A 571,373-nucleotide genomic window follows, 5' to 3' on the forward strand; every position below is an offset into this window, starting at 1 on the left:
AAAGGAAAGGAAAGGAAAGGAAAGGAAAGGAAAGGAAAGGAAAGGAAAGGAAAGGAAAGGAAAGGAAAGGAAAGGAAAGGAAAGGAAAGGAAAGGAAAGGAAAGGAAAGGAAAGGAAAGGAAAGGAAAGGAAAGGAAAGTGAAAAAGAAGTATGGACAGAATCCCCAGTTTGATGAGTGAGGACTGCTCATCTAAGTAATGATTTCCAGAGTCAGCCCAATCAGAACTCAGTTTTATCCCTAACTTCTTCAAATTCACATGGATCACCTAAACTTCCTAGACCTGAAAACCCTCACATGCATGTAGCTATGGTATTGGAATCTTAACTGTCACTCTCTTGTTTTTTTGACATGATATCAAATAATTAATTGAACAACTGCAGCAATGAAAATACTGTCTTTCTTGAGAATATGTATTTAGTGCCACAAGGAATACCAGGATTTTAATATCTCATACAAACAGTATATTTTTGGGACAGTTCTTTTTCTTTTTTTTTTTTTCCATTTTTTTTTCTTCGGACCTTGTGTTTACTTGGCTTTTTCTTTCAACTAGTTTTAAAGGCTTTTGATTCAAATAGGCTGCCTCAATAGATAGGCTTCCAGAATATTTCTTTACTATTGTTTCTGAAAAACATTTTTCCTCATGCATCATGTATTGTTATAACTCTGTGTACTTCTGTTGGCCTGCAAGCGCCTGAAAGCCCTAATAAAAAAAAAGGCCCCACATTGCACCAAGTGCTGTACAAATATGAAACAAATTATGGACTTTGCCTAGCACATTTTACGCATTAAGTAACAAGGAGACTCGTACATACCACTTTCCTTCCATGGAAACTGAAGCACCTCACAGAAAATAAAAAAAATGTTATCTCTATTTTGAAGGGAATGAAACCAATGTAGAAATTCAGTGATTCAGAGCAATTTCATACAGCAAGTCAGTGGTGAAACTGCGATTAGGAGCCAGAGCAAGCTAACATTGTATGCAGTTTCCCATTCATTTTAGCTCATAAAATGTGTCAGATCTGAGGGCTAAGCTTTTTGGGTTTTGTATGGCAGTATTTCCCACTCCCTTAGCTTCTTTTCTTTTATACCTACATCAGTGACCTGCATCCTTCCGTTATATTGGGAAGAAAACATTGAAGGACTGCTTTTCTTCCTGTTTTGAAATATGCTATCAGAATTAGAGAAACTCTTTGCTATTGTATACTGAACCTAAGTAATTGTCCATGGTCATATTTAAAAGCATTCCCTAAGACTGGGTAGCACTGGCAAGGAAGGGAAGGGTCCCTAGATATGGTCAGAGGCAGGCTTCTTACTTCAGGGCCTTGCGCTGCTGCCTCCACCTAGGCCAGCCTAGAGGGCAGAACTCAGGTGCAGGTTGGGATAGGGGATGTAGTGATACCGTCCTGTTTTTTTCTTCCCATTCAGTTATGGAGGGATATGGAAAGGGATGGAGGTTTGATTTTGTTTGTTTGTTTGTTTGTTGTTTTTTAGAGGGGTTTTGTTCTCCAGGTTTGGTTTCCAAAGGGAGTAAGTTGGTAATGCCCTGAGCCTCCCTGGGGCCTATGGCCCATCCTTTGCAACCCACTGTAAATCAGGCTGGAAGACACATAAATAGGAGTTCAAAGTTTATTTCCTTGGGGTAAACCCTGCAGTGCAAATCTCACCTGGGGTAAAATGTGTCTCAGGAGGGCATAGCCACGTGCTGGGGAGCGAGGGTCCAGCAGGGAGGTGAGAGTACAGCCATTCACGTTGGGTTCCTTCCTGTCCTTGGGTGAGGCTTTTGGGCTACCTCTGAAGCCTACAGGTTGTCAGGCCATGGTCTAACCAACCCGTGCTGCAGCATTGCTCCACTTCCTCAGACTTCTTTAAGGGCACAGGACAGTTACATTTTTAACACTAGTCCTATGCCAACCTGCATTCTCTGGATGGGATCTTAATGCTTGCCTTTTGCTGTCAGGGTGGCATAAGGGGCCTTTATGCAACTTCAGGAATCAGTATTTTGCCAATTTAAATAAAAACATCTCTCTGGCACATTCCATCCATCTGGTGAAGCTGCTTATTGCACAACTTTGATGGATGCTTCACTATATGAAAGGAGGAACAAATCCCTGACCTCAAGAAGGGTAGAGCCCTGACCTAAAGCATGATAAATGAGACAGGGATTGGAGATGTCTGAGCAAGTTGTGCATCTGCCTCCTTGAGTACCTTCACAGTTGCTTCATACTTCTTTTGAGAGGAGTTTTGCTGTGAAGCCTGTGTACTTGCAGATTCATGCACACACCTCTGCTCTTGAGTTTACTTCCTTCTTTTCCCAAACCCTCCCAAGCCCTCTGCTGTGTGATCTGGGGGAACAGACCTTCTGTACCATACACCACAATATGATCAGGAGTTTCCACAGCATGGTTGACACTAGGGAGTTTTATATTTGCCTTTGCATTTTCTTTCTTCCTGTAAACATACTTATTTTACTTTCTTGCATCCCTCTATTTGTATTCTCCACCAATTCTTCTTCCAGAAGGAAATGTGTTTAGAATATGAGCTGTCAGATGTCATTAAATATTATCAGGAAACGATGTTGCTATGTTTTAAGAAAATGCATATTTCAGGGCACACTGATCCATAATGTTTGCATATTTAATACATATTTGCATATATGAATCTCCATGCCATTTGGAGCATTGCCAGTCAGGGAACTGCCTGAGGAGAGAAAGTAGGCAGCAGAAAGGGAAATGATTCAGTGCCTGATCACCTATCCTGTTCAGTACAATAAAGCTCATTGTTAGCTGGCTTTTCTAAAATGGTGATATTAATGCAAGCAAAAGCAGAGCTGATCTGCCATTGTGTTTAAAATACTTTATGTTCTCTGCGTGTCAAGTGGTGTTTAGTTGAATTAAACAACAAAATAATAATAATAAGCACAGTGCCTTGATACAATGATATTAAGTTAACACCTATTGATTTTTGGTAAACCAAAATTATTTGAATTTCACATTAAATAAAAAAGCATCACAAAGTAAATTTACAATTAAGCAGTGTAAATTATGGAATGGGTCTTTATCGTTACTCCAAAGTGTAAAAAACAGTTAACAGTTTTGCTAAGAATTAAGTCTGACTATGTATGAAGCTATATAACATTATTTTGTGTTCAGTCTGCTTTTTAAATTCTCTATTGCTCCTGTAATTTAGCAGAGTTATAAATTAATTATTTTGGTTTTGAAAACAAAAAGTCATTTTTTTTTGCTGTTATATACGTTTCTTGTGAATCACAGATGTATCTGTATATATGTATGCACTAAACATGAAAGAAAGGTGTGTATACAAAAGAAGGTAGCCCTGTAGTTAAGATACATGACTTCAGAGGTACAATATTTCTCTTTCTATCCTACTTTAGGTATTTTCTGTTTGACCTTAGGGTTAAAAGGTCATGTGGTTAATTTTTTTTAATTATTTTTTTTATCCAAAAAATAGTGATCTAAGTTTATGCCTGTCTTGCAGAAACATTGTTTAAAGCAAGTTGCTTCCTCTGGCAGTAAACTGCAGTGTCACATACTGATTGATAGTTATTTCACGTATTATCCCTTTGAGAACACTATCAATGTGAAATCCAGTCAGTTAAGAGCATTCTTTCACAACAGGGATTAAATGACCTTGTTTTACACTGTGTGTGATGCCTCTGAAAGGGGTAGTATCACTCCTATCAGGGCTTACACTGCTGGTTGCATGGTCAGCCAGATCCAAAAACTGAAAATCTGACTGAAAACTAAACTGGCTAAAGTCAAAAACAGAAAAAATAAAATAAAAGAAAATAAAAAATGTCTTGAGCTACATGAGCCCAGCATTTCTTTAATGCTGGCAGAAGAGGGTGGCAAAAGGGAAGGCAAGAATACTAATTATTTACAATAGCATGTGTTTTTAGGTTTTCTTAAGTTGACCACAAAACTTTAGACAAGGAAACCTTAAGACAAGCGTGTTACAGTATTTTATATACTGCAAATACCTACCTATCTGTTAAAGACACCCTGGTCAGTTTTCATGAGCTTGCAGTCACACTGCTTATTTTGTGCTGTCTCTTTTTACTCTCTCTGTTGCTATATAAAAGACTCATGCAGGCACCACTGGTGTAAATGAGTGCACAGAAGGTATGCTACAGAAATCATTTCTGAGTGGGACAATCTGCAGTGGAGTCAATTGTGTTCTGAAGCGTAAAATGCATATTGCATTTCAGGTTGGCTACGATCGAGTGGGGAGGAAAAAAAAAAGACCATTTTGCATTTCATGTCAACTTTAAATATGATGGTGACCATTTAAATGCAACATTAAATCATGATCTGCATCTGGATTAAGAAAGCATATGTTAGATTATTTAAGAAAAAAAGATATTGCAGTAGCATGTCTGGCATATAAGAAACATGTTCATTTTGGTATTTATGTTGTAGTCTTACAGAGCTGGGGTCCTGTGGAATATTTAATGAATATTCCAAAAGAGTTTACAGGCTCCTAAGTGTGTAGCAAAGCAGTCCAGACCTGGTGAAAATGTGTGCAAGACAGCAAGGACAGTTTGGTGTGCATAACTCCTATCCAGTCAACAACAGTGGAAAAAACACGTGCATGCAATCAGTGCCTGCTTTCCAACGGCACAGTGATTCAGCTTTGGTCACATCTGGAGAATTTCACAGGGCATATCAGCACCAGGTGGCCAGTGTGGAGGTTTTGATGGAGTTCAGCATGGCACCATGCCTGGGAGGACTGTCTCATGTGGCATCAAGGGCTGAGGCACTCAGCCTCATCTTACACAAATCCCCCCTGTGCTTTGGAATCACTCCTAAGATGCAGGTGAAAGAAGGTGGGAAGCTGCCGACATCTGCGTGTTCTGGTATTTATTTTTTTCTAAGATCTTCAGGATTCTATGTTTCTTGCTTGTTTAATTTGTATTTAAACATTAGGTAATACTGCAATAAAATATATGAGAAGGTCCAGGAAGGCACCGTGTTTTTCATACCCTAATGTGTCTTTCCAACTTGCATGAAATATCCCTCCTGAGCCATGGAAGTTGCTATTCCCAGGACAGGATCAAAACTGAGCTGAAAAAATGGTGCTCATGTTATTCCTAGCCCAAGCTCTGTGAGCCTTCTCCTGCTGATCTTTGTGGTATTGCTGTTTTCAAAGGCTGAACCCCAACAATTTCAAGAAATTGTTCCACACTGCTGAGAAGGTTGCTATGGAAATGAACATCACCAAGAACCCTGCTAAAGAGCACTATGTGAGGGGATGGGGGAATTTAAGAAAGTACAGAGTGTAGGAGATTAACATTTTTTTTTAATTTGTGCACAGTTCCTGTGGGCTTCAGAATTTGGTCCACTGGGTAGAGACTGGTTTTGGTTTGGGTTGTGTTTTTGTTGTTGATGTTGGTTTTTATTTATATATTTATTTCGGATTGGGTTTTTTTATGAGTCCAGTCTACAGAAATTTAATGCAAATTGAATTAAACAAGATGCAAGCAAATGATTTTGAAATTGTTCTCCAGGAGTAAGCTTGAATAGATATAAACATCTATATTGAATTATTTTTTGTTAATAATGTCTGGCAGAAAGAAGTGATTATAATGGAACTGAAGAGGTTATTGAAGCATAACGCTTTACATGGTTTTTTGGGATAGTTACAGTTTGCCCAAAACCTGAAGCAACTGTGGTGTTCAGAACATTTGGATGGAAAAATATTGCTATGGCAACAAATTACTTTTATATTCACATAAAGCAAAAATAGATCTCTCTCTCCCTTTGTGGGAAGCACATATTTTAAAGTGCATGAAAGATTAAAGGTGATAGGCAGAAACAGCTGCATGAATATATTTTCATTTTTCTTCATTTGGTTTATACATATTTCTGTATAAATCTGAAATGCAGAAATAATTTACAGCTAGAAGCATTTTGCAGCTAGAAAATAGAAACAGCTTAGGAAAGGGGAAAATGTATAATATAGTCAGAACTTATTTTGATTATAGTGTAGCAACATCAGACTTCAATTGATTAAAACAAAATATCCTCAGTGTCATTCAAAAAGGAGAGAGAGAGACTCCTTTTCTTCTATGTGTATCTGGAAAGACTAAAATCATTTTGTGTCCATAATTTAAGAAAAAGACAATGTTTTTCATTTTTGGTCAGTCAGACACTTTGTCAAGCTCAAGAAATAACCTTAGTGACCTTTATTGATTTCTTCATTTTATTCATGTAGGTTTATTTTTATTTTTATTTAGAAGGCATGCAGCTTTTACTTTTGCAGGGTAAAGAGCTTCTGGTTCATCTATATGCTGAGGCGTGTGCCATCTGCAAAGGAGTTATAATATGTCTACATTGATATGTAAGGTCTATCCTGAAGTTCCCTCTCAATTACTCTGAACCACGTGAGCTGTCTTACACCATCTGTATCTCTCTTCATAAAGCGCAGCAGAGCAGCCCACATTTTTTGCTTCTTAGCTGCAAAATAGAGGCCTCCTTGGGAGTGGAGTGTGGATGTCGTGGCTCTTTTTCCAGCTGGTCTCTTCATGTGGACAGCAAAGAGAGGTGCTAAAGAACTGGGGGATAGAAGTAAGGAATATAAAGGCATTTGTGGGACAGCCACTTATTGACTTCCCATTCTCACACCTTCAGCCTAAACTGAACCACCTGAAGAAAGAGGCAGTCAAGGGGGTGAGCTTGGGTGAGCTGGAAGTGTAGTAGTTTTGGATCGGACTGCTTTGGGGCAAATGTAGAGGTTTATAGCATAGATAGTCTGCAGACCTAGATTTGAGGGCAACTTGAAAATTGATGTAAAGACAGTTCAAGGGGCATCGCTTCCCTTTTTAAAATGTCCAGTGCACGAGAGGGCCTGTAAAGGATTTCAAGGTGCCACTAAACTGAACTTAATATTGTCCGTGCTATGAAAGTGGTTACAGAGAGGAAATTTTATGGTAGGGAAGGGAAGGCTCTGAATGTAACGGATGTAGAAAGGGGAATGGAATGATCATTAGGTTATTATGCATCTCTGCAAAACCTCATAAGCTGTTTCGGTACTGCTTAATAGGAGAGTGCTCCAGAGCAATACCTGAACACAAGTTTTGTGGGTTTTTTGTGGGTTTTTTTTTTGTGTGTGTGTGTGTGCGTGTGTGTGTTTTTTGGGGCAAACTGGCTCACATCCCAATTACTCAGGGTGAGGTCTTCATTGAGCTGGCTGACTTCATCCAAGCTATATGGTACCTGCCTATAGGTTCCGCTGGGCCTCTAGTGGTGCTTTATAAATGATTATTTTGCAGATCTTTTCAGGTTGAGTTGTCTGAAATATTGTGATGCCTGCTGCTGAAGCTCTCTGCATTCGTGCTTGTGCAATGTGAAGTAAGTTTTGTGTCATGCCCTGAGATGTGGCAGGAGTGTACATGGAAGAGTTTTTGAGGGTCCTAAGACAGAATTGTTGTAAGCCACCCCCAGGTGCAATTATAACTCTACAGAATGCTGCAGACAGCCTCTGGAGTTCCCTAGATGTCCCTGGAGGTCTTGGAGGGACTCAGTCAGAGAAGCTCACAACATGCTCTAAGAGTTAAGCAGTATGTGAGCAGAGGTCGAGTCCTTCAGCTTGGTCTCTGGTTTGCTTCAACATTGTGCTGGCATAATTTTGACCATGCTTGTACTCATAAACAAACTCTGGCCCCGAGTCAGGAGTAGGCATGGGCCAGGAACTCTCACAAGGCAGTACAGGTGCAGCCAGCCTGTACGGAGGGGTAAGAGTTTTTGATGTGTCTGTTCTGTCTCAGTTGGCTCTGGTATCCCAGTTGACCTCATGCCAGCACAGTCCCAAACATATTTAAATTACTGCTGTTGGCTGCATTATTAATACCAGTAGATGTGGTGTCACACTGTTATGATCAGAATAACCCAAATAAAGAGTTGCATCTTGTTTATTTAAATCTCTGCGGCTAGTTTATCCTGGGTTTGGAAAGAAAATTAAGTTGAATGGTCTCTACAGTGGGACTCAGTCTGGATAAAATTTCAGTAGTTTATATTTTCTGGCATCATTGTCAGAAAACATGTGTTGGACTCCATCCACTGCTACAGTACTTTGAGTACATGAACTGGATATTTAAAACTTGGGTATAGCCACACAGTCCAGAATTATGCTTTTGAATGCTATGTTGACATAACCTCAATTACACTGATGCAAACACGATTGCATCAAAGGAACAGAAATGGGCTAGAGATATTTTTATACATGCAACCCAGAAAGGGAAGGGAGAGACAAGTCATGTGAACCTTCCTTAATGCAGTCCTCAGAACCACAAGACTCTTGGCTTCTGCAAATCCTCCCCCAATTTCTGTGTATATATCTGCATTTTTGTCCCTTGTGTCATCAGTTTGGTTGTACTCACAGGTGTCAAATACAAATTTAGCCATGTTACCAGTTTAGAACAAATGGTAAAGACCTTGCATACCTTGCTGTGTCCTGTGTACTTTTTTTTTTAGAGGAAAGTGGGGTAGCACACATTTCTTTTCATTTTTTGTGTCTTTTTTTCTTTCTAAGAAGAAAAAAGATCAAGGAAAGCATGCAGCGCGACAGAGTGCACACATATAACTTAAAACATGTCTGAAGTAATTCATCTCATTTCATAAAGAGAAGTGGGGCAGAATGAAGTACAAATCTCTCCCAATCTAATTTTAGTTACTTGGTCCTGTCCTCTCACTCTCCACCCTTGCTATATGTTTTGTTGTTGTTGTTGTTGTTGTTGTTGTTTTTGGAGTCTTTCAGGTTCTGTTTGGCACTGTTTTCACTTTTTATTTATTTTTTAATTACTTAAGAATGAGAGAGTTTGACGTGGCTATTTTAACTCTTCTCTCCAAGTGCATTCCAAACGACACTAGATTCACCAGTGGTATATCCACCAATGAGAAGTCAAACACAGAAGGTATTCACAGGTAGTGATTTTTCATATTTTGTCAACCAAAATCTAGTGGTTATTTTATTATTGCAGACATTGCTGTAGATTACCTCTGACATAATGTTATTAATACACCTGTGCATGGTAAGTCTTGTTCCAACATAAATCAGTACCATGGAAAACAAGGAATCTTGGAGAGAGACTGCAGTAGACTTTGACTAGTGTATTCGTTTATTCCTCTGTTGTTGTAGTCTAACAGAATTGCTGCACAAGTTTGGGTTTTTGTTGTTGTTTTGTTTGTTTAAACAAGTTCTCGCAGAACAATGAACAAAGGGATTCAGGGATTTATATTTTCCATTATAAATACAGTGCCATTTCCATGACCCTGTTTAGAAGAGTAAAGCTTCTATTTGTCTCATGCTGATTCTGTCAACATTCACACAGTAAGTTCAGTAGAAATCCCTCAGGTATTCCAGTGTCAGACCACAAAGTCATTTCTGCCTTTTAAAGAAAATACAGCGTTTCAAGGAACAGAGACTTTGGGGAATATTCTTGTGAAGTGGAGACCTGATGCAGCAATGCAGACATAAAGAACTGAAAGGCTGGGCACAGAACTGAGAAGCAAGCAAAATAAAAAGACAAAATGTATATTTATATACTTTCTGAGTTTAGTTACCTTGGTGAAAATATGCAGCAACTCCACAACATCTACAGAATTTCCTGGAATAGCTCAGATTAAAATAAGTGCCTGCCTGAAGATAAAATAAACTGCAATAAAAAAAAGAATGGAGAAACACTAACCTATACTGGCAGAAGATATTTGAAGATGAAAAAGTAAATGGGATCATGAGTTTTTCCTTTCTTCTTTCCACAAAAATTAGTCTTTCAGATTAATTCAGACCCACTTAGACAATGTCAATTATTACAGAATCCAATTACTTATTTCATTTCTTGGTTTCCAAAGGATGCACAACTCGCAACCATGCTGTTCTGTGTGCTACTCACTTCTTCCCCCAGTAATGTTGGCTGATTTTAACCAAAATGACAGACAGGTGACAGGCTCAAATGTAACGCGTTACCTGTACAGGAAACTTGGTGTGTGGTTAGAGGAAAGAAATACAAACCCACCAAGGGACACGTAGTTATAGGTTATCCTTGCACCATTTTGAAAGGCAGTGGCAACTGGCTGTCCCATGTGTCTTTGCTCTCCCCAGGCCCATGGACCTAGATGAGTGTGATACAGTGGGACAAGTGGAGCACAAAAATGGTGAGGTCCTTACAAAATACAGAGGGAAAAGATGGCTGCTACACACAGAGGTAATAGCTAAAGCATAAAAGAGGGCACACAAGAACAAATAACAGAGGAGAGTTGAAAGAGGTGGTAGAGCAGTGGGATGAGTGACATAAGTGTGGCAGAATACCACCGTGTCTGATACAGGTCAGGCAGAGCTTGCTGCCAGTTTAACTGATCTCAGAGCTTTGTAGGCATAATGGCGCGGAGTACTGGTAAAAAGGGTCTGAAGGATGGAAATTGTGCCTTCTTAAAACATGGAGCTGAATTTTATTGTTCAGCATAGAATCAGTGCTGAATTGCTGAAGCTACACGGGAGAGGATGATGATGGAATAAGTTGCATATCCCTGATGCATGGCACTAATAATTTTGCAGTATATTACAGCCTGAAGACTGCCCTGTGGCTCTAAAGAGAAGTTCTCTCAGGCTGGGGTTGGCAAAACACAGCACATACCAGATGTGTTCTTTCCACACTTTCATAGATGCCAGTTTTCCACTATAAGGGCTTATGATATTTGTAAAGCATCAGTAAAGATAATCTGCAACAAGCTGAACTATTTCTCAAATCAGGGTTTACATTTGGATTTGGTTGTGTAGGATAAATGATAATCATTGCTTAATGAGGACAGGGTTGGTATAGATTCTGTATAATTTTCATATTAGCTGTACAACTTGAAGTACCAGCTCTAAGAGCCTTAGATTTTCAGTGGTGTAACTGTGAAGACAGGAACTTTCTCTTTCAAAATATATTTTTTTAAGATTTTCCAACCTTCAATCTTCCAAAAAATGTATATGTACTGAATATTTTTTTCTCTAATTGGTTTAACATTTGGGAGCCGATATTAATTGAAATTTCACACTCTTTAGCAATTCCTTTTGTGGCTTTGCAAAGGGGCCTCACACTTTTAAAGCTCCATGTGAAGAAGCCAATGATACCGTATCATCTGGAGGCGCAGACATTCAAAGTCCAGATTTCAAATCCCGTCGCAGCAGAATATTTACTTGTCAGATCTTGTTTGTTGTCAGTGTTGAAATGCATGTAATTTCCTGCAAGGGAGGGTTTTGGATTGTGAGGCCACAGCAGTAATGAAGGGAAATTGTACGGTGGTTGAACTGATAGTGTGAGTGTGAGAACTCTGCATTGTAAAGTCAACACAATGCCGGCATTAGCATTCAGATGAAATTTAGGCTTCCGTGAAGAGGCTGCCATCCAGTCAATTTGTCAAGATAAAACCTCACGGTGTTCATACACCCTGCAAGTGGCTCTGTGGTGTTTCAGAGGTAAAGTACAAGCACTTTCTGGCACACCGGTGTGGCTCATCCTTGTTGTGGGGTCCCCTCTTTTCAAAAGGAGAGCATTTGGTTGCTGGTCCCTGTCTACACAGACTCCTGCATATACTCCACATACTCCTCCCTGTATACTCCACAGATAACCAAGCATTGTTTTATGTCTTTTTCATGGAGTCATATGACTTTAGGTTTTTTAATCCTGTTAAAAAAAAGAATGAGAAATACCTTGTACAAAATCAGAGCTTAAAATGGGCAGTCCTCAGCCTGCCAACAGTAGTAGTTGCAGCATGGTTACAGCAGCAGTGTCAGGGTGCTTAGGGTCATGGACTGGGGCCCTGTTGTGCAAGGCACTGATAAGCCACGAACAAAAGAGCTTGCAATTAACCACTGTAGGCTTTTGCTTGTGGATGTGAGTGGTCAAGCACCAGGGCCTGGGTTTTCCCTAGCATGGCGCAGTGCCCAGTAAGGTATAATTGTACCAGGCCGGCTAATGTGGTTATTCCATTCCCAGTACAATTGTCCTACCGTTGTATAACTGCATATGAAAGAATATTTTATAACCAACTTGAGCAAAGAGCAGTGTACTCATGTCTACCATAAAGGTGGCCTGGACTAGGATTCAGGAGATAAAATAGGGTTGCTGGCAGGAAAGGGAATGAAGACAAGGGGAAGACAATTCTGAGCCAGAAACCATCTTGCTACAGTAACCTAAGACTTGTCTAGTACTTTGTGGTGTCCAGATTGGTTCTGTACTCATCTCCCTGCTTTCACTTGGCATACCGTATGCCAGGGAGACGGGGACAAGGCTGGGGTGTCACTTGACACTCCTCGCAATCACCTGCTGACTGCTTTCAATTCAACGCCTTTGTACTTCAGCCTGCCTTGGCAGACAGGCACAAGGCAGGCTTGGAAAGGAGTAAGAGGTGGAAAAAGCTGGGATTACTGCTTCTCTGAGATAATTTTTTCATAGCAATGGCCACAGGGTTTCTTAAGCATTGTGCTATGGCAGGAAAGCGGGGCAGCTTGCCTCCAGACAAAAGAGAACGCAGGGTTGTAATGATTTTACTCAGGTTTCTCAGCTGGAGCCCGAGAGACTTCTCATTTTGCCTCCACTGTGTAGAGATATTCTTCTAAATGGGGGGAGGCAGTGAAAAGTAACAGTCTCTGGTCAATCGGTAAGTTCGCCATGATGTACACCCTCAGGTCCTCCAATACATTGCCCAGCTGGAACCCACAGCACATGCTGTCAGCACGGGCAAACCAAAGCTTGCAAAGTCTTTGCTGAAATTGGAGGGAAACATGAAAACTGGAACACAGCAGCTACTAAAAATTGTGTTTCTCTATTACGTTAGTGTTCTTTGAAAGTGTCTTCAGGCTAGTGCATAAAGAAGAGTGAATGGGCATACATTTGTCCTTTTGGAAAGGTTTGATGGAAGTTTTTCACAGGATTAGTTAGTAAACTTAGAAACCATGGAGTGATAGATGAAGTCTTGTCAGGAATTAAAAATGGGCTATTACATAGAACAAAATATGGGTGCACTAATAAACCACCCATTCTAGACAGAGAGATACGTTCTTGGTACGTTGTTGTGGGGTTCATCCAGTGGGCTGGAAAAATGGTAAAGGTATCGATAGATTATATAGGCAGCAGGCAAAATATGCTAGTGACATAGATATAGAAGCAAATCCAACTTATCAGATATGTAATTGGGTAACAAAGTAGATTAAGCATTTCCATTACAATTTTAGCCTAATTTTTAAATGCAGAACTGTCTCTTCTTCAGGTCATATTTGCACATAAACCAAAACCTCAAAAAGCAAGACTTTCACAGTCAAAGGATCTGGTGAGTATTTTTTTGCTGCTGCAACTCAGTCTGTTTGTGCCTGCTTTTCCAATAAACCGTCGGAACAATATGGTTTGTCTGGTTAATTTGTTTTGTAAGGGTCTGGATCTGACCACACACAAGCAAACTGTTTTAACCTTCTTCAGAATCACACACGTGTTTGTAATGGGAAATGGCAAACTGCGGGAGTACAGGACAGCAGATTGGAAGTGAGGAAAAAATATGTACCTGGAAAAGGGTTAGACTTCTTTTTGTATTAATATTCCAAATTTAACAGCTGAACAATAACTTTCTCTTTGTAGTCAAGACAAGGCTATTGCCTGGCCAACATTGATTAATTTAGAGGACAATTTTTTCCCATTGGCATCAATGAGATCAGACTAGAGCCCCAGATACCTCTGCGTAGGATTGGTGTCACAGCAGATTTAATAAAGCTGGCATTTATATTCCAGGGAAGAATAGAACAGCAAGATATAGAGAATGCAACACCATCAAAAGTCACACGGAACAGCTAGAAACAAGATAAAAACAGAAAGTATTTCATAAAAAAGAAGTGAAGTGGCCCACTTTTGTAGAAAGGTGGCAAATATTTTTGAAATAGAAGAACCATGTAGTGTGAAAAACACTGTAAAAAGCTCATTTAAAATTAGTAACATTATTTTTAAACAACTAAAACTTTTTCTTTTTAATTTGAAAGCAAATATAATACATATATACTAATACATTACATGTGTCAGTAAGCATATCATTTGACATTTAACATGTGGATGCCTTTTGTAGTTGTTAGTATTTTCATTCAGACAGGGAGGGGAGGGAGAGAAAAACAGTACCAAATTTATTCTGATGATAGAGATGATCACTCCCAGGAATTCTGGAGGAAGAAGAAGCTTTTCCTCTTCCTCCCATGGGGCACACAGCTGTCACAGTGTCACATACAGCAAGGTTTCTGGCATACACTGCAATCAGAGCCAGACCTCCAGGCAGGAAGCACCTTTGGGCTCTGCCAATGCAGTACTTGCTTTGTTTCTGGGATTAAACCTGGCTCTGCAGAAATGTTTATGAGCCATTACTGACATAATGTGATCTAAATTAATCTTGTTTTATCTACTCCAGTTAATGATACTTTAAAAACTGGTATTCAGTAGAGAATAACTATACCTATAAGAATTTTCAATTTTCCAAATGCATAACTTAGAATTTGTAATTAAAAGAAAGGCACCTTTACTTTCTATGAAATAATTTTTTGGCCTCCCAAGATATGAATTATACAGAGAGATTGAATGTCTTATAATTAAATCTAATTTGTACGCATGCTAGTGCTCTGTACTGGTGGAATCAGATCCATTCATCCTTGTGTTTCATAATCTTTACTGCTAAGAGATAATTGAAGTTTTTGTATAATATAGATAGAAGGGAGGGGTGAAAAAGCTAATTCTGCTCTATTTTTTGACTTACAATCCTGCAGATTGGTTAGTCTCTGTCATCAATTAATTGGCTTTACAGCTGCTTTACTCAGTGTTGACTGTGGCCCCACATACAACCATGGCCCCCAATGTCATTCTTGCCATGGGAGATCACTTATGCAGTGAGACATAAAGACTTAGGTATGTTGCATTTGCCCAAGCCATGAGGGAAGTACCATACTGTTTACAGGAGCCCCTTATACAAAAAGGCCAAGCTCTGTTCTCCATAGAGTCCTTTAAACAAACACAAGAACCCTTCGGATGACTTACAAGTCTGAAATGTCTATTGTTGAAAAAAATAAAATAAAAAATCATGTTTTGCTGTAGTTCACCAGGAGTTTCATCTCCTCAGTGGACTCTGAAAGTTTTATTGACTTATCAAGCTCTTATAGGTCATGATATCAAACATATCCATCTTTTATAGACATTTTCAATTGTCCTGATTTCATCTAAGAGCTGCTGTAGGAGACAATTCTTCTGAAAAGCATGAATGACTGTTCTAATAGGGGACATATATTTCAGATTCCAGGAAGTTTTAATATCTGTCTAAGCAGCAAAGGTTTTCCCTTCCCTGAAAAGCTTGCATTGATGTCATCCTGCATGGAGCAGATGCTTTGACATTGAACTTCTCTGATAATTTTGACATATGAGGAGCTATGGGCCACTTTATTCACCAGCTGGTCATTATTCTATTGTCTTTTCTTACTCCAGTGAAGAGAAAAATGTGGAAAAGAATGATGAGAGAGATTCTTTTGCCAAGTTTTCCTCTACTTTCAACATATAATGTTACTGAATTTTTGGCACCGTGTGTTCCTACCCTACATCTCACTCCTTAGGACAAGGACACCGAATAGGACAGATCGAATAGACAGGAGAATTACTATTCTCTGTCATCAGTTATAGTCCTGTTGGGGACACTGAAATTTTCCTTTGTCTTAAGAAGAACCTTCTTTATTTTGACTTTTAAAACCATATTTATTCCAGAATGTACTTCCAGCAGAACACTGAATAGTTTTGGATCTCTCTATATTGTTTTATATAAAGCAACGGAGCAATTGTTAGCAAGTTCACTCATAAGAAATAAATTACTCATAACTCCTACAATTTTTTTCTCTTTTCTGTTGTGAAGCTTGTTGTGTTTATTGATTTGTATATTGAAACTCTTTTAGAACTTTCATTTGTCTTTCAAACTTTATGTTCAGGATGCTGTGCTGCAGTATGACTTGTAACTTCATCTTCATGCATCTACTTGCTTCAAATTTCTGCCAACATGGATGAGACATATTGGTCCTTTTTTGTAACAGTCTTTCACTAATAAGAAGGAGTTAGCACACAGACACGAAGGTATCTTTATGTATCAGTGCACACACACATGATCACATGCAAAAACTGAATCTTCTGGAAGAGAAATGCTGTGCCATAATCTTCTGGGAGAGGGTATCAGTTGTCCTACCCTGTTCCATTTCTCTTTCTCCTGAAGTTGCTTGGGACAGTGGAGATAAGTCATCCAGAGATGGCAGGCGTCAGATGAAAAAATATGGTGTTAGAAGGAAAGTAGAATGTGAAATTAGATTACAGCATTATCTACATAGAAAGGGAGGAGGTGAATAGGTGAAAGACAGTGAGAATGGTGCAGCTGCCATCCACGTGAGGTCAACTTAGGAAAAGGCCATGGCTGGCTGAACTGGGAAGAGAGTGAAGAATTAACAAATGATGACACAGAACTTTCCCTTTTGAACTTTTTTTTTTTTGGGGGGGGGGGGAGGGAAGTGAGGAGATTGAATGAGATGAAGACACTGAGCATTCTTCACACAATAGCTGAAGTCTCTGACTGTCTGTGTTGCCTAGAGATATTGTAAACCAACATACTACTGGGGAGGCCATGTCTTTTATGCAGCTTTAAAAAATGCAAACAATGGATTTGTTTCTTCCAGATGTGATGCAGATAATAGAGCTCTAACTTCCCACAATTTCCTCTCCTGTTTTTATCCTGACTTTTGCCCTTCTTAATATCTTATGTCACTTCCATTCTCTACTACTCCACAACAAGTCAGGGCCATGGCTACTTTACTGCTGAGAAAAAATCTCTAAATTTTGTATATCTTCCATATCTCTCACACACCAAGGCTTTCATAGACTTTAATTCAGTCAGCTTCTTGGCATGACAGCACAGGACCCTCACGTTTATTAAAAGGGAGGGAAACACTGAGTCAGCCCAGGCTTCTGCTGCACAAAATGCTGAAAAATCCCATAAGCTTACTGAGCAAAACATGGTCTTTACCTTAGGATAGCCCCAGTCACATGTGAGAGGACAGGATTCTGCTTGGACATTTGCAGTCCTAAGTCTGTGTCTACCTTGCAGTTCAACAGTTTTGCCAACTATTATTATGTTAGGTTTTATGACTTTGGGAAAGAGATGAGAACACTCTACAGGTCCGTCTTATCCTAAATAATATATACAATACAAGAAGGTCAGATGCACATCACATGTCAGTCAGTAATTGGTACAAATTCACGTCAGTTTAAGATTTGGCCCATAGCTATTTGGCTAATATCTTTTACTATATCCATATCCTGGAAATAACTACAGCTCACTGAACACTTTTAATACAACTGTAAAACAGGAATGTAGCAAATAACTACAGCTCACTGAACACTTTTAAAACAACTGTAAAACAGGAATGTAGCAACTGCACTGATGGCTTCAATAAAAATATGTTCAGTGCCAGATTATGAATTCATTAATGCTGGTATAAAACCAGAGTAATTCTGCTGATATCATTGGCGTTGCTTTGGCATTACATTATCATGACACAGATGAAACCTTAGCTCACAAGTGGTTCCATAGTGCTTTGAAATTTTTAAGAAAATAACGTAGGATTTATCCACAGCCCTTCCAGCCCTTCCTTTCTTTTTTTTTTTTTTTTCCTAAACTCAGTTGTAGAGGATTTTGCTTTGTTCTGAAGGCAAAGAAATAGCAAACAAACTGAAACTCTTTGTACTTTATAAGCCAGCAGACAAGAGCTGTTATTCTTTGGATTCCTGAAAGGTTTTTAAAGTTTTGTCTTTTTTATGCCGAAAGGTGTTGCAAAATGATCATCCGCTTTGTCTGTTCTCATCTCAGCAAGAAGAACCTTGGAGCTGTGCACACCACTATTTGTAGACAGGTTAAATTCTGGAGGCCTGCAGGACTGGAGTCTTGCAAGTCTTGTAGATGTCAAAAGTAATTCTGGCCAGAGACATTGTGGCTTTGCATTCAGCATAATTAAAGCAACCACTTGGAATTGTTTTTATATAAGGAACAAAACAATAGGCATTGAGACTTCATTATTGGAAGCAGCTGCAGCAGAGGAAGTCCTGCAGCCAGGGGCAGGTTGGTAAGTTCTGCTTGGGACATCTTAGTACTGCTATTCAGATTCTCATGATGTTTTCTGTGAGGCTGGAAGATATTGCACTTTCTTCTTTTCTGCCCCATTTTTCCCTCAAGTATAAGTTGTATTAACCTTGTGAAATGAAACTTAGAAATGTTGGAGGACCTACTGTGATCCCACAGCTACTTATGAGAATAAAACTGGTTGCACATACCACCCTGCAAAACTGTTGAGATAAGCACTGTAAAACCAGCTTGGGGAGGCTATAGCTGGAATTCATTATGAAAACTCTTGTCAATTTTGGCAGAGTTGGATTTACCTCTTTCAGTGGCCTTTAGTTGTTTAGGATGAAATCCTTCCTACTTAGCTGGGACACAGCTACACAAACCACATTGCTTGCTTTGAGGTAAGGGAGAGCAAGGAAGGAGGAGGAATGGGTCAGTATCCAACAGAACTGCAAATTTCTTACAGTATCAATGGAGAAAAGTTAATTCCCTTAGAGGCATTCATATTGACATACACGTTATTTATTTTCAATGCTTCCATGTTTCCACTAGTTGTACAGAGTATGTGAACTCTCATTAATTAATATGCATCTCCAATCACCAGCTCCAAGGGTGCTCCATTCTGCTTAAACATGGTGCTTGACTGGGTTGAAAGGATGGGAAGTCAAAGGAAATATGAGGCGTCCTTGGCCACCTGCTGTGGCTGACCCTGCTCTGAGCAATGGGATGGACTAGATGATCTGCAGAGTTGCCTTCCAATCTCAGCTATGCTGTGATTCTGTGACTGTTAATGAGAGTGTCCATCATCACCTCAGGAGAGATATTTCTAGGCATCCAACAATAACTGAGGTTCAGAATTTGGGGTACTTTCCAGCTGAACAGGGATTCTTCTCATGTATGTTCAAAGCATTAAGCAGGACAGGAAAGTAGGCAGGGTTCTGATTTTGGGGGACTTAGGTGGCTTTTACCTACCATAGCCCAGTTCAGATGGGTCCTCTCGGTAATGTTAGGCCAGATTATATATACCACTACACTTTGTGCTTAGTTGTATGTGGGATATTTTTAGATTAGAGTACTAATATGAATTTGAGTAAAGATGGCAGAGCTATATAAAGATGGGAGAGCTGCACAGCCTTCATTGTCACACTTGTATCTTCTTCAGGATTTCTACAGCATCAGAAATTTAGCACCGATTTTTTAGGGGGACATAGTCTGTTGGACAACTGTCTCTTCTATGTCCTTACACAGATTAGATTACCCATTTCTCTCCAAGCTTTATCTGTGGATATTGGTTCTGTATTTATGCATGCATTTTTCTTTTCTCTCACTTTCTCACATGCTGCTGGGTAGTCATTATACCATTTTTGGCTTCCTTTTCTGAACTAAATTCTCCATAGGTATTGTGTAAGGAGTGCCACAGTGCAGAAGAAGCTGGGATAGGGTCAGATGGTTCTGGCATTTTCAAATGGCTTTTCTAAGCTGGGCCACTGGGCCATTTCTAAATGGATAGGGTGTTTTAATGACAGTCCAAAGTAATGTAAAATCAGGTTATTGACTTCTCTTTCAGAACCTGATGATGCTTGCAGATCTGCTTTGATGTTTCATTTTCCCTGAGTTTTCTGCTCTGCAGTTTAAAGAAGGTAGAAATAGAGGTGGGGAAAGGGGAAGCTTGTTAAAATGATCTTGAATCAAGAGCAAAGAAATTAACTATTATAATGCCACAACTGCAGCAGTCAGTAAACAAAAACACCATTCCATTTGGCTACGGCTGTGCAACTTAATCCATTTTATTATGCATGTCCCTTGTTTACAACAATGAAGTTTTAATGAAGAGAAATCTATTTTACTCCCATCTCTTCTGCTCTTTTGTCCTCACGAGAGAACAGGAGGCAAGGAGCTCCCATTTCCCCTCTGTGGCAAATGTCCCACCAGCCAAGCTAGACCAAACTGGGGAGTTACGAAGCAGAGAGCTCCTCATCCACAGCTTAGATGGCAGGACTCTACATAACCATCTAAGTATGAACCAGACTGGGTTTCTCTCCACTTATGCAAATCCTCAGTATTTAAGTCCATGGTCCTTCACTGTTGAATTACTGCCAGTGGTTTCCAAATATTAATTCCTTATTAAACAAACAGAATCAGATGACATGTTAGAGTGCAGGTGACCAGTGCTACTACAGATTGCGTCTACCTGAAAAACACACATTTGTAAGGGGATGCTGGATGCAGGCAAGAAAGGATTACGAGGCACAGATGGCAGTGCTCATTTATAGCAGTAGAACAAGAATGTAATAGTATTAATGAAAGAACACTTATTTTGCACATGAGGAAAGCAAAACCCCTCACGTGGAGAATGCAGGAGAGAAAGTCAATGATATGAGAAAGTGCCTCATACATTGGCACTTACATTAATGAAGATGCTTGAGCTATTCCCATGGGAACCGGCATTTTAACCCCAGTCTTTTAATGCTGCCTTGACCCCAAGTTGTACAGGAGAAAGAGGAATAAAGAGAGCATAACATCATGTCAGTGGAAAATCTTCCAAGTGCAGCTGCATTGTCCGCACTATACCATCATCCTGTGTACCATCAACAAAGTTTTTTCTTTGCTGCCTGTACCACTCATCCAGAGCACTGTTTCCTTTGCTACTAAGTAACAGGCAAAAGTACCAGACGTTAAACTTCAGCGATTCTGTGAATAATAATAATAATAATTAATAATAATAATAATAATAATAATAATAATAATAAATCCCTTGGAAGATGTACCCATTTTGGATTCTCTATTAGAAAAGAAAGAGAGAAAGAGAGAAAGAGAGAGAGAGAGAGAAAAAGAAAGAAAGAAAGAAAGAAAGAAAGAAAGAGAAGCTGATTTATACCCTCTTCATATACTTCCCTAAAATCCATCTTAGGGTCCTTACTGTATAAGATCTGTGAAGATGGAAAAGGAGAGTGACAGTTTTCCATGTGTGCTAATCAAAATTGCAAAGTATGGCGGTTACGGTAGTACAGATACAAACATTTCTAAGCACACAAATGGCTTCTTTGAACAGACTAACATACTTTTCAGACGTACTGCATGTAAGCAAATGATATGGACTTGCTTGTCTCGAGATGTCATGACAGGCACTCTGCTACAGAAAAATACCTGGTGCTTGGTTAATTCCAGTGCAAGTGTTAATGGCTGTATGTTCAGGTGGTTTCATCTCTTTTGTTTGTTTGCTACAAATCATAAAACCTGGTACTCGTTTAAATTCAGGGAATTCTCAGGGTTTTTGCAAAAAGATGTGTAGCAGCCATATTTTTCTCTGAAGATGCCATAGACTGAAAATCTTTAAGAAATTCTCATTGCAACAGCCAGCTAAATGAGCAGTGATCAATGTATGTGTTCTTTTGACTATATGATTATTTGCCTTTGTTCATAATTTGGTTTTGATTTTTGTTTTTTGTTATTTTTTTTTTCTTTTACACAGAAAGTTATATATTGAAAATTATCTCGCATGAGGTCTCTGTTCCCATCAGCCCTTGAACTGTAAAATGGTGCCATGTACTCTTTTGTTCAACTGACTAACTGCATCTACATCTATAAAATGATTCAGCCTTCAGTGGCCAGAGGCTCATCTTATTATTTTCTTCCACTTAAATAACTCTTTAAATAAAACACTGAATATGCAGTTCATTGGTTATTGGCTTTTTTCTTTTTCTTTTTTAATAAACTGTTATCTTTCTGAGTGTAGTTCATTTCTTCAAGGATGAAATTCTGTATGTAAATATTAGCACAGTTAATGGAAATCACATACATAAAACGCAACGCTGGAAATCTTTCTGTTCACAGGTACAGTCCAAGTCAGGCTTGGGGAAGGGAGAAGGGGAAAGATTTCGCTGTAACACAGCTTACATAAATATATAATTTTTGAAGGTCTCTGGAGCAGGGAGAGGGAAGCACTAAATTTACAAGAACTTCAGTTTAATACTTTTGATTTTATATTTTTCATTTGTATAATCATGTCAATTTTATGATTGCATAAAGTAGCACTGAAACATTCAAACCAACATAATCCAATTACTATTTCCTTCTCTCAGACATTCTTACATAGGAAAAAAATCACCACGTGTCATTATTTTATAGATTTGTACATACACTTGGTACTGTAGGTAAATTATGTCGTGATATTTTGCCTATGCTTTCTCACGTAGCTGTTACGAAGAGGCTGTCTCGGTGCTGTGGAAAGAGATGATTGTTCTAAAAGGTTATTTCATAAACTATGAAAGGAGTGCACTTGTTACAAGCACATTTGTCAATGTCTCAAACAGCTGGAGCTTGACTTATTAGGGAGTGATGTACCAGCATGCAGAGTTTAATTTAGGCTCAAGGGGGTTTGTATGATGAAGAATCTGATTCTTATCAGTGGTTTCACAAAGCACTGACAGCCAAGCTCCCAGCTGCTTCTGATGGAAGTGCATTTCGGGAACTGATTCAGCTGGACAGTGGTGTCTCACAGACTGTGCATTTGCTGCCTTTCTTCGATGCTTAAACATTGTCTGCCATGCTGTTATTAGGTAACATCAGAAACCAGTAAAATCTGTCAGAGCACGCATGTTGGTGCTCATTTCCTTTCTGTTAGTATATACCTACAGCAGCCTGGACTAGAGCACCAAAGAGTGGCACCATGTGTAAGACATGTCCCTACCCTGCCCCACATGGAGGATACATTGAATAGGCATTGACCTTCATTTACAAGGTAGTTCTTCAGTGGGGCAATTTTCTTCTGCCCCCACTTACCGTGGTAACCCCTGAGCAGCACCGGTGTTCTCAGTGATGCAGAGATGTGACTCCATGGGATGTTTCACTGCTTACATCCCCCTTCCAGTGAGAGCTCTGTGTCAGAAAGAGCAAGATTTGATGTTGCAAGCTTGATTTATTCCTTGTAGCTGTTGCCAACCTGTGTTTGTAAAAATTCTCTTTGGATGTCAGATGAATTGGGCAGGACAGGAAAATTTTGTCACAGCTGCAGCTGAGGAGAGTCAAGCATAATAGGCACAGCAACACAACTTCTGGAGGTGATGTCTCCACCCTCACCCTTAGTATTCTTGAATATATTGAAGTTTATTTTCCTTCCACATTAGGATTGGAGGAAAAGACTCTTGTTTTTAATCTAATTTATCAAAATGTCTCTATTTCCTTCTTTGTTTGTGAGACAGCTGTTGTTCCTAGGAAAAGATGTGTTGTAGTGCTATACCTCCGAAAAGGATGAGTTCATCAGACCACATAATTGCAATCCAAGCTAGCAAGCAGGAATAGATCTTTCTGTCCATCTGTGAAGGTAATAAACATAAGTAGAGAAGAATCTTATGACCAGTTATTGCTGAGTAGGTCAGTGTAACCCAACAACCATGGAAACAAAAAATAAGTCCAAGAACATAGCACCAATAGTTGGAATCACAGAATAACAGAATGGTCTGGGTTGGAAAGGACCTTAAAGCCCACCCAGTTCCAACTCCCTGCCATGGGCAAGGACACCTTCCACCAGACCAGGTTGCCCAAAGCCCCATCCAGCCTGGCCTTGAGCACCTCCAGGGATGGGGCACCCACAGCTTCTCTGGGCAGCTTGTGCCAGGGCCTCACCACCCTCAGAGTAAAGAATTTCATCCTTATACCTAATCTAAATCTACCCTCTTTTAGTTTAAAGCCATTAATCCTTGTTCTATCACTACACTCCCTAATAAAGTGTTCCTCTCCACTTCAGACAAAGTGGGTCGATAGTTATTTAACACTCAGGTATCCAGAGTCCCAACTTCCCTAAAACAAGTTTTGCCTCTATCATGGAAATACAGGCAATACTGTTTTTTTATATCAAGACCAAAGTTCAAATCTTGAAAGATGTGGAGGGCCTCAGTGGGTAGCTCAGATGTGCAACGTTCAGCTCCTTCTCTAGTCTAAGGGGACACAGAGGTTTCCAGTTGCATCAGACCCTGTATGCTGGGACTTTGGATCTGTTCCCACACTCCAGCTTCCTGCAAGGATATACCATCATCTCTTCAAAATACGCAGGCTCCTCTCCCTACCTAGTTATTGGGAATTAATGATGCTACACTTCAGGGTTAATTTCCTGGACTAGATGAGCCTGTCTCTACGTCTGGTTTTCCAAAAGCTCTGGCTTTTTCTGAGTGAGCACTGCCTTGGTCTCACAGATCCCATCCTTCTCTTCTAGGTTTTCCCTCTTTCTCCTGTTTTGCATATAGCCACCTCCCCAGCAAAGTAAATGCAGAAAGGCACGTACAGACCTAATGCTGCAGCTGCCCGTGGTTTGAGGAAGGTGGAAGAGATGCACCTCCACTACAAGAGGATGAGGACTGGGCCAGTGGGATGTGCTGCAGGAACTGAGAGTCTGCACGAAGGTTTCACTGTGCTATGGTAATGTTAATACAGCATTGCAATGAGTCCCCAAATGGCTGATTAACTGTCAAATTGTGATGCTGTGCCAGTGCATGATGGTATCTGGGAAAAATGAAGCAAGGCAAACTAATTAAATTACTAACCTGGAGTTTCTCTACATGTCTTTGTTTTTTATGCCCTCTTTTTCTCATTTTTTTTCTCCTCCTTTTCATTTCCTTCCTCGCCCTTCATTTTACTTCCTTATTATTTATAAAATTCCCTTTTATCATTTTCTTCCCATATAACTTCTTTTATTTCTCCTTTTTTCCCAGCCCCTCTGTGCCCCATGTTGCATTTCCCTTTCTGTTAATCAGTCCTTCCCCAGATCCTGACATCTCAAGGGACCTGTCATTCAGAGGCTTTAAGGCCACTTGCACAGTTTTTCCTCTCTAGTACTTTTTTTATCTGCTTCTTGGGTGTAGGGACTGTTAATTTGACTGGCAGAATGCTCCTCTTGTGCGTGGTGCTGGTGGAGGAAGAAAATACTTGCTGAAGCCCCTTTTAGGAATGTGCTGGCTGGAAACAGGAAGACAGGACCCTGGTGTTTTTCTTCTCAAATCACAACTATCCCCTAAGAACATTACACAGATCATTTTTTGTAACGTTAGCGTATAAGGTGGGAAGTATGGTTGTGCCGGTGACACAGACAGGGAGAAGAATTAAGCAGGCTTTCAGAAAGTATCATCATGAAAACATTCAATTAACCAAGGGGAGGAAATGTACTATTAGAAATAGTTTGTTCCTGGCGTTGTTGGTTTGGATTTTCAGCTATTACAGACCAGCTTTTTTGTCATTTGCCGACACTAATTACTGCCATGCTTGTTTCTGAAGAAGTCCAGTTCAGCCTAACAGCTCCGTTTTTCTCTCTCCAGCTGGCAGCAGGAAGGACTGGTGCTGGGGCCTGTTACTGAGCCAGCTCCGTTTCTCCTTGTGCTCCCACGAGCTCTTCCATCATGTGGCCCACGTGCACTGGGAAGACTGCATGGCTGGAGGAGCTGAAGGTGCTGCACAGCCCTCAACAGAGCTTTTCTGGCCTCACTAGGTCAAGCTTGCCCAAGAGCTGTTGCACAGACCCTGGTGACACGGTCCTGTGACTGCCTGCACAGCTACCAGCACTCAGTTGTGGTTCGTACAGCCTTCAAGTGGCCCTGCAGTGATGACTTCCTTCTGGAAGACTTTCGCAGAGTCACAGAAGGGTTGAGGCTGGCAGGGCCCCCTGGAGGCCCCTGGTGCCACCCCTGCCCAAGCAGGGACACCCAGAGCAGGCTGCCCAGGACCACGTCCAGGCGGCTTCTGGAGATCCCCAAGGAGGAGACCCCACAGCCTCTCTGGGCAGCCTGTGCCAGGGCTCCGTCACCCGCCCAGCACAGAAGTGCTGCCTGGTGCTCAGAGGGAGCCTCCTGGGTGCCCGGCTGTGCCCACGGCCTCCTGTCCTGGCACTGGGCACCGCTGAGCAGAGCCTGGCTCCGTCCTCTCTTCACCCTCCCTTCAGGGATTTAGGAACACGGATGAGATCCCCCTGAGCCTCCTCTTCTCCAGGCTGAGCAGCCCCAGCCCTCCCAGCCTCTGCTCACAGCAGAGATGCTCCAGTGCCTTCACAATCTTGGTGGCCTTGCTTTGGACTCTCTCCAGTGTGCCCAGGCCTCTCCTGTACTGGAGGGCCCAGGACAGGACCCGGCATTCCAGGTGCGGCCTCACCAGTGCTGAGTAAAGGGGAAAGATCACCTCCCTCAACCTGCTGGCAATACTTTGCCTAAAGCAGCCCAGGATACCATGAGCCTTCTTTGCCCTCCAGGCACATTGCTACCTCATGTACTTCTGACTTTCCCTGTCAAAAATAAGCTTATTATCAATTAAGTTTATTCTGTCCTAGTAGGTTAAACTACAGAACAGCTGAGTTATATCTTTGGATATGGCCAAAAACATGGGATTATTTAAGATTTTTTTCCCCTCACAAACATTTTTTTTTAAATTCACAGATAAGTTATAGTAATTAGTAACACAGCAGAAGCCACCACACCAGGGGGGTGACATTGTGCTCTGGATGTACAAGCCAGAGCAGCCTCCACCAATTCTTACTGCTCTGTGCTTTTCTGCTTTGCTTTCCTGCCAGCTCCTGATGAATAGATTTATTTTTTTTTTTTTTTTGCATAAAGGTAGGGGTGAGTGTGCTCAGAAGAAAATACCTACATTCCCAATTGCCTTTGTCAAGCAAGTAAGCAAACAATGCCAGTGTAAAATGCCACTGTGTGACATTTGCAGCACAGAGTACCCAATTCTGTGTTGGGCAGAAAATGTTTTTTCTTCCTGATGCACAGCTGAACTTCTGCATTCTTTTTTGGCTTTCTCTGTGACTACAGAAAGGTTGCTGGGGATGATAGAGAAGCTGGAAAGTCTCTGAGGTGCAGACAAGCATGCATAAATCATATCTTTGAACCTAAATCAATCCCTAAGAAACGATTTTCCCCCAGGCCGGATTGGTAAGCATCCCTGTTTGCTTTTTGATTTTGTTTGCTTCTTGCTTCTGTAATGTGGGTTATAACCAGCTTCCTAGGATTGTCTGCATGTTTTTACTTAGCAAACTTAGTAAGCTGTGCTCTCAAACATCGCCCTGCTCTTCTCCTCTGGTGCACTGTATTTTATATTTTTCAGTCTATTGTGCTACAAGTATTAAATGCAGTGTTGACAAGTATTTTGTGTTTTGGGGCTTGGTAAGCATAGAAGATGGAGATCCACTGGACTTGTTTAAGCAGAAATGTCCATTGCATGACTGCTTGTGGTTACTGGGCGTCAGCCTGACTGTTCTCTTTCTCCAGCCTCCACCTAACAGGGTTACTTTCTTCTAAGACCATCATAGAAATCTCATTTTAAGAGTGCATAGCTGGATTTTTAAATTTCAGAGAGTCCAGACCATTGCCCCCACTCTTGAAGCTACCATTTTAAAATAAAGGATGCTATGTCTTTCTTTTCTTCCTTTTAGGTGAGATTTAATCTCAGTCTCATAGCCTTTATTACATTATCTCTTGCTCCTATTCCAGAGGAGAGACCATTTAGACCATTTTTACACAAAATGCCTTTTTTTTTTTTAACATTTAAATATTTTTTGCTGTTCTTTTAAAGGGAGTCTTACTTTGTGCTCTTTTTTCTTTTCCTGGTTATTAAGTGTCTAAAGCACACCGCAATTTCCAGGCTATCCCTCTGCCTAAGTGAACTATGCTGAGTGCAAGTTCTGTTCTCCCTGTTCTTGTGATCTTATAACAGTACACTAGTTATTATTTCCTCTTGTCAAATGAAGCAATACCAAAGCTTTGAAATGATGTTGCAGCTTTTCCAAAGAACAATTTCTCTCTCTTCTCTCGCTTCCTTCTGTGTTTCCCTGTATACTTGATAGCACATCAGCTTCTTCTTGAAATGATCCCCAGTAGAGCACTTCAGCTATTTCAACCAGGGTTTTCTTGAAAGTATTTTTTGAAAACTAGCTGCTACAGCAGAGTTTGGTTTTAATGAAAAACAATAAAAAAATCCTTCTGCCTTGGAGAGCCAGTTTTGTATGAACTAATGCGTGTTGTAAACTCTGTGCCTGGGATATCCCCACAGAATTCACGTTCAGTGGCGCTGTTTGCACACACAAAGTTAAGCACCTGTGTAAGTGCTTGCAATGGCTTTAAATCTCACCAGAAGCTAACGATATTTGTAGTGCAGCACAGGAAAGACTGAACAAAAACAACTCAGAATCATCTTTTTTTTTTTTCTTTTTTTTACCTGTGTTTCTAAAGTGGCTGTTACCCAGTAGCACACATATTGAACTGAACAGCAATGATCTTCCAAAGAATTTCCTCACCCCACTCCAATATTTGTCAGCAGTTTGATATAGGCAGCGTATTCAGGAAACTTGCAGTCTGTGCCATTTCACAACTGTACTGAGCAAGTGTCTCATATGACAAAAGAAATCAAAGGCCACTGGTTTTAATCCTAGAACAGCTTTTCAGATCTGTAAATTACATAACCAGAATGCCTCTAGCGTCAGTTTCTCACTGTTACTTACCGCAGGATTGAATTTGGGCTTAGTCTGCTCCAGTGTTTTTCTTTGATGTAATTGCCAAGGAAATCCACAAATTATTTTATTTTTTATTTTTTATTTTGAGTCAAAAGGATTTTAACTTCTTATGAATTTGAAAATAAGGACCAGACAAGGACTGTATCAGCAGTCAGAGTAATGGCCAACCTGGAGTGCAGACACCTTGGGTGATACTTCTGGCTCAGAAGTTATTCTTCAAAGTTCTTTGCAGTGTGTGAGTGGAGGATGAGCAGCCTGTCTTGGTGGCCCAGATCCTCACATAACTCAATGGAAATTCTGGAATGAACAACATAAGTTAAATGAAGTTCACAGTTTCTACAGCTATATCAATTGCACTGGAATCCTTTTGCTGTACACAACTTCATGGTGAACTGAGCAATGACTTAGCATACAATAGGCTATTCACAATATCAAGGGGTTTCCCCACGGGCATTGCCAATACCAGTGCAGCATGGCAATCCAGAACAGCTGCAAAAAAAAAAAAAAAAAAAAGATTCTTTGAAAACTTGAAAGATTTTTTTGTCAACAGTAACACATGGTGTCAATGAGTTGTTCAATGGGAAGTCCATAAGCATGGACCTTGTAGTGCGTTGAATGAAGCAGAGGAGACATCACACCTCTTGGAGCTTTTGTTTCAGACTCTGAGCAGCCTTTGGTATTCATCATCATTTTCATTTGCTCTTTTTTAAGATGTGTCTGTAAATAAGGGACCTAGAAATCTTGTTTTTCAAGGGCAGATTGAAAAGGGGCAGAAGACTTCATGAAGCAAAAGTTAAGAGCTTCCAAAATACAACAATATAAGCAAGTTAATAAACACTGAGTAGTAGGTCGTAAAATCCCATTTAGATTTATATCACGCAGAAAAAAAAATACATTGTATAAAATCATAAAATAGATTACTTTTCTTCCTTTAAAAGCCTCAGCAATTTCTCTTCAATGACAGCATAGTATTTGGATATACTATTTCCTAAATAAACAATGTCATACTGCTTAAGTTATGGAAACTTCTTTTGGCAACAAGTTTCAGGGCTTGTATTTCTCCCATCCCTTTCTCTAGGAGAGCTGCACTGACTTCAGTGAGTTAGCCCAGACATTTTGACGATAGAGAAGGAGGAAAACCAAATCAAGAGGGACTGTGTTCTTAAAGTATATGAAAAAAATGCTTCTTACTTCAATGATGCATGCTACAAGGCATGGCCAAAGCTGTAGCAGTGCATTCACAACAGCAATGAGGCAGCCTGATTGTTGTAATTGTTGAGTGGGGCTGTCTGTCATATTGCTAATGGCAGTCTAAGAATGTCTTCACTTTCTATCAAACAATTCTTGTGGCAGAAGAATTTGGACCCTGTGAATTAAATGAATAAATCAAAATGTCCAGACAGACTATCAAATTTGTCTCCTGCTTTGCTCCACAATTCATAGCTATATGAAGACAGTTTGACTTTTCCCAGTTCCCAGTAGGTGAACTAAACTAAATCACAGTTGCAGCTAAACTTATTAAGATATCATTAGTGGATGCAAATGTCTGTGTATTTTAATGATAATTCTGGAATTTAATATCTTGTTTAGCATTTACAGCATGTATTGTGTATAGCCAGTTTGAAGAGAGTATCATGACACTGTCCTGAGTGCTTTGGGGAAAAACGTGCTCCATGAAAACTGAAATTCCCCAAAAGTTTAAGATTGCCAACTTTATAAGAGAGAAGTCTGTGTACCAGCTTCAGCAGCTGCACCACACATGGATCCATGCTGGTTGCCCAGCTGAGATCTGGGCTTTAACTCATCATTTCTACATGTTTAGGCTGAGCTTCTAAATAACTTTTTTTTTTACATCTTTTTGGACCTGTAATCTTTTCCAGCAACACGTGTGTAGTCTTCCTTTTAATTTTTTATCCTTCAGTTTAGCATAGGAATGTTCATGAAAGAGAAAAATGAAGGCTGGGCTAGTCGACAAAAATGTCTACGTAGAATGACATTTTGGGTGTCGTTCAAACTTTACCATATACTTTTCCCAGTTTATCAGTCAAAATGTTGTGCACTGCATTCCTGCCAAATCTGGGCAGATTTTGCAGTGTTTTCAACTTGAACAAATAAATGCATACAATGAACCAACACATTTAATCTTTACTGATGTCATAGACTTTGGGTTCTGTTAACACTGTAATTTAATCTCAGGCTGGACTTTTGGGCTTTGACCTACGGGGACTGTGGGTACACTGTTGCTGTGTCCATGGTCAGAGACAGCTTATGCGTGAAACACAACTGCCAAGAGCGGTGCCACCCCACTGGAGAGGAGCCTACCTGCAGGGCTCTCCCCTGCCCTTCCATCCCTGTGAAGCAGGCGGTGGTGTCAGTTCAGAGGGAATGGGTTTTGTACCTGCTGCCTGGTTCATACTGGAGCCTTTCCCTCCAGAAGTGGAAAGCAGAAAAAGACCTGGAGATCTCTTCCAGTGAGTGCTGCAGGGTGGTCCCATTTCATCTCGTTCTCCCTGGAAAATTGTCTAATCTTAGCCAACTTCTGGCACTGTTTCACAGCACCTTTTCTCAGCTGGTACTGCAGGCATTGAAAGGACTGAGAGATCTCTAACAATTTTCTGAATATTGGTGCTGGGAGATGGGATCAGCAGTTAATATTAGACAAGCATTTTGGAGCAAACTTCTATCTGCACACCAGCAATTACTCATCTCCCTTTCAAAGAGCGTAACAGATCGATGGGGCTGGGAGCCTACTTATGGGATGTAGGGACCCACACAGGGTTTCAGAAGAGATGTCATGGGATGGCTGTAACCTAAATATAGGGATTTAAACAGCTGGAAGTCTCCAAAATAACTATATATTTAAAAAAAAAAATGAATTAGAGGTAAAATCTGGGCTCTGACCCAAGCTTAATGTCTGATGCAAGCATAGCCATAAACAGGATGTAAACTGTGAAGGTGCAGGGTATTATGTTAGTCTGATGTATTTACCTCCCTGATCTTAATCTGAACTACAATTTTTATGATGCTAGTGAAATAGCAAGGTTTTAAAACTGATATTATACTTTAAAATGCACTGACTTTATGTAGAAAAGTCCAGATAATTCTGCAAACAAATTATCAAAATTTCCAATAAGATCCATTTTACTGCTGATATTAAAATAGCTCTTATCTAAACATGTCTGCCTTTATTTCAGCACAAGAAGTATTTCAGTTTGGGAAGATGTAAATTTCTGTGTCGCAGGCTCCATTATGAAAAGGAAATTGTGTGGAGATACCAGAAAAAGAAACTTCCCTGTTGTCATGGTGACAGCAATTAGCGGCAGTTAAAACAGCAAACAATGGATTTAATGGTTTGGTCTAATAGTGACTTAATTACTTAGTGTCCTGGCTTGTCTATCAGTATTTCAATACACAGGAATAATTCAGTGCTGTGCTCCCACTACATGATGCTTTCACTTAGCATTTTGAGTGTATTACAAGCAGAATTGCAGTAACACCATTACCATAAATATTTTTGTTTCTGTATGTGGTGGGAAGGCCAAGGTAAATGCTCTCTAGCAATCCCACTTGAACACCTCCTGTAACACAGCACAGAGCCTGCTAGACAGAAAGGAGCAGTCTCTGCTCATTGCACTGTAATAGTAAAAAATAATAATAATAATAAATAAAAAAAGTCATCTGAATTCCACTGCAATTGTATCTTTTCTAAAATGGGTGGAGAATTTCAAATTACTGAGGCCAGTCAAGGGCTTAATACATCATACCTTATGTCAGGAGTACATTTTCTTTTGCACAGACACCAAACGTCCACCTTCCTTTCTCCTCCTAATTATTTTTTCAGGCTATGGAAAATGCAAATTCTTTCATATCAGTTCTCAAGCCTGCAAGCTGGGTTGTGACTGTTTCCCGCTGGTGGAATCAGCATGAGATGAAGGCCATGAAGTGATGGTAAACCGTAGTTTGTGTCTGCCATATCAAAGCAAGTGCTTTCCTGTCCATCTCTCTGGTAAGTTCTGCATACTGTCAGTATCTATAATTCAGACATTTTAAAGGCTTTTAGGATGGTTTCTCAGTCTTTTCTAGGTTGTTTCCTTTTTTTTTTTTTCCCCCAGTGACCAATGTTTTGGGTTGTGTAGACCAGAGAAACTCATATTAGCACAAGAAATTTATGCTATTGTAAACACCGTGAAAAACTGCAAAATGGGTAAGATGGGTAAGTCACACAGATACGAGCTGAGCTTTATTCTTATGAAAGTAAAACTAAACTGCAATGTGCAAAACAGGAAGGGAAAACCTTATTTGTGCATTATCACATAGCAGATATGTTAAATGTTGTTTCTGTCAGTAGAAGAATACAATAAAATTTTCTTAAGTACACTCAGGAAATTTCTGGAGCACATCCCAAGTGCAGTATTAAATCCTTCTGCACCTTTCAAAACAGAGGATTTTATTCCCATCGTCCACGGTCTGTCCACCAACACAATCATTTGTTTGCTTATGAGGAGGGATGACCATGACACTGATCAGGCTGGAAAGTAACCCAGCAAAAAGTAAGGTTGCTTTTAGCCAAACTGCTTCCCCTTTGCTTCACTGCTGAAAGACCTGATTCAGCAAAAGCCGGAGATAATGCAGAAAAAGAACAAGGAAACAACAAAGCAAGAATAAGTGCTTATTTCAGAGGCTTAAAATGTTCATCAAACAATGTCAGATTTTATTTCTTGTAAGATTTTTCCTTTTTGTTTAGTTGCCCCTTTCAACCTCACTGAATGATGGAGTAACTACTTGTCTTTGCCACTTTTGAAGAAGACACTGAATGGTAGCTTTAGCCTTTGCTATTTTTCTCTTTTATGTTTTGAGGTTTCTTTCTTGTTGGGAGTCTTGAAATTACTCAACCACTTTTCACAAGTTAGGTGTTAAGCTTATGCTGATTAAAAGTAGGACAACACTGTATGTAAAACAAATTACAGTGCTCAGCTGACTTGATTTTCCTTTTCTCAGCTAAGAAGTGTGAAGGTCTCTAAGCCTTCTTAAATCAAAGTGAAATGTTAATATCTCACATCTCTTGAAGCTAGTCAGTAGCATTACACAGCCTCTTCTCCATGTCTTGGGTGACCTTTCTTTAAGCCCTGGAGGACTTTACTTTTCAAGTCTAGGTTTATGTCGTATAATTTGACATTTGATGGAATTTTGAGATTTCGTTGTTGTCACTGGTACATCACTCCACAGGGCTGTGAACCACACTCAGCTACACTGTCTGAAAATCTTCCAGTCATGAATTAAGAAACATGACCAATAGCTAATAGTCCTTAGGTTTTCATATCTTTTGCCCAGATGGAGTAATAAACAGCATGTGCCCAAGTGATATTTGACATTCCCTGGAAATCCTGGGTAAGGAAGTGAAGGACAAGCCTTCTCTGTTGAAAAGGGTACATAACAGTGTTCAAAAGCTGGCTGACTCAAATGACTGCTTCTGAACAGGCTCAAGAAGAGCAGAGTAGCTGGGCTGAGTTTGCCATTCGATGTGTGGATGAACCACAGATCTCCCCATCCACAGCAAGCTGAAAGCCCTGTTTGCATGGCTGCTGTGCAAGGTAAGGAAGCCAGAAAGACATTTAGACTACAGGTGGAAATACATGGTTGTGGAGTGTAGCCCTTTCATTAAAATTGACTATGATATAGCTTCAAATTACAAAGTTATTTCTGCTACTCACAGCCTCCGCCATCACAGACCATGCATGAACCATGATTCCTTATTGATCATGCATGATCAAGATTCCTCATTATTGCTGAAAAATAAGACTCAGTGCATTATAAATCTTCAAAAAAAATTTGATTTATTATATCTATCAGTATAGATATACGTTTTATATATAACAGTGCATATATAAATATATGTATATATAGTTTGGTTAAGCATGTGTTTCCTTAATCTTCAGGAGATTGTCCAGGGAGGCAAGAAATTTCTGTAGGGTTTCCAAAGTCAGGTCTGTGGTAGGAAATATTGGCAGAACAGCAGTGTCAAACCTAGCTTAATGATTTTTCCTTGTACTCAACACCTATTGCATATGGATATATAAAGAAGCAATTTTGCCAGTTCCACAAATGGAATAGCTTATTTTGACAAGAAACAAATCAAGACATGATGAATCAGCAAAATTTTAGAATGGCCTGCTTTAAAATGCTTTACTTCTTTCTCAAGGAGACAAATTTGCTCTGTGAGTATGCAATTCTTTCTGCAATGTTTTCGCTGCCTTAAGAAATAAATCATATTCATTTTCTCAGTGTATTCATAGCATAATCTTATTCGAGATTTAATATCACCAAACAACAGAAATTGGCCACTTTGCCATTTACTGCTGGCTTTGTTAGTGTTAGCACAATGAAGCCATTCCTGTATTAATGAAATAAGTAGGATTTCTGCCACTTAGAATAGCAGAAAGAGGACTGGCTCTCATGTTTTGCCTTTGGCTAGGGAACTGCTCCAAATCATAATGCAGTACTGATTTTTTAGCATAATTTTATCTTTGTCAAGGCAGCTTTCTCCTTTACGTGAAAAGCTCATGTTCTGTGTTAATAAAATATTGTATATATATATTATATATGCTGAGTTTTGGGACACTGGTATGGACAAGGGATAAGAAGATTTTTTTTTCTGTTAATTTAGGTAAGCAATTTCTTTCTTCCAAAAGCAAAGGTGTAGATATCACGTTTTCATCTCTGACTAAGATTCAGATACTCAAGTCAGTAAAGTTATTTTATATCACTGAAAAATCTGATAATACTCTTCATCCCAGTGGGCAAAAAAAAAGGTTTCCAGAGTGCAGAGCATCAAATGGCTTTCCTTGGTGTTAATACCAACATGTGAAAATTAACTTCACTTTAATCTGTGATCTTTTAGTCATGTAGTAATTTAAGAGAGAAAGCAACAGGAACCTAAGGGAGATAAACCTGTCTAGTCCTCTAATTTACACTGTCTGAGAATGTGGCCTGTGTAATTACAAAGAGTATAGTTCTAAAAATTTACAAGGTGGAAGAGTCTCTTGGGGAAAAAAAGTCCAAATAAAAGAATCAGGAATGTTTCCTTACTATTTAAGTTCTGTCTTTGTGGAAAAAATCAATGAGACACTGAGCAAGAGGAAATCAAGTGTTACTATGAGAAGCAGGATCATATTAGTGTAGTTATATTGCACTCTGGGGCCAATTAATATGAGTACAGCACTGCAATGCCATGACTGCATTGTTTCCTGTGAAGAAACCCCATATATCTGCATAATATTGGTTGTTTATGCATAGTATTGAGTTCTGTTATATAGGCATGTCATTGGTACCTGCCAGCTCTCCAAAACTCTGTGGGTTTTTTTGTTTTTTTTTTTTTTTGTTTGTTTGTTTTTTTTTCCCTGAGGAACAATTGGGAATACATTTGAACAGTGGTTTTAACATTTTCCAACCAAGAGGCAATGTGAGCAGAAAGTGGTATTCCTTAATAAAAGCGATACTAAAGGCACGACAAACAGTTTATCCCAGTGCAAAGGAGACTATAATGAGGTGTGCCATGACAGCATCAGGAACTCTTTAATGCCAGTGAAATTTGGAAAAAAAAATACAAAAAATATTACTATCAATAATTGATTTGGATGATGCAAAGAACAAAAGAAAGGATGACTATAGCATAATACGAATTACAACTAAGAAAAGGTTTTATAAATGCATACAAAGCAAGAGGAGAACAAAAAGGGAAAACATGCAAATAACATATGACAGAAGAGGCTGGTGATGCCAGTGCATTTTTCTTTGTTTTTTACAAAAAGTTATTTGTGGTCATCCACTATTTAGCAGAGTTTTAATCAGGGGACAGGAATTTTGATTGTAAAAAGAAATACCCGCTAAAAAAATATTTAAATAAATGAGGTTACACAAATTGTGCGGAGATCATGACTTTTATCTTAAGCTACTCAGAATGGCAGATTATCTTTAATATCTGCAGCAAGTGAGGAAAGGCAAACATAATACTTGTTTCCAAAAGAGAGAGTCAGGACATCAAGAAAAAACCAATTTAATTTAGATTTATGCAGGGATACTAGAATAAATAATTTAAATAATCTAATTTAAATAGAATAAATAATTTAAACCTACAGAATGATAATATAATGGGAAACAGCCAACATGCATTTGTCAGGAACAAGCCGATCTGTTTTCCGCCCTTAACAGGGTAATCATCTCAATAGGCAGGGTGACAGGAGGAGGCATGATTTATCTTGACTCTCATGGTGTTGTAAATAAAATAAGGAAATAGAGTTCAGAATTTGGGAGCACATAAGACTGAAAAAATAATTTTCAAAATAGATCTGGTTTTCACTGCCCGATCAGAACACATTTCAGATGGGTTCCTCTTAGGATCCATCCCACCTGTTTCTACGCAAAATTTTGATTAATAATTTTGATAGCAGGCTAGATAGCATACTGAAGAATTTGTGAGTTGTTCCTTTGTAGGGGCAGTTAGAACTGCCTTGGGAGGTGGGATTTTACATGCAAATGATGTTGTCTGAAAGAGAAGTTGTCTGAAATCAACAAGAAGAGATACAGAAACCATCAAGAGGGACGTAGCATGCATGGGAAGGAAACAAACGTACAAAGTGAAAAACAATGGTCAGGCCAGATGGGTCACAGACCAAATAGATGTGGGTGGTGTTGTGCTTTTATAGAAACAGGCAAATACCATTCTGAGGCTTTATGGAAGACAGAAGAATGAGCTACCTTCCTGCACTTGGTATTTTTGAGATCCAAGGTGGAATATGGTATCTACTTTTGGGGACCGTGCTTTAAAAAGTTTGCAGTTAATATGGAGACATTTTCAATAACTGAAATTTAGGAATTCTGAATTATTAGAGGAAGCTAAAGGAATTGAATTTGCTTAGTCAAGAAAAGAAGAAGAAACAAATAAATAGTCTGCAATTGCATTAGTGATTTTTACTGAAATATATATATATATTTATTTTCTTTTTCTTTGTATAGGAAGCAAAAGAAATAATAATCTTAACCTGCAGCAAAGGTTGTTTACTTCAGATATTAGAAAGCTTATAAGGGCAGCTTAGCCTACTTTGGGTCATATTTGGGTCAAGTATTTAATTATGGCTTGGAGCCAGGAGATGAACTACCTCTATTTTTCTATATCTTCTTGAATGTAAAGGCCACCTGGCCTTTTAGAGAAAAATCCATTGCCTCTCCTATATCCTGTTCCCGCCTAATGTTGAGGCAGCTCCTCTCCCAGTGGCTAACTCTCCTCCCTTCTGAAAGTCAGAGGTGCCAAACACTAATGAAGCCTGAATAACAGAAGAGGGCTCAGAGGCAGAGCAGAAATGCCACCCATAGTGGGATTTTCTGGTTTTGATGAGGCGACCCACAGAGCACCTTTCCTCCTTTTGAGACGTCTGCCAGCCCTGATTTCAGCTTTGGTCTCGTCACCGTTAGTGTTTCATTTAATGTGAATAGTACAGGTATTTCTAAGCCCGTAATGGCAATTCCTTACAGATGCAGAAAAGTGCCATAGAGCCTGTGGCTGATATTTGTGGGCTTATCTGTAGTTCATGCAGCTTCTCTCACCGGGCTTGTCAGCTGACAGCATTGTGCAGGACTGCAATTCTCACCAACAGCAAGGAGCTTGATTTTTATCTCACTTAATTAAATCAGAAGTTTTGTGTCCCTGCCACTGAAATTTTCGAGCAAGTTATAATTGATTTATCAAATATATCCCAAGCTTACTTCCAGTGGATGATATATAGTAATGTCAGGATGGGGTCAGGTCAGAAAACTTGACCCTTTTATTTTTTCTTAGAAAAATGCACATTGCAACTAAACGAATTCTGCCTCTTATGGTTCACTCGATTTCTCCAAGTTACTGCAGCACAGAACTGGTGCGAACTCCAAATCTAGCCTTATATTTTGTTTAATTTTCACAGGAGTAGCCAGCAGCCTGCTCAGCATTTTTAAATGTAGTCATTTTTTTAGACCACCATAAACTATCCATGGTCTTATTACCATGGTCATGTTAACAGTATCTCTGTTTTCAATCTCAGCTACATGTTTTTAACAATGTGTACCTGGTTACAAGGACATGGTTTTGGAAGGAAGGATAGCTCTCTGGGCTGAGCAGCTTCCATGGGATTGATTTTGAAGGTCTTTCTGTGCCCAACCACAGGCTGCTGAGCACAGGATTTTCTCTGTATAACACCAAAAGATTGTTTTCTTGATGAGACATGAAGATCCAGAATGGATGTGGAACAGTGCTCAGGCACCTGAGCCAGGTGCACTTGCATGGTGCCAAGGCGTCTGTAGGGGTTGCTATCCAACAGAGCATTACTTAGCAAGTATTTTTTTCAGGGGTACCCAAATGAGATTTTTTTTTTCTTTTTTTTCAGTGCAGTCTAGTCCCAGAGCATTCCCTGAGAAAGCGAGACAGCTCAGTTCTTTTTCTTCCTTAGCTAGAGGGGTGCAAACCCCATATTTCCTATACTCAGGTATGTGCCCCAGACCTTAAACACCCAGCTGTGTTGGGTGGAGAAAACCTCCACCATCCCATGCAACCTTCAGCCAAAAGCCCAAAGGAGGGGGAAGAGGAGCCGGATCCTGCAGCCCCATGTACAGGAGCACACACAGGAGGGATGAAAAGGCAGTGTTATTTCCTCTCTTTAGAGGTTTATAAACCTCTCTTGCTGTTTTTAGCTACAGGTGTCCCCACTTCTTTGTTGCTGTGACAAGCATTTCGGCTTCCCAGAATTATCTTTAATACACACACAGACCTAATCCCACTGAAACCGGCGGAGCTACTCAGATGCTTAAAATTAAGCATATAATTATATTCTTGAATCAAGGCTTTAATAAGTTAATTACATTTCATAATTATCATGATTTTTATAAAGGCAGCATCCTCACTTGCTAATGTTAACCATTAAATTAAAGAAGAAACAAGTTTTGCAATCTAAGTAATTAATGAGTTATGTTTTTAATAGGAGAAAAAAAAGTTTTTAGTGGGAAAACTGTTTGAAGTTTACTCAGCAATTCTTTTTAATAATTCTTTCTTATATAGCATTTTTCCTCCCTTTTTTGTTTTTGATACCACCATAATCAGGAGAACGAAGTCAAATATAACTGAGAACCATGCCTTCTATATATGTTCCAATTGTTCCTATTACTAGCACTGACAAGAGATGAAGTGACATCTGAAGAGCACACACAGTATATACAAAAGAGCCTCTGAGATAAAGATTCTGTGATCCTTAAATACTTTCCAAATGTCTCTAAAGGGATTTAACTTTAGTGAAGAAATTTGACTGAGAAAAGCAATTTCTGATTACACAGATTTCTTTGCCATTTAACAGGGTTTGAATGGAATAACTGACCTAAAATATTAATTTTGAAAATGGCTTCTTAAAAAAAAAAAATCAGACAAAGTTGTTGATGCTTTCATTTTTGTTCTCTGAAGACAGATGAATGACATAAAAATGTATCTTACATTGTCTACTTGTTCTAAATAATCCCTTTTAGTAGGATTAGTCACAGTATTAAATTAAGAGAAGGAGCAATTAATTATATTCTTATGAAATCAAGAAGAGAAGAATCTTTGAAATGTTCTCCCTCCCTCCTCACCCCCTCCATTTGAAATCAAAATTGCATTATATATTTTTCAGTTGTGGAAAATCTTCCAGTTTTCAATTTAAACAGAATTGGTAGGAATGAGGAATACACAGCACAACATTAACTTGGATTGCCTTTCAAGAACACTGGGGGAACGTATGGCCAAAAAGAAAAGGAAGGCTTAATTTGTAACAACTGCTGATCCACAGAGCCTTGCTGCTGCAAAGAGCTGTCTTGGGGGTTTGGACAAGCACCCGGCTGAGGTCTAACACACACATCCATGGCCAAGCTGGTCAGCAGGTCCCGCTGGAACAGTTCTGCAGGTGGAAAGCCACACTGACAAGAGCCTCGAAGCACACCGCTGAGAAGCTGAACGTCACTGTACCGGTTGTCCCACAATGTATGTTTTCTGTAAATCTCTCCCTATAGAAGTGACATTTCTTATTACTTTCCATCCTCCTTTTTTTTTTTTTCCCGTAGACACTTAATTCACCTGAAAACAAATCTTTTTGTGCTTAGATTTTTTTCTTGTGACTTGTTCAGATGTTTAAAAGGTTGAATGTGGTCCTACTCATCCCCATCATCCATGGCGTGATGTTGGTTAGTATGACCATGACATAATGTCCATGAAACCTTTTTTTGGTAGTGAATTTAATCTTATTTTTCCTATCTTTACTGATAAGAGTATACAAGGGTTGTACAGGAGCTAAAAGATCTGAACAGTCTTCTTTGGAAAAGAGCAGGATAAACTTCTAGAAGAAACAATTGTGGGTAGGCAGCAAAGAAGAGAGCAGTGCAATAATAAGGGTGTATTTTTATTTGTCTTTGACAAACTTGGTGAAAGTGGCCACAGAATATTTAAGAGAGTTTGCAAGGGCTCTGAGGGCAGAAAACACAATATTGGGAAACTGCAGTTATCCATATGTAGGCTGGGTAAATGACACACATGGGCATGAAGCCTCTTGGAAAGATTAATCTGAGCGCCCACAAAAGGGAAACAACTCTTATTAGTCTGAAACAGTCCATCAGGCCCACATCAATAAGTAATTGTACAAGAACCACATTCTCTCACTGACTGCAATGTGGCCATAATCAAGCCTCATGCGAGGAACAAAAATGTTTCAGAAAATCCACTGTGTAAGTCTTTACTACCAAAAAAGGAAGAAACTGTTAAAGAAAATGGAGAAGGAAAGCCAACAGGGTAAAATGCTAACAGACGAGTGTGGAAAGTGCTGAAAGACTCAGTGTCAAATGCTTAATATGTGTATGGCACCTCTTAAAAGGATGCTCTTTAATGCTGTTCAAAGTCCTGTGTCATTTGTGACTACAAACAAAATGGATAGGCTAGTAATAAATTTGCTAGTGGCATAGAGTTATGAAGGATTACTAACTGCAAAGAGGCACAGAAAAGTCTCATGTGAAACTATGACAAAACTGCAGAAAAGTACTTGATAAATGCTAAGTAACGTCCACAGAAAAAAATAACTAAGTATACAGCCACAATGGTACCCTCTATTGCTGGTCAGGAAAGAGATATTGAAGTTATTTTCAGTTATCTGAAAATATTAGCTCCGTGTTCAAACCTAGTCAAAATGAGTATTCAAGTACTAAGAACAAAAATGAAAACATTGCCAAAGAGGAATGACAGAAGATAAATATCTGGTGCATCCATATCTTTAATACTGCTTGAAATTCGGGTTTTCTCTGTGTCTGGAAGGATATAAATGAACTGGTAAAGGTCGTTATAAATATCAGAGGTGCAAACTGTTTATGTGTGAGGATAGGTTAATGGGCTAGTGCTCTTCACCTAAGAAAAAAGAGTATCATCACAAATTATCATAACAGAAGTTACATGCATTATACTGCTCCTGAGGGAGAGAAGATAGTGTCCTGGAACCCACAAATGATATGAAATTAGTGAATAGAGAGTAAATTTCTGTGGTTTCTTACAACAGGAAAAGATGTGTGGGATCATTTTTTTTTTCTGATTTTTCATTTTTAATCGTTAAATTGCAGATTCCTTTGACGTGTGAATTTGTGTAATCAGATGTACAAGTGAATACAAGAAAGTGTACATGGAGGATGGATACATCACTGGCTATTAGATAAAAGGTCCGGCCTGTGGAAGCTCTTAAGCTACTGACTGCATGAAGACAGGAGAGAAGATCACTATTTTTCCCTTGTTTCTTTCCCAAATAAAAGTTGCTAACTGCTGCCGCAGCCCCGCACTAGAGGGACGTTTAATCTGACTAAAGATGAGTTTCTTTTGCCCTAGTATCATTTCCACCACCTGCAAGCTTCTTTATTTATTGCGATTTAGAACAGAACTAATTTCATTTAAAGTACCATCCATTTTGACAAATAGTACTTCAAGCATACGGACCTTTGTTTTATAATGCTTGGATGGTGGGAAACCACCTTAAAATATGTTGAACAGCTGGTGAAAGATTGTTCTAGGGGTGCAGTGCTGAAGTATCAGCCCCGGTGCCATCTGTTAGTGCAAGCTGCAGGACAAGCAGATTTGAACCATTTCAAGTAGGGGAAGGGATGAAGGCTCCTGGGCTGAAATCAGGTCCTCAGGGAGTGTTTGTGCCTCCCTGGCAGCTCCATCTCTGAAACAGCACCTTTACTGCACATTAGAGATGATTCGGTTTAAATGTAGTTTCAACATACAAGAAATTTAATGTAAAGGAAAAAAAAATTAAATGTTTTTTTATAAGCCGCCTGCTTTAGTTGAATGCGTCTGCGTGGTGATCAGGGAGCCTGCCAGGTTCGAAGTCACATGAAGTAGTTCGTGTGATGATCTGTGATTTCTGTATAGCGCGATGCTGCCCCATGTAGATATTCTGTTTCTGTGGGTTGTGCATTTTAAATGTAATACATGATCCACAGCTTTTAAAATGATCTGACAAACTTACCTTGACAACACCAAAATTTTGCTCAGCGTGAGATTTTATTAATAAACTGTAATTTCTTAAATGACACTTGATGCCTTTTTAATTAAAAAGGCCATGATGTTTCAATGTCAAAGTCTTGACTACTGCTACAAGACCTGAGCTTTTGGAATTGATTTCTGCTCATCTCATCTCAAACAAGTGAAACCTCCAGGCAGAGCAGTTGAATAACTAAATGTTAAAAAGCCCTATTCCTTTCGAGCTTGCCTTTTGATCCCCACATTGCTGCCGAGGCTCTGAATGCATCATTCATTGCAGGCAGAGTGTTTTCCTATCTCAGCTGGATTTCACGCTGTTATTCTTTTAATTGTAAAGAGTCTCTTTTTCTGAGGCAAAATGGATCTGATGGTGAAAGGCCGCCCTGACAGGCACAGATAGGCTGCATGTACAGAGCTTCTGCTGGCATTTTCTATACTTATCTTTCTAGAAAAGAGTTGAAAGCTTGTACCTTTTTTCCCCCCTTGAAAGAATGGTAATTTTTCTGTGGAAGCCAACACTTCTACAGTTGAACAAAAAAAGCTAGTTTATTATCATAACCTGAAGTGGTAGGAATACCTGCCCAAACTGGTACAGGCATTTTCACTGAGGAAAATAAATGTTTGGATAAGTATAACTAATTCTATTGCTTTTCATTCTCAGCATCTTTAACCTTTACCCTTTCCTTTCCAGGACTATTCCCGGATTGTTTCATATTCTTTTTTCTCAAGTAATATCATTCATCTGACATAGCTGAGACTTTGCTGAAATCCCTATCGTGCACCAAGACCTGCTTAACCTCAGCATCTGTTGTGAGCTGCTCCCCAACTACGTAGTTTGAGAACAGGGAGCAACCTGCAGAGCTGCCCTTCAGCAAATTCCTGACAAATCCTAAGACCAACTGCCTTTTTAGGAACAAAATATTTTATCAAAATTAGACTCTAAACTCAGTTCTTGTTCCAACAAACTTGTGCTGCTTGAGTTTCACTGCTGTAACTACTGTACAATTTCCATGTCATTCACATCCTGTGTGCAGTTATCCAGCAAGAGTGGGGTTACCTAATTATTTGTTTGTATGAAAAATGCTTGATAATGTCAGAAACACACAACTGTTAATTGGCCAAGAGTCTTTCATTTGTATGTTCATGATTTAAATACTTCCAAGACTGGTAGTGACCATTCATTTTTCCTGCTGTGCTTTTGATGACTGTCAATAAAGGAGGAGCAGTGGGCAGGCAGTTTTAACTAAGTCCTTCTTTAAAGGGTATTGTCAGCAGGATCACTCGCATTGCTGTTGCAGAAGCCATACATGGCCTCAGTACATGGCATCCTGTTCTGAAGTGCTTCTTTCAGTCCACATATGAGTATTAAGCAAGGGTAAGAAAGGACTAGGTTGCTTTGCTACTGAGGGGGTAGTGAATTTTATTGAGAAAATGTGGCTGTTGCCTTCTTTATTGCTGATCTGAAGGATGTTGCTTGTTTCAATGTGTTGAAATGAGTTTCTAAATTCTACCATGTTTTTAAAATACGTCAGTGTGCTATGAACTCTTGTCACTGATTAGAGATGGTACAATAGAAAATAAATGATGTACTCCCGTAGTGCAAACCACCAGCTGCCAGTGTGCTAGAGCCAGCCCCTGGCCTTATTCTCTGTATTCATTAATGTCCTGAGGGATACTTATTCACCTTATATTTTCTGTTCTAGTGATTCTCCATTTTTCAACACAAGAGAACCGCACACAAGCAATAAAGGAGATGGCTCGCATCTTGAGAATAGAGGCCAGATAATGATGTATGTGTGGGCAGTGGAGCAAAAGCAGAGATTTGAAAAGCAAGACGTCTTTGTTCTTTGGAGTCCTTCACCTCCTTCCTGCTCCTGAGGTGATCCTTGTGCAAAAGGAATACAAAAATCAGTTCTTCAGGAGTTCTTCAGAAAGCTGGCTTTGAACCAGCCCTGCCTTAAGTTGGATGGGACTTTAGAATTACACAGGAAAGGAAGAAGGAGAGGAGAAAAAAAAAAATGCCATGCACAGCGTTGGAAAAATCTCTGAGATGGTCTTGGTTCTCAGGATGACTTGACTCAGTATGGTTGATCAGTGGCACCAAAAAGAGATCATTAGATACTGCAATTATATGTTTCAGTTGAGTTTACCAAACAGGAATGAGAAAGTTGAAAAAAGCTTTGTGTGGCTTTCTGAAACACATTCCCAACTTTTTTTTCTACATTGCAAACAAAGTTCTGAAAATACAGCATCTTTTGAAATGGCTGTTAAACCCGTGCTGCCCACATCGTGTTGCTTCAAGGCTTTCAGAATTTGTTATTCAGAATTAGGGCAAGCAACTATACACCTCCCTGTGGCTGCAGATACTATTCATGATTGCAGCACAGGGGTGACCTGATTTCATATCAGAAAGAATTACCTGACCTGATTTCACACCAGGAAGTATTAGCTGTCAGACAACAACTTAAAATAGATCATCACCCAAAACAAGGAGCTTACTGCAAACCTCAGGACAAAAGCAGGGTAGGCTGCTCACCGTTCACAAAGGTCAATGAAGGCACCCTGGCCACACAGAGCAGGCAGCAGCAGCGTCCTAATGGGGCCTGGCTAAGGTATTACCACATTTTTAAAGATGGGAATTTGGTTGAGCTGATAGAACATCACGATCCCGAGCTACATATTATTCATTCATACTTTGACCATGCAAATCTGTGTGTGATTGCAGAAAAGGATGAAGTGTGGAGGATCTGGGGAAATATCGCTATTGAAATGCACAATGAACACTTCGGGGCTTTCTTCCTTTTGAAAGCTCAGCGCCTTTGAAAATCCTTCCTAAAGCTTTTTATAGCCTTGGGTTTGTTTTGGGGGAGAGGGGAAAGTATGAGGAGCAGACTGCTTTGAAACTCTCGGGTTCTGTAACTTTCTCTTCTTTGATTTTGTTCTTAAAATACATTTCTATTGAAATATTTTTTCTAGTGTTATTACTTCAGACTGAGCACATTTTAGCACTCAGGTACCTTCTAATAAACAGCTGCCAGCTGTGTTTTGCTGATTTAAAACAGGTAAAATACAGTTGGAAGTGGGTTGTTGGATTATTTTTATGTGTGCATTAAAAGCCTTTGTTACTCATTTATAACTATGTCATCATTCATGTCAACTTGTTCTTTTAAAATTTATTGTACTCTGCCACTTGATGTAACATAGCATGGAAAGCAATTGAAAGATGCACTGTTTTATTGCAGCTAGCTTTGTCACCCTGTATGAAACTTCTGGTTATACTAGACAGACAGTTTTTTATAGGAATTACTGGGTGTACAGGGCCCTCATGGCAGGGACAGTAATTCTCAACACTGCCATAGTCTAGAGGTCTTTTTCATTGCCTTGTGACAGTCACAGACAACAAAGGGGACAGGCATTTGCTTCCACATATGCCGTACATGAAACCCCAAAAAAACAGTTTTAAAAGTGAGCTCAACATGAATGTTTGAACCTGAATTGCTTTCTCCCTGCCAGCAAAAATAAGAAGAGTCAGAAGGTCTTAGTAACTCATTCAAATGAATGAGCATAGCACAAAAAAACTGTCCCAATGACCATTAGTCTACTGAGAAAACATTTATTAACATCAGCATACAATAATAATGCTTTTATTTATAGATCTGCCTTTTGCAAAGAAGATTCAATTTATTATCCATTTTTTATAGGTAAAGAAACTGAGGTAATTAACTTTGCTGAAGGTCACAATGTGGAGCAGATATCTGAAAGAAAAAAAAAAAATCCAAGCAACATTGCTGCTTTGCTGATGATTATTTATTTTAGGGAGATGTGTCCATAATTTTGCTTCCTGCCTTTGTTCCTGTGGGTTTGTGAATTAGCGAGTCAGAGATCAAACTTGCTTTCTGAGAAGTATGCCCTTTCATACTCTTTATGTGCCTGTCAGTAGCAGATGCACGTCATATTTCAAAAGTAGCATGGAACCACATAGTAATCTGAGGTTTTTTAATGCAGCTTTAATTCAATTTGGATATAATATCTGTAATCACATTTCCTTTACTTCCTCACATGGAGTTCACATCGGCGGTATCATACATCTTGCATTTTCAGGTGGAGAGGCTGGAGGAGCTAATCAGCACCCTCCACCTGTAATGACTGCCTCTGCAGTGTTCCATTTTTCCTCTAAATGTTAGTATCATTGTGCAAATGAAGAAAATACTTTTTCAGTCACAAAATGTTGCTGCCATTCTGATCTGATCTTCAGTTCATACAGTTGTTCCATGGCTAGGAAGACTCAATAGCATTTCCATATTTTTTTGCAGGTCTGAGCTTCTGCATCACATCTTTCCCTACTGTTCAACAGGTTCCTGACCCACAGAAGTTATGCATTTGATTGTTTCTGCCAATCCCTGCTATCAAGTACACCTGATGTTTAGTTTTCCTGGAAACCAACACAGCTATTTCAACTGAGCCTGACTATCTATTCCTCTTCGAACGGTTTAGCTTGCTCCAGCATTCACTGAAAAAGTAATGCCCATCATCTCCAGTCCGTGACACTACTAGATTTCTCCTAATTCTGATACCCCTGGTCCACTTGCTACAGATCAGGTGCTCCTAAAAAACAGCCACGTGACAGAGGCAGTAGTAGCCTAACTAGAATCAAACAATTTCTGAACAACTGTCAGTGGTTCTAAAAGCAACCATCCCCTTCAATAAGGAATTAATGTTTGGTTAGAAGGATAATATATTAATACTTCCTCACATTTATGAGCGTTCACAAGTGTTATAAAGCCAGAAGGTCTACCTGAAATTCCCATTTTAATTAGCATGCCAATAGCAAAACCAGGACTGAGTTCATTTGTTCATTTTTACACGATGGCCTGCATTTGAAGTCCTCAGGACAGGTGCTATCTTGAGCTAAAGGATACATCAGGGAAATGTTGACCTTTGGCTTAATGGAAACTCCTCCTGGCCTGCTCTCCTGAGTAGTGTTTAGTCATCATTTGTTTTCCTCTTGTGCTCTCTGCTTTTCTGAGACAGATTTTAGAAGAGACAGGTACAATTTTTCTGGCCACATTTAGGCCTGTAGAATGTAGATGTGTTAGTCTTGCTCTGTGCTTTGTATTCCCTGGATAGTTAATAGCAAGAGGTAGCCCCTTTAGAGCATGAATCCTAGAATTCACCCTGAGCAAGTGTTGGGATTCGAGAGCTCATGTTCTGCACCTTATCTTCTCTGTCCATTGCTTGCGGAAGGACCTTGGAGAGGAGCTCAGCCTCAGACACTGGTCCTTGGGTATTTCATTTAGGAAAAATGGATCCTAAGTAGGAGTTAAGATCTAAGAATGGAAAAGAGGAACATGAACAACAGTAAAGACAGACAAATTCTTCCTCCAGCACCTTTTGGCCAAGCAATGCTGTCTACATATCCCTATTCTGTAGAAAATATCATGTTAAACTGGAAAGAGAGACAAGAAACAGCAGCCTAGCTGTCTTGGTTTCATCTGGGATAGAGTTAATTTTCTTCCTAGTGGCTGGTATGGTGCTGTGTTTTGGATTTAGGATGAGAATAATGCTGATAACACACTGATGTTTTTGTTGCTGAGAAGTGCTTACACTAAGTCAAGGACTTTCAGCTCCTCGTGCTGCCCTGCCAGTGAGGAGGCTGGGGGTGCACAAGGAGCTGGGAGGGGACAGAACCAGGACAGCTGGCCCAGACTGGCCAGAGGGACGTTCCATAACACATGGCATCGTGCTGAATACAATAATACCGGGGGAGTTGGGCAGGGGGCTGCTGCTGCTTGGGGACGGGGTAGGCATTGGTTGGTTGGTGGTGAGCAATTGCACAGTGCATCACTTGCTTGGTTTACCTCATTGTTTTCTTTCTTTTTTTTTCTTTCTTATTAAACAAACCTTGTCTCAGCCCGTGAGTTCTTGCATTTTTCTTAATTCTCTCCCCCATCCCACTGGGGAGGGGGGATTGAGCAAACAGCTGTGTGGTGTGCAGCTGCCTGCCTGGTTAAACCACAACACTAGCTCGGCTCTTCTTCACAGTACTTGCCACTACTTATGCTTATGGTCATTCAAGGCCTCATCTGTGCAAAGGACACTTTCAAAAAAGCTTCCAGTGTCTAACACTATTTCTGATCTACCACTGATTACCACCTGTACAAATATCAATATTTATAAAGCCAAAGCCTTCTTGCTTTTTCTGATTTGCATGTCGCTCTAAATTCCCCAGTGTGGGAGACTTCTTCATTTTCTCCACATACAGTCCATCTGCTGTTGCTAACTTCTGTCATGGACCCATTGAAAATCACCCACAACCACCTCAGGATCCATGCATGAGCATAGATTGGGGTCGCCTGTTCTGTGCTTGCACGTTGAATCTCACACAGACGTCACGAAGTTGGCACAGTGGCTGCAGCCCATAATGCTCACATCCCTAGAGCTAAGAGACTGTGAACAAACACTGTTTATCTTCCTCTGGCATAAACAGGTTTGATGAGGACGAGTCTATCGTAAAAGACTTTTGCCCACTGGGTAAATGTCTTTCTTCTAATTGTCTGCTAATTGGCAAAGAGCTAATCCCACTTATCATAGAAATTCTTTCTCTGGAGAAAACTGAGCTGAGAGTTTCATAAATCCTTTCCCCTCATCCTTTTCAATTTTAAAAATTATTCTAGTGTCATTTGGTAGCTATCACCTAAGGAGGTGTTCTGTTTGAGTTAATCAGCTCCTGCAAGGTTATCTGTGATCTATCCAAAACTGCCGAAGCCAGCATCTTGACTTCTGTCTTAATTAGTAATTACTGGCCTAAAATTGTCATTTACCATAGGCATTTGTACTGACCTCTCAAATTAAGATCATTCATGAAATTAAAAGTGGAAGAATTGGGTTGCATATTCTATCCACCAAAGCATATTATTCATGGTGTGTGGCAGGGAACCCAAGTGTAAGCTATGATTAAGAACACTGCAGTTAGCTTGTCTTTGAAATGTAAATACAATTAATGAGTATACCTGTCCTCCCCCAGGATCTGTCCTTGTCTGCTTCATCCTTCTGACTTCTTTGTTTCTTCTTTTTGATTGGGCTCTTGATTTTCTTGCCTTCCTTCCTACTCAAGACTGAAAACATTTTACAGAAAAATTCCCAGCGGCAAAAAGCACAGAAAAATATGCCATAGATTTCTCGAAATGTCTGCTTTATTTTGGCATACCTTTAACGTCTCATTGTGACCAGGACTGTGCTAAGTGTCCCTTTCATAATTTAGCACAACAAATCATTTCACATGAACATAGCGTTGCAAGTTTAAAAGAAGAGCACTGGCTTGCCTGCAGTGAAAGCCCGTATTGGCAACATTTAGCTATGGTAAAGCCGTGTCCATTCACTGTCTGTCACAGACTTACAAACAAGAGCAGCACATTGAATATAGCAAAGTAAAGAGTCTTATTCAAAAAGAAGAAAATGTTCTTGAGGAAACACTGGGGCAGCCAGAAGAGGGAGGTGACAATAGGTCTCCATCTCTGTGTTGTCAGTTGCCCTTGATCCACACTCTCCTAACTGTATAGTGTCATGAGAAGAGGCTAAAAACACCCAAGAAAGGTATTTTAAGAGTAAATCATGACAGAATTGCCATATAGCCCTTTTGGGAACGTGAACAGGAAACACACCTTCTACAATTTTTACTAGCTCAAGGAATGCTGAAACAGAGTGCACAAGTTCTTCCAGAAGTTCAGTACCCATGCCACACACAAATGTAGAAGAAAATCTGTTATAGGGATGTTTAATGGCTAATAGGCTTATTTTTCAGGCGAGCAAAGCATCCAATGTTTAAAAAAATAATAATAAATGACTAGGCAGGCCTGGTTGTCTCAACTAATTTGGACAGAATATAATTTCAGTTTTGATGACAGAAAAATCTGAGTCCTTTTCTCAACATATTGAAGTTAATAGCAAACTCTTTAATCTACACCATGTTGCAACGTGCAGCTAATGCCTGACATGCAACTTGGATGACATACTATTGATTAGTCTGCAGGGCACATTCAACCGTAGAGTTGATTTCTTTTGATTTCTTTTGCATGCTTACATATTTGCTTTCCTTCCCTGCATATGAAAAATAACGATCAAGAGAAGTATTTAGACTTTCAAGAACTAGAAGCACATTTCACTGTCATTTTAAGACAACTTTTATTTAGCAGGCTACAACTCTGGGTTTTGTTTCGGGTCATTGATTGAAATCCAATGCAATAAATCCATACAGCACTAATTGTTAGTGCAGGCACAAGACATTAAGCAAGAAGGATTAAAGACTGCTCAAGCATACTGGAGCTCTTTCCAACAAGACAAATTACAGCTATTATTTTATATCAATGAACTATAATAATCTTGAATTCCCTGCACTGGAAGGAAAATTTGCGTTAATGAACTCTTCTCTTATCTACCTTACCTTCTAACCTGTAATAATCAGGCTACTTCTTCCATAAAGAAGGGGATGTTCCTCGTGTCAGCTTTGCTAATGTGAATTTATTTAATCAAATAAATTTTTAAAATCTGTCTTCCAAACATGACATTTTTATTATGATTAATGCTCAAGTAGTGTTGTTTACCACGGAAGCCTAAAAAATATATAATTTTAAAAATATTTCTTACAGGAGTTAATACTTTGAGTTTAGAAACAGGGAGTAAAGAAGCCTGAATGCACCACTCACCCTTTGCACAGCTGATTTTTGCAGAGCAGAGAGCATTTTGACTAATGTAGTTGCTGTCTGGTTTCTTGATTTTTTAGGTTTTTTTTTAAATCAGTTTCACCCCTAGTTTTCTATGCTACTGTGAAGCTGACTCCCGTGCAACCTCTCAGACTTGTTCAGCGTTTAAGTCCCACCTGGGTGGGAGCAGCTTGAAGTTCTCATTTTGAACTAGCAGGAGGTGATGCTGGATGAAAGCAGGGGTAATCCTCTCAGCATGCAATTCAGAAGCATTTCTAAGCAGGTCTCAAAAGATGAAATCAGCTGAAGAAACAGACCGTCTAGAGGTTGATCCTGTGCTATTCCGTGTTTAAAAGACTATCTGACTGCCTCTCCCACTTGATCTGTCAGGCAGGTGCGGTGTGCGGTGCTCAGCATACGTCTGGCATGCCACTATTACTCAGTTGCACAAAATAAAGGCTGTGAAGGCAGCCAGGCCCACCCCAACACCCTTGCTTACCAGGCTAAGGTTCTGCTTTTGTGGTAAAAGGCATATATAGTGCTGTTACATGGTAAGCTCATAAGGGGAAAAATAGCCAAAGTCTCCTTTTTGTTTAATAGCCACCTGGTCCTGCAGTCCCATCAGCCCCATTTGCCGATGGGCATCATGAGGAGGAATTGGGGGGTATTTGCCCCCTGCTTCCTCCAGCACAGCCCAGAAGCCCAGTTCTACACCACACAGCTTCTTTGTAAATGCTACAGCTACCCAAAAGAGGCTTAGTCTCTGAGGAGGTACTCCAAAAAGTACACTTCTTACTGATCATAGATACTGAAGCACTTCTTCCCTTAAAAGTTAGTTACTGTAGGAAGAGGGAACATGTACAGAGGCTTATGAGACAGTGCGCTTGTTTATTAAGTTTGCATGTTCTAGGCTATGGAATATGAAAAGACAAGAGCAGGATCAACAGGAGAAAGTACAGGCTTTCCAGAACAGTGATGACCACTGTATCTGATCATTACCCTATTTTTCCATCCTCGACTACTTGTTTCACCTGAGATAAGAGCATAAAAATGAAACCATTCAAAAAGTGGCAGCAAGAACAGCCACACCATTATGCTGGGGTTTTTATGTTGGGGTTTCAGTCTCCTGGACGAAGCAGCTGAGGTCTTTTCAAGCAGCAGTCCACTCCTCTATCTCCAGCTGACACAAGTACTATCCAGCTCCTGCCTCTTCACCCTCCACATGGATTGTATTACACAATATTTCACAAATCCCTACAACCATTCTTCTTCTCCTACATTGGTTCTTAACGGTACAGTGACATGGACCAAGCCTGCTTTACCAACTTCTGAACTCAGATGCTTCATTTATGAGAATGGTTCACAGAACAAGATGCTAAATCAGACAAGAAAATAAAATACCAAGATAGCTAACTTCTGCTTACCTGTCCAGAAAGCTGCTTTAACTCCTAGGAAGCAGGATGGGGCCATGGAGGCAGTTGTCATGAAGCTTCAGGATGCCCTTCATACCCTTTCTGTAGCACCCTTTCCAGGGACAGCTGATTAAAAGAGGCAGTGGGCACTTTTAAATGGTGTCACTTACCATTGTCATCACATCCTGGAGTTAGAGTAGGCAAAAGGTAAATTTTATTTGGCTTTTGAAAATAGGTACAGACTAGTCTGCTGAAACAGCAAGCAATCAGTACATGCAGTAATTATGCCCCCCTCTCCCATTCTTGCGCTCCGTCTTGTAAGATATTTAAGCATTCATTTCCACAATTATTGACTCTGCTAATGTAATTTATTTCAGAATTAACAAAATAATGATTTTCCAGGATCTCCATCAGTCAATCAAGACTCTCACCATCTTGACAAACTACCACTGCTGTAGCTTTGCGTGACAAGAGCAGATGGAAGAGAGAGCCCATCTTTTAGATTTCCTTAATTTCAAGACCAGTTGGGCACAAAGCAGGCCAGCACTGTCTCGTGAGAATGAAACGGAAGGTAAGCTGTGTGTTAACGACATACACAGGGATGGTCAAGTTCCCAGAGAACAGCAGTGACACTTGCCCTTTGACAAGAAAACTAGGGAGATTCTTTATCAATTACTGCAGAGAGGCCCTTAATTAAAAAAAAAAAAGCCATTACATATAACTAGTTCTGACTCAAGAAGTCCTCAAAATCTACATGCTTTCTGGCTTAATTAAGGGGACTAGGAAACAGTATTTAATACATTTATGTGTATTTAAAAGTATCTAGTAATAGTCTAAATCAGCAAAATGAAAGCTACGAATGTCATCAATTTAGTCATTTTTTAGGGTACCACAGGACATAGAAATAACGTGTGAAAGACTTGCAGCATAAATTGGTGTAACTTCTTTTATTTCGGTGTCTCCCTGATGATGCATGTCTCACCTTTCTGAAAGATATTCTACATCAAATTAAAGTCATAAAGCCGGAATGTACATTCATTTAAGGTTATCACATATGCTAATTCAACATTTAATTTGTTGTTCATATTCTCTTACAATTTATTCTACTATTTAAAAGAAAGCATTACATATTCTTTCACATCTTAAAGTGACGTTTTTGTTAAAATTTGAAAACTGACCATCGGTTAAACCAGAATCAAAAGAATAATCTTTATCTGAAGTTGTGTAGTTGTGTGTGTTAAAACAAATATGCAAGTGTCAGCCAGCAAGTGGCCCTACTTTATATGGATATATTCTTTCTAAACAAAAAAGTTCAATGTTGTCAAACTGATATACAAGCAATGAAGAAGCATTATTCACCCAATTTCAATACAACGGCTTACAAACGGAGTCAAAAAACATTCAGTATCAACATGCCACAGATAAAAAACACTGTGGTTAAAAAACAAAAAAGCCAAACAAACAAGACCTGTAAGTGACTAGGCAGAAAATATATACATTCCTCAAACTGGAGTTTACCACAACATGGATATGTATGTATAAAATCTTTTGCTTACAGCCCTGGCCTTGAACAATCAAGAAGCCAACATGCAGCATCTCTTCTTCACGTAAGCTTACAAATACTGCAGGCAGACTATGATCTTATACAGCTTCCAAGGCAACCTGTTATCTTTTGGAAAGGACAAAAGTATTTTGTATGAATTTACCAATAGATTTGATGCTGTTAACAATCCATCTGGTTTCTAAAACTGAACTCTCTTCTCCAGTTCGTTGTAGTTTATATGAATGACAAAATAACTTTGAACAATATCCATGTGCCATCAAGCATGGACAAGTAGACCATGTTATTTATTGGCTATGTTACTGCCATCATGATACAAAGACTCTGTATGCAGCTCCAGGCATCACGGTTAGAACATCATGTCATCTAGTCCATCCTCCATAAACTTCTTGTAAATTGCCATAAACTTTGCTACAAATGCTTCAAGATGATAAATGACTTTGCTGCCCAGTTGCAAGCGGTGTTCATAGAAGGCTGCCATTTGTGCAACTTCTCCTTTCAGTTGTCCATCACAGTTATTCAAAAGCTCTGTCAGAAGACCCTAAAAGCAAGACAGCATTCAAAAAAATTACACTCTTTCTGTTAAAGAGGATAACCTCAATTTTCTGGAAATAGCTAAGTAAATGACCATCAGCTCAGTCAGGAATCTAACAGAAAAGATGTTTAAGAATCATTACACCACCTCTCTGACAGGACTAGACTGATGGAACTGTGTCTCTTCAGAATATTCTTCCGGGATAAATAATTCATGTCAAAACAGAAGTTAACTGTTATATTCTTAGACAAGAAAAATCATATAAGGGAACTGCTCATGCCTTAATGATGAAAATAAACTAGCTTCATCTCCAAATGCTATAAACTCTACTTGCATGCAGGCACACCACTATAAGGAGAATTTTACAAAGACACAGGTTTGTTAAGATCACTTATTTCCTATCTTGACATCACTGATCGAAAAGAGTAATAAGCTGTTGTTAACAACAAGGAAATGGCTTAAAGGCTATATATACAGAGTTGTGTACGTATATAGACACACAAGATACTTTACAATTACTTCCATCACGGCAAAAAAAAAAAAACACTATTTCTGGTCTGAGACAAAAAAAATCACTGCAAGTCTATCTCTATTAAAACCTGGGATTAAGTGAGAAGTATCTCAAGCACATTTCAGGTTTATGAAGTAGGCAGAGGACACCTTTGGCTTGAAGACAAGAGTCCTCAAACAGGGCAATGCAGGAACTACTAACTCACCATTAGCAAGAAAAGTTAAAGATAAGTCACTACTGCAACTGTCACAAAGCAGAAGTCAATGCGACAAAAAGATTTTGTCTATGGCAATATCCACCCAGGGTAAATTGCAAACCTTATCTTTAACCTTCGTCCTTTGTTCTGGTCTGGGTTTTCTTTTTTTTGTTTGTTTTTCCCCCTCTCCTTCTAGCATCTTTTCACCCTGCCTAAAATAAAAACACATGTCCTATTCTTTTGTTTGTTTGTTTTTAATAGTATAACAAGATTTCTGAAGAAACCTGCTGCTCTACTTTCCTTCATGAACCTCTCCAACAGGACATAGCAAATACTGAATATATAACAGAACTTTCACAAAAGAGAATAAACTGAATCAAAACTAGCCCATAAAAATACACCTATGCTTCAGTACAGAAAATGACAAATGACCTGGTAAATCTTCAGGGGGACAAAGCATGTCCTCCTTCGGTTTTACTCAGCTATAATGTTGCTGTCAATGATCACAAAGTAAAGTCCAGTAAACCCATTCAACAGAGGTCTGAACAGGGAATGCTGTGATAAAAATACACTAGTTACAGAACAGAATCTTCCTGCCCTCAAGATGTACACTACTCATATCCATGTTCCAAAATATATTTAGGCATGAACAGAACAGTCCAGTAGATACACTCAGGATCCTGTGAACTGAATGCTATGGAACAATGTTTGCAGGAACAAGGTCTTTAGCTACTGATTTAAAAGTGATGACCTGGACTGTTCTGGTTACTTAATAGGAAGAAGCATCTTGAAGTCACTCACATCTGTTTGGAAAGAACACAACTTTCATTCTATATTTGGATATTTTTGATTTTTTTTTCCATTTAAAAACAGATTTTCAGTGTTTATATCTCTACCACATTAAGAGCTAGATAGCTGAAGTACCTTCATTATAATTTCAGGAGGAATACAATGTGTTAGGAGTTCATAAAGCCGTCCACGAACCTCTAAAAGCCTGTTGGAAAGACAACAAAATATCAGATATATACCCACAAAGCATACAATTTTTTACTATTTTTTACTGTAGTCATTTTGTCAAGTGTGGGCAAGATGATCAGGTTGTAGAAAATGATCCAATTATCAATTCTCAACTTCTGATACTGAGAGGCTACCGACATTTGAATTCTATACAAGATTTTCAATGACATCAAGTAACATATGGAGCAGCCTAAAAGAAGCAGGCTGCATGTATGAGACACAAAGTGAAATAATAAAGAGGGCACTTCCCACTGTGCTTGAAAAATAAAACGCTTCATCCTAAGCTCTTTCACAAAGTCACATTACGCTAAAGATGGTGAAACAAAAGCTTTAAGTATGAAAGTAAAAAGGACAGCATAGTACTCAGCTAAACTTATGATCACTTTTGGTAACAAGTCTGCAACACACTGTACAGAAAAGGCAGAGAAATTGATCATTCACCATTAGAATGAAGACCAGAAACCACCTACAGATTTAACCAAAAAACTGAACATAAAAGAGTTGAGTTGAAAGAGACCTAGAAAGGCCACAAACACTCAAGACACTCCATTATTCCTGAAACACATACGTCTAATTAAAAGTTTACTGCAACTTAACCTCATTATTTCCAAGCCTTCCCACCATGAACATCATGAAAAACGTTACTTTCTCCTCCTCAAGTCTTTCCACACCTCCCCACTCTGTTCTCTCGAAGTCTCACTGCTTCCATATATGCCACGTTCTCTATCTGTTCTCTATTTCTACCTATTCAATGATCTCTCTGATCATTTCTGGTCATCTTCTCCAGACTCGAGAATTTGCCTAAAACCTTTCAGTGTGGTGCTTAGAAATGGATAGACCATTTCAAAACAAGCCTCGCTACTGCTACGTAAACAGCAGAGACCTACTCCAGTGTCACACAGGCTATATTTCCAACCTTGTAATCCACTAAGCTACAAACTCCAGTAAAACGTCAGAAAATTACAGATAACTAAAGATGGCATGTTTTTAACTACGGCATTTCTTACGTTCAAGAAAAAAAAACATACATACATAATTTATAAATGTAAGCATGTTTATTCATCTACCTTTGTGGTGTCTGTTGACTGACAATAGCATTTGCAGTTTCTCTCAAATAAACTTCCCAGTCCATTTCAGGAATGTCTTGATCAGCAGTGAAAGGATACCTGCATAATGATGATAATAAAGCAAACTGTCACCTACTCAAACAACGATACAGAAGTTGATTGCTATGTCTAAAGGCATAGTTTACATTAATATTCAGCAGTCACTTACTGTTGTACTCTGCAAGACTCGCACATCAGCAGTGCTTTCCGAAGATTCCTGCCAGACTTCTCTGCAAGCCTTTGAGCCAGTTCCTGAGGAAGAGTCAGGCCTTCCTTCTTACACACACTGGACAATACATTGCAGATCTAGATGGGAAACAGCACAGAGCACAACATTTAGCGAACAGTTTAGCACCAACAGGTTCTCCTACATGAAAAATTTCTGAACCAGAGATGGACCACTCTTTCAAGTGACGTGCCTGACAAGTCACCCACCACTAAGAAAAACTAGGTCGCTTGGTGAAAATAAAACATTTCAGAAGCCCACAACAAGAACTCATCTGGCAAGAAGTTTTAAAGGATTTATTACTGCTTCTGTTTCAACGTACATCTTCGATGCTGGGAGCAGGCACTCGGATGGCCAGGCATCTGCTTTGAATAGGTGCTATAATTTTTGAGATGGAGTTGCAGCACAGGATCAGCCTGCAGGTTGCCATGTACTTCTCCATTGTTCTTCTCAAAGCATGCTGGGCATCTTTAGTCAGTTTGTCGACTTCTGTTAACAGCACCACTGAAAAAGGGTAAAAAGAAGTGCACTTTTTTTTCATATCAGATCGCTTTAATAAAAGGAGTACTTTGACATATAAGTGATAATATTAAAATGAATTAAGGAAGCAGCACAGTTCCACGGGCAGGAAAATAAGGCAAGATTAAGACAACAAGCACGCCTTGCGTAGTCTGCCACTCCCTCATACTCTATACTTATGTACTGTAATGTCCATTTCTTTAGAGTAGGGCCTGCAACACTTCAGTGCTGAGTAATTCAGGTAGACGTGGAAGCTTTCAACCTGATAACAAGTGCAGTAACTTCTTACAGTAATTCTAAGTAAGAAATGCAAAAAGAATTTATGGCATAAGGTTATATAAAAACCCCACACATTTCTTGAAGACTCCCCTCAACGTATTTTATATTAAGAAGCTAAAATCTTATCTTAGCAAAGGAGGGGCAGAAAGCTGCCTTGTTATGGCAGATGCAGGGCCTTTCCATGGAACTACAAAGAAAAAGAAAAGATATATTTCAATAATGCTTTGGAACAATCAAGAGACACTCAATACAAAACAACTAACTTTTTTAGTTACTTTCTGCAGATTCAGTCACCTGAAATCTCAGGGAAAAAAAAGTTTCAAAAATACTTCGACTGGTTTTGCACTGTTTTTACTCACCTTTGAAGTCACGTTGAGTACTTGTCTCAAGCTGTTGGGATTGTGCTACTGTCTTCAAGAGTTCCTGAATTACTACACGGTCATTATTTCCAGCATCACTGCATCAAGAGATTGAACAGAACTTGTTTTAAAACAACAGCTTTACACTGCATATAAAATACATCCTCCTAAGCAGCCTTTTGGTCAACTGACTATCCAAGAATGACAGAAGAATTCAGAAGCTATTGAGGTTAGAATTAACCTCAACACACACATTTGGTTACAAGTTACCTTCCCAAGTAATAAAAAAAACTCGAACTTTGTGAAGGCATGGCTGGATTAGTCACACTGTATTTGGAAGTAGCAAAACTGTTGTCAAATGTTTTTATCAACTTACTAAAACAAAACACATTTTTCTGGCATGAGAAATCAAACCTTTTGTCACCTTCAACTTGGACACAAACACTTACTGTGACCATTTTTGCCCACCATTGTGGAAAGAAAAAGTGAGTAACCACATAGTAGGATGCCTGACTCAAAGGACTGATGTAAACACTTTATTTTTCCCTTAGAACTAGATGTCATGCTATGAACAAACCACATGCTTAATGCAAATTTGAATGGCAGACACAGTGAAGTTATAAAAAGTTACTAATAAAAGATTAATACTGAGATACCATTAGAGCACAGCTGGCAGGCTTGTTTTTCTTAGAAGGCAGGAAAACAAGAGGAAATACATGCTGATCTCCTTCCTGACTCTTCTCTGTACTATACCCTCACTGGCAACTGCACAGCTTTCTTAGCTCCTAAGTCAGTAGCTCAGCACGCTTGACTCAGATTTGACAGCCACTGGGGTGACTGACTTGTCAGCTCTATTACTGAAGCAGCACAGAAAAGAGGAGGAAAAAAACAGTCCTTAGCCTCTTCAGACTGTCGTCTTCACAGAGGGAGCAGCTCTGCAATGTTTCACTGGCAAGCAAATAAAAAGGACACTCATCTGCCCTGCCTGAGTCACCACTCCACCCGACCTTCCCCTTCTTTGCCAAGGAGAAGGCAGCAGGATGGACAGAAGCATCACGTTAACTCAACATTCACAATCTGCTGAACAGGCTATGCTGACTTAGACTGAAGCGCCTACTCGGTCCAAGAGATTTGTCCTTCAGCAAGGGAACAGGACTATGATTACAGAAAAAAAAAAATCTAGTTCTACTCACATCAACTTTTGGAAATGGAAAACAGTTTCCTAATATTTAAAATAAAGTATTTTTTGCAGTAACAGAGAATCCAGGGTCATAATTTCATGGTGATAGATTACCCTTGATACTATGCAACCACAGCAAACGTTCCAGGAAAACAATGAGCAAAGGCAGAATTACCACAAAAATGTACTTTTTACCCCTCCATATTCTTTCACTACTCACTTACTCAGGGTACCCCATTTTAGAATATCTACTTGAGCTATTCAAGTGACCAGGAGACAATGCTTTGGAATTCAGATGATAGAACCATTCTTTCTCCTCCAAAAGGAGGCAATCTAATAAAGTTCCATAATAAATTCGACACCTGTAGAGTCCTACCCCTTCCCAGGAGTTAACTTCCTTTCCCCGATAGCCATTTATCACATTCCACGTTACCAAGGATGAAATACATTATTTCACAATACTATTATTCAATCAAAATTCACAAACCACACTGATAAACATTAACCAGCACATGCAGGTTCACTGTCTGGTCAGAAATAAACATGACAATGACAATTATTCCACCACTTAAAGCTTGTGAACCTACATATTAGCAATAAAATACTTGCACGTGTAAAATTGCTGCAAATTTAAAATAAAACACCTTTTTAAAAAAATGTTTCAAACTGAAGCACTCTAGAGAGTAACAGAAGCATTAGTTGCATTAGGCTGTCAGAGCAGAAGACTGAATGTCAGACTTTTTATATCACCAAGATGATATATTCACTATTACTGTTTATTCTTAATTATATAGTTTATTAGTAAAAATCTCAGCTTTGTTTGATGCCACACCAGGATACCAGCAGATAGTCACTGATCAATATACAGAGACTAACAATAAAACAAGCTTTTAAAGCCACGCTGTATGACAGAAACACAGAGCAACACAAGAAAAGATTTAGTGATAAGCACAAAGTTACAAGTTACTTCAGGATACTCAATGTCTTACAATTTCAACTCGGACAACAAAGCCACCATAACCAAAACCTACCACTGCACAAAGACATTTACTGTCTTGTGATTTAAAGTAACATTAAAGGGCTTCAGGTAAATACAAGTATTTACTCTGGGTCAGTGAACTATCATCAGCAATTTCACAACTGTCACAGGAGACATACAACACGCCCTTACAGCTTCTGCCATTTAAATCAACATCTGACTTCCCTCATAACAGGACTCCCAGGATTTAGTGGGTGCTTTTTGTTGTTGTTGCTTTGTTTTTAAAACTCTGTGCTTTACTCTAATTTAAAAGAGTTATAAGGTAAACCTTGCTTGCTTTCAAGTTACTTTATTTTTGTATTCATAAGAGAAGTAATAATTTTGGGTTGTTGGTTCCAACAAAAGTTTTCATTTGCAACCCAAATGGCTAAACTTATGAATCCAGAATTGTTCCTCGGTACCCAGTCCTCTACATCTGCACGCTGATCCAGCTGGTTAAGCAGAACATTACTGTTTTAATTATACAGCAATCCAAATGTTTGTTCATTTAGAGCTGTTCAATTAAAAATCCTCTCCCTGCCCTCACGTGCTGCCCAAACCTACAAGCCAATATCTAATTTGCTCAGGCAATAAATTGGGTGATCAGGCCCTTATATAGCTCAAAACCACTTAAATACGGCTAGTGACTTATATTTAAAGTGCAACTTTTTTTTTTTTTTTTTAACTGTACACTTACCTTGGGTTAACTTCAAGGTGATAATTGCTTGCAATTGTGCTAATTTCAATCTTCTTTTTAGAAGGTGCCTATGTAGAAAGTAACCATATTACATTTCAGAAAGAGTTCTAAAGTCAGAAGGAAATATCGATCTTACAGATTATAACTAGTTAGGTTGTTGGAAAACTGTTAAGTCCCGCAGACCAAACAACCACTCAAATACTAGCCTTATGCATCTCCTACGCCTCACAACCCACCCTCAAAGGAGAAAAGGAGTTCTGATGCATCAACTACCCTATAAAACAGAAACCAGGGCAGGTGGGTTGGAATTATACAATCTTTAAAGCCTCTTTCAACCCAAGCCATTCTATGATTCAAACACTAATGGTGATTATAGTGTAATGGTGATTATTAATGCATACTCCATTTACTGAGTTTTGTATCAACGAATCTCATTACTGGAATCAGCCATTTAAAATATATGATATTTTGTCCACAGAGAGAAACGCTTTGGAGAAAAAGCTTTGGACAAGCCAGAAAAGGCTGCATAAATGTAACAGTATTTATATAACCCCTAAACTTGGGTCTGAACAGTTTCATACACCCTATATTTATATCACCCAGTCCAAGTATTACATTCATTCCACTACTGAGGATTAAAAAGCGAGCATTAATGACCTACTTATAAATAAAGTTTGATAATTCCTTGATTACTAAGCCTTCCATAACAATGATTGTGAATAAATAACTTTTTAATAATAACTAATTAAGTGCCTGAAACCAGGGCAAGTAGAGCTTAAGCTGACTTTTTCCTAATGAGGAAGCTGCTACTATTGGGATCAAAACACAAGTTTCAATTTTCAAGTATAACTTTGCATATGTAAGAAAAGCTGTGTTAATGATTAAAGAAAACCTGCTTTTACAGACAAATGAAACTATATATTTAACTGAGAGCTAGTCTACTACACATGACGCTGTTTTACTTGTACTAGTTTGACAAACAAACCAAAAAAAAACCACCAACAACCCAGGAACACCTAAAGGAACAAGAATACTTGGCAAAAGTATTTGTTGAAGTAACCAAACTAATTTCGTTAATTGTATAAATAAGCTAAAAGATACTAAATGCACAACACAGACACACATTTTTAAGTTCAAATAAAGGCCTTATAAGAGAAAGATGTCAGTATACAAGTATCCACAGTGCTTTGCAGGGGAAGTGAACTTTTTTTTTACCGTTATACTCTGATGCTCAATCCTCAGCTTTTCCACACCCGGACCGTATAACTCCCTTAACAGACACATTATTCTCGTCTTCTTCCCAGCTCCTGACGGTCCATACACCAAGAGATGGGGGAAGTCACCACACTGAACCTGAACACAAAGCAGCAAGATTTGTTGGCCACAATAGTTACTTTCCGTATGTTAAAAGAGATTATTTATATAACCATTCTCACTGAAGTTTACATGAAATGACTTCTCCAGGTACTGCTCAGTCCCAACATACTAGTTAAATTATGAACTGATGAAGTGAACTCCTTTCCTTCAATACTATTTCCTTTGGAACATATTTGCCCCTCAAAACAATACGTAACCCCATTTCACTGGAAACACCCCCCCAAAAATATGCATTTGCTTCCAGGGTGACAACTTAGGGCTGAAGTATATACATATATACATACACACATAAACACTTCTGGTGTGCATGTACACGTATATACGTTCCTCCTTATACACTGTACGCTCTAAAACCTTTATATATGACCATATTAATTAGGTGTTTAATCGCCGCCTGAGCGAACCGGCGGGCCCGGTCTCGAACCCGTGCCGGAGGGTCCGCGCCCCCCGGCCGCCCGCCGCCCCGCGGCGCCCCCTCACCAGGCAGCGGAGCTGCGCGGCCTGCTGCCGGTGGAAGTCCAGGCGGCCGAGGCTGCCGGGCCGGTACTTGTCCACCCACAGGCTCATGGCGGCCGAAAAGACCCGCGCAGACCCGGCTCCCAACCGCCCTCTACGGCGGCTGCCCGGGGACAAAAGGCAGCGGATGCAAACTCGGCGAGGAGGAAGAGCGCTGCTGCCCCTCCCCCGACGAGCACCCCCACCCGCGTTTTGGGGGCTCTTTCACCCCCGTGAATGATAATTTTTGCCATCGCGCCCTGCTGGGTTTTGCGTGTAAAGACACAAAGGCTGTGCTCCTGCTCGCTGTAACTGTAGTCATTAGTCATACAGAATCATAGGATGGGGTCGGTAGGCACCGTAAATGCGACCCAACTCCAAGGGACCCGCTCAGGGCAGACCCTGTGGCAGGCTCGTTTTGTTCACAAATCATACGCAAACACTTGGTTTGGGGGGTGCTGGCCCCCCGCAGCAGGCCCAGCAGAAAGCATGTCTGAGGGGAGAGCTGTGGTCTGCAGCCAGCGGCGGGAGGCAAGGCGAGCTGGCGGGCAAGGAAGCAGCAAGGAGCAGGCAGGAAGCAGCCCAAAAAGCTTTCTCGGCCTGCCCTCCCTGCCCCTGATCCGGAGCAGGCATAAAAGAGCCCAAACGGCTTCCTTCGCCTGCCCTGCCTGCCCCTGCCCTGATCCATCAGTGTACATCTGGCCTCTGGACCTCTGCAGATGGCGGGCAACAAGAGGCCGGTGTCCTGCGTCGGGGGAACATACGCTCCTCCGCTGCTTTGTCTCGCTCTGTGTCGTCCCAGGCTTGCAGACTCATTACGGATCAGCGGGTTGCCCGTAATCGGTGTGCCACACTGCGAATTTACAAACCAAGCGTGTGGCTTTATTAACAGAATGCCCGTGTACAAGGGGAGGTCTTACTTTGACTCTTTATGTGGTAGCCCTGATAAATGATCGTGCACAAACGATTTGAAAACAGAAAAATTACTTAAAGTCATAAAGCATCGCTATACTATACATAGACTAAAATGTGTCAGCCTAATTTTTGTACTTAAATAACTTTTGGGAAAAAAAAAAAAGATACATTAGGAGTTCATGTGACTTCCTATTTATCCGCTCCATGTTTACATTTATTCACATAGTCAGAAAGCCAGAATGCATGTAATAGCTTTGTTATCCTAAATATTCAAGTTACTCCTAAAGGCCACATAAACCCCGTGGGAGCAAAATAAGAGAGCACATCAACTAGTAAAGTTAGGTGTTTCTGAAACATTGTGTACTCTCCTAGACGCTCATGAATCAGTTTTATTTGCAGATTGAATTATAAAAATTAACTTTATACTGCTTTGTCAGCACCGTCCTTACGCATGACTGAGCTTGTGAAAGCTGCAGCTGCAATATCTGGCCTGTGTGTACATTTGAGTCCCTTTCTTCTGCCCAGCACCACAGAGTGACCAGTTCCCTTGCCCTTTTCTAAGTTTGCATTTTGTGCGTCTACAGTGTTTCTCATGTGGCTGTCCTCTCCCCTCTCTTTTTCATGACTGCTTAATTTCCCTTGTTGTTCCCTTTGGTTAGTTATATTTATGACTAGCCTTTACAAGCTTTTTCAGATCCTTTGTTCATTTACCTCAATTTTTAATAATTTCTGAGTGATGTGTTACTCTTGTGTCTATCAGTGTCATGCCAGACTTAATTGCAATTTCTGTGATAACTCCTTATAACCTACTGTTTTTCCAGCCCCTAGAGATACTGTATTTACAGATGCATGTCACCGTCTAGCAAGTGCTTTGACAGATTCTCCAGGGTTTTGAAAGTACCAGTGAAACAAAATCCTTTTTGGATGAGGTTATACTTAAACAGGTAGGACTCAGTCCAGCAGGCTTTTAGATACTTCCAGCTCCCAATGAGATCACAGGCTGAAGACGCCTAGCAGCTTTGAAATGACCCTAAACTCTTTTTATTATTAGGTCATTAAATTTCCTTAGGATTTCTTATTTTCCTGAGCAGAAAATGTTGGGAATTGCGCCCTACCTCAGCAATGCATTTAAGTATGTGCTTACGTTCATGCTCTCAGTTAAGCTGTTCCCTGCCTTAAAAAGTAATTAAAGAGATGAACAGGATTATTTTCTTAAGTAAATATCTTACAATTTTAAAATCTGGGCCTGCATGAAGCATTGCAGTTGTGGTACTTTTTATCTGATTAAAATGCTCTAGAATGCTTTGATTTTCTACTTCATTAACTTTTTACCTTCACTGTAAATCTAAACAAAAAGAAGTAAGTGTCTAAAATGGAATGGTTTGGCCAAGTGCATTGCAAATAAATTAACATGAATAATACAGAAGATTGAGGCAATTTCAGTTGCAGCCACAATTCACTCAAATATAAGGACTGTTAAAATACATCTTCACTCATATTTCTTCAGTCCAGCAGAAAGTTCAAAACGTAAAATGACTTCTCTGCATGAATAAACTAGAAAATGTATCAGAAAATAGGGATTTTAATTACAAATGGTATTCTGAGCCGCTTACTCCTGTTACACATTATTAAAAAGTGACATGATGTCAGGCACTATAAAAGAAGCTCCCTCCTGTACCCAAATTGAAGTAAAATTATAAGACCTGGATCCAGTGTTTAAATATATATATGTAATTTTTAATCAATTTTAAACTGACTATTAATACAGTGTTAGAAAAAGTTAGAGCATTGTTACACTGACCTCCTCAGTCATTACAGCATGATTGCTGATAGCAATCCAAGCAGCTATTAACAACTCCAAGTACCATTTTGCTGTTCAACAACTTATGTTTTTCAGACAAGACTGTTTGGCATCCTTTGATCCTTCAGGCTGCTTAGCTGAGCGAGATAAATTTTCTTTTCAGTTTCAAATATTTTAGTAGATTATTGCCACTCTGTTGGCTGTCACTCTAGGTTATATCACCCTGTCCCCATCAGAGTGCCTGTATTGCTGCAAGTAAATTGTAGCATATCAAGAAAGAGCAGATCACTAATTACAATGAGGAAAAAAAAAAAAAGAAAAGAGAAAGACTGCAATAAAGTGACATCTGTTCTATTGGTGACATGCTGATGTCATGCAGATTGAATGTGACAGTGGAAAGAAAAGCACTAATGATGATAGCCAAAAAAATATCTAAAATAACAACAAATATTCCATATAGATTAGCAGCACTGAAGAAGCTGCTTCCCTTTAAGAGATATAAAACCAAGAAATCCTAGTTCTTCAGCAGTCTTAATGGGTTATCTTACAATCCTGAATTTACTCTGGAAGAGTAAAGTAACAAAAACAACACAGAAGCTTCCCATGAAAGGATGAGGCAAACTAAAAACGTACATGAAGATACCATTTTCACAGCTAGTGAAGAAGCATTGTGGAAAAGGCTACAGAGATAACATTTAATTGGAGGATACATCTTGTCCACCAGTCATTACTGCCAAGACTTTTGCACATCTGTCCACCTGGAAAAGATTAAGCAAAACCTGTTGCTAAAGAAGTGGAAGGGTAAAAAGAAATAGGTGAATAGGTGTATAAAAAATAATAATTAAAAAAAAATAAAGCAAAAGCTTTGCATTTTCATGCACTCAAGACGTGGTGGTACCATAAAATGTTCTGATTTAATCAGTCCTCCTTTGTGTTCCAACTCATGTCGCTGAGGGACAGACACTGCTCAGCTTCCTCGGTCTCTAATGTGCCTGAAGAATTAAAAGAAAAGGAGATGAGATATGTTTTGCTGTTCTTGTCCCTCTGTGGCCGCAATCACATGTGGCTGTGCAGACTTGAGACACTTCTTTTCTACCATCAGGAGTTGTCAAACTACAGCAAACTACAGCAGCACAGTTAATCATGGTAGAAAAACATAAGGTGACAGCTGAAATTTTTTAAATGTTCTAAACATAAATTCAAACATACCTTTGGGGACATGTAGAGTTACAGATCCATTCTTCAGATGAACTACAGCTATGTCGAATACCTGGTCATTTTCTACTGACGTTTTTGATAAAAAACATAAGCTATTTTCATTTGTAGTTTAGGTCTTTCCCCCTGAGACTTACCAGGTCACTGACCAAAAGATGTAGCCTTGTTCAGTTCCCGTCAGCCTGCATTTTGCAATACAAGAACAAAGGAAGCAAAGGAAGCAAGGGAAACTCTGTCCATTTAAGACTGTAGATACAGATTTACAGGTTTTCTTATTCTAAATAAGACACACAAGATCTGTATGGAAGCTAATCACAAAGCTCTTTAAAGAATAACATGCTGTCAGATATTTAAACATAGGAACAAATATTGATTGCTGACCTTAATTAGGAAAAAATTTTGCAAAGATGTTGACATTTGACATTTTTTCTCTCTTTCTTGGCAAGGATGTGATTTGCTGACAAAGACTGTGGATTATTTTGGGATGTGGAAGTATTATTTGTTTTCATTCTCACAAGTACTTGAACTTTTTTTTTTTTAATTGACTTCAGTTGCATTTTCATGAAAAAAATCACCAAAAATAATGCATTTTTGTAAAAAGTCAGATGAATCTACAGGAAAGAAGTTACATCAAAAAAAAAAAACTAGCTTTGTTTTATGTGTAGTATTTTAACTAATGTATCTCACATAGCAGGTGTTTTCTAGATTTCTAACATCTGATAACTTTTTTTTTTTTTTTAACTTTCCTCCAGATGATAAGAGACACAGCCCCTCTGAATTCAGAGGATGAAATCCAGACACCTCCAAACACATATTAGGGTATTTCCAGTGATGGTAATAATTGTGGGACACCACAATGAGACTCCTGTTGCATTTCTATGAAGTAAATTGCTATAATCTGCCATGTTCCAAACACGTATCTATGCTGAGCAATTGGTAGAACACGTTGGTTGTCCCTAGTTGTGGTTTTCATAAGTTTACTGAAACCCAAAGGTTTTATAGCGCATACTATGTTTTATGAACCAACTAATATTTCAGAGCTTGACTACAGTAATTTCATCTCCTATAAAATTTTACTGTTCCTAGTAGCTATCCAATTATCTTTGTAGGATTTTTTTTTATTTTATTTTATTTTGGGGCCACAGCAGTCTTTCTCATGTCTCCTAATTTGTCTTTTCCCCTAGAGAGTAATTACATTTTTGTTGGATCAACAGACATACAGCAGCTTTTGAATTTCCTGGTTTTCTCCTGGGACTCTTGATTTTCAGAAGAGCTTTCATCTCTAAGTTCAGTGTCAGTTTCAGTAAAGTTTGCTGATCTCTTAAGTTTTGACAGTTTTCTCAGTGTACCAGCTAATCTGAGGCCAGCCCTGTTTATATGTAACAAGGTGGAATTTGCTTACTGACGTGGGAACAGGTCTCTGTAATCCAACTGAAAAGTAAGGAGAGCATATGACCAACAAGAGTTTATGCTCATGCTTTCCCGAAAAGCTGAAATAGACTTGTCCTAAAGCTTTTCATAATCTGAAAAGTTAAAAAACAGCATATTCTCATAATATCAATGAAAACGTTTCACTTATAAATGTATATGTTATAAGAAAACATGCTACATCATGCTACACTTTCTGGTTTTTGTTTCTTTTTATATTAAAATATCCAATACACAATGACAATAGAGATCTGAAATAGCAATGTAGTTTGGAAAATGTTTACCACAGACATACTGCCTTTAGTAATAGCAGATTTACACACGTAACACTACCACGTAACTGTGGACTTGGAAAATTACCACAGAGCAATATATATACTATGAGCAGCTATTAGAATTGATGTGCCTTCAGACAGCTGTATTGCTATTGATGTGAGTTGGAACAAACCACAGTCCCAGAGCTCTTCATGATGAAAAGCTATACTGACTGAGATTAGATGACTGAGTTCCTGTTCTCTGATATTTACAACTCTATAGTGACAGAACTGCTGATTTTCGTAGTGTCTGACAAAAAGAAAACTGTCATATGGTCTTGTGATCATTCCCCTCATTCTTGTCTTTGGCAAGCTCACTTTAAACTTAGTGTGTTTTCTTAAAGTACTCAATGCATAACCAAGCACTGATGCACCTCGAGAAAAAGATTGCTATGCTGTTGAAGTTAGGAAAAAAAAATCTAGAATAACTTCTGTCATTAGACGTAGTAGATTAAGTAAATATTTCACATTTGTTCTTGTCATCATTTTTTGTACTTTCCCTTCTCCAAGTATCTGTCTGAATTTACAGTTCCTTACAGTGAAGTAAAGAACTGTATGAAGAGCCTCTTTTTAGCTATAGTGCAGGTACAACTGAGCTCATATGATTAACTTGCTGTATTCATGGCAAAGCTGTTCTCTTGTTTTATTTTGCCTCAGGTGTCTTTCATCAGGAAGAATCAGGTTAAACCATCAGGATATGCTGGCCTTGAAGAGCCATTAAGTTCATCCTTCAGATATGGAGCTGTTAAAATCTATGGATTATTTTTTAGCTGCATGAACGTGAAACAATGCTGTGGTTTGTGATAGAGAAAAAAGAAAAGGTGCACAGGTTATCACTCTATAACATTTTAAAATTATTTAGATTGTGGCTGCCATGCTTCTTTCTCTCTACTTCCTGTGCCCTCAACTTTCTACCCTTTACCCTTTGCTGTTATTGTGCTTATCAAGCCCCATGAAAAGCTGGTTTAGTGAGCTAAATGGGTAATAAAACTAATCATTGCTTACCAGTTTAGATCTCTGGAATTCATGCTGTAGAGTCTGCTCAGTTGTAAGGGTTTTGCAAGATCATGCTTGTGCTCATTTCATTCAGTTTAAAATCTGGGGTTGCTTAGTCTGGAGGAGGCTCAGGGTAGACCTTATTGCTCTCTACAGCTAGCTGAAAGGAAGGTGTGGGGATCTGGGGGTCGGCCTCTTCTCACAGGTAACTAGTGATAGGACTAGAGGGAATGGCCTCAAGTTGCACCATGGAGGTTCAGGTTGGAAATGAGGAGACATTTCTTCTCAGAAAGAGCAGTCAGGCATTGGGACGGGTTGCCCAAGGAGGTGGTGGTCAGTATCCCTGGGGGTGTTCAAAGAAAGGTTGGATGTGGTGCTGAGGGACATGGTTTAGTGAGTAACATTAGTGGTAGGGTAATGGTTGGAACAGATGATCTTGGAGGTCTTTTCCACCCTTGATGATTCTATGATTCTTGTGGAGAAGAATGTCAGAATTGTCAGAATTGTCAGAATAATGTGCTAGGGCTATTTTTGCTGTTCTGTCCTTAACTTTATTTCATTTTCATATATAGACCTAATACCACTCTTGATGTTTTGTAATTGGCTTTTATTTCATAGTTCCTTGTCTGGGTAATACGGAACCTCCTTGTTTCTAAACAGTTCCTCACTAAGGCAACTGTTTGTAGATATCCTTCAGCTTTGAGTAGCATTCAAACTACATGTGTGCAGTGTCACTTTTGCTGCTTTCTACAAAATTTTCCTTTCTGGAACCTGTACAGATACTACATTCTCTACACTTATGCATCTTTCATTTAGCAATTTGTAATATCCTTGGGTGGATTCTTAGAAGTCTGTATCAGAAATCAGAACTGAGATGAGTTCTTTGTAGTAAAAACATAAGCTAAGAAGCTTTATAGGAAAGAGCTAAAGAGGAAGAGAGCAAGATCATCATATCTTACCTCTTTGGATGCCAGCACATCTTCTTGGACCTGGCAGATGGGTTCCACAAATGCTCGAGACGTGCTACATTGCAGATAGTGTCTGGAAGGCTACATAAACTTGTACAGTTCTATTTGCACAAGTGTTTCCTTACTTACTAATCACAACCGACATCTATACTGGTAAATAAAAACAGTGGCCAATGTTAATGAGATCAGCTGTCACCAAATGGTATGAAGTAGGACACCACAATCTTTATTCCGATCCATTGGGCCTACTGAGAATAGCACCTGAACTTTGCTACTCCCCAAGCTACACCCAGGCTTCTCTTTGATTTAGTTTTCATTAATCCAAGCCAGGGGTCATGTAAACAGTTTAATGATGTGGGCCCTGGCCTTTTGTGATCTATCGATGTAGATGTAAACTAATGCTGTGTCCATACGGCCTAGTCAAACTAGGCTTAGGGACCATTCTCTGGTCCTGAAGCTAAGTGATCCAGACTTTGGCTATGCCTAGCCTAGAGACTACCTAACACTTGGCCATCAATCTCCTCTGGTCCTCATGCGGGCTGTCTAAGACATAAAATCATTTTTATGTGTGTTTGTCAGTCTTGAGAGCCTGATATAACGTGAGGGCTAAGCTGCATCCCACCAGAGTGAAGTTTTCATAGCATGACTCTGAAGGTATGTGTTACATATCTGGGGGTACGGCAGGAGGGCCTATGGAATGTACTGGAGGATGAAGGGCCTGCTGCAATAGCGCTGGAGGGCTGGGTAAGGTGAAGGAAGGCAGACGTGCTAGTAGTAATCCCAAGCCCATGCTGTTCTCCAGAGCATGTCTTGGCACTGGCTTAGAAACTGTTAGTTACAGTGGGCCAAAATTGTGCCAAGGAACATGCTCAGTCATGGGTAGTATGGACGATCAGTGGTACACTGCGGACACACATTCCTTGCCATTCTCACTTGCCAATACAAATAAGCATGAGAGTTGTATGACTTCCTGGTCACAGCATTAGTGCTCACCAACCAGTCTTGCTGACTGTCTCCTAGAAAATCCTGAACGGCATGGAGAAGAGGCACAGGGGACTGATTTCTTGCGCTGCTTAAGGAAACCCAAGGGCATGAACTAAAATAAACACTTAACGGGTTCAAAACAAGGAAAAGAAAGTGGTTCTTCACTCAGGGCACAGTCACACTGCAAAAGTCCTTGCCACAAGATACTGTAGAGGCTAAAAGCTCTTGAGTTCAATGAGCAGTCCACACAAACTCACAGAAGAAAAATCTGTAATGTTTACTGGATTCATGGAAGCTACTTCTGGCTCAGATAGCCCCTAGAAAACAATCGGTGCAGGCTGGGAGAATGTCCAGGGAAATTATCACTCTGTATTTGCCCAGCTTTTCTGCTCTGCCTTGTGCATCTTCCTTGGTTGCTGTGAGAGAGCTGTCTGCTCCTGCTGCCGTGTCCTCCCATGTTTATCTTCAGTCTTATCTCCATGACTGTGCATGTGTCTAGCGAATGCAGATATATGGTGTCTGTCTGCAGCTTGGACTGCTCATTTTTTTCCATTACTTTATGTGGGGATTTAGTCCAGACAGGATCAAGTTGTATGCATTTATTCAGGGCCTGCAGACCTAGGACCTTTAGTCATAGTAAGCTTCTTGCTTCGCTTAGTAAGCTCTTAATTAGCTTCTATATCTTTTCTGTCATTCTCCGACTAAGCCACAGCAGACTGTTTCTTCTAGGAAGCAGAAATTCAGCTTTTTAAGACGTTAGTGCCTCTGCTGGGAAATTATTTTGTCCCAGAAAGGAATACTGTGATTCTTTAACACTGCCAGGCAATAAACCTTTCCATGCTCTTGTACCTTTGCCTGTCAGCATCTTATCTTTTCCAGAAACTCTGCCTCTCTGCTGCTTTGCTGGCAACCAGCGGAAGAAGTTCTGTGTCCATTTGCATTCTGCAGCGGTGTGCAGTGTCTGTGCAGCAGCACGATGTGTCTGCGTTTACTATGTCAGATCTGTCATGCCTTTTCAATTTCAGTTCTGTTACCACTTTTTACCTGCATGTCCTTCAGTTGGCCCATATTCTAGAAAATCAAGCGGTAATTTACTATGGCATGACTTCCCCTATTAAAAATGAGTACATCTGTTCACTCAGCTAACAGCTTCCTCAGCACCCTCCAGTAGGAGCATAATTAGAGTTCTGATTGCAACCTGCTAATGATTCCTTCTCCAAATATCTCCCAATCTAATTTCAAATGCGACATAACAAATGGAGCTAATAAACAGCAAGAAGAGAACATGATAAGGGTAAATGAGTTATAGCAATACCAGATATGAAAATTTATTTAAGCATCAATACAAGTGTAAACTCACGAGCTTCTGTAGGAATTGCACAACTGTCTTAGAACAAGATTTCTAAAAGATGAAGGAAGGGTTTTCTTTGATTTTTAAGTTTGTGTAAGATGACAAAGGCAGATGTGGGGGTAGATTCAGGATCACATCACTGATGCTAGCTTGCATATTGGAGTCTTACGTAAACTTACTGATACTAAAGGCATAAACAACAACAACAACAAAATCTTTTATTTATAACAAGCCTTAATTCTGTTCTGGAAAGTACACTATTCTTTCAGAAGAGTGGTGGTTATCAAAGTAATGATTATTAAAATAATTCAGAGACCATCCTCTGATTTCAGAAGATATCTGATCAGCTTTACTGTATAGCTACTTGGATATAGGAATGGGGTAAAATTTTATCATAGTGAAGGAAATGGTTATTTTGCTGTTGATTTCCATAGGTTCAGGATTTTGTCTAAAATGCACAAACTTGATTTAAAGTCTTACTAACTTTACAATATATTTAACAGGATAGAGGAATACTCATTCTTTGCCATTCAGCTGTTCTCTTAATTGTTACAGAAGCACTCCCAGACCAGATCGAATCATTGCTTTCTTTTTTTCTTTTTTTATTTTTTTTTCAACTTTAGTTTATCATTGACCACCATATGGTGCACATCCTGGACATCATTCATCAATATAATATAATGTTTTCTGTTCCCATTGTGCATGCTGGTGTCAATCATCCTGTGTTTTCAGAATAAAGAAATTGTCCAAAGTTTGTTTCTTTCCACCAATCTAATAACATGGTTGAATTTTTTATGTAAATCTAATTAACTTCTATTGAAAATATAAGGCTATTTATATTTTATGCGTCAAAGAGTAAGCAGATTGCCTGTAAATATCAAAAAAAAAGTCTTTGTTCACATGCAGTAAAAAATAAATAGGTGGATGGTTACGAACAGAGCTTTTTCTTCAGCCTGTAATATCAGAGATTGATCGGAGTCTGAAACAGGAATTGATATATTGATCTGCTGTCTTTCTAATATAGAATCCCGTCTTTCTTAAAGCTTTGAATTATTTTGTAGGTAACTAAGAAATTTACAGGCATCATGGAATAAGTTATTCTGCAATTTATTTAGTTATCTCTGTGCTAGATTACCAAGCAGCAGGTCAGCTGCAATGATTAGCAGAATTTACACTAGCAGAATTTACACTAGCATTGTAAAAATTACTTACAAGGTTACATCAAAACGTTTTGAAGCTACTGAGCAGGGGATAATTGTTAAAGAAGTAGTAAGGGTTATTTTTCCTTTTTAAAAGTAATTTAAAGCAGCTCCTGGGCTTTTTTTCTTTTTTTTTCCCTTTTCAAAACGGGTTTGTTTTAAATTATACTATATTTTATATAGCTGAATGTCATCTTTGACTTTTACATGTTATATAAGAAAATTTTGAATTTTAAAATCTCTCCATTAACCCAGTAACAATGTACAGCCTTGGAAACCTTGTTGCTGTTGTCAAATAATATCAGAAAAGGCTTCGCCATATCATTTCTCAGTGAAATATCAGCCTGTAGAAGCTCTCAATATCGCTCTGTAAAACTTTTTGAAAATTACATAGAAGACAAGAGTGCCTCAGAAAAATGACTTGAAGAAAATCAACACTAGCTTTATTGAGCTTTCATGTTTCTATTGCATGAAGGGCCTTTCTCCAGATCCTGCTTGGAATCACTGTTATTAACTTGTATTATACCGTGGTTCATCTGGGGTATGATTTTTCAATATATTTGATAAACTATCAAATACAGTAGAAGAGGGATTCTGTTTTATTAAAGGCGAATGTGAAGGTGTAAACTGGTGCAAATGAACGTTAATTGGAAATTTCCATTAATTTGAATGGATGTCATTTCCAACCGTCTGTGTGTCATTGGAAGTAAAACTCCCTCTGATATGACAGGGAACAGGAGATGGCTTTGAAAAACTTGACTTAGGCAAGATGGCAAAGACAAAAAGAGATGCAGGCTGGAGATTTTTTTGACCCTTGCTTCCACCAGTTTCCATCCCAGTTCTCTTCCCTCCTGTCCCAGGATATAAGTCCTGTAGGCTGACTCTGTTTCTTGCTGCTTCCTCTGAGAGGCAGTGGTGCTACCTCTGCTACCCGCGGAGGATGGTCCTTACCCCCTGCTGCTTCCTGGCCAGACAAGGCTCCATAATTACCAATCTGAGCGATTCTTGAATCCTGAAATCCCAAGCCCTTTGCCCACGAGTTTGGGAACCACACTGATTTCAGTGCATGGGAAACCTTTGTACAAAGAGAAAAGAAGCTGGATTTTAGGCTGAATGAACTATCACTTTATAATGTAATTTTGAAAAAGTGCTGATATGTACAGTCTCAGGACAAATTAAAACCTCAGCAGGAGTAATATCATGCTGTGTGAATAGATTGCAATTGATGCTTCTATTTTTTACTGTAATTGTCTGAGGGCCTCAGGAGAATCTACATCAGGCTCTGAGGGAAAGTGCATTCGTAAGCCCTATGAGCTGTGCCATAAACTGGGGGTTTGAACAGCGCAGGGATGCAAAAGAGAAAAATGACACCGCATGGGGCTCTGGATGAGAAAAACAAATTAGCTCCTTCTGCTATAGTTGTTGCTACTCGCGTGCTCAAAGGTTTGGTTTTGTTTAAAAATAATCTACAATGCTTTCTAGTTTTAAAATTAAATTATTGCTGGTAAAATACTCAGGAGGTGGATGTTCCCTAATCAAGGCCAACACGAGAACAATATGCAGCATGAGCAGCTTCCTACTGCGGCAGAATTTAAATGGTAACAGAAAATGAAGCGCTAGTATAAAGGACAAATCAGCAGGGGATTTTATCATACCGCCCTGAATCGTCAGGTCATTCCCCCACAGGTAAATGATGCAAATCTAGCTGTGACTGTGTGTGTTCCTCTAGTCTCTGCCTTCGACCCAAGCTGAGCAACCCTCCCAATGACACAAGAAGGCACCGTGTTGTGTGCCCTTTGAGTTCCTTTCCTACAGAGCTCTGCTGTCCTCTCTGTGGACCAAGGTGTGGGATTAGTGTGATTCGGGGTGGGTTTTGTGATGTGGATTCTTGTCAACAACCATGGGAAGGGGTCCATCAAATTCCTTTTAAAACCACCAGAGAAGTACTGAATTTCGGTAATTTTCAGCTAGATTGTTCCTAATTCTAATCATCCTGAAAAGATTAAAACAATCTGCTTTACTGTGCTTCTGCTACCACAGTTGAAATAATCTCATTATGATATGACCATTATGATAATCTTGTTGAATACAGCTCACATTTTGAAGGATCCGGTGACACATCAGCTTTTCTAGAACAGACAGTCCTTCTTAAGTGAGAAAAGTAGGAGTCACACAACAGCTGATAATGCAGAGGGAGAACTAAACATTGCAGGCTGTTTACATACATCTGGTGAGCTATCAGGGTCAGATTATTTCCCTGGCTTAAATCTCAGTGACTACATATACATTAATACACAACCATGTGTGGTGCTTATTAAAAATATCATTGGTAGTACTGTGTATGACAAATACAAATACAAATGGTCCTGAGGAAGAAAAGATCTCAAGCATCCTTCAGAAATACTTCTTTTTCTTCATCACATGGAAGCAAATTATAAGTGTTTGTCTGCTGGTGCTACAGGAGTTCTTTAACTTTCTGCTTCATCACTTCAGAGACTCCCATTCTTGTTGCCTCTGGTTAACGGTAAATAATAGATCTGCATCCCTCATCCAGGCTACTTGATTTTTTTTTTTCTCCTCCAAGCCATCTCATCAATCTGATACTATTAAAGGAACATTATAAAAGTGAAACCATCATCTAAACTCCCCACATCTTACAGTAAAATGTGGGATTACCTCAGGAACATGCATGGCTATTTTATTTTAAAAACAACACTGCTTATTGAAAAAAAAATAGTAGAATTTTAGTAGAGTTTCCAATTTTATATTATCATAGAAGAATGGCTAGTTTCATATTATCATAGAAGAATGGCTAGTTTCTAGCCCCTATGAAGGAAATAAGATAGTAGCATATGTTTCATCAATAAATAAATCAGAATCACATCTTCTTATCTACCTATCTACTGTTGCTCTTTAACTATTGTTAAACTGTTTAACTATTGTATGTGCCTTCAATATGAAAGCGACTATGATAACAAAGTCACCTAAAATCTCTGATGCTAATCTCAATGATAAAATCTCTTAGTATATTTAATTTATCATCTTAAATATTTTATCAAATATAAAAAGCATTGTTCCTAGCATATTGTTTATAATCTATTGAAATGCTCATTTATTTTTTCCTTATTTTTTAACTCTGTCACAGTGACTTTGAGCAGTTCATGTAGGCTTGCCTATGTGCTTTGTCCCTGGAGAAACAAAACTGAACCATATCTTTTGGACCCATTTCATTTAGCTCTTTTTTTTTTTTCATTAGGAATTCATCAACTGCTAGAAATTCAGAGCCTTATCATATAACGAAGAGTTACAAGTCTTGAATGCACCCAATGTTTTACATTCTCAACTTACTTTGGAAAGGAGACCTAAGGGATCAAAGCTGTACAGATGAGAATATATATATAATGAGAATTCTCATGTATAATGAAAATTTTCTTCCAGCTCACTTTTTCTTAGTTTTATTACAGAGAAATAACAAAGGAACCATTTCCTTTAAGAGCTGAGCGTGTTTATTTAGACAAAAAATAACTCCGTAAGACAAAAATGTATCCCTGCAAATGTGGAATTTTCACAGACATGCTCCTCTTTCTTACTTATGGCTTTTGGGTTCAAATGCTTAGCAGAAATGTAAAAATCTTTTTTGTTTCTTGTCTGATAGATAACATGCAAACCATTGTTAGGCGACATGGCTAACACAGCCTACATGTGAGGGGGACAGCTCTATGTATGTCACAAGATGACCTTGCTGCTTGAGTGTCTGCCGTGCTACAGCACCGAGACTTTCTCCACTGCAAGCCTTGGTAATTTATCTGGGTGATGGATCGCGTATTTGTACCTAATCAAGTTCAGGAAGTCAAAGGCGTGAGATAACGCTGGAACCACTGCAGAACAAGGGGTCACCCACACTTCTCAAGCAGTCCTGCCCAGCTTGGTGCTGTTAAGCAGGGAGTTCACAGAAATCTGAAAAGTAAAAAGCTGTCAACGCATCTTGAATAATGAGCTGTTGAATAATGAGCATGCTAAAATTGGGGGCAAGTGAAACTATTTGCTGATTTTGCCTTATTTTCTTAGTGGTTTTATTCCTTCCTGAAATCATAAGAAAAGCCAAAGTGGGCCAATGTTTCTAAAAAGGAAACATTTGCTAAATAACATTTTCAGCTTGAAATCACCAAGCTTGTGTTTTTAACTACTTAAGGAAAAAAAAAATATATATATATATATTCCTTTTCAGTCAAAGAAATTTGTAGGCTGATCCAAACCATTTTTCCAGCTTTTTACTTGACAAGGAAAAAAAAAATCGATTTGGCTTGCTTCTTTCTAACTGGATTCATGTTTCTGTTCAGGTCAGCTAATTGAAAAATCAGTGATCTGCATAGTTCTGTGAACTTCTGTTAAAAATGACAAACAGCTAAAAGGAAGCATATCTGGGTAAGGGAGCATTGCATCCAGCGTCTTCTAGGAAAGAGAAAGCTGCTATCTGGAAAAAAAAAAAAAAAAAAAAAAAAGCTAGAAAAACGCCTCGCTACCCTGATGACGTTATTTCCCTGAGAGCGAGAGCTGAATTTTCAGAATTACGATCCCAACCAATCGCTCTGAACAAAGTCCTGGCTGGTTTTGCTGGGGATGTTCCCATCCCATCCCATCCATCCCATCCCATCCATCTCCGTGCTGCCGACCGCCAGCGCCGGGCTCTGCCCTGCAAGGGGGCAGCAGCCCACCAGGTGGCAGAGCTCGCCTTGGAGAGCCGCTCTGGGTGACAAAACCGCTTTTTTTTTTTTTTTTTTTTCCCAGCGAAGCACCCTCCCGCCTCCCCTCCCCTCTTTTTCCACTTATTAATTACAAGCTAGCTTCCTTTTTGCACACAAATCGCAATTTCCTTAGAGGAAAAATATTCAGCCAAATGTAGGCATGGATGTGAGGTTTTATGTTGTTCTTGATTCAAAGGCACTTCTTTCAACAAAATAGGATTATTTTGTCTAATGTTGTTTACCTCAACAGTTTCAAGTTAGTTGAACGAGTTGTAATTTTTTTTTTTAATCTGCATTTATAGCTTAACTCAATTTCAGTGTTAATCTGAAAATATCAAAATAGCAAAACTTTAAAACACCAAAAAGATAATTAAAAAATAAAATAAAATAAAAAAGGAAAATTTGTTCAACCCTTCGCTTTTGGAAGAGGACATCCAAAATATCTGGGATGCTTTGAACACCACTCTGACAAGAAGTATCTGTCATGGTTTAGAAATGATGAGCTTTTCATTCGCTGATCACAGAGAAGCCACCTATACATCCTACCCTATATAACTAGACCAATAAGGAAAGCTCCTGAGTGTGACTCCATTGGATTTTGTTCCTTCTCGTTTTTCAAATCCCAGGCATTAAGGGAGAGCTGATATAATTAACACAATTCTAAATCAGAGTCAGCAAATGTTATTGTAGGAGTTAGTAGGAGTGCAATATTCATACCAAGTGTGCCAATCCCTATAAGAAAGCTGAACAGGAGAGTTATTTAAAGAGATTAAATGATGCAGAATAAAGCTTCCAAAAGCTGTAATTGGAAGTGACAGAAACATTAGCTTTGAAACAAGTAACATTTAATCACACAGATTATACAGAAACATAATTTTTGTATGTTGTTTTCTTCAATAGAATTTAATTTTAATCTGTTGAGACAGCTCATCACTTTCAGCTGCCTACTGCCAGAAGCCTGTCAGGGTATGTAAATGTAGCTGCTACGACGAGGAAAGGGACCTGCTCCCTCCAACACTGGCCGTAACTTCTGCATGCCTAAAATTTCAATTGCTCGTACCTGCACCTGTGCGCTGCAGGTGTAAGCAGTTGCACCACTTCTTACTTTTGTGTGCACCATTTGAATGGTTGGACCTACAAGTCTGGGAAGCACTGGCCCTGGAAAAAAAGCACAATGTTTGTGCAGTCATAAGTAGAAAGTTACGAAAGAGCAAAGGCAAGAAGAAGAAGGGAAAAAAAAAAGGCAAGAAAGAAAAAAAAATGTGAATAATAGTTTGAATAAATTCAAACCTTTCTCTAATAACATCTGATTTCATTCTCTTACATGCACACAGGAAATCTAAATGGGCTATATCGTTTTAAAATCACAGTGACTGAACACAGCAAAAGAATTTGTAACTGAACTGATTAGTTAGGACATAGAGAGAATATATCTCAATAGAGTCAAAGAATAATAAGATATTTATTTTAACCGTTCCTCTGGTGTTGCACAATGTGTGCATTTCCCATTGCCCCTGTCCTGACCCACATGAAAGTGAGCTCTGTATTTGTAGAACATGGGAGCAGGAGCAGATGTGACCTTCAGGAAGGCCAGTGCAAAGCGCCTTCACCTCCTGGGCACTCTCAAGGGCAACAGGCAGGGGAAGCTCACGTTGACACTCACCTGCTCTTTGTAGCAGCCAAGAAGTACACGTGAAAGCATGTCAAAAACTCCAAGCATTTTGGATGGTTACCATCAAATAGTTTGAGTTTATTTGCTCATGTTCTAAAACTTGTTTGAAAATGGAGCCAGCTATCTCAAAAATGTTTTGAACTACAATGTTATAGGGAGGTTTATTTTATTTTTTGTCTGCTAAAGTATTTCTCTGCTAATATGGAAGATTAAAATATGTTTCACCTGCAGTTCACTCTGAACTCCTTGCAAAGTCTGAGTTATATAAAGGTGCCTTATATTTTTGGGAAGGACACGTCAACAGGTCAGCATGGCCCTGAGTTTCAGAAAGCAAAAATATTTTGTAAGCAGAGGAATTAATTCCAGCTTACGGTGAGAACATTTAAACAGAAGTGGTTTCAACACACAGGGCAACTGGGGAAAGATCCTGAGCTCCTGAATTTGGTAGAGGCCAAGGTGTCATTGGTTAGTCCCAAGCACTTAGGACACTGCAATTTCATTTCTGTGATCAGCTTACAGCTTTCCTCGGAGCTTTGCAGGTCTATTCAATGCCATATCAGACCAAAACCGTACCCAAGGGTGGCCTTTGGATGAGAAAATCAATGCATGGTGCAAGGCTGAGGCAGCAGCAATGACCCCTCCTGCTCCCATGCCAAGGGTCTGGCATTCCTGACTGCACACCAGTGGGAGCAAAGAGCACAGAGGGAGATCAGAAACCATTAATTTGTCTGGACTCAGCACAGATGATGCTCTCTTCACAGCGTTTGTTTGTAAATGTCTGAGCCGTTTGCCCTTTGTCAGTAATAAGTGCTTTCTTGTAGCAAGGAAGGAAATGGGCTTCAGAAAAGACCTCCAACCTAAAAAGAGCCAGCGAGATGAAACCTGCAGACTTAGCTGTAATGGTGATCCTGTCACTAGGAGAGACACAAGCTCTTACCAAAGCAGATTTATTGTAATGTTCTGTTTACTGCAGTGTCAGTACAGGACATGTAGTCAACCCAACGCAGAGCAACACGTGCTGTGTTGTACTCTGAATGAGTAATGCACTTCATGTGAGTAATTAACGTATCAGATCTTTCCAAAACTGTATCTGGGCAGGCAAGAGGGTCACCAGGACACTGCCTCCGTTGTACTACTTCGATGGCATGGAGCTCCTAGGAGGTTTTCCTGGCTGGCTGCATAGTGATGCTGATTGTGTAGGGACAAAGCCACCAGTGGACAAAAGCCCAGCATGGCTTGGGGCTGCTTTGAAGTGCCACAGAGGTCCAAGCAACAGACTCATAGAATCATTTAGATTGGAAAAGACCTTTAAGATCAAGTGCAACTGTCAGCCTGACCTAAATGAGCTCCATTGTCTCCAAATGAAGAATCTGAAGGGATTTTGAAAAGCTGCAGTGGCCCCTCTGGCATCACATCTTTTCTTGTGGATTTGTGGCCGTAGTTGTGATCTAAAGGTCTTAATTTCTGATCTCCCCACAGCTTTTCGACCACACCAATCAAAGGATTTGGCTGGATTATGTAGTACTCCTCTCATTATAATAAAGGAGTAAAATTATTCCTAAATGGTGCGCTATGCTTCACTTATTGATATAACCCAGGTGATGGCTGTGTTTCTCTCTGGACATGACTGGGTTTTACATTCTTACTCCTCTGGCTCATATTCTTACTCCTTCAGATCAGACATCTGAAGCCATGGTGCGTGCGGATGACAGGGAGCGGGAGTGTAATGGCATCTGAGAGCAGCATGGCTGGTGGGCTGATGAGCCTCAGGTCTGGGCCTTCCCCATCTCTGCTGGTGGCACCCTTATGAAAAAAATCAGCAAACGTGGAGTCTACCTGAATGTCAGTTTGATTGCCACTTCATTCATTTCAGCCTCAAGTATGTGCTGTTGGCATCTGGAGGGAAGCGGTGAAGAAAATCTGTTGGTTTATTGGTGGTGCCTCTTACAAGGCCTCTCGTTACTAAAGCACAGAATTTCAGTGTTGCAAAGGCCTATACTGCTCATGCAAGGTGAGATGGTAACTCTGGTCAACAATATGCATCTTCCAAAGTTACCTTTAGAGCTTGATGCAAAGCCTAGAAGTATCTGCAGGTTCTGAGGAATGGAAGGGAATTTGGGGGATAAAGTAAACTGATGGTAGTTTATCTACCTGTCCATGTGCAGTGAACAACAGGTGTGTCCAACTTTGGATAAACATCAACAAAAGCTTCTGAACAACATGCTAGTCAAACTGGAGCTTTTATAAAAACCAGAGTGTATTTCTATAAATGGCCTTATTTATCTGAGGTGATAAAAGAAAAGCTGAGTAGAAAAGCTTAATGTTCTACTATATCCGATTTATAGCAGAGTAGCTGCCCATAAATTCAATGGAATTTCACTAGCATTAAACTAAACAAGAACGATGGAAAAATATTTATTCTGAATTCAAAGAGAAAAAAAGATCAAGGGTTAATTTGCTTGTTTTGGGTAGTAAAGTAAGTAATGTAGGAACATGGAAACCTATTAAATGATTAGGTCAGAAAAATCAGAAAGACTTTACGCACAAATATTGATTATAAGCTCAATAAATGTTTTTTGAAGACTAAGGGTGATAATTTCTACTGTTAGCACTTCACATTAACAATCACTGTGGTATAGAATCTGTTATAAATATTCTCCATAAGAAAAAAAGAAGAGGCGGTTGCTTGTGAAAGGAATCCTTTGCTTTTGTGAAGTGGCATACTCCTACTACCTCATATCTGCCTTTTAGTTTTTTAATCCTATTTGTTATCTGTTTTAAAATATTGACAAGCTTTACTTTCCACATAAACATCTAAACTTCCTTAGAAAAATAAATAAATAAATAACCTAGACATAAGAAATAAGGTTCAGTTTTTTTTTCCTTTAAAATCACTTTGTAAACTCTTTCAGAAGCTGCCAATCTAGCAATTTCCCCAGATGTCTTGTTATATCTTAGTAATTAAATTGTAGTCTCTGAGCTGTCTTTTTCATAACTAAGTTTACAGGAAATGCATCTTCATCCTTGTCTAGCACAATATAAAGATGTTCTGCTGGGAATACAGTTGTATTTATTGATTCTTCAGAATTTGTAATTCCTTTCAAAAGAAATTTAGTTAGTTCTTCTGAGCTTTCATGAACTGATGAAGGCAGAAAACAATAATAATTTGAAGAAGTACTTCTAGGGAGTTTTACAACTATATAAGATTTGGTACAGGATCTGCAGTAGAAATGTGTTCTCCTTGGTACCTGTTTCTTCTTTGCAATACTCATTTACAAATAACAGCACTCTTAAATTCTTTAATTTTATAAAGCGTATCTGATTACAAGACCTCTAAACTTACATGCTCCATTTAAAAGAATGTGTATTACACAGTTGCTAATGTGAAGTATGAAGATTTTCCTCACTAAATATTTGCCATCCCACATCAAAAAGCCAGAGCAGTAGAGAAGATAATCATCAGAACTGATCTCTTGGGGAAGTAAAACAGCTAATCCCAGTGATCTGACGGGAGATTGTGCCTCTAGCCTTTACATGTTTATGTTTAAGGGACTTTTAGTGGTAGTTTCCTGGCTGACTTTGGATGTCCGGGCAGCAGGCAGAGCAAGGCATCCTTCAGCTTGTCCATCCTTGGCACCCTTGACAATAAGAGAAGCCTTGAGCTACTAGTGGCTTTTTGTTTCCCGTTGGATTGCCCTTACCAAGTACAGTCCAAGTACAATTTTCTGGCAAATCCATGCCATCAGGAGCATACAGCAAGCCCAGCACCATATGCCTGTGCCCCCGTGGCCATACCTGCCAAGGGGATCAGTATGAGGTTTCATCCATAACTGAGCCCCAAAACCTCCATCAATGCTGGGCATGGCACTGAAAGGGGCAGCATGGCCCAGGGACCACCTGGGAACCACCACCATTCTCCTGGTCATCCAAGAAACCAGTCTTTTGGGATGGGAACTGCTCATATGACCTCAGTCAGGCTGAATTTGACCAAAGGTTTCAGGGCTCATTTTCCAGGACCTTGGCTTGTCGATCATGTTGGGTATGGGGGCCAGGTTCAGTCTTCTCATACCCTGGATTCGTGTCCCAGTCAACCAGGTGTGGCAAGAGGGAAGGAGAAAGGATTCTCCCCCTCGTGTTGGCATCATTTCACTCAGAAATATTGCTGAGAGCCCAGGGCAAGAGATTTCTAGGAGGACACCCAACCCATTGTGCTAGAGACACATCCTGACATGCACCCTCTGATTTTCTTTTTCTGTTTGGATGTCATACAAAATCAACCAAGTTCCACAAGAAAATCTAAGGTAGTTCCCACCTAACAATAGCTAGGGGCTTGTAGTTAAGTTATACTGCTGACAAATGAAAAACTTTGATATAATTTTGGACAACTCATTCGTTCAAGTGGATTTGTCCTGGGATCTTCTAACAGAAGTAGTATATTGTAGACTCCTATGGGCATGCACTAGTCCTTCCTGTTGAGCTGCTCCACATTCGCAGCCAGAGCCACAATTCCTCTTATCATACTTTTTTTACAGAATGTATAATGGCTTCCTGCACAAATAAAAACAAGTTTCTGCGGCAGTGACCTCGTGAGTCATTTGACTGAATGGTGCTGTCATGGATGTGTGTCCATCACAAAATGTAAATTGTGAATAAATTCCGTGTCTGAGTTACACTGAAAAACTGCATACACAGAAGACATTAAGCTGCTATAAATTCAGTGCATTGTTCTATAATGCAGTGATTACAGCATTTTTTTCTGTTTTTGCAAGTGCAAACAGGAGATCAAAATTTCTATTAGTATTGACTGATACTTGGTCTCATCCATCTATACGTTTTTCAATATATGTGTTGCTCATATTTAAAGATAGATGTTTCTCTGGCATTACTGAGTGTCTAACATGGATTACAGCAAAATTTTCAAAATTAAGCCCATTTACTGCTTTTTCTGCCATTGCTGCATACCATTTTAAATGATTTTGTGATTATTCAGAATATCAGAGCTTCCAAAATTTGATTTTCCCTTAAAACGTTGCAGTTTTGTTCCATTCTTCTTGTTTTCCACTTAATAATTTAAAAACTTGGAATGAATGATTTAAATATGAGTCATGTGCATGATGAACTATTCAGTGTATTAGGAACACAGATGTTTACTGACATAAATTATTGACATCATTTTGGGATGAACTTTGTTATAACCTTGAAGTGAGCAAGCTGATGGAGAATATGAATTAATGTATTTTCTGTAGCTCTGGAACATCCTCCTCTAAGGAAAGCTGCAAAAGCATTTTAAAAACAAAACTTTAAGCTCAAAACTATCTAAATAAATCAGAAAACATTCCCTGTCTATGATAAAAACTAAAATGGGTTCATCTGTATTTCAAAGAGAGAGAAAAAGAGAAAGAAATCCAAATGGTTTTTTGTTTTAGTGTGTTTATCAGAAAAGAAAGGTTGGTCTGAATAGGCTATTGTTAGTAACAAGCTTTGCTTCAAGTCAATAAATAGCTGAGTTGTTATATCATGTAGTTTCAGTTCATGAATTGTGCATCTGTTTAAGTCCTGACAGACTGAGAGTGCGTGTTTGGATGCTGCAAATGTTTCTTAGCTCACAATTTCACTTTTTGAAAAAGAAATGAAATATAGCTTCAATTGCTAAAGGAGAGAAATCAACATGAGTGTTAGGATAATTAGGGATATTTAGCAGTGTAGTTTATCTCAAAACTGTGAATGACGATGAATCTTGCAAGTGAAACTTCCCAGACTCTCTCAGTTTTATTCAATATAATATCTAACTCCTACCAGTGTATTAGATTGAAAGGTACAACCAAGAAGATTTCAGGTGATTATCAGCACCTTTGATCTCTTCATGCATCTCTGCAAAACCATTTGATGTTTGGTGGAGATCCAGCAAGAACCAAAGGCAGCCTATTTTCTAAACAGCAGAGACTGATCTGGAAAAGGTCAAGCAGAGAAAATGGATAAATACAGAAGCAAGTATCACATTAAAAATCACATTTTCCTCTAACTGGCTAAATGAACATTTCTGAAGCTATTTTCTCTGTTTCACAATGCCTTAATGAAAGTGAAATATAATGTGCAAAGAATCGTGGGTGTAGCTTTTTACTTCCTGGCTTTGACATTTCTGGCAGTTCATTACTGCTAAATATTTGTGAGCGTTAATGGCAGTCAGAGCTCCAGAAACTGCCACCCGGAGGTAGATAGACCCAGAGTTACGAGTAGCACAGCATTCAGAGCAGCACTGGAAGGTATTTTAGTGCCAAGTGCCACGGATGAAGTTAGCTGGAACTTCACATTTGATCTCTGTCTCCGGGCTTGTTGAAGTAACTTCCCAGGAGGATGGGGCAGTGTACCAGCACCCGGTACCGTCGGGAAGGTTGGTCAGGGTGGTGGCGTTGGAAGGAGCGTGGAGGAGGAGGAGGATGCTGGACACCCGCCACTGGGATGGGTTTGAGTTTCCGTACGCAAGCCCGTAGTGGGGAAACATCCCAAAACAAACAGTGGAAACAATGTGAAAAGGGAACAGCACCACACACACTCAGATCCGTAGCGGTCATGGACTGAACAAAATGGGACAAGGCAGTCACAGACACCAGACTGAACAAAATGAGACAAGGCAGATCCATAGGTTGTGGGAAGCACAGATATTTTCAAAGATGCTGCAGCTGGCCTGCAATCATATAGTTCCTTGCTTAAATGCCAAGCCCCATATACATCTTCTCCAGCTAATTCCGGCCACATTTGACAACGAAGGATCTCAATGGTAAATAAGTTCCCACCAGTTTCATTAAAATCAGTGTAGAAACAGAAAAAAAGAAGAAAGAAGAAGAAGAAAAGTAACTCTTCCCCTTACTTCCTTCATTGAGAGAATGCTGTGGGGTTTGCTCTGCAGGTGCCTGGGGTGCGTGTCCTGGCAAGTGCAGAGCCCTGAGAAGTCCCTGCGGGCCAGGAGTCAGTAGCAGGGCAGGGATGGGGAAACTGGGAGGATCCTGAGTATGTGTCAGCTCTAGGGAGCCTGTGGGAATACGGCCTTGTGTTGGGCCTGTCTAGGATGGAGTCACCTATCCCTGCAGCAGCCCACACAGTGCTGTGCTCTGCACTCGTAGCTGGAACAGCACTGGTATCATTCCAGTGTTGTGTCTATTGCCGCATAGTGCTGGCACCGCATCAGGACTCCCTCCAAGCCCCCAAGAGCCAGCAGGCTGGGGGTGGGCAAGTGATGGGGAGGGGACATCGCCAGGGCAGCTGACCTAAACCAACCAAAGGGATATTCCATAACACCTGATGTCACACTCAGCAATAAAAAGGGGGGCTCTCGTGGGGGAGGGGGCTGCCCTCCTGAACAACCGCTACGCGTTTTGAGGCCCTGCTTCCCAGGATGTGGCCAAACGTTGCTCATTGATGGGAAGTAGAGAATAACTTTTTTTTTCTTTCTCTCTGTGCTTCCGCACGGCCTTATTGTTTCTTTTGTTTCTTTTTCTCCCCATTCCCTTTCCCTTTAATTACATCATTCTCATCTCAAACCTCGAGCTCTTTGTGTTGTATTTTCTCCCCCTTCCTCTTTGAGGAGGGGAGTGAGAGAGCGGCTGTGGTGGAGCTCGGCTGCCCACCCGAGTAAAACCACCACAGGCCTTACAAAGACTATTGCTATGAAATTAACGTTTTGCTCATTCTGTTGATCTTGAAGAAATGCTGCCTTCATTCAGCAATGGTAAATCCTAAGCACAGAGGAAAAACAAGTATCCTCCAGGTGCCTGAGTGTTTGTAGCAGACACCTTCAGAAATAATGACCTTCATTTCGTCGTGTCTCTCATTTTGCCCTCCACAGATGAACTTTCTGTAGGCTGCGTTTTGGAGCACAATCCTATATATGCTATTTCACGTTGTGAAAACATTTGGCCAACAGACATGAGCATATTTATTTACATAGCTATATATTGGCTTAAAATGTCTGTTAAGGATATGCTATATTTAATCACATTTCTGAATATGCTGTTCCAACAGCTGCTGTCTTAATTCTAAAAGGGAAGAAAATATCAGTCCTAAGGTGGTCAGATGACACGTGTAAAATGCACTTCATTTCCTCTGTTAGCTGCATATACCATGGGTCTGCAGAATGGCAAATCCACTTGGTCCTTCCTAGTCATATGTCAAGATATGGACATACAGAGGTGCTCCACAATGTTTGGCTCTCACTGTAGCCCTAATTCCTGTACTGCACCTGCTGGGTGCAGTTTTGACCTATATTTAGATTATTTCACATTTACAGAAAATATTGCCATGCTGGCAATATTCACTGAAAACTAAAAACAATGAATTTACACTCAATAAGGACATTGCACTTACAATAAGGACATTTTCAGTATAGCAGCAGGAATACTAGGCAAGATTGGTATGATCTAGAGTTCTTTATTTATAATTTTAGAGTTCTTTATTTATAATATTTTATTCTTAGAAGGCATGTGCTTCAAAAGTTGTTCTTTAAGAAAATGATAGTAATAATAATCAGATTTTCAGATTAGTTATTTGATCACAAATTCAGTCCTTCCTTAGCAGTTCTGGAACAATGTATGCCAGAATCTGGGTTTACAGTAACATATGTTAGGAAGGAAAAAAAAATAGCTCAGATACAGAGGGACCCAGGTTTGATGATATCCGACCTGACTTTCTGGTGCCCAGCTGGGAGACAGAAATTTGCAGTCCTGAGTTATTCACCTAAATATCCTGTATAGCTAAGGGATGGAGTCAGGCACCTGGCTGTGGGATTTACAAGAGCCAAGTGCCAAGAAGAAGGATGCACAAAAAATGCTGAAATAAGGGATGTGTCTGAAGTTGCTTATCTCCTCTCCCTCTCAGATTTGTGTGCCTGTGAAAGAGAAGGACTTCCCTCTTAGTCACTTCAGTTGCTGCTTGGGCATGAATGGCTCGTTTACTCTTTTAAAAGAAAATGCCTACCAGTAGTCATGTAGCTCCTCACCTTTTATGTAGTGCAAGTGATGGGTGTCACCCAACAGGGATGTTCATTCAAAAGATTTTGGGTTAACTGCAAGCCTTTGAACTCTGCTTTGTGCTGAGATCATTGTTGTTGGTACAGGATAGCAGCGTGTAACTATCCCTGATCTACAAAGGATTTTAAGCATCCAGAAAACTAGTCGGAGAATGCCTAAACACAGGTGAAGTAAAATATCTGCTGAGACACTCACCTCATCCAAGATAAGAAGGCCTCTGGGAATATGCATTAGATGTACTTTAGGTGCCTAAATAACTTTACTGATGACAGCTTAGGTGCCTTTCAAGTATGCATGCCACAGGCAGAATTTTTGTGACTCACTCACTTGAATTCAGGCATCTCCATTCTGCCTGAGCTATGCCATAGGCACCTAAAGGCTTTTGGAATCTTCTCCTAAGTTATTTGAATTTATAAAAATGTCTTGTCTCAAAAGTATGGCAAGGATTCAAACTGCTTCTTGTTTTGCTATGTGAATGAGTAGGAGGTGATGTTTTAAATTTTTCTGTATTGCTTCATAGTCTTTACATAATTACCAGAATAGAATTTAAATTCATCCAAAACTTTCAGTCTCTTCCAAAGCATGCATTGATTTGACCACAGGTGTATGCTGTACAACTTAAAACAATTAAGACAATATCTTAGGACTTCTACACGTTTTCTTTGCCAACCTCTTTATTTTGCAAATGTGATTGTGAGGCCAGATTTTTGTTATCCCAGAATACTGTTTCAGATAGCATCTAGACACTGTTCTGCATGTTATACCTGACATTTATACCTTATTTGCCAGACAATCACCCTCATCTGCTGCAACCCTTTTTAAAATTCCCCCCAGCAATGGGAACTTTGCCATAGTGTGAAAGGCGGCTCAGAGTGAATGTGCCGGTTTACAAAAATTGGAAAGTAGCTCTCTCTTTTGTCTCATGAAAAGTGTTTTTTTCACTACGACTGGGCGCTGCAACTTGGGAGTTGCAGTTTTAATGGTGCACTGACAACAAAAGCTTATCAGCTATGCAGAGCAAGACTGTGCAGTCTAACCAGGCTCATGCTAGAAAGCCTGGAAAAATAAACCCATTGCACTAGCCTAAGATTTTACCTGTTTTACAGCGGTCCCATTTAATAAATCCTCTCTGTTGTTGTCCTGTATGGGCATTTGTCTGGTGGCTGTAGCTATATCAAGGTGATTTATTACTGCTAGTGCCACATCCTGTTGGATTAATGTCTAACATTACCTGCACTGGAAGTCAGACACACACCAGAAAATATGAGCTGTACTACATCTACTCCCAACTCACATATGAGTGGTACGTCATTCCACATTCATCGCGGCGGTCTTATTCCTAAGGCAGTAAGCAATGAACGAAGAGGGAGAGCATTGAGGTGTGCATGATGCTGACTGTCAGGGAGGCAGAGGACTGGGGGCGGGCAGGAGGCTGCTCCCCCCTGCGCCTCTCCTGCAGTGGGCACGCTGTGGTTGAGGTATCACAAGGTGGTGCTCTTGTACTTACGGCAAACTATCCAGTAGCCAAGGCTTGAGGTGCCAGAGACTCTCATTCAGTCTTGTCCTACCCATAACAAGTTGGACTAAGCAGCACCATTGGTGGTTAAAGGTCAGCAGAGACGCCTGGTGAGCACAGACATGGCTATCTTGTGCATCTCCGAGGAAGGAAAAAATAAATGCTGTATCTCACAGCCGTAGTGTGTGTTATGACACTGCATTCTCTTCCTGGTGCCTCATCAAAAGACTTTCTCTTGATCAGCCATTATAAAAACTGAGCTTAATGCTTCTTTGGCTTTTATAATTCTCCAGTGGGAAGAGAATTAGTCACAAAAGATCTGCTGTGGAGACTATGTATCCACCTATCTCTTTCCATCCTCTTTTAAAGCTGAGTCCACCACTCTCCAGAAACAAAATATTTTGCCATATTGGTGTGTGATACATCCCATTTATATCAGAGTACTCATCTTTTTTTTTTAGCCAAGCTGGACTCCATTTGTATTTCACTTTCTACATTTCTCGCTTATCCATTGTCTTTTCTCCAAGCTTCTTGCCTGCCAGGAAGACACATTAAAGAATTTGTAATATCTCTGTTATTGCATGTACAGATCTAATACCATGACTCTAGAAATCCTGAAAGGATGATCTCAGAGAAAAATAGAAGGATTGTGCATGTCCCAGCAGCTCTGGGACTATGCTTAAAGACGTTCTCCCTCTACTCCACTCTGGTGAGACCCCACATGGAGCCCTGCATTCAACTCTAGGGCCCCCAGCACAAGAAGGACAGGAACCTGATAAAGCGAGTCCAGAGGAGGGCCACAAAGATGATCAGAGGGCTGGAGCACCTCTCCTATGGAGACAGGCTGAGGGAGTTGGGGTTGTTCAGCCTGGAGAAGAGAAGGCCCCAGGGAGACCTCACTGCGGCCTTACAGTACCTAAAGGGGCCTGCAGGAAAGCTGGGGAGGGACTCTTTGTCAGGGAGTGGAGTGACAGGACAAGGGGGAATGGCTTTAAACTAAAAGGGGGTAGATTTAGATTAGACATCAGGAAGAAATTCTTCCCTCAGAGAGTGGTGAGGCCCTGGCACAGGTTGCCCAGAGAAGCTGTGGATGCCCCATCCCTGGAGGTGTTCAGGGCCAGGCTGGATGGGGCTTTGGGCAACCTGGTGTGGTGGGAGGTGTCCCTGCCCATGGCAGGGGGGTGGAACTGGGTGGGCTTTAAGGTCCTTTCCAACCCAAACCATCTTGTTTGATCACCATAACTCTCTATGATCACCATAACTCTCTGAGATTTCTAATGAATTCTGCATGCCGAAATTTTAGCTACTTCTTAAATATTTCCGTATCACTCCAGTGAAGTCAGGCATTCAGTGGAATGCTGCTGTCCTCCACACTGCACAGACCAGTAATTCAGATGCATGCAAATAAAAACAATACTAACTTGTACAAGCTAGGTACAAAGTCTCATATTCTAACAAATGACTGTAGTAGCCATTGTTGACAACATTGCTTCAAAGAAATACAGAGAAAGTTTGAGCTTGCTGTGGCATTCTGGCAAATAAAAGGAAATATGTTAAGAACAAAGCAGCTTTTCTCTCTCACTCAATAGCATTGCTTATTCTTATGACTGTCCCAGTCTGGTTTTAACACCAGTGTGACAGCATGTGCTGTCTTCTCTTGAAAAGCTTTCTCTAGAGGAAGGAAAAAATTGCTTGTATTTTCTGTGATCTTATCCTCTGAGGACACTGGAAAGAGCTGCGCACAACATGTTCCCCACTTGATAGGAAAGACAATGTTAATGGTGGTGCCACTTCTATTTTGCCATCTACTGTATTCCATAAATGTGGCTGTATTGACAAAAGCACCCTGCAGCAATAGTGTTCAAAATAAAGCTGAGGAGAAAAAAAAAAAAAAGTATATTAGTATATGAGAGTATTAGTGTAATAGAGTATATTAGTAACAAAGTTTTCCAATATAATTATAAAGCTCAAATAATATATCACGGATCTTAGGGCATCTGCCACACACTTTTGCATTCCAGGTTAAGGTTAGAATTCATAAAAAAGACTACAGCATTCAAGTATGTATGAGTGTACAAGTAGTATCGTTCAAATGACCTTGGCTGTCCCTGAATGTGTAGTATTGAGGAATTCCACCTCAGGGTCCCTCATTAGCTTCTCTTTGCAATTTCTTCTTATTCCTCTTCTTGAATGCCAGTCCTTCCAATTCACCAAGGACCCCTACAATCAAGCCTTTCTCTTCCGTTTCCACATCACAAATCAGACCTTCAGCCACCCTCACAAAACATCTGAATTTCCATATTATGTTCTCATCATTAATGTTCAGATTCCTACATGCGTGTCACTGAGGATGTGATCTGAAGGTAATGACATTGCACAGATGTAAAGGTACAGAAGTCTCTGCACGTGCCTCTTCTGCAATGCTACAAGGACTGAAAGCTAAAGCATAGTGTTCACTCTTCTGGGAAATAGTTATCTCCCGTCTAATTTTATATTTATATATATATATATGTATATAATTTTCATCTCAGTTTTGTTTGTATTGTTGGCAGTTTGGCGTAAGCATTGAATTTCAGAAGATTTTAAACTGTTCAAGTCATTAGACAGGTTATATCTTTTTTAACTTTTATTTGCTGCTCATTCATAAGATAAAATGGCTTGGTTTTGCAGCTTTTACAGAGATACTAAGCCTCCATAATTCTAATTAAAGTCAGTGGTTAGCACATGTTTAATACTGAGTATTGGCTCTGACATGACTGACACAAAACTTCATGATATGCAAATTGGAGGTGAAGTGAAAAGCTAATAATGAACTATTTGCAAATGTTTATGCAATGTAGTGCTAGAGCCAAATGAGGGTTCAAGTTAACTAAGGTACCAGCAGTAAAATAGTCACATCAGTGCCCTTGCCTCCTTCAGAGTCCCTGGGCCTAGTATACTGCTCTTCTAAAGTGCAGCCGTCCAGCTTTCGGGGAGCATTGTGTTAACACAGTTATATTGCCTCTATTGCCTTAACCACCTTGTTCAGAAAAATGGACAGCACCTGTCGTTGTGTCAGGTTATCATCTCTCTTGGTGGACAAGGGGAATGTGGTGGATGTGATATAGATTGACTTTAGTGAGGCTTTGGATGCCCACAGCATTCTCATTCAGACTGTCAGACTGGTTGGAGCTTGGCTACACCATTGGGCTCATCAAGGGGAATCAGTGGTGGCTTGGTGCTCAGCTGCAGTCTGGTAACACGGAGAGTACCTTAAGGGGTTGGTGGTGGGGTACATATTGTTCAATACGTTCCTAACTACCTCAGCCATGGTACGGAGTGAACACACCCTTAGCAAACTTGCAAAGCTGGGGGGACAGTTTTTGTTGACCAGTGTGGTTTAGTTTAGCATAACCTTGAGAAACTTGAGGACTGGGCCAAAAATGGTATGAACTCCCCACTTCTCCTTTAGCAAGAAGGGCAAAGTCCCACATGGGTGGCAGAATAATTCCTGCACTAGTACGGGCTGGAAACAACTGTCTGAGTAGCAGCCCGGTCCCACTGAAAAGGACCTGAGGCTCCAGGTGCCAAGTTGAATACATGCCAGCAGTGTACTCTCATCAGAGATGAGGCAGACTGCTTCCTCAGCTCCATTACAAGGAGCATGGCCAGCATAACAAGGGATATTATTATCCCCTCTGCTTGGCACCAGTGAGATGACATCTGGAATAACCTGTCCAGTTTTGGGCCAAAAGCACATTACCTGAAGGTGATGTCAAGGTACTTGAGATGAAGAGGAGACCAGGAGGTGATCAAATAGTAACCTACAACTATGCAAAGAGGTGACACAAAGGCTACAGAACCAAATGTTTCTTGGAAGTAGGAGATGCCCAGATGCAGAAGAGCAATGACCACAGCTTGTGTCTTGAGAGATTCAGGCTGGAGATTAGGAAACGGTTTGGGAAACTAATGATCACTGGAAGAGGTTGCCAAGAGTAGTGGTGGAATCTCCATCCTAGGAATTAATCTTGGACATTTAACTAGGAAAAGCCTGGCTGACCTGAACTAGTGCTGGCAATAGTCTTGCCCGAGAGGCAGGTTGAACCAAAGACCTCCAGAGGTCCGTCCCATCCAACCAGCATTTCTGTAAGCCTATGATCTCTCCCTAAGAGTGCTCTTCTGGCAAGAAAATGATTATTCTTCCTCCAGTAGTCACGGAGGATGATTGGGCAGTATGTTTTCCCTGTATATTGCAAGCAGACACATGCCTGAAATGTGCCATTGCCAAGAAGATGTTTCCACTTGCCAAAAAGAGAAGAGCATGACATGCTCAGTGCCAAAAAAAAAAAAAAGAGAGAGAGAGAGAAATCCATATGATCTTGGCAAGCAGAGTACAGGAACCTAGGGCTGGCATTCTTCTAAGGCAACCACTTCCCCTCCTTCCCTCCAGATCAAAGGCAGAGATAGTTCAGCTCTGCTTGGAGCATGGCTAGGACAAGCTTTGCCCACAATATGATGATGAGAGTGAGACTGATCTGTGCCCATTCAAAGTTTTTAAAATACTGGTGCTTGTAGAACAGGGAGATTTTAATTTTACAACCATGTTTGAGAATTTCAAATTTTGTTCAATTTTTTTGATAGGATTAGAAATACAGCTACAAGAATGAGGATCCTTTAACAGCACAGTCTCTGGCTCAAGGGAGCACATGAACAGCAACCTGGAGCTCAGTGACTAAACTCCAAAATGCAACTCGGTGTTTGCTTTGTGAGTGGGGCTCAAAGGAAGTTGAATGTGAAACTAAAACCCTGCCACTGGGAAGGCAGGGAGGTCGAAGGGTCAGTGCTACTCTGTTGTTTAGAAACCTGTATGTGAAAACATGACAGGGAACAATGGCTCATTTGCTCCGGGACAGAGATCAAGGAGGAGATGAATGGACACAGAACTTCCTAAAGCCAATTGATTCAAGTGAATTTTTTATGCAGTCGCTTTCCAGAGTGTTTCTGCTAGATACAGAAGCTGGTGCTATAAGAATCGAGACCGCTACATAAAATGGAATAATGTACAATAGTGCACCATAAAGTATAAAGAATAATAATATGCATTCTGCATTAGTGATGGAGAATGGGCCTCAGAAATATTTGGGACCTATGCTTTGTTCAACCCCATGAAGTCACGTTGTCTCACTTCTCCTGCCAGTACCACTATTTTGATTAGACTAGGTAAGAAACATGACATCTTTCCCTTGTGTATCCTGGCTCCCTTTCATTTCTAAGATCTTTATCCTGTACACAAATTATCTGAGAATGAAATGGTTGTCCTCTTTGTTCAAAGTTGCACGGTATGATCTCTTAGACATTATATTCATTCTTACTGTTGTAGCTACCAATCTCAAATAAGCCAGAATATATATTGTTGCTTTTGTGGATCAGAGAAAACACAACCATCAAGAGGTGCACAGAAAAGAAATTTTCAAGAATGCTGCTTCCTGGAGCTTTATAATTAAAGAAAGATCACCAGCAACAGAGCATCTGTCACTATGCAGGGAAGTTTCTTCAGTTTTATGTTTCTTTGCAGGTTTCATTCTGAATTTTCAGTATCTCAATACTTTTTAAAACTGGTTTTGGAAAACAGTGCCACTCTTGTGAAGCCTTTTAAGGCAGACGGGGCAACATCTCAAGGCCATCATTTCTGTTTTGGGGGTGCAGAAGGCTTTTAAACATGAGTCACTGAAATACCTTGTTTTGAGTCCAATCTTCAGCAATGGGACAGTGCTATAGCCGGCAGGGAGATAGGGTGAGGATGCAGTAAGAGTAACATTCAGCCCATAAAGTTTTCTGCTTGCTCTTAGAAGGCAACATTTGCTCTTTGAAGGTCACAGTTAACCTCTGAGCAGGACTGACATATATTCTCCTGTTTATGGAGTTCATAGCCCTTGTCTTAAGACAGGGAACCCTCTCTTAATGATTTTTCCAGCATTCACTTGAGAAAAGGAGATGCATCATTTGGCAGGATATTGATTTCTGCCTGCTTACCTCTCCCAGACCCACACCTCTCTCCCTTGGGCCCAGACACTATTAATGTATCTTCACCTCAAGCTCCCTGTGTGACATTTCAAACACTTTCAGTACCTCCAACACCTCCACTCTTCCTTCCCTCCTACTGTGGCCTCTGGAGGAGGCAGCTTCAGTGAAAGGGGGTAGATAATAACTGGATTTTATTTAAAAAAAATAAATAATAATAATCCTGATAAGTGTATTGGGTAACAGAGGAAAAATATGCTATGAGAAGTACATTTCATAAGACCAGTGAATACATCTTTTAGCCCTATAAACCCTTTCCCGATAATATGTCCTCACCTGTTGTATCAGGACAATAAACTGCATAGTATTTTGAGTTGAGTTGTATAGAAATTGAATTCCAACTGCGCTATGGTAGCCAATGCAGTGACAATGCCCAAAGCTTCCTCTCATTATATTGTGCATAATTTAACCTTGAGTGAGCTGCAGGATTTAAAAGGGGACTTGTGTGATTCCTTGTGCCAGAGAAGACGTGACCTAACCATAGCATCCAGCCTGAGGGACTCAATGACGGCGCAAGCTCGCATTTCTGTGAGGTGACCCGCTATCATCACAGAGTGGATGTGAAACAACATATTTCAGATCATCCCAGAAAACTTAGATAAAAACTTTGTTTGTATTTTGGGCGTGTCAGAGCACCTAATTTTAATATAACTTAGTCAGAAACCTAATGAAGAGATGTTTCTTTAAAAATCACAGAAAAAAAAAATCATGTTGGTATTTCCTTCTGTGAATACTGAAAATTTCAACTTCTATAGTACCGAGTTGTGATGAGAACAAATGGTGAAATGTCAAAGTATCCCACTGGATAAAAATGTTTTCTTTCTCAGCTGTGCTCTTTGGGAATTGAATGGAATGGCATGTCTCTATGCTCATTTTTCACAATATCTGTACGCCCTGAGACTGCTGGAGTAATTTTAAAACAGACCTTTCAATCCAAAAGTAAAATTGGCATGTAGCCTTTTGATTCCGTTAACAGATGGTGTATGGTATTTATGAGAACAGTTGTTAAATGCTTTATAGTGTGACTCACCAACTGATAGCTGCATATTAATGGAAAGTGGACGGCACTATCACATTTACAAGTGCTGGATTGTTGAGCGGAGCTGGGGGACCTGATTTACAGAACCAGTTACCCTCTTCAGTTCAGTGTAGATTATTTGGATTCCTTCTCTAAGTACTATTTTTATGGGGCTAGATCTGCTAACCTTACTGCAAAGATGAAGATCTTTTAAACCAGAACTTAGACCTTAGTTTCGAGAGTGTGAGGGGGGAAATGGAGCTCAGCTGTTAATTATGCTTGTTTTTTAGAATTAGTTTCTGAGCTGGGTGATTCTTCTAGTCACTAACTGAAAACATCTAGAAAAATGATAAAAAATATTTATGATGATAGTATCATTATATGATATATCAACTGTTCAACAGACTGGTCAGAAAGCATTCCTATCTTTTCTTGGTATGAGTTATTAAGAATTTTAGATAGAAATTCATTTTGCCCTTATTCACAGTCTAATGGAAATAGTTCTAGAGCAATGTGATCGAATTCAATTCAGGCATTCTTTAAAAATCCTTGCTATGAGGTTTTTAAATGAAGTACTTTTTCTATCAGTTATTTCAAGAGCGGGAAAAACCACTGAAAGCATGCCACACATTTCATCAAATTGCAAGGACCATAAAACAGGCCTAAACCACAAGACCCTACAAATTACTGGAAAGACAACTAGCTGTCATTGTTAAAGCACTTATATCATTGCCTTTATCTTGAGTTTGTTAAGGTTGCTTTAGTTTGCCTTTGAATGGTAAAACAGCCTTAATGGAAACGTTGCAGCAGAAGTGACATTGGTGGCACCATTACAGCATGCTGTAGTTCATGTGAATAAAATATAAAATATAAAAAAGCCCTAATATAAGCCCTAGGATAAGATTACAGGCCTTGTTCTCTCCATCCCGTGTTGCACTGACAGACTAGGGCCCGAAGGGAATAGCCTCTGACAGAGTGCCGTACAGAAGGTGCAAAGTTTGTCCTTTTTCCCAGGATCTGGTAGAAGCCAAATGCCACCGATCACTCAAAATACACCAGACTGTGGGCAGCTTCTAGCTGTCTCCTGATTCTTCGTCTATGCAGGAATTTCACTTATCTAAAGTTACGGTCTGGATTTAGGGGCATCGAAGCAAAGGGGGAGGTGGGGAAACAGTCTGGGGCAACGCCAGAGGCTCCCGACAAACCCAGGAGAGTTTTAACATTCTTCTGCTGCTCCCATGAATAATCAAACCTTATTTAAACCGTCTGGGGATTTTATTTTCCCCTCCTTCAGCTCCCACTAAGCCTTAGTAAGTATAGTGAGATTCCAGTGGGATCTTTAAGAGAGTAAAGTGCTATTTGTGCCATAGGCAACCACTCAGCGTCTGGTGGCAAAGGTTGGAGAGAACGCATGTAGTAATCATGGGATATTGCAACACACGTCTCTTTACTCAGGAGCCTGTTTGCACTTTGGCCACAGGGTAACGCTGGGAAGATACAGGCAGAGAGACGGCTCTCACGTACCAACCTTCTGACCACTGACCCAGCAGCTGGCTCCCGAATTGTCCCCTGGGACTGGTCAGGGCCGAAGCAGGGCCGAAACAGAGCCGAAGCCCCTCCTGGGCTTGCTATTTTGTCTGCAGACACTCCACCTCTCCGGCAATGGTGCAGCTTGGATTCCCAAGTACCACTGAAGGCCTGGTCCTGAGTCCGGACAACTGTTTGGACACACATTTACCTGCGTGTCTGGGTGGCCTGATGTGAGTCAGTGGGTTTGTCTCAGACTGTGGGATATTAGTGTGCTCGACAAAAGAGAATGCAAAAGTTTGAGATATTAGGGTTTCAGTACAACTCTAGTCACCCAAACAAATGTAACCAATAAAAAGAAAGCAGTATGAAGTTTAGAGCTGGACAGCTCAAATACAAATGTGCCTTGAACTCTCTTTAATATGCTTTTAATTTCAGTCAACCATTGCCCTTATTAAAAGAAAAAAAAAAAAAAGGAATAAACAATTAAACTACCCTCTGCTGTCTTTTAAAAAAAAGCAAAAACTGCAAACTCTACAGGAAAGAGCAGCAGAAATAGAGGGGCTGGAGGAACTGATGAGGGAGAAAATACATAGAGCTTGGCTAAGCAGTGGCTCACAGACGACGTGATAAGTCTACAAATATTTGCAGGCTGTAAATACCAAGGACAGGAATTCAGTACAACACAGCCAGGCATAATCAGGACTAAGAGGAAAGGAAAAAAAATATATATATATATAATGTGAGTTGGGGAAAAAGAGTTGCCAGTGAGATGCAGCAGGCCTGGGAGTTAACAGATGGCACACACATCCTGAGGGGAGCCACGCCATGCCTGTGAGGAAATAAGGAGAGGGAGGTGACAGGGCTGTACATCTCGAATTGCTGCAGCTTCGTGGCTGGTTAAATCCCAGCCATTAACATACACATGCGTAGCTCGCAGCAGCTGGCTGGGCTGGGTGTTTAACAGAGGCGTCCCCAGCTGGGAACGTGGAACAAGCCTGCTCCTTGTTGCAGATCTGGGAAAGGCCTTACCCACCCCAAAGACGTCGGACACGCTCCTCCCCGCCCGACCAGAGGCCGATAAAAGAAATTACTCTGCTAGGGTCCTCGGCTCTGGCTGACTGACTGAGGGCTGTTTCCTGCTCTGGGCCTGCTGGCCGCAGCATCTCGGAATGGGAAATGCCTCCCAGAGCCCGGCGGCGACGTGCTGGTGCTGACAGAAGTTCATTTCGGCAGGAATTTTTCCTCTGAGAAACTGGTGGGTTCTGGGGGTGGAAGAAGGCACTTCGTCGAAATTTTTAATCAGCGTTGTTATACCCGCCATGAGAAAAGCACTGTAAAATAATTCTTTGGTGAGTTACTAACCTGCTAAGCTAGAATTCAGAAACAAAATTAATGTCATTAAAACAGCAAGTTATTCACAGACGAGAGCTAACATTTCTCATTACAGCCAGCCCACTCTGTAAGCTGCATCATTTGTGAAAACAAGGCTATTTTATCAAATGAAGCCACTCGGGTGAATTAATACAAAGAGCACCGAGGTCAGCACGGGAGCAGAGGTGGCACGGCCTCCAGGCCTCGTACTGCAGGGGGAAGAGGCACAGCTTTAGCCCTGGTGTGTTGACTACTTTCCCTTCGGAGCACGTTGTGACTTGTAAATAAGCTTCCAGAAGTGAAACCAAATCTACAGGTGTTAGTTCATCCCATTCACGTATGTATGGTCTGATCTGTGACTTAGTGCGCTGCATTACTGCTACGCTTTCAAGGCGTATTAATGTACATGCATTCTTTTAAGCCCTTGTTAGGAGCGAGGGCTTAGCACTCAGCCAGCCAGAAGGCTGTGGGTGTGTGTCTCCAGGTAGGGTTTCTAAGTAGTTTTAATTTAAAAGTCATCAGGTTAAACAGATGAAAAAAAAAATGACCTCTCTCACTAACTAACAGGCATAAAGCAAAGCTGCGTGCGGCAAAGCGGGGAAGCTGCGTGTGGAGACAGAGAGGAGCAGGGAGCGCACAGGCAGCCAGCGGTGAGGCAGCGGAGAGCCCGAGCTTTCAGGGAAAAGGGAGGAAAAGGGAGGAAAAGCCCCAAAAGGCAGACCCTCAGACTGCAGGGGCACTGCTGGCCCTGGCATGTTAGGAGGAGAGGCTGCGCTGTGCCAAGGATTTTTCCACCTGCATGGTTTTTGAGGGTTGAGGCTTGGAATAAAAAGCCGTAAGTGGGATGAGGACAGTAACTAAGCAGAAAAAGTGAAGCAATTAATACGATGGCAAAAGAGGAGGGAAAAAGTGGAAACCACTTTTATTAAAACATCAACAAAGAAGGCTGATTGGAAAGGGACAAGTGATGTTGCAGGTGCAGCAGCACCGACGTGGTCTGGGAAAGGCTCTGCTTTTCCTCCGGCGAGGAAGGTCTCCCTCCTCCTCTCGGCCCTCCATTTCTCCTCCTGCTGTGGGCCCTGCGGGTCTGCGGAGCTGGGCAGCCCCCCGAGCGCTTTGTCTCACTGACACCAGCGTTAACGTGGCACCTCGGTCACACGGAGCATATGCTGCCTGTGACAGGCGCGCAGGGCAGCAGCTTTCCACATGTGCTCCCAAGGTCTCCCGATTGGTGTGCTCAGCAGAAGGGGCTGGTCCTTGAAGTCAGCTCCTGTGCCTATGACAGATTATATTTTTATGCAAGAAAACAAAACCAGGATATCTGATGGACTGCATTATCTTTCCAGACAGCTTGGAGCTACAACTGCAAAGTAAGAAGTTTTATGCTTAGACTTCAAAACTGTGAGTGGAATTTAAACATCAGTTTTAAACAACTACTTTTTTTTTTTCTTTCTTTTTGGTTTACAACTTTGCATGAAGTATATATATCTGCATAATAACTTTTCATTATCGAGTGAGCTGTTGCTAATTCTCCGAAGATGAAATAATTACTGTTTTGGAAAACTTCACCAAGTGCAAGCTGCATTTGCGGCTGGACTAATAAACGTGCACTGAGGAGGATGCTCTTTTCTGTGCATGCAATTAGTCTAGCTGGAAATGGTTTCAAATTATGTATGCTGCTGGAAAATGTGTTTGAGCAAGACTAGTTGTGCTGGTGGAGAATCTCCTGGGAGTTATCAGCAAATGTCAGGCTGGTCTGTGTCTCTTTGTCGTGAGCGTCATTCGGTGTTTGCTTGTGTATGGAGAGGGATTAGGTTAAAACCTGCTGTTACCATTGTGTGGCACTGTGCTTGCTAGATGGAAAAGCTGGTGGTGCCAGGTGTTAGCAAGCTGGCCAATTAATGATGATTGCAGGAAATTAGTTTAAGAGAATATTGTCCACTGGGATGCAGATTTATAGAAATAATTTCAACAAAAGGATAGATAGCACTTACTAGTGCACAGGAGGCTCATTCCTGTAGCTGAAACATTAATAACCTGCCCTTTTTCACGTGTTTAAATACAAATAGTGAAATAGTTTTCCTTGGGAGAGCTGTAAGGGCTGGCATCCAGTTCAAGAGTCCAAACCTGAGCAGGCAGTTTGTGACCCCAGATTTGTGATATTTTCAGTTTCCTGTGGGAACTGTCCAATACCCTCTGTGATCCCGTGCTGTTTATACACATTCTTGAGTGCAAAGAGCTGTATTTTGGAGCTTGTCTCGATTCACTTGGATGTTAGTAAAAGCTGAGATGTGTGCTTTTTAAAAAAGTAGTTTCAAATCCAGACAAGGTTGTTCCACAACTGTCTCTAGCTACCCAAAACAATCCAACACCCTTCCCTATATAAGCTATATTTTCCTTAAAAAGCAAGCAACCTCAGTATTTCTGTGCCTTGGCAAGTGCATTGCATCAGTTTATACTCTTATATTCTGGCAGATCCAGGTGAAATCCAAAGCTGATATGAAAAGAAAAATCAGTATCATGATATTGCTAAGGAGGTATGGCAGAAATTCCATCCCTGGTGCTTCCGCCACCATTAGTCTGCATCTGGGCGCCTCCAGACCATGCAGCAACACAAACAGCATCCAGATGAGGTGTGTGCATATGACTGCGTTTCTGCTGAATTAGTCAGAGCACATAACACGGGATATATACCAACTTCATACAGCTGGCAAGGAGGCAATTCAATCCATCGCCAAGTACAAAGTAAATGTCAGTATTTTTTTAACAAATGAACTGCTAGAGTAAATCTATACCATTGGGGTACTCTTACATCATTGGTTGCAGAGTTTTTGTTACAGCACTGGAATCTCTAAAGGCAGATTTATGCTATCATCGAGCCATGGCTGGAGTGAATTTGAACTTATTTGAAATACAGCAATGATAAATTTCATTTATTTTCATTCCTTTCCCCTACCTTTTGTTGGTCACTACAGCTGGAACATCCCAGATTTTTCCAGTAGAGAAAAACAGAATGTTTTTCCCAAGCTGAATTTGGTATTAACACAAAAATACACTCACACAGAAAACCTCGAGTCTCAAGTATTTCAGTCAGGGAGGCCTACTTCCTTGATGTAGAGGAAATCCTAAATGGAATAAGTCTTAACCCAAACAGCTCATAAATGTATAATGAATTAGTGTTCTCTGTTGATCAAACTGCAGTATTTTTATTTCAATCATGTTAAAATCAAACCTGTATCAATTTTGTTTCCATTTTCTCAAATAGCAAATTAGGGTTAAAAAAAAAATCTTTGCAGCAGAACACCTGCATAAATGCTTTCCAGTGGCCTGTCTTTAAAGTACTGATAAAGTCTTTAAACTGAAGGGCCTGTATAATCCTTATAATGTAAAATGTTTCCTCTTCGTGTGACATAGTCTGGTTCTTCTTGTTCCTTCAATTTGACAGTCTTTTCTCTATTAGATATTGCTACCTAGATAAAATGGGCCAGATTCTTAGCTGGAAAAGCGTGAATAAAGAATACCTTCGTTGTAGTGAATGACATGACCCTGGATTCATTCCAGTGTGACTGGAGTCGGAATGTGGCTCCACGTATGCAGCTGGCACCCGTGCCAGGCTAGGCGAAAAGGTAAACAACGAGATGCTGCAATTATGAATGTTGCTAGCAGGGCTGCTGCGGTGCTGCCAGCTTCCAGTTGTGCTTTCACCTGGAGCTTCTTCCAGAAGAAAAGATTAAACAGCATAATCTCAGTTCTGTTCCACCAGCATTGCTTGTTTTGTCTCCTCAAACACGGTTTTGCAGAAAGGTGCTAAATCCAGCTACTTGTTGTCATATGTTGTCTAAGCCTTTGACATATGCCTCAAGCTATAAATTGCATGTGTTACTCTATTTTCTCTCCTCTTGCTCAGAAAGATTTTCATTTTTTCTCAGTAATTTTAGGTTTATGCTGTTCTTTACTGGTGGTGTTGTTTTAGGAAGGTTTGTTTCTGGCTGTGAAAGTGCTCCTTTATGTGATATTCTGGGGTGTCCTAGAAGCTGCTTCCCAATTCCTAGAGAAAGCTCTGCTTCCTCCTCTGTTTTGTGATGATAACCACACTGTTCCCATGGCCACCAACACAGCAAAATAACTCCCAGCTCTTTGTCCTGGAGAGACTAATGAGAATATTTTGTACTATAGGTGGGGCTTCCTTATGATGGCTCTGATTTCCCTGTTCTGCATGCTAGGATATTGTGGAGTTGCTGCCCTAAAGAGAGGGGAGGTTTTGTCTGGCTATCTGTAGATTCTGTCCTATCTCATGAAATTCATCCCAAAGGAATAAATTGGCCTAGTTTCAGATGGGAAAGTCAGCTCATACTTCTATTGCTGGACAGAAATTGCTGTTTTTTACCTCCATGGCTGCAGCTAAAGAACTAAATTCTGTGATATGTGCACCAACGACAGTTCATCTCTGCCATCTGGAAATGCCAAAGCTACAAAAGGATCTCCAGAACCTGTTGTGTGGTTGCTTTACTGGTTACTCTGAATGAGAAACAAAGATGGTATGTTCAGATTTTAAGGAGTTCATTGCAAATGCTATCTGCTGTGTGGATTTCCAGGGACACTCAAGTCCCTGAACATTCAGCATCACCAAGAAAAAAACACCAACGAAGTCAGTGGGCAGCCCACTCTGTAAGCTGCATCTGCCTGTTCTTCTTTGCCACTTAACAAGTTCCTGGAATTAAGGGTATTCATATCTACCACCAAAGTGGGAATTATATGAAGCTAAGGCTCAGCTGAATTGTAGTTAAAGTAGTTTCTTTTGAAGTAGTTTTTATCATTACTCAGATATTTTTATGCTATGGGGACGTGTTCTCAACAACCACACTCCATTAGTCCAAAATAACTTAGTAAATTCTGTCTGTATGGGCACAGGGTTTACCTGTAACAGAAAATATTCACATGATGTGTGCAGCTCATCAGATCTTTCAAGTTTTAGAAAATCTCATATTTTATAAAGATTTATCATGCTGTTGCATCTGGTGCTGATGACAAGAATTTATCACAGGCTATTATTTCAGAATAAGCAGTTTCAGTAGGGAACTAGAAAAATCTACCTGATATTTTTAGCTTTAAAAAGAATATCCTGCTTCCACGTATACGTCTGTGAGATGGGGATATTTGTCATGCGGTTGAGTCAGTGAGGGTTATGAAAGGAATCAAGCAGAAGAAGAGAAGCAATGGCTTAGCACGTACAAGAGTCCTCAAATTTAAGACGGTTTGTGGACATAAGAGATAACTTGTTGGCTACAACATTGGTAATATCTCTGTTTTTCCAGGCCCGAGAAGTAACACACTACAATCTCATGAAATCTTTGTGAATTTGGGGCCTTTGTGTCACCTGAGAGAAGCGGTTCACAGGCTGTGTGTGAGAGGAAGGGAGTTACAAGGCAAGGGAAAGCACTGAAAAAACAGCTTTGCTAATACTACACAAATGCTTCTTGAAGCTGAAAATGAAAAAGTACAAAATCTGGCAAGGAAAAAGATGAGGGTATGAGTAAGAGTCATGTACTTCTGATGTTGTTTTTTACCCTTTGTGCTGTGTGTTTTGTGCCTTAGGCAGAATGAATAATACTCTGTTTTGAAGACAAATTAAGTTACTTTAATTAATGCATAATGCATTGTTTTGAAGACAAATTAAATTACCTTCATTAAACTGCTGTTTGTGGGCTCTCTGTAAAAAAGAAGGTGTATTCATGTACCAAAGGTCACACAGTTGTGAGAGGGATGTGCAGGGAAAGAGGGAGGTGCACTGCTGAGCAACCCACACCACGAGCTCTCCTGCTGTACCCATAGGGAGAAACCAGAAAAATTAGATGGATCCCTAACACAGTTGATCCTAAAACCTTTACGACTACAACTGGATCTTTCAACAACATTAAAAACCAGGCTGCTTAAATGCCACTTGATTATGTCCTGAAGTTACAGCACTGTGAATGGCACTTCTGGCCGTCGCAAAAGCCTACCTTTTTCAACATTTTACGTACCATATAGAGCCAGCAACTGATATGGTTTAAGGTATTCTTGTCCCACGATGAGCAAAGAGCCGTTTCCCTGACATATTATTGTTGTGACAAAAACAGAAGAATTAGGTTTATTATAAACAAGGGGCATTTAAAGATCCAAGCTGTGAGTAAACAAGTAAGACTGGCTCTAATATTTCAGAGTATGGCCAAAGAAAAAGGTCTGAAAAATGTTTTGCATATTGTCTGTCATCATTTAGCTGAAACTTTAAAAATTCCAATCTATATCTTTATACCTTGACACATATCTTTATACCTTTATATCATTGTATCTTTACACTTAACTTTACATCTTCATTCCTATTGTTAATAACTAGCAGAATTTAGATTTATTAATTAAAATGCTGATTTCTGAAAACAAGTGAGGATTTACCTTTTGTGCAAATTACATCTCTAGCTTGTACGTTAGCCAAGAATATGCATCTCGAAAGAAAATCCAGGCAACTAAAATTATAATAAAAGGAAACATAAACATCTGTGATTGTTAAGCACTCTCTGAAGCTTTTTAAGAGTAGCTAGAGCAAGGAGTCCAGTTTTGGGTTGAGCAGTGTTGCAAATCCACTAAACCTAACAGGAGCAGAGATAACTTATAATTAAGGTGCCCTCAAACTCTTTGTAAAGTCTTCTGAGAACTCCTTCCTGTGTAATTCCTGCTTCTGAAACACTCTGCACTGAGGCACAGCAACAGCAACTGCGCACAGCTCTGGCTTGGCAAGAAAGATAAGGATGCTCAGTCCCTTGTTGTTTCAAGAGAGTAATGCTGGGAGGGAAGTCTGTGACTATATTTGATGGAATTTGGCAGGGGGTTAGATTTAAAACATTACAAAGCGCCATGAGAACTGCGATGCCAATATATGATCGGGATATCAGCAGAGTCCGACATGCCCGAACACAGGCAGCAGTGTTCAGGATGCCTGTGCTGTTGGTATTTCATCATTTTAATTGCTAGAGGTTAAGCTCTGCTGTGCCAGCTGCACGCAGGCAGTGGCACTACACCTACACGGTACGTCTGTACTCCGCAGCACTTGTTCTGCTCACAAAACATACCCGTGACCTCGGAGTATAGGTGCTTTAAGCAAACCTGCCTTGCTGCAGGGCAGAGGCAGGTTTCCACCCTGCCCACTCTCCGTGCTAAATCTGAGACCTCACTTGATCAACATGTTTTCCAAAAGCCTTTCCACAATTGCCCTCGAGGGAAGAGAAAACCTCTCGGCTGGGAAGATGTTGAGCAGGCCGCAGGTAGCACAGCCACGGCTTCCTCCCCTGGTTTTAGCGAGAGGCCAGGAGGGCACAGCCCAGCTGCAAGCAGAGGGGTGCCCAGCCTCAGCCGGGACTCCCAGGGGATGCCCCGTCACTCCTTCATGAAGCAGCTTCTCAGGGACAGCAGCAGAGCTCCGCGTTGTCCCTCAGGCACTGCTGCACTCGGTTACTCCATTGCCCCTCCGAGCAACTCAGGTGCCAAACTTCAACACCTCAAATTACGCGGCTAGAATGAGGAGCTGCAGTGCCTCACGTGGTGGGTATCTAAGCCAGGCATGCTAATAATCACCCAGAATTTGTAATTAAGGAAGTAAAAATAACATTCCTCCACACGCGTTTTCGGCACTTGCTATGTCTACGTCCTAACGTGGATTAAACAAACAACTAGATGTTAGCAGAGGGCAGAGAATTGGATCCCAAATGGTAGTAGCATGTTTTATATAGTTTCTTTACATGCACAACTCACATACAGTGAGGAACAGGGATTTAAAACGCTGCCAGTTTGGCTGCCCAGTGCTGAAGCAGAGAGGAACGTGCTTCTTCCAGGTCCTCAAGGGAATTTTCTGCAATATTTAAGCTGGCAGTCTGTAACCGATATATTTACTCTTCCTCGCCACTCTTCATGCAGGTATGAAGACCTTGGGATGTACATGCTGTCCCTTTTTTTATTTTTTTAATTTAGAAGTTGAGCTGCAGTTACTTTTTCCCCAAAACCCTACATTGCCAAATGCTTCCAAGAAACATCTCCGTGGAATTGTGATGCTGCTCCATACCCTTTGCAAATGTAAATTAACTAATCTTCTTGGAGTAATTGACAGAAAAGTAATTTCCCTTTATCATGACAAACAGTATTGCAGTATGAGAGTAATGACTACAATTTAAGCTGCTATGAATTGTGCATTAGGGAGCTCTAGGCCTGAATATTGCTCACAATGAAATCTAAATTGCATTTTTTCTGCATCTAGCTGTTTATAAATAACACTGCAGTTACAACCACAATAGTCATTTTTGTCACCAATTTCTTATTGTCATTGACAGTAGAAACAAAAGATCCAGCTAGCTGATGGTCAGTGCCGTAAATAAAGGTTAAAATATCACACTCAGATTTCACTAGAAATGGAAACAAACCGAAACCCTAGGTCCAACTACAGGATAAAGTGTAAGCATCTTGAAAACCTAAGCAAACATTTAGCAGCTTGGAACTCTTCTGATAGTTGGTAATAAGGGAAAAAAATAATATATATACATTTGCTTGCACAGGTGTGCCATAGGCTCTGCAGCCTTCATTCATTTGTAACACACTTCGTGCTTGCATCCACTGTGCAAAACCCCGTCTTGCAGTGCAGCAATCCCACTTACATCCTGTATTTACAGACAGCTTGTGGGACTGATCTTCCTGTGAATAAGGCAGTCTTGATCATGGTTTTGGTATGACTATTTTTACATCCAAACAGCATGATACAGAGCGCCATCAATCCTCTCTTGGCCATGGTGTGAAAATGCAGTGCTACCCAAATGTATGAGAGAAATGCAGTAACGTGTTTTCTTTGTATATATTAAACATAGCTTTTATTGCTCTGTAATCGAGCCATTGCCCTCTTTTTTTTTCTTTTTTTTTTTTTTTTTCAATAGGAATGCAAAAGAAAGTCCTTAACAGAGGACTTAAAGAGGAAAAAGTGTGTTCAGGCAGGAGATGGGGTAAAGCAGACATACGAGATGGCATCAGAAAAACAGAACAAAGCAGGCATGGGCATTGCTGTATGATGTGTGTTGGCTCAGCTAAATGGAAATGAGCATCTATTACACTTCTATAAACTAGGCAAAAATAATTAAAGGTAGAAACAAACTAGCTTCAGTGTAAACACAGGCTCTGCTGCATGCTTGTCTGTGATAATGGGATAATTTAGCCATGCAAAGAATTTTTTTTGCTGCAGTCTGTGAATTAGCTAGCATAGCTGTGTATGCAAGTTATTAAAAAAAATTATCCTGGTTTTCTAATGGCCCTCACAGGGAAGGAGTAAAGGATCTAAAAGATCAGCAGAAAAAAAAAGACAGGCTGAAATAGCAACAGAGGAAAATGAATAATGTTGTGCATTCAGGACTCTTTTGCAGGTTTCTTGCAAGCGTCCCTAACCCTGTTTTCTGCTCCTTTCACCCTTTCTTACTGCTCTGCAACTTTAAGGAGTCATAGATACCACAACTGACTCATGCCTGTGAAGGAGCAAGGTGCAGTCTAAACAGCCTAAAGATGCAAGTCCCCATGCTGCCAAAAAAGCCGTAAGATCATGATTAATGGGAGAAATAGTTTCATGTGACAGCAGCCGAGAATTTACCTTGAAAAAAGGAATATTCAGTCTGAAAATGTATACCTTGAAACTGGTTGTAATTGAAAACCACTACAGTAGAGCAAATTGGAAACCTTTTAATAGTGGCTAAAATATTTTTCCTTTAAGTGAGACCAGCATAGTAGCTTCAGTCTGAGAATAAATATTTTGAGTCGAGAATTTCTTGATAGAAATCTATAATTACCTTTGCAATATTGCTGGTATCCATCTACTTAGCAAAGACTCTGACTTTATTAGCTATTTAATCATCTGAAGTACTCTATTACCAAATGCTCGGGGAGAACAATATCTCTGTCAGATTCTGCAGCTGTTGGGCTGTGTGTTTAATAACCTGTTATATTTCAGACCCTGTAGAAATTAGCCACCGAAAGTTTTCTTCTTTCAGTCAATCCCCAGATTACACATACAGCCAAATTAAATCTTTCTTTGAAGCTGGTTTCACAGCGTTTTGCTCCTCATCTGAGATTTAGATTACCTCAAAGTCTATGTCAGCAATCCGTGTTCCTCCAAAATGTTTAAAAAGTCGTGCATCTCAGGTCATGTCCTGCTGTGTGCAGCAGCTAATGGGAACTCTGCCCCGACCTCAACAGGAGCAAGGATGGGGGACTAACTCCGGGTGCCCTCCAAGTGCAGTGCAGAGCCAGACACCGTCACACGATCTGCCCAGCAGTCATATCTGGTGGTGAATGTCCAAACTGACCACAAAATGATGCAAATAAGGCCATGCCTGTCAGTGGTGGATGTAGCTCTGATGTAAATGAGAGTGCTTTACTCCCAGTCCCTCTCCCCCTTTCTCCACAAGGTTGCCTGCTGGATGGAGCCTAAGAAATGTGACTGTGAGCCAGGAAAACATTATTCCCCATGCTCTGGACAGCTCTGTGCCTTTCTCTTGGCATGTGCAGAGGACATGATGGGGACAGAACTGCAGCAGGAAAGTCCTCAGAGGTTTCGCAGGGCTTAGAAAGCATGCAAAAACGTTAAAAGGCCGCGTTTCCAATTCTCCTGGTAGAGCTGCACCCGTAAGTAAATCCCACATCTCTACCTTTCTGCATGTGAGGTATCTCTGGCCAAATTAGCCAAGGAGGCCAGCTCTTCTCAGCTGTGGTTTTGGCTAACAGCTCTAGGACTGAGTCAGTGGTAAGGGCTTGCAGAGCTGAAACAGCCAAGGAATGGCTTTGATGAGCCCAAGCCTTGAACCAGTGCAGTAAAGAAACAGAAACACTGGAATTCAGAACAGGGAAGGTAACCAATGGTCATCCTCATTTAAAATACCAAATTACACAGCTGAGGACTGAAATAACCTAGTATCTGGTTTGTTCCTCTGCCACTGCTGTTCTCTCCACAGCATTCCTTTGCCATGAGTTCAGCCTGTATCGTCTCCCACTATTGCTGATCCCAGATTAAGCTGGCCAAGAGGCTGAGAAGATAAGGGAAACTTCTGCTTTTCACAGACTGCAAACCAAGCGCATTTAGTGGGTTTCCCAAGCATTACGTCTCCAGGGACAAGAGGTTTCACTTACAGCATGTGGGGAAGGTTCCACAGCTGGCTGGAGGTGAGAAAACAAAATGATGTTTTTATTTTTGTGTTGTTAATGAGACATCAGGGTGGGTCTCCACAGTGGTAAAGGCAAAGGGCAAGTGAAGGTCAAGGCTATTACACAGATTTGGCAGATGTCTCCTAATCTTTCTGGAGATGATGGTAATGAGAGCAAGGAGTCTGTAACCTTACCCTTAGGGAAGACTTCCTATGTTAGGAGGACTTTTGCTTGCAGTACAGTGACTGCACTGGCATTCAGATAGCTTAAAAGCCTCTCTTTGCTCCAAACTTACCTGCACTGAGGGCTGGAGAGATGAGATGACAACATGTAGAAGAACTAGAAAGTAGAAGGAAAGTAGAAACAAAAGTCCACACTCAAAAACTAGTGTCAGAGCGTGAACAGTGCCTGGGGAGAGGATGGCCAGCTGACCTTCATAAACCAAGATGCAAAGAGCTTTGCTTTGTATCGATTTAAATGAGGTAGTTCAGAGGGTGTCTGAATACTGCAAAGAGGATGGGAGGCCAGGAGTGCTGGTGGTTTAACATTACCAGGATCTGGCCTTCGTAAAACAAGATATAAGTATAGGCAGTCTAGAGAATGGTCTCTTCTGCTGCTGCCTTGTGGGGTGCTGCACTATCACACCAACGTTAAAATGAAGGACAAAAAAATTTAAGCAATGTTTCAATGGCATTGCATCTACCTTTAAACATACCAGTAGTCAACCTACATCACGTTGATGGGCAGTCCAAATTATCTGAATTACTTCCTTTAGGAAGACTAACCAGCCGTTCACCTTCAAGGAATTGTCTGGCTTTCCCAGGTCTGGTTCCTGCACATTCTCAAAACTTCTAATTTCTGTCCTGCCTACCAGATGCTTGAACAATTTTTGTGCTTTTCATCCCCTGGATTTATTTCTATGCTGGCCTCTGTCTCCTTGTGCCGAACATATGTGTTATCATATCAACTATGGCATATCCTCTGAATTTAAATTCTTCTTTAAAGCACTTTACTGCCATGTATCTCTCCAGGGAAAACTGCCTCTTGCTCTGTTGCTTGTTTCATTTATCCCAAACCACATCCTCACCCAGGTTTGAGCATATCTGTTTCACATCTCCTTTATTTGATGTTACTTCTCAGCCCTTCCTGCTTTTCTCCCTCCTGCTCTCTTGTCTTATTCTCAGTGTTCATCTAATTTATGCTGTCAGCTCTAACAGTCAAAGATATTTGGCCCAATTCTCATCCCAGTTATAGAGATTTACTCCACAAAGTGGAAGAAAGAGAAGTTACTCTGTTATTACTGATATACCAGGGTCTGAATCTGGGACTGATTTCTTACTTTTAATTGCATTCATGATTTTGGCACTATAATAATAACCTGCTGTAATTTAGTGTTCAGTACCAAATTTAAATTTTTTAGAAGGAAGATGAATTCTGGAAAACATGCTTCTTATTTAATTGTCTGTCTAATAAACAAAGTCATCTGGAAATGGGAGAAGCTAAAGACTGTCAAGACAGTCATAAGTGGAAAAAAGATGGTATTCCCTGTTGTGTATGCTATCAAACCAAGCTGACAGACAGGCTAGCCTTAGATACCTGCAGCAGGGAAAACTTTAAAGACTGAGTTTCTTCTGAAACATTTCAAATATATTTTGAAACTTCTAATCTCAGGAAGGAGATTGGTCATTTTTAACTGGACAATGCAAAACTATTGGGGGGGAGGTATAGGGCAACACCTTCAGCTCACTGAGATCAAAATATTTTTCTAATAAATACAGGGGCACCCTAGCCTGAGCCTTCCCTAGTGCTTCTCTTTCATCTGGTATTCAGCTCACCAAAGCTAAATTTTCTCAAAGCATCACACTTTGGCTGAAAACACAGCATGGCTTCTTGCCAGATATAATGATTTAAAGATATTTGTATGCTTACTTGACTTGCTCTGAATGGACATAACTGCTGTGTTTTGTACTGTCAGCTCCTGACATTCCTGCAGCGAACTCTTTCCTGTTATGCTCCAGGTCTCCCAAACTCCTTGCCTCTACAGGTTAGGGGACACTGAAAAAATGAGTAACCCTAGAGTGTGATGACAGCTCTTGCAAAGCATGTCGTTGACTGGTGCTGATTTGAGCGACGATTGGTCTGTCAGGGAATTTAGCCTGGCCAGTGCTGCCTTGCATGCATGGGAGCTGAGTCACAGGCAGGGGGGAGAAAGTCTCCAGGGCTGCCGAAACGCCCTGCACGAGGTACCCACACAGCTTTCTTCCACGGGACAGTAGGGAAAAAATGATGAGATACAAATAAGGGTCTGTGGGCCTTTGTAAGTGATAAAAGGACAAAGAAATACTTCTGCTGAAGCTCCTGTTGCCACTGCAGGTATCTCCGGCATGGGTGTAATCCATTCAGCTTGCAGGTCAGTGCAGCACAAAAGCTGTGGATGGGAAGCACCGGCTGACCGTCCGTGCACATTTTCTTGCAGGCTGCACCCCGGTGACCACTGACACCTGCCGTGATATGTGGCTCAATTCCTTTCCTTGCCACATCACTGCTGTCAGGAGGTGACATCAATAAAGGGAATGAGCGGTGAACTGACACAGGTATAACAGTGACCGATATTAAAAACGTTTCAAAGACATTCAGCATCTCCTGTTTTCCGTGTGGATTTGCTTTTTCTGGCTCTTCATGGTCTCCCCGACCTTGCCATGTGTCTATAAGCTGCTGACACTCCAGCCATGAGTTATGACAGAAGTTATGGATCTGTGCCGTCCTGTTTTATGATGATGATTTATCATTTGTATTACAGTCATGCCTAGAGGCCTCGAGCAAGATCAGGGCCTCATCATGCTAGTCACTGTATAAACATGTAGTAAGAAACAGTCCTGCTCTGAAAAGATCACAAACAAACGGTGGGAGGAGGAACAGAAACCCAGAGACGTGAAATGCATTCCCTAAGGCAACCCAGTGATAGTACCATGGCCGGGCACGGCAGCACTCCTGTCCCTTGGCTCCCACCTACTTGTGTCCACACCAGCCTCCACCATCTCCTGCTCATCTATCCACGTCCTCCTCACCAGGGCTGTGCAGGGACGACACGTTCCTGCCTTGCCACGTCTCTGCCCATGGCCTGAAAAGCCCCTGAAGTCAGGCACAGAGTGACAGCGGGCACATTCCTGCCTCTGCATATATATATATATATGCACATATATATATATGCATACATATTTGTCATATATGAAAACAAGATATCTTTGGTGCTACAGCAAGACCAGAAATGTACTAAACTGAAAGCACAGAGACATACCATGGATTATCTGCATCCTAAACCCAGTTTTTGGACCTAGACGTCTTTTCAGGCTATGTCTAAACACCACCCTTGCTGCAATTAGGGCGATAATTTGAGGACAATGCTTTTCCTCCTTTTTAAATTGTCATTGAACTTAGTAGTGTGACCAGAACTCTTCTCTGAGTATAAATATACAGTTTTCAAAGCTTAGCCTAAAAGCTGGCTGTGTGGACTAGTATCAGTCCTGCGTTAACATGAATTAGACATTGAACATGGCATTGAAAATGTGGTGAACTAACTCTGCTAAAGTGCAAAACTACACAGGAAAGAAAAAATAAGATACAGACTTGGCCCAAAGGTTTTCAGAGAAGAAAAAGCCAGACTGCACTTATGAAACTTCTGCACTTTAGAAAAACGGGGAAATAAAAGGACTCAGAGAGCTGCTTATCTGGAGTGCCCATAAAACAGTCAAGAGCATGCAGATGCTCAGGGATGATACTAGGGTGACATGGAGGTAGTAAAGCGAGGCGTCCGAGTGAGATGTGACAGCTGACAGGAGCTTCTCCAGTGCTTGCTAGACCCCAGGGCCTGCTAAAAGAAGTAGAAGATGCTGCTCCTGAAGAACTTGAATGTGTGAACCACATCTAAGGAAAACAGAAATGTTAAGCACACCAGCTAGGGCACTCTCTGAGCTACACCAAGTTCCATCGCCCCTCAGCAAGCCTCTGTAGTGAGGAATTCACCAGAAAATGACACAACTTTTATCTCTAGGTGAATATTCAGGCTTTCTTTGCAATATCTGAGCTGTCTTTTAGTGGTTTTATGACAGAAAATTCTTACTCCAGATAAAGCCAATATATCCTCTCTTAGCTTAATATTAACACTGCAGATGTGGCAGGTGGGGCTGAGCAGACATTTTCTATCTCTTCAGTTAATCGTCAGAGTCACAAATACATGCAGGGATGTTTGCAAAACCTAGGAGTTCCTCATCTCCACTTGGAGTCAGGGTTCCCTGAAACTAGTTCATGAACTGCCATTTATTAGCAGCACAAGCCTTTTCTGATAACGAAAAACCACAGTCACTGAGTGTTTGCCATGTTATATTGTCTCGTTAACATCTCCATCCTCCTTCCCCTTCTCTGGCTCTTCACATTTTCATGATGTCGCTACAGCTCTCAGTTCCTTATAGTTCCTTAATAATTCTTATTGGAAGTGCTCAATGAAAAGGGAATTCCCAACACATCTCTGATGCTGATTTTACTGTCAATAGCATGTTTTAAGTCGCTTCATTTTGCATATTTGAGGACAACTAAAACACAACTTCAATTTTCGTCAAAGTGGCTGGCAATTTACTTCATCTTGGAACAGAGTCAGAGATTTTCTTGGGTACTTTTTTAATTCCTTTTATAAAAAGGAAGGAAGGAGTGGTGCTGCCTTTCTTCACTGTTGGCGAACCTTCAGCCCCATGCCTCAGTGCATATGTCACACGTTGCATCCTCAGGATGGTTTAACTTTCCCTTTCTTTGAGCCTTTGCTGCCACTCACAGTTTCTCACCATTCCCGAGTTACATTTCTGCTATCCATATAGCCAAGTCACCACATTTACCAATTCCGCAATATTTTTCTCATTGACTTCTCTCCTAGAAGAGGTTACACATGCTATTCAAAGAGCTATTATTGAGTGATCTGTAAGATACTTCTTACATTTCCAGGTATCATTTTAGATGCACTATGAAGTCGTAGCATGCATTTTTTTTTTTGCATTACCAAACTTCTGCCAAATATAAGCCTGATATCCTACGGCAGATGGAGTACACAATCATCAGCAATAACATGTTTCTCCTGCTTATAACTTTTTTTAATAACCCTTCAGCCAACGTTTAATAATTCAACAGCAAGGTAACGGTCTCAAAGACGTCTTAGGGCCTCTCGTGAAGTTAGGTGCTTGCATGTGTTTGGGCTGCCCGATGGCTGAGAACACTGCTGGAGGGAAAGGAAGCAGGGGCTTGGAGAGGAGAAGGGGAAATAATACAGATGAGAGCCTTGGAAGCAGAGAAGACTTGCAGGCACTGTGCTTCATATCAGAGATATGAAGGTGATCGGAGCTTCTTCAAGTCTGAGATGCAGGACAAGTAGGACACACAAAGTTATGCCACCAGGCTTTGCTCTTTCCTGCTCTCAGGGAGAACTGAACAGCTCTGATGTGGCATACCATCTGTAAAGCAGCTTCCCAAAAAGCCCCAGAGGGAAAGCTGGCAGAGCTGAGCTATCGGGGGGGCTCAACCTCCCTGCCTGAAATTTGTACCCCCAGCCCCCTGCCATGGGGCTTCCTTCGTGGTCCAAGGCAGGGCTGGTTCCTCCTTTGAAAATGTCAAATGGCTGGCTCCTCCTTTTAAAAAGTCAAGTTCAATGACTTTTGTGGAGACATACCCATAAACACCTTGGCTACTGCAGTTCTTGGAGGCTGTTGGCATTTACCAACCATCCCAATGTTCCAGCATAAGCCAGCAAACTCTTGCAGGCTGGCTTGCAGGAGTATTCAGTTGACAGCAGTGGCACCATACATAGGAGTAAATATTATGGAATTAAAGCCATAAAGAAAACATCATTGCCTGAGCTGCTAAGTGGACAAATTTAGTGCAGTGTCTATTACCGTTAAATGGCAAAATTGCAGTTGTAACAATATGGAAATGTAAATGTAATTGTGTATAAAACTGTGTAATCATTAAAATACATATAAATTTTGCGCACTCAAATTAAACACGAGCAACTACTGCTTGACACCTGAAACATCAGCATAATATTCATGCCATATGGTGGCATTTTCTGTTTCTTATATCTGTCACTCTTCATTCTTGTCAGCTGCTCACAAGAACCTGCCAGATAATATCTGCACCATTGCCAAAAATTTCTAACAGCTGGCGTGGTACTGGTTAAACATGCTGTAATGTTTCAAAGTTTAATGCTCCCATCTATGCGTTAGAAAGCTGGCTCTTGGAGCAGATGTTTAGCTTTGTTTTTAAATTAACTTCAGTATGCTTTTGCGTCCATTGTGTGTTTTTATGCTTCATCATTGCTGCTGCCTTCTGTGAGATAAATGAGCTCAATGGAGCCCTGGCTCCGAGAACATTAAAACACTTAATCCAGCATTGTAAACTCTGTGTTAGAAATGCACTCGGCTGTCTGCTTCAGTACCTGAGATGGGTTTGGGGTTACAGAGAACAGTTCAGACCATCTATTAGCTGCGGCTGCAAGATCTCAAAGTTTTCCTTATCCATATGTCCCTCCATGGAGCTCTGAGATGTGCATTGACTTGATGCTCTTGGAGCCAGTGGCCGCTGGATTCAGAAATCAGCACGGGGAGACCTCAACACCCAAGCGAGTCACCCGAGGGACCCAAACCATTGTGTGGGCTTAAGCAACAAGTACTGCGTGGGCACAGTTTAGGGCTTTGCCCCTTTCCAGCTGGGGAGAGGGCACAGGGCCAATTCTGGCACCTCGGTTTGCAGCTGGAGTGCAGCCGCAGCACCCCAAACCCATCTTCATCTTGCAGGGCCTGAGGCCACCGGTGGAGGATTGGGAGCAGGAGACGCATTTCTGACTGTAAATACCCCTTAAAACAGTGCTAATGACTGAACAGGGAATTCTTTAATGCCTTCTGTATGGAAATTCATGTGAACTCTGAACATGCTGAAAACTATATACTTGGGTGATTTACATATTAAGATTTATGATGAGCAAGGCACATGAACATCAGTGAATTAAACAAACATCCCATTTCATAAACAATCTGATTTTATGGATAGCATATGCAGTTCCCTTGGGCTGTGAGTTTAAAAGGCTGATTTACACCTTTGGAAAAGAGGACTCTGCTTTTCCATTTTGTTCTTTTCCTGGGGACAGGGAATTAGCTTAGTAAAATACTCCCACAGCTTCACTTCAGATGAAGTCACTGGCCAGCTACAACACTGACAGATGTATTTTGAGTCCTTAGGCACTGAGATGGAGGATATTTACTAAGAAGTTGCTAAAACATCCTTGTGTTTCCACATGAATTTGCAGGGACAAAACTGGGGAGAAAAGAGTGCTGGAGAGAGAAGACTTCTGCATCTCCAGAAGTGGCTGATTTGTTCCTGCTAGGCTGCTGGACTTCATGTAGACAATAACCTAATACGTTTTGATTTTTACACAGAGGCATTTTAATTCATGTTACCTTTTGGCATAGGACACCCTTTCTGAACCAGGACTCTGCAGTTTCGGCTACCATATAGGCACACAACGAAAAGGTGACTTCTGCCTGAATAAGTTTCCCATCTAAGATGAAGCAAGAAACAGAGGTATGGACAGGCTAAGACTGCAAGTAAATGCACAGGCTCATACAACAGGCAGTCGTCTTAGCACGCCATCACCAAGGGCAGGCTATCCATCAGCTTTCACCATGTGGTGTAGATAAACATACACATATTCAGTGCCTTGTGCCTCTCGTTTTCCTCTCTGCACATGCAGACCTACTCAGATGGAAGAAGTGCAGCAGAAGAGTTGTGGGCTGAATGTATCAGAAAATAGATTTTCAGGGCTTTTATTTTTTGCAGACATTCCCACCCCTGTACTGCATCCCTGGAAATTATCCATCTTGTATAATGGATGAAATTAGATTAGAAACAAGACAAGATGCAATTACTCACTGAGGAAGAATTGGATAAACTGGTAAAATGGGGCCTGCAGCTGGGCCTGTCAGCATCTGGTTTGTGTATGCACAGAGGAGTCACAGAGGATTTTACCCTTGGCATTAGCTGTAATAGGGTAAACATATTTTCTGTTTATTGTAATAGAGTCTTCTACCAACATTAAAAATCATTACTGAGCCAACACAATCTATCAAATAGCGGCTGGCATTACTTATTCTAGTAAGGTGCTATCCATGTGAAGTCCCTAAGCTGAAAAAACTGTGACTGAAACAAAAGTAATCCTTGTCCTTGATGAGGAGGAAACTACCTTAGGCCAGAGAACTGCACCAGGATGCTCATGATGCCTCTTCAGTGCTGTGGGATTCAGCAGAGGAACAAATATCAGCCCACACATTTCTCAGTTCAGACTCAGCCTTTTTCCTAAGGAAGTCCTTGAAGCTTTCCCTCACCACCAGGATTTTCAGGTTCCTTCCTGAGGCGTACAAGCAAAGGGGATGAGTTTTCATCTTGTATTAATACAGATTTTTTTCACATAACGCTTGTGATATAAAGATACGTTGACCTGCATTTTACATGGCAAGGAAAGGAGAAACAAAATAAGGAATACAAGAGGTATATTAGCACCGAGAACACAAATGCTGGGAGGTGTATTCCATTGCTTTTCCTGTCATGCATCGTTACCTGTGAATGTTCCCCTTCACATGGCTTGGTTTGGAATTCCACAGCTGAGGAGGGAAATGCGAAACTTCTGCTCATGGATGTTCAGACTTGATTATGATTTTTCTTGTCCATAGAATCCCTGAACTACTTTGATGTAAATATTTCATTTTACACAGTAATTGAGACTAAAGGTTCAGCAAAATGCCGCCCCCCTAAAACCTTAGATGTTGGTTATCAGACTATGATGTTCTGCTGCAAAAATAAGAATAAAAAGAATGACATAAAGTAGATGTTCCTGGAGGCAAAACATGTAGTACAGTGCAGCTCATTACTTAGTAATGTAGCACACATAGGTGTGATTGTCATCCATCATTTTTACCACCACCTTGAACAGGATTATAGCCAACTTGTAGGGTCATACAGGTACCTGTAATCCTAGGCATTAAGTTCCTTTCAGCTCAGGCCATTGCAAATCTGACATTTGTAGTGTTCCATTTATGTTCTTTAGTTTATGTATGTGAATTATTTGATGAAAATCATCGCAGTGCAAGGGTGGCCAGACAATGCATTGACTGAATGCCAGCCAGCAGGTCAGGAAATCAGTGTTGCTCTTGTTGATGAGCTTAGCTAAGGAATTTTTATTTATTTGTTTTCTCTTTTATGTCTCTGCATTGATATGAGATATATTAACATGAAGTTTCCCAACTCATGCCCAGTGTATTCTCTTTACATGTGCTGAAAGCATTTGAGTTGTCCCATTCACTTCATCAAGCTAATCAAGTACATAATGAATGTGTGCAATGGTTACAAGGTCAGGGCTTAATTCTCAATAAGACTACCAAGGAAAGGTGGTTGTGACATGAAGTTTTTAAGTGATTCCTCTTTGATGTGCTACTCAGGCCACTGAAGCAATGTGGCTAGACCTCACTGTCAGCGTGGGCCTGAGAGGCTGCCCCATAGGTCTCATGTAGGATGTTACACATACATAAAGTCAATGAACTTTCTTAAGGGGAGGACAAGGAAATAGAAAGAATAAAGAAGTCTCTGTTTCTTTCTGATTTTATTCCTTTCTCCCTTTGTTATGTTGCTGTAGCATTTCAGTGCTTTCTGCTGACATGGAAATTACTAGAAGTAGCCAAGTCCTTCATGCACTGTAGAGGGGTCATTGCACTTTGCTTTTTGGAATCAAATTTCTTGGGATTTTTTTCTAAGGTCAGATTTAGAAAGGCTGAAAGGCTGAAATAGTTGTCTATATTGAACATCATTTTCATAGTGGACTTTATCAAAGATTCTGTAGACTTCTAAATGCTTAATTTCTCAGAACTCCTCCTCAGGCTGGTATACTTCCCTCAGCTCCATAATGTCATTAGAAATGGCATGAAAGTAAATCAGTCAGAGCAATGAGGGTTACTCACTGTTCAAAATATATGCGGTTGTTTTGCCTGTACTTCTCTAAGAAGTATCTTGCTGCATTTCAGTGTAGAAAAATATTGTTGTCTATTTAAATTTCTTGAGTAACTTTTAAGGGTTTCACTTGGCTGACACTTCTTGGCCTTGCCTTAATCTTGGGATTGTTTCACAAGAGACCTAGGGAACACCCACTGATAACAATGTCAAACATTCAATGTATTTACTGAACGTTTCCACTTGCTTGATCATTAAGGCATGCCTTGGCTATGAGGTCACCATGTTGTGTAAGGGTAGAATTTATGGGGTGATTTGAACTATAGGGGAGTCCTGACATGTTTTTGGCAAATACCGTCAGATAGCATGGACTGGTGCCACTCAGAATTGTAGCTCTGGGATATAATCAGGTTCTAGCATGAATGTGTTGCATTAGAATTCAAATCCTCTGATTACAGAGAAGATGGGAAAAAGGTTATTTAAACAGACCTGGCGTACGGTGTGGGAGTCTTTTAATCAAACGCGTTTTCTTGTTTGTTAAAGCAGATGATTTAAACATAAAGCTAACAAACAAAAATTAGAATGTAGTTTTAGAAAATCAGAGGAGAAAGCGTTATATAAATATAGCATGCAATCAGCATGCTGTCCTCTCGAATCCTGCACTTAGGTTGGAAAGAGCATTAAAAGAACTGAGTAAAGACAGTGGAAATTAGACCAATTCACCAGCAGCATGGGTTGTAGCAGAGACAAGGCTTCTTAAGCTGTATTCCAGGATTTGCCATGGACTGGGTAGCCTCACAGAGTTTATTAGAGGCTGGTTTAAAACTCATTTAAATCACTGAATATCTTAAATTGAATTTTAGCACATTTTAGATGTAACAATAATTACTTTGGTTGCCATCATTTACTACTTCTCCGCTAGTACTGTTGTTTGAATAACCTAAGACTTGAAGTCCTTGAATTAAACCAAACAAGGTCAGGATTTGGATCTATGGCCTTTACCACACACCTGCCGCCTGGCTTTAATTTTCTGACTCTGTTTTTCCTCTAACCTCTTCTTTTGCATGCTTAAATTGCAAGCTCTTCCAGACGAGGTCCACTTCTCGCAGGAGATTTGTAGAGTCTGTCAGCTGCAGTCCTCTTGTAAGACAAACAACTGATGATGGCAGCTGCCTTGGCTTTATATCTCAGCAGTTCTCCCCCAGTTTATCTAAAACATGTAAATAAAGCCAGATCTGGTGCTGAAGGGTGACAAAAACAAAGTGCATATTTTAATACATTGCAAAGATAATAACCCCTTAACATCAATCCCAGTAATTGGTCTTTGTTTCATTACCTGAACTTTTTACTTTAACATTTAAAAAATCTCGCTGTTAGCTGGATGCTGAGTACAGGGAGGCATTGGTAAATGATTGGCATTTTAGTGTGAATTCTGGAAGGAAATACTCTACAGGCATTGATTTACACTATATTCCTTTATCCCACCTCTAATATAAAGAAAGGAGACAGAATAAAAAGCACACAAGTAAAATAAAGGCCAGAAGAAAAGAGTGATTATAGGAGTTTCAGTATATACTTGTCAGATGAAGCCTAAACAAGATCTGTGGACAGGGCCTTTTACAAAGGATGTATGATCAATACAGAAAATATTAGATTTAATGTACGTTTTAAAGGGATCACTAGCAGAATATGCACTGGGGGATTTTTAGATACAGTCCTGCTGCCTATATGTGTATTTAGAAATGTGCTGGCCCTAGAAGTCCACCTGCTACAGCACAGCCCCTCGAATGCCAAGCCTCAGAACATCCTGACCCACTCCCTGGAAGATTTTGAGTATTGCTCTTTTAAAATAACTTTGTTCTATAGACCCATTTATATGGGATAATAGGCAAATACTGTGATCTATTTTTCTATCCTTATTTTGTATTTAAAGTTTTCTTTCTATTGGGATTAGGACTATCCTACAACACAGAAAGGGCACCGCTGTTTTCTGTGAAAAACAAACTGCTTCTCAAGCAGATACCACTCTCCAGATATCCAAAAAAGTTAGGCATTAGAGAAACTGGTGTATTAGCATAGTGAAGCTGACATTATCAACATCACAAATGTCATTTATGAGCTGTCACACAGCTATTGTTAAGAGGCTATTCAGAAGAACACAGTACATCATAGTAACTGTCACTCTGCTTGCTGCAGTCACCGAACCACCAGGCAGTTAAACAGCACATTTCTTTTGCTTTCAGGACAAAAGACTCTTAGAGCTTGTTTATGTGATAAATTCTTTGCATTTTGGCATCCCACATAAATGTTTTGTACTAACTGCAGAGGTGCAGACCTTCAGTTCGATGACAGCCAGGTGGGATGGGATAGCAGTCTGGCCCCCACTGCTGGCCAAGCCTGCTGGGGAGTAGAGACGCCTGTCTGGGGGGAGAAGAGGTGGGGTTGCAGGTGCTCCAGCTCTGGTCCCTCTCTCCCAGTTCTGGAGGACACAGTCTAGCAGTGTAGGCAGCCTCCTGGCCCTGGCTCCAAGCAGAATGGGAATCAAGCACCCATGAGAGCTGCTCCTTCCTTCCTGCCTTCCCTGGGGCTCCAGGACGGGGACCACGTTCTGTCCTCCTTCACAGCAGTGTTGTATCAGGTATCTGCTCAGGTATCTCCCTCTGGCTGCACACCACCTACAGCAAATTGAAATTACTCCATGGGCTTCCCAGCCGCCATAGCTACTGACACCAGCTGAGGGTCTGAATCACTTAATATTAAAGTGCACAAAGATACATGAAAGCTAGCACGAGATTTAGGATTTGAATAGACGCTGCTTGAATCACTGCTAACCCCTTTAGGTCATACTGCATTCAAATTGTTAAGCCTCAATCTTCTCATCTTTCCATGGGTTGAACTTCTACTGACTTTAACCTGCCCAGCCATATCCTTGAAAGCCAACTTCCCCAATTACTGCACCACGTGCAGCCCTGCTGGACCTCTAAATCTTTCAAGAGGTTTGTAATTTGGTGCATTCCCTAAGGAAGAGTTGGAATGGGTCCAGGGAACAAGGCTAATTTAGTAGATGGGAGAATACATCTTCTGAAGAAATGGCTCCAAGACCTTAACATGTTGGGCCGTGAAAAAGGATCAGGTGAGATAGGATTTAATTATAGTGTACAAGTACCTAAGGGGACGAATGCAGAACTAGGTTTGAATCTATATGAAAAAGGTAAAATAGGAGGTCATGGGCTGAAAATGAAGTGCAATTCCCGCAGTAGTAGGCTATTTTGTATACATAATGTTCTGGCAAACAAGGTAGTTGAAACTGGTAGTAGATGTAGTAGATATTGTAACCTACTTATTACTGTTGTAATGTGATTAAGTTGCCCTGCTGATGGTTTTTCCAGTCACAATTTTTTCTTCTTCTGTGTCATTTACTATTTCAATCTGCTATGCTACTGTGGGACCGTTGGGGGCGTTCCTCAAAGCTGAGCTTCTGGGCATTAGAAATGGAGATAATATTGAAAGGCTAATAGTAAGAAATACGTAACTATTTTTTTCCATGAAATGCTTTGAAGGTTTGTATAAACAATACTGTAGGCCTCACAAAACAGCACGACTCCCTCTATGGTCTGCTATGGTTCAACATCATTCACCTTTTTCATGCTTAGATAGCTGGGGAGGAATTAAAGATCTAATTTAGAGGCTGATTACAGCATGTGAAAAATAAATTTAGGCTGTCTTTAAAAAAAATGGTTTCCTGCCACTAATTTGCAATGGTTTGGTTTTAAGTTTTTCAATAAATTTGTGCAGGGAGGGGGGCCAGTTTCAGCTGCTATTTCCAACTCCAAAAAATGTCAGGACACATGGAGGCAAATGGGACATTGGACTGCCCTTTTGCAGACTCTGTAGCTTTGTTTTCACCCATTTCCAGTCACTTGATCATCTACTAATGAAAAAGTTGCTCAGAGAAAAATTTAATGAAAGATTTATGTCGGATTTACAGGGCATCAATAAGTGGGTTATTTTAGACAACCTACATTCAGGCTGCATGTTCCCTAAACAGTGCTCAGAGTTGATTTATTTACTATACCAGAAGTGCAAGAAAATAATGAGTAAGGCAGAAATTCGTTCTGCCAATACTCCTGCACACATTCTGCACTTTTTTTTTTTTTTTTAATGGGAAACATCCTGTTAACAAGTTTGATTAGGCTAATTCCAAATCTCTAGCACCTATAGATTAATTGGGCTTGCTGAGAACTGCTGCTTCCCTCAAAGGTCCCTGCTAAAGCACCGAGACTTTGATTGCTTCCCATAGCACACCAGAGTGCTGCACTGGTTCCCTCTAGCAAAGGAGATGTTCCTAGCTGAAGCATACACACCCAGGAGGTCACTTTGGGTCTCTCCTGTTGGAACATACGGTTTTGGCCTGGATATGCCTGGTGATTCATCTCAGCAACACTGATAACCTATCTGTGGTGGTCATCCTGTGCTCCTTCTGCTGCCTCTGGAGAAAAACAGACTCCTCTACCACGCAGCTCGTTTTGAGGAAAACACTAAAAATGGGCCACATGGACTGTGCCTAACTTGCCCTGTTCCTAAACCCAGGTTGTAGAGTAGGTGTTGGGTGACTCATCTGGCTCCTGGGGTCCTTTCACATGTTACGTGTGCACTTCTAGGCAAGATTTGTCCCAGTTGCCACCACTGTAGGCCCCCCAGGCTCAAGTTTTGTCTTCCCCAGTGCTTTCCTTGCCATATCCCAAGGCCACTTCAGTAAGTAAAACTGATGCTGTCTGCGACTAGCTTCAACTTCTTCATCTGTATACCTTTAGACCAGTCTCTATGACAGACACAATGACCTTTAAAGTGAGGTAATAAAACATTCTTATCAAATTTGCCCAATTTATTTAAATTTTCTAGAGCAGAGACTATTTTCTCCAGGCTTTAGATTGCTGCATAGCAGTTTATATCTTGCAAGAAATTTTAATATTTTAAAATATATTTCTTAGAAGATTGTGATGGAAACAAGCTTGTTAATTTCCTCAAAACAGGGGTTTCTGATTCTACACTAAAAAACATTTTTTTAGTCTTTTGTTTTCTATTATTACAGAAAATGCATTTTACTAATGTTGGTAAAATGCTTCACTAAATTAATTCAAAAAACAAAAAGAAAAAGAGAACTGGAGTATTGGGCCCATTATAATGTCATACTACAACATGTCCGAGTAGTGGTACACAAAAATAAACTTTATTTTAACACTCCTAAGTTTTTCCTTCTTCAAAATTGTTTTTCCTGTTTTGCTCACAGTTTAATTAAAAGAACAGTTTTTCTAATAAAAGGTTGGGTATTTTTTGGTTTGTTTTTGTTTTGTTTTCTTTTAATAAAATGCCTTTGAGGAGCTTTAGTTCTCTTTCCATCCCATCTCCTTGCACCTTTCTTCAGCTGAGTCCTCTAGCTATAGTACAAAACCAAATACTTTCTATTTCGTTTTGTAGCTCAGATTGATTAATTCCCTGGGTGCAGCAGTCAACAAAATGAATAATGCAGCGATGGTATTTTTTAGAAAAAAAAATCAGAGTAGTGCTTTGGATTGCGTTATTAGATGATACATCTATGAGATCTAGTTATATTAATCAACTTTAACAAAACACAACTAGAAGGCACAGCCGTAAACATGCCAAGCCAAGGCTGTGGGATTCTGAGCAGAAGACACACCTCAGCAATCTGTTTTGTTCTGGTTCAGCTAGTCATAAAGGGTGAAGCATCTACTCCCTTTAATCCCTTGTTGGTGTTGGTGTTACTACTTGGTGTGCTATAATACGAAGAACTGTCTGAAATAACTACAGTAAAAATTAGCAGAGTCGGTAATGGGGGAGAACCCAGCCCCTCACCAAGAGATTTCTAATGAAAGAAATTCTAGGTTCAGCAAAGAGTTCCTTTTGCCTGTATGGATTATTTCACTCAGGAAATTGGTTAATGTTATGCTAGCAAAAGTAGCGTGTTGAGGACTGATTTTGCCAAAACAAGCTGCATCTCCCTGTAGAGTATGTTTCCAGGATTCTTCTATTTTACAAAGGTAAGCATGGTGATAGGCTGAGAATTACTTCATGAAACGCTCTGAGGGAAAAAAATCAATCCTCAGGTAATGTGTTTGTAGTACTAAGTACAAATTACTTAGGACAAAGCATAAAATGCACCAGCTTCTGTCTATAAATTTAACTCCAAAATTTAAGAAATTTAGCAAAATTTAACTCCAGAAGTTCTAAGGAGTAAATGTTCTAAACATTTATATGCAGATCTCCTCTTGCTTCCTGCATGGCCTTTCTCCACTAACGGTGAGGGAATATGTATTTTTTAGTACTCCGTGTTATCTTGGAAAAGAGGAACAAACATGGAAAATAGCCTTGAGTGGCTGGAATTATTGTCATTTGAATGAATGGTTTTTCATTAATTTCTGTCTGAGAACAAACGGTTCATTATTGTTCAAATCCAACTGAAAATCTACTTAGAAGAAAGAATGATACTTAAATGCTCGGCAGAAAAGTATGGGGTTGCATTAACCCTTCAACACTTTTAAAAATACTTAGTTTAGATGGCTAAAGTCATTTGGATGGGTAGGGTATTTCCAACCTGCCCTAAGTCAAACTTCTCTAGAGAAAGTGTAAGTCCAACCACTGGTTAAGTGGTCCTCCAGCAAGATCACTGAAAATATTTCAAATATAATATTTTATGATTCTAGTTATTCTCTGCTTTTTGATTCCACCCGAATTTAGGGTAGCAAAACCCCCCACAGCATCCTGATGTATTTTTAGTGCCATGGAACATCTCAGAAGGCCTTAATACTTTTTAAAAATGCCCCCGATGCAGCTGTGCAATTCACAGTCTGTGATGGATCAGTATTTCTACAGCCCTCAGCCAGGCTCCTGAGCCTCCAGGGGCTGGCTGACCAATATTTCTGTTTCTTTATGCTAATCATGATCTGACTTCTCTACAGTTGTTTGTGCTTTCCATAGTTATTTGCGTTGTGTGCGACTCAGAGGTATAGGCTACGAGTTCTCCAGCAGGGATTCATTCCTGCGAATCTACTGCACTTTTCACAGCAAGGAAGCGACACTTTATGTGGTGCCTTGGCCTTACCATTACATAAATAACATTTTGTTGTATTGGCACAACTCCTTTGACGTCAAAGGAGGAGTCACTGAAACAGGCAATGAAGAAGCAGAAATCTCATCGCTTTAACATCCTGAGGGTTGAAGCATGTCTTTCTGTGAGATGTTACCCAGAGAAGCAAGAATTACGTTTTGAGAATTCTAGTGATATTTTTAAATCCCAGCCAACATGGTATTAAAAGCACTCCGGATTTATTTTATTTTTTTTTATGTATTGACATAGTGGCCAAAAAAAAAAACAAAAAAAAGAGTAATCCTGCCCTAGGCTGCATTTTCTAAACCACAGATGCAACTGCAGATATGATGCTTTTAGTAAATTGACAGAGGGAGTTGTACAAGTGGTTTAGATGATTCATATTATTCCTCTGGGCAGCATCTCAATTCTTCTCTGAATGAGTTTTGGTGTTCCCTTATCAGGAAGCACAGCATTGTTAGAAAACAGCATTCTGAGGCTAAAGTTACCCTTCTGTTGTAACAGCCCTACAGCACTGACAAATTTTTAGTTCCCTTTAAAAGGGAAGCTCCCCGTGCATGCCAGAGAAATCCCAAGTGCTGCTTGTGAATCATCTTGTGCATCACATCACCTTCATTTCTGAATCTTTGCTTTAAGATGACTTTTTAGTTTTCCTTATGTCCCTATCCTCCCTTCTGACCCCCTGGCCTACCGCTGTTGCCTATCTGTTGGCTTCCATTCTGGTTTAAGTCTAAAAATGAACCTGCTGGACTGCCTGCTATGTAAACTCAGGCCTGGTTTGCAAAAAGTCTTGAATTTAAGCACAAGACCAAGAGGCAGCAGCAACCAGCACTCCAGCCCACTGACAGTCCTGTAAAAGTGTGGGAGTTGGGGTGTTGAGTTCCCCTCCATGCCCTCCTGTCCCCATATCTTGGCAAGACCTCAACATGACCTAGGCTTGGCATTCCAGGCTGAGAAGCAGGACCCTGTTTCATGGGAAACATTTCTGAACAAATTTTCTGCTTAAAGGCATGTATGGTAGATCTGTTAACCCAGAAGAGATGAAACTCTACTGGCAACAGAAGAGGCTTTCCATTGCTTGCCTTAACTACCTGCCCAGGAGCTGGAACATTTGCTTTCTCGACCATCAATCCGAAACACTGCCCCTGCTTTCCAGCGAAGTCCAGAAGCCACCAGGCTGCCACACAGTCTGGCACCAAATTCCCTGCTGAAAAAGATGAGATTTACAGGGCAAAAGCTGTCAAGATGATTTGGGTATTTAGCCTGGTAAGACAGGAACATCCCTGGGAAGGGAGAGTCTCAGGCCCTGCTGCTTGTTCCTTCTTATTTTTGCATTTTATTTATAAGAGCAGACCCACTGAGACTCAAAGTCTCTCTAAGGTGGGCTGGGTGAGGACTTCACATGTGAACACAGAGCATGAACTCAGCCATACTTTGCCAGTGCCACTTAGGAGCAGTGAGGTGTCAGTTCCCTCAAAGTAACGTACATGTCAGAAATATCAATGTTCGCCCTCATTGTAAAGCTTCTCTAGAAAAATGAGCCTCCATTTCTGTCCACGTGAGCCTTCCCCCAAACCCCTCTCCCACTGACCAGACAATTCTGCTCCTCGGGTTCTTTATTCTCACTTTATCCTCACTTTACATGCCAAGATACGGACAAAAGGCCTAATACCAGAGGTGTTGTTCACATATGATAAGCTTGCAAATGCATGCTCGGGGCACCGCCGGAGTCAGACAACTTGTCTTGCCAAAAGGCAGAGCTGCCTGGGCTTGCCAGAACGCAGAGCTGCCGCCTCGCTGCCTGCATGCTGCCCTGAAAGGGATGCTCCAGGAGCCCATGGGAGGTCATGGAGTGTGCAGGGGAGCAGCTCTCTCCTGCCCGCCTCGCCGAGGCCACGTGTGCCTGCTTGCAAGGTGTCAGCCACTGCAGAGCATCCGTCAAGAGGAGGGGAGCATCCAGAGCGCCAGCGTGTTTGCCATAGGTAGGAGAAATGGAGACACAGAGAATGAGAAGGGGAAAAAAAACTGGGAATGAGATGCTAAGGACTGGTGGAGGACAAGTTTAGGTAGATGGAGCTGAACAACTAGATTTTGTGGTGGAGTACTTTGGGAGGAGCCTGGAATTCCTTCTTTTTGTGTTTCAACTCCTCTCTGTTTACTCTGAACCCGTGATTTTTCATAGCCCTGTAGCAGGTGGTCATACGGTTACATCTCTTACTGATATAACTCTTTGTGCCATAATAGCTTCACCCTTCTTGTCCTTAGCCTTCCCTTGAGCACAGACCATTACTGCTAACTGCTAGGAAGAGGTGGAATGGGAAACTATGGCTTAACAATGGTAGTCATAAAGAAAAAAACTTTCTAGATGCTGCAAAAGATGGATAGAAAAGATACACAAAGGTACACAAATTCTACGGCTCAATGTCTTTTGTAGCTTATTAAACAGAAGATTTTGGGAAGTTGAAAGATGTGTTACTGAATAATGGCTGCATTTACTCACTTTCTTTTCAGTCCTTTTGAGAGTATCTCTTTTACTATCAAGATGTGAAGTTACTTTGATAGCAGGAAGACAGTTGCAATTCCCATTTCAGCTAGCTTTGTTAGGTGCTGAACTGCAATGCCTTCAGCCCAGTAATGTTTGTAGATCTCCATCCCTCCCAGTAGTTGGTACATGTCTAACTGTAACATCTACAGTGCTCTAGCTTTTAGAAAAACACCTTGGAAGAGAGGGAAAGCTAATGTTTAGCAAATACCAGAAGAAATGACATAAATTAAGCTCTAAAACTAGATGCACATTCCAATGTAGTAGGCTTTTTGAGTTTATTCTGCAAGATCAATATTTTTAGATTTGCTGAATTTCTAGAGGCAATGTTTTCAGTCTGAAAGGCTTTTAGCCTGGGAGAGCATGAGGAACATCAGGGAAGATGCACAGGATCCAAAATCGAGGTTTCCAAAACAGTACACTGGACCATCTCTCATTGTTTTAATGCTGAAGATCAATCAGCACAATCACACCTAACATACAATGCCTCATTTTTCACCTGTAATTCGGCTTCTGAAGGTGGTTGCCTCCTCTCTCTGCATCACCAGTGGTCAGTTTATCTCTGTTAGCCCAGACAATTCCCCGGGCAAGAGACACTTCTGTCTGTCAGGTGCTTCTTCAAGGGCTAAGCTCCTCTGAACTTTTACGAGGAATGATTTGTCATGTATCTTTTGGGAGAGGAAAAACATCAAATGCGTTTAATTCAGCCTTGGCCACTGATCATGGTTAAATGTAGAAGTACCCTGTGTTTAGAAAGTCCTCAGAGTCATACTAGGTTTTAGAGGGTACACTCTGTTTTTACACTCGCAGCACTGCTGAATTTGTATCAGGTGTGCAGATATGTGACTGCTTATCCTCAGTCATCTTATTCCAGTTTATCGAAGCTCCTGAAATACGCACTAATGGAACGCACGCTGCACAGAAGATGCTGCACAAAATAAACCTGTAAAATTTTCTGGAAGAGAATGGAAAAGGAGAATTTTGAAAATCTTGAAATTGGCATCACTTTCATCGGAGTAAATGGAAATCTTGCTGCACAACTGTTGATTTGAGGTAACATAGTGTGGACGTGTGAGGGATCTTTCCTGGTTGTCTTTTCAATACTAGTTACCCCTTAAAATACCACTTTCACAGTACGGTGGGCAGGCATTTCTGCAACAGCATTTAAACTCTCTGAAATATTGATTTCTTATCAATAGTAGTACGTAGGTAGTAGGCCAATGTTACATCTTGCTTGCATTGGTGGTGGTTCATAGCTGAAAGAGTTATTTTGGACATCCAGAATACTGACACTGTCTTCAGCCTTGAGGCTGGTTAGTGCAGGTCAATAGTAGACACTGCAGTTCTCCCACATTTCTCCTTTACATAGGGAAATGGAGTGAGGGATCAGTGAGGGAACTCTGTGGCCGTAAACATGTATGCTCACTGGCACTCCACATCTTTCTCTGAGAAAAGGAAACTCAGAAATATCTCAGGTGGAAGCTCGTAAAAACCTCCTAGTTGCCTGCACCATCACTGGTATGGTGTTTGTTTAAGATACTTTCAAATATCTTTGGAATTGTTTATGCAAGTTTACATTTCTTTCCTTAACTGAAAGATCTAAGACAAGAATTCACTACAAATCTAATGTTACCAGGTAGGTAGCATATTAATATCAAAGGAAATCTCAGCCTTGTGCACAATTATGCAAGTTGACATAAGTATCTCACTCAGAAGCACACACTAAGTTAACATGTCGTATTTTACCACTGCCTTTGCTATATTGACACCCTTTTCATCGCCTGTCGCATGTGCAGGATGAAGCAAGAACCCCCAGGCTACAAAACTGTAGGATCATGTAAGGAAAACTATATTATCATGGATGTTTTCAGTGGGAACAAGATGAAGGTGTGTAGGCAGCTCTCAGTCTGATACTTGTCAATCTCTGACTGCAGTGGCAAATCCTAGGAATCTAAAATCATTACAGCCCTCCCAATGAGTTAAAGGGATGATGAAAGTCATGCGTTGTAACAAGCACATGTAGGGTACATCCGAAAATCTCTAACAAGCAGAGTTCTTGTGTGAGTATTTGCATATGTTCCAATATACCATTGGTGTATGTGATTTTAGGTTTTTAGGACATAAAAATAATAGGTTAAAATGAGATAGAAAAATGGCTGATATGTGTTGTTCTGGATATAAGGAATTTAAGGAAAGTGTTATAATTTTTTGTGTATCTCTACACAATGTGGCTGTGAGTTAGATAATTTTCACCTGCTGGAGAAACAATCATTTTAAATACATACAAATGCTCATCTACCCATTTATTTGTTATTGTGCAGCATATCTCCTCAGCTCAGAGCACAGTTATTCCAGGGTTTGCTGGAGCCCTGAGGATGTATGTGTTTGAGAAATGGCATGGCTAATTTCCCACTCACTGCACTTCCTTTGCTTTGTTTTCTACACAGGGCTTTATCCTTCCCAAGAAAGCCCGAGAGCAACTTCTTTTCCTCTGCCATTTGGGCATCAGTTGGCCCAGATGGCCTTGACTAATGCAACGCGGCCTTGGGGCTAACAACACACCTTTGTGGTCACAGGCACTGCCCCACGTTCACACGGTTGTGGTGCTGAAAAGTTAACAAGACCAAATCCTTGTTCCCCGTCCACCAAAAACCCAACCAATGTTCGTCTGCTGCAGTTTAAAGAACGAGGGAGGTGGCAGCGAAAGACCTGTCAGCAGTGAGGGCCCACCAGCGAGAGGTGCTCATGTTGGTGGGTGAAGTTGGTGACATCCCTGTTTCTCGTCACTGCTGCTGTTCCCAGCTCAGGTTGTTTGCAATTTATGCCTTGCTGAGGTGTGCCAGGAAGTCCGTATTTCACAGAGCAGCTTCCCTCTGTCATCATTTTGGCTCAGGGAGCTAACATTGCATTAATTACAGCCTCTTGCAATTTTTAAGCTTCTCTTCGGAACAGTTGTGGACTAAAATGCTTTAAAAAACAGCCAAAATAGGGCTTCGTGTTTTGAAATCAAAATTTTTATCGTTACACAAATGACCCCTTCAGAGTCCCTTTGGAGACGCACGCTTTGGTAATAGTGATACTTTCCAAAACAAGAGGGCCTTAACTTTCAAATCAATCCCTCTTAAGACATTTTGCAATGAAAATACCACAAACTTGGGTCTTAAATTGCATGGAGCATTAGTAAGTGATAGGGAGAGGAGGGATTACAGACCCAGAGCATTTGTTCTACCACATGCTTGACCAGAAAGCTAATGAAATCATCAAATATACATAGTTACTTGTTTTTTCTGCTTTTTAGCTAAAAATTACCAATGTGGTGATTACTCATCATTGTTAAAAAAGATTCTATATCTAGCATGACAAATATATGCCAGCACTTCGCCTGGTATGACTTACTGTGGCTGGGTTTTATACCCATGAAAAATTGGTTTTCTGACAGACCTTTAGCATGCTGAACCATAATAGATTCTCTGTGTAAGTACGTGTAATATGCACAAATGAACACACAAGCGCTTTTAATGAATAAAGACAGAATGAATAAAGAAACTGAATTTCCAGCACTTCTGAAGCTCACTCAAGGCAACAAGTCCTTTTCATGTCTCAAGGGGAAAACCTTACTAATTTTGCTCCTCTCTGATTTCTGAATTAATGGCTGTCATCTGCAGTACTCCAAATGAACAAAAATCTCTCTCCCATTAACACAACACACTTTGTACTTGTAAAAGAGAGGATGAAAGAAACCATTTATCTCAGAGGTTAATATATTTCAAAGGGCTGCAGAGGCCATTGCCTACTGAGAAGCGGATGCTGACCATTTGACTGAATGCTTGTACACTGCATAGAACCTGGAAATAGCTATTCTGCCTAGGTAAAGGGCTCTGCAACAAAGTTTTTATCAATAGTATGCTTCCATGGGAATTGGATTGCCTGAATTGCATGTTCTGTACGAGCTTCATCCTGCCAGGCAGTGGGCAACCCCTCTTATTAAGATTTTTACATATCTTTTGTTTCTATTTATTGCAAGTTGTAAAGAAATGGCTTATGTAGGAAAGGAAAATGAGGAAAAAAAGTTAAGAAATTTCCTGCATTTTTGCTTCACATACCTTTTAGTCTGCATATAAAGTGAGATTTTCAGAGTTTCTTTTCTCTCCAAATTTCTTTGTGGAAAAAAAAAGAAAAAAAAAAAAGCTCATTCTTTATTTGTGGATTATGCCTCAGGCATAGTGAGCTCTTTAAAACTTCTAGTGGTGTCCTCCAGTGGTTTTCACATTTTTTCATGATGGGGTGGTTATTTGGTCATGACAGAGTCATGTGGAAGTATCCAAAGAAGTTTAATTCTGCATAGAGGAAAGCTGAAAAGAAAATAAGAGGGAGTCTCACAGGAGAAATATATGGCATTAAAAAAATAATAATTATGGGAAGTCTAGAGAAGAGCTTCAGAAATGGCCTCTGAACTTGGCATACATTTATTGCACGTGCCATGTAAAGATCTCTGGGTTAACTCTTTGGATACAACAAGCAAGGTGTATCACAGCCATACACTTCAGCTCCACTGCTTACTTTGAGGCCTAAGCTAAGAAACATAGAGCCAGTTTAGATATTTCTATACTACATTTACACCATTTGAAAAGTCTAGTTTGAGTTTTTCAAAAAAGTCTAAAAGGATCCCCCTCTATGGGAAAAAATCATCTGATACCATAAATCCCTTTAATTTTGCCAACAAAGTAAGAAATCTCAGTAAGTAGAAATCTGGAATTTAAGAACTGAAACTGGTAAACAGATTAGTAATAACTAATTACTGGAAGATCTCAAAAGGGAGGAGAAAAAATAACCAAAGGCCAGAAAGGCAAACAGGGAATTTATTCAAAATAACAATTCAGGCCTCAAATATGCACCTTGGCTTAAGATATGCTTCCTTCTGTACATAAATAAGATTTTGGACACCTCTAAAGCAGCTGTCACTAAAGTATCACTCGGTATTTTGACTTTGCCTGGTTTTTCTGGAAAAAAGGAAAAAAGCATAAACTTACCAAAAAAAAAAAATAATTCAAAAGAACTATGAGAACTGAATAATTAGTAAAGTAAAAAAAAAAAAAAAAGTGAGGAAGCAAGAAATATAGTGGTTGAAAATACTTAAATATTCATCTGAACACTTTGTATATTTCTTCTGAAGGCTCTGAAAAAATAAATAGATTACTCAAAAAAAGTAAAAAGTCCCCAACATAAATTAATTTCATTTTTTTCAGATTGAACAAAATGTATTGGTTCATCCGTCAAAAACATGTCGATTTTGAGGAAAGAGTTCTTTTACCAGAGAGGTATTGCTTAGCCAAAACTAAATGTATCCTCTGATTTTGGGGAGAGGGAACGCAAGATAAAGAGAGTTCTTCCTTTGCTGAGTGAAAAATGCAAACTCATGAGTGTCGTTCTCTTCTATAGAAATGGACTCTGCCGGATTCCTGTTGGTCATAATGCACATACGTATAGAGGTCACAAGAGGTTCCTCCAAAATAACTTTAGCTTCCCCTAAAATAACTTATCTTCATTGCAGCTGACACAGTCCTCCATCGCTGCCATTTATATCTCATGCACCAAGCAGATCTTCAGAGGAGGAGTCTGCCCTCCGGCACAGCCTTTGTAGTAATAGGCATTTATTGTAGGGTCACCATTTCTTTAGCATTCATTACAGACACTGATTAAAGAGGATGATAAAGACATTGCTGGAGTCTAAAGCCATTTTGGGGATGGAAAAAAAAAAAAAAAGCGTGTAAAGTAACATTTTAAATGGATGCATCTATTTACTGCTGATATTTTCATACAAATGGTTTCATGATATTGGATTCAGATGGTGTAGCAGGAGCTTTAATTTGCTACAGTTCTGGTCTAATAGGTATAGAGACACCAGAGGATTCTGCAATACTGAACTCGAAGGTGTTCTGACAAACCTTTGTACTCATAATAACAAGAGCTAGTGTGAGCTTATACAATTTAAAACTAATTGCCCAGCCAACATCCTCATTACCATATTGATGCAGTTCATAAATCAAAGCCTTGCCTATTCAAGCTGTTTACCAGCCTTGCATTAAGCACCGTATTTCAACTCAGAAATGTAGCCTGCTGCCAAAACTCTGCAGAAACTTTAGAAGACTGATAGTAGTACAAACCCGGGGAGCTGAAATGCCACAAACTGATTTAACACACATGGCACTAAAGCACTTGCTCGTGTTTGTTTTCAGTGTTCTGATTTAGCCTTAAAACTTTCCATAATAACATACTGTGGTACAGATACAGGTCCTTACAAAGCAGAGAGCTGCTGGCAGTTTTGATCAATTTGGCTTCCTGCAGGAGCTTCTTTTCTTCACCAGGAGCCTCATACACACATTAATTCTTTCTTTCTTTTTTTTTTTTCCCAATTGAGTACTTATACCAGCTGAATTTAGGTGTGTGCATTAAGAACAGTCTTCTTATAAAGGCAAAAAAAGGTAGCGGCTCTTATCTGAGCCTCCTGAATTTGTCACCGAAATTAGGTGCTTGAAGTTACATTTTTTGAATAGCCTACTAAGACTGCTGAAGGTACAATTCATTTGCTTGAGGAAGTGCCTACATCCAGGTGTCTGCCACTGCCCTTTGAGATACCCAGCTGGCCTACCACATCCACCCATGGAGGAGGACTTGGAGGTGTCTCACAGCCTTCGAGCTGGCAGTTGCCCAAAGCCCCATCCAGCCTGGCCTTGAACACCTCCAGGGATGGGGCACCCACAGCTTCTCTGGGCAATCTGTGCCAGGGCCTCACCACCCTCTGAGTAAATAATTTCTTCCTAATGTCTTATCTAAACCTCCCCTCTTTTAGTTTAAAGCCATTCCCCCTTGTCCTGTCACTCCACTCCCTGACAAAGAGTCCCTCCCCAGCTTTCCTGTAGGCCCCCTTTAGGTACTGGAAGGCCGCAATGAGGTCTCCCTGGGGCCTTCTCTTCTCCAGGCTGAACAACCCCAACTCCCTCAGCCTGTCTTTGTAGGAGACGTGCTCCAGCCCTCTGACCATCCTCATGGCCCTCCTCTGGACTCAATATATCCATGACTCATTCTAATACATCCAGGCTCGTTGGCTTACAGCTGGCTGGGAATTTCTGCAGAGGCCTGAGCCTAGTATTTTCCCAAACACCGTGTCTAATGAGTTATTTTTCTGTTTATACTTTGCTCAGAAAACAGCAAGTGGGATTTTTATTTGCTGTGGTTTCTCAGGAGCTGAGAGCACTAAACCTTGATGCTGGGGAGCCTCCCTCACCCCATGCTTGGCTGGGCCCTGCCAAGCTTTGCCAGTGCAGGGAGCTGAAGCAAGAGTCAAGGCATAGAAAGGACTAAAAATCAGGATCAGGACTTGAAATTTGACTTGCTGTTGTAAGGGAAGCTTGAAGCAAAAGCAGAGCACTGAAGAGTCATTGCAAGTTGTTGGAGCTATTGGGGGAAGCCAAAAGATTATGGGAAAATGAAGGGCTGTGGGGTTGGTTTGCTTAAGGTCATTGGCTCATCCCTATTAATGAGAAACCAGTGGGTAGGGGGAAAGGCGTGGATGTTTCCAATGAAATGCAACTCCTCCATAAATAGAATTAGTAAGAACAGTTCAGCTTATGAAAATAAGTGTTGACCTTCAGTTATGATGCCTGTTGAAGCCTCTGTCTCCTCGGTTCTTTGTGTAAATTCAATCATGACAATCAGTAAATCAAACAAAACAATTCTTATGGATGGAGGATGAAATGTGACTAAGATATGCCTTCATTGTCATAAAAAACTTTAATTCCTGTTTACATCTCTTCTGCCTGTGTGGTCACAGTAGACCCAAGCTTCACATTCCTTATACACAGATGGTGGATAATAATAAGTGAAATTAATACGAACTGATACATTCCCATGAAAGCACCAAAGGCAATGATATGTTTTCCTTCTTCAAAGAAGCAAATAATTTTAAGGAACTCTATTTCTTTCATTATTACAGAATTACGAACCGTACAATAAACACAGATCTATACCAGCCTCTGCCCCTATAAAAAAACAAAATAACTGCCATTTTCCAGTGTCTTTTGCTGCTGAAGAGTGTTACAGGTCCAGCAGAGATTTGTCAGATGGAAGAGGGCAATTCTGGAAGCCACCCAAAGTATATCCACTTGCAGACTGTTGTGAAGAACAATTTTGAATTTTGTGCTGATATATAGCTTTCAATAGACAAGAACTAAGTCCAAAAAAAAAAAAAAAAAAAGAAACAAGATACTTGCTTGTTTCTTTTGTAACCTGTAAGGTGAGGTGGTTGTCTTATGTTTTTTTCTCTTTCATCTGCTTAAAAAGATATTTAAAGGTGTGAATATTACCCTTAGGTTGTCCATCTTAATATAAATATCCTCCAGCATAAGAAAACCATTTCTTCCAGCTTCTTCCCTCTTGTGCAAAATGAAGATTCATTTCCAGCCAGTCTATTGAGCATCCCATGAACATATGTAATGGAATTCACTTTACAGGCTAAAGAAACAGAGCTGGTATTTAAACTGGAGGGAGACCTGTGTGTCTTTGCTTGCTGAAAGGCTGTTTCCTGACTTTGATCTGGATTGGCTACTTAGATGAAGAGCTAGGATTTTACTGATGCCAAGAACCTCAACCTGAAGGGAGACAATTTTTCTTTCTTTTTTTTTTTCTTCCCCTATGTGGTTTATCCAGTGTTATTTTTAAAGTATTTATTAGGTGTTGGTTCATTTTGGGGCCTCTGTTTATGAACAGTGTCTGCGTATGACTGGCTGCCTTTCCTGTTTCATGTGGATTGCACTGATCATATAAAAACAAAGCCAAAGTATTCAAGGACAGTGTATAATAAATTTCTAGTTTTATTTAATAACACAGATTACAGATAATGCATATGCATGCATGCGTACACAGCTTTCACCCCTTCTTCTCTGTGAGCATTAGGATTTTCAGCAACTCCACATCAGGCTTCATGTCTCAGGTAGTTCAGTTGTAATCTTAAATCACTTGAAATTGCCTTCTAAAAGCACATAGTCAAACAACCTCAGGCCAATATCTCATCAGAAGCTTGATTCTGCTTTTCATAGGTGCAAGACAAAATATTTAAGGCAGAATAGGGATTAGAGAAAAAAAATAATTGAATGCAATGCTAAAATAAGCCTAGTGGCAGAAGGAAGGATCTTACTCTTTACAGATACGTCATTCATGTGCAGAGAGACATAAACCCTCAGTTCACCATTCATACCTGACTCCTCTTCAGTACCTTCTTTTGCAAGGAAGCAATCAGGTGTGCAACAGTTATGAGACTTTTCCTGGGGCTTGCCTAGCCCTTCGCTCTGCTGGTGCTCAGTCATTGATTTTGCTCAGGATTGTAACCACTCAGGGCACAGTCTGCACACAGCAGAATAATTTGCAAAGCCGAGGCCCACGTTATGTAAACTGACTAGGACTCAGCATCCATCTACATTCTTAGAAACTCCCTGAGTTGTGTTACAGAAGGTAATTGATCACCTTTGTCACAATGAAGCCACTGTTCCACTTTGTGGTAAACTGACCGTGACAGTGGTGTTGATGATGCTGGTTGGGACCAAAACACAGATCAGTCAGGACAATGTCAGGATGTTAGTACCTTGACTGGATTAAATTCAGTCTTTCCCTCCTCTATGTTGGGAGAAGGTCCAGTCAATGTAGACACATCAGTGAAGATGGTGGCTGGAAAACAGCACGTCTGTAACTAATGCACCTGAGACAGCCGTGAATGTAGGCCCAGCTACAATAGCAGAATGTCTCTTAATCATTGTAGTTTATTGAATTTGAGAAGATATTTTTCTTTTGTTGACAATGCAAAATGAGCTTCTATTAGAGTGGAGGTGGGGACAGACACGGCAAAGCTAAAGGGAAGGCTTGGTGTTGCAGCTGTCCGGGGACCATAAACACTTCTAAGCTGAGACAAGCCTCACTGAACTGTCATATAAAGTAATTCCTGTAAGATGATTGCCTCGATATATGGCTTCATTTGCTGAGTGACTCATTCATAAATACGCCAGATCCTTTGCTGACTGAAATACTGCTTAACTTCAGTGAAGGCAATCAGGTGCACGAGGTGTAAGAGGAACCAACATCTAAGCGCTCACTCACTGAAATGAGTCAGGAGGGACGTAGATTTGGCAGCATCTGTGAAGTGCTTCTGGATATTTCAAGGTGAAAAATGTCACCTGCTGCTGTTGGCAGGCAGGAGCCATTACACGAGCAGAAGAGTGTTGCAGCTCCTGCATTTTTGCTGTTTGCTTTGATCAAAAGCAATATACAAAAAGACATCCAAAATTACACTATAACTCGGCAGTCCTCTAGCCCCATATTTCCAATGGCAATTCATCCTTTCCCTTTGCAGGCTAGATTTGTAAATAACTGGTTTGTAATCACACCTGGAAACTCGCATGTCCAGTGTGATTACACTGTAGCCTACACTATAGCTCCATTTTGCATTGCATGCAAAAGTCTGTCTGCAAACCATGATCCCACCAATATACATAAAAAGGAAGACTTGTGAAGCCTTGGTAGAAAATGTAGGTGTTGAAGAAGCATAGACAAACAATAATTAGAATTTGCAAAGTGACATGGAAAGCTAATTTTGGTATTCCTTTATATTGGAATTATTATATCAAAAGGCATTTCGTAGCCTCCCTTTTCAAAACCTGACAGTATGCAGAGTGTGTGCACTGGAAACCTGGCTCCAGGTGCTCCAGGTGATAAAGCAGAGCACAATGTTCAGGTCTGGCACAATGTGAGGAATGAGGTCACACTATTTTTAGAAGTGCCTGGTGATCCTGCGAAGCATGCTTATGATCTCTCTTTACTTTTTTTTTTCTCTCCTTTTTTTTCTGTCTTTTTCTGTGAATAATTTGGCCAGTGCTTGCAGAAGGCTGTTTTAGCCCCAGGGATTCTCACACATACTTCTGTTGACAGAGTTCTTGTGCAGCAAGCAAGCTGAAATGCCTTTTGTTAAGGATCTGCTCATTTCTTTTTCTGTTCTGCCCCAACGCTTGGAGGATCTTTTGGCTACTAACTGAGTTCCTGTTGTTACGCTTATGGAAATTAACTGAATTGAAAAATATGGGGTTACCTTGCAAAACAGGTAAAATTATCATCAGGAAAAGAAAATCCTAATCTCCTAATTTGCTGTTAGTTTGTGTGTTTCACATTCTCTTGGCTTGTTTGTTTAATTTTTCAGGGGAAGATTGTTTAAGTCAATGGGAAATACTAAACAACGTCATTGTGAAAGGGAAACAAATGCACTAGGGGCTGAGGGGTAGAAACTATTTTGGATGAGTGTTGTTCCATTCCAGCCAAGATCAGGACTTGATTTGGTGGTTAACTGTGTCAATTCACATTTAAACTGTTTTCTAAAAAGTATGAAAATTCCATACATTCACATGCTCTGCAATGCCAAAATGGAGAATGGATATTGAAATGCACTCATGCACTCATTTAATCAGTGTTTGCAAAGTTATTTTAGGTGACTTGCTGTCCTTGTATTGACTCAAGAAAATATACGCGAGTAAAATCCTCCTATTTAATGTTTAAGCCTAATATGTGCTTCTTTTTTGTGTGATCTTTATGTAAAACCTGGTGAGTTTCAATACAATTTTTGGTTGTCTGTGCAAAGGAGAATCAAGCCAATAGAGCATGATACACAAAAATTTATCTGTGAGTCTGCACAGATACCTCTGCTTGTACCAAACTGTAAGAAAACTTTCCCTCCATATCATTTCACAAGCTGTACCTCATACCTATATTAACCCATTGCTGATTTGTATGAGCTTTCCTTGGAAAATAAAATTTAGTTTGTAAGTTTTAAATTAATTTGTGTAAAACCTGAAGTTGATTGGATATTACACCCAGATATGGATTTCACGTTACCTTAAAAAAAAATATATAACCTGTGTTGCTTTTTTTGTGCTCTTCCTTAAGCTGTTTTGGAGTTGGTTTTAGTTGGACAGTTAACCGTGGTAGTCCCTACATCGTCCCTCTAGTCAGAAAAAACACATATATGCCCAAGTGATTTTTATTTTTCAACATCTTAACCCACACCAGTGACTACTGGCACAGCTAATGCTACAGTATATACTGAGAATCACATATGCATATAAAAGTAATTTCTCTTCTTATAAAGCCTTGAAGACCTTTTTCAAAGAGATTATTATTTTTCAGAGCTTATAAGTGCATACATTTATAACTGTGGTGATAATTATCTTATTTTGTAGCTCTGTATTAGAGGCCTTTTATGACATGTACAGATTTAGCTCTGAATGTTCAGACCTCTCTGAGCTACACATTTTGCTATGGGCAGGATTTCCAATCCATAGCTCTGCCAAAAATGTTCCATTTTTAGGAGCTTTGAATGTCTATGTGTAACTTTTTATAAAATATAGAATTTGGTATTTTGTATGAGTGTTGTTTTTTTTTTTCCAGTCACTACTAGATCGAGTAAAAAGATATGTTCCACAGGATGTGTGGGTAAACTCATGCTCTCTTCTTACCACTTCCTCTTCAGATATTTCTTGCATAAAAGCAGCCTGCTCCTGCATGCTTTCTTTGTCCTGGCTTCATCATAGGAAAAATAAACAAATAAGAAGAGTCCAATGGAGTAAGAAAACCTAATAAAAGGAAAGCTTTTTCATGCCTTTTTAAACTGCAGAAATTACAGCTTCGCACCACATCCTGTAAAGCTGAAAATCATATGAAACAAAGAACTAAGCAAAGTTTAAAAAGAAGATAGACATTTATTTTATATGCTAGAATATTCAGAGATAACAAATATACAATTTTTTGCAGTGATTATAATTCACATTTTGGAGTTTAAAGCATCACCTTAAAATACTAGCAATAAATAATACATAATTCACTTGCCCCATGTAGAATTTGCCCCATAGTGTAGAATTTTTGTAGCTTCTTCTGGACCATTTTAAGCTGTATTTTTGTTTTGTTACAGCAAAGATGTTCCTACAAACACAGAGGTGTATTCCTGCAGGTGTTATCACAGTACAGCCTGCAGAGCAGCGTTACCAGAACTAAGGAGGGTCCAGGGAACAGGCCAAGGATGGGCAAATTCTGCCAGAAGAGAAAGAATGGCATTAGAGAAGGGTGAGGACAGAAGAGAGAGTTTGGGTGGGAGCCCTGGAGACCTGAGGATTTCTAATCCTGCTGGAAGCTTCTGAGAAAATGAGGGCTTCAGATGCAGGTTTGTTACTTGTGTGTAGACACTGCAATCTACTATTGTGTAAAAAAAGACATGGGATGAGATTCTTCTTGCCTTTGTCCGTCTAAAAGTTGTGTGACTGGTGTAAACATTTTGTCTAGCCCACCTTCATAGTTTTGGATAAGGCGGTCATGCTAGGAGGGTGACTCATCTCATGCCAAAATAGGTATCCAAGATAAGTGAGAGCATTTACCTTCAGGAAGCATTTTTCTCCCTCCACTGACTCCAGCAGGAGGCCAGACAGCTTACAATAATGTCAGACTTTTACATAGCTAACTATAGCTGAGAGGAAGGCTATCTAAATTGTGCATACCTGCATGCTCACCCCCTCTGCAGCTGAAATTCAAATGAATAATGGTAATATCATGAATCTAAATTTTCTACCTATGTACAATACTCTTTCTGTTACCCAAGGTATGTCTATAAAACTAAAATATATACTCACCAGCAATAAAATACACCTCGCTGGTAGGCACTGCTTAGCTTATGGCACAAGCAGTGACAGGCACATCACATGCCAGCATCTTACTCTGCTTGCTTCCCACTTTGACAATCACAGCACTGCCTTCTGACAAGCCTCCCCCATCAGTGACAGGCCTGCCACGTACATCAAAGGCATAAGCTTCTCTTCTTATTTTGAAAAGCTTCTGTTCTGCTTTGCTGTCTCACAGATGGAGTACTGAAACAATCATTAAAATAAATACTATCAATATTCAACCTGTCACAAAAAGTAACTTACATCTAAGGGTGAATGTAAGCTACTCAGTGATGCAAGATCAGTTCCTCGCGGCTCCTGTCTTCCCGTGCGTTGGAGGTCCACAGACTAGATGCGAGCACAGAAGTTAAGGCTGATTTAAACCAGACACGGGCAACTCTGATGTAGAACTGAAGCTTTCTGTATTTCTAGCCTTCTCTTTTTGCTTTGCAAATGTATTGGAAATGGACAGGTGCTGCACTGCATTGGCAATTCAGAGGAGGCGAGTGACAGAAAACTCTACCTGTATTGAAATGTCCTTCCTTTTCTGTCAACTCCTTTGACTCCTCGCTCTTCCTCATGACATTTCAGTAGCTTTGCCAAAACACTGTAAAAGTTCTCAATAACTGAACAGACAATAAAAATACAGTGAATAAGAGGCACATTTTGGAAACAAGCATCTAACATCAGACTGAATGATTCTGATCCATTGTGTCAATAATCAATGTAAAGTCAGTATTTTAAAAACCATTTCTGCATTTGCCAGTTCTTTCCTGGTCTTTAAGGTAAAGAAGTCAGGGTTCTGATGTTTTAAGTTCATTTAGTCTGCATATATCAAATATTTCTGAAGAGAACTCTAAGTAAATTCGATATAGGAATGTCATATTTCAGGATTACTTCTACTGATGCACTCCAATGCAAGCCTATTACCATCAATAATTTTTTTTTCTTTTTTTTATTTTATTTTTCAGGAACAGAGAGGATTCAGAGGATTGGTCTAAGAAACCAGGCATTAATAATGATTGTGTGATAATGGTTTTGGAAAAATAAGGAGGTATTTCCTGGCTATGTATGTGAAGTGATGTATCTTAAGAAAATCAAGAATGAAGTCATTTTGATCTCTGATGGGTGAAGCTCGTTGGAATGGAAACCAACATCTATGCAGAAGGACAAGGCTCGCCACATCTTACCACCAAGTGCCTGGGGACTCCAAAGGGAGCAAAGTATGAAGCATTCCAAAGAAAGACAGAAGAACAGGAAAGTCCATCTGAATTTCAGGATGTTTTACTGGAACCTGAGTTGAGTTTGCTGTCTGTGGCTTCCTTATTAGACCACAGCGAGACATCCTTGCGACCTAGCAGGGCTGCAGGGGGTGTTAGTGCCAGCAATCAGTGTGAAGCAGAGCAGCTTCGTAAGGAATTACTGTGTTCTGCAAGGCACAAGCCAAAGGAGGACCCATTAAACCTTCCCTTGCACAGAGAATGGCCACTCCTTACAGGAAGAAATTCAGACAGAAAAACAGAAAGAAGTCTCGAGATCAGAGTCATAAAACACAAACCAAGTGCAATCACATTTTCTGATTTTGAATTTTTACCACATGAAGTTAATACCGAACTCCATATTTGTGAGGCAGGAGATGCAGGAGATTTTTCATCTGAAGAGGAAAAAGCAGATGGCAAAGACGATGACGATCTGTTTACAGAGCTGCCGCTGTATGAGGCTTTTTTCAATGGTCTTCACAGAAGGAATGTTTTCCCAAGAAAGCAAGCTAAACATGAACTTACTAAGGATCAACACATCTGTCATGCAGAAGACTGTGATGATCGTTCCAAAAAGGAATTGAAGGACCATGACAAGGAAGAAAAACACATGGAGCTGGAGGTAATAGAAGCTACTCTTTTGTTCCAAGTGTGTTTAAAATAAGTGGTGTCATTTAAGCTTGGTTACAGGAGAACTTACACAATTTTTTATACAGAGATAATGAATGTTAATTACATAATTAAGAATATAAACCTACAGTAAAACATACAAAATGTTAAAAATATAACGCTAGGCTTTTACATTAAACAAATCTATTTCTTCAGATTGGCCACATTTCCATTGGATTGAACCTCAAACAAGGATTGCTGTTTTCTTTTTAAATGGGAACATTGGCTTAGTTTCCCTTGCTCCTAGAAGATCATATATCATGCCACATGCGGCAGATATTCCTGGCTATTCCCTGAGTCTATTGACTGTCCCAAAGGGATACAGCTCTGGTTTCCTAGAAGAGTATCGTTATTTCTTTATGCTGAATAATGGCCTTTTTTAGAGTAGAGGCACCACAGCACTGCTCCTCCTAACCTACAGCACTACCAAGTAACAGTGATTTGTGTATTCTTATTTCAATAAAATAATACGGAGTACAGGTGACCATCTGGTCTATAATAAAATAAAAAAAGTTTTTATCTGTAATGTTGCATATCCTGATGCTCTACAGACCAATGTCCAAAGTGAAAAGACAAGAATATTTAGGATGAAATGAAATACATTCTGTAAGAAGAATCATCCATCTATAACTTTTCCCAAAAAAAAGGGGTTGAGTAAATTAGCTGTGGTTTTTTTGAACTGGAGGAACAGAAGCTTCCCAATAGAATACGCAAGGCTTTCCTCCTGCTCCCAGCTGGTGACAAACCAAATGCCTGGAGCTAAACATGTTTATCGTTGGAGTAGTTCAGCTCTAGTACAGAAATATGAAGTGATTCCAAACAGTGGAGAAAACAAACTCTTAAAATTCCAGCGTTCCTGAAATGGCAGCAAATCTGGAACTGCAGGTCAGTCATACCTTTCCTTCCTCTCTTTTCCATTACTCCTTCATTTTTAAGTTATTTTCAATATAAAAACAGTTTTGCCTTGAAATCCAGGGTGGAGCTTTCATCTTTTACCAAGAGTCTTCTATTTTTCATTATTTCTCTATTTTCTTTCTTTTACTTCTAGAACTTACAACACAGAGTTGCTTCATTGGTTTCTGATTAAATCAAAGAAAGGAAGTAGGGTCAGGACTCAAATGTCCAAGTTAACACCAGAATTATAGTATATAATTCTTAGTTACTTCTCTCCTTTAATACTGATCCATTTCCAGTTTTGGGTGACTAATTCTGACCTTAACTGAGTGGTAAATTTGTGGCTGCACTTGACACTGATCCCAGTGTAAGTAGGAAACACATCAGCTCACAGAGAAATATTACACATTTTCACAAAAACGTTTCTCAGCAGCTAATATTAGAAAACCAAGGTCCAGAGATGGTTCCAAAGCAGTGCACCTTTTGATGCAACACTGACCCTGAAAGATTCTTGGGGCACACATTTTATTAAATGATTGCATTGTTCCCCTGCCCTAAGCCATGGCTTGCTTCCTCATTTACTCAGACATGGTATTCCAGAGGTTCCCGTTAATATAAATATATAACAAAATGCACGCGCAACATCCCTTGGATTCTGTTTGCTGAAGGTCAATCCTGTAGATAAAAGGGAAAGGCTGGGTGCTGCTGTCATTTAGTTTACTTTATATCTATGCCATAAAATAAACTCAAGGATGCAGCCTGTAGTGCAAAATAATGGATTATAAATTGCCAGACAAGCATGTGAAATTACCTAGTAAATCTCTGAGAATGTGTCAAAACATTTCAAAAACTGTACAGATGCAATGATGCAGTCCTGGTTTTCATTTTTTTTCCATGTAAATAAGTATGTATCATCCCAGAAAAGCCTCCAAGAATTAAAAAGGGATTATCTTGTCTCTAAAATTTTAGCAGCAGTCATGCATTAGTACTCAGACCAAAAGCTCCCCCCGTGACTCTGTTTCAAGCCTATGCTAAGCAAATGTATGTCATTGTCACATTATTTATTTGTGTTATGTAGAAATGGGGCTGTGGAAGAAATGTCTTTCTGCTGGAAAGAAAACGAAATAAAGACAGCATGGGGTAAAAACGTTGTCAAAAGCAACCATTACTGCTAAGCCTCAGACTTAAAAGTAGTATAAAAACCAAATCCTCTCGACCACACAGATCCAGGCTATCAAAGGTAACGCCGTGGCCAATACCTGGCTGAATCCTTGCTAACAGAGTTCACAGTGAAATAGCAATTAAGATTGACCCTACAGGGTCATTCCTCGGTACACGAACTTGTTCCTGACTGCAGAGGGATGCACTGCAGCAAAACCCCTATTTTTGGTGGAGACAGTAGGAAAGGCTGGCACCTGCCCCACGCTGGAGAGCACAGCCCCTTGTGGGCAGCAGCAGTGAGCAAAGCTGGTGTCCGAATCTCCTCTTAAAACAGTTGTTACAGGCATCTGAATAGTAATCGTGGAACTCTCTGAGTGTGCTGAACAGTAAACAAGTACAGTGAAGACGGAAAAAATACAACTTGTGTATGCTGCTCATGCTGCTACAAGCGGAAGAAACGCTGCTGAAAGCAATTCATATAATGGTGCCCATGAAAAATGCTCTGTCTCTTTGTCCAAAGGCATACAGAATCTGCCTGTTCTGTGTCACACCAGATAAATGACACTTCTGTTCGATTTATGAATGCACTGTGGTCCCTGAGTCTCCACCCTTAAACCAGTCCCATATATATTTTCCTATGCTTTCCTTGTAAAAAAAAATTGGCAGCTGTTTTTCCTTTTCAGGAGCCTGTAATCAGTAGTATATTTAATGCCCAAGTAGACTTCTTAAAAGAAAAGTAACATTTATTTCCACTGAGGGAGCAAAACTTTGAAGATTTACAAGCATGTCTATATACATGTCTGAAATATTGTTCATGTTATTTCTCATTTTTTGAATGGTGATCTAGGTCAGATCATTGCTAGGACAGCACTGTAGAGATTCTGACTTCCTCTCTGTCTCGGATGGTAACTTTTTTACATCGTTCATATCCTTCTGATATTATCATCGGGTTTTGTTCTGTGCAGATGTTCTCTCAGTAACCCCGAAGAGGCGTCTTGAGACATTCTTCCTTGCTTGTTTTCCTTCAAGCCTTTAGAGTAAACGACATGCACTCTTTGTCCATGTAACCAACTCAGCACACAGTGGCAATAAATCTTGTGGAATAGCTTCTGAAACATAATATTTCTCTAGATTTCCATTTCTTCAGACTGTACTGAGCAGGGCCCAGCTGATAACCACATTTAAGCAGGAACTACCGTGCAACTTTACATCAGTGCTCTTACCCTATTCTTATATCACCTCAGAACAATGCACATTATTTCCAGGAGTAGCATTACACTCAAGAAAAAAAAAAAAAGATATTTGATAGATATTAGGAAAAAAAAAGGATTATGTGATCATACCCTTGATAAAGTGAATTATCATGGTCCTCCCTCTCCTCAGGGAGTGTATAGAAATCCTGCTGATGTTGGGGGGCTGCTGCAGAGATGTGAGCATCGTCTTACACATGGTAACAAGCTGGAAACCCTCTCTGGGACAGCTTCAAAGCATCTCTTGGGGGAGCCCATCTTAGCTGTTTTAACAGCCAAAACACAGCTTTCTGTCTCTCCTGACATTTTTTAGGGCACCTAAGTGAGTTGTCAGAGCTTCCTCTCAGAGAGAAAGGGGCACGCCAGGATGCCCACATGCTGGGAAGGAACAGCTTTGCGTCATGCATCTTCCCGTGCACTGAGGAAGATCTAAAGCCAACACGACTGTTGTTTTAAAGCCAGGCGCTGATGGTCTGATACCTGCATTGAGTGTTCCCTCACGCAGCGGGTTTAAACAAAGAGCAAGATACCACTCCCTAGGCACATGGGAGACAAGATGACCCAAAGAGATAATTTAGGTAATTAAGGCAGTATTCAGAATGCATATAATCGTCGGGGTTTGGCTTTCAGACCGTATACTCACAGATGTTTGCAGGAGGCTGCACAGTCCCGGGACGGGCCTGTACAGTATCAGTAGTCCCTGTGTACAATATTGAGTAGCACTGAAGGGGCAGCTGTGCCATCGCCTTCCTCCATGAGTAAATCTTAGCCTGTTTTAAATGAAACTGTGATCTTCTGAAGGAGACTTGTGAAAGCTCTGTCGCTTTTGACGCTTAAAGCTAAGCCAGCTGAATTCTGGCAGTGGTTACAGAAAACAGTCCTTTACTGGCAGGAAGATGGATGATTTGGCTTTCCACTTTCTCTTTCCTTGATGATTCACTTATTTTCATTAATTTGCTTCTTCCGTCCTTGTATTACAATTAGGTAAATTTTACCCTCATTATACAATCATTACTGAGTGACAAGTTTGACAATCGCTGTATAAGCTTAGACCACAAGTGTTCAGATTCAGGTTGGAATAATTTGCTGAGATATAATGGGGAAGTTTCCATGGTATCTGTCCTACATTTTGTCTGATTCTGGCCCATGTTTTCATTCTGTTTTTCACAGAAATTCACCAAAGCAGGAAAACAAGAAGACAAATAAATAAGGACATGTAGGAGGAGATAAATATTCAAATATTTATTCAAAGATGAAGTCTTTGAAGTTAATTGTAATTCCTTAAAAGACATGTATTCTTCTGTGTGGTTTGTAAATACTTTAATTGAATAATCATATCCAATGAAAAAGGAATCAGAAAATTTGAAGTTTGGGATGATGAATTTGCTTCATTCAAATCAGAATGAGATAATTCAATTTAAGTGATCAAATCAGAGCAGTAGCGAGGCCTACAATTGTGATCAGTAATTGCACCTGCCAAAGGACGCTTCTTACGCTTACATTTGAACGGCTTAAAGTCTGCTCAGTCCTTGTGCTTCGTGCATCCCTGCTCAGTGCCTGGCTTGGCCACTCCGAAGCACTTTTCCGAGAGGTACTTTCCTGTTTTCATTAATGAGGCTCTGGAGCTTAGGTGGAATTTAAGCTATCTGAAAATTGCCCTGCAATAGTCTCGTCTTCTCTGATTCAGTTGTACGAGAGCAAAAACTAGCAAAGAACATACTAGAGTGGAGCACAAATTCCTTCTGCCATTCCTCCCATACTTCAGAAGTTTGTTCTTCTCTTTACCCTATCAAACTGAAACTCCAAAACTAGAGGAGGAGAACGGCTGCAAGCTTGGGGTGGCTTCTTCACGAGACTTAATACAGTTATTATTATCTCCCTTTTGCTCATCTTCTGCAGACATGGGATGCCTACCCAGGTAGGAGAGCCAGGTGCTGAAATAACAATTGCCAGGAAAACAGAGCGGTAACTTTAGGGGAGGAAAATGGGAAATGACTTGTGTAAGACAGGACTGATGTCACTTTGTACATTCACGTTTCCTTGGTGTGTCTGTCAGACCTGGGCTTTCTGTGTTTCAGTTACACATTCTCTGAAGCCGATAGGTGGAAATGCCGTTAGTTGAACTTTGCAAAGTTTCTACCATTTATTCTTGTTTTCTGCCTGCCTGGGAAGGAAGTTGGGGAACTGCCGATTACTTTAGCAATGATGGATTATTATGAGTTAATAAATAAATACAATCAGTTCTTAACAATAATGTCAGACAAATGCTGGCTTAGAAACAGATTCTAATTACTAATTTAAAAGAAAGAGCCTTTTATTAATTTCAGGCATTTGAGGTACTAATGGTGAACATAGCATTTTTACAGAGTCCATTTTTCTCTAATCCCCCTTTTCTTAATAATGTGACAATTAGGATAGGACATTTCTTTTGTCCTACTTTTTGCTATGATCAGAGAGAGCTGTAAATGTAACCTCACATCTCACTAATGTGGAAATTAGCTGTACAGCTGTTTCTATTACAAAATTACAGGAACTTTGGAAAATAACTAGTCACAAACATTAAATCCAGGACATGCTGAAATATCATATCAAATTCAAAGAGAATTAGTGTATTGGAATCGTGTAGGAAAACATGTAGATAGTATCAAAATGACTGTCCTCTCTCCTCCATAGACTCACATGCTGCTTACATGTTTTAATAAACATGCATGATTCATTGGTCATTACTAGAGAATTCAAAATTAAAATGCATAGGCCCTGAGAAAAGGGGCATGTTGTTTACAGCAGCAGATAACCTGTCTTTGAAATCACAAGACTGTCTTCAGCAGGCATCTCTGGCTGCTGGGCTGAGATTGGAGAAAACATAATACACACTGGTTTTGTACAAAATAGCCTATAAAGTATTCTCAGCAATCCTAACTTGGGCTCTGCCAAAAGCCTCCTGAAGAAAAGCTGTGACATGAGGGGATACGATTCATCCTTTTTCAAAAGCAAAGCTGACAAGCAAACCTCCATTTGATGAATGGAATAGGACTCAAAAGATTCAAAGAACATTTTTGCAGTTGACCCTTCAGGTGTTTTGAAGTCATTTGTGCTGTACAGTAAGTAGCATCACTTTCCAAAAATTTGTAGTATATGTTACACATTACCTATAGAGTGAGATTCTCAGAAAAAAAATAAAATGCCTGGAGAAAAAAATACAGAAAACCAGATAATGTAGTCAAAAAAAAAAAAACAACTCACCTGGATTTTCAAACTCCTTCAGAAAATTTACCAAGTACCTTTCAGCTCGGTGCTGAAGTAAGTAATAGGAAATTACAGAAGGTGACATTATTGAGATACACTGCACAGTGGGAAACCCTCAGGCTGTTCAAGTTAATGTGTAAAACTTGGGCCCTTAAGTAGCTTTCAAAATATTATGGAAAGTCTTTAGGCTGGCAGTTTCCACAGTGCAGCTGTCTTGCCACCGGTGTCTGACAAAGGTTTTATGTTGCCTGTCCTGGTTGCAGCTATCCTATGGGGCAGAGGCTGTGCTGCCAATGAATTTTGTTGCACAGCCCCAGCACAGTCCCACAGCAAGAGAGTAAAAGAGGTGTATCAGGATTCTCCTTTACAAATATCTGAAAATATCTGGGATCTGTGCGACGTGAGACCAGTCGAGTGTCTCATCTACCTCTACAGAAGTCAACAGAAAATAAGCCCTAAGTCAAGGCTCTGGCGAATTCCTCTGCCAGAGCGTGGGGACAGGCACCCCGAGAATTACAGACTGGCTCTTAGGTGGGGAGAACCAAAAGCAACATGTAGGAATCTGTTCATCTACGTACCATTGAAAGGAAGATGTTCCTCCAAAGTGCAGATGGAGATTCTGGATAAACTGAGGGACGGGCAGCAGGCAGAACAACTTGTGAAATGGGAAACTTGTGCAAAAGGTGAGGGGATGGGTCAGGTTGCCTCTTTACGCTTTTTTGGCTGATAGGTGAGGATTTTGTATGTTTTCCCAGTCTAGAATAGAATCACACTATGACAAACCAAAGTAACAGTATTACCAAATTAACAACCTTGAAAAGCATTTTTCCTAATACAGGAAAGTTCTTGAGCTGGAAGAAGAAAAGTGAATTACAAGTTTCCTCACACACACAAAGCCCCACTAAAGTTTGTGGCACTTCCAAAGGTATCTAGCTGCTTTTGAATTTTTTTTCCTAGATAACATACACTTGGTTAATAATATTGGCAATATTCTACTGATACACCTTCTCTGTGTGAAATTCCAGTTCAATAACGTTAGCTTGGTGTTGCAATGGATGTATGTCCTTGGTGCTGCTATGGAACCACAGACTCTACCTAGGGACCTACCATTTTTGTAATGACACAGAATCAGCTATCACACAACCAGCTACCTGTGCAAACACTGAGGTCCACACTTGACACAGATTCAGAGAAAATTAAAAACATTTTAAAATGTTGTGGACTTCAAAGAAATTTCAGGAAAATAGTTAATTTCCATAGGGGAGCATGTGCTCACCTTCAAGATACTCCTTAACAATCACTCCAGCTATTGAATATTTCAATTTAACTTAAACAATTTATAATAAAAACGGAAATAGACTGCTCTTACCTATCCAAGTATCTTGGGCAATCAATGCCTCATGCATTGTCCAAACTAAAAGGCCTGCCTAGTTTTGAATTATTTCAGAACAAAGCCTTTTGTAACCCAGCTGAGGGAAACCTCCTCCGAATTAATTTGGAATTCTCCAGAAATAAAAAGGAGAGGACATTTAGGCAAATTCCTGCATTTGAATAATTCTTCTTCCAGATATTATCTTCACTAGAATCTCACCAGATTTTTGTATTACAGAACTCTCTTCATCCATGCCTTCTGCAGATTCTAAGAAATTCTTTGGCGTTTAGATTTTTAATCCAATGTTTCAAAAATTAGGTCTGGAATAAGTCATGTGCAGACGTGGCACTAAGAGACACGGTTTAGTGATAGGACTCGCTAGGTCAGGTTAATGATCTTGATTTGGTGACCTTGAAGGTCTCTTCCAACTTAGATGATTCTATGGTATTATCTTTCAGTGCAAAAGATTTAACAGCTTGTTTATGCTGTGTATTCAGAGAAAAGTTTTCTTGCCTTAGTCTAATCTTTATGATGATGTATTCGGCGATGGGCTATATAATCTATCGTAAGTTTTTTGCAGTTATTATTTATAGTTCCTATTGAAACAGTGTAATGGTGAAATTTCAGTAGCTATGTAACAAGGATTTTGCAAAAGCCTTTGCAGTTAGTCTAGGGACTGATTTACATGAAATAAAATGTCAGAAAAACTGCTAAACCTGCCAAGTAGCAATGGAATATAAAACTGCAACTTGTATTTCATTCCGTAACACATACATCACACATAAAAACCAAGAACAAATATGCAAAGCCAACAACTAGAAGAAAGAATACACAGACTAGCCCCGATAGCAGGATGAAGTTGGCAGTCAGCAGTAAGATGAATATGTTTTAATGAACAACGTGCCTGACCAGGATCGGTGCCTGTACTGACCTAGACTAAGCACCTACACTCCGGGAGTTCACCTCAAGCCGTACTTTTATCTGCTGTGTGATCACACTTCAGTAACATACTACAAATAACTGTAGCAACAGATAGGTGGGGGGGCAAAGAAATCATGTTTGGGAGATGCAAGATGATTAAACTAAAAAAGATCACCCCTGGAAGACAAAAACATTCTGCAGAACCCTGTGTTTTGTTTTTTTTTGAAATACTATGATGTAGCTCTTAAGCAATCAGCCTCTAAGCATGTGATTTCTACAGTATTTGTACTGTACAAATACCACAGTATTTGTACTTTGACACAAAATGGAGGGCTATCCAGATTTGTGTGAGCCCTGCAAGGGACTCAGCAGTGTTAGTCCTATCTTGGGGAACACACAGTCCCACCGAGGAAAAGAGAAAAATAGCATTAAAAGAACCAGATTTAAAAAGAGAGAAACAGATTCAAAAAGTCTCAGTGGGAAACCCCCATGCTAAGCAAGCAGGCATGGGCTCAGTTCTTTCTGAAGTAGTCAGATGTGCATTAAACAGGCTCAGAAAATGCTTTTAAAATCAACTTTTCCGACATGGTAAAGCTTGCATTTTGTGTGTGAATGGCAGACAGCAAGCACTAAAATTGACGCTTCAGGGTTCTCAGATGACTTTTTAAAATCATTTACTATGAATACAAACAAACAATAATATCAAACTCTATGATAGTAGGAATTGCTATGAGTTGGAAAGTATATATTTTTACAGTTTCCAGCTCAGCTTCTCTTCAATGAAGTGTTTCCATTTCTGTGTACAGTACTTAAGAAGATGAGTTTGAGTTGCATTAAATGGAATGCAGATGTCTAAGACCAAAAAAAATAAAATAAACTAGACCTTCAGGTGTTCCCCTTCGAGTACTGCTTTTCTTCTTTGGAAATTGTCTTCAACTGCTTGCAAATGCTAAGGAGTGGCCACATAAGCTGTTCAGGCCATTCAGAATTTAATTCCAATGCAAATTAAAATCACTCTCTGATAGCAGCAAGTATGAGGTTGAAAACAGGAAAAAATAAATAAGGAAAATTTAGTTTATGAATCAAAGAAAAAAAAATGGTAATATAGATCCAAAAGAATCTTCTAGGTTTAGCAGGGCAAGTAAAAACATTTAGTTTTGCAAGGGTAGTTATTTCTAAAATTGGGTTTACTCTAGTTCAGAAAAATCTCCCCAAAGACTCACAATTCTTCATGACAGCGAATGACTCCTCAGCCTGGGAGTGAGTGAGGTGTCAGGAGCCTCCAGCAGCTTGCTAGGTGGGCTACAAAGGAGCTCGTGCAGCTTCACTGGCAGGTAAAGGTATTTTCCCCAGAGGAATATTATAGAAATTAAACTGTCTTTGACAAGTAGTTCAACTCTGATGAATTGACAAATATCAATCAAAAAATTCTTTGTAAGAAAATAAATAAATAAATAAACACATTCCTAAAGGAACTGCTATCATTTCGGCATTTTAAATTTTACATTTAAACACATACTGGGTGTGCTGCAGCACGACTGGTTTCTACCTTTTTCTACCCAGCCTTACTACAGCAGAGCTGAACTACTTACTGATCAGTTTCTGCATGTATGTGTGCCCAATTCCCCTTGTGCTGTTTTTGTGTGGTTTTTTTTTTTTTTTCATAAGGTGGCAAATATCACACCAGGACTATACTGAGGTGAGCAGGATTAGTAGCAGGAGATGAGTAGTAGGAGAGCCTGACCCTTTTTGAACCTCCTCAAGTCCTACACTAAGATGCATCTTCAAATTCAAACTGTGATCCTTCCAACTTCTGTCCTGGAGCTTCTGGGTACAGCATGAGTGCTTACGCAGGACATAAAGTCTTCTCAGCAAGGAGGTATCTAGATATGCCTCTTTAAACCCCCAAACCTCTCAGTTCTACACTGCTTTTTGATAAGATTTCGCTTGTTATTGCTATTGGGAAGTCTGTCGCATTTCAAAATGCCCGAACTCTGTTTGAAGTACGTAAGTGGAGGAACTAGCTGAAATTCAAGCCACCTTGCATAAGGCTGGGACTTGTTTGTTTTCAGCTATTTGCCAGAGTTATGTCAGCAGACCTTTTATTTGGATTATTGTGGTTGATGGTTGTTTTTTTCTTGTGCTAAAATCTTTCATATCACATGAAGCTGAAGTATATGTGAATACAAATACTGCTGATGATAATCACTCCATGGCAGGCTTTTTTTCCTCTTTCTTACTAATTCTCTTTGTAATTTCAAACCATAGTATTGTCCTCTTCTTTTACATACTTTTCCAACTATAAAAACAGCTTATCAAATAACACAGACAGAATTTCTGAATGGTTTCAGTTCTGGCACTTCACAAAGAGCCAGGCGAGTGCAAATAACACAGAAGTTACTTAAAATATAATGTATATTAGGACTTGAAGTCAGCGATGGGCAGGCTAAACCCCTGCCTGATAATGAAAACCCTGGCACAGGTTCATGCGTACAGCTTCACCTGTCCCAGAACATCCTCAGTGCATTTGTGTCTCAAAGATTTTGCAAAACTCCTGTAGGTTTACAAAAGCAGCTGCCTCTGCTCCCTCCTCTCTCTCACCCCCCTCTCACACCAGCAGAAGACATCTGAAGCAAGGCACAGGGAACGTGCCTGAACCGTAATGTCCTGGTGATGAAAGCAGTTGCTGTTTAGTGACCCTCATGCTCTTTAAAAGAAGCCTGAAAGGCCTGTGACAGATTTTTTGAGCTCTAGGCCACATTCTCCAACCTTTCTGTTATATAAAAGCATTTATATGGTGTCAGCAATATGCTTGCATGCTCTGGGGATACAGATTTTTTTCCTCCAACAATGATGCCTGAGGCTACTCTATCAAAGCAGCTTTTCTTCGGAATTGAGATCTAACTGATTTTTTAGGAGAGTATGTTTTATGGATTTTACCTGCGTTATCTTTTTCCCCAGCTAAAAAGGACATGCTAAAATCTATAATCACTATTCTGTTTCTTAGTTTATGATTAAAAAGCAATGAGTCTCCATAAAACAGCATGTCCAAGGGGAGCACAATATGCAAGTCAGCATTTTGCAGTAACATTACAACATTGCCGCATATGTCCCTGTTGCCTTTCACTTTATTCTAGCAAGCCTGTTCACAAATATGAATAGTTATGTTTCTGAAAGTTATTTTGAACACTTAAACGGAATTTACATCTGTGTTTCTGAGATCTGAAAGAAGATGTGTAGTTGGGATTTTGAAAGCTTTAAGCAGATAGCTAGCATTAACAATTAAAATATAAAGCAAAACACATACTGCATAAATTAGTAAGGGATTCAGGAACACAGGCATGCAGAGACATCTGACTGTTCTTGTGCATTAGGTGATGATCTTAACTTCAGCATTTAAACTCCACCTAATTCCTTCAGCTTCTTCGTTTTTGCATATGGCAATAGGCATTCTTGTCATTTAAGGGAAAAAGAAAGAGCATAAAACTACAGCAGAGAGTTATAGTTGTACACCTGATATTGTGGATTTTCACATAGGCAGGTAGCAGGAATTTATCTCTCAGTTTAATAAAGGGCAGGGAAAAAAAAAAAAAAGAAACAGAGAGGTTACTTGCAAGAAGCATCACTGATACCATGAACCATGGCCAAAAGTTTATCTGTAAGGCAATGTCTGTGCAGATTGAAAGTTTTTGCTGGTTTTATCTAATTTAGTGACAGAGGAGTGTAATCTGCTGTTTAAAAATTCAGCATTTAATTTTCATCTAAAATTTAGATATTTCACTCTCCGTGGTCCCTGACCATCCACGGCGCTGGTAGGCTTGTTGCTCTCATAGCTTCGTTTCCTTCCCAGAGAAACTGGGATGTGGGAGGAAGAAGAGAGGGAGTGGGAGGGGAGATGCTGCACTTGTCTCTACCTGGAGTTAAGGCCCAGGTGGCATATTATCTGGATCTGGTTGGTGGGGAACGTATCCAGTTTTCACATCATAGGAGAAGCAATCTGCCATGTCAGGCACATAAAGTCCGTACACAGTCAGAGGAAAAGACATCGGCGTCTTTGAAGACCTGCAGAGGGAGGTCCCATCTGACTCAGTACAGCATTTAAGAGACCTAAATTATTGCCACATAAGATAGCTATTTTATTTTCTTTTAGGTTCTGCTCTTAACCTAATACTCTCCACCCTCGCCAACATTCAGAAGGGAACTAAGTACATTAGAGATGGGCTTGCGATGAAGTTCACCAACTTCACTGGGGCTCGGCAAGGACCAGCTGCGCAGAAAAAATGGGAGTTTTCCTTCTCAACAGATGTTGAGAGAACCCTTTCCTCCTTGTAAGAAAGAAAATGATGGCGTGTGGACTGAGTGGCACACCAAACAAGAACCCAACAGGCCAACACCCTCCTCACAATGCAGTATTTCTTCCTATTTCTTGATCAGGGATTAATTGCCCTCTATGAAAGAAAAAAATGTCATTTATAAAACCAAGTGTATTTTCTCCGACCACTCAGTTATGCTCATCAGCAGCTGCTCAGAAACACTCAGGGCTGGTATCTCCTCGGCTTTAGCTTGTTGTGGGCAGTCAGTCGACTCTCTCATGTCTGTCCAGACCCAAACTGTGATCAAACTTTGAAGTTTGATCTCTCTGATATCTCTCCCTATCTTTCAAACTGGCTTGAAGCTATCTAGGAATATATATATGGAACTGCATATCAATTTTTTTATTCAAAAGTAGGGGGTGAAATTCCACAGCAGCTGAACAAGCACCAAGTCTGAATAATATGACTTTGTTCTCTTAAGACACCAGGCCAAAAAAAAAAAAAGAGAAAACATAAAATAATTAAAATATAATTATTTTAAATAAAGGGTGAATAAAATATAATGGAAGAAACTCTGAGGAAATTTATTTAGCATTTTAATTAAAACTATAAATTCCGATAATGAACACTTCTTGGAAAATGTAAAGGAAAGGGCTATTACAAAAAGTAAATGAAACTAGACCAGTCTGCAGCAAATAAAAAAATAACGGATTTTTAAAAGCCATTTAAAACTATTTTGAAAGATCTGTTCCAATATGTTTGAGATTTATTTATCGTGGAAGATTAGAAATTGGAATTTTATTCATTATCATCTGTGCTGAACCAAATGACAAAGGACCACAATTAAAATTAAGATCCCCTGGCACTAGGAGTTGTACTGTAGCATAGTTTAGGCTTCAAGACCTTGATTCTCCTTGTGACCAACTTCTCCTGATTGCCTTTTGTGCCGTGATGTCAAGGTAGGAGGCCGAGCCTCCAAATATTCATCTTACGCTTTGCCAGACTTTACTCTTCTTAATTAAAGGAACGGTGATTATGGTCTGACTTCGGCTTCCAGCATCCAGGATTTCTGCTCTTCCTCCCTCCCTCCCTCCTCATGTCCTTCCCTTTCATGCTCCCAAATGTAATAGTCTTTGAAAAAAAACACTTATTCTTATCACAAGAAAGATCAAAAAAGAGACTCTCCAAAACTGCACAGTCTCATTTCAATACGCCAGACCAAATAGATAAATTTTAAATCCTCAGTACTCAAAAATACTCAATTTTAGTCGTTTATCTCTTGTCCTGGGCTGAAATATAGGAGTTTGAAAAATTTTCTCCCTCTTGAAGTCTCCTTTTGTATGGAAATACCAGAGGTGAGCTCTGCCTCACCACTAGCAAAAGCAATGAGCTGTACCAAGAGAAACTGCTGTAGGATCGAGTGGTTCAAACAAAATTATGATTTCAGCTGGAGCAGTGTACCTCTGATAGCCAGCGTTGCCTAGCTATTAGAATTTGGGTAATTTTCACATGTGAAAGTGTCTGAAATTATCCATTCAGATGCTGCTATTCATAAAAGACTACCAAAATCAAGGCAATTTAATCAAACATCAGGTTTGACAGAATTGTTTTTCTGAAGTTAAGTAGAATGGGTCATGCCTGCGCCAGCGCTATTTATCCTGGCTTCCTTTCATTTACAACAGAACATTGTCCACGTACAACTCAGAAACACGTGTGTAGATATTTTGTGCAGTTAGGTGTTTAAGCGTGGTGCTTATACAGCACGTGTAATTGCAGAAATACTTCTGAAAATCTGTGGTGAGATGATTTTGGATCTCAGGTAACTCTGCTTGGATGCTCATGAGGCAGTCTAACTCGTGTAACTGCAGAAATGCTCCTGAAAATGTGTGTCTAGATGATTTTAGACCTCGGGTAACTCTGCATGGACGTTTCCAGCTGGGGAAACTGAGGCACGGCCCTGAGGAGCCATTTTGTGAAGGAGCCCGGCGGCGGCAGCCCTCACGACACGACGCAGCGGGACGGAGCCTGCTGGGCACGGGGCGAGCCCGGAGCCCCCCTCACGGCCCGGGGCACCCCGGCGGCTCCCCGCAGCCTCCCTGGGCTCGTTCCCCTCACGGCCCTGAGGGAAAAGCGGGCGGGAGCGCGGCTCCGCGCTCAGCCTCGCCCTCTGCAGGCACGGCTCGCCTTTCTCCTCAGCGGGAGGGCGGCCAGCGGCTGCCGGCAGGGACGGGGAGAGGGCAGCGGTCCCCCCAACGCACGGCGCAGCGCGCTCCCGGCCCCCTCACGCAGCCCCCCCCCCCGTCCCCACGGCTCGGGAGCGCGCTTCCCCCCCCGCGCCGCCAGGGCGCGCTCCCGAGCCGCGGGCGCCGCCTCCCGCCGCCGCCCGCCAGGTGGCGCCGCCGCCCCGCGAGCTGACGGCCGCCGCCTCGCCCCGCCCCTCCGGGCACGTCCCCAGCAGGGCGGGGCGCGGGGCAGGCGGGAGGGCGCGGGCGGCGCTGCGCGCGCACCTCGGGGCGCTGGCCGGGGCGGGGCCACGCCCCCTCCTCCTCCCCCCCCCCCCCCCTTCTCCCGCCGTGAGCGCGCGAGCTTCTGGAAAGGGCGGGCTCGGGCGCGCGCTGGGGCCGTTGGGCGCGCGGGCGGCGGCCATTGTTGGCGGGAAGGAAGGGCGGGAAGCCGCCCCGCCCCCCCTCCCTCCTCGCACAGCCCCGCCGCCAGCATGGCGGCCCCTGGGGGGGGCGGCAATGGGCTCTGCCCTTGGCCTTAGAAATGTGAAGACAGCATTCCCTGCCCTGTGATTTCTGTTGAAATAAAGCTTGCCCGCGCAAAGGGTGGAAAGTCGTTTTATATTAAAGTTACTCTGCTAAATACTAAGAGTCTGGGTGCGGTCTGATGGCGTGAGGGTTATAACGGTAACAAATTGCTCTGTGGGCTGAAGCGTAGGAAGCATTTCTTTGTTCTTTCTCAGTTGTGTGATTTTTAGGGGAAAAAAGTCTTTGTGCCGCCCGTGAATGGGCGGGGGTCGAGTATTGTGTCCCCGAAATTCCAGGGAGGCTCTCTGGATGTGGAAGCTGCTGCTTCAGAATGAGGTTCATCACGAACCACCATGGTGTTACGAGTGCGTCTGTCATAAATGCACAGAATCTGTGCCTCAGGAGTTTCAAGACTGGTTAATACAGTCATGGATTAAAAATATATGTATAATATTAATATATACTTAACTCAGAGCAAATCCATAGGTAGCGTTTAATCTATGTTAAGATGTAGTAGTTAAACATGGATACTTGGGTGTCAAACTTTGGTGAAGATTTGGGATTGTGCCTAATTGCTTTTCTGGGCTTGGGACTAATGTCTTCTCCTTACTGTTAGCTGGATGAAAATCAGGATGTCGTTTAGAAGGGTTATTACAGTCTTCAGCTATTCTCTCGCTCTACCATAATTCACGTTCTGCCTTTTTCCATATCACCAGGTATTCAAAACCACCAAAGATTCTTCCCTTTTGCAGAGCTTTCCTTGAGTATTCTTTTAATACAGGAGTGTGCCTTTCATCAGTTATTTTCTCTATTAATTTCTAATTTCTGCTTAGAAAGGTATTGCTAGCCTGGTTATTTCTCTTCAACAGTAGATCATGAGAACTTTTGGGCAGGGGATAATACGAAATTTGAAAGAACCCCATAAATGCCTGTGAGTCTTGGAAAGTACCCTTTTTGTCCTGTACATTTTTTCTTTTATTTTGGTCTTTTGTCGTAAGTATAATGACAGTACAAGTGCTATTTTACCAGTTTCATATTTGTCAAGAGCGGCTTTATTAATTGTGTGTTATATATAGGCCCCATGGAAGTACCATATGATTCTTACTCTAAAAAAAAACAAAACAAACAAACAAACAAAAACAACAGTGAACAGCTGTGCCATAATACATGGGAGCATTTGTTATTACCAATTATTTTTTATTATGTTTTAAGTATTCTGGGACTTAGCATTTCACGATAGGCTCTTCATATACGTAGAGCAATTTGCCGGCTGTTGCTGCACCTCTGTCTTTATCCTTTACCATCTTAATCTCTAGAATCTGTTCTGGAGTTGTTCTAGGAGATGTTGACATTGGTATTTTCAGAAAAATGACGCGAGTGTAGTGTCAGACTGCCGGGGTGTCCCTGGCGCTGGCAGGCAGGGATCGATTCACCGCTCTCAGCACCTGTAATGCCCTTTGGCTGCACGCCGAGCACCAGCTTTCATCAGAGTGCGCTCTGACAGCTGACTGATTAGCGCCGGTTATCAAGGCAGTAGACAAATCCTCACTTAATTCAACTATTAACTAATAATATCGTCTTAATAATTTTAGTTACTCTTTTACTAGTACTAAACAAAGGCCTACTTTAGCTGTAGCAGTAATGAGGAAAGCACAGCATGCCACAGCGACCTGTTAACAGTTACCTGCTGCCCACAGCTGACAGCGGGGCAAGTGGGGTGCCCATGCTGGCTCGGGTTGCTCCAGGTAGATGAGTGCTCACCCGGCTCCAGTTTGGGGTATGCCACGCAGCTCACTTTGTTCAGGGGCCAGCAGCAAGAGGAAGGCACTGGCGCTTCCTCCAGTGTGTCTGTGCTGCAGTTAAGCCTGGTGGTGACTTTTCTTCTGGGGTCTTTGAAGGCTTTTCCCCAAAGTTTGCTTTACACTTGATGGGCTTTATGTCTGACGTCTCCTAAGTGTTACATGGGCTGTGAGATCATTTTTGATAATACCAGCACTGTCGCTTGTATCTACTGTTACTCTTCTTGATGTTATTTTTGCCTGTTAATCTCCAGGAATTTACATTTTCATGTTACTTTTGAATTACTGATCTCCAGGCAAACACTGTGCTTTCCACAAGTCTCACTTGTTTCCCTTTCTCATATTGACCAGAGTAAAGTTTATTCTGTACACATCAGTGTCCGACATGGTCATGGCACAGGGGAGTCCTCTGTGGGCTCCACATGGGAATTTGTCTACCCTGCGCTCTTCTAAATCATAATGACTTTCAGTATGGGAGAAACATGTTCTCATTTCCACACAGAACAGAAAAGAGCAAGGATCTGATGAGGACTCAGCATGTCTCCATAAAGGTTTCCTTATTTTAGTATAAGGAGGGATTTATGTAGCATGCAAGCACAGCGTTTGAGCTTTAAGGCTTGTTAGCATTTAAAATGCTACTGAGGTAGCAGCAATTCAGTCTTTGGAAAAGAAATGTGTGGGATTTTTTTAATCCCTACTCATGCACTGAGATGCAACATGCCCTGTTTTTCACTGGTATCTTGAAAGGCCTAGATCAGACTAGAGCATTTATTCACTACAATGGTCTGGTGTTTAGACTATGCCACTTATTAAGCAAAGACCTCAAACATCACCCCCAAAAAATCATTAATTCTTAAGTGTTGGACGTCCATCGAGCTGTGCTCACATTTAGTGTAAGATGGATGTTTCACAGTGGGCAGCGGACCTTGCAGCAGTTTGTAGTGTAAATGTCCAGGTGAAAGTGCCCAAATGGAGGAGCTCTGCTTGTCATGTTTTTGTTGGCTATGATCCAAGAGTACACCCAGAATTACACTGATTTGTTAGTATGTTTGGGTCAAAACCACAATAATCTGGGACACAGTCAGAATTTGTCTGCATGATGTAAAAGTCCTGTTCAGTTTGCTGTCCGTCCTTGTGATACAGATATAACTTGCAGGTTATGGTACTGAAAGCTGGCATAGCATCCCGTGTGTAATGCCAGTTGTTTTATTCCTCAGTTCTTACACCCTTTCTTCAGGCATCAGCTGCTGACCACTGTCTGAGACTGGCTATTAGGCTAGTTGGGCATTGATAAACTAGGGGGTTTTGTTATTTTCTGGGCTGTTTTCTCAGTTTAAGGTCTCCTGGTTGTTTTTTTTCCTGTGTATGCCAAAATGAAATAATTCAATCTAGGACTAAGAGCTTGTTGCTAACCTTAACTGGGAGGCTGATTAGTTGGGGCTGATTATTGAGTCACTTTGATGGACGTACAGCCTACATGTATATCCCAAGATGAACGTCGTCACAAAATGCGATGGTGGCTGCTGCTTTCTTTGTAAAGAAGGAAGTGCTGTATTTCCATTTTCCAGTTAAGTGGTTTGTCCTCCCCAGAAGAGAAGGGCGCGGATTTCTCAACTGTTAGAAAACATAGGCTAGTGTCTTTCAACCTTCTGGAAGAGTTTCTGGTAAGTTTTTATGTGCATAGGTTCTCCTCTTGTAGCTCTGCCTGTGCAAAAATAATTCAAGATTTGTTGGACAAATAAGAGATGTGTGTGATGGAAGTAACTCATCTGTTTAGCCTGGGGATGAAGTCCTGTTTGCTGTAGGACCGGGAAGACCAGTACACTAGTCTTAGCAAGTCTCATATGTTTCATGGAGCATAGTTTCTGGTGAAAACTCAACACTTCTGCTCTGTTGCCATCAAGGCAGGTGTCATAACAGATAAAGTGGATTATTGTTGTGCTTATTTCCTCTTCAGCAAGAAAGAGGAGGAACTTCCTGCACAGCCAGGTGTACCCAGTACCAAAATCCTACTATTCTTCTCCCTGCTGAGGGCTGATATAAAATACATTAGGCCAAAAATGAGGCTGAGCCCAGCTCTTCTGCATCCTGGCTAAGCACAATGATCTATACATTTTCTTTTAAGAGAACAGTCCAGTTGCAATCTGAAAAGTAGTTTATTGGTGCAACTAAACACACCTGGGAGAAGGCTCTGTAAGTTTCCTTTTAGAGTATGTAGCTTGAGTATGTAGCTTCTTACAGATCTAGTGGCATGAGACCCCTCAGCTTTGGTGAAACCCGGTCTGAAACACACGGTTAGTCAACAAACACTGTAGGGAGATACAAATAGGCATGTTACATATTCAAGTTGCATTTTCAAGGTAGTCATGGTATGAGTTAGTGTATTTTGAAGTTAGTAATTTCTGGTTAAGTAAAAGTTAAACGCGTCATTACCTGTGTGCGTGAACTATTTTGACATTGGCGATCCCTAATGGTGATGCTCAGATAAAACCACTGCTGCAGAAGGTGCCAAACTAAATGCAAAAGGACAGTTGGGAATTTGTTGCACAGAGCAGGAGTGTTTGGGATACAAGAAGTACAACTCACTTCCTCCACACCTTGCAGTGAAGGATGTGGTAGAATAGATAAACGGTGAGCTGGCGTCTGGTCTGAAGCAGCTGAAGATGGGATAACCCAAGAGGATAATTCATATGCTGAAACGGGAGCAGATGTCAATTCAGACAGCTTGTTTGGCCGTTCGGTGCCAGTCCTGTAGCATGTGTCGGCAGTGCAGGCTTGTCAGACAGCCTGTTTGTGAAATTTGGTGTTGCCTGACATCATAATTTGTTAGAAGGTGGAGAATTGTGCTGTAGGCGTTGTGAACTGGGAAAATAAAGAAGGGTTTTTTAATCATTTGAGCAAACCCAAATTAAAATTTTATGTTAAAAGCAACTGCATGCCATTTTACATTGTCATTTTGTAAATGAAAAGTCCAATATGAAACCAGTTGCTTTTGCTAACAAAACAAAAAAGCTCTGCAACGGGGTTTTCATACTAGGCTATCTGGAACAATGGGCTACTGCACTTCAAAACCCTGCAGTAGTGTACAGTTGTTTTTGAAAACGTTTTGCCCCACACCTTTCCTTCAACTAAATTCCTTTCTTTTTACCTTCCTATCCCTCTCTCTTGTCAGAGGTGAAGTGCTATGCTGGCACATCCCTTTCAGCCCCAGAAATTAGCTCAGGTTTCTTCATCTGGGCAATGTTTCTGTAATCTAGTATTTGGAAGCCTCCTTTGATACCAGTGTTTCAGTTCTGCCCAACTTAGAGCAGCAGCCCTTAAAAATTGATGTACGAACCCTTGAAAGAGGGGCACGACTTTAGGATTATATTCTTTTAGTTGATGGACATTACCACTATATGCCGTCCACGCGATGTGCTCTAGGTGATCCTGCTGGCAGGGGGTTGGACTGGGTGATCTTCAGAGGTCCCTTCCAACCGCAGCCATTCTGTGACTATGTGAAATCAAGGTGTTGATTGCAAATTAGAGGCTGTATTTACCAACTCACTGTTTGAGAAACAAAGACCTTTTATATATATATAAAAACCAACTCCTTATGTATATACACACACACACATATATATATTATATATTTTTTTATATATATGAGTATTTCTAAGATGATGTTAGTTTCCCTTGAAAAAGTCAAATACTAGAAATGAGGTAAGGGTTGTATTATGCTACTTTCACTTAGTACCTCCTCTTTGAGTTCTTTTTCATGCTCGTTTTGCAACTTTTAATCCTTGGGGTTGGGGTGGAGAGAGAGGAGTATATATCCTTACGGTTCTATGTCTTGAAGTTAGTATTTCCACACTGTTTTTCTATATTATACTGTATTTATCTTCAAAGACATAGTTAATGGTTTACTAGAACACAAACACATAGGTTATAGAAACCAACGGTTAAGCTTAGTGGAAGAAGACCAAGTCAGTGTTTCAGTCACAGCCGGGCACCCAGGAGGCTCCCTCTGAGCACCAGGCAGCACTTCTGTGCTGGGCGGGTGACGGAGCCCTGGCACAGGCTGCCCAGAGAGGCTGTGGGGTCTCCTCCTTGGGGATCTCCAAAAGCCGCCTGGACGTGGTCCTGGGCAGCCTGCTCTGGGTGTCCCTGTTTGGGCAGGGGTGGGAACAGGGGCCTCCAGGGGGCCCTGCCAGCCTCAGCCAGCCTGTGTGATTAAGTGATGTGACAGTACTATGAAGGAAATGGAAGCCAGAAACAACCACGAGTGTCTTTAAAGATCAGTTTAATTTGCTCTAGATCATCAAACCTTCAGAAAGTTTGGTCAGATTCACATGCGCATGGCTTGTATCACTACTGAAAACCTTCCTGAAGAGTTCTGTAGCTTGAGACAGGCAGAGAAGCACAAAGGAGAAAGCAACTGGGCAAGAAGGAAAATGCAGCGCCATGCGCAGTCGTATTTAGGAAGTGTAAACATCATTGGTCTGGGGGAAAAGGGTTGATCCTATGAAATGTACTTCCTTTAAAACAGATTAAATTAACACTATGTTCATATTAGTATTTATGCCTTTTTTCTTTGGGAAGACTGCTGAGATGCTAATAGCCCATCTTAGGTGAATGCTTCCACGTTTGTGGATAAGAAAGATCCAGAACTCTGAACTTCATGCAGTGTCCCTACAGATCTTTCCCAGCAACCTCACTGTACTTGTGGTTTTGCCTACTGACATGAGAAGTTAAAGAGACTTTCCTTGATCCGTTCTGATGGATAGCAGTATAACTGTTAGAAGTGGAAAGGCTGCTAGCTGCAGAGTTTGCTTTACCTGCTTCCAGGGAGGGAGGTGGCACGCAGTTGTCCATCTAAAGGCTCTGTAAATATTTAAGAAAAGCTATAGTGGGGTAGAAGGCAAAACTCCCTTTGAAATATTTTATCTTTAATATAGAAAGCATGCATAAATCTATTTTGAGAATAAGAGGCCTTTGTATTCTATATCCTTTTTTTTTTTTTTTTTAGAAGGATTATTTATATGGATCCAATCTGGCTTCCTTCCCCAGTCCCTGTAGGCAAAGCCACCAGTGGCTGAGAGACCTTTTATACAGAACTTCTTTTGAGAACAGAGGAGCCCCATCATTTCATTGCAGCAAGAGCAAAACATGGGTATTTGGTCTCTGAAATTCTTCCACAAAATCATTCTTTGTGGATCTCGCTTGTACATCAGAGAGAATTTTATCTAAACCAATTTACCATTAGGGAGGAGGATTAAATAGCACTGGCATTTTTATATTTGGAGGTTAGTAATTTATCACTAGAAGTTTTACAATACATTAATTAACAGAACAATTGGACCTATTGAATGTTTCTGAAGGGAAAGCCACATGTTATCAGATAAATTTAGAGTTGTGTAATTTTCTCATAACCCTTCCCTTGGAAGCCTTGCTGCTTCCAGTATAGGATGAGGTCTGGCAGCAAGGTTAACCCTGACCTCTGAGTGTTCTATATGGACTTGTTCATTTTTGCCACATTCTTTCAGTTTAAATTTAGATTTGCTGGCAGCTATTATGCCTATTGCAACAAGCTTCATGGGCAAAACACTGACACAAATATGCCTTTAATCACAGATGTTTTTGCTGAATAAGATTAGTGAAGAACACTTGAAAGCTGAGAAACAGGGTGCAGAAGCCTTTGGTCGAAAAGGCACAAATAGTTGAATGTCTGGAATGTATTTACTTCTCAATCTAAGGAATGAACAAGTAATTGTTTAGAAGATGGACCGTAATCTTGTACCCAGTTTTACCTCTGTAATTTGTTATTGGTAGCAATGAAATTCCAGCTATGTAAGTGAACACAGAGTCTGCTTGTGAAAGTACGTGTAACAAAACGTTAAGCTTGCTGTTCGAAAATAAGCTATGATTGCCATACGAAGTAGCAATCTATAACTAAATCTTATGTTTGGCTGATCACTAAATGTATTGTACTAAACATTACACAGTTGGGTTAGTTCTTCGTATACAATAACTGTCTGAAGTATACTAGCTGCATTAATAACTGCTTTAATTTTAAAGAAGTGCATCCCACTTAGCTTATAATTAGCACAGAGGACAATACTTCTGTATTTTAGATTTTTAATCTTTTTGTCTAAAAGAGTATATGTGACTTGAGGAATCTATGTGACAAAGCAGTTGACATTCAAGACCAATATGTCTTTTCTCTGCTTAATGTGTGGCATGATCTTCCCAAACGAAGTCGCTCCACCTCGAAAAAATTGTTTAACAGGATACTCTGGTCTTATTTTCTACTACTGTTCATCTGTCTAGGGTTGTCCAAGGTGGAACTAACAAAAAGCGTTCCTGTAATGCGCTTCTGTCTCTAAGCCTTTCAGGGTCTTCAAGAGATAATAGTATTCCTAGGCGCTGCTCGAGTGACTGGCTCCAACAAATAAAAAGGATACAGAAAGGAGTGTTCTCCCTGTACACCTTTTTTAGGGGGAAGAACAGTGAATAAAACAGCCTGTGGTTCTTAGATACGTTAGACTCAGGCTTTTTCCCTCCTGAAGGGCAAGATGCAAAAGCTTCCAGAGATGCTCCCACCCCACTGCCTCTGCGGTTGGTATGGGCAGGATACACTGCAACTGAAAAGCGCTCTTCTGAGCGCTTCCACAGCATCCAGCCTCGTTACTAGGGCAAAACACTGACAAACTGTGTTCCTTGCGAATGGATTAGGCAGAATTTATTCTCTTGTTAGAAGTCCTACTGTGCAAGCTGTATATTTCTGAATGTAAGTAGCATCATGTTTCAGCAGGAATTTCAGGCGACCTTTGAAATATGTAGCCAATCAGCACTTATTCCAAATGGCACTTTTGTGCTGAGTTTCCAATTAGTCAATGGCATTTGTTAAGTAGGCCCATTTAGCTTTATTTTGAAGGATAATGAAAACTCATCTTTTTCCTCATCCCCTTCATTCAGTAGACACACTACAGAGTCCTACTGAACTAGAAAAGACAGAACTTAATGGAGAAAAATGGAGTTATAGTGTGGGGAAACGTGAATTTCTAAGAAATGACTCTGGTCTGACTTCTGTTACTGTAAAACAAGAAACTTAGGAAAATAAATAAAAAATAAATTCAGGGGTTGGCCCATTCAGAAGCATCACAAAGTACTGATGAGTGCTAGAAATATTGATCCAGTAGGTAAGTATTAATCAAATGCAACAGCTAAATGTGCCTCTCAACACATGGAGCTGTATTGTTTATTGTAACACTATATCACACGTTTAGTATTACATGCATTTGAAATCTTCATCAGAAATATTTATAAGCCTTTCTTAATGTCTCCATGATTTTTCATCTTCCTATCTAAATTATTGAGACACTTGTGCAACCTCCAGAAATACAGAAATTAAATAATATTTTCTTTCATTTCCTTCACATTTCCTGCATCAGATCATCTTGCTCAGAAAGGATTCAACAAGAGGAGTGCCTTTAGATACTCACTTTCTGGGGAGCATCCTGTATTTTACTTTAGAATGTTTAGGAAGACAATGGGAAGTAATAAACTAATTGTTTAAATGAATTTAATAGCTACAGAGTTGAAATAGAGCTTAACACTTTGAACAGTATTTCAGAAAGAATATTCAGTTAGAGCTCATAAAAAATTGAAAATTGTAAAGATTTGGAATATTAAAGATATTTAAGTTTCTGTGTTTCTAAACAATGCCCGCTAAAAGAATACCAGCTTCTCCTTCTGTTGGTAATGTGGGACTGGGTGTCTGAAGATCTGCAGAGGCAGACTCAGTTGTGGTGGTGAAGATGTGCAATTCCATTAGAAATAAGATGTGTCAATGTGATACTGCAGTGAGCCTTCTGGATTCTATTTGTAATGTTTTTTTCTATGATAGTGAACAAATTACATTTTTTTTTTCTGTACTACTTGCTAAACCATCATAAGGAAATAAATCACCACAAAGTTTTGTCAAGTTAGAATAATAATAATATTTATCTAGCTCCCCTGCGTATTGTGGAATGTTGGTATGATACTCAGAGGATTTTGGCAGGCTGGCAATGTAATACTACTGTTTGTATGCACAGTCTCTTAAAACTGATTGCCATAAAATGATCCTCTGTGCAAAAATCTGTTGTTTCTGAAAATAAGGAATATTAAAGAACTGAAAGCAGCTTCAGGACAGAGACTAATGCATGGACCTGTAACTGCCCCATGGTGACAGGGAGGTCACTGTGACTGTATTTTTCTTGGGAATGTTTATAAGTGATTTGAATGAGAAAAATGAGGTTTAACACAGCAGCGTGCACAGGGATTGCTTTGGGAAGATACTCAATGGGAGTCCCTGAAAGGCACTTTGAGGAACAAAGGAACAAGAAAAGTATTTTTGGCAGTTGCGGTAGAGGATTAAAGTTTTCATTACACAGTGAAACAGTTTAGATAAATAGGGAAAATGCATCCATCAAAACAGAAAATGTTTGAGACCAAGGAAATATTCTGACTATCCAGGACGATTTTCCTGATGGATATACAGAAGAAAGTTACAAGACTTAATTAGGTCTGTATTTATAGTAAGGAGTAAAATACAGGTATGTGATGACCTTCATTTTTCTGATCCTTCTTGACAGTAAGCAATCAATGGAGATGCTAAAATGGAAGTCGGTTAAGGACGAGACATTGAAGTTATTTTGGTTTCAGCCTTGGTTATGTGTAGCTTGAGCTGGCAGTGGTTCACCCAAGATGAAGTGTTAGAAAGCACTTCAGACGCAGAGGTGGAGCACGATCATTTGGGTATGAAGAGCAACCATGAATATGTTTCATAAGGACTGGAGTGTAGTTGAAACGTTCTAAATGGAGAAAGTTACCCGTGGACAGAGAAAATGCTGGTCAGCATTCTTCTTGCAGACTAGCCAGAAAAATGAGTCTTCAAGTCACAAAAAGCTTGGATGCTTTAAGACTTAACGTATGTTTGATTTGTTTTAGACCCAACCAGAAAAAGGATCTGAATGGTCAGACTCTATGTCATGTCTTATGAAGAAACTGGAACAGCTGAATTTAGATATTGAAGAAGCTCTGAGTGCTGGCTCTTCTCCCTCCAGCACTCCCTCTACCAAAAGGCACAAGCAACTGGTAAGAACGTGTGTGGCATATATGTTTCTAACATTTAGCTATCAGATGCTCATCGAGTGATGGTTTTCAGATTTGGTTGTGCTTCTGGGTAGGTTGAGGAGCTCAGCTTCAGGGATGAAGTAACTTAAAGATTTGACTCAATAATAACAAAACCTCATGAGCTGCTTAGACACAGCTACAGGCCAAGTAAACAAATGTCATAGGATTGAACTTGTCAACGTGTCTTAAAACCATTAAACACCCTTTTCAGAGGGGAATTTGGATCTAGATGATTGCATTTGATGCAATTTTTCAGGATAGAAAATTGTGAATTAAAGTGTCACTGTTAGCCTATTTACACTTGTACTGTTTATTTAAAGACGTAACAGCAGAAAAGGGTTCAATTAATATTTGTGGGTATTATGTTTTATTTAGAAGTGCATTACTGTATTTAAGAATATTTTGTGATGGCAGGTGTCATCAGTTACCCAAGCTATTTGTAGGGCAAACAGGAATAAGAAGGAACAATATAATTTTAGCAACTTTAGAACAAGCATTTTTTTTTAAATAGAAGCAAGTAACTGGAAAGTGAACAGTGTGAGAAGTAGGAGTGTTTGTTCTCTGCTTTAGGCTATGATTAAAGTCAGTTCTTAAGATAGAGTTGTTTGGATTTGCAGCTCTGAATGTTAGTGCTGGCATGAAATTCCTGGAAGTTGAGCTTGTTTGAATGCTTTTCCCATCACTACTGCTTCATTTTGTCAAAATAAATTCTTTAAGTAAATGTCTGCAAAGATCACGGTGTAAATGTTTGCATCCTTCGAGTTGGGAAGCTCAGAATCATGCATCTCTCTTTGCAGTATGCATTTCCATATTCTGCAGTGACAGTGTTAGGAAGAGCGGCCAGGCCTGTCCATCATTTCTTTCTTATTGTACATGTCAACAAGTCACAACCAGCTCTGTCCAACTGAATTCATTTCAACATTCACTTGTCTTGACTCGCCGGTCTGTTAGTGGGCAGTGTTCTGTGTTCTTGTAGGAGACTGCTCAATGTCTTCTGTCAGAATGCAGTGGCAATGTAGTCTGCTTTTTAGCCTGAAAGAGAAATCGAAGCCATCAGAGTTCAAGCACTTCCCTTTGAGAGCCAGTCTGATTTTGCTAACTGGTGATCCAAACACCTGTGATTTTATGGCTGTGCCTGTTCTCCTGAGGCAAAAGCCATGGTTTGGTTAGGCAAAGGTATCAGTACTCAAACCATTTCTGAACAAGGGAATTGTCTGTCCTACTTTAAATGCCTAAGAATTAGTTGCCTCCAAATTGGTTGACCTCAACATATAGTCAAAGCAAAGTAATACATCCTCCTAAATCTCTCCATAAATTTACTGTGAAGAAGCTGATTTGGGAAGTCTCAGAATAACCGTCGCAGTGGGGAAGAAAAAGAACAAGCCAAGAGTTTTTGTACAAGTTATATGAGTAACTTATTTTTTATCAATTCATCCCATTTGGCATGGACCAAATAATATAGCTTAATATAGCTTGTAATTTGTTCCACATATTTACTCACAATGAAACTTGAATTGGAGGAAGGTCTATCTCACATATGTTTACTCGTAACTGTGTACATTTGGCTTCTACAAAATGATGAGCCACTCATGGGTTCTTCATATGTTTTTATCCTATTTACATTATATAAAGTGGGAATTGAAGCAAGAAATGATGACTAAAAAGAGATTTGGGGAGAAGTGCTCACAGATGCAAGGCCAACTTGTAGGTCTGAGGTTTCAAAAGTAGGTGACTACTGAATGAGTGGCAACATGTTTGCTGAAGCTGTTGCTCTGAAAATTGGTCTCTTGAGGGCATGGGCAGTTTTAAACAGATGAAAGAGCATTTATTTTGTATGGCAGATGCTGTGTCTGAGGAATATATTCATAATTTAATCACTGGGTTGAGCCAGTTCATTTTTCTACTGAATAATTTTTCATCTGCTCGTGGCAGTAACTCTTAATACTTTATTATTCTTTAAGTTTTCCTATCATGAAGGTATCTGTCAATAATACTCTGTTGAGCAAATATTGCAGGAAGATGTCTAAATAATTGCTAGTTAATGAGAATAGATTTGGTGAATAGATACTATAGGAGTTACAGAGTGACAGTAGGGGCGCCTAACAGTATTTTGGTGAATAAATTTAAGAAAATTTCTAAAACACATAATAACTTAGGAAAATGTTAAGAAGTTTCATTTCCCGTGGGCTGACTTTACATATGTGCAAAGTGCAAGTTACTGCTTAGGAAAGAGCATTGGGCAGTAGCACTGGCTGGATGACTCAGTATCTGATGCAGAAAAGAGATCAGAAAAAAATTCTGTCATCAAATTATTTTCTGAAACATTCTCTCACCAATGCTATAAATACGTGCTCTAAATACAAAAAGCTAGACTATTTGAATAGGCCAGCAGCAAAACTGCTAGCTGTGGAGAACTGCAACTAATAGTACACATCCTCTCAAACCTGTACCTTTCCTATAAGAAAAGTCTTTTTTAGCAGTTTAAAAGAAGGTATTTTGTAAATGAAACAGCAGAGAGAGAACAGCATCACAGTAAGCGATGTGTTTATTGCATCTACTTCATTTCTATTTGATGTCTAACACTCAGTTTCAGTACAGAAAAACAAAAATAAAAAACAGCAAAACAACCAGCAGATCTGAAATCTGAAGAATGAGAATCACATTTTTTAGTTTGTCATATATCATTCACGGATAGTAACACAGAAATTGCTTGATTATAATTACCCAATCTAATATTAGAGAGATGACTTTCATTGAACAAAACTTTATCTTACACATTCTCTGGGAACTGGGCAGTTGCCGTTACAGATCAGCAGCAAATTTGTCCTCTTGTGATGAAGAGCAGCCAGTAAATGGGCTGATTTGGACTGTAAATAACAGTTTGGGGTTGTTCTGCAGTGTATCCATGAGCCTGGTTCCCTGATTGCTCCAAACACAGATCCTCATAGAATCATAGAACAGCTTGGGATGGAACAGGCCTTAAAGATCATCTGGTTCCAACCCCCTGCCATGGGCAGAGACACTTCCCACCAGACTGGGTTGCCCAGGGCCTTGTCCAACCAGGCCTTGAGCACCTCCAGGGATGAGGCAGCCACAGCTTTTCAGAACAGCCTGTGCCAGGGCCTCACCACCCTCTGAGTGAAGAATTTCTTCCTAATGTCTAATCTAAATCTTCCCTCTTTCAGTTTAAAACCATTCCCCCTTGTCTTATCATTATCTGACTGAGCAAAAAGTCGCCATCATTTTTATAAGCCCCCTTTAGGTATAGAAAAGCTGCAGTGAGGTCTCCCCAAAGCTTTCTCTTCTCCTGGCTGAACATTGCCAGCTCTCTCAGCCTGTCCCCATAGGAGAGGTGCTGCAGCCCTCTGGTCATCTTCCTGGCTCTCCTGTGGACCCACTGTAACAGCTCTCCACATCCTTCTTGTGCTGGGGTCCCCAGACCTGGGTGCAGTGCTCCAGGTGGGGCCTCACAAGGGCAGAGCAGAGGGGGACAATCACATTCCCTCCACCAACAGAGGTCACCCGTGTGTTGATGCAGCCCAGGACACAGTTGGCCTTCTGGGCTGCAAGCTCATGTCGAGCCAGCACTTCTGGCTCATGTCGAGCTTTTCATCCACCAGAACCTCCAAGTCCTTCTCTGCAGGGCTGCTCTCAATTTCTCCACCCACTCCATATTCATGTCTTGGATTACTGCAACCCAGGTGCAGCACCTTGCACTTGGACTTGTTGAACCTCATTAGGTTCACATAAGCCCACTTTTCTAGCTTGTCCAGGTCCCTTTGGATGGCATCCCTTCCTTCTGTTGTATCAACTGCACCACTCAGCTTGGTGTCATCTGCAAACTTGCTGAGGGTGCACTCGACCCCATTGTCTATGTCATTGATAAAAGTATTATCAAAGTATTATATAAAAGTATCCCAAGACAGACCCCTAAGGGACACCGCTCGTCACCAGCCTCCACCTGGACATAGCTCATTGACCACAAGTCTCTGCGTTGTAGCCTTCAGGCCAATTCCTTATCCACTGAATGGCCCACCCATCAAATCCATCTCTCTCCGATTTAGAGATCAGGATGTCATGTGGGATCATGTCAAAGGCCTTACAGAAGTCCAGGTAGATGACATCAGTCAGTCTTCCCTTGCCAACTGATGCAGTTACTCCACCGTAGAAGGCCACCAGATCGGTCAGGCATGATTTGCCCTTGTTGAAGCAATGCTGGCTACCTTGGATAACCTCCTTGTTTTGCATGTGCCTTAACATTGCTTCCATGAGGATCTGTTCTTTGATCTTGCCAGGCACAGAGGTGAGGCTCACTGGTCTGTAGTTCCCAGGGTCTTCCTTTCTACCCTTTTTAAAAATGGGAGCGATGTTTCCCTTTTTCCAGTCACCAGGGACTTCACCTGACTGCCAGGACTTTTCAAACATGATGGAGAGGGGCTTGGCAACTCCATCAGCCACTTCCGTCAGGACCCTGGGATGCATGTCATCAGGCCCCATAGACGTGTACCTGTTCCATTTCATCAGGTGGTCTTGAACCTGCTCTTTGCTTACACTGGGAGGGACTTTCCACCCTCAGCCGTCACCTGCAGGTTCAGGAAAACAAGAGATGTGGGAAGCCTGACTGGCAGTGAAGACAGGCAAAGAAATTGTTGGGTATCTCAGCCTTTTCAAGGCTGAATTGCAGCTTGGCTTGCTTCTTGCTCACACACCTTGTTGTTCTTCTGAAACAAATCAGGATACATAGGGGAACATTGTGCAATTCAGTGTGGCCAGGTACCTGTTGGACAAAGAAAAGTGGATTTGGAAAGTTCAGGGTCTGTAATTTCAAAATGAGAGTTTGCTAGGTATCCATTTAAGTTATTTAAGTCATTCAGTTCCTTGATATTCAGGAAGATGTACAACTATTTACAAATTATCCAGTTGTATATACTAGCTATTAAGAAAACTGCTTTACACCAAAATTAAAAAATGTTGAAGCAGGTGTTTTTAGGAAAAAAGATTGAGGCCAAATGTTTACTTTACATCACAGGAAAAAAAAAAAGTTTTAAAAAGATAAAAATCGAGTGCTTTTTTCTTGCAGTTCACATTAAAAATATTTATGACTTGCCTTTATTTACAGGGATTTTTAAAATTCTCTTACAGTGCCCTGTTCCAGTGGAGAAGAGCTTTTATGGAGATTATCAAGGAAAGGGATCTTGGAAAAACAGAAGAGTAGACTACCAGGATCTAGATTGTTTACCTTACCCAGTCTCAACTGGTGCACGACCTAAAACTGATGTAAGTAGCTCCTTCACATTTAGAACATTTTCTGACTCTGAGGTTGAGTACCTTGAAAATTTGTTATTTATTGTTAAAATCATCCATGTGTGTCTTCTAAGTAATTTGTTCTGCAAGTATTGCACTGCATGGAGGAATTCAGTATACGAAATGGGTACAGATAAAAGTTAAGTCAGTCTTCAGTGAGCCTCCAAGGCTGTTGGATTAATTTAATCTGGTTTTAGACAACTCTAACGAAGACTTCTACATCTGAACTAGTCACTTAGACTGCCTTTACAGTAAATGGAAAGAAACAGGCACTTCTAAAAAGTAGTTCGTCTCATCTGGAGTTTAAGTGTGGTAGATTCCAGGCATCAATGCTACCATTGGATCTTCATTGCTAATTTGAGAATAAGTGTCTTGTGATTTTTGTCTGGGTGTTGATATCCTCCCCCAGTTCGTGATGGATTCTACCCTGAATTCTCTGAGTGGAAGTGTTCAGCTCTGGTGGTTTAGTTAAGCCTTATTTCTAATCAATGATAGTTGTTTTTTGTTGTGTTTTTTTTTTTTTTTAATTATTATTTCTTTACAAGCTGATGCTGTAGTCTTCAGTGAGAGTCTGTTTAATCCATTAGAGGTATTTCCCAAAACGTTTTGATTCATTTCCTCAATAGCTAAATGTTGTTTTATTTCTGCATGTAAAAGTAAGCTATTTTAGGATCAGTGTCATAGGTCCAAAATGCAAATATTTTTGTCTCTCAGTTGTGAATTACTTGGGTGCCAGCAGTGTCCAGTAACATCACAGGACATAAAAATGGCTGCTTTTCATTGAATCCAATCTACTTCTGTTCTAGTATCCTTTCTTTGACAGTGGTTAACACTGGATATTCAGGAAAGCAGTGTAAGATCAGAGTAAGCAGATAGCATGCCATCTCAGTTTCCTGTGAGGTGTTTGTTGTGTAGACATGTTGAAGCCAGACTCCATATTACAGTTTTGAAATTAATAGCCCCTGAGGGTGGATTTTTTTTTTTGCCATTAAGTTGTCTTTTATATTCATTTTCTCTTTTGATATACAAAACATCTTGTAGCCACGAGTTCCAAGTTTAACTGTGGAGTTTGTGGGGGGCAAAAAAACCCCACCTGTTTCGTGTTGTAAATTTGCTGCTGGACTATTAACTTGGCTGCAATTCTTGCACTGTGAAAAACTGAATTATGGCAATCATGTAAGAAGTAGAGAATAATACCTAGGTCCATTTTTTTCCAGTGTGTCTGACTGTATTTATTGATAGTGAATTTTTATCTGTCTGTTTATCTTATGCTCATTCAGCTTCACAAGATTCTTTTGCAGCAAGTGGCGGCCAGTTTTTGTTTTTATTAACATCTGTAATTTAATATCGTCGGAGAACTGTCCCTTTTTATTCCTCCATTTTCCAGATCGTTTATGTGTATATTGAACATATATTTGTGAGACTGTCAGGTAATATCTGTTAACTGTAGAAGAAAAGCAACCGTTTGTTCCTGTTTTTTTTTTTGGTTGGTTGGTTGGTTGGTTGCTGTTGTTGTTTTTTTTCCTCTGCCTTTTAGTTAGCAGTGAAAAGAAGCTTTGATTTCTTGGCATCTTTTTTGGTATTCCTCCTTAGCAGCGCGGTAGGAGTCTGTGATAGATAACTTCATCAGAAGATTTCTGAAATGGAAGCATATTGTGTCTGCATGATCACTCAAAGAACTTTTCTAGATTACTGAGATGTGACCTCCAAAAGCCATACTCACAGTTCCCTGTTAGCCTCTGTTACTAGGCGTGTGTTTATTCTGCTCTTAAACATATTTTCTGGCACTTTTCAGTCCTACTTGCATCTCTTCCACAAACAGCTTCAGAGGCATTTTCAAATATTGGCATGCATATGCCACCCTCCATTCCTCTGATCCCAAAGTCAATAGCATTTAACAGTAATTATACATCAAATTAATAGCTCAGCAGTTCTCTTTCTCTTGATGGGGTGTTTATTTCAAGTTATCTACTCACTTTCAACAAAAGCAAAATTTCTTATGATGGTTTTAAAGATGCCTTTAATACATTGTTCACTTACCCAAAAATGATAGGCACGCACCATACAAATTCTGTATTTTATGAAATGAGCCTACTCCTGTTCAATGAAGTGAAAATTCGAAGGTGTGCTCCACTTGCTTATTAATTGAAAACATTATTGTCTTCCCACTAGCCATTTCCTTTCCTCAGAAAATGGATTTGCTGTTTTCCATTTCTGCAAAAGCACAAACATCTGTTCTAGTTTGTTCTTTGTTCTAGCTGGAATAGATAGTAAAAAATTAGTAAAAAGAAAGATACTTGTCAGCTTTATTTGTTTTTTACCTCGGTCAAATGTTCAGGCATGTACAAGTAGCGTTGCTTAACTGCCTTCCCACTAATACTGTGTAAATATTTTTGAAGTGGTATTACAGTAATGCTGTTGTTTGGCTGGAAGTATGTGGAAGAGAAGGCAGAAACATATATATATATATATTTTTCTTTTCTAAAGTCTACATTTCACTTTTTGTTGAAATTCAGGAAGTATTAATGCAATAAATAGCAGTGAATAGCAGTTCCACAACTCTTTATAAGTACAGTCTATGTAGTGCTATAGTAACAGCAGTGTAATGCAGAAAGTACCACAGTTGCTTAGAGTACCATCAAGTCTAGAGACCTACTGGTGGCACACCATTTCTTTAGAAATTAGTGATCTATTTTTAGAATTGGCCAGTGTTTTAAATTAGAGATAAACATTGAAACTTGCTGTTTGGAGATTTTGTTCAGGATAATTTTTCTTCTTTCAAAGTGCTGCTTTTTGTGTACGTAGTATATTTCAAGCAAATACTAATAATACCATGTCTAGATCCAGATGTTCTTCCTGCATGTTTCTGTCATGTCTCTCTAATAACTGAACTTTCACCATGTTTTCCTTGAGATACAGACTTTTCCGTATTTACCAAAAAGAGCACGCCAAGATTACATTTATTACAATAAAAAGAATGGACAAAAGGCCTGTTTCCTTCTGTATCACACCACGATTGCATCCATTTAACTCCTGTGATCCAAGTGGTGTAACACATAACTTGGGAGTAACACAGATTAAATCAGACCAGTTGTATTTTGGTAAGCTGTTTTTCTTCTCTTCTAGTTTTTTTACGAGTCTGGAGCTCGAAAAGAGCTTATCTGTCTCATCTCCCCAGGAGCTCATATATCCAGGCATTTAGAAAACCAAATACTCTACAATTTATTGTGATTAGCAAATGTAGCTGAGGAGGCCAGTGTTAGAATTAGCAGGGATGCAGTAATTTAGGAATAATACGCACTGAATTATGCTGGACACAGTTCAATTCTCAATACAAGGCATTGATGTTAGCTGCACACTTTCATGGATTCCAACCATGCTGACAGCTTAAAAGACACAATGAAGATTCCTTTGGCAAACTTATGTCACAGTAGGTATTCTGTTTATATGCCATTAAACGATGACTCAAACTTGTTACATTTTGATAGAATAATGGTGAAAATCTTTTTTCTTAAGGACACTGTTTTAGGGCAGTGATGTGTCATGTCCTGTCTTCCTTCTTTCCTTCCCCCGCAAAAGAAGAAGTTGCTTCACTGTGAGAAACATTATTTGGGAGATACGTACCTAAGGTGGTAGGGAATTTAGGTGTCTGAGAGATGAACAGCAAATTTCATCTGACAAATGCTGACATTTATAAGTCCATGTCTACATTGTATAGACTCCATTAACGGAGAGAAATAGCACTTCTACAGCAAAATGTCTTAGCCTGAAGTAGTCATTAAATGTAGGTCACCCGGTTGCGGTGCTTTGTGCCCTGAAAGTGCTGATATTAGTCATTTGACTATTCGTTGAGTATTCAAAGAGCCTGCAGTGACTGGCAGAGGCCTAGGTGCTTAGCGCTGGGTGAACTAAATCCCACCTGTGGTGTGCAAGTTGTGATCCGGTGTTTGACGGGAAGTGCCTGCCTCTCCATGCACTGGGCAGAGGAAATTTCAAAACCCTGGTGTGTGACTTACCAGTCTGATACCAGGTGATGTGAAAATCCCATCAGCAAACACCCTCTTGCTTTTTTAGATAACACAATACCCTGTGTGCTCTGTGAATCATTAAGAAAATAAAACTTTCTATATCGGTAACAACTAAGTGGGCTTTTTTCTTTATCAGTGCTAAGACTACGTTTATGTCTTCTTTTTAAGTAGTTGATGAGCACAGTTTCAATTTCTCATGCTTTGGTTCCACAAATAGCTTGAGTACCTTAAACTGAGAGGGCTGAAAATGAACCGTTTTATAGTTTTTTGCCCTTTTTTTTAGGGGGGATTCTCGGTCTGGTTCACTGCTCAGCCACATAAATGTGTGTGCACGAGAGGGGAAGGGTGGCTGGAGGTGAGATGCAGTGAGTTGCTTCTTTCAGCATCAGTGCCAGGTTATGATAGCTTGAACTGTTTGTGGAATTATACTTTAACTGTGATAAGCCATTTGATTCAGAAAATGGGATGCAGAACAGTGTCTTGTAACCCACGTGACTGAAAAGTATTTGCGATTCTTTTAAGAAGATAAACTTTTTTTTTTTTTTTCTGAGAAATGCTAGTTGATGATATAAACAGTGTTTCAGCATTTAGGTCAGAGGTTCCAGAGATTTCTGATATCTTTTGACATTGCTTAGAAATATAAAACTAATAATACTGTAATCTATGACTATAGTAGTCATTATCTCTCTGTAGGCAATATGATGCCTGCCTGACCCTCTGACCTTGTCTGAAACCAGAAAAACTCAAAAGTAAAAACAACCAAAGGAAAATCAAAATCATTGTGTTTCGCATCCACTACTTGTTCAATATTGGTGCCCCTGGACCAGCGGGGATCAAAGATTATTCCATTAGTGAGTGTGTGTGACAAGCTTTTTATGAGGTAGCTGCCATGTCCAATGCAGAAGTGAAGTTACAGCGTGACAACTCATATCAGCTTGTATTTCTGCTAAACACTCCTTTGGAATTTTAGAATCTTAGCATATTTACAAACCTGACGCTGATTTTCCATTTCTCTGTGAAACATGTAAGCAGAGTCTTCATTTTACATCTGAGATGAGGAGATAAGTGTGTAACCTGGCTCTAAAAGAAGTTTCACGCTCAATCACTGCTGGACATGGTCATAAATATGGTTCATGGTACAATTTCCAGCAGCAGTTATGCCGATTATCTAGTAGGGTACGTTTCCCTAGGTGATCAGGCTTCACTGAGGTCAGGCTTTACTTTTCAGGTCATGCTTTACTCTGATCTTCCACCCATTGAAAAAGTTGATAGTAAAACCCTGAGTAGATTTCTGCAACCTCTGGGGACTCCTGAAGTTTTCTTACCCCAGAGAACATTGCCCATTCTGTTGTCACTCTTGTTGGGCCATTTTGTGTGACCTACAAAGTGCAAGAAGATGAAATAAGCCTGGCCTGAAGTGGGGAGACGGGGTTTGGTGTTTCATATTCTCAAAGAAATGGTGTGTTTGAAGACACAATTATTTGATTTTGCTGGAGCTGAAGATTGCTGTCTATACTTCAGTTAAGTGTCCTTGTACAAGTAGCATAGCTCATGTAGATAAGAGATGCAAAATTCCTCATAGAAATCAGATCCTCACTGACTCTGAAAGTCGTTCTGGTTGGTTGCAGCAAGGTCCCGAGCAGAATCTGTAAGCAATCCCAGGCCTGTGCTTTTACTACCAGGTCATCCTTCCTGATAAAGAACATTTGATCTAATTGTTCCCATTTTGGCAAAAACAGATTTCAAACTGTGTCTTTTATGTACCCCTACTACTGGTATTAATCACATCAGCAAATGAGCTATCCGGTAGAGAAGCAGGTAGCCTGAAGCATCACCTTTGCAGAATTTTTCTTCTTGCTTTTGGTACATAATACGACCTGTATCCCCTGTATATAATATGACAGAGGCGAGGTGAAATAGTCAGGTAAACAGACCCGCTTGGCTTCCAGCTGTACCCTGTTAGGGTGGACTTCCTCACGTCTGAACAGGATGGCTGTGTTTCCTTTCTTCCCCTGCTCTGCCCACACAGTGGGGAGATGGCAGCTATTGACCAGGAGCATGTTAGACCTGTAGACATTTCTGAGATCTAGTGCTCCTGAAATTGCTCCTTCCCTGCTTTAAGATGAACTACTTTCTTGGTAGTAGAGGAATTAATTATCCTGGCAAAAGCTTGTACTAGCTCCAGGAAAAAAAACAAGGAGACTAATAGGGAATGAAAGGTAAACAGCTTCCATCCTTCCCTTGTTTCCATTCTGATATTAATAAATAACGCTCCAGGCTTTCTCGTCCTCTTTGATTCCAATGCACCTGACAGCACTCTGGCCAAAGTGTGCTCCCAGCAAGGGGTGTTTGCAAAAGTAAGAGCAGAGCATAGCCCCATCTCTTTTCCCTTTTGTCTTTTTTCCCCCCTCTCATCGGTCATCAGCCTTCTGTCAGCTCCTGCCCACAGAGCTATCCGTGAACCAGACAACACCGCGCTTGCACGTTATGCTGAAGTCAGGATGCCACGGCGAGTGTTTCAGGACAGGGAAAGCACTGCATAAATTTTAGCTTTGCTTAATGTGAGTATTTTATAAGGGAATGGATAAACTTTTTAAAAATTCTGCAAGGAAAACTAGCAGATTGAAATCACATCTAAGGTATCTTCTAGACAGTCCCATATTCTGTGCCCAAATTCTCAGTCTACCCATCTCTGCAGAGCTGGGAAACCTCAATATGAACAGGATTGGGCTTTGTGAATCCAGAAGGTGTAAGCATACCAAACAAGCAAGCACTGCATCCATCTCACTGGACAGACAGAGCGTTTGAGCAGCGTTTGCAGGACTGATGCCAAAGACCATTTGTCTGTAGGGTCAGCTCTGAAGGTGGCAGAACCAGGCCCTGAACGAGAGGAGGTACGTGAATAGTGTAAATGGCTGTGCTTACAGGACTAGCTATTGTTTCATTACACATTTTCATTGTTTTCTATACCTAAAATTGCCATAATGAAAGAGGTCGCAGGGCCAGTTTGTAGGGCACTGCCTTCACGTTTTAGAAATGGTGTCCTGAGCTGTGAGTTCCCTTTAATAAAGCTTGTAAATTTTAAAATGGATCTTGGCATCGTAGTATTTGTGTATAATGGTAATAAATGCTGTCATTATTCTTAATAAGTGTCTTGTGAAGGAGGACAGGATTGTTACCTGTTAATTTTATTGCAGCTTCTTGGAATTTTGCTTCTGCATTCATCTGATTACAGTTAAAAGGGGGTTGTTTTGTGTGCAGTCTGCTCTTTCTTTTGTGTCCGAGCAGGCCTCTTTTCACTGCTACAAGAACAGATGAAAGAAACAGAAGTCTCCCCAAACACACACAGCCCAAAAAGTTTTTCCAAATGCACACAAATCAGGTCGTGTTCTTCATTCTGATTTACCCACCTACCTTTCAATTTTTGCTTGAAGTCTTTTAGCGAGGAGACTCCAACATCTTGCACCGCAGCTGTTTTGCATACAGATGGTTGGATAGCAAAGGGGTGGGTTTGGTTCTTGGTGGTGGTAACCCTGACCTCCAAAGGGACTGAAAAGACTGTGTCGTATTGATTGATGAGACTCTTGAAATGCTAGTGTCAGTTCCAAGTAAATGAAATCTCTTAGATCATTGTGATTCATTTAGGACTAAATCGTGGCGTGTTGCAGAACTGACTGGGAAGTATTTATCAACTAGTTTGTTTGGTGAATTTCGTAACATTCCTTAAAATACTTAAAATACACTGTTCCTTCATTATTTGCTCAATTCCATTTGTTTTCCTGACAAAAATGTTGAAGACAGCTCAAGATGGTAATCACAGTGTAGCTGTACAATAATATTGATAATACTAATAATACTTTGAACTGTTATAATTAAATTAATCTATGAAAATATTTGTTTTTAAATTACTTTAATGGTATCCATTTTACACAGTTTTTTTTTTTTACATCAGATTATTTATTTTCATTTAGTTTTCATAAGGATTATTTGGAGACAAGGGATGTGCTTTGTGTATTTTTTTTTAGAAGATCATTGCATTATCTGCATGAAAAATGAAAGAGCTTTTTCCTTATACATAACACAGCTTTGGGAAATAATAATTTCACGATAATTACTCTTAGATGGATATTGACATGGTAATTTATAGGCATTTTTTTACATGCAATGTAAGGTAAAATGGAAGTTTATATCTCATTTTGGATTAAGGTTCATTTGATACAGTTCCAAAAGTGTATGGTGTCCTGATAGGTACTGGGAGGAGACTAAAACTGCTTATTTTATTGCTCTGCATTACGTGGCTATTTATATATTTCAAACTGATATGTTTTAAGAAAAACTTTGAAAGCCTGAGTGATGGAAGGAGCAGTTGTGAAGTCGCGGTGAGCCACCTCTGCAAGGGCCACCAGCAGTTCCCTCGGGACTACAGGGGCAGCTGAGCGACTGAGCTTGGTGGTGAGTTGGCCAAAATTTCGCCCCGTGAGCAGCCGCTGCCAGTGCAAGGTGTGGAGAGGGCACTGCCTCAGCCAGCCCAGCCCAGCCCCTGCCTGGTAGTCCCTGTCCCAGGCTCGCTCAGTGCGATTTGCTATCTAGGTTCGTGCAGCCTTAGTGATGAAACAAGACCTCCATGAGTGCCATGGATTCATTACTACAGGCATCGCAAATGAAGCCTACTTGTCATACTTGGCTTTTTTAGATGTGGTTATCATATGCAAATTGAAAAAATATTCTAGAATGATGTTGTTACGTGAATTTTCAGATCTTCTAGCTGAATTCTTTGGGAAAACCAAGTGCAAGGTACTAGTACTCCTCAGTGCTACTTTTTGTGCTTTATTTCTGATAACACCGATTGTTCACAGGAACACAAACCCATTTCATAATAGTGCCATGTTATTAATCATAGCACTAAAATTGCTGAGTTATATTTCAGCATTAGTACACAGCCTCATAAACGCATTGCTTTTCATACTTAAATGCCCCGACTGTCTGTCAGTAGATGTGGGATGCAAGCTGTCAAAATAAGAATCTCTATAAATGCGTAAAAAAGAAGCGATCAGGAACCACACAAGTAAATTATACTATACATATGCAAATACAAAGAGAGATAACGTTATTTCCCTACAGTTAACTTCATAGTCAATGAAGTGCAAAAAGGAAACACTTTATCTCTTTTCCTCCCTTCTCATGTTTTATGCCAGCAGCTGGACTTGTGCTTTTAGGTGCAACACATTGTCTATTTAATTGTACAGCTTTCTAGCATGTTTTGCAGCAGCCACAGACAAGAACAGGCTATGAGGTACGCCGGCTCCCGTGGGTGAGATCGGCAGGCGTGTGCTGGATTGGACCCTAACAGACTATCTGCTCTATTTTTTGTTTGTGGGATTTGTTGAGCGCACACAGTTTTCTTCGGGGACGTGTGTACAGCCATACCTTATCTGTCTACATACTTGTCAGTTTTTCGCTTATTCTTTTTTGGCCCTGTAGTATATTTGTTGTAACACCATGAAAAAAAAAAATGAGTGAAATGTTCTATGTATGTAGTTTAATCATGGTTGTTTCTCTTTCAGTGTGGCTATTACTCATTTTCACCATCTTGGCCCCCGTTTTGGGACTTTTGTCATTCTTATTCAGGCAGGGTTCTCTCAGCTACTTAGCATGTTGATCGGACGGTGCACACAACTGAGCTGGATCCTTTGACTTTTACAATAATAGTTGTTCACAGCACGAGGAAAGAGGAGAGATTCTAAAATTACCGGCAATGTATAGTTAAAAACGTGTCCTGCCGGGACTGCAGCAGCGCTTGTGTGGTGCTTTGGAGCTTGGGTAGAGTCGGACCTCTAGTCCCACTTATGCAGTGGTGCAAAGGTCTCTCATAATACAAGCCTCCAGGCTCTTTGTACTCTTGAGAGCTCGTAGACTGCTCTCCCCCGTTTCCCACGCTAGGGAAGAAGGGACTTCCATCTATAACAGACCAGGGACAGAGGCCGGCACAATGCATAAGGAAAGCATTTTTAATGCAAATGAATACAGCAAATCATGCATCCCGTCTCTCTAGCAGAGATAATCCCTCTCAAGGTACAACTTTCTCTTGTGCTTCTTTTGGGAGGAGGCATCTTTGCTTAACTGCCACCCTGTTGTTCTGGGATGTACGGTACCACACAGTACTGAAATGGGATTATGCAGTCCTTTGTGTAAGTGATGTGTGCTAAAGCTACTACAGGCAGGAAGGCTCAGGATTCTGCTTGACTTTGAACAGTTTTATGCAGCAGCTCTGTGTTTTTTTGTTTTTTTTTTTTTTTTTTCAGGTGTACCCAATCATTTCCCAGGACTCTTCTTACAGGTTTCTGTAACTCCTCCTTCTTGTAAAAAAATAAAAATATATATATAAATAAATAAATAAATAAAAAGTAAGAAGAAAAAAATGCATATACATGTCTCCCTATACCTGTTTTGTTATGAACTGCAGTTTTTTAACAGTAATTCTCCGTACACAGGTAGTTTGCTGTATGGATGTAGCAGCCTGGGCATTGCTGGCACAGTGAACTGCATCTGAACAGCTTCTCCAGAAGCCTCTGCAGTGCTTCAGCAATTAGAGAGGAGTCGGTGCTACACAGGACTCTCTCTTACTCAGAGTAGATCCTACCAAGAAGAGGGTGCAGTTCTCTTCTACCCTCGCATGTTTCTTACGAGAATCAGGGAGTATGGGGCAGAAGTACTTGCCCAAGCCTTGTGTTGTCTCAGAGTCATGAAGCACATCCACCACCAGATGAGGGGCAGGGCTTCAAGGGCCCGTGCTGTAAATACAGTGTGAGGGCTCAGCTCCTCAGCAGCCTTTAGCACTGCCCTCCTGGAGCTCTGGTCTCAGCAGAGAGGTTGCCCCTTCCTCTCCCTGGAGTCTGGAGGCTTACCTACAGAAGAGAGAAATAGCATAAATGCACTGCTCCCAGAGGGGGAACATAGTAAATCCAAGCCTGGAACAAATGAATCTGTGAAAATACAGCAAGTTGAGGGTTGATGGTTGTTTTTTGTTTTGTCTAGTTTTTCAGAATGACTTTTGTGAAAGAAAAAAATAAGCAAAACAGAAAGCTATTTCCAACAAGAACGAGAAAGTAGGTTGATACTATCCAGTGTTTGAATTTTCCCATTCATTTTTACAGAAGCCAGTTTTTCCTGTTCTTAGCAGGAGAAGGTTCAGATGTGCAAGTCTTGTTGCTGTAATTGCCTGGTGTACTCATGGGGAAACAGACAAAAACTTCGGAGGCGAAGATCTCTCCTATAATTTCATGATGTATGGAAGGAAATACAACTTCAGAAAAATTATTTGCAGAAGGTTTCTATCTAGTTACAATTCAGCTGGCATTTTGGTAAATTCCCAGAACTAAACACAGAGTGATAAAGTCGTGATTTAGAGATGAACTGCTAGTTGTTAGATGAGGCCTGCTGATAATCCACATTATTTGAAGCAGTCACGTGTCAAAATTATGACCTTCTTTAAATTGGCATTACATGGCTTAAATATTACAATGACTAATCACCTGGTATAAAACCAAAGTGCTCAGAAAATAAAAACGTCTGAAGCTTCTGTATTGCAGAATGTCCTCATGCAAATTTTCAGACAAGCCATTAAAGTAGAGCTTGACAGTGTTGTGCATTAGCCAGCACACTGCAAACTGAACTGAAGATTTCCGGAGGTACTTGCATGTCTTACAACCTGAGCTAGCAAACTGGACTTTGCAACTAGGACTGTGAATCTGGACAACAGTAAAGTTAGCACAGCTGTGTTGAGGCACTGGAGTAACCTGTGGTCTGAGATACCTCAGAAAGACTTCCAGGCTATTTTCCCATGTAGGAAGTCAGAATCACCTATACCTATGTCATCCCAACAAAAGTTTGTCTAAATACTTTTTTTTAAAAAACCCTGTTGAGAAACTACAGAGTCTGTTCAGATTATACGTTTCAGTGCTGCAGTTATCATTAGAAAGTTTTACTACGGTTTCTTGCTGCAAAATGTCTTTTTGTATTCATCATTAATATACAAAATTGTTCTAATTCTTTCTTTTCTGCCTTCCTTCTTCATGTCAGTGTAGTATATCTAGCTTTTTATTGTAAGTCCTGTTTTCCAGACTTCTTGTTGCATCCTGACTTGCACACTAAATTTTAGTTTGAGCATGCCCAGAGATAGTTACATATCTCATACCTTTGCCTAAAAACATGAGTTTTACCATTTGAGGCCAGAGCAGAATCTGGGCTCTTTGTAACGTACATTGGCTAGCGAGTTACACAGGCACTGGAGTGGCTAGTAGTATACTGGCTCGATAAGCCAGCAATCACCTGTACTAAGAAAAGAAAAGATTTGGAACTCAGAGGAAAATTGTAGAGTGATGATGATGCTCCATCTCAGAATAACTGAAAGGGACTTGACGTGTAAGTAGACATGCAAAACTGACAGTTTGATGTCCACTTTGAGGAAAGATTATGGTGCTCTGAGGGTACAACAATCCAAGAAACGGTAAATGGTTAACTTTTTCTATTGAAAGAAGGCCACTTGTTTCTCAGCACAAAGCAAAGGCATCATGAAAATGATGAAATGAACAAGAGAATAAAGATAACCAAACTGACAAAAATTCAGAAAAAAACTGTTGTTTCTTACTGTTCTTGTGCATTGGGTATACTTTGATCTTCTTCATGAGCACAGTTACAAAAGTTACGTTTCCAATTACTGCCATTAATTCCTGTAGCCTGTGTTTCCTTAGTCCTAGAATGTCCAAAGAAATGTGTTGTAGCTTGTATTTTTAGACCCAGCTTGATCCATGGCTGTCCCTACTATACAAGAGATCTCAGTACAGATAAATACAAAATTGAGTATAACGCACCTGTTGTCAGAAAGCGATTCCCTTGAGATCTGCAACCTGATTCAGCTTTCCTGCTACCTTCCTACCAGTGTAAGTGGAAAAGGAATGCTATTTTCTTTTAATTTCCCGGGCTGAACGCCTCCTCGCTCTCTTCAGTAATTACAGCACATCAGGAAGCTTTTTTTGATGGCGGGCACATGGTATATGGGAGCACTCTGAAATACCCCACAGCCAGGGGACATTCAGGTGTGGTCAGCGTGCCAAGAGGGATGAAAGGGAAGGCAGAAGCTGCAGGAAGCGTAACAAGTGACTCAGTAGGTGGCACTCTTCCCTCTGCATCAGCGGCAAGGTGAAGCAAAAGCTCAGATCAGTACTCAGCATCAGTACTGCTGAAACACTAGTTCAGGATGCAGTGTGAAATCCAAAGCCTTGACCTCTTTTGATGCTGTTTTTTTTTATGGAGTCGGCCTTGATTCATGTATAAAAATAGTTTAGCAAAGGTTCTTGAAATTTCAGCTCAGATAATCTGCCTAATGAGATTTCTATCTATAGCTTTGGCTCTGTAAATTATTCTTCACTTCTTGTTCAGGCAATGCAATCCTAATACAACCGTGCTTTGATGTCAGGCATAACTGTCTTTCTAGACTAGTGGTGACTCTGGTCTGCACAGTCTGAGTGTTTTGAGATGCAAATCCTCATATTCTCACAGACTGTTTGCTGATTGTATTGCACCGGCTTTTCAACCAGTCATTCAGCCTCTTCTGGGAGTGAATTTAGTGAGATCTTAGACAACCATCTTAGACGTAAATAAGTATAACAATATGTGCATGCACCCCATCTTTTTTAATGAACCCTTTTTTACTCACCTTTGGGTGAGTAAGTATGTCTTGTCCACCCTGGTCCTAGTACTTTCGGTGACAGGAAGAAAACTAAAAAAAAGAAAAAACAAAAAAAAAAGAGTTCTAGAGCGTAATCCCTGTCCTCAGTAGGTTATTAACCACCTGTCCACCCTGTGTTCATGAAGATGTTCATTATATCAACTAAAAGCAGGATTCATCTACTGACCAGCCTTGCGACTCAGTCTCGTTTACTGATTGCAAAGTGTATGGTAACCAGGTACCATTTTCTTCTGACTTGGTGGGGGAGAACACCAGAGAACACAGCCTGTGTCAAATATATAATTTTTCAGTCAGATTCTACTAGTTTCATACATTTCTGTGGCAACATCTGAGAACTCAGCTGATTTGCTGACGCAGCAGATGACTACATGCACAACCAGGGCAACTGTGTTGGTTTTGCGTAGTTCATTTTTCTCATCTATCTTTTTTCTTCCCTCTGGCCCAGAGGGCACATAACCTGGTGATGTGGGCATCCTGAACAGCTGAACAGATAGCCGGAGTGTGGAAGCAGCTCTCTATCTGCAGGGTGTTATATCTAGACCTAGAAATTCTGTGGATGAGTGTACACTTGCCTAGAATTTAAGATAGACGTGTTGCTCTATCTCTGTGATGCCAGTGATGGTTTCAGATCTAATCTTCGCCAGTCAGGTCATTATCTAAGTACATAACCCCAGAGTGTTAACTTTTTATTAATCACCGTCAACTATTCGAATTTGCCTATTGTCCATCTGCAGAGCAAGTAAATCTGGTCTTCAAGGAGTGAAATTCCCATGCATTCAGTGGGTCACTGTCACTGGTAGCTATAGCCAGTAGTTCTTTCATGTCCAGAATTTTGCGTGTGACTTTTTCTTTGCCACCTGCTGCGTGTCTTTCAGTTTCTTTCCAGACTAACCCCACCCACGCCCACCTGATGGTCTGAGCCATCATGATGCTGTTGTTGAGGGTAAGCCTGTGCAGGCTGTAAATTTGCACGGTAGGGATGAATCCAGCAAATCTCATAACTTCCAGTCCTTTTTCTGCTGTCCTGCCGTAAGGCAGGGAACAGATGTCATTGATTTCTGAACGGTCCCCTCGGCAGATTTGCCACAGGACAGAAGCAAAGGGAATTTCTATATTAGTTTTGCTGTTTTTTTTCACAAATCTGATATTGCTCTAGGTCCAGCCTTGTTCCAATCCAGTCATCCCTTCTTAGTTTTAATATTTTTCCGACTGGAAACAGTCATCTTCGTTCTTGATACCCACTTCTAGATACTGACTGTGAAGGAGATGTGGGTGGCTTTGATGTAAAACAAGTAGTGCCAGGGTCTGCACTAGGCCAGCAATCTTATTCATGCTTTTGCAGGAGTCACTGGGCAGAACCAGGTCATTGCACGTAACAATCACCTGTGCTAAGATGGTGAGCTTCTTTTGCAAATGCAAAAGTATCAACTGCAGTAGATTCGGGTGTGGAGATCATTGGCTGATCCCAGCTTAAGAACAGTGGTGACACCAGATCTCTTTGTTTGATCCCACTTTAACATTGATCACTTCCGCTTATTCTTCTCTCAATTCCAGGTATGGGGTGACGTTTCTGTTGGAATCTGCATGGTCTTCAAGCTTTTTGAGCAGCCTTAGGCTGCAACAAACCTCTTCTGACTTTCATTAATAGGCACATCTTAGCCAGCCTTCCAGTAAATATGCACAAAAATAGCTGCTATACCATAGACGTGCATGTTATGGACCTGCTGTCTTTTAGGTTTTCTTTGCCCACTAGCTTGGGAATTACCATGGACCATGCCTGTGACAAACAGAGGCTGAACAGCTGAGCTAATGGCTTACGCTGTGGGCGTGTTTAGAGGGAATCTTTCAAGTTCAGTCAGTTTAAAGTGTTTGCCAAGTTATTGCACATCGCTTTCACGTGTTTATATACTTTCTTCGTGGAGATCAAGGTGTTGGGCATAGCTGCCGATGACAGTCCTCTGGAACCACTCCAGACCAGCAAATACATGCACGTATTTCCCCACCTGACCTGGTACCTTGCATAGCCCTTCTCTGGTGGGATCTCACAGTGCAGAGGTTCCGTGTTGTTGTGTTGGCAGTGAGCTTCTGTTTCAAAGAGGTGTCCTTTTCTTGCTGCCCACTTACTCTTCTGGTGCTTTCACTCCACTAACTTTTTCATATCTTTTCTGAAGTGTCTGCACAGAGGAAGTTTGAGTAACAATAAATAGTTATAATGAGTTTTAATCCCCAGCTGTACTTAAGCTTCAGGGACTTCTTGAATGCTTTTTGGGGGTTGTTGTGTTCTGAGGGCATATCTGTAGCTTCAACGAGGATTTGCCTTTGAATCTTTGTCTCACAGCCAGGATTCGACCCAAGGTTAGGACTGTCTGCTTCTGGGTTGATAGAATTTTGTGCAGTTATTGGCTTTGCTAAATTGAGAACCCTCCTTTTCTCATAACCTGCTTGGGAGTTTTGGACGGTATGTGGCTGTGAGTCAGTTGTCGATGTTTGTCTCCACAGGGAATTTTTTATCAAAGTCTGTCAGAAGTGCTACCTTCTCTGCTAACCACTAGTTTTTATATATAACTCTTCAGAGCACTCCTTAGGACATTTAGTTTGGACATACTTATTGTGCTCAGTTGAGTGGTCTATCCTTTTATTTTGAGAGAGACTAATCTTGGTGCTGAACTGTGCGTGCCTCCACCACGTGGAGTTCATCTGCTGTGAACTGACTGACATTTGGAAGAGCAGCTTGTGCCCCCTGGGAAATCAAAATGTTTTGGCACTCCTCATGGTCCTTGCTAGCCTACAGCATACCTGTGGCCCCCTTCCTCTTGGCTGGCATGTATTTCACACCTTTACTGTCCAGCAGCCTCCAGCGTCCAAGGAGTGTCCGTCCCTTGGTGGTCTGCTTTGGGTAAACTTCCCAGGAGTGGTCTCAGAGGGGATGCTTCTGGTTTGTTCACAGCAGATGTGAGGGTAATGTGATGATATCTGAGAAGTAAACATCCGTCATTTCCAGCAAATTTGAGATACAGCCCTCAACAGTTGAAGAGCAAGATGAATTTTTTTTTTTTCACCGTATCTGAGTTTCAGGAAGTTGGTGGTAGAAATGAATTATGTAGTTTATTATCTCAGACTAAACTAAAAGCCTGCAGAAAGAACTAAAGGAGCTAAAGCCTCCCCTGACAAGAAAATAGTCTAGGCTAGTCAGGGTGGGGAGGGACACAGCTAGGAAGTGCACGTGCATGGTAGTCATGCTTATATCAAACAAGTCCATAGGAATTGTATGGTGGATCATTCCCCTGGCTGCAATATCACAGGTAATTCATTTTCTTCCGGTAAGAATTAGCTTTATGTAAGTACACAGAAGAAGTGTTGCTGTGAGCTGGTTTCACCTAGTAATTCTAACTGGACAGTGAGTTTAGTCAATCGGTTGACATCAACTATGAGGGAGTTTTTCCCTAAGATATATATTACTCTAAGATATTAAAATTACGTTAAAAAGGTCCCTCTAGCTCTGAAATGAATTACTGGTACCAGAAATTCTCCAGCTCTGAATATCTCAAGGTCATTATGTGAGAATAAAAATTATGTACCATATGGCAAGTCTAAAATATTCAGTAATTTGAAGAGAGTGTTTGCTGAAAATAAATTTTGCAGCAAGCCAGGCTGTAAATTTTCTATAGCATTGAAAAATCACTATGGAGGAAATAAGAGGACAAAACACTGAAATGTTTCTCTCCCCTGCTTCTCGAATGTAGGTTTATCAGTGGATGATTTTATTCTTTTTGTTGTACAAAAGCGCTCATCAGACCTTTTCAACTCTAAACTCCTGATGATAATTAGCGTTTTAGTGTGGGGACCTGAAAGCATTCTGTAAACATGACTGAGTTCGCATACAGCACTTCCTGACGGGCATTTCTGTAATAATGGATTTCGTCTGCCTTTACAATTCTTGCATCCTCTGCTTTTTGTGTCAGGAAAAAAAAGGACGCATGCAAAGAGGTGGATGGCAGTATTTAGGTTTTCAGACCCAAGGACACTTCGTGTTTTTCCTAAGAATATGTCTCATCCATTATCTTCATTTTTGCAAATGGAAGTCAGAAGGGCAGAATGCAAATGACTGGCTAACATCCCTCGTGAGGTCTCTTTCAGTACTGAAAGTATGTTTTGATCTTCAGTCCTGCACCTTCAGTCACACGATCATCTTCCCTGCTGTGCAGAACTCTTGTATACTACCATCAACACTTGCTTCGCTCCTTCCTACCTAGCCCAGAATATATAAAATACCAAATTGCTTTCATTCTTTGTAATAACGTTTACTCCCTCAAACTTACTATAGTGAGTCAAGTCCTGAACCCTGCTGCCTGAGGCATTCATGGCACTGTTGACAGCTGTCCCACTAAAATCTGTGTAGCTGCATTTTTCAGTGAGTCAACATCCCACTAACACGGTTGGCATCTCGTAGCCTCCCAGTTTACACCCTCCTCTGCCTGCAAAGCCTTCATTTGCAAAGCAGGGACTCTGGCAACTAAGTGCTCTGGCTGCCTCGCTCAGCTGGGGGATATCACTGAGGCTCTTAAGCGTAACAATTCCCCTGGTTTGACTGAAAGGTACACATTCGTGGGAGGCATTTCAGTGGATCAGAAGCTGGGGCATCGTGATTTTCAGTGTGTGTCACCTGGCAGATCTCATTGAGTTGGAGCAGCAGTTAATCTGCTGGAATTGCCTGTTCTTTTTTTGTTATTTTCATTCTCTGGAGAACCTGAAGAATCTAAAAAAGGGAAAGTGCTAAGCCTAAATGAGGCTGCTGGGACGTGCACGTTTAGTTGCACAGATCAGCCATCTGCTTTGCATGCGATACCTTCGCTCCTTGTTATACGCTTATTGTGGGAATATTTATTCTGTCAATGACTAGCTGTTTGCTCTTAATATGCTTCCATCTGCATATAAATTTGCTAAACCACTCCCCTTAGGCATATGAGAGTTTGGCTTTCCCTTTAGGGTGGCTATAACTATGCAATTAGATTTACCATATCATGAGCAGGATGTTAAGCTCTCAGATCCATGAGTGTGTGGAAGATGGGCTGGGAGGAGCAGTTTCCACAACTCCACAGATGCAAGAAAGGCCGAGTTTCAGAGCGACAGCCTGTAAAGCTGGATTTTGGATGTCTCAGAGGTAACAATATGGTTAAAGTAGTTGGGGAAGAGCCACAGACACAGCTAGGTATAAGTAGGGGCAGTGGATTGCTAGCAATGACAAAGTGGCCCTACCACATGGTGTGTGCCACGTGCATGGCAGGATTGCCTTCACTGAAGCTCCCAGTGGGCTTTGAGGGGAGCTATGCAAGGAGAAGTCCCCTCATAGGGCTTCCTTCTGGAAGGATCCAGAAAAAGACGGAGTTGCAGTTGAGGATGGGAAAGACAGGTTCTGACTTCTGAATTATTCAGACTTTCCTGAGTTGAGCAGTTCATGCATAGTGAAATGAGAAATGGAAAGAACAAAAAAGAAAAGATGGTTTGGGATTTAGGGGGTTGTTTGTTTGATATCTTGTTGCTTAGTTTTGTTTTCCCCACAGAAAATGAGTCAGAATAATGTATTTTCTCTGCAGTTCTGCTCCTGTTGCATTCGAACAGAATCCTAAAAGACAGACCAGATCCCCTAACAAGTGTCCACCTGAGCATTCACACATGCTACCGCTTCTCTTGACTAGCTTGAACGTTCAGAAATCGTGTGCTTTTGAAAATTAATTGGATTCTCCTTCTCTTTGTAATCAATATTGGTAGCATTTGTCTACAAAAAAACTTTATCCCAGGAGCATGGATTTTTTTAAATACTTGCCAGAGATGTCAGCTCTCACTGGGGAAATGATGTGTTCAGCAATATCTCGCTTTAAATAATTTTTAAAGTAAACACTTTGCTTTGTCTCGCATATGAGTTATGACCCTAATGACTTCTGGTTCTCAGTTTCCTTTCTCAGCATTTCCTTTCCCCACAATTCTCCTGATGATAAAGCTGCTCAGTATGGGAATGAGCCCAAGCTGCCTTTTATTCCTATGTATTTACCTGATGTTTTGCCAGTGTACTATTATGCTGCTTTTTATATTGAACAATAACGCCCTGGATCTCACATTGTGACGATCAAAACCCACTATTCATCAAGGTATAGAGCAGACTGAAGTTTCAGTTGTGGAGGTGCAGATAGGCAGTGGGTGTGCAGATGTTTAGGGGATTGATAGGGAAGGCACTGTGTGCAGTGGCTTTCTGGAGGCAGGTCAGTCCCAGCGGGAGCATGGTGAACACACAATTGCAAAATCTTTGAAGAATGTAGTGATTCTACTGATAGATATGGTGAAGGCAGCTATTTTTTCTGTTTAGCCCACTTTCTGCAAGGAACTCCTAATGAAATTTGGCTATTAAATACCAAAAAGGTTTACCAGGGAATTTCAGGCACAGTGGCATTTATTATTAAGGATTGACTCCTTTTTTTCCACCCCCTCAAGAGGATGTTGATGAGGATGGTGGCTTGTTTGTTCTGTTAGATCCATGGCTACTGAGCAAGTATCTTGATGCTGTACAACATCCTATCATTAAATGCTTCTCTGAAGGCTCTCTGCAAGTGTTTGGTGAATCACTGTTACTTTGTAGGCTCGCTTTTGGGACCAATGAATTATGACATTTGCTCACAACTTGAAATTGCTTTGTCCATAATAGGTAAGCAGAAAAAAAATGTGGCTACTTGAATATTTAAAAACGGTGTGAAAAGAGTGCAAGAAGACACTGTGCAAAGGAAAATAGTCCTGCAGGTCAGGGGATAGTTTGTTCGCATGGAGGTGAGCTGGAGTCCTTCTACAGGAATTTACTCATGACCTGTGAGCACAATGCCTGGGGAAAAGTTCAGCAGCACAAGAAACATGTATAACTTTGGTTCCCGACTTTTAGATAATTGACTACTCGCTGGACAACATCGATAATATTTCATGTCCCGTTGGCACAGCTCCGCACAAAAATCTCTCTCAAGTCTTCTGGATTGCTTCTTTGTCACCTCTCTTGTTTTGTGATCACCATCACATCCATCCTACATCCTTCTCCATTACTAGCTTTGCTGCCACATCCAGGGCTGGGAGTGAGGTTACAAACCTGGTTTACTTTGGATGATGTTAAGCCAGATTCATGGGGTGTCTCTACACCATGTTCTGATGTGATTCTGGTGCAGAAATACATAACACAGACATCCAAGGTGGCTCTGCATGGATCTGACAAAGCTTGTTCATTCCCTGTCCATGTGTGGTGTGCTCATGTGTCACCAGTGAGATCCACCTCATATGTCCAAAAACTCTGAACGAGAGTCCTTAAAGTTTTAACTCCATTGCAAATGATTTAATAGACATGGAGTCAGTTTACTCGCAGTGAAAACTACACACTGATTTCTGTGTAGCTAATTTGCTATTTCAGAGGAAAAAAAAAAGTAATTGCCAGCAGGTGGAAAAAAAAGTTAATTTGTGTAAAAATCAACAGCAAAAATATTATTTAAGCTGCGTTTTCTTTGGATATGTGTACCTCAGCATAAGAATTTCATTTATAACACTTGATATAAATAGTGTGATAACACTTCACAGAGGCTCCACTTATCAGGGGAATTCCAACTTCTTACAGAGACTGAAGCATACTGGTTGTCATGCCATCCTTGTAAATATTTTATGTTGGCTTAAGACTCAAGGGCAGATGTCTATTTTTACTTTGTGTTTATGAAGAACTATGAACCTAAAAAGCTTTTGGTATAAAACATTTAGCAGTAGCAAAGCCAGTTCAAAGCTCTTTCCAGAAATAGAAATTGTGATGCAGCTTTTGTTTGTTTATTTGTTATATTTTGTATTGTATTCAATGTTTTCTATGCTTCTCTGGTAAACATATCTGTAATAAATAGTTGTTTCAAGCAATAACATCAATTTGGTAAAGTAGCTTGCAATCAGTATTAAGAATGTGCAGCCTACCTTTCCTGTTAAAGCAACTGCCTTGTATTGTTGTTGTTAGTAGTAACTTGCTTTCTTTTTCTTTTCAATTTTTTTTTTAAGCAGCTACAGCTTAGTATTGCCAGCCTGCCAAAATCATGAGACTTGCAGACTGGCAAAGACAGCTGGTTAATAATGTACATCCTATATTGTCTGGAGTCCCAACAAACTTTCCAGGATATCTACTTGTTTTTCAAAGAAATGACATGCAACTTCTATTTGGGGGCATAGTCTGAGGTTCTTAAAACCACAAAAAAAAAAAAAGTCATGTGCTCTTTATTATGGTCTGAATCTTTGAGAGGTAAAGACTTTTACTGTGAAGATAATAAATATGAACCTTGAGGCCTAAGCCACTTGACTTCTAAGCTGTGTATGTGCATCTTGCAACAGAACAATGAGATTCGGGCATTTACAACAAAATTAACCACCTTTAATAGTTATTTTAGAATTCAGATCCAATCATTTAATGCTTTTTCTGTGTTTCCCTGGCAAATTTCCAAAATTCAACCGCATTGCCAACTTGAGTGCCCATACCTACTTGTCGGCTTCTACCTACACCAGCCCAGCCCTTGGCTCTGTGCTGGTTTGAGATGACTCCATGTGACATCATTCGTAATTACGTTTGAACACAGAGCTATGTTTGAGAGCCAGAGGAAGTACAGGAAGGAAGCTGAGTGTCAGTGAGTCATGTCGTATGAATGCGTGGCAAGCAGTTATTGATAACATACAGCCAAACCACATTGTTGATTTTGGAAGATTTGGCATGGGAACTAAAAGCAGCATCCTGACCTCAGTTGTGATTTGTTTGTATTTGGATTTCCAATAATGCCATTTTTTTCTTTTTTTTTTTTTTTTAATAATTATTTCTTTTCAGATACTCTGTCTTATCTCACAGTTCTTGCTAGAATAAGGACCCAGATGGACTTTAATGTTTAATCTGTGTGAACAAGGCATCAGCATTTTTCTGAAGACTGTCTCCCATTTTCTGTGTGAAGGAAAAATGTCTCTTTAGTGGCAGGCACCCTGCCTTGTAATTTCCGTTGTGTGAGCTTGGACATCTGTGTGATTATCCTCTGGGAACAGTTGCAGCTTGACACACATGCATCTAGTCTAGCTATTTTTAATCACTGCTTTTCAAGTGTCTGTAGTGAGTTTGGTGACATGAATGGGAATAGTGTTTTCCAAATTTTAGTCCTTTGGTATTTGCTTTTTGTAGTCCCTCAACCCCACTAAAATCTCAAAATATCATAAAGGTTAATCACTTCCAACTGTACAGGAAACTTCATTATAAGGCTTGAAAATATTACAGGGCCCACAGAATTTGAATCTAGCCATACATATAGGAGTATACAGGGAACCAGATAGTCCTTAAGCTTTTTTAAAGTTATTTTGAAAGTAAAATATGATCTTCTATATATTTTGGCTTAATTTATAGGAAAGGTGCTAGTTCTGTACTAGCAACAGTAACTATGAGAGTGGTTCATCTTGCTGGGGACTTATGCTGGTACATTTTTCATTTCACTCCCCAGAACAAAACTGATCCCAGGTAGCAATCTTTTTCCAGGAACTTTTCCATTTCTGTCACAGTTCCAGGGATTGTACCTTTACTGCTCACCTTGCCGTAAGGAAGACTTCTGAGCCACATCTCTCTTTGTCAGTGTGAAGTGGTTGTAAAACAAGACATGAGGAGTGTGTGATCCATGTCAGGTCTCAGATCTCCGACTCCTATTCCAGTCAGTGTAAGACACTTGAAAAAGCACAGCACAGTACCTGGACTAATGAAACGGTATTTTAAGCAAGGTTGCAGTTGTAAGATTCAAGGATAGTGTAAATGTATCCTTTTATTTTTCAAGCCATGAAGAATACCTTATGTTAGAGGTTTATTTAAAGTTGGTTATTTGAAGGTTAACAGAATAAAAGTGAAAAAAATGGCTTTGAGTGACTCCCGTAAACTTGATACTTCATTTTTTGGCCACAGGGTAGGATCAACTAGATCTGTCACTTCTGAGAAACGTTTGTGCACTCTGTTCTTCAAGACTTCTGGTGATGAAGACCCCACAATCCCACTGTGCAAGCAGTACTTTACTATATTTCAGCATTAGAAAGTTTTAAAGCGTAATCTGAAGTTTTCTTGCACGTTAAATTCATTTCCTCTTCTCCTCTTCAGATGTGGAAAAAAGATTATGTTCTTTCTCTTTATGGCATATGTTTGAAAACTGCTCTCATGTTTCAACCTACTCTTTCTAAATTAACAATCCCATTTCCATAAAATTTTCCTTGCAACTCACATTTTCTAGATCCCTGGTCATTTTTGTCTCTCTCCTCTGGTTCATCTTCTTTTTGACATGTGTTACCCAACACTGGATGCTTCAGGTGTTTGCAGTTCAAAAGGAATCACACCAAAGTTCATGGAGCTCTGTCTGATGCTGCAGACTGATTACTTACAAAACCAATCCCTCTGGACGCAGCAGAGCCACCGACCTACATGCTTCTCAGCGTGAGAAAGGAGTGCAGCCTTGCCACTCGGATCTCCCAAATGTTACTGCAGGGATCGTTTTCCTCATCCATCACTTCAACCACATTTTTGCATTCCTCAAGCCATGCCTCCTTTGTCTACTTTATCAAATATAAGGTCTTTATTTTCACTTTCAACTTCTTTAACTGCCTATTCCTTTCTTATCACATTTTCTTCTTAGCACGCTCTGGCACCTTCCATCTCTCCATTCACAACTCCCTAATTCCTAGAATTAAGGAAGATCCTTTGTGATTACCCTTATGTGGGGCCTCGTGCTTTAGAAAAGATCTTTATAAACAGCCAGGGTTTGGTGACAATCTTCTTTTTAAAACCCTCTTAAAACTGATTCTGAAAAAAAAACTAGTGGGAGTTGGGCCACTTGCAAGCTGAGCACAGCAGTACTCCAACCCAGCACAATTTTGCCAATTCTTTGTACTCTACTATTTGCTGTTGTCTCATGCCTCTTTTGCATCTTTTGTGTTTCTTATAATAGGTACTTAGCACATTAGTTTTGCTTATACTTAATATGATGATACAAATAAAAGTACTGGCAAATGTGAATGAGGTGTTCAGGAAGGATGGACTTATGCAGAGCCCGCTGTCCATAGTGTGAAGAGCCAAATATTTCAGAGACAACTCTTATATCCTCATGTATTTTTTCCAGTCCATAGAATTATGCTTTAATAGTATTTCCACAGGAGAGCAAGGTGAGCCAAGGCCCGGTCATTACAGATGTTTTTCCATGTAATTGAGTGGTTCAAGAAAACGTTATGAAAGATTATCTTGGCAAAAGATGTAAATGTGAAGAGCAGCTGGAAATCCCATGAAGATCCTGCTCATCTATAAATTAATACACACCAGTGGGGATACTGACAATTTGTCTTGGAAGTGAAACGGTTGAGAAGAGATCTTGGCATTCAATCAGAAAGAGATAGAACATTCATAAAAGCAGAACTGTATTTATGACATAGTAGAGTGGTTAATTGGTTTGGGATATATTTTTATTAATATGAGAACAAGCATCTATATCTGATGTGTGTGTTTAAAAAAAAAAAAAGATTTCTCTCTCTCCATTCCAGCTGGAGAGAGAGAAATCTTCCTTTGCTAGCTTATCAGAAGATCATAGCTTTTACCATAAGAGCTCAATAAAACGTTTTTGCAATTTTGTGAGGTGCTTCGTTGTGCAAATGGTTTTCTCACAGCCCTCGTCCTCCTCCGCCACCTTGTTTTTACAGCCTAATGAAAACAAGATGCAGCAAACTGTAGCTGAGCAGGGATCAGAAAGAGCAGTTTTAGAGGGGTAAAAGCTGAGTACATAGCTTAGCAGTTACATAACTGGAAGGAAGACACAAATGTTTCTCATTTATACATGCATCCGTACGTATACACGTAGATATAAAGTAAGAAATGGTGTATACATGGCATTGATAACAAATGTGTGTGTAATCTGACAAGTAGAAAACTAATTGTGTTTATGTAGTTCAATTAAAAGTAGATTTGTTGGAAGCAGCTTACGTGAACTGAAAGTAAGCAGACCTGGAATGCACTGAGCAGAAAATCCCTTCAGATTCCGTCAGTGGTATCCCTTCCAAATTAATACCCATCTCTGTGTCCCTTCTCTTCTTCCTTTCCCCAGCCCCTCACCAGCTATCTGCTGCAGATCCCATCTCTGCAGGAGGGGATGCAGTAGGTCAGGAAACCTACTGTCAGCACCAAATTAGGGCTTAGTACTGTAATTCTTATTTTTGTATCACACTGCCAAAATCAAAGAGCTAGTCTGTCTGCTTTGTATTTCCTTTCTCACCTGTCCTTAGGTCTGGTCTTTTTCATTTATGTTACCTTTTTCTGGTGATGGTAGTCTGTTGATCTTAGATTTACGTTGTCTTCTTCTTCTTCTTTTTTTTTTTTTAAGACAAGCCATGATTTTGTTCACTGTTGCGTCTTTCCATGATGAGCTTTGTGCATTTAAGTTTTGCAATATTTTCGTGTGTTTGTACAAGCACTTTTTTTTCTGTAAAAGCACCTATTTTTCCGAGTGAGATAAGCAACCTTTCCAAGTTTTCAGGCTTGTACCTAGGAAAGGAGCACCAGAGGGAGCACTACAGTTTTCTCTTAAATAGATCCCTTTTTTCTACCTCAGATCCTAGGCTGTGACTCCAGATCCATACAGAACTGTGATCCGGATTGTGATTCTGAATCCTTCATCAAAGGCAAAAATGCATCTGATTCCAAACCTGCAGCCCAGCTCCCTTTCTGCAGCCTCAGGGAGACAGAAAAGGGCAGCCTAGATTTCACTCTTTCACTCCTCTGATATCTAGTGGCATTTCCAGCAGTCCATTTTGTACCTGAGAGGAATATCATCTATCCCTACATCTGCTGTTCTGTTTGAATAGCCTGGGGCCTTTCTAGAGTTACTGGAGTTGTTCTGTGAAAGCCCTCCTGAGGTCTTCTGGGACAGCATCCCAGGTCAGATTGATATTCTGCATCTGCCTGCTCTGACCTATACAGTGATGCTGATGGATAAGACTATTTCTGTTACTTCATTTGCTTTAGCAAGCTCTGGCTTAAGTGCAGCTTCTGCTGTGTGTAATGACAGATGCTGCCAAATGTGACTCACATTTTCTCTTCGTTCCCCTCTACAGCAGCCTCTCCAATTGCTGCTGCAACTTCTCAGCATGAGGAACGATCTTATTTTTTAATAAACAAACAAACAAATTGGCAAGAACTCCAGACATCTAGATGCTTGGGATAAAAGGCTATGCTCATTAGCATTTCTTCAACAGAGAATAGCAAATTCCCAAGCCGTGCTGTCTGGGACAGAATTCATACCCTATGAAACTGTATTGCTCTGGAGAGGATGGAAGAGATTACCTCTCCAAGAATAAAAAGCTCTTCCAGATTTGCCTTGCAGGCTGTCCTGGATGCATGCCACACTATAACACAATAGTTTAATGCTTTCCTTTCTTTTAAGGAAAGACTACAATCTTAGGACTGCTCTATGGGATTCAGTTTATCACAAGGTATGGACACTCTTGTCTTCTCGACAAGATTCTTTGAGAAGCTGAGAGAACAACCGTTGCCACAAACTGCCCACGTTTCTTTACCGCATGTACAGCCTCCAGTTCAGCCTCTTCGAAGGTCTGCTGGAAAGATCACGAACCTCATTCTTCCCTCTCCCCTTCTCCCAGAGGGGCCAGGCTGTCTGGTATGACACTACCTGAACGGAACAGGTATTGTGTAATTCCGGAATTATACAGTGGGGAGGACTAAGTCTCTGTTTCAGCTGCGAACAAAGAAGAGGGATGGAGGCCCTGCCCAGTCCTTCCTTTTCGTCCCAAGCCCTCACACATCCCTGGAGCTCAGAACCCACCACCACAGCCTGAGGGAAAGCTGCTTCTGGTCTGCTTGGGAGAAGTACGCATGTAGCTGTACATTAAAAGGCCCTCAAAGTACCTGCTGGTCTCTTCTTTACCACAAAGACGGTGCAAGTTACGCTAGCACAATTCCCTTAAGCTGTATCCAGCACCAGCTATTTAATTTGTCACCTCTCTCCTCTCAGGAAAGCTCTGGAAGTATAAGCAGGTGAGCTAAACTCTTTCAGACTGGCTAGCGACTGGTGGAAAAATCTAAGATGACGTCCTGAGTTTGCTTTGGATCCGTGAGAAATAACAGGAAATACCAGCTTTCCTGCTCCAGAGCCAGTCCGTTTCCAGGCTCCCGGTTCCTTCTGTCTTCGTCAGACCACCTTGCTTTGCTATCCTGTTTCTTGGCGACCTCAGAAAGCTAAAGCAAGGCAATATGAGTGTGATTAGGGTAGCCTGGCATGGTCCCATAAAATTCAGGTTGGCAGCTACACCCAAACCATTTCCCTCTGCATGTTATCTTCCGAGCAAGGGAAGTGGCTGTGAAGAGAATTCCATCGTGGCTGGGCCATGAGTTTTGAGAGGGGCCCATAAATCTAACAGCAGTGCTTTTCACAAATTTTTGTTTTATTTTTTTCGTCTTCCCTTTCCAGTTAAGTCTGCCTACATGATCACTTCTTTATCCTGTATTCCATGCTTGTTAAAGCTCCAATAGAAATTTTTACATTATACCCATCCCCCAAAAATAAAACAGGGGGGCAAGTTTGGGAAGAAAGCAGTAATTCAGGCTATCTCATGATTTTGGTCTCTAACTTGACTTCATTGCTCATCCCAGTGTCCTGAACTGATCGGACAGCAGTTGTGGGAACGTACTTGCACGTTGGTGTGTCATTAGGCCTTGAGATCTGATATCAAGTTGGCAGCTTTGCCCATTTCTGCAGTCAGGCTTGGCTCTATTTCCACCCCGAAGCAATTTTAAATATTCCATCTCAGAGGCTGGCGTTGCTGATAACTGAACAGAGCACTTTTTGTAGCACTTGATTTGATTTCTGTACTTAAGGTTGTTTTCTTTCCTCTCAAATGATTGTACTCAACTGCTGATAAAATTCCTTTTCCGCAATCTTTAATTAATGAGTAACGTGGGCTGTGCTGGGCTGTGAGGAGGTAATTCAAAGTATTATATTTTAGCATGAAGTGAAGTGAATCTATTTGCACAAAATTATGTGAAAGGAATACACTTCTAAGTAACCACGCTCTTGAAGTATGCTGTTCGGCTTCCATTAGTTTGATCTGCATCCTTACTAATTATGATTTCGTGTTGACTTAAGATGACCTGTTTCTCAACACACAGACGTGGGTCCTGTGTACGACACTGTCTGAATGCAAAGATCCATCCCTGCTGATGATCCGCCAGAGCACTATTACGGGTTTTCTCATAAGTGGCAGAAGCATGGTGTTATTTAGTTTGCTTTAAAGAGAAACCGCGTGTGAAGTAGAAGATAAAGAAATTGCATAGATGTTGCCAAAAAAAGAAGTTCATTAAAATGAACAAGAAAAGTAGGTCAAATTTGAGCCCAACTACGTTCAAGTTGTTCCTTTTAAATACAAAGAGAGCAGAGAAAACAGGCAGATGGGAGTACAGAAAAGGGAAATAAGCCAAAGTGATTAGCCTAGTGACCTTCCCTTGTTTCTGGTGGGTTTTGTGTGTATGTGCACTGTGCCATTGTTTTTCGTGAATAAAATTAACATATTCAATTTATATCCTAAAAGAATTCTAAATTCATTAATTTACTCACCACTGCAATTCCAATTTATGATGCAAGTCTTCACTTTTCAAGTTATTTGCTGTACTTATTTTCTGTATTTTGCATATTTATGTGTTCAGATTGAAGATACACAACATGGAGAATAATCGTTTTTAAAAATAGCATTAGGACTAATTAAGAAAAGAAAATAGCTGAGAACAATGTCATTCTCCTGGCTTTTTGTTCCTATGCCATTATTAAACAATTGAACATTGAGCCACTCAGTAACAGATTAGCTTATTCATCAGCTTTCTAAGAGCTAAATTTCAATGGATTTCTCTCTTTCTTATATTCTTTCAAATGATTTATATAAAGGAAGGTTTTCACTATGTTGGTAAGGGTTTCCCAAGAAGTTTCTAACTAATGCTTAGTTAAACAAATTGAGTAGAAATTTATACTGTAATTAGTTGAGTGGATTGAAATGAGTGGATTGTATTGCACAGCCCAGATTATCTGGAGTTTTCTACTAAGGAAAGCAAAGAAATGAAAGGTAATGAAGGTAAAAAAAAATAAGGAGCTTCACTCATGGCTATTATTATTTTAAAACATTATTATAATTAAAGACATGTTAATATATCTTCCAGAGTTACATTTAACTTCTCTTTTGATGTTTGCTAGCCATTTGGGGGGGCTAGATGTTTGAGGGGTTATAGAGCTTGCCATTTGGATGAGATCCACTGTGTCTTTTTTCAGAAAGTGGCTAGAAACAGAAATTTCAAGGAATGGCAATACTCTGATAGCCCAACTTACATGGAATAAGCTGCTATGAGTTTGGTTCTCATCCTCCACCTGAAGAACTTGGCTTCTCTGTGCAGATGTGGTTATTCAGATCATTTCCAAAATGCAGTGGTTGGAAAAATATTAAATCTGAATATTTCTAATATCCAAAAAGCTATCTAAGATCTTTGGCCTATTGCTAAGCTCTAGCTCTCAAAACCTCCTATAGGAATGTAGGCCATGATATAATTTCCTGTTTTGTGAAAAAGCTGTTTCCTATTACCATTCTTATTTTTTTTATGTCCTTGTTCTAGAGCTGTGAATTAAATGAGACAGAGTCCTTGATATGCTTTTTATTGCTTATATGCTTTTGAACATCTCCCATGCTGTTAATTTCCTTCCAGACCATCCCTTTCTTTTCAAGCTCTCTTCATAGTTTTTGACAAGACTCAGTGGTGCCTCTGTGACTCCCCTCCAAGGCCGTGGTTCTGCATCTGAGTGAGATAACCAGTGTCTCCACAATGCCATACGTGACACTGCACACTAATTCATAGAAAAATATTGTCGTATTACCACTGTCATTTTCCTTTCCACACTGTGTGTATCCCTTGGCTAGAGGCTACAGAGTGCCCACAAGAACCTTTGTGACAGCAAATCTTGGAGGACTGGAGGGGAGAAGTAGCGGTATGTGTCAGGAGGGTGGCATCTCAGGGGGGCAGTATCTGAGGAGCAGGGGTCACTTTGCATTTCTCAGCATTTTCTCTGTAACTCACCTGTTGAGAATTCAGTGAATATGTTTCTAGGGGTTAGTTCTGCTATATAAATCAAATGCTAAGTTTCAGCCTGTTGGAAATATAGGTGTTTTGAAAAACTCGCACAAACATCTACTGTGATCTTGGAGGCAGCTTTGATACCAAACATATGTCTTTAATTGAGATGTATTTACACTGAAGAAAGCAACTTGGCATCAGCAGCTTTGTCTATTAGCATCTATTTTCAAATAGTCTTCTAGCTCATTCACACCTCGTGAGGTTGTTAAATTTATTGGGTTTTTTCAAACTTTTCAGATTTACTAGGTACCTTCCATAAACCTTGGTCCTACAGAGAGGTCAGATAGTCAGTATCGCAGCAGACATTCACTGTCCTATTTTGGGTAGACAAGACAGATTTTGCACAACATAAGTTCTGTCTAAAATGCAGTTCTACAAAATGCATATGTTTATTTTTCTGACTTTTTACATGGTAGGGGAGATGCTCATCCCAGTCAAAGGCCAAAATAGGCATGTTTAGGGAGTGATCTATTGAGAAGTTTATTTTGTGAGATGACCAATACCCCATATAGAATGACTGGCTCAACTGTAAATGTCTGCGTTGCACACACCTATTACTCTACGAAATGAATCCCACCATGCAGCTTAGTGTCAAACTAACTGAAAGTTTGTTTTGTTCCACATACCAAAATGTAGCACCTTGATGACTGGTAATATCAAAGCATTTTTTTCAGTCAAATATAAAAATTAATCATATATTTCTAAGATCAGATTGTTGTTTTTTACATATACTATTTTTAGTTCTCCTTATTAATGACCAAAATGTTGAAATGGGGTTTCCGCTTTTTTCTCAACTCAGTTTCATTTACACTATTCTGTTCTTGAACTGAATCTCGTCCATGGAATTAGCCACTGCTGTGCTTTAGCCACTGTTGATGACACTCTCTTCTGCTCATACAAACCGCAGCAGACGTGCCACTGTTGATAAAAGAGTTCAGGATACCAGGAGATGTCCCTTCACAGTACAGTCTTTCAGGTGACCTGCCCTTTATGTTATGAGCTGCCTTTAAAATTTTATTTGTTTAGTTAACTGCTCATAAACAGTGTTACTTGTTACACCTGATATATCAGCTCCAAAATAAAAAATGCAAAACAGCATCTGCAGTTAGGAGTCTTAGCTTTTTTTTCCAGAATGAAACAAAGTAAATAAATTTTAGCAGTAAATAGCTCTAACAGCTTAGGCTGTTTTGTTAATTCCAATTATACTTCTTTCTCCTCTGGCATTAATAGCATCTTCCAAAGTGCTACTGCGTCAGTATTGTGTTTATAGAACTTCTCCGGCAGAGCTAATTGATTCTGAAATGCCCAATGTTACTGGTTTACTAATTGTTTCCCCTGCAAAACCGTTAAGGTGGCTGTGCTTTTTATTACAACCATGTCAGCATCTCAGAACAAATTGAGGAGACTCTCAGGAGTAAAATATTTAGTTGCATAATGTAGGCCGTTTGATAAAGACAGTGATGAGAATAGTGCAGTTAAATAGCTACTCTCTAATTAGGTTCTCTCTGCAAAATGAGAAGTACATGAAAATACGAAAATGATTACAGTTATTACAGGAAGGTAAAAGTTTAATGTTCATTGTTACTACTAATAAGTAAGCTTTCTGACAAAGCAAGATCCTTAGACTTGACCTTTCTCTTTGGCTGGCTAGAAGCAATTTAAGGACAAACAACAGATATGTCTTCTCAGGGAAAGAGTTTCTCTCTTTCTAAATATACCTTTAACTTCAAAATATATAAATTAGAACCACAGATTGTATCCATTGCGGTGACAATGCTTAGACACTGCACAGCATCTTTAATATAACCTGTTCTCCAAGTTAACATTACACTTACATTAGAATATCTCCAGAGTAATAATGCTAAAAATTAACTTTGCAAACATGTTTTTGGAAAAACCTTCTAACTTTGCTTATGTTTTAGAACAATGATGTTAAATTATATCTATTACCAACTTCATAAATCTTTCAAAATAAACACATGCACGTGTTACATGGATGACTGATCTTTATTATATTCTGCTGACAGTAACTATGTCACATCCCTTTTATTAAACTATCCCATGTTTGTTTCACTCTTATGCCCAAGATCTAAAAGTTATAATGTGTGGCATAGCAACTAAAACCACCTTTCAGGTAGGTAACTGAGAAGTGTAACTGATTTCTGTTGCATTATTGTAAAAAATCTTAAACTAGGCAACAACTAATGAAGTGAAATCAACGATAGTCACTCGTGGCACTGTTTAACATCTGCTGGCTTGTAGAGTCTTCCTATATTGACCTTTTCCTTTATGTTTCCTAGTTTTTACTTGCAATGCCAGAAGAACAAGGTCTGTGATTGTAATTAAATCAATCTGACAATGAGTCACACTCTGGCAGCTAAAGAGGAATCAGGAGAAAAATAATCTAATCTTAAACATGAATGGCATTCGCTGGAGCGAAGGGAGGAAGGGAGGGTGTATGTAATTTTTTTAAAGGGGAATTTAAAACTTGCCAGGAATTCATTACATTCTTTTGTTAATTTTTTTTTTTCATAATCTTTTGCTTTATGATCTAGAATGGCTGCTGAAACAGCGTATCTTGGGAAATTAGTGCCACATTGAAGTCACACATAAATACGTATTTCCCTGTGTATGCAAAATAGCAGGTTTCAGTTTTTAATTACAAGCATTGTTAAAGGCAGAAAAAAATGGCAGGACAAGACCACCTCTTGTTTGCGTCCATTATCCACTGGCACCAGTTCAGAAATTTCAAGGATCTGTAGCGGCACCTAAGCATCCTGTAGAGTTACTGGTGATAGCTACAGTTCTTGAGAGCCATCCGTATAGTCTCTAACCTGCCATAGGAATCTGTAGCTGACTAGTCTGAAATGCTGAGCACTGAGGGTTTCTGAGCTCCTATTCCTCTCTGGAGCTTGTGTGCCTACCTACACATTTTATTTCCCCATCCACTTGAGATCTTTTGAGAGCAGGCACCCAACTGAGCAATGCTGTTCCGTTCACAGTTGCATGTCAGATGTCATCTGTGCTGAAGCACCAAGAATGAAAGTCTCAATTAGGCTGTAAGGCCTCTGAGCCAGAGATCAGCTTTTCATCCTGTACATATGCATAATTTTTCACCTAGTTTTTCATATACTGTGAGTGCCCATACAAGAGTGATCTCATTCCTCATTGCTTCCCGAACATATGGTGTTTGTAAAGCAAGTAGTAAAAAAAGGTAACACTATGTTAGTGGTAAGATGCTTCATTCTCATGCTGATGTCTTAAATTTGTGCTTTAAGCTCATCTGAAAAAAGCTCTCAATAGGTATTCAAAAATACCATGACTTTCAAAAAGCTCATGGGTAATATACTGCAAAATCACAACACAGGATCAAAAACTTTAAAACCAGTAGAGATATGAGGGATGGATACATTCTGGTACCAGATGTGGAACAACTCCTGTGTACAAGGTAATTTGAGTCTCTTTTTCTTTCCTCCAGAACAGTTTAAGGTAACAGTCAGCCTAGAATTGTCATTTGCATGACTGTTGACTAAAACCAAAGTGTTCTTGCCAGAACACTATTTAGTCTTGAACGAACCTAATGTGCTTAAAATTAGATTTAAACTATATGAGATTTAATGTAGAGTGAAGGTGAATATTGCAATACATAGTAGAGAAAATGGAACAAGAAGTTAGACTGTTTCCTATAAAGAGTCTTAAGAATGTTTAGCACGAAGACTGGAGGAACTCCAGGTAGTGTATCATGATGGTATGTATGTCCAGTGCTTGGTCCCTGATTGGGCTTGCGTAGCTATGTATTCAGACTAAAGGGTTATAAAGATTTTGAAATGTAAAAGTCAGTGAAATAACGATAATTCCTTACGCTCACAGTCAAATTAATTCTTAGGTAAGGCCTTTCCTCCCTTCTTAAATCATCTGACCTGAATTACATCTTCTCATTCTTTTATGGTGTATATGATAAGGCAACTTGGCACAGTGCATGGTTGTTACACTTGATGAGCTAAAACATGCTGTTATGAAGTACATCCTTGTCTCTGATATTCTGTGGTTGTATTTGGTTTAGTGTAAACACTTAGCTATTTAAATTAATGTTTTAATTTAATGTCTCTTCTTTTCATCAACAGTAAAAAATTAATAGGTATTTCTAGTGACAGATGGGCTTTAAAGACAGCCTAGAAGTACTGGAGGGCCCTGCATGTGAAATTGCAACTGGCTGTTAAGATAACTATTGTCATAAGTAATGAAACATTTGAGCTTAAATAATAAGCCGATCAAAATTCTAGGCATTCTATAATTAATTCACAGCTGGTCTCTTGCAGCTCATTGTAAGGTTTTAATTATCTGATGGTCTCCTTCAAGCTCTCATGAGTGTGGAAGGTCCCAGATGAAGTCAAGTCCTAACCACCAGTCTTGAGGTACAGTTAGTCCAAGGAGAAGGACCTCAGATCTTTTTCTTCAGAAGTCAAGTGGCCAGTGGCAAAGGAGAATCTAGCCCGTGAAATTTAATTGCATGAAGCTCCATGCTTCAGTGGCTAAACAGCTACTAATAATTAGTTAAAGGTCCTGTCCTAATGCATCCGCAGTATGGACATATCCTCCGCTACGCGTCACTATGAATTGGAGCACAGAAAGCAAGATGACCATAACATGGCATCTCTCTTTTCTTGTCATGCCATTACCCCGTGAAGTACTATGTGATTGCTCCAACTTCTGAGATTTCTAGGAAATCTGCCTAGGACATACCACAGCTGAGAATCCAGTCCTCCAGAGCTGTCCTCCAGGCTTTTTCTTGGAAAGACATTTAAGTCCTGCCACAGAATAATTGGCTTTGTTACATTTTTTTTTCTTTCTTTTATTTGTTTCTTTTTATATTCTTTTTCTTTATTTTTTTTATTTTCTCTTTTTGCTCTTTATTCTTTGTAAAGCTTGGTAAAACTTCTTGGTAAAAAATCTTGGTAAAACTTCTACTTTCTTGGTTTAATTAAGTGACAAAGGGAAGCATGATTTGATGCCAGATGTTTTCCACCATCTACCATAAAAGCATACTAATGCTCAGGCAATTTAAGAACTTGCACACGTGGTGGTTTCACATGATTGCCTCTGTAACTTTGGTTATCTTGGTTATAACCAAACTGCTTCCCAGCAGGTCTCGTTATTCACGTTGAGTTTCTGGTGTGAAGTCCTGCAGCTTCTGCCCTGCCCATCTGTCCAGGTACCAATGACAATGATCGTTCTCTGTACAATATGGAAGTCCCCAAGGAGTGTTTGGGTCTAGTTATCTTACAGCCATGAAACTTTGGGAGAGCCATCATCACCCTCCCAAAAATATGAAAAATAACAATTACTAATCAAATGTAAGTCTCCATGCTGAAACAGAACTGAAGCTGTAAAGGAAGAGAGGCATCTCAGCATCCAGTGCTCTAGTTCTCCTATCACCAAAATTGTTGACCTGTGCATTTTTACAATATTTCAGAAACCCAACCAAAGGATGTAGGAAGCTGAGATTCCTTTCTTACATTAATTAGTAGTTTTTGCCCACTGAGAGGGCCTTTAAAAGTATTTCATGATTAACTAAATCATCCTGAAACATTAGAATACACTAATTGAAACATACTTTTTAAATCAGCAGTAACTAGTTCCCAAGTTCCGATGTTGTTTTGTGAGTTAGTATTTTTTTCAGTCATTATGGTTTAGTGAGTAAAATTATACAGAGGATAGATATGGAACTGTAGACATATCCTTTATTGTAGTTTTTTTTTCCATTTTTAGCATTGACGGCAATAATTTTCACTTTAAAAGTTAATTCTTGCTGGACTTGACTTTCAGTTCATATAAATCAGACCTAACTTGATTTAAGACCAGCTGAAGCAATGCTGGTTTTCGTCAAATCAGTACTTCTCAAAAGATGAATAGTGCCTTAAATCTACCTGTAAAAACAAATTTCAAGCCCTAGTCATTTACTTGAATTATAAAACAGGAAACAGAAGGATGATATTTGTCTTTTGGTGATTAAGGACAAGCAGATCTGCAAGGTGTTACAAAAATACTCATCAGTTCTGTGGGTGTTTAGTTGTAGTCCATGATACGCATGTGAGCAGTATAAGAGTTATGCAAGAAATACTGTCATATATGTCAGGTAATGCTATGAAATATTTCATCTTATTTTAATTGTCTTAAACTTGCCTAATGCCACTTCCTTGGAATTTAATAATCTTAAATTCAGTTCAGAGATCGTACTGAGCTAGCCAGAACAGTAATTGTGAGAAGATTGTGGAGCTTTCCACTAAAGGATCCTTGAAGGAAGACAAATGAAATGTATGTCTGCAATGCAGAGAAGCATAAAAGCAGTTCATCGTATGGGAGCAAAAAGTACAGAGATAGTTCTGTGAATATATTTGTTTTGGCTGTCTATGACAGCTGAGGAATAATACATGCCAATTTTGAAACCCCTCTGTGGGAGTATAATTATTTTATCCTATTTCAAGAAGTAAAGCATGTCCTTTTTGCTTTAAAATATCTCTAGTCAATAGTATATATATTCAAACGACTTTGAAGCTGCTTTAGCCTATGCAGGAATGTGCGTTTGTGTTTGTGTGAGCAAGAGAGAATTCAAGTCAGTCCCTAACAAATCTCTGCTGTTGGAATACAAGTATGCATGCAAGCAGCTGAGTATCTCATTATGATTTTTGTCCATATTTTTTAAAATGGTATGATGCAGAAAAGTCAAGTTGTTAGTGCTTCTGTGCAGACATTTTATGGTGTCTATATGACAAGAAAGGATAAACGATAAAACATGGTTATCACTGCAGATACCCTAACACCTTTTACTTTGGCTTTAAGCAAGACTTTGGACATGGATGTTTGTAGTGACACAGAAGTCAGAGACCAAAGAGATTAAGGGTTTGGTTTGGTCTGGACAGCACTTATCCAAGTGACGCTGTAGGAGCAGCGATGCTCGTGGCTAGCTGAAGAAGATCTGTTCTTTCATTCAGCCAGTGCTGCACTGACCTGCTGGAGGTGACGGAGGAAGCCAGCAGCCCCTTCAGTATATGGGCACACCAATCTCTGCTCTTTGAGAACCTGAGCAATTTTTGAAGGGAAAAAATTAGAAGAGTGGATGACTCGGTGGCACAGTCATACTATGAAGGTAGTTATTCGGAGGGGGTGATTATGGCTTATACCTCATGTGTGTGGCAGGGGGCTCCCAGGTCCGGTCTCGCTCCTACTGAGCTGAGTCAAACATGACCCGACACCACAGTTAGTGTATAAAAATAATTTATTTTTAGTGGATGTAAGTGATACCCTCAGCGTGAAAATACTCGGATCTGTACTTTGTGTTCAAGAATGGTCAACTCTGTCCGTAAATTCTGCACCAATTCCTGGATATGGACAAAGGTCGTGACTCAGTAATGGGTTTAAGCATATGTATTAAGCATGTCTAGTCTTAATCATTTCAAATCCTGCATGTACCTGGGTCCTTTGCTGCATTGCAGCCTTCGTGCTTGGTTCACATGTGCATAAGAGGTTCTTGACTCTTAATGCAGCATAAATTCACACAACCTTTCTCACCATAGGGATGCTGTCCTTCATAATCGTAGCAGGCAAAGCATGAGGCGAGGCACACAGAGCTCTGAAGTTGTTTAGATGTATACGTATAGGCTGAATTGCACTTGGGCATTTGCTGACAGCAGAGGAGACAGTGAAGTGAGGGGAATTTATACCTTTATATGAAAATATTAACATGAAGTTCAGTGTCTTTTGTCTGTAAGGGTTGAAGAGTTCATTTTGAAAATAAGCAGTGTAAGTTGGTATATATCACAGTTAAGTGTTCTTTTTCTTATGGACTACAGCTGAATTTGCAACGGAGTGGTCATTGCTGAAATCCTGTGAGTTTAGTGCCATGGTAGATGGCATCGCCTGATGCTGGTGATACTGAAAGACACAGTGATCTTTCTTAGAAAGGGAGAGCTATGAAGCCTCCCACAGGGAAAGGATGTCATTTCCATGGTAAAACAAGGCAAGGGAAAGATTTTTCTTTAAATCTAGCATAAATGCAAACTGATAAACAGAGAGAACCAGAGAGGCAATCAAAGAAAATTGATCAGACCTCGAAAGGGATTTACAGAGGTTTCCAAAACAGAGATGTCATATAAAATTTAAAATGGATAACGTAGCTACAAGACCACCAGTTACAAACAAATTGGCATCTCTGCTCCTCCCCAAGGCATCAGCCTTTGCTGTCACACTAGAAGAAGCAGAGATGCTACCTAACTTTTCCCCACGCATGTTCTCAGGAAGAGTGCTTCTGCTGTGCACAATTTCTGTAGTTTTCAGTAACTCTTTTCAAACTTTATTCTTTAATTTTCCCTGTTTATTCTTCTTCAGAAAACTATTAAATAAACCTTTTTCAGTTTCGTTTCTCCTCACAAAGCATAAAATGTTAGCCAATATTTTTACTGATTGCTAATATATCAGTTTACTAGAAAAAGAGCATTTTCGTTTGAGGTTATATTACAAGATAAATTTTATTGACTGTCAGGGAGAATACCTGATATCCAGTTAGAGCTCGCCCATCATCGACCATTTCTGTGGACACTTGACAGTGAAAACAAACAAGCTGTTGCTAATGGCAGTCTGAAGTTCATTCCCAGCTATGTTCTGCTCTGGACCAAGCTAAAATAACAACACAACTCTAGACAGAGCTGACAAGGCTTGGTTTTAATTTTCTACCATGGATTACTGCTAACTGCTGTTTGCTTTAAAAGTCATTCATTTCCCATAGCAGGATGGCAGAGTCCCCAGATTTCATTCCTCTCTTTGTTGTTTAGTGACCTCTTGTACCTTTTCCACTTCATTTTATCTTTAAAATAGATACAGCACTTCTTCCTACTTAAGAGGGTAAAAATGATAGCAATGCATGAGTCACTGTATTGTTCCAGGATTGTGAAAAAAAACAAAAACACAGAGACTGCTCTCACTTCTCACTTTTGTCCATCTCTGTTTGGCAGTCACTGCTCTCCTTTTTGTCTTTTTGCTCCCACCTCTGCCCCATCTCATTTCCACCTGCCCCCTACCCATATATTGTGACAACTGACGTGTTATCTCCAGTTTTTATTCATCTCTTTGTTTATACAGAAGCATGGCAGCACATCTTCACAGGGGACTGAGCATTAATTGATATTTGCACAGTTCTGAGCATGTTGACGTAAGCCCTGCTGCAGTGTCAAGAGCTCAGAATAGCCAAGAGCTCCTGGGACTTGCCAAATGTAAAAACGTCATAAATGGGATTTTTTTTTTACCTTTTTATCAGAAGCAAATTTGCTGAAACATGGTGGAACTGTATCCTGTAAGGAAGTGATCGCAGAGGGTGGGGAGTGGGAACTGGGGAGGAGGAGCTGAACATTCAGACCGAACTTTGGTACGTCTTCCCTAAAATGTTCCCTTGGCCAGAAGCTTGGGATCGCCTGCACCTGATTGGGTTTTAATTAGGGTTTCAAATATCAACTACTATAAAATCCTATTTAAAAGCTAAAAAAGTGGAAAGTGTTATGAGAGTTTGAGTAAGTGAAAGAGAGAGGGGTACATCACCGCATCCTGCTGGGTGGCACCAGATCAGTTTGCTGCTCTGTTCACCTTGAAGGGAAGAGCAGCATCTGTTTCTGCAGTGGGACATCTGTGTTCTTGTCTCTCAGGTCTCTTCTCTCTCCAGCTGGCCACAAAGTGCACGATAATGACCACAGAGAAGCTGCTGTCACAGCTTGCTTTGTTAACAAGTTGAACTTCCATGGGTATAATTTAGAATCCCTGAAAATTTAAGAAAATGAGCGTGGATATATTACAGTAAAGTAACTTTCTGAAATTTTAAGTATCCGCATTTCTGAAAAATATTTCACTTTTAACTAATCAGAGCCATTTTAAAAATTAATTCCAAGCCTTCAAAATCAAAAGTATCATAAAATCTTTGAGAAGAAGGTTTCTGACCTTATAAAACTTTGGGGTCCTTTTATTTTGGTTACAAGTGGAGATATTGGAAGAAACAGGTTTTTTTGTTCTGTGAAATGTTTTGTCAATTTGCAAATTTTCCTTATCTAGTTCAAGATCACAGGCCAAGACCAGGTGAAAATGGTTTGGTGAGTTTCTTATCTAATGTAGTTACGTAAATTTTAAAATAAATATCTTAAACACAAAAAGTCATTTTATTTATATTATCAAAATGAAATATTTCAATAATATCAGTAATATGTTTTGGTATTTCATAATTTAAGTTCTCTGTTAAAAATTTATGTCAATTGGGCTGGCATTTTGAAATGAAACTAAATGTGGGAAAACCCCTCAATAACTGCAGTCTCCAACTTACCTATTCTACTGATTCTGATCATTTACACTCATCCTTCTCTGGGGTTTGTTGCAAACCACAGCAACATTTTGTTTCTGCAGTGTGGATAGTGGGATCTGAACGTACCTGTACATGTTTTATGGCATTGTCAGCAGCAAAGAGAATCTATTATACAAAGAGGCTTTTCAGTATTCCTTATACAACAGAAAATACTTTATTTTCCAGTTCCAGCTAGTCATACTCGGGCTGAATGTAGAAGACCAGATAGTTCACTCTTCAGGTTTGCTTCTTCAGACTGCCTGTTTGCAAGGTCAATCATCTGCCCAGGTAGGGCAGAGCTGGAGCTGGGAAGGATGGTGGCTAAGGCCCACCTCCAAAGACCACTTCAGAATAGCAAAAAGTGCCGTGTTGACCTTTAGAGGAAATCACAAGAGAGGCAAAGGCAATGTAGAACGATGGCAGCAGGAAAATGATGTTACGGAGTATTAAACAACACGCTCACAGAGCAACGCATCAGGCCAAGGAAATGGTAGTTATAACAGAGGTTTCCTGAAGAAAGCAACAACTTAAACAGCAGAAGGTGTTTGCTTGTTTTGCTTTTTCCCTGAAGTTTATGTTCTGCTGCTTTCGTTTCCCAGCCACCAGATGAGTGCCAGTGCTGGCCAGCTGAGCCACACGGGAGAATGAGATCTTCTAATCTGGCGGCAAACTCAGCAACTAGGATGATTTAATAGGGCAAAAAAATACTGTAAAACCACACCCCAACACTTACTTCAGGCGACTGCGCCTATGTGTTGGAGCTGAATCCCCTACAATAAAAATCTATGTAATGTCTGTTATTATAATGCATTTTTAAAGTATGATAAGTTATAGTTAATACAACAAATGCTCTTTTACTCTCAGTCTTTTGTTGTTTTTGGTTTTGTTTTTGTTTTTATAGGCTTTAATACCCTGCTCAACTTACTGTAAACCTTTTTCTCTAACAAGATATTAAGAAGTTTTCACTCTAAAATACTTTTCAGCCATTTTTCTGTTCGATCAAAACTTTCAAAATTACCGCAACATGAAATGCCACTTTACTTCTCAGACCTTTATCAATTCTACATGCACAGAATAGGTACAGAATTGTAGCAAACAGATGAAAAAAATCAATAAATCTTTCTTTCTGTATCAGTGCTTCTCAGACCAACACTGATCTTTGTGTATAATTTGAAGGAAATAGTTAGAATAACATAAAATGCGTTTTAAAAGCAAGCCTTATTTTGCCAACTAAAACATTAAAGTAGGGAAAATAATGTTCAAATGTTCATTAAATGTTCTTTAAAGCTGTACACCGAGACTAATTTTGCTTTTATAGCTGCAGGAAACATTTGCAGTATTTCATTTTTTTAGAGTTCACCTCAACGTATTAAGTCTGGGGTTTTCAAAAGACATTTCAGTGTCCTCTGAGCTCTTTTGGGTGTTCAGTGCTTAAATCCCTTAGGCTCATTTTTAAAAATATCATCATAAAATATTTGAATTCTAGTTTCTTTGTACATGATTAAAAGGTTCTGTATGCTAGATCCTCAGAGAAAACGGGGAAAGGACAATTTATATAATTTTATCAGGTTAAGGCAAAGAAATAAATTAGAATTTCTAAATTAGACTATTTCCATATCAGCTACAGAGAGACCCAGTTTATTTTATTTACATTCTGTTCTTGACAGCCACTTGAAAATGTACACGTTCTCAGGGAAACAAGATGAACTGACAGAGTTTTAAAATGTATGTGAAAACACTGCAATTCTACAGAATTGGGCTCATTTATTAACAGTTACGCTGGTTTTTGATAACACGTTAGGGTGCAGGTTAGTTGTATTTAGATAGCAGCAAGCATCTCAGTGAGTTATGTTAGAAAAGGGAAAAAGCCTTAGAAATCCTTTCCAGCTGAATCAAGTTTTACAAACCTTTGCTGTTACAGCTGTAGATAACAGGCCAAATCTATGCTTTGCTGGGGTACACGCACCCATTAGTTTCAAGTAAGCAGGCTGATAACGTATTTGGACTACGTGCATTTTTGCAGTAACTGGAACAATTATTAATTGTATCTCCCATATTCTACAACTTCAAACATATATATATATATATATTATTTTTTTATAGCTCCCTTTTATTGGAGGCTACCTGAAGTAGCCACCTGTCACCATGACAGTTGTATAACCTAACATAAAGAAAATATTGTTCATGTTAGCAGTGTTTTTTGAGGTCAGTGTGTACAAGAGAGCATGCTAAGGGGCCCTGCAGAGCAGACTGAGAACGTCTGTACCATGCAGCTCCTGGCCCTGGGTCTCCACTGTCTTCTTTGTGGTCCCCTGTGGTCCTGTGACACGATGAGTATTTTGCAGATGTGATCTTTTGTACCTGCAGCAAAAGTGGCAAGAAACAGAGCAGCGTCTACCTCCATTCTGCCATTTGGGAGCGCTCCCAAATCTCTTGAATGATGCAGAGGTTTAATTTGTAGACAGTCAGCTGGAGCAGTTCAAAACAGTGAGGGGTGACCCAGCTGTTTTGCAGTGTGGATGATCAAGGGCTCGGTGTGCATAAATTCAGCCTCAGTCTTCGGCCCAGCAAGGCCCCCCTGTCCAGTCCCGTAACAAACAGCCCTGCTGACACTGACATTCGTGTGAGGAGCAAGATTGCCTTGATCAGTGCTGTGCATCTCCTTAATGTCTTACACTGTTTTAAAATACTGTGATAAAAACATCCTCAGAACACTGAATTCTTAGTAACATTTTCTTATTCTAAATTTTTAAGAGGGGACCTGGACCCAAGTTTTCCCACTTGTGAATGAATAAGTGGGCTTGTTCAACTGTACTGGGAAGCTGTTTACTTTTCTTTCCTTTTCCTTTTCCTTTTCCTTTTCCTTTTCCTTTTCCTTTTCCTTTTCCTTTTCCTTTTCCTTTTCCTTTTCCTTTTCCTTTTCCTTTTCCTTTTCCTTTTCCTTTTCCTTTTCCTTTTCCTTTTCCTTTTCCTTTTCCTTTTCCTTCTCCTTCTCCTTCTCCTTCTCCTTCTCCTTCTCCTTCTCCTTCTCCTTCTCCTTCTCCTTCTCCTTCTCCTTCTCCTTCTCCTTCTCCTTCTCCTTCTTTCTTTCTTTCTTTCTTTCTTTCTTTCTTTCTTTCTTTTTCTTTCTTTCTTTCTTTCTTTCTTTCACCTGTTCAGTCATGAATAGTTGCTGTGCAATAGTGCAGCTTTAATTAAAAAAATCAGTTGTGATACAGCAGCAGATGTCTTCCACATGATATTAAACATGATCTCTAGGAGCATCACCACAGTGACTGCATTTTTAAAGAACATTATGAGCCTGTTTGTCACCTGCTGAAGATAAAACATCAGCACACAAACCCAGCGGAGGTTTCAAGACTGTACCAGAGACGGTTCCAAATCTCCGAAGGGAAATCAGATTTCTGACGCAGCACTCTCAGCAGCATTTCCTATGGGATAACTTCAGCATTGCCATTATCCCCAGTGGGCTAATGTTGTCTAGGGAACGTATAAGCATAATTCAGGCTGCTGATTTCATTGCTGGGGCCAGGCAACTCCAAGTTACAGTTTGCAGTGAGGAGTGCCATGGTGTGACTGCCCCTTTTGGGCTGTAGAGTTTTATTTTAAAGTGGTAGCTGGGATTTTCTTTTATTCCACTGACATTTTTCTGGAAGGATCTAATAAAGCTGCTAATCAGATGATTGAGTTTTGCATGGAGATTTCTGGTTCAATTCTTTGCAACTGCCTATATGTAGCTTTAATGAAAGCCCAGCAGATTATTAAATTGGTAGCATTAAGAACGAGCAGGATTTCCAGTCTTCATTGTTTGCAGGACTTCTCCCAGCTCAAAGTGCTTTTCTTCTGTATCAGTTCATCAGTAAGAAGTCATATGGATTTATCATTTTTCTTCTCTGAAGGAAGTGCTGTGTCTCGGGGTTGTGCTGCCGTCTTTTCCCCGCAGCATATAAACCTGCAGAATTCAAGGTCTTTTTTGTGAATAGCAGATGTCAAGCAGTCTTGTCAAAATGCCAGCGTTTATTTGACAGCAGTGTATTTTTGATACCATGCCTGTGTTGAATAAATCTGGCTTTTTATTAAACATCCAGAAGAGTTATTTGCATGCTGAAGAGATACACTAATTACTTTTTTTTTTTCTTTTCTGGAGGGTGTGATTTGCTGAGAGTGAATAACTACGGTTTGACAGGTACTCTGAAATATCAGTGGCGGATTTAGGCATGTGTTGAAATGTTTATGTTTAGAGCAGAAAAGAGCTAATAACTAATAAGTGTTGATAGGGAAGAAAGAAGTAAAAGGCTTGCATATAAAACTGTCTTTTTTTTTATGCTATGTGAAGTTATGGGATTGGCTGGCACTGCAGAATAATAGTGCTGTTGCAAATTAAAATGGTTTTGAAGTTGTTAAAGTCAACCGTTCTGTATTCATCTTCTGTGTCAGGAAAAGGCTTTTATGTGACAATAAGCTTACAAGGACATTATTAAATCATTCAGCCCACTTGTTTGATGAATTCCATGCCCCGATCACTTACAACCATGAAAGATCATGTATACATCAGAGAGACAATTCTTTGATGAGTGTGTTTATTTGGCTTGTTGAGCTTATAATACTGGTGTTTTGCTTCTACCTTCACTTCCACTTAATGCAAAGACTTTTTTTTTTGATGAAAAGTACATTTAATAGCAGAGACTCTGAGGGCAACATCAGTGAGGCTGTGTGGCACTGGGTCATCCCTGAGGGCAGCTGTCCAAGAGCTGCCTTGCTCTGAGCAGGGCTGCTCCAAACAGTCCTGAATGAAGGCAGGGACTGAGATGCCTTCAGGCACAGGGATGTCATAGGGACAAACGCAGGTAGGGTGCTTTGGCCCCATCAACCTCCTCCTTATATTTAGCGGTGTAGATAAGCCCCCTGAGCTTCTCTTCACTGCAGGTTGTCCCTTCCGCTAGCTGCCCACCGCCAAGGATTGCCTGATTCACATGGCTGGCTCATCCTGCTCTCATCTTAGCACACAAGCAGGTCAGGTACCTCTGCTCGCATAGGTAAAGTTGGGGTGACCCCACTCAGACAGAACTGCTGAGGGGGGAGAACTGGACCCACTAGCTATCTAATATGTTTCTGCTTTCTGGTTGACATGCTTAATCAAACAAAACACGGTTGTATCAGCACAGTGTATTTGTCTTTGGCTTCTGTTTGACACTTCCACTTGCAAAATTGCTACAGCTGGAGTTGTAAGCAAATGATTTCTTTATTATTCATAGCAGCAGGTGCTGCAGCAGCCTTTTGGCTAGAGTTGTACTCACTTGGTCCATGGTTTCTATATATTTGATTAGATGGTGCCATGCTGCTCAGATGGGATGCTAGTACTTCAATAAATGTATTTTGTTACACAATCAGTTATATAGTGCATTATCATTATTATTTCCGTAAATCACTTTTAGTTGGCAGCTTTCTGTTGCCGCTTGGGATTGTTCCAGCAACAATTTGCATCTTTTTTTGTATGGCATCCTAAAAAGACTTGGAAGTTAATATAGCATGGGTTTGATTGTATAACCAGTGCCCTTGTGGTTACAGTAGAATACAGAAAACAGCTATCCAAGCAGGACTGACATATGTATTTTGATTCACACGCCGTTTATGTCTTCTTCAAGAAATGCTTATCCCAAAGTGACACCTTTAGAAGTGACCACCTCATGTGGTCTCTGCTGGCTGAAGGGCAGGCTGCTGCTGCTCCTGCAGACCTTCAACCTGAGTAAGAGGCTTTTCCACAATTAAATTGCCTTGCAGAGGGGAAAACAACTGCAGCCTGCTCCACCTAGTCTAGCTGTGCTTTTCCCATTACTGAGTGATGCTCCAGCAATTCTGTTCCATGCTCAGAGGAAGAATTTTCCAATATCTCAGTCAAATTCTTCACTAAAATAAAGGTAAATAAAAAACATGTTTTTATAGACGTTTCTATTAAGGCTGTGGAGGCAATATTTACTGTAGGGATACTGGAGCACTTAGTGCATCAGGCAGAAATGTGCAGATGGTTGTCCATATGGGCACAAGCCTATAGCAAGCACAGAGAGCATGTCGCTGCGAGATCGAGGAGTGGCTGCTGGTTCAGCTGGCTGCAGACCGGGCAGCTCACACCTGTATGTTCACTGGTATCAAGGAGAATCAGCTCAGCCTTCTGTTTATCTACAAAAATGAAAATAAAAAAGATTGGATGTGGTTTCTCACACTGTACTAGTTTCAGTTGCAGGCTGCTTTCCTGAGAGAGGTGTTAGATCTGTTGTATGCAAGGAGGGCAGGTGATACACATTTAATCACCAGCTTACAGAGTGAGAACAACCTGATTTGGGCACTGAAGGCTGTTACAGAGGAAATTAATGGACCAAGAGGTGCATCCAAGTATGACGTTAATGGGACCGCTTCCATTTACCACGGCAAACCTAGAGCAGGGCACTGAAAAATATGAAGAAAGCAACATTGAAAGTCAGTTTGGCCACGTCCCACAGACAGAGGGATTTTCTCCCAGTCACGGATGAATAAGCACCATGACTGCTTTGGAGCTGCCATCACCACAGCGTGCTCGTTTCCCACTGCTGTACAGCTGCCTCGCAGGCAGCCTGCACCACGACCTGCTTTGGTGTGCTGGGTCTCGCGTGTCCTTGCTCGTGCCGCGGGCGGCTCACTGCCTGCAAGACAGGGGAATGGATGCCAGGCTGTCCTTAGCAAGCAAAGCTAGATGTTGCCCATGATTTTTGTTGATGAGCTCTGGATCTGATAACCTTTGTAAGGCGGTGATGATGTGTAGGAACTGCATGTATTGTCCTGAAATGTGCAGCTTATTTGAAAAAAAAATAATCTATGATTATAAAACAAAAAATAATTTATTTCTTGCAGGTGCTGTTTCAGAAGCTGTCTAAGGAAAAAGCAGGTAAGACACTGCATTACTTCTTGAATGTTTCTCGATGGATTATGCAGATGTATGCATTGATGGAGGACCTGCAGGAATTGCTGATATTCTGAGTTATTTCGTGCAGTTGCTGTGATTACTTGCATGAGTTCATGAAGCTGTGCTGTAGGATTTGCTTGGTTCTTAAGAAAGCTGGTAATTCAGCAACTTTGGACTTAGACCTTGAGACGCCAACTCTGAAACAACAAGGACACCATGAAGTATTTGTTCTTAGTGTCGGAGAGGAACGAAAGGGCTTGCCACAGCATTGAAAGGTTTACGGTGCATCGAGGTGAGATGTGTGTAAGTGCATCCTCTGGCATACTGCTGGCACAGCAGCCCAACCTGGTGACAGGGTCTCACTTTGCAAAGTAATGTAAAACGTAAATGTAAATAAATGTAAACACCCCGCAGGCCTTGTCCCCAGGGGCAAAGTCACGATGCATCATTCATCAGCATGAGCTCACTCGCAGTTGGTGGAGCTGACAATGTTAACAGCATCGGAGCGTTTGGCTGTTACGGGGAAATGATTTATTTACAGCTGACGTTCTGTGAGGATCAGAGCAACCGGCAGAGTTGAAGAGATGGATGCACAGAACCCTACGTTTGTTATGATGCCAGGAGCTCGGGAAAGGTTTGGGTAGACAACGATGCACACAGAGGTCCTGATTCAGCAAGCTACTTAACACGCAATTAAGGCTGCAATTGACAAATCCAATTTATTGCGAGGGGGAGTAAGCAACTGCTTGAATGATTTGCTCAATTGAGGGTAAATGTCCTTATTAAATTGTAATGAAGCACAATTAGGAACTATAGCGAAAAGAAACTGCTTCCCAGAATGGGTGGTTACTGGAATTTAATAACAGCCCCACAGCTCTGCAAGAAGAAATGTCCCCAAAGTCTAAGGGAATCCTCGTTCCCACAAAAGCTTTTGCCAGCTTGCACCATTTAAATAAATCTTAAAACAGCTGACCTCTGGAGCTCCCTATTTCCTACTGCTCTTTCAGTCTCATTAGTCGATATGTATGCAGTGCGTGTCAATTAAAATGAAAGCAATTGGGCAACTTTGTTGTAATTATCCCTCTGTTCCCAGCTGACTTAACGTCTTTTATTTTTTTTTTGGCCCGAAGGACTAGCTTAAGCCATTTTGCTAGCTCAGTGGTTTCTCCTTGCTCAAAGCAGCGCCGTCTCTGCTCCAAGCTGCACCCTCAGTCCTTGCCAAGGGCCGCCGTATCCCCGTTGGGAGCAGGTGAACGGGTCCCTTTGCAGCCAGCGCCACCAACACAGGGGCTGTGCTGGCCAGCACGTGGAGCAGAGCACCAGGAGCCCTGGCTCCAAAAGCTGAGGTCTCAGTAGGCAGCGAAGCGCTCAGGCACCTTGCAGCAGGTCAGTGCCTGCGTGGAGGCTGCTGAGAGTGGCATAGCTACACATATTGCCATTCGAGTGCTGTGCACAGCAATTTTTTTTTGTCTGCATTACAAGATATCCAAGTATTTATTCCATGTTGGTATTTCCAATGGAAATTATGCTTGTGCTTTTCCGAAGCTAAGCAAATGCCATCGATTTTTAGATAGATTTAGCAATTTTTAATTGTTTTCGCTGCTTGCATCTGTGTAACGCTGAAGGCTTGCTTTGTAAAGAAAGGGAAAACACATCAACAGCACATACATCTTAAAGAAAACCTATTCTGTTAACAGTGCTCCTGGTTTTGACTGTGATAAATTTTTGAATTGTTTTACTTTTATGATAACATCAATTTGGTCTCCGAAGAAAGTTTAACGCCCATCTGGCAGTTAGAAGATGATAGCTGAGAATTTGATAACTGCCAGCATAAAAGAGGAATAACAGGTGATTCGGTTTGGTCACTGAGGTGGAACTTTGCTCATGGAAATCTAGTCTATGATGGAAATAGTAATAAATTTATCATTAAAATGCTTCTGGAAGAAAATGCCAATTCCTTCAAACTGAAGCATTTTGCAGGCAAAGGTTAGCATCCATTAATTTCTCAATCAAACCACTTCTGTAAAATAGGTGTGCAGTTCTTGAAACGAGATCTTCTAACAGCATTCAGTGTCACAAGTTATGGTTTTTATTTGGCTTTGAAACTTTGGGCTTTGAAATTTGAGTTACATTAAAGTAAATTATGATTATGGTTAATGCCAAAATATTGTTTAAATTACCATATTGGCCAAATCTATGTCTTGGACTGAGGGGGGGCTGTTCCTTGCAGCTTTGCAGTTCACAAACTTTTCTGAAATTTTCTCTGTCTTCTGGGTAAGAGTTTTGTTTTGTTTTGTTTTGTTTTGTTTTCCTCTTTTTGGAATTTCTTATGTGAGAAGAAAACCCTTCCTGTCCGTATCCGCCATGTGCAGAGCACAGCACTCTTCTCCTCGAGCTCATTTTTTGCACAACTTTTGGGCTGTCATTCTCTCTCTTGTTTTTTGTTTTTTTATTTCAAATAAATGCAATGTTTTGGGGCTTCCCTTTTCTGGATTTTCCGTGAGCGTCTCACAGTACTAATCACAGTACTAATTCTGTGGCTTTATCAAGATCTGTTAAAATGCCAGGTTCGTCCACTGAACCCAACTTTCCTCCTGAGTGAGCATGGCCCTGCTGATGGTAATTGTGGCTCTGACCATTGCCGCATCCTTGCTGTCATTAACCGATGATGCCATTAAGAGGACTGCCCCACCACTGTGTGACGTGTAATACCTGGCACGGGTAGGTCTTCACCACCTTTCCCTGTTCCGGACTTGTAACCCAGGTGGTTTAATGGCCTGCTGCGGTACTGCAGAGAGCACCTCGGTTAGAATCATAGAATTATAGTAATCACAGAAATATGATTAGCTGCTCCTCTTGCCATCAGCTGGCTGAAGAAAATGTTTTTTTAGCCCGTGGTAGTCACTATCAAAACCTGACTGACTGACACTATGCGTTCTTACTGTTTCCTGGTGTGTCTTTTAGCAAAAATTAATCAGCTTGAGTGTTCCAGCCACCTAATAAAAGTATTTTAAAGCTAACACCACCATCTTGAGCTGGAAAGCTCAAGATGACTAACGCAGAGCACACTTCATCACTGGTAGGGAAAATGAGCTTTTACTTTGCTGACAAAAATTTGAAGTCAGATTAAAAGCTGACACATCCTCTATTTTAGTGGTATGTATGAGGCACTAAATATAGCAGTGTGCCGGTGTATTTGCTGATGCATGGTAATGTAGTCTCTAGCAGAACAGCAATGGGCTGGCAAGGAAGACGGTGCACTGCAGTAATATGATTAAGTCCTCATGTAACCTTGGCCTTGTCAGAAGTGCTCCATGACTAATTGTCTACCTTTGACTGATATATTATGAAATACAGATAGGGGCAGATGTGGTCCCAGGGCTTTAACAGATAGCCTGATCCTGCATTATTTGTCCAGGCACAATGCTAATTCACTTCAAAGAGAGATATCCGTAGCTCAGGAAGCCAGAACCATCCTACGCAGCAGCTGTGCATGAACGACTGCCCACAAAATGCCTGATTCTGGGAAGTGAGAAGGAACTGCAACTCCGTCTGGCCCCTCCTAGACACTGCAGGTGCTGCATGCCTCTCAAGGTCAAACCCATACACCGTATTTCTCGTTGACTACATATTTTTGTGTTTCCTTAGTCATATAAAGGCTCATACTAATGTTTATATTTTACCTGTGCTGCAGTCCCTGGGCAAGAGTTATGGGTTGATCACACCGTGAACAGAAAAAGGGACGTGGTCACAGAACCATCATCTGTTCTGGGGTTTTCCTCGTGCTCATGGGGCGATGGAGAAGGTGGTCTCTATCTCAATGTCTGTTACTTGACGTGGAAGCCTGGCAAATGTGCTGGAGGTGGAGCTGAGGCTATGTCCATGAGCTCCATTGTCCCATCCTCTGCACAGCAGAGAAACTGCAGGGCTGGATGCTCTGCAGTCCCTTCTAGACCTAGGCAGTACTCATGGCTCACACTGCCATTATTCCAGCTACAAGAGTTTACCCGAGATGAGAATCTGAGCTTAAATTACGGGGGAAAATAAAACGTTCTCATCCAGTGCTCCTGTGCATTGGCTAGCAAGCAGAGTGGGGTCACTTTGACATGTCACCGACACAAAGGGGAGATGCTTACTTTGGCTTGAAAAAATGACTGGGCTCTTTACCTTGCAATGGTATAATGAAAATAAACAAGCGAATAAACCCACCTGTGTGGTGGCCTTGGCCTCTGTATTGCTCTGTGTAGAAGCAGGTAGGCTCGGTGCTTCTCCTGCAGCCAGTGCATGAGAGAGAGGGTCCTTTCACTGGCTCTTCCAACTTCTGTGCAGTGCCAGCTTGGCTCCTGATATTAGGCAGTGAGATTGTCTCTTCCTGCCTATATGTTCCTTTCATAATCAGAAATGACAGAACAAAGCCTTCTTTGTTCTTCTGAATAGGAAAATCTTTGCTTCCCAGCTCCTACTGATGTACTGGAGCAGCTGAGGGCAAACTGTGCTCGTCGGCTCTCAAGAGCAAGAGGAAAATGAGAACCCTTCCTATATATTCCAGGATATTACTGTTCTAAAAAAAATAGGTGTTGATTAAAAACATATATGTTTACTGTTTTAATACATGAGCTAAAGATGAAAGCTTGAACTATTAAGGAATACTCTGAATTTTATGTGAGAAACTTCACTAACAAAACAGTAATATATAAAAATGTTTTAGACACATATTGATACTCATTGTCCTTCTAAATATCTTCCTCCATTTCCCTGTTCAATAGTTCTTTCTGTAACTTAGATTTTTTCTCAACATTTTTAAAAAGAAAGAAAAATATTTGAAAGACTAGAGCTGGTAAATCTTAAAAATAATATGTATCCAATAATTCTAAAAAGTGTAGTGTAATACACTTCAATAAGTGTAAAGAATGGTTTCGGGATGAGGCTATTATAGATATTTTTCCTACTTTAACTCATTTTTGTTTACAGCTTGGACTGCTAAAGAGAGTTGAACACTAAACTGATAGATGGGCTCGGGCTTGTAACTTCTCTTGAGACCTCAAAAGACCTGACAGGAACCTTGCTGCAAATGGTGATCTAAAGCAAATTGATGAATTCCTCTGAAGTTTACCCTTTGTGGAATGGGAAGGTATTGCTTTCCAGCAGCTGGGGTCAGTCACTGGGCTGCAGGATTCTCCACTCGAACAGCCATATTCAGCTGCACTGCGTCTGAGCAGCCAACCTTCTTTAAACGCAGGTTTTCTGAGAGTCGTGGAAGAGGGCACATTTTGGCATTTGATGTTTATTCCAAATGTAACCAAAAAGGCCTGGAAAATTTTCACTGAATAATAAATTTCTGCTATATCTGTTTTCTATTTCAAGCAGACCTTCCCCTCAGACCTCTCCGATAACCACAGTGTAAGCTGTGCGCTCTTCTTTTATTTGCTGGGGAAGGTTCCACTTCAAAAATGCAAAGGTTAGACGATTTAAAGTATGCAAGCAACAAAATAAATCTTCACTGTTTTATAATGCTGACTAAGCCTTACAGCTCTGAGGGAGAGACACGCACGGAAGAACAGCTATCCAGGAGGAGCCTCCTGCTTTCACAGAAGCATTTCTACCAGGCAGCAGCGTTCACCACTAGACAACTTTACCATCATATAACTAGTCTCTAGGTTCATTTTTTTGGCATCTAACTATTAACATCAGTTCCTAAGGAGTAACTTGTGAGGTTTTGTGCTATGGGAGAGTGATGTGTAGCTCCTCTCTGGAAGGCTTAGAACAAAAGATAGATTCTGCCTTGTTTCTTTGTTCGCATGTCGGACAAGCAACGACAAATGAACGCTTCTGGCTGGAACACAAGCTTAATGCTAGCTACTCGGGGCAATAAAGCTATTGAATGAAGCAGCCAGATTCTGACCTTTGGCAGCGTGTCACCTTTGTGGGACCGCAGGCAGCCCATGCCACTGCTCCAGGCTATTGAGCACACTACCGCGGTGGAAGCTCTGCTCCGCAGAGATGACCGTGGCACAAAAAGACACAGCACCTGGCCATGTTGGCTGCTGTGGTCAGGGACACCGCTCTCCACGTTCGTGAACATAAGAGTAATGAAACCCATCACTGTCTCTGGTGTTGGGATTGGACCCATGATCTTCAGGCATGAGCCTCAACACCTTGCCCTTGAGTAAGAACCGCATTAACTCGAAGGAAGCGATGACTGCCTAAGCCTCTCCCTAAGTACGAGGGGACCACTAGAGGAGGACAAAGAACCATGTAGTGTTAACGTCAGCTGCAGGGGCACCTTCCTAAGAAACAGGAGAGTTGTTTTAGCAAGCCCTGTAACTGAAAATCATCCCATCTCTGCCCTTCCTGTCCTCCGTATTAGATTCCACCCAGACCAGCAAGTAGCTATGACAGAAAGGCACATACAGATGCTGGTATTTATTGAGCGCTCAGCACAAGGCAATAACAAATTACTAATTTGCACCACGCTGTCAAACCACAGCTGAAGTGCAGCAAGAGGAGGAGGCTGGAGCTGCATACAAACACAAAAGGCACGCGCGCCAAAGCCGTGCCATGCATCATTCCATTGACTCTAATGGCATTTATCACTTGTGAATTTGGCTCAGTATCTTCATGAAGGCAGGAAAATAAGAAAGGCAAGCTCAAGAAAACAGCTGTCAAAAAGGTTGTTCTATATGTGGGGATTACTAAATGACTCCGAAACCACAGTTCTCGTCTTAGTGCAGTGTTGGCTTTTGACATGGGGTCTGAGAAGGTAAATGGCTTTAGCCTTTTATCTGGAATTTGTTTATATTAGCTACAAACCCTCTCTCATTTCTTCTTTTATCTCAGTCCCCAAACATTCTGCTGTATAAGGCTAGTATGTATGTCAGGAAAATCTGTTTTAAAGCAAAAGAACAAATTTTCCCCTTGTGTAATTCCTGTGAAAATTAATGTTTTCACACCAGAGTTGACTCAAGTACCAATTCAGTGTGGGTTTAAAATCAAGCAATATGATTAAATAGTTGAAAAGTTGCCCAGCACACTCTGTGCAAGGAACAGGTCTGCCTGACTGCCGTGCAAGTTTTTAGTGTCAGCTGCAAATTTATGAATAAGAAAGACTTGCTAAGAAGCATGCAATGTTTGAAATTTAGCTTGGATGACTTCTGTGTGCAAATTTCAAAGGAAATGCTCAATTTATTCTTAAGCAAAGTTGATTAAATATTCATTTATTCCATGAACTACAATTGATAGTATTTTATTTAATTACTCGGGCTGTTATAGTTGTCATTGTATGTTGCTTAGCAGTAAATTCGTAGCTTACCAGGGCTGTAGGGATTTCTCTTTATTTAAATTCAATCCTTATTGCAATATATGATTGCATGTGATATGGAATTAACACTAAGATAACACTTGCTAATGAGAAAAGCTTGCTTTTAAAAGACAGAAAAATGCCCATCTGTAGGTCTCACTGAAGTTATTAGATTGCTTGAATGGTTTTCAAGTCCCTAACCACAGAACCATAGAATCGCAGAAGGGTTTGGGTTGGAAAAGACCTTAAGGATCATCCAGTTCCAACACCCTGGCGTATGCAGGAACACATTCTGTCTCCAATTGATAATTATCAATTTCTTTTTAAATTGCCTTAATTCTGAAGAGCAAACTGATTATAGCATAGAACCTTGCAGTTTTTTTCCTATAGCATATTAAGGACTCCACCTTTGTAGAACCTGATTCTGTGCCCATTGTGGTCACTGGCAACTTGGAAGGGGTAGGATTAGTCTCTTAATGATATATTTATAGCTGCATGGAAGAAAAATGTTTATCTGTAAAAATTTACATCTTACTCCTCTAAGTATCTGAGAAAATGCAGGACTCAGGAACGTTATATTTCATAAAATGTATGTAGTTTTTTTAGCAAAGTTTTAAAGCTACAACTTACTTGGATTGCTAATTAAGTCATTTACAATTGTTAAATTGTTTGCACAGACATAGTGGCAATGAAGCTCAGGCACAGAGTACTGTCCTTTTGAGCACCGTACAGGCATAATGGCAGCCCATCATTTGCAAACATTACAGCTTTACGTTATCACTGATGTTCTTCATATAAAAAGGTTATGGCTAAAGCATTTACATTTATTTCCAAGTCAATATTCAAACAATTTGTCGAGAGCTTATTTTCACACACTTTGGTTCCGAAGCCAAGTGTTGTCCAGGTTACAGTCCCCATTCTGCTGGGTGTTCTTTGCTGCTAGTTTTATTTCCAGGGTCTTTTCATAGGTAAAGCTGGCACAAGGCCTTAGGCGGTTTGACATCTCTAGCAGACTGCCAACGTTGGCATTTGTTTGTTTTATAAACATCTAGTGCAAAAAGTTAGCCCTGCTTTTTGCCCTTTTCCCCTTCTTGACTGCTCACCAACGCGTGTTGTCTAAATCTGATTTACAGCTCTTTGGACTCTCATTTGATACCAAAAATGTACAGTGAATTTCTAAAGTTAAACCAAAACTTCTGCTCCTGTGTATTTTCACCTGTTTATAAGACAGAACTGATACAGCGTGCTCAATGGCTGGATGATGTATTGGAGAACTCAAAATACTTGGTAATGTTTTAAAGTACACCTTTTTGTTTGTTGCTTCTGTTGCCATGCTCCTCTTCTTTGGCCTCACAGCCTTGGAATTTTTGAAGTGTAACAAGCAGGGATGATATCCAGAGTGTTGAGTTACACATAGGTAAGGAGCTGAGCGTACAATGAGACATGTGAGAGTGCCTCTACCTTGCTGTGCTGTGTATGTAGAACACTGATATAACGTACTGTTCTTCCTTAGATCTTGATAGACCGAGTCTTATGATCACTGGGGAGGAAATACCATTTATCTTCCAGTGTTCGTGTGCTGTGGCTATGCTTTATTCTCAGGTGATACAATTTGGATGGGCACAGAGAATTCCTTTCCAGCAGTTTTGTTCCCCTGCGTTTGATCCTTCTTTTACTGAAGCCCGTGGCACACCGTCATTGACAATGTCAACGGAGGCCAAGTGGAGCGATAAATTACTGGAGCTCTGTGGTGCAGGGCTGCTGGCTCGCTGAGTACACATAGCTGTCCTTTGGAGAGTGTGGCTCACCTCTGTCTGCAGGGGTAGTGTTTTGTGATTGTCTTTTTAGATAATACAGAAAAGCAGCGCCTGCTTTTTGGTGGAAAACACTCCCCTCACACACACTTTAGACTGTTTTCTTCTGTTTGCCTCCTCTCTCGACTCCAAAAGTGAGGGAAAACTTTGCCAAGAAAACACGTTTGTTTGTGCCATGGCCAGAGGCAGCTGGTATTCAGCTAGTGGTTTGGATTGCCTGGCTGGTAGGAGCAGGGGGAGCAGATAATGTCGAGATTTCCCCTGCATTCCAGCTCTGTTTTCCTCCTATGGTTAGCAGGCGGCGAGTGTGACTTTTCCCACTCAGCGTTTCCCACAGTCTGTAAGACTTATCTGACAGTGGAGTTCGTGTCAACTGTCCAAAACTAACTAGGAGATATCTTCCTTTCGGCACTCCTGTGCTGTTAGTGCTTATCAGCGACACTCTCCAACTCAAATGGCTGCTTAATTTACAGACGTACTGAGACAAATTCGCTTCTGTTGCAGCTCCATTGAGTTCAGTGGAGTTAAACTGGGAATGAGCTTGGCCGTAGGTGTCTGAAAAGCACAAGTGGGAAGAACGTGATATTAACAGAGTCAAGAGCCACGCCACAGTCAAAACAAAAAGGAAGCCCTGAGCTTTGGCAGGGCTCCCATTTCAGATTTCTGGAGTGTGATCCAACAAGGTGTTCATGTTTTACAGCTGCTGCTGCAAAAGCAAAGTTGTTATTTTACAGCAAAACAGTAAAATTTTCCAGCGTCTCCACATCAAAACGTAGCCTGTGTTAAAAAAAGAACAAAAGGCGAAATAAGTCATTGGACTGCAGAACACAAATTCTATTGAGAATTACAATGACTTTCAAATCTGTTGGAGACTTCCAAAAATACAGAGTGCAACTGAGATTTTCATACTGAAGCTGAGATTTTCAAATGAGCCTACAATGGCTAAATACTGAAATCCCATTAAAATTCGACAGAAACAGGAAACATGAGATGGAATTCATACCTCCAGCTTTACCCCAAGTCTAAGGGGGCTCCCTGAGCCCCTTTCCTATCAGTGGGGAGAAGGAAGCACTTTCTGAGTGTGACATCTCCGCCAGCTGGAGCACGCCCTCCTCCACAGGTCTCCTCTAGCACTTCTTCCAGGCAGCCGTTTTGGGGTGGAATGCTGTGGGACAGCCCCCTCCCTCCCATCTTCCCACCTCCCTCATTTCTCTTTCAACAATGGGTGCCTAAAAGTAAGGCACATGAATCTGATACCTATTACTTTTGAGAATTTCTTAGATTTTCAGATTCACAGATAGTTAGAATGAATGAAGTGTAAAAACAAGCATTTTAAAATTATGTTTAACTCATAATTCAGTTAACCCAGACTAGGACCACAAAGAGCCAACAATGCAGAGCCCTTTGTTCATTGCTCTGCACACTTCTCTACAATATGGATATTTTCTGCCTACTGTCTTTTTTAGTCTTCTGGACTCCTTTACCTGTCTTTGTTCTCTTCATATCCTTCTTTGAAAAGTCCAGTTTTAGTTTTCCCCCTTACCATTTCCTATTCTATTTCTATTCACTTTTCTATTCACATTTCTATTCTATTCACATTTCTATTTCTATTCACTTTCCTCTTAAATGCACTGTTGCTTCACGGTCTGCTTATTCTTCTGCTCATGATGCCCTACAGTGCTGTTCCTTCCTTATTTCTGCTTCTCCTGTTGCCCCCACTCCATAGCTCTTGTTCTCCAGAGCTCCTAAGTGCTCTCTGGTTCTCAGTGAAATGGGCAAAGGGCTTTGCAAGCTCTAAAGCCATACATAATACTCCTCCCCCAGTCTTGCTATCAAAACAATTTATCGCCTTTTCTTCTGCTGGTTAATGATCCTATCATGATCTATCATGACATCACCCATGGGTGATCTAAAATCATGATTTTTTTGTGCCTGGACAGAGTACTTCCAGACTGAATGCCTGGACACGAGCACATTCTGGAGTCCTCTTTGCGAATAAGAGATGAAGCACAGTCAGAAATTGAGATAAAAGTGGGTGTGCTGGAATACACCATTCTTAAAGAGGAAAAGAAGACATTGTGGGCAACAAAAATAATTTCAGCTTTGCATATGAATTATGTGTTTCTGAAAACAAATAAGCAAACAGGAATAAATAAAAATCAGAGCAAGAGCAAGCTATAATACACCCAGATGAGAATACAGATGTAGGATCCAGTGTGGCTCTGTAAAAATAATAATAAAAAAAAAAAAAGAGAGAGAGAGAAACATCTTTTTCATGGGAAAACAGGAAGAGATGCAACTTATCTGGGCTTTCCAAAATACTATTCCAGAGATCTTCGAAACAGATAGGAAACAACCTGAGAAATCAAAGTGTGGGAAGGAATTTTTAGTTCTAGAACATAAACTTTATAAAAGATCATAAACACCCAAATTAAACTTATCAATTTTCTGAGTGAAGAGAGGCTAATAACAGGTTGTCTGTAAGATCTTCGCTAGAACAAGTATCATTTAAAGCTTCATTATCTTGACAAGTGAGTGAACAGATGGCAAAATCTGTACAAACTCAAAATTTCCTAGAGTACCAAAGATTAGAAAGATTTCCGGGAATCAAATTCAGATCACCAAAGCGAGGTGATTTGACAGTCTCAAAGCAGATGGGATTTCAGTGTACCTAAGTGTGAGGTAATGCTTGGGAATGATTGAAGCATTGACTGATACTACATTATAAATGAAGTGCTACCAGCTCAGAAAAACACCTAGGTGACATTATGGACAGCTTAATTAAAACAGCCCAGTGAAAACAGCTGTTCAATTTGCAGCACTCGTCATGAAAGCAAATAAAATGCTAATTTATATGAACCATAGAGAACAGCGTTGATATTATTATAATGTCATCATATAAATTCAGGAACTATATCACGGTGACTTCCAGCACTGTCAACATTACAAAACTATCTACAAGAGAGAAGGCAGTAAAGAATGATATGCAGAGAAAATGCATTTCTTTTATTTAAAGAAGTAATAAAAAATGCTGCAGTAATAAATTTATATTCACCTATAAATGATGTGGATATCCAATGAACATAAGATACAGAAAAAGTAGCACTCCAATGTGCTGGAATCTGTTTCCCCATTAACGACGACCATCAAATCAGCAAGAAACTGGGGGCTTTGTGCTCGTATATTCTCAACAAGCACAATGGGAGCAAACAGGAAAAGGAAAGTGTACATGCTTGAAGGAAGTGAAGCACGTGGGAATTTTGAGAATTACTTCAGTAAGTCAAGAATTTCACCATTAATGTGAGGTTGTTACTAGTGCTCAGTGCATGGTCTAAATTCCGTGGCATTTTTTAATGAATGATAGAGCAGTTCTTGTAGGAAGGGAGCTTGTCCCTGGTGATGAAGGAGAAGACCTTGAGTTTCCCTGGATCTGCACTAAAAGGTAATTCCTACCTGTATCAAGTGGAGTAACGTACTACTGTAACTTTCTAGTAGCACATACAACCCACTTCACATTTATCCTGCCCAGCTATAAAAGATGAGCTATAGGACAGGAGAGAGGAGAATAAATCCAAATCTGTGTAAGTCCTAAAGGAGGATAATGTTTTCCAGATGAAATAGTATTCTTTATGACTTGACTGACAGCAATAAACTATTTTAGATCCCTGCAAAACCATTTAGCAACATTTGAGAATAGAAATGGGGAATAGCCTCCAATCTGAGGCCGTAAGAAGACTGGGTTTTGGTTTTCACATTTACACCCTAAGCTTTTTTCCCTTTAGCAGTGACATTCCCTAAAAAGTTTTTAAGGCCTGAACTCTGAAACTATGTACTTGATAATTTTAATCAAATTAACATCAAGGTTATACTTGGTATAAATATTCTCTGTCATTTAAACTAAGCCATCTTCTGTCTCAAAAACTAACACTAGGTAAGATCTTGCTGAGTTCTAATGCATTTAGCACCTACTCTCCAGGCAATTTACATGTTTTTTTCTAATGTTGGTGATTCAAAAAAAATTCACTGAAATGTAGATCTCAGGTAACTACTACAGAACCCATTCATGTCAGCACAAAATGACAAAAACTTACTGAAGTGTGTCTGCCTGACAGTGGTGAAAGTAAACCATATGAGCCACTTCTGCATCTGCAGCACCGTAAGGATGTCCTGACATCATCCATAGGAAACTGTTTCACTGGAAGCCACGGAAAATGAACTTTAGAACCAGTAATACATACCAGTAAAATACCAACTTTTTCTTACCTTGCTCCACAGGCCTGGGTGCCTATCTGCTTTGTTTACACGGCACTGAATTTAAGTCAGGAAGACTTTTGTACGTGGAGCCTCAAAAAAGTGAGTCTCCTTATACCAAGGCGGGGAGCTGGGCCAGCTGGAAGGCAGTGCTCCAAAGGAGTGCAAAAGGGAAATGAAGCCTGCTCTTTTCTTTCTGCCGTCAAATTTTCAAGTATTGTTAAATCAAAAAGATGCCCCTTTCTGGAAGCTGGCGGTATACAGCAGTGCTGTGACCTCTGGCATCATGCTGGTCACAGTGCCACGCACTGCAGCAGGTGATGGTAACGCTTCCTCAAGCTCTCTCTGCTTTTGGCATGCTGGGCTGGTGACAGAGCAATCCCTGCTGTCGCCTTTCTTGGGAATTAAGCTGCTTTGCAAAGCACTACTTTCCATCCCAAAATTGAAAAGGAAAATATCTTAGTATTTTCTAGGTTTCTCCCATTGTGTTTGATGCATCTATTGATGTAATGGTAATTTAACATCACTGTTAAAATTCTGTAAAAAGCAAAGGGGTACATAGCATAGATTTTTTGCCTCTTACATGGAGAAGTTGGAGTCTATCTGGAAGACCACAATATATGCTTTGAGTGGTAGACTATTGCATTCTTACAGTGAAATCCTTTCACAAAGACCATGATTATACAGCAGCACGTCAGTGCTCTTTTAAATTCTGCTGCCTGCTATGACAGTGACACATTATAGCCTGCTTACCTCTGTGCTCATATATGTGATATTGTCCATAGAAAAACACAGTACAGCTTTGTTTCCAATATACTGCATCTTGAGTGAGATTATGCCATTTTATGAACCTGCTCAACCTGCATGGAAAAGGTAGGAAGAAAAAAAGGTGAAGAAGCTCCAAACTTGGTGTCACGAATATTTTTTTAGACTTACAGTTCTCAGCTACTTATCTTTTGCCTACCTGATTCTATGAAGCCATTACTGACCCGGTATTGGACATCCTTTGATAACTTTCTTCCCCTCACACTCTTGAATAGTTCAAGGGCAGCACTACAGGCCTGTTCGTGTTTTAACCAAACAAAGCAAACCCCTCAGTGTCTCACAGTGAACCGTTCTCTGCTCAGCTCTAAAATCTGAAACTGCAGTTGTTGCTGCTGACTTGTTAATATAACACAGACATCGACATTTCCTGGTTACTGTAAACACTGAAATGCTTTTGGAGTTAATGGAGTACAGGTGCTGCCCGACGCTACCAAAATGTTCTCACAGAAACGGAGACATTTTTGGATAGAAAGAGCTGGAGGTCCACCTCGTCCAGCCCCTTCTTCACAGCATGAATATCCTGCTTCTCAGTGGGAATATCCAGAGATGTTAAATGTCATGAAATAAGCATTCTTCCTAAGCTTAAGCTCCTTTATACCAGCAGGAACAGCGGTACCGCTGAACCTGCTGGGGCACAGACTTCTGTAACGCCAGAGCTGAGTGATGGAGTGGGTTTAGACAGGCCCTGGGTCTGCTGGGAAACCTTCCCAACAGGTCTGTGGGAAATGATGCTTACCATTCAATAGCCACCAGTCTTTGCCTCGAATAAGGCCCAGAAAACACCGTGACCAACTGCCTGGCTGTTCTTCACTGTGGTAGCAAGAAGAAATTTAAAATCAGCTTTAATAAAATGATTAAAGATCCTGTAGAGGTGTTCAGGTTAATAGGGGTTAACTTGGGCCTCAGCCAAATTCTGATTCTGGTCATTATAATTTGCCTACCTGAAATCCTATCCCCTATTGCAACTGGACACGACATTCTTTATTTCCTGTCCAAAAATGTTAGCGGCATTGCTTTGCCATTACACAGCTGCCGTGCTCGGTTCCAGAAATGGCCGCATGTCAATTCTATTAAACATTTTTAAAAAATCTGTTGAATAAGTTAAAATAGTAGCTGTGCAATAAGTAGCAAAGGAAGTTCTAAAAATCCGTAGCTTGCATTATACTGTTATTGGCAGTATCCTCCCATCAGTCAGTAACCTGAAATCTGGGAAAGTGTGTGTGCACGAGCATTTGTGTAGCTGAAGAGAAAGTCCTTACCCTTTCTTAAAAGTAAACTGGTCTTGGCAACAGCTCTATTGAATTGTCATTAGAACCTGTTGTCAAAACTGGTCGTGTTTTCCTGTGTAATCCAGGAGAGTTAAAAAAAAAAAAAAAAGAAAAAAAAAAAAAAGAACAAGCTCCCAGGTCTCTGAACCAATATCCAGATACGGTGTGTGCTAAATCACCACTGACTGCTGCAAAGCTTTTTTTCTACAAATGTTTCAATTATTTCTACTGTGATGATAATAACAGTTGGAAGCCTGAAAAAAAAATTAAAAAATCTTAGTTTAGACAAGGTCCCAATACAATATTAAGGAAATGAGCACAAGAAAGGTGTAATTTAGAATAATATATTTTTGTCAAGCAACAAAAAGGTGGGGAAAAAATGCGACACCAGAAGATAGAATGAGAAGAGCAGGGGCAATATTCTGCGCTGAGACATTTCTTGTTTCAACATAACCGCTCACTTCTGCGGGTGCATTAATCACCTTCAAATGTCAAGCTCTGCTCCTGTAAAAAAATACTATATCTACACGCATAAAATGTATGCCGCATTCCCAGTTGCTTAATCATGGAAGAAATGGTTATTTCTCCAGTGACCACCAGCTTTGCCCAGCCCAGGCTTTCATGTCTGCAACATCCTATACTTTAAAGATGTCCACAGAGCATCCTACCAAAGACATTGAAAGTTTATTGCTGCTTGGTTTATTTTGGTCATTTTTCTCTGCTGAGAGATGGGCAAGGGCTTCTGTGTCTGCATTTTGGAGAAATTTTCAATTTGAGTATAAGCTTTGTTGTCTACTAGAGGTAGGCACTAGAGGTGCTCTTTTGACTTAGTGATCCATTCGCTGACCATCCGTGCCACAGATACCTCCCTACAACCTTTTTCACTTCTCTCACTGACTGCCGCATCCTCCCACCTATCATGTGGGCTTCCCCCGGGTTTCATTGTTCTTGTGCGACAACTTAGGCTGAGTTAAGAAGGCTTGAAAAGAGCAGGAGAGGGATTATTCAGAAAGAATCTGCAGGCGCTAGCTACGGCTAGGATATGATATATGGATAGAAGTCCAAGGTAAGGTTGGCCAGCTGGTGAAAATCCTGCTCCATGGTAAGAACAGGAATGTTGCAGTTGTTTTCTAGAAAACAAACTGAGAACCCTGAATTTTTCTCTAATTTTATTCTTTAAGAAATGAATTTTCTCTCCGGAGAAGTTTTTCAGGTGAAAAATCATGGTTGCTCTAGGAAGAACTTCTATCCCATGTTTGCCATCTCATTGTTATTCCCACTTACTCTGCCTTGATAGACATGGTCTGGTCTACTTGAGTGCATCCCAAATGCAAAACCGCTGGCAGTCCTCTGCTGTCACCATTCATTGCAGTTCGCTCTGCCTTTATGTTGCATCCAGCCGAGGCTGCTTGGCTGACGGCTGAAGGCCCTTCCGCTATCTATCATTCGCTCAATATTAAAAGCTTGATTCCCACAGTCTGTCTGCATGGGATGCCAGCTTTCATTGTCTACCCATTACATTTTCAAATATGCATTGGCACGCTTTCTCTAAAGCTGCCCCTCATGCTTGGGAGTCGGTCCTCTGAATATATTACGATATCGCATTAACCTCCTGTGAGACCCTCTTGCTAACTTGCTTCGTGTCAGTGCCTCCAAAAATGAATTCTGGCGTGCTAACACCAGCAGTTAGTACACTGGCCAGCATTGTTTTATCGTTCTCATGTACTCTTCCCTTCCTACCCTTCTCTCCACTGGTGTCTTGGTATATGTTTAGTTTGCAGTCGCCTGAGGGCAAAGATTGTATTTTTGTTCCATACAGTTTCTGGTTCTAGGTACTTTGGTATTAGTTTTTTATTAATAATATACAACCATTTGTCATGTGAACAGAAAAAAATCTTAATTCCCCCCTGCCCCCATCTCCTCCATGCCAGTTCCAGCAAGGGAGGTGGAGTGCAGTCAAACAGCAGATACTTTGTTACTGGAGTCTGTATCTGAGCATACTTTGAGCCTTTGCACATTGAATTCTGCAAGAAGTCCTGTTTATTTCAGCATTAATCACCGTGAACAAAAGTGAAAGAATTTGGCCCCAACCAATGCGAGACAGCAGTGCTCTGCTGCTGGCAAAACGTGGAGTGATTCTTTCCCAGGGCTTCAGGAAGCTGCAAGGGAGAAGGGCGAACAGATAGGTGCCAATCTCTCAATAAACTGGGCAAGAGTGAAACAGCTTTATAACTGATCCTTATTAAAGCTACCTTAAAATGATGATCATTTGCATATAGAAATAACCAGCAAGGAGAGCGTGCCAGGGAACAAGCTGGAACATTTTGTCCTCGTTCATAGTGATTCTTGTTTTTCTCTCTCCGAAATATTTGTTTGTTTACTTAGATGTAAAAGAGGACACCTACTCATATGTCCTTGGTACTTTTCACATAACTTCAACCACAGAATTAGTATGCAATTCACTGCAGTCTGCTGTTAGGAAAACAAGCAGTGGAAAACCTCAGATCTTTTCTTCCCTTCCAGAAGTAACTCAGACTTGCAACATCAGACTTGGGACATTCAGCCTGTGATAGAAAACAAATTCCAGAGCTGTAGGACCCCCAAAGAGATAAAGATCATTGCCAAGGATATAAATATTTCCTGGATGTATGTATATCCGGCTGTCTGAGCTGCTATTTGAAGTTACAGAAGTACAACAACATCATTTGGAGTATAATAAACTTCAAGAAGCTTCATTAATTTACAGTCGGTTCTTGAGGACTTATTGTAAAGGCGTATTGTAAAGTTTGGTATTGTGCTGATTAGCATCAGATTGCATCAGGGATCCTGTACTGCTAATTGATTTCGTCTTTGGTTCTGTTATTTCTTTTTAAGAGATACAAGTTGAGGAGGTTGTGTCCACCGAAGAGCATGCAGTAACCAAGGTTGTGCTCCTTTCTTGTTTTCCTCTGCAAGGCATTCCCGAGTTTGTTTTTCCACAAGCAGACCACTCTTCTGATGTGGTTAAACTAACACAAAATGCTGACTCTCAGTAACTAAGGTCTAGAGGAAAAAAAGGAAAGAAGTTACACTTTTACTGTAGGCTTTCAGTGGTTTACAAATGGCAAACCGATCGGTTGTCATCTCTGTCTTTCCTTAGGCCTGATTCTGTTCTTACCAAACGCACGGGAGTTTTTGCAGTGACGTTGTTAGGACTGGATCAGGCTGCATAATGGAAGCTGTAACAAATTAAAAACACACTGCTAATTAGAGGCCAGATTATTATGTAGCATCAATTAACTTGCCATTTAATTACCATGGTGATTGGGAGGAACTATAAATTGCTAAATATATAATTAGAACATCAGACTTCTGTGCCACAGTGGCATCAGAGCATGGGTGTAATTAGGTTAGATTTTTTCACAACGTTGTACATGGTTGCAAGATCTCCAGAGACAAACACCACTGTCATTCCTGCCAGTATTCTGTTATCAATGAGAAAAGGCAAATGTCATAGTTCAACTTCTTTTAGGGCAGCTGGGAATTTTCTCCTTTTCCCTTCATCATATACATTGTTTTTATTGCAATTATTCTGAACAGAACCATGTTGGCAAGACTAGCATGAAGCAGGAAAACTGCTCTTTCTGTGGAAAATGTTCTCACCCCCCCACATCCCACCCTCCCCAAAGGTTATCCATCTTGTTCGGGATATCAAAAACTTCCAAACTGCGGACAAGAGCTCTGATCAGTTGGTTACTTGGGCACTTACCCAGCCAATGAAAATGTGCGGAGGAGGTCCAGAACGTTACCTCTTAGTCACGCTTCCTAACATCCTATAAAGAAGTGAAACATCTTTGACCTGTGAGTGATCCCTAACACATACCTTTCTTCTCGCAGGTTGTGTAGCGCAGCTTTTGTTGTAACTGCTGCTATTAGGCGTAATACATCAGAAATACCTGCACTGGTAACTCGACTTCTGAACAGCTGACTGTGATTAAAGATGTATAATGGGAATGGGCCAGTTGTTGCATGAGATATTTTCTCATTACTCAATAGCACTGTTTTCTCTGGGGAAAAAAGTACAGTATCTGGTTTTGCTGCCGGATTTAGTTTTCCGCAGTAATGGCAAGTACCTGGAATTAGTAAGATTTTTGTCAGTGCCTGCCACAGAGATCAGTCTAGGCTTGCCAGTTCTGATCTGCTGCTGATTATGAAATACAGCCATATCACGGGCATTTATCTTGGTAACCTGCGGTGAGATAACAAGGTATTAGCAATTGCTACTATCTCATTGCTAATTGGCCATTTTCAGTAAAACTAGACATCTAGGAACATTTTTGATAAAGGAACATCTTCAAAGTGGTATAAAAGGGAAGAGAATATCTATTACTGTATCACCACTTTCTGGCCATTACAGAAAGGAACTGAAGAAATGAAGACATATTTTCCAGACAGATTGGACGTGGTGAGGGGGCACCTCCAAGTGTGGCTGCCAGAGGACCACTTTTGGAGGTTACAGTGCTGACTGACACGGACCGTAATCTGTGGGCAATGACACAGCAATATGGATAAAAACCTTTAAAACTGAAGTTGTGATTTCCTATCTAGACCGTGTCATAGCTGATCTTTATATGGCAGCTGAGCAGGGTATCAGAAATCAGTTGCTCATCTCTACCTGGTTCCTAGCAGACAGGAGCCCCTGGCAGAGAACAAGCACTGTGAGTGTTACATACCATTAATGGCTGTATTGGTAGGGAGCTAAATAAAGTGAGACAGAGGTCAGAAGCTGATTTACAGGGTGAAAAAGCTGATTGCAGGAACTGTAATCCTCTCTCCTCCCATTAACATCAGCAGGTGTTTGCTCTGGATCATGGGATGTGGAGGTATTTACGTAATTATGCTGTCCTCCTGCCAGATGTTGGGGGCATCTGGCCCTGGAAGAGTCTGTCCGGTCAGTCGGAGGATGCTGTAGGTTGAATTGCAGAAGGATGAGTGACATACAGTATCTTTACAAGTTCTGTAGAAGTACATCATCACCACCATATTACATAAAATGCAGTAGCTTAAGAAGAGTCTTAAGCATTTTAAGAACAGGGACAATGAAAAAAAAATCACATCAGAGGGTAGGCAAAAGACATCAGTAAAACTGAGTGGTAATATGGAACACAGCTGTGTGTTTGCTTGTAGTTTGTATGGGTATTGCTGACATTACAGCGACAATTTTAATTTAAACAAGATGGGGATATCTGTAATGTTTAACATGATTGCTTCACCAGGGTATTCAGCTGTTTCAGTGCATGGCACCCACTTTAAGAAACATCAGCCTCTTCATTGCACATCACAGACACTCTGCAAAAATAGTAAGTAATAAATAATGGTTTGCAACTGAATGAAATTAAGCCCCTATTGTCCTTTCCTGCTATCAGACTCTCTGCTGCCAGTAATGCTGGGAACCATCCGCTCCATGGGCGGCCAGAATAGGGAAAGGGCAATCATTACAACAATATTTCCCAGATCCCAGAGGAAGGAGAGGCCCCAACTTGGTTTCCTAAATGGGGTAAGGGCGCTGATGTTGCTCTCTGGCTCATCTAGGGATGGAGGAATCGGAATTCCTTTTTGTCTGCAAATGTGTGCAAGAAGTGACTGCCAGAGTTTAGTTATGAAACCTTTCAGGAGGGCAGGAGCTTGTTAGAGAGGAGATAATGAAGGGGGTATGGGAGGAATGAGGCAGGGGGAGGGAGGCAGAAGATAAGTGGGTGGAACGAAAAGAGGGAAAGAAATTGGAGAGACTGCGTTGCGAGGAGAGTGACTTTGGTGGAAAGCTGATAAAAAGAGACCTCAGAAAAACTATTTTATTCTGGCAAAAGTACCGCCGGGGGTGAAGTGGCTATTACTATTTCCTGAGAGACAGATAACACCCTGCGAGCCGGGTTTTCTGTCACCTCGTTGTGGCTGACCTCCCTCTGCCACCCCAAGAGCAGCAGGCCCGGCCATCGCTGGTGGGCACCAGTGGGTCCGGGCTGCCCTGAGGAGGGCACCCAGGGCTGCGAGCACCAGCCCAGGCTTGGGTGCAGGCTCACGGGGCGGCTGGGACCCAACAGATCCCAGCCGAAGGCTCCCCAAATCAAGCAGGGTCCCGACATTTAGGCGCAGGGCCACCTAACGTTGACGCTCGGGCCACCGAGGCTGGGTGGTGCTTGGGGACACAGCTGGCGCCTGAGGGGACCCGGGGTCGGCCATTTCGCACCGCCGTCCCCTCACGGACTGTGGCGGCGGGTGGTGGGGGGGGGGGGTGCGCGACCCCCGTCCCCTCAAAGCGGGGCCGCCCCCCGGCTCCGGGCCGGGCCCCGGGGCACCTTCCCCGCCCCGCGGGGGGGAGGCTGGCGGCCGAGCGGCGGCCCCGGGGCGGGGGCGGGCGGCGCTCAGGTGCAAGGGGCGGCGGTGAGGCGGGCTGCGGCGCGGCTGGGGCTGCCCCGCGGCCCCATGTGGCCGCCGGCGGCGGCGCTGAGCGGGGCCGCCCGGGGCGGCATGAGGAGGCACCGAGGATGAGCAGCCAGCGCCGCCCGGGCAAGGCGCAGCTCCGGCGGTCGCTGAGCGAGCAGCTGCGGGACTCCACCGCCAAAGCCTGGGACTTGCTGTGGAGGAATGTCAGGGAGCGGCGGCTCGCAGGTCGGTCCCGCCGCGCCGCGGATCCTTGCCGCACGGGGCTCGGCGAGCCCGGCCCGGGGAAGGGGGGCGCCTGCCCCGGTGTCACCGGGAGCAGGCTCGGGGTCGTGCCGGGCTCAGGGCTAGGGCACGGAAATCCAGGCGGGCGGCTGCCCCGCCGCGGGTCGGGCTCACCTGCGTGTGCCGTCGGGTTTCTGAGGCACCGGCAGGTTCAGGTGGGCTCCTCGGGGGGGTGGCGTGCGGGGAGGGCTCTGAGTCCCCCGGGAGAAACGGTCTGCTTCGTTACAGGCGCTGTCACGGCTCTAGGGCACCTCAGTGCTCCTGAGGCTCGGGCTCCTGTCCCCAGGTGGAAAGCAGAAGGACAGAGCAGGTGCTCCGGGAGGTCGAGGCACTCCTAGAGCGCTCCTACAGCAGCGGCACCTTCGCGTCGTGTGTGTGACTGATCAGTTTGGGCAAAACGCTTCATAAATGCAAAGATGCGGAGGGTGCACAGCGGGGCGAGGTAGAGTTACGGTACTGGGAAGCGATACATCAAGATTTATGAGCAGAATCGTGTATAGTGAAGGGTAATTTGTTAAGACGGATTCCTCTGCCACATCCCCCAGCACTGTTAGGAGTGTGGTGACCTTGCCCAGGGCACTGTGACATGCTGGTATTGTATAATGCGAGGGTAAACAGCGTGAGGTATGAGTGCCTACAGTTTGCCTACAGCACAGGACTTCATATATACGTACAGTTAACATAACGCACATAAATTGTGTAGTAATTTTTGGAAAACGAATCAGAAGTGGGTAGCTTCACTAATAAGTTACTAAACCAGCTAATTCTCCAGTGTTACGGTTACCCAAAATATTAATCTGTCTTTGCGTGTGATCTGCTTATTCCTATATTAAAAGCAAATGCCAGCAGACATTCAGCAATGACACTGGCTATTTTTTTTCTTTTTTGGTCAAAGACAACTATTGCTTGATTGAGCAAAGGACCTGGGCAGGCTGCCATGAAGCCGTAGCCAACTTCTTAAAGCCACTGTGTATTAAAATTGACGGTGTCAGACGTTTTGGTTAAGGTGGATAGAATACTAACGTCCTGGGTTTATGCGCTGCCGTAACTTAACTGCTGTTCATGATATATATGTCCTTTAATTAAGCGAATTATGTGACAGCATAACAAAATGTGTACAAATAACATCTGTTGATTCCAAGTATGTTCTGTAGTTCCAATGCTTTTATGTCTCAGGGATTTTTGTCCTTTCTATATTTATTTGTCACTCTGGCTGCTGTTGCTGCAACACATATTGGTATGCCTCCTTCCAACTTCCATTAATGGGAAGGGAGGGGAATTTAAATCTAAAAACATCTACATGTGTTGTCTGGCTTGCTGGTTGCCAGAGCAGCTTCTCCATCGCAATAGATCCAATCCAGCACAGGTAGGTAGTTGTACAAGTTCTCTCTTTTTCCCAAAGTTGACATCTGTGGTTCAGCCCTGACAGTCAGGGCAGCAGTGTAACCGGTGGCTGGTTTTTAAGAATAACAACCAAAACAAAACACAGTTTTAACCATCAGTGTGCTGTCCTGTACCAACCATCAAGACAAATAAAGGCTTGCAATTAAGTCACCATTGTGATAACAGCTTTGCCAGCACTTACATAATTACTCTTTTGGTCTACGTTACTTTTCTATTTATTTGTTAAGGTTGTGCCAGTTGCCCAACATATACCCACAAAGAAAGTATGTACAGGACAGCTACTGCTTCTTTCACAGAAATCCTGTCATGGGGGGCCGTGGAGGTTTCCAGTCCTCCTGGTGGGATCAGCACTCGCAGTGGGATTGGCACTGGGAGCAGGGCTGGTTGCTCAGGGCTTTCCCCAGTGTTCCTCATGAGGATCCTCTGCAGGATCCGCGTGCTGGAGCAGAGGGGTGCAGTATGCAGCTGGGCAGCAGCAGCAGCAAGGAGCTGAGCCTTGACTGGAGCAAGGAGAGAGCTGAACCTTGGCTCTGCTGCTCTCAGAGAGGCAGACAGCATGGCTGGGCTGCCGTGACAAGTAAGCGGTGCGTAAAAAGACCACTACAGTGTGCGTCCGCCCTTTCTCCAACCTCTCACCCTTTTACTGAGAGGAGCGAGCAGTCTGGTCCCTGCTGTGCTCCTGGCTTGGGACTGTCCCACACTGCCTCATGTTCAGGCAGGAGCTGTGGTGCCCAGCAGCTCCCAGTCACTCTTCCTGATTCGACAACCTGGGTTTGTTTCTTAAACAGTGGGTGTACCTGCTGCAGTGATGCAAAAGCCAGCCTTAGGTTTTCTGTGCTTACCACAGTTTTTGCAGAGGTGGTTCACATGCTGGTTATGTTCCTGCTATGCCTTACGTTTTGTGTTAGGATTCTCGAACTCGTTCCTTCCCTAATATGATCGCTTTTATGTCAGTTCAAGATTGGAAAAATGAATTAAGCTGATAAAAAGTATCTAATGCACTAATTCACGGTTTACCATAATTTTAAAGAAATCTGCCATGAAATAGGTTTTTGCGGCTTTTTTTGTTGCTAGCAGAACAGAGCAGCTTAGCTATGATGAAGCACATACTTTCTGGCTATTGATTGGGAAATGAACCAGGATTTAACTCCCTTGTTGGAGTGGGGCCCTATTGGTCTGAAAACTCGTATTAAATACCATGTTTTACTGTTAGGGTAATTCTGGACCACTATGCTATTACGGAAATTTGGAACTCGACTTACGCATTTAACAAACCCTTTAACAATAATGACCCCAAGGTGTTTCTGAGATCACTACTCAAATCTCGATCAGCTGTTACACAAAAACACAACAAGCCTTAGTTATTACATCCATAGTATGTGGCTGAAAAGTACTCTTTCAGTTGCTATACACTGAAAAAATCGGAACAAATATATTTAAGTTTTGAAGCTCAGGACTTCACAGTCAGGAGATGCCAGGGGTAAGGTTGCCTGTTGCTGCCTTGCTGTCCAGCCTCCTTACGGAGTAGGACTGTCTTTTAATGATGTCATTGCATCCCCTTTTTTTTGCACAGAACTTTCTCCGTCATTCATTGTACAGGGTACCAATCCCCACTGCTGTGGGTATCAACCTAAAGCCTGATGCAAATTAAATTTCCTCGCTGAGTGTTGCAAACTTCTTGCCATTAACGTTTTAGCTGTATTCCTAGAAGTTGTAAGATTATGTCCCATTCTACAGATGGGAGCCAGAGGCACGATGAGATTAAACTCACCAGTATCAAAAACTGAGTATTAGAACTTGAATTTTTAGTAATTTTATTTCGTTGTTATAAATACTTTAATGCTTACTTGCTTTCAGTGACTCCTATTGCACAATAATTATGCAGATCAGGTTTCCAGGATCTAATTGTGCTAAACTCACAGAGTAAGTCACATTTCCTGCCTGTCTGGACAAATTTTATATCAAGTGACTTGCTGCAAATCAGGCAGACGTGGGCAGACACTCAGGGGCACCATTTACTTGGCGTAGTCTTAGAAACCCCATTTTTTCCTGCTTGTTGTCTCCCACCCCTCCCTGCATGCCTTCCAGCATCAGCGAGAAATAGAGCAGGAGTCCTGCAGCAATTGGCTTAATTAGCTACAGGGCTCTGATCAAGGGCTGGATCGTTGTCCATCATCAGACAGGGAAATGTATGTGAAGACACTGCCTGGTGCGATCTTGGTCAAAGATCAAAAAACAACAAAGATCCAAAGATCTTGGACCCCACTCAGTTTGGGGCCCTGCCATTCCCCATGCAAATGGAATTTGGGGCAACTTCTCTGCGGGTCTTCAGTGGTTTGCTCAAAATGGCATTTCAAAGTTTGATAAATCGGCCAGGTTTGGACGGATTTTTCAGAGGATGGTACTAAAATGACTCCTTGAGCCTTCGCTGTGATGGATGAAGCACTGGTTAATCAAGTAGCAGGAAAATATGCAGTGGGTCAATGGACCTTGGCCTGAAATTATCTTGGAAGTGGATGACCTGCAGCATCAAAAATTGTGAGCATGAATCAGGTTTGTCACGAACCTGAGTAAAGCAAATTTTACTCTAAACAAGCCAAAATTAAGGTCTTTAAATGGAAAGGTTTAGAAAACCTACTCTTTGGGCATCCCTGATCAGTCAGGAAGATCTTACACACTGATACGCAGCTACAGGTATCGCTTCAAATGTGACTGAAATGTGTTTATGTCAGAGATGATGCCGAACGTTAGCTGAAGTAGGATAGGGGATAGGCAATGGAGGATAACTTGTCCAGCTGAAAACGTGGGAAGGCGTTGTGAGGCAGAAAATAATTACCACATCCAGAATTTGGCAGAGACATCAAGGCGATTCCCCCTCTCCTCCAAAGAGTAATTTGTGGTTGGTTTGTGGGCTATTGGGTTTTTATTGGGTGCAAACGATCAGGCGTGAGTTTGTGATTTTGGGATCTGTGCTCCCTGGCACGAGCAGAGCCGTGGGGACAGGGGAAGAGCAAAAAAATTAAAAAAAAAAAAAAAACCTGGTGGTCACAATCAAAGCTAAATGAATTGTAGCAAAGATTTTGTTATGCCAGTGTGGAGCCAAAACCTGCCATATTTCTGAAGCATATGAAAAACCTGGAGTTTGTTGGGGTCAGTTTGGTGTGCACGCTTTTATGTCCTGTTTTAAAATGATGCCCGTGTTTCCAGAAAGCAAAGCAGAGACGTTCCCTACCCGCGCGCTGGAGAGCACAAGATGCCGATTCTCGTGGATGTTGATAAGACGTGGAAGTGTAAGCTCCCCCCAGCCCTGCCCCATCAATGGGAAAAGACTGTCCTTTGTCAAGGAGAAAAGCTATGAAAGCTGTTCTTTATTTGGGATTGAGTGCTTCGGGGAAGAAAAAAAAAAAAATGACTTCTGAGCGATTCTTTTGGTTTGGCGTGCCAGGAAATTTTCTGTGGTTGTATCAGTCCTGCAAACAGAGTGATAGCCAAACAAGTAGTCGTTAATCTCATAAATTACATTAATCGCTCTGTACACGCAGTATTAACGTTGGGAGGGCTTTCTAGGTGAATTTCTGCGAAATAAGTAGATGCTTCTCTTTGCGTGCAGGCAGTGTCCGTGCTCTGTAATTTCCCTGTCCTCCCCGAGATGCTCCCCGAGGACCAGGGCCCGGGCTGCGAGCGGGGGCGGCGGGGGCAGAATACCACCATTGTGAGCGCTGCCGCCGCCTTCCCATGACCCGCGGGAGCCAGAAGTTAATTCCAGAAATACAATTACAAAAATACCAATAGGCTTGGCGTGCCAAGTGTTTCTCTATCAGCAGGAGGTTGTGGAGGGAGCCACAGGCTCCCCACAGCCTCGAAATTCAGAGAGAGATGTGATTTTTTTCATGCCCTCTCCCGTGGCTCCGCTGCCGTTCACCACGTGAGATCTGGAGTGACTCTGGAGGAGCTGCAGAGCTTCCGAGAGCAACAAGAAAACTAATCTTCTGGTTTTACATTTAATACACAACTTCTGTATGTGAACGAGTCCTGCTTCCATCAAAGAGAGCTATATCAGAGATTATTTTCCCAGGGGAAATGCAAATTCAAATTTGATTACTTAATTTCCTAACATGAAGCCCAAAGCTCTGCTGGTAAAATGACAAAGCACTGCTGACAAGAGGGATGGATACCATTTGGATCAGTCAGTTGTGACTTAGCTAAAGAGGAAAGATTCTTGATAAATCTCACTTAGTCTGGAGCTTGGGTGTTCACTGGTTTTAATCACACATTAATCTTTAACATATACCTATATATTTTTTCTAGGACGTTACGAGGTCAGTCCTGTTTCCACTACAACTTATTTATGTTTATTTTTATTTTTGCTATTGACTTTGTGTGGTTCCTGAAGCATCCACCAGGTTCTTTCAGTTCTCAGTAGGCAAATGTTTCTCCGTGTTTCTCCGCACCTACGCATGGCCGTGGTTTTTTCCACCGGGAGGTGTTTCCTGTGCGACCAGAAGCCTGCTGATGACAGTCAGTGTGCCGCACAGTGCTTTTCTGGAGGATTCCCCTTAGCCTGTAATTGTTGCTGATGTCTGCAGACCATGATACTTGAAACAAATCAAAGTACTGCTTTTCCAGAAGCAGAATGTGTAGTACATAGTTCCTGTACGTTTAGATGGATGTATTTATTGTTGGATTTGTGGGTTTTTGTGTTTTTTGGTGTTTTTTTTTAATACACAGGAGCTCATATAGACTGGTATAAATATTTAACTTATTTGTGTGACTTTAAACTGTAACAATGCTTCTCCATCCCAAGATTGCTTCTTAATACCAGTCATGGCATACTAAATTACACATCGTTTCAGTTATTTTCTACGTGTGCTCTATTTTTATTCATATGACCGTAATTCTAAAGGCCACTTTTCATATCCCCACTCAAGTGACTTTATTTACAGTAATAAGTATGCTAGGCCGTTCATACAGAACATTTATATCCACAACAAACTGTGAGCTGCTAAGTGAGCACCGTAGCAATTCGCATCCATACAGCCTCGTGGATGGCTGGCCAGCAGGATCCTGAACACGAGAAGTTCCCGGACTCGGGATGGCGCAGCAGGCTGGACTCTCACCCTGCTGCCTTCCAGTCACATCCCCAGCACGATGGGATTTTCAGTTTCAGGAACCAGCAAAGAGTCACTTCTGAAGTGAGTTTTGTGTCATCGCTTTCTGTTTGAGTGAAAAAAAACCTGCAAGAACCATTCCTTATTTTGATGTTTTTAAAAGTAGTCACTTATAAGGGTTCTGAGAATTTGGATGACTTCATGGTTCAATTTGTGTAATCCTTGCCGGCAGTACCAGAATGGCCGTATTGCAGAGCAGTGCTTTGACGTACGTTTGTCTTTCCTTGTTTTGTATCTCTCATTTATCTTGTGAGACAAACGTGCTGTCTTGCTCTTCCTATTTTCCTTTCACTTTTTCCTGTCATAGCACAGCCAATTCCTGCAATGTTACGTGTCGTGATTTCTTTAAAACGTTATCAGCTTGAGTCACAACTCATTGAGAAACCCGGCTTTCAAGTGAAAGTATATTTTACTTTCCATAAATGTGAAGTTTATTTAAGTCTCAAGTTTGAAAAGGAAAGCTTGAAATTCTGAACTTCAAAAAAAGACAGAAAACAAACAAAAAAATCCTGATGTATTTTGTAAAATGTCAGGGTTTTAAGCCAGCCTTGTGATTTTTAGAGAGGTGGTACCTGCCTTCTGAGTCTTAAAAATCAGTTTGGGGAATATAATTTTCACTTATTTTCAATTTGGCTGATGGTTTCTTTTGATTATTGCAGACTTAAAAGTAAGGCAGTGTAAGAGGCTTCTTGACTGGCATCAAGCATTCACAAGAGCACTGCGTTTCATTGGCTCCTCGGCATGTCCTGTTTACAGCTCAAAATGAAAATATTTTGACAATCACACCATCCTGGTGCAGCATATACTGCAAATAAGCAAAGATTAGATACATACAGAAATGAGCACAGTAAGTAACTGCACTTGGTACAAAGAGGGATCAAGAACATTTGCAATTAAGTGTAATTGGTTCCAAAAAAACCCAAACTCCAAAAAATAATTGAATTAATTTAGGTAATAATTTAAAATACTGCTAAATACTCTGCCAGTTGTTCCAGTAGAGGGCAGTAATTTACATACAGTGATTTCCAGCAGTATGGGTGCACAATATGCCTGGAAGAACACCAGACACAATAACCGGTTTTATTAAGGCAAGGCAATATTCAAGGCTTACTGAATGCCTCAAGTACAGTGTGCCATCCTGGAGTTTTACTTTCTGTGCTTTTGCAGCAGGACTTAATCACGTTTAATTACACCAGGATTTATGCAAGTCATACTCAGCTCACTTCAGTAAATCACCTCCACATGCCCCAGTGCTCCGTGCAGAGGTATGCAGCACATGCCCTCAATTTAATGCTACAAAACGCCAGGACTCAGGGACTGTGACACAGTTCTTGCATTGTTTTGGGCACTTGATAGAAGAAATCTTGCCAAAAAGCATGTGTTAGGATCCCAGGATAAACACTTGAGGTCAGAAACTATGGATGCAGCCCCGTCTTACCTGCAGGGTGTTCATCTACAGCAGTGTGGACAAAGCAACTCTGCATCTTTTGGCCTGGGGTCCTGAGATTACTTACAGACTGAATGTGTTTAGCAATGTCAAAATAGCCCCAAACTCATCAGAGTTTAAAAACAAACAAACAAACAAAAAACTAACAAAAAAAACAAGATGCTTCCAGCTAGAGCATCATCCAAACCTAAAACATACTCTGCTGTTCAAAGTTATCAGAGAGAATTGTATTGCAACATACAATTTAATCAAGATACCGACTCTCCCCTGTTGTTGTTGAACTGTAAGTACATAGAAGAGTTATGTCCAGAGATCATTTTTACAGCTTCAGCAGCATGCTGTAATACAGTGGAAGAGGAGGCACTGAAACTTAAAATTTTTGCATTTTTAAGCTGCAACAATTTGATTCCTAACCTATTTCAAAGCAAGTACCATTTAAAATTCCTGCTTAGCTGAGAATTATTTAAACTGTAAGTATTTCTCTGGCATTAATGCTCATGCTGTGACTTGAAAGGTAGAATTCAAACTCTCTAATTGCCTTAATATATTTCTTTGAGTACCTTTAGTATCACATTAAATCAGAAAACATGCTAAATTGGTGCAGAGAAAAACATTTTTCAAGGGCAGGATGCTCCTGAACTTCTGATATTTTGGCTGTCTGTACCTTAAGGCTTTAAGAATCAAAACATGGTGCTTTTCAGGGGTTGAAGGTGCTGCTGGTTGGGACCTACATGACTGCAAGAGGAAGACAGGACTCAGAGGCATCCTAAGATTTGCCTGTGAAAGTAAGCTTTGCTGAACATGCACAAAAATAGAGATTTGTGAATCCTACTCACTTAGAAGACTGCTGAAATGTGTACGGTGTGTCACCTACCTTAGTAAATACTTAAATAATTTGGCCCTGAAGATAAATTCACTGATTGAGAAACAGAGCTTTCTGAATTCCATCAACACTTTGCTAATTTTACTTGTTGAAGATCTGAGCTAATGCAGGGATAATCAGCGTCTTCTGTTGGTAGAGCTAAATGAATTGCATTGGTTGCCCCTTGGGAAGGCTGGTTTTGGGGCTGGAGGGACTCATGTCCCAGGCTGTGATGAGACAGAAGGCACTGCCCCTTCATAGGTCATTTAGTACGGTAGCATTTTAAAGGAAACAAAAACTGGAGTATTGGTTTTACTACAGAAAGAATTTGATGGGAAAATACCTTCAGCACGGGAACATAGTTCAAACATACCTTGTATATGTTTAAATCTGAGCTAACATCAGCTTAAAATGTCTTTGCTTGGTCTTCTTTCACAGCAGTCTTAGAAGAGATTCAGGGTAACTGCCAGCTCCGAGAAGGGGATAGCTTGAGGGAGTGTTGAAAGAGAGAGAGGTCAGAACAGTACTGTGGCAGGTGATGCCTCTCCGTCAGAATGCTGAAGAATTATACTTAGTGCTGGAAAAGAAGAGATCCTTAAGATTTGGGAATCACCTGCAGTTGGTTCATTGCTTGGAGTTCCCAAAAGTGTTTTGCATACATATGTAAAGTCTGGAGAAGTGGGACCTGAACATCTATCCCAACACACTGCTTTTAGGTTATTTTCAATGTGAGTCTCATTCCTCTGGTAAAGACACCTCCTTCTCCCCGCACCACCCCCACCCATCCTGCTCTGAATGTCATGCTATGTAATAGCTTATCCCAACTAATGCTGTAGTAAATTACTTGAGACTGTGAGTCCTTTATGTGTCATTTTACTGCTGAAAGAAGATGTGATTGGCATCTCATGGTTTTACTCATTTTAAGAGGTCTCTTTAACATAAGGACAGATTTTATCTAAATAAATCAATTTTACAGGGAGATTTCAGCCACTGGATTTGTAGTAAGAAAGAACTTTTTATTTATGACATTGGAGAGACCACAGCTGGGAATGCACCCTTTAATAGACTCAGACAGATGGATTCTGACAAGTCTGTGAACTATTCACGCTCTCTTCTAGCAAATATTTTGCAGCAATCCCGACTTGCAAATGCTACTTCAGAAACAAATATGGGACTATCTGTGTCAAAGTGCAAAACAAAAGAGTGACAAGTGACTTTAAAATACTGTGGATCGAATACCTACGTGATATTCTTATGAAATTTAGGAAGGAGTGCTTTTAATGGACAGTAGTTATGCCTCGATGGTAAATGAAAGTACTAGAAGGTTTGTATTTTTGTAGATGTAATGAAGTTAGGATTTTCAGCAAAGGCTGGCACCGCTTTTTTGGCGAAACAAAAATATTTTCCGTTTGTAGAATATTTGTCCATTTGTGTTTTCACTGTCTGAAATAGAGTAAATGCACATCTTCAGAATAGCTCCTGCAATAAAGCAACAGAAATAGAAGAAAATGATACAATATGAGCGAGTACTAAAGGGGGTGGTAGTTACAAGAAAACTGAAGGGAGGAGTATTGCTCTGCAGTGGTGTTGCTAGTCACTCAGATCACGTACCTTCGAGTAGAACCAGTGCATGGCATGCATTATTCCTCTTCGTTTTTTAAACTTTAATTTGTAGTTTTAAAATCTTACTGAACACCGCTGTATTTCTCACATCGTAGGAAGGTAAAAATGACAACTGATTCTTCTTTTCTACATAATTTATTACTTCATTCACCTTTACCATATCTTCTATTACTTTTCTCAATTGAGATTTTCAAAGCCTCGTAATAGCCTTGAGCCCATCAGCTGTCTTTGAACAGACTGGGAAACTGCATAGCCAAACAGACACAGTCAGCTTTCAAAATGTCAGTAATCTTCATTAACATACATAATTGAACATATGTAGCCTGAACCTCTGGACCTGCCACACGGTGAGGTGCCTGGGGCTTTGCCCAGCATCCTTCCTGGGAAGAACTCTTACAGCTTCCTTATCAGTTAAAGAGCTGAACCTTTTTTATTTTATTTATTTATTTATTTTGGCCAATTACACTAATGAAAATATACAGCAAGTTCTCCAAAAACTGCAGAAACACTCTGGAGTCTGTGGTAAGGATGGCTTCTGTCATCCTGGCTTGATTCATTCCATCACTGATGAAAATTAAGAAGCGTTAGTTCCTAGAAAGCCAGAAGCATAGAGTTTTGCGTCAGCGTGGCAAGTATGTATTTTGGTAATTACATTTGCTCCCTCTATATGTCCCTAAAAATTCCAAATGCTTTTATTTTGGAATGAATTTGATTCTGATAATTTGATTATGGCCTTAATTCAGCAGAACAGTTACCTGCTATATAAACTTAACCACAGAGTTAAGTGTGCACTTATCTGGACTCATCTGTTTTGTTACACTTAACCTCTAAACCAACAGCATATTCTCTTTAAAAACAGTACGTATGAGTTCAGTGTGGTAGGATGCGTTCACCAGAAACTGGAAGGTACCAGAACATCCGTATTTCTGATGTATCATAAAGTAGAGGCTACTGTAGCAAATCTGATTCAAATGGAGATCAAATAAATTCCAGAATCTAGGTTAGAAAAGACACCACCAAATAAATTTGACTCTGAAACATCTGCTTTGTTTTATACAAAACCATAAAATAAGTAATTACAAAACTGCCAGGGCTGTTTCTTTTGAAGGCATCCTAAACAACAAGGACATCAGGACAAGTGTTTATCAGGCCAAGGCAGATAGATTAATTGTGGCATGGCAGCCTTTTAAAGAAGCAGTTTCATAGGGATTATAAAACAGCTGGGACGAATTGTAGGTGGGAACACCAGGATCCGCAGAGCTGTTGTAAATCTCTGCATTCTAGGTCATGGCAGAGCTACAGCGCAGAGCACTCGCTCCTTCACCCCTTGTTGCTTTCTCTTAAGGCTCATGGCTTTTAGAGGGCTGCAGTGATTATCTCCTCTTTATGGAAAGGATCAGTTGGTGCAAATGCTGGGGATCCTGAAACCGGGAAGACGGTTTATTGCTGTGACAGATCAGGCAACATATGGAAGGAAACAAGACTTTCTCCAGAGACAGATTAAGTTTTTGCCAAGGCATTTTATTGAAATTTTGGAAAATAAACAGGTCATTAATTGGGTCCAGATTTAGCTACTGCAAATAGTGCAAAGATGTTGCAAACCAGATGCTTTCCCCTATTTGTTTTTACAGCGCTTTCTATTTGTGGATGCTCTTATTTAATGACTTGTTTCTTTAATAGAGGGCATTGTTTTACACCGGACGTCTCGTCTCTCAATTATTTTTGCCAGTAGATGCCTGAGTAAAATATGTGTGTCCACAGTGTTTCAGGGGGAAAAAACAGTCAGCAGTAAGCCAATAAGTAGGAAATAATTAGGAGGAAGCTGTGGAATACAGTGGTTTTTATAAAGTCAACATATTTTTTTCCTGGATTCCTCAGCATGTAGTAGTTTTGAGCTTTTGTCTGTGCAGACCGTGCTAGTGCAGTGGTGGAAACAAAGACGCCCGTCCCTTGGACAGCATCCTGAGACTTGGCTTGCCAACGACGGTGTGACTGCAGCCCACATCAGCATCTCAAGGGCTTTTCTGAAGCATGTGGCACAGGCACTGACGTACCTGTCAGCCCTGGTGCAGCGCAGTCTCCTAGCCGGATCTCCGGATCAAGGCTGGATCCCCAAACGGGAAAGCGGCAGCCACATCAGCTGAGCCGTACGGACTGGCAGACGTACTCTGAGAGAAGCAGTCGTGCTTCCTTTTCCACTTCGGTTTCATTTTGTCCCCGGAGTAGAGGCATTGCGTTGTGCTCAATCCACACAGCATGATTCATGTTATAAATAACAGAGGGTGAGATAGGTGACTGCCCTGGCTTGAAAGCAGCGAGTGTGGTGGGGATGCCTTCTGAAAGCACTGAGCTGGTCACACTGGGGGTCCTTTACAGTCAAGACAGAAGTAGACAGAAGACCTTTACTGGGTCCTTTACAGTCAAGACAGAGGTAGGGACCTCCCAGAGCAAGTCCTGTCATCCTGAAATGGGTGTCGGAGACAAGTGGGGTGAATTGCCCTCCGGGGGTGCTTGTTTCCCTCTACAGTCCCAGCCGAGTGACAGCACCAAAGACGCCTCCGCGGGAGTGAAAAGCCATCTCTTCACCTGCCACCTGAGGGCATTTGATATGGAAATTGGTGAGACGCTGGCATCGCAGAAGTTTAATTTTAGAGACTGTTGCACGCAGCATCTCTGGCTTCGTTTGGAGATACCTGCTCGAGTAAGCGAGGCAGCAGATCAGGTTGACAAGGCGCTTGGGACTTCGGTGGCACTTGAAGTTAGTAATGAGAGCTGCATGATTTTATTTTTATTCCTGACTGGTTTATCTAAGCAACAAGAGCAACAGCTATATGGAATTTTAGATTTCCTACTGCATGTTTTAAAGTGCATTTTGAAGCCCACTTTTCAAACTATTGTTTAGTTATCCGATGTGTGAATGTTTGTTGCACTTTGTACGGTGTACTCACAGCAGAAGTCTGTCAGCCTGAGGTAGGTGCCCTGTTCTTCACAGTAGGTGCTAGTAGGTACTTAGGAAAGGGTAGAAGGCCATGGCAAGTTTATGGTATGAGCTCCTAGCTTGCAGGGTTCAGTAAATAGTTCTTTGCTGCTGTTGTTAACGAGGCTGCCAATTAGGAACAAAGTAAGAGGGAGGTTTACAAAGTGACTGTGCACTTCCTAGCTGAGCTACACCTAAGCTGGTGAGACACAGAGTCTGTTTCCCGTTTGTAATCTTTTGGAAACGTGTAATCCTTCACATCACAATTACTACTTTAAAAAGTTATTTTCAAGTCATTCACAGGTGCCTCCCTGTCACGTGGACTTTCACTGGTCTGAGCAAAGGAGGAGCAAAGTTTATTTTAAAAGCAATATGGGTTTATTAGTGGTTTGGAAGCAAAACGTCCAGAATGCTATTCGGTTTTAATTTATGGTACAACCTATTAACACAGGTAACATATTATGAAACAGTGAGTGTATTATTTGTCATAAGTTCCATGGGACAGAAGAGGGGAAAAATAAAGACAGAAGTACCTGAATCGCTGGTTCATTCTTTTGCAATCCGAGTGTGCTGTACATAGAAAGAACATGAAAGCCAATTCTCTTCTACACCAGTGCAAGTCCTGAACAACTACGGGGTGATCGGTGGTTTTTGGTTTGGTGTGAAAGACCTCCACAGCAGAATGGTCCTTCAGGTTCCACTTCTAGCTTAATTTCATGTCCTTGTAGCATTTACCTGTCAAGAGAGAAAAAAAAAATCAGCAAACATAAACAGGACCAACCTTTTTCAGAGGTCAGGTGCAACTTCAGTTCTGCAATTTTTAGTTGCCCAATTTGAGATACTTCAAAGAGGTCTTATGCTCTGACGCCCAGAAAGTCAGAGCTTTGCGAGTGTCATGGAAAATCGACCCAAGATGAGTAGTTCCTTTTGAAGGTTTTGGCCAAGGAATTTTTCCAGTAAAACTACATTCCATAAACATGGAGCAACACCTTAAGTAGACAACAACAAATGAGGAACACTGCGGGTTTGATTTGAAAGAGAGCTGTATATTCAGAAAGTGGGTCGGGGAGGAAGCCTGGTAGAGAGTGACTTGAGAGGGTGCCAGCACAAACAGAGGGTAGACGGCAATATTTTCATCACACTGGAATCGAGATAGTAAAAGAGAAATTTGCTGCTGGGATGGAGCTTATCAACCAGCTCTCTTGGTCTACGTATTTTGAACAGAGAGGGAATCAACAGAGGAGAAGAAGTCTTGGTAAGTGGCTGCTGGAGGAGGGGGGAGGACGTGCAGGTAGGTGTAGGGTTAGAGAGGGGAGAGGTGGAAAAAGAAAATACGCTGCAGGGCAGTACAGCTGACACGGGACAGTGCGGGGGGAGAGTAATTCATGCAATTTGCATTGCTGCGGCATGTTGGGCTCTGGGCTCTCTCCGGTCCTTCCTACTCACTGAAGGCGTTTTCCAGAGGCAGGCTGTGGGGAAGGAGAGAAGCAGGCTACGTGCTCTTTCTCAGGAGAAGCAGCGTGGTGGCTGGCAGGGGAGCCATGTGAAGCCCTTTCCTCTGCATGGCTCCAGCTATTTGGCAGGCTTCCACTCCGTTAAAAAAAAACCACCTGCAGCTTGTTGGCCAGGATGACTTTATCCAGCTAGATAAATGAGCTCTACACTGTCCATATAGTGCATTGCAAACTGTGAGTGGGGAAAAAAAAAAAAAGAAATACAGGTTCAAGAAATGGAAAGTTTGAGTTGTGCACAGCATAGTTGGCTGCAGGGAGGCAGAAAATCCTGATGAGTTGACTTGCCCAATTCATGAATATCTGTTTACATTTTAAACCGTTCCACTGCTGATTTATGGTGGAAAGTCTGCCAGGGCTTATTTTTTCTTTTATAGCAAAAAAATACTTACAACTTTATGATACTCCTAAACCTCCTGATATTAAAAAATAATTATTATTTGGGATTAAAAGCCAAGGGGAGCATGATTTCTGTTTCAAACATACAGGGAAACTAATATACTCAAGAGAGCAATTGATGCAGATTATGCTAATTTCTAGCTCTGGGTGAGGGATAAGCGATACGTGCATGCCCCATATTTTCCCCAGCTCCTATATTTGTGAAGATGCCATTTAGGCACCGGGATGGCAAAAATTCTGCAGCCAGCTAAACGTCTGAGTGTGTCGTTTGCAGTTGCAGTGTCATGGTGGGGGACTAGAGACCAAATTCACTGCTTGCCCATATTATGTTCTGTGCAGGACCTTTCTTTGGTTCTGGGATGCTTAAATGGGTAATCAGGGGCAGGGAGGAGAACATCATGCACACCCTGGTCTTTGGGGCACGTGGCACATGGGCAGACCTCAGCTCTCTGCTGGATTCAGTGCCCTCACTCGCCCTTGTAGCAGCGGCACGGGACTGACACGCATCTGGCCAGGCATGGTGGCTGCCACGAGGCTGAAGTCAGCTTGGTTCACTAGGGAAATGGGAGAGGTGGAGGCAGAAACAGTCCCTTCTGCTTCTGCAGAGCACCTCCGTGTGTGCCCGGCTGCCATCCAGCAGCAGAGCCAAGACCCGACATTTTGGTTGGTGCGTTTGCTTTGTAGAGCTGCCTGTGCAAACACATCGTCTGCGTTACGCAGCGTTCGTAATACCCAATAGCATGCATTTAATAATATATTGGGAAATCTTTGTCGTTCTGCAAGCTTAGGCAATAAGCATCTCGTCTGAAGGAACCCACTGCAGGTGTAGGGCCATTTTGAAGGGTATTTACTTTCTCCTTAGCTGATTCTAGTGCCACGAGAATTTCACCTGCCTCCAGCGAACTGATGTTGCTCATAAGGAAGATGAAAGTGCCTACAAACCTATATATATATATGTATTATATATTATGTATTATTATTATTATTACATATAGATACCAAAGCAAGGCAAAGATTACTGTTATCAGTTAGGAAATTGGTGCGGATGTGGGTTATAGGACTTCCCCAGAGTCTTACAGCAGGTCATTGCCCGATCAGTCTGCCTCATTGGACCTGAGAGTGAAGTCATGTAATGAATATTGATAGTTTTGAAGAGCCTGGAGATTTTCTAGACAAAATAAACCTTCATGCTCCCATGCACCAGTCCCATAAGTTTGAAGTCGGGTTGCCAGGTGCTCTTCTGTGTTCTGGTTTTGTGTTTTTCTTGTTTGTTCACTTGTTTTTTTGTCAAAATCTAACTTTAGCATTCTCCCTCTAGCACAGACAGATTAAAAAAAATCCTCTCTCAAAACCAAATCAAAATGTGAAGCTGTTCTCTTTTTTCACTACCGTGGTCCCAGACTCCTGTTGAAAAGAAAATAAATAGGGAAGGCCTCACACGAAGCCTGCGCGGGCACGAGCCTTCAGCTGAGATAGGAATGTTTGCCCGTGGTTCAGTGACACCAGCAGTAGGTCTGGGTAGGGATTTACAACGTATTTGGATAGCATAAGAAACTAAGTTTATCTAAACACTTTCTTACCTTATCACTGTGTTATCCAAACACTTTGTTAGTGAGACGGGGAGATTAGGATGTGTGTTAGCCCACCACTACTTAAATACATTTACACAGTTCCTGTGGGTTTAGGTTTAGGAACTTGTCTATAGATTTAACAGATGGAGTTGCACGAAGGGTATGGAAACTGCTAGCTCTTTCCCCTGATAATGCTCTTTAAAAGCTTTGGAAAAGAAGGCTTATCACCTGAAATGTCTTCCTCTCTTCTGACCTCTATTTTGAACTCTCTTTATTATCCACCCTATTTTTTTTAATTTACTGTTGAGAAACACCATCTTTAGGGACTTCACATCACGGGATGGGGGCTAGTCTTGGCTAGATCCGGACATAAGGTAGGCACATAAATAGTTCAGCTAAGGCCAGCGGAGCCTATATTCATACACTGGCGTGGTTTGACTGAGAAAAAAAAATAATGTGATGTTTAAAAGTGAACAGGAATGAGACCATAGTGCCGAAATTAGCAGCCAGACACTGGACAAAACAACCGAGCAATTACATGACCCGACCCACCGGCCAGGGGCTCCTGGTGCCCTCCAGCCCCCTGGGAGAGCAGAGGGAACGGGAGGGCCACGTCCCCTGAGACCTCCTCCGTGGTCAGCAGGCCCCGACTGCACGGCACGGGCAGATGTGGCAAGAGGGCACGGAGAGGTGGTGGCCGAGGAAGCCTGGCTATTCCTCAGGCTGCAGCCACAGACCACAGCAGTGGTAATTTCAATGCATTTACGAACTGGTTAGTGGGCAGGCACAGCTATTTTGGGAGGTCTGTAAGGGCAGGGTAAGCACGGGGTTACAGTGCGTGCGTTGTATGTCCCAGCCGTCTCCGTGTGGCTCAGGGGCCTCCTGAGCCACCAGGCCGGGTTTCACGCGGAACAGGCCCTGCTGGCGTTTTCTTTCAGGAATTTACCTGATCTTCTTTTGAACGCTTCCAACTTCTGGCAGCCGCAGCATCCTGTAGCAGTGACTTCCAGAGTTCAGCTATGCGTAATACGAAGGGATATTGAAGAGTAATTCTTCAGTTCTTCAACAGAAAGGAGCTCTGCTCATCTCAGACCTGCCCATGATCAGTTCACTCAATGTTCCCAACTTCACTGTGAGGAAAGACCCCAGCCGTACCAGGGGAGGGCAGACCGTTATAAATAGCATAATGGTGTTTGTTGTTTTTCTCTCACTTACTTTTTCTACAAATTTTTAAATCCTCTTTGCTTTTTTGGTTCCTGCTGAACACTTGTATTGGATTTTCATAAACCTGTCCAAGATCTATTTCCTCGGTGATAAGAGCTCTGTTAAATCCCATCGTTGTGCACCGTGCGTCATGTACCTATAGGGTGGTTTTTCCCCAGTACATTTATCAACACTTAAAAGCTACAATTTTAATGCTTTCTCGATCAATATCATAAGAACCTTCAGTGTTTCCAGCCAATTTCTGTTTTCACTTCCAGGCTAATTCAGCATCATCTCTACATTTTGCATTTTGCCACCTCGCTACCCAGTCCCTTTAAGAAATAAATCCTGTGTGGATGGTGGAGAACGTAGTTTCCCCTACTTGTCTCAGGGGGAGTCTGCTGGCTCCCTTGCACCACCGTGACAGTGGAATATTTATGGCCAGCTTTGTTTCCTGTCCTTACGCTACAAGTGGCCTTTTCCTTCTGTACCTGATGGCTGAGCTCGTTTATGACCTCTTGGTGGTGGGTCTTGGTGGAGCCTTTTTGCAAAATCCAAAGCTGACGTAACAACCACACGATCCCTTTACAATTTCAACAGATTTCGGGCATGACTTACTGCTACAAAACATGCTGATTTTTCCCAGTATCTTCCAGCTCTCCCACCACAGACTACAGAATTTAGTTCCTTTAATTCCCCTGTGAAGCCCTTTTGGAAAATCGTATTGCTACTTTCCACGTCTCTGTTGAGAGGTGATCCTAAGCCGTGGGCTAGACCTCAAAGGTGACCGGGCAGTCATTTTATAACCGACCCTTCAGTTTATTGACCTGACATTCCAGAGCTCCTCTAAGGGAGTACTGATGTGAGGAACTGCCTCAGCTTTCTTGCTGTGACCCTCATCTCCTCATCTTTTTACGTGTGTCCTTATTGCTGTAAATAGCTTTGGTGGTGGATGGGGCAGTTGCCACTCTTTTCTCCTTGGCATCCCTTGCCCCCACGAACACATTCCTGTTGTGTGAAGCTTGCACATCATTTCTAATCCTCTGCTTGTATTGGAGCTGCCTTTGGTGGTTTGGCGAGGCCACGAATGCTTTTGTAATCAGGAGGTATGTTTTATAGTGGGACTATCCCCTAAACATGTGGGTCTTAAAATGCAAATGTGTAATCCTCTGGTGCTGCAACCGGGGCGCTAGAGCTTAGGAAGAGGATGTAATGTACTATTCAGAAGCCTCTTTTCCTGATTTGAAGTTTATCAAGGCTGTCTGTAAGCCTGCCTTTCATGCATAAGGAACAGGCTTGCTTAGTGTTCATTTTTTAAAACCCGCTATCAGGCAGTTCGCATAGCAGCTGCCTTGCCTCCAAAACACTTCGGTATCAGGCTTTCCAATTAAGCAGCTCTCTGTTGCAATGCTCTGCCGTTATGAGCTCTTTCCATCTTTCCATCCTTCTTCCCAGCAATGTTGAAATCTGGCCTGAACTATTTTCCTTTTGCCCCAGTCCAGTTGCTGGCAGCCCCCGTGTGCTGCAGAGCCCTGGGAAGGCGTCCGGAGCACTGCCGAGACCTCTGGCTGCAGGCTGGAGTAATCCCAGCACGCAAACAAACGCCTGTATTCAAACATAAAACATTTTTTTAAAACATTCAGGCAGTGAAGTTCGGCTTTTAAATGTCCCGGTCACAGAGACAGGGTTCAAAACGTGAGAGAAGAGAAACCCACGTCATAAACCCAGCTCTGGGCTCCCCACGTATGACTTTTTTCTCTTCCCAGGTTTGAGAAAGGAGGAATTGCCTGGTGTTAATGCCTTAGCTGCTGTGCAGGCATCTGTAAGTGCCGGCATAGGGAAGAATTTGTGTCGGTTATTTGAGTTTTAGCCAAAGCCCAGCAACTGAAATATTCTCCTACCTGAAGCATTGTAGAAGGGAATTCAGAAATCAACAAGTTAACAGCAAATACTTGATTTTTTTTTTCTCTGTGACATGAAAACCAGAGCGTGCGGCTTCCTATAACTGCGTGTCGTTAATGGGAATAACACCTGTGCCACTGCAGGGCTGGGAAGCGGTGTTGTTCTCATAGCACTCGTGCTTTCAAATGAGGAGAAGCCTTCACGCTGCCATTTAATTTTAGATGTGCTATAGCCAGATAAGTGTAACTAACAATAAGAGGGAAATGGGTCTCGGCAGCAAGATCAAGCGACTGATTACTGTGAGAACGGCAGGTTAAACCCAAGCCCGAGAAACTCCACGTGGTGTTGGACATCATGGACCTGTCTTGCAGTTCGTTAGGAGAGGTGCACTATAACGAGCGAGTAAGTGGTCCTGTCGTATGGTTGTGGGTACAAGGGGGAAAGTGACGTTCATCTCCATGAACCTCACTCCAGAGTCACCTCATGTCCACGTGAGCAGTAATCTAAGGCCAGGTTGGAAACTGATACAGAAACCTGCACTGTCATTTTGCTCAGAAAAGCTGGGTGTAAGTCAGTTGTTCATTACCAGATGTGATTTAGTGTTTATAGGGCAGGCTGCGCTCCGCTCCATCCTATAAAAGCACCTCGCTCCCAGTGGAAGCAGATCTCAAGGGCCGCCTGCAATACTTTGGTTTATACGAGTAGTCCTGGGGCAGGTTTTCCTGCAAATTGTTTCTACCCTTTTGCCATCACACCAAAGGCAATTTCAGTGAGAAAAAGAGAGAACCAAAAAAATCGATGAGCAGAAAGTCAAGTGTTGCAGTTCTGCCTATGAAAGCATACGCAGAAGAGTACACGTCCCCGAGCTGTGCCATTTCTACTTAAATACGGTGCAGATTTCCGTAATGCTGTGCTGTGTTCATAAGCCTTTAAGTAAAGCTTCCTGATCTTCCAGAACATCTCAGGATTCATCAAATTTGTGTTTATTCTGTTAGGCATCTAGCAGTACCACGCAGTTATTATACCATAGACCTAAAAGCAGACGTTCTGATTTAGCTAAGAACATTATTATTATTTTTTTTTCCTGAAGAAATCTCCATTCCCGTGGATCAGCCGTGACACAGGAACTCGGGGATCAGTTTCCATCCCAGGGGCCTCGCTGTTGTGGCCGGCAGCAATTTCATGCGTGTGCTCCAGGTCCCCTCCAGCCTTGGTAGAGCGTGCAAGGTTGCTTTTATCTCTAAATGCTTTTCGGAGAGGTGCATCAGCATGAAGTTTGGTGTGCTCTGCTAAGTATTCCAGCAGCAGTCTGTAAACGGAAACTGAAACATTAATTGGCTCTCTTATATAACCCTTAAGAGCTTATGCTTCTGTAGTCCTTTTCATCCCAAAGATTGGTGGCCAGAGGTGTTTTCTCACGTGAATGATGTACTTGTGCATTTTTGAAAATAAACAGTGAGTGACAGGCCAGTCACCGAACAAGGAGACGGTCATTTTAAATGAAACGAGGACTGCTTCTTTCCTCCGCCGTGCACAAACTGAAGCACGGGAGCTTTCAAATGGGCGCTGCGAGAGCAGCTAGCTCTTGTTGCTTCTTGTTTTATTTGACTACTATGCAAGTGCTGGACTGCAGCCAAAGAATTCAGCCCCAGAGGAGGCAGCGCGGTGCCTGCAGCAGCCCTGTAGCTTCGGCATCGGGGTTTTGACCCTCGTGTGTGGGAAGGAGGGGAAATTCGTCGCCCTGCTTCTAATTCTGCCCTTTGTGAGGGCTGAGAAGTGCTGCTCAGGGAGCCGGGAGGGCAGCTCGGAGGTGCCCCTTTACGTGGGAGTGGGGCACTAGGGCTGGTGCATTGCTCCCTAATACACCATGTAGCCGGGCTTGCTGAGGGCTCAGCCCTTGCTGCACTTGTTCCCCAGTCAGTACTGTACTTAGGCTCTTGCACTGGCTTTTTTCTTCCTTGGGTTTGCCTTTTGAAGCATTACATTTCTGTTAAACTGGTTGCGAGTCTCTAGGAGTACTGTAAGGAACAATGTGGAATCCCATTACCTGAAAAAAAACCAATGCATCTTCCAGGAGAAAAAAGAAATCCCTATGAAAATTTAAATAGTGCGCTATGAAATGTTAATAATCGCTTTTTCCACTAGCAATAGCATTTTATAAGTAGAATTAGATCAGAGGGCTGTAGATGAATCAAGTAAGAATTTCCCTGCATAGTGGCAAAGTCTCTTTGGATAAACACTGTGCATATCATTGACATTCGGGAGTCCCTGGGATATTTACTCTTCAAAAGACAGCAGAGGAGTGGCTGACAGGCTGACTTTCCCCGGGGTGCAGCGAGCTGGGTGGGAATGGTGAGCACCCTTCCCCTCGCCCCCCAGGCTCCCTCTGCTTGCCCCCGAGCAGCTCTCCTGCCTCTCTGCCCTGCACACGGCAGCGGGGACGAGATGGGCGATTCCCACTGCCAGCACGTGTCCTGTTTGGGATGCAGACCCACATCCCGATGTACAAGATGTTGTCTTGAGCTTGAAGTCATTCCCCCTGACTGCACAGCCACATCTGGAGCAGAAGACAGCAGATACAGGACTGGCAGGTGGCTGTGGATGGTAATAACAGGTCCTGGAGGCTTTCTGTCTAGGGCATTCATTTAAAATGTCTAGCACCCGCAATTATACTTCCCCATTTTACTGCACGGCAAAAGCCCCGTGTCAGTTAGGAACAAAATCCACAACGCGCAATGAGAGCAGATTGCATTGCAGCAAAACCCTGCCCTAAGGTTTTTTTTTTGCACAGAGCAACGTTTTAATGAATAATTGGGAATGAAACAACTGTCCTCCCCGCTTCCCAGTAGGGTGGGGGTGATGTTTGCCCTGGCAAGGTGCAGAGGGTGGCTCACGGGTTGCTCCAGCAGCTGCTGAGAACCGCCTGACTGCCTGCGGGCACGTCCCGGCCGTGCCACCCCAGGGCCCTGCCCTGTCTGGGCTGTACGAAGAAGGGATGCCGTGACTCCTTGTGGCCCTCACAGCAAGGCGTGGACAGTGTCATCGCGGGTAGATCTGTGAAGTCCATCCCCAGGGCTGCGAAATGGCTTCCCATATGCCGGCGGTGCTCATTTCAGACACCGTCTCCATCACACGGCACCCTGGCAAGATCCCTGCCCCGTTACAAATCAGCTCAGGGTAGGTGTGTACTGAGCCAAGACGCTGGTATTTTGAAATGTAATGGAAAATTAATCAACAGGCATACTAGTAGGGCATTTTCAGTGTTACTGTGTATATTTTTACGCAGATTGGCTCCCTGTATGTTGATAAAAATTGCAATGCTCTGCTTATATTTGATTAACTGAAGAAATGTCAGGTTTTGCAAACTCGGTGGTTGATATGTAAGACTGAATAAAAAACAGATGCCCCTCTGTCTGTTCAAAAACAAAAGATATTACACGGAGGAACCAGAAGAAGCGAGCCTCTCTCACTCTTTTTCCCTTCTTCCCCACTGTAGCTGGTTCTCAGTAACACTGATATTGCAAATTTTGGGTTTGTTTACTGACACTGAGTGCCTGCTGCTAAGGGTTTCCTGTTGTTTTGGTGAGTTTTGTTGGGTTTTTTTTGTTTGTTTTTTTTTTTTCATCGGAAGGGCTTCATTTGTTCCAGTGCTCGTTGTACTGTGTGGTTTTGGGGACTCAGACAGCCCAGCCCTAAACTGACTTTCCCTTGGCAAACACTGGTATGATTTTTAGAAAAGGAGCGAGGGCATCATCTCAGGAGATGACTCGACAGCTGCGTGGCGTGGAGGAGGAAAAGGTTTTCCCCAGCCCTGCACAACAAGGAGCTTTGCAGGCTAAAATAGGTATTCCCAGATGCCTGGAGTCTTTCTTAATTTGTTTTCCGAAGCTGCCCCGTGCAGCTCTCCCATGCTTCGTAAGAGCAGAAGCACGTCGTAGCCTGCGGGACGGCGCGGGGCTGCGAGCGCTGGGCTGACTTTCTGTCCCTCTCCAGCACGCCGCACTTCCACGGGCTGCTCTCGGAGCGATTGGCCCTTGCAGATCATGTGGGAGAAGCAGGAATCCTGAGTTGTAGCTTTTGGCACTCCTTTTTCTTTTAAAGCGCTTGCTCTTTTCAGCTCCCTAGGGCTTGTTGCCTCCCTCCTTTCATTACCCTGATTATAATCTGGAGTAGCCACACGGGAGACCGAAGGAGGGATTTTAAAGGAGCGGAGATGTTTAAGCAGGTGCCCAGGACATCAGGCACGGGCTGTTACTATCTCAACTCGGTGTCACCTGAGGGCCAGGAGATGTACTTGCGATTTGACCAGACGGCGAGGCGCCCTCCCTACAGGACGAGCAGGATTCTCGCACGTCACCAGCTCCTGACGAAGATTCAGCAAGGTGAGTGTCTGGCAGGAGCCCTCCCTAGCCGGCTGCCGTGGCAGGTCCCCGCTTTCGTAATCGAAGATGTTTTCATCCCTCAAATCCCAGCCCCTTTTCCTCCTTGTTCTGAACTAATCCGGCTCGGGTCGGAGTTTGGAACACTCATTCATAACTCACTCTTTCTGCACACTGCACCTATGCACATAGGCAGGGAGAACCGAGAGACAAATGCTAGTGCCTGTTTAGCTATTTAACTATATAATCTTTTAATCATAAACTATGCAGGAGTTTTAGTGCTGAAGTTCGTCTTTTCCGACCGGCACAGCAGTTACTGGCACCGGTACCTGTGCTCCGAGCGCTGCAGGTGAAAGCTGTCTGTAATGCACAGAGAACAAATAGGTGGTCAGCCAGGTAGAAACAAAGCACGAGCCCAGGGCGGCTGGAAGCAGGCAGCTGGGCTAACCCTCTCTGGAAACAAGCATGTGTAGCTGTCAGAGTGTTAGGAAACTTGTCACATGTCCCTAAGAATAATGGCTGACTTGGCTTTTTCTGATTGCCTATGCATTTGTCTAGGCAGTCACTGCAGACGTATTGATTTTCTCGGAGTGTCTACAGTGCTGAAGCTAAATGCAGATTGGCCTCAAGACAAATCCTTTGGCCTGTACATGCAATTGAAATTATCTTCAGAATGTTTAAAGCAAGTATAAAAAATAAAAGCCAACTGAGCTAGTTTTTTTCCAGATTAAAAAACAAATCAGTGCATAGTAGCATCCTGTTTGAAGAATGCCAGTTTCCCAGATAGAAGTGGTCCAGCATACAGAAAAGAACATGCCACCTATGTGCCATCAAAAAAATAAAATCCTGAAGATAATTTCTCAGTCACTTTCTTGTCAGTTTACCAAAAGGTCTTTGATTCTGGTAACTAGGGACAGTCACAGAGTTAACATCATTCACTGTCTGTACCTAGAAAATATTAAATAAATTGGTGTGGGCTTCTGAACAGCAGCAGTTAAGCAGAGTGGCTATTCCTGTGTGTTGCTTTCAAGTAATATTCTGTGTATCTGTGGCTGTCAAACTCTCACAGAAGTACAGGGACGTAGTGATGAAACCTTTATTGTGTTTATAAAGAAAACAATACTTAACTTCTTTGGCCAGCTTTTAGAAAAGATGAAGGAGATAGTTTCTGTGGCAATTAGGAAAACGCAGTTGTTTGCAGCGCGATCTCAGGAACTGGTCCTGTGTGAAGGATACTGGTCCTCACTGCAGCTCTGATTTCAGGAAGGATATTATGTCATGCTGTGTACCCAGTGTACAGCTGGGGCTGAATGGAAAGGAAGGGTAATTCATTTCTCCTCAGATTTATTTGGAAGTGTTTTAGGCACGGTGTTCACGGAGCCAACTTCATTTTCGAGCAGCAGCTACTGATTAAATTGTTCGACGCGCCTCCTTTGCCTGTCGTGTGCTGCACAGCTTTCCCTCCTGGACCTTGTACGTCGCGGGCTGCCCAGCAGTTGTTCCACCGTGCAGATCTTCCCAGAAGCTGTGACCGATGTGAAAGGCTGCAGCTGAGATGGCAGTTAAAGCATGACATACACATACTCTGAAAATCAGGTCATTTAAAGCAGTTTTGGTTACATCACGCCATGGCAGAGATACTGGAATCCTGCAGTTAGCATTGGAAATGAAGGCAATAAATACTGCCATGGCTTGAGAGGCTGGGACAGATAGGAATTTCTGCGTTGCAAGTTTTCTGTCTGCAGTTTGTTTTACGGGTCCTCGGTATGTGGTGAGCCTGCTGCTCTGCCACAGCTTTCCATTACATCCTGTACCAGGCTGTAGGCAATAATACTTGGATAGTGCCTTGATGATATGATATATGTTGCAGTTCAGCATGTACCAACATGACACAAAAGAAATTTACGTATTTTGGCTTGCTAAGAATACACTTCTTTTATTGATAGAAAGCTGGTGACAGAGTCCACTGTTGGTTATGTGTCAGTTCATTAGCAATAATGATACTGAATGTGCAAGTAGGTGCTGATGTGCGTGTTATGTGCCCATATGTAGGAACATACAGGCCTAGTAGAAAATCATAGGTGAGATATACATTTTCTGAAGTGCCCCAAGTAATGAATAACAAATTTAAAATAAATACCTGTGTTAGCAATACAAAAAAAAAAATAAATAAATAAAACAAACCTAAGTCTAGCTAGTATAACTCAACCCGAAACTTCCCGTTTGCACTCCGGATGAAATCCTAGATCCGCCCAAGGCACTGACACGACCTTCATGAGGCTTCCCTGGGCCAGCAGGTCAACCCTCTGTGGCTGCCGCCAGGCCAGGCCAGGCCAGGTGGGATTCATGTCGCATGCAGTGATGCAGTCATTCATAAGTAAATGGAAGTGCTGTGATGTAGGCAGAGAGAGGACTTCAACATGGACTGAGGTATCAGCCTGTCCCTTTGGAGACCAGTGAGTTTTGAGTGAGTTGGTAATGGAGTGCCACAGAGCAACTTACCAAGAATATATTGAAAACTAAATCAGGAGATGCAAAATGAAAAGCAAACCCAGCTTTGAGTGTCCCCATTCAGTAAAGTGTGTGTAAATCATTCTTCAGGCTCCCTGCTTTCATATAGCACTGGTCCACACACTTTTAAGGCAAGAAGAAGCCATGAAGAGAATGTATTTGAACCCCTTGTTCTTGCGTTAGCACCTCCCCAGTCTGGTCACTGCTTGAACTAGAGCATATGTTTAGAAAAACATCCAGTCTTCATTTTAACATCACTGGAATGATGAGTCTTGCATGGTTAATAGCTTTGCTGGAAGGAGAGCTGCCACATGTTTAAGTGCTAAGCTGCCTTGGGGCTTGTTTGAATACCTGCTCTCTGCTTCTTGTGCGGATATTTTTCGGTTACTAGATTTCAAACCGGAGGCAGCCACAATAGTAAACACTGAAGTTCTTACAACAGGGATAATTTTCCTTAGTGAAAGGAGTGATTTACCAAGCAATATATAGAGCACTCACAGTTTCCATCCCGGGATCCGAACCTGCTTCAGTAATGCAGAGTAATACCAAGTGTTGCATGCACTTCTAGCTTTTCTGTCAGAAGTGGCATATACTATCCTAAACGATGCTGAATTACTCCATCATATCGTGCAATATAGCTTTTCTCCCTCCTTTAAAAACACTTGTGCCGAAGAAGCTTTCCTTTGTATTTTCCTTTGGTGTTAGTTAAAAATAAACAAAATGAATCATGATAGGAATTATGTTATTTAATCATTTCTAAAAAGAAAACCACCATAAGGGAAATGAAATGAACTAGACTGTTATTTTAATCAGATCATACTTTGAAAGTCCTAAATATTTGGTTTGTGTTCACACCGACTCCTTGAGGCAGAATTATGTGGTGGCCTGTGAATGTAAGCAGCAATTATCTGTCTTAAATAGGTATTTTCAAAATGTGATCTTTTGATGATTCCCTTTCCCCCCCTAAGCCCGTTAGTTTCCATGCTGAAGGGGACACATGCCTCAGCGTAAAGGAACAGGGTGTAGCACGTTTGGTCTGAGGTATTTATTCAAACAGTGTAGGCAGTAACTGTATGAGAATTCATTAATGATTACTCATGTGCTCTTTAAATAAATAAGGTGGTGACTTTCAAGAATTTATATTACGTGAGTCACAAAGTTGTTATTTCTTTCAGAGTACATGGCTAAATACAGGATAGAACAGAAAAATATAAAAAGTACTTGTAGGTGAAAAGCAATGAAGAATTAGGGCCATACTCTGAAAATTTTAAATTGAAAGCAGTGGTTGTGCAGCCCAAGTAGAGCATAAGTCAAGGTGAATGGAGCCACATTCTTCCCCAGCACAGCTAGGCATCGCTGTTAAAGAAAGGTCCACATTTATCTACAGAAAAATTCAATTTTTAGACTGCACTTTCAGTAAGAAAATAATATGAAGAAAAAATGAGATGAATTCCTGTTCTTAGTGAGTAAATTCCTGACCACAGTGAGTAATGCTCTGTGATTTGCCTCAGTTCATGTCCACGGGCAAGAGCTGTTTAAGAGGATCTTTTGATGGAACAATCTCAAAGCGTGTTACAACTTTTCAAGGCAAACTCTCCATTCAACATTCAGCAGATGTTTTATCCTCTTGTATGTTGTAAGTTCAGTTTTGAACTTCTGTGAGTACTGTTATTGTACGTCACCTGCCGGGTTTGAGTGAGTGTTAGAGATACAAACAAATGCGTTTTTCTGTCTATATTCTTCACTCTGGAATTAGTTCATTGTGTTTAATTCTTGTCTTTTCTAAGCATGAGTAGCTTCCAGTTTGTGGAAGGTGTTACAGAGGGATGTGAGTGACGTGTGCTTTAGGTGACTTTAAATCTCATCTGTCAACATAAACCAAACCAAATAGCAGCAATAGACAGCTGTAATATACTGCCATACAGTGCTCAAAAGGAGAACCTGGAAATCATGCAAGTGAAAATGTTGCAGTCATAGTCTGCATTTAACAAAAGCTGGATCTCATTCTGGATATGTGTACAAGTAGAGAGAACGTGTCCATCACTGGAGGTTGGAAGCAGGATATGATTGTATAATTAAAGACTATGGTTTTGTTCAAAGACACAAAGAGGCCAAAATATAGTTGTTCAGGCAAACCGGACTATAGCTTTCCCCGCATTCTGGATGCTGGCCACTTTACCTATACATCTTTTAACCTAATTGTCTGAACCCAAGAAAGCAAAAGATTAGCCTACAAGACTCAACGTGATGATGATGACGATCTGTGATAGTGACCTCCAGCCTCTTGAGTTTGTGGGCTAACTAGCAGCAGTAGCTGTTTGTAGTTTTTCTCTGTGAACTGTTCATCAGAGGTGCAGCAAGACCCAGCAGAAGGCAGGAGGGGATGTTTCTGGGGCTGGTGTGACCTGAGCTACCAGGGAAGGGATCCTCAGCTGCAGAAACGCATTGCAGACCTCGGCTGGGGCATGGCCCGTCACTCTCTCCAGTCAGACAAGTGTGTGGGGTGGGCATGAGCTCACAGCACATGCAATATTTGGGTCAGTGGAACAACATCAAGTCTTGACGAAGTCTGTGAAAACTTTATTTTTTTCTTTTTTTTACAGTATGTGAAATTCCATTAAAAACGGAGGCCCTCCATTGCATGAAGCTTCTTCACCATTAAATTTCCTTCCTTACATGCTCTCTTTCCTCAAGTTCTCATCCCAAAATGTGAGGAAACTAGAGTTTTTCAATGAAGTTGTAGGATTTCTTTAAAAATATATATTTTTCTCTAAACTAGTACTCTGAAATGGTTGAAGTATTTGTGCTGCCACTTTCGCACAAAAATGTAAACTTCCTGAGGTGTATTTAGAAAGTCAAAGTACCCTGAGGTGTGTTTATAAAAATACATACATAAATAGTAGTGACGAAGATTGCAGTCCAGCTAATTGAAGTTTTGCAAGGTTTTACTTCATAGAAAACAGGACATTTGAAAAGGAAAGACAGCGAAACCTTCCCTGGAGCCACCACCTGGTGAATAGGTTCAAAATTGTCAAGTAATACCAAAGTTAGAACAGATTGAAAGCTCATGCACTTACTTGCTGAGGCAGAAACAATCAGCTTAATGCACCGATTACTGGCTAAAATCCTGTGGCCTGTGGGATACAGGCAAACAGACTAAGCTGTGATAATGGCTCCTTCTGGCCTTGCCCGGCTGGATAGCAGCTCTGCAAAAAAGGACCTGGGGTCCTAAGTTGAGCAGGAGCCAGCAGTGTGCTCTGGCCACAAAGAAGGCTAACACTGTCCTGGGCTGCATTAGGCAAAGTGTGCCAGCGGGCTGGGGGAGGTGATCCTTCCCCGCTGCTCAACTCTGGTGAGGCTGCACCTGGAGTGCTGGGTCCTGTCCTGGGCCCTGCAGTACCAGAGGGGCCTGGGCACACTGGAGAGAGTCCACAGGAGGGCCACCAAGATGGTGAAGGGACTGAAGCACCTCTCCTATGAGGAGGGACTGAGAGAGCTGGAGCTGCTCAGCCTGGAGAAGAGGAGGCTCAGGGGGATCCCATCCGTGTCCCTAAATCCCTGAAGGGAGGGTGCAGAGAGGACGGAGCCAGGCTCTGCTCAGCGGTGCCCAGTGCCAGGACAGGAGGCCGTGGGCACAGCCGGGCACCCAGGAGGCTCCCTCTGAGCACCAGGCAGCACTTCTGTGCTGGGCGGGTGACGGAGCCCTGGCACAGGCTGCCCAGAGAGGCTGTGGGGTCTCCTCCTTGGGGATCTCCAAAAGCCGCCTGGACGTGGTCCTGGGCAGCCTGCTCTGGGTGTCCCTGCTTGGGCAGCGGTGGCACCAGGGGCCTCCGGGGGGCCCTGCCAGCCTCAGCCAGCCTGTAGCTCTGTAGGATACAACACCACAGCCATGCAGTAGCCAGGCTAGCTGTGCTGACACAGGCAGTTTAAACAGAGAAGGAAGTCTTGGCTTGTCTTTTGAGTTGGGGGACTTTTGCTCTTGATTTCACTGAAAGCCAGATTTCAGCCAAGGTGAAATCTAACTTGAGACATTTTTGTTTTCAAAATTGCTGGTGGTGAAACGAGCAGCTGTAATTGTGCTGTCTGTCTCCTGTATGGATCACTGAGGAGATTTTTAATTTTCAAATTAACCCTGTTGTGTAATTAGAGGTATTAATGTTAAACGACATTTAATCCATTAAGTGCAAGATGTATGCTCAATAAATGAAACACCGGTGTACTAATAATTGGGGTATTTTGTTAGTTTAAATTTAGAATTGATAAGTCACTGGGGTATATAAAATGCTACATAACAGAAGTACAATACAAATTACTCGCAAAAATAGATTAATTCAAAGAACCTGAATGTAGCACTTTTGTTACTGGGATGCTCTTATGTCTGTATTTTTACATAAATCCCTGAAAATACAGAGCACTGTAAGTGTTAACTTAAAAAATCAGCATTTTTAAGTTCCAGACAGATAACTATTTTCCTCTCTAGGTAATAGATACTAATGGGCTTTTTTGTTTTCGTTTGGCTGAAATGCTAATACCATGAAGTCGTCGATAGTATCTTAGCCATAGTCATTGTTTTTATCTTGTATCATACAATATTCTCAGACTTTTAGTTGCACCTAAACAATTATATGAGCTGTTTCCTATAGGACATACTGTTTATTTAGATTAGAGCCTAAGCCACTAATTGGAGGGATTAAAAAACCATCTCCCTTGTAGTTCGGTTTTAAACGATTGTCCGTAGTTGGGTTTGTTCCACTTTGTAATAGCTGCTTTATTTATTTAAGGGCAGAATACTGAGTTATATGGCCTGTGGGCCCGATCCAGTGTATGCTAGTTGTGTCATTTCTTCTTTATTCTTATTAAACAGGTATTTGAATGTGGGCAAGTCAGTAAACCCTCATCTTCATGCCTCGTAAAATTCTCGTGTGTACGCTTTTGCTTAAAAACCTCTTTTGAGTCTCCCGTCTGGGATTCGGTTTACCAGGTCAGCTGAGCTTACCAGAGCAAACCGTCACACCGCTGACTGCACACCATCCCATACCAGTGGGACAGGAGGGCTGGAGCACCTTGAGCTGCAGTATTTAGAAACTAAGGGAGAGCAGCCGGCATGATTCAGAGAACTTGGGAGCCTTGTGGCTTAGCTGAAAAGCATGTGCATGACTCAGGCTGGAAACACGTTGTGGCTTTTCGCCTCTGATCTATAACTGGGCTGAGGAGGTTAATTCTACTGGGAGAAGAAAATCACTCTGTAACACGTCAGATTACGGGGGGGGGGGTTGACTAACATCCAACCACAGATGAACACAAGTTTTTGTCTTTGTGATAAGTTAGGTGAACTCAGAGACATAACTTAGTTTAAAATATGGGCTGTGCAGTATGTCTTAAGTAAATACCATCTGCCAAGCGTGCAAGCTGCCTTGCTGGAGCATACCAGGCATTTTGCTTTCCACTCAAAGTGCTTTGCCAAAGAAGGACTCAGCTCTGCAATGTACTCAGATGAATCTTTGTCTGCACTAAAGGAGCAAAATAATAAATCCTAATAATGTCAACCGGTATTGTTTTAATTAGCTAGATATTACAGGCCTTTGGCAATAATAGTGCTCTCTTTTAATAGGATTGTGGCTGGAGGAAGATCTGTTTGTATGAGCAAAGGTTGCAGGATTTGGAAGTAAAATCTGTATATATTTGTTGTATCTCTCATTCAGTCCTAACAGCCTAAAGGGTATCTGACTTTTTATCCTCAGTGTGTCACTGTTGTTTCTCATGGTTTGTTTGTTTTATCAGTTGTGCCGTGCTTATTTCTAAATCTCTGTCATTTGAGTGGTTGAGGAGTACAGGAAAAAAAGAATAAGTAAATGTGGGATCCCCGGATTTAATTCTTGCTCTTACTCTCTTTATTAACTACCCCAAACCAGCATTCCACTCCCAAATCTGCCATTTTGGGGGTGAGATTTCTCAGTTTCCTTCTTGAAATCACATTTGCAGGAAAATACTATACCCTCTCATAAAGGAAAGACATTTCTCTGAAGGCTACAGCACAGCTTTTACTGCCAAATATGTGTGAAAGGTAGGATGATAGCACAAGTTTTGCTCATCTACCACTTCTGTACAAGGGAGCTGCTGGTTCTGCAGCCTCCCAGCACATGTTGTGCCCTGTGCTTTTTTCTCCAGATCTGCTGTCCCCTTCCTTACTACCTGCATCCTTTCAGCCAATATTTCAGTGTGGTTTATCCATGTTGTCCACAAGCTTCTGGCCAGACTGCCTGGCTCTGTTTTGGCCACCTCCAGCTAGCTCAACATGAAGCATGCTTATTGGAGAGAGGACAGGTCTCAGATAGCATGGACATGAGCCGGGTGATGCTGCTTGACCAAAAAATCAGGAATTGGTCTGTCTCTCATTTAGTGGTATAAAGGTAACCACTCTTTCCACTGCTGCAGAAAATGCAAAAAGAGGAGAAACCTAGCTCCACAGGTCTAAAAAATCTGAACATTGAAGTTTAAACCAAGAATAGTAAATACTTTTTGCTCTAATATAATTTTTAATATTTGAAGTTTCTGAAGAAAGCTTGCAAAAGTAAATGTCTTATCATGAACCTTTCCATTCCTGCATAAATGCATAAGTAAATTCTGTTAAAAAGCCAGCTAATTGTCTTATTATTTCAGACCATGCAGCAGACAGTTCATATTAACTGACCACAACTCAGATCTTCTTCTTTTGAAATCAATATCCATAATTCATATAAAATCAGAACCTGATGAGCAAAGACCACTCCGAATAATGAGATCATACTGCTTGTCATCGTCTAGCATCCTTTCAAAGGATGTGAGATATGAGAAGGGACCAAAGACTTAGGAAGACTATAGATTTGAGATGGGAGAAGCGTCTCTGTGAATAGTCAGATCACACAAGTGTAGCATTCATGGAGCTTGTGTGAGAGGCACAGCCCTTTTGCATCCTTTTTATGTCAGGAAAGGGCAGGATGATTATTTTTTTCTAGTCTCAAACTGGTATGGGAGTAGGAATGTGGACAGGACAAGGCTCATATAGCCGCACAATGTGGCTTTTTCATAATATATTTGGCAAACCTGAATGTTCTCTGGGATGAATTTGAGTTTTGTTTTGTGCCTTTAATTGCATCTGATGGCAGCAGCTGAATATCTAATCATTTTGTAACTTCAAAGATAATGGCTTTCTCTTCCTGCAAATATTTATATGAGGGGGATAATGTAAAATCCAAAAGTTAATGCTTGGCACAGATGAGGAGACAGTAAGTCCTTGGCTTTTAACTTTCTCCTTTTTGTTTTAATTTTTACAGTTATATTTATATGTTTTTCTGAGCACTTTTTAAAACTGCCATTCTGTCAGCTTCACTTCATTAAGAGTGGCAGTGTGCCTAAGCTTTCTCCAAAGTTAAAAGGACTTTATTTTCCTTTAAATTCAGCAAGCATTCATTGGAGTATGTCTGGTTTAAAAGTCCCTTCAAAATTAACAGGCTGAGATATTCAGAATATGTAGTCCAAAACCACTTTATCACTCAAACTGCTGATTCTGCGTTAAAATCAGATACCCCTTGCCAAAACTGGAGCCACTGCAGCAAAAGCTGCATTTCGTACCACTGCCTGAGCAACGTTTCCTGGATCGAATAATGGTGGTGGCGATGCACAGCTTGCGGTGCAACCTTTCTTCATTCAGCGTCTCACCTTGAAAGCAAGAACTGGCCGTTGTGCTCAGCTGTTGTTGGACTTGAGGCTTTCATTCACCTATTTCAGGCCATTTCAGTTCAGAGTCCTGCCTTGGTCCATGCAGAGATCCACAGGAGGCAGCGGGGTGCCTTTGGGCGCGCACAGCACACGCGGGACACAGGGTTTCATCTGTTCAGACCAAGAATGGTCTATTCATGGGCAGCGCCAATTTTGAAGGAAGAGATTTCCTGTGACATTTTAAATCTCTTTTATGTTGAACTATTTTTTGACATTGCGGCTGCCAGTCGTGTCCAAAGCTTTGTGCCTTTGAGTTTCAGCTGAACTGCATAATAGGCATTTTAACTCACTGACACATAATGGCAGTGTTATTTGCTGAGTCTTATTATTTCAAATGGTCCCTTATGTTTTGATCAATTCATTAGTTCTTGTCATCTGAAGTTTTAGAGGAAACAACTTTAACAGCTGTAGTTGTTTTTTCTTTGTAATTCTTGTTTTCCCTAATATCAGGTCATTAAAGTCTGTTTTATTATGGAATCATAGGATGGTTTGGGTTGGGAGGGACCTTAAAGCCCACCCAGTTCCAACCCCCTGCCATGGGCAGGGACACCTCCCACCACACCAGGTTGCCCAAAGCCCCATCCAGCCTGGCCTTGAGCACCTCCAGGGATGGGGCATCCACAGCTTCTCTGGGCAGCCTGTGCCAGGGCCTCACCACCCTCTGAGGGAAGAATTTCTTCCTAATGTCTAATCTAAATCTACCCTCTTTTAATTTATAGCTGTTATCACTCCACTCCCTGACAGAGTCCCTCCCCAGCTTTGCTGTAGGCCCCCTTTAGGTAATGGCAGGCCGCTGTAAGGTCTCCTTGGGGCCTTCTCTTCTCCAGACTGAACAGCCCCAACTCCCTCATCCTGTCTTCACAGGAGAGGTGCTCTAGTCCTCTATAATTAATTTTGTAGCCCTTTTATTGCCTTGATCCATATTTCAATATGGATCCACATTTCAAACTGTCTTCTGGCTTCTGATATCCACTCATTTATCTGGGTGAGAACTGGACTACCGCTGAGGGAAGCTTAGTATCTTTTCTGTTATTTGGGTTATATTTTCAGTCTGACAGTGCAAACCTCTCTGCACTTCAGGCGCTCAGGGAAAGCCAGCAGCCCTCAGAGCTGCCTGGGATGGGCCAGGTATGATCCCGTTAGCTGAATTGCACACCAGTACCTCCCACAGCCACTACCTCAGGAGCTACTCCAGGCACGTGGGGTGACCTAGAGCCCAGTGCTTTACCACAACCCACCTGTGTCTGTCACTGCTGCCAGCCACGCTTGCTGGGTGATGGAGCTCATGTTCATGGACACGAAACGTGAACTACCAGCAGTGGGCAACACATGCCTCGTATGAGAGCGGGGTGAGGTCATGTAGGCTTGTTGGACTGTGGTGTAGAAGCTGAGCAGCCAGAGTTTGCCTGTTTTTATCTATTTACTTATCTATCTTTGAATAGATACTTGTATAGTTATTTATATAATTTTATAAGCCTGAAAATTAGATTTCTGAGAGCATTAGGCACTTCAAGGATTTCAATAGTTCACTCTTGCTGGAAGTTACTTACCCAGAGCTTTCTCCTCCACCCTGAGCACAGGGTATGCTGCTCCGTACCAGACCAAGTAACATTGTTAAGGATGTGAAACAAATACAATTCCGTAGTCATTTGGTTGATTTATATAGAAATTAGTATTTCAAAAAGTATGGAAATCATTAACTTGCTATGTGAATAAGTCTGTTCTACAACAGATTAAGCATAGCCAGAGATAACTCAGGAGTAGGGCTGAGACCAGTTCTCTGGCCAGCATGATGGGCACTGCATTTTGCCCCATGCAGCTATAATTTCAGACTTCTGCTCTGCTTTTTTCTGACAGTACTCGTTTCTGGCACTGGAGGTGCTGCCTCTAGAAAGCTGCCTTCATTAAGACTTACAGCCTCTGGTTAGGACCACTGGCCAGGGTTGCTCACGGCATGCTTGTCTGGATTGGCTCTACAAAAAGCAGCCTGCAAAATGGGAGATGTGGAAAAAAGAGTGTATAGTACTTTATCATAGCCCTGATAATAATTTGGGAATGTTTTCTGTATCCTTGGCAATAATGTATTTTGGACTAATTATGCCCTGACATCAGAGTCTTTTTATGCCCTGACATCAGAGTCTTTGTATTCAAACCAGTTATTTTTTTCATAACTAAGCACACATAGGTTATTTGAGAAACCATTCACTTACTCGACTTGAACCAAATAATTATGTGCTTATCAGAAATTACTCAGACATTTGAAAATGCATTGTTCTGGAACATCATGTTTTGGACCACTTCTGTACAACACTTCGGTTAAGAAAAATACTGCATTGCTCTTGGACTCTAATTAGGCAAAGGACCTACGGTTTGCCTGATGACATCAGGGAAGACAAGGTGGTCTTCACCAGTCACTGTTTATGAAGTTCCACAAGAACTGGGGGATAACCGTAGTCTAAAATCCTGGAAACATCCCATCTTAAGGCTTTAATGAGGACCAATGGAAAACTACTGACATAAAGAGAGACTGTAGCTTTTAAAATACAAGCTGAATACAGATTATACAGAATTTTAAGGGTAAGGATGCAAATAGTTCCATGTCTATGTTTTATTGTTCAGGCAAATGGTTGTTATTACAATGCTTTCCTCCTCCTGAACATCTGAAGCTGACACTTAACAGTTTTTTATCCAAGCTATTGCCATATAGATTGTTTTGCAGAAAATGCGTGAAAAAAATGAAAACATAGAATAATTCTCTTTATGTGAATGTTCAGTAGAGATGGTCACAATGCCTTTAAAGTGAATCAAAAATACACCACCCATTTTTAAGAGTACTCCTTGTTGACTGTGTAGCAGCTGGAAAACTATAGCAAGTTTTAATTATCTTCAGAAAACAAAAAGCTCTTGCCAGCACATGCTGGTTATTATCAGCAGCTGCTGTATGCTGACATACTCTTTCAGCTCATATGAGGCTCAGCTGTCTTAAACAGTCATTGTAAAATGTAAAATAGATTTATAGTGATGATCATTTCTTGTTAGATACATAACAACTGATGTCATTCATACTGAATTTAGGTTCACATCATTGTTTAAGCTGTAATAAAATCATACAAAATCATAATTAATGTTTCATGTAAGAGGTGCGAATGCCATGCAACAGGAATTGAAAATATTGAACTGTGGTGCTTTTTTAAAAGAAAAAAATCTTAAAAATAATCAAATTCCCTGTTGTAAGGATTTTAACATTTGTATAAACTTAAAATTTGACTTTCTAACTTTTAGCTATAATTACTGCAACTTCACTGCAATAAAAAGGATACACATTAATTTGATGATCTAAACAGGAATCTTTTATCTTTTACATGTGATTCTTCTATTAGCAGAAGTGGAGATCTATATTGCAATAGCTATTTTCAGATCAGATGTTGTGATTTTGTTTATTGAGTAATTTAGGAAAGTTTGTTTTTTCCATGACATTAACATAATCTTCAGAATCTGAGACACCAAGAAACATATACAACATTTATACTTCAGTTTCCTGTAGAAGGACACACAGGTATGGTAGATTATTAGTCAGTATATTTGCATCATCTCCAGACTGGAAGATTTGTGATGAACTTGGTTCTCCGTTGCTGCATGCTCACACCGATCTCTTTTGCTATGATGCAAAGCAAGTACAAAAGGTGTCAGGCAGTTTGTAAAATGTTTTGTTTAGTCATTGGCACCAAGGCAATGTTAGGCCCTTTCTCGTTGACATGAGTGATTGAGATGTGATGATTTCTATTCTGAAGCGTACACTGGAGGGAAGTGTTATATTCAGCAGACTGGACTCTTGGCGTATCAGGGAGTTACTCAATATGGATTTAAAATAAGCATCAGCCTCCATCGAAAAGGTCATTGTCTTTTGGACTTGGGTTTTCACCCAATCTGTTTTTTAATCAAATGGCAATCCATTGAAATACAGTTCAAATTTGAGTTTTAAGTAAGGCACAGGTGACACTGGCGCCTAGAAAACAGGTGGTATAAATACAATTACACCATGTCTTCACACCAGCTCAGTAATGGACATTATTCTTTATCCTGGAAACTGAGAGTTCAGGTCCCTACTGGTACAGCTCAGGGAGGCAAAGAAAAGCACTTTTGCTGAAAGAAAATAATAGCTGACAAATAACCTGTGCAGGGGCATTACAGTAGCATCACAAAGTGCAAGAAATACACCTGGTTGTAGTCTGATGTTCAGAAACCATTACTGCTGATTTGATAAAACAATTTACTTCAATAAACAAGAATCTCTGGGGCACTGAGACCAAAGACTTCACAGAAACACAGTATAATTTAGGTTGGAAGAGACCTTTGGAGGTCATCTAGTCCAGCTCCTGCTCAAAGCAGGTACAGCTGGATCAAGTTGCTCAGGGCCTTGTCATACTTAGTTCTGAGTATCTCCAAGGGCTCTGTGGGCATATTCCACAACTTCCACAAGTTCTCTGGGAAACTTGTGCCAGTTTTTGGCCACCTTTGTGGTGAATTTTCTTTTCCTTTGTATCGCACTGAATTAATGAAGCTGCAACTTGTTTCCACCTAGAGCTGTGCACCCCTAGAAAGAGTTAGGCTTCATTTTCTCAACACATTCCTATTAAGTAAATGAAGACAGCAATGAGCTCTCCTAGCTGTAGCTTTTTCTTCTTAAGGTTGAACAAAACCCCGTCAGTCTCTCCTCCAATGTCACATACTTCAGCCCTTTGACCATCTTGATGACTCTCTGCAGGGTTTGCTCTGGTGTGCCCCTGTCCAGTTAGTCCCAGCCTGTCCTGTTGCATGCGGTTATTCCATCCCAGGTGCAGGACTTTACACTTCCCTGTGTTGAACTCCTTGAGATTCCTGTCAGCCAATTTCTCCAGCCTCTCAAGGCCCCTTTGAATAGCAGCCCTGTCCTTCAATGTATCCACCATTTCTCTACAGTTTGGTGTCATCCACAAAATTGCTGGGAGTGTACGCCATCCCATCATCCAGGTTGTTTATAAAGACAGTAAGTTAACAGTACTGGTCTGGTTTCAATCCCTGAAGGATGCCACTAGTTACCAACGACCAGTTGGACTTCATACTGCTGATCACAAACTGTGAACCTAGTGGTCAAGTCAATTTTCCACCCAATTTATCATCCACTTACCTGGTTATGGGAGACCAAGTAAAAGATGATCCTGGTTGTTCTTTCTCCTCCAACAACCACCAGAGAACAGCCCTTTGGTTATGTTGTATTTAATAGCATCCTCATACTGAACTTTATTTTCCTTTATACCTAATTGGATTTACAATGCTGCAAATTGTTTCCATTGCCTCTCATCCTGTAGTTGTGCATCTATAAAAAGAGTCTGGCCTCCATTCATTCATAGACTTAACACCATCTTTATGAATGATCTGAGTTCAAGATCTTGTTTACATTCCTATGCTATTGCTCATGGCAGGGTAGACCTTTCTGATTGGTCACTCTTGTCATTTATAGTTTTATATAAATTAATAACTGTACATAAGCACAAAGAATTGAACCAGGACCTTGGACTTCACTAATCCATGCTGTGAGCGCTGTGCTGTGAAGTCTATCTCTGTACACCTTTCAGTTCTGCAAGGCACTCCACATTGTCTCCATAATTAATTGAATGAAACTAACCTGCAGTTCCTCAGCAGGCTTTAAACAGGAAAATATGGTGAAAGCAGAGGAAAATAAATTTACTTTGCAGCCTTGTTTGGGTGTGATTTGTCCTGGTAAGCTGTTGATGTATATTCAGCCTAGTCAATTCAGTCAAGTCCAAGGAGTTGATGCCATTTGAATTAAATTGTTTTATACCAGCCTGAGGAGGTGAAAAATACCCTAAGAAAATATAGGGCAAAGGAGAGATGCGAGGTGAGATAACAGGGGAGCGGCAGGTCTGTTCCACCCTTCACCATATCGGTACTTCCCCGTGTAAAGCATGAGGTGGGGCCATCCCAGCAGGGCAGATGAAGAAGCCACAACTGAGATCGAATATAAAACAAAGGAAGGAAAACTGAAATACGCAAAAGAGAGAACGAAATGAAAATGCATGAATTTGAGCAGGGAGCTGGGTGAGGGGTAAAGAGGCAACCAGGTGGGTCACTGCTGTCGCTACTGCAGTAGATAGAGGAGGCCACCAAAATATCCAGAACTGCTGAATTAGTTGGTTTTCACCCTGACTTTTCACCCTGAGTCTTATTCCTGCTAATGGTAATGGAAAGTTGTATTTAAACTGCCATTACCTATTCAGCATTATAAATGTAACTCAGGTAAATGAGGGCAAGTACATGCAGGTCTACTGTAGAGAGATGTACACATAAGAATATGAATCTGCTTGGTTTTCTGTTCCTATGAAAACAGAAGTTTGGAGCTAAAAATAGGCATCTAATTACTGTTATCTACCCTTTTTTATATTATCTGCCACAATTCCTATCAGTATAAGAAAAATAAAATTCCCAGATAACAAATGCATATAAAAAATGTTTATTTATTCTTTCTAGTAAACATTTAAAAGGCCGTCAGATTTCTTTTTTATGATCTGGGTAATTGGTCTGGAGGATTTAGCTTGGCCAGATAAATAGTTTTACTGGTTTTCACCATTGATGGCTTTAATGATAAGGTAAGTCACTCATTAAAAAAAAAAAAAGCTGCAGCAGCTCTGAAGTACTGGCTTGAAGGAGTTTCGGCCTAAAAGAGCCTGAAGGATTTTAGATTAGAAGGAGTCTACTGTGATTCTGCATCTAGGAAAGCTTCCTAAAGCCTCCTCTTAATTCGACTGTTTTGTACCACATCAAAACCTAGAAACAGTTCCCACTGGCTAGCAGAAATAATGAAGCAAAAGAAAAATTCAGCAGCACCAATGCTTACCTTTTATTATAAGCAGTGTTGTGTGTTTGATTTTAAAGCCGTGTTTTTTGGAAGTTCCTGACCCTCCTCCCCAAACCATTTAAAACCCTTGAGGTAAGCCACGGTGACAGGTGTTCAGCACCCTTTGAGAACGGGTCCATGCCGGTAGCAGCTCTGTAATGTGGGATCTGTGGCTGTTACTGCACTTTTAAAGACCAAAGGATGGACACAACAAAGCTCAGATATTTTGGTGGAGGATGAGAAGGTCACAGGGCAGTGAAGGCAGAATTAGAACCCCTGGTTCCCCAAAGCTGTGGTTGTACAGTATATCACACCACCTCTCTAGAACAAAATAACACACAAAAGGTATATTAGCACTAAAACAGTATCCCTTATTTCATGGGGCATTTCACCTTAAAATTTCCTACAGCTTTTCCAAAGGAATTAGCAAAGATACTGGTATGACAGAAGCAAGGTGGCAGATGTGACAGCCAGCAGGAGCTTAACATCTCCACGTGCCTGTAGAGCAGCACCAGAGGCAGGTAGACTGCCTGGAGTACCCTACAGGGAATCCTGACCTTTCCATAGAATCATAGAATCACTGAGGTTGGAAAAGACCTTCAAGATCATCTGGTCCAACCGCCCCCCTACCACCAATGTCACCCACTAACCCATGTCCCCAAGCATCACGTCCAACCTTTCCTTGAACACCCCCAGGACGGTGACTCCACCACCTCCCTGGGCAACCCGTCCCAATGCCTGACTGCTCTTTCTGAGAAGAAATGTCTCCTCATTTCCAACCTGAACCTCCCCTGGTGCAACTTGAGGCCATTCCCCCTAGTCCTGTCACTAGTTACCTGTGAGAAGAGGCCGACCCCCAGCTCCCCACACCTTCCTTTCAGGCAGTTGCAGAGAGCAATAAGGTCTCCCCTGAGCCTCCTCTTCTCCAGACTAAACAACCCCAGTTCCCTCAGCTGCTCCTCACAGGACTTGTGCTCCAGGCCCTTCACCAGCTTCGTAGCCCTTCTCTGGACATGCTCCAGGGCCTCGATGTCCTTGTACTGAGGGGCCCAAAGCTTTTGTGTTAAAAAATGCAGCTCATAGCATTTCTGTCTTGCTACTGAACTAAAAGTATAGCCGTCATTACCTTTGTTGAACACTGTAATGAACCTTCTTGTACTGACAAGCAATACTAGCAATGGTTTCAAGCCTCAGAGTGAGCAGTGTAAGGGCTGGGGCCGGTTCACCTTGCCTGTGACCTGGGTGCTGGTCTGGAGAAGTGACCGGCTTGCTGCTCAGACCCCTGTGCTGTGCTCTTTCACTGTACACATAATCCGGGCTGAAAGGCAAGTTCAGAAATGCAAAACCACCCCAAAAGGAGTGATGTTGTTTCTGGCCATGTCCTTCCCTTGGAGCAAATCTGGCAGAGGTGCAACCACAGGTTGGCTTGGATCAGGTTGTTTGTCCGTCAGAAAACAAATGCTTGTGGTTGCATGATGTTATTACAAGGGAGGTAGTTAAGAATATGTAATGAGGGGTGGGACTGCTCTTTTTAATATCAATCAGCAGTGTCAGTGAATTAAGACCAAAATAAGCCTACAGTTACACAATCAGTGCAGAGGCAAAAAAGTAACTCACTGTGTTGGATTTGTTTGCACATTTCTAATGTGTCTTCCTTTCATAAGTCAGCAGAATTATTTTAAATAGACATTTCAAAATATTTGAGTTGGAAAATTAATTAAAAACACAGCAAGGTTATCAGTGAAACAAATTTAAATTTTTTGTTCTACATTCACGTACAAGAATCCAATAAAAAATCCTGTTTCCATTGCTGAGCCATTTGCACGGACTGTATGGCCTTTATTATCTGTGATACACTGATGTTTGCAAGTCTCTTGATTACTATTGGAAAGCAGTGTTATTAAACAGGGTCTATCATTCTTAACAAAAGTTCCCTAGAAACTGGCAGGGCCGAAGGATTTAAAGGTCTCGTTCTGAAATGCAGATCATATCTTTTTATTAAGAATTTCTTCACGGATATTGGAAATGTAAAGTTGACATTTCAAGAGAGATCAGTGGAAGCAAAACACACAGTGCTTAGGCAGAGGAAAGCCAGATTCTCTTGGCATTAGTCATAAAGTAATATATTGGGAGCTCATGTGAATCAGCAGGTAGGAGGCTGTGATGTGCCAGTAATATCATAGTGCTCTTGAGCATGCTTGGGAAATGCAGAGATTCAGAACAGGTCTAAGCTCTTGATTTAATTGCTTATCTTTCTGCTACTCCGATTTTTCTCTGTTTGCTTTACTTTCTTGCCTTATCACTCTCTACCACAAGAAATAACAACACAGATTTTGGCCCTATATTTTGCATCTGTCTACAGAGATAACTTTCTGTAACTGCCATTTTCATTTTGGTATTTTCCCCTTCCTTATCACACGACACACACGCTACCTCTTTCAAATCTCCTTGCAAAGTATGCTAACAACGTGCTTTTGCATGTTTTACAGAACTCTAGTGTGCATAAGATCACAGATCAATAAAAAGAAGCTATTTAAACACAAGCTTCGTATTTACTTTTAGTTTATGTACATTTTATTTCACTGTTTATGCATATTTTAATTTGGTTGCACAGAGTTTGCTTGTATAGTTGCCCTATTCACCTTTTTATCTTCTCCTGCTGCCTCTTTAGTCTGTAAACAAAATGAAATGGAAATATGCCCTTAAAATAATCATTAAAAAAAAATAATCACAGATTTTGAATGTTTTCATTGTATTGCCACTGTAGCTAAAAATCTGCAGTTTTAGATTTAGGAGCCTACTGTGTAACACATTTACAAATCAGACAGGTGAACACTCATCTACAGACACACGCATGAGCAAAAGTAGCGTGTTCCCAAGTTGGATGTCACTGGGGAGGCTTTAGTACAAATTCCCCTGCAGCTGGGAATGCAGGACTGTCTGTGAGGCAGCATCGAGAGAGCTCTCCTGACAGAGGGAAACTCGAGGTAAACCTCTGGAAGTCCCTTTGTCTGGGTGGCTGTGCACCTGTCTGTGAAGCAGATCTCATGTTTCCCTATGGGGAAACTACCAGCCAGATAGCAGGAAAACTTCCTAGTTTCCTGACGTTACGGTGATTTACTTCATTCAAGGTGTTCTCAGTTCTTTTCGCTTTAGACAAGCGTGGTTTCAAGTCCACAGCTTGTTCATGTGCCCTTGCCCTGAAGCAGTACATGAAGAGACCATACCCTTAGGAGCGTCGCTGCTTGTGCAGCACATGCTGCTGTGTCTTACATTTGAGTGCTTCTTGCCTTGATGTTGCATATTCAGACGTCGTAATAATAAATGTGGAATTAAGCTCACGTAGGGTGGACTGAATTTAAAGTCAGTTCCAAGTCCCTGTTGCAAGAAGCCATGATTCAGCTATACAAACCCAGCACACAGGCCCCGAATAGCTCTTCCACACATCACACAGAAGATGAAACACATCTGTGAAAGGAACTCGCTGCTGTTGACTTTGTAGGTGAGAATTTTGGCAGCACTCCAGCACCAAGGCATCAGGCACCTGCTCCTGTTTCTCTTCTGCAAGGCCGATAGGGTTCCAGACCTGCCAGTTCCACCTGCGAATGGCCCAGCTGAAATCCACGCAGAGAGTCCTGCTCTGCCATGTAGACACCCAAAGACAGGCCTTCAGTGGTGTGTCCCACAGGTTTCTTAGCTCCTTGAACCCCCAATAAATCGCGTGGCAGTTTATTGTGGGCCATGGTGGCTGTTCCCACTCAGCTTTCGGGTTACGCGGGAAACGCAAGGCCTGTGTCTGCGTACACTCCTTGCTGACCATTGCAACCACGTCCAGGTGGTGCCCAGAGGTGAACAGTTCAGCAGCTGGTTGTGCCGTCACATTTCCATGGTGCAGACACAGCGTAGGAGAGGTTTGTGAGGTATTTCAAAATGGTTTGTGACCCGAGACAGGAGTGGTGAGGCCAGGAGTGCTGAATGCTGACACGACCAGGGGCAGACAGCTGTTGTGTTGCAATCCCTGTGGCACATCTGTACGCAGACAGGAATGTCTGGTGTGGGGTGAGCACTCCAGAGAGGGGATTACACGGTCATGGAGATAGATTAAGACGAGCAGGAATGCCTCGAGTAGTTTAGCAATAAGGCTCCTGAGGTTAGCTAGAGGCAGCCCTGTAAATGCAGGATTTGGACATCGTGCCAACCTAGAGGTTAGGTGCGACCGTGGAACAGTGGCTGCCTTGCTGCTAGAAGTCAATTAGCACTTTTCCGCTGGGATTTGGGAGAGGATGCAGGGATGGTGAACACGACCGGTATGTAAGGTAGTGTTTGCCTCAGGAAGAGTTAGTTTGGCTGGGCTGGGCTGCAGGTGGCATTATTTGTTCACCTCAAGGAGCACACCGATACAAAGGACTGCAGACATGAGGAGGCCGCAAAGGGAGAGATTAGAGGACCTGCTGGCAATGTGTGTGCTGCTGCCATGGCCAGGAGATCTGGCGTTTACCTGTTTGAGCAAAACAAATCTCCTTTTGTTCCAAAGAGAATAATTACCTTTTCAGTGTCGGTGCCTGTGGTTATCTGCTGCTGTTGTTTATGAGACCACATCCTGGGATGACAGCAACAAGAAGAAAATCGAATGACGGATTTGGTTGGTAAAGTGCACATTTGGCTGGCTGAAGGCTTGATGATGGTACCTGCAAAGCCCATTAGATGCCAGCGTGCTCAACGTCTGAATGCAACCAGAAAGTGCAGTTTTCATCACAGAGGCTGTGTTTGGGTTAGAAAGGGAAATAAGAGGTACTCTGTGTAGTTACCACAGTGGCACTGATGGTACCACTATAGTGGGGAGTGAGGTGCTGTGTCATGTTGTAGCCTCACCTCTTCCTTCCTTACTGCTGCCTTTATGTCACTGTATGAGACTGAAAAGTGACTAAAAGCTCATGGTACAGGTTTGTGCCTCTTTTTTTCTTAACTAAGCTCTCAGACGCTGACACAGTTCTGGGTTATAACATTTGATTAAAAATTAAGTAAGCATTAAAATCCAAACATTTCAAATGTTCTCCTAGCAATTAAGTGGTGTGGAATAGGCAAGAAAATTGGGAAGCGTGGTGTCCTTTGTGAGCCAAGGATCAAGCAGCGAGTGATAATGGAAGTGGGGTCTCCAGCAGGGACGCAGCCATCAGACAGTATGTGTGGAGCTGGGAGCTCCGAGTAAAAGCCTGGCATAATTTTTCTGATCTAAGATTCTCATCAGGTTCAAGTACGGACTTCTTCCACCCATGCTCTTTGTAGCACAATGTGTGTGTTGCGGGGGGAGTGCTCAAGGGCCTCTTCAGGTAGTGCTGAGCACTGTTTGTTTAGTACCATACTGCCTGATCAGGGTTGGGCATACTTGTCAAAGTCAGCTATCTTAATCTGAGCCCTAAACACTGCGATAATGCTTTTTTTCAGACGTAATGTCAAAGTTACACAGCATGTCAGTATGGCAAGCCTCGTGGCTTAGGGATCTGATCAATGAATATCATTGCATTGGGTATTAACTGCCTTAGCAGTGTCCTTTATAAAAATGTAACTGGCTATTTCTACAGTAAACATGATGGTGTTTGCTTAGCAATAGATAACAAGAACAGGTTCATCAACACCAGGCCCGACAAAGGCTCTCTGTGGTGAGTTTGCACAGCGAGGTTGAGCTTTGTGCGGATTTTCTTAGGCTTAATAAGGATTGAGTTTGTGCTGAAGCCTTTTCTTCAGTGGGCCACTAAGAGGCTCTCTTTCCATTACCCTGCTGCTGCTTATATTCAAAAAATTTATAAGAGTTTAATACCTTTGAGCCATCTGTCTCACAAATCAGCCAATTCGTTCAAAAGTTACTGGGGGAGAGGACGAGGAGGCTGACACAGACAGACAGACAGACTAGCACACAAAGCATGGTCGTGTGAGCGTCATTTCCTTAGGAAATCAGGCTAAAAATACATTGCACAAACAAATCCTTGGAAGAGGTCGTTGTGGACTCGATCCCTTTATTACGATTTTCTGCAAGTTTTAGATGAAAAGCAGCGATTGACTTACAGTAGTTGATAAAAAAGAATTTCAGTTTACAGATGGGACCTCCACTCCCATTTTTTTCAAAAGCAGCAGCAAGAGGGAAAGCCTAAAAATGACCTAAAACACGGCACTGGCATTCACTGAAGAAAAGCTGCTCAGTGTAGGGACCATGCAGCTGTGCTGGTGGGATCTGCTTAGAGACCTGCACCTGATGGACACGGATGTCTCACTTGCCAGTTCGTGGCCTTTCTTTGGCAATGCTGTTACTTACATTGCACGGCATCACATCTGCCCACCAGCTCTGACATTACTTGCAGAGTTCAAAGCTTCACAAAGTGACTAAGTCTCGTAATTCGGCCCATGCCAGCTCAGAGCACAGTGCTATTTGCATTGCAGAAGCAGCTGCAGCGCCATTGCTCCAGGCTTTTGACAGACGTTTGACAAAATATATTTACTGCCTCAGAAAGCTTACAGTGGTGGCTCTAAGCCTTATCTTTATATGCTGCGTGTAGTTCCACACAAACAAAGGATGTTATATTGAGCAACTGCATGAGTCATTTAGGGTTTAAGCTGAGTGTATGCTTGGGGACAACAGTTGGTTACAACAGACGGGAGGAGCACATGCAAAGAAAGATATGACTATCGGCAATTGAAAACAGCAAGGCCAGAGGCTTACGATATGCACATATGGCTTATGATATGTACATATACTGTTTCTTCTCCATTCAGTAATTAAAAAAAATAAAACATTGTCAGGTGGGAAATTTAGGTTTCTAATGTTAAAAAGGGGTATATAATTGTGTTAGATGTCAAAGTGAGACTACCATATAACATTTGTCCCCATAGTAGGGACAAAATATTCTTCGGTCATAAATACCAGTGGGCCTTAGTCATAATTGTAGTGTTGCATTATGTTACTGTAATGAAACAGGGTCATCTTAATGGCCTTATGAAAAGCCCACACCCAGTGCTGACTGGGAGTGTCTGGTGTGGGACTGATAATTCCTCACGCACAGGTCACCTGGTGGCACCATCTGCACTCTTGGACATCTAAAAACTGGCCTGTTCCTGAAAAAAAAAAATCAGAAGTTATGCCTTGTATGCTTTTCATATGGGACATGGCTACCATAGCAAATACACTTTATGTGGGACATCCGATGTCCCAGGTAGGAGAGGCTGAAGCAAGTTGGGGTTTCTTTCACACTGGGGTCCCACCTCAGGACCTGAGGGGCCTGTGCATTCATTAGGTGGCACCACACTGTGTTAAACTGTCTGAGCTGCTTACACATGTGTTACCCCTACATTTTCTGATTTATGAAGTAATGATATGATACAGCACAACAGATACAGTTTCAGCAATACGGGTTTTCAGCACGAAGTCCATTTTTTAGTGGTTATGCCTAGAAATTATTTTATAGATCTCTATAACTGCCAAGGCCAGATCAGGGTCAAAGTCCAGCCGTGTGAGGCCCTGCACATATTTACCCATGCATGGAGTCTCAGGCCAATGTAACTGACCATGTAAGATACGTGGGAAACCGTTTCACTACCCCGTCTTAATAGGATTGCAGGAGCTGTACACACCAGTCATCCCATCGCAGGGTAATTTCTAATGACCTGCTTCTCCGCAGTGTCTCGCTCATGTAGGAACCCGTCACACAGCTAGTCGGAGTGAATTTAGCCCCATTTGTACTCGTCTGTCAAGCGCCTGATCTCTCGCTGAGGTATCTCACTTATCATGGTGAGGAGGTACTAAAGGTTGCTGTTGTCCTGTCTTTTTTAATTACAGCAGGACACTATTTTAATAAATGATGACAGAAGTAAACAAGTATCAGAACAGTAAATGAAGGATGGTGTTAGACCAGAGGTGTTACTTAGCATCCCACAAATCAGTTGCTAGCTATAATCTGTTTTGCTGAGGAGCTGCATTTGCAATATCCTTGTTTCCAAGCTGGTGATATATGTATCCAGCCTTTCCTACCTTATTAATATTCACAGGATGAGAGAAATGTAACCATGAATAACTATCTAGCAATAGGCCATTTGGGAAAGACACAAAAGTATTGATTTCTATTTTACAGTGTTCAGCGATCATTAATTTCACCACACCAGTTGCCCTAATTAAGTTAAGACTCTCTCTCCTGAGTGTGAAAAAAATGATAGCATCCCACATACTCATCGTTTTGATGTGGAATGGATAAAAACAATTTTTTTCACCTCAGCTCCCACCTTTTAGAGAAAGTAAAGACTTTCCTTGAAGCTTTTAACTCTTCTCATATGTATCAAGACTGGATCTGCATTGTTGCAGACTCAGGTAATTAACGTTGTCTGTCTGACACCATACGGTGACCGAGCAGGATGGTGCCCGCATCCTTTTGTGTTAATACCCCCTTTACAGGGCTGAATACCCAATGAGCCAGATGCTGCTCAGGCCATCCTCAGGTGGTGGCAGTTGCAAGTACTCAGGAAATTTAATATCTTCGTGTCTCTGAAAGCACATTTTCTTCTAACTTGGTTTATTCCTTAGAGCTCAACGAGATCTCTTGAAATATTTTTCTAATACTGAGCAATTACGCAGCTTTTTGGATGCGGCTCCTAGGGAAAACCATCACATATGTGTGTCTGATTTGAGAACAGGTAAACTGTTTGAATTTACATTTACATGCATGAAAATCACCGCTGGGCTGAGATTAAGCACAGGAAGCGTCAGCCCCAAAGGCACTAGTTTGACAGAACTTCTAGGAAATGTAAATCGGGGTTAAGAAGTGAATTTGTTGTTGAGCAATTATCTTCAAAGCAACTAATACTAACTAATCTTCTGCACAAAATGTTGAAGTTCTGTTGCATGGGGGAGCCAGACTGCAAAATCCAGTAGCTGCATGTGATATATGCAGTCTTCAGAAGTGGAAAAAAGGGCTGGGAATAGGCGGAAGAAGAGTGTAAGACACTGTCTGGAGGCTCGGGCTGTGCAGAAGTCTTGCAGCCAGAATAACTGTGTGAAGCAATGTGTGGTAGGAAGGGCTGCTGGGACAGGCTGGAGGTGGCTCTTTTGCTTTTGGAGGAAGAGGATGTTGTTCTTCAGTACCTTTGCCCCTCCCAGGATGACTGAATTCAGGTATGAGCAAGTCGTATCTGTGCCCAAACTCATTTTCAGTCCCAAGTCCAAATCTTTCTCAACCAGCCTGCTGAACATATTTATGTAAAACCTTTATGTAAAACCATGTATGAAAACCCTGCGTGTAAAATGGCAGGGCGTGCTGGGCGCTAAGGCTGGGGTTTCTGTCTTGGTGCGTTATTAGAAAGGGAATGTTCTCTATGAGGAAGACAGAGGCTTTCTGCTTGTTCCACTCTTGCTGCTGATTTATTCCATCCAAATAAATGCTTTTTTTCTTCCTAAGCTTCAGCTTTAGAAAATTCCAGTTCTACATTTCCAAAGCCAATTTATTTCTTGTGGTGTGCAGCTAACAGAACAGCTAAATTAGGGACATCAGTCCGCAAGAAGTACTACTAATTTGAAAAACTCTGAATAAATCTTGCTGAAGTTTTCTTTGAGTGTCATCATAAAAACTTCTAAAGGTATATAAAAAGGCAAGAATCTGAAATGTAATGGTTATATGTAATTTAAGTGACAGTGGTTTGAGCCTACGTTAAAATGTGTTTGTTTTTAAAAGATAATATAGTCCTGCTTCTTGCAAATAAGCTAATAGAAATCCTATGATTCAGGTGCTACTGAAGACTAAAACAACTTTTCTTGTTACAATGAGAAAGAGAAAACTATTTTTTTTCTCTTGGTTTCACTTTACTGGGTCCTTCAGCAATTGGAAATTTGGGAAGAAGCAGGCACCCAGCTCTGTGCCCATCCTGGGAAGAGAGTTCAGCACTCAGTATATGATACTCCTACTGATCACCAGAGAAAGAAAATTGTATCAGTAAACCGTTTATTCCTGGAACCCAAATCACAGTCTGTTGCTTGATTTCCGTGTCTGTTGTTTTTGTCTCAGTGCTGCCCCCTTCCCTAGGCACGGGGCATTAAATGATTTGTATGTTTCAATTAAGTTGCTATAAAAAATGAGTAGCTGGAGGGCACCGGTTTATTACTGGTATCCAACTCTGTTTTCATTTACTAAATGGCATTCTGAAAGCCTCTATTCTGAACATAATCACCTTAGGGTATCCGCTGAGTACAGCCCTGAATGATTCAATTACTGCTGAATGCGGCTCTCTCCCCAGAACATAGGGCTTCGCACATTAGCAGCATGGTGAGTGTTTCGCAGTTGTTCTCTTTGCACTCGTCAGGGTGTTTCCAGGAACAGGCTGGAAGGATGCAGCTTGCAGCTTCTTCCTTAAAACACGTTACCTCTATGTGTCGTCTCACGGTAGCTGACTTCGCCAGATGTGTGTGTTAGAGTCGATGGACATAGTTTTAATTCTGTTTCTTTACAACTACCCTTTCTCCTCTCTATTTATTGAATCCATTGCATATTTTTCATAAAACTGAATTACAGGAATTTGCAGAACATGTCTTGTCCACATGGATTGTTAAACAACAGTGTGGTTTCCACGAAGGTATCTTGGGAGCTGGCACCAGAGAATCAAAATTACCCTCAGCGCTTTGCTGTTTCCACACACAAAAAGTAAACAAATAAACCAAAGTATTACTGGGCATACTGGTCTTTCAATCAAAGTTTCTCATTCTTTTATGGTGTCCTGCTAGGTTTGAAACATTTTGTAAAAACATGACAGATTTGACAAAATTCTGGTGACCCAAGGTTGCCTTCAATACCTCAGTCTGGTTTCCAGATTCCCTGTGCCCTGGTTATAGAACTGGAAATCATATTAAAGACATCCATACGGGCAGCTCAGGGCACGGAGGTCTTCTGAGTCCATGGGCTTGGGACAGGTCGCCTCAAAACACCTCAAAAACTGTCAAACCTGGAGGTCATGACAGGTGCTGCTTGCTCCCAGTGCTGCTGTCGTCTCTTGATTTCGTATCAAACAACGTGGCTCTGCATCCTTGTCACTGAGACGGGAAATCGAGAGGCGTTGGTAAAGGTCAGAGCCTTTTTCTTAGTATTTCTGAAAGGCATCTATGCTAGAATTTCAGCTTGGAATAAAACTTAGAAAAATCACTTTTGAGTCCAATGAAAATTAAACTGAATTTCTGCATCTCCTTCATGCAGCAGGTACTGCAGGCACATTGCTTCCCAGCTGCTCAACGACCCTAGAACAAACTGGAAATTAACAAAAAACATTATATAGAAAAAAATATTTTTTTCGAAATAATAGTATTCACGGGCATCTGAAGGAACAAAAGCTTGACAGAATATCAAACAGAGACATCCTCACTGAAGACCAGAAAAACTAACCTGAAAATAGTTTTTTACTTCTAAAAAGAATATGAATGGCACACTAATTCCTCAAGTACTGATGTTTTAATCCATTCATGCTTGGCAAACAACAAAAATGTATTAGCGCCTAACTTCTGTTGCTTCTGTAGTGCTCGTGCTGCTGTAAAAAAAATGGGATACAAGAGGAAGTCAAGGCTTAAAATATGAATCGAGGGTTTATGAAGGCACTGTTAAGCTCTTGCCATCTGTGAAGAGATGAGGTTTAATATTTCTCCCATTTGCAATTCAATGATCGTGCACCAATGCAAAACTGATTAAACAAAAGGGGCAGTCAGTTCCAATTATTTTTATTAATGACCACAGCTATAATCACTGTAAACACAGACTTTCTGACACTTAATAGAAAGGTCTGACCTCATAAAGCTTAAACCCATTAGTTCTTTGGGCCTGGCCTTCTGTCTGTCTCATGCCTTGTGATGAGAACACAGTTTGGTTGCTTAGCTTCAGCACCTTTCCCCAAAAAGCATCCTTTCTTGCCTTGGAGGAGAAGAAAAAAAAAAAAAGGCAGAATATACTATATTCCTTGATCTAGAATTAACTTCTCTTGCATGAAAAACATATAAAACACGTTTGCCTTTTAATTTGAATTTTTCTGTCCTTCCATTCCAGACACTGGTTCTCGTTAGGCTCTCTTCGTGGAAAGAAGAGATCGTCACTGTTAGGTACCACTACGCTGTGATAAAATTATTTCTCAGACTTCTTTTTTAGATGACTAGAACCACTGCTGCTCCCTGTATAATATCCAACACTTTATCCAACATTTCTGTGACTGCTTTTTGAAATCTCTCAAATTTTTTGAGATGGATGTCAAGGCTGTCCCCAAAATCTTCTCTAATTATTCTTTCCCTGTTGTATATCTCAGGATCACATTTCACAGTTATTTTTTCCACAGCATTACACAGCTATTTCTCCACTCAAACTTTTTTTTGGAATCATTGACTTCCAGGATGCATTTGCCCAGTCTGCATTCCTTTTTCCTATGGTCATATTTTTACATTAGTTAATACTAATGCACATACAAAGCACAGTAGACTAAATGGTGCAGATCCTGCTTTTAGCTACGCTGTTCGTAGCGTTTCTTACCAATCTACTGTTCTTTAACCCATTCCCACTCACTTTCAAATACTCTTGCAATACCTGAATTGCCTCGGGCATGTCTACAGTGAAATGAATCACAACATCTTTGTGAAAGACTCAGTCACTCACCTGGAAAAGGAATGAGTATTCCTGCTGAGGGTTGGGGTTATTTGGCTATATCTGTAGTGATGGAGGGCAGATGAGAAGGTGCAGGAAAGTTAGAGATTCTGGAGGAAAAAAAAATAATTTTGTTTCTAAGGAAAGCTTGCAAATCCCTTTGCAGTAGTCAAGGGGTAGGATGTTATATTCTGAGTTTGACAGTCGAGCAGTGCTTAAATGGAGAAGCAGAAAGCACAAGGACAGCTGAGTGGGAGGTGAGTAGCATGTGCCACCCATTTGCTGGGACAATAACGTCGGATTTATTGCTTGCAGTATGGATCCACAGTGATATTGCCCTGATACTGCTTCTCTCTTATTTTTAGTATATTTTTACTATCTTCCCTGGAAAATGGTACATTTTTAAGTTGAAATTCTCTTCTCACATACATTCCAGTCAGAGTTAGCCTCTTGAAAAGCCATTAAAGAGCAAATCACAGGCCTCTGCAAAAAGAGGCAGAAAAATCTTAAAAGCACTAAATTCAGCGATTTGGAATAAAGGAAGCTTAAAACAGACAACATCTGTTGTTTTCAATCCCATGGGATTTTCTGCCTTTTTCCAAATCCTGGCCCTTAATGAAGAGCAGTGTCAGATTTAGAAAGGACAAAAAAAAAAAAAAAAAAAGTTTATACAAAATTAGAAATGTGTCTGGAAATCTGAAATCCTTGAGTATGTAAGCCAGCGTCTGCTCCAGATCTTTCTTTTCTAATGGACAGAGGTCTGAGTACTGTGCAATCACAACAGTTTTCAAATGTCATTTTCCATTGGAATCTCACAATTATCATACCAGATGCCCAAATCACATTTTTTCTTCCCAATACTACTATTTTGCATGCTTGTTCACCAGTACTATTAATGCTTGAGCACTCCTCAAAGGAAGTGTTATCTACGTGCAATGAAGATGATAAAAAAATTAAAAATGGTAAAGCTATCAAGGCACATGTAAAAATTCTCTATTCAGGCAGCTGTTTCATTATCACATTTTGCCTCCACACTTTGTCTGTAGTGATACCTCAGATTGCCATTGCAGTTACTGTAAAGCTTTTTTTTTTTAACAACCTTCTAGAAAAATAAAACTTTTCAGAATGGCTTGGTGGACTCACAGGGATACTAGCTAAGCAGATTGGTGTAATTAGACTCTTCAAAAGGGAGTTTTACCCTTATATTACATTTTATTTGTAGGGCCTGAGTGATGAAGAGAGCTTATATTGCCAGCGTTTCATGAAGCATTCTTAGAGTTTTCTACAAGCTGCTACCATATATTTTAATCTGTCTACATCAAGATGAATATTGGCTGAATAAGAAGGATTTCAGTTTCATTATTAATGTCAAAAACCAACTGCAGAATTCAACCCACAGATTTTCAAAAAGTTGGGCTGTCTTACTTCTAAATGGAAGTATTATGGCATATACAGTAGCATAGGCTATTAAAAGCATTGTAGGATCACATAAATTTCAGGCAAATGCGAAATGTTTTCAGGATTAAGCAGTGTTACTAAGATATTGCTAGAAATATCATTTTATTTATTTTTTTTTAATACTTAGTTTCAATGTACAAGGTGGGTGGATGTGTAAATTGCAATCCATCAGAAAAGTTGTATAAACTTTGCTTTCTTAAGGATTTGGAAAACTTCAAAGCAAGTCATAGGTACTGAGTCGCTGTATCAATGTCTTACCATTATGTTGTTGCTGGAGCTGCAGAACATTTAAAGTGTCCTGTGATTTGGACGTTGAGTGTTAAAAAGGGAATTGTATCAGAAAGGATTCTGCAAATGGCTGTAACACTTCAACACTTCTTCAAAATGGCTGCAGCACCTGCAGAGTCCGTAACTGCAGGTACACGAATAGTCTTTTGGCAGGGTAAGCTTGCCACATCCATCAACTTATTTTTGTACATTGTGCCATGAAACCAGACCATGGAATTACAGAAATATATAGTGATCTGGAAACAAACTGGCCTGCTAGGCAAAGTTTTAGCTTAAGAAGTTGATTGTGCAATATAAACCTAAGGTTTTTTGTCGTAAGCATATCCCTGGAAATTTAAATTCTCTCCTGCTTGTAAGTGCAAGTTCATGTCCCCACAGGTGTGTGAGGGTGTTTTTTTTTTAGGGACAGTAAGGGAAAGAAGCTTTTTTTCCATTAAACTAAAACTAAAAAATAGTAGTGCAGGAACTTCTTTGCTTTCTCAAAGAAAAGTGGTCCTCATACAGTATTAAGATGATTCCATCCCATGGAGGGAAGGCAGCAAGAGAGCTCTTATGGGTCAATAGTCGATATGGAATAGTCACGATGGTCATAGAAACACTGGGTTAGGAACAGGGATGTGTAGGAAAGGAAGCAGGAGCCAGCACTGGCAGAGGTTTTCCTTAACTGCCTGTTTGACAATGCACGGTTGTTTGGTCCTCTGTCTGTTCATAACTTCACTCCTTGTCTGAACCACTGCAGTGCCTTAGTGCACTATGGCAGAGCTGGGTAGGTTAAAAGCCACAAAATGCACAGAGGCTAAATTAAGCAGCATTGTACAAATAAATAAGGTAGTTGTCATTAATATGAAGAAAAAGTATAGATTATCACAGATAAATATCGTAATTATTCAAGATGGAAATGAATGCATTGTCTACACCCAGGTAAATCTCAGGATTTTACAATGCAGAGATTCAAAGACCTCATGAGTTGGTTAGTTCTCTTGTGATAGGGACCAAAGCCAGATGAGTACAGTCAAACAGTCTAGTACAGGACCAACGGTGACAACGAAGACAGGGCATCCCAAACCAGGCAAAATCTTGAAGTATTTTGTCAGCCCTTGATCTGGAATGGAGGGATCTGTCAGAGCAAGTTGAACTGATCGCTAGTCCTGCCAAACCAACATCCCTTCCCCTGCTGAAAATACAATGGCCATCCATTTTTCCGTCAGATATTCCTCTTTCTGTCATTTGTGCTGTTGCAACCTTTTGTCTGGTCTTCAGAGCCCTCCTGCAGTCCAGGGTGCAGTTCCCTTCTTATTTAAAGTGTGGGCAAATCAGGTGTGTGCCGACTCTTGCTGTCAGCCCCCTTTGGTCTGCCACACAGAATCTGTTTACCCATTTGCAAAGACCTGTAAATTGGCAGTCAAATTAACCTTAATGATCATTTGCCATTCGAAGTCCAGATGTACTCAGCTGGAATTCTGAATCGTTTATGTCCCAGGGAAGGAGATTTTGGAGGATGACTGTGTGGCCCTCTCAGGGGGTGGTTGACCATTTGGAATTCAGTTCCTGAACACATGCAGAAGGAGCCACATAACGGAGCTCTTAGCTTAAGCTTCCCTTCTTCCCCCCAATAGCTACATTCCTGTTTGAATATGAAAATGAAGAGATGAAAGGCTGAAATGTAGACTGAAAGGCACATGGTCTTGTGTAAGGCCTTCCATTTGTATAGACATATTATTACCTATTGCTGTAATAGTTCTAATTTGCCTATGGACTGCATTTCAAGATACATACATCTATAAAGCTATTTTGTAGAATCTTTACAAGCAGCATGTGTATGGAAAGAATTCAAAAGCTCTGGAGTGCATCACAGATGAATTTGTTAAAGCAAAGTGTGTATGGCTATTTTTTGTTAACTGACTTTAGAGTAATGAAAAACTTGGGGATGTAACTTCAGGTCTCCATTTCCATTCTCACTAATGCTGCTACCACATCTCTGATGCAGCAGAATTGCAGTGGCACAAGGGAGGATTAGCTTAATTCCTAGCTTTATTAATGATGCTGATATGGTTATTTTATTAAGGACGTTATTTTAGCTTAGCTTTGGCTGCTCTGAGGGTTATATATGCCAGCAAAAAGAAGAAACTAGAACTGTAAAGCCAGTGACTCAGTTTAATATTGACAGCTTTATCTGGGTTTAAGCCACTTTAGATAGGATCCAAATCTGAGCCAACTTCTGTCTGTGACCATGTAGGATTTCTTTTTGTGAATTTGGTACTGTTTCATCATTTGCAGTGGTCCTGTATGTCTAGATGGTTTAAGGTTCATTCACGGTGCGGACTGACCATCTGCTCTCAATAACTGTGAATTGACTTAAGTATTAATAAACTGTTTCTGTGTTCCTGCATGTCTCTAAAATGCCTCAAGCAACTGCTCCTTCTTTATATGGAAAAGTCACGGCAGCTGTGGGATTCACAAGACTTTGGTGCTTGTCTCCTGCTGCACTTCTGGCAGCAAATCGCAAAGTGCAAATAACTTTTCTAACTGCCTAATAACTGCAGACCCATTAAGTGTGACTTCTGAGACACCAGACAAAAAAAAAAACACCTTGCTTTAAAAGAGTCCTAATTGGATTAAAGAGTATGTGAACACCTGTGGTTGCTCTCAGGGCTGCCTATTAACTGGAACATGTTAGAAGTCAGTATGAGATCAGAACTCAGCTTCTCCTTGAGCATCAGCCAGAGGAGGTGCGTGATGCCCAGCAGGGCTTGGGCTGAAAGCAGAGGTGAGGGGGCATCCTCCTGAAACACTCCCTCTTCTGCACTTGAGTGCACCAGCTACTGCTCAGGACCCTTGTAAAAGCGATATGCAGAATCCTGTTCCCCACTGAGCTGGTCAAGTTGTTCATTTGGGCGCAAACTGCCCGATCACTAGTTTCTTGCAAAACAGCTGTCAGAGGACAAAGCGGTCTCACTTTTGGCATAATACCTTAATATTTTGAGATATCTGCCCACAAACCAGAAGGGACTTAAACCCACAGTCCCCAGATCTTAATAGAATATATACTACATATATATTCTTAATAGAATATATGACCACAAGGTTGCCGAGTATGTGCAGGCTTCTTCCTCAAAGAAGAGGAATAAATATACATTTTCACTAAGGTTTTCATTGGGCTGCCCTGAAATTTCATTATAGGAATGGTGTGACATAGTCATTTTATTTAATGATCTACAGCAAAAGCATGGAAAACAAAGCAGAGTTTTCAGAAGACACAGAAGCATTCAGTTAAATGGCATAGGAGAAGATAAAGGGACTTAAATGGGACATAATTAAGCCAGGCATATGAATAGCACAATGGCAGATGAAACTCAACATTGCAAAAAGCAGGGCAGTCAATAACTGCAGTGAATAATCTGATCCACATTGACCCTTTGCAGGTTCCTAGGTAACCTGCAACAGATGACTATTCCGAGAAGACGTTTAACTGATTTTCAGCCCTGAGCTTTGTAGGGAAGACGTTCCTTCGCCTCCCATGTGGGAGTCAGGTTTGGATGTTCTCCCATTAGATCATGGCTCTTCTGCTGCTGCTCTGCACAGGCCTCATCTCCCATTTTTTGACACTTCTGCTGTGTCACTCACTAAGGGTACGATGTGTCCCCACAGTGTCATCACCTGCTCCCTTGGGCAGCGGGTGCTGGTCCGTTCTCCTGATTGCCTCTGGCCGCTGTTGGGGTGACAGCCCTTCCTCGCCCTGCCTCCACCTGAGCCTCCTGTCAGCTGTGCTGGTTCAGTCGGGTCTCTTCTCACATCACTGCGAACCAAGAAACATCCTCAGGTTCCTTCCCAGCACGTCAGGCCTTCGTGGTGGTGTTTCTGTCTATGCCTCTTTGTTGCTTTACTTATCCAGCGAACTCTGCTCGTTAAATCCCGCTCACACTTGACATCCTTTTTGTTGACAGCTGCAGCTTGCCAGGATCAGTCGCAGTGGTGAGTGATACTCAAAAAGAAGAATTGATTTTAAAAGTGGCCTATTATGTTTGACTACTCATTGTTTACACTGGGCTTGTCATGAAGGAGTAGCTTCCCTCCAGCCAGCTGCACCACGCACTCCTCCCCATCCGCCTCCTCCACCAAGGCCTCCTCAAGTCTCTCGTTCCACATGAGAACAGCTGGTTGCTGCTCCCACCGGCCTGGCGGAGATGGGAGAGATTTGAAGAGTATAATGCTCAGAGATGATAGTTTTCATTTTAGGTTTCAGTGAGTTTTCCGTTTCTAATTTCCTTTTTATTTGGTTCTGGCAATCTGGGTCAGGAAGACGTAAGTGCTTCACGGCCTCTAGCGGGCAACAGCCAGAGCTGCAGGAATTTCCAGCCTGTAAATAAATCTATGGAAAACTTTTTATTTTAACCAGTATATGATTGCCCTGGTTTCCTATGAAAGTGAGGCTTATGAAAACACTCTCTCTTTGTGCACTGTCTCTGCTTTCCACCCTCGATAGCTCTGGGGCCTGTTGGCTGATTTCATTTAAATTTGGCAAAGGTTACAGAGGTCTCAAATACAGGTCCTTTAGGTGTTGTGTCAATAGATGTGCCTGACATGAGGAGACACTTCTAATACTCTTTCTGACAGAAAGGTTGTTATTATTATGCAGCTTCACACAGTACAAGACACCAAAATATCAGCACAGGAAAGAGTTAACATATATGGAAAAAGCTGGTTGGAAATCCAGTGTGAATCAGGTTATTTGTTCATATGCTCCTAGAAGTCCTTACCCTTAATTTCATTCGATAATTTGGTTAATGTAGACTCAAAGAATATCACGTCTCTTCCCTGACACTGCCAGATAATCCTGCTGGGAATGGAGATGGAAGATGATTCAGGTTGCTGGAACTGCCCACACCACTACTGCTCACTTCATCATTTACAAGTCTAAAGGGGTGCTTGAAAGAAACCAAAATTTGTATATTTTCTTTCTGTTTTCAGCTTGCTCATTCAGACTTTTATAACAGTGATCATTAAAACACAGCAAATACAAATGAAATTCATAAGTAGACTCTTCCTCAGAGCTCAGACAAACTGTTGCCATATGTTAATAAGAACCCCAGTATAAATATTATTTTGGCTGTGGTGCTGTATGGGATAAATCCTTTAAATTTCTTAAAATGAAGAAAAGTTTCCTTTTCTTCTCCTTGTTTTTGCTTGGCTGTAGTAAAGAAAAGAGGGAAAAAAAAACCTGCAGGCTCACTTTGGGTTAATCCAACAGAACAGGCAGTCCTTCGAGTGAGTAAGAGTGAAGTCTAGTGACTCCTTCAGCATCTGTATCACTTCTTGTAGCATTTCATTTTCCTTTGAAGGGCTCTTTTTCAAGGCAGATTTTGGAAGCCTTGTTTTACTGAGAGCATCTGAAAATATTCTTTAAACAGTGTACAATGGTTTTAGGTTGAAGTTATAGTAAGGTCATCTCTAAGTGTCCCTGAAATGGTTTGGGTCTGACTTCTTATTTTAAAGGCTTATTTCTCATGTGTTGTAAACACTTGAAATGACAAAATTACTGGTAATGACTTTTCTGAGTTCATGCTACGAGTGCCAAGATTGAAAATGACTCACAGTCGCCCAACCATTCATTGGGTGCAGAATATCTTGTGGAGTTTTTTTTCTGCCCTTTTTCCTAGAAGTGATGTTTGAAAACAAAACCACAGTGTGGTCTTTTTTGCGCTCAGAAGTCTTTGTTGCCTTTCCCAAGAAAGGAGGACAAGGCCTCATCTGGCATCATAGGCTTTCGGTACACAAAAAATATGTCTAGTTGGGACCATTTTAGGAGCTAGTAGAATAATGTGAATGAAATCAGATCTCATTGTCTCTGACTCTTCAGAAAAATCCCTTCACTTTGTTGGGTTGTATTCTGCCTTTTCCTTTCTAAAACTAAGTAGTGTCTGTCTTGGCTGCATCAGCTTTCAGCGTCACATGTCCCAGTAGCTTCGCAGCAGTAATATGCATAAGCAGGATTCTTCAAGCAAGTCTTGCTTTGCAGGAAGCAACTTCAGGAGAATCCATCATTTTCTTTGCCCAAAGCTGCCTAATGTACTGCCAGATTTTGTTTTTCTTTGATTTGTCTTTTTCCCCTGTAAAGCACGCTGAAAGATCTGGAGGACCGTGCTGATGGAAATATGATTAGCAGAGCTTTTTGTGCACGTGTGTGCACTCATGCCTGTGATGAAAGAAAACAAATTTGTCAATAGCATAATTTACAAAAAAGCAAACTTCAGATCTTTGAGTTTCTGAAAGGTCAGGGAGACAGTGTTTCATACCTCATGCATGCTGCATTTTGCTCGATAAGTGTTTGCATATTTCTAAAAAGAAACATTATGCTGTGAAATAATCACAAACCAGATTTCTTTGCTCTCGCTTCAATCAGTGTGAATATGGGAGAATCACAAATTCATTGGCACGGCTAGCATTGAGAATTCATGTCCATTTTCATAAGTGCTTGTTCAGAATAAGCCTTTGATGTGTTGATTACAGCCTGTTAAGCTCCATAGCAGTTGCTCACATGAATTGTTGTCATGTAAGCATTTTTTTTTTCTGCTGATGTTTGTGAGGATTAAGGTAGGACTGTGCAGAAAAACTTTGTCTTTCCCTGTTGCTTAGATACAATCTTTATCTGTGATGAGTAACGCTGTTCTGAATTTCAACAAATTCCACCTTAAAATCTCTGGATAATGCAAGATATTCTGTAGGAGGTGAGGTAAGCCTTGGAGTCTTGTTTGGAGTTGGTTTTGGGGGGGGAAGGCTGGAGGTCTTAGGAATATGGCTGTGATGCGGAAACTTTGTCTTTTGGGTGGAAGTGAAAGAGGAGGTGCTGGGACAATTGTTTTCTTCAAAGCTGAAGAATGCGCTGGTATAACTAATAAGAAACTTGTAACAGGAGAGCTGCTTTGTGGAGAGTTCTGCTTGTCTGTTTTCATAAGTATGGTTATGAAATTTTGCATATAAATGCAAAAATTGAATTGCCGTAGGGTTTTTAAAGCCTGGCATACTTCACTCAATGCTCTTTCTACAAAGAGGCTTTCAGATGTTGGAAACATTCTAGCCATAATTAAAGCATTGCTGCATTTTGATGGTGCTTCTTATTTCTGCTCTGGAAATATATCTTGGTCAGACCTTAAGAAAATTAGTATCAGAAGCATGTAAAGCTTGAGATGCCATATATCCTACTACATTTACCTTGATATATTTTGTGCAGTCTCAGATCCTGGGTGCTCATAAACAGACTGTTGGGGAATACAGTAGTCTTGTCGGATAAATTACCTGAAATAGTCACAGATCTGGCATTGAGATATGATGGAGGAAAGTCTATACTTAGGGCTATGGCACAGCCAGTATGTTAATGACAGCTCCTGTGAGATACAGAAGAAATTTCACTTTGGGCAGCGATCATACCTGATTTCAGAGACTTAAGCATTCAGGCTAGAGCAGTGTTTGGAATGAGGCAGTACAGGATGTGTTCTTGATGATTTACTGCTCTCCAAGTCAACTGTAAGCTAGCTCTTGGCTGGGTATTTAGGGAACGCTCTGTTTCCATAGGTATTAGTGCTTGAAACCATTAAGTGTTCCACGGTTCTTTTACAAGAGCAGTAATTACATCCTGTCGGCAGAAATTACTCCTGCTGTTTCATTTGGAAACCATATTCTTTGCTTCCAGTCTTTTATTGTTGCACAGCACTGCTACAACCCTACAAATAGCTGCTCCATTTTCTGCCCATGGTGACGGCACTTCTGACACATTTGGGGGATGATAGGGATGGCGATGAAGGCTCTTGGGATGACATTTCAGGTGGTAGTTTATTTGTGACTCAGATCAATTTAAGCTGTTCTTGACTTCAGAAATCCAACTTTTCTTCGCAACAACAGAAATAACTTTTTTAGCTCTTGTTTCCCTGCAGGAGGGATCCTGAGCCAGCCCCGGAGTGTATTGGGTCTTGAAACAAATGCTGATGCTGAACTTTTCTCTCGTACTGTGTCCTTTTCAAGCCTTTTATGTACAGAAGGAAATTAGCACTCCAGATGATTATTGTCTGTTAGTGGTGTTTTTAATTACTTATTTTCAGGACACCCAATTAACTTTTTGCTGAAAACAAGATTTTTTTCCTCCCCTGAAGCAAACCAGTGATTCACAATTTAATATAAACTTTTTTAAAAAGTTTGACTCATGCAGCAATTCCAAGAATTTTTATTTCTGAGCTCTTTGAAACATTTGAATGAACTAATGAAATACTGTGCCTCTGCTGTGCTCGATGTGAACCTCATGTTAAAGTGGGCTCATGCCGTTTAAGTGCAGCAAGTGAAATTTTGAGGCCCCTGGGCTTTATCAGAGATGCGTTGTCCCATGGGGTCATGTTAGCAGGAGCAGACATCAGGGCATGGTACAGGGCAGAGGGTGGAAGAGTCACGGGGTGCAGAGGTGATGGCAGCTCTGCCACATCCCAAGCTGCAGGAGCAGGGAAACAAGGAGATGCTGCTGAACTGAGGACACTGTCAATGGTCCTTGGGAAGGGAAATGCCAGGGCACAGAGCTTGCTGGAGAGTGTTTTTAACAGCCAGTCCATGATCAGGGTGGGATTTATCACCCAGTTCGACCCAAACCGAGCTGCTTTTGACTCAGCTCTGGGAGCTGCTGAATTGCAGCGAGGTGTGCGGGTTGATTAGCAGTCGTCTGGTTGCGTGATGAGTAAAGCAGAGGGGTGCTGCCGGACTTCCATAAGCGAGACTCAAGCTGTAGAGTTTCAAGTTGAAAAACATTTATATTGGCTACTGAAGGGAACACGTGACACAGAGATATGCCATGCAAACTGCAGAGATTTTCCACTAGGAGAAAGACTCTGAAAAGCTACACAAGTACAACATGTAAATAAGTTTGCATGAAAAATTAGGTAATAGATATTTTGATCCTTCAAAGAATGTATTTTATATAAGAATGCAAAAACATACGGCTTTCTCTTCAGGTGTACATAGTACAACTGTCCTATTTTGCATAACTACTGCAACCATAAGTGAATGATAAACCGTTCAGGAACCCTTTGGGAAAATGGCAATCTTAGGTAAGAGCATTTAGTGCATGAAAACCGCCCAGGACAAAAATCCGCACCCAACATATTATTGCAATTTTCTGCTTTAAGTGGAAAGTTATCAAATTTTTAATTTACCTTGAAATATCTATTTTGATGCAGAGTTTCAAATATAATAGCCTCCATATTCTGTGATTCTGTAATGAGTATTTTTAATGTCACATAGAAAAATATTCCTGAGTTCAGAGATCTGTTTTAAATCTTAGACGTTTCGCAAGAGCCAGAGGCAGGAGATGACATTCCCTGATGCTGGGATTAAGCCTGGGGCAGAACGGAGAGAGCGTCCTGCACCGCTGGAAGCTGCAGCCTCTAAACAGGCTCTACCTCACCCCGGTGGCACAAAATAAAACCTTTGCCTCGAGTTTTCCTCCAGTATCCTCCAGGGTTAGCTCAGGAGGTGCAATAACAAAAAAGGGGATCAAAGGGAACCGGCAGACGGTGGGGCAGAGAGGGGCACTGGCGGCGTGTTCCCGTCTCTGAGGGCGGCCGGGTTGGCGGCCGCAGGGTGGTTATCAGCTGCGTGGCGGCGTGATTATGGGACAGCAGCAGGAAATACCTGCTGTAATCTGGGAGGCTGGCAGTTGGGAGTGAGGGAGGAGAACAAAGGCTAGCGTGTGTTTGCAGATTAGAGGAGAGCGGCAAGTCGCTCATGAAACACGGCCTAGCAAGGTGGCCCTGCCGCTGGAAGCACGCAGCGCCATGAGGCCCCATCTGCCACACGGCGCTCAGTTCCCCTTCCCTGTGACCCTGCCCTGTTCAGCTCTCATCAGCTCACTCAGAAAAGCTGTTAGAGGGGAAACAGCTAATTTTATCAAAGGGGACTGGAGCAGTGGCAGTGCTTTAGTCTCCTGTCCATGGGCAGGAGAGCAAGGCTGCTCTCCTTGCCTGCAGCTGTAGGGTGAACACCAACGATGGACACAAGCCTTTGAGCTGGAGGACAACGCTGGTATGAGAATGAGGTGTGTAGCCCAGCCTTGAAGACATCTCAGCTGGAAATGGATTGCTCGACCACCAGAGGAGCAAGGCAGGGAGGAGAGGTCTGTCAGGAGCCAGGAGAGCTGGCACAATGCGAGTGCTCTTCTCCTAGCAGGCTGGGCTTGGTCATCCTTCCAGGAGTGTCCTCATACCTCTTGTTTCTTCTCAAAGAGGCTCATAATTCTCTTACCACATTATAAGCAAATACACTGTGCAGTCAGAGTGCCTTGAAAGTATTAAAACCTTTCTGCCTGGCAGCCTCATGGCAGAACATTCAATAGATTAAATTTATTCAGCTTCCAAAAAGAGTCAAGGGACAAGCAGCCATAACCACCCTAGTTGCACTGGGAAGGCACAGCTTTTCTATTTACAAGTTGCCTGGGGGGAAAATGCCAAATAATTTATTCCTCCTCCTTCCCCCCAGTGCAGCTGTGGGGATCTGAAACAATTTGTGAACTTGGTGTTTCAGAAAGGCCAGAAGACCAAAGGGGTTGAACTTGAGATCTCCTAGGGTCCTTTTCCGACCTGAATTACCCCAGCACCCTGTGATTTTATGATTCAGCTTTTTAAGGACAAGGCAGGGCAGACTTTCACCAGAGCATGTGGAGCTCTGCAGTTGCTCTCTCTGCAGTACATAATTCACAGGGGCTGTAAGCACTGAAGGTCCTTGGATGGAGTTCTAGCTCCTTAGAAGGAGCTCTTCACGTAAAAGTGAAAGGTCTTTCTTTAATAGAAGTCTACACAACAAAAAGTAGGTTCATGTTTCTTCTGGTGATTTTCAAGTGCCATCAGAAGGAGAGACTGCAGTTAAGCAGGTCCAAATCTGTAAGGCACAGTAAGCTCTTCACCAACAGAGCTTTCTTGCCTGTCAGACTTCTGACCAAGGGGTCATGCTACCAAATGAATAAATCAGTAGGTCTCCAGTTCTTTCTCTTTGTATGACATCTTATAAGCTCTTTATAAATGATAATAAGACTAATTAGTAACACGTGGTGTCTTGTACCTGACCTGTAAGGCCACAGTTTAGGAAGCACTCTGATTTTTCATTGAAGTCTGATCTGCTGTGAGCTCTCAGCAGATCTCATGACTAGCTCAAGGTGAGAGGGAAGTGAGGCCTGCATTGTGCACGGCAACGGCAGGAGAAACTGTCCTACTGCCCTTCATTCTTGGGATGACGTCTCTACTACTAAACCAAGAAGGGTCAGGGATGCCATGGCCAGGGGACATAGGCTGACTCATGTCTGCACTGCTTAAGAGAAAGTTAGATGGAATGGTCCAAAGCAGAGAGAGAGACAGCGAATAGCTTGCAGATAAGCGTTGCAGATGATTTGTCTCCCAGGAACCTGAACTCATTCCCCAGCCATCCCATATTCAGCCGTACAGGGCTACTGCAGAGCTGTGCTCACAGTCAGCAAATAGGATGGCAAATAGGATAGGCCAAGATGTGCAGAGGGAAACAGTCTACATAAACCAACATCTATGCTACCATGTTTTGCTGTGGGGTTTTTTTGTTGTTTTTTTGGTGTTCCCCCGTCCCCCACCCCCCCCCCACCCCATTTACTCTAGTTTCAGTCTGTGAACTGAATACTTACTAGTGGTGGGAGCACATCTTCCAATTCATCCCTAAGGAGCACGGTGCACTGTCTGGAACCAAAGCACACAGAGGGTGATGTAAAGTAGGAGAGCAAATATATTCGTTTTCACATGCAGCATGCTTACTCAATCCGTAAGGCTTTCTTTTAGGCTTCCTGGCTAGTAAGCGTTTGGAAATTTGTCTGGCTTGGTTGTTCTCAAATTCTTGTGTGGTGGTTGTGGAGAGCTGTCAGATCGCAAGATTACAACCAACTATCCTCAGTTGCTGTCTGCAAAATTGTAATCAACGAAACTGAAAGCATTCTCCCATTTCCACAAATTGCAGTCACAGGCTGGGAGTGAGGTTTGAACTCGGATCCTGTAGTGTCAACTTCTACCATGGGAGCTAAAGGACTGTCTGCATCTCTTACTGGGAGCAGTAGTACACACAGGGATGGGCGGTAAGGCTGGTCAGCATGGGCACCGAGTAGATGAGATTGTTCAGCATGGAAAAAAGAGGATTAAACGGGATCTGGCAGAAGCCTGTGAAGTCATCTATCATGTGGAAAAACTGAACTTGTAAGAACTGTGGGGCATGTAATGAAATGGTTAGAGAGTAGGTGTAAGTAGGCAGAAGTGCTTTTTTTGTGTGTGTGCTTTTCCACTATATTTTTAGAACGCGCTATGAATGGGCGTAATTGACTTCAAAAAGGGACAGGATGCGTTCACAGAAGATGGGTCTGCTGCGGGTACTGAGAGCTGTAGTCCAGCTCCAGCATCTGGCTGGGGAAGTCCCCAGATCCCTGATTGCTGGAAGCAGAGGCACACCAGGGGAAAAGCCCCTCCTGGCACACGCTCTTCTGCACTCTTCCCTAAGCTGCCAGCAGAGGTGAGTCTAAAGGGCTCCGTGATGGAGCCTGTGACAGCAATCTCCAGCTGATCTAAGCCAGGGCAGTGGTCAGGAGCCTGCGTGCCGTGGGGACACGATCAGTTAGGGGAAGAGGAGACTTTTCATCATCAATCAGAGGGCAGAGAGCTCTTCAGACACTTTCAGCAATGGTGCAGCTCTCACTCTAGAAAAAGCTGAGAACCCCCGGGTTTTGCAGCCCATTCAAACTGCATCCAGCTCTGCCCCGTAATTTTTAATTTCCATAGCACAGTTTCTTAAGAAGATCTGGAGGGCGGAGGATTAAAACAATCTACAGTTTACAGAAACTCAGCTTTGTTTTGCTCGGCTCATGGGAACAAAGTTCGCAGCGCTATTTTTATGGTACCACCTTGCTTTTATACTCTACGCTTTGTTAAACATGATAATGAGTTCAGTGCTGTATAGAGCATTCAGTGCTGTGCAGAAAAATAAAAGTATTTCCTGCCCACACTTCAAAAGAGCTGGTGTGGTGGTAAAGGCTCTTTCAAGCTAAGGGCTGCTAGCCTAAACAGTGCGTATTCTGGCTTAGTCTGTCAAAAAGCTCTGTATTGTAAATGTAAATTTGTCTTTGTGAGAATGACAAGCTCCTGTTCAAAGCAAAACATTATATGAAGCAGTTCACTGAGGCAGTATGTTTTACTATATTCCCCCTCTGGAACAGAGAGGAGTTCTGTATTACATTAATCAGCTTCTAAGCCCTGAAGGTCACAATTATCTGGCCACTATTTTTCAGTATTAGTGATTTTAGTACACGATTAACTTTCATGTGTGCATCATTAAGATGAGGAATTGTTTTTGAAGTTTCAAATAGAGCAGCAGGTCTTAGCTGTAGTATTTGCCATACTTGCTCAGCCACTGTTAAAAGGGATGATTTATAGAAAATCCAGCTGTGAGTTTTCGTTTCTTCAAGAGCAGGAGGCGGGACTAGAAACCAACCTAAAACCAAGCAGAGCATTGATCAGAGTAGAAATGATGTAGAGCACAGCTCCACAGACAACAACTAAGCATCGTGGAAGTATTAGCTGGCAGAGATAAGGAGGCGGAAGCAGCGCTCAGTGACAGAGGAGCCATCTGTCAGAAACTGAGAATCAGATTGCAAGAAACCAGAAAATGAAGTACAGAAGAAAGTGATTTTGGTTCAAAGGTACAGTGAAGCCTAAGGATATCTATCTGTTGACAGTAAGTTTCTGTACTGTAGCACGGATGTTTGATACAGCAGCTAGCAGTGTTTGGAAGGGCTTTTCAGCTTTGAAAACAGACCGAAGTGTCTCCTTTATAAAATAGCTTTTACTTAAAGGTTTTATTTATTTTTAAGATGTAAATAAGCTTATATGTTTGAGGTGGCTTGTTTAAAAACTTGTAAACAAACTTTAAAACTGCTTTGTCCATCACTCGAGAGGCTGGTTTTATTTAATAAGGTCATCTCCTGCTGAGGATAAGATTTGTTCGTAACCTTTCTGAAAATTTTCTTAGGAGAAAAGACTGCTTTGGCCCCAGTTGTGAGGTGAAAAAGGGTAGGCAAGAATATTTTTTCTGGAAAGGGGAAAGGAGTTCCCACCCAAATAGATCTAAACTAACTGGAACTACAGCGTATAAACACCCCGGGGCTAAGTTCTACCCTCGCTTACACTGATGTAAGTCAGGTTTAAGTCTACTGCAGTTAATAAAATTACTCCTGATTTAATTAAGGATAGAATTTAGTTGCACATTTCTTAATAATGAAAAAGCCCCATGGTTCTTTCCAAAGTGCATTTTGTGTTAACAGATTATTAAGGACTCGCTTTATAATACTTATAAATGAATAGTGAACTCACGTTGTGATGCATCTTTTGTCATGTATCTGTATTATCCTTCACTGAAACGAGCACTAAGACAGCACGAGAGATTGTAAGCAATCCTATTATTTCTCGTTAGCAAGTTCCCCGATAAGGTTTCGTACTCCTTTCAGTTCAGTGGCTTGCATTTGGGGTGATATGCTTTAATCCCAAAAGGGTTGTGAGGCTCCAGTTGGCAGTGATAAGATGATATGAGCTATAGCAGATAAGTGTGAACGTCCCGTACGAGACCCCAGGCTGTGTTATTAGCACTGAGGCAGCCCTGTTGCAGATTGTACAGAAAAATGACTCCTGTGGCAGTGCTTTTCATGTACTAGTTGCTCCGTGCTAGAAGCAGAAGCATTGGCTGTTGACTGTAAAAAAAAAAAAAAAGGAAAAAAAAAAAAAAAAAAGCCCGCTCACTATTATGGCCCAATATGGATGACAAAACACTGTAGCATGTGTGGGAAAATGGCTGCAGTCCAATGTCTGGAACCGTTTATCTTCTGGTAGAGTCTGGAAGATGACTGTTTTATGTATTTTACAGAAATCCCTGCTGATTGATTTCATTTACTTAGGGGGAGGGGGCATGGTGACTGATGGTGGGGACAACTGGAAAAAAAAGAAAAAGAGGAAAAAAAAAAAAAAGTGGATTCTTTACATTATCCTGACATCCTGTTCTGGTTGGGGTTGTTGGCACCTTTAAAGGAGACCGGACCATCGTGGACAGCCCGATACATCGTGCTGCTGCTTTTCCTACTGCACGGTTAGGTTTTTGCTTCTCGTTTCTAGGTCTCAGTGAGCTGAAAGTTGCAGGCTCTGCTTACCACCCCCTCCACTGGCACTGCTCTCTTCCTGGCAGCGTCGGGTAAATCTTGGAAATTATTTGCAAAAGGGGAGCGGGCAGAAATTGATACAGGTCTCCGCAGGCTGTCAGAAGCCTGGCTGACAGGGGGCATTGTTATTGAAGAGGGAGGAAGGAATTTGTGACAAAAACCGAGATTTCCTGTCAGTGGGGAGAAGTCTGTTTTCAGCGCGCAGGGCGTGCTGAAATAGCTCATCCCACTTTGGCACGTGACTTGCGTACGCTAGGATGATGCTACAGCTTTCTTCTGACGTTTGCTGCTAAAATAGCCACTGTTTCTGTGTTTGTCTGTTTGGTTTGTTGTTTAATAAGGAACAAAACCGGGATACGCTGTACCTCTGTGTCTTTCCTCTACCCTACTGAAATTTTTGTGTGCTCTGCCTGCCAAGGTGTTTGCCTTCAAATCAGCTAATCTCACATCATGGCATGACAGTCACCGTGCCTGTTATACGCCAGGCATATCTGCAGTGATTTCCTTTCATGCTGCAGGGGATCGGTGCCAACGTTTTCATATGAAACAGGAACGAGAGGTTGACACTTGGTGGTCAATACGCTGCTACTGGGTTTGAGGCTTTCCAAAAATGGGGAGAAAATGGATTTTTCAATTGGCAATATTACCTCATATTACACCCAGCAATCTCTTCATGCGGCCTTTTACTCCTGGCTACGATGCCATGTCCAATGCAGGGTCACACAGCACAGTTGGAGAAAGGGAGAAATACTGTGTCCATCCCATCGCATCCAGTTTCCCATACATACCACTTGGTACGATCAAGACATTCTTCACTGACAGAGTGGGAAAGAAAGAAAGAAGAATTTCCTATTTCACTCCAGCAGCCAAGGAAGCTTCACATATTTATCAAATATTTGTTTCGGATCGACGGGAAACATTAAGGGCTGTGCATAAACAGTATCCCAGCAATAAACCCAGCATCACCTCCCACCTGAGCAGTGTCCTGTGCTGTTGTCCTGCAACATTTTTCAGCCTGCTGAGTTACTTTGGTTTCATTGGTCTTGATGTGTGCTGATTTTCTGTGTCTTTTTGTGGAGGATACGCTTATCTCAGACTTCTCTTCATTGCTCGTGTGCTGACCTGTGATGTGCACGTTTACAGGAACTTAGATTAATCCTAACCCTTTCAACTTCGTTAATTTGGTTTTCTTCTTACAGAACAACTTTTCATTAGGAGCCTCTCAGAGGGCTAACCATTTTTTGTCTCGATTAAATAAGTTTGAGTCCTTCCTGGTTTTGGTATATCTGATCAGGGGCAGTTGTTGAGTGGTTGATACCATAGTATTCAAGTGAAGCTACCAGTTCTTTTCCTTTCTGTATGCCACTGGGATGTCATACGGCACAGAGCAAATCTAGTGCTCCTGTGACTTCTTCAGATACGCCGTTATCGTGGGGTCCTTGCGAGGGACTACGTTCTTCACTGAGAGGTCTCTTCATGAGGTAGTGCTAGTAAACAGATCCGATGTAAGCGTGTGGTATGTTGTTATTAAAACTCCCTTAAATATTCCTTCTCTCCCTAAGCTCATTAACTAGAATGCTCCACTTTATCAGATTGTTTCCTGTTCTAGTGAAGCTGCATCTGACATGTACTTGTGTCTCACTTTCATCTCGCATTTGGCAGATGGGAAAGAAAGGGGTCTAAGCCTGTGCAAACTTGTTTTTTCATCCACTGGGACTGCATTCTCCAAGTAATTCGGAGCAGGTTTGGGACAGCCAGCCCTTGCGCCTTCTTCTTCTGCAAGGGTTTGTGGAGCTTTAAGTCACAACCTGTGCTCGAGCCTCGGCCACTTCTGCTGCTGCCCTACAGTCCCCACATGTCAATTAGCTTTTTAAGCCTCTTCCTTGCCTAAAAATCCCTCATGTGGCCACTGCAAACGTGCCTTCCTCAGTGGACTACTTAGAGGAGAAATATCGTGGAACGTATTTTTATAGACTTTGCATGTTACCCCATTTTTGGATAAATTTTGTCCTTTTTTGCATTGCAGTATAGTATATGACAAGCATAGGCCAGGTGGTAGAACTACAGCTGATTCTTGTTTTCTTATCAGACGAAGCCAAGATACTGTTAAAAACAGAAGATCAGATTGAAATAAAAGGGAGCTGTAGGCTGTGAAACATTACAATATCCCTCATCGAATGTCTTTGCAGGACATACGGCAACAGCAAAGCTCTTATGTGCTAAATGGGTTTGGAGTGGAGGCCAGCTGAACGCGATGCATAAATGATTTACTTATTCATTTATAACCCTAACCTAGAATCATGAATTTTTGCTGTCCCATAAAAAGGATGACTTTATGTGACCCTTTAAAGCCTTCAGCTTTAAGTGGCATTAAGTTGATGGCTACTTGTTTTGTACCTTCAGTGAAAAATTATGCATAAATCACGTAGGATTTGCTTGTAATGTACTCATAATCCTCACAAGCAAAACTCCCACCCAAATCTAGTGATCGAGCATGGTTTCTTGAACTCAGCAGAAAGGTCACCTCATAAAAACCATGTCGGCATAATAGTCAGGCCACCCAGACAATTTTTTTTGGCTAGGACATTACTTTAATTAAGTGATTGTAAAGTTAAAATAATAATAGGATTCTGATTTAATCAGATAAAAGCCAGGGGAGCTACATTAAACTCAGTTTCCATCCACTGAACACATCCAGACGAGCTAAGATCACTCGCTGTTTGAAGAACATTTTTGCACAGAGGGGCAGAGAGGGATGGGCCCATCCCGTCCTAAAATGTTCTGGGGTTTGTGTGTTTAAATCGAACCCTTAGAGTCGTTTTGTTCCTTAATTACCTCTGTTCTGTTGATTTATGGATGCTTTTGAGGCAAGTAGGCTCAGTAATACATGATCACACGTGTCACGTAAAAGCTTCTATTGAACCCGTGGACATTGTGCACAAAAGGAAAGGATTGACTGAGGGGACTTCTGTGGGGTGGTCTTCCTCTTAAAGGTAAAAACAGCAGTAGCTGCCATTTAAAGCTGGAATTAAGGTACTTAATCGCAAATGAAATTGAAGGCCGTGTGAAATCAATGGCTAGGGCTGCCTCCGTTCTCGAAATCTGCCCATGCAGCCAACAATTTGGGCAGAAGGTGTGTGGGAACCTGTGGTCCTGCGGCAGGGGTTGGAGGCTGGAACATCTTCAGAGAGCAGTGCTGGGAGGAGCGAGGGCTGAACGTACTGCTCGAACAGAAATGGCCCTTCCAGGGGCCACTTCCTTCACTTGGTTTTGAGGAGATTTTGGAGGTTCTACCTCAGCTTGCAGGTGGGGGGTGAACATCCCATGCCCTGCATGGCCACTTTCAGACCTTGCTAGAGCTTCTTGGGGTGCCTCAGTCCCCCTGGCAGACACCGTCCACATGGCACACCTCCAGCTGCCCTCTACCGCTGAGGACCCAACTCCAAAAACTACCTCTGCTTCTTTTCTTCAGCACAGCTAAGTGCTGTTCCTTCCCTCTGTGCCTCGTCTGTCTCTCCTGTGTCCCAGCAGGGACACACAGAGCAGGAAATGGGCCACCTCTTGTTGGAGACAAAGGTTATAGCAAATTTTCCGGGAGATGCTTGTTTGTAACAGAGGTACATCCTTTCACCAGTGGCTAATGACTTCTTTGGGCAGCTCTGTCATCCTGATTTAGTTTTTAGGAGTATGCACCCAGATGACCAGGAGCGAATGCGATATATACAAGCACAGCAATGTGTACCTCTCTTGTGCTTCTGAGGCACTGAATTCAAAATATAGATGTATGTTCATATTTAGTGCTTAGCGCATTAAATCTCTGTAGGCCTGTAGAAACATGTCTAATTTATACATCCAAATTAATAGAAGAGGTAATCACACATAATAGTCAGCCTTTTCATCACTTAACTCAATGAGGAATGAAGACACTGTTTTGTTTGGACTGTAATTGCTTATACATACCTGAAAATACCATCCCATATTCTCAGTTCTTTGTAAAAACACCACAAGTTTGTCGTTAGAAGAGCATTTCAGGCAACTGCATAATGAGTTAACTTCACTTTTCAACTAAACTGAAAATTAGGAGCCTGACCCAGATCTCACTGGGATATCTCTACTGGAGTTTTTCATTGAACTTAGATGCTGAACAAGCTAAACTAGTTCATTTAAAAATCTGTTTGAAAAATATCATTCAGAAAATGGAGTCTTGAAAGCTCAGTGCTGATAATGAGCATTCTGGCAGACCTTTAAGGCAGCAGTCAAATGCCCTCACGGTTTATATTATTTATTTATATTGCACATATATTGCCCACCTGAGCTTCCCGACTGAGTTCAGTAGACAGCTCTAGCTCTGTCTTAATTCCTCAGCCCTGGTTGCAATGGCATCCAAGTGAGGAAAATATCTGCCAGCTCCAGGTGGCTGAGTACACAGATGGGTGAAACATGAGCAGTGGTTTAGAGAGCCACAAGGTCGTATCCTAAGAGTAATGGGTATTGTCAATGGTTTTTGCAAAAAGGGACAAAGAGTTGCAAACCTTGCCGGGAAACCTGGACTTTATTTAGCTACAGTTGAAGAAGCAGCCTGTACCAGAGCCTACATTTGTACCATTTGTACTGAGAGGCTCTGGTAGGGAGGTTTTAAATAATTTCCTGAACAGTTCACATAAAATAGAAAATTAGAGATTAGAAGGGGCTGGATGGCATCACCTGTAGTCAGCCTCCATATCATCTTTCTCTGTGATTCAGTTCTACAGTGGGATTATAATAGCTGTTGAATAAGGCAGTAGAATTGAGCCTTCAGGTTAAACATAGGCTGAATAAGAATTACAAGTACTGTGTAAATAAATTCCCTCTTATTTACAGTCTTGGTACTAAGAATTTGTCCTTTGAGGTCTGCATAATAAAATACAAGTAGGATCTACAAATTCTAGCATTTTAGTATTAACTATGCTCAGGACTGCTATTCTAATGCATTGGTGGAGTTCCCCTTCCAGTTTTTACTGTTTTAAGTCACTTTAATAGAGAGAATTAATTTTCATTGAAAGCAATTTTTCCCAACATTTTCTTGTTTCCAGTAAGAAAAGAACAAGAACAAAGGCTACCAAACAAAATACAACTTGTCTAAAATCTCATAAAAGCTCTTACACAAGAATCTATCAAGCCTGGGAAAATATGTGTTCTTTTGTAAAAACATATTTTTCCTTGAAGTCACTGCTAGATTGCAAAAGTTCACATAACATATTGGTATGTGTATGTGTTTATGTAAGACGGACCTCTGTATTTCACTTTCTGATGTCAGTGTTGCCTTGGCAACTGTATTTTATTGATTAATAGAATATATATAATTTGTTTCTGAGCTGCATCATCTTATAAATTCATTTTTCTTTTGGAGAGGCGGTTTCATTTTCTTGTTCCCTGAGTAAAATTATTTTTCTGATATGAGAAATATTCTTTTGATCTTTCTGGAGGTGTTTCTGTGGCTGTACACAAAACCCAACAAAGTTTGAAAAATATATACTTATAAAGAATGTTGTTAAATTACATATTATACACTGACACGTGTATTTCTTAGTAAAGTGCTTTTGCCATATCTTTTAATCTAATATTTTATCTGTAGCTTCACTGGTGAAGCAATTGGAGACTCTGTCCATACAGTTCTGGTTATTAGATGCTATGTGGTGTTTTTCATCCAGAGATTTCAAATTCTAATTAGTAATACTTCACAGAATCTCTTTGAACTAAATATTATTCTGGAATTTATTTTACATCTAGATAAGCTGAGATATGGAAAGTTTAAAACTTAGCCTCAAATCAGAGTAAATTTGAAACGGTACTGAGAGTAACTCCTGAAACTCAAGAAACTTTTAATCCTGTAATCCATTTTAGGTTTGTCAGCTTTAATAGTTAGTTCCCGATTTATTTCTGTAGCATTTCAAGAACCCATTGTCCCATCACGAGTCCTACTGCCGTAATTGCTGGACATATTTACGAGAAGTTGTGGTTCTGACCTGCCGACCTTCCATCTTCGTGCAAATGGGGTCACGGGTGAATGCTACGAGCAGTAGGGGAGAGGGTAGGAAAGGAGGGATACCGCGTTCAAGTTCAGATGGTGCCACTGGCTGATCGCATGTACAGTTCGAGACATCCGCATGGTTAGATTTATCAAATATCCTCCTATGTTTGGTTTTATCTTTTTCCCCCCTTGTTTATTTGTTTCATGGGTTGTAAGTATTGCAGCAGCCAAGAGCAGCCAGAGTTTGCAGCTTCCCAGATCAGATCAAGCACGGGAGCAGTAAGAAGAAAACTGGAAAGGCTGAGAAAAAGGAGGAGGAGTACGAGTAATGGATGGGAAAGTAATGGAAGTTCAGCCAGATGTTGATGTAAAAGCTGTCTTTTATATAGAGCTGAAAGTGCAGCCATCCCTACAGCCCTAATATTAACAATTTACAAATTATAACAGTGACTGTATTTGTATGTCATACAGAGTGTAAATTATGGGAATGGGTTGTCAACACACATAGGAAAACAAGTCTGAAAATCTCTAGCACTTTCTTTAAATATAATAGTTCCTGACAATTAAATATCCCATTGGTTGCTATCTAAATATTTATCTTCAGTTAAATTACAAGAAGTCCGCAGTCAGAGAAAACCCACGCTCTTCTGTTCTCTGTCTTAAAGATTAAATTATGTTCTACCTTTGAAAAAACACTTGGTTTCTGGTTTTATTCTGCTTTATTTTTGTGGATAACTTGGAAAAAAAAAAGAAAGAGAAAAGAGTTTGCCATTGATGGCAAGCAGGGACAAAGGCACTGTTACTAGATTGTGGTTTTGAAGGCTGTTTACCATGCTAAGTCAGAGACCGTAATGTGAAATCATGTTTTTAATCTTTCAGATTAAAACATTCAACAACAGGCCTTCCTAGCAACAAGGCTCCACCTAACACAGAGCCTCATTTTCTTGCAAGCATCCTGCAGTTTTACATGGATTTTCTGGGCCAGTCTTTGGCAGCAGCAACACTAATTTATTCCAGATGAAAGTCAGGCCCACTATAATTAGCAATACCATGGTATTTGTCTGAAAAATCAAGAAACATTGGCATTTGCTAGAGATGCAACGTGTCTTGTGGAAAACCCTTTTAATTCAAGCTTCTAGGTACCTGGGTCTAAACAGATGATCCAGTCCATTTGGCATAGCTGCTTCGTTAGTCTGAGGAGAGAGGCGTTTGCTTGCAGAGAACTTGAAGACCCATTCCCCCTCTCCATCCATCCACCCACTGGAGGATGATTCAGTCTGCCTCGGTTAAGTAAATACCTCTTCCATTGGGAATATACAGGAACAATAGGAAATAAATGCTGGCACCTCCGTGCAGTTGGGATCCATTTACTCATTTGAAGATGGTTGTGACTTATCTTCCTCTTGCATAATAACCCGAGAATTGGAGCACTCACCACAGAGGGAGGAGATCCTGGGCTCTACTCTGAGTGGGGTGAGCTCGCATCTTCCTCTCTTAACTCAGAGGACCTAAACTCCTGCCTTCGTAGGATGACCATCCGTAAGTCTTCATGCTTTTGTTTCTTATCCTCTCCTTTTCTGTCTGTCTGTGAAGACTGTAAACTCTGTAAGGCACCAGCATGTTCGTCATTGAACACTGAGCAGCACCGACTTCTAGAAGGTTTAGAGTTCATCTGAGGTTTGTAATAAAGCAGTGATAGCAACAAGTGTGTGTATTTCTCCCTTCACACCACAAGCAAAAAAAAAAAAAAAATATAGAGTAAAAGCCTTGTTCTGGTAGCTGCATTTCTTGTTTTTGACTGGTATTGGTAGAAGATGTGCTTTATACAGCCTTTGGTTGTGACACAGTTTGTGGAACAGAGGGTGAGTCTCCAGTGATGCTGGTCTTGATGTGTTTTTAGGGAACATCTGGCTGCTTGTTAGTTTTCTATGGGCATGACTATGTGCTCATTTTTGTTTGTCTCCTCTAGAGTCGCTTGTGCCTTAGTTTAACAGACCTGTAGCACTGGAAATATTGTGATTCAGGGTCCTTTCTTATAACTGACTGTCTTAGGAACTTTCTTGGACCTAGGCAAGCACACAGCTCAGGGCAGAGGGAGACTGCGGAGCTCCTACTCGGTATAACAGCCCCTTGGCACCTTCTTCTCTTTGCATTTCTAAAGAAGGACAGGGTGGGAGGGATGGGGCAGTGAGGACAATGTGCTGCATTATGCAGTCACTCCTGCAGCACTGGCGAAGAATGCAGCAGTGATGTGTTCCCTGAGTGAGTCACTCTGGAGCTGCCAGAAGTTGTAGGAACCCATTGCCCAGTGATGAGTAGTGGTTGACCTTTATTCCCACCATAGAGAACATTGTAAAACTGAGCTAAATGAATTGCCTTCTGAGCATTGGCATCAATGCAGCCTGGTTTCCTATGGAACTGAATTCCTTCCCCCCAGCTCGCTGAATCCAGAGTCCTTGCTGTAATGCAAGCAGAAATTAAAAGCGTGATGTGGAAATTAGTAGGGGAAGCTATATGATTTGCGGCATGGAGACAGAAAAGGAACACATTTTTAGGTTTACCTTAAAATCTTTTAAGTTATTATAGTGAAAAATTGTTGAGAAAATCATCATAAGGAAAATACGGGGCCCACCCTGCCAATTCAACCCTAATGTGTTTCACCCCAGCAGATGGATAGCCAGTGACGAATTTGGTCTGAGCTTATCAGGCATAGTAAATTACTGTACAGCTTACAGGCAGCTAAAGTTATATTAGTACATTGTTCCTATAAAGTGATGGTTATTTTGATAATCTGCTTTGACATCTTTAAAGGTATTATTAACTCTAACTACCTTCTATTAAACGATATTTTAAAAAGAAATGAATTTCCATTTAACAACTCAAACTACACTAAAATGTATATACTGTCAAAGAGAGTTTTAGAAGTACACGAATGCTGTGTTGAGCTTTCCTTCTCCTTCTGCATCTCCCCATCCCCCGTGATAAAAATATCATGGCTCACATATGGGATATTCTTCACATCATTTAAAAAAAATATATTAACGCTGAATGAGAAAGAGTTTTTCCATTGGTTTGGAGTTGGTCTTCAACTATGCAGGAGCAATTCAGACACTGACAGTATAAGAAAGGCATCCAGAGATGCTGCTGGCCACTCTTGAAAACTAATTTTTTTCTTGAAAGTGAGATTGACACAGATTGTTCAGTGCAAGTCACAGAAATCATATATATTGGCGTGCCTAAAATGTTTAGCATATGGAACCCACCAAAGCATTTGTAATTTAGGATTTACCCTTTGCTTTCAGATCTCTGGCAACTTCTTCCTAAAGCTGTTTTAGTATTTTTTATCTGAGTCTGCATAACCATTTCTCTGTTTCATCCTGTGGTGATCCATCATAATACACTTTGATAGATTTTCAGAGTGTCCATTTGGCTTAGGATCTTCTTGTGCTGGCACCACTTCTGAAAACAGGAGCCAGGAGAGTAGCAGCTAAAGACCGGCTTCAACCTGGCGAGCTGTTTCCCCAGTTCCCCCAGTGCTCGGTGTACTTCAGGAAAAAAAATCTCTACTCGAAAAGGTTAACACAAGATCTCAGGGAGAGCGTACTCTGCTACTTGCACAGCAGGACGTGTAGTTCCTGCATGAAAACAGTAATAAAAATATACTCGTTATTTATCAAATAAGACTTTTACTGTGTTTTCATACCGTTGGATATCGCTGCAGAATCTGTCTGGGGTAGAAGGGCTGTCCTCCAAGAGAAAAGGCAAAGCAGTCTCAGGCTGTCTGTAGTAGCCTCATCTCGCAGGATGCCCTCAGGGAGCAGAGTGCTCCGAAAGACATCGTAACCTGAAGGCCGAGCATTAATCTGAAAGCCCTTCAGTGCTCCTGTCCTGTGCTGGCAGCAAAATAGCCCTTCTGAATAAAGGAGCAGAGAATTAGAAAAGCAATGCCAAGGGTATTCCTTAAGAAACTCGATAGAAGTTAAACTCTGCTTTTGAAAATGTAACCTCTCCAGGCATGGATAGGGATGTGAGAGGTGGCCAAGAGGTAGAACGGTCACCCGTAAAGAAATATGGGTGAGTGGGGACTTTAACAGCTAAAGCACTGTATGAAGACATGTCATGAGGACACAAAGTTAGGAGAAAGTCCCTTGTAACCTAAAGACAGAAGGTTTTTAAAGGGATGGCATGAACCAGAAAGTACCTCGAATCAAAGTGTCTTCAGATTAGGCGTATTCAGTATGAGTCCGGATTTGAATACTTCTGATGTCTCTTCCCCTTAGACCTCTTGTCTTTATAAAGGGCTAATCTAGAATTCTTTCAGAGCACCTTTTATATTTGATTGCAGGTGTACTTTTTCCTATTTGAATCAAAGTATCGTCTTTAGGCAGTGATTAAAGGGAGGAAGAACCTTTGTGGTCTCAAAGTGGCACATTCTAATTGCAGATGAATTATTTACTGTCCCTACTTAAGAATTGTAGTTCGAATGTCCAAAATGGAGAATGGATGATATAATTGTAATATTATTGTAGTGGGCCCCTGTAAGCTTTTCTGGTGTAGATGGTCAAATTCACTGTCTGAGAAAAGAGTGGCAGTGAGAGGAAGCAGCAGGGATATTAGAGAAGTAATTCTCAGAAGTAAGAAGTCTGGAGAATACTTTTTAGAAAGAGACTCTGTCTATGCTTAGTATATAGGATTTTAAGAAAAACATGAAGATTGTAACTAAAATTTCTTCTAAATGTTCCCTGCCATACTTTATATTAAAGAAATTGTCCATGAGGAGAAGTCCCTGTGAAAGCACGCACCTCTGATGTGCACAGCAGTGGCCTGCATATGTTGTAGTTTGGAGTCCAGATGCCCAGTACTGTGTACTTTTAATTATTGGCAGGCATTACAGGTATTTCCAGTAGAATATGATTTTTGTTGGGGATGGCAGCAGCCAAATTGTATATGGAAATATTGACGAAATAAATTCCTAGGTAAATCCAAGGTAAAAAAACAGTAACAACAACAACAAAACCAGTAAAGCTATGCATTATATTTCAGCTAAGGATAATCGTCCACCTAAACATTCCTCAGGATCTATTTGCGGTGCCATCCCTTCTCATTTTTTCATCACCTGAAAGCCAGATTTGCCTGATGAGATGGCACTACTGCTCTCACCGCTGACTGCTGTGCTTTCAGCAGCTCCTTTAGCATGCAGCTGTTGAAGACCACTTTGGAAGGGTCTTTGTGCTTACTACAGATATTAATGTACTGGTCTCTTCTAAAGTGATGGAGAAGAATATTTTGCCCTTTTCATTTCAAGGCATCATAAAGTCCTGGAGACTTCTGAGGCCAATTGCCAGATGTGATTAAAAATTAATGGAGCAGAGCAATTGTGCTTGATCCCCCGACAGACACGTGAATAACAGCTTTTCCTGAGACTACCTTTTTAAACAGTTCCTTGCGTCTGTTTTTCTCTCCTTGCTGACCGAAATGACAAATTCTTTATCATAAAAAATGGAAAACAGCGTTAGTGGACATTTGGGGATTTTTTTTAATGCAGTTTCCTGCAAAATCTAGTTGGATTCTGTTCATTGCACAAAGGGTGAACTAGTGAGCCAGACTGTAAACTAGAGCATGAAACTAAGTCAACAGGCATTAAGTGAGGAAGCAGATGCAACTCAGTTTAGCAGTACAGAAGTTGCCTTCAGTAACGTGCACACTCAACATGTGTGAAATGATGCCTGCTGTATTGCTTCAAAGCCTGTCTGCTTTGGAAAAGAGAAAAAAAATAAAGTTGTATTTTTGTCTGCTATTACCAAAGCCTTGAAATTCAGACTGGAGATATTTTAGAGGAAAGGAAATAGGAAAAAAAGGAGGAGGTGATGAGGCATGCGATCTCTGCACTGATGCTTTGGAAGATTGTGGGGAGTGCTACTGTTGAGGCTCTTAGGTTGAAGAAAAAAATTAATATGACAGCAAAGTAATACTAATTAATTCTTCTTTACAATTCTACATATGCTGAGACACCAGCTAACTGGTGAGAGACTGAGTTATACACAGAGAAGATTCAGTTCTTCAAATCTTGTCTATCTTTTTGAACAGCTAGATATAAGCAAGCGTACATTTAACTGAGCATTTCTCTGCAGAAGCAGGGAAGAACAGTTGCCATTACCCGTGAACTATTGATAAGACTTTGCACGCAAAAGTTTTTACGGCTAAATTCTGCTATTTTCACTCACACTAAATAGCTACTCACTCTTCGGGTTACTAGTAGTGAGAGTGTCTGGTGTCTGCAAAAAAAGCTCACTGTGAAATACTGGTTTTGAAGAGGTCTTTACCACTAATTTGGTGATTTTCCTTATTTGAAAGAATATATTCCTGACTCTTCAGACACACATTTTGTTCGTTGTGTCTGTACAGGATAACCAGGGGCTATTTAGAAGGGCAGGATTTGCTTGACACAAATATGGTTCATTTATTTTTTTAACAGTAGACTTTTACGATGATAATCACATCATCATGACATAAGTACTCGTAGCTACTCACAGTCACTGTAGCTACGCAGTTCTCCCAACAGGAAGCTGTTAAATAAACAATGGTATTTGAGAAATTGGCATTTTTCTCTCGTGTGTTTCACCACAAGTATATTCTTAGCTTTTCATTCACGGGTATTTTTCCCGTCCTCCAGTCGTCTCGTCTACCTTCAGAAACTCACAGGTGTGCAGACCTCTCATCCAAACATATTTGGGGTTGTTTGGAGAATACTGCTCTTCAGCATCCAGCAGAAGCAGGGGTTAACTAACCTGGAGGTTGCCAGCCAGCAACCCTCACCAACCGTGGAAAGCAGCAGTCTATAAAATGTCACCATTTCTCCAAACAGGGATGTAAATGATGTTAATGTGCCAGCTCGGGAGGAATATAAAGATAATGTTTGTAGAAAAAGAAATGAGAAGTTTACTGAGTTTCTGCTGAATAGCTACAGATGTGGCAATCCAGAGGTAGTTAAACACAAGGGGTGGAAAAGTAAGCAATGCATTCCAGCTGCAGCAGCCGAACACTGCTTATGTTAAAGTCTCCATCAGAGGACAGAGCTGGAACTGTGTCATGAAAACATCTACTTCGGCATAGAGTAGTAAATTTGCCACCTAGCCAGTCTGACACCAAAGCAACCTGTTTGGTCAGGTGTATCTGAGAATATATATTTTTTGGAGTCGTCCTGAATCCCACATTCCTCTAAGGAAGAGTAAATATTAGTCCTACAGGTTTCGGCAGAGTGGATTAGATGAACTTTCACTCTCCACTTTGGCCTCATTTTCTGTGGTTAATTTCAAGTTCTTGGATGAAGTCTTCTCAAGATAAAAACGAGTATGGTCATTCGGAGGAGGAGAAAAGTCAAACTTTTTTTTTTTTTTTTCAAACTGGTCATTTTACAGGATGTGGCTATCGTTATTATCAGTCCAAAGTACGTGAGTCAGACGGTGGTATTATCAAGTTATTCCTTACTGTGGGTTTGTGTAAGATCCACTGAAGGTAATGTGGCAGCTTTCACAGCCAGTGATGTACAACATTTTCCTAAACTCACTGATGAGAGCGAATGGAGAAATTAAATAAGACAGAGACTCACTGGAGTTTCCCCATCACTAACAGGCTAGGTGTGGGAACAAATACAATAAAATAACAGCTGGGGAGTCAGAAAGAGGAGGAGTACTTATGAAAATAAAAGAGGAGAAGAGCCCAGCGGTCCTTAAGGAATTGTTTATTGTATTGGAAATCCAGGAGAGATCAAGGATGTGCTTTTTTTCAATCTTTTTTCTTATAACAACAGTATAGCGCATGCCTTATGGCACAATCCAGCAAAGCAAGTTTGCAAGCAAGAAAATGAATGTTAGGCATGCTTAGGTACAGTGATTTCAATGCCACTTACAAATCTGTTGAAAATCCTGATTGGAAAAGCAATCTTACTTGAAACAGTACTAAAATTCACAGTTGCACCCTTTAGAGCAGAAATTGGAATTCATCTTTTCTTCCTCAGAAGAAAACTTTAGATGTATCTCTTGATTAGGATCTAGGCTACAGGAACAGACTGCTATAAAAATGTAGCATTAGTGGAATTTTCCAAGTCCAGAAATAATTTAGTGTCCAAATGCTTATTTTATCTGATTTATGGCTTCACAGCCTTATATAAGCCAGTAGTGCCAAATAAAATTTTCTTTACTGTGATATGTATGCAGTTTTTCCTCAGGTATTTGGAGTGATGTCTAACACACAAATTAAATGAAAGGTTTATTCTAGAAATATTCAGCAATATTTATATTTTTGTAGTATAACATTATTTTTTACAGTATCAGTGCCTAATCATATGCATCATATGCTTCACAAAATCAAGCACCCAAATACTTCCGAAAACTGTATAGTCATACATAATTGCTTTTTTCTTCCTTAATACCATTGTAAAAGTACTCTTCTCTATTCCAATAATTTAACAATTTCATTGAATGAGCATCTCTCAGGAAACCAGTCAAAAAGAAGAATAACAGGGAATTTGCCATCAGGTTCCTCATAGATGTGTGTGTTGCCAACACCTGTGTAGGGACGTATAATTGAAATAAGTTTGCATAAATTCCCTGTAGTAATAGTGCATTGGTTGCTGCCAGTGAATGTTAGGGCACTTAAATAAACCACAAATAGCATACGCATGTTTAAGCATTGATCATTTAATGCAGACATTGTCACAAGAATTAAATACATCATGATGTCCTTTTGTTCTTTCTTTTTACTTGGTATAATATACTGTTGCAGTCCAAATCTCTTCAGTCTCTTTAATAAGGAAAGATTTCTTCTCTTAATTTGGACAGCTGCATAATTGGGGTGCTAAATCATCCTCAAGGATGTAATCTAAATGATCCTGCTATGTAGCAATTTTCTGTTTTCCCTGATTACTTTAGAGCACAAGGAACAGTTTTAGGCAATTGCAGTCTGAGGTATTGCCTTAAAAATCAAGCACTGATCGTTACAATATCATAGTTTTGAAGCCAAAGATCTCCAGATCCCTTGTAAATAGACTAATTCAAAGTTCAAAATAGCTGTCATGGTAGGTAGGGCTATATCCCTTTTAATGTAGGAAAATCTGATGCACAGAGATAATTTAACTATTTGCCCAACTCACATCACAATCCAGCAGAAGAATCTGGAAAAAAAAAATGTCTGACTTCCACTCTAGACCATTAGTTGCGTAAAATGCCCTAAAATCCATGTACCGATGTGCGTAGAAAGGTAACAGAGGTGGCTGTAGAGCTGAGCCATCATTCACGAGGTGCCCAACACAGAGGAGGGGTCCAAGAGCAAGACCCAAGGCTGGGATCCCAGCACATACTGCCCTTCCCTGCCTGCTGAACAGCTGTGGCCACCAGTATACCCATCGATCGAATCAGATTTCCTATTTTTATTCTGAAAAGAAGCAATTAGCAGGGCAGGACTCCAACCTGAAAACATATGCTAAGGTATCTTTACTCAGCAGGAGGGACTTCAGCTAATGTTAGCCCGTGGGGTTACGCTGAGCTGCTAATGTACCTGCTCAGTGTCTGAGGAAGTTCCTGTAGGGACACGCTCGGCGAAAGAGCAACGTAGACTAAAAATGGTGCAAACAGTTCAATGGAAGTTCACTCGAGCAGGGTACCACACGGGCACTGCAGCATCCTCCTGGAAACGGCCTGCCTCTGCTTACTGAGAGCATTCCTTCCTGCAGACAGACTACATGCTAATTTCTCTATACACCCTCAATTTCCACTGTATAATAGCATTAATGACCTTGACAGAAAGCATTTCCTGGGGATTAATAACCATTTGAGGTTTAATGACCTGAGGCTATGCCTCAGGCCATCAACTGCTCCAAGCTGCTCATTAAATCCTTAGGATACACTGTCTGCTTCAATCATTCCAGCTTAAGTATTTGCTCAGTGTCACCTAATAACAATATTCTCCCTAAGGTATTTCCTCTTTAGAGGCCCTAGTTTTGGAAATGTGTTTGTCCTTAAGTCTTTTGGGACAAGAACTCATCAATTTTTTAAGTGACTCTGTATTACAAGCCAAAGCATTTACTCAGGTTGTCACTGAGTTTCTGCTGTGATGAGCACAGTAAAAATGACCGAGACAGTTAAATTTATAAATTGCACCTGGAAACATGAAATATTTGTTTTAGCTGCTGGCAATCTCATAATCTAAATCCAGAGCCAGTAGCTTCCCCCACCCAATCCCAGCATTAGTGGTTCAGCCAGAGGTAATTTATCTGAGAGGTGATACAGGACAGTCTACCATTTCCTAGCAAACAGTGCCAGGCTCTGAAGGATACCCCAAACTCAGGTCTGTGTGGAAGGAACACAGTGCATTTGCTTGTTGGAGAAGAAATGCCACCACTAGGCCAGTTTCTTACTGATGAAGTCATAAGTCAAAGGTGGTGCATTGTCCTCTGCTATGGTACATATTTGTGAAGGGCGAACTTGTTTTTCTGCAGAAGATTTGTCATTTAGAGGAACATTCTTCCCACATCCAGATGGCATCGAGTACAATTGGATCTCAGTTACACCTACTGCCGTGGCGTTACATCGTGTTCCTTGTTTGTTTGTGTAACACCGCAGCGCCGCATGCCAAAGAGGCATGGCACAAACCAGGCGCTATTAAACCTTTCTTCCAAAAGTTTCTAAACTGAAAAAGAAGAAAAGCTCAGGGAAGAATGCGATCAATAACAGCTGTAGGAAAGTACAATAAAAGGAGCAAGGTGCAGGGCTGTACGTCTACAAATCAGTTATATTGTCCTCATATCAACCACAAGAGTCTTCTGGCGAGGCTCTGCCCGCATCGTGTTTGCACACTAGTGTCCGTTGTCCTCTGAGCAACCAGTTGGCTTGGTAAGCCAAAGGAGAGCCAGGAACAGTGTTCTTACAGCCCTGGAAAGAGGAGATGCTACCTTTCTGAGAGGTCTGGGAAGCCCTGCCCTCAGCTTGGCATTAGCTTGGAGCTGTGCTGGCCCGGTGCTTTGAGCCAATGTCTTTGGCCAGAGACAGCGCACATTTTTAGGAAGAGAAAAAGATTCTTCTGGCATGTTCTGAACTTTAGAACTGCTTGGAGTTGTTTATAAGCTTAAAAATACTTAGAGAAAACCTGAACACCAGGAATGTGTAGTGTCAACTGTAGGGCAGATCTTGATAAGCGTTGCTTAATTCTGGTAAGTGAGGTATAGGTATATCCTATGTATACCCTATGGAAACCGGCAGGTGAATGGATGCATAAGATACAGATGGGGTGAACAACTCAAGTATTTACTTCCTTGCTTGTGTTTGAGATTAGTGGATTCTGAGGTCAATTAACTCTAATTCAATGACATGCTTTGTGTGGGAAAGACTTGCTATTTGTGGTAAACACTGAGCACCTACACAAGAATGTTCCTACATAAATCTCAAATCCCTTTACAAACACGGATACAGATCACTTACGCCATCACTGCAAATGGAGAAAATCAGGTGCAAATAGGAGAAATTGCTGACCTTAAGTCACATAGCATATTAGCAGCAGATGTCTCAAAGAATTTATTTCATCTCACTGGAAACGTGTCTAGTTTTATATGCCTGTTCCTCCCATATTCCCTGTATAGTCTCTAGAGAAGAAGGAGCATTTTCTAGGCACAAGGCAGTTTACCTCTTTTAGACATTAAGACAGAATGAATATTTTCATGGAAGCACGTCTTTCTCTCCATGGACTTTAGGATCATCTATGGTGAATAGTTCCAGTGCAGTTGCTTATAGGTGAGACCGTTCCTAGCCTTTATATCCAGAAATCCCTGTGTATGTAAATAATTGTTCTACATGATGACAAAATGGCTGCTGGGAAGACAGGCCAACTAGATATTCAAGCATATGCTTAAAGTTGAGCTTCTGATCCGTCCTACTGAATTGTGGTTTATAAAATCAGCCCCTGTGCTGAGACCCTTAACATCATGTGGAACAAGCAGGTCTGCTGCTGGCCCAGCCTTTGTGCTCGTTCTCCTGGCTGCTCTTGGCTTGAGACAAGCATCCGACATTGTTCTCACATAGATTTTAGGTGTAGGAATACACTTCTGGTTGGAATTTCCTTTCTAAAGTCTATTGAGAATTCAAATGAGAGCCAGATGAGTTTTTTCCTGTTCATTTAGAAGAAAAATGCAAAACATCATGAGAAACTTTAAAACTCCTCTAGCACTCCCTGAAAGTTCTCACCACATTTTCTGAAAAAGTTCTTTTCAAAGGAATTCAAACTTGCAGGTGATAAGCATTCGCTATGTTTTTCTACCCCTGTTTAGGAAGGGCCAGACTGGTAAACAACGAATGGAGAAAATGCTTTGAAATCAATGCATCTAGCTTTGTAGACTCAGTTCTGAGGCTACTTTTAGTAATTGCCTTTTGCTTGGAGTTGCAGAGAGATTAATGAAAACCCCGAAACTCTGTTCCCAAAAATAGAGTCAGCAAAGGAGCATCACAGCTAAAATTTTCACCTTTTGGCATCGTTGCCTTCCCTATACGTTCTCTAGTGCAGGTAAAGCAGTGGGGTCCAGGCAGCTCTGTTTGGGTTATTGTTTGGTTTTAAAGGTGAAGCCCTACCAGAAAATAAGGAACTGTAATTTTCAGTTCTCCAGTGTGATTACTTAATAGTAAGTGAGCTTTGAAAGCATTACGGAGTTGTCACAGGCTACCATGGGTGCAGGATTTCTAGCTGCCATTACATAGTAAAGTGATACTGGAAAATACAGCCCATCTCCTACATCAAAGTACCTTTGTCGTTTGTTCAGTTTTAACCAGTGGTTTCAGAGCAACAAGTGGGCTCTTAAGATGGTTATTAAAAATCGTTAACTTCCATTTTGCTGAGATTTCGTTGTCAGATTTGGGCTTCTCCTTTTGAAAACCAAGCCAGGTGTTTTTACAGTAAAATCTGTAGGAGACACCATCTTTTATAGGGGACTGCTTGCTTTCTGCTTCTGTTTCTGTCTGGAGAACAACTTATCTCATCATGCTTCTGGCATATCTGAGGCTAGACCCTGCCAAAATCTGAAAGTGAAATAAACCATCAAAAATGTCAGATTCTTGAAAGTGCAGACCAAGGTCAAGCCTAGAAAAAGGCTAGGCTTGGAAAATAAAATACTTATCCTTGAAAGTGTACACAACCCATTTTCTATCTTTGTTTTTTATCTGTATATCCCATTGCTGTAGCACTGGACAGGCAAAAATGCCTCGTGTCCTGGCCACATACACTCATTCTCCTGACCTGGAGGGGACATAAAGCTAGAGCGGCCGCAGGATCCTGCTCTTCATGGGGCGCACCCGGAGATGGGAAGGGCTCATCCCAAGCCGATCCCGGAGGCGGCGCAGCCACCGGCAGGGAGCTTCCAGCTGGCACAGCTCCGGGTGGCCCTGTGCCCCCGGGGACAGCTCCCCACCTTGCACTGGAGGTGACATCTGAAGCAGGGAGGTGTCCTCACACGGTCCCTCTGGGGAAGGACGGCCACCATTGTTCAAGAATTCGTTTTCCCAAAGACCAAATGGAAATTTTGCCGGACGAATTGCACCTCAGTCCCCAAGATTTTGAATAGCAGCCATCTCTCATCTCTTCTTTAAACACTCAAAGGCACGTTGCCTTCCATCTCCTTAATCCATTGTAAATTTACTTCTAACAGCTACTGCCAAAATACAGTATGGCACTTGCACAGCACATGCTTCTTCGGCGGTGAGCACAAAGCGGCTTCTGTTCAGGGGGAATATGTTGCAAGCCCGTGAGTGACACACTGTGAGTGCTGAAGATTATGAAACATATTCTGAAACTGAGCAAGCCATAAACACTTCATTTTTCAGAAATAGCCACGTTATTTCTGTCATTCTGCTTGGCAAATGTACGTGCACAGATCTTGCTGTATCCACGTAGCACACGTTGAACAAGAACCAAGTGTTAAAACGGCGATGTGCCAGCAACGCTGCAGTGTTCAGAGAAAATATTTCAACACTCTTCTGGGTTTTTATAAAATCCCATGATCTCTTTTTTGTTTATTTTTACTTCACTAGCCTCTCTCTTGGACTAAATTGACCTCAGACTATAGCATGCAGTTGTATCCATTGATCTCTTAGTGAGTGGTCTCTAAAAGATCAGGAGTCGGGTTGTGGCTCAGGATAACTAATATCTCCAAGCAGGAAATACCAGTTAGAAGGACAAGTTTCTTATGTCTGCCATGGCCAGATTCTGTTGTGAAATGACTAAGTTTAGAGATCAGCTGAAGGCTGGACCAAATCGTTAGTGACGCTAAAAAAGTTCCCATCTGATATCCGAGCCCCCAATCATTGAAGGCACACAGGAAAGACAACCAGCTCCTACAAGGTAGCTGTTGGTCCTCATGTACTTCGAGCACATTTTTGAGCACAGCACACACTTCAGCATATCGCATCTCACAATTTTCCTTCCTGAGGAAGGAAGAGCCTTTATTCCCATTTTGAGCTGAAGTGTAAGTGTTAAGTGATGCGAGCCGTTTCCCGCTGAAAGTCTGACTGAGCAAGGAATTAGTCATTACTTTCCAAACATCTAGCTGGTAGCACTGCGAGGTGACAAAACCCTCTTTGCCTACAGCAGGCATGTGGCGGTTCAGACCGGTGAGGACGTGCTCCCTAGCAGTGGGAGCAAAGGGACCCAGCCCGTGAGGTGGCAACTGAGACTGCCCAATGGATTTCCCGTCAACTATTAAAGGATTAAGAAATAGTTGAAATTCAGCCAGGAGGTTAAAAAGTGCCAGGGTCTGTATTCCACTGACGTTTGCACAGCCAACCCTTCCGTATTCCCTCTTATTATCCAGCTAGAGACATTACATGAACATATGATATAGTGGTTTTGTGCTTTGGTGTCTCCCACTGTCCACCCCATAGACCCAGTTTCTGGTAGGTCTCCAGCCTTCCTGTTGTCTTCCTCCAGGGTAACACACGCCACATAGCTGAAGGGCAGCCTCCAGCTTTATAGGGTGATAACTGCAAACATCTAACTCACCTAAGCTCTTTCATGCTATTTGATAAAAGAACAATTTATGTCTTTCCTGCTCGTAGCTAAAAATAACAGTAAAAAAAGTGTGGAGCGATGTAGACCTGGGTGGTGTGCTAATTAGTTCTTTGCTAATTCTGCTTTATTGCTGGCAATGATTACTGTCAAGTAATTACAGGGTTCCTATGAGTCTGGCTTCCATTTGCTCTGTGGTGTAACACGGGTAAGGAAATGAGAAATGTCAGTACTATGGATACCCAGTGTTATTTCTGCTATAGCTGAATTTCGTGTTATAGGCAACAGTTATTTCGTACAATTGTTTTAATAGCTGGAAACAGACCTAGGTGAGCTGCAGAGTGGAAAACCTGTATTTCCACTACATTAAAAGTCTGTTTTGTACTTGAAGGAGCACATAAAACCCCCATGGCCTTCTATAAAAAATATGCACGGAAAGGAAACTAGAGACTTCAGCCAAAATACTAAAAATAATAACTGTACCAACATAGCCAAGTTGTCTGTTCCTTCTCCCCTCCAGTATGAATGAATAAATGTTTATGTACAGCTATCATGTAGGAATTGCTTTAGCATGATTTTTGTATGTTGCTCTGTAGCTGCATGGATTTCATTACAAAGGGACTAAGCAAAAGAAAACTGTGATTTCTGTGAAGAAAAATCCTGAGGGTATTTTAGCTCAGGTATCAAGAACATTTCAGTTCATTGGTAAAAGCGTTTGCTCTGTGATCTTCCCGTCGTGTTTTCTAAGCGTGTTTAGGTGTGTATGTGCCCAAGTGCTGCAGTCCTAATCTTTCATTCCTGAAGCCATGTGGTGTCAGAAGGCAGGGTCAGATGAAGGAAAATCAAAGGTGTGTAGGTGCTTGAACGGGCATGTGAGAGTATTTAACTTTTAAAAATTTCTGAAGATCTTCCACTCTACCAGTTAGCAAGTTTAAATATTCTTAAAATTCTGCCCTTTGAGTTCCCCATGTTGATATTAAAAGTTATTTGCGTCTATTCAGTGAAATTAAACAAAATTTCCGTCATGTGATGGGTGATGAAAACTGTCTGTCCAGCTGTCTGAACAGTAGTTCTACTGCTACTGTTCAACAGGCGTTTTAGTTTGAGGACTTTCCCACATGTAGTACTGGTTTTGAGTTCAAGAGAAATGTTTGGATGACACTTTTGTAAAAATGGGTGCCTTTCTGAAGGCAGAGTGATGGAAGATTTTCCTTTTTTAGTAAGCGAGTAATTGTTTCCTTTAATTTCTTTGTTTTTCCCCTGATGCTATCAGGATCCGTGTATAGCCTTGTAATTAGGGGCTCTGGACAAGATCATGCTGAAGCACACACTAGTGTGACTCCGCTGTTTTTTACAACACTGCCAAGCAAAGGGTAAAATTTAGTTTACAATAACATCTTTACGTATTTCATCAATCCATCACATGAAATAACTTTAAAATTAGTAGAACTGTTGAACAAAGGAGCTTGTCTGGTCCAACCCTGCTCGTGGCGGAGCCAACTTACCACATCATGTCACGTCGTATACTGACAAAGGATCAGCCTAAGTCCAGAAAGGACGATGGGCCAAGCTCAGAATGAACAGTTAAAGAAAACAACGTTTGTGCTTATGATTAATTTACTGATTTTTCATTTCTTCGTACGGTGACAGGGAGACGGCCTGGAAGCTCTCATTAGTAATATTCTTGTAGTAAATAGCAGCTGAAAAAAGTGTTTAATAGGTATGCATGTTTGATGTTTAATGATCTCAGGATTAATAATAATAATAATAATAATAATAATAACAACAACAACAACAACAATGTAGATATCTACTAATTATGTTCACTTTCATTTTATAATTATTCTTAACTAACAGTCTTGAGGCACAAAGAAATGTTAATAATGTTGTTATACTTGAGTGATCATAATTACAGTATGGTTGTGAATCAGAGGACGTCATCTGGGTTTGTAGGTACAGCCCTTGTCTGTATTTTTAGGATAATGTCAGCCCTCCTGTTGCTGGGTTGTGTGTGGATGACAACTTCTTCAGATTGTGTGAACAACTGACATTCTGCTGTTAAGGGGTTTGGTTTTTTTTTTCAGAAGAAATGCACAGAATGTCTTTCTCAATAGGTCTTTTAATGGAAGGAGCTAATAAGGAAACAGTGGGATCTAAAGACAGAGCCGCTCATAGCGTTCATCAGCTGATAACAGCAGCTAATACTGATAACTCCAGGTGGGAGCTTGGCACTTCGCAGTACATTCTCTGTGCACAAGCCATGGATCTGGACCTCTGTCTCGAATATTTCAGCTCTTCCATTTGTGCTGTATCTTATCAATGTTTCCTGCAGTACAAATTACTCTTCTCACTCAGAACTCCAAAAGAAATTACTTTAATCTTAATTTACGATAAACAAGAACTGAGGAGTCTTTTTTATTAATACATCAAAGTATTATCTCCAAGGGGAGTTAGCTTCACAGTGATGTTCAGTGTTTAATATAAATTCACAGCATGAAGACCACCTCAGATGGGTAGAGGTTCTCTGATGTGTATCTGATTGCCTGCGTGTAATTTGAACATCTACAGCACATGAAGGGCATAATCAAACAATAATTAATATGGTGATAAGGAACTACGTTTTATACTACTTATTTGCATAATTCGGGGAGAAAGTCTACTGTGACAACATCTATCTTCTGGGGGAATGTTTACATTTTCACTCCTATTATAACATGAAGCATCCTCCTGCATTCCATAGCGCCTTTCATCTGAGGAGCTGCAATTACTGTTTGACCAATTAACTTCAGCACCGCACACATACAAACCACGTTGGGTATTGTGGCACGAGGTTTAAGTCTCAGACTTGACCTACAGCTTAGGACACTGAGTTTGAAAACCCTGGCTTCCAGAGACATTAAATCTCTGTCCGTGATTGGCGTTCTGATTCCCCATGGGAGCAGAAATAATGCTCAGACCCGCGCTGCTCCCTCATGGGAGCCCTCTGAATGTCAGGCCGCTCCAGAGACCTTGGGCATCTTGTGTGCTGCTTGAATTCAAGCTGTCTGCAAATCTCCCCTGGCCTTGCAAGAGATGACATTTACAGAAGCTTGCAGGGACAGGGGCTAGCTGAAAGCTGCGTGTAGTGGGGTCCATCTGTTGCATCCAAAGTCAAAACAAGTCTGAAGGGCAGAGTACCAGACCAAACACCTTGTACAATTTATGTGCACTGAAGAAACGTGCCTTGTGTATAGATGAAAGAATTTATTGCTAGTGTAATTAAAGTATTAGCAATCTAATCAAAGAGTCCACATATAAGGAAAATAATTCTGAATACTTATAATTTCAAGCTTTCAGATATGGCTACTTTCCCACAATGGTACAGTTAGAATTGATACATATATGCTTCCTATTTACTATGCTGCTCTTTTGTGTTGTGCTTACCCTTCCTGTGACTCTCTGGGTCTTAAAATCAATGGCGCTAATCTTCCTCAAGAAGAAAAGCAATACAGAATAGCTTACAGCAAGTGGGCACCACTGAGCAGGGCCTGGCTCCGTCCTCTCTGCACCCTCCCTTCAGGGATTTAGGGACATGGACGAGATCCCCCTGAGCCTCCTCTTCTCCAGGCTGAGCAGCCCCAGCTCTCGCAGCCTCTGCTCACAGCAGGGATGTTCCAGCGCCTTCTTCATCTTGGTGGCCCAGCTTTGGACTCTCTCCAGGTCTTCTTTATACTGGGGGGCCCAGATCTGGCCTCACCATTGCTGAATCTCTGCTGATCTGCTAGCAACATTTTGCCTAATGCAGCCCGGGATGCTGTTAGCATTTTTTGTGGCAAAGTCATCTTGCTGGCTCATGTTCAACTTGGTGTTCACCAGGATGCCCAGGTCCTTTCCCACAAAGCTGCGTTCCAGCCTTTCGGACGGTCACTTGCTCTTTCACTCTTCAAAAATAGTGGTTCATTAGAACATACATAACTTGAATATAACATGAATAGCTACATATGGGTACAATGCTGCAAGGACTACTTATTATTAATATCTATTAGCTATGGCGGTATCTCTGGTATGTTGTAAAAATTGCTTTACAGCATATGTGGGTGGCAATTGAGCATACACTTGAAGGTTTTCTAAACACCAGCTGGACTCAACATTTCTCTTTGAAATATGAGCTCAGAAGCTATTTTGGTGTTCAGGCCACTCTTTGCTCCATTCTACATAGAAGTTTAGATGCAGCCTAGATCTCTTCACTTGGAAACCCGAAGGCATAAGATGAAAGTCTGTTTTCAAAATCTGGCCTGTAGTGACTCTATGAGTCATCAGAAGTTTTGGAATAGATCCCAGAGGGTGAGATTGTTACCCCTTCTCTACCTATCTGATAATATTTCTTCCACATTAAAGATACAATATATTTTATGCTAGAGCCCTTAAATACTCACATTTTCCATAACTTCATCCAAACACATTTTTAGGTGGACACAGAGTGCTTATGCACCACTATCAAAGCCCTGTTAATTCTCAAGTCAGCGGTGCTAAACCCATCACTTTTTGAATGGCCTGCCAAATAGGTGGGAAGGGCAGCATGGTGCTGGAGAACAGGTGGGTAGTACTCTATCCTCAGAGCCTGTGCTAAGCAATACTCATGAGTGCTGTCAGAAGGCAGGAAAAGGAATATAAATCCTATTGAAGAGGGGGGTGGATGTGACGGGAACCAAGCTCTTAATCACTTCTGGCCATTAGCAATACCAGAGTATTTTTCCTAAGACGAAAGGGAGGAGAGCCTGGTGTCCTTGTCAGCTCCCAGTGTATATATATGTATATATATATATTATTTGAATTTTATCTAGCTCATAAATCCCGCTGGTAGTTTCAGCTGGATAAAGTATTCTTCTTGTTTCTTGTCATAAACTGCTGCAGCGTTCTTTTATGCAGCTGCCACATTTCATCCTAATGCAGCTGCATTTCACCCACGGATGTAGTGATCCCTATATATAACTTTCACATCAGTTTTTATAACCATTTAAAGTGCCTCAAGATGAGATGTGGGATGCAAGCTATTGTTTTATTAGTGTCATCACAAATTACTGCATTGTACAAATCAATTGTAAGCTGAGAAGAAAAGCAATTTCAAAGTGATATTTGAAGATAGGGAGAGATTTTGGGGGTTAGGAGGGATTTATAATCCTGATTTAGGAAATTTGAAAGGAATGTGGCAAAAAAAAAGGAAACACTAGCATGGAGTAAGGTTGCATAAAGTGGATGGATATGTGGAACAGTGGGTAGCAAAAATGTCAGAGTAACGGATGGCAGAAAGTTAGTTTTAAAGGAGTTTGGAGTAGAAGATACAGAAAAAATGAGGAGAAAGAGAAATCAGCAGTAAATAGAAGTGATCATGATGATAAACAGCAAAGACCTGGAGAGAATACTCAAGGAAGAGCTGGATCTCTTGGTTTGATCACATAGCTGAACCACATAACATTGACATGACTTTTCAACATCCTTCGGCTTGGTTAAACATCTTTGCTGTGTTTATAGTGTTATGAGACTTTCAAATATTAAGACCAGTTGGTGTCCATACCTCACTGCATTCTCATATGCAGGTGCCTTGCTGTGCCCAACATGCCGTCCCCTGTACCTCTAGAGTTACTTAGAAATCTACGTAAGGGAAAAACTCCCTGGGGAGCTGATTTGAGGCTAAAGACTCTTAGGGACACTGATGGCTGCCTGGAAGGGAGGCTAATGACTCTGAACCAGGAGTCCCTCAGATTACTTCTTGCTCCTGAGGTCTTTATGTGTCCCTATGCCTCTGCTGGCTTGTTCTGCTTGCTGCTTTATCAGCCCTTGCAAGTCACCTCTTCACTTACACTTGTGGAGTGGGGTACATTGTGCAAAGGTCTCTCTGCAAACTGTTTTCCCTGTTCTCATGTTGCCATTTGCATAGCTTCCTTCACGTTGTTAGCATGAGTGGAAGTGATGCACTATATGCCTAGCTCTTATGAGATCTAGATGTCAAAAATACTAATATAGACACAGTCTTGCCAGACCTGTGACTTTTCATACCTGGGGAACCTGCTGTAAATTTCAGGCCTACCAGTTTTAACCAGTATCGCGTTAATTCAGGAAAGGATGAGCATAGTCCTTTTCACCCGAAGAGGAGCTAAGTTCCTAATTCCTGGCCAGAACGACACACCTTTCCTCTTGAGAAATGTAGTCTTGCCGAAGATGAAAGGCTGATGAGAAGTGTCCCATCCCAGTGGCACTGTGCAGAATTTGGTCATAGTAGGTAACAACAGAATTGTCACAGTTGATCGAAGAAATAGTTCATATAGTCCCAGACTATGTCTGAGCAGAGTGGCTCAGAAGGAAAAGCTATACAAGGGGTCATCTAGCCAGGAAAAAATAATCTTATAATGCTGTCTTTAGTTTGGTTTCATTTATTCTATTCTGGAGAATCCTTTTCCAAATCTGAGGTGGTAGCAGTGGGTACTCAGATAAGACTCAGTTCAGTTTTGAGCCCACTCATCTCCTGATCCCAGTGTCCTTTGGCAATGAATTTCGTAGATTCCTTTTTAAAAAAATACTTTATCAGTTCAGATTGCCTTATTTCTTTTTCATTCCTCCCTTTTCATTAATCTTCCTGCCCTTGTGCTACAAGGCAGAGTGAATAGAAGCTCCCAATTTCCTATTTTTGTATTGCCCATGATTTTGTACCCTTTTATCATAACCCTTCCTTATTCATCTGCTCTCCAAGGTAAACAGTCCCAATCTTTTCATCTCTCGGCATATGAGATTTTTTTTTTCATGTCCATAAATAATCATGCTTCTCACTTTCAACCTTTCTAAGAAGTCAAAGCATGAATGGACATCATCTGACTATTATTCACCAAGTGTAAAGAACTACAGAGAAAGAAACAACTCATGAGCTTGAAAGGATCTTTTTTTCTATTGACATTTGAATTATTTTCAGCCACAGTAGTTTAAAAGGTCCATATTTTATTGTATTATTACTGGTACCACAATACTCTGCAAAAGCTTAATGTCTATTAAAATAACGCTTTGACAGCTTTATTTGTTCCTTGCTTGCAAAACATAACCTTGCCTCTAATAGTAATTATACAGCATGATATAAAATAATTCCAATGAAATTCCACTTTTGAAAACCTTATTACCAGGATTTATTGAAGAGTACACACCATAGTGTAGTAAAATAATACAAATTCATTGTATGGTTATGTTGTATTTTATTTTTGATAGATTTGTGCCATAAATGGTAACTTTATGGGTGCACGGTACAATTGCCTTTGCATTATTATTCGAATTCTTCTGGAAAAGTCCTGCAGAGTGGAAGGAAACAGGGCAAACCAGAAGAGCTCTACCTGAAAGTCTTTCCTCAAATGGAGTTCCTGGGAAATTATGCTAAAAGCCTAAATCATTTCAGAGACACCATTATACTTTGCACAAAAATTTATACCATCCTATAAATAAAACTTAAGACTTTTTCCATTTAAATTCTGGTGCATGAAAATGTTACAGAAAATGTTGTCAGTCTTTAGTAAATTGCACGGGGCTTTTTCTTTAGGGAACACGAGAAGCTTTATATCTTTCCATGATCTACAGCAACCTGCCTGCTGTAGATGTGACCTGTGTAGATGTTTTGCTGTGAATTTCCTGTGTGACCTTGGAAAGTCATCTGTTCTCATATTTGTAAATATTTTCCTGTTATTTACAACTCAGCACCTAAACCCTACCATGAGGCTGATTTCGTAGCTCCAAAGTGGCCTTGAAAATGCCATTCAGTGGAAACCTACCAGCCTTCAGTGTTATGTAGTAGCTGGGTGACGATGAAGTGATGCATTCAGGTATCAAAACTTCAGAAATTTGGCAATCTCCAGACCAGATTTCTAAGGGTATTAGTACCTGAGGAGTAACATAGCCATATTTGTATGGGCAGTTAGGGGAGTCATGCACCTAATTCCCACCAACCTCCTCTCTAACTTGCTTGTGTACTTTTGAAGTGCTTCAAATCCCCATCTGAAAAAACAAGAATAATAGTAGCATGGATCACTGTCTTGACGATGATGATATGTAGGGGCAGGAGAGCAGTGGGGGCCATTAAAGTATCCTGACCTGGGCAGCAAGAAGCTGAAACATGCTGGGCCTGTTCGCATCCGGCTTCAGCCTGAACTGAACCTTCCTTCAGGAAAGAAGCACTCTGCCCTCATGAGTGCTCTTCTGGGAAGTCGTCAGGCTGGTGGCACGGCTTATTTGTGACATGGTGGGTGTATGGGGCATCAAGGCCAGCTAGGCGAGGCTGAAGCTCCCCCACACGGTGTGTACAGCTGCCCCGAGCGTGCCTCAGGTGTAAGGCATGGTCAAAGTCTCGTCCCCAGCAGTAGTCTCTGGCTCACCTTTCACACGGGTCCACTGGGACTCTAAGAGTAAAGGGTGTTGCTATCTGGCCTCAAACAACAGTTGCAAAAGAGACCTCTCAAAAAGAGACCTGAGACCTTTTTCCACCTAACAGACCAAGCTTTTGGCTTCTAGTGAAGCTCCCTGATGTGGCTGCACCGTAAAACAGACTCTTTTCCAATGACTTGATCAATTGCTTTCACTAACACTCCCAGATATTTCAGCTTTAACCTAGTAAATTAGATTTAAGTGGTGAGTAATATAGGGGAAATAAAAAAGAGAGCATAAATAGTGATTTGTTACAGGCAGATGAATAATAAAGGTTATCACACATAAAGTTGACATAAACACAATAGATGAGGTAATTATGTACCTTATTTATTCTTGTTGCAATTTCTTTTGCTACATCGTGCAAAGGGATATCTGAATCTTAAATTAAAATTACAGGGGAAAAAAAAAAAGGAGAAACACCAAAAGAGAATACAGAGGAGACAGAGGGATAATAGCAGAAAGGCAGAAATAAGATGACAGTTGCTGATGTCTGGATGGGAAAAGTTAAATGACTGTACTAACTGATATTTATGGACAGTGATAAGGTCCCAAGCTGTAAAATGAATTTACTTACATGATTTTTGCTTGACTGAGCGATTTTAACCAAACAGATTTTTAGACAGTTCTGCTTTTCTTCATGTGAGGAAGGACTGTCCCCATGGTTAGGTTTTCTTCAGCTAGTTAAAATGCATCTAATGTGGACTAAATTATACCCTTGGAGGTTAGTTTTCTGCCAGCTTAGAGGGTTGAGCTAGGTCTCCAGTGGGTTGGCCAAGAGCTGATATGTCATGAAAGGAAGCAGAAGGAGTCAGTGGAGTGAGGGCAGGCACGGTAGGATGTCCCTGTCAGGGGCAGCTAACTCCTGGAGTTTCCTTCTGGTGTTGGGCACCATTCAAGCAGTTTGTGTAGAATTGTTAGTGGGAGAGAGAAAGACTGCAAGCAGCCATCTCCGTTTCAGCCCCAGAACAGCCAGAGCATTCACAGGGTGGGTGGGACACAAGCGCAAACCTGCTTAACACCAAGCATGGGATTGAAGCCACATCCCAGCTGTGCTCTCACCATCCGATAAGTTTCCTGGGTGAACCTCTCTGTCCCTATTTCACTCAACTTATGTCTTAAATAAATCCAGAAAATGGATAAAAGATTTGCACTTCAATCCCTGTTGTGCGATATCACCATCTCTGATAAGCGTTTAATTTAATATGCAGTGAGACAACTCCAGGAAGAAAGATTGAGAAACGATCCCAAAGGAATAAAAAAGCAAAACCCAATGGCTTGGCTGATCAAAGAGGACTGTGACAAAATATAAAGCTGATGATTTCATATGTGTACTGATAGATTTGGGTGAAGCATGGGGCGACTACTGGGGGGCCTCTGGGGTGAGACGTGAGGAAGCTCAGCAGTGACATTTGTGCACAGGGGACTCTGCACACACCTCCTGACAAAAGCTGGTAAATGAGGGGGACATGGAGGCCCCGAGGAGGTCATCAACCTCGTCGTTGTGGACATGGCACTTAGGGACGTGGTTTAGTTTTGGACTTGGTAGTGTTAGGTTGATGGTTGGACTTGATGATCTTAAGGGTCTTTTCCAATCTAAATGATTCTGTGATTCCTCCTCACATATGATATTCACGTATAATATATTCACATATAATATGATATATGATATAGATAAATGATTATATTATATATATATATATTATATATGATAGATAAATGATTCTGTGATCTCCTCACAAGTGGGGCTGGAGGACTTTTGAAGGTGTGAACATCAGTTATAACTTGTTACCAGTAGAAAAGAGTAATGGAAAGAGAAACTTGTTTCTTGTCAAGCTTTAACTAAAAGCTGAAAAAAAAAAAACAAACTGAGAACTCCAGTTCTGTGAGACATACTGATGCACGTCAGTATTTGTGACTGAGTTATTACCTAGTCTTACTAATGAACTATTGCCATTAGCTGCTGACCAAGCAAGTGGGAAGCAGTAGGAAAATTATCCATGACTTTCTTTTCAGTCAGCAGAGCAGTATGGAAGTGCATAAGCGGAAACTCACCATCATGTGCACTGTGGGCCATGCCACCCCACAATTTCACTTTCCCAAATTCCCTAAGCAGAATCTTGGAGATGTTGTGCCTGGGGCAGGTGCTGGGCTGGTGGGGGCTCACATGATTCCGGGAGAAGCTGCGGCTCCTGGTGAGCATTAAGCACAAATCTAGGGTCTCTTCTCAGCGTGACAACCCTTCTCTGTGTTGTTGACAACCTGTGAACACATGGCTTTCCAGGTGCTTGCAGGGTTGCACCAAGACAGCACAGCTACTGCAGGTTGCCTTTGACACCTGCATTAGCCTGGACATCGGAGCAGCACTAGACCAATGCTTTCAAAAGTATTTCTGCAACCCTTCATCGACATCTTCAATAAGGTCTTTTTGGTGCTGTACTCATCTCTTCAAGTCTTTGCTGATTGTTAACTAGCAAGTAGCAAAAAGCAAATATTAGAGTGTATGCACAGAAAGAGAATGTTAAATTGAGCATCTCAAATTGTATTTTATGCATTGCAATAGCCAGTAATGAAAAAAATCTGTATTGCATACGGAACTAAAACTTGGATTACATGCCCAGAGTGAGATAATAGAAATCACCTCTTGTCTCTGCTGAGGAGCAAATACTTGTTCGTGCCTTTTCACTCAAACTACATTACCAGCCAAGAGGGGAAGGGCTGGAACAGGTGCCGTTAACCAGAAGAAATTCACTGATGTGAACAGAGTCATCCTTTTGGCTGGGCCAATAGTGTATTGCACTGCTGTCCTCTGAATAAGACCAAAAATATCAGAGAGAAGGGAGGTAACTGGGCATTACCCATATACGTGTCTGAGACTCAGTGTGCTGGAAGCTGATTTAGCAAATCTTGTTCAAGGCTGAATCTGTTTTTTTTGAGGTGATCATTCAGAAATTTAGAATACTCCCAAGAGATGCCTTCATGGAGGAGATGGAGTCAAAGATTTGAAGGCAGAAGTTAATCCATCAATCATTTTGAGTTTGAGTGGGCTGCAGTGTGTTACAAACAGCCTCTAAAAACAATAGCCTCCAACAAAAACTGAAGGGGTAAGGTTTGCTTTCCTTGCTTATTCCCTATAATTATTCACCCACTGCAACCTGAGATTTTTTAGACCTCACTTGGTCTGCAGGAAGATTCCTCAGCAAGATCCTCTGAGCAGCCAACTGCAAAAAACACTGAAATATGATAAGCATATAAGAGCATTAAATGGTAGCATTCTCCATCACCCACAACCTCTGTTAGTTGTGCTTCCAGGCCAGATGAAGCTAGAATGTACGTACAGCTGTTATGAGTTGTAAAATACATTTTGAAATGGGATTGATTCATCTGTGTTTCATGAGATTGAATTAAGCAAAAGAAAAAGTATAAAGGCTTGTCTTTTTTCCAAGCATTTAATAAAAATATTCAGCCTCACTGGAACATAATAGAGATGTACTTTCGGCACACAGATGTGCAGTAGTGAGAGCCACGTTTTATGTAAGCTGCTCATTCTTTTGTGCGGTGTTAAGAACTGAATGTACTTTCATACTCCATTTTTTGGCCTTAACATGAGCTAATGTCAAAGCAAATGAAGACCTGGTGGTAAATCCTTTTCAGCACTGCTAATGATTGTTGCCATTGCAGGGCTGTTCCTGGCTGTCTCATCGTCTTTGGGAAATTGGGCTTTTGATAAGTAGGCCTTACACTCTGAATTTTTATTTCTGCAACAAAATTTGCTGGTGTGGTTCAGTGTTTAGAGGATCAGAAAAAGGTGTGTGGGTCACATACTGCGGAGTTTATTCAAAGCAGGTTTTATGGTGAGCTTCAGTGGGTAAAGTCATTAGGGGTACAATGAGTAATTTGAATGGGGTTGCACAGGGAAAAATTCATGCCAGCATCCCCTATCTATAAAAATGCATTTTAGTGCAAAACAGATTTATGACTGGCATTTTTTTGCATGCAAGGCAAAACATGAAGAAGAGCAACTGAGCCTGATTTTATTCTTCCAGTTCCGTTGCTTGTTTTATATTTAGGTTTTCATATTATGGCTGCCTGGATTTTATAACTGCAAATGTGCCCAAACCCTTGATTGATTCATTCAGGTCGAATAATAAGCAACATAAATGTCTCCTTTCTTCAACACCTGCACACTCCATTCCTTAGCCAACACACATCTAAATTTTGCAAGTATAAGAGATGCAGGCACGTGTTTTGACTTTGATTTTGTAAACCAGAACCAGCCAGGTGGTGGATTCTGGTCTAGATCTGAGCAGAAAGGAAATGTTGCCCAGGTTTTCTGTCAATCCACGTGTATCTGGGTGCTCCTCTATTTTCTGCTGTTCTTCCCATGGCTGTGGAAGCAGCCGCACATGCAGGGAGCGTGGGTGCCCACGTGGCAGGGCGGAGATAGATCCGGAGCAGTGCTCTCAGGTCTTGGTAAAATGATCTCGTGGACCTTGGCAAAAATCAAGTGACCCTAATATCAACATGCACAGGTCACCGCAGAGGTCGGGGAATGTAGTCACTGTCTCCAACATGGTTTTCTTTCATTCCCTTCTCCTCCCCTATCCCTGCTGTCACCCCCAGCTAAGGAGGTGCTGTTCTCTTGTCCAGCTGGTCATTCCAGCACCTCCTCCAGGAGGTCAGGATACATCATACCCAGCAAATGCCGCTTGAAAGTGGAAGCCTAGTCCAGCACAAGCTGCGTCTGTGCTTCTAAATAGTGGAGAACTGAGGAGAAGATGAGACAAATTGATTCATCTCCGCACTGCTTAGTACTGGCCTTCTCAAGAAAAGATTTGTCTTGAAGAAAGATAACTGAAACAGTCCCAAACAGGCTTGAAAGTGGATTAAAGTGAACAAAGAGCGAGTGGTCTGGGGTGCAGTGCTGGAAGCTCCTGCCAGTCAGTCTCTGTTTCCATCTAGCTGTATAGACATACCAGCAGCAGTTTATCCCTCCTCTATTAGCAGCCACAAGAGAAAGGCATTGTCAGTAAGTGATTTATCCCACCTATTTTAGACACTACTTTAAGGTGAAATGAATCACCCCTTGCAAGTAACTGTCTCTCTATTGACTGTGGAGGGACTCTACATAATTGAGTTCAGATGGCTAAAGGTAGGAAGGTGCATCCTACCTGGGCAATTTCCCTTCAGTAACACTAACCCTGTCTGGAGCATTCAGTGTCTTTCACGTGTGATTTTTCTCTGCAAAAAGTGTTGGAGCAAGAGAAAACCCACTGCACGTTCTCTGTCATCTCATATCCACCCTGCTTCACCTTCACCTCTCCCCAGCATCTTGTCCTTGGGGAAGAATAGGACACAGGACGACAAACCTGGCTGAGCAGCCCTCCTTCCTCGTGGAGGCGATTAAAACTTCGGTGTCTTCATCCCAGGCACCAAACAGCTATGCAAACCCCAGAGCCCTATGGAGTCAGGTGGATTTCTTTGATGGGCTCCATTTTATTTTCTGATGCCATGAAAAAATACTTCTGAGTGATGACAATGCTTTTAAAGACGGAGCAGCTATTACCAAGTCTCCGTGCTATTTTCTTGTAATCAAAGAGCTTCTAATGCAAAATAACAACGTGTAAATTATTCTCTTTTCTCTTTCTTCTCAGAAATCGAAGCAAAGGAAGCGTGTGACTGGTTACGTGCAGCTGGATTTCCCCAGTATGCTCAGTTCTACGAGGGTAAGTAGGTTTTTCTGCTCTTTGTGCAGTACTGAAAGTGCACTGGGTCCTTGCCAGGAGAGCCTGCAGTCGGCCAGCTCTGCATATGAGTGAGTTATCGCCGCGTCTGGCTGCTTCACAAAGCCTCAGCTGCTGGAGTCATATGAATGCCTAAAGAAGAGTGAGATTCTTGCCTTCATGGCTGCGGAAGAAAAGAGGGGGACACAGTTTGTGTAAACCTCAAAGGTTAACAAAAAGAAGTAAAAAAAAATGCATAGGTCTTTAAAAAAAATAAAGAAGAAACTTCCTGAACTGTCAAAAACAAGATTGAAAATATCAAAAGCTACTGAAAATTTCAGTCTTACTGAAAATGAAATTGAAAACTCTGCAAAGTTACCAAAAGTGAATTACTTGAGCTTTGTTTTACATTTGTCCTCCTCTCCCTGCAAAGCAAGAAAAGCGAATATTGCAGTGCTGGCTCAAAGCGAATGGTCATGTCCCCATCCTAGCTGCTTCTGGAGTGGGTGGATGATATACAGTTGTCCTCAGGGAAGTGGCATCCTGGAGGACAGGACGAGCATGTACACTGCTGGTGCCTTCAGGAGCAATTTGGGGACTGGGAGACATTTTTTTCCTGCTCCCTGTCGCTCAGTGCTGAGAGGGAAACTGCAGCTGATCCTCATTTTTTCCAAACTGCCTATTCCCCCTGCCAGAGACACAGAGCCAGCTCAGGACCGCTCGGGCTTATTAGCCAAAGCACAGCTCTGCCAAGCCCCACTGGACACCGGCCAGGGTCAGCTTGGGTCTGGAGGCAGCACAGCTCCACGCATGGAGCCAAGAAACCTCACAGGTCAGAGCCAGCTCCACGGAGCCAGGAGCAGTGGGAAGCATGGTGCCGAGGACACCTTCTGAGGGCCAGCTGAGGTCCTGCAAGGCTCCAGTGCTGGGTCCCAATGGGGCAGGGTGCCCGAGGAGCGCTGGGGAGAGCCAGGCAGAGATGCTCACATGGCTCTACAGGAGCCAGGCAGGCTCTGCTAAAGCTGCAAGGAACTAAGACTAATAAACCTGGGCTGATCAAAGCTGACATAGATGTCGCTATCACAGTCCCTGGGTACCCAGCAGTACCTTTTGTGTCTGCGTTATAATCAGGGTATCTCACATAAAGAAAGGAGAGTTCACTGCATGCCAGTCCCAAAGGGATGTGCCCTCCAAAATGCAACCCGTGCTGGGCTCCCACAGTTCCCATACAGCCAATATGCGCTCTAGACAGCCAGCGTCTCTGAAAACAAGGTCATTTTTACAGGCATCTATTATGTAAATGTTAAGTACTAGTGTCTGAAAATGCTGGCTGCAGTTCCCGTATCCCAGCTTCCCACTGCGGTACCTAAACATGGCAGAGCAGCCTGGAGTGCAGCCACCGCGCTGGAGCCCGTCCCGCTGTTACGGAGCCCACTAATGTGTTGCAGCCATGTCACTTTTCATTACAAATGTCAGCTTCCAACACACTAGTTTGGCTTTTTAGCAAGTTTTGGGGGTTATAATTCAGTTCGTTTTTTGCTTGTTACTTGAGTAACCCTTTGTCTGAAAACATTGTTGTTGGGAGTTGTATTAAAAGCAAAAAAGCTCAAAATGTTTTTAAAGTCTGTCTAGCAATTCATTAAAGTCACTCTGATGGGAATGGGAATGAGAACCTTATTGCTTATGTGGATAATGCATGTGTTGGTAATTCTCTGATCTCATTCGTTTGTGTTAGGCACTAGAAAGAGCAGCGAACAATTGAGTATCTTATTAAAGCCAAAGTGAAATAATGTCGCTGTCTCTTTGGTGCGCAGGATGCTCAATTAGACATTTAAGAGAAAAGAAATAATAAGGTGACTGAGAGGGTCGCCAATATAGCTAGAAGGAAACCAGAGCTGAGTGAAATCAGTAATGCTAGATTTAAGTAACCAAGTACATGCAAAGCATTTTTGATGTAGACAATGTATTTTCATTTGAATAGCAAGCAGTCATCTTAATATTGTGTCTCCTTTTTTAGACTCTCAGTTTCCCATTGACATTGCTGCAGTAAAGAAAGATCATGATTTTCTTGACAAGGACCTTGTAGAACCTCTTTGCAGGTAAATGACACCTCGAGTTTCTTTCCTGATAATGTAAAAACGTGAGCTGGTTTGTTATTGCTAGCACAGCAGCCCAGCAGAAGAGATGTTTGTTTATCCATGTGAATTAAGCAATGATATCTAAAATGATGCCATTCTGAATTCGTTTCTCTTATTGAAAAAAATGGAGTTTTTCCACTACGCTCATAGAAAACATCGCAAGATTAAGGATCCAAAACCAGTGGGTTTGAAACACCTTCATTTTAACAAAGAACCAGCAGCAACACAAGGAAATCCTGAATAAATGGAGTCGTATTTGAGTTGCACATGAACAGCTCTATGTCCAAGCACAGCAAAAAAGATAAAACTTCACTGGAGAGAATTCAGCAATTACTTTCTCTGGCAGCAAGCATGGCTCTCATGCTGCTGTAATTCCCTTGGTACTCTCCTTTTGGCATCACCAACAGCACTGGGACCAGAACCCCACAGTGCTACAGCTACTACAACTAGTCATTGGTCTACCCCTCCCAGAAGGCTTTTGCTGTTTATCTAGCTTTTTATACTCTGTCTGTGATGAATGTACTGCATTGCATTGCTCCAGTACTGTCCCCCAGGACTTAAGAAGCTACAGTTCTGCGGTAGTTCTGCAAAACCACATTGCAGAGGCATTGTTCCCCTTATTTCTCCTGCGCTCAGCTCAAGCTGGGTTCTGCTCCTCACCACTTCAGTAAGGACAAAGGAGCATCTGGCCCCTAACCAAACACGCCTTATTACATGTTATGGAAACTTTCACAACACCAGCGTCAAAATAATTGGACAAAACTCTATTTCCCCTTCTTCAACTGTGGCTAAAGTCGTCAGAGAGTATGTGCTGTTCCACTGCACATCACACTGTGCGTGCAGGGATAATGACCCTGTGATGGAAGACTGCAAAGAGGGTTTCCTAGAGTGACAGGAAGCAGGGCTGAAAGACAGTTAATGTGGTCCCTCTTTTCAGGCCAGGAGCTGCCCTCCTTCCTGGAGGATCCAGAAAATTTCTGGGCATAGCTGTCAGAATGCTTTCCCAAAACTCCCTTGTTTATTACAGATATGGGGAAAAGAATATCATCTTTCTCCATGTAGTAGCCTTTGTGTTTGAGAAGAAATCTGTGGTAAAAACAGTGATTGTTCTCAAAGATGCCACGGAGTGGAATAACTACAAGCTTGACCTACTGACCTGGTGGGAGGGATTTCCCATACCTAAGAAACCTTCTTCCCACACATACATACATACCACTGATTTAGTCTGGTACTACCTTGCTGTAGTCTAGGAAATTGGAAGTGGTAGAAGGTTGAAATCTCTTCCACCCACCCTTTTCCATAAAATTGAAGCACTATACAAAAATACCTTTATCCCTGTCCCTGTACCATTCTTGTAAAAGCAAACAGTGTGTGGCAGTCATTGCATAGCTCTAGAACTCTCCCCTGCCTTTCTTCTCTGAAATAATGAGCAATAGTAGTGGTGCAATTACAGTCAAAAGCATCCAGCATCTACTCAGCTAAATGACAGCACCTCTTGCTCTTCCAGACTTTCTGTAGACTCACAGATATACCTGCAATGGTTACACCAGGTCTGCATTAATGAGGATTTCTTTGTGAGATGAACAGCTAGAGATTCTTCAGCGTTTGTTTTTTGTTTTTTGTTTTTTTTTTCTCTCTCTTTTATTAAAATATGAGGTTTTGGAAAATAAACTAGCAGCTGGAGAGATGTACTGATATGACAATGCTTTATATTAGCCTAAATCAAATGATACTGCTGAGACCTACAGTACATAAGGCTAGACACAGATCTTGCCAAATTATTTTATTCAAGGGTAAAGGTTTTCATGACTGTCTAGTAACTTCTTCTGGAATTACTTTATTCTGAAGACAACATCCATTGGCTTTAATTTTTGTTGGGTGCTTTCAAAAAGCTTAGATCTAAGAAAGGAATGACACCTGTTATATGAGTCAGGTAGAAAGAGAAGCATTATACACAGATCATAGAGATGGAAGAGTCATGTTTTCAGATTGCAGACTTTTAATTTGTTGTAATTCAGGAGTTCCAAACTTTTAACTGAGAGTGACCCGTAAAAAGCAGTTGTGCCAAATGTCAAGTTTCAGGTTCATCAGAAACAGTAAACAGAGCCAGTCACTCCCTCCACTACAAACTGTGTTACTGTAACTACAAAATGAACTTTTTCCAAGTTTTGCAGTATACTGTAAATGCTCACAGCTCGGCCAACCACAGTGGCCAGTCTTCTAACCTTGCTTTGTGTTGGCATTACTATAAGGTGCATGCCAGTATGGCATAAAAGAGCTGTGGGCTGTGACACACTTTTCTGAAACAGAAAGCTAAGAAAAGGTCGGTTATTATTTCTGCAAGTACAGATTACCAGGTTGGGTGCCAAACTTCCATTCTTCATACACCCAAAACTCCCACTGCACTCAAAGCAACGCATGACCAAGCCTTCACATTCACTAACGGTGCATTGAGGCCATGGGAGTGAACAAAGTGGGGTTCTCCATTTTATTGGGAAGATAATTTTATAGTTCAGAGCTGGAGTGCTCTGAACTGTAGTAGTTCTAGCATAAACACTGAATTTCTCTGCGCTTGTGGATTGAAATCAGACTCTTAACCTCGTTTTATAATCAGTTTTCTGTGACATTGCAGTATACAAGAAAATATGAGCCACAAATGCAGAGGAACCTTTTCTTTTTTTTAAGGCAGCTGGTAGTACTTTAGTCAGGAAGCCTAAGACTCCCAGTTGTAAAAGATTTCTGTGACCTTTTTGAGATATTCTACCACTCCTGCTGTTGACAATATCATTTGAAAATTTGGCAGAGTAAAGACCAAATTGGAGGCCTTTGGGTTAGAGGCGTATCTTTTTTCCTATCAAGAGATTCCATTCAGATTTTATTGAGTAACGAACAATAGAAAATTGCCATGCAATCTGCAGGCAAGCGTTGTCAGCCTGCCAAAATAATAATTGGGCATGAAAATTTTATAGCTGGATCTCTGTGTCATTTCCAAAATAGCAGCAACAGACTCTGCTCTGGGAACTTTTTTGGCCGCTGTGATAAGAGGGTGAGGAGGAAAAGCCAAGCCATGTTGTACTTTTTTGTATTCATGTAAATACACTGACAATATATAAAGAATAAGTATGTAATACTACTATGATACTAGGGCCTTACACCAGGATCTTAAAACCTGAACTGTGCCAAACAGCCAGCAGCCTCTTTTTGCATAATCCATGTCTATTAGTTTGTTAATAATCCAAAAGTCGCAGTATATGAGATACTGTACTATTAGAGTTTGAAATGGTGATTGTATAGTCAACACAATCTGCTGAGTTATATTGCTGTGAATGCTGTTAGGAAACAAGCCCAGCTCCACGTGCAGCATGAAAAGCCCTGCCTTGAAGCCAGAGGAATGGCTCCCATTGATCTCAAGGAGAGTTGGTTCACCTTGTGTGAGTGTGTGGCCTTACTCAGTTGCAGCAATGATAAAAATGGTAGGACTGGAAAACAGCGTATCTTCTTCATGCACGAAATATGCAGAGCAGGGATGTGCCAATATGAGCTTTGCATACCAGCTCTGCCAGTGCTGGGAAGACCCTTATTCAGCATTCAGTCTTCAGCACAGCCCCACATGAAGAGCTGGATGGCCTCTTCCCAAATTCCATCACACCAGAAGAAGCCAGTGTATGCAGCACATAAACTTGGCTAGGAGTAATGATAAAACAAAGAAATAAGGTAGGATTTCCCTCAGAGAGGAATTTACAGAACCATAAAATGTGTTTGCTTGGTCCATGCCAGTCCACGCCAGCCCTCCCCACTAGACATGGTGCTTCCTCTTGCATGACCAGCCAGCTCCCTGTGCTGCATTCCCCACCAGATGCTGGAAGCAGCTGCTTGAACACGTCATGGGGAATTCATGGAGCTCCACGTTGCTTTAAAGTTGTCTTCCTGTTATCTGGATAGCTTTTCAGGCAGGACAACAGGTCACCCTTGAGGTTTTCCAGATAATCAGATTGTTCTTGGCTGCAAGATTGTATTTATTTGTGTGTGCTGCTTGCTGCTGTACAGGATACAAGATTCAGAGACTCGCTCTTTCTGATGAACTTCCACTAGAAGGGTAAATAAGCACAGCACCGGGGATGGGATTCAAAGTCCTAAATACCTGTATCTAATGCCACTTCAGATCTCCTCAGATAGCTCAGACTTCTCTATGGGCTGGCTGGACCAAGAGGACCTGCAGCAGCTGAAGGCCAGGCTCGACACTCTTGGGGATCTAAAATAGCACCAGACTCCTGTGTTTGGGCACCTAAATTACTCCTTTTATGTTTAAGTATTGTCTCAAGGGACACTTTTCAACACAGAGATGATGTTTCACCATAGTGTTTACCTGTGATGATCTGGAGAAAAAATACAATTAACAGGGAAGTTCTTACTGTAGTGAATATTTTCCAGGCTTCTCTTGAACACTGCAGAGCTCTCCAGACAAGCATTCAAATGCATCCTAGATGATTTGTTTTCTATGTAGCTACCTCTCTTGTGTTAATTTAATGTGTTTTTTCTGCCTTTTCTCAAGTCCAGATTTTGTGTTTTGTTAACATTAGAAACAGTCAGCCTTTTCCCATGTGCAGTGCTTCTCTCACTTTGACTGGGACATTAGTAACAGCCTTTTGTAGCCAGAGACTTTTATTTTTTGGGGTTTTTTTTGGAAAGATTTGTTGAGGACTTGGCTGTCAGTCATCTAATGACTTTAAGCAGATGAGAAAAGCTTTCTGCCATCGCTGGCACATCAACAGGGCATAAGAAGTCGAAACAGACTGGCTTTGATTGGAGTTGTTAGTACCAGGCAAGCTAACAAATCTGATCATTAGGTCTCTAATTTCACTGGCAAATCTTTCCACAGCATTGGAAAAGCCCCAAACAGCATGCCGTTGTTTTGTAGATGGGTAAATTTAAAACCTGAGGTTGAGCCCCTGGCTCCCATTAAGAAGTAGTTTTGTTTTTGATGGAGTGAGTTCCTCACAGAAAAGCCAGATTAGAAAGCAGCCAGCACCATGGTGAGGCTTTCTAAGCCTCCAGTTTAAGCAACGACATTTGCTTGGATAGAGCTGGCCTGTCAGTTCTCCGCTGAGAGTAATGCAGTTAGCAGGAAAGCAATTGCTTTGGATGGTTTTGTTTGTTCGACCGTGAGCTTTCTGCACCTTTCTGTGCTGAAGACGAAGCTCTCTTTTATAGAAATACCATGACACTTTCTTCAAAGTGTTAAGTCACTGGCTGTCACTTTCCTCTCATCCTGCTCCGAAAGTGCATCGCGTGCTCCTGTGGTTTTAGGTGGCAAGTGGCATCACACTGAGTGAAAGGAGCACTGACTCCTGCGTGTAAAATGTTTCCTTCTACATCTTCTTCACCTAAACAAGTGCAAATAGGCAGTAAGTGTAAGGCTATTTTATAAGCTCTTGAGGAAACAGTTGTAGAAATCACCTGCCAGGGGCTGCTGCGGAGACCAGAGGCCTACTCAGGGGAGTTTTTCCAGCCTGCTATCATGGAGATGAGGGAGATGGAGGCTGATTACTGAGGTGTGACAAGCAGCTTCAAAGGAGGTAGTGGTTTCTCAGGATTTCTGAGCCTTTGGGCATCAGTTTAGCTCACTCCTTGCTCCCATTCAACCTTGTGGGACACGTGTAGGTCAAGGGACCAGGGAGGACTTTCCAGTCCGTGGTCTGGATGCACCCCGGTTGGTGCTGTGGTCTGTTGGGGTCTAGCACGCTGTCCTTCAACCCTAGTCTGTCAGATAGGGGAAAGAAACCCAGGGAAAAGACCCAGGGGAAAGACTCAGGTGGGATGTCAGGACATTGCCAGGTCTCGCTCACACTAACGGAACACAAACTGAGGGCACTCCACAGCATTCAGGTGAAATAAAGTGCCACTGTAAAGACCTCCAGATATGCCAGTTGTTGCTCATTGTGCAGACTAGAATGGCGTATATAAAGCCACTGCAGCAGTGTCTTGACTCAGCTGTGCAGTGGCCAGGTTTGGTGGGAGGCAGCCCAGCAGTGTGCTGCACACAACAACACATCACTGTGGAAATGCAGCTACAAAATTGTCCCTCCAGCATAGGGCAGCTAACGCAGAGGTGCAGGGATTCATATCTGAGCTGCTTTCACCCCTCGGAGGAAGCTGTCTCCACAAATACAAAGTTGGGTTGGAGTCCTTTGAACTTGTGTCTGTGCCTGTACATATTTGGAATCGATATCAATATGCAAATTTAAACATTTTACATTCAAAAGAAGAGCAGAACATTACTCAGCTGGAGCCCCAAGAAAATGCAACTTTGCATTGCAAAATTCCATGTTTGGGCAAAAGATGAGTTTTGCAATGATAGATGTAATCCCTGAGGAGGAGGATCTGTGGGCAGAAGGCTGAAGATATCGTTACAGAGCCACAAAGCCTGCAATTTATTACAAGGCCGTTGCTAACACACATGTAGGCTGTGCTTGTGCATGCATTATACTCAGATTAATATGATGAGTGTAGGGCTTTTCTGATATGGCATACGGGTTTTATTGGCTTGAGTTTAGGAGAAGTATTTTATCTACAAATGAGCAGGTGGTACTTTGCGAAGGAAATTTTTTAAGGAATATCCACATTTGGTGAGCCTGTTCTTTATAAGTGGTGAAAATTTGAAATGGTTTCTAATATTAGAAGTCGCAGGGAGGAGTATGCTAATGCTGTAATGCTCTTGTGCCATATGAGAGATTATATCGTAGATGAGATACTTTTTTCACATGTCCTTGTAACTTCTCACACATATTTCAAACTTTATCAGTTCTGGAGATTTGCAGCCTCTTCCTGGGACGCAGAAGCAACAGGGGCAGCTCTTGTTGCAAAGACATCGTAGATAACAGGCAACCCACGAGAGTGTTGTGGGCACATGCCTCCCTCAATCTGCCTTTCTATATTTTTTGAAGTTCAGCCCTAAATCAGGAAGATGTTTACAGTTGAGCATATTTAACTCTGAGCCTCTGCTTTTAGAAGATGGGTAGTTTCATGAATCAGGATTTGTAAGTATAAATAAAAAGCAAGCATTTATGCTTAACATAGTAGGTCCACTATTGAAAGAGAATGTTTTCTTATGTTCTCTCTCTGCACATGGACACACACACGTTTTCACTTTCCATTTTTATCAGATTGTCATTTCAATCTATTATCTTCATGGAATAGCCTTGGATTTAAAGAGCAGAAGCCTTTCAGAGTTCCTGGTAACATCATTACAAACAATTCATGGTCAAAAATAATGACAAATAGTTATTTAAAGAAAATATTAAATCTGTTACATTTTGGGTGTGTTAACCTGTCTATAAGACCCACAGGTGTAGGCTGTAAAAAAAATGTTTAATTGCTAAAAGTTCTTACGTTAGCTTTTTAAAGGATGTATTAACTGCCTAAAGTGAGGAACTGAATCAAAAACTGACTTTTTCTTTTGTCTTTCACAAGTGCTTTGAAATCCCCTAACATTTGCATTTAATCTTTTTAGACCAACTATGCTACGTTCCTGCAGAAGACAACCTATGTCCTTATTCTCTTGTCATTTCTCCATATATCACAGGTGTTTTGTTTATACCAGTTTCCTTTGCTAAGTGTTTTAAGTGTCTGTGAATTAAAAAAGCAGTATAGAAAAACTAGCTATCAAGGAATGGGAGGTTAAGATGCCCTTTTAACACAGTAGTTTCATAGCCTGGAATAATATGAACAGTATCGTTTTCTGAAGCCTGTTGTATGCAGTTAGCACCCTACAGGCAGATAAGAGAAAAGCTTTTGAACTTATGAAAAGTCATGCCCTTTAATCAGAGGCAGCTAATCTTTTGAATTTACTTTACCCTGTAGACGACTGAACACACTGAACAAGTGCGCCTCAATGAAACTCGATGTGAACTTCCAAAGAAAAAAGGTAAGGAAACTTCATGAAATGTGCGGGCTTTACCTTGGATTTTGTGATTAGAGCTCCCCAATTTAGTTTTTAAGTCAGTAACGCTCTTAAAAGTAAGTTAAGTGTATTTGACTCCGAACGTGCGCGTCAGCATTATGTGGAAGGACAACAGTTTGCTGAATCTTGAAGATATAAAGAAAAAAGGAAAAACTGTGACGAATACAGCAGGAACAATACTACGTGTGTTAAAAGGGCACATGCAATACTTAAAGCTTTATGTATCTGCGATTCAAGTTAGTGGGCGAAAAGACAGTGCGTTTCCATTAGGCGGGCTTGTTTGCCAATGCCATGTGAGTACACAACGGAAAATCCGGCTAGGGAAAAATGGAAGCTCCTTGAACGGAAACAACAGGTTTTCTTTATTTCTTGTTCTGACTTATTCCCACTTAAGAATATGAAAATAAATCCCGTCATCCTTATAACTCCTGTGTAACACGGGAATTATTTGAGCTTAAAGGGTTTCGGCGAGGAATGCAGAAGCTGCCTATTGATTTTGAGAGTTTTGTAACATGCCCAGCGTTAACTGTTGAACGTTTGGTTTTCTAGTCACAAATTCCCCCAGGCGCACAACAGGGTAGTGGCTGATGCTGAGAAATCTTGGAGTATATTTGTCTTTCTTAGACTGTTTGTCTAATGCTTTTTAAAAACTTCCTCGAAGAAAAAAACTGGTGTTTTTTGTATTTTTGTAGAATTGGTCTGCTTATACTCTGTACACTGAGGGAACTTGGACAAAGAATGAGTTTAATGGCCAGATATTCTGCCTTCTACCCGTGCCCATTTGTTCTCCTGTGTACGTAGCCTACTTAGCGTGCGTTTTGTCCATTCACTGAAGCCAGGGGAATACCATCTCTTCTTCACTGCCTCGGTCCTAATGGATTTTTCTTGTCCTTGCTGAGTGCCAACACTTTCCACATCAAATACCCACCTCACACCTGACAGAAAGAACAGCAAAATCCCCTGGCTACAGGATCCCTTTATGATTGGGGCAGGTAGGCAGTACAGCGAGAGGCTGAGGTCGCTCAGCTAAGGCCAACTCAATCGATGGTGTCATTGACCTGCTTGGAGAGGTTTCTGGGTTGTGTACATGCACACGTGTACTTGTGTTCAAGCAGAGATATTTGAGCTGCACAAGGGACGGAATTGCAAAAAGCAACACATAGGTGAACGCTGATTATCCTTTGGAAATTCTGTTTAGATGTTAGTTCCTCTCCTGCTCTTTGACATGTTTTGGGTTTGGTGTGAGGTTTGTATGCTTGCTTGCTTCGTTAGGTGTCTGATTGTGTTGGTTAAAAAAGGAGTATTTTCTTGTTATCATATTTTTTATTAAATTTTGCTGCCACTCCTCCCTCTTCTGAATGGGTTGAAGCCCTCAGCTGCTCTACTTGTGGGTGACCATTATTTTGCTGTGGGAGTGCGGCTGCCCTGCCTGGTACCCATTCAAGGGACAGGAGCTATTTGGGTCTGTAAGTGCATGAGGCCAGGGAGAAGCAGAGCACAGATGAACGTGGAGAAAGGGGACAGAAGAGATTTGTGATGGCAGATACAGAGCAAGAGAAAATAGATGAGAACGTGGGGGGGAGAAGATGAGAGAAGAGGGACTGCTGACAAAAAAAAATGTAAATGCAAGTACAAAACCTGGAAATTGGGTCTGGAATTGAATTGGAATTGAATCAAGTAAACTTTTTTTTTTTTTAATGGTAGATACTGCCTTTCCTAATAGTCTCTATGGTGATCTGAACAATGAAATGCAAAATCAGCTTGCTTTGGAGGTTCAGCATAACAGATTCGCACAGGACGAGCGCAGCTGCTTGAGCAATTCATCCAAACACGGCCAAGCGAGCTGCCAGAGAAGGTTCCTGTGAAAGCCAACGAGGGGTGAGCGTTCCCCACCACCCACCCGCCTCGTGCTAGGAGGTGCATTCACACTGTGGGCTGCTCTCTTCCCGTTGGCTTCATCGAGACGCACACAGAAATCCTTGTGTATGTGTTGCAAATATGTCCGTAAGCGATTTGGACAGACAGAGATTAGCTTTTGGATTAACTGCCTTCTGCAGCTGTCGATTTATGAGAATTCCTGCACCCAGCTGGAGAAATGTGGCAAAATTCCACCGCAAATAAACCTACTTTTTGCCTTTTGTTAGCATCCCTCTGTATCTTAGGAAAGTATACCCTTGCTCAAAAAGCTGTACTATTTTAAATCAGCTGTGACAAATCGGTGAGTCAAAACCTCTTTCTCTTTGGCAAATGTTATCAGTCACTTCTCAAGAAACTTGCCCCTTCTCGTCTTCCCAAGAATACTGGTATTAAATGGGCGTTTGAACGTGCTCCAAAGCTGTGCACTTGATTTCAACCTAGGTCAGTAGAAGTACACACTCGCTGCTCCAAGATGTCTGCTCCCTCTGTGTGAAATGAATTGTGGCTTTGAGACCTACTCTCGGTCTGCTGTCCCCATAGCTGGTGACGCGTCGGTTGGTAAAGTGCTCTCTGCATTTTTTGGGGACTATCTCATTTGTCAGGGCACTCTGATAGCGAACAAGAACAGTGGGTCATTCAGGATGTTTGTGGCTTCCACAATTTCTACCGATTCCATCAAAAGAATAGCACATTATGTCACAGGACACACAGCGTAGCTGAATTTGGAGTGAGTCACCACAGCAGCATTTCAGTATCCAGATAATTTCGTCTGATTTTTCTTCTGATGAAACACAAGCATGTTTCATTACCAATTAAAAAACTAAACTAAATCTTTTTCTTTTTTTAATAGCAAAAGCCCTCTGCATTTTCTGACTGGTTCTTGGGCAGAACATAATCCTCTCTTTGCTGTGGTTAGTTGCAAAACTTGTTTACTACCAATTGCAATTTCTGTTCAACTCTACCTTCTTAAAAAAAAAACTCTAAAAATTAATTATAGTATATTCACCACTGAATTTATGTTTATTTCTGTCTACTCATACTCTGTGCTCTCCTCTTGTTGTTTTTCACAATGTCTCTGTCACTTTGGCTAGTTTAATCTATTCTAGCCTGTAGAAAATACAGGCTAAATCCTGACAGTTCATACAGTAATGTTAGTGCAGCAACAGGGATTTGTATTAGCAAGGAATCTTCTTTAAGGTCCCCTTTGTTTATTGGGATGTACAATAAATAAAAATATATTTTTTTATCCTATTGGTTGGTGCCATGAACACTTCAGCAGTGATATGCTTTGTAGATATAATTACCACTACTAAATATTTTAAAGTACATCCCTTGCAGTTTTTAAAATATCTAGTTTGTGGCACTACAAAGACCACAATATGGATTTTGAAGAGCCTGAATCTCTTCAGTGCAGTCGACCATTCCTTTAACACATACAGCAAACTGCCAAGCTGAAATGAAGGTAGAGCTGGCTGATACTCCATTTCTTCCCTGCAGACAAAATGGTCAAAGTAGTGTTAGCCTTTTCTAGCCCCTTTCCTAGTGCTTCACTAGCTGCTTAATTTTTCTCTCCAGCTAGCAGCAGAACTAAGATACCCATTCATTCCCATGAACTAACACCAGCTGCAGGAGCACTGCACACCTCGACATTAACAGATAAAACAGGAATGACTAACCCCAAAATTTCATAGCTGTATTTTATTTTATAGCTTGGACATGATCTAAAACATCTGGCTGACTTGAAGTGATAAACTGGGAAAAGCTTATGGCAAGAGGGAGGCCTGGCACACTGCTGATCCCCATCTCTATCTCCTGAGGTTTCACATTATTTAAGGTTTAGGGGTTCTGGTAAAATTTGTTTTACATTTTTCAATTAGACAGGCCAGTAGAGATCTAGTCAGAGATGGGAGATAACTTTACCATCAAAACCTCATAGAAAAATACTTCTAATAATAGACTTTTAAAATGAGAATTTTTCCAGTCCCAAAATAGTCTTTCTGGTTTAGCACCTCATTTTAGTCTGACAGCCTGTCATATTTTACTGCCTTCATACTGCTTCCAAGAATGTGAAGAGCTGTTTGGATGTCATGTAGGTGAAGTTAGTTTGTTCGGCTCTAAAACAAATGTACAAAAATAATGCAGTATAAACCCAGTTGAAAGTCAAGGAAAGGATACTCATTAGCAGCTGTGGGCTTCACATCCTCAGAGAACAGCGAGTTTGACACTATGTGCTTCATGCTGAAGATGTCTCTTTTTTGTCTGGGCAAACAGACGAGAAAAATGTCATGGGGAGAGCTTTTTTATCCATTTTTTTTCAAGGTACATGTTGTCTGAATTGAAGACTAGCTCCTGGAGCTGCCAAAGCATAAGCACAATTCTGCATGCCCAAGGCTGAGGGCTGGGGTCCAGATGAGACCAGGGAGAGCTGTGGGGCTGCTGCTGCCTTGGGAAAGGTGGGGGGAAACCAAAAAGCATGGGGTGGGGAGCGGGTCATCACTCATGGGATGCCTCTGGTGGCAAAGGCTGGCACTCTCAGAAGACTCACCTCAGTGGTGGGCACTGCCCCATCCAGGACTGAGCATTGGTGCTCTGCATCCCCACACCTGCCCTCAGACTCACCCTGAGCAATAATACTTCCAAGTATTATTTGTTACTGCTATTTTATTTTTAAGTGTTATTTTGAAGTATTTTATCTGACATGTTTTTGAAACATGAATCTTGTTGGATTCACCTATCTGTGAAGATTATTGCTGCTATTGCCAACGTTTACTTGGCTCTCGCTGCAAAACTAAGGTTAGTGTTGGATATTTGCTTGAATGGCTCATGTTGCTGTAGTACCCAGCCACTGCCCAGTCTGTACTGTATATATTTTAACACCATCCCTGCAAGTCAGGTTTTCTCTACATGGACCTTTCAAAATCTGTTTTGTTGTGTGTTTTTTTCTGGGCAGTCACTATGAGCATCAGTCCTATGCAGTTTAGGGCAAAGGCAAACCACCCCACAGAAGCCAAGAGGCACTGATAGGACTCATGACCTCCCTAACAATGAGCAGGCTTTTATTCCTTACTTGTTAAGATGCTCACTGCAGTCTTTGATCTTTCATAAGACTAAGTTCAAGGAGGCTTTGCCATTTCTTGCTCACATGGAGCAGCAGTCGCATTAATTCAAATAACAAAGGCACCTGCTTTTAATGTATGTCACTTGCTATTTTCCAGAGTGAAGATTCAGATGAAGAAGACCTCTGTGCTATCAGTAATAAATGGACTTTCCAGAGAACTAGCAGACGATGGTCTCGAGTGGACGATATTGATGTTTTGCTTCACCGATCAGACAGACATGGATCTTCTGGGGACATTAAAATGAAAAATACAACAAGCAGCGAGAGCGTCCTTACAGATCTGAGTGAACCTGAGGTCTCATCTATTCACAGTGAGAGCAGTGGGGGAAGTGACAACAGGAGTCAATCCGGCATCAGCAGTGCTGCCAGGGAGACCTGCAACTGCTCTGGCCAGCATGATGTAGAAAGCACACAGCTGTTGGACTCCACAGCAGTAAGCACTGTCCTGTTCCCCAAGGACAACCTGAAGAATGAGAAACCAACACGAACCAAAGCAAAAACCTTTCTAAAACGCATGGAGACACTAAAAGCGAAAGGTGTGCATGGAAAACTAAAAGGCTCTGGAAGAACAGGTCCTTTAGAAATAAGCGGACCGATTCTTCAGCATGAGCCAAAATCCCTGAAAGACATGCACTGTGTACAGATCGTCAATGGTGATCTCCAAAACTTAGGACAAGATTCAGGCAAAAGAGGACTTTCATTTTCTGCCAAATCCAGCAGTGAAAGCAGTCAGTCCGAAAACAGCAGCAGTGGGGTGAGCACACCGTGTTTGAAGGAACGCAAATGTCACGAAGCAAACAAGAGAGGTGGGATGTACCTGGAGGACATAGATGTTCTGTCAGGAGCAGCCTTACGACAAGTGGTGGACCAAAACCGCAAAAATGAATTTCATTCCCAAGAGAACTTGGTTGTGCATATTCCCAAGGACCACAAACCAGGGACCTTCCCAAAGGCACTTTCTATTGAAAGCCTCTCGCCTACTGACAACAGTAATGGCGTAAACTGGAGGACGGGCAGCATCTCCTTAGGAAAACAGAACTGCTCTACTCCAAAAGAATCCGGATTGATGGCCTGCTGTCCTAAAGAGAGCAGAATTAGTATTTATGACAATGTGCCAGGTTCCCACTTGTATGCTAGTACGGGGGACCTTCTGGACTTAGAGAAAGATGTCCTTTTTCCTCATTTAGATGACATTTTGCAACATGTCAATGGACTCCAGGAGGTAGTAGATGGTTGGTCAAAGAATGTGTTGCCAGGTCTGCCGGTTGATGATGATCGGGTCAGGGAATCTCCATCGTTGCCTTTCCAGTCACCCACACAGATCACACTTGATTTTGAAGGAAACTCTGTCTCTGATGGCCGGACCACGCCAAGTGACATGGACAGAGATGGAACATCCCTGAACGAATCAGAGGCCACTGGTGTTAGGGACAGGAGAGACTCTGGGGTGGGAGCATCTCTCACAAGGCCAAGCAGGTAGGTAGCAAGATGTGTATGCAAATCCATCTTTCCTCTTCCATTAACAATAGAACAGACTGTGAAGTGAAGCAGAAGCAGACTCAGTCTGGGAGTCACAAGGCTGACATCATTACAGTTGTACTCATCCTATATGGGAAAGGGGACTTCCCAGGGAAAGTGTGGGACTTCAGAAGAGACATCCTGCTTTGGAAATTCTTATGTGCAATCAGTGGAGAATTGATGTAATAGAACAAACTAAGGCATTTTTTCTCTTGATCCATAATATCCAATAGGACACTGCATATATTGTGGAATCTATTTTCAATTGGTTTTTGAAATTATTTACCCCACTGTGTATGTGTCAGTAGCCTCATGCACAATTTTTATGCCCTGGTCTGCTTTAAAAATGTGTCCTTCTATTCTCAAAGAGAATTTCTCTACCCTGCCCCAGTCCCCTACACATCTGGTTGATATGATAGTATACAATTAACCTGTTAATAAAAATAAAAAGCAGGATTTTGTTAATAGCTAGGAGACCGGTTACAAGTTAGAGGGATGAGTTCCTCTTGAGCCAGAGGAGCATGGCTATGAGTAAAGATCTTTGTGGATACATACAGCTGTTTGTAGGGTGGGTTTTTGTGTGCAGAAGCAGTGAGAAAATACTCGTTACTTTCTGATCTGCAGTCAGTCTTGAATCCTTACAGAGAATTCTTCTGTGCCATGATTTGCTGCTGCTCATGCTTGCTCACTTACCACCATCACAAGCAAGTGAACTCAGGCAAACTGCTAAGTAAATAAGCAGTGCCAAAGTTTGTAGGATTTGAGCCAGAACTCATGTTTAGCCAAACAAGAAACTGAAATGAGTTTTTTCCAATATATGCAGTATATAGAGAAAGTGTATTGGGATAAAGAGAAGATGTGAAGGTCTCAATAGCTTGGTGGTTGTGGGTCTCACCTAGGAGATACAGGGTTCAACCCCTTCTCTAAAAAATCTTTCAGTATTTACTAATAGAGCTATCTGGAGAACTTTATCTTCAGTTACCTTGATGGTCAGGCTGGTCTCCTGGGAGGTGAGGGACCAAGCATCAAATCCCATTTCTGAGTCAGGAGGAGAACATTTTAATCCAGATCTCACACATCCTGTTGGAAGTGTGTAGACTAATGGGCATAACAGGCCATGCTGCTTCCTTGAGTACAGGTGTTGGACCTACACCCACTTGGGAATCTAACATAAAAAAAATCAAAGCTTGATCATTTCCAAAATCAAGAGACTGAGCAAATTGAGCCTCCAAGCTATTTTCTTTTAGTCAACACACCATGAACCATAATGTGTATGTTTATGTATGTTTTGCATACTGCTGTATCTCACAGTATACCATCCTTTTCTGCCCAACTAAAGCAGTTGTTTCTTTTTCTATTGTCTTTTTTTTTTTTTTTTTGCTATAGGCGATTACGATGGCATAGTTTCCAAATCTCTCATCGTCTGAGCCACTCCATCGCATCGCTTCACATCAGTAATCAGTCAGCAGCCCAGCTGAATCTACTGCAGAAATTCTCTCTACTTCGTCTTACAGCCATCATGGAAAAGTACTCTATGTCAAACAAACATGGCTGGACCTGGTGAGTACCATCACTAATTGGAAAAGAGATATCTTTGGGAGGAAATAATTTTTTCCAATTCTATTATTTTGATAGAAGATTTAATTAATACAGTTCAGAGCAGCGATTGACTTTCACTAGAATTTGAAACTGTACCTTTTAGTCTGTTGCTGCCTTGTGACTCAGTGGCAGAAATAGATCCTGGAGATGTGATTTCGTTCCTGTGCTCGGACAGAGTCAACCCCAGCCTCTCTAATGACACTCGAGTTCCAGAAAAATAAACAGGAGTAGGCGAGAGTGATTCAAAGGAGGAAGTGTTTACACTAAGTCTTCCCCAAAATTCATTTTGTGATTCAAAAAGAAACAGCTGCTGATAATATTTCATATATTTGATATTGTTTTGTTTGTGATTTAAAAGAACAGTTAGAACAGTTACAGGAATTTTCTCTACAGATTGAAAGATGCAAGCTTTACCCTAGGTCTGGACTTGCATTAAAGGCAGCTTGCAGCTGTAAAAGCTGTAACGCCTACCTGGTCACTCAGACAGTGGGGTCAAGGGCAGCTGGACATGAATACCGGCAACGCAGCCCCTTTATATGCAAACAGCTACAGAAATCTGCATGTTTAATAGTGTACTAACCCTCATGGGCCACATAGACTGAGGTAGCCTGGAATGGAAACGGACATAGATAAAAAGATTATAAGTGTCTGAGAAATAACAAAAGGATAACAGAATTTTTCCCTAATACACAGATGTTGAGTACAAAAATAATATGACTGGACATTTACATTGTGACTTTCACAATCAAAGCACTTTACCAAAATTCACCTTCAGAAATGGAAAAATAGATACGAGGGAGTACTTGTGAGATCCACCTCACTAACATCAGGCATTCCAAAAAGTTACAAGTCTGATCTGAGCATGTCAGGTCTGCTGTCTTTATGGTCAGTGAAAGAAGACAGACAACTCCAAAGGCAACTTATCCTATGCAAGACTAGGGGTTTGGGTCACCCTTCAAAGGTGGGAGACCACACTCCACAGTGGGTATAGAAGCAGTCAGGACTGCTAAGTCTTTCTAAATCTCCTTCAGAGAGCTAAAATTCAGTAAGATGAGCCCCCAGCTTGCAGTTCTCTTTTGGTGCAGTTCCCTCTGGCTAGCTGTCAGCATGTCTGTGCTGAAATGAGTCTCACCTTAAGCAACTCCAAACAGTCAGATTAGAATACAGCAAAATCTAGATCCTGCTGTTTGTACAGAGGTTTTCCCTCCTGGCAAATATTTCTTCAGTTTGTATAATCAGTCTCTAAGGATTTATAAGCAGTGGGACTCTAAATAGCTGTAAATCTTTATGCTGTACTCCTTCAGTAGGTCATTTAATCCAAGTTTTAGCTCCTTCCCACACAGAAGAGAAAATCTTTGTCATATTCAGGTCATATTCATCCTCTTTTTTTTGAATTCCACTGTAGTCATGACTCCCACAGAGGGAATCCAGTTTCTTCCCATTTTCACCATCATTTACAGAAGAAAGCAAGCTTAACAGCTTCGCTTAAGTAACTTGACTAGAATCGACTGCATGACACCAGGGATGCATCTGGCACATAGGGATTTCTCACCATCATTTATTACTGTAAATTGTTAGGCAACAGAAATGCTAAACCACATAACTGATGGTATAAAAATCATACAACATGTTAGAGGACTGAACTTCCTTTTCTTTAAGATACCCTCTCCAGTAGTTTTTGCAGTGCAATTCCTTTGAATCCTTAATAAAGGAGTCCTTTGTTAATGAGTCCATAGTATAACCATGTTGTTTTCAGCTGAATGACACTGGCACAGTAAATGTCTTTTGTTAGAGCAGATTGTCATGATATATCTTAGAGACAGAGGCCATCTACCTGTAAAAGTTATCAAGAAATCCATCAATTATACAGATTGTAAAGTGTCTATGTATTGTCCATTAAACATTATTTGACCATCTTTATTAAATAGGAGATGGTCCCAGTTACCAGTTTCTACTCATGTTGTTACTCAGAAAGGTTCTGTAAATACTCTGATATTTTCATGCACTCTGTTTGTGTTAATTTTCAGGTCTGTGCCAAAGTTCATGAAGCGAATGAAAGTACCTGACTACAAGGACAAGAATGTCTTCGGCGTGCCTCTGATAGTTCATGTCCAGAGAACAGGACAGCCGCTTCCCCAGAGCATACAGCAAGCACTACGTTACTTACGGAGCAACTGTTTAGATCAGGTATGAACTTTACTCCAGGGACATGGTTGATTTTTCTGTAAAGACGCCCTAAACAAACAATGGTGGACCTTTTTGTACTTAGCACCAGAATTATTTGAAGGGTCTTTTATCTCATGTTGGGCCCAGATCTCCTCCAGTGACTTGATACCTGATGCCAATATTGATGGTTGTCATTTGTTTTTTTTTGTATTGAGCTAATGAGCTGAATTCTTATAGACATAACAGTCTTGCTGATTCATACACAATAGCCTACTTCAAGGAATGGTGTGGGATCTTCCTGTCTATTGAGTCAGTCCTGAGAAGAATTCAGGATTCCCAGCTTCTACCCATAAGCTTATGGTTAACTATTGCCACTAAGAGTTAAATGCAGTCACCATTTCACAAGATATGGTACAAAAAGTTTTATTTACTTAGCAAAGAAACAAAAGTCCAAGAACAGAGAGCAAACTCAGCAAAATATTCCAAGTATTCTGTTGACAAAGTCAGATGTATCCAGATAGAGTTGGGTCACCAGGGGTTCAATGCCAAAGCCATTACGGTACGTTTCCTTTTATAGTGTTCCTAGCTGCAACAAGCCAGTTGGGGAACCCGCGTGCTCCAAGCATTTCAGGTGTTTGCATTCCCTTTAATATTCCCTTTAATTACGAGCAGGGCCATCATATTTTTTACTGTTCTTCCCCTAAGGATGGTGAACGTAGGGCTGGAAGAAACCCCCGGCTCATTGAGTTCAGTTCCCTATTATTATTAACATCATAGCATATAACTGCTTCCATAACTGCTTTTAGATAGTTGTAAGTTCGAAAGGGGCAAGCAGCATTTTATTCTGCAGGCTTTGCTGCTTTCGCAGCTCTGAGCACACAGAAGGGGTGTAAGTGATCAGTTCTGAATCTTTCAATTTCTGATCCCTATTCTGGTTGCTATTCAGGCTATTGAAAGACCTTCAATATCATCAAGTCCAACCATCAACCTACTTACTTAGTCCCATCACTAAACCATGTTCCTTACTGCCACATCCACACATCTCTTAAATACCCCCGGGAACAGGGACTTCACCACTTCTCTGGGCAGACCATTCCAGTGCTTGACTACTCCCTCAATGAATAAACTCTTCCGATATCTATATCCAATCTAAACCTCCCTTCATGCAACTTGAGGCCATTTGCTCTCATCCTATCACTTGGCACTTGAGAAGTGATCAACACACTCCTCGCTGCAACTTCCCAGCAGGTAATTGTAGAGGGCGATGAAGTCTCCCCTCAGCGTCCTCTTCTGCAGACTAAACAACCCGAGTTCCCTCTGCTGCTCCTCATAACTCTTGTTTTCTAGTCCCTTCACCAGCTTCATTGCTCTTCCCAGCACAAGCAAGTCAATATCGTTCTTGTAGTGAGGGGCCCAAAACTGAACACAATATTCAAGGTGTGGTCTCACCAGTGCCTCATACAGGGGACAATTACTTCCCTAGTCCTGCTGGCCACACTAGTTCTGATGCAGGCCAGGATGACACTGTCCTTCTTGGCCACCTGGGCGGACTGCTGGCTTATGTTCAGATGGCTGTCGGCCAGCACTCCCAGGTCCTTTTCTGCCAGACAACTTCCCAGCCACTCTTCCCCAAGCCTACACTGCTGCGTGGGGTTGTTATGACCCAAGCACAGATCCTGGCACTTGGCCTTGTTGAACATCTTGCAACTGGGCTTGGCCCATCAGTCTAGCCTATCCAGATCTCTCTGCAGAGCCTTCCTACCCTCGAGCAGATCAACAGTCCCACCTCACTTGGTATTGTCTGCACCTACTAAGGGTGCGCTCAATTCCATATTCCAGATTGTTGATAAAACTGTTAAGCAAAACTGGTCTCAATACCAAGCCCTGAGGAATTCCACTAGTGACTGGCCACCAGCTGGATTGAACTCCATTTACTGTGACTGAGCCAGGCCTTCCAGCCAGTCCTTCCCCAGCAAACTGTACTCCTGTCCAAGCCATGAGCAGCCAATTTCTCCAGGAGAATACTGTGGGAAATGTCATCAAACGCTTTACTAAAATCAAGGGAAACAACATCCATGGCCTTCCCTCATCTACTAGGCAGATCATCTTGTCACAGAAGATCAGGTTAGTCAGGCAGGACCTGCCTTTTGTAAACAAATGCTGGCTGATTCTGATCGCTCGATTGTTCTGTATGTGCCATGTGATGTTGGGTGACAGTCTTGTTCCCCAAAATGGAGGTCAGAAAAATAAACGTCTAGCAGCTGTGAAGCACAGCTGTTTCCTTTTACAGCCAGGGGGAAGACATAGGCCCTTCTTATCATTTCTCCCTGTTGACTGTACAGAGACCTTGCAGCGGTCAGACCTTGACAGCTAATTCCCTGGATGTTGAAAGTGAGGTGAGATGAGTTGTACTAACTGTAATGTAGTGTGGAAATCAAGGGGTGGGAGGAATAACTTGTTGAAAATGTATTAATAGGGGTTGGAAGTGGAAGATGCATAGAGACAATTAGAAAAAAATATATTCTGTAGTTAACATTCCTGGTAATCGCTGGGGTAATCTGGGTGTGAGCTGGGAAACCCAGAGTAAGAAGAAAAGTTATGCTGCAAGCCTGGAATCACTGATGTGATGGAGCTGGAGGAGGAGAAAAATGCCTAAGTATGAGGAAAGTAGATGGGGAGGTAAAGATGGACTAGTCAGAAAAGTAGCAGAGCAATAGGAAGAAAGAGTAAAGAGAGGAGAAGTAAATGGGGAAGAAAGTAAAAGGGAGAGTAAAACCAAAGAGAAGGGAAAAAGCTCATACAAGATCTGGGACAGTCAAAAGGAGTGTCCGTGGGCAGTCTCAAGCAAGTATCTGTGCCAAGAAGGAGGGCTTAGTTGCTGGGAAGCATCAGAGGTACGTGAAGGGTCATTTCAGCTCAGCTTGAGTTTCACCTCAGGGTGGAATTGGGAAAATACTGAACAGAAAGTGAAGAAGGAAGAATACAGATCAGAATAATTTAAAATATCTTTCCACCAAAAACCTTTCTAGGCCAAAAAGCTCCAGGCAATTCACCTTCTCTGCTTTACAGTCACTCCCTTTGTTCCCATTTAATTCAAAGTCTCCTAATGCCTGGCCAGAGGTCTAAGCAGCATCTAGTCTTCCCACCATCTTGTATATGTGTGTCCTGCAGAAGGCAGTCTTGAGTCCTGAAGAGGCATCAGAGCTTCTGCACTAAGTAAAGTTGAGGTTGCTTTAAATCATTATAAAGTCTGGGTCCTGGCACTGAAATGTCTGAGATGTGAAGAGCTTCACCTTTATTTGTGGAATATATTATTCAGTTTCAGCTTCTGAAATAGAAACTGCTTTGCCTTTGTCAACCGCATCTTTATTTCTGTTATGCATCATATGGCTGCTTGCAGGGTAGATGATCCACAGCATGAGGATAATAAAGAGATGGGCCAAACTAATCTCTGAAAAATCACTGGATTTATAGTCCCATTTTATTTAGAGAATGAATCTGTAATATCAGAGAACAGAGCTAAAACATCTCTTTCTATCAAGCGAAAAACTAATTAATTGTGAATCTCCACCCCATACCAAAAAAAAAAAAAAGAGTTCAGATAAATATCATTAAACAAAACAGAGATTGAGAGTAGCAAAACGATGTGCAGCAGGAGAGCAGGAGATTGTGCTGGTGAGATCTGATGTCTGACCTCTCACATCAGACTTAGCTGGAAGTTTTTAAAAGATTCTTTATACCAGCAAGGACTCTTTCCATCAAAATCAGTGAACTGAGCTTTTGCTCTCACCATTTATCTACCACATACCAAAACTGCATTATTTGGATAGAATTAGCATGTGTCCTTCTGTGTCTTCAGCACACATTTCTAAGAGGAAAAAGAATTTAAAAGGAAGAAAGGAAAGGGATAAATGAAAAGAGACAGATGTTTTTGCTTGTATTTCTTGTATTCTTTTGTCAAAACTAAGGAGAGCTTCACCTGTAAAGAGAAATACAATATGCCAGCATGTACAAAGGGCAAACTCCACTTCTGTAATTCCTAAATATAAATTTAGATCACAAGCAACACTGCAGTCACAAATAAGAAGTCATAGAAGAGAAGCAGCTCACTGCCACTGCTTGCAGTTCGGCATAAGAGCTCATCTCTGTATAGACAAATACATTCCCTCATGGAGCTGCATAGTGTGTGATTCATGTCATCTCTGTTACTAATGTATGAGTTAACAGAAGTCCTAAATATCTTACAACCGTAATGTTCTAGAGAGGTAGCTCAGGATGAAGGGCATATTTCCTTGCCTTTACACTTTTTTCTTGGTGTGCAGAAGGCTGAAGAGCAAGACAGTGGACACGGAGGAGCTAAAGTCCAAATCAGAAATGTGCCTTTTTATAGATCTTTCTTAATAGTTCACCTTTTCCCCTGCAAAACTGTGGGCAAACAGTGCTAACGTTTCCCAAATGAAAGCCTGGAAACTCACTTGGGAATAAGTAATGTGGTTTAGGCTCAGGAATTCACCCCAGGGGAATTCCATTTGTGAGAACTTCTGTGGCAGGGCAGCAGTGCTGTGAAGGCACTCACAGGCCTCATTTTAAGAATTACCACTTCCTCTAGAATTGAAAGCAAACAAGATAAAAAAGTATCTTAGTGACACTGCACAAATAATCCCTCTGCGGCCTCTGCTTTCAAACTGGGGTTTACAGTGGAATCTGGGGGAAGCAGAGAGCAGGAAGGGGAAAAAATAGATTTGGTCTTGATTTGAAAGCTCTACCAGGACGTACTAATCTTTTGCCACAGCATTTATTACTTAGCCGAGCATAATATTTTCTTGTTAGTCTTCAAAATATATACCCAAATAAACATGAGGAACCAGATTCTCAGCTGGAGTAAATCAGCAGACAGTCACCGAAGCCAAGCAAGCCACACTGATTTATATCAACTAAGCATCTTGCTTATACTGTTCAAGCAGCAGCGTAGTAACCACATGCACTCTGAACTCTTTGTCTACCATCTGATGAAGAGTTGCAGCATGATTAACTCTTACTGTCCCACCATCAGTTGTATATAAGACTGTAGGCAAGTCACGACTGTGACATTTGCATGAGTTCCTCTTGCCCTTGCCTAGAAGTAAAATAAACAAACATAGCTTTGGTCATAATCAAAACCTCCTGTAAAATGTTTTTGTATTTATATATTTTAAGTAACATTGTATTTTTACCCAAATCCACGTGGCACCTTTCTAGGTGGGTCTGTTTCGAAAATCTGGAGTGAAATCCCGAATCCAGGCCCTGCGTCAGATGAATGAGAGCTCCCCAGAAAATGTCAGCTATGAAGACCAGTCAGCATATGATGTGGCAGACATGGTAAAGCAATTTTTCCGGGACTTGCCAGAACCTCTCCTCACAAGTAAACTGGGAGAGACTTTTCTACACATCTACCAATGTGAGTTGCAGTATTTTTATTACTACAAACAACTCAAAGTTATTATAAATTATATAATCATAAATTGTAAATAATTTTGATGTGTTAACACTGAGTGAGATCCTTTCTGCTCACCTCCAAGATGTATAAAAGAACATCTCTGTGCTCCACATCTTTAGCTGAGAGATTTTTAGAACTGCCTAAAGGCTTCAGCATCAAAATACTAGGAACTTTAATGCAAAGACAGCATTCAAATCTTAAGAAGCTTTGAAAATATCAACCTTACAATCAGAAAGATGCCAAAAGGACAGACAGGCCATGGATATAAAAAGTGTGAACAGACTCCCATTTTTGTCACGCTTCTTTAAATTGTGGGCCCATTTCATATAGACCTCTCAATACAAGTGAGTCTTTCCAGCAAGAAGTGGTACTTGACCATGAGAACATGCAGCTGTGCAGTTCTCTTCATTGCTGTGACTTGATTATTTGCCTTTTCATTATAGTCTATAAAATGTACATGGAAGCAACAAGCTACCTTCATTTACATCCTCAGCTTTTATGTAAAGATATCATAGAGAAATGAAAAAGCCAAGGATTTCTTCTTCTCATCTCAGCATAAGCAGTCTTCAGCAAAACCTGAGACTCAAATGCATCAGAATGGTGAGAATCCATGTAAATCAGGAAACGACTGTGTATCTCTTGTCCAAACTGAGAAGTAAACAATGAGGAAAACACTGAAAAGCCAAAGGAATTAGAGATTTCCTGAGAATGTCCATTATGAAGGCCTATCAGTCATTACTCTGGGAGATACACACAGGCGTACCCAGCCAACCTAAGCCAAATAATTTGAAGTGCTAAAGAGAAGTATGTCTACACATTTGCAGATGTTTCAGCTGGTGTAACAATAGAAAGACATTTTAAACACTGTATAGTCCCAAGCTAAAGTATCTAAGTAACTTCTGTGCTTCCCTTTACTGTCAGAGCTGTCTGTGGTGCGTAGTCACTAACGAATTTAACACCACGGTGTCTTCAAGCTGGTAGAGAAGTGCTGTGATCCTGCATGTGTGAGAGAGCACTGCAAATAAATTTAGTGGATTTTGTCATATGGAATGTCTTTGGGACACACGTGACCTGAAACAGTTGGTGCCCAGTCCTGGAGCATCATTTCGCCCTCTTCTTTCCTGCTCACAGGTTGCAGGACATGTCTGCCTGCACATACATCAGTGAGCTTTTTCAGAAAAGCAACAGAAAATGTTGGTGTTCACAAAATGGCAATCACAATTGCTTCCATCAGTGAAGTGGCCAAGGAGAAGATTATCGGCTAGAAGGACATGTTCTACACATCCTTGGAAACAAACAGCCTTTAAACTATTTTGTTATGCAAATTGGGGGTCCTATCTTGGCATAGGAGAGATGCAGAAATACGGCAGATCTCAGTGCCATCAGTGTTATTAGGTCTCTAGCCAGAAGGAATCCCCATTTCTGAGTCAGGAGCCTGCCATTAGGATTCACAACAGCCAAGAGGCTGAACAGTGCAACATTGCTACCAACAAAAAATGCTGTAAAAAGGCGCCTGGGCTGACTCTGTAACCCTACGTGGATTTGCAGTGGGAAGTCTGAAGAAGTCTTTTACACTTGGGGGAGTAAAAAGAAAGGCTAGGAAATATATTCTTGAACTGCACAAGTACTTAAAAGGAATTCAGAAATATTTGATCATGGGTCTGTTTAGAACAAGGTGGGAAAAGGAAAAAACGGGCTTTTGTAGACACTGGAGAACAATGTTTGGATTAAAAACAAGTAGCAGTGTTTGTTTCCACTTGGACAACAACAAATATGTTCTTCTGTTTTAGATGGTACTGACAGAAGAATGTTGAAAATTACTGGGATACCAATTGTATTTCATAATGTCTGCAATTAAATAAATCTGTAGCTGGGACTTTTTCTTCCCATTCATCCTGTTTAAGAAATTATTAATGTGAGGTTAGAAAGGATTTTTCCTCTCTTAGTTCGTTGGCAAGGGATTTCTGATTTTCTGGGAGTTACTGAACATCTTTTTCAGATATCCAGGACTTTTTTCATATACCCCAAATGGCTTGATTTCCCGTAAAACAGAGGAGTGGGGATGAGAAGATTAGTGTAATAGTCTATGTGGCTTAGCATTGATGAAACTTTCTCCATTTTCCTAAAACCCTCAGCTGCCTATTGTTTACAAACCTATGGCTTGAAAGGTTGGCCAGTCTTCTTCTCTATGTATGAGACCTGCCAGCACAGCAGGACAGATGGATGAGTACCAGGAGGGTATGTGGGGTGAAGACAAGTTCCTTAGATTTAGCAAAGGCCCCTCTGACTTCTCAGAAAGACCTGGCCTCGCCGCTTCTTGAAAATCACAAACATTGCACTGTGTTCAGTTCGTCACCCATGTCTAAAAGCTTTTAAAATGAAGTGCTTGTGCAAGGCTAACAGGCAGAGCTTAAAAGCTGGCTGTTCCCTGTACTGTAATTCTGCTTTTGTTGTTCTTCTCTTTGATTATATTGAGTATATGTAATACCCAGAGGAGGGCTCCAAATCCAAACTGAGAAAATGTATGGTAGTTTTAGACATGAATCTGTCTGAGATGCTATTTAAGCATATCCATTACTGCTTTCATGAAAGTGTCTTACAGCTTAGGACACAAGTGTAAGTATTTTTCTGAAGCTTCTGTAAGACTTTTGAACTGTCTTCCCAAGGGACAAAATAATCCTGAAAAATAACAATTAAAGATAGGAGTACTGGGTGCTCCTTTCACAAACTTTAAACGAAGTTCAGACTCTTTCTTGGGAAACACCTTTTCAGACGAACAGAGGAATGTCATCAGCTGGCTAGGCAAGCTGTGCGTGATGGAAGAGCAGACATCACAGCCTTCCAGCAACCAGCTGGTCGTAGCCCCTTCATCCCCTGTCGTCTGCCTCTTCAGAAAGCCATTCCCAAAGTGTGAATTCTTGTTAACAGGATAGAGTTAACACAGTTATCTCGGTGCTAGATAGAGTCAACGCAGTTAACCAGTTGTCTTCCGGGCTCCGTGTTTGATCTTACAATTAACCCCGCTGGACGTCACTTGCTTTCCCACAGACGTCCCCAAGGAGCAGAGGCTGCAGGCGGTGCAGGCGGCCATCATGCTGATGTCAGATGAGAACCGGGAGGTTTTGCAGACCCTGCTGTGCTTCCTGAGCGACGTCACCTCCGTGGAGGAGAATCAGATGACTCCTATGAACATAGCTGTTTGTCTGGCCCCTTCCCTCTTCCATCTCAACATAGTGAAGAAAGAAAGCTCTCCAAGGTAAGTTTCTTCTTAACACTATAAATAGGCATGTCCTTAACACAAGGGGATGCTTTCAGTGGTTCTAAAGGCACACAGGGTAACATTTTCCAAAGCGTCTGCTTTCCACGACACGTTACGCAGGGCACGGCTTCAGCAAGAGGGGAAAGCTGATACTGCAGAGCCAGCAGCACACTTGCATAGGCACAGAAGGTGTTTTCGCAAGCCCAGCAGGGTGTTTCTGTCTGTGCAGTGTGAATATGCAAGTGCCGGCTTTTCATGCAAAATTTCAATGACACACTAGTGAGTTTTGCATAAGTAATGTTGGCTTCTGAGAAGGAAAAGGGCCTGATTTTGCTCTGGTTGAAGTCAAGGACCGACCGTGTTTTACACGATTTTCACATGTCATTTTTCAGTGAATGGTACAAGGTGTAAAGCCGTGTCCTTGATAGAGCCAGTGGGTGTTTGCAGAAACGAAGCGCAATGCTTGTTAAGGGAACACCAGGCACAGGCAGGACAAGTGTGGGATTGTAGAACAGGAAATCCTGATCCCACTTGTATCACTGAGTTTATTTCAGGCCGTGTTAAGGTGATGTGTAACATGATGAGTGTAGCTTAAGCAGGGCATAGGCCCCGCTAAACATAAGCAGCCCCAGCTTGATGTCCCTTCTGAGATTTTTTCCAGCTTTTACCTTTGCTGCAGTAATATTTTAGATAAACATTTCTCTTTTAAAAAAGGCCCAATGGTCTGAACAATCTTTGTGATAAACACAAGTTAAAGATAGACTTTTCACTCTGGTGTTAAGAACATCCTGCAGCTATGTTTGCTTTCATATTAAAAAGATTCAGCTCTTTTTACCTAAGACACTGAATTCAATTACAGAGTAATACAGAAAAAATATGCAACAGGGAAGCCAGATCAGAAGGACCTCAGTGAAAACCTGGCAGCTACTCAGGGACTTGCTCACATGATAATGGAATGCAACAAACTTTTTGAGGTGAGTGAGAGACTCAAACGGCATTATTCATGGACACATAATGCAGCATCCTTTGAAGTATTTATGTTCATGCTTACATTTTCTCTCTGCTATTAGCACAGAGGTTGATGGTGCCTCACTTATTTGTAAACCTTCTCCATCTAAAATTTATTTATCTCATTTCTTTATGACTGTTCCCTACTAGCAGTTGAAGGTGCAACTATTAAAAATGCAGAGTAATTATCTGTGGCAGTTTTCAACCCAAATTACAGGATTAGGAAATTTTAGTTTAATTAAAATCAAAATCTGCTGTTTTAACATTTCATTTTATTATAAAGCTTTTAGTACCTCAATTAAAACTAATCCATCTCAAAAAGAATAGCTGATACATTTTTTGTGTGTTATGCAATAAAGTGAAAATCACACAGGGAGATGCAGTCTTTCCTTGAGCTACTTTCACTGCAGGTGTAGGAGAGGTAATGCTTATAACTCCCTTCCCCAAGAGCACAAAGTGACATTTCTAGGCGAGTGACGCAGTCGTATTGACATAGAGTTGATCAGTCTAATGTGGTTCTGCCTGAGTAGTGAGTGCTATTCTGCCCCATTGACTGTTCCATTATATTGCCTTGATTTCTCAGCTTGTGTAATAAGAAAAGGCAGAAATAGGTGACCATTTCACTGATTGTAGGCTCATTGCAATTGGATGCTAAGTGGTCCATCAGCCTAGAAAGCACTGCTTTAAGGAAAAGTTCTCAGCAGGAGGTTTTCTCCGTGTGCTTTCTCCCACTTCTGTGGTACAGGTCCCGCACGAGATGGTAACCCAGTCCCGAAACTCATACATTGATGCAGAAGTGCATTCTCCCACCCTGGACGAACTTGGGAAACAAGTGGATGAGGAAGGAGGGAGCTACCAGATGTACCTTGAAAGTCTCATGCAGAATCTCCAGAAAGAAGCAAAAGAGAAATTCAAGGGATGGGTCACATGTTCCAGTATGGAGAACACAGAACTCGCCTACAAAAAGGTAACTTGTGGAGACACGGAAGAGGCAGTAAACAAACAAAAGTGAAATACACCCAACCTGTGGGACCCACTGACTTGTCGCATGACCAAACCCTTCTGTCTGCTGACGCAGATGATTTTTTAAAAGGCCACTAAAACCTGTTAAAAATGTAATGTAATAGTGATCCAAATGGGAGATAAGAGGACAAGGCACACAAAACAATCTAAGGTCTCAGAAACAATGGGTGAAGTGATACAGCCAACAATGCAACCGGAGAGAGGGCTGAGAGTTAACACATAACATTTACTGGGGTAAGATTTTGACTGGAAGAGACAATTTCTGACTGTCACCTGTTTGCCAGCAGTTCAGGGCACACAGTCAGAAGAACGGTATTAAAAAACCTTTTCAGGCTGCATATCCTCTTGTCCTTGTTTCCAGTGCATTTTTGATAACTGCAACCTTTACTGAAATTTCTGAAGCTGCTCCAGTCTCGGTCACTCCTGCAGGGAAAGCCAGACGGCTGCAGACAGAAGGTGCTGCAGGGTCCCTGCAGGCAGTGGGACTCCAGGAGTGCTCAGCCTGGAGAAGAGGAGGCTCAGGGGGAGCTCATCCATGTCCCTAAATCCCTGAAGGGAGGGTGCAGAGAGGACGGAGCCAGGCTCTGCTCAGCGGTGCCCAGTGCCAGGACAGGAGGCCATGGGCACAGCCGGGCACCCAGGAGGCTCCCTCTGAGCACCAGGCAGCACTTCTGTGCTGGGCGGGTGCCGGAGCCCTGGCACAGGCTGCCCAGAGAGGCTGTGGGGTCTCCTCCTTGGGGATCTGCAAAAGCCGCCTGGACGTGGGCCTGGGCAGCCTGCTCTGGGTGTCCCTGCTTGGGCAGGGGTGGCACCAGGGGCCTCCGGGGGGCCCTGCCAGCCTCAGCCATCCTGTGGTTCTGTGAAAGGCACTGGAAGGGGTGTGGAATCGGGGTGGTGAGGGGACAGGAGGCATCATTTCCCCTGTTAAGTGCAATTCCTCTGTTAGGACAAAGAAATCACAATTCTGATTTATAGTCAGCTTCTGTGCATGACTCCTCCAGGGAGGTACTGCAGGAGTTTGAGGAAGCAGGGCTCAGGTGGGAGTAGGATGTGGGAGTGGGGAGGGAGTGAATGTGGCACAAGCATGGAGACAAGCACTGTACAGGGGACTGGGAGCAGCCTAGGACTGGGGCAAGAAGACTGGAGAACTGACAGCTATGGGGAGGAGTTATAACAACATAAAATAATTTAAAATAGGAGACGTGGCAGCTGGGTTTCTGGAGACACGATCCTGTGTCTGTGAGAGGTGCTGGGAGGTTCTGGAGCACTAGAATTCATAGGTGAAGATGCCAGGAAAGCAAGGCTTGCAAGGTCCAGATAACTTGTTTGCCACCTGAAAGACAACGACCCTAAAATTATGCAGAAATGTACGTGTGTATTCATCTCACACATAACCCAGCACTTTCCACTCCCCTTACTGCATGCTGTAGAGGTGTAACAGGAGCCATGAGCTAGTAAGATCTGGCAAAAAGTTTGTGTGTTCCTTCTTTGAAAGGTGCTTTCCCAATACTTCCCTTGCAGCTATTTTGAGGAAACATCTGTGTGTCTGACACAGAAGCGAATCAACATGTTTTCTTCTCCTTCAAGTTCCGTTCTTCCACTAATTAGCCAGGCAGGCTGGCCCTCAGTCCCAGCCACTGCCCAAGGTGGTAGCTTTGTTTCAGATCAGTGTTTCAGTCTGTCCTTTCATCTGTTTTCAGTTCTACATGCACGTATTCATTGCACTTCGGATGGTTGAGGTTGAAACAGCGTCTGTCACCCCACAGATAATGCAGCAGCTCTGCTAGCACAATGAGAACTGGTCCAGATATACATTGCTGTGAGAGCAGAAGTATTGTTATCACTTCAGTTTTCCATCCGGGACTAGTGTGCATATATTTTCACATGCAGAAGAGGAGCAGGAATAGCAATAATAGCGATGATTAGCAGGGTAATTTGCATGCTCTTAAGCTTCATCTTAAACTCAAGTTGGATACCCATATCAAGATTTTGTCCTGTTATTCTGTGCTGAATGTTTGCATATAAATCATGGGGTTTTTATGCTCTGTTGCTTTACTGCAGGTTGGGGATGGGAACCCCCTAAGGCTTTGGAAGGCGTCAGTGGAAGTGGAGGCCCCCCCGTCAGTTGTCCTGAACCGAGTGCTGAGAGAACGGCACCTCTGGGATGAGGACTTCTTGCAGTGGAAGGTGGTTGAGAGCCTCGACAAGCAGACAGAAGTTTACCAGTACGTTTTGAACAGCATGGCTCCTCATCCTGTCCGGGACTTTGTTGTTCTAAGGTAAGCTAAGGGCAGTTCTCCAGTATCTTTGCTTCCTGCACTGAGGACAAGGAAGATCTGTTCTTACCTCACCTCAGCCTTAGCATCTGTAAATTGTGCTTTGAGAACTCCACTTCTGGGCAGCAGCATTTATTTGAAATTAAAATTGTACACCTAGAGCATGCTGACCTTTTCTCTGATGTAATTTGAGCAGCACATACTCCTGAGGCCATAAATATCATTTATTCCTTAGAACAGATGCCTGATAATAGCTGCTGTTCTCTTAGCTTTGTTTGTTGTCAAAACAGTGCAAACAGAACCCAATTGTTTTTTACCCTGCTTCTGCTGTTCTCTGGAGAGTGTTTGATGTTTAAGAGCCAAAGGTTTAGTGAAGAAGATAGCGATGCTTTTAAGCGGAGGTTCTGATATGGTCCCTATGTAAGTTGTTATTTTAGATTTGAGGTTGAAGACTTTGTAGACCAAGAAATGCTAACCCATAAAAATCATAGTGTGGAAATGAACAGAAGGAGGTAGTAGATTTGTGTTCTGAGCCTTTTCCAGGGGATGAGATCTCTGAAAGAAATGTATTGCAATATATCAATATTCCAAATTCAGACCCAATTCTGCCTCTGTCTATGTGCGCATACTGAGCAGACCAAAAAAATTCCTCTTATGTACATCCTGCCTTTGAAATCCTGGCCCTTTGCTTGCTAGGGGCTATTGTGGAGCTGCTGACATATTTCACTTGCAGGGTCAGTCCTACAGTTACTTATTTCAGGATAATTTTGTGCGTTCCCATTCTTGGTCACTGCTTTCTTTGACTGAAATGATGTGCCAGACAAATACTAAGCAGTTTTGACAATGGAAATAGTCCAGCGAGTCAGAATTGCATTAGGGGGAACAAAGATTGAAGGAAAAAGATGAGCCCAATAAAATATAATTTTAATAGTACATCCCTTTTATGAACTTCAGTGTTCTCTTCAAGAATGATGACATGCAGATATTGTTGGAATAAGGGAAGAATTACTGGAACTCTTAGATGAAGATTTTGAAAAAAAATTCTATAAGTCTTTACAATGTGAAAACTAGTCTTTCCATTAATCTATCTCTTCTGCCTTCCTATAGAATATTGGGCTAAATTAATTTTATAATTAATTTTCTTAAATAATATTATCAATTTATACAAGTGATAAATTTGGCCCTCTGTGTAGCACCCAGAAGATTGTCTGGGAGCGGCAGGGAGGTTTTGATGACCATAATTCTATCCTCTTATTTGCCACTTAATTCACTATTAGGTCTCATGGTGTTTTATGTTCTTTAAAGACCTGCTGTGCAGTCATATCAGTTAAAGGAAAATCTTGCCATCAAGTCCTCATTCTGTTCACTAACCTAGGCAGAATGACCCCCAAGGACTGAAATATATATCACAAAACAGAATCCTGGTGGGTTTTTAAGGGCTGGAAACAGCCGTCAGGCAGATCTGAGAGTTTCTGTTGTTTATCTCTTTTGATTTGTATCATTATGTCTAGAACAAGGTTAGCCAGTGATATCGCGGTCAATTTGATACGTTACGATTGGTGGGAAGCGAACAGTGAAATTATAATTCACCTCTGGGGACATGAATACATATATTTTAAAAGACTGACATTTTCCCCCTTCCCAGTCAAACTGGTGGTTGTGAAAAGATAAAAATGTAGACCTTTGGGTTTTAATTCACCAGTCATAATGAGGGCATTGGGCTCCCTTGAGAAGACCATAAGGGTAAGAGTATAGGGCCAGTGTTTCATATGCCTGGGATCTGAAGCAGCTCTCAGCTGCCCTGCACATACATCACTTTTCATTAAAGATTCCTCAGGTGTTTAGTGTTAGTTAAGCATTACAGCACGTGTGTGTGAGGTGTACCCATTTTTATTACCATAAGGTATTTATAGAGAAGTACAGCAACCAGCCTAAAACCATATAACCAAGAGTAGGAAGTCTTCTGAAATCTCACATAGTTTTCTACTTCAGAAATGATGCAACTAAGTGTCATGTAGTTACCAAAATAATGCGGTCACAGCTAAGCACGGTGCAGGCAGTGGCTCAGCATCTCACTGGAGATGTCTCTCCATGTGCTGCATCTCCTAAGACAGCTCATCATTTTTATTAATGCACATACACATGCAAAACCTTCTGAAGTCAGTCTCTTCCTGCATTTTCTTGAATAACAGCTCAATTTCATATAAAAAATGAAGAATGGTAAAGCATCTGCTGAAGTCCAAACGTCATCAGTCTTTAAAAGCAGCTTACCTGCTTCCCAAGGTGCCATAATCCCTATCTCAGACAGTCTGTAGCAAGGTGATGCACATCATGCAGTACAGTGGAAATTTCTTATTTCTTCCCACAGCATGGGAAAAGAATATAAACTGTCTTGTGAGATCCCAGGCAGACAGGTAAGATGTGAGGCACCAGAAAACGTAGAGAATGCTAACAGAACAAGAAAAAATGTTAAGCATAAAGTCTAGATCTCCTGAACCTGTGAAAAACATCTGTACAGTCTGTCAGAGAGGCTAGAAACTTGGGAGAGGGAAAAAATGAAACAAGTGACACTGCTCAAAATAAAAATACATCTTAACAGGCCAGCCCAAAACCTGACTGCTTGAGGAAAGAAACACACTGGTAATCAGGAAACAACTACCTATAATTGGCTGACAAATGTGGTGACATGTTCATGAAATTTCACAGTAATAGTACTTTTTCCTGTGTAAAATTTCCTCAATAGTTGTGTAATGTTGGTGAAAGAAAATGTGGTTCTGTGCGCCAGAAAATGCCCCTTTCCTTCTATAATGGAAGAGAGCATACAGCACAGATCCTGGAAGAAGAGGTAGAAAAACACTATTTTTTCAGGGCCTGCAAAAGCATGTTGGTTCTTGCTGTGTGGCATTGGAAAGGAGAAGCTTTCCAACGAGATGTCTCTTTTTGGAGTAACAGTGAAGAGGAAGGAAGCAAATGGATGTTGCCTTTGTGGGTGCCTGGGTGATCCATCCCTCTATGGGGTAGTTGGCGAGGATTTTGGTTCAGATGTTTGCTTGATAGCAAACCAAAGCCTACCTAAGGAAAGGAAGCGTCAACTTCACTGTCATTCCTAAGCAAGTTAATATGAAATTTCAGCCTTTGGCTAGATCAAAAAATTAGCCATGTTAAGAATATTTTGCCGGTGCTGCTCAGAGTGTGTAGAGGCAAATGACAACCATGTAATTGTCACCAGCCACCTCGGGAGACTTTGCTCAGCTGCTGTGCATCAGTGGATGTTAGCAGCTGAACATCCTGCTAAAATGTGCTGCCTTTATACTTATCATCACCAAGAGTATTGCACGTTAGCATCATTGATTAAATAAATGCACGTCATTAAATTTAGATGCCTCGAAACATGTCCTAGGAGTTTCAGGAGACAGTGTTGGTAGCAGTGAGGATTTCTGCTGTGCTAAACTGAATTTGCTGCTCTGTAACAGTCTGCATGGGTGCAATGCAACATTTCAGCCCTTGCTGGATGGCTTGTGCTCACTTTACGGCCTTCCCAAAACTTAAGAAAATGGGCTATTTCCCACCCAAATGCCCATAACATCGCTGGAGCAGTGCTGTATCCCAGCCACTACTGCACTGCACGTCATATGAATTTCCAGTCCTGCAGTAATTAAATTTGTTTGGGATCAGAGTGGATTAACATTTAGCAGGTCGGATGTATGGGCAGAGCGATTGCCTGTCCGTCTGCAGAAGGCAAAAGGCTGTGTCATGCCCTCTAACACATGACGGTTACAAAATCCTGGTGAGGAGAAGCAAAATTTCTCCACCTGGAGCCAGCAGCAATGTCAGTGAGTGGCTGTTCCACATCAGGCTCGGATTCCCAGCTTGGTGGGGGGCAGCAGAATCAGGTGGACATCGCTTTTCAGGAAAATAATGTAAATAGCACTGATTGCACGATCTCTCCCTGAGTCATCTCAGCAGGTGGGCATTTGGGGGGTTGATTTGCCTACTCCTGTACCAAAGTATCCTAACCTCTGAGCATTTCTCATCAGAATTACGGTACCCACCATTAAAATCAATACATTTCCAGGAGGGAAATCTAACAACTGAGCTTGATAGATTTCTGTGGCCTGTCTTGAGCAACAGTCCTAACAAAATTGGTACACAAAACTCCTCCAGGGACACCTAGGACATCACAGGCCACATCTCCATAGGCAAAGTCAGTTAACGTGCCTCTGAGAACTGCTCAGTTTCCCACCCTCTCTGTTTCTCATGGAAATCTTGTGCAGGTTTTGTGGCTGCCTACCTCTGACAATTGCCCACCTCAGTCTTATCCAATCTACACCATGTTCTGGTGCCAGCACTGTATTTTCACTTAAATATGTCTCTTCTCCCACTCTTGTGTTTTTCCCTGCTTGTATTTGTAGGCAATAGTCTCTCATTGGCCTTCCGAGAGATGGTTCTTTGGCCTTACAAAGTTTTTCCATTTACAAGTGGAAAAACAAACTGTAACTTTAACTCTGGTTCTTGCTTCTGTGCCCAAAAGCCTACTTACTAAAGTACTTCCATCTCGAATGTGTTGCTGCAGGACATGGAGGACAGATTTGCCAAAGGGAATGTGCATGCTGGTTGCCATGTCCGTGGAGCACGAAGAGGCTCCTCCTATGGGAGCCGTACGAGCCATCGTGATGGACTCTCAGTACCTGATAGAGCCGTGTGGCTCAGGAAAAGCCAGGCTGACCCATATCTGCAGGATTGACCTGAAGTAAGTATCCTGCCTACAAAAAGCAAATGTCCATTCAACAGGGCAAAAACCACCAGCTCAGAGAGGGGAGGTGCTGGGAACAGAGGGCATGGTTAACATAGCTTTGCTGCTTTGGAGTCCTCTTGTGGTCTTCTGTGTCCACCAAGCTCATTTCTGTGTTCAGCATCTACTGTCATTATAATGTGATCATAGAAATAAAATCTGGTTGTTTGATTACTGCAAGGGAGCACTGCAGAGTACGCTTACAATGACAAGTATTCAAATTCCCCAGCAACACCACAGGCAGCGGGGAGTAGGGGGCATGGCAAGCCCATTCCTGTGGAGCATAGTTCTTGAGTATTTGAATTTCTCAATAACTGTGTCTTTCCATTTCTTCAGAGGACATTCCCCAGAGTGGTACAACAAAGGCTTTGGACATCTGTGTGCAGCAGAAGTTGCCAGGATCAGAAACTCATTTCAGCCTCTGATTGCTGAGGGACCAGAAACAAAAATCTGAGGAAGTGTTCCTGGAAATGTGGACGTGTAAATCAGGGTATGGCCAGAGAACAGGAAGACAGAAAGCAAAGACCTTATTTAAGTTACAGAAGTCTGACCAGACCTGGGTCTGTACAAAGGTGAAAAAGGAATTTTATAGGAAAGTTCTTTTATTCTGGAGACTTCACCTCCCACATCCCTTCTGTATTAATTTCAGTTATTGAAGTAGATCTTTCCTCAAAGAGCTTTTATCTTTATTACTTTGAAATCAGACTATTGCCATTACTTGTGTGTTACATAACTCTGGTATTTAAAGGCTTCTGAGAAGCATATTTTAATTGTAAATAAATTATGTACAGTATGTATATATTTATCTATATTATATCTATATATAAGTATATGTATAAATTAATTATTTTGTATATAACTCAGTGCTTTGTAGAGGAAATCACTTGCATCAGTTGGACCTTAAATGAATCCATCACTTGTTTCTTAGTGTGTCACTGCTACATAAGCTGTGTTTGCTATTATCACAGGGCTACCAGACATAATCCGTGTGATAACAGAAACGTCTTTTCTCGAATTTGTTTTGTGTTTGTGTGCTATGAGAAGGTACCTAGAAATAGATGTAGGAAGAATTAAAAGAGCTAAGGAGGAGAGAGGTTGTTGTATGTTTAAAAATAATGAGGAGAGGATCCGTTTCACCAAATAAAATACGTGGAAATGTAACTGAGATAGACATTTTGAAGGCTGTTTATATTCAGCTGCAGAAAGCTTGTGACTGTTAGTACAAGATATCATTGAAAACTTACCTATTGCCTTAATTAATGGTATATCTGCCATTAGAGAACCTCACTATTTGCAGTGTTCAAAGTAACTGCTTTTTCTTAAAAAGTACAAGATAACGCCATGTGTACTGAGGTGTCTGAAATCAGACTGCTAAGTTACTAAGCTGTAAATCTTTTGTTTAGCATTTTGTCTAGGCTCTGAGGAAGCATTTCTGTCTTGTTCTTTCCTTCTTCCATAGAGATGGCTAATTATTAAGAAGCTCCAAAGCAGATTTTCCACATCCAATGGACACAAAGATGTGCAGATGAATAAATACCATGCCTTTTAATGCTCATACTATAAAAATAACTGAACTTTTTAAAGCTTTTAAACACATCTCAGAGATTTAAAAGATTAAATGCAGGTTATGCTTGGGAAGATCGCTTTTATAGTAACAGCAAGCATTTTTGTATTATATTGCACTGATCTGCAAGATCCTGCCTCTGTATGCATCGGTCGGAGCAGGATCAGCCCTGACTATGAGGAATAGGAGCCATTTAAGCCTGTTATATCATTTCATTTTCAGGGACCTATTATTTTGCTAATGGAAGAATGCTTTAAAAGTAATAATAAGGATTTGTTAATGTTACCATTGAGGCAGGGCTCTCTTTTTTTTTAACTAACCTAAGACCAAAAGTGATATTACACCTACGATTCAATAAGAATGTACAAGCCTGTTGATACTGTTCTTCATTAATCGCATGTGTTCACTTTGACTTTATTTATTGCTGCATAAACCAGCCAAGTCATTCATAGCCAGTGTTTTAGCTCAGTCCTTCCAACAAAAGCCACTGAGAGTTAGTATGTGGCCAACTAAACATGGGAGACATTTCCTACATGAAGCTACAGTCTTGCGCCCTGATCCAGTAAATGGTGAAGTCTTCCTGTGCAGTGGCTCTGCCAGTGCTTTAAATCTGCCCCAAGAAGAGGGGCTGTGGGTAGACAATTGCTGCTAAAGCACGGCCCCACGCACCATCGTGCACATGCATAAGGGCTGTGCTGGTGGGGGGAGACCCCACCATCTGAGGAAGTGAGCCTGCAGGAGCTTGGGGTAGACAGGGGAAGGGTGACCCAGCACGGTGCCACCGTAGAGCAGCAAGACCCTGAAAAAGTCATCTTCCCCCCTGTGAGCTGCTCTTATCTTTCTCTCTCTCTCACCCATGTTTCATTGTGCGACTCATAGGATCGGGGAGGCAGGTTGGCTGTGAGCTCCTGCCTTGAGTTTATGGTCAACATTAGATGCAACATACAACCATCGGGGGGGTTTAAAGTATTAAGAGAGAGTGCTCTCACCCTACGTGCCCATAATGAGGTCCGGGTGCTCCCCAGGTGGCAGTCCACCACCACTGCCCATATCTCACCTTCCTGGGAGTGAACAGTGGCTCTCAAGGTGCCGGGGCAAGGCCAGTCCCCTGCTGCCATCAGAACCGCGATCCCAAGATGCGGCACCTCTTCCCAGTAATGCCTGTAGCCGTGGCAGCAGGCTTCATGACGGCTGTTTTCCAAAACAGGAGCAATTAGAGCACTGCTGCTACATTAGTTTGCATAAATGAATACAATAGTGCCTCAGTATTAATGGACACAGATTCTCTGGCATTGGGAATGGCAATTGTCTGACACTAAGCAATTCCGTAAGGAAATGAAGGGAAAACCCGGACAGTGGTTTTACCCTGTCTGAAAACTCAGCTGGAAGGGCCCCTCTGCCACCTGCTACCATTAGCAAGGTAGGTTTGTCCTCCTACCATTGCAAAAGCTCTGTCATGTGCTTCCAGCATCTCTAAGCCATGTATCAATGAAATACGTTTTCATTAAAATGCGCATTATGCCATGTCTACCATTCAGCTACCACAGTATTTTTTATTGTTATGTTGCCATTGAGAATACATTACGATGATTACATTTTTAAATGTTATATTCATATCAATACCTCATATTTTTACCTCATCTGTTGGTATCAGTCATTAGTTGTAAATAAATAATTGCAGAGTTGAATAAATTTGCATACACTAAAGAATCAAATTTCCTTTACGTGTTTATTTCATCCATTGGCTAAGGACGCAAGCACGGTACACTTAAGCTGTTCCTTTCTTTATTACAACCTGCTGTACACTAAGCTGATCTGATATGAGACTTCAATAACTGTTTCAGGCTCAAAATGATATTGTTATCTATTATGATTATCCTATCTTGTCCCTAAGTATACCAGAACTTCACGGCAAAGATATGTAAGGGGAAAGTATTTTCCAAATAAGCCATTGGGTTAGGATGGCTGCCCTGTGAAAGGCAAACTCAAGTCTGCAGTAGTACTTAGGCTCCTGACTCTCCTGAATTCAGCCATGTTTCTGCATCTAGATACTCGTCAATAATCTGTGTCTAGGTTTGTGAGAGTGACAGTGGAGCTGGGATGTTGAATGTTGGGTTCACATTTTCTGACATTAACCGTCTCAAATCCACCAAGCTGCTGCAAAAGAGAAAAAAGATGCAACAACAGAACAGTGATTCCTGTGGTTTGTCTTACATGTATCTACGGATGGAATTAATTTCCCTTCAGATGAGCCTGTATCTCTCCAACTCTCTATTGAATTATTGAAAGAAAAGGAGTCTCAGCAAACAGGATACAGAGGAGGAAGTCAGCTATGAGATCATCTAGGAGGGAATAAGTCTGTATGTACCACCATTCAGGGAAAGCTAATTATTATAATTTGGAATGAAAGAAAGCACTTCTTTCCAATTCTCTGCCATGATAGAGATAAGCAGCTGTGTAAGTCTGTTCTTTATTGCAAAAAAAAAAAAAAAAAGTATAGTATGTGATGTGCTCTCATTCACAGCTCTCCTTCCACCCACCTGTAGCAATGTCAGGGTAAATAAACCATCCTAACCCTAACTGCACTGATGTTCAGCTCCTGGTGTGTGCAGCCTTTACAACGTTGACTTCTCGGGCATCCATCATCCTTATAACCTCTTGCAGAAGTCATAAACAAGGCATACCTCTGTCTGATGCACTTGCTCTGCAGAATCAGTATCAGCCTTGGAAGATCTTGGCATGCCTAAGAAACGCTGCTCTTTGAAGCGGCAGGTAGTTGTTAGAGAAGAGCACGGACTGATCATACTGAAATGACTGTGAGATGAAAATGTTGAAAGAAATACACAAGAGACTGCAAATCAAGTAGGAGAGGATGAAAAATGATACTGTCACTTGAGTTCAGTAGTGACATGGGAGAACCAGGGACAGAATACAGATCTTGCCAGACAGAGAGCAGCACTTAAATGGCATGAACCACTCATTCTTTAGCAAGGATTTAGCATGGATCTAGCACGGGCGTGTCATGCTCTCCTTGCCAGATGTGGAACTGTTACAGCTACACCAGGGCTTCATTGGGATTGGTACTAGGCCAGGCAGATCCTGTTAAAACCTCATCGCAGTGTGCCAGGACTGAGATACGGGACATCAAACCCCAGATTCAGAACAAAGTGTGTGTTCAGACTTCGCTAAAATGTACAGATTTAAATTATGAGGCATTTAGTTCCCATACACTCAATATCATGGTCACCTAGCTACAGTATGTAGAAGCAAAGACTTTTGTCCAAAGATGATGCCGAGCAGATACACGCATAGCACTTTGCAACTGTAGACTGTCCTGCTTCATGGTGCAAGAAACTGAGCTCAGCAAACACACCAGTGCTTGGAAAGGAAGGGCTAACACCGAGCTGAACAATGTCTGGGTCAACGAGTAAACAAGAGGGATAACATAAGTACGCTGTAGATAACCATTTGCCTGTCTTTTCTAGGCTCCACACACTTCCCAGATACCTTCCCTAATCCACAAAACACCCCAGACACCAGAAACTTTATGCTTCTAATGAAGGCATTTCTAGCATTCTTTGGTCTTAAAACCTGGATTCTTACCTCCTTCCATCCCTTGATTCTGAAATGAAGGTGTCTAACCTGCTACTCTGCTACTGACCTCTCACCAATAGTTATTTTCCTCTGCTCCCTTCTGCTGTCTGTGCCCAGCTCTAGAGCCCCATATGCACCACAGCAGGCGAGACAAGGAGGCTAATGGTCTACACACCACGAACTGCTCTTTACCCTGAGTCGAGACTTGAACCACAGCGTGCGTTTGGTTGGCACCAATTTGCAAGGAGACAAGATGGGGTCCAGGTTGTGACTGCACTTTAACGAGAAAATGCCTTGATCTGTGGCAGCCTCTTCTGCACCAGCAGGAAACCGCCCTGCTTGGAGAGAGCAGCTGCACGGAGCTTCGCTGACGCGCCAGCGAGAGGCTCACAGCTTATTTCTTAATCAAAATGCTCGATTTTGCAAAAGGGCACTAGGGGAACTCAGGCTAAAACTGCACATTCTGCTCTTTCCTTCTCACCTGCTTGTAGCAGCTCTGAGACAGACATGTGGCTGAAATACAGAGCCAGCACTTGCTACAGGGAGGATTTGCTACAGCTTGCATTTTATGGGCAAAAATGATCCACATGGCCATCTGCTCCTCCCCACACCATGCCTGGCCCTCTCCGGAGCCCTGCTGGAAGAACTCCTTCTCCTTGAGAGGCCGCCTATCGAGTTACTATTTATTTATTTTTTTAATTAAATGAATGTGGGAACCGCAGGTGGCCAACCAGACAGCAGTAACCCTATCGGCAGCATCTGCTGGCCGGCAGCGCCCCGCGGCGTGTGGGACAGATGCGAGCTGGGTGCCTGCAGGCAGCCTGACCCCAAACACCCCAAACCCAAGCTGAGCGGCAGCCCAGGCCCGACCAGCTCTACCACCCCACTGCACCTCATCAGCTCCATCCGGGCTTGGTCTTCGTGGCAGTAGAAGCTTCATAGACCAGAAGCACCAGAGGTGGTTTAGCCTGACCATGTGCAGTGGCTATTTTTTCCTCAGTCTCCTTCAGTTTTGCAACGTGCCGTGGGGCCAGTTGAAAGCCAGGAGCTGATTTACCCACCCCCAGCACCTCTCTGCATGCAGCAGCATCCTCTGTCACCGATCAGCACGAGCCAGGAGCCGACCATTGCTGTGAGGGCAGGCCTCTGGCTTCATGGCTGCCCCAGCATCCTGCCCAGTGCCGGCTTGCTCCTCAGGGTTGGGCCTGTAAGGATGAATTGTGATATTTTAGTTCTTTAGCCTGGATTTCTGTTTCCCCAAAGAGTCATCTTCACCTCCCTTTCTTCCAGGCCTAGGGAGGAGTCTGTATTTGGGGCATGGAGGGATGAGATCTGCTGCTGAGGCTGTGTCACCACAGGTTGTTGGCCATGCCCATGCATGAGTCACACCAGCAGCTCCCTCCTGGGATGGCAAGAGTGCCATTGGGTGCCATTTCAGAGCCATTTCAGATCCAGCTCTTGGCTGTCCACCTTCTCTGCTTCCCCCAAGGCTGCTGAGATACAAACATCACCTTGAGTGGGGTTTACTCCCTGGCCATGCTGATGCCAAACTGTGGCTTTTTGTCTTCTTGATCGTCCCTTGTCTCATGGCATCCTCTTGGCACTTGGAAGAGGTGCTGGGACACTTGGAAATAACTGAGCAATGGCATCCGTCTCACTGCTGACATCACCAGGACAGTGATGGAAAAGTCTGGGCCTATTATCAATGCAAATAAAAACAATTGCTGCAAATAATGAAAAATTAAATGGGTGTCACTGGGCTAAGCCAAAATGTTACGCTGTGGCCTCCTTGGCCTCCCAGGGTTTCTTGCCTTGGGCAACCTTTTTCAGCAATCACTTGTATTTATCAGAAAAGAGATACAGTTATTGCACTTGGTTTTTTTGAATAATTGAGTAATTTAATCTTTTAAGTGCCTCTGAGATCACTTGTTGTAATTAAAGACAGAAGATGAATGGCTGAAGTATAAGAGCACTGGAGGACTTTAGAAATGAATGTGTCCTTGACTGTGTCTCCTGTGCGTTTATATAATGATTATCCTGCATTAATATGACCATATAGATAAAAAGAGAAAATAATAAGAGCTTGGTTGCATTATTTTTTCTTCCAGCCCTATAATAACATGTCACCAGCTGGAGCAACGTGTCAGCACCCTGTCAGGACCAAGCAGGAGCAACCATGTGCTGTGTAGTGCATGACCTCCCAGCCTCCCAGCCCAAGACACAAGGAAAGGCAATATCCGCTCACATGTCCTGCAGCAACGTAGCTGATAAATGAGTTACAAATGTGTATAAAATCCACAGATTTCCATTCGAGGTGGATTTGAAGGTTCAGCTAGCACTGAGAGAGGCAACTGCAACACTGACAGCTTACTTTATGAGCATTTATTTTTTCAGCTTTTGGGAATAAGAACCGTTTGATCCTTGTGGAGAGAGGGAAGGGGAAGGGTTGCTGCAAAGTAGTAATTATCCACAAAAAATCCATAAGGCCTGTAAACAGCATTTTATCTGCCAAATAAACTATATGCCCTGGTATACCTATGTCATACCTTGGTATTTAGCTACCCATTTGTCAGCCCAGAAATGAATAAACACTTGCCCAAGGAAGCAGCAGGAGCTGGCGGAGGAGCTGAAGCCAGCACTGCTGCATTCCCCATGTGGTGCCAAGCACAGGGATTGTGCCAGGCCCAGGCTGTGGTCCCTCCAGTGGGCTCTGATGGCCAATGCGGCTGCAGCAGCTGCAGCCCCCTCCTCGTCTCCCCTCCCTGCCCCAGCAGGACCCGCAATGCCCTCCAGCATGTGCTATTGCTTCTGCCAGTCTACAAAACTTTGTCACCTCGTAAAACTTTACGGCGCAGGTAGTTTTATACCATTGCACCTCTTGAACTAAACACTTGGCCAATTCGCGGCTCCCTCCAGAAGCAGATTTCTGTGGTCAGGTGTTTAGTTTGTGCAGCACTGCCAGCTTGCAGTGCTGCCCAAGGCCCCTTGTGGAGCCTGGAAGGCAGAATAAACCAAACCACACCAGCTCTTTGCTCAGGCCCTTCTCAGCCAGCATCATAGTAAGGCGTGTTTTCTGCTCTGGACGTGCTCAGCCCCAGGCTTGCACTGGGGCATTTGAGACTTCTCCAGCTCCTGCCAGCCCAGCAGTTGGGACCAAGAAGATTTTGCTGCATTCCTCTCCTTCCCAGCAAGGACCAATGCCATGAAAAATCAGTTGCAAGCACATTATACATCATGGGTTAGGGGGGAAAGGCTAAAACTCATTCCGCTCCCTGCCGAATAAGAAACCACCCAAAGTCTTTTGTGTTACTGACTCTCATCTTTTGTAAAGGAAGAAACTATTTCTACTAGTAGAGTTGGAAACTAACCCAACCTGAAGGGAATTTGCAGCGTTTAAGAAAACACCATCCCTACCATCACCACTGTGTTGCTCAGCATGCCGGTGACACCGACCACCGCTCCCACCCACCATTGCCCAGTTTCCCCAGGAGCACATTCGGGTGAGATCAGGAGAGCCGGGGCTGAATAATGGTGCTTCACCGTGCTGTGCTGTGAGCAGCTCTTGAAACAAGGAAAAGGCTTTTGACCTACAGTAAGATTCATCACATAGAAGGTAAATCTATTAAGGGACAAATGTGACAGAGGCAGCCATTTCTCAGGTTAAATCCTCTTTTTAAATTATATTGTTTGAGCAAAGAATACCCAAAGTCCCATGGCCCATCAGGGGCTACACAGACATTGTCCTCCCAGCTCTCAGGGCGAGGAACTCACACATTTTCTTGTGCCTTTGGCTTTTCTGTCTTGCTTTGTTAATATTTTCCCTGGCTTCTTTCGGCTTCTCTTGCCCTTTTGCCACTCCTTCCCAAACACACAAAGAGTGCAAATAATAGCCAGCAAAATGTCAGCACCCAGAAGCATCTTGACTGCAGGCTGCTGTTATTTCAACTTTCTGGTTTCTTAATGAATTTGATTTTCTCAGAACTGCGTGATAGAGAATGTTTTTGTTCCACTCGCTATACAAAACAAAAGCCTCTGATATGCCGGACTCTGCCACTTTGATCTCACCTTATTATTCCTTCTTTTTTCAGTCTCCTAAAAAGAGTGGGCTGAGCCGGCCAGCACCAGCCTTAGCCTTGTAGCAGTTGGCAAAGAGTGGTTTGGCAATCTGAGAGCAGCGCATGGCAGAGGGGAAGAGCTTTCCCCCTTTCCTTTCCTCACCCCTGCTTCACCGCTTTGCATGAGGGAGGGAGGAGCAAGACTGGTCTTTAGCTGAGGCTGAAATCTAGCACCCGAAAACTGACCTCTCTGCCCTTAACGAAGACTGAACAGAACGAGTCTCTAAATGACTCAGAAGTAAATGAATAGAGCAGAGTGCGAAAAGTGAACTGCAAAGTGTTTTGTTTTAACATTTTGACACTTGCATGGCCGCTGTCCCATTAATTAGCCTTTTCCCTTCCTGCTCCCACTTCCTCTAACCGTGGCATGTACTTTCCTTAGGATGCTCAGCACAGATGCCACAAACCGCCTGCTCAGTGCCGCGAATTCCTTCAAGGCTCTGAGTGACCCTGCTGGAACTGAAGAACCGTGAAGTTTATTGCAGCGTTACTAGGGAATAAACTATCGCAACAAAACACTTTTATATTACTATGGTTGCTTCCACAGGTTTTTTTACTAGTTAAAGTCACTGTAAAAAAAAATAAATAAATAAAAAGTCAAAGAACCAAAACCCCTCCAAGTCCCAGTGACTTGGCCCTGCTGGAAAAAACCTCTGTGTAGACACAGGCCCCAGCAGCCTCCTGCAACAGTTGCAGTTATTTATGTGGCACTGGAAAAACAAACAGCAACAGGAGCTCCATGCGGAGTTATCACAAAGGCCTCTCGTGAGGTACTCTGCAGGAAAACTGGACAGATTAAAAATTAAGAGCAGTCTGCAATTTGTTATGTACAGTATCTTTATTTCATTTCCAAGATTGTTATAAAAACAATATAAAATCCATTCTTGTGTTTAGCGAAGATCCCTCTGATGGTCACTGTACAGTCTTTGAGAAAGAAAAGAGAAGCTTTGCCTTCGTGTCACAAAAAATATTTTGAATAAAAATACATATATTTTTTATTTTACCACAGGTTTAATCTGGAGCATTGAGAAAAATGGCAACATTTCACTTTAGGAAATCCAAAAACTTAGCACATGTGGTACAGGGAACGTTACCATCCACCACTACATGCAGCCTCCTGCTACTCCGCGGCGAATGAAGCACGTTTCCCCTCCCAAGCTGCCTCTGCAGCCTGGGCACGGCGTCCCCTCTGTGGAAAGTCTCTGCTGCTGCCGGAGTTTTGCTTTAGATGCACAGATGGCCAGGGGAAGTGCCAGATCCTCGCTCACACATCGGTCATATCGACCGAAGGAAGTGCCCCAGGGCCGCAGCCGGATCATGGGAGGCGGTGGCTGGGCCTGTCTGCATGAGCACACCACAGCTCTCCTTGGCCAGGTGCCTGATCCTTGCCTCTTCCAGGCCTTTTTTCCTGTCAGTACTGGGTGTGCTTTTTAAGAAAATTTATAAGAAACACGCACACTGTCCCCCGATTACCTAAAATCAAGCAGATTCCTGAGGCCAACCCATCAGACCAGCCTGAATTTTCCCTGGCCCACCGCCGTACAGTTCACTCACCAAGTCACACACGGCCTTGCACGTGCCGTACCGCAGGCAGGCTGCTTAGGACAATGCTTCAGCAACTCCCGTGGCCAGGTCAAGCCAGTTACTGCTCTGCAGAGATATCTAAAACCTCTCCTGAAGGGAAGAGCACCAAAGGCTGTGTTATTTCTATGGGCCACGGCACCATTAGAGGATGTGATCACACAGCTTCGTAGCAGCAAATCCCAATTTACCTACAAATTTGATATCCAGCTGGTGCCATCTGCCTGTCGGTGGTTACATATCACCCAGCCTGCAGTGTCTCCTCCTTGCTAGGACTGCTGGTTTCACACGTTGTGCTGTGACCGGCCCATTAAACAGCACACCACCATGACTTGCTGGATGATAAATTGGCAGGAAAGAGTCCAGGCACTGCCTGAGCAGTGCACCAGGCACCAGCACAGCACCCATCTTGTCCTGGGCTTGCTCGGCCCAGGTCCACCGAACCCCCTGAAGCCCAGGGGAGACACAGATGCCCAGCTCCTCCAAAACAGCAGGCCTAGACTCGTTTTATTTTGCCAGCAACAAAATAATTAAAACATACATACACATATAACATGGAAGTTATGCATGACCTGGCTACAGCTTATATTAAATGAGTGTCCCTTCTTGTTATGGACTGTGAAGGCGTCTGACACAATGGAGTAAACATATTCGCGAGGTGATTCATTGTCGTTACATGGAGAAAGCCATTTGGCATTTCATACATTTCAGGAGAGCTATTTCATTGCAATCCACACTGCACCAGGCAGCAATGCATAAATATACAGCAGCTTAAAATTTCCTCTTCTTCTGGAAGTCCTATCAGTCTATATTTTTTTTTATGTATATTTTTAATACTTTATGACTTACTATAAATTTTTCACCTTAATCTTGGTATCAAAATATATATTAGTGTAAAGAGAGACAATTTTAAGGCTGGAACTAGAGGACAAATATATTAATCATAGTGATAACATACTAATTCTTTTCTATTTCTACAGATCGTTTAAGAAAAAATATAATCTTCAGTTACAAATGAAAATCGTATTTCATACATAAGTTTTAATTTACATCACAGAATCACAGAACCATAGAATATTCAGGTTGGAAGGAACCTAAGGAGGTCATTTAGTCATCTGCTAGTCATCTAGGAGATAAACATCACATTTAATGCTGTGTAATCAGCTTTGTAGATAAATAATTCTTAATTAACAGAGAGCACATTTCCTTTAAAATATTCTTTCCAGTGACTGACATTATTCACATCGCAATAAAAATACAATTACAGCTGAAGGCAATGCAGGCCTAGAGTTAGAGAGTGAAGAAAAATGACCACAGTGCTTTTACACTGTGGATACTCCTAATGCAGTGATTCACAAGGCAACCAAAATAACACAGGATCTTCTCCCATTGTCTATATCTATTTCTACTAATAAATGCTGTTACTAATAAATGATGTTGCTAATGTTTTGCTAACTTCAGTTCAGTAGTACTTTATTGCAATGAAATGTTGTCAGGGCCAGATCCTGTCGCTCAAAGTAAAACATTCAGCAAAACTAGAAGAGCCCCAAGGAATATGGAAGTGCATTTCAGAAGCAACAGCTCCATGACCTCAGACCCTGGCAAAAGCAGCAATAAAGTGCCAGATTATTACACTGAAATGTTGGGATTTAAAATCTTGTTCAGCACAACTTATGTGCAGAGAAAGGCCCTTTCACCCTTCGCACCTCTTCCCATCAGACGACACGATCCCTGCCATCCTAGGACACATCCCTGCTGCCTTCCCCACTGAAAGACACAGATCCTTGACGTAAGGGTCCCCAGCTGCATCTTCAGGTCCTACGCAGCCGTCAGGTCAGCACTGAGTTGTGCTCTGAAGAATGAAGCCAGGACAGCAAGGTTGTGTGGCAGCAGCAAAAACATGAAGTTGGGGAGTGTGAATCCCAGCAACGTGAGTCTCTGTGCAATTCTCCCCCGACTCTGCTCAGTCACGTGCCTTGCTCCAGTCAGATGTTGGCTCTGATCAGTTAACATCAGCATTAAACCCAAATTTGGAAACATATATCATTTTGTCTCTCCTCAACCTTTTCTCAGACAATTTGACATTTCAGGCTCTTCCAACATTCCATGTCTTCAAAATACACTTACAAAACTCAGTGAGGGAAAACCAAGGAAGGGAAAGCATCTGCTCAACCGAAGGTCCCAGGGAAAGCTGTGAGATAACTCCAACCACAGGAATTAAAGACAGGTCACAGACCAGATGTACTAAACCACAGAAAATGATTTCTGGAAGCCATACACTAACAATCTCTTCTCAGTGCCACTGTCCTGAAGCACCAGGCAGTGTACGTGCCTTCCTAGTGCTGTAGCAGCCACAACATTGTGCACGCTTATTTCAGATTTCCCAAGAAGATGCAAGAAAATGGGTACTGGGTAATGTATGCAAAGGTGCAGCTCTATTTATACCGTCTTTCTACCCTCTTGGAATAGTAAGTAATGAAAAATATAGTAACAATAAAAGCAACAAATATGAAAGAGATGAAGGCTAACAATGATTTTCTGGTTCGGAAAAAGTGGCATTCAGTACACAAGGCAATCTCTTCTGGGCACAGCACCTCAGGAGTGTCAGGACCAGGAAACCCGTTCTTGTCAATTATTTCTCTGTAATGTTCCATCGAAGGCTTTGGCTCATATTGATTTGCAACATAACCGTAGAGACCGTATTTAGGAGCAGTCCTGTCATTAAAAGAATAGACAAAATATCCTTGCAGGTTGACATTATCCAAGGCGTAAGCTGCAAGAGAAAACAAATAAATGAATAAATGTCACTTTGGCATTCAAGAGCAGTATCATATGCCAGTACATGCAGCAGAGGCAGGGAGATGTTAAAACTAGATCTGAACTTCTCTTCTTAAAAATAAGGTAATCTACATGTACATCCGTGCAGTCTTTGTCATAAAAAGAGTTCGTCAGCCACTGCCAGACAGTGTGATCTGTGAGTATCCTGTAATTTATTTCCTTATACTTGGTAAACACAGCTGTGAACGCATGACTGTGTTTAATGATCAGCACGGAGCCTACTGTGAAAATATGGGTCTTTTTTCTGTGTAACAGAACATGGGTTTTGGTTTCCCTGCACCTGGATTTCTGCAATCTGTTCCCCTGGCTGCTCGCTCTGCCTCGCAAAGCACCTCCTGAGGGGGAAATTCAAGGAAGTAGGACGTCAGGCTGCACTTCTCACTAGCAAAGGTCCAGAAACATCAGGAAAAGATGCACCAATGCTCAGGGCAAGTGGGAAAGTTATGCAGATCACAGTCCACTCTTGCTATTGAGTTTCTGGTCCAAGAGACCTGCATTAGCCTTCACTGAGAATGTGTCCAGGATCCATACTGCTAACTTGGCTACTGGAAGAGTTCTAGCAGCTGGAGCATTAACCTTCAGCCACCACTTCTGCCCGACAAAACCAATCAATCCACAGTAGGAAAAGTAAACTGTAATACCCTATCCCTCAAAATCACTATTTTTTACAAATTAAGGCAACATTTTCTCTCAAGCTAGCAACTGCTGAATTTTCAAATGCCTCTAAAAGCAGCTCTTTCTGTGGTCACATGCAAGACACTTAGCACCTCTAACCTTCTTTTCAGGTGCAAAATGAGATATTATTTACCTACCCTTTCACAGAGCTGCTATGCAGGATGATTAGTCTGTGTCTGTAAAACTGCATGCGGATTTAATGGTGTTACATAAATGGTTATTGCTGTTCTTCGTTTTCTATTGGCAAAGGTGAACTTACACACTGTACAAAAAAAGTATTTAAAAACACAGCCTCAGCCCAAAGGGTCCTCTACTGTGTTCTGGAAATGTTTATCCACATAAACCTGTTGGCTCCCCTGGAAGGAATCAGGTGAGCAACATCACACACACCAATGCAGAATAGGAAACTTAAGGTGAGACCACATGTGTACCAACCCTCCCCTCATTCCTCTGCAGCGTGACACTGAGATAGGGACACGAGATTTTTAATTCCCATCGGTTAGAGCAGAGCGCCTTGCAGAAAAAATGTAAGTTTTGCAGAAACCTGAGTCAGTCACAATGCCAAGGTTAAAAGCTTGTTACATGCCTAAGGACAAGATGGACAAAAGCACAATACCAGAGTGGGAGAAGAGAGTGAAAAAGCTGGTATTACTGACTGGCTGAAGTGCGTGATGTCAAAAGTGAAAAAGAGGGCTTTGGGGTAACTATTGTGACTGCTTAGCAGGGATATATTCACCTGTGACAAAGGAGGCGGAAAGACAGAATAGTATGGCTTGCACGTGATTGTTAAGTGGAAAAATATAGTAGCTATTTCCAGCCTGTACAGAAGAGGTGGGAAGTAATTGGGTGACCGTTCATTGGGTGTATGAATGACAAAGTTTTGTGAACAACAGGGGTATGTGCAGCTGTTCTGTCTAATGGGGACTGGGAGAAAAGCCCATATTCATACACACTTAGAAAAGAAGAAGTGCCAAGAAGTGGTACAGTCTGAAGTGTTAGGAAGAAGACAAAGCAATAAAAACAAACAAACAAACAAAAAAGCAATGGACTGAAACCACAAACCCAAACATATCCAAGATATGTTTTTAACTACACATGCAAAAAACATTCACCCAGTATTTCAAAATGCTGGCAAAGAAACTCTTGGGCACTTAATATTGATATTCACTAGCTCCTGAAAGAGGTGGAAATTACAGACAAGGAAGTTAAAGCCGGTACTTAACAGACCTAGGAAATGGTGGAACTGCCAGACATCTTTCACTGCCTAGCAAAATAGTGGAATAGATTACATAAGGCTTGATAAATAAGAATTGCGGAAGATATACATATGATTAATGCCAATCAGTTCATGAAAAATAAAACTTGCTAAACTAATTTGACATCTTGGCATCTTTTTTATGAGATTGATAAAAGTAGTGATTTTTGATGTAATATACCTAGGACTCCATAAGGCAACTGAGTTGGTATTATATGGCATTTGGTTTAAGAAAATAAAATGTTATGAGGTCAAGGTGAGCCCATAATAAACAGATTTCAACTGTTTTCAAATAGCACTGGTAAGCCTAAAAACGTAATTGCAGATAAGTAAGTGTCCCCGTAGGTGTATGCCCCATTAGGTGATCATGGAGAAATAGCTTTTAGCATTTAATCATCTTTCAGTGACCTGAAAGAAAACTATTTCCCAGAAAGTCTGCAAATAACACAAAGATTACGGACATAACTTAGCTAATACAGCAAGCTTTCCACAAGCAGGCTATGGGTATTTGAACATGACCAAATGCGAGGATGTCAAAGATGAAGCAGACCATATGTCAGTCCAGACAGTTCTGCCCCATGGGGCAGGAACCTGTAAGTGAGTTTAAAATCACAGTAGATGACCACAGACTGCACATGACCAACCTGCTGCCACAGCCAAAGAGCTAATAGGCTGCTTAGACATACAAAAGAGGAGTACAAGGGTAAGAGGTTACGTTAAATCCACTTCATCTATAGGTGTGGCTGCTGTAGAAACAGTGTGTCCAGGCCTGGGATTTACTTCTCTTAAGAAGAATGCTGGCAAACAGGAAAAAGTTTAATAATTGAAAGGTTCTAAATCATATTTTATCGTAAGGGACACAAAGAGCTTTGTTTGCATTATTTATCAGAGAGTTAAATGACAGTTGGCTTATTTTCTGCCTGTGAATACTTCACAGGCAATACATGGAAATGCATACCTAAATGGCTTAAAGCTGAAGACAAAGAAATTAACACTAGAAATAATATATATATATATTTGAAAGCTCTAGGTAATTTGCCACTGCAACAGCTTACATTGAGAAGTAGAAAATTCATTATCAGTAAAAATTATCTCATCCAAGTCTGGTGTTTTTCTAAAAAATATCTGCGTTGTGTGACAGGATGACTCAAAATGCCTTCATTTTACCTTATAATTTATGAAACTTTTGAGACAGAAAAAAAGACTGTTTTGAGTTCTGAATAGCAGGAAAGAGTCCAGGAAACAGCATAATGATGTAGACAGCTGAGTTATTATGAAGAGCCAAGATAACGGCTGGATTAGATACAGAGACAGCTGAGGAAGAGAGTTCATATCCAGCCCTGGAGCACATCAGTGAAGAGAGAAGCAACAAAGCAAAGCAACATTTGAGTTTCAATAAGAAGAAAATACAATTAAATATGTGTGGAGCTACTCACATGACATCTACATAAAGCTCTTGAATTCACTAAAAAGTTCTTCTGCTACGTAATGTAGAATACATGCAAGGTCAGTCTTCCTTATGCTTAGTAACACCAATCAGTTGCAAATGAAAGGAAAAACTATGCTGTAATAATATTTAATTTGTGGAGTATTCTTCATAAAACTTCATTTTTTGAAGTAAAGCATACTCTATCACACAGTATCTGTTAAAAAAAAATGGTGTTTGTGACATATAAACCGCCTATGGTTCCTTACCTTTTAAAGCTTCATTGATATAATTCTGTATGTAATACACTCTGAGCTTATCGTGCACCATATTCTGGTCATCATCAATTCCATTAGCCATAACGTAAATTGGGATCTCGCCATATTTTGATTTAACCCACTTGAGCAATTTACGCAGTCCCCAGGGCACTACTGCAGCCCTGTTGGGGGAGTGCAGCCATGTGATGTCATTGATCATCTGAACTTCGAGATAGTGGTCATATTTTAGTGCATCTTCTTTCTCCCAGCCCACAAGGGTGGTAGTGTAATGACTTAAAGCAAAAAAATCAAATGAGCCCTGGATTAACTTCTTTTCATCTTCTGAGAAAGAAGGCAAGTGGAAATTATAGAGGTCAACACTGTTTCTTCGGTGAAGCCATGCTCTCATCACACGTGGGTAGTCACCAGTCCCAAAGATGGGCTCTGCAAGCCAGCCAATGTCGAACTCCAAAATTCTGTCAGCAACTTCTTGGTCATTCCTGGAAAAGGGACAGGCTGGTTCCACCCAGTCAGCTTGCAGAGCTATAGATATTTTACCCTTCTGAGATCTTCTGAATTCTTTGTCGTAAAGATGCCAAGCTTTCGCATGAGCTTTCAACAGATTGTGCCCTGCAGTGTAGGTCAAGTTTTTCACAGACGGTTCATTCATTGTGATCCAAAATTTTACATAGTCCCCAAGACTTGTAAAGCAGAATTTGGCATATTCAACAAAAGCCTGAATGGTCTCTGGGTTTTCCCAAGCTCCGTATTTGGCAAGGGAAGCTGGAAGCTCTTGGTTCTCAGCCATAGGTTGCCATAAAGCAACAACAGGAGTTATGTTAACTCTGAGAAGTTCACTAGCAAAACACCGATAATAATGTACAAGTGTGTGGTTGATTAGAGAAAGATTACCTAAAGGAAGGATTAAAGACCACTTCAGTGAAAAATGGAAGTGGGTGACGTGCATTTCCTGTAGAAGAGAGACCTGGAGCCTGATAGCAGCAAAGTCAACACAGTGATGCTTGCGTTTGGAGGTGAAAACCCCATCCACTTTAATCAGTTTCTTCGTCTGGTGAACATCCCACACATAAACGTTAGGGTCAAGAAACTGAGTAGGTGTTGTGTCTACCTAGGTAGAATAAGAAATATACCAGATTCAAGCTGTTTGTTTTAGGTATGTAGGAACATCATATCCATTGGGCACAAGTTACTGAAAGAACTTCACAAGTCAAAACACTGCATTTAGCACTTCTCTCACATCTCTGATATGATAACATCTCTGGCTCATATGAATGAATTAATCTTCTGCTAACATGTGACATCAGAAAAGTACCAAATCTATATATCATTTTCAGCCATCCTAGCTTATGCTAATAGTCACCATATTTATATCTTCTCCAAACTGCTGCACTCCTTACAGGAAATGAGGGATTGCTCAGGGCTAAGGCATTAACCTGCAACAGATCTTCAGAAAAGCAGAGCTGCAGCAAAGACTACAGTCATTTTAAAAATGTTTTCCTTTCAAGATTAAGAAGCTATACCAATGGGCCTGTCTGTTGTAAATTACCCAGCAGCTTCTGTTTCAAGACCACTCCCTGAACACAGTAAAAGAAATAATGAATGCAACATCATTTCTGTGACCATTTTTTTCCTGACTATGATGCAAGATGAGTAATGCTGCGCACTTGATTTTTAGCACGAACTCAGTTGACAAGCAAAATTTTTCCTTCTTGTTAAAGAAGTCCTTTTTTTATTTAGCTCATACTGAACTCAGTTCCAAGTTATTTCAGCAAGGTGTTGATTTCTGTATGGTTTGGGCTTTATTTCAGACCTCTGAGTAAACCCACTATATGTCAACCCAACAATAAAACTTACAGTTTTTCTTTAAGTCTTTAGGGCATCAGATGTCAGAAATGCCTGTATGACATACCGCAGACAATAAAACATGAGCTTCCCAAGCTCCCACAGAATTATAATTTCACTTTTAAATGAGTATTGCAAACATAGTAAGGACTAGAAAATGGAAAAGCGATTTGCTTAAAATAATGGAAAAAGTAAAATCTCCTTCTCATTCATACTCTAGCATAGAAGAAAGATCCAAACTTCAAGATACTGGTCCTACATATGTGTATGGACCTTTCATATGTGTACATCTACTTATGTGTATTTGTCCCTTTCTCTCTCTCTCTCTTTTTTTTTTTTTCTCTTTCCATTTCTTTTTTTTCTTTTTGGTTTTTGGGTTTGAGTTTTTTGGTGCAAGGTTCCCCCGAGTTCAGATTTCCTTGGCCTGCCCTCTGTTTGAAAAGCAGGTGTCAGCCTACAACCAGTGTTCAACTTGTAGCTGAGGCTCTGCAGACTGTATAAAGAAGATGCTGAAAATCAGTTGCTATTTTCTCCGGAGAGGTCAGTACTGTGCTTATAGAAGAAAGTAATAAAAAACAGCATGTCTGAGGGAAATTGCTTTTCTGGTGAATTGTCCCTTGTAGATTACTAAAGCATGCATTTCCACTAATACTCCGGGAATGCTGTCAAAAGAGTTTTTCCACCGTGATGCATCTACAAATCACACTACCTAAGCTTTATAGCACAAAATGTTTGAACAGCCTTTTGAAATGAAAATATTCAGCTTTGAAGGTTTGGGGGATAGGAGAGATTTTTTAACTGTCTTAGGCTGACTGACTCCATAACTCTGCAGCTGTTATTGATCCCAAATTCAGCAATTTCATTTCCATTCCCTAACCTGTCTGGGAGCTAGGATAATGACTGCTGAATATTCTTGGAAATCAGTGTACCAGGTAAGGAGAGTGCAGTATTTTTCAAGAGAACAAAGTCAGATCTTAGTTTTGGAGTAAGAAAAAAACAAACAAGCCGCATATACTCTAGCCTTAAGAAAGATTCTGTCTTTGTGGAAAATCTAAATTAAAAATTCTGTTCTTGGATCCAGCCTCAGAGCTGAATTTAACTGCACATCGTTACTGTGGTTAGAGGAGCCCTGTAAGCCAAAACAACATCTGAGAATCACAGAGCCAAACTATGAAAGAGACCGTAACTAAGATACAATTTTTACACATGCTATGAAATCTTAAAATTTGAAAGGTACTCCTGAAATATCAGACTAACTTGAAATAAAAAGAGTGAGAGCTATGAACTGGATCCATGAACTAGCTAGGTGCTATCCAGGGGTACTGAAGCCTCAGTCAGACACAGCAGTACACAAAATGACAAGGAAGGAATACAGAAATTTCATCTAAATCTAATATTGTTTACTTTTCTTTAACACAGAAGTCCTCTAACAAAAGTGCCAGAATGTACATATATAAGATGTAGAAACATAGCACTGTAAACACTGAGAGTTTTCAGGAAGTTTTCTAAATGTGCACTACCACAGTGGGCAAATACATTGCCATTGACTTGAAAAAGCAGCAGTACTTCTCTTTTCATAAACAAGGACCTTTGGAAATATGCTTTAGCGGAGTAACTTTCATTTGAGCAGGACTGACTTCAGTAACCAATCACGTAACATGTCCAGGGATGATAAGCATCAGACCCCTTTCAATTGCTGTGTGTTTTTATAGACCGTTGCTTTCTCGACTGCACTTCACTCCAATTGGATCTGCTTGGTCACACACAGAAAGTCTAGTGAAGACTGAAAGGCGTGGTGTTTGCCACAAAAGCCTTGCACCCATCTCTTTCCAGCACTGTGGTAATAAATGTCAGCAAAGACACGTTATCTGGCAAATTTATCAATATGATCTTGAGCACTGGTCTGGCTGGAGAACCTACCAGCTTTACCATCAGACTTACCTGTATATAGTTGTCAACAATCCCCCAAGCAAACCCACAGGGAAAGACCCCTTCTATGGGCAGGTTTTCAGGCAAAGGTGGGAAGCCATTTTTTTCTATCAATTTTTGATAGAACAAGACAGAAGATTTTGGCATCAACTTTTTGTCGTGGCTCTGGAAGTCAACATAAAACAATCCACGTCGAATGCTGTATCCCCTGTGCCATTCAAAGCCGTCCAGGAGGGACCAGACTGTGTATCCAAACACATTAACTCCATCGTACCGGATAGCTGAGGAAAGAACAAAACCCAAACTCGTCACAGTGCTCATTCTTCCTGTGCTGGAACCAGCAATGTTTGTGGTATTCTCATGCAAGAACAATGCAATAATTCAGGTAAGTATCTCAGTGTCTGTTTCAAAGCCCATTCAGGGAATATATTTCAGCTGCACAGCATGCTCTGAGGCAGGCTCCCAGGGCATGGGTGCACTGTGGAAGGCAGTAGAGGTACCTGGTTTATCTTTAAACAAGTTAGATTTAGAAAAAGAAGTGGTGCAGTGGTGGTTCAAGCAGTGCTGCTGATTCAGTGTGCCAAACCTTAGCCTCGCACCAGGGCACAATACACCTGAACAGTTTGCAGCATCTGAGCCAGTAACTGCGCAGTGCTGCACTCTACTAAGCATTGCAGCTCACTCTTAAGTGTCATTAATGCAGCACTACTACATACACAAACCAAGTCAGACTCCTTTTTCACCTTCCTCTCCGCTACTAATCTATATTAAGAAAACCCTGAAAACACTTTTGGGGTTTTGATGCATTTTTATTAGCATGGATTGTAAATAGAAGTGTTAATGCTGGAAGACTGCATGTGAAGACTGACTTTTACAGTTCTGTCTCCTGATATCTTTTATGGCATACTGTTTTCCAGCTTAAATATTTATAGGTTTCTAAAAATATATATGCATTCTAGGTCAACTCTTTGGCTTTTATGAATCACCACACACTTTGCAGGTTAAAATCAGGGTCTGCTGTCATCTGTTAGTTAGTATTGCCAGCATTACAGTTTTATTTTGAGATTCCAAATGATACTCGTTTTTAGTTGTATTAAACACTGAGATTCAGCAAAATGTTCCTGGGCAAGGCTCAGCTTCAGGAAAACACGCAGGAAAGTGCTTATTTTAATTACATAATTAGACCCACCCTAATTCAGCAATGCATTTAAGCACATTGTTATAAGTTCTTTTGAACTTGAATTTGGCTCAGCAGACAGATGAGTTTATCTTTATTACTCACCATCTTCTGTAAACCCAAACTGGGTACTGACTGCACATAATATTTTCCACCCTAATAACACTAACAGTGTATTTCAGGCAACCAGAATATCAAGATCCTCATTTCCTCATTTTATTAATGTACTTCATTACAGTAAGTTATGAAGGACCACATGGATTCTTCATTGTAGCCCTGTTCAAATCAATTAAATTAACTCTGGTTATATAAGCTATGAATTTGGCACAGCTTCTATCACAGGTCGTGAGAAAATGTCTAAGGAAATGGAATACTTCTCCTCCTAAAGGCACCATTCTTTTATGTTTGGCACATGCTGATATTTTTCTAACCTCCGCACATACACATGATAACATCTGCCGTACCAGCAGAGTAAAAGCCGGTACAGGTCCACTTTGTTAGACAGAATTTCTCTTTGAACAGCACGTCACCCCTCCTGTAAGTCATCACACAGCACTCCTGCGTTTCCTGAGCACCTCAAAAGTTCCCCCCAAATCCTCCTTTCAAAATGTATTAGCTTTAAAGTGTCACCTATGAAAGAAGCAATGTGAAAAGATTTTGGAAGTTTAGAATTCTCAAACATAGCATCCCACAAGAATTTCATTTTACTGAAAAAAAAAATACAATGAAAATGACTGTTTTTTCTTTTTTGCATTGTCTACCTGTCCTCTTTTTAGTGTCTGTCACTGTGCAAGCCAGGCTGACTGAAAGCTAAACTCTCCCAGCTTCTGAAACTGAGTGGCCTTGTCCATACTACCTGCTGGAAATAATGCCTGAGTCCTCCTCAAAGTGTGCCTAGAAGTGTGCTACTGCACAGGCCAGAACTGGGCCGGAACCGGGTTAACGATTAAACAACATTGACTGTCTCCTACCACCACTTCAGCTCATGCTCTGTTCAGCTCACTAGTCTAGAAATAGCACAAGGAATCATAACAGACCCATAAATAACAAATAAAGATCCTTAAAGCCCTCTGCTCAGCTACTGTCCCACCTTGGAGGAGTGAGCGAAACCCAGAGCTCCTGTTTCCATGTGGAAGCTGCCCAAGGCTCTACGTTTTTCCTCCAGACATACCTAAGAATAGCTCGATCCTGACCTGTCAGAGGACTAGCTGTCCCTGTTCTCCTTAAGACTCTGGATTCAGACCTGCTAACTCCACGAATAATGACCTAACCACTTGGCTAGTCGACATGGCACAGAGGAGCTCTCAAGCCCTTCTGTTCTACACGCTCAACAACATATTTGTTGTATCAGAGAGAGAGCAGGGAAATGAATAAAATCCTAGATTAGGTGGTTAGATACCCACCCATGTGAGAAGACAACTCCAACCAACTAGCAACTCTAATTAATATTTAACTCCGTAATATTACATCTCTATTCACTCTATTCTATCCCCATTTTCCTCATTGTTATTTGATTAGCACTGGAGATCAATAGCAGTAAATGACAAAAAAAAAAATGGGGTTGTGAATCCCAAATAAAGAGTCCTTTTCCAAAATTTAAAAAAAAAAATAAAATAGACCATGTCTACAGTACCAAGTGTCTGAATGGATGTCATCATTTCAGCTGAAATCAGAAGCATGCTTTTGAAGCAAATCTCCTGACTGCCCCAACTTACCACACCTTGGTTCACATCACAGGATGGTCTCAGGATGTATGACCTGAGATCCTTTGGGGTACAATTAAACCACTGATGGGCTTCGGGAATGCACACAGTGTGGACACTTGGCCCTCAACACCAACTGTTTTTACTCAGTGGGTTACCTGGCCCTCGACACCAACTGGTTTTACTCAGTGGGTTTATTCCAATAGGGCTGTACTTACTTGGCAATGTCGACATTCAGGTATGCAGTTTTAATGGAACCAGTGCATGCACATAGTGTATCAGGCAGAGATACTGGCCAGATATAGGAAGCAGCAGAACCACATCTATGTGGCCTTGGGTCTAAATTAAGTATCCTTGCTTCTCAGTGCTATAACTCCAATGCCATTTGTTGCCCCATTACTGCTGGAGCGCATCAGGTAGGAACTAGTTCCTGAATCTCTACATGATAGTACTTTATTGCACAGGATAGACATGTCCTAAGTCTATGAGAGACACTGTATATGCCTTTGTCTTGGGTCTTTTCTGTTGTACAACTTAAGACTCTTTTATGGATCTTTCTTAACTAAATTCCCTCAAGTACTGCATAGGGAACTTTGATAGTCACATTGGATATTTCAGATTCTAACAGGCAGAAGAGTTAGGTGCAGTCATTTTAATCATAATGATGCCATTGTCCCTTCTGCAGATCTAGTCCTCTGTCTTTGTTTTTTCTTCCTGTAAAAAGTTTAGCCAAATGTTGGAATTCACAGGTTAATATAATGACAACACTACCACTGCTGTTGTTGTTGCTGTTATTTACAGTAATAGGAAAGAAAATCTATAAATTAAAATTGTTTCCAGCCAGCTGTTATTAAAAGGCAGATCCATGTATGTATGTTCAGGAATTTATAAACGGAAGAGAAATATGGGTAACAGTCATGGGGTTAAGAGCCTTTATAGATCTTCATCTGGCTTTACACAAACTAGTAATACCATATATGCAACAGTTAGTAACTGTTTCACGTTCCATTACTGCCATTTTGGATGCAATGCCTTGTGTGTTTATTCACCTTTTAATTTATTTGTAATAATTAGGCTTCTGGAATAACAGATGAAACAAATGTGGGACTCTTGCATCTTCATGAGTGCTGAGAATAAAACAAAAGCCATTTCTGCCTTTTGAATGCATGACAATGCCAAAGTAACACAATGGTGATGTAGTTTGAACAAATAGCTATAATAGCACTGTTTTTAAAACCAAAACAGCAAACTGTAGATGAGTAAATCAATTATTAAATTGTAGATTAATAAATTCAAGACAATTAAAGTGGAAATGGGAGCCCCAGCAACTTATTGATGACTACTAGGATTAAAAGAATTTATTTTGCCACAACGAAATGGGAAATTAGAAAATAACTCTCATATGATGTCATGTATTTCTTCGATTGTGAAAAAAATGATAGGATAACAACTTAAATAATTTAGATTATATAAACTCAAACACTCAGTTGTCCTTAAAGTGATGTAAATTCAGATCATTGTGATTGATATCCAGAATTGTATTAATGTAATATTTATGCAAGGGCAAAACCGAGATGCAACATGAAAAGGTTTCAATTGTCCATTTAAAAATGTATTCTTTTACCCTTATGTTTTTTTCAGAGGAACTCTTAATGGATAGCATATACCTTTCCACATACGTATTCTTAAGTTTTGTATATATGTATTCATACATCTAAGACATGGAAAGCAATTATTAATAAATAATATAGTACATTTCCCTAAATCCATTGACAGTATAGTTCACACAGGGTTTGCACTTCCTCCCACCGAAGACAGCAGAAATTTTCCTACTGACTTCAAAGACAGCAGCACCAAGCTCACCAAATGCTATCTGCAGATATTACTGGTCTTCAAGAGCTGAAAAGAACAAACCCAGGAAGAGATCTGGAGCGTCATTTCGCAAATGCCAACATGAATGTTAAAGACCCAAATTAGATTGCAGCCTGGTTCTTTAACAAGTCTCTTTAGGCTATTTTGCATAATGATTTTTTCAAACACATATTAATACAACCTTAATCCTACCTTTCAAAGTTTCCATAATGAACTTCTTGAGATAGTAAATATATTTGGCATCATCTCTCTTGGTGCTACCAGAAACAAACCAGCTGTTTTCCACAATGAATACTGGGGGGTTGTTATATTCACAGCTTATCCAGTAAAGGAGCTGCCTCAAGCTTATTGATTCCAACTGCTGGAATTTCATGTGAGAGTCCAAGAGCTGGAAACTCAGGGTAGCTCCAAAAGAAAGAGCAAAAAAGTCAGCTGTTCCCTTGATGTACTTCTTCTCATCTTCACTGAATTCAGGCAGCAGAGATGAGAGGTTACTCCTCATGCTCTCTGGATAGTCACCATCAATAAATATGGGCTTAGCAAACCAGCCGAGCACAAAGTCAAGGGATTTTTGACATTCTTTTATATTTTTTTCAGTCATACTTTGAGGTTTTATCCAGTGGGAGCTAAGGGCAATTGACACTTTTCCTCTTTGAGTTGGACGAAAATGGTCATTGTAGAGATGCCAGACTTTAGCATGGGCCTGTTGAAAAGAAAGACTGTAATTAATGCACCTGAAGTTCCATTTTAAGTATCATAATTGGTCCCAAGTACCATCCACTGTCATACAGTGACCACATAGACATTGCATTTGAGGGTCCAGCCTTATTCATTCATCAGCAGTTTAAAACTCCTAAGTTAACTTTTCATTAATACAATATTAGTGAAAGACAACAAATCTGTAGTTGTTTTGGTGAAATAGCATTGCAGTTTTCTATGAGATACAACTCCAGACTCCAAACACACTTTTGGTAGTTAGCTAGACATCATTACTAGCTTTTATTTTTAAGATTGGACATATTTCCAGCACTTACAAAAATGAAAACCCATTTAACTAAACATGTCTCAAAGGATGTTTTCATTATATGAATATCTCTTTATGTGTAGATACACAGATATATAAGGAAGGTCCATTCTTATAAGCTACTAAGATCTCTCAAACAATGTGAGACAAACAAAAACCCTGAACTTGTTTCTATTTGAAACAGAACACGCTGTATAGGAAAACTACCAACCTGGACTTAGAAAAGGCTGGTGAAAAACAAGTTATCACTGCTCTTGAAAAACTATTCTAATAATTCAGTTTAACTTGTTTTATTAAATTTTGTTGTTTATCTCTAGCATCAGATTTCACTTGATTTTTGGTATAACTTTATCTGTTACTGTGAGGAGATGTTTTCTACCAAATTTTTTTCCCGTGATCTTACAGAGTGGGTTGAAACATTCTCTTGATGTTCCCTTTGAAAACTAAATAGATTAAGTTCCTGGAGCCTTTCATTATCTTCAGGCGTAGTTTCAAGCCCTCTAACCATTCTCACTGCTCTCCTCTGAATCGCTTCCAATTTGTCATCATCCATCTTAAACTGCAGAAGCAGGATTGGATATAATATGCCAGTGGTAGTCTTGCCAGCAGTAAAACCAGAGATAATTTAATATACTGTTTCTGCTTATGTGACCATAGCATTACACTATGAGCATATGCTCATCTAAAGTACCATGATATCTCCAGAGCCCTTCACCATCTAAAACATATTTTTCTTTGTACCTGGCTTATCAAATTTTGACTGCTCTATGAATCAACATCCCATCTTTATGTCATCTTCACATTAGTAGAAATTGTAATCCTTTTTTCTAGGTCATTGGTAAAAAGGTAAAAAATGAGAGATTTTTCGTTAGAATAAAATCTACCTGATAACTATTCCCAGTTTACATTTGCATTCTGAGACTTATCAGTTAGTGTTTGTTCATATAATTCTGTGATGACATGAACCTCCATTCTTGCCATACAAATTCACAGGTGTGCTGAATATATGACAGATTATTAATCAAAATGTCACAGGCATTTTTTCAGTCCTCCCTGAAATAAAAGCCATATAGAAAGCCAATCTTCCAATCCATGCAGCTGGTATGTTAGCAAATTTTGTCAGTAATGTATTGATAGCTGTTGTTTACAGTTTCCTTTTCACACACTCTTACCATTCAAGCTTTCAGCTGCAATGATTTCCAGTTGCCAACCTTATTAAGAACATTAAACAATTAAGATTATTAATCATTTTTGACGTAGACACTGTCAATTACCCAGGAAAAATAATTAATTCTATCATTCTACTGTTCTTGCAGAATTTTAATTCTCACTGCTAGGAGAAAAGCAATTGGAAGTGAAGGACAACGAAAGGTAAGATCAATAATCAGGGCTCAGTTCAGTTGCCCCCCTACAAAAAACTTGCTGCTTTTGAGTCACCATAGGGTGTATAAAACATCTGTGCAAATTTGACATTGGCTGTAAAGGAAGCGGAACCTATGCCCTTTTAAAATGGTTACCAAAATGCAGATAATAACCTTGGAAACTCTAAATCACAGCACACACCTATGCACACATACCTGATTGAAGCTCTCAGGTGCAAACTTTAACATACATGCTCAGTTATAATGCACCAACAGCTCAAATAAACATGATGCAGTCCCACCATTTGTCTATATTAAAAGAATGAATTTTGATGCTAGTGAGAAACTAAATATAGCAACCACTTCAAAGTCTCATGACAAAAATGAGAGCTGACTGGCACAGACTTAATTTTATTTTACACTGAAGCGCCATTATGCTGATGACAGAACAAAAGACATTAGGCACCATGACCAAAACTCCATACAGCCAACACCTTAAATATGATTTTAAAAATACCATTGGGAACAAACGTGTCTCCACTCGCAACTCTAAGAGATGTCTGGAGAAATATTACTGATAGCAGAATTTCAAACCATTATCCTTGGAAACTAATCTGAACTTCTCACAATGTGCCTATGCATCCCTGCCTCTCCCTCTGGGTGTCATCGTCATAAACAAAGATGGGATGACAGGGGTAGCTTTTATGTTTTGGCTTTTTTTTTTTTTTGTCTAGTCATGGCATAATGCGCTGCAGTGCAAATTCAGTGGGAATCCTGAGTACAGAGTCCAAAATCTAGCTTGACCTCCAGTTTGTGCAGCCATGTTGAGGTTACTGTTGTTACCAAAGATACTTGGGATTAATGCTACAGTAGAAATGTCTATACCCATACTACAAGTATCAGCTGGCTTTACAGGTATATCCTAGACATACTGTAGTTCCTTTCAGATCACAGGCACTTTTTGCCTCAATAAATGCCATACATTCTTCCTCTGTTGGACCTGACATCTCCAGGCTTCCTGTCTCATACATTAAGATACCCCCATGCACACTCTCAGACCCAACATTTCATCAGCCATCTACACGTGCAAGTATGCTGCCCACTCATGTAGCACCTCAAGGATCACGAAGGACTTTCCCCATAACTCCTGGCTCTCCCCACTCCTATCCATGGAGAGAGATCTTCCAGCATTTTAGCATCCTCAATTCTACCATGAAGCAAGAAGGAAGGGAATCCCGTGGGTTAGCCCTTTCCACAGATAAGGAGGTCCCATTTACTATCTTGTAGCAATGAAAAAATATAAAGGGTAAAAATGTGAGATTATCTCATTAATATTTATTTTCTAAGATGCTATTTATCTATCTCTATAGAAAATGAGAAGACTGGTGTCTAAAATATTCCGGATGAGTCACTCTTTGGGAATCCATCTTTCTCCACTGATGACAGACAAAACCTACTATTTAGTTTAGACAGGACTTACAATCTACAGACAGCTGAAAGCAGCAGAAAAGCCCACTCAAATGTCTGCCTCCTGTAGTGTACATGAAGTTAAAGTGGAATTATACTAACTCCACAATAAACCAGCTAAGCATAGAATATAGTGTATTACAGTATCCAGGCTCGATGGACAACCATGAATGGAGTACTTCAAACATGCATAGATATAAACCTGGAATAAGTAAGTGACAGAACAGAGTCTCTATGGACGTTTGGGAAAGGATGAATTTTCCTAAAATTAGGTGTCTGATGCAGTTTTAGAGACTTCAGAATATTCCAGCCTTTAACTGCAGTTTCAGAAAACTGCGTCTCCCGTAAATCCTAAGTTGCAACTGCTAGACCCACAGAAATTCTTGGAATACTATAGGATGCACTGAATGATAATTTGCATATATGCCTATCTTCAGGCAAATGAATCACAGTGCTCGGGTGGATTCAGTTTGAGCTGAAGCCACCTTATGTTCTGCTGTCCACATGTAAGCTAGATGCCCAGGCTCCCAGTGTAGACAATGGAGATCTTGGGCTCCACTCAGTTGCCTGAACAAAGACATCTAATTGCCACTCCAGAATGATGGTGGTTCCATGTAGATGTCCTAAATAGCCTTGGAAATCTCACATGGCACTACCTATACTGAGCTAATCAAATCCACTCAAGCCAATCTACTTAGCAAAGTCAACCGAGTGGTTCACTGGTGCAGTACAGCAGCCACACCACGGCACCCAGCAGGATCACTGCCTAGCTCCCAGTAACTGTAGCGATTGGGGGTGGGATTTAAATAGGTGCCCGGACTCTTTTGAGATGTCTTACCTGAACTTGAAGACCTTGCTTTTCTGGAGCAGCAACTGGAGGCCTGGCAGAATACCCTAGAGCAGTTCAAATAACACTATATGCCTTTGCTGGGACAACTGAAACCTCCTAGATGTCTATTAACTGTATTCACAGTTTAGTGTCCCAGATCATATGCAGAGAAAAGAAGCAGAAAACAGCCTATTATCAATTCCTTTATATTTATCTGAAATCTTACCTCCTCATCTCAGTGACTTTCCTATGACACACTTTGAGTTCACAGCTGACTAGGATTAAGACCATGGCAATCCACACTTCAGTACTTTCACTGACACATAGCATGTTGACTCCTTGTCCTTGTTTTTGCAGGCTGCTCTTACATTGTTCCTTGTTAGCTCAGGCAGACGTGTGGTGCTGACAGATCACTTGGCTTGACTGGAAAACCTTACCAAAAAAGGCTGGTTGCAAACTGGCTCTAGGAAGAGCTGTGCAATCACCAATGTGTTTTGAGTAGAACCAACTGCTACAACTCGTGTCCTAGTTTCCAGGCTGCTGAATTTTGGTAGTCTTGTCATTATTACTTGCTTTCAGATAGTAGCACATATTGCTAGATATCAAACATTTGACTGACACCTTTCTGGGGGGTACTACCTTACATTCTTCCGAATCTTTTGAGACTTGAGACAAGCTGGTATTGGGAAAGTTGCCCATTAATACAGGGACTCTTTGTGCATACTACTGTATATTCTTCAGGAAAACACTGTCAGGTAAGCTTTTAAACACTTACTTTACCCTTAAAATGCTTACATCACTTAAAAAAATATTAAGTTATCCATCACCATGAAAATGGAAAAAAGTCTCAAGATGTAGATTGTACCTAGCTAAGCCCACCCATATTTCTGTATTTTGCTCACATTTCAGGGTCTGACATAGACTTCTTTTCAAGTTGATGCATTCTTCTTCCCACCACTCTTCTAGACAATATACCTATTTGAACCATGCTCTACCTATAGTCAACCTGTGAAACTCTGTTATTGGTCATGTTTTATCAGCCTTATAGTGATCCCAGTGTGAGTCGAAGTCAATAATGCCTGAGTCCAGCCTTGGTGAAGCATCAAACACATTTCCAAAGCAGAAAAGCCCCTTGCAATGTGTGGGCTAGTCTACATAGTCCAGTTTCCTGCAGTGATAATGGAAATAATTCAATATGGGCAAACAGTCTTCATAATCATCTGACATAGTCATATCCTGCTCTATTTCAGGACGGAGCTACACAGCCCAAGAATCACCAGACAAAGTCAGTTTAGTAATATACAGACAGCTTTGTTTGCCTGACTACTCTAAATTCCTGCCCAAGATCACTAAGACTTTCCTGAGGCTGGCACTGATACATAACATTCTACAAGTTATCAGCACTTACATCTATCATGATGCATAACCTTCACAACAGCAAATCAAGAAGTATAATTGGGAACATCATGATTCAATCATGATTCAAAAATTTGTGTTCATTCCTCTAGAATAAGTTGTCTCAATTTTTATTTGTGTCTTCTGAACCAATAATAATACCATTCATTTCACAAATAAACTGCACAAATAACGTGCTCTCCATGTTCAGATGAACTAGCTGTATTAATTCTCTATTTGCATGTTAATGAAGCTGAGTAGGAAAGTGTTACTGAAACTCATTTAGCAATACAAAGTGAAGAGTTATTTGGAAAAGATGTGCAAAGGATTTTTGATTACTAGAAACCACGGCGATGTATCTCCAACAAAAATGTCATTATTCAGTCTTACATCAAAAGCCCTTCTGAAATGAGTATAATTATTGGAATGGCATGGAAACTCTAGTGCATCATTAGTCAGAATGTGCCTAGTACCAAGAAAAAGAAAAATGCAATGACTTTTTTTCTCTGTATCATCAAAAGCAAGTATTTTAATCAAAAGCTACAACAAAGGACGTCATATTTCATGTCATGTTTCACCCTTAGATCCAAAGTCAAGTAGGCTTTATCCATATAGTCCTGGGCAAACATTCTTTTTCACAAGGAAGTGATAGTCTTAACACTGAGTAACAGATAAAGAAATTCAGAAATTGCTTAAGATTTTCCCCATATTCTGAAGGTGGCAAGACAAAATCATCATGTATAAAGCACAAGATTTTGCTATAGATAATATGCTAGTCATGTAATAACTTTTTTCACCTTAATTTTTCATAAGTACAAATTTTTCTATGTTTCTTTTTAGAATCTGTTAGCCAACAATGCCACACATGACTGATTCAACAAATTTGGTATTTATGACCAATCTCAACAACCTGAGACCAGAACATAAATATACATAGAATGCTGTGAACGTTTTTCAGTTTATAAATACTTAATGTACAGCTTGCAACAAATTTACCTTTAAGTGTTGATAACTGACATGAACTACATTCTTTTGTTCAGATTCCTTTCTTAGCGTTATTTAGTCACGTTATTCCCACTGTGCTGGTCGCCGTAACATGCTGGTGCCTCACAAGCACGAACGAATTTATGCCTGCCATACGTAAGGCAGGAAGCAATACTACTCCTGTTTTAAGAATAGGGAGCAGAGATATTATGACATGCGTAGACAAAGAAAAATTAAACCAGGTACCTTAACTTCTACAGCAGTGTATTCACTCCAGAACAATGCCTCTGTTTGATATGATACTCAACTCTACAGAAAAAAAAAAACACCAAAGATGGCATTAAATACTTGTCTGAGGACACAGCAGTTAAAACACCATTTCTTCCCGTCACAAACGAAACAGAGGAGCTTTGCTGGACTGATCAAACCTGCTCTGTAAATCCCGCTATCACCATCAGAGGCTGAGCAAGCTCAGCCATACACTTTTTGGGGGAAAATTCATCTCACCTAATTTTTGTCATCATCTGCATCCGCGCAATTCACACAAATGGTAAAGGGGAAAACTTCTAAGACACAATTCACCCAAGTAATTTTTAATCCCCATTTGAGAGTGAGATGAACAGCCCGCTTTTCCCTTCACTCATCACAGAGGTAGGCTGGCACCACCCACTGGAGCCGACACTGTCTGAATAAACTGAAGCACCCAGCGACGAGTGAGCTGGGAAAGCAGCTAGAAGTCCCATGAGACTTAACAGTCTCTGAAAATATAAAGGTCATCTGGAAAAGAATTAAGCAGCATCTGACTTTGAGAAGCAATGGGAGACAAGATAAAAATAGCTTTATTTCTGACAACAAATGCTTCTGAGACACTTGATGTGTTTAATCATTTTCCGGTACCTCTGACAGAAAAGATTAATTACGGAACTGCACAAAAATAGTTCAAGGAATGTTGTGACCCATGTGCATATTAAAGATATGAGAGTCTTAAGCAGAGTACAAAAAGAAGATAAAAGCACATAGCAGTTTGTGTGATTTAAAGCTAGGAGACAATCTTGCAGTACTGAAGGGAGCTAAATTAGTGCCTGATAAAAGACTTGACTCTGATTGGAATCTGGGACACAATACTCAGGCAGTATTTAGGGAAAGACCAAGATACAATCATTGCTATCAAAATTGTTTGGGGTGTCCTGAAGCTACGTAAACATGCAAAAGCTCCAGAAATGAGACTGACACGCAAAGCCATCTACCAGAGCGTGAACTTCTTGAGGACAAGGCCAGGTTCCAGTGCTGCTGACATACTCACGTACACAAAATACCACCAAAAAAAGATGTGAGGGAAAAAGACATGGAGAACTCAGCTGTAATCCACCAAGGCAAGCACACAAAACAGCACATGCTGCTGTCAACAACACAAACCAGGATAAAAATACCATTTTGCAACAGTTGATAATCTTTGGAAATATATGCAGAACACAAAGGATGTAAAAAGCACCATGAGTTTGGAGGGACCCTTAGCAGAAAAAAACAGAAAAGGTTGTGGAAACTGAATACATTATTACCTCAACAGCAAAAGGAACATTAAAGGATTTTAAGTCACATTCTGGTTGGAAAGAAAGTAATATGGTACTACTAGTAAGCACACAAGTTATGCATATAAAACTCAGATAAAATTGACATATGATATGTAAAAAATATGGATATAAAATACATAAAACTGACAACATAATGCCCAGTCAGAGCACTGAGATTAAGTGGATGCCAAAAAGCAAGTGGAAACAAGAGAATTGGTAATGGCACTGGCTAGGAGAAGGCATCATTCCAGGTTCAAACCTTTGGTCCCATCAAGGTTTGCACAAAGTAGCTGGAGAGGGAAACAAAGCAGCTGAGGAAGGAGTTGGAGTACCTCCTGCAGGAAACTCTCCGACTACAGAGCAGACTTCAGAAGCTGAAAGCTCCAGAACACAGAACTCTCCCCTGCGCTATGGCAGAAGCTAAAAAAGAAGACAGATAAACCTATTGCTCTGCAAGTCATACAGTGAGGGGGGCAACCACAGTCACATATACACTCTTAATGACATTAGTTAAAAAAAAAAAAAAGAAAGAAAAGAAACTACTTTTTGGTAATATGCAGACTTGAAGAACTAAAGGAATATATAAAAGGCAAAAATTTTCAATACCTCTATGGGGAGAAGTTCTGGAAGAGGTGACTAATACGCCCATCTGTGCATATTCACCCCCTCAAAATACCATTTGGAAATGCTCATTGTACACACTGCTGAATTATGTATTCCCAAATGTATTTCTGATGGTTCACTGGGTACACAGACAGTAGTCTGATCTAGGATAAAAATTGCAGAAGCGCATGAAGAGAATTGCTTTGGAGAGTCTCAGCGAAGTTGGCAAAAGATAAACAAACAAAAAGGGCAATTCTGTGTAATTAAAACTGTGTGTTAGGAAGAAAAAATACATTAACAAGACACAGAGGTAAAAACAAATAGGACTAAAGCCCATCATCAGTACATGTCCTAGACAGACAAGAAAATCGCAAAATGGTATTTCTGCTTGTTGGGCTTAATCTGTGTGAACCAACAACCCAGATTAGAAAAATGTTGAAGACAATCTATAATTTTGTGTGGAAATGATAGAAAAAAGAACCCAGATTACTCATTACCCTAAAGAACCCAGATTACTCATTACCCTTATCCCTGCATTTAAAGCACCCTGAGTAGAAGCACTGTGCTCTGGTGTGAATGATTAACTTAAAATCTTATCCTGGGCATGGCAGTGGATTGAAAATAAATTGCCCCTACCAAAGTATGTAACTGCTCCTGGAGATGCACTGAAACATTTTCTATGCAACTCAATGCTAAGAGTTTCCCAGGAAGACAGCAGGAAATCTTTGTCATGCCATTTTCACATGAGCATCAACTGATATTGGATTTGACAAATCAATGTTTGTAGAGTTGGGAAGGGCTGACAGAAAGGCAGGCAGAAATTATTCCTGAGGTACATTCACGTGCTGCCCTAAAAGCTCCAGACCTTCTTAAGCCACTTAGAGATGAATGGGTAGGTGATTTTCCCCAGCTTTGGTCCCAAAAGAAATTAGATTGCAGGAGTATTCATGCCAAAGTGGTTATGGATCCTGACCATCAGCCACAGAGGAAGTAAAAATATCCTCAAAACCACAGAGCCACAGAGAAAATCTTATTGGAGTGAGGAGTAATTTCACAAAGATTGTGCATTATTAAGGCTCCGATCTGGCCTACCAAAAAGCAGACAACAGAAATTACTGGTTTACTGTTTTTGAGCAAATTTTTTTTTTTGAGTGTAAACCACACCTGCTGTACCAAAAATGCTAGAAACTAGAATAGCAGATTTAGCACATACTGTCTTTGTGATCTTGCTATCAGGGGAAGGCTGGAGAGAATTTCCCCCTAACATTCACAGGGCACCAGCACTGCTTCACATGCATCTACTGTCCAAGGATTTCACCATGCTCCAGCTATATGCAATATTCATATCATCCAAACAAGGGAAAAATTACAAGAGGCTGATCAAATCCAGATAATTTCATGAACAGCTGATGCATTAACATGCAGCCAGAGGTGAAAGAGTTAACTAAACAAGCATAAGCCATAACCTTGGGAGCACAGTTCTAAATGGATTGATGAACAGGCCAAGGGGTACAAGACGAGTAAAATATTTAGGAGTAGACTCATCACCTTACCACCAGTGAGCAAAGTTAATAGGAAGCTTCATGCTCTACAGTTCTGCAGGAGCTCAGATCTCTTCTGGGTTTGTTTATTTTTTTCTCTAGGATTTTATACCCATGTTTGCAGACATGATTAAGCCTTTATCCAAGTTATTAAAGAAGCTGCAGCAATGGGAATGGAGATCAGAACAAAATATGACCTCTTCACCATTAAAAAAAAGACCAGCACAGGTAGTCACATTAGGAATACTGATCCAGCACGGCCACATTATCTGCACTTCATAGAATCATAGAATCATTAAGGTTGGAAAAGACCTCCAAGATCACCTGGTCCAACCATCCCCCTACCACCAATGTCACCCACTAAACCACGTCCCTAAGCACCACGTCCAACCTTTCCTTGAACACCCCCAGGGACGGACGGTGACTCCACCACCTCCCTGGGCAACCCGTTCCAATGCCTGACTGCTCTTTCCAAGAAGGAATGTCTCCTAATTTCCAACCTGAACCTCCCCTGGTACAAACTGAGGTCTTTCCTTCTTGTCCTATTGCTAGTTATCTGTGAGAAGACGCTGACTCTTCCAGCAAGGGCAGAGGCCTTGTCACCACAAAAACAAGGAGAGGCAGTCAGCTCACTCTGTGTGAAAAGGAGCATGAGACGCTCCTGGGAGACTTAGCATTAACATGATGGGATGATCCAGAAATCACTGAGTGGGTGAAAGGTGTAATTGCCAAACTCAGCATATTTAAGAATCCTTAGTGTGAGCTCAGCAGAAGAATGAGCTACAATATGTGGTCCCCATGGCATACCATGGGGATCTCATCCAATTTGTTCATAAGAAAAGTCACTTTGATGAGGCTAGAGCAACAGAAGGTAGTCTCCTCTGGGAGAAGACATGAAATAATGGATACAGAATTATTTAATGTGTACGATAGTAAATATTTCTACCATACAAGTTAGACCCCCTCCCTCTTCAGCACCCAAAGATAACAGCTCCATCGTTGCACACATAAATTGACAGCTACTTTATCAATCTCACAACCAAATAGTAACTGGGTACATCATAATGGGGTAATGACAATCAGAAGAAGGAGGCCACCACAGCAGTGGTAGTTTGATTGGATTCTACCCACCAAATGGCATCAGAAGGCATTTCTGGAGCCCAGGATGAATGTGTTGGGGATAGCTTTTCCCGTTGCAAGTTCCTCTGAGAGAAACAACAGCCCCTGGGCAGTACAGCAAAGAAGGAATTAGAAGACGTCTCCAGTGGGTAACAGGAAAGTGTTTGGCCCTATGCAGTTGGTACAGGATTTATAAATTTAGGCAATGTATGTACAACCGATGTCTTACAAGCTGTGGCAGATCATACACACCGCAGTAGCACTAAATGAACGAGGATCAAATAAATTAATGACAGTCACAAGGCAAGCAACATTGCTTAGTGACAGCAAAAACTTCAGGTTGTCAGACAGACAATGGCATGTAACACTGGTGTTTGCACACAGGGTAAACCTGAGAATCATTAAGCATGGTCAAAACAAAATTAGTGGATCAGAGCTCTGTGCTATAATACAAGCAAATTCAACCCAGAACGAAGGAGACTTACTTGAATTGTGATCTCTACAAAAATTCTTTTTTAAACTAAACATTTCGGTTGTTCATGTTCAAATCTAGCTTAGTCACTGATGACACGATAACCTGAGTTTACTCTGCTATAACCTTGGCGATTAGATTTAATCATTCTGAGATAAGAGCTGTGTATCAGTGACAATGGACTACAGAGTAGGACAGAAAGGTCCAACCAACCCTCTATATGGATGCACGAAGCAGGTCATCAGGATAAGCACTATATGTGTGATGGTAGCAGTTTTCAATCTTCAGACAACTGTTTACATTATAATTTGACCAGATGTGAATACAGAATTATTCCTTCTTTTTCTAATCAATCTGAAACTGTTTACGTGAGACCCAGCTGTGTTTGTATGCATGCCCAATACACAGCAATCAATATAAACTACCTCATTGTGTATAACCTGCCTGAAATGTTGTGGTTTGTGTGCATTTAACAGAACTGATTGAACGGTGTGATTTCAATTATACAGCACTTTTACAAGTTGCAAAAATCACTGAAACTGTACACAACATTAACTTTAATCCAGTAACTTTTGAAGTAGCTTTTGCGTGATTGTGCAGATAATAAAGCATTCTGTAACATCTGAAGTCCAGTCCATTGTAAAACAAGCCACAAAAGCAATGATTGCAGTGCACTGCAAAAACAAACAAGTTACTCACGTAACAACTGCAACAGAGAAGGCAGAGTGTCATTCTTGATGGGAATCCCTCTTGTGTGGCCTCCTTCAGCTGCAGGAATTTTGAACTTGGTTCTACAGCCTGTGGCTGTAATTCTACCTATGTTTTTTTATACTTCATAATTTGTAAAACATGGAAGAATAATATTAAGTGCTGAGCAAGTATACCCTGGAAGAAAGAACCGTGGACTACTCTCAGACCTACACAGGTTATCACATGTATACACACCAGGCAAAAAAGAGCTAACAGGTCCAAGAAGACTTCGTCCTGATCCATAGAAACCATAGGAGGATTCACAGCATCATCACTAGATTCAGGAATAATAGCTTACAGTTTGCAGACTAGTGAAAAAAAGGGATTACAGCCCAGTAACTACAGTATTGCTATTGCTACTACCAAGCTACAGAATCATGTAAATCAGCTCCAGATCCTGACACATAGCATTAGATGTCAGAAACCTCAACGTCCACTTGTGACCTAAGATTCAGTTCCTTACACAGAGGCACCTGGCACCACTTAGGAAGTTCTGGACTATCAAAGCATGAACAGATACACCACAAACCTGCAGTAACCTTGTGCTTTTTGGACTGGAGGCTGGGCAGAGGACAGCTGGAGGCTAGGCAGGATATGCTGGGTTTCTCAAATGGCACATGCTTGTCTATTTGTGCAACTTTATTGTCCCTAGCAGTTTCTAAAGAGATAGCCTTGTGATCATAGGAATTTATGACTGAGGACATATGCTGTGGAAGAGTATATGTCATAGGACCTAAGCTAGACTTTTTCACCCTGCAAGTCTTGATGCCTCAGTTGTTTGCCTGTCTTTGCAACAATACATAAGGCTAAATGAAAAGTTGTAATTAATACACTGACTACTACTAGCCGTAATTCTTCCTAATGTTATTGCTTCCACAATGTTTGGCTACAAAAGGAAGATCTGTGAAACTGGAAGAATTAAAACCGGTTACTCAGCAAAGGTACGCCTCATCAGCAGGGATACAGTGACTGGAGGAGGCAGACTTTGGTCAGGCACCTTCACTACATGAATCTGCACACTCCTCAGCAGCCACAGAGAAGATGAAGCACAGCTGTTCAAATCAGAACCCAGAAGAGGAGAGAAAAATTCCCGAGCAAGGAAAGACAGGAAAATTAGGCTCAGCTGGGGCAAGAGAAGCTCTTGGGGTATACCATTTTTAAAGACTCAAGCAACAGAATTATGACTTCAGTAAGAGATGGAGAAACAAAATGGGACATTTAATTGCAGGTGGCAAAGGGAGGGCAGAATTTGAATTTTTGAATTTCTTCAGGAGCGAGGATAATTTATGTGTATTTACCCAAGTTCTTCTACAAGCTTTCGGCTATACTGCAGTCACAGATTAAACTGGATTCAATTTATATCTCCTCTGATTTGGGAAACGCATTTAGAACCTCATCCAAAGCCTGCTGAAACCATGAAAATACACTTCTGAGATATGAATAAGTCTCTTTATGTCTGTTTCTAAATGCGTGTTTAATGGCAGATATAAAATTGCTCTGCTACAGAGATGAGTGTTAACTCAAAAGTGTACAAATGAAAGTTTTTCTGCTTTATTCTTGCAGTCTGCAAACATAATAAAAACACCATTTAAGCTAAAAGGTGGAATCTTATATGACAGAAAACTGCAACAAATAAGAAGCATTTAAAAGAGTATGTAATTCTTAAGTTATAAACATAATGTTCATATTGTTGATTATCTGCAGAAAGTAAGCCAGGTTTCACCTGTTTGTACATAAAGAGTTTAACAAGTTTGGCTGACATAATATTGAATGTTTTAGCATAATTGCTAGGAAGCTAAATGTTAGGAGAGGCGATGTAAAAATACCAGTTACAGTTGTTGTTTTTTTAAGTATGTCCTATATTTTTATATGATGCAATATAGAATGGGGGGGAGGGTTTTCACATCAATGTACTGCAATCTCAACCTTAGCGATCCACAACAGAAATCACAGTAAAAATTGACCTAAAGAGTTTTCATGCAATCATTACAGAAAAAAAAAAAAAAAAAGAAAAAGAAAGAAAGAAAGGCATAAAGCAAAAGAGGAGGAGGATTGTTGTCAGGGCAATTATTTGGTCTAAGTCATAAAGAAAAGGCCACGTGTTGGTTTAATACACATAGTTGCAAAAGCTAATTACTACAACTCTTTTTTTCAGCAGTCCTTATTTCATCTTCTGTGCTCTCACCACCACAGTACTAGACACTACCATTTAAATATCACCTGCCTTAAAGGAGGGCAATTCAAAGTAGAGTTTGGAGAGATGCCTCGTTTCTAAGTAATTAACCAAAGAGCTTTACAGGTATAGCAAACCTTTCAACAGATTTCCATGAAGACATCCATCAAAACACTCTCTGAGCCACACAGGTGTCTGTAAACTAGCTAAGTGTCTGTCACAGTCCCACTGGAGACAACAGACATCTCAGCCTTAACTAGTGGAGGGCAGGAACAGCAAGAAATCCAGTGACCAAATTGTTTTTAAACACTCTCTTTTGTTTTTTTTTTTGACCTGTACGAGCTCATGCAAGCAGCCAGATGTCTTACATATATTTCAGGCTTGTTAGATAGAAAAGGAGATTAAGTGTATCCCCGTGCCTAATATAATTATAATATGTAGATGGTTAATTTCCAGCCATAGCGCCTACATCTACTTTAGCAACAGAACACTAGAGCCAAATAATTGGTTCTGAGGACTCAGTTATCTACAACACCCCATGGACCAGAAGCTGATCAGCAGCTAGAGTACACTAAGTGTACCCCTGAAACACAGTTTCCAGATTATCTTCATCCAAAAACAACCCAGTACAAGAACCCCAAAACCACTTCAGGCTACAAAACGCATTACAGTAAATGGAGACAATCAGGAGATTCAAGTTGCACACACATTCCTGTATAGATGCACGCTTAAACAGCCTAACACAACAAAAGCATGAAACATTTTGTATTTTTCATCAAAATCCAACGCAAAAATAATCTTTCATTTTGAGAGACCTCAGCGTACAATGTAGTGACAGAGCTGTACAGCAATTTTTTTCCTAGAGAAAAAATTCATTAGCTACAGTTATGTCAATATGACCTTCAGTGAGCATGTCGTACAAAGGACAATGAAAAAGAAAATGGATTTAACAGAAGATACACTAAATCAGCATGATGCTTTAGACATTCAAAAATTCACAGATTGCACAGCTTACGTGAAACCTTGGTTCAATCAATGATGTTACACGAAGGAGAGCAGCTCACACGTCAGTAACTAATTATTGCCACCAATTGAAAGCAAACTGTTGGTCTGAATCTGGGTCTGAAGAGCTTGAAAAGCCAGGTGTTTTGTGGAGATGAAGGAAGGAAGGCAGGGAGGGAGGAAGAAAGGAAGGAAGGAAACAGAAGAGATTTCCTGTTCCCTGCATTAACTAAATTCTGCTTTTCACTGGAAGCTTTTTTGCACTTGAATGTATGCTTGTGTTGAAGAGCTAAGATACTCTGCAAGAGACATGCATACACATTTTTATTGTCTTACTGGGAGGAAAGAGCACCTTTGCAGAAATGAGCACTTTGAGGAAAAGTAAGGCTCCATCTCTGGCGATCAAAAACCACTTTGTTCATACCAGTGGATGCAAGAAAGCAGAGATGTTGGGAAGAAACACTGAAGAAAATGTAGGGATTTTAATTACATACTCTGAAGAATAAAATAATTGAAGGATATCAGGATATGATTTATAATCAAATGCACTAGATGCATTAGGAGCTTACTACAAATGAGCCACTGGTCACCTAGAACATAAAGACAATGGTTGGACTTTGATGATCTTAAAGGTCTTTTCCAACCTAAATGATTCAATGAACACAGGATGCTCTGCAGTCATACTACTCGCCCACCCAGGCCTGTACTCTTCTCCAACAGCAGCAGCAGGACACATGGTGCCATCTTAAGAGAGCAAGCGAACCCAGTCACCTTCTGAGATTTAGCCTCCTGCTTCCCAGGCATCCACACTGTCCTGGTTGGAATGTCACAAGGTACATTCCTGCCTGCTAAAGGAATTTGGTATCTGCTTATGGGCCCACGCTTCACCTATTTCCCTACCCCCTTTTTGAGTTTGCTTGTGTAACCTGTTCCCACAATACTTTCCACAAGTTCGTGACATGCTGCGTGAAAAGGACTGACCTGTTTGCTCCATGTTTCTTTTACTCTCCATGGAAAGAATCAGGAAATATCTGGATGCAATTTATCTTACTTTAATGTGCATGCTAAAATTGATCGGAAGTGCCATGCCCTAGAAGTATCTCCAAAGTATAAATGAGGCATAAGGTAACTAGCTCAGATGTAAATGTGTGCAATGCAACAGCTAAAGTAAAGTGAGACAAACCACACCCTGTAAGTCTTTAACTGGTCCTTTCCAATTTAAAGTATATAATTTAGCATACTTTAATTAAATATACTTAATACATATATAAAGTAGAAGTTTATTACTAGTCTGAGAGTGCTGCTTATATAATCCCTCCTGTCAGGATGACTGTTGCAGGAAAAAAATGGGAAAGAAAGCAGAGTCCTGATGCTGAAGCACAAGTCTGATTTACTGTAGACTAGGAGTTAGTCCTGGTAATTCTGCATCTCCCTAGGTTCCTGCATGATGATAGTTAATCAGTTGCTGCATGTTCACTGTGGACACAAAAAAGGATTTCACATAAAAGTATAAAACATTCTGAGCAAGGCACTGGAAAAGTTTTGTTAAATGATACAATGTTCCAGAAGAATGTGATGAGTCATTTTACTGTGAAAGAAGAATTCTGACCTCTGAGAATTTTCACAGAAACACAAAAAATGCTTTACTGAAAAATTATTACCACCTTTTTGATCCTGTGCCTACTATCTGCCAGGGTTTAGAAAACCAGGATTATAAAATTAAGAAGAACCTCAAGGGCACCTGGTTCACCCCTCCTGCTGCTATGGGCATAAATATGATACAAACCACCCACTCCTAACTCCATCCAGGTTCACTTTGACATCAGCTAGGTATTTTGTTCATACTATCCTCTCTGGAATACTGCTGCAGAGTCAGACTTCACAAATGGTTACCCTTTTTTTTTTTTCCAATTTTCATGTTAAATTTATTCTTGTTCAGTCTAAACACTTTGGTTCTTGCACCAAAACTGTCATTTGCCTTAGACAGTTATTTTCCTTCACTTGTTTCAACCACTGATCTATTTATAGAGAGCAAGTATATCCTCTCCCAGGGTTCTTGCTCAGGTAAATAAGCCATGTTCTGGTAAGATAATTCCTCATCTCTGCTGGAAACATCACCTGATACAGACTAGAAACAAATGTGTCTTTGTCACAGCTGGATTATATTGGCATCTTATGGTCATGCTGTGATCAGCAAGTTCTCTTCTTACAGAAAATTTCTTATGAGTCTTTCTGTTCATCTGTTTATTATCCTGGTGATCCTTTGCACTTGGCAGTGTTTCCTGAAGTTTAGCTCATGCTTTAATTAGTGCAATCCTCCTCTGTGCCAAAGCATGGGAGTTAAAAAACATTAAAAACTTCAGCTAGGAACTGCCCTTGAGCCTGATGCTTCTCCTTTCAGTGCCACCTATTGTGATATCCTCTTTAGCAATTTCTTAGTTATTGCTATAAATTCCCATCCTCCTGATCTCAACAGTAATTCCCCACATGGCACTATTTCGACTGTCTTACTGAAATACAGATTAGGTTTATCTTATTTTATTTCTCTAGATAATCAGGTATCGCAGAAAGCTATCAGATATGTCTGGCTTGACTTTGATACCATAAGTTCACAGTGTTTTGGGTCCATTGCACCTGTAGTTATTTCCATTCATCCAAGCCTCATCCTCATTAACCTTCCTGTCTATGAAACCCAGTGCTCAACATGATCTGACAGATTAGACAAAAAGCACTAATTGGTTTTGAAGTGGATTTTTTTTAATTCCCCTCTACCTGACGGCTGTATGTCTTTTCCTGTCCTACTTTTCCTTATGTGAAGAACCACAGGATAAGGCTACTCGACATCCATGAGATCTTGTGTGGAAAACCACAGCCATTTGCTTGTTCCAGCTATAGAAGACCAAGCAAGTGCTGCTGACTGCCCTTGCAGGGGGAATTGTATCGCCATCCATCAGATGCTTCCCTGTGTCAGAAGACTCAGCTGAGTGCTCAGAAAAAAACAGAGGAGAGCATGAGATACTGGATTTCCCCACAGATCTGCAGCAGACACCAGATGCCTGAAATATGTGAGGCTCAGGCAAAACGTGCATACAATCCAGATCATATGGCAGAGTTCACCATCGGAGAAGTCACAGGAGCACTAAGTACTTCTATCCAATTTTTGTACTGGCCCTCCAGTACTCCCCTCCTCTCTCATCCATCCCCCTTCCCCTCACCTTCATTAAACTAAGCGTAAAAGTCTGTCTACAAAAAAAAAATACATATATATATATATATATGTTTGAGTTTCTCACCATGGATTGTTTATACCCCATAGACAGAGATGGGAAAATTAATCTTTTTTTTTTATTATTATTATTCTTAGGATGAGATTCACCATGCTCACTTCTCTCCATCACCTGTAAAATAAAGTTAGAATGGTGAGCTCAAACATGGATGTCTCTGCTGAAAACCTCTAAAATTAGCTCAAATGCGATTGCTTTCCCCTGTGTCTGTTCCCCAGCCTGCGAGGGAGAGGTGTCTACCCAGCCATTGCCAGCCCCGACAGAGCACTGCTGTATGACTCTCAAGCTCTTGACCCACCACTTCACATAAAGCAGCTCTATGCCAAAGTTTTGCAGGGAACCAAGTGCAGCTTAGCCAGTGTCTTCACTCGCCGTGGTGCAGAGCCAAAGTACACACAGCTACACCCCTGGTCAGCTCAGTGGACAGCTGGCTCCGAGCTGGAGAACAAGTCCCACATGCTTTTCCCTCTGGGATCACTGGGAATGCTGCCAAGCCACTTAAAGGGGAATATCTTTACACTAGACCACATTTTACAACGGTTATTGAAAAGCCAAGTATTGAAAAGCCAGGCAGATGCCAAACTGTGTCTCAGGGCTGATGCAGACGCTGCTGGGAAGACAGCACTGGGATGCCAGCAAACTGTGGAATATAGGACCTATATTCCATGCTATGGCCTCACTCAAGCTAGCAAAATGCCCTGCTGCTGACACCTGTTGCTCAGGGTGGACATGAACCCAGGAAGTTTAACACCGTTTTATCAGATCTTGGATGAATATAATCTGCTATTGATAATCTTTGCAGGTTGAGGATTGTCCCAGTTGCACCCAGTGCCAATACCAACAAACCCTTCATGCTATACACAAAAGTGAACGTGGGGACTCTGCAGGCTCTAATCTCCATCCAACTCTTCTGTTAGCACCATGAAGTGGAGCTCAGGAGCTGGTGGCCAACCGACAGTGAAACTCCATTTCTGTACTGGCTGTGTCCACCCTCAATTAGGCATACTGTTCTTCTAAGGTCAGTAATTAATCTTACCAGAAACATAACACGGGGAGCAAGAAAGCAGTGTCTTGTCACTCCTTTAGAAGAATAACAGAATATAAGAACGACTGCAACTGGTCAAGCTGTCCAACCCATCTCATATCCTTTGACGTTCCAGAATAAGCTCCAGAAAAAAACATGAAAGCCTCTCAGATAAATGTGGTGTGTTCCACCCTTCAAGCATCATACTGATCTCTAAGTGGGAGACAATAATTTAAATTGTTATCTGTATTCATTACAAATCCTGTTTTTTAACTTTGCCTAATTATTGGTCTGAGTCACCTCTTTCAACGATGAGTTCCTGCACCTAATTGGCCATAAAAAACTACTTCCTTATGTTAGCTTTTAATGTTAGCCTTATGTTAGCCTTCCTTATGTTACCCTTCTCCATTCATTGATTGTTCCCACGAACACACGTAAGACTTGTGTCCCTCACCTGTTTCTAAGCAAACATGAATTATGAGCTGTACTCAGTTCCTTCCTAGCCCACAACTGGAACTTCTCTTGGGCTTTAAGCCACACATTTAGAGTCTTGGATTCTTCTTTTTGCTATCTCCTGAAAATATTTCTATAACTTTGTAAGTGACCCGATTTAAGCATATGTCTTATTTAAACTGCAAAGTGTCATATTAATCTATCCTATCCTCCTCCTCCCACTATGCCATAGAAAGAAGGCCATCATTCAGTGGCTTGTCACAAGAAACACAAAAGTCAAGTACAGAAGGTTGGCTACAGAGAAGCTGAAGGAGGAGGTGGGGTGAGAACGCAGAGAGAGTGCTGAGACTGGACACCTGAACAGGACACAGCACCCAGGGAACTTACTCCTGAGACTCCTCTGCTTGAAATCAAACTCATTCTTCACTTATGTACTTTTACATGGTCTCTGCCATAAAAAATAGTGGAACATGAGAAAAGCCTCTCAAAACACAACATATAACTTCCCATAGTTTAATGTTTCTTTTTTTTTCTCTGGCCCTCATATTCAGTATCCAAGCTTCTAACACATGGAAATTAATCTTTAAAAATACTACCTGTTTTCCTTTCCACCTGTTCTTAGATTCAGAAATCCAAGCTCTCAACCAAGCTGTCTGTCTTCACTACAAGATCATCCTTCTTTCCTTAACCAAGACCGCATAGGTGTTCAGCAGTAGGCATTTTAGGAAGAGCAGATTATTCTGAGAAACAATCTGAGGAGATGCTGAAAGATCTACAATCTTGCAAAATAAGGATGGGACATTCAGAAGTACTGAAGAGAAGATAACCCTCTGTGCTGGAAATGAGGAGACAAAAAATAGCCAATGATGAGGATAATGAAGCTGTCAAGGGGAATGGGATTGAGAAGAGGAAATTATCTATGTCAGATAGGACAGGATAATAAGCACAAGCAGTCAACTTTGCTGTAAGTGAGGAAATCCAACATGTGGACAGATGTTTGAAAAATGAAAGCTGCTATTGAGTAACAACACTTTGCCCAAGTCATTGCATTTGGCAAGAAGACAGAGTTCAGTTTTGATGTCTTTTGAGAACCAGTTTCTTTTGCATATTATTAGAGATAGGTAAGGATTGTCAGTACCATCCAAGGACAAATTCTAACAACTTGTATAAAACCCTGATGCAAAATCAGCCAAATAAAAATGCTTCATTACTCATGTTTCATGATAAAACAAGATGTGCTGTGTTTTACTGACTGAGTACAGGAAAACCACTAAAAGCCATCTAACTAGAAAAGTCTTTGGACCACAGAAAAAAGGAACACTGCAGAAAGTCTGATTTCAAATGAGCAAGACTGTCTCCTGCAACGTATCTTGGTCTATGAGTTTCTTCTGCAATACTCCCATAAGATTTCAACTGCTTGCACCAGCCACTTAGAAATACTAAGTTGTTTTATTACACAAACAGTGATGTATCAAAAAAAAAAAAAGAGTCTGCCTGGCAGCTTGTTGGGCAGCTGTCACTGCTGCTGCTTCTGTCTTATGTCCAATGTCAGCATTAGTGTCACAGGAAGCCTCTTTCACTGATAGTTAACTGTCTATTTTGGTTAATTACATTATAGATTTGACATACCTGTTGACTCCCTTGTCTCTGCATACCTCCCAGTATGCCTTGTCCCCCAGATGCTTGAATAGCTCAGGCATTTCTACATGGTCTTAGGTCTACTGTCTATGAATATGAAATGCTAGTGCCCTGCAAGTCTCTTTCCAGAATCTCCAGGTCCTTTCCCACATTGGGAACATGATGATCCAATGTATGTTTGACCCTTTCCCATTGCTCTCCCACTTTCACACTTCCATACTCACTTCATTCCTAAATATATTCCCCAAAAGCACTCCCACAAAATGAACAGTCCATTAGCAAAACATTGAAAGGAGATATGTCGATCGTCACATTTAGTTGCCTGCAATAGTATAACAAGATTTTAGCTCCAGACACTACACGACAGTATCCACTATTCAACACTTCTTTCCCAGGTTCATGGCACTGTGAGCCACAAAACAAATCCTGAAACCTTTTAATGCAAGAAAAGCCACCCAAATGCTCCAAACTTCACAATGGGCCATAGAAATAAAACAGGAGAGAACAAAGATACCATCAGAATCCTAAACCCTCGCAACAGAATGGAAATGATTTAAATAAAATGCCCTAACTAACTTGGGAACCTGGCTACCTTCCATGGCACAGACAGAGGGAAAAAAGGTGGCTGAACAAGACGCATCACTGTTCCTTGACTGTATAACTTGGGTGAAATTCCTCCCTGACCACCAGGCCAGAATGTCCAAAATCAGATTAACACAAGCCAGAACTAGTATCTCCTCCTCTACAATGCCAATTTCAAAGTGGTCTCTATATCATTACCCTAAGCTGTGCTATGGAAATATGCCATTTCTGAGCTGCTCTGTGCTGCAGTTTGCTAGTTTTAATACCCAGACTCTGAGGATGCTCGTGCCAATTTGTTGCTGCTTTTATTGGAATTCTCCCCTATTTTAAGCAACTGTCTCCTTCAAGCACCGCTTTTCTGTTTGCCAGAAACAGAGATGGGGAGTGGGACAAATGGCTGAGTAATTCCAGTTTCACACAAAAGTGGCATAAGCAGCAGCCCAGCTACTAATATGAGACACGGGGAAAGTGCTATGGTGCAAGACTTCCATCCTGACACCTCTGAGACTGTTTTATTTCTTTCATCAAAGAATAAAAGGCATCAATCTGCAGCTTCAAGAAGTCAGTCATATTGCAGCAGGTTATACAGCAATTTCACAAGGGTAAACTGACCCAATTTGAAGCAGTGGGCACTCATCCAATGAAAGAATACAGAAGGCAGCGTCTGAAATGACTGACTGACTCACTGTATCAAAATGAAATTTTTCAATAACACGGCAAAATGGGACAGCATGAATTTCCATGGTAAAGTAAAACTAAAATGGTAGGTTTTTCTTTCCCTTAGTTCTCTCTCTTTTTTTTTTTTTCCTTTGGAAAACTGAAGGATCTCTCTTAAATACTTTAACTTCCATGAATCAGCAAATTCCAACTGTATAGGTTTTAGATCCTTCTGATTTGCTCTAATTACATTACATTACTTTCTGAAAACAGGATTCGTTAGGAATCTGAGAAAAGGCTAGCTGGCGTGATGGGGGTTTGGGGGGCACTAATGGCAGGTAATGATGAGAAAGAATAAGAGGGATTTTTGATCGTACCAAGCATATTATTAGGAAGTAAAACTGCAGCTGGACCCTATTCCTGCAGCTCTGTTCCTTGCCCTTAATGGTTTACCCAAGTAGCCCCTTCGCGTTCAAAACAAGAGGAATTGTAATGGCTGGGAAAGGAACTGCTATAATAAAGCCAACTCAAGAGATCCTTCGGTGCATTTTCAAAGTCCTACACTTGGCATGGTAGACGTGCTACATGAATATGGGAATAAACATCTTTTTTCAAGGAATACATCTATTCAACTTCATAATTTACTTATGTGCTTGGAAGTGACAGGATTCTCAAAAAAAAAAAAAAGTTTATGGAAAATTCAATTCTCATTGATTTCCCTTAAGCTCCTTTGAAAAGCCCTGCCTTAACACAGCAACTCTCCTTCTTTTTTTTTGGATGTTCAGTGTCCGCCATCTCTCAGTGCTGATGGCAATGGGAGGACGGCAGAAGGAGCACCAAAAGCCAAAATTGGCTCTTGGAATTAGGCTCCATCACTGTGAAGCATGGTTTGTGATTTCATTAAATCACTAGCCAGCTTCCCACAGAAAAATTCATATGACATTTATAAATAAAAATGAACTAGAGAATGGCTCACCTCTGGGGGACTCCAGGCCAGCTCTTTTCACACCAAGTTTAATTTTAAATGCTAAATATGCACACAACAATGCAGTATTTTCTCATAAACCCATTCTCCTGCATTCCCACTCACCACGTCACCCCACATTTCCCCACCTCCTCATTCACTGTCCGTTTTCCTATTGCTCCTTTTTCCTATCACCCCGTGCTTCTGTTACGACTCTTTCTGGCCTGGGTTTTGCCTCCTCGTGGGATATGTAACTGATGATGGCCATGCTGTTTGGTGACCTTTCTCTCCTGTTAGTGACCTGAAAACTCTGTCTCCAAACACAGCCTGTACCCAAGTTAACGTTGTGCTACAACAGGAAAAGAATTGAAGAATGAAATAAGTGTATTACAACAAGCGTGTTATCACTGAACAATCACGAGCCAGCTGAACTTTCATTCCAAACCCGAGGTCAGAATTATTGGATTGACTTTTAAGTAAAATTTTATTACTTAGACAATGTAAAACAAAAAAAATCATTGTTCAGCCTGACAATGCAATATATTCCCAAACGAAATCTCAAAAGAAAATAAATGCTGCAGAATTCTATCATTTCCATACATACTTAAGGAAAGAAAATTAGAATAATTAATCAATAACTACGTTTGCTACATGCCTGCAGCAAAAACAGGATTATTCCTTAAAACGCTGAAAGTTAAATAAACAAATTGGGTAAACTTTGCCCTCAGCTCTGGAAAACAACTGATCCAGTGGAGCTATTGCATATTCAAAAGAACAAGAAAAAAGCTGACTGAGAAAAAGGCATTGGAAAATCCCAGTGAGCGTGTGACCAACTACAAGCCTGTGCCCTCTCCCCACCCAACTATTTGCTGTCTTTTCTAGAAGCGGGATCAAAACAAACAGATGCTGCTATCTTCCCAACTGTAAAGCAAAGAGCTTGTAAACTTGTCCAGCGAGATATAATCCCGGGGTGCCAACAATTCTTAGCCGTTAGTAAGGGCATTAAACTGATTAACCTACAAAAGCATTTCTGGGTTGACTTTTGGACTCACGAAATAACGAGGCATTTCCACAGTATAATCTCTCCTGGTCAATTTTAAACGATTCAGCTGTCCTTAGAGGTGTGCTAAGCTGACTAAAACAGAACTCAAAGCTCAGCCCTTATCGTGTCCCAAAGTGCAAGTATCAAAATTGCCACGTGCAGACCTGCTGGAAATGCACGTGGTCAGCCCCTTGCCCAACAGCAGGTCGCAGGGGGCCTCACAGCACCCCCGGGCTCCCAGGGCGGCCGGATCCTGCGACGTGCAGAAACCCCTGTGCTTCCCACCCCACAGCAATCGGCAGCCCTGCGACCGTCCGCAGTCCCAGCCCCTCGGTTCCTTCAGCAGCTGTTGTAAACAGCATCTGTAAAGGCTTTGGAAACTGAGAGAATTTGGAGCATCTTTTTGTTCAGAATCCAAACAAAACTAAACTTTAAACTTGTGCAGCTCTCCGTAACACAGAGCGCTATTTTCTTCCCAGACTAAACATACATAAAAACGAAGCAACACAAAAATATGCTTCAGTGTGGCCAAACCCAGAGATTCTTCAGTTGCTTTGTCCTACTTAACCTAGTGTGCATCCAGAAGAACCCTCCCTGCCAAATCTCCAGGCTGATATACCACAAAGTTAGTATAGAAGGCCAGGGTTTTTATGGTGTTTTGTGCTCTCAGAGCAGAGTTTAAGCTGTTACAGTAAGCCAGAAGTAAGTTGCTATCACCACTACCCTAAACAAACTACATTCACTGCTAATATATATCATATTTCAATTTTTCTTCCATTGAATTACATTTCCAGAGCTTAAATTATGCCATACATCATTCTGCCTCCAATCTGCCAGCAAGGAGGAAGAATATAAGTTTAGGAGTCCTGCCATCTCCACCACCACCAAATGCATCACGAGTGTCTTTTCTCAAATGGATCTCTCTGTCTTATAGAAAGATATTGTTCCTACCACTAACACTGAAAGGCCATTCCAGAAACTCAGTCCTCTAAGGGCTATCAATGTATTCCAATAGCCAATCTAATGTTATGGATATTGAATTTTTATCCTTTTTTGTGTGTGAGCATATTGTCCTTTAACTCTAAATTTTCTTCCTCTCGTTAATATTTATGCCCAGGAGTATTTATAGAGAGCACTGGTGAGCACTAATTCTTCTATATCCTTCTATATCCTTGTTACCATTTGTCTCCTACTCATCCCATTTTTTTCCAAAAACTCCAGTCCCTGGCTATGGCCAGCATGTCTTTCGTTCTCCTCTTGTGCTTAGTCAGTTACTACTCTTCCTTCTTGGCAAGCCACCTTCTGTTTCTGCTGGCATATTTTCTCTCCAGTGCAGAAAATCAGATCTATTTCTCTTCCAGAAGCCAGTCTTTTCTCTCATGTTTATATTCATGCTCATATTCCATGGGTCACCTTCTCCCTCAGATATCTGTCCAATCTTTATTTCAGTAATTTCCAAAACATCCAGAGATATTTTCTACAACTTTATTCTTCTGTTTCATATTCACAGACTTAATCTAAAATCAGCAGTCACAAGTTTACCTGAGACAGTCTTATGTGAGCTTTGGCAGGCAGATATTCAAACATGAAAAGTTTTTATTTAGTATTTAAAATAGGTAACATACATTCTCTAATTTCTACAACTTGTGTCATCATTGTATATGGAGGTCACATCCCCTACTTCTTCAGAAGCATTTCTCCATCATTTCCTCTTCTTTGTTTTTACCATCATGGAAAGGAAGAAGAGAATCTCCTTGTATAGATGTTTTTCACTTACAAGTCTCTGCAAGAATGTTCCTTTGATTGCTGACTTCTTGGTTTCTATAAAACTTTGCCAGGACCATCCCTGCACCTTCACATTAAGTTCAGCAGTTTAACCATTCATCAGCAACAACCAAACACACAAATCGCATGCTCAATTGCAAGGATTAGCAAACAGCCCTCCAACTCTGCCAACTACAAACTGTAAATCACAAGGCTCCACTAACTGGAGCAAAGCAAACTACAGAGTACCTACGTGTGTCTGTTTGTTCTTTCCTGCTCCTCCCAGTCTAAGAAGGCTATGTATATTAGTCGCTTAAAAACACTTAAAATACAACATCTCCAAATTTCCTTATCCCTAAGGAGACCTTCCACACTCTTCACTTCAGATCCCCCCAAAATGTAACAAATAGAGGACCTCTTCTAATTCAGGAAAGTTGAAAGTTGAAAGTTGAAGAGAGAGAACCAAGAATGTATCATATTTTATGGGCTCTTATTAGTGGGAAATAAAAGATTATCAAGGAGCAGACAGCTTTACACTCATGCATCCAATGAGACTTTGTAAGCTGTGATTTTTTTTTGCCTATCTAAATGCCCTTATCTATATTAAACTGCTGTTAATCAGTACTCATTATCTTTCTGACACCAAACAGAGCCCTGCCCAACATGTTAAATAAAAACTTTGATCTTAAATGAAAAGCATGGTATTTAGAAAGGAAGCATACTAGATTACCTTGGATAGGAACCAGAAATATCACCTAGGTACCTCCAGCAACTGCTATGTCAACAACTACAAATCAGGCACATGGCACTTAAAATGAGATGTGAAAACACAGATTTGGGGCTGTCTACAGAATCAAATACAAAGATTCCTGGTTATAAATGCCACAACTACTAAGCACTAAAATCCTCAAAATGGGAACAGGGACCCCCATAACAAATCCTCATCCTCAAAATAAACAACAAGGAGTTGAGATGGGACTTATCCCTATGGGCTCAACCTGGTGCTCTTCCACATAGAGAACACATGAATTCTGCTTCCATCCCATTTCAATAACTTGTATAGCATTTCTAGGTCCTGCCTGTTCAGTTTTAATAAGTCTTTCTACAATCTCTAAAAAGCTTTTAACGTTATAGAACCTGTACACTTGAGGGAGCCCACTCTACTTTTCCAAGACAAAACCTTATTCTCCAAGTAGTCGTGATATTTCTATAATTAAGGGTCAAAATACTCTTTACAGATATCGAAATGCTTTTTTATTACAGCAGAATATTTGAAAACAACATTTCTTCTGCAAATGTGTATGCAATCAGGTAGAAATGGCAAGGGGAAAGTTATTCATTCTATCTTTGGAACTAATTTTAATAAAATGAGTATCAGTGAAAGATCAAACTCCTCTGTTTACCACATTTTAAAATGAAGTTCAATTTATTTTTTTCTTTTGATGATTAAAGCTTCAGAAAGGTATGTCAACTTACAGCTGTTATAATTTGTGAACATAGCATAACCAATCCTAGCTACTGGAACAGAAAAGAGCAGCATCTGATTTGAATTTGCTTTATGGTTTGACTGTACGTGTTTGTCATCTCTGGTGTTTGAAAACTACTTAATTCAAATGATCGGTGATTAGCATAATCACTACTGCAGCAAATTCTTTGTGAATATATACTACCCCACTGAAAAAAAGACCAGATTCAGAACAGGAAACAGAACCAATTTGTTTTTTCTTCTTCGAATAAAGTCTTAAGAAAACAAGAACAGGAAAAAAATAAAAATAATGTTGCTTTGAATTTTTCCTTCTTTTTTGTAAAAATTATATACGTTGTTTGACAGCTATGATGATCTGTGTTACTTCCAGGAAAATCCAAAAGTATTCCGGTTGCACTGAGTGAAACTTTGATGGCTGTCTGAATGTTGAAAGAAACAGTACGCACCAAGAAAAGCCTGCTTTCCTATGCTGCAATTATTGAAACTTTATTAGGTTTAGCGCTGAAGGTCAACAAAAGAGTACTTACCTTTTGTTTTGGAAGGGAAAGGAAATCAGTACTCTGTTGCTACGTGACTGGTTTCCAAGCAGCAGTTCCACTCACTTCTTTGCGGAAACAAAGTGTTCTTCTGTTTCTGCAAATGCTGTTTATATTGAGTAAATCCAAGTATGTTCAATTCAGACAATATACTGTGAACCAGTAATGAAAAAAATGCATTTGCAAAAAACAGAATATATCACATTGAACGACCCCTCTCAACAAGAAATGCATCATACACATGAGATTGCTGGCATGACATTTTCTGGCTGTTGAATCAGGAGAATGCCAAGCTTTATGAACTGTACTTGATCTACCCAATTTGTTTTGTGAATAAATGAGCATGGCTTCCTCTGTTTCTCAGCAGGTTTGAAGGGCTTAGATATGTCAAAAGCAACTCAAGTGTCAGTGGAAATACTATAAAAGAGTGTAGTTTTCAGCCTATACTGATCAACATCCCTCAACAACCAACCAAGGATGCATCCACTGAATATTTTTTTATTCCTGTTTTTACATTATTACTATTTGGTCTTTATAAAAAGTGTCTCTTACTCTATCCATTTGGAGTCTGACATGACTCAGTTGTGGAAGTTCAGAAAAATGAGTAATTAAAAATGTAGTGCAATAGGATGAAATCCATTCAAACCAAATTTAAGCATCATTAATGAGATCAAACTTCATTGCCCTGTTTACACCAGCCCTCAACTGAACAACCTGAATTGAATCAAAGACTTATTTGATTATCTATTCAGATAATAAATAATTCATTCAAAAAGACAGAGCCCAAAATCCACATTCGTATCTGTTGAATTTTCAAGAATTTAAAGGAAATGATTTAGTCTCTTAACGTAATTGGCATCCAGTAAAATAAATTAGTAGACATCAGCTTTCACTAGCTATTAAGCTTTCCACTCCTGAGGGTCTTCGGTTGGAATAAATGCAGAAACAAGACATTTAAAACACTCTGCATATTGTAAATAAGGAAAAAAATGCCAGAAAGCAAGCATATTAAGAGTTAGTCTGCTCCTTTACTGAGAACCAAACAATTATGAGGATGGGTTTCACGTTTTAAAAAACAAACACATTCTGCAAGCTCATTTTCACTGGGAAGAAAAGAGACAAGAACACCACGGAGAAGGAAAGAGGATTAGGGGAAGCTCGGGACTGGATGTTTCGGGTAATGTAAGACATAAGCACCAAAATTTGGGCAGCTAAAAGTGTTGGTTTTTTTTTTTTTTTGGGGGGGGGGTAATAAAACCTCATCTTTATAGACGGGGCTGTGAGGAGTGTATCTCCTGGCAGCACTGGTGCTGTGCACATCCTCCAAATGATGTTATTAAGAGGTAGTGCAACAGCTGTACAGCTTCCTGATACAAATGAAGGCTGCATGAGTTCCTGAGAATAACTGACCCAAGTCAACTACAAAATTACTTGCACTTCCCCACACCCATTAAAAAACATTATTCAAGTTGTAAAGTCAATCACTCTAGAATTATGTAAGAGGAGAATTTAATTTGCACATGGAAATGTAATTCAACGCTTTTACCATATGTGGTATAATTTTGTCTTTCATTACATGATTACATACGCTTTCTCTATGGATGTCAGGCTGTGTAGTCAAAGAAGCAATACCCTGTAGCTTCCTACCTCATTGCTTGCACAAGTTGAAAGGTTTTATATGAATAAACTACGGAAACATAAGAAAAAGAAAAAAAGAAAAAAAAGGAGGATCGCAGTGCTAAAGGTGCTAACTTTCCTGTCCTTAAGGCTCTATCTCTGCCTCTGCTAAAGATTCCTACCTGGAGCCAGATTCACAGATGGGAGTTCTCCATGAACTCCACATCCCTTGATTTCTCTGTGAACAATCTGAGATTTTGAGATCAGACTTGTAGAAGAACTGAAAGTGTAACCAATGGGAAAAAAAAACCACATGCCAGGAAAAGGGCACTAACAGGCAGTGGACACTTTTGGTCTTAACCGTACCTGTGTTTCAGTTCCTCGTTCACAAAATGTGGAAAAAATGATGCCTTACACTGTTGCATAAAACGAAGTTTTTACTAATCGTGAACAAGCTGAATGAGGTCACGAGGGAAAAACTAATGCTGAGGTTCTATCGCTACAAGAAGTATTGGTAAACTTTCCTTATTTAATTATATTTTCCACAGTGCCTAGGCAAGCCTGTGCCTTGGCTTCTAATTTGTTAAATAGAAAAAGCACTTCCCTTCTTTGGAGGGCTTTTATGAAAACAAGCATATGCTACAGATTATGAGAGACTCAGATACTGTGGTGATGTGGGATATAAATACTCAAGACAGACAGCACTATGGAAAAGCCAAGGACAAAACGGGTGTTTATCTTTATTTGTCTGTTCTCAAAGCCCTGTATTAATTCCAGTCTGAAGCTAAAAACTGAACAAAGGGTGGAGTGGAGCACCATACAGAATATGAACTGCCTCATTAACTGCCCATTTTCCATGGCAAAGGAGGCACTTCAGAAAAAAAGAAAAAATAAAGTGACAGACAACATGTAAACTCCATCTCAGTAAACCTGCCATCCTTGGAGTTGAAGTAATGATTCCAAGGTACTCTTCATTTTGACAACCCGAGTGCTAGTGTTTGCAGCTCTAATGATTTCTGTTGTGTGTCCTCTGTATGAAGAGAGAAACAACGCTTCTGCTCCTGAGGTTCTGCACCCCAGGCTGACAGCCCTCACCCTATATGCAGTCCCAGTGCCTTCAGAATAACTATGAAAAGTTAGTGAAATAGCGAATAACTCACTGAAAGCTATTCAATGACTCTATGAAAAGCAGAACAGCGTTAGATGATAAAGCCTTGCAGCAAAATTTGGGACCTTTCCTGCAAATGCTGAAATTTATGAATAGCTTTACTCATTTACTTGCTTAGTTGAGTGAACTGTATAATCACAGCACTGAACTTGGCCAAGTGCACCCTGAGGGCTGCTGAAGGGTTTAAAAGTTATGGGACCAGGAATTTCAGTGCCTTCTGATACCTTGCCCACATCTTCCCCACCTGTATTTTGCCTTGAAATACTTGTAACACTAAACAATGCAAAGGTAATGCAGGAAAGCAGCAAAAAGTTGGGTAAGATGTCTTGGATGTTTTCTCAATGTTCTCATCTTTTATGAGACTCTATGACACACCTGCTGATGATAAGCATACACCGAGCACGACATTAGCAGAGTTTGTGAATGTGGATCAAGGTACAATAGATCATGCCTTAGTGGCCATACCATTACATCTGGACAGACTGAATCCTTTAGCCTGTTGGTGAAAAAAATTGTACACACTTTTGCTTAATCCTCCCTGAAAATCCACAAGTGCTTCTAGCACACTTTACAATTATAGCATATATAGATACGCTGCATAAAAATTATTTATAGCAAATTACTGATGCCACTTACTAGAATAGCTGAGGAACAGAGGGTCTTTTTTTCCTAAAAACTGCTCACGCTGTCAGAAAAGCCCATACTTTGTTAAGAACATCTTTCGATATGACATTTCAGCCAACTCTGCCATCTCCATTAACTCAGAGATATTTTTTTTTTAATCAAACTCTTGAATTCCTTCAATATCTGTGTTAAGTACTTCCACGGTAACTGTAAGCTGTCACTGAAATGGCACACTTTTGCAAACATTGGAGGGTAGAATTAAACATTTCTGTTGCATACAGAGAACGTTTTGACTCGGTGCGTTGACATTTACTTAAAACAACTACAAACACAAAGTTTGTGCCTCCAGTTGGCCAACCCAAGTTGGCTGCCCACCTGCCATCAGGGAGCTGGAGGCACGTTCAGCCCCAACCCTTGTTCCACGCCAATTTGGCTTCCATGCCAGCAGCAGACCGGTCAATGGGTCCACGCAAGAGGGTGGGCTGAGGGCACCCTTCCCTTTGACGTAACCCATGGGCCGAAGAGCCACCAGGGCCGGGAGGTGAAGGCCCCGCACCTTCCCGCTGCCCACCCACCATTTACCTGCAGCAGGTGATGCGCTGCCCGGTAGCCAAGGCGCGGGCCTCCCCGCACGCCCGGCGGCAGCCGCCCTGTGCCGTAGCCGTGCCAGGCCACCACGTAGGGGTTGTCCATGGTCAACCAGTAGCGCACCTGCCCTCCGAAATGCCGAAAGCAGAGCTCGGCATAGTCGCGGAAGAGCTCGGGTAGGACAGGGCTGGCCCAGCCACCAAAGGTGTCCTGCAGGTGCTGCGGCAGGTCCCAGTGGTACAAGGTGACGACGGGCTCCATGCCTAGCGCCCGCAGGCGGCCCAGCAGCCGGTCGTAGTGGGCCAACCCGGCAGGGTTGAGGGGCGCCGTGCCGTTGGGCAGCAGCCGGGCCCAGGCCAGCGAGAAGCGGTAGTGGGAGACCCCCAGACGCCGCAGCCCCTCGGCGTCGCGGAAGAGATTGTTGTAGCTGTCGCTGGCCACGTCGCCACCCGTCGGACCCATGAAGCCAGCACCGGGTGGCGTGGCGGGGCGGTGGGTGAAGGTGTCCCAGACCGAAGCCCCTTTGCCCTCCTGCCGCCAGCCGCCCTCCGTCTGGTAGGCAGCGCTGCCTACACCCCAGAGGAAGCCGTCGGGGAAGGTGTCGTGGAGGAAGAGCTGGTCCTGCGGGTAGGGCAGGCGGGCGAAGCGGGCCCAGGTGCCCGATCCCTGCCCCGGTGCCCCGAGCAGCGGCCGCCCGAGCAGCAGCACCAGCAGCAGCAGCAGCAGCAGCGGGGCCATGCTGCCGGCGGGGCTCCGCGACGGCGGCTCCCTCCTGCCGGCCCCCCGCCGCCCCCTTTTATCCTCACCTCTCCCCTTCCCGCCCCCCGTGCCGGTGGGCACGGCTATTAATAATTACCTCGGAGCTGCCGTCTGCATCCTGCCCGCCCGGCGAGGGGAGCGGAGCCGGCTCCCTCGGGGAAGAGAGAGGGCTGCCTCCGGGGGCGGGATCCGGGGTGAGACGGGGCGGGCGGGCGGGTAGGAGCGGCTTCGGGGGTCGCCCCTGGCATCCCTCGGGGTGGTGCCCGGCTGCCCGCGGCTTCCGAGGGTCCCTTCGCCGCTGCTCGGCTCGCCCCCTGCCCCTGAGGAGCCCCGAGGAGCCGTCGGGGGAGCCCCGGGGTCCCCGGGGCCGGAGGGGGGGGAGCGCCTCGCGTGAGGGAATGAAGGGGCAGTGTTGGGTTTTGCCGCTTTTCTGCCTTTTGTTTTTAAATCCTTCACGCAGTATTTTCGTCGTGGTATCGCATCGAGAGACGCCGCTGCTGTGATTGTTCGTGTAATAATAATTAGAGACTCGGTGGGCGAGGACCTCGTACACCGACACTTCCCTGTAACCCATGGGTCAGAGTTACAGCAGCTGTTCCGTTCTGGGGCTGGATGGTGGTGAACTGGGCTCTTCACCCAATGCAAAACAAGTGAAAATTAGAAAAACCTCACAGGTCTGTATGCAGAGGAAACAAATCAAGCCGTGCTTTTCAGTCTGATTATTTGGTTACACTTCTTAGCTACCTGTGTGGGCATGATGCACAGAAATCTTTCTAAAGGTCTCGGGCTGCTGTTGTCATCTCCTTCAGACAAGAAAACTTGGCCAAGAAGTGGCTTAACACATTGCAGAAGCTCGGTGTTCAGTTGTGTGAACTCTAACATGATCTGGGGCATCTAAGACTAAAACACCTCCTAGACAGGCTGCTAAGGACAGAGAGATGTTCCCAGGAGATAAAGTTATTGTTTAACTAAGGAGTGAAGGCACTGAGATAATTTCATTTTATTTTTAGAAAATAAACGCCCTCCAGGTAAAATTACAGGTAATCACTAATAATGAAGCTGATGGATTTAAATACCTATTCTGAGCTGCTGAAGATTTCCTCTAGTATGTAGGATGGGCTCTCATACCTCTCAGGCCCAGGCAGAGTCTGTCTTTTTTTTTTTTTTTTCCAGAACTTCCAACCTCCACCTTTTTCACACCAATTTAATTTGGTTTCACGTATTGTTTTGTAGTGTTTTTAAGGAAGAGGCAAAGGATGTAGAGTGCAGGGTTGTAGTTAGTCTTCCATTGATGTCGACCAATTTTTTTCCCACATTGGATGAAGCTCTGGACAGCCCAGGAGACCACCAACATCCCTTCCCTAAAGGGTTCCTCCTGTAGGTGGTGTGGGAGCAGGTGAGTGTCAGGCTGGTCATCGACTCCTACGAGTCTGCTATAGCCTGACAAGCTACTGAAGTTTGATTACAGCCTAAATAAAAGATAACTTGAGCTCCAACTGCAGCAACAGAAAGTTGTCAGCATCACATAGTGCTTGCAGAACCTGGAGATTCATTGTTAGCTGCACAGTGGCATTGCTGTGCTCCTTTGCAAAAGGTGAAGAGCCAGGCTCCTGTTCAGCTACTCACCCCATGTCAGTGGAAGTGTAATGCCTTTGCTGGAGCTCACTGCCTGAGTATTTTGAAAAATTGGATGTCTCAGAAATATCGTAGCCTAAAACCAGGCACTAGTGATGCCAAGTCCATTGCTGACATTTAAAGTCAACTTCAGTAAGTATCTGGTGTCACAAGGGATCTTAAGATATATCTTGATACATTCTCTTTTATTTGCTAATAATTAACTAAAATCCAGATCAATCTTATTTGTAGTTAGACGTGTAAGTGAAGCACGTTCATTAGGAGCTCGTTTATTCCAGAGTTTCTCTATGCTCAAAGCAAAGAAACAGCTTCAAGGTGTTGGTGTGAGTCAGCCTAGCCAGCATCTTAGTCAGCTTCTGGAGGTGGATGCCTTCCCCAGAAACTATACAGGCAGCCTGCAGTGGCTGTGCTTCTGAAGTAAGCAACCCACATCTGAGGGATGAAACCTGGCCATGAATTACTGGCACTAAGCTGTCGCTTCATCTGTATGTCTGTCACATGAAAGCTTCTTCTTCTTCCTTTTTTTTTTTTTTTTAATAGTATAAATGTCAGAAATTGTGCACTGTGGCCTCCAGTTGCTTGGTTTGTGTGTGTGTGGATGTTGTTGTTTTTTCTCTTACAGAGAAAGCTTGTTTTCATGTTTTAGAACAACACAGTCACCCACTGCTCTGGGCAAATATATATATTTTCTTCTGCTTTGACAAACTCTGTGCAATATTAACCATGCAGAAAGGTCAGCCAAACACTAGCAGACACCCCAGGCTCCCCTTCTGCTCCTTGAGTTCAAAGCATGGCTCCGTTGTGTCTGAGCTGCTGAGCAAGCATACTGCCAACTCTGCCCCAGATCGGTAGATTGGGATTTGTTACCTTTCAGCCTTCTTTGTATTGCTAATTAGTGAAGGTTCAACTTTTGATAATATACATAATGGGTACTTAAAGTGTCGATATAGTTTTCATTCAGGCTGTGTGCAGAAATTTTCTTTGCCAATTGTGCAGTCAGGACATACAATCAGACTCGACAGTGTTCTGACTGGGCATTGCTCTCTCTATCCCAAAGAGACTGAACCTTCGAGGATACTGACATTTTTTAGGTAAAAGAACTCTATTACTGCTTTCAATTCATTTTACAGCTTTCCCTGAAGTCACGTCATGCATTGTGTCAGTGCTGCAAACCCCTTCCTCATGTAAAAACCTCTGCAGAAGAACTAGCAGCCTTATACTGGTAGCATCTGTGCTCCTCTCTGTGGCAAAACAGCAGGTCTCAGTGCCTAACACAGCCATCTTCTGTTTTAATGCCCCTTCTCTGCTTACAGGCGTATTTCCAAAGATATACAACCATATATTCAGTTGACAATAGCCTTGTGTAATAGATTTACAACCTCAGCACTTCTTCTCAAGGCACAAAACTCACTATCGGTTGGGGACACTGCTTAGAAAAAATTACCCTCCGAATTAGACTTGAGCATTTTCTCTATTGCTTCTATCACTGCATAACAATACTAATTCCCTACTCTGTCTGTTAAATGCAAACTGCTAAGCCGTCAAATTTTACTTTCACTTGCTGATGAATAGTTGTTCCCAGTGGAAGGCTGTGTAATAGCGTTCTAGATTTACCTTCTTCATCACTGCCAGGGCATCGCAGCCTACCAGGCAAATAAGCTCTTCCTCAGTTCTCTCAGAGAGAGAGTTGCAAGTCCAATTTTCTTGAAAAAAAATGCATCCTCCCGTAGCTATTCCTTTTTTCTCTCTTGATCACACTAGCTACATGCATTCACTGTACATTCTGAATGACTTTAAAGACAGATAATAACTGACGGTAGTGAAATTAGAAACATAGTGTTGTCAGGTCCAAAATAACCTGGTTGGTGTAATGAACTAGCACAGCGCTGAAGAATGCTTGGGAAGATTCCCCTTACTGTAATGGCAAAAAGTAGCAAATCATTCCTCTCCACTTTTCTTGTAGTAGGGAAGGGTCATAAAGCACCTGAAATGCCTCCTTCTGAAATCTGAGGACTCTAGCCATCTCTTGTATACAGTATGACAAATCTTTTTTAAACCATAAAGGACTCTGAATTGTTCTTCTTTATTCTGTGGCAGGATCTTGTGCGAGAATGGGAAATTAGAAACCTACCAATTGTTTTCACTTCAGCTTTGTAAATGTGTCTCCAAGAAGTGGGCAAATCCAGAACATCCCCTTGTATGAGAAGTGCAATTCCAAATCCTTTGTCCCCTCTTACTTTGGAGGGTGACCAAAAGTAACTTCAAGTCAACCCTACAAACGCCTATTTTATTTGCACGTGGCAGGGATGACAACACCAAAGGACAGAAAAGAGCCAACTTGCCAACTCCAGCCATCCAGCTTGTAAGCCAGAGGCCTCATCTCTGTTTTAGGTAGGAACATAACCCTGGTGGCAGCAAAGAAGTATGCCTGTTCCCCAAAGCCTGCTGAGCCTGTGTGAACAAGTAAAGGGGGGTATCCAGGGAAGTTACAGACCAAATAAGGTGTTGCCTGATGGGTTTAGGCATTTTTAAGGTAGAAAGTCCTGGAAAACAGAGGGACTGGATCACTCACAGAGGTGAAACAGATTTTACAATTTGGATGGGATGTAGTAGACTGGATCTCAACCCTAAGAGGTGCACACCTGTGAAAATCCCAGTTTATCGTCTCTGATGTCATAAAAAGGAGCACAAACATCATTTCACTGTTCTCACTTCTATTTTAATTTCTATTTGTGATACACTGTTATCATTTGGAAACCAATTTCATTCAGTCTCCACTGGAGAGCTGGAAAGCTTGAATCCTGTGGCTCAGTCTAGAGCTGACAGCACTCTAGAGACATGTATGGTGACTTTTCTTATGCAGTCATCCTATCTCTTCAGTTCAGGCACAGCTGCATTTCCCTTCACTCTTTAAATTCCTATTATTTTAAAACCTCTGGCAAAATGCCACATCTTCTATGAAAAGAAAGATCCATGGGGGCTTAAATGAAGAAATAAAAAGCTATTTTATACTATTAAAAAATGAAAATGCAATGCTGAGTTTTATGTACATGGAAGTTGAATTTTTTATGCATTAAATTCAGTCAGGGAAGAATATCCTGCAGAATTGCCTCTATTATCATATCTTTAGATCACTTTTCAGAGGTAAATGGATAAGAGTTGCTCCTGCTAAAATCATACAGCAGGATAAATTAGTGTTTGCTAAATCTATACTTCAATAAGCAGTTGAATGACACCTTAGTTCAGATATTCATTTCTTCATTTCAGCTCTTGCCAATATTGGTCTGTTTTACTGTTTGGCAAAGACCAGTTCACCAAGAAACAGTAATGATTTTAAGAACTGCTGTGGTATGTTAATTCTCCTTAAGATTTTCTGCCTAAATGACTCTTCTGTAGTTAAGAGCTACAACATTTTAAACTGAACTGAGCTGAAACTTTATAAACTAGTTGTTTAAACTACATTGCACTATGCTGCTGTCTTATTAAATGTACAGATAACATTGTCTGCAAATACATAAACATTTTTCAGGGCTACAGGTATATGATGCTCTTTAATAAACATAACTATTGCATTATACAAAATCAATTTTGACTGAACGGCAAAAACTCAGTCTCTGTACTGTTTGAAGTGTGTAGCACTGAAATGTGATTTATAGTCAACTGAGAAACCATTTAGTCTTTTACTGCATGCTTCATACTCACATAAATGTACTTCAGAGCTATTCCCAGATAATCTAGCAGGGCTTTTCTCCTGTGTTCCTGAGATTGGCTCAGAACTATTGGGAAGTCAAGACATTTATTTCTGAAACGCTAAATATGCACAGAAACTTCTAAGTTTCTGTGCATATTCTAAGATTTTTCAGGACCTACCTCTTCAAATACAGTTGGAGACTTGAACCAGATTAGGCCAAGATATTGCAACTGCACACTCTTGAAAAGTAAACCTTTCTAATAAAAATAAATAAATAAATAAATAAATAAAAACACTTTGAGAATGACTGCAGTGAATTTCACCTCCGAGACATGAAAGCATAGATGCATGCCCAGTAGCCAAAATATTTCACATTAAGCATTTCTTCACAGCTGCTATCCAGAAGAATCAATGCACCACTTCAAAAACTGAAAGTCAAATAATTTCCACAGTAAGTTTTTTTTCTCTTCTCTTTTTTTTTTTCCTGTGCTTTTCCTGCCATTTTTGAACACTGCTTGAGGAAATAGCTTTCTACCTGTCACATTGCAGAGTGGCAGTCACCAGCCTGAAGGTTTCTAAAAGCAACAGCTATCCAAGTGCATGGATATGGCCAAATGGAAAGACGGGAGGAATATCAGTGGGTTGTTACTACTGTGGGTTGTTACTGTGGGTTGTAGGTAAGACAGCAGAAAGCCTAAAGCACTTCTATGAATGCTTAAAAATTATGAAATGTAAAGATTGTAGCTGGGCAACTAAATAATGAGAAGCTTGAGACTGTCTGATAGCGGTCAGATACTAGATTAACAAGTAGGATGTCTGTAGTCTATCAAAGAACTAAGAAGCCTACACAGGGTATGTGTCATGTAGGGAAGATGATTGCAGACCAGAAAATGTCCAGATACGGTATATAAAGATAAATTGCCTAATAAAAACACATGGTGCTGGTAATGACTAAAGCTTGCTTGGATGTTTACCTTACAGAAAAAATAATTAGCCAACTAGATAGTGCATAAGAGAGGGAGAGTAGAATATGGTGGCTTGACGTAACCTATGCGGGACTCATTGAATATGTGTAAAGAGGACTTGGATCCTATAGATGCAGCTTGCTGAAAAGTCAGGAATCCCTTAAAAAGCCAGAGATGCAAGAGTGAGAGTCAGACCTCTGCAACAATTATCTAGCTTGTAGCCTTCCACAATCAACAACACTAGTGAACAAAGGACTCAGCTTTGGACTAAGGTACTGGAATGTAGGCGTCTACTTACGGATTTCTGTATGTGAGCTGAGAAAGGAATTCCAGAGCCTAAACGTAGGCAGACCTCTAGCTCCCACTTCAGTAGATACTGGGCTTGTGTCCTGCCTGGCAATTCCATGTTTATGTCTCAGGGGCCCCAGGGCATCTCAGTAGATGCCTGTGGCTGGTTATCTAAATCAAGCCCATCACAGTTCAGGGAAATCTAACCAATGTAGTACATGCAGCTGACAGAATGAGTCAGCTCACCCTAAAGTATGGAGGGAGCGATTCACCTGCCCAAACGTGTATGTATGGCTCCATCTCCAGCAGCCCATGGTGACTGGCACACCTGCATGGGATTTGCTGATATTGGATAGAGGGCTCATTTCAGCTGCCCACATGGAGACATCTATTTCCATTTCACATAACATCTGGGTAGATAACTCACTTATCTTCCTCTTGATACTCTGAAACAGCAAAGGTCTCCTGTAGATCCTGTGGTATATCTATCATCCTTGTGTAGTACCGTGGTGTGTCCGATGGCACCTTCTGCCTTTCTGTGGGTAGCTGAATGTGGATCACCTATGTTTTTCTGTAATGACAGCTGGAAGTTAAACAGGATACCCTCACACATTCAGAATGGTACCCAATGCCTCTGTGTAGGGATGGGAGTCATGACCTGACTGGCTGTTCACCTCTTCAGTTACACAGTCTGCACTGGTCAGACCTCCATGGGTCCTGTTTCATCCAGTTCTTCTTGAAGATATTTAGGTGCCAAATCTTAAACTGAATCTCACCCTACTAGTGCTATGATGGATTTTTTATCATATTTATACACCATACATCTACTACCATGATTAATATGTCTTGTTTTACCCACATCCAAAATCACAAGAGCAATAAGACACCCATCTCTTCCTTAGGGTGAAATTAGAGACAGAATTATATTTAGGAAGTGTTTGGATCCTTCTTTCTGAGAAGGAGCCAGACTGTTAAATGTTTTAGCTTTATTGCCCTCTTTAACTGATGGGCTGACAACTTCTTCCTTGGACCAAAACAGCAGGGGTGAATCAGGAAGACATATGCACTACCACTGACTTCAGTTTTGTGACATTAAGTGTTTATGAGATTATTTTGAATTTTCTCAAGATCGGTGATTAGATTTCTGCCAGCCACTCTGAATTTCCCCTACACTGTCACATCTGTTGTAAATCAAAGAAGGATGAGCAATATAATAAGCAAGGAGGAGCTATGCAGCACTTGAAACACCAGTTGCTGAATGTAGGAGTAGCTCAAATGCCACAGTGATTAAGCAACATGTTGGCACATCAATGTTTTAGTTCCATTCATCCAGCAGGTAACTTCAGAGAACATTACTATCTCTGGGATTCTAAGAAAAATAGTGTTTGACATGTCTGCTCAAGGAGTGTGAGAAAAGTCCCAAATCTCATGTGAAGGAGATATTGATTAAGTTCTTACATATGCATATTTGAGCTGCATGTAAGAAAGATAAGCAGAGTAACTCTCTGAAATTGTCAAGCTTGTAGGAAAGTCATCTACAGTTTGGTACACGCATCTAAAGTAAGCATTTTCCAAATATAAACCTTTGATTTACAATGCTCTTTTATATGTACCCAGAACATAACCCATGAAGAAATTCAGCTTGAAAAAAATGCTTTGGAGTCTGCATAATTAAGTTTGATTGCATTCATTGCTGCAAGAATGTTCTCTCTTACCAGCATGGTAACGTATTCTTCATCTAAACCTAAATTCTTAAATTTGCAAAAAACTTCCTTTGTAGCAAAAATTCTTTCATATACCCACAGTGAGACAGTCCCACCCACAGAGAGAAAAGCAGACAACTGGCATTATGAAGCATGCTTCACAGGAGACAGCAGTGAGTGAGTTTTAAAACTATTAGATAATAAAAAATGTACTGGGATTAGGCATCATCAAGAAATTCCTTCTTTTGGCTGAAACAGGGAAAGGGCTCCTTGCAGGCAAAGTGAGGAAGAAACAATATGTACCTGAACAATTTCTCTGTTAGTTATCTATTGAGTGAGCACAATGTGATTTTGGGTCACACTGTCAGAGCAGGTGTTCACTGAGGCAATTTATGGTCGCAAAGGTTGGTATGGCACTTCTCTGCCTTGACTCTGTAGCATCATCAGATACCAAGAAAAGTTCATTTTGTCATTTTTTTTGTTATTAACTTAGCATTTAAATTCATGTAGGCCTGATTTTCAGGTGATAAACATAGGTTTATTGAAAGGAATGGATCTATGTTCATTTACCTTTATTCTGTCTTCAGTTCAAATCTACTTTTGAGTTAAAAAGTTGAAAATTTTGTGGAAGACAATTTACTAATACTTCTATTTATTTTTCATACTTTTATTTCATCACATCTCAAGACTCTCCTTTCTGTATACAATGGCTTTTCTGGACAATCCCTTGCAGTAGATATGCTGTAAGGACAGAGTATCAATGCCTGCAGTGTGTGAGACTTACCTTAACATGTTTGTTACTATTACTCCAGCAGGCCAGCAGCACTTCATAAAGGATCATAAATGAACACAGGAAAGTGGTGATTTTTCACAGTATGGCAGGTATCTGGAAAAAAAAAAAAAAAAGCCAAATTTTGTGCAGCAGTGAAAGAGTGCTTCCTGAAACTAAGGGCATCCTCCAGGATAGTCTCGCAGCTGACTGTGCAGACAGTGCTGTAAGACTGAAAGGTCAGTGAATGCAGACTCCAGAGGTTGCAGCATTGTTCTTGTCTCTTGAAAATGATGACAGCCTTGGCTTGGTGGCAAACAGTCCGCCTGGTTTACTGCCTACAAGCGGTAGTGTGCCCTACAAGCGTGCCCTTACACACTCGACCTATCCAGCGAGGCGTTGCGTGTTTGCCTGAAACAAGGTGTCGACACCACTCTTTGTAGGCCTCCCCTGGGCTAACATGAAATGCTTCCAGTTCTAACTCCTCTTTTACAGTGACCCAAACAAATCAGGTACCCCAGTTCACACACATCACTGCTTAGCTGCATCTGCCCTTCTCCCCCTCCTCACATAAGTCCTAGGCCGTACTGTATTCAACACAAACACTTCTTCCACTTATCTCACGAGAGAAATATACACCCCACAGCAGCATCTCACATATTTTTTCTTTATTGCTATAGTTTATGCAGAGGATTTCTGTTTTGTTCTCTTTCCACTCCCCATACTTACTTTGGTCACTGTTTTATCAGGCCCATTATGAACAGTACTGAATATGAATGGTATAGAGTAACCTCTCTAAATAATAAACCTCAGCTAAATACCTATGGGCAGGTGCCCATTCCTTAAAGAAAAGATAGCAAGGACTTTTACAGTGTAAAGTGTTTATGCAACCTGGAAGGAGTCTTTTGTCAGCTTACCTACATCATGATACAATAAAGCTGGGTAAAAGGGTGAAACCCTTTAGTAAAGCCTAGAATATCCTGAGTTGGAAGGGACCCACAAGGATCATCAAGTCCAACTCCAACGGCCTGTTTAACACACTATGGGACAGTAATATTGGTAAAAACTCTACTATGGGTATACATATAAAACTACGTATTTGTGGCTTAGCTTGTGCCCTTTCCAAAACAGGAATAATCTTCACCAACAGAAACAAGTTTATGCTCCTTAAACTGGAGCTTGCATCCGTTAGAAGGTCTCTGGATGGTAGCAGGTGCAGGCTGATCTGCAGCTTGGGGGGAAGGAAAATAAAAGTTACAATAAATGTGATTTACGCTCTCGTTAAAAGAGAGAATTCAGTAAGACTGAAAAAAAAAAATCAAAAATTTTTGCAAAGGATTTCAGAGTTTCTGTTCATATTTGGAACTGGGAAATGCTTTGGTCACCCACAGGACCATTGTTTGAAAAAAGGAATCCATCAGCCTTACAGGGAATGCAACAAGGATAACCCTGCCAGAGCCACACTGTCCTAAAATCACCTAGCAGTCAGCTGTAATGGTAAATAAAAGAGAGCTGCGGTGAGCTTGAGCACTCATCTCCTGATCCCTCCCCTGTTTAATTGCCATTCTCTGGCTCTGCTTTTGGACAACTCTCTGCAAGACAAATCTGCTATGAAGGGCAGCAGCCATAACCACTGTGCACCTGGCCCACGTGGTGCTACTTAGCCCAAAGCCCAGGAATCAGTCTCTTTTATTCTCTTCTCTTTTATTCAGCAGCATAGATGCAGCCAAAAGTACAATTAGCTCTTTCGGTTTGACACTGGTACTATTTCTTTGATCTACACATGCACCAATAGCCGGTGAACCCTCTCTGTAATTCACCTAGCCTTCCTGACTGGTGTTTCATAAAGTCTTCCTCCACCAGCTCCTACAATGCTCAAAATGCTGTGCATATCTCTGAAAACAGGTATAAACATCTATGCAAGTCCTTACAAATTTTCTTTCCAGCTTTTAACTTGCTGTTTTATTTCCCTGCACATAAAGCTACCTCCTTCGGGCACACACAGGCCTATCACAGTTACTGTTCTGGTGTGAACACCTTTCCTCCTCTGCTCCCCTCTGTCACAGTTTGTGTGATGATAACCTGCACACGGTGACTGAACTGCCCAAATCCTTCTTTCTCAGGATCCAAAATATCAAGGGTCGGCATTTCATCCAGGTGCTTTTTGACAGGAGGACTGGCAAAGACCCTTCACAGAGGACTTGTCCACATGAGGCCAAGGAAATTCAAGGTTCCTGGAGCTGTGAGGGAAGGAAGTGGAGGAAAAGGTCTTGTGAGGCCAGCTGGGCAACTGCACGTGGACAGTGTGGTAAAAATGTTTGGTAGTGGGCTCAGGAGCATAAATTAGAGATATTATCTAAACATGTTAAGAGAAGGGGGAAAAAAAGGTTATACCTATCAATGTACATTATAGACGTGGCCTAAAGGAACAGTATAGGATCCCCTACAGTTACTGTCTCAGACAAGTTTACAAACATTACTAATCCTCTCACTTCTGAGCAAGCTACATGATCATCAACAAGATATGGAAGAAATTCAGTGTATACATACATTCATGACATATTTCTAAACACTGGTGATAAGTGGTGACAACTTGAGACTACCATTGTAGAGCAGAGCAGTGCTTTTATCCTCCCATGCTCAGATTTGCAGTTTACCTACAAATTCTCCCAGACAAGTTGCTTGTTTTTAAGCCCAAACAACTTGACAGTAGTCTGCCATACTTATTAATATCATTAATATTCATAATATTTCATTTTTTCCCTAAATTTCTAAATCTATAACCTAGACTGAAAGCTTTTCTTGGTGCTATAGAGGTGTTGTGGTTTAACCCGGCTGGCAGCTAAACACCACACAGCCGTTCGCTCACCCTCCCCCCTCCCTCTCTGGGATGGGGGAGAGAAACGGGAAAGTGAAGCCGGTGAGTTGAGATAAAGACAGTTTATTAAGACAGGAATATAATAATAACAATAATAATAATAATAGTGATAATGATAATAGTATTAATAATAATAATGTGTAAGAAAACAAGTGATGCGCAATGCAATTGCTCACCACCCGCTGACCGATGCCCAGCCTATCCCCGAGCAGCCGGCCCCCCACCCCGGCCAGCCACCCCTATATATTGTTTAGCATGAGGTCAGATGGTATGGAATACCCCTTTGGCCAGTTTGGGTCAGCTGTCCTGGGTCTGTCCCCTCCCAGCTCCTGCTGCACCCCCAGCCTGCTCGCTGGCAGGACAGAGCGAGAAGCTGAAAAGTCCTTGGCCTGGTGTAAACACTGCTCTGCAACAATTAAAACATCAGCATGTTATCAGCGCTCTTCTCATCCTAATCCAAAACATAGCACCCTACCAGCTACTAGGAGGGAAAATTAACTCTGTCCTAACTGGAACCAGGACAAGAGGAAAAAGGGAAAGTGAAGTTATCATCTAGTGTTCAAATGTCAAGCTTTTAAAAGCGATTAAAGGCACCACAATAATATAAATTGCTATGGTGGTTATCAGAAGCTTCTAACAGAGGTTTTTTTCCAATGTTCAAGACCCTAATGACCCTACAGAAAGGATCTCATTAAATATTCAAGTTCAGAAGGTTACTTTAAAAACAAGTTTGGATAAATGAGGCACAAGTTTCTTTAAAAGACTGCTGAAAATTTTTTGAAACTATCTATCTTGCTGATAAATTTATATTAAATCCCAAACTGTTAATTGGATGATTTTATCTTAGTGAGCACGTAATCCAAAAGGTATTTTTTAGGATAGGTTGGGAATTTTGGGAATGTTCCAACAGAAAGTATTTTGGGTCAGAAAATGCATCCTTATCAAAGCCACAGCTTTTTTTTATTATTTTTTTTTTTAATGGAAGTGTACATATCAGCTTTGATACAGATGGAATTTTCTTACCAAAAAAATCAAAAATCTAGGGAAGTCTAAGTCATAACACCCTTCTGGCTTGACTCACTTATCTGGCTATAGAAAATGAGAGCTGAAATTTCTGCAAGTGCATAATTTTGCCTGGAGACTTGAAGACTTGTTTTCTACCTGCCAGGAAAGTACTTCTTTCATCCAAGTGTGCTGGGATGAGTTGTTTTTCATCCACAGACAAGATGCTTGCTCTGCAGCCCAATGGTCATGACTCACAGATGCAGTGGTGTTGCCAACAGAGATGTGACAAGACCACCAGCAAAAAGAGACCAAAACTCATGTCTCTGGTCAGAATATGGCAGAGACAATCCAAACACTGATCTGCCTTGTCCTATTTGACGGCAGACTGCATCTTGTGGCTTCAAACAGCCACAGGATAGATGGAAAAATCACTTGGCAGCAGACACCCTCAGAACACAAGGATATTAAGGGCTGTGAAGGGAGAAGATACTCAAAGAAGAGAAAGGTTTTCATCTTTCCAAGGGAGCGACTGACCGTGAAAACACAGACACTAGAGAAACACAGATGATGCCATGTGAACTGTAAAAATTTGAGGCATTTGCCTCCACGTATTCTGTTTCTTGACAGGAGTGTAGCCATTTCAGATTTTCTCCAGGTACTCAATATCGCTAAATAAGCATGCCATTGCAATAAAAGAACATATTGTAGCAAGACAAATGTGACTTGCTTAACAACTATGTTATCTCTTATGACCAGACGCAAGAGTAGATAGCGAAATCTAAGTATCAATGTGCCTAAGGCAAAGAATATGACAAGCTGTAAATCACACTCTTGGAATTAGCATATATCCTTTTGCAGTACAACCACCCCCTGGAAATATATATATCGCCAGTCAGAAATTAAATCTGAAATTTGTCATGGAAAGTTTATTAAAAAAAAAAAAAAGAGAGAGAGAGAGCCTCATACCTGCAGAAGGGTCACCCATTCTGTAAAAGTTCTGTAGAAGTGTCTTTTGTACTTGTACTGGGTATAAATTGCATTTGTTAAGTCTCTGCTTTGTTCCTCATCAGCAACTATCTTGACAGATGTGATTTTTGCACCCTGTATTTTAGGAACACCAGACCTTCACACTGTGTCTTCGTACTGATGCTAACAGAAAGCCCTTCCTTACTGCAATGATTATAATTCTTTTCGTCTGCTTGGTTTCTACCTGACTGAGATAGAAGGTCCAGGGTTCATTCTGGGGCAAAACAAAAACACTTTAAAAATATTTCCTATCCACCTTTCTTTTTTTATACATGAAATTTGTTCTCAGATATACTATATATTTTGTACCCAAAATAATCAGAGATAATGCTATTAACCTTTTTTTTGTCATATTTTATATTAAAAATCCAATTACAAATTACTTTAAATAGATTACAAATTATGACTTTAGAGTCAGTCAGTTACTATCAGTTACTATGGGGTCCAATAGGTTGCTTTGAAAACATTGTTTTCTGTATTTCAAAATACAATATGCTGATTTGCTGTTGCCATGTAGCATGTTTATAATATTCATTAACCATTATATAGCCTCTTGTAAATTTATTTTTATTCCTAATACTGAGTCTCTCAGAGCCTCCTTTTCTATTTTTTACCATCACTTTTCATCAACAAAACATCGTTTCTTTTGATTATTTTTTAATTGGTGTATCTTCTTTCTAAATTCTGAGTTCTGACCAAATAAATGCTCCCCTCCATCTAGGTAAACACAGACTATGAATTCTTCAATTCTCACTTATATCTTGTTGACAGGAAGAAGTTAAGTGATACACAAGTCTTGTCCTGACCTTTAGCCCAGGAATGCACTTCACCCCAGGGTCTGCATCACCAATGTAAACTCACCAAGTAATTGCAATGAGAAAGAGTGGCAGGAGATGATGTTAGATGAAGCCAGTTGTCTTTTAGCTATCAGGACGGGAGCATGGGGGGTTTCATGTCCAGTGTCAAATGAAACCAAACTTCTCAATCAACTCTCCTGCTGGTCCTGTATAGGTGGCCCACAATGTTGTGGTGTGTGTAATGGCGTAGGAGCCTGCTCTTCTCTGGCACAGAGAAGTGCTGAGGAGTGGATGCATCTATGAGACGAATACGTCAAGCAGCAGCTTCCTCTAAGATACTTCTGATCCTCTACTGAACAATAACTTCAACAGTACTGTAAGCGTATATGAACTGTTTTAATTATCTGAATGTGGCTATCACATTCATTTCTAATCATCAGTGATTAGTCCCCAGATGAAGTCCCCATTTTTGAAGGACAGTAAGATTTCTTTTACTTAGAGGACATATGAATACCATATAGCTTCTTTGCACTTTATACTCTGAAAGAGTTCAATTTCACTGACTGGGAAGAGCTGACCTTATGTATGATATCATTTTCATGCACGGCGTTCCTTACCTTGTACAAACATAGTCAACTTGCTTCTTTCCTTTCTTAACGAGTTTTACTTGCATGATATTAGAAAAGATGGCTCAAAAAAGATTGTGTGTTTTTTGTTTGTTTGTTTGTTTGTTTTGTTGTTGTTGTTTGGTTGGTTGTTTGGTTGTTGTTTTGTTTTTTTGTCTTCAATGTGGACATCCTGAGAAATATATTCCTAAAATTTCTCATCCTTCCAAAATTATCTTGTTTTGCTTTGTTTTGTGTTTGTTTGGTTGGTTGGTTGTTTGTTGTTTTTTTTTTTAATGTCAGCATGTCTAAAAGAATCATGTAACTACCACTGAATGGCACAGTCGGGGAAACTATATTCTCCAGATGCAGTAAAAGTTACTGTATTGTATTTCCTATTTTCTGTGGAGGAAATTACTTTTAAAAGCCTCTTATGATTTTGCAAGAAATAAAATAGGAAGATAAATTAGTTCCTGCAAATTGTACATTTCTACTGCATTCATTTTAATGAAAACGTGCAGGTTTCAAAAGGAGTGAAAGAGGGTTTTTTAATTGTAGTGTTCTCCTTTAATAAGATGTAATCAGATATTTTATAGCATACTGAATGTGCACATGTGGATGTGCAATAAAATTCCTATTACTGTCTTCTTTCATGAAGGTACATATAAACACAGAAACACATTATATTTCACCAAATCTATTATGATATTTTTAAAGCAAGGACAGATTCTAGTTCAGTTATGATAAAGAGCTCAGTTTGGGTCTATTTAACTATGTGGAAAATTTTGGTACTGTTCTAAGAATTTAGAGGAATCCTTAAATTTTTAACTTGATTACTCTACAACCCAAACTATTGATAGCTATGACAAAAAGATAAAAAAATAAAAAAAAAATAAAAGTTCTGTACTAGCCCTAGAGAGAGATATTGATTAAATAGCCCAAAATATGTTGGGAAAAAAAGTTTGAATTATTTGTTAAAATAATAAAAATAAATAAAACTGAGACTTTCTAGAAATATGCCTTATAAGCCATGGCTCTTGCCATTCTTTCTAAATTCTAGTAAACTGTGAAGATATTTCATCTGCACTGTTGACTAACCTCTTGCTTCTGGTAGTTGTTTGGGCCGTATGAAAAGAAAAGACTCTTTAGCTTGGATCCATGGTTATTCCTCAAAAGCTAGACTCTTTCTACATAGTGCATATCACCTTTATGAGAATCTGTAAAGTCTGTCTCTTACATTTCATGAACTGTAGAGACAAAGTCATTCTGTAATACAAATAGGTGTTATAACCCTTGAAAAGAGCTCTTTGAAAGCCTTGTCAAAGAAAACCCTCCCCCAATGCATTCATTTATTATACTTGTAAGGGGTAGATTTTCAAGATACTGCTTTCCATATGTATTTGAAGAAATAATCAACAGCTTTAGATGGATTCCATTTTCTTTGAATCATCAAGGAGAAAGTGTTTAAGGCCAGCTGTCAAATTCGTTTTGCTTTCTCTGGATAAAGCTGGATAAAGAGATCTCGTGATTTTCTTGCTGGCCTTAAACAAAAATGTATTTCTATATGAAAACACTGAGATTAGAAGAGTTAGATTGTTCTCTGCATACTATAAAATTCAAGTTCCATTTAAGTTGCTCACTTTTTGCCTTACCAATCTGTTGTTGAATCCTGTTGTATGAGTTCTTCTAAAGTTTTTTAGGTTAAAGCCCCAGAGGAAAATAACTTGATATCAGCATAAATCTATCTTTAACAGCACTAGAGAAGTGGTGAAGAAAAGATGACATATTTAACGCAATTTATTTTCAAGCTGCTATATTATGAATTTTCTTATTTAAAAGAAGATGGGTCCACAAAGGTCATGGCTATGCAGTCATTTTCATATTCTCCTCATTTCTTACCATCTTCTGGCCAGTGCAGAGATGCTGACATTGTCCTGTTCTCCCTTCAATAACCCAGATCTTTGGCCATTGTTTCCCAGAAACATGCCCTCAGTTCTCAGTATCACGTTATTTATCCAGTGCAAATCATAGAAAGGTAGAGCTGGGAAGGGTTTTGAGGGCGTGTGCACTTCCTGAAGTCCATCCTCTTGCTGAAAGGTTAGATCACCTTTTCTACGAGCTAGATTCCTAACATCAGTTTGTCTAACCTATTTTTAAAAGCATCTAGTAATGGAATTTCCACTACCTCCTTGCCAATGCTGCTTACCAGTGCTCACTACCCTTACCATAAGGACATGCACCAAGAGCTAATAGTTTGAACTCCTTTGAATCAGTTTAATTCAATTAATTTTGTGTTATCCTTTCAGTTTACTCTTTCCATTGTGTTTGTGGTTTTTTTTTTTGGTTGTTTGATTGTTTTGTGTTTTGTGTTTTTGTTTTGTTTTGTTTGTTAGTTTTCAAATAACAAAGTCAGAAGCTACTTTATGCCAGCCGAGTACTCCAAAGTGCCAAGTGGAACAGGGAGACTATTCTAACTGTCCTATTTTTAAGGCTGCTATTTATATGTCGCAGTATGATGTTTACCTTTTTTGCACAATGCTGATTCATGTTCTCTTCTCATCTGCTGTGACACTCAGATTGCTTTCTGCACAGTTGCTGCCTAATCAGTCATCTCCATTCCTGCGTTTGTTCCCAGTCAGATGTATGACTTGTGTCTGCCTCTGTTGAACTGAGCTGGCAGAGAAGGGAAAGGTCAGATGGTTTTCACACATTTGTCAAGGCTGCTCTGAAGCCTAAGCCAGTTCACTTGCAGTCCCTCCAAGCTTGATATCACCTGCAAAGTGAAAATTGTGTCTCTGCCCAATTAACAAACTGATTAGAGTGTCAGTTGCTGGGCACACCGACTGAGAGCAGCAGTCAATACCTCCTTCTTTGTTGGCAGGGAACAGCTGATAATGACTTTGTGAATAAAAGTTTCCAAACACTTCACAGAAGTTTCATCTAGACCATGTTTCCCTTCTTTGCTTGAAGGAACTTAAGGCTGAGTCAGATATTCATAAGGTGTATCACAGAATCACAGAATGGTTTGGGTTGGAAAGGACCTTAAAGATCATCTAGTTCCAACCCCCTGCCATGGGCAGGGACACCTACCACAAGACCAAGTGCTCAAAGACCCATCCTACCTGGTCTTGAACACGTCCAGGGATGGGGCATCCACTTGTGACAATCCATGCTTCTCCTCTGTCTGTAAAAGCTGTTTCACTACCTCCAACTGTGACTTGGTTTCTATTTTTCTTCTGGATTTGAACAGGCAGCATTTCACTGAGCTGGAAAATATAAATGAAGGTAAAAAGGGGAAATATTTGTTTTGATATGTATATTCCCTCTAACAACAAAATAAAGAGTAATTTCTTTAAGAGTCCTGTGCAAAGACTATGCTGACTATCCGCTACCATTATTCAAAGTCAAGCATTCATTCCAGCTTGCTTTCTATAGGAGATATTCAGGGAGACGTTGCATAAGCTCCTGGGGATTTGACGGTCACCAGTGGGCTTAGCTGGTGGGGTGACCTTGACAGAAAAAAATAACAACTTGAGCACCTGTGCCCAGCTAACAAGTGATAGTTGCTGCAGGTGATAATAACAGTTCATGTTATGGCATCATGAGACCTGAGAACACTTAAGAAGTCAAAAGTCCAGTGGGCACACAGTGTCCAGAAAACTTGCTGTATTTGGCATTGTGACAACTGCTCCTGAATATCCAGCTCAGCATTGGTGAGTGCAATCCAAGAAGAAAGCTGACTAATGCAAAAAGTTTCACAAAATGAAAATGGAAGAGAAGACAGAAAAATGAGTGAAAAAAAAAAAAATCAGGCATTTCTGTCTACAGGGTTGAATGAAATGAGTGGTTGGATCACAGTCTAAGTATCCGTATGGAGCACAGAAATGCAGCAGAGTTCATCTTGCAAAGAGAAGGTTTATTGATGATGGAAGCTGAATCTAGACAATTTCACTTAAATGATGGATTTTTTATCTACTTAAAACATGTTTGTGCTGGGTTCTCTGTCATTGGCAATTGTCAGATCTAGACCAGTTTTTTTTTTTTTTCTGCAAGCTGTGCTGTAGTTCAGAAGTCCCATGGTTCCTCTTACTTTGGTAAAATTACCAGGATCTTCCCTTTGGCCCAATCACCCATATGGTTTGTGGCCTGCCTTTAATTCTATCAATGTACAAAAAGATCAAATGTCTTTCCCGTCTCCATCTTTGTAGGAGGGATACATAATTGCTGTAGAGCTTTCCTCTAGCATTTAAGAGAACAGGCCAAATAGGAGAGCATATTTACAGAGGGATCCTGGCACCCCTGCTGAGCCATTGTGCCTCTAATTCCAACAGTTCAGCAGTGGCAGGACAGAGGCAACCCTAATTCCTCCGAAAAATGTATGTACAGGGCTGAACAGCCATACAGCTACCACCATGTTACATGACCTGGAGGGCATGCATCACAGCAGTTGTGACAGAAGCAACATGGCAAACCCTACCAACTCTACACTACACTGTAATTCTTACCATTGCAACGTCCCAAACTTCGCCTGGTCCTTCCATCCCCAAACTGCCAGGGTACAGAAGACTGAAAGAAGTGAAGGTAGAAGGTTGTACTGTCTTCGGTCTCAGGTCTGACAGTGGAGACAGAGAGAATTGGGCAAAGGCTTTGTAGGGAAGCATGGAATTATAGTTCTGTCTCTGCAGAGGAAAAAATCCTGCTATGGAAATCATATATTTATTGAGATTTCTTTTTCTAAGAATTTCTTAAACATATGACTTCACATCCTACAATTTGTGTACATGGGAAATTAGATTATTTTTAGTGAGTAAACAGTATTTTTCATCATCCCTAGCCTGTTCATTCATACATAGCATTCCTTGTATAATTTTCTTTGGGAGAAATTAGGTGATCTATCTTCAAAACAACCGCAAGAACCAGAACCTTCTTTTGTGACTACTTACAATATGGCAGCAGGATGTGGAAGATCTAAGTCTGAGTCATGTCTCCATCTGATGCAGCTTCAGTTCATCACTGATTTTGCAATGATTGCCCAGAAGACAATGATGCTGAATTTTCAGGGGAAAGGATGAGACTGGTATTGAGGTCTCTTACTCTGCTGAAGCCATTCCACTTTGATAAAATGAATTTCATTTGTCAAGCAGTAACTATAACATAAATGCTCCATCTTCCACGTGCAACCTAGCCATCATCTCTCCATGACCCAATAAATCTCTTCAACAGCAAGAGAGGCTGAGTCAGCTCCTGAATGTCTTGTAATTTTGCACAGGAAGCCTGTGTATACATTAGTGGGTGCACTATATAAATGGGTATATGTATGTCCTATAGCTTTGAATTTAAGACACATACTTTACAGGAAGGATGTGTTACTTCCAAATCCTGCTTCAGCAGCTATGAGTGCCTCCTATATCCAATGGGACATTGTCACTGAGGAGGACAGCGGCCCGCACAGGGTATGCTATAGCATGGTGTTTTTCTGGGAAGGAAAGAGTGAGGGAGATGTTTTTAAATGCTGGAGGGCCTTGAAGGTGGTTTTTTTTCTCGACATTGGACTCAGACACTGGTGCACTACAAATGTACACCTCCCCTCCACTGCTGTTGTGAAATGATGGCCTCATTCCTTGGCTTTTGTTACACACAATCCATTCCGTCCAGTGACAACAGAACAAAAAGTAGCATGTTGGATTTTTCTTTTCTTTCTGATTGATATAAACTAATGATTCATCTCACCTTTTTTAGATTTGAATCAGCAAATTGATTTTTGCAGTTCTACCATCACACCTCTCAAGGCTGCATGCCGCTGAGAACTGCTGGAGAGGTTTATGTAGAAGCTCATCTTTTCATCGCTCAATACCACAAAGCAGACCTCATATCAAGAAGCCCTAATGTTCAGGGGCCATCTTTACATTCTTTGTGAGACATGACTGGGACTTAAGTCCTTTTTTATTCCCACAGAATGAGGCAAAAGCATTAATCAAATATATTGTCTACAGAAAAGTGGCTTTTGCCATTTTCCAACTACTTAACGTCATTGTCACTGCTGTTACTCTGCCTCACCCCATTTTTGAAACTTTATGTTGCACTACATGTCGTGCAGGATGCATTTTAGAAACCACGAGCAAGTGTGTGAGCTGCACTGAGCAGAAGACTCAGAAAGAGATGCACCTTCCATCTTCTCCCAGATGATGGATGCAAAATCCCATCCCCTCCTTTCCCTACCTACCTTGCCTAAAAGGCAAGTGTGTGAAAATGAAGATTGTGTCATGATAACCAGAACTTGAAATGCAGATATGTGTTTCTTTTTTAGTGCACTGAAGAAAGGAGCCATACTGCATGGCTAAGAGGAGCTAGAAAGCCATAATGTGGGTCCTCAGCACTTGGCAAATTGCAGCAAGGGACAGGAAAGAGACAAGCCTGTGTTATATAGCTATCTTTCTGTAATATTAAAGATATCCATTTTATCTGGCAATGGCTGTGACATTTTCTTATCCCTTCAAAATATTGAGTGAATTCACAAATGACTTTCAATAACCCATTTGTATTCATTTTCTTTTTCTAAAATAAACTTGTCTAGGAGAACTAATGAATACCACATTCATTATAATGGAAGCCTTTTGCAAGAAATATTCTGCCTAGTACATTTCTTTACACCCAAAGAGTATGATAAGATAAATTCCATTTTCAAGCAGCTGAATGGTATTATAGTCCCATTAATTTCAATAGCTAAGCCACAGCAAGAGCATTTCCTGTAAATTCTTTTAGTTTTGTTTGGATATACAATAGGAAAGTTACTGAAGATTAAAATGGAATCTATGCATTTTTTAAGAGTTTTTCATTACTTTTTGCAGTTTTGCTTTTTTCCTTAATGCATCAGAGCATTAAAAAATACATGACTGTGACAAATAACAGCAAAGAAGTAGCATTTACAGAGAACTTTGATTCCAGTCTAATGCATTTGCCAGCATTTTGGCAAACTTCGCCCATCTGTTGTTGAGCAGTGGGAACCATAAATTCCCTTCCATGAGGAATAAAAGGTACTAAATACAGTTGCTATCAGCATGAAGCAAGTGATTAAGAGGAAAAAAATTGAGAAATAGCAAAAAATATCTCTGAAAAAAATCCGATTTGCAACTTTAACATCCTAACCCAGAGAAAACACGGATTCTTCTGTGTATAATGGGCATGAGGCACGCTATTAAAAGACTGACCTGGGAATAGTGTGAAGTCCATGGGTTCCAAAGAGACCTGGGGATGTAACATTATACTTCTCATTTGTCTATCTGCTGGGGGAAGAGAAACAGATAAGGTAGCAGTGGAGTCTTCTGTTAATAATTGTGGGCAGTCATAAGCTTCTACATCTCCTGTTGCAACAGCATGACTGTGCGGATCCACCTGAGAAAAAGTATGTCTGCTCCACGAGAGAGAATTACTAGAATTAATAACTTTGTAGAGGTATTCTCAACTTGCAACAGCATCAATGAAAACTATATTTGGCATTAAAAAGTTAATTTTCTACTCCCCAGAGCCATGGAGGAAAATAATGGCAGAACAATTTTGATAATCTAAACCAAAACAGTTGGCTTGAGAAGTGGTGGAATGCTTCTCGTGACTTCATTTTTTCACAAATCACTCCTACTTTCTGTTTCTTGCTCAACGTTCCAGAAAAATAGATTTCTGGGACTAATACAAAACAAGCTTGGTGGTCCTAAAGATATTCAGAGTGTTGTCCCTCAAAATTCTCCCCTTGTTGAACAGTACTTTCTTGACAACATTCATCACAGAATATCTACCAGGTGGAGAGCCAGATACTAATGTTGGAATCATACTCGGGAGATTTAGAGATTCAAAAAAAGAATTTCAAATCCAAGAGCATACCAAACCATCTGACATATTTGTGTTCTTGCCACCCTGATCTTGTGAAGGAGACACAAAAAGAGTGGATCCTTCCAGCTAGTATAAACACACATGTAAGAAGTATCTGTGAGTCATGGCATGGCCTCACTGCCAGAGGACCTCACCATACCTGACGTAAGGGGGACATTTCTCTTCACCCTTACTTTATTTCGCTGGAATTCTTGTGACTGGGGAAAAAAAATGGGAAACAGAATTCTCCAAACATAGAAAAACAAATAGTTTCCTGGTATGTTTAAGCCACAAATAGGAAAAAGATCCATCTGCAGCTGAGAGGTAGCTGAGAGGAATTTTGGGAGGGGCTGGCTTGCTCTATTTTCTGCACATTTAGAAGTTTATTTTATAGAAGGTAGTGCAGTCTGACTGGAACTAAGTTTGTGAGAGGAATCAAGGAACATGATAAGAATCACGTTCACTCTATAGTCCTTACTCAGTAAAAAGAAAAAACTGTTTTGACCATGATTCTTCTGTTGTTTTTTTTCTGCCATGCTTCAAACAACACAACCTTCTGCACAACATAATGCTGTATAAGTATCTTTTGACATGCCCTTTAGATTATAATAGAAGTATGCAATTATATGTATTTTAGTAGTTTCATACAATACTTATGTTGGAAGGGACCTTTGGGCCCACTGCTCAAGGCTTCAAAGTGGGAGTGGGTTGGACAGGGGCTTGTCTGGTTTTGTTTTGAATACTTCTAGGAATGAAGATTTCATTTGTTCTCTGAGCGATTTGCTCTCCTGTTCAAACAATAAATGAATTTTAAAAATACATGTATGACAGGAACCTAATTTTTCTGACATGTTTTCACAGTATCCAGCACAGTTAGGTTCCAGTGTATGGATGCTGCTGAACTACAAATAATGAAACAACCAAACAAACAAAAAAAACAGTAGATATGCTATTGTAAAATGCGTTTGATTGCATCTATTATTACCATGCATATTATTATTACTATGGAGGAACTCAAGGTTTAAATGGCAGCAATGGCAAATTCTGCCATGTATGTCCAAGAAGCATGTCTGTTGTGGTGTTATATCCACTGTCTGTTCTCAGCGTCCAACCACACAGCACTAAAAGATGTATTTTTTTTATATTGACTAATAAGTTTAGCACCTTGTGAGACAGGCTATATTTTAAGACAGTAACTTTCAAAGTGAGCTCTTCTGGGAAGGCCGCAAACCGCTGTGCTCAATTAGCACTTGTTAAGATCCAAAGAGTGAACATGACACATCTGCAACCAGGATTATCACATTATCAAAAATTGCTCATTCCTGGAAACTCCCATGAATAGCTTGACTCATCTCTGAAAAGACTTATGTCGCAAACATATCTCTGGAGCACAAGATCCCATTTTTACAGCTACTCGATGTTTCACTGAGGGATGCTGAGTACCTCCAGCTGATGGTGAGCCGATGGAAAATGAGTGTACTCAGTATCTGCCCAATCTCCCAAATGGTATTTTCTTAGGAACAGCCCAAGGTTCTCAGTTTCTAGAAGAAGTGTCCCTGTGTGTGTGTTGCAAGCAAAGTCTCTTATTGTTTCATCACAATCCTAATTTCCCATTTAAATTAATGGAATAGTAGCACCATTTACTTTAATGGTTCACATAATATGCGGTATCATTTCTTGCATAAATTGCTTCCCACAGCTAATCTGCTACTGCACAAAATAACACAAAAAATATTTTTCTAATGTTGTTTAATGAAAGAAATTTAGTTGTGTTCTGTACTTCTTGGAAACTCTGCCACTCTACTAGGCAGCAAAGGCACTGCCTTTATTGTTATAAATCTTTTATAGTAAAAGAAGAGGCTGGTTTTAAAGAATTTATGAGATTTTTTTTCTGCCTTTTTTTCTGTTACTCTACTGATGCCACATCTGATGCTCAGAAAGTTGCTACTTTTAAGGGAATATATTGTTTACATATATCTTGCTTGCACTAAGGTGCCAAGAATAGAGGTACTGCTAGTAATTTATAGCACAAAGTCCAAAATAGGACGAAGATCTTCCAACCTCAGGACAGACAGCTACAATCACTAGGTTGCTTTATTGCAACATCTAGTACTTATTGCTTCTCATTCTAAAAGATGCAAAACAAGCTTGGTGATCTCAGATACAACATGAGACCACAATAAACAGCCATTTCTAGAGTGGTTTCCTTAGCCAGAATACATATTGCATCAGCCATCACGTGGAAAAAGAGCTAGGAAACACTGAACAGAACCAAATGTATATGGTTCCACAAGACTTTCAATGTCATCTTGAAACCTGCTAATGTACACTTAAATTACTGTTATACCTGCAGGCTCTAGTCAAATGAAGGCACATTCCTGTCAGGTTCTACCATTCAAGAAATCAGTATTCTGCTTGAGAATACCATACATAATCCGGAGCCATTTGGCTGCAGGCTATTTGGCATGAAAGTGCTCTGATTCATATAAGAGGTCTGCTCCCCCTTGAGTTGGAGGCAGTAAACTGATGCCTGAGGACTTCATGAGAAAATGAACCACAGCCAAGAAACATATTTAATGAGGTTCATTCATTCTCTGATTTATTAATCTGGCACATTGAAAGAAGCAGGGATCCTACTGTGACCACTGAAAGCAATGTGCATTGTAACTTCACAGTCTCCCTCCATTCATAGTGTAATATTTGCTATGCAGTTAAATTAGCTATGAACACACACATGACACAGGCTGCCTTTCTTCTGAATATGACCTTCTTAGGGCATTCATTGTTAAATAGTTATTGTACATGCAGAAAGTGTGATGGACAACACCCCCTAATGTAGCCTACTCAGTTAGTGTTTGCAGAGGTGCAACATTATTGGGTTGGTTCTAATCTTCTCCCACATCCAACTTCTGGTTCCCAGCCATCCCAGCTCTAGAACTGCTCATAAAAATAATAACAATAATTAAAATAAAATAAAATAAAAATATTAGATTTATTTTTACCTTTTTTTTTTTTTTCTCATAGCAGAGTCAAATGAATCCTTGTCAGAGAGTCAGCTTTATAAGTCATTATCTCAGAGACTTGCAAATATGCAGGCTAAGGATCCTTAATGCCCTGTGGAGCTCTGCTACAGAACAAGGGACTAGGTAAGGTACTTCACACTCACAGCAGCCTATCTTATTTATACACTAGATATGCTCTCAAGTTTTAAGACGTACCTTCGAGCCATCTGCATGTTCCTGTGGATTAAGGAAACTGGATGCAGTAATAAATTCTCTGCTCATTTAGCACTGTCCATGTCAATGGACTTCAGCCAGCAGAAGTTGCTGCCTGTAGCTTTTAAGGTCAGGAAGACCCCAGTGTGCATCTGGTCTCTTACATTACACACACCGCAGTTTTCTGCAGAAGAGATTTTTCTTTGTGCTAAACAAGCTATGACTGTGAGTCTAAGCATCCTCATGCATTTCAGAAGGACGTGCAGCCTTGATTACAATTCCCATGCAGTTTTGAATTTGCCACCTCCCTAAGTGGATGGTTCTACTGATTAACAGCAGTGACTGTTAGAATGCTTCATTTTACTGCCAATCTTAATTTTAATAAGGACTTAATAAGTGGAGGCTCACCTTCTCAGACACAGGGCTGGAAGGAACCTGAAGTACTGCTCATGTACTGGTCACACTACTTAAACTCAGAGTTAAAATAACAAGCAGTTACAGCCTCAGCTTACATACAAAGACTTAATAGCTTTTACTTACAGAACGAAAATCCATAGCACTCACCAGTTTATTATATACAGGTCTTATGTGGACTCTGAATTCACCTCATTAGAAACAAGGAAGCCATGATAATATGAGATGGTAAAAAGTGGTTTTGTTACAAATAGATCATAAAATAATGCCTGCCGCCATAAAGTATAGTGATTACAAGTCTTGACATATGATTATTGTTTATTACATGAAAATGATGGTATTTACCTGACAGAGGAAATATGTACTATTATCATAAAAACAGGATGTTATTATATCTAACCATCAGTATTATTCCAACGCCTACAACTCACTTGTAAGTTTTTTATACAACGTTTTCAATAAAATTTCTGACATTTTCATATTTCTCAAAGTCTATGTAAGATATGTTCAATAACTTGGCAACAACTTGTATGATTTCCTATTTCTGTGGAAATATAATTTTAAATGGGTTTTCTAATTAGGTCAAACAGGCTTAAAAACCAAAAAGGCTGAAATCCTGCCTAAATGAGGACAGCTCCTCTTTGATGTGGTAATTAAGTTTTGGTAGAACTATAGCAATAATTCAGAAGCCTGAAGTGCAGATACAGAAAATATTTAAATGGTCAAATGTTTTATTAACGTACTGGGTAGAAATGAATAGGGAGAAAATGTAGTGGAAGAAAGAAGAAAGAGGGAACATGAAAATAAGGAGATGACAAAACACTGGGGAGGGAAGGAAAGGAGAAGGAAAACAAGATGAAGGAGCAAAAGACAGAAAAAAATGAAAATGTGTGAAAATGCAAAAAGGGAAGATGAGAAGATGAGATCTGGATGACAAAATGGAAAGGAAAATTCACTGGAAGCATATGATAAGAAAATGTGAAAAAACACATGTAGCTATATTAAAACAAAAGTAGGTGTGCAAACCAATCAAAGTGAAATTTTGGAAAGAAATTGAAAGCAAGAGTAGCTCAGGTGACAACCATCTACCAAAGCAAGGCTTTCAGTACCTTCTGCAGGACAACTAATAAATTGCCAAGATAACCTTCTACATATGTTCACAGCTTGACTGCAGGAACTTTTACCATCCTTTCTAGTTATAAAGTCTAACAGCATCTGCTTGAGGTAAGCATCATTTCTTGTCATTTCTCCAATGAACAGACAGTAATATGGGAATACAGTGGATTTTTGCCATTCACAATGTCATGCAAGAATTTTCTCTGTTGCCAAAATCAGAACAATAATTCCCAGGCTTCCAGATCATGTTCATGTTCTGAAAAGAACATTTAGAATCATCATAGGACAATAAGAAGATTGATAACAGACAATCTCATCCCCAATACTATCTAATATATACAATTTAAAGATTCTTTTCTATGGCACCAGCTACAGTAATTATCTAAGAATGGTGCTGTGTGAAAAATATATAGCAAATTAGCAGTATCAAAAGCTTAAAAAGATTGCCAGGCAACCATCGTTTTGTATCATTCAGGGATTGGTTTGTACAAATGCACTTTATTCTGACTTGGATGATTACAGCCTTTCTCCATGATCACCCATACACATTAGGAATTGGAAGTGGGGTTACCACCTGCCTGCTCCATTAGTGGCAAGACAATTCCTGCTTTTCATTCTCTGTTTTGCATACTCTGTGCTGGTGCGCAAGAGTGGGTGAAGAGAAAATTTAATAGTGAAGACTAATTGCCACTGGTTTGCCATTCAATATGGAAAAATGTTGCACGGAAAGCAGAAAAATGCTCAGTATCCCAGGTACAAGGATACTGAAGAACTACACATTTGAAACTTGTCTATGTGCACATCGTTCTTGCATTTCCTTTTAGATATTCTGACTAGAAAGATGTCTGAGATCAAAAATTAGATTGTCTTTCCCTATCAGGAATTACAGCATTGGTTAAAATAGCTTCTTGTAATCAATTTTGTTACCATTTTTGTGATACCTTTGGATTTCACTGAGTCCCAATATGTTGAGTGCCTCGGAAATTTAGCCTGTAAGTTTTGACAAAGCTGGACTTCATACATGTGCAACCATGGCTTATTACGATGATAATTCAAGCTTTTTTCTCCTGAAGCTTAAGATTATGGTAAAAAAAAATAGATTTATCATCATTGACAATAAGTTAAACCACATCTGGGCATTGTAGTATTAAAATATACTCTCTTGGGAGTGTAAGAGTCACAGCCAGTACTTACTAAAACAGCTGGTGAGCAGTCATCAGGACTGACAAAAACATTTCAAGGCCCTCAGGGAACTTTGACTTCCAGGGCAAATACCAGACACATTTAAGACCCCAGTTCTTCTCTGGTGTTTTGATCCTCATAGAATAACAGAATGGTTTGGGTCGGAAGGGACCTTAAAGCCCACCCAGTTCCACCCCCCTGCCATGGGCAGGGACACCTCCCACCACACCAGGTTGCCCAAAGCCCCATCCAGCCTGGCCTTGAACACCTCCAGGGATGGAACATCCACAGCTTCTCTGGGCAGCCTGTGCCAGGGCCTCACCACCCTCTGAGTGAAGAATCTCCTCCTTATATCTAATCTAAACTTCCCCTCTTTTAGTTTAAAGCCATTCCCCCTTGTCCTATCACTCCATTCCCTGACAAAGAGTCCTTCCCCAGCTTTCCTGTAGGCCCCCTTTAGGTACTGAAAGGCCAAGGTCTCCCCAGAGCCTTCTCTTCTCCAGGCCAAGCAACCCCAACTCCCTCAGTATTGTTTCCCAAAATACTATGTGAGCTCACTGAGGACTCCAGTCCCACATCCATACAAATCTGTGCAAACCTTGCAGTGACAGCACTGGGAACACTGTCCATTTGTGGCATCACTTTCAAAGTGATCTTAAAATGTATGGTCTCCAAAGCAAACTAGACAGTCCTTCACAGAGGTCTTCAACTATCCCAAAGGATTCCACTATACATCCTTTCACACCAACTATGCATCTTAGTACTTGGGGTACGTCAAAGAGAACACTATAAGCATATTTTTTTTTTTGGAGTAGACTGTAATGTATTTGCCTAAGTTAAAAGTTAATGGTATGACAGTGGTTCAGAGTCCCAGTAATCACTGAAGCTAAACACACTTTGTGCACAGGTCTTGGACTTTTTTCTCTCAGCCCTGTTCTGGTTCACTGACTACTATGCAAAAGGAATTTTAAAGATACCTAGCCTTCAAGTCAATATTTAGTAAGCCTGCTGTGTACTTTCCTAAGGTTTTACTTTGAAGAAATCACAGAAAATGATAAGTTATCTTCAAAATATTGAACTTCAGCTCATCCTCAGGAAATTAAGCCATAACTCTATGGCACATTACAGCAAAGACTATGTAATGTACCTCTAACATTTCCATTTCATTTTTTGTTGATGTATCTGTTATTCCGTGCTATTTCTTTTTCTTCTTAAGTACAGATGCTTTTTAAGCTCACCAACTTTAATAACTTTTCCATAATAGACAAAACCTGTCAATTGTGATAGAAGCTTTATAAGGACAGCTAAACAAAATGGTTCTAGCAAATAGCTTCAGTGTTTCCTACTTCATCACATCTAAAATTGGGAAAATGAAGTCTCAAAAAAGCAGAAAAATAAATATAATTCTTTTATATCCTCCTTTTTAAAATGAACAGAAAATGTCAGGCATACTTTATAAACACAAATTAAGCAACCATATTTCTTTTAAACTATGTGCACCAAATATAAAATGACATGTTCCATTTTTTCCCATGGTCTTCAATAAATCTGAATCTTTCTTTTATTATTGGGAGCTAGACATTTGTGAGCTAGATATTTATGAGAATTAACTGCCTTGCATTACCCAGTGCTTTCCTATGGATCACTGTGGAAAAATATAGCCAAACAACAGCAAACACAATTACTGACCTCTGTTGCCTTACAAGGATTTTCTTAATGTGAAAATACAATTATAGGAAGGTTAAATGGCTGGTTCACATTTATGCTGCAAGCTTAAGGCAGAACTGGAAAGAAAGCTAAGCACAGTGTGAGTCCAAACCTCATCCTCTGTCTCTAAAGTGTAATCATTCTCACCTTTATTTTTCTCGTTAACATCCCATATCCCTACATAGCTGGGATCAAATTGGGATAGTTCCCATAATTAAGAGCTACCAGATGCTTTAGATTAGCACCTTTGTATATGTGCCGGGATTTGTCTTCCAAGAAGATTTGTCCCACTCACCCAGATGGAGCCTTTGGTTTCAGAATAATAAAATAATGAGTTGATAATGACTGGGCTGAAAGCTACTGTAATATATATGGTATTGATAAGAGTGGGCAGGAGGCAGAAAAGTGAGGTGGGCTCCACAGGGCTGAGGTGCTGGGGGAGTACCAACTCTAATCCCATATCTGCCCCAAGAAAGCTCTGACCAAGTCACTTCACATCTCTACATTTCAAAGTCTTTAAAAGCAAACAGAGCAGATGACAAAATATGGTTTGTAAAGTGCTCCAAGATGTGCTGATAAAGCACTGTATGAGACCTCGGTGCTACAAATATCCATACCTGCATGAGTCAGGAAGGATAAGATCTGGTCTGTCTCTGGGGTTGCACAGTACCAACCCTGAACTTTATTGAAGATGTCTGTCAAGCCTAAATTGTATCATTTGATAGAATATTGGCAGATACCCAATTCAAAAAACTGAAGGGGAGAAAGTTGGTAAAGCAGGACTCCTTCCAAGATCATAATTAAGGGGCATTCTAGTATCATGGAAAGGTATCACATTTGTATTGATATAAGACCTAATTTATCATTAATTAACTGGAGAAATTGTCAACAGAAGTGATTAAGGAGAAAAAGAATTTATTAGATTTTGAACCATAAGATCAGAGGTGTGTTGAAGTAATGAGAATATCCACAACTGTGTTAGATAGATTTTTTTGGGGGGGGGGGGGGGGGGAAGCTATCATGCTCCAGAGCATAAGACAACCACAGAATTACTGAGACTAGAAAGAGACTCCGCCACTGTGTGTTTAGGTTAAAGACTTTACAGTTAATCTTGCGGGATTTATGCCTTCCTGTGTAGGTCACATTACAAAATGTACATCTTCCCTTGAATCCAGGTTTTGGTCACCGACAATTGGGATACTGGACCAAAAAGAGTATGGTCAAAGGTGTCTGGCCATTTGAAGTCAACGAAATTGCATCCAGCATGATTATTACTTATGATAGCACTATTTGGCAAGTGGGCCCAATACAAAGAAGGACAGTCCCTACTCTAAAGAATTTGTGATCCTTGTTTTATGACTGGAGAGAGGGCAACACAATAGGCAGGGATATTCTGGTCACAGTTATTATTGGGTATTATCTTACTCAATATATCAATATTATTTCATAGAATCACAGAATCACAGAATTGTAAGGGTTGGAAGGGACCTCGAAAGATCATCGGGTCCAACCCCCCTGCCAAAGCAGGTTCCTTAGAGCAGGCTGCCCAGGTAGGCGTCCAGACGGGCCTTGAATATCTCCAGAGAAGGAGACTCCACAACCTCCCTGGGCAGCCTGTCCCAGTGCTCCGTCACCCTCACCATGAAGAAGTTCTTTCGCATGTTGGTGCGGAACTTTCTGTGCTCCATCTTCTGGCCATTACCCCTTGTCCTGTCCCCACAAACCACTGAAAAGAGGTTGACCAAATCCCCCTGTCTCCCACACCTCAGGTATTTATACACATTGATGAGATCCCCTCTCAGTCTTCTTTTCTCCAGGCTGAACAGACCCAGGTCTCTCAGCCTTTCCTTATAGGGAAGATGCTCCAGTCCCCGTACCATCTTTGTGGCCCTCCGCTGGACTCTTTCCAGGAGTTCCCTGTCTTTTTTGTACCGGGGAGCCCAGAACTGGACACAGTACTCCAGGTGAGGCCTGACCAGGGCAGAGTAGAGGGGGAGGATCACCTCCCTTGACCTGCTGGCCACGCTCCTTTTAATGCACACCAGGATCCCATTGGCCCTCTTGGCCACCAGGGCACACTGCTGGCTCATGGTCAACCTGTCGTTTCCTAGATCAGATAACTATTCTTTGCTAAGAAGAAATCTCCAAGTTTTCATCTTGCAAATCACAGCATCCCAGATACATGTTCATAAGCAAAATAGGGACAAATCATAACTTCATGCAGCAATTCTCTACTGGAATGAAATTTCCCACCAGGCACAAATATGTTGCAGCCTCTTCTGCCAGACACCAGGCAGCTACATCAAGGTGAAGTAGGCAGGGAACCACTTCATTTCATCATCTTCTTCTAGTGGAGTTCTTTCACTGACGGAGCTTGGCTAAGCACAGGCTAGCTCACATCAACACAGGATCTGGCTGAAAAAAAAAAAAAAAGAAAGAAAGAAAAAAACAACAACAAACAAACAAACAAAAAACTAGCACTTCTGGTTCTATAATCCAACAGTAATTGTTTCATCCTCAGAGAAGCAGAAGTTCAGACTAAAAGGGACTGTGAGACTGTGTCCCCTGAGCTCATGTGTCAGCGTTAGCTCTGTACCTATGTTGCCGAACAAGAATGCTTGATTGATTGAATGTTTAATATATTTCTTTCCTAAAACAGTCAAGTTTTGAGCTGAGGATATAAGATATGGTGAATTGACTCCAAGAGGTAATCATTCCTCCTGTTAAGAATGTACTCCTTATTTCTAGTTTAACTAGGTTCAGCTTCCACATAACAGCTCTTTTGATATCTCTACCAGATAAAGCAGCATTTTAGGGTAGAATTTACTCCAGCAAAATTTAAACACTTCCAAGTAGGTATCCATATTTGAACCACATTTCTAGACCTATGACCTAGAGTCACACGAGAGCTGTGATTGGGAGGAACCCGAAAGGTCCCTTTCTCACCTCTTACTCAAGACAGGGTGACCTTTGAAGAGGCAGTAGGTTGCTCAGGGCTATGTTCAGATGAGCTTTGAATAACTCCAAAGTCAGGTATTCCACTGCCTCTCTGGGCAACCTTTACATGTCTTTGGTCACCACCACTATAAAAATAAATTAATTAATTAATTAATACATTCTCAGGACTAGCCAAAATATTCCTTGCTGAATCCTGTGAGTGCAGCCCATTGCCCTTCTCTTATGCTCTTTTCTGGAGCTTTCCTGTTTTGCAGGGGATGCAGTATTTTTAGAGGATCCCACTACGCTTATTAGTCTCAAAAATGCCACTTAAAAAAAAAACAAAACACCTCCTTATTCTTCTATTTCCCAACATATGTTCATTAATTGCATTAGCCTTCATCACTGTGTTGTACCTCAACAGATGTTTGATGATTTCCACAGTGTTATCACAGCTCATATTTCTACAGAGATAATGGTCTAAATTCGTAATTTATAGCTCTAAAACATTGCATTTGCCTATATGAAAGCAGGTTTTTGCATGACCCTTTCCTGAAGTCACCAAGTAATTTATATTGCTGAATGTGGCTGACTTGCTCTCATCAGTGCTTCACAAATCATCTAAAATTTTATTTGTGGTTTACTTCCAGAACCCTGATAAATTTTTTGGCTAGATGCATGGCTAGTATTTATTCCTAAGGAATTAGAAAAGGCATCATTCAATGGCTGATAACTGGTCCTTCTGATATTTTTTTAGATACTACAAAGTATTTATCTAAAGTACACACATTAGGGAGAAAAACAGCTTTGAGTCATCCAGGGCGTGACTTCAGCCTTGATTACAATTGGAGAGGTAGGCCTCTGTGTGACAGCAAAGATTTTGTTGTGGAAATATTTCCTGAACGAGATTTTATGACAGAAATCATTCCAGTTGGGAACTGATGCCTATCACTTTCTCTTATCCTAAGCAATGGCGAAAGAAAAGTAGGGAAAGACAGAAGTGCTTTAAGACAGATTTGGGCTGCCAGGATGAAGACCTACATTCCAGGTGAATGAGGACATCTGGTCATCTTCATGGCTTTTCAGAGCAGATCAGCTCCTATTTAGGTGTTTGAAACAGTTGGGTTTTCAACAGTGTTTAAACCCAACAGCTCCTGCTGGGAACCCTGTTGAAAGCTGCAGAGTTAAGCCCTCAGAATTTCACTCCAAACTGGATCCAAACCTTTTATGAGCTTAAAAAAAAAAAAAAAAAAAGACAAAGAAAAAGAATAAGAAGGCTAGTGACTTTTTAATGATTAAAAAATAAAAACTTTCATTTTTATTTCCACATCCAGATGTATTGTTGAGCTCTTTTGAAATACCCAGCCCAAATATGCATAACTTTTCCCAGACATGTTTTTCTGGTAAATTTCCCAACTGCTACGTGCTGAAGTTGTCCCTCTTTTTCCTGTCTTTCCCCTTTCATGGGACATAAACTATGCCTCTGCTGTTCTCAGACTTTACCAGTCCTCCTGAAACTTTCAGAAACACAATATCTTTGAGAAATTGTAGGCAGGCAAGTTGAGAGAAAGCTGGGACAATTTCATAAGCCTCACTTCTTTAGGAAACTACACTTAACATATGAAAATCCAACAGTGAAGAATAAAAAAAAATCAGAAAAGATTAGACAAACTGTGAGGATTCTCTCAAAAAAATCCTTCTTGCTCTGCTCAGATTTTGCTTCACTTTCTCTCCCTCCACATATATCAAGCTTATAAAAAGAACGTTCTTTCTTTGCGGCAAAAACATATCTGCTTTGGTGATCTACCAAGCTTAGTGGGGAGGGGACCCTGAAAATTAGGTAACTTTCATAATAAAAAATTATTTGCATCAAGATTAATAAATTATTTGCAGAAGATTATATGTCCCAGTGCACTAGCCCTCAACAGTACATATGAAAATCTTGTAGGTCTGAACCCACATTTGAAGAACTTAGATTCTCAGGAGGTAACATTTTCAATTAAAATTTTTCGTGTTATACTTCAGATGTTTCAATGATAATTTTCTGAAGCATGTAGAATATTTCACTCCTAAAGAAAAGAGAGAGAAATAATTAATGGGGCCAGTTTGATTCTCCAGTTTCCCAAAACTTATTTGTTTTGCTGCTTCCAGAAAATCTAACTAACAAATGAATTAGCAATAAGTCAGCAGATGCTCTGAAGTTTCCTTAGTTACATAAACAATTGTGTAAAGCAAAATAATTTTATTTTGTGCTGTTATACAGGCCAGTACAACCAATTCAGACAACTGATAGCAGGTTTTTCTTTTCCAGAATAGTCTTCGCAATCTTTCAGTGCAGAGAGCAAATGCATAATTACTGTAAATAACTCTTAAATATTTGTGGTACAGCAATGCCTCTGCATCCCAGCTGAGACTGCTAGTCCATTATGCAAGTCCTTGTACACATAAATAGCAAAGATGGTCCCAGCTCTGACAGCTTTGATTTCAATTGGCAAAATGGACAACAGCCAGAAGAAAAGCAATATTATTTTTCCTATTTTGCATCTGGGTCACTAAGCCCAGGAAATTTAAATAAATTATTTACCAATGGTACATTACATACATAATTATCTGTGGTTTTTCATGAAGTCCATGTGGTAAAGAGGAGAAAATTCAAAGCTCCTACACCAGAACGTTGTGCCTTTGCTGTGAGCCCATCTTTTCTCAGCAGTTTTGGAAGTTTACTGTTACTTTGTCAGTCTGTGGAAAGCAATTTGAGGTTGAGCACACACTTTACCATGGTGAAGTAGCTTCGAGTGTTTAGAGGACTCTTTGGAGAACACAGGTCTCCAAGCCACCCCCAGCATACTGCTGCACTGAGACTTCCAGACACACTTGTGGCCAAACTCAGGGAAAGCTGAAAAGGGAGACAAATCTTAAGGGAGTTATCAGTGAATACTCTGTATATCAAGATAGGTGCAGGAAATCAGTGAATATTTGCCCTCCCTGCACCTAACATAAAGCCCAACAGAAAATAACATCCCTTTCTTTAAAAGAAAGAAATCTGGATGCTTGCTGTGGAGGCTTGTTTTGGCTGTCAATACTGAATTGCTCATAAAGTAAGCAGTACGCTGAAATCTTGGGTTTCTGTGTTACTTTTTCTCTCTCTTTTTTTTTTTTTTAGCAGAAGATAAATTACAGCTTCTACTTGTGAAGAAATATCAAAATACCACATCAAGTATTACCTCTTTGATCACAAATGGATGTATAGGTTAGAGTTTTGCAAATTCATTTACTTACTTTTAAAGTCATACACCTGCGCTTGCAAAAACTTTTGAATATGCATTAAAAGATCTGAGAGGTCAAAGGTTCTTAATACACAATAGGCTCTTTCTCCTGCTACCCTCTAGGAATAAACAGCCTACACTTGGCATTGCCCTAGATACCAGGCGAGCTAAGAACAGACCGGTTCCATCTGACCATGAGGCCAAGGCAGAAAAGAATCATGGACCACACAGTTCCTGCTTCCACAAAGCAGCAGTGGGAATTCACAGCTCCCAGTACAATACTGCAAGTAGTATCTGACAAGATATGGGAGATACAAACTGCTGAAAAGACCTCCTTTCCCCATTTTTACATCAGAATTGCACCTGCTCGCATCTAACAGAATTAATTGTTCATGCAATAGAGTGAAAAATGGGCATTCAAATGTGAAAGAGAGCAAATCACTCCTATCACCAGAATTTCACAGTTTGGGAACAAAACCTACCTCACTCCTTGATACCAGATCAATTTCTTGTCAAACCCAGCAACTAAGGCTTCCTGAGTCCATCATCTGAGGAATGAATTACTGCCAGACCTTGACGGTTATCTTGAAACATGAGCTATGGTTGCAGGGCTAAACTGCCTTCTCCAGGTCTATGTTTGGGCTGATTCAGGTTTTTTTCCACTCATTTGCAAAAGGCATGAATTTAATTCCAGTCCCCACTCATTTTTCTGCTGTTAGTGGGGCACATACAGCAACGGGCCCTAGTGAGCGCCAGGTGTGCATCAAGGAGGGTGTCCATGGAGGTCTGCCAGTTCCAGGAGTTTTAGCTGACAAATCTCCTATTACTGCAGCTCTGGCTCTCTGCTAAGCAGTATTTGTCAGCTATTTTGTGGCATGGACAAATAGGGCCTGTGATGAAACCAAAGCAAGGTTTAAACTCAACCCTCCAGAGGCCTGTGGTTATTTACCCCTATAGCACTTCCACCACTCCCTGTCACTGAGCCTTTCCCAGTTTCTGCATTTAACCCTGGTCAGTATTTCTTTCCTTTATATATCTGTCTTTTATTACAGGGGTCTGTGGGATGTGTCTGTGGACAGTTTAAGTTTATTAGGGCTCTGAGTGCCAAGTAAGTACAGCTCAGCTTGAAAAGGCTGTCAAAATTATTGGCTCCACTTACATGGATGCCTGAGTTTCTTCAGAGATGAATTCTCATGATTCAAATCTGTGGACTTAGGCAGCCAAAATCAATGATGGCTTCTCTTAAAATACCAAACTGAGGGGCTCAGGAGCTGATTTCTGAGCAGTCAGACATCCATGAACTGGGAGTATGAAGGCACCTTGGAACAATAAACGTACCTCAGGCCAAGCTACCATCAGTGAAACCAATTTCATCCCTCTTCCTGTCACTGGCGTGCTGTGCAGGACTCCGGTTTTCAGTATAATATGTTCCAGCTAACTCCACAAACCAAAGACACAGATAAAAGAGATTAATGATTCTCGCTACTGATGCAGTTTAATTTCACCTGGACACTCACAAGACCGGTAGTTGAACAAGACTCAGTGGAGCATGGCTTCCTCCTCACCCCAACAAAATATAGAATCATAGAATCATAGAAAAATTAAGGTTAGAAAAGACCTTCAAGATCGTCTGGTCCAACCATCACCCTACCACCGATGTCACCCACTAAACCATGTCCCCAAGCACCACATCCAACCTTTCCTTGAACACCACCAGGGATGATAACTCCACCACTTCCCTGGGCAACCCGTCCCAATGCCTGACCACTCTTTCTGAGAAGAAATGTCTCCTAATAGTTTTAACTGTTAAAGAGTGGTGCTCTTTGCTCAATTCTTTGTTTTAATTGTTGAAGAGTAGGGGCATGACATTTCCATTTTTCCTCTTACCAGGGACATTGCCTGAATGCCAGGACTTTTCAGCTATGATGGACAGAGACTTGGCATCTCCATCAGCCAGCTCCCTCTGCACCCTGGGATTCATGTCATCAGGTCCCATAGACTTGTACCTGTTTAGATTCATCAGGTGGTCTCGAACCTGCTCTTCACTTACAGTGGGTGGGACTTTGATCCCCCAGCCTCCATCTACAGGTTCAGGAAAATGAAAGACTTGGGAAGCCCATCTACCAGGGCAGATGGAGGAAAAGAAGTTGCTGAGTACCTCAGCCTTCTCCATGTCTGTCGTTGCCAATTACTCAGATACAGAAACTCACTCCTAATATAAGAAATTAGCCACCTATAATCGCTTACACACTCCTGTTTTCACCCCTCAGTCTATTTTCACAAATGTTAAAGGTGCATGGTGGCCCTCGGGGACTCCTCCTGTCACCCCAGCGCAGCAGCCTGAAGGGAGCTGGGTCCTCTCTTGTGCTCTTCCTCGAGGCTCTGTGCGGAAGGGATGCCACCTCTCACACAAGGGCTGGGGGATAGGAAAGAAGCACTCACACAACCCCTGAGAATCAGCAACAGAGTTCTTTATTGCCGGGACTTCTTGCAGGTGAGCCCGTGGGATGTCCGTGGTGTTTGGCAGCTCCAAGCTAATGCTTGGGGGATGGAGCCTGAGCAGTGAACAAGTAGGGAGCTGGCCAGGCACTCCTGCAACGCTGTCAATGCTCTCGGATGGCAGAGAGCAATGACATGCTGCGATAGTCCCAGGTCTGTTCTGGCTGAGGTGGATCCACTTCCATTGCTTCCTCCACATATTCTGTTGGATTCAGCTCCATGGGCTCCACGGTATTTGGCACAAGGATAAGCCAGTCCTTACCCGGGACTGCCCAAACGGGATGCCTCCCATCCGGAATGTTTTTAGGCCAGGGTGCCAAACCAGGGGCTCATCCATTTCCACCCCTAGGTCCCATGCCACTGTCTGGTTGATTTTCACGCATGGGTCCAATGCTGCCATCTGTTTTACGGCTATGGCTGGGTCCCATACTGCATTCCAGACCATGGGCAAACCTCTGCTCCCCACGGCTGTCTGCCTGATGCTCCTGCTTTCCCCCAACGCCGCCATTGTGCCACTGGTTAGGCCCAGGCCCCCTGTCGCTGTATGGCTAAGGTGGCGGCCTGTTCCCCGTGTCGTTGCGGTGCCAGTGGTACCGCCTGTGTGTGTCTGTGGGCTTGGTGCCAGAGGGCCCCTGAGCACTGGTGTCAGTTGTGCTGCAGGCGCGATCCCTCTGCCCACGACACTTCTCGTTAGGTGCACTCCTGCTCGGTGCTTCCTTGGACTGCATTGCTGCCCTCACACCGAGGAGCCCTGCCGCTCGCCTTGCTGCTTCGGCTCTTCTTCCTGCCGCACAAGCCGGCTGTCAGAGTGCCTGGAAGCTCAGCGAGTGGTGGGCCAGCTGCAGGGGTCCTGTTTTATAGGGCCCGCAGCAAAGGCGGGGCAGTGGTGGCCACTGTGACCTCAGCAAGCCTCTGTGATGGAGTGGCCCACGCGTGGCCAGAGGCGGCTGTGTTGGGAGCGGCCTGGAAGATGCCCTCACGTGGAAGAAGGAGAAGAGTTGGGGGGGCTGAGGGTCCCTTTTCTGGGGCTGGCTCCCCCAGGGTCATTTGTCTCATCCTAACTGCAACTGTACAAATTGTTATCAGCTACTACCACCATCATTGCTCTAAAAGATCTCTGAATTCTTGGATGTTTAAATTGATTGTTTCTGTCTCATCCAATTAATCTCCATTAACTATTTGTTCTTCTCAGAAACTAAATGAAAATTTATTTCTTAGCAACTGAAAACAGTAAGGTGATACAGTTGAGAGACAATTTAGCATTCAAAAGAGTCTGAGCACAAGGAAGAGAGCCTTGGGACTTCAGTCTGACTCACAGAATTGCAGAACCACAGGCTGGCTGAGGCTGGCAGGGCCTCCTGGAGGCCCCTGTTCCCACCCCTGCCCAAGCAGGGACACCCAGAGCAGGCTGCCCAGGACCACGTCCAGGTGGCTTCTGGAGATCCCCAAGGAGGAGACCCCACAGCCTCTCTGGGCAGCCTGTGCCAGGGCTCCGTCACCCGCCCAGCACAGAAGTGCTGCCTGGTGCTCAGAGGGAGCCTCCTGGGTGCCCGGCTGTGCCCATGGCCTCCTGTCCTGGCACTGGGCACCACTGAGTACATCCTGTCTCCGTCCTCTCTGCACTCTCCCTTCAGGGGTTTAGGAACATGGTTGAGATCCCCCTGAGCATTCAGGACAAAGAACAATCACCATGAAATGCTTTTGACACCAAAGACATGAAAAGGTTTGGACACCATACTCACAAAAATAAGATGAGAAAGATTAAAATGACACATTTGTTCACAATCTCTGTGTGGCATTAACAGTGATATATCTCACATAAAACCCTTTGTAAATTAGCAATGCCAGAGGGAGCTGCTCTCACACCTGAACAAGAAGCACCCATAGAGTGCAAGTTGACCCTGGCCAAAACATTGGTAAGGACTGTGCTAAGCAGGATGGCTGATTACAGGTGTTGAAGTAATGTGGACATGGAGCCAATGTAGCCAGCAAGCCTGAGGAACCTTGGCTGCACCCACAATTTTCTTCTTGCTTCCCCAGTGGCATATTAGTGGGTCATGACCCACATGCAGATGTCATGCTGTCCTACAATAGCTTGTGCCATCCTGGATGCATCATCCTTCAGTCAGACATTTGTTCAACTGGATTACAGTTGATATAGATGCTTGTATATTCTTGTTCCTTTTCCAGAACAAGCCCTACTCTTTTTGGGTGTACAATCGATCCAATCCAACCCAATCCAATCCAATCCGATCCAATCCGATCCAATCCAATCCAAGCCTCTTAAAGCTATTACAGATGTAAAAGAGCAAAGTCTGGATTCCCTGCCCTACCCCTTCCACCCTCCTCAAGATGTATAAACTGAACTCTGGAGATAAATGTACAAGTCATTCCATGATGGAATAACTTGGAGCTTTCAACAGTATCACATGAGTTTGTATTTCCTTGAAGAGTTTCAATCAGTGGGCTAAAGTGAGAAGAGATAAGTATGCTATTAGGGGATTTGGGTAAATGGTGCCCAACAGGACCAGTCTAAGGTTCTGTTTTAAAAACTAGGTCTTAAAATGAGTCAGGATTTCACTCTTCATCTTTTGAAAAGAAGAGAGACTAGGGAAAATAGCATGGGAACATTATGGTAGACTGAGCGTTGTTGCTCTAGATTTCTCCTCTGGTCTGCAGAGAGACAGATACCTTCAGACTATGGTTGTGGGGAACTTCTTTTAGGTGCCCATCCATTTGCACTGACAGCAGAGACACCAGGGTGTCTGGTCACAAGATTCACATTCTCCTTTCTTATTTAGACAGGAAAGCCTTCCTTAAGCAGGGTTTACCTGTCTCAGGTACAATAATAAAAACTATTTTTGAGAATGCATAGGATTTCAATTTAAGCACATTCTTCACAGTATCACAGTATCACAGATTTCTAGGTTGGAAGAGACCTCAAGATCATCGAGTCCAACCTTCGACCTAACACTAAGTACTCCACTAAACCATATCGCTAAGCTCTACATCTAAACGTCTTTTAAAGACCTCCAGGGATGGTGACCCCACCACCTCCCTGGGCAGCCCGTTCCAATGCTTAATAACCCTTTCGGTAAAGAAGTACTTCCTAACATCCAACCTAAACCTCCCCTGTTGCAACTTTCGCCCATTCCCCCTCGTCCTGTCACCAGGCACGTAGGAGAACAGACCAACCCCCACCTCTCTACAGCCTCCTTTAAGGTAACTGTAGAGAGTGATAAGGTCGCCCCTGAGCCTCCTCTTCTCCAGGCTGAACAAGCCCAGCTCCCTCAGCCGCTCCTCGTAAGACCTGTTCTCCAGACCCCTCACCAGCTTCGTTGCCCTTCTCTGGACTCGCTCGAGCACGTCCATGTCCTTCCTGTAGCGAGGGGCCCAAAACTGAACACAGTACTCGAGGTGCGGCCTCACCAGAGCCAAGTACAGGGGCACAATCACTTCCCTAGACCTGCTGGCCACACTGCTTCTTATACAAGCCAGGATGCTGTTGGCCTTCTTGGCCACCCGGGCACACTGCTGGCTCATATTCAGCCGACTATCAACCAATACTCCCAGGTCCTTCTCGGCCAGGCAGCTTTCCAGCCACTCATCTCCCAGCCTGTAGCTCTGCTTGGGGTTGTTGCAGCCCAGGTGCAGGACCTGGCACTTGGCCTTGTTGAACTTCATGCAGTTGACCTCAGCCCATCGCTCCAGCCTATCCAGATCCTCCTGCAGAGCCTTCCTGCCCTCGAGCAGATCGACACACGCACTTAGCTTGGTGTCATCTGCAAACTTACTGAGGGTGCACTGGACGCCCTCATCCAGATCATCGATAAAGATATTAAAGAGGGCCGGCCCCAGTACCGAGCCCTTCTTGTTGTTTCCCATTTTGGTTCAGCACCCCCCTCCCCAATCTGGCCAGCTGGGCACCGTTGAAATGGAGAGGCCAAGTGCCAAATTCCTGGGGCAGGCACCAAAATCCTCTGTTCACAGGGGTAGGGTGGTTGATCTGCACCCCTCTTTCTGATGTTTTCATGACAAGCTTTGCAGTGCCAGAGAAAGGGAAATTAAGCAAGAGGGAGCCTGAGGGTATTTTTGTACACTCATAAGTGATTTTGCTAGCCTGTCTTAAGAAGTTATTGCTGGGCAGATAAGAGATGGTGCCTGGCTGTGAGCATGGCCTCAGCTTGTCCCAGCCACAAGCTAAAATGAATTATCACTCATCAACTTGCTACTGGCAACACAATGGCCAGAGGACATGGTGGGGAACCCTTGCATGCTGACCTGCACACACATAGCCTGTACACAGCACTGGGGCACACCACTCCCCACATGGTAAAAGACACAACTGGCAATCCTGTACTGACAGTGTTTGTGTGGGAAGGGAATGCATAAAAAGAGAAGGTATTTGCCTGTGCTGCACTGAGGAAGCAAACCCTAATAAACCATCCTGAAACATCTCTGGGGTGGATGGGGGGGACCGGGAGGAAAGTGCTGCCACTCCATGCTGTTAGACGCACTCACAGCACTGCTCCCCCGCAAAGTGTGACAACATCAACCATCCTGCAATTATTAACCTTTCCATACCAGGGTCAGTGAGGACAAGGGATGGGTCCTCACGGCCACACAGCACAAGTTATGCTCAGGACCGTCACCGTCCCTCGCCTTCGCAGCCTGTGCCACAGGACCCAGCCATGGGGAGGTGGTGGAGATGTGCTGAGGTCTCCTTCCCAAATCAGCCTCACACAGTGGCACACACACAGGAGTGCAAGGTAGGTAGTATAGACCTCAGCACTGAAATCATGTTGGCAGCTAATAATACACATACAAATATACCACCCGTCATCCATACCAACAGCACCGTTTGAGGGCACTGCTTATGGTTGCACCTTTGAAAGAAAGGTGAAATTTCCCTGTTTTCAAGAGCTTTTTTTTTTTTTCTTCTTCTTTTAAGCACAGCTGGTTCTACTTATTAAGCAGTTGGGAGTGAAACAGCCCTCCTATTTATGGTTCTGATTTAGGTGATATTTTTACTCCAATAATCTTCAGAAAGCCTGACCAGAAGACTGCACTGTACTGGAACTGCGCAAGCAAAGGCTGGGTTAGTGCCAACTTAGTTAATGGTTACTCCTGCCCTCCAAAACTTTTATTAATTTTTTTTTTTTTTTACTGGAAGGCAGCAGTTCTATTTTTAGCCACATACTTATTCTTTGCACAGTTCATTGGCATGCCACCTGGAATTAATATTTACCTTATTCTTAGCCTTAGTTAAGACGAGCGAGTGTCTTCTAGCCCAGTGACCCAAGCAGACTGCAAACATAAAACATTCACTTTCGTTTCTTGACTTTTCCCTGCCACACAATGCATAAAGCTAAGTAGGTTCCTGTAAAACCCGTAAGATCTCTGGTTGTGAAGAGCAGGTGGGTGTCCCCAGGCAGATCTGCCTCCGTTGCAGAGCAACACCACTTCTACTGCTCTGATCCTCGGGACAGCACAGGGGAAAGCAGAGGCAGACAACTGGACACTTCTGAGCAAGTTAAAGCTATATTAACTTTCCTACCAAATCTTTCAGATTGCAGAATCTCCATTTTCAAAAGGTTTCAAACCAATGGATGACTGTACATTGGAGTTATCCCTGTGAGTCACAAGATTTTTCTGCAGACAGTGTGGAGGATGCCTGAAGTCTGATTAGCATCTGAGTCAACCATTTGCCCCAACAAGTGCATGGTTTGTTGCTTATATGAAGAGGAAAATGCTCATCCCAGAACAATATCTTCCATTCTTTGAGAAGGGGTGGCTTGGAAGAAGGACCAAGTGAATCGTGGGAGTAGCATGTTGGGCTACTTGCATCCTCTACTGACCGGGGTCACTCGTTCCTTTTAGTCTGGGTCATTTGAAAGTACAGCTATTTTTACCTAATGAACCATGACTCAAGCTAAAAATATCTTTGCCATTTGATAAGTGAATTGACACAGTGAATGACTGTCACTGCTTAGCATTGATATGTAAGTGATGAGAGCTGGAAGGGCACAAAGTCTAACATGACAGAACTGACAGTATTTTTAATTTCACATAGCTGTAATTCACAGTTGAAACAACTGAGAATATTTGCCTTCTGGGATATTTGAGATGAGGACATTGATGACAAACTGGAGAAAGTCTAAATAACAATCACAGAATTAGTGAAAATAAAAGCATTAACTAGAATTTCACATTTAATTACTAGTAGTTGGAGGGAAAAACAAAAAACAAAAACAAACAAAATAAAACACTTGCACTTCTAAGAAACCAGTAAACATGTAAAAAAAAAAAGATTCATAGCGTTGTCAGATCACATCTTGTTGCTTAGTGACAACGTGACATGACCTGATGAATCACTAAGCAACATACTGCCATTCATCAAAATAAGATGTCCCCCATTTTCATGCATATATATCTCCCTCACACACAATTGTAAACATACATACATAAACATGACATCAACATTCTCATATCACAGGAAAAACAAAAGCTCTTTTTCCTTTCTCTTGTTTTAAATGAGAAGGAAAAACTATATTGACGTCAAGGTTGGTAGCAAGGTCTACTGTGTAAAATCTCACTGGTGAATCAGTACAAAGGCGTTAATGGCCACAGGGGCAGCAAAAATATAGCAAGCTGACATTTAAGAGAGAACTGTCTTTGTAATTAAACTGCTGATGTGCAAACCTATAACAAAAAAAAGTGATCACAGTAATCAGCCCTAAACAAAGACTGAGCATCAGAACAAACACGTCAATAGCTACAGGCAGGGAGTACATTAGAAATGATTGCCACCACAAGTAATCAGTGTTTGGAAATGCTGAAGTTGTCAAAAGGGCTCTGCTTTTGGTGACTGCACTTGCTTATCTATCTGTTCGGAGCACTCCTGTGTAACTCCTTTCCACACTCCAGATGTAGGCAGCAGTCCAGCGGAACAGACTTTAAAAAAGATAAATTAGTACGGGTGTCAGCTAAAATAGCTGAATACCAAAGAAGGAGTCTTAACTGCGTTTATAGGAGGGTCTGAGCTCTGCCCAAAGTCTTTGGGTCTCTGGGGAGATTGGGCAGAATATCCGCCTTGCTGGAAAGTACCCACTGTGCATGGCAGTGTGTGTTAAAGGGCATGGAGTTATTTATCCTACTTGCTTGAATCATGGTACTAAGGATGATATATGAATTCAAGGTCAAAGTGGTTTGCCCCTTGTCGCTGCTGCTAGACCCTTCCTTTTGCTCCTTTGCTAAAAACACTCTTCTCCATCAGCATGGAAGATGAGCTCTTTCAAAATAATATTTATTCATTTTAACTCTTGCTATGTCTAAATCCCTTCATAACTCTTAACTTCTCATTGGTCCTCTACAGAGATTCCTGGGAAAACAAGCAAGAAATAGCTTCGGCATTATAGCCTGGTACAAAAAGCAGGAGATAGTACATCTCTCTCACCCATCCTTGAAATGTGAAGAGTACATATGTGGGTAAAAACAGCTGTATTCCTCCTGTGCAACTCCTTCCAGAGCTCTCTCTGAGAAGACGCCTGCTAAGCTTAGTTAGAGTAAGGCTTTCAATGAATAATTGTGAAATCATCTTCTAAAAATTTACTCCAGAGGCCCTAGTTTTCACTTTGTCAGAAACATAAGGGAATATAGGGGGGTTTGGGTTTTAGGATTTTTCCCTCCCTTTCCAGAAAGGACTTTTAAACCCTTTATCCCAAAAAGAAGAAGGGGAAATGTCAGAATCGATCAACCTCTTCAACCAGTTGTAACACTACATAATAGAGGCGGCATCCTCACCAGCTTCATACTCTGCATGCTGGAACCTCATCATTAAAAGCAGTTTCTGGAAAGAAAGACCACACCCAGGCACTGTATCAAAGTATTCAGAAACAACAACAACAGCAATAATAAGAATAATAACAACAACAACAACAGTAATAAATACTTTCCAGTCTCTGCAAAGAAACAAATAAGAAAGCCTAAAAGAGCTACAAACACGCTTTCACTCTTCAGTTTGGCAAAGAGAGCTAGAGTCATCAAAAAAAAAATTTATGTGGGTCATTAAAGAGAGAAATTAAGGTAAAGTCTGCTGAAACACATAGAGATTAGAATCACCAATGTATTTAACCAGCTTTTCCTTTAATTTGAATCTTTTAAGATACTTAAAGAGAACAGAAAAATATCCAAAGGAGTATGATTTCAGGTAATGCAGCCATTTCATTTAGATTAAGCACTTAATGATAGTTTGTCTATAGTGTCATTGTGTCATTTTTTGCTTCTTACAACTGTTTAAAAAAAAAACAAAGAAACAGAAAGACCAATGAGTCACCCCCAAAAAGGATGGTGAAAACGGGGAGAGAGAAATAAAGCCCTTTGAAGCTCTCACACCACTAATAAACCCATCTCACCACTAAGAAAAAAGGACATACATAGAGTTGGTCTCAGAGAACAAGTCCGTGCACAAGCTTCACATGCTTTGAACATTGGAGATGGTGGTTATGGACTGAGGTCCACCATAGATCCACCCCTACTGGCTTTCCACCTGTTCTGCACTTACTTCTTGCCAGCTCCTTTGATGTTTGGCAAGACAGATCTTTAAGTCCTCTTTAGGATCTCTAGTAACCACATAATCCAAAACCTCCAGTCCTTACCACTAGTGAGCTCTGATGACTTTTAACAAGGAAGGCCTACACCACACAACGGGCAAGTGTAACAGAAAGCCTACACCACACCTTGCACTGCATCTCCAGAAGAAGTCCGGAGCCTTCAGGTCTGCTCTCAGCCAGCTCCAGGGAGGAATTTGCCCTGACATTCCTCATGGGAGACGAAGAGCTCGACCAGGAGATGCCATGTAGTTGACAGGAAAATAAGAGTTTTAAATTGAAGTGTCCTTCACTACAGCCTCTCCAGCTAATTTAGATCAGGTTGGCATGAATGACAGAGGAAACCTGCTATTATTTTTTCCCCTGACAGTGCAAGAGTTCTAAAAATTACATGCTTCTAATCCCTCATTAGCCGGTGTTTTAAATTCCCAGGCTGTGTAGCTTGTGCTGAAGGAGAAAGTGACAAGAGAAGAGTTATAATCCCTGTGGCAAGAGCTGTCAGTGAATACCTGCTGGGTGATAAATCCACTAGGCTCCTTCAACTAGCATTTTTTCATGCTTAAACTTCAGGGATGCTTCTCAAAATAAGGAAAAATAAGTGAAAATGACACACAATCTAAAATTTGCAGCGTGTACCATGACCTGTTTATACCAACTGCTATGTGATGTGTTCACTCTTTGAAAGACCCTTCATATCACAGACTAGAAAAGGCAGGGATTGGCAAGCTATATATTTTCCAAAATAATTGTTTTTCTCTTTTTCTCTCAGAAAATGCGGCACGCAGCACTGCAGTTTGCTCAGAAACTGATCTTCCCCTGTAATGGACACTAAGACAAAGCTTTCAATGAAGATGTCCACCACATTAAAAGAAAACTAATAAACCAGCCGTCATATTTAATAACACTCTCAAATCATATTAAGTCCAATATTCAGCAGAACTAACTCACTCTAACAACAGGCAGGCCAATTGCAAATGACAGAATTTTGCAAATGAACAAGCACAAATAAAATGCAATGATAACATCATCAAATACTTTTGAGGTTATTAAGCTGATAAGAACTGCTTCATATTACTTCACATCGCATTGCACTTGTCACACATTTAGTAAAATTTATGGTGCCATAAGCAATGTGACACTCACCCGCTGTGCATGCACTCACAAAGTGCATCCTAATAGTAGAATGATGCTACAAGAAACAGTTACTGGACTTTGAGTCAGATCCTGCTTTCAAGGAAATTCTCAGGGAATTCTCAGGAAATAACTAAATTCAAGGAAAAAACTGGTAGGGAGCTTGTGTGGTTTCCAGGTATAATGTGCACAATGTGTACAGGAGGACAAAACCCGCAGCATTCCCGACGCTGTGTTTATCTGGCATGCAGGCAGAGGTAAAGGGGTGACAGGTCAGCTTTCTCAGGGTGGGCCACCGTGTGCTCTTCACCTTGCTTGAGATCAGCCAGCCCTTGGAGAGCTGGAAGGTTAACCACCCTGGGGGCTGATGCTCTCCCTCACTGCTCAGCACCACGAGGAAGATGTCAGATTTCAGCGACTCCCCTCCCTTGATGAAATTATCTTATGATCAGGAGCTGAGCTGAGATCAGCACACGTTTCCACACGGACCACTATCCCACCCGCATATCCCCCAGTCTTCTTATCGTCAGCTTGGCTTTAAAAAATCAAAAAAAAAAAAAACAAAACAACCCGAAAGCTTAGGGTTTCTCAAGGTCAAGGAGGATTTTGCAGGCACTGTGCAAGAACTGGATAACAAGTAAATTCAAGCCTTTACACTTTACATACAACAGCTAGATATATTTTATAGTTAAAGTTTTGCCAACTGATGCACTGTCCCTCTAGAAATCAATGGCACTATCTTATATTTATTGAGTACCTTTTGCTGCAGCCTTTAAGCCCTCTGCAGAGTAAAACACATAAACATAATAACATTAGTCGTGCTTGGGAACAATTTCAGTCTATCCCATGGAGAGATTTTCTGTCTCCGATTAGTCAGTTATCCCCTTGAAAAGCCATTTTATTTTTTATACAGCTTTATGACTATTATAAATAGAGGCTTCATTTCTGTCTTTTCATGGGATCTCACATCTCTCAGTAGTGCAAGGCCTGGAAACAATATACAGAGGTCTGGAAATTTGCTGATACTGACTGCTGTGAATAGGGTAAGCGCAACCACCTTTGAAAAAAAGAAAACCAAGTTTCAAAGCATTACTCCTTGCAGCTTCTAGACTGCTGAGGGATTGATCACAAAAGGAAAACAAGAGTCTCTAGTGAACCATGCTGAGTGGAAGGCTTACTGCTGCTATGGCCAGTGAATAATGAGTGGAGGAGCATGGAAAAATTTGTACTGTCAGGGAGGCAGTGTCTGAGCATTGCCCAGCAGGGTTACTCCAACACAACTGCTATAGATGACAAGAGAAGCTGAATGTAGGAGAAGCTCTGAGGAACATATAGATAAAGACATTCTATCATTATTGTATTATTGCACTATTGTATGTTATATTGTATTATTCTGTATACATTAACACAGTTCTTGAACGTTTACATCACACTGGACCTGCTCATGAGGTAAGAGGCTATTGAGCGAGTAAGTTCCATTTGTAAGTGCAGAACATACACCAGGACAACAGAACAAAAGCGTGGAATGATAATATCAACAAAAGGAGTGCGCTGCACTAAAGCACCATCTTGCTTTTGCCAAATAACCATCAAAGAACCAAATATAACAGTGCTCATAAAGCAATTTCCTCTCCTTGTCTGAACATGCGTCTTTCTTCTGCTGAAAGAGCTTCTTGACTACTGACGGAATCCCCACTGAAGTCCACAGAAAGATCTTGGTGGTCTTTCCACTAAATAGATTATATTTTTCTGTGTTAAAAAAGAGTAACATTCACTGATTTCAAGCCTACTTTCATAGCGTTAGAAGAGGACAGTGGTTTCCCACAACAGATAGGTCATTGCATTTGTTTTGGTAACATAACCAGAAAGAGAGGCCTCTTCACAGGTCAGCGGAAAATGAAGCTCTTCATGAACCCTTTTCACCCCACTGAGTAAAATGGCCACCAAAAACATTGGCTGGGATTCATCTGAGCCACAACGGAGTCTGAGACAGTCACCCCATGCTCCCTTTTAAGTCGGTTCAGAGGGACAGGCACTTTCAGAGGATGATTCATCTGGTCTGATTTATGGGCCTGCCTCACGATGACATTTGTTGTCTCCAGCTGTCTGGGGATGCTTGCGTCTATCTTTGACTGTAAAATAACCGGCTAAGGTCTAATGCAAGACATGTGGGTTAGTAAATACCGTGGTCACTGGTGACTGTAGGTAGCATAGCTCGCAGTGTGTGGATAGTTACCATGTGGCACGTTGCAGATTCCCAAAGGACCTTAGCACTGTAAATAAAAGCACAGCTGGGCAGAACAGAAGCTGTCAGCCTCTCTCCGAGTGGGAAAAGGAAGTGTCTCCCAAATACCAGAGGTACTGGTCTCTGACAAACAATGCTAATTGATTGGCAGAAAGGTTAAATGGAACCTGCTATAACATGACAGTGGAGGACAGGGCTCAGAGTTTTCCCAACATACTAAAGATACAGTCAATATATATATATATATATATATACACATATATATGTTCCTCTCTAGAAGCATGTGCATGTTACTACACCCAATCAGGAATGATCACTAACAGGTAAAAGATTGGAAAATATTAGTTACACAGCTGCTGTGCCGAAGGGATCTCAGGAATAATGCAGAGCAAGAGATGAACTTGAATTGGCCATGTTGTTTCAGTTGAGAAAAAGACTATGCTTGCATATAAAAACAGAACTGTAGCTTGAAGATACACAAGGCCATGGGCACTGCAGCTCAGAAGGAGGTGAGCAGGCAGGGCAACAGGGATGATCAGGGGTCTACGAAGCATGTCATGTCAGGAAAGATTGAATAAAGTGGGATTTCTTACCCTGAGAGAAGGCTGAGAGGAATATCATAAAACTTTCAAGAAGGCAAAGAATCATGCATAAAGAAAGAGAGCAATCTTTTCTCCAAATCTGCATTGGGCTGGACAAAAACTGAAGAATCTGTTTTGCAGAATAGAAGATCCAGAGAACAGCTGAGGTAAAACTCTGTATCAGTAAGCGCAGTATGAGACCGAAATACAGGCAAGGCTCTACTACCAGAGCTCTTCATTGACAAGTCAGACCCAGACACAACTCAGGCATAGGAGAAGATACAATCAGAACTGAGTGAGAGTTTCCTCCTGAGTATTTACTGGAAGACAGCATGAAAAGGGATGTCTTCTCCCAGGTACAGTGCAAAGCCTGAGGTATAACCATGAACTTACTACGACGGTAAGGGGCAGTGCTATCAGCACTGCACAGTACTCCTTCTCCCCGTGTCCTCTGTGGAGAGCGTGCCACACACCTGACAAGGTTAGCTCAGGCCACTACTTATTTTGCATCTGGTGAGCCTTTTTCATTGGCTTTCGATTAGCACAGGAGGATTCAGACAAATTATCACCGCAGACACAAAGTATGTAGCGACAGATCCCACAGTTCTGAAATAATCAGTTCAGAAATAGCTTGGATTACCAAAAAAGCCCCACAAAAAGCAACATAAAAACAAACACAGTGCAAACAGATGGAAAAACACCTCTCTGCAGCGTTATTTGACACCTCTCCCTTAAAACATGAAAGTGCCTTTGAAGTACAATGTTAACGGCATACATTAGCACATAGTAAAGGAATGAATAAATAAATGTTGGGGCTTTTTAGAAAATCTGTGCTGGAGATGCATTTCTTGCTGAAAATATCATTAATCAGCATCTTCGCATCCTCAGCGTCCCCACAGATGGAGCTGCAGTTTAAGGCAGAGCAAGCCTTGGGAGCCATCTCCCTCTCTAGCCACAGCCCGAGAGATTGCCCTCACCCACCGCGAGCATCCCTGCCACAGCTGCAAAGACTCCTGGTAGGGGAAGAGGTGCCGGGAAAGTAATTTTTCTGGCAGTTCGGTTAATTCATATTATCACCTGGAAATAAACAGAGTGTTCAAGCACTTTATTATGAACCATGTCTTCATGGGCCATAAGATACAGGCTGAAAAAATGCTTTCTGTCCTGAACCAAACCCAATGCTGTAAAGAGCACGCCCTAACTCCGTTTCCTATTCCAGCGTGTCTGGACAAGTGATTCTACTAGGTGGAAAATTTCTTCTTCATTTCTTTGGCCCTGTCCTCACCATTAGAAATGTCTTTTTTCCCTTGCTAAGATAAAACAAATATTCACATTTATGTACAAGATGTTGTTTATCTGCCACAGAAAAGACAAAGGCACCACCAGCCAAAGGCAGCAACATTTCTCCACTTCACAATCCATAATACAAATCTTTTGTAGCAACAATGATTTTATCAATATTCAATTTTTCAAGGCATGTAAAGATACTATGGTATCCCAAAAAAAAAAGAAAAAAAAAAGGGATAAAGTCTAACTTTCAAGCAAGATGCCAGGAGGAAGAGGAAGGATGTAATTTTGGGTCTGATTTTAGTTTGATTTGTGATCAGTTAAACCACAAATTACACTAGTATTTAATAATCACTCTCCATTAGTGTCAGTGATTGTGCAAAGTATAAGAGCAGGAGAGCTGTGAGGTGCAGCATCTGATACTGACCCCTTCCCCTGGGCAGAGGTGAAATTACCCAGTACACAATTTTTTGACTGAAGAGACTTAGGACATCCCTATCCCTCCCCACCTCTGTGCCCAAATCACTTTTGTCTTAGTTGTGCCCGGGTGCCTGTGGGATCACACGGTAGAATGGAACCGTGAAAAGAAGGGGGTTAAAAACTAAAATCCCCCCTGGAGGAAGTTTTTTCAATTTTTTAATCCAGAACATTTCTACTGTGTGCTTGATGCACCCCCCAGAATACTAGAGCACTACCACGGGGCACCCAGCACAGTCCCTCCTGCAGGTCCCAACCCCAACGCAACCCCCACCACAGCCCCAGGAACCTCTGCAAGTGGAGCACAGATCCTGCCTGATGGGTGTAACCTGTGAGGAAAAGTCCATTCTGGAGCCTGCAGAGCCCTCTCCACCTCTCCCCCAGTCTCCGGCAGTCTCTTTTCTCTGTGCATTATATTCCATTGATCTCATCTCACCGGGCCTGTGTTCCCTGTGGTGTGGCAATGCAGACTGTGAAAGCTTTTTCACTTCCCAGAGAATTAAGCTAAACTCTAAAGCAGTGCTCTCCACGCATGGATAAAAACACCCCAGAGAGCGGACGGGGGGCCGAGTGAGACCTTTTCCACCCATCGGTGCCCGACGGCTGCACCTCAGCTGGCCCTGCCGCGCGGGGCTGCCCGCCTCTGGGCTGCCTCCTCACCCGAACACTGCCCGTTGTACGGCAGGGGAGGTGTCTGTGCCACTTCAAAACCTGATAATCACCGAGTTACGGAACTGAGACATGACAAACATTTGATAGCCTGCCTGTTTTATTTTTTTTGGTGAACGTAAACATGTAGCCCCACGGGTTAGTGGCATGCTGTGACATGAAATGGATCAGGTTATGGCTACGCCGCCCTGTTGGTCCAGGCCCGGTTTCCTATGTGTTGACTTGCCTGGACATCTATAGCCTGGACTGAGCCCAGGCAGCTCTCCAGGCTTCCCCTGAGTCCCCCTCAAGGGGCAATGAGGAAAAAAATGACTCAAAACACTTGGCTCCATTGAACTCAAGCCTCACCTCAACTCCAGCTACCAAAAGCAATATACATAGCAATACACTTTGGCCAGTTCTGGTCTCCATGAAGAGCAGATCTCTGTTGACTTACTGCCAGAAAATTTCCAGTTTTTCACACTAATTTGTGCAGAGCCACGGGGTTTCTTTTGTGTTGTGGTTTCATGGTGTGGGACCCAGGTAGGTGGTGTCTATGGCTCATCCTTGCAAAGTGCTTCATGTCCCGAATTCCCACCAAATTTAGTGAATACCAAATGACTCCTGCTGCTGGCAGGATGCAGCCTTTTATCATAGAATCATAGAATCATAGAATATCCTGAGTTGGAAGGGACCCTTAAGGATCATCAAGTCCAACTCTTGATACCGCACAGGTCTACCCAAAAGTTCAGACCATGTGACTAAGTGCACGGTCCAATCTCTTCTTAAATTCAGACAGGCTCGGTGCAGTGACCACTTCCCTGGGGAGCCTGTTCCAGTGTGCAACCACCCTCTCTGTGAAGAACCCCCTCCTGATGTCAAGCCTAAATTTCCCCTGCCTCAGCTTAACCCCGTTCCCGCGGGTCCTGTCACTGGTGTTAATGGAGAAAAGGTCTCCTGCCTCTCGACACCCCCTTACGAGGAAGTTGTAGACTGTGATGAGGTCTCCCCTCAGCCTCCTCTTCTCCAGGCTGAACAGGCCCAGTGACCTCAGCCGTTCCTCGTACGTCTTCCCCTCCAGGCCTTTCACCATCTTCGTAGCCCTCCTCTGTACACTCTCCAACAGTTTCATGTCCTTTTTATACTGTGGTGCCCAGAACTGCACACAGTACTCGAGGTGAGGCCGCACCAGCGCAGAGTAGAGCGGGACAATCACCTCCCTTGACCTACTAGCGATGCCGTGCTTGATGCACCCCAGGACACGGTTGGCCCTCCTGGCTGCCAGGGCACACTGCTGGCTCATATTCAACTTGCTGTCTACCACGACCCCCAGATCCCTCTCTTCTAGGCTGCTCTCCAGCGTCTCATCGCCCAGTCTGTACGTGCAGCCAGCGTTTCCCCGTCCCAGGTGCAGGACCCGGCACTTGCTCTTATTGAACTTCATGCGGTTGGTGATCGCCCAGCTCTCCAACCTATCCAGATCCCTCTGCAAGGCCTTTCCACCCTCATTCGAGTCCACAACTCCTCCAAGTTTGGTGTCATCAGCAAACTTGCTCAAAATACCTTCTATTCCTACATCCAGATCGTTTATAAAAATATTGAAAAGTACCGGCCCTAAAATGGAGCCTTGAGAGACCCCACTGGTGACCGCCCGCCAGCCTGACGCAGCCCCATTTACCATAACCCTTTGGGCCCTGCCCGTTAGCCAATTGCTCACCCATCGTATGATGTTTTTATTTAGCTGTATGGTGGACATTTTGTCCAGTAGGATCCTATGGGAAACCGTGTCAAAAGCCTTGCTGAAGTCCAAAAAAATCACATCAGCTGGTTTCCCTTGGTCCATCATACGGGTGATCTTTTATTGCAGGCTTTACACTCACGTGCTCTGAAGCTAAATAGGAGCTAAAAGACCAGGCAGATAAGTGGTAAGAAATATGCTCCTGTTTCAGATTCATTGCACTTCTTTAAAGGAAAAGGCACATAAAAGGCAATAATGACACTTTTGCAGTTTCTGGCTTTTAGATCAGCCTAATCTGCAAGGTGATGATGCCTCAATATTCAAAGATCTATTCCAATGGAGAACAGCTGCATAGATGTATTTCAATCATGTTTTCCAGCTCAGTGAAGGAAGGGGACTTCTGCATTTTGGTTAGTGGTAACGACACTTTGTGTGCTTCTGGAATAAAGAATACTCAGTTAAGTAAAAATACTACACAGTAATATCAGTACCACTAGTGCATTTCAATATGTTGATGTTTTAGACAACAACAAGTTTACAGGTGCTTTACCAAAACAAAAATAAGAAATAAAACTCCATTCCGATATAATTTTATTTTCACACATGGAGGAAGATCAACTGTCCCTACCATTGAAAGACATTGCAAAACAAAGTTTTCCTTAAAGCAAGCCTGAACTGAAATGCAGTGATACATTCCAGAAAGGCCACATTTTCATCAATATTCCCAGATGATGTTCCCCAACAGTCAGAGTGGTCCACTCCCCAGACCAGAAATGAACAGAAAATATTTGGACAAAGCGGCAGAACTAACGAACTAATTGCCAAAATTTGGACAGCCTTTAATAAAGTAGGAAGATGATTTACTACATACAGAAAAACAAATGAACATCCATGTTACTCATAAATTGGAGGAACACGCTTGAACCAGCTTTCCAGAATCAATCAGCTCGTATCATTTTGTCCTCATCCTTCTGCAAAGCATTTTGGAAGGATATTATCATGCATTTCTTATTATTTTTTTTCAAAAAAAAGCAAAGCATTAAAAATGAGTTCCCATAGCCTCTGCTGGAGAAGTTTTCACCATGCGCTTTCTGAATTTCTCCCAGATCTAAATTATAGAAACACAGGGTGGTTGGGTTGAAAGGGACTTTAAAGACCACCCAGTTCCACCCCCCTGCCATGGGCAGGGACACCTCCCACCAGACCAGGTTGCCCAAGGCCCCATCCAGCCTGGCCTTGAGCACCTCCAGGGATAGGGCATCCACAGCTTCTCTGGACAACCTGTGCCAGGGCCTCACCACCCTCATAGTAAAGAATTTCTTTCTAATCACTACTCTAAATTTACCTCCTTTTTGTTTAAAGCCATTACCCCTTGTCCCGTCACCACACCCCTGACAAAGAGACCCTCCCCAGCTTTTCTGTAGGCTCCTTTAGGTATTGGAAGGTTGTTATAAATTCTCCCCAGAATCTTCTCTTTTCCAGGTTAAACAACCCCAGCTCCCTCAGCCTGTCTTCATAGGAGAGGTGCTCCAGCCCTTTGATCATTCTTGTGTCCCTCCTCTGGACGCACTTTAATAGGCCCGTGTCCATCTGATATTGGGAGCCCCAAAGCTGAATGCAGAGCTCTGGGTGGGGTCTCACGAGAGCAGAGTAGAGCGGGACAATCATATCCCTCACCCTGCTGGCCATGCTGCTTTTGATGCAGCCCAGGACACAGGTGGCTTTATGGGCTGCAGGCGCGCATTGCTGGCTCATGTCAAGGTTCTCAACAACCAACATCCCCAGTCCCTTCTCCTCAGAGCTGCTCTTAATCCATTCTCTGCCCAGCCTGTATTTGTGCTTGGGATTGCCCTGATCCAAGTGCAGGACCTTGCACTTGGCCTTCCTGAACTTCATGAGGTTCACTCAGGCCCACCTTTCAAGCCTGTCCAGGCTTGGTGTCATTGGCAAATTTTCTGAGGGTGCACTCAATCTCACTATCCATGTTACCTAGTGCCAGTCCCAGTACTGACCCCCGAGGAACACCACTCGTCAATGATCTGCACCTGGACTTTGAGCCATTGACCACAACTCTTTGAGAGCGACCATCCAGCCAATTGCTTACCCACCGAGTGGTCCATCCATCAAATCCTTGTCTCTCAAATTAGAGATAAGGATATCATTGGGGACAGTGTCAAATGCTTTGCACAAGTCCAGGTAGGTGATGTTAGTAGCTCTTCCCCTATCCACCAATGCTGTAAACCCGTTATAGAAGGCCACCAGATTTGTCAGGCAAATATTAGTTTGCACATCACAGAACTGTAGGAGTATGGGGGGCTTTGAGAAGTCAGATTGTTTATCCTTTACCTTGTCTTCCCAGTCCAGTGGTTTCCATGTGTAATCCACACACTTGAATAGATCCACAAAAATGATTTGTCTATTGTTAGTCACTACAGAGATTCACAGTTCCTTCCCCCCAAAAAAATTAAACATAAATTAAAAAGTGATGAAATACATTGATTAACTAATGTCTGTAACACTGTGTGATAAAACATCTGCTACAATGTTTTCTTGGATATATTATGCACAATAATTATACTATATATAATTATATAATGCATTATACAATGCACATGTTATACATATACGTTATATAATGTGTGTAGATAATGCATATTATGTATTGCATAATGTGTGTGTGTTTATGTACATGCACACACCTGAAAAGTCCAAAGCAAGAAAACAAAAGTCTGCTTCTATGAATCTAATGAGGATTGCAGCAACTACAATACAGAATGTGGCTAAACAAAACACAAATGTCAGTAGAACAAGAAGTCCCTGCAATCCCAACATCTGCATAAGAAACTAAGTACCTACAAAGCTGATTTAAATCCATGAGAAAAAAAAAGCTGCTTCTCTTAAACATCACCACAGCTATCACTGACAGCAGTCACTGACAAGCTGCACAAGTCAAGGAAGGCAAAATCTAAATAGAGTTTAGTAAAAGATATTAAGAATACATACAAGAAAAAAAGATGTCAACAACTGCAGAATCCCCATTGGCCTATGAATTGGTTGCATCTACTACAGATATAGCTTACTTTTTTTACTTCAGTTATGACTTTTCTTCTTGATACATAATGATTCAGGCTTAGCTTCTTTATGGAAGTGTTGTATTTTGTTCTCCAAAAATAACATGGTGGCTTAGACCTTCACAGGTGCTTTAGGCAGACTCCTGTGGTGCCAATAACATGAAAGCTCAGAATATGTGGCCACAAATTCATGATAATTTGAAAAATGCTGTGTTTTTTTTTTTTAGATAAAGAATACCTGACATTATCACAAACTAGTGGCAAGACATTTGGAAGCCCTTCTATTTCTGCAGTTAAGGGGATTCCTAACTACACATCTGCGTAGTTTTCACTGCAAATGAAAGAGACATTTCTGAGTGGAAAGTATCCCATACTTGTCATGTGCAGTTTTCCAGTGCCTTGATCTGAGGCAAATGGTGCTAGATCACAGCATAGGTCTGGACCACACTGATTCTGGTTCCTGTCCAACCTGGCAGCTCTTGGCTCTCATCCTAACACTGTGTAACTGCTGCTTTCAGCTGTGCTGTGCAAGACAGAGTCTTTCTTCCTGAAAAATTAGCCAGCTCTTCATGTTGAATCTGTTGCACTGTCAGGACTCCCTCCAGCAGGGCAGGAAAATTATCTGAATGTAACAGTTAGTGATGCCACAAGATCAAGTGTTATAAAATATATTCCTATAAATACATTACTTTCAAATGCAGAACATCCACATAAATATTTTAAAAAATAAAGAAAATGAAGAGGAAGCACACCTTAATTTTCCTCCCTAATGTGAAATGCACGGTGCAGAGACTAGGATTTTTGCCCCAGTTGATGCTTCTCTCATGTCCTCTAAAGTCTTATGCCGCTGCCAGCCATGACAGCAGTCATTGGCAAAACTGCAAAGGCTTCCTTTCCTTTTATTCTTAAGAGGAACATTTTGATGTATATTTGTTTTGTTGAGTGCTTCAGATTTGCTAATAAAGCTGTTTAAGTTGGGGTTATCTCTGTTCACTTCTTAACTTTTCGTCTTTCAGTTTTTAGTATCACACTAAGTTGATTTACTGTAAAGAAATGAACACAGGCATGTACATGCTGATAACGAACAGACATCTAGCCTACTGTAAAAGCTATTCAGATGTTCTACCCACATGTATGCAACCAGAATGTTCTGAAGAAAAACATCTCCTGATGTACACACCCAAAATGCTGGTTGGATATGCAGAGGCCAGGATGATGGAAGGCTGCTTAAAAATGTGCCTTTTTTTGGCCAAAGCCACAGGTCAACTTAAACCTCTTTATGAAGGCTTCTTCTTCTGTATAATGTTTTTTCTGAACTGTTTAGATGGACTCTCTATGTTGCATTAAGCTAGAAAAGAAAAATGGTATTTATGTACAAAATTTTAATAGGTTAATATATAATAATCAATCTTTTTTCACTTATAGCAGTATATTAACTTGCTAACGTACAGATAAGCAGTTCAGCTTCCATCAATTTATGGAAAAGCAAGAACTACCACTGATACATGGTGGGTTTTTTTCAGCTTTATAGGATGCTCTTTCATAGAATCATAGAATATCCTGAGTTAGAAGGGACCCACAAGGATCATACAGTCTAGTTCCTGAGTCCACACAGAACCAGACAAAAAATCAGAGCATGTGTCCAAGAGCACAGTACAAGTGCTGCCTGAACTCCAGCAGCTCGGTGCTGTGACCACTGCCCTGGGGAGCCTGTCCCAGTGCCCGACCACCCTGTGGGTGCAGAACCTTTCCCTAACCCCCAGCCCGACCCTCCCCTGTCCCAGCTCCATGCCGTTCCCTCGGGTCCTGTCGCTGTCCCCAGAGAGCAGAGCTCAGCGCCTGCCCCTCCGCTCCCCTCGTGAGGGAGCTGCAGGCCGCCATGAGGCCTCCCCTCAGCCTGCTCTGCTCTGGGCTGAGCAAACCAAGGGGCCTCAGATGCTCCTCATACATCTTCCCCTCTAGACCCTTCACCATCTTTGTTGCCCTCCTTTGGAGACTGTCTAACAGTTTTATGCCCTTTTTATATTGTGGCACCCAGAACTGCACACAGTGCTGGAGGTGAGGCCGCACAGCGCAGAGCAGAGCAGGACAAGCCCTTCCCTCGCCCGGCTGGCAGTGCTGGGCCTGATGCACCCCAGGGTACGGTTGGCCCTCCTGGCTGCCAGGGCAGCCACTGGCTCATATGCAACTCCAGCCTCGCCTCCCCCAGCCTGTAAATACATACATACAGTCTTGCCCCATCCCAGGTCACAATGCAAAGGGTTCAGTAGGGCTAAACATCCTTTAAAATTGTGTTTAATATCAGTTTTCACGTTATTTATTTCATTATATTATTTTTCTTAAAACAGCTCAAAAAAGCTTTTCTTTATACAACTGAAATTTGGTTTAAATTGAAAATCAGCCTTAACAAAATCATTACGTACAAGATTTCTGCAATCTATGTGCTTCAGCTGCATATGACGAGCAAAAGTCTATAAGAAGGTCCACAAGTTTTTTTGGAGTCTTTTGATCTTGAGATGATTACTTTTCAAGGATCAAACATTGCACCTTTTTCTAAGACAAGTCCTGTGACACCGGCTCACACATTCCGTTCAGCCTCAACACACCTTATTCCACATACAAACATCTTTCTGTGCCTATTCTGATTTCCCAAGGAATTTACTTTTTTTTTTTTTTTTTCAAAAAAAAAGTGACCATACCATCCTACAAGTCTTTTGCTTCCTATTGTCAGTTCATCACAGTAATTTATTTGTCAACTAACAGAGTGGGTCATAAAGTTTGAGCTATACAGTATCTGTTGCTTCTCATTTTAAGAATGTAAACATTTTGAATACACCATGAAAGGAACTTAAATTGTGCTTAGATGATTATTTCTCTTCATCATTCTCTCTATTTACATTATTCTTTAAGAACTTTAAAACGTCAGCTAGGAAATCCTCACTTAACATACACTGATTATTTTTCATAGTCAAAAGCAATTTCAGATCTTTTCAATTACAGGGTATAGACGGGATACACCACAGCATTTCTATGCATTCATGTTAACAAACTAAAATACCTCCTGCTAATTGTAAAATTCCTTTAGTAGATAAGGAAAAGCAACTGAAGAATTTTGATGCAGTGCTTTCAAGGTCAAATGATGAGTTGCCCACAGGATGTTTTCATGATGGGAGACAAGCAATTGGGCGGAAATAAATATTCATTCTCTTTCTCCAGCTTCATTGTTGTCTTAAAAATAATCATACAATGGATGATTTCCCTTTCAACTATTTAGTAGAAAGCTATGAAAAGCATTTTGACATTTAATGGTTTGAAGAATCATTGACCACAAAAGGAAGTATGTATTTTTTCAGTGAACCCTTTAATTGCTTTCTCAGTTTAAAAAGAAAAAGAAAAAGAAAAAAAAATCTATTTTGGTAATAACTCCAATTTCTGTGCTACTTTAAACACAAATGAATCTTAGAAAATAATAACATTTAATTTCCTGTTATGCTCAAGTGATGGCTATATGAAGATATACAGATAGTCTAGATATTCTGGTAGTCTACAATCAACTTCTCTTGTTTCTGCACCAGCCATGATGGTGTTTTCAGCAGTTTAAGATTTTTTAGCAGAAAAAAAAAATTCAACAGTTTCATTCTTAGAAGTAAAATTATTTTTATAATCTGCCCTGTTTACAAGCTGTCTTTCACCTGACAGTCTTCCTGTCTTTACTGGTTAATGCAAAATTTCATTATCCCTTATAACATAAATTACAAAGCATCTTTTTAGAGGCAAGGGGATATCTTTCCTTATTGATGGGCTGTAACCATTGCAGTCACTACCACAATCACAATTCATGTAAGAATGTAATTCAAAGTACCAAACATACAGGAACAGTATTTGGGCACAAAGTTAAAGGGTGATCACCCTGGAAGCTCTGTAGCTCTGCAGCTCTGCATGCTGAGTGAATAACCCTCAAATGCTTTGTCCCACACAGCTTCTGTGCACTCCCTGATGATGTACATGGTGGATCTTCTTTAGACAATAAAAGTTGCAGTTCTCAGCTAATACTGGCTGTATTTCTTTTGGGTATACTTCAGCTTCTCTGGCAATTCATCATTTCATGTATCATTTTGTGTTTCACAGGCAGTACACCAGATATTCATATACAGTCAGAGAAATTTAGGATTCACTCTTTGTGCATACCCATAAATCAGGATGTTTGAAATTAAGTATGTACAACTTTATTTCAATCAAGATTGCTGGGAAGATGAAACAGCCTTCAGCAAAAGTAACTCAAAACTTCCACCAGAGGAATTGCTCAGACTACTTCTCTGTCATTCCCATATCTTTATCTTTTTCTGACCAGGTTATTCAGTCTTCATGCTGCAGACTTCCATCGAACTCTTACTGAGTTGCTCACATTAGGCTTATTTGAAGGGTTTTCCCCTCAGGTCTCCACTGCGATTCAGTCCTAGTCAATACAGTAAGCTCCGAGGGAAAGCTTTTGTCTGCATAGTTCTACCACAGGCCTCAAAAGCTTTCCCTCTGCTGTAGCTTTAGTGCTAGAAGTACTCCTTCTGCCAGTGCAGGAGAGCTCATAACAGCTCATCGTCCTTTTTCAAAGCTGGTAAGTTTGCATGAAAATTTCCACAGAGCAAAAAAGAAATTTGTCTTTAGCTTTTGTTACAGGCCTGGCTTTCTTCAAGTTGAATTCTACACTGAAAACAAGGCTTAATCAATGTATTGTTCATCGGGGCTCTTTAAAAGCTGGATTGAGTCAACCCACCTTTTACTCATGCAACAGTTGAAGTACTGACTCATAGAAAAAGGGGTAAGTAATTACCCTCAGGGACACTTTAAAAACTAAGCAACAGACTTAAACTAGGGAATGTTGTCATCTACCAGCTCTGCACATGTTCGGTGTAAGCTCTAACTAAAAGTCAGGCAGGATGAAAGCAACAGTCCCAAGAGAGGGATTCATAAAGAGTAGCTCTTCCTTGAGGAGGCTGGTGGCTCAGGACCACAGTCACCTGCCAGCGGTGAGAAATGCTCCATCATGGGAAGTTCACAAAGCCCAGAATTGGCTTCTGTTTCAGGACAGCAGTGTCTCTAAGGTAAGTGCTGTCCTTGTCTACTTAGTCCACCTTGTGTGCGTGGGGTACCTTCCAGTAACAGAGTGCATGTGGCCTGTCTTTGAAAATGGAGCCATCGTTTTCTGGAGTACCTGGATTTTGAAGATACTGCTTTGGTTTTAAATTTTAGTGAAGAGCTTAAGAGGCCTAGTCCAGATTTTACTGTACCAGAAACAGTCAAAATGATTAGCACACTGAACACTAGATGATCTCACTGTCCTTCCTGGAAAAAAAAATACTCATGAGGTTTTCAAGGCCTTTATTACTATTGTCTTTATTCCTGTCATGATTTATCCACTTCCTGAACTTTTTCACAGGGCAATACTGGTTGCGTTTTGATCTACTAAGGTGCAGAGGCTCAATGACTCAAGCTGGGACTAGGCACTGATCCTGAAAGCAGTCCTCAGTACCTGCATACAGGTATCCCCACTCCAGCCAAGTGACTTAAAACATGGGCTCAGGGCCTCATTAAGTACAAAAAACATTTTATATATATCTTCTATGGTTTTGTCTAAACTAATGAAAGACAGAACATTGTAATGAGGTCCTACAAGAGCACAGACATTAAGAAAACAGCAATAATAATTAGCTGGAACTAATGGAACTGCAAGTAGCGGTGACCTTTCTGCATTCAGATTGCTGTGTTCACTCTCAGATCTAAGAGGATGAATGCAGCGAGTCTGAGTGCCTAAACCTGCACAAAATCCCAGTGCACAGCCCCCTGCAGCTGCTAGCTGGAGAAGTCCCCTCCGCTGGGAGAAGGGAGGCAGATATTGCGGTGGGACCCAGAGAAGGGACTGCATGACATGGCACCTGCAGGAAAACACGGCAGCTTTCGGGAGCTCAAAGTGAGCCAAAGTCACCCCAACAGCTGTAAAACCCTTTAACATATCTATAACTCTCGCTGGGAAAGATTCTTCATTCCAGCAAAGGGCAGAAAAGTTGGCCTGAAACACGGTAAATTGGTATTAATTATCATAATGAGGCTGAGAGAGCTGCAAAATGTACAAAAGCATCCAGATGTTGGGTGAACACTGCGCTCTGTCACAATTTATTACTCTTGTTTAAATATTCAAAGCTGAAGTGAAATGACATGAATCAAATAGAAAAAAAAAAAAAAACTCATCTCCTAAGCAGTACACATATCATAATAAAAAATGCTGGTTTAACTGGGGGAGACTGGAAATGATTTGAAAAATAAAATCATGTAAATTTTGCAGGAAAGTCTACGAATACTACTGCATGGATTTTCTTATGTCATTAGGAGTGCTGAAACACACTCTGAGACATAAATCCACCTACATCACAGAGCGAGTTAATCTGCTCCGTGCTGTAAAATGGGGCTGGCCTTTTTCATAGGCAGAGATATCGAGGCAGAGATTTCACAATTTATTCTTCAAAGACTGCAAGACTACACAAAGCCTTGTGGTGCACAGCGGCTCTTTCAGAGAAGGCTGTGTCTGTGCTATGCCAAAGTCCAACTCTGAATGCAAGGATGGGTCTTTCTCAATGGGCAACAACCCATGCACCAGGATGCTAAGAGGCAATCCAGACACCTCAATTACAATTAGGGGGGGAAAAAAAAAAAGTAATTTTTTTTCCCTCTATCAAAATCAACCTGTCGTATTTTTTTAAATGTTTAAGTGGTATTTTTTTAATGTACACACACCCACAAGCCAGCTGCTTAGAGACATGCCCCGTGAAGGAGGATCTTGCCGCATACAGGCATGGAGCAGCTGCTATTCTGCCGGTTGCAACGGGAAAAATGCAGAACTGGGTCATTTTTACTGAAGTGCAAGCCTGCAAATTTCCCACTTCGGTTAGGCGGTGATCAAAACGTGGCCCTCAAAGTTTCAGACATGCTGAAGCCCACGCAAGACAAAAGGGCAATAATCCTTCCATTTTGATTGCTGTTTTTTTACACCTCAAAACCCGCCAACAGACTCTAATTAAAGCAACTATCCCTAGGCGATACAGGAAGAGCAATTCTTTTCGTGAAACTGTAAAGATCTCAGATAGAGAGTGCTTGGACTGCCACTCACACTCACTGCAAGACACTGATAGCAAGTCCTCCGGAGCCTCTGTTTTCACCCCTTCATTCCCTGCACGATGCCAAGGAGTTTCTATACTGGGAAGAAGTCACTGCCTCCAGCAGCGGTCCTGTCTTCAGAGCACCGTGCATAGCTTGTCCCAGATATGTTGTTGATCTATGCTGAACCATCAGGGGTATTCAACCACTCCCTAAACAAACAAGCAAAGGAAAAGTTGAAGAAGGGAGGGTGAGTGCCAGTATAACCAGTAACACGGATATTCGTGGCGCAGTCACCTCTTCTTTTATCCTTGGAGAGTCTGCCTGAATTTTACCGCCAGTCTGAGGACACCTCTTACAGGACAGCTGCATCTCATAAAGAAGTTTTTAAGAACCATACAAACACAAGGGCATTGGAGCTTGCTTTCAGGAGCAAATGGCCTTGAATTATGACAGCATGTTGCCTCCTGAACCAGCTGCAAACAGACCATGGGGCTGAGAGCTGGCAGGCAGAGGCTCAAAGACTCACAGAGTACTTTCAACAGCCTGCCCTCCGGTGATAACAACCAGGATCATGTTTATCTACACCTAGCCTGAAGAAAGAACCTGAAGGTTTTGAAATGCTGCTTGAGATTGCGTGGCAGGGGGGACAAGCGGGGATGGGAGGGATGGGAGCCTTGCTGGCTGTGCAGCCACAGGAATTCTGCTGAGTGCTTCGTGCTGATCAACCATGGGGGCAGTTCTGGGGAAACCATGGCACTCCCACTGCCTAATTTCAGGAATTTCTATTGCTGCTGACTTTCAGTGCAGCTTAGTGAAGGGTCTGTTTGAAAGCTCAAGCCTGCAAGCCGTGGCTGCCTCCTTTCCTACACATGGGTCCCATCGTGTATGCTAGAGGTAGTCTCTCAGCTGGCAAAACAAAGCTTGCCTATAAATAAGGATCTGACTGTATTATCCTTAAAACACCATCAAAACAGACAGGACAAAAGTACAAAATACAGAGTCTGAAACATTCGCAATTGCGCAAACAGAGCAAAGAGCACTCGACAGGAGCTGAAGGCTCTGACTGGACTTTCAGGTGACCTGAGGCCACAGAAGAAATCTTTGGTCTTTGAGGCGATAGGGATCTGGCATGTCACAGTCACAGCCCAGTAACTGGGTGCAAGGAAACTGAGTTGGACAGGGAGACATTTCCCCCCTCAGATGGCTCAAATCCTGGTGCTGGCCATCCTTCTGGTGCTGTCTGTGAAGGGGGGACGCTAGGAGGCCATGAGCAGCTTTGGAACAAGTCACCCAGCAGCCCAGGCTGCTTGGTCGTGCTGTCCATTGCACATCCCTGCCCATTCAACATCACCCGCCCTGCAGCAGCCAGATTCATGTTAGTCACCTTGGGACTGTACACGAGCCCATCAATCCTCACCAAAACTGGTGGATAAGAGAGCACATCCCTTAAAGCAATCATGATTCGACGTGCACCCTACTCAGTTCCGCCCTCCAAACCATTTTCCTTCTCTTATCTCAAGAACTCGCATTTTTAAGCCACCCTCCCATGCTTCAAGGAGGCCTCCACAACACTGGAAACAGTAAATTCTTCTCCGCCTTTCCTCCCATGCTCTCTGGTATGCAGGGGTGCTCAATCTCCTCGGCAGACAGAATTATCAGATTCACTGCATGCAGAGGAGAGTCTGGTGAAGGGTCACAGAACTGGTCACGGGACCAGAGCTCAGGATTTACAAGGAGAGGCTGAGAGAGACAGGTTTGTTCAGCCTAAAGAGGCTCAGCAGAGAAGACAAAGACAAACCCTTTGAGGAGGTCACAGATGGTGACTGGACAAGAGGCAACAGGCTCACAGGAAATCCCAGTTTTACATATATATATATATATGTATATAAAATCTTGTTAAGATCTGTTAAACACCAGCCAGCATGGGTTGCCCAGTGAGGTTGTGAAATCTCCTTCGTTGGAGGTATTGAAAACTTGGCAGGATAAAGCCCTGAGCAAACTGATCTAGCTGGACCTGCTTTGAGTGGAGACTGAGCTAGAGGATCCCCTTCTGATTTAAACTTCTCGGTGATTCTATGATTTCATTTACCTCTTGAAAAACTGTACATTGCCAGACTTCAGTGGGAAAGTCCCTAGTTAAGAGCAGGAACAGAACAGGGAATGGGACATGTAGATGAATTGTAATTGCACTTGCACTGCTGTTAGTCATATTCCTTAGTAAATAGGATAAAACAGCCAGATAAAATTCCATTTAAGAGGTCGTGAAGGATCATGGACCATATGAATGGATCCTACTCATCACTGTGCCTTTTGGTGTTTGACGTGAAGAGAGCATGAGCTCTTCCTCGAGGCAAGGAAAAGACATCCCTGTCCTGTGATGGTTGTGTCCCTGCTCAGACGTTTTCTGTCCATAATATTACATTTCACATTCTCTAGGGCTGTATTTAAGGTTCCCCACAACATTAATGGTGTTTTGAAGAATTTCACGTTTATAAGAGTGCAACAATTTTTGTAATTCATACTTTGCAATGCACCGCTTACTTGTAGTTTGGTTATTACCTTTGAATGGCTCATAATAAATTTAGAAACTGCATTGATAAGGTTTTTATGGCTAAAAAAAAAGCCTTCAGGAGTTGTGCTCATATTAAAAAGGACTTCATAAGATTAATATTGATGTAAAAAATATTTCTAGGATTTGTTGACATAAAAAGCCTCTGAAAGATTTTACTGAAAAACTCCACCATGAGATTTTAATAAACATAACATTAAAAGGCTCTGAACATAACAAACTGGCATCGATTTTCTGCATTAATAACCTCAGTTACCTAAACTGCAGGATGTTCTTTTTGAGAAAGCCATGCAGGGTTCAGTACACACCAAATACATTTTTAATCTGTCACAAGCAAGACCTTGGCAGGTGGAACAGGCTGGGATCCAGGTGGGAAGCAGGCGACAGTAGGACAGGCACTGTCAGCCCACCAGGGAACAAGGGCACCAAAAAGGCACCTGCACCTTGCTGGGAAGCAGACAGGGTCTGCAGGGAGCCATTCGCTCATACCTGCCTGGGGCGGCATCTACCTTGGGAACAAGCAGCTGCTGTTTGTGTATCTTTGGATGAAGTAATGCCACTCACAACAGACAGAAAAAGAAGCACGCTCACCCTTTCCTACAGAGGAAAGGTGCTGACAGCAGAAGGCTTGCAGGGACTGTGGTGTGAGTCCTCGAGGCTCTGGTTAACCTGTCTGGGCTCCAGCCCTGCTCGTGCAGGCAAAACGCTGGCTGCTGCACACATCTGTGGGAAGAGCTGTACATCCTGCGACCATTGGTGTCTCTTGCACAGTCACCTTCATCTAAGACAAAACAAGGATTTAGGCTGGCCAGCAACGCCTATTTATATTCTTCTTTCCGTAGAGTGACAGTAGAAGTACAGCCAGTGCTGCACCTCCTATTTTAACCCACCTGTAAAGCAATTTTCATGCATGGTGCTCTGCTTATCTCCTTTCTGAACCACTGGAAGCTGCTTCTTTTACTGTGCTTGATTTTTAGGGGAGGGAACAAAGAGCAAATGGCACTGAGTAGAGAAATACAGAACTTTTGACTGGCCTTGTTGAGAGAGGGGGGACTTGAGGAGAAGACACCTTAATTTTGCAGTGAATATTTTTAAAAAGGAGACAATAATGAAAATTAGCAACAGAAATGAATTCCACTTATTTCCTCATAATTTCATTAGGAACCAGTATTAAGACAAGCTAAATGCCTCGGGTAAATCCCCACACTTCCTGTAATTTGTTTGTATTACGTGTTTTATTGCTCCATATTTCTCATACACCAGCACAGAGCACTCAGAAAGCAACACAACTCAAAATAATGGCTTAGCTGCACGCTAATTTGTATACATACAAAAATAATCATTCCATCAGCTGTAAATTATCAAAAAGAGGTTAGTTAAGAGTTCAGTGGCTTAGTTAATGGCTAGTGCAATAGGAGTAAGGGAAAAACAGAAAAAATTCTTACGTCTGACTTTGTCCCAAACATTCCATCAAACAAGGTATTTTTCTTAATGATTAAAAAGCCAAATTAATGATCCATGTTATTGAGGCAATAAGCTTCTCAATGGAGACTATTAATAGTTTCCCTGAGTCACTGGGTCCCTGGCCTCACGCAGCACTTGCCAAGCACGAACTGCCACAGGTCCCCTGCTGCAAATTCATCACACCCTCTTGGAAGGGAAACGCTGACACTAGGTTGCACAGCCCTCAGCACAGTCCTGCTAATAATGTGGCACACGGAGGTGGCAGCTTGAGTATGCAGGAAGCCTGGGAGGCAGTTTTGGGGGGGGGGCGTGGGCTGCCCCACTCACCTCAATGGTGCCCTGCTGCACCCCAGTGCGTGCCAGCTCATCTCCAGCAGTGACCCCAGTAGGGCTGGAGCAGGGCACGCAGCCTCTAGCCCCTGGGAAAGCACTCGCTGTCCCCTCTCCTCGGTGCTACAGGCTCCTTCCCGCAGCTCCTGGTGAGAAAAGAAGCCATGTGCGCGACATCTGTGAGAAGCAGTGCTGTCTGGTGGCAGAAGGGAGAGTGGGACCTATTCGTGGCTCTGCTGATGGTTAATCATCCGCTTTTCTTTCCCTGGACTTTTATCACCTTCTAAATGGTGTTAATTTTGTGAAGCCCTTTGAGACCTCTTGACAAAAAGGGCTCTGTGAGAACTAGAGCGATTTCAATCCCATTTCAAAGGGAACAAACCGAGCCCCCCATCCGGATTCCTCATCTCATGTTGTGCCTTGAATACTGATGTGCAGCCTCTCACCCCGGTTTGCTCAATGGGTTGAATAAGTGAATAGGGACAGAACAAGGAACTACTTTACTCACGATAGCAAATAGGGTGACTAAGTGCCGTCATCGTGACAGCAGGAATGCGGTGGCCTTTGGATCTCACTGGCCTTCACTGCAAGGCTGTTGCTCTCTCTTACCTGCAGTCACTTGGCACAGTTGGAAAAAGCACTGCATGGAAGAAAAATACAAGGGATAAGGTTGCATCTATTCTCCTCAGTGAGCCATGAGGCATATGTACAGATTATGACCTTTTCCTAGCACTGTTCACTGTGACAAAAACAGATGGTGCAGGTTTTCATACTGACCCAGCAGCTTCACCCATCTTTTGGATGTGCTAGCAGAGAGAGGACTAAAACCTGCCTCTGAAACCAGTAGAAGTCTGAGGTGTTGCCACCTTCAGAAAATCATAAAAGGGAATTTGTGGCAGGATGCATCTTTCAGTGATGTGAGTACTTTCCGTGAGTACAGTCAACATGGGAACTTTTTGAAAGGACACTTTTTGAAAATGTTTTTTTTTTTCCCTTTTTTAAATTCCTACACATCAGAAGATAATTTTACCCTAACTGACTCCCTGTATAAACAAAACTAAAATGTGAGAAGCAGCTGAACAGATGAGCCTCTCATTGTACCCCACTGTACTTCTGCTGAAATCCTAAGGCTCCTTATGCACTTTAACATTTATTGTTCATTATATTTCTGAGTTCCATATTATACTTGGCAGTCCAAGATCTTTTTATACAATATAGACAGATTAAATGGCAAAAGATTTCTGAGCAAAATAGGAAGTACTCTTCAACAATTGCTAAACAATTGCTGTAATTTCAAGCTATAAAGATAAAAATGGATAAATACTCAAGGGAGTTATGAGAGAGATCTAAAATTGGAAGGAAAACATTTGCTTAAATTTTCAGGCATTAGCGCTTCCGCTCTCTCTACAATACAAAAAAGGCAGAGGAGCTTCCAGCAAGACAGTATTGAACCAACAAATTGTTGTTCTGCCATGCTCGAAATAAAGTCATACGAAGTCATATTTGTTGTTTTGCCTAATGGTTGGGATGGAAGTGATTGAGTTGTGAGCACAAATGTGGTATCAGTGAAGTGTCCTGCCTACAAAATGTAATTTTGTTGAATACATGAAGTCCTTTAGGTACAACTGCTGGGTGAACTGGCTTCATTTTGGGGTGACACATATGAGAACCTCTTCTGTTTCCCCAGCTGAATAAAATGCGAGGACAGACACTAACAAATCCTGAAGCATTCATGACCTTAAACTAAAAAATGGGATGCTATCACTACTTAGGCTTGAGAAACTCATTTCATAATTTCAAATAGAAATGTATCGCTGCCTCTGTATGGAAGCATTAAACAAGGAAGAAATTTAGTTTAGAATCAGCTCCATAACTCTGCTGACACTTTCAAGGCATGTTGCAAATGCAATTATCTACAATAGCAAGACTATTTAAGTCATGTAACTGCATAATTAGGGTCTCTTCTGGTTCATCATTACAAAGGATGAAATAAGATTAAAAAATGACTTGATGTCATCTAATTTTTCTATGTTGTCACCTGACTTTTCTTGGTAACTATTAATAGGGCAGATAATAAAAAGGAAACATTTTGTTCCCCTCTTCAGTAATAGCCATTGCTAATTTCCATTACAAGTGGTTTTCCTCGGGCTCTGGAAAAAAGGAATTGCATTGATAATAAGTTATGTATTTCTGTGAACAGTAAAGCTTTCACTTTACAGCTGATAATAAACAAGTAAATATTTTCCTTGAGCAAGGACAAATTGAATCGTGCCAAAATGACCTCAGAGTGGAACCTGACCATTACCACTGATGGAAAGTGGGGACTTTTTCCATAACAGTAGTAGCAAAGTCTCCAGACGTGGAAAAAATGTCAAAGTTGTTTACAGGCACCTGTGTACATGGCAAGCAAATAAAAAGCATAGTATCACTGGATGAGAAACCAAAACCAGAAAACTAAGGCAAGCATCTTGAGAGCATGTTGGTAGCAGCCAACTGGTGTCTGACATCATTGTGCCACTTGGAAGACAGGTGGGAAAAATAGAGCAATTAAAGCTCATTGCAATGTTAGCTTCATACAAGTACTGATACGTACATTTCAGGTATATACTCACCATTGAGGGTTATATTGCTCTAAGTATCTCATAGAGTGTTAGTATAGTGAAGGTCAAGGCACCGAAAAGTGAAGTAAATGGACAACAATCAGTGGCAACATATGCAAAAGAAGACACATATCCACATTACTAAGCTCGGGTTTCAACTACTCAGTCACTTCCTTCCTTTCCTGAAACAAAAAACACATTGCAGCAACTCTGCAGTTTGCTTCTAAAATGATGAAGTACATCAGAATAGAGATTATTCACTCTTAACTGGAGAAAGGATTGTTAAAAATGCTCAGTTTTCTGCATTTTATCTGGCAACTTCTGAAACTGTTCTCTGCACGTACGTATTTTCCCTTAATTTTAACATCTGGAAGTGAACAAGGAAAGATCTCTGCCTGTGGTGTCTTCTACAGCAAGATGACTTCCAAAACAAAATATTTATTAAAATAGATTCACTGCATCTTTTGCCTTTAATAATATCCTGTTGATATTTTATATATATATAAATAAATAAATAAACTTTCTGTTTGGACTCCTCTTCATTAATACATCCTATGAGCTACAAAGAGACACACATTCTAATTCTGGACCCTCTGAACATGCCTCAGTGATACATAGTCTTAACAAAGACTCCCTAAAACTTTTCTCTGTGTGTTTATTCCAGGCCTTGAGCCCCAGCGGGGCAGATACCTGCGTAGAGAAAGCATTGGAAAAATGAGAAAATTAACGTATAAATCTTCATATTTGAACTAACATCACTGGGGATACTACCTGAACACCAGAAGTCATTTCAGGGTAGTCAGGGCATTTATTTCCTGGTGCTGAGGGGATGTTAAGGCAAGTATCCTGGGGGGGGATCTGTACCACTTGGAAAGCAGAACAGCATTTATGCTGGGTTGATCCATAATCAGACGTCTTTTCCTCAACACCACCAGATAGTGGTAAGCCACTGCTCCCTGCTAGGCAGTACTGGTAGCACAGCTTGAGCTGAGACCCTCTACTCCCACCCCTTTTCTAGGGGCAGGCTAATTGAGCTCATGGAGGTTTAGACCAGACCCCATACTGTGATGGATGCTCTGGCTATAGATGGCACAAACTGCTGCTGGAGAGCAGAGATTGCCCATCTGCCTCGAAACTCCTGGCAAGAGCTTTAAACCTCTCTGCCTCATGTTTCTCATCCGCTGAGGGCAATGAGCCACAGAGATGTCCACTGTCCACCTTCCCATCCCCAGCCTCTCCTGGCCTTGCAAGCCACAGCACACATGGGTTACAAGCAATATTGGAAGACAAGAGACAGCTAAGAGTGCAGGAGGGAACAATTACATCCTATGTGATTTAGACTGCAATGGAATAGAATAGCTCATTTGGATGGGACCTACAGAGATCATCCAGTCCAACTGCCTGACCACTTCAGGGCTACCCAAAAGTTAAAGCATGTTAACAAGAGCATTGTCCAAATGCCTCTTGAACACTGACATGCACGGGGCACCAACCACCTCTCCAGGAAGCCTGTCCCAGTGTCTGACCACCCTCATGGTAAAGAAATTTTTTCTCATGTCCAGTTTGGCTCTCCCCTGGCACAGCCCTGTGCCATTCCTGTGAGCCCAGCCATCGGTGACCAGGGAGCAGTGACCGGCACCTCCCTCGGTGCTTTCCCTGCTCAGGGAGTTGCAGAGAGCAGGGAGATCGCCTCTCGGCCTCCTTTCCTCCAGACTAAAGAACCCAGGTGTCCTCAGCCTCTCCTCACAGGACATGCCTTCCATCTCTTTTACCAGATTTGGTGCCCTCCTCTGGATGCATTCAAGTACCTTAACATCCTTTTTATTTTGTGGGGCCCAGAACTGCACACAATATTCAAGGTGAGGCCAGACTAATGCTAATATAGTGGAAGAATTTTTGACTAGCTTTTTATAGCCCTTTTGACTAGCTGGCTATACTGTGTTTAACGTACCCCAAAAAGTGGTTTGACTTCTTGGCACACTGCTGGTTCACATTGAGCCTGCTTTCACCAGCACCCCCAGAACCCTTTCTGCTGAGCCGCTCTCCAGCCACTCGTCTGACACCATGGTAGCCAATGTCAGCTCAAGTTGAGCTTTGGCTTTTCTTGTTTTGTCCCTGCAAACACAAACTGCAGCTCTGTAATCTCCCCGTGAAGCCAGACCTTTTTTCCAGAGATCATATATTTCCAGATCATATATTTCCAGAGATCATATATTTTCTTTTTCTCCCCTAGTTCCAAGAGTTCCCTGCTCAGCCAAGTCTGTCTTCTGTCCCACTTGCCTGACTTGCAACACAATGGGATTGCCTGTTCCTGGGCTTTTAAATTTTTAAAAATCAACCAGCTCTCTTGGACCCTTAAACTCTCTAGAGGAGATTTCCAGGAGACACTGTTAACTAGCTCCTTGAGAAGCTTCAAGTCTGCTCTCTTAAAGTCCAGGATGGCAACTCTGCTGACCTTTTTCCTCATTGCGTCAAAAATTTTGAACTCAACTGTTACATGATCACTGTGGGCAAGACAGCCTCCTACCATCACCTCTCCAGCAAGGCCTTCCCTGTCCTCAAACATTTTCAGACCTAGGAGGACACCTTTCCTAGTTGGCTTACTAAGCACTTGTGACAGGAAATTACCTTCAACATGCTTTAGGAATTTCCCAGCCTTGCTTGACACGGCAGTGTGATATTCCCAGTGTATGTCTGGGAAGCTGAAATCTCCCATAAAGATGAGGGGAACTGATCCAGAGACTTCCCCTAATTGCCCATAGAATAGCTCATCCATACTCTATCATCCTGGGTGGGTGGCTGAGAGCAGACACCCACGATGACATCTGCTTTGCTAGCCATCCCCTTAATCCTCACCCAGAGCCTCTCTACTGCATCACTCCTGACTGCAAGAGCTGTACGGAGTTGCTTCAAAGTTAGTTTTCTTGCTCAGCTTTTCTTAATATTTGAAGGAGGGGGTGGCACTGTGTCTCATGTCACTTCCTGATGAGTATGACCTATTCTGTAGTGGGCGGCATGTGGGAAAAATAAAGAAGAAAAGCCCAGGTGACGTGCAGCTGGCACAGGAACACTGAGCTACGATGCCACACAAGAGGATACACAATATTCAGGAACGTAATGCAGGCTGCGGATGAGCTGTGCCCAGTTCCCCTGGAGAACCATTGTCTGCTCCATACACCACAGAATACATTATGCCAGGCAACAGAAGCAAGATAACCATCATCTTTATTGCTAGAATTGTAATATAGAAAAATGTCGTTAATATCTACAGGGTATGAGTTTCACCTGCCCATCCCTCCCTACTCTCTTTCTCTGACTCCTCCACTTCTATTAAAGTTCCCTGCACACACACGTGCTGGGCCAACAAGGGAAAAATAGCTCATTTTAAACAACCAGAAAAAGAGAAAAATATTATATATCAGAACCTTGAAATGCTACACATGAGAAATTTAAGAAACAGCATGACCTTATTTTTGCTAGTGACTTCACCACTAACTCTTTCCTACTCCCAGTCTACATGCTGCTTATGTCTGAGGTTTTGTAGTGATATCTGGTTTAAATACAAGGCTTTCTATCCCTAAAATTCCTGCTGGTATTGCTAGCACTCTTTTCAAATGGGGAGACTGAAATTACAAACTCATCTCCGCCTCAGTTATCTGCTCCATTCCTTTCCTGGATGTTCCCACCCTGCTGCATGGTTCAGCTGTTGCAGGATGGGCAGCAGAGTCCTGACCCACAGCTGCCTGGACACCTTCACAGCTTCTGAGCCAGTGCCTGGTATATGACATTTCATTTTGCAGCTTGGCAGCTTAAATCAGTGCCCATTGTCTCAATATCCTACCTGTGAACTGTGGCCATTAAGCAGCTGCTAGATGAGCAGAAGTAAGGAGAAATGGAAGGAAATAGGATGGGCTGCTGGGGGCAGAAACCACTGCAGACATCTCTGCTTAGGATCCCTATAAGCTGCTTCTGAGCAGCTATCAAGCAGGAGTCTTGAAGAGCAGAGGTCAATGGAGAGCAGCAAATTCCTAACTCTGGTGGAGATCACCAGGCACAGCAGAGCCTGCAGCAGCCTGGATCCAGCCATCAGTCCTTCCATCATGGCTATGACATTAAAGACAGACAGTGGGAGCAAAGTTACACAACGCTTTTGTAAAAAGCAGGGGTTCTAAATGTGGTCAGCACTGCTATGAATATTAGCAATAGTGTAAATATAGCAACTGTGCTATAATTGTGAAAAAAACACTGTCCTCTCTATTCAAGGATATCCCTCCGCATCATAAATAGCTTTACTTTACCAGAAAGCACAGCAGATCCTTGATGAAAACACAGCAGAGCTTGGACTGTGCAAATACAGCTGCTAAGCAACCTTACCAACATCCTGTCTGCTCCTGCATTATAGCTATGAATAATTACTCTTCCATGTAACCTTTGCCTTTCTGTCACTGCTCTTCCACAGCTGTATACCATCGAAACTGCAAATGGGCCTAACCAAAATCCCAGATCTGAAATTATTCTCGTATTTAAGGAAATCTGGAAAGAAATCTAAACAGGTGTCTTCCCTCCCTCGCTACAACTGGATGATGGGGAGCCCTGAATATAAACAACCCAGACTTTCAAGGCTGCACTTGGATTCAGATTCTATGGTTGAAGCCCATCCGTGCTCATTTGCTTGCTCTGATCTTTCCTGATAGAGGCAACTTCTAAAAATCAACCTGTAAACCAACCAATTTTCCCCGTACTTAAAAAATACTTTCAAAGCATTGGTGGCAATTAAACCATTTACTGCCTTTGCTAACTACTCTGGCCACTCTTTCTGAAACAGCTGTTGAGCCATTGCTGCTCCATAGGAGGAAAAGATTTTATTGTACAACTGAATGCAAGAAGCTTAAACCCAGTGTCTGGGGTACAAGAACGTATTGCTGCCCCCTTGGCACATCTCCCTGTTAACAGAAAAAATGAGCATTACCCAACTTCACCTCATCCTTTGTGAGGCTGCCCAGGGATTTACTTGCTAAGGGCCCTGGTCCATTCAAACCCTTCAAATTAGAATCAGAGAATCATTAAGGTTGGAAAAGACCTCCAAGATACCTGGTCCAACCATCCCCCTACCCCCAACATCACCACTAGGGACTGCACAAATTCTTAAAAGGAAAATATAATAGAAAAACTGAAGACTGCTGTCCATGCTTCATAAATTCATATAAAGCTGTTTGTTTAGGTAGGTAAATAAAATTTCTGCACTGTCGCACTAAGATCTAGTAGAGTGATATCACTAAGAGTGCAGAACTTAATCTGTCACTAGAATATTGCATTTCTAATCAATATGGGATTTAAATATGGGATTATATAACAAATCATCATTACTAAAAGACCATTAAATTACAAAGATTGAAATAGTTAATACAGAAACTGTCAATATTTATAAAAATAAGTGTCTGGAATTGCATCTTCTGTGGCATTAGGAGGTAAATTGGGGATACACTTTTACACAGCAGAGTTTTCCTCATAAAGCATTATTATTCCAGCTTTCATAAACTACGATTCAAGACAATGGTTTTCCATCTTCTCTAAATATAGGGGACACTGGAAATTTCCCAGAGGAATTGAGATCCCAGTATGGTGAAGTTCAGCCTAGTGACCATAACTTTGATTTTCTTCTACATTTGTCCACTGGTCCATTAGGAAGCATCAGCAGAATCCAGCAGTCTGAGCACGGACTAAAATCCACTTTTTCTACACTTCAGACGTCAAAGTCTTCTCAAAGGAAGGCAACTGCCTTTGGAAAACAAAAACAATCTTGAGGCTGAAGAGCAGGAACTTTCTGGGAATGAAACACTGCTTTCTGACTACAGGCAGGCCACTTAACTTCCACGTTGCTTTCTGTCTGTCTGTCTGTCTGGGGTCAGCAAGTGGCCAAAGCCAGCAGCTGGCAGTGCAAGAGGAGATTTACAGAGAAAAGGAAAAATAGTAGCATAGCATTTTCGCTTCAGCAACAACTCGTCTTTGTTTCTCTCTGTCCTCTAGCGAAGTTGAAAGGTTCATATGTAAAAGCACCAAAAGCAGATTCCCATAGACTCACGCACCCAGAGCGAAGAGGAGAAAAGCTCTGCACGCACCGTCAGGAAGTCTCTGCTTTCCCTCCAGACATCCCCACCTGCTCATGCTTTGACAGAGAATTTCTGTTAATTATAGATCACTAGCACTAGCACCAGCTAAATTACATTTATTTAAAAAATTGAGTGATAATTTTGACAACACCACAGTCTGTTCGGATGCTAAGAACCAGCTAACACCACACTGTCACTGCTTCGTGCTCAAACTGTACTAATCTAGGCACATTTTCTTGTTTATCTAGATTATAAAAACAACAAATCCATCCCTTTCCCTCTAAGAAGCTAAAAGGCTATATACTTATTGCATCTTGGGTCTTGCAGTAAATTGTTATGTTTTTAACTCTCGTCGCAAAAGGCACATAAATAATATATTTCTATTACACACGCTACTAAAGGTTTTCAATGTGGTTTACAAAAATCAATTCATGCACACACTACTGCTGCAGGACGGGAAACTACCTGCTCCATCTAGTCACTGACGTGATAAAAATCAGTATTAGCCAGGTGTTAACTAGTCTGTGTGCATCTGGGAGAGTTGTGCTACTCTAATGAAACTGATTTTAACAACGGTTTATTCACACCTCTGTAATTTCTCCATGCAGAAAAGGCATGTACCTTCCTGTACCTGTCTGTATGTACATGGCCATCCAGTAATGAGGGAATGAAATGCTTTTTCTGGTTTCATAAAGGGGCCCCAGTCCTGGATGGTGATGGAAAAATTGCAGAGAATTTACAGAATTATTCATTAACTATTGAAGGTGAGGAATACAGAAATTCCTCAGAAATGAAAATATAGGAATTCCATTGAAATGGATGAAAATCCAACTCTACACTGAACAGGACTCTCAGTTTTGGGGCTGCAAATGCTCCTCCCTAACCAGGTCCTTTGGGACCATGGAAGCTTTGTGGTGTGTGTGGGGCTGAAACACTCTCACCTGTCTGTCATCTCTTTAATTACTTGTGCACAAGCCACAGGGAAGCCCCCAGACATTCACGGCTGTATGTACATGCAACCTTGGGGTCCACCTGGACACACCGTGAGGTTGTTTTTCCAACAGTCTTGCTAGCTATTTCAGTGGCATCTCTGCAGTAAGGTTTTGGAAGTAATTAGCACGCACAGTAAGCGGGGTTGCTTTGCAATTTTGTATGGCATAAAGCTTTTGTTATGACCTTCATTTTGCGATAATCTTAGCATTCAATAAAAAAGAATGCTAATGGAAAACATGTTTATGAGGGATTAGCATGGCAAAAATATAAAACTGCTGCTGCGCTGTTTTTAAAAAATTGCTAAATACTTTTCTCATGACTCCCTTAGATATTCTAAATTATTTATACTGACCTTCTGAGCAAATCTAGCACTTTAAATTTAAGCTGCAATACCAAATGTAATAGAAACATTATTAACAGAGTGCTTGAAGTTGCATGGCTCATGTAACACACTGGCAATGCCCTTCGCCTCTGCTGTTCTACTGCGATGCTCATGTAGCACATGGAATTTGGGGCCCTTTGTACTAGAAGTATCAGGGCTTTTGGTCCCTTTCTCTCTCGCCATACTCTTTGTAGTTAATTCCCTGCCTGGAGAGTAGGCACAGAGAAGAAAATCAGCCCTTGGGGCAAGAGTCATTGACAGAGAAGCCCTTTCCCCTTTCCTCTGTGACAAGGTTCATCCTGCAGGATACCGACTGAGCCACTTTGTTGTGTATTAGAGAAGTGTTCTGTGGCTTGATGCATCCTGGAGGAGGGTGGGCTTTTAGGGCTTGTTTTAGGATTGTCATTAAGCCTGAGAACCCAGGAATCTGTGGTTGTGGAGCATAAAAGTTCTGAAGACTCATACGAACATTTTGGTTTTGTTATGTATAAATGTAAGCTTTACTTCTTATCCTTTAATAGTTATCATCCCATTAAAAAAAGTATCTATTTCAATCTCATTTGTGTTGAACCCTGTAAACACCAGTCTTCATGATTATCAAACCTTGGTATGGTCCAGGTTTGAACACTGGCTGATATTGTTCATATCTAAGTTAACTCATTTCTGCTTTTATGATCAGAGGTTAGCCCACATGTTGAAGTGGTAGGAAAAAATGACTTGAGGCATGGACACTATTTTATTTGAAAAGAGATTGACTGGCTTGGGATGTTTATCTTAGGAAAGGATAAACCAGACATGATAAACAGTTATGACCCAGTCAAGCATCTGCAGTGCTTCCTTCAGTGAAGTTCAGCAGTCCCAGCTGCTGTGTCAGGGACTTTTCTAAGCCTTTTCTAGCCTTTCTGGTTGGATGTTCAACAGCCCAGATAATTTGGTTACAACAGTACTTGTAAATACCGCTAAACTCTAGGCAAGCAATGGTGATTCCAACCCTTTTATTCCATCCCAAGAGTGCCAAACATAGGGAAGGAAATCAAAGAAAAAGACAGGAAAATAAAAGCTGCTCTTCACAGGGCAAGCATACTTAAAAACATACTGCCAGAGAACAAGTGGCATAGTAAGGCCAAACAGCCTAAGGGATATTAGTTACCACTGTCTATTCTGCAAACATATTCAAAGTCGAGTCCCTTGAGATAGGGAAGTATCATCTCTAATTCCTTCTAGCTTTGCACCACAAAACAACAGCCAGCTCCTTATTTCTGGCATCTTTTAATGGAAATTCAAAACCCTGCAGTTCTCCTGTTTAAATTACAAAGTTAATGATAAAATTCATACAGACTGAACATTAACTGAATGGTTTGCTATGATCATTTTATATGTACCATGCATTTTAATTAAATTATAATCTGCCTATACATTTCTGCTGCTTGCAGTTCCTCAGTTTATATCCCTAGAAATGTCTGCCCACCCTAGATCAGAAAAACACTGAAAACCAAACTTTTGTGACCATTTTAAGATTGCTAGCAGCAATTTTGCTTTCTTTAGGTTTGCTATGTAAACAACTGAAGTTAACCAATTATTCCAACAGGCTTTGCTGCCAGCTTGTGTGGATTTTCATAGAATGGTTTGGGTTGGAAAGGACCTTAAAGACCACCCCGTTCCAAAACCCTGTCATGAGCAGGGACACCTCTCAGCAGACCAGGTTGCCCAAAGCCCCATCCAGCCTGGTCTTGAACACTTCCAGGGATGGGGCATCCACAGCTTCTCTGTAGCTACTGTAACGTGACTTAGGGATTTTGCCAGTGGAATATGCTGGTTTATGATGCTCAAGAGGGCTGGCATTAGTCTTGCTGACAAAACCAAAATTGAGTGCAAACCTTCCAGAGGAGGTGCCAACGGAAAGCATGCAGGATAAAGGCCTTCATCCAAGATCATTGTCTCAAAATTCAAACACCAGTTTTATGATCAGTAAGCTGGTGGGCAATATTTCACTCTGAAATATTGTGGCATTCAGCAGAGAAGATTAGCTAATAATCCAAATACACAGACAGTTTTTCTTTCAGACTTTGACTTGAATATGCTTACAACAGTGACTGAAACCGTGTTTTCCAGCTGACCTGAAATATAACATCAGACTAAACTCTGATTTGCTCTGCCAGGTGTGTCAGGGTAACATATGGCTCTTCACTCTGCAGGCTTACCCAAGCGGAAACAGAAGGCAGACTAGAACATTAAAAAGCCAAGATCCTACTGCAAGTATTCCTTAAATCTACTTATTGGGCTTGAGACAGTGTGTAATTTTGTCCTTGAGTTAACTATTAAAAAGGTAGCCGTTTTAAGTACAGCCCTGAAATACAACATTATAAAATGTGAAACAGGTGAACCGGCCATCTGGAGGGATACAGCCACTTGCTACCTTTAAAATGACAGCACAATCCATAAGAGAAATTACCAGGCAAACAAAGTGGACAAATGCTCTTTTGATCACTACCTCGATTTTCCTTTACATGCACTGGTTGTTTGCCTACTATCAGGTAAGTGCACAGTGTGCAATGTGATGGTTGAAAGGCCAGAGGTATTTTTAACTGTGTACACATTGCGAGGTAGCAGTAATGTAGGACAATTCACACAGGCGAAGCACAGGCAGGTCTTGCCTGAAAGCATGCAGCACTCTAACTGCTGCTTGAAGAGAGAGGACTGCTGTCCCGGTCAAGAGCTGGTTTATAACACCTCCGCATCAACATCTAGTCTAAACATATACACCCTCAGACTTGAGCAGCCAAGGGTAATAAGATGTTTTCATCTGGGGACCTGGTTAAGCTGCCAAAGGGGTCACCTCGTGACCCTCACAAGCAGCCTCCCAGACTTTCTGAGCTGAAATTTTTAATTCTGACCAATGTGCTTTAAACCCATATTGGTTCTGGCTCCGGGTTCATGCAGAAAGCAGCGGGACTCCCAGAGGGCACAGAGCTGCACAGGCAGCCATGCACCCTCAGGCTCCCCATTGTACTCCTCGCTGTGTGCAGTTTGGGGATCCACAATATAAAAAGAGCATAAAACTATCAGAGAGTGTCCAAAGAAGGGCTACAAAGATAGTGAAGGGTCTAGAGGGGAAAACGTATGAGGAGCAGCTGAGGTCTCTTGGTTTGCTCAGCCCCGAGCAGAGCAGGCTGAGGGGAGGCCTCATGGCGGCCTGCAGCTCCCTCACGAGGGGAGCGGAGGGGCAGGCGCTGAGCTCTGCTCTCTGGGGACAGCGACAGGACCCGAGGGGACGGCATGGAGCTGGGACAGGGGAGGGTCAGGCTGGGGCTTAGGGAAAGGTTCTGCACCCAGAGGGTGGTCGGGCACTGGGACAGGCTCCGCCAGGGCAGTGGTCATGGCACTGAGCCTGACGGAGTTCAAGAGGTGTTTGGACAGCGCTCTCAGACACATGCTCTGATTTGTGGGTGGTCTGGTGTGGATTCAGGAGTTGGACTCCTTGATCCTTGTGGGTTCCTTCTAATTCAGGATATTCTATGATTCTGTGATGGTACCTATGGCTCTGGGGCCAGTACAAGGATATGAGGATGCACGTTGGCCAAGGGCAACTCAGCAGGGGTAGCAAAATGCTTTCAGATTCTTGACAATCACAGAGCATCTTTGCAACTCTTTCCCACGGGTGCCCACTAATGGGCACTGGTGCCATCCCGTAAGACCCATGTCTTTCTGACAGGTTTCTCAAGTATTAAGACACAGAGGTTGCTCTCTCAGCCTGAACTGCTGTGAAATTGCCCATCTACATGGAGTGGCACATAGGAGAGACAGCAGCAGTTTTTCTAGCTGCCTTGGGCAATGAAGAAGCTTTTGCTGCTGACAGGAGAGATGAAACACAGATGTGACTACAAGCTGGTCCTTGGAGGTGCCAGACAAGTTCAATGTCAGTGCAGAAGACTGCCTAGCCCAGAAGGAGGGTGGGCACAACAGGACAAAGAAAAGCAGCTGAGCCCTGCAGTGACTAGGCCACAGCAGATAGCACACCTCAAAGGCAAGAAGTGTTAGCTAGGGTAGGGTGAAGAATAATGAGATGCAACTGGAAAAAGGAAAATATTGTGAAGGCTGAATGGTAGGAAACATCTGAAATGATGAGGAAGCTGCACGTGATTTAAAATGAGAACACGAGAAAGAAAAATCTTTTGTGCCTGACCTGCCATTTTAGCATACTACAAATTCTCTTTTAACTGCAAAAAAAAAAAAACATGTCTGAGTTAAGCTGAATGGAGCTCCCGCAGAGTTATTAACAGAAAGGCTCTGGGTGAGAGAGGTGGTGGCTTAGCTACCTCTGAGTAACAGTCTACAGATTATTTAATGTCTGTAATGTGCTTTAAAGATGAAAAACACTGAGTGCTTAGTAAATTAGAACAACAACAACAACAAAATCCCCAACAGCGGCATCTATTAAATTACAAAATAACCTCTCCAGGGAAGTTTCAGAAGTATTGTCACTAAATACATTTAAAACAGCAGCTTGAAATGTATTTACTATAAGAAAGAGACCTGCATTTGCCCCAAGGAAAAGAAATGAAATGTCCTAAGGCTTCAACAGTCTTTCATCTCCATTTTTTTATCACTCTTTCCCAATGCACAGGAGAGAGAGACGATTATTTGAGCTGTTTTTTTCTCTCGAGGTATCTAGTGAAATGTGCTGACAGGTGTTATCCATCGACTGTGTATTTCAGGTAGTTCACAAGGCAAGCAAGTAAGGGGGCCCACATTCCTTGATGAAAAGCACACACATGCTGGAGGAGGATGCAGCTTCTCTTTGAGACCAAGACAAGCTGCCAGCATTTGCCATTTTCAAGGCAGAACAGAAAAAAAAAAAAAAAAACTTTACCCAGACACATTTCCAGACAGATGCACACAGCAAGCAGCAAGCAACAGCTCGGTCAATCGGAGGATGTCACAGGGTGCTCAGAACAAAAGGAAAAGGCAGCATTTTCTTTTTCCTTATGATAAGTACTGCATCTGGTCTGTGCAAAAAGAGCAGCTCTTTCCTCTTGCTCTCACTGACAAGAGCCAGGACTGGGGCTGTTTATATTGCCAATAGCAGAGGGAGGGGCAGGGGCAGGAGTAAGGTGAACAGGAGTCCAAAGAGCAAAGTCAGCTGGTGGAAGAAGGGATTCAAGCAGTGCGGACTTTTATACTGCAACAAGAGGCTCAGTTGTTTTGACTCTGATTTCCCATTAGCTCACAGCTACGCCCCTGTTTGGGGTGGTTATGCATTGCAGCCCCTGTGCTGTGAGCACCTCTCCGAGCAGCTGCAGCTGCCATAAAAATTATGCACCAGGCTAGAAGCTCCGGTGAGGTTTATAGCCTCCAGGTAAGGACTGAGAGGGGGTAGTCCACCGTCTGCAGAACAAGCCCCAGCACACCACGTACAAGTCAGCCATGCTTTAGGACATAAGCTTGTCTTCCACAGTGCAAAAACAGGCATTCAACATCATAGAGCAGCTCCTAAGACAGCTATGAAGGTAGGATGTCTCCTGTGAAGCCCTAGAGGCACCGTCAATTCTCAGGCATGATCCTCAAGTCACAGGACAGCTGTGAGTATGGCAAGTACCAATTACACTGGAGGAAGCTCCTTTAATTCTGTGCTACAAGGCTGAAGTGTGGGCAGACTTTTAAGGAGATGCAGCTCCTGCCCCACCAACTGAACCATTCTGCAGCTCAGCAAGAAAGAGATGTCCCATGGCAGCAGACAATGTCTGAGAGAGGTCTGTCCCACTGCAGAGGATGCCATCAAGAAGAGCAGGGAAGATAACAAAATGCAAATTAATTACTATTTTTTAACTGCTAGAAAGCTTCAATACTTTTATTAAATTACATTTTCTGTCATGACTTGATCATCCCTAGCTTTTTTTTTTTTTTCAGTAAGTGGGAAGGCCAGAAAAACAAAACAAAACAAAAAAACTCAAACAAACAAAAACAAAAAAATAAACAAACAAAGCAGAAATAATTTTATTACTGAGATGTGTCAAGCATATAAAAGTTCTTTTCAAGTGTACACAGAAGAATTATAGCAAGTTAATTTGCTATGGTGCTGCCATCACTGCTTAGTAGTTCTGGTCTTATATTTTCCTTTGCATTTAGCAAGGTGGCAGGTGTTGTAAGGATATCTTTCAGACACAGATATGTTTGCAGGCCATATAAACCTTACTGTTGGGGAGAAGGGGGGGAACAGAGAGAAATGAATATTGGAAATTCTCAAATGATGCTTTCATTTCCAGCTACAGACTACAGCCTAAGCTGGGAGCACACGGAAATCAGGTAAGAGCTGATAAACTCCATTTCCAGAGGGCATCAGACAAGTAGCACAGAGGCAGGGAGGAGGAAAACAGACCGATGCATTTCAAGTAAGATATTTTGATGAAACCTATCACTGCACATTCCTTACTGCAATTTGCTTATGCAGCTTCAGCAAAAGAGGATAGCTGGCCACTGTCTCACTTTGTATCTTTATGAGATCTTTGGCTAACTTGTTCAGTCCTGCAGTTTGCAAAGACATGGTATGTTGTTGGCAAATCCAAGTCTCCTCCCGTCACTGCTTGTCCTACTTTCTCTGGGCTGAAATCCCAGTGCTGCAGTACAAAGTGGCAAACCAGGTACCATAATTCAGGCAAGCAAATAGCTGCAGCTCAAAACCCAAGACGCTTGCATGAGAAAGTCAGATATGTCGGAGAAGGATCTGACATCTCACAGCACATCTCACATCACAAGATCTTTGCGAGATCTGATGCTAGGCATCAGAAATCAGTCCAGAACTTTACTTCTCAGAGTACCCGAGTGCTTAAAATGTGTGTTTCTCTGTGGTACAATTTCTCTGCTATATCTTAATGGGAAATTACTTGATAACCAACAGCTGCACTAATCAGAATTAGAACCAAAGTCTTAGTTATGGCGATCTCTCTATGCTGAATCAAATTTGTCACTAAAATTCATCAGATGAAAATTTCACTGTCAACAAATCTGACTGACATGCTAGAGGATTTTTCAAGAGGTATATTTAAGCTGAACTAGAAAATGAGGGCATATTCCAATAAATCTACCAGATTGCTGTAAATTACATATAAAACTGTTTTTTATTAAAAGCTTATTTTATGACAATGTATGTTAATATTCATACTTGTGCAGGGAAAATGCTGTCACAGTACACGTGCCAAACTTCATTATAAAGGCATTTGATTCAACATCATATTCTAAAAATAAAAATAAATCTTGTTTCATTGCAAGTTTCCTGTAGTATATCCATTATGATGCAAAGCAAAATACAATGCATTATATTTTTACTACAGGCTCATGAAATATACAGACGAAATATTTACTGTATGTAATGGATGAATAATTAAAAAAAAAAATCTTCTGAGTTTTTCTCTTAATAACCAGCAATCCATTCACTTTCCCTTCCCCAAAAAAATATGACATAAATAACCCTTTGCAAAGCTTATTGAAGTACTGATAACAAACATCCCGAGAAAAAGATATATGCTTGACTGCAACAGCTAAATCATAGGAATGCCTTTTCAGTATTTTATTACACTGTTTCACCTCCTACAGAACAAATAAGCAATTTATTCTCTTGTAAGTAAATGCCTAAGGAAAACGTGTAGTAGTGATTTTATGGAATTTCTGAGCTATTTCAGCTCTAAAGCCTTTTACTGAGTATTCTGAATGTGTGATGACAATCTTTTTTAGGAAGACACGTGGATGCACTACGAACGTAGTGTTATGGTCAAGAACCTTGATATGGACAAAATGAAATACACCTTACGAGCAAAGCCAAAAACATATTGTTAATATAATTACTTTATATTACTTTATAAAAACTTTGTATTACTTTATAAAAACTTTAACTGTCAGCCATTGAAGTCAATCATTGAATCATTAGTCCTGATGTAATTATTATAGAAAATGGGGGGGGGAGAGGGGGGAAAGAGAGAGAGAGAGAGGGAGAATGCTATTAAGTCTCAGTAATGATACAGGTAAAACTGTTGCTCCACACACTTCTTAGTTCCTACCCCTTCTTCACTGTTATACTCACTTTTCCACTGCTCCTCTGGACGCTAAGGTTGCTGGCTTCATACTAGACACGAGGTTTTACATATGCTGGATACTTGCTCTTTGTTCCCACTAAAACCAGTTTTAACCCCTTCCCAGGTCCACCTTTCTTCAGCTATTAGTAATTGATCACTGATGAGTTATTTATAGCTCTGGGGTCTCAACTCTCATCTCATGCCCTCTGTTGCCACCTTGTATCTGTACACCCCTCCTCTACAGTGCATTCTGTGGCTTTCCTCTTGAGGCTTTGCTGTGATACCACGTGCACAGCCCACTGCACTGCACCGTTTTGCTAGGGTCCTACATTTTTCATTCCATATAAAATAACTACTTGCTACTCTCAGCTAGGTAAAAATTACGGTTCTGTCACACAACTGTACAAAGCTAAGCAAAAGTAGAACAAATTGGGCAATCGTCACCTGGTGATTAGAAAACTGCTGCTAGAGCTTAACGAGCAAAATCAAAGCTGCAGGCAGGCGGTGACAAGCCCAGACAAAGCCTGACAGGTCCTGAAGCCTTACAGAGCTCGTGCAAAACCTCTGGCACCCTAAAAGTAATAGCTACGTGTGTTACCATGAATACAGTAAATACTGGGCTACACAAAGTTTGGATGCACGGCAGCCTACAAATGTAGTAGTCCATCCTCGAAAAGCTGCCTCACCCAGTCACAACACCTCACCAAAAGAGAGAGTGTGTTTCATTCAGACTCCTCTTTGCAGTCACTTCATTTTTATTTGGAAGCAATTAACTTCTCTTCCTTTCTAGTGACAGCTGGACCCACTCCTGACCCAAGTGTCCTAATTGGTGGCTTGATTTCCTTCCTACCTTGAAGAAAGTCAGCCTGGTCTAAAGGACAAAAATACAATAATAACGATAATAATAATAATAAAGTTTCTTTAGCTATTCACTGGCTTTTCTACACACTTCAGCCTAGGTAAGAGCATACAAGGAAATGTATCTTCCTGCTTGGAAGTGCAGGACCTGGTTTAATATTGAGCCATACGTAAGCAGAGCCCTAGACCTAGAGGCCAGCTTAGCTGGGTTCTCGTCCTGGTTCTTCAGTGGTTCCTTGCATGACCTTGAGTAAGTCACTAGCAATCTGCGACTGGGGCTGATCTTCCTCCTGCCAAATTGCATCTGTGTTGTCAGCTAAGCTCTTATGACAAAGCATTTCAATGGCTATAGAGAAAACATACAATTTAAATGCAAATACTATTTTATTATCCAGAAAAGTCACCTTCAGGCTGGTTTTGTTGTTTCTAACATGGTCTCTTTTAACTTGCATTGTCACACTGCATCAGCCCTGTTCCCAGTGAATAGGCACCTGGAGGAAGTGCTGTGGGTATGGCTGGATAAGCTGCACGAAGGATGCTGGCCTAACTTCCCTGCTCCCATTTTCTTCTGCAAGCCAATCGTACTCTGGAATTGAGCACTGGTATGTTGCTCTTTTCACAGCATCCTTCTGGGAAAAGCCTCGGACGAAAGAGGAAGGAGGGGAAAATCATAATACTTCATGCTGTGCCTCCTTTATTGTTCTTCCGTAGTCCTGACCTCAACAGCTTCAAACTGGCTCCTGCTGTGCAGCTCCCTACCACGCTCTTGCAGCAACTCCTGTGCCTGAGAAACACATCCTGCTAGTGCTCAACTCACCTCGTCTTCATTTTAGACCAGACTGATTAAAATCGTGAAGCCAACGAAAATGCCAAGCACCTGAAAATTCAGTTGTTTAAATGAATGTTCAAGGTCACAAACGTCCAATTTGGTTGACTTCCAGGTAGGGTTTCCTCAAATCCTTGGTTCCCCCCGTGCTGACTGGTCCCAGTGCAAAGTTCTGAGCATGGCCATATGCACAGGATTGCAACCTCCTCCTCTTTTCTGCAACGTACCCTTCTGCTTTATGCTGCTCCTGATGTATGCCCTTCTGCCCTGCACTGTTAAACGTTTGTGGACTTTCATAAATTATAAAAATCACAGCAGCTATACATTAATTACACTATGTTATACCTCAGACTCACACTGATCTTTGTAAATAGACAATATGCAAAAAATTCTTTGCTGTACCATGCAGAAGAAATTATGGCAATAAGCGATTCTTTCTATTAGTGATTACTCTAGAGGTAGAAATTACTGCAAAGTAATTTCTAAGCTGTTATATGGATGGTTTGAATTATAGCTGTATGCTGAGTCCACGTCAGAGCTTTCTTAGAGAAATTATTATCTGAATCTTCTATATACCTGATGCTATTAATTTTCTCTCTTCAGAATAACTCACGAACTTATCATCTCTTTTTAGGATATGTTTCATCTCCAGTTGCTCAAGTTTGCCAGCTCAACCTGCGTGCTCCCTAATGGGTCTGTTATCTCAGCATAAAGGCACTGCATGCGCAACAAGTCCAAACTGCACCTTTCTTTCATTCATTTTGTTCAAAAACCACACAATTCGTGAGGGTTCTTCTCAGACAAAAACATTGTGACGTGATTCAGACACTCCCATGTGTTTTTCTTTACCAGACTTTTCATAGCATTTCTATCCAGACCACTTACACTCCTTGGTGTATGCCGGTTAATGAAACCGCGTCTGCACGGAGAGAGAACTGACGTGGCATCCGAAAGGTCTCAGCCCACGATAGCCTGTTCTGCACTGCGCATTTCCAGCACTATCTCCAATTAATTTCTAAATACTACTGCGCAAAAGTCTTCTATAATTAGGCCCAAAACAATCAATTCCTAGAGCACCATTGTTTTCCCGTGGTTCAGAGCAGTCATTCAGGACTGTTAGTTACATACTCCGAGCTGACTGAGCATGGGAATTACTTTATCTCCAGGGGAGATGATGATCAGTATTTCCCACCCAGTTCCTGAGCTGTCTTTACTAATTTATCTTAATAACATCTTTGTGCTTTTACTAAGAAGGAAAGAGATCAAAGCAGAGAACTAGGCAGGCATACTCTCCAGATTCAAATTGGCCAGAGGCAATCAGCAGAGCAAGTAAACAGCTCTTCAGCAGTCTGAAGAACAGCCTGGTCTAATGGGAGTATTTTTGTGCTCCTGCAAGCTCTCTCCCCGTTAGCCTGGGAGGTCACAGATGCTGCTCATGCTATTTCTTGCCATCATCCCATCCCTATTGCTCTTTTTCACCCTTGAACTTGGTAAAACAGTAACGTTACAACAACGTCCCGTTTTCTCTTTAATAAAACAGCACAGAGCTGTATTCCTCAGGGGAACAAGGGCTGGGCTTGCAAGTACACCAGGCAGCTCCAGACCAGACTTGAACCCTGGACCCCAGCATGCAGAGGAGTAATGCATGCGGTGTCGTGCTCAGTCTCCCCTGTGTAAAGTCTAGGGCTTAAAGGGTCAGCATATTTCAGTGTTTCAACACTATCCCATTTCACTTCAGCCTGAGCAGAGGACACAGCACTCCAGAGGTGGGGGAGCCCGGGTTTCATTTGATGCTTGGTATGTCTCACTTGGTACCTTGCCTTTTTGGATGGTCTTCTCTGTTCGGACCTTCTCACCTCTGAGAAATTAGATTATCTCACTGTAAGTTAGCTCCACATCACATTTGGGAGGTTGCACCCCTTGTCCTTCTGCATAGGAGCCAAACATTTCACATGCTTATTTTCATGGCTTTTTTTTTTTTTTTTGAAAAGACAGACTTCATACAAAGGAGCACTTCAGACTGTCCATTCTGTTTGTTTCCACTGGAGTTTGATTTTTAAAGCAAATTTTGCTCCAAGGGAGCTCAGGAGCCACTGCAATCTAGTTTAAAACTGATTTTTATTTTTATTTTTTTCTCAATCAATGAATGTTAGGTCCATCCCATGCTCTCATCTTGCTCAAAGTCAGAGGTTGACAGAAGAAGCTCAATTTTGACTGAAAGTCGATGCATATAAATACAAGGTCATGTGCCTGGGGAACAACAGAGACATTCCTCCCATGAAACAGGGAGAAAGATTCTGGCAAGCAGCAGCTCTGGAGAGGGCAGAGGAGGTCAGAGTGGAAAAGCAGGTGTCAGTACCACAGTGCTATAACCAAAGAAACACTGCTACTACCTATGTAGCAGCACACTGAATACAGAAGCTGTTCACTCTGTATTTGGCGGTGATGAGACTGCCGCTGACACACCGGAGCCCAGACCTGGGCTTTGAAGCTTTGGAGATGCAGGAAAGGCATTCGCAGTTTGTGTGTGCTGTCAGTTTTGCAGGTCCTCTCATCTTTCTTCTCTTCCCAAAGGTTTGTGTACACTGCAGACATCTTTGCTGACAGTCAAGCTGTGATGGAGCCCTACACTAGAGGACAGAAAACTCCAGGAAGCTTTTGAAAAATAAGACTGAGCAGGTGCTGGTGTTCTTGCACTAAACATTCACTTGAGATGCAGAGACCAGTTCAGCTTCTCTCTCTACACATGCTTCTAAGAAAGGAAAAAGAAGGAAAGTTGGCACTAGCCCAAATGAGGAGAGCAATCCTGTCTCTGCAAGACTTCCTGATGTATGCTGCTCTCCGGAGTTCTGCTGTGGCCCATATCCTGTAGAGAGACAAGCTGAGCTTAACCTGAGGGATGAGTCACAGCCTGAGAGGAGACCAGAACTTGAGGGGTCCTTCAGGAAAAGCCAGACACAGTGCTGGAAGCCAGCTCCCAGAGCACAGGTGACGAAGTAATGATGAATGGAGCCCAACAGCCTGCTTTGGAAAACCTAACTTCCATCCCTACTAATTTCATTGCTCCCCTACTTCCTGCTTCCTTAGATTCATTGGCAAAAATAGGCTAGAAAAGCAGAAACAATTTAATTGTTTTGCCTCTTTTGCTTCTGACAGCTGAGGAATATGCAAGAACCAATATCCACCTATGGCTTATTCACCAGCTAAAAGGCCTGTCAGATTTATCATGGTATCCAGCATTCTGCCATGCATGCCAAATCAAACATCCACTGGGCTCTGCAGAACTAGGTGGTCAGCCCTAATTATGATTTTCTATAGTAGCTTTAATCCCCATGCAAAGCATGTGTCAGCCCTGTTTAATCAGGGAGGAAATTGGGCAGAGACGAAGTAGTCAGGGTAATTAGCTCTTCTCTCTCCACTTGATATCCCCTCTACAGGCGAGTGTTTAGAGAATACAAAAAGCATCAGCCAGTTTCTCAAGTCCAGAGAGCGACACCAGAGAGGTCAGCTATGCCCACTGACACAAATGGAAAAATTGCTCCCTGCTCATTGCCCTGGTAGGGCTGATTTCACTCTTTCATGTGGAAATGTGGACTGTGTCTCGCTTCCTACAAGGCTGTCCACACTCAGCCTGGGGAAGGCAGGAAACCTGCCCTTCTGTTCCCTCTTTGGTTGCCTCGCTGTGTGGAGAACTGGGATTTAAAGGATGAACTCATACAAATGACTTCTAGATATTACATCATCTTTTGGCTTCATAACCAAAATTGGAAAAAAAAATCATAATAAGGTAGCTTTTAATATGTGTATTTGTACACCCTTCATCATTTCAAAGAGCTATGTAAGTTTTGCTCTTTGAGCATTGTATCAGGTTTCTCTTCTAGCTGTTGGACCATTTTTATGGCACTTCATTGATATCTCAGTAACTTATGCCATTAAACATGAACACCAACACCAAACAACAGGTTCTGCTTACTGATCTGACGAGAGTCTATACAATGGGAAGGTCACTTCCCTCCTAAAATCAAATTGTATATTTCTAAGACATAAAACTGAAACAGATGTTTCAGTCACAATGAGCTGGACAACCTGGAGCTCCTTCCAAGCTCCTTCCAAGATCTGTTTTGGTTGCTTGTGTTCTGAAACCTACTTTCTCATAACATTTTCTCGGGCAATGCTGGACTTAATAGGTTTTCTTTCCTTAATAGGTTTTCTTTCTAGTGTAAAAATTGGCCCTCTGAAAATCATAGAAGCTTTTTGACTTCTTTTCACTACATTATTAGAGAAAATAGGAGAGAGCAAGGAGAAATAGAAAAATCAGTAAACTGGAGGAAAAGTAATGAAAAAGGCTTCTACCCTGAAGAGCAACTAGAAGCAATTTACAATGACAGCCCTGAGGTTTTGTTTGATTTTTTTATTTTAATGGGAATCATGTGCTTGCATATTATAATGCCAAATAGTGATGTGTTACACTGGATAGCTGTGCTTGATAACAGGCATATCTTTTCAATATGTGATAAACTAACTAACCTGCAAATTATCCCCTTCAATTGTACAGATACATACATTGTGCTTCGAGGTTATGTTTTCCAGTTAGTTTTAATTTTCTTGTCTTCGTTGTTTGCTTTTTGATGGAAAAAAAAATGTAAACAAACATATTTTACTCATGTCCTCCTTCCGCCCCCCCCCCCCCCCCCCAAAGATTATTAAGGAAAGCAGAACAGCTCTACAAACCAGAGCCATTAACTTTAATGTAATATGCTAGGTACCAGATGGGGTTCAGCAGCTTGAGGGAAGAAAAAAGAAGCATTGTACAAAAATAGCATCTTTTTATGCAAACACATCTCAGCCCCAAAGCAGTCGGTGCACCTTCTGCTTCTGACCTACTTCACCCCAGCCTGTACCGGGATGACACAGGCCCCAGCACGCGAGCTGCTGTCAGGATCAAGAAGGCAAGAAGCCCATCGAGGTTGTCACCTCAGCCACCTTCCAGCCACTGTTTTGCAACACGTATAAAATTACTAACAACGCGATAAGCTGGCTGTGAGGCAGCTCAAGCCGCGCACCACAGAGGCTGCGGCAAGAAGCAGGCAGAAGATTTGGGAGACATTTTCCCTCGCCGGCCCGCATGCAGCAGCATCAAGATGCACACAATCCCCTCAGGGAGGGAAAGAAAACCACAAGCGCTTTCTAAAGCACGGAGCAACGCTGGCACGCCGGCTCTAAGCCCACCCGGCCGCCCTGCCGGGCACCGTTACCGCCTCAGGGGTAACGCCGCTGCCTCGCCCGGCCCCGCGGCGCATGGGGACGGCGGCGCCACCTGCCGCCCGCCATGGGCGCCCGCAGCCCCGCCGCCCTCCCCGCCTCCCCTCGCTCCCCTCCCGGGGCTGCCGCCCTCGGTGAGAGGGCTTCGGCCGCCGCTGCTCGCTCTAATCGCCCTTCTTCCTCGCCCCCGGCCGCCGGAGGGCTCCTCCCGGGTGTCTCCCGCCGGTTGTGAAGGGGGGAGAGCCGTGCTGGCCGGGGCAGCGCGCGAAATGGCGGCCTGTGGCCCCCGCGGTGTAAGGGGTGAAGGTAGCAGCAAAGGTCTTGCACGCCCATTTTCCGACTTCCCCCCGCCAACATCTTCCTGCTTCTCTCAGAAATAGTGATGCTGCCCGCCGTCAGCCTTGAAAACAACAACAAACAAACAAAATATTGGTGTTAATAGGCACAGAACAATCAGCTTCAATCCAGGGATTCACAGAGTTTTACTTAAAATGCACCCTTAACGCACGAAATTGCATGTCCATACCTTCAGACCCTGGCGTGCTCTTGTTTCTGTTTTTTCTTTCTTCTCGAGATTCTCAGCCCTGACATGAAGGCCGAGCCCTTCACCCGCTGTGACCTGACCCAGTCTCTCCTCACCTCTCCAAAAACACATCTCCTGCTCCCTACAAAGCCTTAGCAGCACCAGACCTGCTACAGACTAACGTTATGCTACAGTCTTAAAAATACCTACCTGAAAATGTCCGTATCAGAGAGGTTTATTAGTGTTTCATTAAAATCCGTGTTAATTTACATTCCTGAATAGGCTGCTTACTTAATGTATTCAGGGACATATGAAAATTCCTTGAGCATTTATAAACACATCAGAAACTCAACACCAAGAAGCACTGTCCTAATGACATTTCCATTAGCTTTCCCTACATCCCTTTGCTCTCCTGTCACGTTAAATTATGCCAGAAACTTTTACGACAGCATTTGTCTGCTGTTCCACTTTTGTAGGTGCCTATCTTGGAATGTGGAAGTGTATATAATAAATCCCCGGCGAAGGCCCTAGCCAAGAGAGTAATGGAGCACTGACCCGAATGACTGAGACTAGTTATTCATTATAGAATGCAGATGATTTATATTTTTTGGGGGGAAAAAAACACACCATAGCCTACATGCTGGTTCAGAGATCTGGCAAGTTATAACCCAGGAGACATGTACAAGTTGTGCAATCTCTTCCTCTCTTACCTACATCAGACAGCTCTGGCGGGCCATATCCTTCAGCAAAGCAGGAGAGGCTTTGGCCAGGCTCTAGCCCCCGCATCATGTACACAAGACTTACACAGACTTCCTAAATTATGAAAGCTGCAGGAATCACAGAGATTTTGGATCTTCTCCCTTCTCCTACCCAAATAGTACTATGAGATCTCTGCTTACTGCTGACAAGAACAGAATGAAGCACTGAAGTATTTATATTTGCATATACATGTTTTTTACTCTCTTCTTGGATCAGATGATTATTTCATTGGGTATTTTTCCTCTGTATGCATAAAAATTAGAACTGAAAATGTTTTGGTCACCTGGAAATCCAGCCTAGTGTAAGAGATTAGTGGGTAGCATCTTATGTTGTCAATAACACCTGCAAGATTGGCTGTTATTCATTCACATAGATAGAAAAATACACCAGATTATAAACCTAAAGATGATTACAGCCTGATAACTTCCTTTTTCTCCCAGCGCTGCCAACCAACAGCTGCACAAGGAGGTCCTGCTGTCTCCAAGAGCAGATAAGCAATGTGTCAAAACCTGCAATGAAGTGAAAGCTTGTTCCTTCAGCTTGCAGAGCCCAAATTCAAAGATATACAAACATTATTACATGCTTGTCAAAAATTCCCCTTTTTAAATAGGTGCTTGAAAAGAAAGTATCTGGTTCTTTTCACTGCAAACACTATTCTGAAAATTAAAAACTTTTGCCTAACTTTTCCAGGCAACCATGATATCAGCTATGCCTGCTTCCATGGTTATATGCAAAGCTCATAGCAAATTGTAATTGTAATAAGGGATAAGCAACATCCATGCTAGACTTGTTCCAGTTATGAGCTCTTACCCTGTTCTCATTGGAATTCAACACTCAAACTACCTTGGCTCGGGAGGATCTGATTGCTGAGGCCTTTTCTAAAGCAGAAGACAAGTGAATACATGGCCCACCACTTTGACAGTTCTGCTGCTGCTAAAAGAAGCGATGAAATTTCTATCACAGTAGTGTTTAATTCTGCTTGTCAGTAGTATCCCCAAAGACTGTCAGAATATGTAGCAGAAAAGAACAAAGATTCTGATTTTAGTCCAAAAAAGAAAAAAGAAGGAAAATAAGAGGGAAATAAGAAAAAAAAAAGTGAGAGAGATCTCTGTCAGTCTGCCTTTACTTTAGTTACACCTCTCTCTGTCACTGAATTTCTGTGCCAGGCAAAGCAGATAAAGAGCTGCTAGATTAATATCCTTTGCTAGCCTTTGTTATGTTGGTTTGGAGGATTATTTGTTTGTACTAAGAGTGATTTAGAGGCTACTATGAAGAGACATTCACAAGGTATCCAATTGCAATCTAATTCTGCTCTTCTTAAATGAAATTTGGAAAGGAATTAACTCAGCACCCCCCAAACTCTGTGAAGGATGAGAATCTACCCTAACTTCTACCCCAGCACAATGACAACAGACACATCATTAAAATGTCTCCAGCAATGTGCACAGCAATTGAGACTAGATTTGCAACCCTGTTCAAAAATAAATAAATAAATAAAAAGGGAGAAATAAAATAAATAAAATTTAAAAAATGCTCCTGTCATGCACAATTAAATTTTCTGGAGCTGCTTAGTTAATCAAGGCTTCCATGAGCACAGTAAAAGATCTTTGTTAACTGCATCCACTGTGTAAGAAGCAGATTGAGGGCTACAGCAGCTCTGCCTGTTACAGAGGACTGAAACCAGCCAGTCTGAACAAACTTGAGCTAGTTCAGAAACTCATGTCAGTTAGGACAAACAGCTCCAAATTCGGCCCTTTAGACAATGACCCACATGGCTATCATTTGTGGGCTGCAGCGGGTGCTTTGCCAGCAAGAGAAAAGAGGCTTTGAACAGTTGGAGGGATGCTAAAAGGAAATGCCTGTGCTTCTGAATAGCTGCACGCTTGGAACATCACTTCTGCCACACTGGGAATATCACCTCTTTCGTGCTGCCCTGCTTGTCCCTGCTCTTGGCATGGCAGTATCCATACTATCAGGGTGGCTAACAGGAAGAGAAAAAGGACATGGCCAATGTCCATGGACAATGAAGGACTTCTTTCAGAAGCTAGGTAGGAGGTAGTGAGGTCACAGGCTCGTTTTGGAGAGTGGAGAGAGAAACAAGAGCCCTGAAAGGACAGGGAATCACAGTCATTATTATTTACTGTAGATGAGGATTATCTCTTTGGAGAGAGAAGACAGGCATGTCCTCAAGCAGCTATCTTGTCTGGGAAATGACACAGCTCTAGACAGATCATTTTCAAGTTTATTTAACTTACAAAGAGACTGTGAAAAAACACAGAGCATCAGAACAAATTTAAACCATCTGTTTGATCATCTTGCAAACTGTAAACATTGTCTTTGAGAAAATAATCTTTCTTCAGAATAACAATGCACACAGATTCAACTAAAATGTGGGCAAAAAGCAACTTCCACTAAGTCAGCTGGAAATTACTCAAAGCATAAATCAATACTTAAATTATTTTATGTAATTCTTCATCTCTCATCGGCTTCTTCCAGGGGTACTGAGGAATGTACTCTCCCTCCAGCTCCCTTCCACACCTCCCTGGGCAATTATCCTACCCAGCATCATTCAGATTAATCACCACACTGTTTATCTACTTAAAGTCCTTGTGTGCATGTCTTATCTTGTTCTATCCTTCCTTTTACAGATTCTGTAGCTTACAGATTCTGTAGCTAATTCTCCAGATTTATTCTTTCCTGAAAGTATTGAAGATTTAAGAAACTGCACTGCAATCAAAATTGAAATCGGATGATTATTTCTGTCGTCTGCATACTACATATATTCTTAACAATTGCTTATGATCCATAATGCATAGTGAAGAGAACACCTGCATAAAAAGTTGAGGCACCAAACTTGCTCATTCTCCTAACTCAAAAGCCCTTATCAGCAATTTCATTGGTTTAAAATAACGGGATAAAGCAGCTCATGTGAACGCCCACTGGCCACACTGATAACTCAGCCTTACACCTTTTCAAACAGCCTATTTGCTTCTCATGACGATAACATTAATTTCTTAGACTAAAAAAAAACCCAATACATATACAAAGTCGACATTAATCTAAAGCAATGCTTCAGAAACAGTGCCAAACCTAACACATGTTAACAGCCATGGATTTATGGATGCCGACGTTCAAACCAGTAGCAGAAACTACTTTCAGAATGTGATCAGTTATACCCACACACCCCACATCAAACCACACTAATAAAAAATTATAAATCTTGTACGAGCAGATAATTTTGAGTGCAGTTACAGCACGGGCTAGCTCAGCAGAGCCCAGCTGGGGTCTGCAGGCCAGACCCAGCCTGCAGGAGGTTTCCCCCTTCCCCCAGAGGAGTTGGGATACAGCTGCTCAGGCAGCGTGTGGAGCACTCACAGCCCGGCATCTCCACTTGGACCAGACCAAAGCCTGACACAGAGAGCCACGAGCTGCTGCTCATGTGAGTAAGGGGCAACACACAGACACGTGTCCTATTGCACCTCTCCCTGGGCTGGGAGAGGGCTGTGACCTCCTGCCACCATGTCAGGACAAAGAGGGGACATTCCAGACTCAGCTCTCCAGAGTGAGTTGGCTCTTTCACCATCAGCCAGGTCTTAGCCAACAAGACCATGGATATGTTGAGGTATTGTTTACAGCACCATGAAATGCAAGGAGGAAAGGGTAGGCATCTTTTTCATTGTTGGTCATATTCAGCCATCTATAAAGTAATCTGCACAATCACATCTCTTTCTGAAGAACCTTTGAAAATGTATATTTACTTAGGAGAAAAGAAGAGACTGCAAAGCTCATATTATTCTTGTTAAAAACTGACACAACATGGAGCAGACACAGAAGTGTAAATAGACAACAGCACCACACGCTAAGTGAAACTCAAGTTGGAGAAGCAGAAACTGCAGGGCCGACCAGAAATTTTAAACAAGCCAAACAGTAAGGATCCTCCTTATGTTAAGTGAAGTACTGGGAGCTCCTGCTAACAGAGTGGCCCTACCACTGAGGTCTTTCCTCTTCAGGTATTCTGAGCCTACACAGTTTTGCTTATTTAGTTGCAGACTACCACATTATTACACTCATTCTACTTCTATGTACTGCTAGCTAATTACCAGCTAGTGTGCTCATTAAACACTGTGCTAGTTTCTGTACTACATTTCTCACATCGTTCACACAAGTGAGAAATGCACACCCTCTACAGAGGTACAAAAACCAGATGTCTGTTTTGGTGAAACACAGGTTGTTCTTGGACACGTTGGTCTTGGACAGTTCTCTGTTCCCACTGAAAACAACAACAACAACAAAAAAACATCCTACTGATTTTGTTTGGTGAAGGGTTTGGTTTGCAGAACTGGTCAATTCATCTCTTAATAGAAGAGTTAGTGGAAAGGAGCAGTAATCTACAGAAATTCCAGGTTGAGATTCAAGTGGTAAATGATACTGGTGTGTGGCAAACACTTTTCAAGGCCTAAGTAAACTTTGACATGAGCATTTTATAAAAATTTGCATGTGAGCAAAGTAATAGAACTACTGAGGAATTTGGGGTTATTTAATATGCTGAAGGTGCCTAACAGGAGCACAGGGGTGATAGCAAGCTCTTTTGACTGAAGAAATTTTTTTCTTGTGTTTGGAAAATTAAGTGATGGCTCACCTACTTCTTCTGTTACAACCCTAGCCAGTACAGATGCCTCAGACAGTGTTCATGATCCTAAGGAAAAGATCTTGCCTGAGTAGCAACCAGCTTTAAAGGAAACAGGTGTGAAGAAGCAGTCTCTTTCCATCACACTTTCTGCCATTTAAAATTTTCCTTAAGTAAGGCAGAGGAATGCAACCCCTGCTGGAGGAATTAAACTTCCATAGCTAGGGAATTTTCTTGATAAACTCTCAGCTGACCGTTACCATTCGCAAGCAAGACTGGCGTTTAGATGGATGCTTGCACTCAAACAGCAGCTCAGTGCTTGAGGAAGAATACCCCGTAGCTGGAATTACTAGAAGGAATAAAAAAAACATCACTGTGTCAAAATTGGAGGCAGCTCCAGCATGTCAAAATGAAATAGCAGAACTGGAAAAGTTTCAAAGATGACAGCAAGGATAATCATAGACATAGGATAGCTTCTTTATGGCTTTCAATAAAAACAAAACACAGATAAACAAAGCAGTATTGTAGAGGTCTAAGTGACTGGGTGAAAAACAAGCCATGAGTTCAAATAAAACCTCTTTTTGCAATGAGGAAAAGACTGATGAAGCAACCTCTATATCCAGTTCTTGTCAGCAGAGCAACTCTTCCATCAGCTTGTTTGTTTGGCCAATTTAGAAGAGAAGGAGACAAGAGAAGGCAATGTAGTATTTCTGTTCAAGATGCAGAAACTAAAATTTTGTCTTCCCACAGCAGAAAAGGAAGGGTCTAACTTTTTTTTTTTCCTCCTGCCAGCAGCCATGCACACTGCAGTAACCAAACCACTGCCTTACCTGTCAAAAGGGAAGAATATGGCAGATGAGGCATGGCTAAACATGAGGCATCCATATTCCATTGTCCTTTTACAATAAGACAGAATCACAGAATCGTTTAGGTTGGAAGAGACCTCCAAGATCACCCAGTCCAACCTCTGACCTAACACTAACAAGTCCTCCACTAAACCATATCACTAAGCTCTACATCTGAACGTCTTTTAAAGACCTCCAGGGATGGTGACTCAACCACTTCCCTGGGCAGCCCGTTCCAATGCCTAAAAACCCTTTTAGTAAAGAAGTTCTTCCTAATATCCAACCTAAACCTCTCCTGGCACAACTTTAGCCCATTCCCCCTCATCGTGTCACCAGGCACGTGGGAGAACAGACCAACCCCCACCTCACTACAGCCTCCTTTAAGGTACCTGTAGAGAGCGATAAGGTCACCCCTGAGCCTCCTCTTCTCCAGGCTGAACAATCCCAGCTCCCTCAGCCGCTCCTCGTAAGGCTTGTTCTCCAGACCCCTCACCAGCTTCGCTGCCCTTCTCTGGACTCTCTTGAGCACCTCCATGTCCTTCCTGTAGCAAGGGGCCCAAAACTGAACACAGTACTCGAGGTGCGGCCTCACCAGAGCCAAGTACAGGGGCACAATCACTTCCCTAGACCTGCTGGCCACACTGCTTCTTATACAAGCCAGGATGCTGTTGGCCTTCTTGGCCACCTGAGCACACTGCTGGCTCATATTCAGCCGACTATCAACCAGTATTCCCAGGTCCTTCTCGGCCAGGCAGCTTTCCAGCCACTCATCTCCCAGCCTGTAGCTCTGCTTGGGGTTGTTACGCCCCAGGTGCAGGACCCGGCACTTGGCCTTGTTGAACTTCATACAGTTGGCCTCAGCCCATCGCTCCAGCCTATCCAGATCCTCCTGCAGCGCCTTCCTACCCTCGAGCAGATCAACACACGCACCTAACTTGGTGTCATCTGCAAACTTACTGAGGGTGCACTCGATCCCCTCATCCAGATCATCGACAAAGATATTAAAGAGGACTGGCCCCAGCACTGAGCCCTGGGGGACTCCACTAGTGACTGGCCTCCAACTGGATTTGGCTCCATTCACCACAACTCTTTGGGCCCGGCTATCCAGACAGTTTTTAACCCAATGAAGCATATGCCAGTCCAAGCCACGAGCAGCCAGTTTTTTGAGGAGAATGTTGTGGGAAACGGTGTCAAAAGCCTTACTGAAGTCAAGGTAGACCACATCCACAGCCTTTCCCTCATCCACCAAGCGCTTCACTTTGTCATAGAAGGAGATCAGGTTCATCAAGCAGGACCTGCCTCTCATAAACCCATGCTGACTGGTCCTGATCGCCTGCTTGCCCTGCAAGTGCCGCGTGATGACCCTCAAGATAATCTGCTCCATGAGCTTCCCTGGCACTGAGGTCAAACTGACAGGCCTATAGTTCCCCGGGTCTGCCCTCCGGCCCTTCTTGTAGATGGGCGTCACGTTTGCTAGCCGCCAGTTGACTGGGATCTCCCCTGATAGCCAGAACTGCCGATAAATGATGGAAAGTGGCTTGGCCAGCTCCTCTGCCAGTTCGCTTAGTACCCTCGGTTGGATCCCATCCGGCCCCATCGACTTGCTTACATCCAAGTGCTGTAGCAGGTCGCCAACCATTTCCTCATGGATAGTGAGGGCCACATCCTGCTCCCCATCCCCTTCCACCAGCTCAGGGTACTGGGTATCCAGAGAACAACTGGTTTTGCCGCTAAAGACTGAGGTAAAGAAGGCATTAAGCACCTCAGCCTTTTCCTCATCTTTTGTAACTAAGTTTCCCCCCGCATCCAGTAAAGGATGGAGATTCTCCTTAGTCCTCCTTTTTGTGTTGATGTATTTATAAAAACATTTTTTGTTATCTTTAACAGCAGTAGCCAGATTGAGCTCCAGATGAGTTTTGGCCTTTCTAATTTTGTCCCTGCACAGCCTCGTAACATCCTTATAGTCCTCCTGAGTGGCCCACCCTCTTTTCCAAAGATTATAAACCCTCTTTTTTCTCCTAAGCTCAAGCCACAACTCTCTGTTCAGCCAGGCTGGTCTTCCGCGCCGGCTCGTCTTTGGGCACGTGGGGACACACCGCTCCTGAGCCATTAAGATTTCCCTCTTGAAGAGTGCCCAGCCTTCCTGGACTCCTCTGCCCTTCAGAACCACCTCCCAAGGGACTCTGCCAACCAGTGTCCTGAACAGCTCAAAGTCTGCCCTGCGGAAGTCCAATACAGCAGTTTTACTGGTCCCCTTCCTGACTTCACCAAGAATAGAGAACTCTACCATTTCGTGGTCACTCTGCCCAAGACAGCTCCCAACCACCACATCTCCCACCAGTCCGTCACTGTTTGTGAACAGAAGGTCTAGCGGGGCACCTCCCCTGGTAGGCTCTCTAACCAGCTGTGTCAGGAAGCTATCTTCCACGCTCTCCAGAAACCTCCTAGACTGCTTCCTCTGGGCTGTGTTGTGCTTACAGGATATGTCTGGGAAGTTGAAGTCCCCCACGAGAATGAGCGCTGACAATTTCGCAACTTCTGCCAGCTGCCTGTAGAACTCCTCATCCATCTCCTCATCCTGGCTCAGTGGTCTATAACAGATCCCCACCAGGATGCTTGCCTTGTTGGCCTTCCCACTGATCCTAACCCATAGGGACTCAACCTTATCATTCCCAGCCTCAAGTTCCACAATGTCAAAACACTCTAATATAGAGAGCCACACCACCACCCCTTCTGTGCTGCCTGCCCGTTCTGAAAAGCCTATAGCCAGACATGGCAGCACTCCAGTCATAAGAGTGGTCCCACCACGTTTCTGTGATGGCAACCAGGTCATAGCCTGCCTGATGCATGATGGCTTCCAGCTCCAAGACAAATCATCCAAATGTCTTCAACTGCAGCAAACAACCAACTCCTTATAGAATTCTCTAGTTCTTCTCTCTCAGGACCACTATTTTCATCACAGCATTCCTAGAAGGCAGGATGTAATACAGTCACAGAATCCCTGCGGTTGGAAGGGACCGAGTTCTCCCTAAGGACCAGGGACTCTGAATGTAAGGCTTCTGCCAGTTGTCTGAAGAAGGCCTCAGCTACTACTTAGAATTATAGAATCATTTAGGTTGGAAAAGACCTTTAAGATCATCATATCCAACCAACCACCTAACACTACCAACACTAAACCACGTCCCTAAGCACCACATCCACACGTCTTAAATAACTCGGATTGTGACTCCACTGCTTCCATGGGCAGTCTGTTCCCATGCCTAACAACCCTTTCCATGAAGAAATTCTTCCTAACATCCAACCTCAACCTCCCCGGCACAACTTGAAACCATTTCCTCATGTCCTATCACTCGTCACCTGAGAAAAGCGACCCACACCCACCTCGCTGCAACCTCCTTTCAGGTAGCTGTAGAGAGCAATAAGGTCTCCCCTGAGCCTCCCCTTCTCCGGACTAAACAAACCCAGCTCCCTCAGCCACCCCTCATAGGACTTGTGTTCCAGGCCCTTCACCAGCTTCGTAGCCCTTCTCTGAATGCATTCCAGCAACTCAGTATCTTTCTTGTAGCGAGGGGCTCAAAACCAAGCACAGTATGTGAGTATTCCCGACCAGGCAGTTTGTAGCAGACACCTACATCAGCTGTGTTGGTCTGACCACTAATTCTGACCTGTAAGTTCTCAGTGGGCTCCTTGTCCATCCCCGGGCAGAGCCCCATGCACCTCTGCTGCTTTCACAAACAGGTCGGGTCAAAACCCTGTCCTCACCTTCCTGGTCTGACCTTCCTTAAGAGCTTGTATCCATCCATCCATGGTGACGCTCAGTCCCGTGAGCTGTCTCACCATACCTCTGTGATCCCAGTGAGGCTGTAGCCCTACAACTGTGCACAGACACTTCAGAGAGGCACCCAGCCACGCTGCTTTCCCAGAAGAGCTATGTGAGCTTCCTCCACAAAGCTCTGCTATAGGACCTCCTTATCTGTGTGCACACTTTAGAGGTTGGCCCCCTTCAGCCCTGTTTTTGTTGATTCCCTTTGATTGCCCACCTGGTCCATTGCTTCCTTGCTTGATGGTGGGTTAGCATTTTCCTCCTCTGTCATTCCTACCCTGAAGCTCTCCTCAATGGGTTGGCCAGCCTGCTGGCAAAGATGCTTTTGTTTCACTTGGTTAGGTGGATCCTCTCTCTTCCCAGCAGTCCTCAAAGAGGGTCCCATGGTCATAAAAAACAAATCTCTCTTAACAGTAGCTGCACACCCAGTAGTTGAATCCTATGATCCCATTCACTCCTCCTTAAGGAGCATCTTCATCAGCAGCATCCAGGAGAAAAAGAAATAAGAGCCCAGGCACTTGGCTGTCACCCCTCAGAGCCATGTAATCAAACTTAACATGCTCCAGCTCTCTCTGGTCAGGTTGTCAATACCGCTGTAGAAGAACAGGATCTGAGCCCCCCAGCAAGCAGCAAAGCTCCCTAGATACCAGGCTGGGGCATCAGATGGAGTCTCCCACTGCTGTCCTTCCTTGCATTCTCCCAGTAGTGTCACGGGTCTAATTGGCCAAGCTGCACTGAGGGAGCTTCCTACCCCTCATCTGTTGCCAGACACTGAATCTCTTCCCCAGCTGTGCTCCTGGGGCCAGAAGCCAGCAGCTCCTGACTTCTGCCGAACTTGGAGTGCCTTTTCTCACCCAGCAGGTTCTGCCTGCACCTCCCTGGGTCTGGCTGGGGGTTCAGACTTTTGCACCTGCAGGGTCCCATAGGCCTGGTTGATCGTTCTGGTCATCCTTGATGCTCTGCAGCCACTGCTCTCCCATGGCTCTTCTGCTTTGTAACACGGACCCTCCCAGGCACCCACCTCTGGCAGGCAAAAGCCCATCTCCCCAGCCCCAGCGAGAGGTCCCCAGTGTCCCTCAGAGCTGTGCTCCCCCCCTTGGGCCCTCAAACCGAGCTGTGACCACTGACACTGCATACAGAGGCAGTGGCCCCAGTGGCTGCTAGGTCTGTGCCCCGTGGCATGTCCTGACCATGACCAGGCTGCTCCCAGCAGCGTCCCTTGCCCTGTCCAGCGCTAACTGCTGCTTCGTTCAGGGAGTTCTGCTCTTGGCCAGCCAGTGTTTGTACAGGCTGCCCCATAGCTGCTGGAAGGACACGTGGCCACAGCAGCCAGCTAGAACAGGAGCTCAGAGTCCCCTTTCTTCAGGAACAGGCTGCACCCCATAAGAGGCTGTAGCATCCTCACCCGCAGCAGCACCCAGATGCTCCCCAAAAGACTCTGGAAGTCCCCCACCAGCCCCAGAAGAAACTCTCAGAACATCCAAAGGAATTCAAAGCAGAAACTGCTGCAGTTCCTCAGATATATGTCTCCAGCAACTCAAACTTGCCTCCAGTTGTCAAATGTCCACTGAGGATCATTCATCTTGCTGTATCAAATAGTTTTCAAAATTTTTAAACCAACCTGACTACACTAACGTACTTCTTCACCTATTCAGATCCAAAGACCACCACAGTGCATTGAGATTTTAATTCAGTACTCATTAGTTTGGGAGAACTGTAATTTACGCCCACAGCCGTACAGGGCCTTGAATGTACTACACTTGTACTGATAACTAGAAATCACCTAGAAGTAAAAACCTGATTTCAAGCTACCTGCACACACACATACACACAGTAATCTTTTTTGAACCCACACTTCATTTTTTCAGACTTGTTATGTGTGAGATGAACCAATCTATTAGCTTTGTATTTGTTATCTTCTACACCATGCTAACGCTCATCACCCCTGTCACTAGTGGGATTCCCCAGGGCTCCATTTTAGGACAAGTCCTCTTCAATGTTTGCATAAATGATTTGGATGTAGGACTTGAAGGCTTTTTGAGCAAGTTTGCAGACAATAGTCATGGCGCCGAGCCTGCTGGAGTTCAAGAAGTGTTTGTACAATGCTCTCAGACGTGATCTGATTTTTTGGGTGGTCCTTTGGGGATCCAGCATTTGAACTCAATAATCCTTGTGGGTCCCTTCCAACTCTGGATATTCTATGATTCTGTGATCTACTGTGATGCTAAATGGCAGGTGGAATAATTTTTTTTTTTTTTAATCCAGTCCAAACTCCAGCTCAAAGCAGGGTCAGCCATGAGGTCAGGCAGAGTTGCATAGTGCTTTACCCAGCTGGCTCATGGACATCTCCAAGGAGGGCACCTGTTCTGCTGCTTAACTCATCTCACTGTGGTCAGTTTTGTCTTCCAAGTTTCTCCTTACATTGGGACTTACACCCAGGTTCAGCTTCTGACTTTTAGCTCTCTTCCTACCACCATGCATTGCTGTGTAAATTCTGAGCTCATTTTCTTAATGACCTCCCTGCAGGACCATCAGGCTGTTGCTAATTCCCCCAGAGCCAGGCTGAACATCCCATCGCCACCGGCCTCCCCTCACAAGGCCTGTGCTCCAGGCCATGACCATCTCGGTGGCCTTCCACTGACCTCGCATGAGTTTTTCAATGTTTTTCTTTCTCAGAGGGTGCCAAAACTGCACGCAGTACCTCAGGGTTTGCACAGTATATTTCTTCCCTCACCCATTCCATCATTTTTCTGTTGCTATGAGTCCTTGCAGAGCTCTGGCGCTCAGCCACAGGAGATCTGTGCAAGCAGGTGCAAGTTCCAGTGATGGTGGGAGACAAAACTTCACTTCCAGGGGCTGTTTTCGATTATTGCTGCTCAAAGCCTCAAAGGCCAGCGAACATGCAGCGAAGAGCACAGAGCATGTGCTGCTGACAAAAGAGATGGTGCATTTTAAGTTTTGGACATGCTTTCTTCTTGAGATAAACTTGGCTTTCCTCACTTGTATTTGTCCTATTGATCATGAGCAACAAACAAAGAGGAAAAATATAAAGCAGATGGGAATCTACAGGAGAAACAAAAGGAAATTTAGAAGACATGGAAGACAAAAAGAAACAGGTAGGGTGTGCATTCTGATGTTGGCTTTAGTGTGTCACATTTTCATTCTGAGACATTTTCCGTGGCTACTGCCAATCTTTTATTGAACTCAGATGCCGCCTGCTGCACAGAGCCACAGCGCGCTCTGTTCTCCCGTGAAGATTTGAGCTTTCTCCCTAGTTTGGTAGCTCTCCCCTTCGCAGCCACTGAGACCATTCCCACAGCAGTCTCTGGCACACAAAGAGGAGTAAGGACTAGGAGGACTATGGTTCAAATTAGGAAAACAACGTAACATGCCTAAGCCTTTCAGGTGTGCTTTCAGTGTCCTTTCACTACAGTCTACTTCAGCACATTAAACATGTGAATCTTTGAGAGGGAAAACACCTACAAGGCGCTACCTGCGAGGTGTTGGAGGTTTTACTGATGAATGTTTTTACAGGCATACACACAACCCGAGCCCAAGGAACACCTGGGGTTTTCAGCATATGCTCACAACCTGTTGAATGTACACGATAAAACTGTGCTGTTTCAGTTCCTATTCAGTAGGAAATCAAAACATCAGATGTTTCAGAAGAGAAACAACTGAAATGGCTGAAAGGAAATAAATACATGCACAGGTTACTTTGATAACCACAGCTCTTAAACGGTTGTACTTCTCCCTGCCATACGAGACAGCAGAATTTTCCTGTGCCATATGCTGAGGAGTAACGCTCCAGATTCTCACCTCCTCTCATACTCACCATCTCAGTACCTTTAAGTTGCATGAACATATCTGTAACAGACATCAAAGGACAGGAAAAAAAGCCAGCAGGATGATAAGGACTCTCAAGGATCCCCCATTAAGCATACACTAGCTCACTTTTTCTTCAGGAGTTTGTGGCATTCCCTTGAAATCACAGAATCATGGAAGAATTGAGGCTGGCAGGGCCTCCTGGAGGCCCCTGGTGCCACCCCTGCCCAAGCAGGGACACCCAGAGCAGGCTGCCCAGGACCACGTCCAGGCGGCTTCTGGAGATCTCCAAGGATGAAGATATCAAGCACGGGAGAAAAGAAACCCCACCAGTGAAGAAGAAACTCAAGAAACCCCACCAGTGTGTGTAGCACCACCCTACCAGATGCAGCTTATCAGCTCTCGCTTTTGAGTGGTGAAATCTTATTTTAGCTCGATGAAAGCACAGATGAGGCTGCAGGCAAACAGACGCACAGTGGATAACTAGGATGGAGCAGACCTTCAACAACTGCTCCAAGACTCATCTGGGTTCTGGCAGAACACTGACCACCAACCCACTACATTTTTTTCATAAAATGCCTGGACACAGGCTACTCTCCTGTCAGATAATTACCAATTACAAGTAGCAGAACACCTCGACAGAATCCCTGCGGGAGAAATGAACAGCTTAAAACATGTCCTAAGCTCTGAAGCTATGAAGTTAAAAAAATCAAAGTGCCGTCTGATATCAAAACTGTGACATACAAATTAGACCTAAAAGCAACAGGCTCACAAGAAAAAGACTTGAAGCAATTTCCTGGCTGAAACTCCTGCTTTTGAACTGAACATGATAGAGGAATTGAGAAATCTGGCTGAAAGACAACAGAAAGTGATGTGCAGGCCAGTATCTGCCTGTGTCTAGTGGAGGTAACAGCTCAGCAACATCACATCTCATGTCCAAGGCTATGGGAATCCAGGTTCAAGTAGGGGATCCACCTTCGGTAGGCCTCCACTTGTCTGTCTGAATGATTCATCCCAGGAATTTCAACTGAGGATCACCTTTTTTTAGTCCCTTTGTAGTACAATGGGATGACTCAGCTACTTAACAACTACCTCCGAGTCCTCATCGGTCTTGAATTTAAATAGGATGGTGGGTCCTAAGCAGGGATAGCCACAGGACTAAGGACTACGTTTTCCTGCTGAGAATGGCAACAGTAACAATGGCATTGCTCCTCAGGTACAGAAGCAAGGTCACCAGGGACCTCCAGGCAACCCACACAGCCCTTGTTTGCAAAGGCCAAAGCCACATCAGCTCCAGAAGGCAGGTGATCTACTGAGACCCTTTAGTCCCTGCTTGAGCTAGGCATATTGGCCTAACATTGACACGTGTTGAGATATGGTGAGAAATCTTCAGAAGGATGTTCCCTGTCTTTATTACTAACCATGGAGAAAGTTGTTTCCTCCGAGAACTGAAGTATGCCCAAGCCAATCTCGATATGCAAACAGACCTGAAAAAGCGGCACTATTCTGAAGATAGTTTTGAAAGGTGTCCCTTTCTCTCCTACTATTTAGCTGAAAGGACGGAGGATCGCCTGAAAACTGCTCCCCACCCAAACCAGAGCCCCTGTACCTGCAGATGCCTTAAGCACAACCATCGAAGTCTTTCTAAAGACTGAGTCAGTTGCTAAGAAGACAACAGACCACATCGCTTTGTGTGCGCGATTTTTTTCTAAACCTCCTGATGGAATAGTAAAGAAGCACCACTGGCATTAAGCACACTGCCCATACAGACTTACACAGCGTGTGAGGGAGAATGGAGTAGCAGCCTCTCTGAATAATGCAAAAACACTCCCCCCAACCTTAAGCAGCTAGTTCTTCTAGTAAGTGTGCATGTCGTCATTCACAAACGTTTTGCAATTCTCTGAATATTACATAGACAGTATTTCAAAGCTCCACCTTCACTTTGCTGTTTATGCCAAGTATTTGTATACGTAAAGAAGATATCTATAAGCGTATGTGTATCAAACAGAAGGGGGGTCCTGACTGTTGAAAGCTGTTTTACAACTCCATAAGCTCCAAGAGAAGCAATTGGTTTACACTGAAAACAAGTATTTGAGGCCAAACAACATACAAGGTTTTTCTGTGATGCTCTGGTATGTAGCAGCAACACACTACATAATCTATTAACATACATACATGTTTTTAATAGGTAGATCACAATTGTCTCTTTTATCCCAACTTACATAAACAGAAAACAATACAAGAGAAAACTATGTTCCAAATTCAGTATCAAATGGTAGCATAAAAAAACTGACAAGGTAGTCACAGGTTTTGAATAAATCAGTGAATTAAGTATGGATTTAAAGTGTTCTCCTGATACACTGAGGATTTGATCTAAAGTCAGTATGTTAGCCCTTAGAGACACTAGTTCTATGTTATGGCAGTCTCGTTTCCTTATTTTGGATAAATACAAAAAAGGAAAGAGGGTAACGGATACTGATCTAATACGAAATACCAGAGTTATATCAAAAAACAACCAATACAAGCAGCAGAGCAGCTTAGGACGGAGAAAACAAAATTCAATTTTAGATCCATGTGGAGATTAAAACGCTACCCCATGCAGAATTAATATCCTATAACTTATCTCCACACATTGGTCAGGATAGTACCCAAGCACATAATCATTAAAAGTTTCTAAAGTGATCGATATTTTATGAGTAACTTTTCTTGTTCCTTCCATGAACCCAAGAAAATGGTTTGGCAAAACTTGATCTCTCCTACTGCAAAATCTTCATTTTTCTTTCAGAGTTGTATCACGGACTTGCTTCTTCCCTAAGACAAGCAGCAAGAATTGAACTGAACTTTTGCCCGACATCCCTCCAAATTATTCCTCCTTTTGTTCTCCTAAATACAAAACATGACAAAAACCAAACTTGGCTACTTATGTAGTCCTTATTTGCCATTTCATTGGATAATGCTGGCTATATTGGGAGATGGTTTCACAATTTTGATTTACTACAACCTCGGGAAGAGCTTTCTTCACTAGACGATGGGAAACGGAGATAAAATGTACCAGTTCATTTAGTAGTTCTCTAGTTCAAATGCAGAGCTTGTACGCACCTTTTCCAATATGGGGCAGTAGTCAGATGGCTGCTTTTGTTTCACAACTTGATGACTGCGAAACAAGCAGCACAATAGCTGCATTTCCTTCACAACAAATCAGTTAGAAGATTCAGAAACTTGGCTGGTGGGGCCCACTGAAGGCAACAGAAAGTAGCAATGACTAGGGGTAAGACACAGGGCATCTAGTACAGGGCATTATATACGTGAGGTATACAAGGGGAGGCCAGGACCATTCCAGGCTGCTAAGAAGGCATACTGAAATGACTAAAGATGACTAGGCCATCAGGGTTTCACAAAAAGCTGCTAAGAAAACAGCTCAAGTTGAAAGATTTCATGAGGCCACGTAGAGGACACCATTACTGATCATTGCTATCTACAGTGCAACAATGCTTACAGGTGCACAATTTGTTATCTTTTAGAGTTCTTGTTTCCTCATTTCCAGCAATGCATTGAGATGGATGATTCGTTATCTTACCTTCCTACCTATGGAGGTTAGAATCTGCCTGTTTATAATTATTTCAAATCCCTTACAAATGAAATTTGGCCTCAGTAGCAACTACCCACCTCACTTTGCACTAGGCACCACTTGAGCACTCTTCTCAATTCTATGGGTGTTTTTACACGTATTTCAACACTCCAACTACCTCTTCCTCCAAATCAAAGAAAGCAACATACCCCCAGCTCTCTCTTAAAAAAAATAACAGTAAATAAAAGAACACTAACTTAGCTTCCCTCATGAAGGCTTTCAGCTTGAATAGAAGACTCCTATCACTGGCCACCTGGTATCGAGTAACTACTTTCCCATCTCATTCATCTGTTGATTCCCTACCCTTTAGTCAGCTCTATAGCACCTTTCAAATTAGTAACTCATTTCTAACATCCTATTTTTCACTCAACACACCTACATACACCGTAATTTCTCACTCACCTAAGCTGCATGTAATACAGCAGAAGATAAACGGAAGGTAAATAAAACCGTCACCTTTCTGTCCCTTCCTCTTCCAGCTCTTATCTTTTGAAGGTAACATTTATGGAAGGACAACAGCAACTGCCGTTTAGGGAACATATAAAGGAATTTTCTACTGCCTTCCAGTATGTGGTAGGTCAACGGCTCCAGAGAAACGTTGGTGGACACCAGATTCATGTAATACGTTACTGCATATATAGATACG

At 41.5% G+C, this 571,373-nt stretch overlaps 4 protein-coding genes, 1 long non-coding RNA gene and 1 pseudogene across 28 annotated transcripts; 2 read left to right on the forward strand and 4 right to left on the reverse strand.

The window, feature by feature from the left end:
* The first annotated feature begins 32,123 nt into the window (after nucleotides 1-32,123).
* On the forward strand, nucleotides 32,124-46,525 carry LOC308187441 (putative tRNA methyltransferase 9B; annotated as a pseudogene). The gene is made up of 3 exons (XR_013956124.1): nucleotides 32,124-32,204; nucleotides 32,503-32,667; nucleotides 44,928-46,525. The product of XR_013956124.1 is annotated as a putative tRNA methyltransferase 9B (transcript).
* Nucleotides 46,526-54,267: 7,742 nt separating this feature from the next.
* Nucleotides 54,268-64,555, reverse strand: RFC3 (replication factor C subunit 3). Of its 2 annotated transcripts, none has more exons than XM_080575387.1 (9): nucleotides 64,397-64,555; nucleotides 63,755-63,892; nucleotides 62,540-62,607; nucleotides 59,645-59,742; nucleotides 58,810-58,991; nucleotides 58,431-58,567; nucleotides 58,223-58,321; nucleotides 57,063-57,132; nucleotides 54,268-55,437 (listed from the first exon to the last, which is right to left on the reverse strand). In XM_080575387.1, the coding sequence occupies exons 1-9, from the start codon at nucleotides 64,481-64,483 to the stop codon at nucleotides 55,246-55,248; spliced, it is 1,071 nt and encodes a 356-aa protein (XP_080431513.1). In that variant the 5' UTR covers nucleotides 64,484-64,555; the 3' UTR covers nucleotides 54,268-55,245. The 2 variants fall into 2 exon arrangements, with proteins under 2 accessions (XP_080431513.1, XP_080431514.1); XM_080575388.1 differs by lacking the exon at nucleotides 64,397-64,555 and adding an exon at nucleotides 62,776-62,813 and having other exon boundaries at nucleotides 63,755-63,893.
* A 37,700-nt stretch (nucleotides 64,556-102,255) lies between these two features.
* On the forward strand, nucleotides 102,256-399,685 carry STARD13 (StAR related lipid transfer domain containing 13). 13 transcript variants are annotated; one of them, XM_080568407.1, is made up of 18 exons: nucleotides 102,256-102,401; nucleotides 148,130-149,039; nucleotides 175,766-175,912; nucleotides 181,094-181,228; nucleotides 229,516-229,549; nucleotides 358,096-358,167; nucleotides 360,182-360,263; nucleotides 368,163-368,226; nucleotides 373,395-374,773; nucleotides 376,202-376,375; nucleotides 378,442-378,601; nucleotides 383,819-384,017; nucleotides 387,105-387,312; nucleotides 388,175-388,289; nucleotides 389,069-389,290; nucleotides 391,408-391,625; nucleotides 396,196-396,372; nucleotides 396,751-399,685. In XM_080568407.1, the coding sequence occupies exons 2-18, from the start codon at nucleotides 148,302-148,304 to the stop codon at nucleotides 396,866-396,868; spliced, it is 4,242 nt and encodes a 1,413-aa protein (XP_080424533.1). In that variant the 5' UTR covers nucleotides 102,256-102,401; nucleotides 148,130-148,301; the 3' UTR covers nucleotides 396,869-399,685. The 13 variants fall into 13 exon arrangements, with proteins under 13 accessions (XP_080424533.1, XP_080424531.1, XP_080424526.1 ...); XM_080568405.1 differs by lacking the exon at nucleotides 102,256-102,401 and adding an exon at nucleotides 103,213-103,918; XM_080568400.1 differs by lacking the exon at nucleotides 102,256-102,401 and adding an exon at nucleotides 103,213-103,887.
* On the reverse strand, nucleotides 235,193-258,952 carry LOC308183030 (uncharacterized protein). Of its 9 annotated transcripts, XM_080568551.1 has the most exons (5): nucleotides 248,771-251,304; nucleotides 248,180-248,240; nucleotides 243,919-248,064; nucleotides 243,683-243,789; nucleotides 235,193-239,233 (listed from the first exon to the last, which is right to left on the reverse strand). In XM_080568551.1, the coding sequence occupies exons 3-5, from the start codon at nucleotides 243,930-243,932 to the stop codon at nucleotides 238,875-238,877; spliced, it is 480 nt and encodes a 159-aa protein (XP_080424677.1). In that variant the 5' UTR covers nucleotides 243,933-248,064; nucleotides 248,180-248,240; nucleotides 248,771-251,304; the 3' UTR covers nucleotides 235,193-238,874. The 9 variants fall into 9 exon arrangements, 5 of the variants coding, with proteins under 5 accessions (XP_080424677.1, XP_080424675.1, XP_080424676.1 ...); XM_080568549.1 differs by adding an exon at nucleotides 251,842-258,952 and having other exon boundaries at nucleotides 243,919-249,967; XM_080568550.1 differs by having other exon boundaries at nucleotides 248,180-251,304.
* LOC308183080 lies at nucleotides 283,000-312,882 on the reverse strand. Its single transcript, XR_013942253.1, has 2 exons — nucleotides 305,991-312,882; nucleotides 283,000-304,607 (listed from the first exon to the last, which is right to left on the reverse strand). It is a non-coding gene; the product is annotated as an uncharacterized lncRNA (long non-coding RNA).
* A 6,821-nt stretch (nucleotides 399,686-406,506) lies between the features above and the next one.
* Nucleotides 406,507-457,901, reverse strand: KL (klotho). Of its 2 annotated transcripts, none has more exons than XM_080579829.1 (5): nucleotides 456,838-457,901; nucleotides 422,456-422,966; nucleotides 417,524-417,792; nucleotides 413,732-414,848; nucleotides 406,507-410,041 (listed from the first exon to the last, which is right to left on the reverse strand). In XM_080579829.1, the coding sequence occupies exons 1-5, from the start codon at nucleotides 457,312-457,314 to the stop codon at nucleotides 409,704-409,706; spliced, it is 2,712 nt and encodes a 903-aa protein (XP_080435955.1). In that variant the 5' UTR covers nucleotides 457,315-457,901; the 3' UTR covers nucleotides 406,507-409,703. The 2 variants fall into 2 exon arrangements, with proteins under 2 accessions (XP_080435955.1, XP_080435954.1); XM_080579828.1 differs by lacking the exon at nucleotides 456,838-457,901 and adding an exon at nucleotides 455,976-456,818.
* Nucleotides 457,902-571,373: the final 113,472 nt, after the last annotated feature.

Source organism: Anser brachyrhynchus (assembly GCF_964034855.1).
Source record: "Anser brachyrhynchus genome assembly, chromosome: 1".
In the NCBI taxonomy this organism is placed as follows: Eukaryota; Metazoa; Chordata; class Aves; order Anseriformes; family Anatidae; genus Anser; species Anser brachyrhynchus.

Coding starts and splice junctions, on each gene's coding strand:
- STARD13 (XM_080568407.1), top strand. CDS start 148,302: ATGGAAACCAACATCTATGCAGAAGGACAAGGCTCGCCACATCTTACC. Junction 175,913..181,093: donor CCAAAAGGCACAAGCAACTG/GTAAGAACGTGT, acceptor ATTCTCTTACAG/TGCCCTGTTCCAGTGGAGAA. Junction 181,229..229,515: donor GTGCACGACCTAAAACTGAT/GTAAGTAGCTCC, acceptor TATTTCTTGCAG/GTGCTGTTTCAGAAGCTGTC.
- KL (XM_080579828.1), bottom strand. CDS start 456,719: ATGGCCCCGCTGCTGCTGCTGCTGCTGCTGGTGCTGCTGCTCGGGCGG. Junction 417,793..422,455: donor CATTATGGAAACTTTGAAAG/GTAGGATTAAGG, acceptor TTCTTTCCTCAG/CTATCCGGTACGATGGAGTT. Junction 410,042..413,731: donor TATCAATGAAGCTTTAAAAG/GTAAGGAACCAT, acceptor TTTCTCTTGCAG/CTTACGCCTTGGATAATGTC.
- RFC3 (XM_080575387.1), bottom strand. CDS start 64,483: ATGAGCCTGTGGGTGGACAAGTACCGGCCCGGCAGCCTCGGCCGCCTG. Junction 58,568..58,809: donor CTGCTCCCAGCATCGAAGAT/GTACGTTGAAAC, acceptor TTTCCCATCTAG/ATCTGCAATGTATTGTCCAG. Junction 55,438..57,062: donor CTCCTGAAATTATAATGAAG/GTACTTCAGCTA, acceptor TCTTGCTTTTAG/GGTCTTCTGACAGAGCTTTT.
- LOC308183030 (XM_080568549.1), bottom strand. Junction 239,234..243,682: donor TCACATATATGAGCACAGAG/GTAAGCAGGCTA, acceptor TGTGCTTTTCAG/ACACCTACGGCCAAGCTCAT.